Below are 464,222 nucleotides of genomic sequence, written 5' to 3'. Positions count from 1 at the left end.
AAAAAACTCCGGTTGCTGCTGAAAAAAATATTTTCTAAACTTCTAACTCAAAATACCCCCTAGAAGAAAGTGGGCTAAATAAAGCATCAAGCTATACCTCTCAATTAACGTTACGAAAATATTGGACTATTATCTCACTGGTTCTTGCAAAGACAAATAATGATTATTTGTCTTTCCGATAACCCAAACAATAATAGTAAAACTATCGCGACCACGGATGGATTATAGTTCATTATATAAATGCACGCTTATATGCAAAAAAGCCTCCTAATTCATGCACGTGTTGTCATATAGATTCTGTTTACATGTCTATATATCGGCAAAAAAGCAGTGGGGGGATTAAAAAAAAAAAACATAGCCTAAACGTGAACACACGAAACAAATGCGATCTACACTAAGTACCGAATTGAAAATTATGATAAATAAAACTTTTACAAGTCTCAAATTTTATGCTTTTTTGGATTACGACAAATCGAATCACTTGTGTTGTCTTCCATTTTAGACAAATATTAAAAATCTACCTATGCAACTGGTATTTTCAGGAGACAGAAGTAAATAAGTTCTTGTTTGTATATACTAATTTGTTGCGCTGATTGATACTATTTAAACCAAAATTAAGCAACAAACCACGTAGATACGATTCCCCTGAAAATCCAGGACAGGCTAGAATAAAAGATAAGAAGTCGGGTCAGAAATAATGAAAAAAATTAATCAAGTGGTTACTCCCTAACCTTTCTAGAAAATTACATCAAAATGTCTTTAGTGTTACAGAGGAGTTGTGCTTTCAAGATTTTAACATTTAATGTATAAATTAAATTATCCCACTTTCCAGTCTTTTGACAGTCAGTTTATATTCCTTCATGTACATCCAAAAATGATGCAAAATCTTCTCAGTATAAATTTCATAAAATTTCCTTGGATGGGTAAGAAGGGGTCCGCTTACAAATAATCTGAAGAGACAAGTTTTGAATAAATGGATGGACAGACATTGTGCTCCATTTAACTCCAGAAGCATGGACAAGTTGTGACAGTAGTGTAAGCGTCCTTTCCTTCTCATATCCGTTGAGTTGAATATGTCATGACCGCACACTGATACCACAGATCATTAGAACATAGAATGCGTATTATAATATGCGCAGTGTTATTATTAATGGTTTTTTTTGGTTTTTTTTTTTTGTTTTTTGTTTTTTTTTGTTTTTTTTTGCACGTCCTTTCCAGGGCTCAGTAGATTCCTTGATAAGTACATAAGTTGAGTTTCACAAAGCACCTAGATTCACCAAGCGTCCAATCCTACCCAGGAAATTTTATCTGATTTCAAATGTTGTTAGCATTGGAACTTCTTTTTTCGTGTTCAAGTTTAGATTCCGATTTCGTATTTTGTCGCCAGAGAGATGATATTGTGTCATGCAATCGGAAATTAACTACAGAATGACTCCATGAGTATGGAAAACAGTCTGTACTACACGGAAAGACATTGCGTGACGGAACAGGGGTTAATGATTTAATATCCTGCTAAACATATTCTTCACACTCTAGTAAAGATATAAAAACAACAAATTTATATTTTTTTTATCTTTGTAGCCCGTTTATGTATTTCGAATCAGTTATACGCACTGACTTTTGCGCCAATGTAATTAAGTTCCGTTCAGTCAAACACAATGACACATACAATTCATCAAAGATCACATATTCGTGTGTATGAGTGCGTTTGTATTTATATGTAACAATCTGGTGGACTGCAGTGATCCTGGTTATTTATCATCTGATCCTCTTGTAAAAATTAGCCCTGACGTATAAATCTAAGTTCCGAGATAAAAAAAAGTATTTATCTGACTTGACTTTTAACTCGGTGGGTATTTCTAGAAAAGCAGAGGACGATTACCCTACCGGTGCACCTGGTCCATGCTCATAGTTTTTAGTGACGCCGTCCGAGTTGCTCATTTACTTTTGCTACTTTATGTATGTATTATTTTGGTTATTTTATGTTTTTTATTGTGTATGTCTTTTTCCATGCCTGGTCTTTGTCCCTGGACTACATTCTTTTGATTTCCGCTATAATCTTGGTTCCCTTGATCTATCTTTCGAATATTTACAGTTTACAAATGTTTAATAATGTTTAATATGATGATGACCACAAGTAAAAAATCAAAGACTGAAGTCTTCAAAGTCGCTAATTGTCAAATATTCTATGCCACTTATTTTGGCTTCTTTCCAACATCCGAAATAGCATGAATGGAACATACTATAAAACCGGTTGACTTCCGCTAGAATCTTGTTTCCCTTGATATGATTACTCTTTCGTAACCGTGATGACCCGAACAATCAAAACAACTGGTTACCATGATGTGCGGGTAATGTTTTCCTTCAACAAGTTTTCACAAATTTTTAGCGATCTTGGGATCGCTTATGATAATGACCAGGGAACCACATTAGGAACTAGATCTGGCCCCTAAACAACTGACAATGGCTGCATATATATATCGGGACCATAATAAGGTATACTAGTATGATGGTAAATTGGAGGCGATCATTTCATCTTTTAATGTGAACTTCCCGTTCTCATACAATGAAAAAACCACACGTATAACTCATGTGTATTTTATTTAAGAAGTACATTTTAATCTCGTATGAAGCTAGAACTATGAAGCTATGACGGTAAACACGGCACCAATCAGCAGCTTGATGTGGAGTAGTAATAGGCCTATATAATTATGCAAATCATATGCGAATGTAATGTACTGAAATTACGAGTGCAAGAAGTCGCTAACAATATTAAATGATTAAAAAAACAGAAAGTGGCATTCATGTTGTCAGAAAAGAAGTCGAAATTCGCAGCTAATCAATTATTGGAAGATGGTGCACATCTAGTGCGCACGTTATTGATTTAATGGTTGTGATTCAAAGTCAGTATCACATCACAAAACAGTTGCAGCAAATAACTCAACAACAGTAATTTTGTCCAAATGAGCGCTGAAGTCTATTAATGCTTATCGACTCTTCCCAAATTTGTTCTTGAGCATTGTGAAATTTATCACAGGAACACATAATATGATCGACTAAATACATTTTGAAAGTTTTCCACAATTCTCACATAACAAAGGATACTCTTTGTATTTTAACCTACTTGATTAATTATGCCTACCTTTCCCATGTGAAGTTGAGTTGTTTTTCTTTTTGTTTTTTTTTTACACACACAAAGCAAAACATAATAAAACAAAAACAAAAACAAAAACAAAAAACAAAAAACAAACAAAACAAAGCACAAACAAACAAACAAACAAACATACTTTTGACTAAAGTTTTTGTAAAAGTGATATAAAATGATAGCAGTTGGTAATTCCAGACTGATTTTGCACACATGGCTGATCCAGTCAATTCGAGTATTCAAGGACGATTATTTTATACAAAATATCATAAAATGCCGCGAATATCACGAGAGAAGTTGTGGTGTATATGTCAAAGAGACAACCCCGTCGGGATGAAAATGTCAGCCCCAGGTCACTCATTGGTCTTCAATGAACGATGAGGAAACCATACCACAGGGCAGGCTGCAGCTGGCCCCAAAGCATCGGTATTATTTTCAATCGGAACTCCTCAGCCTTTAGTGTAGCGGAAATGGCCGAGTAGTTCCAATTGGTATTATTTTCTGACCTCTTTTTGAATCGCGTGAGAGAGTTAATTACATCAAGAAATTGCTTATGACAGTATTTTTTACTGAATAAAATTTTGATTTGTTATTTCAGTGGTGAGATAGCTGAAAGAGTAATCAAGGGAACCAAGGTTATAGCGGTAATCGAAGACCAGACATGGAAAACAGACATACACAACAAAGAATATAATGTAACTAAAATCATATATACAAAGTAACAAAAGCAAATGAGCAAACTCGGACTCCACTAAAAACTGGGAGCATGGACCAGGTGCACCGGTGGGGTAAGCGTCCCCTGCTTTTTTAGAAACATCCGCCCAGTTGGTCATAAAAAAATCAAGTCCGGGGTAGACAAACGAGGGAAGAAAAACTATGACCTGTTGAATAAATCAGTTTTTATGGTGCAGATGGATACACCATAACGATCCACGATGACGACCATAAAACTTCTGTAGTGATGACTTCAATCTTGTAGCAACATAATCCTGTTTCCAGTAAACTATTTGGTAGAATTCTAGCGTGATACAAAAAGTCTGCGTAGTTATGGCAAGCTCTGGCATAACCTATGAGTTGTGATATGAACACTCCGTAAGCAGGTGCTGAAGGGATGTTGCCACAGATGAAAGGAAAGTTGACAAATCACGTTTGTCGTAAAGTTTGGTCAATAGTTTTCCTTTACCATCGATTTCTAAGTGTAGGTCAAGATATGAGGCTGACCTTACAGTGTCTGTAGTATCCACTATCTCAAGTTCTTTTTGGTAGATGCGATGTATCAAATCCCCGAAATTAGGATTGTTTAAAGATAATACGTCATCTATATAGCGAAAACTGAGATTAAAGGATCTAGCCAAACGATATTCTTTCTTTCGGATCAAATCAGCTATAAAGTCAGCCTCATGAGAGTGAAGGAATAGGTCAGCAAGTAAAGGAGCACAATTTGTTCCCATTGGAATGCCATTCGTTTGTTGAAAAACACGTCCACCACACTGGACAAATATGTTGTCGATTCAAAATTCCAGCATTTTGTAAACATCTACCTCTGTATATTTGGAAGATGATTTGGAATTATTTCTAACAAAGTATGAGAAATCTCTACCAAGAACTATATATTTGTATCTAGGTGTACCATCTTTTTTTGGAAAAACAACGATGTTTTTAAGTCGGAATTTTAACTGAGTATGGGGAATAGAAGTTACAATGTTGAAAAATCATAGGTTTTATTATCATTATATTCAGATAATAGTCTTGAACTGATTGTCTCCAAAAGATCTTTCGAATTTTTCAGGATCCACATTGAATTAATACCACTACGGGAGTAACAAGTGTTGTGGTAGGACTGTAGACCCTCTTTGACAGTTGTGAGTATAGAAGTTAAAAGTTTTGAAAGAGGTTTGGTGGTATATTTTGCAAATTAATTGCATCTATACCTTTGTTGACATACGGTAGTAGAAGAAATGATCGTTTTTCTTCATATTGACTTTTCACACAAACTGGTTTAAAGAGTCTGTGGAAACCAATATCCAAAATGATGGCAACAAGTCTGTATAATGATGAGGTGGGGTCAGAAATAGGAGTGTCAAGACTTGTTTTGTAAAGGGGTGTAGTAGAGTGAGCGGTATAGAATAACGTTTGGTTCTATTGCGATGAAGTCCAAGAGATTTTTGCATGAAAGGAAGGAGACCATCTATGGAGACATCATGTAACTTAGGTGACGTATAGTGGCGATGGCCATGACTCCTTTCCCGTCTTGGATTTTTGTCAAATCAATTCATCCCATTTATGCTATTGTTATATGGGCTTGAAAGGTTTCCTATACTTTTGATGTTGTCATTGCACCCGTAAGGTATTGGGGTAGCTAGTCTGCGTATCCAGTACTCCTCTCTTTCCCTACGATAGTTTTTACTTAGAACGGGACTGTTCGTAGGATGGTATTTTTTTTTTCTAAAATACGAACTTTCATTGAGAGGATTGAATGATCTTGTTTATTTAAGTGTGATAAACTGTCGGGAATTTGGTGGTGTTAATTCCCGAACGATGACCGCACATTCTTTTATTTAATCGTTCTTGCGTTTCTCTGACATATATTAAACAACATAAGTTGCATTCTAATCCATGTATTAAGTTTGTTGATTTGCAACTTAAGTCATCGTTACTTCTTGTATGGAAGGTTTTGTTTGTAAAGAAACAGGAGAAGTAAGAATCGGTTATAAGAATGTTGCATGTTTTGCAATTTTTAATTCCACATTTTAATATGGTACAATGCGATTCGTCATTGTTGTAGTCAAATATATCATTTAAAGTGAAAGAACATGGTTTGATGAAATAGTCAGAATTTTTGTACTGGAATATATGGTCTGCAGACTGAACATGTAATTGGGTACTTTTAGTTGAATTGGTCGGGGCACTTTCCATACCAGATGTGTGTTAAGATTCCCATCTGGGGACACCTCATTCTTACAAGACAACAGGGTGTCCGATCTGCTGTCAGGTTCCGTCCTTTTTATACTGGGCGACGTCCGAGCCAGTTTTTCTTTCATTCCTCTTGTGAAAACCATTAATTTTAAAATCTGAATGTAAGTAGTTAATGTGTAGACTTTAAGATTGCAATTTAGAAAAACAATCGCCAAGTCATCCACTTCATCACTTTAAAAGTTGCTTTACAAATTAATTGGCTTCCTTCAAAAACTGCTGCGAAATACTTCAGTTTGAAACAAACTTTGGATCAAAATTTCTGAAAGTATCTTATATTTTTAGGCCCGAAGCAGGCTATAATGACCCAAATGCCTTCCACTTTTGAAAGCATTTGTACGTCCCAATTTTCAATTACAAAAGAGCATTGCATGGCCTCAAGATTGAGGACTTCAAGGCTAAACACTTGACTTTTCTTGCACAAACTCTCCATTCAAGCCACGTAGTTACGGAAGGTTTAAACATCATAGAAAACGAAACGCCCCGTAAAAGGCTTGCTAAAGGTTCCATATAACGTGAGACATGCTCCATTAATTTAAATTATAACTTTAAAATTCTTATGGATGCTGTGGAGTACTGCCGGAAAGTGGATATAACGAGAACAAGAAGACCTTGTTTTGCTGTCAGAGAGGGTAAAAGCTGTGAGGACTTTAATTTTGAAAGTTCACACGCATGATAGTTCTAAGTATGTTATATTGTCGTATCAATAGACAAAACCCAAAACAAGAATGTGTTTGTCTGCAAGATGCATTACATCCTATGATAATTATCGGTGGTAGACAAAACTATCTTCACTTGGTCTGTCTACTAAAAATGATGTGATCTACCTTCCATGTACGGGATTCAAAATCTCCGAAGGAATCAATACAAACAAAGCTTCATAGCTGGATCTGCAAAATGTACTACCAAGCCTCTTTCGAAACTATTATTCTGTTGTCACAACTGTCAAGGAGGCTTAATTAGTCTCTGACAACCATCAGTGCTAGATTATTTTCAGAATATAATAGCATCAAGACATGATTTTTCAACCCTTCATACTACTAACCCTCATACTGCAATCCCGACTCGAAAACATTATACATCGTTGTTAATCAAAGCACAAAACAAAACAAAACAAAAACAAAAACAAAAACAAAAAATAAGGATTAATACTTTTTTGTAAAAAAAACGACTAAAAATCATCTTCCAAATATACCGAATATGTTGTCAAAATGCCAGATTTTTGTATCAACAACATATTTGTTCAATGTGGTTCAACAGGCGGTCGGTATTCAAATTGGAACAAATTGTGCACCGCTACTCACCTATTCCTTCACTCCTATGAGGCTGACGTTATAGCTGATCTGGTCCAAGAGGAGGAACATCGTTTAGCCAAACTCTTTGATCGCAGTTTCCGCTTTACGGACGACGTATTGTATTTAAACAGTCCTAGTTTCGGGGATTTTATACATCGCAATACCAAAGAGCTTGAGATAAAATAAACTACAGACACTTTGGAGACTACATATCTTGATCTACACTAAGAGATCGATGAGAAAGGAAAAGTCATGACCGAACTATATGAAAAATGCGATGACTTCTCATTCCGTATTGTCAAATTTTCCTTTCTTTTGTGGTGCCTACGTATGTAGTTTTCATATCATAACTCGTACGTTATGTTGGAGCCTGCTGTCACTACGCGGATTTTTATACCATGATGGACTTCTTACAACAAGGTTTCTGGACCAGGGTTATGTTGCTAGCAGATTAAGTCATCACTACAGAAGATTTATGGTGTATCCATCTGCACCATAAGAACCGATTTGTTCACCGTATCATAGTTTTCATTTCCTCATTCATCAATCGACATTTCATGAGCAACTCGGCGGGTGTTTATAGAAGCGGACAGTTATCGTACCAATGCGCCTCGTCCATGCTCCCACTTCTTAATTGAGTAAGAGTTGCTCATTTACCTTTGTTTCTTTGTATGTGTTATTTTGGTTATTTCGTGTTCTTTGTTATATCTGTCTTGTCTTTATACTTGGAATACATTCCTTTGATTACCGCTTAAATCTTGGTTTCCATGATTTTAAATATATTATGTAATCGTAGTATAAAAAAAATTCGTTCCATGTAAAATTCTGTGTTAGCAATCAAGTCAAGAGAACTATTAGTAAATTAAATATTGTTCTTGACAATCCATTTCCTTTATTTGTTGCACATCAGTACGCCAGAGTTGGTGGGATATTTCGAGGAAACAATGCCAATTTATTACAGGACAGATGGCTATATTCGTATCAAAAGCATTGCGTCACATATGTAAAACCTGTTACACGGGGACCTCGTTTGCATCACTGTGAACACATTCGTTTCCAAACGAGAGCTGTTGGCATTTATTTCATTTTTTTTTTTGGGGGGTTTACGACTATAAAAAATTATATTGTGTTTGTCATTAGTTAAACATGCATGCATGCACGCGTACATACAGACACACAAACGGGAAACTTCATAGCAAGGAGAGAATGCATATTTTCTTATTGATAATATTCAGTTAAATTGATACAACTTTCGGAGTCCAGATAAATTTATTGTAATCATAAGTTCATTGAACTTCTATTAAAACGTTCGAAATGTTTTAATACTGTCTGTTAGTTTCAATATCAACTTATTTATGTGATGTGCTTATTTTTAAGTCGCATATATTGTTAGCGACTTCTTGCAATCGCAATTTCAGTTCTTTACATTCGCATATGATCTGCATAAATATGTATTACAATTCCACATTAAACTGCTGATCGGTGCCGTGTTTAGCGTCATAACTTCATAGTTCTAGCTTCATACGAGATCAAAATGTACCTCTTAAATATCATACACTTGTATTATACGTATGTTTTTGATTGTATGTGAACGGGAAGTTTACATTCAAAGATAAAATGATCGGTAAGCATTGAACATACCTAGTTTGCAATTCACACACAGGGGCTCGTTACTATTGACTATATACATATCAGGTCCCCGATAAAAGTTTAATTATAAGTCTAATCTACACCCACAACTGTAGGATCGATGCAAGGTTGCAAATTTGGTCGCATACTCAGCGGGTATCGAACCCCTGGGTTAAAACAAAACAAAAATATCTCAAGCGCCGAATCGTAAAAAGGGATTATCCACGGCCAAGAGCACAATCCCAGCATGTCTGTTTACAATCAATTATAAATATAAATAACCAGTATTTCTAACTCTTTGTTTCCATCTAGGATAGAAAAAATCTTTGGCTTTATTTTCTTCTTCAAATTGCATTGAATATGGTCCATATTTCTTCACATTTTGCTGGAGGAAAACTTGGGATCCAAGGTTAAATAGGACCTTCTTTCTACATACCTCTTATAAGTTTATGTTCCATACACGTACGCGTGTATCATGCATATGAACTTTTTGACATTTGTTGCAAAAAAAAAAACATGGCATTGAGGAATCTGTTAAGTTGGGGTAGTTCCATTAGCTGTCCATTACTGTAACGTGAAGTTTCGGGGCTCTACATTATACATATAGAGGTAGTGTATACGTAAAAGTACAGTGTACATGTAAGTACATTGCCAAGGAGCTCCAGCGATTTTTAGTTTTGCTATATGTGTACATGTCAGACTGCATGTACTGACAACTCTTTATATGATTTTTAATTTAACCATTTTCTGTTTATGACTTCTTGCCAATGAAGTAAAGTTTGTACATGTACATAAAATATAGTTTAGTCTCTTTTATACTTAAATACTGTACACGTGAAAATAACTAAGTTTTGTTAAATTGTGAAGAAAAGTTAATAGAGATTCTAAAGAAAAGTTAATGACAGTGTTGTGAAGTGCTGAATGTACATGCAGCTTATATTGGTTCTGAAACCAAATAATACTGGCAGTGCTTCTGGATATATTGTATGCAGCTGCAAAACAAGTACTGTAGTATACAGTTTTTGTCCAAGAAAACATTTTTCAGGCTACAAATGTATATGACTATTTAGAAGTTGATGAGATTGTTTGATACAAAATTTAGTTGAAATATTGATTTTGAAGTGTTAGCTGTGAGCAAGTATCGATGGATTTAGTTTTAAAGTCCTTCGTATACCGGTATTGTAATTTTGTTTCATAAGAATTTCGAATGTTTTATGTTGAGTACATGACTATAACTGAGAAATTTTCCATTCCGCAGTTTTATTCTCTTTTGCTAGAGAACTGTTTTAACTAGGGCGAATGTAAAAACAAAAACCTTATAGATGTAAATTCTTAGCGAATCACACACTACTAATTTGTCCTAAGGAAGAGTAATTGACAGGTTTTTAGAGAAATGGGAAACCGGAATCTGCCGATATATATGTAAATATTTAATATAATAGTTTCACCGTAAAAAAATTGCGATCGTACATGTATATTGGTATGGTGCTGACAGTGATGTTCGGGTCGTTGTCGTCCATATTCACTTGGTTTTCGTGCGATGACTTTAGTTGTGGTTGATCAATTATTGTTATGATTTTCTTTATGAAATTTATATTACAACTGCAAAAGGAAGGCTCCTATTTAATTTGAAGTCATGGCCCCAGCCATTTTAAAAATAGGGCCAACCATGTAACTGACAGATACCGCACTGTTGGTTTCTGTTGATCTAAAAAAAAAATGAGAGTTCAGAATTAGAGCAACAAATTTTACCAAGCTAACCTACATAAAGTGAAATGGGCAAGTTCAACACATGCAAGTACACCTTCAAGAAAGAAGCATTGTAATATGTATATGACTTATTGTATAGTTATGGTAAGCCATTGTGGGGTTTATTCCCCATTTATTGATATCAGTAGATATTTGGTAACATATGTTAATGGGTATTTATCAACATGTGTATAATTCAATTATTGATAACAATAAATGGAGGAGTTGTATAGACAATGCAAACACATTCAAGACAAAACATTTGTATGTTCAAATCTGCTCTCCGTGCAATATCGTCTGCGTCCATACTTGCCCTTCGGGCAATACCAGTCTGTGTCCACACTTGTATTAACATGAAAATTGTTTTTACATTTGTACCGAATATAAAAAACAACCGCCTGTAGTCGCTGCCAAACGCATTCTTTTTTCTGTAATGAAAAATTCTAGTTTATTAACAAGATGCTTTGTACATTTTTTTTTTGCACCAAGTGAGGTATCTCTCGGTTGGTAAAAACTTGCAGTTTATGTCGTGACTTTTCATGATTGATATTTGCAATTTAAGAGTTTTATTACCGGTATTTAAAAGCGGCAATGACCAACAATATAAAGTATAGTTTTTTTTACAATAAATAAATTGAATGTAGCAATGAATTGTACATAAAAATGACAACATATCAGCTTTTTTAAGTTTATACATAGTGAAATATTTGTTACGAATGAAATGTTCGTTCATTTTATCTGGGTGAGGAAAAAACAAGTTTGTTTAATCCAATCAGAAAACACAATTACTAAAAATAATCAAATTAAACGTGATAGAATATCACAAGAAAAAAAAAAACTCCAAAAACTCAGAAGTTATGCTGAATGTCAAACCAGGTTAGACTGAGCAAACAAACATGAATAAAGTTTCCTTGATGGAAACTATAAAATGTGTCCGTTCCAAACTTTATGAATCTGCAGGCAGTTTAAGTTTTATTTATAGTTGTAATTTCTTCCCATACTTCAATCATTCTGCCTTTTTGTCACAGGCCTAAGTATCCGCTCTTGGATTCTGGACCTGCCGTTTTTATAGCCCCGCGAACACGGTACAGGGAGTATATATAAAGGAATCACTGTGTCAGTCCTTCTGTCTGTGCAAATTTGTGCCCGGATCATAACTTCTTTGTTCTTTGTCATAGGCCTACACTATTTGGTACCTGAGTGTATCACCATAAGATGATGTGTTGCGGTATATTAATGACCTCTATATGACCTTGATCCCTGACACAAGGTCAGAATTATGGGTTTTTTTAACGTGGATTCGTGTCAGGGACACACCTTTTTTGTCTTGATGTAGGATCCCCATTTTCGGTGTGTTGGTGAATCTTCACCAGACCATGATTCGGCTAAATTCATGACTCTAAATGACCTTGACCTCTGAACTCAAATTAAACTTATTGGATTTTTAACATTCAATCCCAATATCGCATGATTCTGTCCGTGAATGGTCTTTCACCATAACGCTATGTTAAAGTTTTTAGTGACTCAAGTCAGCATAAAAATACGTGGATGACGAGGGTATCCTTTGTGAGTTTTACTCACATTACTTCTAGTTTAATTTTGAATCTATCCCGTCAAATTGAAAATCAACACCAAGATTAGATATTGAAATAGGCGCTTAAATTTTGTTTGTATGACAAAAGCTATTCCTCGAAATTTTGTTCCTGTTGGAATTGATTATAGACAGTATACAATTAATCAGAGTAGCCATATGAAAGACATTCTTACAGGTTGTCATCTCGTTTTCGTTATTGATAAAAAATACGGAGTCGGTACTCATTGTCTGATACGGCTTGATTTCTTATATAGTATTCTTAAAGTTAGGATTAACGAAACATTCAACATACCATTAATTAAGTCCAGCCAGACTGGAATCGTTATATTTACTGTAAATTACGAAAGAGACAAGAAATATATTGGTTGGTGGAAATCCCAATTTGATCCTTTTTGTCTCTGAAATATATTCAATACATCTAGCAAACAACCGAAAAACTATTTAAATTTATCCTGAATCATCTGTGACGTAGATATTTTTTGACTGTTTTCACTATATAGGGAAAAATTGCTGGAAAAATTTACCACCATTTTTCCAAAGTGTATTTCAACTAAATTTGACCTATCAATATCTTAAAAATGCAAATTTTACACACACTTTGGTGGTTATTTCTGGAGGTAATCGGGTATAAATACTTGGTTAATGCAATATCTCTGTTTTTTTCTTCATGTGACAAACCTTATACATATTTTGCCCGATTCTTAAACGGAGAAGTACTTAAATTCGAATCGTTTTATATTCGACTATAGGAAACCACTTATCTGGGATTGGCATTGTATATATCCGCTTTAAAAAGGCTCTATTGCAACCATTATGTCGGCACGTTCGTCCGTTTGTCCGAAAGCATTTTTGACTACCTTCAATATTTTCCTTAGTATACTAGAAGCTTTGACGTGACTAATTGTACGTCGTCTACATTTTTACAATTTTTGCTCGACTCGAGATGGGGCTTGAAACACAATGTTACACAATGATATTTATACGACCGCAGATATTTCATGTCTGGCCAGTAACTTGAGTATAAGTGTATAGATCGTTATGAAATCATACCACAAGATGCCATACCACCATAAGAAAATACGGGTTGATATTTGGGTGTTGCAGCTTGAGCTGTTTAAGGAATTATATGGACCAAAAGAGGACAACAAAATAATAAGCATTTCATGATTTCTTATTTAATTTTGGGTAAATGTGAAATTGTACCATAAGGTGTCATACCGACAAAAGAAGCCTCGGATTCATTTTGGGTTGTTACTTGAACCGTTTATAAATTAAGGGCCAGAAACAAGCATTTTCATGTTGTCGGGACAATAAGACAAGTAGAAGTGAACTGATCTCTTTGAAATTGCATTATTAGGTGCAGTACCACACAAGGATTAGGGGTTGAAGTTTGAACGGATAAGAAATGAGAGGCAGAAAAGGACCATATAATAACTTAAGTAAAAGTAAATTGATCTCTTTGAAATTGTGCCATACCCCTTAAAAGAAGGCTGGGATAGCTTTTGGGGGTTGTGCTTGTTGAGGAATAAGGGGCCAAAAAGAGGTCACTTTAATTCTGGGCAAAATCCTTTCCTGCGTCAAATATCTAATCGCAATAAAAAATAAGAGCCCTATCAACTGATCAGAATTAGCCTAACTGTTGGGTTCTACCTCTGCGGTCGTACTGAGCTGCGCACTGCAAAGCATTTCATTTCGGTAAATATAACGCATCTGATAGTTAATATTGTTACATTTCAACAGTTCATATATTGTCCTGTCGGAATTTAAGGACAGTATCACTTTCATATAATTCTATACTTGTCAGAGAATGGTATAGATATTGTAAAGTTACACGTATTGAAATGCACTATTTTTAAACTAAAATGTAAAGTATCCATTAAGGGATCAGAGTGAGAGTTGATTATGTAATTATTGTTATATGAAAGCGCTCTACAGAAGCATGAACTACAGAACTCGTTGACTTTGAGTTGTAACCAAGCAAGAATACAACCCAGACACGACGGAAATATTGTTATTTAGCTCTTATTGACTTTCGGATTAATGGCGCCGTTTACGGAACAATTTCAATAAAAAGTTAATCATGATATTGTAGAATTTCCCGATCCTGCACATCAAACTTCAAACACGTCTGATGTGCGCGTCCAATGTGTTTGTTTAATTTCATTCTCTTTGAGGGTTTGTTTAGGAATTGAATCATCAACAGATGACAGACGCTTCAAATAACCTCCGTTTTAATTATTGCTTCTTTAATTCGTCTTTGTCACACTTTGGTCCCCAATCACTGGTTGCATCAGTTGAGGAATGAGTAATACCCATTTGTCTAAATTAAATAGCTGACCATCCAACGAAAAATTGGCAGATCTGGAACACATTATTTCCAGTATCAGGTTAGCAATAATTTCTATCTAAAATTATTTTACCATTAAGATAACACGAAGTTTGCACGACGAAAGCCATCAACTATTTCAGGAATCGAATACAAAAATCAATTTGAATATGAAATATCAGAAAAAAAACTAGAGAGTCCGTGTTCAGTCGTTAGGTGATCCTACGCCAACTTCGAATTTAAATTGGGCACATTGATTTTATGCCTATTTCCTCTTTTATGGCACCTCTAATCTCCACAAACGTCATTTCAAAGGAAATGACCTTGAGAAATTAATAGATGAAGTATGAAAGTTACACAGACCCAAACTATAGGCTTTGTCAATAAGGCAAGTATGTAAAGATACACGCACAAGTGTTGTTGTCAAATAGAATTTTTAAAAATCAAAAATATTAATCATGCAGATTCACGTCAATTTTGGTTGCATTTAGAACCGTTGGAATTGCATTTTGCACTTCGGTTCCCATACTGTGCACACATAAACTGTACAAAAATATTTTGTTAGCAGAGAAAGCTAACTTGGTGATTGTTGATGGAAGAGTCCATAAATCACAATACCGAAAAGGCAAACGGCATTTGGCCATTATTTATAAAATTTTCGTTTATGAACATAAACAATGAATCTGTAAGCCAGGAAATAAAGTGACAACCGAAAACAATGTAACACCTCTCCACATCAATGTAGTCCTGAGGAGGTAGTCGGAACATCCATGCACCCTGTTGAATATTGAAATTGGCATGTTCAACTATCTATTATTTTAACATCTAAAAACTTCTGATGGGAAAACATACGAAGAGGTGGTGCATATATACTATTGTGGTTAAATTTACTGTAATAACTTTGTATGAAAATTTGAATTTAGGAAGTTATAATAACATTTGGATTACTCAATTCATTTTTATGCCCTCATGACAAACTGTCGGGGTCATGTTAATTTACCCCTGTCCGTCCGTCATGCCGTTGTGCTGTCCGTCCGTCCGGATTACAAATAATCATGGCTTGTCCGGCTATCTACGGAAATCGGTGACGGTTACACTAAGTCATTTTACTCAGAAATAGGGCTATATGGCTTGTCCGGCTATCACCTCGTACAGTTTTTGAACTACATCTAAAATATTTTACAGAATATTTCTACAACTGATAAAGGTGTGCAGGGCCAAAGGATTTTGATTTTCGTGAAATATTACGGAAATTGGTGATTGTTACACTTAATCATTTTACTCAGAAATATATGGATCATGGTTTGTCCGGCTATCTCCTCGTATAGTTTTTGAACTACATCTAACATATTTTACAGGATATTTCTGCACATATTTCTACACCAGAAATAGAGCTATATGGCTTGTATGGCTATCTCCTCATTTAAAATATTTTTTGCAGGATGTTCCTAAACATAATGATGGTGTGCAAGGTCATAGGATCTTGATTTTCATGAAATATTACGGAACTGGGTGATAGTTGGATTTTGGAATATTACGGAACTGAGTGATAGTTAGACTTTGTAATTTTGTCAGAAATGTATTCCAAGCAACACAGTTAGGGATCTGTTATGGGGGTATTAATATTTTTTTATGCGACAGTCCGTCCATCGGTCCTCTTTTTCTCATCGCAACTAGTCTGACACTACCAAACAAAATTTCATGACACTATGTGGCCAGGATACAATATGTAGATATGCATATATTTAGGAATTTCTGATCCCACAATTGATCCCCAAATTTTTCGAGTTACGGTACTGGAAGTTTGTCATTGCAAGTCTTGGAAGGATTGAGCTGAACCAACAGACCATGAATATCACAAGTCTTGGACGGATTTTCTGCATACCATGTCTTCTCACAAAAATAAACATGTTCCTAATTTGGCAAATCCAGCGAGCGGGGGCATCATTAGTGTCTTACAGACACATTTGATTTACTTAAAAAAATCACTGCTAACAAACGAGGCGGGGACTCCTGTGATAAACGGGGCTTCAAGTTAAATAACACTATAACAATACAGTTGAAAACGATAGCACTTTCCGTATACCCGTTACACCCTTTATTTCGTGCATTATAAAGCTAGAACATCGTTGCTTCTAGAAGATAATTCGACTGTCTTTGTGGATATAAACCACTAAAATTCAAAAAAAATCTTTCGTAACAGTGTTAGCCAATTATTTGCGCGATGTTTGTGACGCTGACTATCAGCTGACTGTTCCTATACTGGGTTTAATTTTCGTTTAATATACTCAATACTGATAGACCCGGTTTGTACTCATATGTGTAATACATGGCGGACTGAGGTGTTTCTTAACGTCCTTGGCGTCGTTTGGGGTCTCTCACGGACGATGTAAAGCACCAAAGCGTTCACACAGTCCCCGGGCATAGTCAAACCCGTGAATGTGGGTCACTGTGTATTCGGGGGAAATTAGTTGTCATGTGACCACGTTCATTCGTTGAATTCATTGAAATATTAATACATTATCATGTGATTTAATGTCGATCGGTGACCTAGTGTGCACGCTATGTACAGAGTTGTATAGCCTACAGCATTTGCTGAATCTTTGACCCAGCGAAATATTTTTTGGGATAAAATCAACACTTTCCAGTGCATGTAAGACAGATATTGATGGTCTCAGTATCGTATTAATTTTCCCATAGACTTCTATAGTGAAGTGCATATTTTTAGGATTTTTTAAAAAATATGTAAATTGATTCAATAAAACTTTCACTTATGTAGCATTTCTAAGGACATGTGAAAAAATAATTTCCCGCAAGGAAAATAGGGTGAGTCCACGAAGATTGGAAAGAAAAGTAGTCTTGAACTATAAATAGCCATTTTCCCTACTTTCACTTTCGTTTTGCACTCACCAAACCAACCTTTTCAGTGGAACATTTTTATGATATTATGTTAGATTTTCTTTTAAAAAAGTTCTTCATCTTACAGTGTGATGTTTGCTCTATTTTTTAAGTCATTGTTCATGTCTTTTGACAAAACATTAGTTTGTAGAGAGGCAAAAAGAAAATGCACTATGTTATTATGGCATCCATGTTTTGACGTACACCCACTCAGGGATATGCAATACGATACTGGTACCTGATGCATGCCGGTCCATTGATGAGAAATTTCCAAGGCCGAAAAAAAAAATGTTTTGTTTCCGAGCACTATTCTAAAATTTTGTTGGTTTGGTAGGTAGGGATTTTTATTTTAATCAGATATTTTTAAAATGAAATAGACTTAGTCCACAGCCTAATCCCTTCTGGGATTCGGCGCATGAATATTTTTTTTTTGTTTTCAAGTGCCGAGTATGATTCCAAAAAGGGATTATCCACGACCAAGAGCACACTCAGGGCATGTGTTTTTTTCAGTTTTCTTCTTTTTTTTTCTGAGACAACCGGCAGAATGTTTACGTTTTTTTTCTTCAAATTTTCAAATAAAAACTTATGAGTGGGGGTCTGATGGCGGGTCAATAGAGTGATCGGAAACATTTTTCTAGGCCTAAACGGATGGTATATTTATTACCACAGTAGTGCTAGAGATTGCCTGGTAAGCTTTTTTTCTGACTTGGCTTGGGATATGAAAGAACGGAATTCCAACCTCTTACATCAATTGTCTATAAAATTATATATAAATAAAGATTCTGTAGAAAAGTTAATGACAGTGTTGTGAAGTGCTGAATGTACATACACGTTATGTTGGTTCTGAAACAAAATGATACTGGCAGTGCCTCTTGATATATTTTATACAGCTGCAAAACAAGTATACAGTTTGTCCAAGGTAACATTTGCAGGCTACAAATGTATGTGACTATTTAGAATTAGATATAATTGTTTAATACAAGATTTAGTTGAAATATTGATTTTGAAGTGTTAATTGTGAGTCGGTACCGATGGATTTAGCCTTGAAGTCCTATATATACCGGTATTGTATTTTTGTTTCATAAGAATTTCGATTGTTTTTCGTTTAGTACATGACTGTAAGTGGGAAATTTTTCCATTATGCAGTTTTATTTTCCTTTGCTAGAGAACTGTTTAACTAGGACTAATGTAAAAATAAAGACATTATAGATGTAAATTCTTATAGCAAACCATACACTATTAATGTGGTCCTACGGAAGAATAATCGATAGGCTTTTTAGGGAATTGAAAATGGAGCATGTCCAAATTCCGAAATTGCCTTTGTGTATATATTTAATACAATAGTGTCACCGATAAATGGTGCTGACAGCGACGTCAGCGTTCGTGTCGTCGTCGTCCATATTCACTTGATTTCCGTGCGATGACTATCGTTATGGTTGATCAATTGTCATGAAATTTGACCTGATTTTACTAACTACTAATTAATGATTGCTCCTATTTAATATCTTAGTTTATGGCCCCTACAATTTAAAATTCGGGCCATCCATGTAACTGACAGATAACACACTGTCAGTTTCTGTTCATCTAAAAAAAAAACAAAAACAAACAAACAAAAAAAAACAAACAAAACAAAACAAAACAAAAAAACAAAAAACTGAAAGCCCAGAATTTTACCAAGCTAACTTACATGAAGTGAAATGCCCAATCCTTATTAACATGATATAGCAAATTCAACACATCCATGCAAGTACACCTTCAAGGAATAATGTGTATATGACATGTCTTATGATTGTTGCAAGTCATTGTGGAATTTGCTCCCCATTATATGATATCAGTAGATATTTAGTACACATGTTAATATATATTTATAAGCATGTGCATAATTCAGTTATTGGTTTCAGTAAATGGAGAAGTTCTCTGGACGATGCAAACACGTTCACCCTACCGGTGCACATTAGTTACTTTATATTCATTGTCTGTTTTCCATGTCTGGTCTTTGTCCTTGGATTACATTCATTTGATTTTCGCTAGAATCTTGGTTCTATTGGTTACTCTCTCAAGACAAAACGTATGATGTATGTTCAAATTTGCTCTTTGGGCAATGCCAGTCTGCGTCCATACTTGCCCCTCGGGCAATACCAGTCAGTGTCCACACTTGTTTTATATAACAACAATATTAGTGCGTTTTTTTTTGTAATCTGGAGAATTAACTCCTTGTTATTAAAATTGAAAAGGCGTTACAAACCACTCGTTTCTTTGTGATACAAGCACTATTAAGTAATTTCGGATTTTTTGTCACCTTTTGTGGTTGATGAGCATGTCTTAATATACACTTCCGCGATGCGTAGACGACTAATCCCACAGTTAGCACAAATTTCCTAAATCTTGCTCTGTTCATTTAAGTTCTGACATGGCATGAATTAAACTACTATCTCGTTTGTTTATTGCATGTGAGATCAGACGAAAAATAATATAGATAGGTCATTGATGATATTGGCGACATACTGTCGTTGACAAGATTACCATTGCTCACTAAAATGATTATGTAATTAATAAGATGAGATTGCTGTTTTCCGATAGAGGTAATATCTTGTTATAGAATCTACATACCACCAATCATTTATGAAATGTGGACCTGACATGAGATGCATCAGGCCAATTCAGTGGGTCTAGATTTAGATGCTATGCCTTATCGCCAACAACACGTCCACTCGCGGTATTGCTTGTAGAAACTGGTGCAACTTGTCAGAATGTGCCAGATGATAATACAACGGCACCGAACTTAGTTCGTTTAGAAAAATATAGGAAACCAAGATTCGAGCGGAAATCAAAGAAATGTTGTATATTCTATGGATAAAGACTAGGCAGGGAAGATAGTAGACAAACACAACAAGGAACATGAAAATGACCAAAATATCGCGTACAAAGAAACAAAATCAAATGAGCAACCACTCCACTAAAAATGGGAGCATGTACTAGGTGATCTGGGTAAAACATCCTCTGCTTTTGTAGAAACAACCACCGAGTTGCTCATGAAGTTCACGTCCGGGGTAGTCGAAAGAGAAAAGGAAATGAAAATTATGACACGGTGAACAAATCGGTTCTTATGGTGCTTATAGATAAAGCATAACGACCCACTAGTTCATAATGGCGACCATAAAACTACTGTAGTGATGACTTTAATCTTGTAGCAACATACCCCTGTTCAAGAAGCCTTATTGAAAGAAGTCTGACAGGACACAAATTCGGTAATGACTGGCATAACGAATGAGTTGTGATATGAAAAATCCAAACGCAGTTCTGAAGGGATGTTGCCACAGATGAAAGGAAAGTTGACATACGGAATGACATTTGTCGTATGGTTTGGTCATAATATTTCCCTTCCATCCACCCATCTTTAAGTGTAGATCAAGATATAAGGCTGACTTCATAGTGTCTGTGGTGTCCTACATCTCAGGTTATTTGGGGGTATATGTGATATCTAAACCCTCAAGACTAGGATTATTTAAAGAATACATTATCTATATAGCGAAAACTGAGATCAAAAGATCTGGCTAAACGGTGTTGCGATCAGTTATGAAGTCATTTCATGGGAGTGAAAGAATAGGCCAGTTAATCGCGGTGCACAGATTGTTCCCATAGGAATGCTGACTGTTGAGAAACACGTCCACCACACCGAACAATATATTGTTTAAAAAAATCCAGGATCTTCAGTATATTTAGATGATGATTTGGAATCACTGTTTACAAAGTATGAAGACTCTCTACAACATACTACGTATTTGTATCTAGGTTTACCTTTTTTCGAGTAAAAACGATGTATACAGGCTACAAACCACTAATGTCACTTCCTAATGCTAATTTCACAAAGTTCAATGTAATATGGAGCTTCTAACTTAAGATTAACCTGAAGAAGACTATACATCACCTAAAAGCTGCATGCTTACACTAATATCCCTGAAAATATTATGTGGGGTTTACCCACCTTGCAGTGCGACACCGGCTCCTAGAAGACAATGAGCTAAAATAGAATGGAGATTCTCCTTCATTTTCACAAAAAGGGTCTACATGCAGAATTCATAAACCATATTTAATTCAGTAAGTTGCTGTGACCATTTTTATGTAGAAATAAAGAACAAAAATAATACCTTTCCAAACACAAGCTCACTTGTGCAGATTTGATTTGCACTTTTTCCACAACATAACAGAGCACTAAAACTTGTGTAGGACTATTTTTGTTTTAAAATCTCATTGTTTAAATTAGTGGTATTTAACCTAAAAAAAGGCTTTTGATACGGGAATTCCTATTGAGGATGGGTAGTATAAAAGATTAAAAAATCATAGGTCTTGATGCTATTGTATTCAGATAATAATCTATCATTGAGTAGTTCCAGAAGATGCTTCGAATATTTAAGGATCCACATTGAACTGATACCACTACGAGAATGACTGGTGTCATGGTAAGACTGAAAACGCTCTTTGAAAGCTTTAAGTATGGAAGTTAATAATTTCGAAAGAGAATTTTTATTTAGGTTACAGACCACCAATTCAACCAATGAGCATTTGGAACGTACGCAAAAATAGTCCTACGCAGAAATTACCCCTGTTCCTCATAGTGCTGTGAAAAAAGTTCTCATCTTATTTTAAAAATTTAAACAGTTTCTGAAAGGAAAAACATTTCTGTACATTTTATAGGTGCATTTTGCTTCTTGTGATGTGAAGCCTAATCTCCATAATGATTTTTAAATATACCCCTATCTTGTGAAAACACTGGGATTTCCCATGCTATTTATAGACCCTTCACTTCCGGTGACCAGTACTGCACTGCAAGTCTGCTAACCCCACATGCCATTCTGAGGATTGTGAGCTGACATATGTAGAATCATGCTGATATATAGTCCTCTGCAGGTTAAAGTTAAGGTAAAGTCCAGAGAAGCCATTGAATATTGTGAAATTAGCATAGAAGCCTATGGGAAGTGGAATTAGTGGTTTTTAGCCTTTAGCAAACTTGTTTTCCGTAAATTTCAACTTTTTGTGGAATCAGGCAAGCTTACACAGCTTTTGGTAATCCACATTTGTTTTTAATTTCACAAATTATTTACAAATGCATGCATTCGATTTTGTTTCTTTTTCTGTATCTAGAAAATGTGTTATATAAAAAAATTAATTTAAATATACTAGCACACAAGTACATAAATGTAGTTAATGCCAGTAATTCAATTCTTATTTAAACAGATCCGACGCATCTAAATTCTTCTTCGTGGTGCAAATTACAGTTTTATGTATTAACATTCTTGTTTCAGATGCTAGAAATGCCTTTGCTGGTTAATGGATTATTATTTCTGCGGGACTATATTGAGGGATTGTGTGATTTTGTCGGTTTAATCGAACACACCTCCGTCTCACGAATATTTTTCTGCTTGATGGGTGATATTCAGGATAATTTCACACTAATAATCTACATGTGCAGTTATAAAGAAGTAATAATAATTAAACAGTTCTTATCGACAGATTTTACAGAGACAAATGAAAAATATTTCAGCCAACATACGGCCCTTTCCAGAATTAAATAACGAGAGGGTTTATGATAGTTCATCGAAAATAATACAGTTTAGTGCATACCGGTATGCTATTTTCGAGTTGGGGAGCGACCATTTGATTTTTATTGGGACAGGGGTCGGGTGAGGTGGGGTAGGATCAAATTTGCAATAATAGGGTAGGACGATGACGTATGGTTAAAAAAATCCAGGATGAGCAACCCACGACAGGCTAAATATATACTGAAAAAAAAATCCCGGAAACAAAATTGTATCCTTGTCCCCCTTAGAAATCAAGTGGTTGTTCCCTAAATACAAATGTTTTGCATGATCAGACGAGGAGGTTCTGGTGCTCATTTTGGTAATCTGTGATGCTCTGATGTCACGAAAAAGTAATTCGAAGTGTGTCCCAACTGATTGTAGGAGCATATAGAAAATGTGAAAAATGCTATTTGAATGTAACTTTTCGAGATAAATTTTATTTCATTATTAGATGTTCATTTTATAATGATAGCAGAAAAAAAAACTATTTGCAGAAAAATAAACACACTGTTTTCAAATTTGTATCATTTTGCCACAAGAGGCAAAATTTATATGGTTCCTTGCAAATGAAGATATTGACATATTCAAAGAGTTAGGAAGATATCTTATTGATAGCTTGCATTTAAGACGTGGACATTGTATTTAAAAGTTGGGTGAATGAATTGTGTTATTCATATATATATCTCAAATTGACCCCAACACCTGGAAAAAACATTTTGAAAATTTACATTCAAATGTGGATAATTTTCACACTGATAAAATACTGGAGTAAGACAAGGGGATAATTTGAGCCCTCCCTCTTTAAAATATCTATAAATGAATTTCCAGCATATGTTCTTGGTTGTGAAGACATTGTATCTTTAGAAGCTAAAGAATTAAACTGTCTAATGTATGCTGATGATATAGTATTAATGTCTACATCAGTAAAAGGTCTTCAACAAAGACTAGTTAAACTTGAAAAAATATTGCTCTTATTGGTGTTTAAAGGTGTTTATAAAGAAGACTAAAATTATTATATTTAACAAGGCAAGAAGAAAAATTCAGGCAAGGTTTACATTTCAGAACAAGGAAGTTGAGTTTATATCTACTTACAAATCAAAGTGTTTCTTGGTGCGCACTTTTCAGCATCAGGAAGCTTTATTATTGCAAAAAAATGAATTATACAATAAGCCACTCAATTATAAATTGAAGAAAGACTTTTTATATATTAGACCTGGAATCAAAACAAGTATGCATCTGTTAGATCATACAATAAAACCTATACTTTTATATAACTCAGAAATGTGGGGAAGTTACAATATTTCATTTAAAAAACTATGGTCTAGTCAATTTGATCCAGATGACTTTTTCAGACTCTTCAGTGTGAGAAGCTCCACCTTAAATTTTCTAAATGTGTTCTTGGTATGCATAAAAAAGTGTCAGTATTGCTGTTTTATCAGAACTTGGTAGATTTTCTCTGCACTATGATGTTTTAAAATCATTGATAAGTTACTGGTATCGACTAGATTTTGAACTTTTGAAGGATTTTTGCTGTAAATCTATTCATCATAGCAACAAATTGTCATGGTATTCTATGGTAATTACAATAAGAGAATGTCTAAATATTGACCAAAACTTTAAAGATTTAAATTTAAAAAAAGATATTAAAAACAACTTGATCAACACATATAGAGATAGTTAGTACTCCACAACAGCTAAATTTGAAAATGACAAATTATGCACATACTTTAAGTTAAAACAGCATTTTGGTTTTGAGAATTATTTAGCTGAAATTGAAAACTTGTACTAAGAAAATCTATTATTGAATTACGTATTTCAGCTCATAAACTTATGATTGAAGTGGGTCAATACTCTAACGTTCCTAGAAATCAGGAGCGGATTCAGGCGGGGGCGTGGCGGGCGTGCGCTCCCCCCTTAAAATATGCAAAGCATGGGTTGTCAGGGATAGATTTAGGCGGTTTTAGGTTGAAACTTTAATGTCTCGCTAATTTTACCACAAAAAATATCTACATTGCACCCACTCTAGAAGAATATTTAAAAAAATAATCTCAAAACAAATTTTTGCCTCGCTCCGCTCGGGCGAAATTTGAACTGTACGCTCTCCCCTCCAATCTAAAATCCTGGATCCGCCCCAGGAAATGAACGTTTTTTGTAACAAATGCTGTAGGAGATGAAACTAATTTTTGATAGTATGTGAAAATTCCTTTAATGATAGAAAGGTTCTTTTCTAGTTGGTTGAAAACGAAGTTTCGAATTTAAAATTTTTAGATAATGAACAAAAAATTATTTATCTTCTTACTTCTGAAAACCAGAAAATACTTAGTGCAGTTGGGAAACTTATTTGCAGCAATGTATAATATAACTGTATTATGTAATTGTACATTTCTAACGAATCAATGCTCTTTTCCTCTTTGTATATATACTATACTCATATAGCCCTCTGTGGGCCCTTAATTGGCAATAAAATATGTTCTATGTTCTATATATTGCATTTAAAAAAATACAGATATGAATGAATACATAATGTATGTATGTTGTAGTTAATACAAGTACTTGGTATATTTAATGCATTTCTGGTCCGTTTACAGAAGTGTACAGTTTCTTATGCAGTTAGGAAGTGATTGTTTGAACTTTTAATGCAGGCGCACAGTACTTGACTCAGAAAGTCTCACACCCTGTTAAGAAACAGTAGAACATTATAAGGTCTTCGTACCACATATAGCTCTGTACTAAAACCCTGACAAGAAACAGAAAAAAAAATTGTCGGATCTTGTACTACATGTCGATCTGTACTAAAACCCGTCTATAAACAGTAGAACATTGATAAATCTTTGTCACATGTAGCTGTACAAACAGCAGACCATTGTCGGATCTTCGTAAGAGCTCAATTTATTTCTTGGTGTGGCCGAATGTTGCTCTATACAAAGGTCCTATCAAGAATCAGAAGAATATTATCGGATCTTTGTACCACGTCGCTCTATCAAAAAGCCCTCAAAACGGAACCGATCCAATTTCCAATGTTCAATATGTGTATATTAGTTGCAATGCACGGTCTGGTTAGTCACAAGGGAGAATTGCTTACATCGTTAATCATAACAAATGATGAGACTTATGAATTTCTGTCAACTAATCTGCCTCATTTTTGTTGTTAAAATCTCATTAATAGATAAGTTATTCATATCATCACCATTTTTTTTCATTTCAACGGTTTATGTTGCTTTCAGCTGTTGTACATTGATTGTTCATTGGTAAATTACTGTCCGTTTCAATCTAGTATTATTGATAATACGCGCTTCAATGAAGTGCAAAACAGTTGAAGTTGAAACAGCCCTGAGCCATCTCCTGAAGACAGATAAAACACATCAACAAATACTGGTACCATATCGGTTTACAACTAGATTGAGATTTGAAGTGATTGCCAATGTAAAGTAAATGGAGGAGTTGAACCAATTATCGCTATGAAAAATACAATGCTCCAGTAGTTCTAAACAATGTATTGCGACCGTTTCAATTCTAAAGCCATTATGAGATTTTTTACTTTAATGAGAAATCAATTTTCAGTTTTGTTCTTTGTCAGAAGTATTTGTTGACTAATATTTTTTAATTGCATTGTTTCTTGTTATTCTTATCCCATAAATTGGAACTCTTTTCATTCTTGCTTAATTTTATGGAAATGTATTGGAAAACAGTAATTTGACACTGAAGGTTAATATAATTATTTCCAAGGGTAGACATTGATCAAAGACTTTAAGGCACAGAATCAAGTAACATAATAAAATACCAAAGAAAGTCATCCAACAATACGCAACTGTTAGCTGGGTAAGTTAAAGTAAAACATCAACTGACAAACACTTTTCGAAAACCATATTCGGGACCATCACATCGGTAAAAATCTCTTTCAGAGAAAACATATGATAAGATTTTTCCAAGTGGTGTACGTCCTATATGTAGGCACCACTGGAACCATCAAGTTAATGACACGAGAACATACAGAAAAAGACAAACAAAATTCTTCAATACCATTTATTTCTAAAATTTGAAATAGGTATATAAGTTCTATAAATTAAAGACAAAATAGAGACTAATTTTGACGATGACAAACATTTAACAGAATCAATAGGATTCAATACAAATAAATTCTCAAATACTGAAGCAATGACACTAAAAAAAATAAGGATTAACCTTTGGTAATTGGTTGGTAATTGGTTGGTAATTGCACATTCCATAAATCTAATGAATAACTTATTCAATATTAATAATAACAGAATGCTCTACAAGGTACAGCTTGATACTACTACAGAGGTCAAACCTGAACAGCTGGGACAAATATGAAGACGCCTTTCAAACTTGAATCAAGATAAATTTGACCACAAATGAAGTTCAAGTCATAACCTCCAAACTGTGACACCTTGTGGTACACAAGATCAATTCCAAACACATCCATATACTTTAACTTTACTAAAGATATTGCCTAGGCTTCTTTTTTTGGCTCATAATCCCTAAGTGGTTTGTCACTACCCCTTAAACTAATCTCAGGCTTATTTTGGTTATGTGGTACCATGTGGTACAATTTCAAAAAAAGTTCCATTCATTTTTCTCAAGTTATTGTCTGTACATCAGGAATGTTGTTGTGCCAAGTACACTCCACTCATATGGCAAACCCAATAAACAGAAAGTTGATCGTAGATAGCAACCATAAATGCTCACAATATGTATCCTATCTATATAAAGCCACATACCAAATTTGAAATCAATCCATTTGGCTGAGAATTTGTGAATTGTCAAAGTGGCCAAGTCCTTCTAAACAGGAAGTTGTTGATATTGGACATCATTGCTTACAACATATGCGCCATCTATTTAAAGCCACATACCAAATTTAAAATTATTCAATCAAATAGGAGTCGACAAAACTGCTTTTCAACAAATTCAGATGGATGAACATGGGGATTCCATTTCTTAAGAAAATTGTAGCATGAACAAAATTTCAAAAGATTACATAACGTGAAAAAAAAACAAATCATAATTAGCATTTTCCATAACTGTTTTTTTTTTCCTTATATGAAGGAAAAGTTCCTGACATAAACCAGTGACATAAGGTATTTTTTGACAGGCTGATGTCACAAATGAGGCTGTATAATTTTTATTTCTACATATAAACAGAATTTTTTATAATGATGAAAAGCTTCATATAATAAAAAGCTTCAGAGAGCACAGCACAATACAACAGCAGTGGCCAAACTCTCAACAATTGGTGCAAGTTTGGATATAATATTAGTTTTTTGACACACTTAAGCATAGGGATTTGCAATTCATTATGGACACAACAAATGTTTTGGACACTATATTGCACAAAATTTGAAATTCAATTATTAATTTTCAAATTAAGACAAAATATAAAAAAGGTCATCTGTCATAACTCAAAAACCATAAAAGATTTCTGGAATTTGATTAAATAATGCAGGCAGGGATTTTTATGAGGAATCCAATATATAAAAAAAAAACTTTTGAAATCAGACCAAAAACGAAAAAGTTGATTTTTTGGGATGTGGCCCCTTTATAAAAAAAAAGTAAGAGGTATCTCAAATCTGATGGGATACAATATCAGATTTTGACACACTAAAGCATAGGCACTTACATTTCATTATGGAAACAACTACTGGTTTGGACACTTTATTGCACAAAATTAGAAAATTTGACCATCAGAGATATCTGAAATCAGATTGAAAAATACAGGCAGGTACTTCCATAAGAAATCCAATAAAAAAATATTTGAAATTGGACCAAAAAAAAACAAAAAAAACAGTTGATTTTTTTGTGGGGGGGGGTATGGCCCCTTTGACCCCTTATGAGTCAAAAACCATCCATAGCACATTTTTCCCTGTTTGGTCCTTATTCTAAAGTGGAAGGGGCCACTGCCTCCAAATCAATTAGGAACCTTCCTTTAGTGGTCAGTAAAATCATATAAAAATTTCATAACAATTGGTCAACCACAACTAAAGTTAATGCATGGAAACAAATGCCCACAGATGCTGCTGCCGATTGCGCCATAACATTACACAAACGCTAATTTTTGCAATCATTTAAAATTTTACAAAAAAGTGATGATGTGAAGTAAAGTGGTCCACATTTTAACTTGTAACATTGCTATTTTTATGCTTGGATTGTCTATGACGGATTTCAAGGTGTTAACAAATACTGCAAAATTATTCAAACACTTATGATACATGAAATAACCACAAGATCCATATTCTTACATTTGGTTTAAAACATTTTCTTTCATTAGCAACACAAAAGTTTGCCCATATATAAGTATATTATTTCTCATTTTTTAACAATAAAGTATGTTTAGTTAATAAAATTGTTCAACTTAGCATGAGGGGCAGTAATATCAATACTATCAGGAGGTAAGATACTAAGGTCAAATTCATTTCAAAACACCTGCAAATTAATCAGCTCCATAACATCTTAATCTGTTATGCAGCACATAGAAACAAGAAAATCTAAGCAGACTGTGATTACCAAATAGATGTTCATCTACAATATTCTGTGAAACATACCATTCAAAACTTTCATAACATGTATTCAGGAATCAATGCAGCTTCTATACACATAATCAATCTAGATAGTTTTCCTTCCTATGAAATCATTATGTTTCTTTAAGGCATACATTCTTGACAGTTTGAAAGATTCCAATACTTAGTATAAAAGCGTGCTGATAACTTTATATTGATTCGAAAATTTTAGACTGTAAATTTCTCATTATTTTTTTTTTCACTTTAGCTTTGGTTGTCCTACTGAAAAAAACAATACCAATGAACAAAAATAACAAAAAAAAAACTATCATCTGATGACTTATGAAGGAAAAAAAAGAAAATGTACCAAAAGAAAAAAGGAGTAGACAAATAATAAATTCAAAATTGTTTTAATCCAGGTCATGTTTATTGTCAATCTAAAACATGCGTTTCATTATTGACATTGTAATTCTATCAATCCAAACTACTCTGCCATTTCCCCATCACTATTAAATAACCTCAGATGATGAAAGGAGAATTTCTTTTTTGAAAACTTTGCTGGAATTGTAGTGATATGCATATCAAAGTAGTTCCACCACCAGGAGGAGCTAAAAAATTCAGTTAAGTATCACTAGAAATAAAAAATTCTACCAAGAGTTTTGAAAAGAAGCTAAGAAATGGTAAAAAATCAACCAATTTAACTGTAATTTTAGAATTGGATCAGACAAATCCTGGACAGATTCTTCTACCTAGTGCATCCAAGGTTTTTTTTGTGTAATAAGACAGGATTGACTTTGTTCCTGTTAGATAAGGTTAATGTAATCCAGTGTTAAGATTAAAGTTTTAATGATATTGAAAAATTTACTCAATAAATGACATAAAAAATGACAATGGCACTAACTGGCTCTAAGTAATAACATCATAAAGCATTCAAATATATCTGACACTAAAATAGTATTGCACATCTAAATTAAAACAAAAACAGCAGATCTGCCTATCCACAAAAGGACACACTGCAGTAAAAATTAGCCCTTCAATTGAAGGATGATCATGTAACAAATAGAGTATGTTTACTCAGCAAATTTTATTGAAACATCAACATGAGATATGTGAAATATACAAAAGACATTTTCATATAATCTTATTTCAGATCTTTAAAACTATTCCAGTCAGGTAACCATTTATCCCTTTTGTAAACTACTGTAATAATCCATACTTTGGAAACTAGACTTAATAACTTTAGTTTTACAAACCTTAATATAATTATCAAACAATATAAAAGAACAGTGTTCCAATGTCCCCCATGCAGAAAACTTTTAATTCACTGAAGTCAAACGGCCATTACTTCCATAAAAATCAATCAACCGTAACCAAAGTCATCCCTAATCTGTAACTTTTCATAGTAAGACTAAGTACAAAAGATAAAATCAATTGGTAAAAGCATTACAAAAAAAAAGTGGAAAACTGTAAATTCACTGAAATTTTCTAAGTCCAACGGCCATAACTTCCGTAAAAATCATTCAACCATAACCAAAGCCGAACTTAATCTTTAATTTCTCATAGTAAGACTACAAAATATAAAATAAATTTGTAAAAGCATTACAAAAAAAAGTGTGGAAAATGTGGATGGACGGACAGATGGACGTCCGGCATTTCCATGTCCCTTCACGACGAGTCATGGGGGACAAAAAAAAAAACAAATTTTTAAACACTATATTCTACAATACATGGGTCGCATGAAATCTTTGATGATAATGGACTAGATAAGTGAGTACAGCACTAATACATATCACTGGACACTAATCCTGTATCTTTGGACCATATAAAATCTGCTGCCATAATGATATGGTTAACATTGTACAGATTTACAAAACTGTTCCTGACAATGACACACTACTGAGGTTTGGATTTAAACCTGGGTATAAATTTGGTCCTCATCTATTCTCATTTCTTTCCCCTTTATGTGTTAGACTTTACTGCATATTACTACAGAAAGTGCACGTCTGTATTGCTGAATTTCTGTAAACATCCTTACTCATCATCAGTATCACTTTCATGTGGAGGTGCTAATCCTGTTCTAAGTGTAACTTGAACATTCCTGTTAATACTGACTGCTGGGAAAAACACCCCATGTAAGTCATGAAATGCTATAGGTCCATGGGGCTGTTCATCAACATAATAACACACATGATGTTTTTCAAAATTTAACAAGATGCCGACCACACTTCCTCTCTGGATACCACCGTCTGTTCGATTTCGGTGTTCATCTTTGTGTAAAAACCAACTTCTACTATCATCAATGTACATACTCCATGCCTTGTCATCCTTTCCTACAATGATACAGTAACAAGTATAAATAACCTTTTTAAGGCTTATTGTATTGATGAGGATTCAAAGCCATTTTCTCCCATTCATAGGCTTCATTCATATCGCACAAGCGAGTGATTAAAAATTTGTAATTTCCCGCCATGTGCCAGGAAATTAAAATGTCGCGTGATGACTCTCATGCTTACCATGCTTACCATGTTTACCATATTCACAGTTGTTATTCATATTGTTGATCAATTACATACTTCCTGACTTATGAATGTTATTTATATTTTAAAAAATTGGTTTGTAGAGTATCAACTAATCATTTTGGTAGTGATATCGATGACACAATGACTTGATGACATAGTTGATGTTGGGAGAAAAGGTGTTATGTTTTTAATTTTTCCATACTAATTAGTTTACAGAAAATATATATGTTTGGGCAATTTTGCAAGATGACAGAAAAGAGTGCTTCATGTAATAGGTATGATATACCTTAAGTAGTCATTGACTTTTCTTAAATCTTCCTTAAAATAAAAACACCATAATCAGTCAGATATTAGACATGAACATCTGGGTAACCATCAAATGATAAGTGATAAAAAATAATAACCCAACTGTTAAGGAAGGGAAGGAAAACCAGATTTTGCTGAGGGAAAAACATTCCTCTGGAAATGTTGAAAAACAAAATTTGGCGAAGAAAAACCAAACCAAAGAAAGAGGAAAAAGAAAACTAGAGGTCACTAAGGGAATTACTATCTGATTTTTAAGGAGGGCATGGATGAAATTTGAACTAAAAAGGCAAGATTGAAATTTCAAGAAATTAAACAAGGCATGACTGGCCATAAAAAAAAAGAACTAGAGGCTCCCTGAAGCCTGAATTACTCATCTGGTTAATTTTTCATCTTTCAAAGGCAACAACGCTAACAAAGAGTCATCTGGTAACTTTGACCCAATGAAGTCATTAGTAGGTCTTTTCATCAGGATAATTTCATCAATTGAAAGTTTTTTTCTATCTAACATAGTTTTCAAAAAGTTGGCTAAAAACTGCAAATAAACCCCATTATATTTCACCTTTCAAGGGCAATAACTTTAACAGTGAGTGGTTTGCCAACTTTGACCTAAAGAAGACCTTTGTAAGCTGTATCATAAGAATCATTTCATCAATTGAAAGTTTTTTTTCTTTATAGATATTGGCTTAAAACTGCAAAAAACCTTTTTTTTTTGTCTTCAAAGGGCAATAATTAGGAGTCCTCCAACAATGACTAAATGAAGACCCTTGTAGGCCTAATCAAAAAGATTTTTTCAATAGGGTATGAAAATCTCATCATATGACTCTGTGGTTTCATGAGAATGGGTCCTAATCTACCATTCAAATGCACGAAAACAGTCATTTACAGAGCTTTGAGTTCAAAATTAAAAGTAAGACATCTATCTGTGTAAAAATACAGACAAAAATATCAAATATATATTTCTACATGATATTAGTGTTAAGAAAAGCAATAAATAGAAAATTTATTATATTGTAATGCATCATTCTCAGATCTCACAAGTAAACCATGAAATGCATATTGGTCTTCGGATTTCAACACATTCAGTATTGAAAATTTGGGCAATAAAATGAAACTAGAACAAGACTTAGAAACCCTATGGGAAGTTTTTTTCTATTTATTACAGTTTTCAAAATTTTTGTTAAAACTTATAAAAAAAACCCATCATTTTTCACTTTTCAAAGGCAATAACTATAACAGCAAGCGCCGTGAAGTGTTGTGAGCTCTACCTTTATTACGTGTACTTTCTGAATTTCCCTAAGGTTCCCCAATATACTAACGAAAAAAAAAGTAATGTCCCGGAAGTAACAAAAAGTGACTGTCCTTATGGAGAAAATTCATCATTTCCTTCAATCAAAAAAAAATATAGGTTAAGATTATGTTACAGTAAAAATAGATTCATCTTTTCTGATAGTTTTCAAGGCTTTTTCTAATTTGCTAATTTGTTTTACTTATTTAAAGAAGTGAATGTTATGTTTATAAAAACTTCGGGCAACACGTGGATGTACGTACATGTATCTCATCTGTTCCACTGTTGCTGTTGTCAAGAATCTAACCTGCCTTTGAAAAAAATATAACTCCAATTATATTATCAAAATTGAAGCACAGCTTTTCTAAGATGGGGAAGGCAATCATTTTCTTGTTTGGAATTTGCAGCTGTCATCCGAATTTTGTTTACGTCACCCGATATGTGTAAAATATTCCCACCATCCGTGGAGAACTGTAATATTTCTGGTATCTGTACAGATCAGATTGATCTGACAGCCAAAACTGAAATGCATGTTACTAGAGATGCCCTTAAAGGGTAAAAAATGTAAAGTATTGTGAAGTACTATAAAGTTATTGACCATTTTGAGAGCGAGGGTTATAATGGGGTTGGAAATTTGGGGGGGGGGGGGAATTGTTCAAGTTATACATTTATTGAAAAAAAACTCCCCCATTAATTAACAAGACAGATTTTCAAATAGAAATATTGATTTTGCTTGATGCTTAAATATAAATAAAAATATTGCACTTGTGAACCAAAAAATTTCATCCTGGTCGACCTCCTCCTTGTAATGCCTACCCCATATTAAGGAGTTGTCTAACAACTTGAACCAAACAGAGACTTTTGTAGAGGTCTTGAAGCCAAAGAAGAAGAGCAGCATTTATTTTCCAATACCTCTATAGTTGATATATGTAGAAACTGGTAACTTGACCCCAGCGGTTTGAAAATAGCAATAGCGACCATGTTTTATGTTGATCTATGTATTTAATTGACACAGTTTTTGAAGTAAATACCCTAAAGATACTTGTTACTAAGTTTGGTAATAATCCACTGAGTGGTTTCAGTGGTTACTTGAAAGAAAAGTTTAACAATAACAGGCACCAAGTGATGGCAATAACTCACATGGTCTTAGGTCATGAGAGGTGGAAAGGCTGGACTTATTTTTGTCCTAAATTTGTGTGGTTTATATTCAAAGAAATTTTTTTTAACACAGTACGAAAAACAGGTAGGACCTATATTTTTTAATAATAAAAAGGCAGGATAGAAAATTTCATCCTAGCTCCATAGAAATCAAATGGTTGCTCTCTAAAACTGTATTAAAGGAAGGGAGGAATACTAGAGGTGGCTAAGATTAAACTGTTCAAAAGAAAGTATAAGAAAACTAAAGAAGGCTGAGTAAAACTATTCCAAATGGAAACAAGAAGTGGCTGAGTAAAACTGGTCCAAAGGAAGGGAAGGAAAAATAGAGATGGCTGAGTAAAACTGGCTCAAAGGAAAGAAGGAAAACTAGAGATGGCTGAGTTAAACTGGTCCAAAGGAAGGGAAGGAAAACTTGATACGGCTGAGTAAAACTGGTCTGAATGAAGAGAAGTAAAACTAGAGGTGGCTATGTTAAACTGTTTCAATGGAAGGGAAGGAAAACTATGGGCGGCTGAATAAATTTTTCAAATTCTAAAGCCTGTAGTCTTAAGACAGCAAGTTCAGAGATTTTACAAAGAACAGGAAGAAAACTGTCAAATTAAGGAGTGGAAAGAGATGATAAGGAATGAAAAATAGAATAGAAGAAAAGAAAGTCATAGTCATAGAAAGTAATAAAGCTCTATGATTAATCAAAGAGTCAACAAACTGATACTTTGATGTATAGTAAATTCTTCATTAGCCTTTCAAATTTACAACTTCAAACATCTCCCAGAAATATAATTATTTGTTTTCAGGTTTTTTTGGGGTGTTATGTAACATTTATTGCAGTAGTAAATGCATATTACATTCAATGCATATTAAATGAGTTTAATTGAAATTAAATGGAAGAACTTAGTAGATACTGAAAAGGCTTGAAACCATCGATTGAAATGAACAAAAAAAAATTAAACAAACAGAGAATTATGAATACCCATTAACCTGCTGACAGAACTGTTGCACCTCTATAGGATAAAAGGCAGTTTTATTTATTTTAGTTTATTTTGTTTCAGCAGGGGTGAACATATGGAAAAGATATTTATTTGTGTATTCTCAATTTTTCTCCAATTATATAATACATATGGCAACAATACTTGAGGTAATTTAGTGGATATTTTACAAGCAGGATTATAATCAACAGGAGTAATAAAGAAAAGTGTGCTCAAGTTCCAGGATAAATAACCTGTGTTGAAACTTACTAAATACTTATTCAGCAACAAAAATAAATATGTCATGGTGCAAAGTAAAGAAACAGTTGAGAATTAAGTTGTCACAATAATTTTATTCCACAACACGATTTTTACTAATAAGACAGTAGCTTCCTGGGACTACATTGACATTTTCATGTATCATTAATCATGGAAGACATTTACTTATGATGGACAGAAATCCCACAAGACATTACAGTCATATCTTTTAAAACTAAGATGTTTTGCAAAAAATATTTTTGTCTCCAATGAGTTGCTGCTTTACATGCAGCTATAAAAAGCTTTATTTTCAGCAGTATAATGCTGAATTAACAAGGATAGAATATTCTACACACTCCAAAGAATCTTTTTTTACAACAAATACTACAAGTGGAAGGAGACATAAAGAAGCAAAACTGTTGAGATGCTAATTATCAGACATTTATTAAGTCTTAATCTGTTTCAAAATTTCAAACAAAACTTCAATTGTAGACAGAAATAGACTAATTGGACATCTAAAATAACAAGCCTATCTCTAGAAATCTATATATCAACTTTATCTAACAATCACTCAGATGTTTTGTTTTTGTTCATCAAACAGAAAAATTGAAAAAAGAAATTTGTTTCACACTGTCATGAAATAATCAAAAGCACTTTCAACACTATCTAATTCTAGGGAGAGCCAGTGGTGGGTCCAGAGACTGATAAAATCGGTCCAAAATCCCCCAAAATTGATTCATCTTTGAAAAATCTGTAAAACACTCCCTTACATTCCCTTGAAATGCCTAAGGTCATAAGATTTTAATATCACACTTACATCAATTGTATACAACCAAACTGCCTTTCCGAAATAAATTGTTAAGATTAATTCATACTTCTGCTTCTGAACTAAGTGAAACATTTTTGAAAAAGAACACTGTATTAGTGTAAAAAAGGTTATGGATTTAACTTGGTGAGACAGAAACAATATCTAGTTTTACTGGGTAAATCAGTGTTTTTGTGGTGAAAGTATAACAGATGATTAGGGTATAACAGGCTTTGTGTATAGAACAGTAGTGTACAGATATGAACATATCTGATGGTGTGTAGAAAAAACTTAAAGTGTAAGTTCACAATTTTTACAAGTAGAGTTAGACATAAGCTCCCTGGGACCTTTGGTCCAGGTGAGCTAAAAAGCACTTATTACTCATTGTTTTAGAAGAAAACTGAGTACTTTTTATTTGAAGGCATGAGAGCATTTTCAATTTCGTACTAATAAAAATAATTTTTTCAAAGGACAAGAACAAATTAATAAATTAAACAAGAAGTTGTCCAACAATTTTGACTCAAGAAGTCTTTGGTAGGACTTATCACATGATCTTTTCAACAATTTAAAGTTTCTTTTAATCTATCACAGTTTTCAAGATATTGACTGAAAACTATTTTTAAAAAAACAGTCATGTTTTCCCTTTCAAGGGCAATAACTCTTACAAGTAGTCCTAATAATATGGATCATTTCAGCTATTGAAAGAATTTGGATAAACCTAACAGTTTGAGATATATGTGAAAAACTACTGTCTGACCCCTATGTTCTATTTTTAGTAATGGTGGCCATGTTTTTCGACGAATCAAAAATCCCTACACCAGTTCTATGCAGGATACACCAAGGAACGGATGATGATGACAAAGGGCGCCAAGTGATGGCAACAGCTCACATGGACTTTGGCCAGGTGAGCTAAAAATTGGTCTGCATCTTGTCTTGAACTTGTCTGAGCTATTGGCAGTAGAAAACATCAAGAATATAATTGTTTATGGCCAATTTTTCCACTTGTTTCAAAACAGTTCAAGTCACAACCCCCAAACTCAACCCAAGCCTTCCTCTTGTGGGACCTTCTTTTTTAGGAAGATATTGGGAGACATTCTAACAAATGCTGACTTCCTAATGGTATGACCAGAATACAGACAATATTGATATCCAAAAGCTATATGCACATGCTGAGAAATCAATACCATCCAACTATGTCTCATATTAAGTATTTGGTCAATATAGTAATATTGCCAGAATACCTAGTCTGTAGCAAAGGTCATACCCTACAAGATCTCAATGTACAATAACAAGTTGTGGTGCCTGAATCTATAGCCAAATTTAATAAGTAATTATTGATCTGAATTTTCTCAACTTATCCATAATTTGCAAGACAAGGAAATGCTATTTACTTGATACTATCAAGTGATTTTGAATAAGAGAATACTTTCAGACACACATAACAAACTTGAATACAATGTTTTGCAGAGTGCAGCTTCATACGATCACAGACATCAACCCTAAACAGTTTAGGCAAGTATAAAACACACCATAAGAATTTGACCAGAATCCAAGTGGTTCCTATTGGCCTCTAATCCCTTCACCGTTTAAGTAACAACCTGAGTCTTCCCTTTGGGCTAAAGCATCCTTGACATATAATTTCAAAAAGAGCCATGCACTTTTACTAAAGTTATTATCAAGACATCAGGAAAAATGCTTGTTACTGGCTTCTCATTCCTAAACTGTTCATGTCATGACCGTCAAACCTACCAAGAACCAATTCCAACCTTTTTTTCATGGTTGGGCACCTTTGGTTCAATTTCATATAGATCTATTTACTTACAGTCAACTTAATGTCTGGAAATCATCAAACTGCTTGTTTTTTGGTCCCTAATTACTAAATGGTTTCAAGCATAACCCCAAAAATCCCCCTGCTTTTCTTTTGGCACCTTGTAGTACAATTTCAAGGAGATCCATACACCAAAACCAGTGTCATACAATATTTTGACCCCGTGTAATATTGAGTCTGTGGTTTAAATATCATAGCGAAATTTTGATTCCACTTATGATCATTTGACCCCCCCTGTATAATATTTTAACCCTCGTGAAATTTTGATCTCCCTACTGCAATTTGAATAAAACAAAGTGGTTGAATTTCACAAGAGGGGGTCCTTGCGGGTACGTGTGTCAAAAGAATAGGCCCACAGCAGCGCTAAGCTTGTCGTAAAAGGTGACTTAATAGTGCTCAGGATCCTAGCTGTGGGCTAGAATGCTCTGCCTACAGAGCTATTGGGTTGTGTGCCCCAGGTGGTGGAATGGCATGCTTCATGCTGGGGTTGTCTAGTCATAATAGTGAAACCTGACTGCAAACCATAGTGGTGCCACGAGTTGGGAAAGATGTCACTTTCTTCGCATGTTAAAAAACCCTGCTGTGGTATTTGATAGGAGTAGGAACCTTTGTGCTCTGCTGCAGGAGGCTAAATTGCCCGACCCTACCCCCTCTCCCTATTTTCAGTGGCAATCAAAATTCGTCAACTCTATAATCCTTGTGTCCCATCCAAGATTTGATTTCATCAATCATTTCATGTTTATTTTACCATCCATTTCATGTTCATCGCCTGGATATAGCTGAAATATTGCTGCTTGAGTGTTAAAAACCAACAATCAATCACAAGAGGGGGGGTAAAATAACATAGCAAGTAGGTTAAAATATTGCATCCAGGAGGTTAAAATATCACAGCATGAGTAGGGGGGTTAAAATATCACAACAAGAGCAGGGGGGTTAAAATATCATATGGGGGGTCATGTTAAAATAACCCCAGAGGTCAATATTCATAATATCATAGATTAAAATATAACTTTTTTGTATATGCATTATAAGTGTTTGTTTAAACTCTATATCACATCAGGTGATATAGGTCTAGGGTTGATACACCGGCCCACAGGTGATATAGGTCTAGGGTTGATACACCAGCCTTCAGGTGATATAGGTCTAGGGTTGATACACTGGCCCTCAGGTCTCACTAACCACTTCCGGGTCAAATGGCCACCCCCCTATGTAGTACCAAAAACACACTGAACCTAGACATATGCATTGTAAGTGCATTATTTGTGTGTATTATGATTAAGAGTAGTCAAAATGAAGCTGAGAATGTGTACTTTAAAATCATATATGTAATTAACTACAAAAGTGTATGAATATTGTTTACATGTGTGAGTAATTTGCCTCCATGCTGTCAGTTAGCAGAACAGGTAAAAATGTGGATTTTCAGTATTATTTATTCAAGTAAATTTTGTGAAGAATTTCTACTATCATCGTACCATTAGCATAATGATTTTGGAAGCCTTATTTTAAGCTTTGCAACGGTATGCAACTTTAAGATGTCATTTGTCCTGGGAATTCACAGTGAGACTTTGAAAATTACTTTTTTAACATGTAAAGTAATGGAAACGTTAGAAGTGGTTAGTGAGACCTCAGGTGATATAGGTCTAGGGTTGATACACCGGCCCGCAGGTGATATAAGTCTAGGGTTGATACACCGGCCCACAGGTGATATCGGTCTAGGGTTGATACACCAGCTCGCAGGTGATATAGGTCTAGGGTTGATACAGCATGTGATACATATTTTGACATGTAATATTTAGTTTGATATATTGACAGAGGTTAAGATATATATGATATTTTAACCTTAGGGTCAATATTTCATGGGGGTCAAAATATCCTGTACTAAAGTTATTGACTGGAAACCAAATTGTCTAAAGACAAAACAGCAATTTTTTTCGTGGAAAATATACATGAAAAGAAAATTTGTTTTCGATTTGTTTAACTCATATTTAACAAATAAAATTTTGTACATCTCAAAAATAGACAACTGAAACAAAATAATTTATATTTACCTAACATGAAACATTTGCCAACATCAAATCTAGCAATGCCAACAGCAGGGTCAGTTTGGCAATCATATCTGTCTATCACAACCTCCCAGTAATGGATACCTTTGGAGAAACCAACACTTCCCAAGACAACTCGGTGATCAAAACTATTACACGTCACTGTTTGATTGTCGTTGGTGAATATAATGTCTGGATGTGCTGAGACTGGGTCAAAGTGAAACCAAGCCACTAAAATATAAAAAAAAAAAAAAAAATTATCAGTATATCTTGTTAGTGGTACAAATTCTTTCAACATTATCATGTGACTCTGCAGTGACTGATCCAGGGGGTTCCAGAGGTTGGAAACCCTACTTTTGTTGGATGATTTTGTTATTTTTTTTTAGCAAAATTTGGGCAAAAATGAGCAAATAATAGCTTGGAGTCCCAATCAAAATTTCTGGATCTGCCTTAGGACTGGTTTTTTTTTTTTTTTTTTTTTTTTTTTATCAAATTAAACATTCATACCACCATACAATTTTTGACAATTTAAAACATTGGCTTAAAATACATCATGATCCAGGATCAATAAACTGGTTTGATTTAAACAATGCATCATGGAACTGCTATGAGCCATTTTTTGGTCAATTTGTCATATAAATGTTGTCATATATTAAAATAGAACATAAAATATCAACACATGTACCCTTTAAATTGCTGTTCTTCTTCACTGTCAATTTAATAAAGTATTCAAAATTACACCCTTCAAATACTTTATTGTGAAGAATAGTTTATGGCATTTTTTTCCATGATTAAAACAGTGAAGATAGACCTGCTTCTTTTATTTCTGACAGCTGTGGCAATTTATTTTGTATTTATGAAAGCTACACGTTTTATTTATTGAGTTGCATTTTCTGATCAAACTAGAATTACTTCACAAATTACATCAACTTCTATCACAAATCTTTAACACAACTTTGAAGTCATTATGCCAACTGGAAATTTTCTGTTTAAAGTTTAACCAAGCAATGAACAATCAAATAATATTTTTATCTAATATCATTAACTGACTCTGAAAGCCTGTGTAGATTGGTGCTAACATTCATAAATATTGAAAATCTGATCAAATAAATTTCTTCCAGTTGATTATCATTATGGAACAAAATTTCTGACATAGTTCTGATACAGTAATTGTTTTAGGCTTTAACTATTTCTGACGTAGTTCTGATGCAGTAATTGTTCTAGGCTTTATCTATTTCTGACATAGTTCTGAAGCAATAACTGTTCAAGGCTTTATAAATTTCTGACATAGTTCTGATACAGATATGTTTTAGTAAAAGATTCATATAAAAGGTTCAAATTTGTGTTCATTTTGTAATCAGAGTAAAGTGACTATATAACATCTGTTTTTTGACTGCTTAGTCACTTCAAATGTCTTATATGATTTTCAATTTTTTCTTAGAAAATACGGTTTCAAATTAATATAATATAGTGAGGAATAAATACATGTTTACAAAACCCCATTACACTCTAGTCAAGTAGTGATGTAGGGGGATGTTGTAAAACCCTGACTATATTCAAAAAGAAATTTAAAAAAAAGTTCTGATACAGTAATTGTTCTATACTTAATACAAGAATTTTTATAGGTTCTGGTTTGAATCAAATTTATTATTTATAACCAGTAAATGGATAAAGAATAGTATGTAAACAAATGTTTTTCAAGATAAAAAAAAATGAAAAAAAGCCAAGAACAACTGTAAAGAAAATTCAAGAATTTTCTCATTACTGAAATGTATATATAAGTTGAAGTATGTAATTGTACTTTTTAAACAGAACTGCTTTTTAACATTCAGTATATTTGAAATAACCTCAATGACGTCATCAACCATTTGTTTTATGTTTTGATACTAAAATTGAATTATAAGAATGGCTGTTATATTTTTTCAGTCTATTTGGAATAACCTCAATGATGACATCAAGCATTTCTGAAGATTTACTGCTTAAATTTTGATACTAAAAATTAAATCATAACAGGTTCTCTATAACAGGTTATTTAGTGTGCATCATGTGATTAAGGTTATTTCTTCATAAACTGAAAAAATATCACAGACATCACAGTTATTCATTAAATATCACACAAACATCTAAGAAAGTTGTGGTCCTCATGGATGTCTAGATCATAGGATTAGATATTGTAAACAAACTAAATCATATATATATATATGACCAAAATTCACTAGAAAAACTGTGATCAAGCTCAAAAAGAGAATGCCCCCCTTGCTTAAAATAATTTCAGTGTAAAACACTTGTTGGATTACCCCCCTTTGAAGTCATCCAACCATTCTTATATTCCTTCATGCTCATCTGATACCAAACCTTCCTATAAAATTTCATCAAAACTCCTTGATTGGTGAAGGAGGAATTGTGCTTACAAGAAATATGGACAGACAGACAGACAGACAGACAGACAGACAGACAGACAGGGTGATTCCTATAAATCTCCTCAAACTTTGTTTGCAGGGGGTATACTAATTTTGCAAACATAAAATTGATGAGAATAAATGAATCATGTTCCAAGTCCCCCCTCCACCAATAGGGTTTGTAAGTCTCGTTCTAGTTTCAGTTTCCCTCCTGGAATTTCTGATGTAGAACATATTGAAATCCAAAGACTGATTAGCATTTTATTGTTAACTTCCGGGAAATCGAAGCGCTGCATCACAAGGAAATATCTTCTATTTTTATACTTTTCTTAATATATTTATCCTGTATAACTAGATGTTTGTCATTTTTCATCAGTATTTTTACACCAAAAGATATTTTGCTTTTTACATTGAACTCAGTGCTATGTTAATGACTAATCTCAATGCATTTGAATGGTAGACGAGGACCCATTCTCATGAAACCACGGAGTCACGTGACGAGACTTACATACCCTATGAGAGTAAAAGAAACTTATGGTACTTGTTTTCATAGGCAATGCCTACTCCATATTATCCTCATGTATGTGTGCACACATCAAATGAGAAAAAAATGAAAATTACTGAGAGTAGTTCTTTGATTATAAGAGGAAACACTATCAAGCACCAAGAAAAGTAATTTATCCTTAGAATAATAAAACTATATGATTTTGATAAAAGTGACTGTAAAACTAAATCAGGTGATGACAAGTTTAATGGTCTTTGTCTACAGGTAACTGATTTATGTACGATTGCAACCACAAATAATCTAATTCATTATCTGTTTTATAGTCTACCACTCAAAGAAGCTGAAGTCTTTCATCTCCAATTAAAAACACAATATATAAATGTTTATCAATATCACTAGGGTTTTGGCCATCAATGTTTATGTAAGTATAGATATCAGTTAGGATTTCTTTGTTAGTGGCATGATTAGACAATGACATTATTTATCATTCATTTCCATGAAGATACAAGATAGGGTGTTACTGTTAGGACAAGCAAAACAGCTGACACTCCTGATTCATCAATTAAAAAAAAAAAGAAGTGCATACCCAAAATAAAAATACAAAATTACATCCACAGATACTACCAGTAATTAAATTGGATTAGAAAAGCCATCCAAAACATGACCCATACATTGTTTTTCTCGAAATAGCTGCCCATCGATATAGTTTAGGGTATAACATATATTCAAATGCTGAAAAAGATATCCCTTTCTAGAGACACATCTGTTGATTTCTAAAAATGACTTTTGAAGTTAATTTTACATTTTTTCTAATAACATGTACAATGTATCAGGAAATTTAATAATATTTTGACTGGTGTTTGAAAAATCGATCACTCTCAAGTGAATTTAGTTCTAGTATACAAAATACTATGAAATTTTTGCATGCATTTAATTTCATGATTTGCTGCTTGGATGAAAAAATAAATAAAATAAGGAATTTTCTGTGATTGAAATAAATATTTAACTAGCAAAAGAGTTTCACTAACAAACGTTGAAAATTGTCAATCAACCAGTATTTGGATGCATTACACAATACACAGTTTGACTTCAAAAGGTTGATTGATGGATTGTTGGGTTTTAACGCCCGAGCAGCAATATTTCAGCTATATTCAGGCATGAACATGAAATGGATGATGAAATGAAAAATGGGATGGGACATAAAGATAATGGGGTCGACAAAGTTTTATTGCCACTGGAAAAAGGGAGAGGTGGGTAGGGTCGGGCAATTTAGCCTCTTGTAGCAGAGCCCTATGGTTCCTACTCTGTGAGAATACCACAGCAGGGTTCTTTCACGTGGAAGGAATGTGGCATCTTTCCCAACATGTTGCACCACAATGGTTTGCGGTCAGGTTTTCCGTATTATGGCCTGATGACCCAGCATGTAACATGCCAGGGTTACCCCATTCAACCACCTAGGGTACACAACCCAGTTGCTCTGTGGACAGAGTGTCCTAGCCCCCGGCCAGGGTTCTTATGACTATTTAGTCTTTTACGACAAACTTAGTGATGCTGCCTGCCTATTCTTTTGACACCCAGACCTGCATGGGGCGACTTCAAAAGGGGTCTATCTATTATTTGTATTTCAGTTAATGCGGTTAATGGCGATCTTGAAACTTAAGAAAACAAAGTTGCATGTTTTACATTACTTGTATATTTTAATGTGGGGATAACCTTGGGTGATTAAATGCTTCTACAGAAGATCAATCATATCACTTAAAATTATAATGCTGTTTTCATCATTTACAGGTTTTCATGTAAACAAGTTGAGTTGAGAAAAATATCTCAATTTCAAAACCATTAGCTTGTTGGGTATTGCCTGAAGAAAAAATATCAAATGAATACAAACAAAATTTGAGTAATTTTTCTATTTGGCATAAAACTACTAGACATATGATCATAACACATAAAAATGGAACCTCAATTAAATGGACAGCAGTAGTCTGTAGTAAGTTCCTGTAAAATTGTCACATGGTTTCATTATCCACTCATTAGGACATTGTTTATGAAATGACATCTTGGGGTGTTCCAATAGAACTTGTGACATCTGTTGTCAAGGAAGATACTAAGTAAATCAAGGACACCTGAGTAGACATTCAAAATGCAAGTTTACAATAATGTGATTGTTGGGCTATCGCATTTTTCACATTAACAATAACATAGCAAATATTTCTAAATTGTCAATAGACCAGAGATCATCAGAATCTCAGAAAAGTATATAAAAAAAAATGATAAAATTATGCATATTAATTTCCTGCAGCTAATAAACAATCTAAAGATTTTTAAAGCATTTTAAAAATTAAAGAATATTCTCCAGCCTTGATAGTTAAAACAATATAAAGTTTACTTAATCAGGTTATCTAATTGGAGAAATCCAATAATCAACAAGGGCAATAACTCACACATGGCTGATGTGAAAATGTTGAATTGTGAACATAATTTTCATCCAAAAGAATGCTCTCATCACCAGATTGGATGTTCAAATAAGTTACATTATCTCTTTGGCAGTTATCACAGTCATCATTTTACTAAAATACCCTCTGTTTCAGTAACTATCATGTAATTAGTAGTTGTTTAACTACTGTCTTATTTCTAGGTCTAGACAAGAGAGACTTGGATCAATAGAAAACTGAATTAATAGCTTACATTCTGCTGTCTGTAAACTTATAGGATCACTATAGTCACTTTCCCCACAGTAGTTTCCTGCTTTTACCCTTGCATAGTATAAGCTGTTAAAATGAAGTCCATCAACTGTGCACATGGTCTCTCTACCCACATAAACAACCTGAAAACAAACAGACAAACTATAGTCCATTGACAGTACACTGCATGGTCACTCTATACCCACATAAAATCATGAAGACGAATACTATCCAATTCTATAGCATGATCCAAATAAAACTAGAGGCTCAAGAGAGCCTTAATCGCTCACCTGGTTAACCATTTGCTTATTTGGAAAACTTGAGGAATGAGACAGGCTTAGTTAAAATCTACTAAATTGTCAAATGCAGGAAATGCTTTTCATGGCATTTTCATGACCTGAACCAGAATTTTGCAATTATGACCCCTAAGTTCCATTTTTAGTACATGTATAGGCAGCCATATCTATTCACGGATTAAAAATCACAACAATCATTTTGAACACAATACATTAAAGAACTATATACTTATTTTCCTTCAATGATCTTAGATGGTTTTAGAAAAGAAGATTTTCAAAGTTGTACATATGAAGAAAAAAAACAACAAAAAAACTGTTTCAGGGGCCATAACTCCTACATTAGTCAATGAATGGTTTTGAAAATTTCGGCATAGGTCCTTAACCAATGCCAGAAATTTGCTAAAGGCAATGGTTTTTGAGTTATTTGCAAAAAACTGCCATCTGACCCCTATGTTCTATTTTTAGTAATGGCGGCCAGGTTTTTTCATGAATCAACAATCCCAACGGTCAATTTGTGTGGAATACCCTAAGGAACATATATGCCAACTTTCATTGAATTCTGTGCAATGGATTTTGAGAAGAAGATTTTCAAAGTTGCACATGTGAAAATACAAAAAAAAACTGTTTCAGAGGCAGAAACTCTAACATCAGTTGACCAATCAGTTTGAAAATTTTGGCATAGGTCCGTCTCATAATGCTGAACAATATTACTCGGCCAAAAATTTGCTAAAGGCAATGGTTTTTGAGTTGTTTGCAAAAAACTGCCATCTAACCCCTATATTCTATTTTTAGTAACGGCGACCATGTTTTTAATGAATCAACAATCCCAACGGTCAATTTGTGTGGGATACCCTAAGGAACATATATGCCAACTTTCATTGAATTCTGTGCAATGGATTTTGAGAAGATTTTCAAAGTTGCACATGTGAAAAATGCAAAAGAAACTATTTCAGGGGCTGTAACTCCTACATCAGTTGACCGATCGTTTTGAAAATTTTGGCATTATTGCCATATCCAGAAATTTGCTAAAGGCAACAGTTTTGAGTTTTTTGCAAAAAACTGCAATATGACCCGTATGTTCTATTTTTAGTAACAGCGTTTTGTCATGGATAAAAAATCCCAATGGTCATTTTGTGCAGAACACCCTAAGGAACAATCATGCCAAGTTTAAAACCTGTCAGTCCAGTAGTTTCAGAGGAAAAGATTTTTAAAAATTTGTCCATGACGACGACGGACGCCAAGTGATGGCATAAGCTCACTTGGCCTTTGGCAAGGTGAGCTAAAAAACTGTTGCATTTGCATTTACTATACTAATATTCAAGATCTATACTCTAGACTTAAAAGTAAGAATTTGAATTGGTGAAGAAATAGGCAAGTTTGATATAAAAATGCTTGTTTTGGCTCCTTGTGGCTCCTAATTTTAGACAGCTGGGACCATAACTTCCAAAATCAATTCCTGTTAGGAACCTTATGTTCAATTTTCATGTACATCCATTGATTTATATCAGTACCTAACTTATCTCATGAAAACCAAGTGTTTACAGACCTTACAGACAATACTTAACCATTACACAACCACAAAATTTCTGTGAAAGGAGAACAAACCTAACAAATTACAATAGACCTTATAAACCTTTGATTCCTAGATGATTGCAACTGACTGTTCTGTCAATCAGCTAGGATAAGACAGACTTTGACCAGACGTCAAGAATTAGTTGTTAAGGTTTCACAGCCAATTAAGCCAGGCTCAAGACTTGTTAAGGTATTGCAGCAGTGCCAACAGTGGTTTGCTAAATTAACAGCAGATTTCAACTAGGTTCCAGGTTAGATGTTCCAACACTGCCAACAGAGTTCAGCTACTTTAACATCATTGCCATAACTTTAAAGGCAGACTTCTGATTTTTAACAATTAAAGTCATCCCTGATTCCATAAACGTAGCATTAGCTGATAATTAACGTGACACTTTATGATATTGAGTAACACATTAACTTCAGCAAGCCAGTAATTTAGATAGTCTCTGATGTAATGATGTTGATACCTTCCCAGATACCAAGGCATCAAAAAGGTTTAAAGAACATTTATATTGTAATTATCTTCATTATAGGCTTACATTTAATCACCCACTACTTTTCACAGACAATTTAGAAAGAGCTGATATATCACCTGTAGACAGGCACCATATCAGAACCATCCAAAATTTTGAATCTTTTTAAAAATTTTGTATATTTTAATTTCTGCTAACTTGCAAATCCTGCTCCCAAAACAACTTGTGTGGTTTTAAGTAATTATGGGAAGTATGAGGTTTTTTTTGCAAAAGTTTTTGTATTTTATACATAAAGGAGTAATAAAGGGCTTTAGATTCACGCCTTTTCTAAATTAGTACTGTAAAACATAAATTATTTGATTTATGATGATAGAATATGCATGGCACATTGCTGTAACAGATTCTACTGATATTACTCAACAAACACAAACTGCTGTAAAATAATGTCAGCTTCTATATGATTTACCAAATCAAGGGATTTTCATATTAAAGATTGAATAAAATTCTAATAAGAACAAATACAATGTAAATGTGGCATCCCATCAACAGAGTATACAAAACATTGACTCAGTAACAACCATAAATTTATAAGTTCCTCTGAGACCTTTAACCTTTGACATTGAAAACATAAAACAATCATCCCCTTCTTCAAATGGACTAAAAATGTTAACCCCACAAGTGGATTATCACTTTCTGGAGGAATTAACTGAGAATTATATTCCTTTATGCACATCTACATGACGCCTAACCTGCCTATAAAATTTACCAAAATCCTTTTCACTTGTTAAGGAAGAGTTGTGCTTCGGAGGTTTTAAGCTATTATGTAAAATCCCTAATTTGAATTATCTCCCTTTACAGGCACCTGAAAATAATTAAATTCTATCATGCACTTGTGCAAATGATGCAAAACCTTCCATCTTCACCTCTGAAGCAGGAGAAGTTGCACTTACAAGATATGCAAAAATTATGAATGGCCAGTCAGACAGGGTGATTCCTATATACTTCCATACTTTGTTTACAGAAGATATAAGGACACATTATATACAAAGTTTAGTCTAAATCCATTAAAAAGAGTGTCAATTCTAAAGTTTCATGAGAGTGTTAGGGTTGTATGGAGGGATAATAAAGACATTTATTAACTACAGAATTTATACTGGTTTGTTAAAGATAAATAACTTATTTCCACATAGAACCATTCAGAAGACCAAATAAAGCTACAGTAATGATTGGTAAGTCTGATGGATAATCTCACATTACCTACACTTAGAACAAAGGAAACTGTGATAAAACCTGTATAAAAAGTGTTTATAATTACAATGAGCAACAATGAAAATAATGTAATGATTGCATAACTTTCAGGCTTTCCTGGGTCCATCTGGGAAATCATATATTGTAACATTCCATTAGAAGATACAGTGTAGGCAATTAGTTATTGTAGAATAGCTACATAAAACTCTTAGTCATGACAAATGTCTGACAAACAAGGAACTATCAGGGGGATCATTAGACTTAACTTTCATGGACATTTCATCTTTCTGATTTATAGACTACCAGTAAATTACTCCATCTATCTATTGAGTAGGAGAGACATATATTTGGATACCAGCAGGGCTTTATTTAATAATAGCTTTTGTATGAGTTTGTTCCTCATCCTAAGGAAAGGGAGCTAGATGTTTTAAAACCACTTAATGAAATTCCATCCAAATATACATACACAAAGTATGGCATTACTTTAGTATTTGTACCTGAAATTATTCAAGCCCACTGTGACATTGGTCTTTAAATTTAAAAAAAACAAATGAGGTTTCAAATTTTAAGTACATGCAAAAATAAGTCAAAATCAAATTCAGGATTGTTGAACTGACATTATACATTAGTATCACCAAGTCATAGAATTCCAAAACAACTAAAAATAAATTTTATTAACCAAAAAAATATCCCCAAAACAGTGTTCTATGTTCTCAGTTGACTAAAGTTAAGGTCATAAATGCCATTAAAATAACATAACAATTTAAAAAAAAAAAACAATTTCCAAGGGATATAACTCTCACAATATTAGCCAGTCATTGTTCATTTTCTGATCTGTCTGAGAAATGCATGTGCAGCATGATACAGCTGCAGTCAGTTGAACTGCTTACTTCAGGCAAATGTAGACACAATATTAGTTTTTAATACACCAAACGTAGGGACTTGCAGTTCATTATGGACACAACAACTCATTTAAACACAATATTGCACAATATTTTGAAATTCAATTTACATCTGCTTCATAGTGTATTCATAGATCACTTGGTACCTCATTATCTCAAACATCAAATGATAGGGTTAATTTGGTAAGCATACTTCTTAAAGCTGTTGTATTTAAGCTGCGATTTTCATATGGAGTCCAATATAAAATTTCTTTCACAACTGCACAAAAACAAAACAGTTAATTTTTTGGGGGCATGATCCCTTTGGGCCTTTATAATTTGAAAATTGTAAAAGATTGAAAAACACAGGCAAGGATTTTCACAAGGAATCGGATAAAAAAAGTTTTAAAATCAGACCAGATTAAACAAGTCAGTAAGGAATCAGAAAAAACAAGAGGCTCCCAGGAGACTGAATCGCTCATCTGGTTTAATTTTGTCCTTTTAAGGGCAATAACAAGGAGTTGTCAGAAAACTTTGATCCCTACAAACTTTTGTAAGCCTCATTATAAGAATTATTTCAGCAAATGAAAATTGCATTCTTAAAAAAGACTTTGGTAGGACTTATCATAAGGATCATTTCATCAAATGAAAGTTTCATTCTATATATTATAGTTTTCAAGATATTGGCTGTAAACTGCTAAATACATACTTTTTTGCCTTTCAAGGGCAATATCTCTAACTTTGATCCCTACAAACTTTTGTAAGCCTCATCATAAGGATAATTTCAACAACTAAAAGTTGCATTCTTAAAGAAGACTTTGGTAGGACTTATATCATAAGGATGATTTCTTCAATTGAAAGCTTCATTCTATCTATTTTAGTTAACAAGATATTGGCTGAAACTGTAAAAAAACATCATTTTTAATTTTTTAAGGGCAACAAGTCTTACATGGAGTCGTCTGACAACTTTGATCACTGGAGACTTTTGTATGCCATATAACAAGGATTGAAAGACTTTGGCAAAACCTAATGGGTATGGAGATATATGAGAAAAACTTCTGACTGACCCCTATGTTCTATTTTTAGTAATAGCAACCATGTTTTTCCATGGACAAAATATCTTTAAATCAGTTCTATGAAAAATATCATAAGGAACATTCATACCAAATTTGTTTCCAATTAGTCAAATAGTGTCAAAGAAGATTTTTGAAAGAAATAATATTGAAAATAGCAAAAAAACAGAAAAATATCCAAAAAGGGCAATAACTCACACATGGCTTATCAGATTAAAATAAAAATTAAACCACAAATAGATCTCATCATACTGAACACTTTCACTCTGTCAGAATTTGGCTAAACCTCACGATTTTGGAGATATATGCAAAAAACTACTGTCTGACCCCTATTGTCTATTTTTAGTAACAGAGGCCATGTCTTCCCATGGATCAAAAATACCAACATTAGTCCTATGCAGGATACCCAAGAACATCCATGCCAAGTTCAGTTCAAAGTGATGTAGTAGTGTCAGAGGAGAAGAGTTTTGAAAAATTGTTAATGACGACGGACAATGATGGATGCCAAGTGATGGCAACAGCTCACCTGGCCTTTGGCCAGGTCAGCTTAAAACTTGTTTCTGGTCCCTTTGTGGCCCCTTATTTTTACCTGATTCAAGTCAGAACCCCCAAAATCCATCCCAATCTTCCCTTTGTGGTATAGCACCTTGTAAAATGATTTTTAAAAGATTCATTCACTAATTGTCAAGTAATTGTCTGGACATCAGGAAAATGGATGTATCACTGCTGCTTTTGGACCTTCTTTGGTCATATAGTGTCAACATAGAAGATTTTTGAAAGAAATAACATTTTAAAGCATGTTTCAGGGCCGCCTTTTGGACCCTAATTTCTGAAAAGTTCAAGTCTTACCCTAAAAGTCAATCCAAGTCTGGCCTTTGGGGTATAGAATATTGTGGAACAATATCATAGACATTCCTCTGCTTTTATTGAATATTTAATAATATATATTTATATATGTATGTATGATTTTAGTTACTATATGTTCTTTGTTGTGTATATCTGTTTTCCATATCTGGTCTTTGTCCCTGGATTACATTCTTATAATTACTGCTATAGCCTTGGTTCCCTTGATTACTCTTAAATTCCATGAAATACTTATTTTAGGACCTTTTTGGCCCCTTATTTTAAAACAGTCCAAGCCACGACCCCCAAAATCAATACCAACCTTCCTTGTGTTGTTTGGAACCTTGTTATAAAATTTTATGAAGATCAACAAACTAATACTCAAGTTTACGCACAAAAACCAAGTGTCTATGGGCAACAACACAAGGATGATACACTGCCATACCAATATAGATCATATTTTTTTACGGTGGTATAACAACCCTATAAAAAGTGATAATGCATTGACACACAGATGAAAGGATTCCTAGCATTTTAAGTTTGGTGTTGCATTCTGGGAAAAATATTACAGGAAATAAATAAATAAAAAATAACCCTACTAAGGAATTAAGGTTACTAAGAAGTCAAATGAAAGCCACAAAATGAGAAAATATGAACTTTTGACACTATGAGGCGTATTTGTTGGTTTTCCCACAATAACATATCAGCTTGTTTGCACATAGGGGAAAACAATGGCCTCAAAAGAAAGCATAAAGAAATGTGTAGGTTGCTTTAAATTAATGATTACTGCTTTCATTCCCTAAAGCAGAACACTCCAACTCCAGTTCTAACAATCAACAGAAATACATTGTCATTAACTCAATATTCACAGAACAATTTCTTTACTGGGATTTTTAGCTGTTCAGAAAATGATCAATGTCTTCAATAAAATTTTCATCGTTAAGATTTACAAAATGCAAATTGATAGAAGCAAATGTAATTAGGAATGCAAGAATATTGACATTTCAGAGAGATGTAGGGAAAATCAAATCTACGGAATACATGAAGTATCTGTGATCACATTAGGAATGTGTTGGGTGATGAAAAGCACCTTAATGTTTTCAATCATGGCAGTTGACAAATCTACCAAGAAATAGATTGACACCTCAAATACCATTTTAATGTTTACTGCAACTAAATAAAGGTTCCTAATTTGCACAGACTTTTGTCCATGATTCTTCTTTTAGCTTTCTGAACACTTGTTTATAAAGGAATGCATTATTTCAGTTTGTACATAAACATAAGTGACCTGCATACCCTAAAATCTCCACCATTGCCATCATCTATCTCAAGATAATAGTTATCAACAATGCTTTCAGAATGAGGTTGCCATACTATGGTGACACTGTTGTTTTCAGCACTACACTCTTCAGGTAGTATTGTTGGCTTCCCTGGAGCTGTAAGAAACAGAGGAGTCATATAGTCAACATTACGTTGTATCTGAGATAACAGAAGTTAATTCATTTTTTCTGTCTATTATGGTGACACCTGAAAAGAAATATTACAAATCTTAATACATCAGAACTTACTGTTAAATAAAAATGCCACTTTCTGACTACTACTGTGAATGACAGGTACGAATGAATCAAGATTCACCATTCTAATGCAGCATTCTTTGTAACAAAGAATTTCATTGGATAAGACCATAAAGAAGTTGGTTTGGTAAGGGCAAAATCTGGCCTCAAAAACTAAAGTCTACATGAAGAAAATTGTATGTTGTTTCTTCAGCTCTTTAATGTGTTTTATAGTTGATTTGATTGGTATATGGTAATAATTTGGTCATATATGTCCTTTAAACTTGGCTGATGGCAGAGATTGAGAAAATCTGTTAAAAAGGCTGGAAACACCTAATTTTGTGCAGTTGTTCACTCTTTTAACAATGGACCATGTGCGCTGACTCTCATGCTTCATATATTTTATGTATGATAGTCAGTTACAACTGGTATAAAAATATCTTGAGTCAACAGATGTGTGGTCACTTCCATTCCACACACAAACCATCTTAAAAATTGCAGAAATGTTAAAAGTTCATGGTTTTTGCATTCTGTTATTTCTGGAATAACATCATAAATCTCGTCAAAAACATCTATAATTAGTGTTTGCAACCATTTTACTATTCTACTACTACCTAGAAATCAGCCTTAATCAAATTTTAAAAAATGCTGAAATCATGATGCCAAAAGGGGTCCTTACAAAACTTTCTCCTTTCAGGGATTAAATTCCAGGATTGACGGTTGCAATATCTTTATACCAGTGCAGAGTTAGTTCCTTTTAAATTTTAATTGTTTTTACAAATATATTTGACAGGAGGATTAAAATGGTGATAATGGTAGTGTATTTGAAGACTTCTGGCAAATGCTTCAAATATGCGTTGCCAGTCAACTCAATTTGCCACCATCAAATTCACAATCTTCAAATAGAATAAACATACCCCCTAATAATAGGTTTAATCTGACTTAATTTTTCTGAAGTGTGATCATATTGTCTCTAGGAATCATAGTTACATTACTCATGAATTGAAATGGATTAAAAATAGGTGGAAAATATGGTTCAGCTATGGAAATATATGTTTTATTAGTTCCTGTATTTCTGTACAATACTTCACCTTATTTATTACCTTCAATTCATTGTAAAATCAAGTCTGATTATATTTGTTTGTAAAAATTTTTGACACATCACTTTTGACATTATAAACATGATACTAAAGCATCCAAACCACGATGGTATAGTTTGCGTTTTTTTTCTGCAAGACATACAGTAAGCTTCCTTACTGGGTAATAGGCAGAAATAGCTTGCTTCAATATCATAAATTATTTACTGGTATATTCTCTACTGAGAGCAGCTTGATAAAGTCCCAAATGTATTAACAGTGAAAAGTGGTGGTATGGACACAACACATCTACAGTACCTGAACCAATCCGTGCAACAAAAATTGCGATCGGTCATCTGTCACCGATCAGTTTCTGGTCAGTCAACGATCCGTCAAACCGATCCATTAAACCAGTGATCGCATCACGTGACCACAGAGCGGTCACTGTATTTTAAGGCTTTTATTATTTTCTTTGTCCATTTTACACATTTTTACATAATGTAATATATTCAAACATCAATTCATACTTTCATTTTACATTTCTTTTATTTCAAACATATCTAACGTCATTTTATATAACAAAACTGCGATCAGATCAGTCACTGGTGATCGGTGCGTCAAATTGTTGCGCGGATCAGTTCAAGGACTGTATAAGTTGGATATTGATCAAAGGCTTATAATACCACCCCTATAACTAGAAATAGAGCTTACATTTTCCACCTCTCTACCTATTTCTTTTAGAGCTTCAGAAATTAATCCTGGTTTGTGCCCTGGCACCATGAAAACAAAGCAGAATTAATAAAAAAAGTAATAAAAAAAGAGGCTCTCGAAGAGCCTGAATCACCCACCTGACAAATCATACCCTATTAACTTAGTAAGTAAAGGTATCATGTTTTGTTACCATGTTTGACAACAAATTGGTGAAAAAGAGCATTTACTGAAAAATGCTCGAAGTTCAAAAGAGTACCTAAGGCCCTGTAAAATGTTGGAAATGCCTTCAAAGTGTTTTTTAGAACCTCTGGAAAAAAATCTGGGCAGGGGTCTCCCTATGCCCTGTCATTCCACCAGGTCTGAGGGGGCATTAGCCCAGTAAAGATTTACTGAAAAAGAACATAAAATGAAGTTAAACCACGGCTATCCAAAATTTTCATCATCACCATTTGTATCAGGAGACTATGTTTACTATATAAACCAATTACAGTTGAAATCAAAGCAATTATAAAAATTAGCAGAAAAATAGCTGCCAAGAACAATCTCTCATCATTACCACTCAACTTAAAACACCTAGTTTCCTAAAGATGGAATTTGAGCAACTGGTGAAAATGGTCGTAAAATGGCAGCCATTTTGAAAATGGCCACCTAAAAAATAAATTCTATACTGCCTGTCAGCTCAGAATATCATGTTTATCTTATGGGTAGTTTTCATTTTCATTAATCTTCTATAATATAGCTCAAACCAAAGCCTTCAGGGTGCAGGAAAAATTTTCTGGAAAAAATTACCCACAGCAAATAGGGTTACCATAAAAACCATGCAAAAATATGCGAAAATTTGCAAAAAAGTTCATAAAATCAGGTTTAAAAACATCAAATTTCCCACAAAATATCTTAAATTTTTATTTCATCCCCTGAAACTGTTCAAACTTTTTCCTTCGAAAACCCCTTCCTCATATGGGCATCGCCGGTTAGATTTTGAGCTATTTCACTTTGTAATCCACTTATTAAATTTAGCATGGAAAAAAATTGACTTACTTTCACTTTCACAATGAAGTCAAATTGTCATTGAAAAAAAGCCCCTTCAACATTGAAAATATATTTTTGTTTGTTTGTTTGTTGGGGTTTAACGTCCGAGCAGCAATATTTCAGCTATATTCAGACGATGAACATGAAACTGATGATAAAATAAACATGAAATAATGATGAAATGAAAAAGGGATGGGACACAAGGACAATGGGGTCGACAAATTTTGATTGCCACTGGAAATAGGGAGAGGTGGGTAGGGTCAGGCAATTTAGCCTCATGTGGCGGAGCCCTATGGTTCCCACTCCGGGAGAATACCACAGTAGGGTTCTTTAACGTGCAAGGAATGTGGCATCTTTCCCAACAAAGTTCACCACTATGGTTTGCGGTCAGGTTTTCCTGACAACCCCAGCATGTAACACGCCAGGGATACCCCATTCAGCCACCTAGGGCACACATCCCAGTTGCTCTGTGGGCAAAGGGCCCTAGCCCCCGGCTAGTTTTCTGAGCACTATTTAGTCGCCTTTTACGACAAGCTTAGCGCTGCTACAGGCCTATTCTTTTAACACCCTGACCTGTACAGGGCTGAAAATATATAAAACATTGCAAAATACTTTGAAAAGTCCCCCTTTTCAGAAAATGTTTTATCAACAATAGATTCTTCATTTTTAATCACTATATCGACCATCGGTTTCCATTAATGTTATTTTTCATCCCTAGCCAAAAGTGCGAAACTAAACTAAACTGTGGAGTGCTGGCTCCATCAGAATTTGACTAAATTCAACAGTGTTTGAGTTATTTGCAAAAAACTGTATTTCCACCCCCTTTGTTCTATTTTTAGTAACAGTGGCCATTTTTTTTCATCAATCAAATATCCAAATGGTCGATTTGTGCAGGATACCCTAAAAAACAATGATACTTTCATTGAATTTTGTATAGTAGTTTCTGAAGAGAAGATTTTTGAAAGTAATAACATTATCAACAGCAAAAAAATGTCCAATAAAGGCAACAACTCCATTACGGATCAACAGATATTCACCAAAATTACATCACAGATAGATCTCATCATGCTGAACACTTTAACTCACAGCAGATTTTGATTAAACCTATCGGTTTTGGAGATATATGCAAAAAACTGCTGTCTGACCCCTATGTTCTATTTTTAGTAACAGTGGCCTTGTTTTATGACGAATCAAAAATCCCCAAAACAGCCTATGCAGGATACCCCAAGGAACATTCATACCAAGTTTGGTTCTAATTGGTCAAGTAGTATCAGAGGAGAAGAGTTTGTATAATTGTTAATGACGACGACGGACAACAAAAAAACGACGGAGGACGCCAAGCGATGGCAATAGCTCACATGGCCTTTGTCAAGGTGAGCCAAAAACAATCATCTTAAGTTTCATCCAAATCCATTCAGTAGTTTCAAAGAAGATGTTTGAATAATTGTTAACAAGATGACGACGACGACGACGGACGCAAAGTGATGGCCATAGCTCACATGGCCCATGGCAAGGTGGGCTAAAAAGGAAAACCTTCAATATCTATCACATCAGGAATGAAAAAGAATAATTGACACTATCAACTGAATTAACCAAAAATGTCATCTGAAATTATAAGATGTAACTTCAAGTAAGGGGAAAGGAACAATTCTGAACCGAATGCATAGCTATCATACATGCTTACACCTGACACAAATTTGCACAAATTTCACAGACTAATTACTAGTACAGGTATGCCATGCAAGGATTTACAAGCAAAAAAGATAAATCTTTCATTCCCAAGAGTTCATCTACGGAATGAACTGTATAAAACAATTAGTAATCATTACTTTTTTGCCAGAATTGTAGCATCTTTAGATATGTAATCTCTGCATGTATTATATAACTATAGTTCAACATTTAGGTGAACAGGAAAAACATAAATCCAGGTGATAAGCTGATAGAAAATCACAAATCAGTTGCATAATTACTATATCTAATTTCATTTATAATCATCTACTATCATAGTAACATGACTTTACTTTGAAACTGAATGAAACTATGAACATAAAGAATCCAAATCAGTTAACATCAAGTACAATTTTCATTGATGGGTGTTTAATAGATAGGCAGAGGTCAAATAAAAAACAGAAAGTATCACATTCATCATGTTGGTTTGGAGAACAAATAATGTATTTCAACTGAACAACATTAAATACATTTTTTTTCATGCATAAACATAAAGGAATTAAAAATATACATTTATTTCATACTTACTCGTGGTGCCATCTGACAGAATTCAAATAAAATAAAAATACATTTAATAAATCCAGAAAAATTCTGTAGGTCTTAATATGAGTTTAAAATAGAAAAATCATAGTATATTGTATAATTACATGTACCGTATGGCGTTTTTTGGCAGGTGAAAAATTTGGCAATTTATATGAAACATTTTTGGCCAATGTAAATGGCGTACTATTGTCTTAAGTCATAAGTAAATATTTCGCAGAATTTATTTTGGCATTTTTAGCCAGATCTCTAAATAATGCCAAAATTAGCACCATGCAAAAATAACCCGCTATACGGTATAACCAGAGAATTGCTCAACATATTTTAATACCATCTTTTTTTAATTTTGTCATAATAAATTATATTTCAAACAAAGCTTACCCTTCATTTGAAAAAAATTCATTGTCTGTATGGAGTGTTGTACTGGTGTAGAGTCCAGAGTCAATTCAAACTCTGGAGATACTCTAGGTACCAATTCTATCTGTTTGTTGAAACTTTGGTTGGCCATGTTCACTCTGCTCAGTAAACCATTTGATACCTGAAAAGTACAAACACAAAAATATTTATTTTTTTTTTTTTCAGAAACAGAAAAGTATAGTTAGATTTAAACTGATTCAGCCTGTCAACCTGTTAGCTTTTTCAATCTATGCATGAACTCATGAAGCAGAAACCAATATTTCAAAATTTTATTAAAAAGATGACCTTGACCTTTGACCCATCAACCTAAATGTCAATACCTGGTAAATCTATCATCCTGACATCATGGCAATCATAAAGTGCAGGAAAACAAATATAGATGGGCATGATATCTAGATTATATTACACTTCCATGGACTGACAGAAAGCCAAATAGGTGGAAATGAAGGATAATGAGACAAAGAAAATATACAAAGGATCCAATCCAAGTATTATTCATATGTATTGCTAGTCACAAACCCCATGTCAGTATTCAAATTTACTTTCTAATTAATTCAAACCTAAGTCTTCAATGATTCATGCTAAGAGATGAGTGCATATCAATTACCTTATTGTCATCTATAAACTTAACCTTTGTTTAGTGTCCATTAAGGAAAATTACAATAAAGAAAAATAAACTGGATGGAGAGTAACTTTCTTCAAATTTTAAGCTCATGACTTTTTAACCACCAGGCGGTGATAAATTTCTGGACATGTTCCAAGCAACTTTACACTTTCCTATTTTTCTACAGTTAGTTCTTTCTCTACACATTCTGAATTTAAACTATTTTGCCACTCTCTGAGAAATAAATAAGATTTTAGCATGCTCTCTAAAACATTAATTTTACCATCTCTGGTTGAGAAATAATTTAAGGTGGATTATACCTAATATTTCTAGTAGATAAGATTTTCCCAGTTTTTCTCGAAGATGACTGTCACTGAACATACTTCAGAATGTAAAAAAAACATAGGTATCCAAACTTGATTTCGAGATAATGGCATTTATTTTACAACATTTTATATGGATTCTGTAGGGAATTTTCACTATTTCGTATACTTTTAAAAAATGGTAGAAGAGATATTAATTTATGTGAAGAAAAACTAACTGACATTCTATTTCAAAGAGAAAATCGGAGGTTACTGAACTCTTTTTCTTGTAATATTAAAAAAAATCTAAAACTCCCATTACATCTTTATAGAACATTTTCCCATCAATTACCTCCCCTTTAAAAGAATTTTCCCACCAATTATCTGCCTTTGAAAAGGGCTTTTTACAGTTTATATTTGTAATTTTATCAAACAAAGGATGAGGACCCATAAGGCCTTATTCTGCCTACGGAAATACGTAAAAAAAATGGTAAAAAAATTATCCTAAATTCAGAAGAAAATTAAATAATAATGTAAATCATATTGTAAATTTTAACCAAAAAAAATTTAAACTGAAAGTGTGCATCTATTCATTCTTTCTACAGGAAAATTTTTTTTTGGTTAACCCTGGATCTCTATGTGCATTTAGCTAAAAACTTTCAAAAATCACACTTAAAAGTCCAACTTAATATGTACATGTATCATGTGACCTAGCTAAATATCACATGACCAAGTACCTGATGAAACCCTAATAACACCATAGCATGTAATTAAAAGCTTTTATCTTTAGTTTTTGCTGAAGAATGATAATTTTTTATCAAATAAAGTCTGAAATATCTATGATCAGATGTCAATTCTGATATAGCCTCTGCTTTGAACATGAACATGCATGCATGTACGTGAATGCAACAACTAAGTATTTTATCTAAAGCAATCATTAAGCACAATTCTGTCTAACAAAGTTCTCTCAAGACTGCTTTCTCTATCCAGAAAAAAATCTCCAATACATATACATATACAGTGTGCACATGTAAAACATGTCCCTACATGTATTTTTGATATTGCAAAGGTAATATAAGCAAAATGTTTAATATTTTTTGTTAGTGTTTTAAAAAATCCTGTTGCTTAAGTTTCTTGTATATAATAAAAAATTTCCAACATTTCTTTCGTATTTAGTATACACTTACACAAGAGCAAAAAAGAAGATATAGACACAAAAATATTTATATCTATATCAAAACTGTTGCCTGATGAATTACTTTGATGCACCACTCAAAATGAGCATGGATGTACATGTGAATTTTCCATGTTCATATGTAAATATCTGTGCTTAATAGCCTACATAAAGTTTAAGTACTTGTTATGACAGTTCTTATCTAATATTTGTGCCAAGCGATCTTGTTGTACTAATTGTTGCCAGCATTTCAGCTTTTGTCGTCTTTTCGAATACTTTCATGCAAGCATCTATATTTTTAATTAACCAAGTTGTCTTCTATTTCAGTCAGCTGCATCCTGTGTATTCAATCCAAGTATTTCCAAAATTTTGCTCTCAGCCTCTTGAAAATCATGAAAAACAAAAGCAGGGCATCCTGGGTGGTGACGGGGTGCAACAATTCCTAAGTTAAAGGTTGTCAGGTTATATAAGGATGGCCATCTAAGGTTTATTGGTATGAATATCCACATGCCTGATATTTACTGAAATTTGTTTTTTAACCTGAATTTAAGCTTTCATGTATTTAAGAGGAGTTACTGTTTGCAAAGATGTTAATCTTCGGAAACTCTACAAAAGAAGACCCCCTCAAAATGTTCCAAAGGGTGCATTTTCAGGACTTATTGTTATAAAACTATACTAGATTTTGTGACAGTTTATTTCCATACAATACAACATTAGATCAGAATTTAAAAAAGTTATTTTGATCCACAATTGAAGTGTGTCACTTCTGAGCTTTATAACCTCCCTTTTCATCTCCTTCATTGTGAATGACAAATACCGATAATTTTGAAAGTGGCAGGTTTAAGCTCCCACCGGGAGACAGACAAGACCATCAGAGATTACAGAATGTATGATGAAATGTTGGGAGGCTCCAGCTGAAGGCAGGAGAAAGCGGGAGAGTTAATACCTATGTAGATGCATTCAATTCAAACTTTCCCACATCAATTTACTACTATTCGTAATCATAAATTCTAATGAAAAAGTGTCATCTTTATTTTTCTCATTTATATTTCAAACCTTCGCAAATATTATAGGAATTGTTGATTAAACTAAAAGTAATGATAAGTTTATCTGCAATGATTTGTGCGTGTACGTGCTTAATATGTTTCATCTATTGTACTCATTTAACACATTGCTCAGAGATCTGTCTGTCTGCCTGTCTCTCTGTAGTTAAGCAAGAGAAATATTAGTGACTTTTTAATGGTTATTATGAAAATATAGTCACTCATACAGTGTTACCATGTAGTCAAGGAAGTAACAAGTTAATGATTTGTATATTTGCCTTATCTCTGTCGATTCCGTTCTCAGCGGAACATACCCTGAGACTAGAAGGTCACCGAAGTTTATACAAGTTTGAAACAAGTAAACTGTTATTTTACAGAACGGGAGATGCCTAAAGCTTTATAAAGTGCAGAAGTTAAGGTACAAATGCAGACATTATTTACAGGTTTAAATGCATGATTGTACAAATTCTAGACTTCCCAACAAATTATTTTTCAACATTTACATCCAGCACTGAAGATTATGTAAATTTGTTTAAAACATAATGAACAAATTATGTTTTAGATCATTCAAACACTGGTTGTTAATTGAAAAAATATATATATAGCACACGCGCACGCACGCACACACACACGCACACACACACACACACACACACACACACATCTGGATGATTTTGTAAGATGACTGGACAGAATGCTTAATGTAATAGGTATGATCTACCTTAAACCACTCATTACTGAAGGAAAATCTACATATCTCAACTTTTGAAGTGTAAGATATTTATATACACACACAAGCAAGATCAATCCTGAGGTTACTTTTGTAAAATCTGTGGTGTCAAGGAATAACATACTCGTAAAAACCTTCATCACCAAATTCAAGACAGATCTAAATGAAACCATATAGGTCCTAATTCAACTCATATTTACTCAGTATATAATTTTTTAAAGGGACCATTTCCAGTATTTTCAGACCAGACCATTGGTGGTTTGATAAGATTCCACATACCACAATAAAACTTGAAAGAATCACATTACTGTTGCCTTCCTAATAAATTTGAGCACCAGCGTATTAAATGAGCAATAAATACAAAAAAAAAATGACTTGATTGTTAAATTTGAAGGACAAAAAGTTGCCCAATCCTGGTTCATGACACATTCAAAATTTCAAAGCCTATCTTAAAAGACAAAAAAAATAAAGTTACATGTTTTCTTGTGAACAGACAGACTGCCTGACATACAGAATGATCACTATAGGACATCTGTAACACTTTGTGGCTAGGCTCTAAGAACTTAAATGGAAGCCATTATTTATCTAGTTCATAAGAGATGCAAAGGAGCAGTTACGGTTTATGCCATTCATCTGTTCAGATTTCCTTTAGTAGACCCAATCTAATACTCCATTACTACAACAATGTTTACAGTATCAATCTAAAAATGATTAAATAAACTTCAAATAATTTAAAATGTAAACATATTGATCAGTGAAGACCGACAGCAAGGAGCCAGAGTTAACTCTCTGCCAGATGGTCTCTGTAATATCAAGCTTAGAAATAGTGGAAAGTATTTGGCATAGATCATAAATTCTAAAATAATCAGAAATCAAAACCTATCATTACAAGACTTTCAATATAAATAATGTAAATTTTAACAAAATCAGTAATTGTATCCAGCGTAGGGGAAATGTAAGCTGATAAAGACAGTTTATCATTGTGATGTCAAAGCCCAGAGCAAAGCTGATGGCAAAAATTAGCTTATATTACACAAAAAAAAAAATAAAATAGCCATTATTCATCAATAATAAAATACAACGAAATACAAGTTTGAAAGGCAGGAAAATACAAATATGAAACTAAAAAGGTTAAATAATAAAATAATGCCTCTTGTGTCTTAGCCAGTGTATAATCAACTACATTCTAATACTGCTGATGGCCATTTGTTTAATAGCATTATTGAATATGTCTAAAAAATTGCTAAATTTGATTTCAATGGTAGAGTGTTTTTTTAAGAATGTTTCTAAACACTTCAAAGGATAAATATACCCATCTGTCAGTTTCATTGAAGTTTGTCAACAGTAGTTGCTGAGAGCAAGAATCAGTAGTTATTCCATCTCCCAGATGAGAATGATAAAAGTGACATATTATAAATGATCAAGTCTTCCATTAACAATACAATAAGACCAATCTGAAGTGGCTTCACTTGTCAAGTATTGGTTCTATCCAACTGTGAGACAATGCAGGCCATGGTAACCTCTTAGTTTTAGCTATTCATACCTCATTACAAAATAGAAATGATTTAAGGTTTGTACTGTTTTACTTAATCACAACTATGAAGAAAACAAAACAGAAGAAAAAGCAAAGACTGTTCACATTTACTTCAAACATTTGTTAATTCAAACCATTACCAAGTATATAAAATGACCCTTATAAAAAAACCCATGACCTATGATAATGGTTCCCTGCTCATTAATCAGTGTCATGAACCTATAACTTTTTCATCTATCACAAACTTTGTCCATCTATTACTTCCATATCTAAGTCCATACCAATATTTCTGTCATTAGCCTTTTGAATCACACATATTTCATTGCCATGTTCAACAGACAGATAAACATTCCTATGTTCCATAGACTATAAATCTTCATGGGCAAATTACTTTCAACACTCAGTGAACTAACAAGGAAATAAAGGTAATCTGAGATAAAAGAATATACAGAGAATCTAAAAGTTCATAAAATAATACACAACAACAGAGTAGTAGGGAAGGCTACATTTGTAGACATGATTACTGATAAAGTTACAATGATAGACACTTATCATACAGGACACTGGCTAATTTTCTGACTGACCAGTTATTGTTTATAAGATGTCTGTCAAACAATGAGTGTTAATTAATCAAGAAATGTCATCATGTAACATGGCTCAGCTGTACTGTTTACATCCTGGTTATGTTGTATTTAATCATGATGGTGTGAAGGAACAACTAATACTAAACCAAATACTTTAAAACAGGTCCATAGAGCTCATCAAAAACTGACTTAGTCTTTCAAATATTGCATTTGATATTTATTACCTTCAATAGCATTTCTTTAATAGCATTAATGTATTAATGCAAAGTACCAGTCCATATAAAATTCAGACACTGCCTATGGTAAGGTGATTCATGGTGTAGAAAAACCCATGGATCAAGTGATTCTTTTTTGGTCTACATATGTTATATTTTCATGTGACAATAGTCCTTTTTGTATTTAGATCTGTACTTTTGAACAAAAACTACACTTTAACCTCCCACTAAAATCAACCAAATCAAATCAAATCAAGAACGATAACTTTTGCAAAGTGCTCATTTCATGTACAATCTATATAAATATTATCACAAAAGTGCAGCCCTCAAATGAAAAACTAAGACTGGTTATGCGATCTATAATGGCTTCTGAAAAAATAAAACTAGATTTTGTGGATTTTTGATAAGCACTTGAATCACCTCCTGTCTGATTTTTATGAAGACTGCTACTTTAAAACATGACAGTGTTAAAAATACCCATCTAGTGAATACAAAGCAAGATACATGTATCAACTTGTCTATTGTGGATTCATTAAATTTTGTGGTACATGTAAAACAAAAAAAAGACAATTTACAGTGTTCTTAAATTTGAAGAATTTTGATACTTTATTTCACAGGGAATAGGCAGAACTATAGACAGTAGCAAGACCACTATCCCAATGTAGCTAACTAATCAGACTGTCATTTGATGAAAACATTCGTTTTATCACAACCAAAGATTTTATTTAAAAGAAATTTCTGTCTAAATCAGAATTATTGGAGAATCAAATTCAAACTTTCCTGAGAAAAAATCCCCCATTAAGAATACAAATATTAACTGCAATTCAGCAAGGCTGGTATTGGTGGTAAAGTTTATGGAATATAGGTGGTAAATTACTGATCAGCATCAGAAATACCAATCCAATCTATCATCACAGTTCAATTAAATGCCGCTGATTGATGGCAGATTTTAAAAATTACCAGTATACAGTTGTTCTAGGATAAATGGAAACCAAATGAAGTGTTATAAAGTGTATTGATGAATATTTTACAGAACATGATGTTCATTTCAACTTTAGGATCAAAGTTTCTATGTTTTTTTAATAGAACTTGGGAAACATATTCATTAAATTATTGTCATAAGTTAACAGTTTTAAACAATTATAAAAACTTTGCCATATTAAATTCACTGTGAAGGTACCTTTATTTGTTGGAATCAATTCTTGTGGTACTTTTCCAAAATAGTGTCAATTTATGGTGAGGTTTTCACTTACTGTGTAAAGTAAGGTCATCACATTTTCTAATGGGAATTTTACTTTTCACTGGGAATTTGGTTGACTGAACCACATAAATATGAAAATTGATACCCTAAGAAAAAATGTCCGAGTTTAATTTTTCTATCAAATCAATATGCGGTGTAAGTATAATTGATTCCAAAAACTGCAGCTTTTCCTGAGAATTCTGCCTGAGGTGTCAACAAGGGACTAACAGTCAACTTTATTGGAAATGAATGAAGCAAGTAAAATGATCATTATGACCAACATCAACATAACTAAATAGAAAGGAAATGAGACTTGTAAGATTTCCCAGGATTTCAATTAAAGTCATTTCCTTACTTCTATACTGTATACTGGTAATACAATGGTCTATAGTAAACTGCAATAAACCAAGATAAAATCAATATAGTAGCAACACATCTGTATACATTTAGTGCATATTGAACAAAAATTCTTAAGAGAGGACAATTCAATCTGAATAAAATTCTAAATGTCAGTCGCTATTACATGCAGACAGCTGTAAAACTACGTTTATATGTATCAACCCAAATACTTGAATTAGTGGTAAAACAAACAATCATAGTGACAATATCTAATTAACAAAATCACCAAATTAATTCTAAGACAAATAAAGTCCTTATAACTGAAATTTTGGCAATTTAAAAGGGGGATAAATTGGTCTTTGAAATCTTAAAAGGAGATTGAAAGTAAAATCTGATCTAGGACTCAACATACTTAGTTCGCATTCCAAAAATAAATCATTAGATAAAAGTGTAATGAAAAATATCCAAAAATCTTTCGTTTGTAATTTTTGTTTTTTATCAGACCCCTTAAAACAAACAAAATCCAATATACTGAAAAAAAAAATCATAAAAACAATTTTTTAGTCTGAAATAAATCATAAAAAAGGAATCTAGAAAATTTGCATTGAACAAGCACTGTAACCCAAATGTACTTACTAAATTATATGAACTTGAGATTAAATTCTTAATGGTGCATATCGTTCATCAGAAAATTACAATAACTGAGCTGAAGCAATACTTCACAACCCATGTCAAAAAAATGTTTAATTTTTATACAAACAGAAAGTGCATCTCTGCTGATATCTTACTCACTACCCTGAAATCAAAGCAATTCACACTTAAAAAGCAAACAAAATAATTTTCTTAGCAAGATAGGCAAAAATCAGCTTGACTGAAAACTAGTTATCTAAAAGATGAAAGGGATTATACCCTCTAGTTAAGTAGATCTGAGGCTTTTCATAACTTAAGTATTTCACATGGAAGTGAGTCCTGTCATCTAAATTCATACCTAGTCCTTACAACTATCTGAATGTGGTTTAAACATCACGTTTACTATGATTAAGTGCAGGTCCTGATTTATTGACTCATCAAACTCTAAGTTGATTAAATAAAACACTGATATCAATATAAGAAAACCTCAGCCATAATAACACCTTAATTGTCTCTTGTTACCAATGATTTGTAAAAAAATACATTTGGAAGGAGTGACAGATAAGAATATATAGCTCCACATTTTTTTTCTCATCAAAGCTCATGTTAACCTGAAAGACAGGCCAGTTGACTCTAACTTCTGTACTTCTACTAATATTCTGTTACCAGCATCTAATGTTTACCAAAGGAGACAGAAACTGGACTTCTAAACACTGTATTTATTTATCACAATACCAGAAACTACCAAGGTAATGTTTACAAAGGAGACAAAGAGACTGGTTAGGATTACTGGACATTGATAAACAGAAGTCTATTTATCTAGCCAAGATATACAAAAATAGCTTGATTAATTTAGTATCTTCATCCCTGAAGAACAAAGGAGTTAACTAGTATAATCTGATAGGATAGATAAAGGAGGTTACAGAAGATTGAATACTTTAAACTTATATAAAATGCATACAGCAGCAGTAATGAAGTTGTGACAGAAAACTATTACAAACATTGCATTTCAGATATGATATCTATAGTCAGTGTGACATATTAAAGTAACCTGAGAATTGTCAGTCTCCCACATACATAATACATTTTTGTACATAGATTTTCTTTAATTTTATAAAAAATGACCTTGGATGAATATACTATTAAATTTTATTACAAAACAAGAGGCTCCCAGGAGCCTGAATCGCTCACCTGGTTAAATGTTTGCTTTTCCGGGGCAATAACTCTAACAAGAAATTGTCGGTCAATTTTGACTCCATGAAGACTTTGATAGGACTTATCATGAGGACCATTTCATCATCCTACAGTTTCATTCTACCAATTATAATTTTCAAGATATTGACTGAAAACTGCAAAATAAGTAATTTTTTTGCCTTTCAAGGGCAATAACTCTTACATGGAGTCGTCTGACAACTTTCATCCTGGAGACTTTTGTAGGCCGTATAATAAGAATCATTTCAGCAATTGAAAGTTTCATTCTATCTATCATAATTTTCAAGAAAAAGGCTGAAAACTGTAGAAAAAAAAGTCATTTTTCACCTCTCCAGGGCAATAACCCTTACATGGAGTTATCTGACAATTTTGATCCCTGAAGACTTTTGTAGGCATTATAATAAGGATACTTCAGCAATTGAAAGATATTGGCCAAACAGTATTGGAGATATATGCAAAAAACTACTGTACTACCCCTATGTTCTATTTTTAGTAAAGGTGGCCATGTTTTTTAACCAATCACAAATCCAAAAGGTCATTTTGTTTAGGGTACCCTTAAAAACAAAAATACCAACTTTCATTGAATTCAGTACAGTAGTTTCTGAGGAGAAGATTTCTGAAAGTAATAACATCAAAAACAGCAAAAAATGTCCAAAAAGGGCAATAACTCCAACATGGGTCAACAGATTTTCACCAAAATTTGACCAGAGATAGATCTCATCATGCTAATTACTTTTACCCTATCAGAATTTGGCTAAACCTAACAATTTTGGAGAAATACGCAAAAAACTACTGTCTGACCCCTATGTTCTATTTTTAGTAACGGCGGTCATGTTTTTTACCTGATCAAAAATCCAAATTGTCATTTTGTGCAGGATACTCAAAGAAACAGTCATTAAAAGTTTCATGCAAATCTAATCAGTAGTTTCAGAGGAGAAGATGTTTGAAGAAATTGTTAACAACAACGATGACAGACGCCAAGTGATGGCAATAGCTCATGTGGCCTACGGCGGTCAGAGGTCACTGAACTTACTTTTTCAATAATTTAGCCTGTATGTAGGCATTTTTTTTTACATTTTATATAGATATTGTAGTCAATTTTCACTATTTGAAAACTGGTATATATAATTTTGAAAAAAATTGTATAGAAAAACACTTACAACTGACATTCTTTCATATTTCAGAAAAAGAAATTGGGGGTTATTCAACTAAATTTCTTATTACATTTCTCTACCAATTATTTCCCCCATAAGACTTATTTTTAATTAAATGATTGAAATTTAACCATACATAGTTTTATGTTGAAAATTCTTTTAAATCAATTAAAGACATTTTTTAAACATCAGTACAAACACTATTGGCTCTTTGAAAAATGCATACTTATGTATGACTTTACAAGAAGACAGAAAAGAATGCACTGTGTAATAGGTTTAATCTCTTTGACTGTTACTGTTCTCATTTAGTGTGATACTTATTCACTTCTAAAACCTGAGGATCGTTATGATGTTTCAAAAAAATAATAAATATTTTCTTCTACACTTTATATTCCAAAGAAAAATAAAGAAACATACATAAAACACTGAATAGAAACACTAAGTATATATGACACCCATGTATGTATATTTGATCAATTTAGTGATATTTATCAATCAAAGAAGTTAGAGACCTAAGAAGTAAGACATGTGAATATTGGATGACTATTTTTTTAAGATGAATGATGTTCATTCATCAACCTGGGTGTTCTATCAAAACAATCATTATCACTAGACCAACCATGTTCTTAACTGACAGATACACATAGTTTGACATCTGTAATAATATTTTGACATTGTAGCTACTGTTTGAAGTGAAAAACTTCACCAGTCACAGTAGGCATACAACTATCTTCAATTTACATCCCACCTGGTTGCCATTGATACTCCTTCTGATTTCTGAGACAAACATACCATAAATGATTCTTGGCCCAATAGTATAAAAAAACCTACTACTGCTGCTTCCTAAGACCAAAGTACAATAGTCATTACAAGTAACAATGTCAGGGGTTTAGCAAGACCAATAGGATATTCAATACTACAGTGGGAGGTCATTAAGTCAGAACTAATTAAGGCCCCAAAATGATACTAAGTAAGTTCTGCACTCTTACAATGTATATGTATGATAACAATGAAAACATTTTTTGAGAGTATTCACTTTTGCATGTAAATTTTGAAAACTGTAATTAAATAACACTTTAACAATAAAGTTGAAAATGATAGCACTTTCCGTACATCCGTTACACCCTTCATTTTGTGCATCATAAAGCTAGGACAATGTTGCTTTGAGCAGATAATTCAACTGTCTTTGTGGAAATCAACCACTACAATCCCCAAAAATCTTTCGTAACACAGTGCTAGCCAATCATTTGCACGATATGAGTGACGCTGACCATCAGCTAACAGTTTCTATACCTGGTTTAATTTTCGTTTTTGTGCTAACATATATACTCAATACTGTTAGACCCGGTTTGCACTAATATGTGATATTTGTAATACATGACGGACAGAGGGGTTTCTTAATGCCCTTGGCTGTCATTTGGGGTCTCTCACACACGGTGTAAAGCATTGAAGCGTTTACACTGTCCCTGGGCATAGTCATACCCGTGAATGTGGGTCATGGTGTATTAGGGGAAATTAGTTGTCATGTGACCACGTTCATTCATTCATTAAATGCATTATCACATGATTTAATGTTCATCCGTGACCTAACGATCCAACTTGTGATCTGCACACTGCACAGCCTAGCTACAGCATTTGCTGAATCTTTGACCCAGCAAAATATTTTTTGGGATATAATCAACACTTCCAAGTGCATGTAAGACAGAAAGGTAGGTCAACTTAATGGTGCATGCCAGTCAATTGATGAGAAATCTCGAAGGCCGAAAAAATAATGTTACGTTTCCGATCACCATTCTAAAATTTTGTCTGGTTGGTAGGTAGGGATTTACTTTTACTTAAAATTTTTAAAATGGAATGAGTCATAGTGTCACCAAACTTAGAATACAATGAACCAAATATGCAAAAACCGATAGACTTAGGCCATAGCCTAATCCCTTTTGGGATTTGGCACTTGAAATATTTTTGTTTTGACGGTGGTGGTCAAAACAACAATTATTTAATTCAAGTGCCAAATCCCAAAAGGGATTATTCACCACCAAGAACACACTCACGGCATGTGTGTTTACAATCGAATCTAAATAAAAACAACAAATATTTCTCTGTTTTTCCATCTAGGATTAGAAAAAAAACATCTATGGCTTTACTTTATACTTTTTTTTTGTGAAAGACAATCGGCAGACTTAATCATTATTTTTTTTTTCAAAATAAATAAAAACTTTTGGAATGGAGATCTGAAGGAGGGTTGGTAGGGTGACTGGAAACATAACATATTTTTAGGCCTAATAGGCTAAAGGTTGTCTGGCAAGATATTTTCAGACTACGGTGCCATCCTAACTAATGGAGGAACGTAAGTCCAACCTCTTATGTTGTACGAGTAGCCTAATAGCATGGTGTATTTATTACTCCATCAGTAATATGACTGCTGACTGGAAACATAACATATTTTTAGGCCTATTAGGCAAGAGGTTTTCTGGCAAGCTATTTTGTTGCAAAACATATGGCATTGAGGAATCCAGTGAGTTGGGGTAATCCAATTAGCTGCCCATTACTATAACATGAAGTTTCGGGGACTCTACATTATACATATAGATATTATGTTCATGTAAAAGTAGTGTACATGTAAGTACATTCCTGAGGAGCGCCAACGATTTTTAGTTTTGCTATATATGAATATGTCAGACTGCATGTACTTACAACTCTTAATATGATTTTTAATTTAACCATTTTCTGTTTATGACTTTGTGACAATAAAGTAAAGTTTGTACATGAACATAAAAATATAATTTTAGTCACATACTTAAACATTTGTTAAAAGGGTGGGGTTTTGTTAAGACATTAATACATTACACGTAAAAATAACTAAGTTGTGTTATATTGTGAAGAAGATTTACAAGAAATATAGATTCTAAAGTTAATGACAGTGTTGTGAAGCACTGAATGTACATACACATTATGTTGGTTCTGAAACAAGTACTATAGTATAAGAAACATTTTCAGGCTATTTAGAATTTGATAAAACTGTTTGATATAAGATTTAGTTGAAATATTGATTTTGAAGTGTTAACTGTCAGCCAGTATGGATGGATTTAGCCTTAAAGTCCTTCATAAACCAGTATTGTAATTTTGATACATAAGAATTTTGAATGTTTTCTGTTGAGTACATGACTGCTAGTGGGAAAACTTAACAGTTTTGCAGTTTTATTCTCTTTTGATAGAGAACTGTTTAAATAGGACTAATGTAAAAACAATGACCTTATATATGTAAAAATATTTCGTACATATATTGGTATGGTGCTAACAGCGGCATCATCGTCAGCAGCGTCCATGTTGTCGTCCATATTCACTTGGTTTTCGTGCGATGACTTTAGTTATGGTTGATCAATTGTTGTGAAATCTTTGTATGATTTTACCAACTACTAAAGGAATGCTCCTATTTAATTTTGAGTATATGATCCCTATGGTTTTCAAATTAGGGCCACCCATGTAACTGACAGATACCACACTGCTGGTGTCTGTTAATCTAAGAAAAAAACTGAGAGTCCAGAATTTTACCAAGCAAAGTGAAATGGTCAATCCTTAACATGAAATATCAAGTTCAATACATCCACGCAAGTACACCTTCAAGAAAGAGGCATTGTTATATGTATATGACTTGTCTTATGGTTATGGCAAGCCATTGTGGAATTTGTTCCCCATTTAGATGTTAAGTAACATATGTTAATGGATATTTATCAACATACGCATAATTCAATTATTGATATCAATAAGTGGAAGAGTTTTCTAGACAATGCAAACACATTTAAGACAAAACGTATGTATGTTCAATCAAATTTGCTCTTCGGGCAATACCAGTCTGCATCCATACTTGCCTCTCAGGCAATACCAGTCTGTGTCCACACTTGTATCAATTAAAGTAAAATGAATGACTTATTTCTGCTTTATTTTCATGGCAGTGAAAGAACATCAAGGAGCATTTTTCTTCCTTTCTTCTAAAAAAAAAGATGTTCAAAACTATGTCTGCTAAGATTCCTTACTCATGTGGATAGACACAGAGTCATCATTTCATTGGTCAACAATTCTTCAATCTTTACATGCACAAAATTTTGCAGTCATTAAAAACCTATTTGTTCTATCTAAATTGTTTCCATTGACAAAAAGATTAAAATGAACATTTGGTTAGCAAAATAGCTTCTAGGCAAAAACTGTAGGATACAACATGTACATATTCAGATTTTAATCATCACATTTGTCTGAATAATTTATTTCCTTGTGTGTATGTTTCATAATCAATAGTAATTAAATTGCATTTTACCTTCAAACAATATTTGTTTAGTAAAATTTAACAAAAAAACCAATAAAACTGCAAAAGGTTCATAGCAATTCCCAAATTTTTTGTATACATATTTTGGAGAATTAATTTTACTTTTGTTTTCTATTTATTATTAGTGCCCTAACCATTCTGTAGATCTATTAATGTCACCAATAAAGTAGTACAAACATTTACTACAGTTTATTATTGGTTGTTCAGAATGCAATTAAATAGTGTGTCTGATTATATCAGTGTTGGACAAGCATCATGTCAAGTCAGGTGTTAACAATGAAATAAACATCAATGGCTATCCAAACAATCCACAGAAATTATCAATATTCATAATGGTCAGGTTAACTCTCTACAGCAAACCAAATAAATACTTTATAAAGAAAAGTGTACAATATGTTTCTATATGTCTTGTCCACAATAATAAATTTGGATTCATATCTGCTTACAAATTTACATCTTTCAATGTTTATCTTAACACACTTATCACCAGACATAAAAACCAATGGTGGCCATTTTATGAAAATAAAATAACTTTGGAGAAGAGATACATGTTTATTTTGATTGCTTTGAAATAGAAAAGTGCATTACATTCACCATGTATCTACATGAGAGCACCAGTCTATTTAAGGAATGACTGTTACATTTATTCTGTCTATGAAGAAATAACCTTAAATAACTTGCATAATAAGTTATTTTTAAGTATGCACCACCTGCATTGAGGTTATTTCAAATAGACCTAATGATTTAATTTTAGTATGAAAATTTAGCCAGAAAATCATCAAAACGGTTGATGACGTCACAGTCACATAACACAATTTGGTCTATGAGATAATGGACAACATTTTTTATTCAATCAGAAAGTGTTTTGGATCTGATATTAAATTATAGTTTAAAAAATATGCCTCTGAATTGTGTGTTCTATAGGCATGGCTCTAAGTCCACACAAATTTTGTCACTGGTATTTTGGTTGTAGCTGGGTCCATAGTTCCTCTGGATATAAAAGAACCCCTCAAAACAATCTGAACATTATCCTTATACTTGAGTTCAAAGCTAAGGTTAAGAAGTATTATTACATTATGGAGTTATCTCTAAATACAAAATGTACAAAGAAATTCAGTTAAATGTTCCTGACAACACCATATAATCCCCAAAATTATATTCAAAATCAAAAATGTTTTCTCAGTTATATTTATTTTAGTTAAATTTTTAGTGAAGCATTCCAAAGTTGTTTTTTTTTAATCTTGGGTACACTTCATGCTAAGTCACTTACTGCCATGTATCCTTATTCAACTTGGGTCATATTGGTCCATATGATGTACCACTTATTTTATAGAAATTGACTGAGCACCTCTAAGATTACTAACCTTGAAAGGTAACTATATTTATCAGTAGATTAGATGCCAGGTTCTTTGTTATGTGTATGAAAGGTACAACATTTGTTGAAAATAAGTATACAGGCATCAATGAATAAGTTCTATTAAAATTTTCTAAATTTAAATGGCAAATAATAAAACAGTACTATTCCCATAAGGCCTCAACTCATGTATATCAAATTTTTTTAAAACAAAGCTGTTTCTCCAGTTAAAAGCTTTGGATATAAAGAAACATGGTTGTCACCTGCACATGTATTGTATCAATTACACAGCAATTAGACTTTAACTGTACTTCTATACAGCATATTGTCAAATGTATGCTCAAAATACAAAAAAAAATGTTGAGAAAGCACTTTTATATCTACAAATAAAAACTTGAATGCACTAAACACCAGTATGATTAAGACAGTTTAAGAACCAGACCACTACAGACTGCTTGTCTGAGATCACTCACAAGAAGAAATGATGTTGTTTGTGATCATTCAAGTGTAGAAATGATGCTATCTGTAAATACTCCCCAATAGAAACAATGCTGTCTGTGAACACTCTCTAAAAGATTTGATGCTGTCTGAACACTCACCTGCAGAAACAATGTTGTTAGTGAACACTCACCTGTGGAGATAATGTTGTCTGTGAACACTCACCTTTAGAAAATAAAATATGTTTGTGATCATTCAAGTGCAGAAATGATGCTGTCTATAAATACTCACCTATAGAAACAATGCTGCCTGTGAACACTCACATGTAGAAACAATGCTCTCTGTGAACACTCTCCTGAAGAAATGACGCTGTCTGTGAACACTCATCTGAAGAATTAATGCTGTCTGAACACTCACCTGAAGAAACAATGCTGTCAGTGAACACTCACCTGTGGAAATAATCCTGTGTGTGAACACTCGCCTTTAGAAAAAAGATATGGCTGTACATGATCAATCACCAGTAATTGATGCTGTCTGTGAACACTCACCTTTAGAAATTAGTCTGTCTATGGACACTCACCTGTAGAAATGATGCTGGATCTCCTTCCTTTAAAACCTCTATACAGAAATGTAACAGTCCTGTTGTTCTTTGTAACACTGTTGTACAATGAGAAACTTGTTCCTTTAATACTCTAACTTTCATCTCCTTCTCTTGGTGGACATTTTCTACCAACTCTGATTTCCTCTTTTTCAGGGCTTCTATCAATGCATCACATTGTGCAACAACTCTGGCTTCAAAATCATTACAATTCCCCTACAAGCAGATATCATACTGTTGAATGTTAACAAAGATAGTCAGTCCAATTAAGGTAAAGAATTGTTACAATTATAACTTCAATGAAAAAAAATGTCCTTGCTTCAATATCGTGCTAAATTGGTTACAGAGCAAAGATTACAAGACAGGATGATGGACAGCAGATTTTACTATAAAATCATAACTCGTAGCAACATTTTTTTGTGTCCATGTTCAGTTGTTCAAAACATTTCTCAGGTGGACGAAACTAATGTATTTGATTTACACAAGTAAATTATTTTGAAGTTTTGAACAGTCAGGCCATGCAGATTTAAAAATATATGTCAACATGACACTGATGATGCATCCAGATATTTTGTACAGAACCTAAAATCAGTATCATGTACACCCATTTCAAATATTTTAACTAGAAATACTGCGAGTAACCTAAAAAATAGAATCACTTGGACTTTTTAAAAACACTTCAGATTGATTATCTCCCTTTCAGGGTGTCAAGCCACTTTTGGCCTAAAAAATATAGGATTATAGGGATATTTTTTTTTCAATTTATAGGGCAAATATAGGGATTTTTAAATAAATTTATGGGGATATATTGGGTTTTTATTGAAGGATTTGTGTTGAAAATCTATTGTTTTAGCCTAGAAATCCAGCAAATTTGGTGTTGAACAAAAACTGGAATAACATGACAACATACATTGTAAACTAAAAAGACATTTAGCTATGATTTGTTTCCTGTCCAGCTCTTATATTTCTCATATAAAACCTATATATAACCCTCTATTCTAAGTATATGTATTATGGCCTCTCTTATCTCTTTGTCAAGTCTTTCTGTTAACATGAGTATATGAGAATTTTGCTGTCCTGAGTACACCAGATAGAATATCATACCTATAGGTAGAACGGTACTATTTCTCATTATTTTAGGTTGGCCTTTTGTGTACCCTACTTAAGTAAATACTTCTGGACACTGTGATTGGACAAATTGTGCTGATACCCATAATGTTTTATTAATTCCAGGCTCTAACATTATTATACTTTCAAAAAATTGCATTATATTTTTTGAAAACCATTTTATATAAATATTATGAATTTTTAAAATTTATGTGCCATTTGCAGAAAAAGGGGGGAACTTTGACCCCAAACATCATCTGTTTAAAATACCAAAGAATCGAGACGGTTTCCCTATAACTTTGATCGCAATTTTAATTAGAAAAATGAAGATTTTACTGGAAAAAAGTCAGTTTATAGCTCTGTCATTGTTTTAAAGGTGTGAATTTTTCAAAGTTTCACTATTGTTGCCTATGGGAAATAAATAGTACTGTTCTACCTATAAGGTAATTTCCCAGAAACATTTATTTAATACATATATATAAGTATCTTAATTGCATATAAAATAGTGAAGAGATACATTGCACATTAATGATTCATACAGGTTTCATATATCAGTGTTTTTTATCATTTCTGAAAAAAATACTACAGATTTTTCTGAATATATAGGCTTTAATAGGGATTTTAATGAATAATAGGGAAAATATAGGGACCTTCAAATTTATAGGAAAATACAGGAATTTATAGGGACTTGAAACCCTGCCCTTTACAACGATCCAAATCATCTTTCTTCATGAACTTCTAACCAATAAAATTTTATCAAAGTTTGTGTTGAGATATGCTTGCACAATGTGACACTTTGCCAGCACTCCACAGTTTAGTTAAGTTTCACACTTCTGGCTAGGGATGAAAAATGACATAAATGGAAACCGGTGGTTGCTATAGTGATTAAAAATGAAGAATCTATTGCTGATAAAACATTTTCTGAAAAAAGGGGACTTTTAAAAGTATTTTGCAATGTTTTATATATTTTCAATGTTGATGGGGCTTTTTTTCAATGACAATTTAACTTCATTGTGAAAGTGAAAGTAAGTCAATTTTTTACCATGCTAAATTTGATAAGTGGATTACAAAGTGAAATAGCTCAAAATCTAACTGGCGATGCCCATTTGAGGATGAGGTTTTCGAAGAAAAAAGTTTTGCGGGAAATTTGATATTTTTAAACCCGATTTTATGAACTTTTTTGCAATTTTCGCATATTTTTGCATGGTTTCTATGGTAACCTTATTTGCCGTGGGTAATTTTTTTTCAGAAAATTTTCACTGCACCCTGAAGGCCTTGGCTTGAGCTATTTCTAGATATATAGATTTACAGATGCCTGACAATTTTTTAAAGTGATAAATGTTATAAAGCATCAGATTACAAGATCAAAATTAGGCAGTTCTACAATACTGTGGAGTGCTGGCTTTATAAAATTACAGTTAAATAATCTCACCTTTGACATATCTGACAATTATTATATCTAAATTAATAAAAAAAAAACAAGAGGCTCCAAAAGAGATACATGTATTGGTTTAATCAAGATATTGAAGAACAAAGTTTAAATATAAACTTCTTCTTATCATACTCGAAAACCATCAAAAATGTTGTTAACATTGGAGGTTTTTGATCCTTATGAAATTGTAGCATTCACAGTCATTTCCAAAGATTTATTTATGATGTAAAATAAAACAGTAATTTGTCATTTAAAACTGAATGCAAGTCTTTAATACTGATTTCAGAGATATGATATATAAATCAATAGCCAAATAGTATCCAATCTCACACACCTTTACAAACTTTGTTTCATTTAACCTTTGTCACAAATTTTTAACCCTGCCAAAAATTAATTTGCAATTATATTCAAAAACAATTTTATCAGAGTATTTATTCCTACACTGTAATAAATGAAATAAATAAAAATAAAATGATTAAATTAAATAAAACCCATTTCAGTGTAAGATATTAAAATTTCAATGTATAAGATTTTCCAAAAATGACACTTTTTGCCAATTTGAATTTTCCCACCAATGTTATAGCTCTTCATTTCCCGTTTATTAATCATAAAATATTGATGAAATGGTGAAGAATTTAACTTACAATGGAGTTCAATTGGAACAGGTTTAACATACTAGTATAAGTTCAGTCAAATTAAACTGATCAAAGATGTGCAAGAAATCAATTTTTGTTTTTAATATCTCCATTTTTAGGTGAACTTCAAATATGGACCTTCTTAGAGAAAAAATAACTACAGATTAGTATATAAAAGTGAATTGTTTCCATACAAACTTTAATTACTTGACAAAATAGCTCAGTTACTGCAAAATTACATCTCTAACAAGATTTATTTCTAAATATTCCTGCTATAAACAATTTTTATAGCTTTTAGTGATTGAGAAGGAAAACTGTAAATGTCAAACAATAAAACAAAAACTGATTCTTTATATTACAGCCATTCAGCTAGATAAGTTACCCATGCAATAATGTACATGACATGGGCTGTTTATGTACCAATACATGTGTTATACATGGTGCAAGACCATTTAAATACCACTACCACTTTATCTGACAGTTTCATATTTTATGACTTCTTCAGTAAGAGATTATAGACTAAGGGATGTAAAAGATCCAAGAACCATATCAATTACATATGTTACCAATTACCAAACACTCTAAAATATCTTTTATGAAGTGCATACATGCACATACACATCTGTTGCACAAATTTTTTGCTAATTGAAGCTACATTGTTGAATATCTCTGAACTATTCACTTGTCAATAATTCTTCCATGTTAAGTATTACCCATATTTATTTTTTAAGGTGGATTAGTTTTCTTCTAAGGTCTAACTTTTGCACTAATACATCAGGCTGCATTTGTTACATTTGGTAATTAGAAATGAATAAAAGGCATATGGAACTGGAAAAGGCAACAGCAATACTTTTGTGTTCCATTGCTCACAAAATCATTCACAGACACAACAAGTAGTATATAGGAACTGTATTTATTGTGTAAAGGAAAACTCATAACCAAACTACATGACAAACACAACCTCTCATTCTGTATTATCATATCACAAGCCATACATTATGGAGGAGCTTGCAGAAACTAAACAGACTGTGCTAGACATTTAACAATTAGGCTTCTAAAACATGGTTATGTTACTAAATGACTGAAGTCATCACAACAAAAGTTCTACTTGTTAACTTATGGATTCTTATGTTATATCAATTTGCACTATGAGAACAGATCATAGTTTTCTTTTCCTTTTTTGTCTTCCCTAGATCTGACATTTTATTAGCAACTCAGTAGGTGTTTCTTAAAAAGCAATGGATATTTACCCTACTGGTACACCTGGTCCAAGTTCCCAGTTTTTAGTGGAGTCCATGTTTCTCATTTACTTTTGTTTCTTTGTATGTGTTATTTTGGTTATTTCATGTTCTTTGTTGTTTGGTCTATTTTTCCTGTCCAGTCTTTATCCTTGCAATATATCCTTTTGAATACCGATTCAATCTTGGATGCCTTGATTAATCTTTCGAAATATTTTCCTCAAGAAGAAATCAGAGATTTCATATTCTAATGGACCGTTTTTCTTTGAAATGTAAAATATCATTAGATATTGAATACATTTCAGGGAATCAATGCAACAATTAACCCCCTCATTTTTCTAACACTTATGCAAACATTATTTCAAAGATTTTTAATCATTATTTTCATAGATATCTATTGCAGTTTTATAGGAATGGATATAACTACTTGTATAAGAAGAATTTGGTCTATCTCCATCTTTTAAGTGATTTGACAGCCACAAATATCCATTTACTGACTCTACTAATCATCCAGGATCTTCAAGTACAATTAATAGTTATTTCCTAATTGCACTACATGCAAATGACTTTACAAGGTTGCGATATTTTGGAACTATAATATTTCACAACAGATAAGGATATGCTCCATGACATGAGTACTGAGAAATGTTATGTCCATATAATGTAAAGGTGGTGCCATATCACAGTCTAAAGATTCTTTCATGTAATAACCCTTCAGTTTTCAAGGATTTACAAAGGAATATCATAGTATTTGATTATGGATCATGACCACCTCAAAGAATATTAGAGGTCATAAACAGCATACAATCAAAGTGCTGATAGTACTGGCAGTTTTTGATTCTAGTGAAAATTGTAGCATGAACAAAATTTGAAAGATTATATGATGTTAAATAAACTTGTGATCATATATTGCATTTAAAATACTATTGAGAACTGTATATGTATATTAATATGTATAAACTGAAAGTCAATCTATACTACTGATCCAACTACACACACACTTACAAATTTTGACTTATAAGTATATTAAAATAAAAATATTGAACACATTTTGTCTCTTCCACACACATTACTGCAAAAAATAAATTCCCTAGGTGTAAATTTATTACTAAATATCTTCAAGGCCAAAAAGGAGTCCCTCAAATCTTGAGTTGATATGAAGACTAGATCTTAATATAGAATATTATTAAGCAGATAAATTGCAAGAAACATATTTACTTCTTATAAAAGGGGTATTGAATAATATAGAAGGAATTATATTTGGACTATATTTTTGTGTAGTGTTCAGAAATAGTAAGAAAGTTCCAGTGATAGACCGGTGACATAAGGTATTTTGATCCTGAAGGATCAAAAACCCCAAATAGCAACTTGGAACATTTCATGAAGTACATGTACATCAGGGATTTCTATTTTTCAGCTGTTTCATTATAAATTTTTCCAAGGTTTGTACTATGGTACTCAATTTTAAACATTCATACCTGGGTTAGAAAAGTGACAAATATATTAGGTTATTCAAAAGCAGAAAGTATCAATGAAATTCTTAATTAAACAATGTACAATGTAATAGTTTACTGATATAAAGGATGACTGGCCGAAAGTGATGGCATTCAGCTCACTTGGACCTTGCAATGTGGGTCCAGACGAGTTTATTCATTCAGAAATGGCCCTTTGTGAGGTGAGACAACCTGTATAAGACAAGGTCATGCATGCTGTTCTTAACTCTTTCTCTTAACCAATGAACATCTTAACGGTGGCAGTGTCATAGACATATTCAAAACAAAGGCTGGAGAAAGTTTGGCATCACTTTATACTATGTTCCCCAAAATGGCATATATATGTACTTATACTTGTTGCAGATCAAAGACTGGGAAATCTTTCACTCATTTTGCTGTGCTCCACTTGTGAACAAGACTTGAATTTCTCAAACTTGTGAAAAATAACCTGATCTTTCATCTGCACTCATGTAAGGACCTATAAGTCATTTACCCATGTGAACAAAAAAGTCTATAATAATGCATATCCTAGAAATCAATTTTTGTAGAGGTGACGACAGGCATGGTGCCTGATACAAATATGTAAATAAGTTAGGAACCTAGAAAGGAAATACCTTAAAAAGTTTTTACTAGGAAATGGTATGATAACCACATGAACTTATTTTTACTAGGAAATGGTATGATAACCACATGAACTTATTTTTGTAATAGTTTTTATTTATGTTAAGTGTATTTAATGTAGTGCTAACAAAGTTTAGGCTGTCTTTGATCATAAGATGGACATGAATTTTGAATCCTGCTCATTCTACCCTAAAAAAGTATACATATAAACAAGTATTGATTCTTAGCAAATCTCAAACCTTAGTAGCTCCACAAAATGATTTATAAAGAGTAAGTTTTGCTAGGAGGTAACAAAATTTATAACTGACTAAGAGTTGAAATGTTGTGTCTAGTCACAGGGGACATCCTTTATCTTTATCAGATCATGGAAAACTTACCATGCTAACACACAGGAATTATGTTGTTTACATCAAATAACGATTTTTATCTCATTTAAATAATATAACTGATATACACCTAAACATTGTTACTGGAAATCTCATCATATATTACTACATTGGTTCCCCTTTCACCATCATTGAGCTGACAAATCTAAAATTAATGCTTCACTTCTATTGTTCTGTTTCTGACAATAGAGTGTATGTTCTCATGTGTTTAAAATAACAAAAATGAAAAAGAAACAGAAAAGGTTATTTCAGAACAAAAAGACTAAAATTTATGAGAGCATAGCTCATTTTGCATTCAATTTCATCCAAAACTTATTCAGATAGGAATTTTCAAATAAGATGCACACACAGCGTTGGGTTGTCATATCTTTTGTACAGGGTGTGACTGGTGCTTTAAAAACTCTCCCCCATTCATTTGGTGAACCCTTAAAAATTCATAAAAATCCATGAAACAATTAAGAAGGAGTTTCAAATACAAAACTGGTAACCCTCATTATCCATCTGAGTTATTGGCAAAGTTGATTCTGTGCTTATTGAATATCTAATGAGAAAATTATACTTCAATCTAACATTTGAATAAAGAAAAACTGTATGCAAAATGTAGTTAAGGAATCACTGTTATATTTTTTTTCAATCTATGAAGAAATAACCTCAATCAAGTAGTGCAAACTGAATGTCTGTGTAGTAGGTTATTTTCAACGATGCACCTTAGGCATTGGGGTTATTTCAAATTGACCAAAAAAATATAACAGTCATTCCTTGTAATTTAATTTTAGTATCAAAATTCAAGAGTAAACCATTGAAAAAAGGTTGATGACTTCAGTCATACACAAAATTTGGTTATGAGATAATGGATAATTTTTTTTAACCAATCAGAAAGCGTGTTACTTCGAAAATTAAATTATCAAAATATAAAATGGAAAACGGACAACTTTACACAACATTGTAAATCATGTAAACCACTCATTTCTTTGCATCAGGGATATATTGTCCTTTCATACAAATCCACCACTGTAATTTAAGAAGGATTATATAGTTAACTTAATGTTTACTTAATAACATCAAAAAAGAAAAAGAAAGAAAATTGAGACTAGGAGTAATTGAGAAAATCAAACTTATCCACATAGCTGCATATTGGTAGATCCAAATGTTAATTCTTTCTCAGAAAAAGGTGAAGATTGAATAGAAATTTGCAGATTCTGTAGACTTCACAAACACATCAATACATAATGGAAACTTACAAAGGCAAGCCATAATAGAAACCATTACTAATTTCACAAAAAGTCATCAGTGTAAAATCAATTGTCAGTAATATTGTAAGAACAGAAATTCATATCTTACAACAAATTATACACTTGCGAGTTTTTGTGAAATCAACCACAAGTACTCATTCAATTGATACAGATAATACGTGCTCAAGAGAGGATTACCAATAATTATACTGAAATTGTCATCAAAATACAGGATACTTTATCTACTGCAAAACTGGGGATAGAGAAATTTTTGGTTTTATGTGATTAGAATACCTATAGTATTAAAGCTTATATTTTACACAGCATTTACCTTAGGAAACAATAAATGTAACTGATTGGAAGAAGAAGAGGTTTATGAATGAAAGGAAGTTTGAAGCACTCAGAAATCAATTGTCTTAGGCAGGCTTTCAGCTTCTTCATTTTTCTTAAGTGGATAGAATGGTCTCAATTCGTTATAAAAACAGTGGAAAGCACAGATAACGAGAATCGATAAATCAACTAATATGAGCATGAAATAGGGGGCTTAACATTAAACAGGAATATCAGATTTAACTGAAATGAGGGTAGACACTAAGTCTCCAAAAGCTGAATCATCAATTTGATTTTACAGTTATTTTTGATTGAGGCAGCAGTAATTAAATTTGTCTTCTCATTGAAGAGATAAAGGGGTGTAAATGTATATTCCATTTTATTACTTGTCTGCATCATTGAATGATTGCATTTTAATGTTTGTTCCTGATAAATAATTTGAGGCACTAATTTGGTTGAACCAATGCTATGGACATTGGCAAATGGAAATTTTATTACATCGTTCAGGAAAATCCTGGTTACTTATCAATTAAACCCTATTTGGTTTGTTCTTGTCAGTGTTATATTGCATGTTTGAGAAAATGATACTTATGTTATCCAAGCTGCATCTTTTGTTAGATGATAAAAGTTAATAATGATTCATACACGGTATAATAATAGCTAGACTGTAACAGTAACTTTTGTTTCTTTGGGACCATTTCACACTTAAAATCTCCTGAACAGATACACATTTCCTTGCTTTTCTACTTAATTCATGAAATGTTATAACTGCTATTTGCCCTAGTGACAACAACTATTGGGAAATTATCTTGAGGGAATATTTTGTATGGATTGATTATTTATATGATGTACAATGTATATTACTAACAATGCTTTAATATTGTTTGCTGTTGAGATAAAAAAAACATATCAGTATCCAAAAAAGTATAAATAAACATCATTGACATGTCTTCACACAAAAAAACACACCACTTGTCTGCTGAAATAAATCCTAAAACTCAATTTTCATATTTTTTTATACAAGACCCTGAATAAGACCCTGAACAGCTGGAAAAAGTATGGACATTCAAGCTTGATACACTTTTCAATTCGAATGTGATTAGACATTTTCCACAGGATAAATGTGAAAGAATTTTTGAAAATTTGTCAAAAGAGTTTTATTAAGATTTGACCACAATTTCATGGCTAAAGAGATCACTGTGAGGCCCACAACTGCAGGATAATCACATTAAAAATGAAAAAAGCACTTAACTTACATACATGACCTATGGAAATTGCATATCCTGAGCTCCTGAACAGTTGGGACAAGTTAAACACATCTTTGAATTTGATTGTGATTAGAGTCTGACCAGAATTTGAATGGCTACATTTTGGTCCTTAATTACACACAGTTTTTGTAGAGCAATTTCCATTTCGCAGATATATAATGAAGAGATATTTTGTCTCAGGTTTTTCTTACAACATATAGCAAGGTAGACCTGAACAAAAATTCAACATGCAACCACAGTGTTCATTCCAGAAAATTATAAAAGGGGGCCACTGGCCCCCTTGACAATAAACCATGGGGACATCTCAGAAAAAAGGGGGCCAATATGGCTGTATGATAGGGGTAATTTTTAGTTAACATGAGAGATTCAACCAACAAATAAGTTGTTTGTATACACTTTATAGTTTCAATATTAAGTGAGAGACCTCCATTAATGAATAAAAAGATATTAGTAGATGTTGATTATTTATCATACATTCTATTGATTCAAGTTGTCATTCATTTTTTTACGTTGCAGCGCCACTTAGAAAGTTTCTGTTCTTATCGGGATAATATCTCACCCAGGCCCACAGATATTCAGTTTTCCATTTTATTCAAAATTCTCCAGGTTTGCTGGCCATACTGGGTGCTGTCAGCAAGGTTAGGGAAAACGTGTCCCCTACTGCACCGCCTGCAGTATCTTCAAGCCTTTTTGAACCGCATGCTGGAAAAATCTTTAACTTTTGTTTTTCCTGTTTACTACGAAATGGTCAAGGCCTTTGGTGCTGTTAATAATGGAAACATGTACTGATAGGGAACCCATTAAAAATTTGGAAATTCAGAGATAGACCTATGGAATACTGTGCGCTATACATAAAATATCTGCACCAATGGTGGTCTGGAATGAACACTGCCACCAACAAAGAAAAACAAAAGTATTCTGTTGAAATTAAACCAAAAGCAAATGACATTTTTCCTTGGACAAACATATGGATTCTACTGAGCAAATTCAATGGGATTTCAGGAAATCTGAACCAGACACTGACAGACAGACACTCTTTCACTTTTGTTACCTTGTGCGTATTATTTTGGTTATTTCATGTTCTTTGTTGTGTGTGTCTGTTTTCCATGTCTGGTCTTTATCCCTGGACTACATTCTTTTAATTTCCGCTAAAATCTTGGTTCTCTTGATTACTTTTCCAAATGTAAATAGTGATCTAACATACAGTTTATTAAGAGGAGTAAGATCAAAGAAATATCCATTTAAAATAAAATGCAATGGCTAAATGTATACTTTTCTTAGACCATTATTACTACTTCTAAAATCAATCAAGTTACTAGAGCTAGCTATTTTTAAAGTCTTACTGATTAAATTACGCCTACATTAAGCAGCAAAAGATCTGAAATATATTCACGTCTATCTTGCATTGACTAAGTTGTTCAATAAAACTTAACAAAACCATCACTTTATATCTGTACATATGTATATGTAAAATATATAAACATCATAATATTTACTCTTAAATAGGGCACTAATTAACTTGATATCCTCTACCCCCATTTGATAAAATGCACCTTTTGACCTCCATATTGATTTGGATTAAAATCTAAAATATGTGGAACACAATGGGAAAATGTAATAAAGATTCTGAGAAAGTTTCATTCAATTCCATATAGTGGTGTAGGGGAAGTGTTGAATAAATAAGAGATGGGTCCTCCCTGTGTAACGGAAGAAAGTAGTATGAACTATAGGAAGAAAGGAAGGAAGGACAGACAGATGGATGACACAACTATCACTACATACCCTCCACTTTGCAAGTGTGTGTGTGGGGGGTTATAATTACTTGTAACATACCAAATTACTACATCATTACTTTATTGGAGATATAACTCACATGTACTTTTTCTGACATCCCTTTCAGTCTCTGAATAAATTCTGTTCCAGCTTTCGCTTTCTCTGATAATGATTGCAGACCATGTGACAATTCTGTCTGTAAAAAAAAAACAGAACAAAACAGCCATTAAACATACCATAAAACATTCAAATTGACAATCCCTACATAATGAGTAATTACCATACAAATACATGTATAATTCTTTTCATGTGCCTAACCATTCCAACATTGTATCTGTGTGCTAATCCCTACATAATGAGTAATTACCATACAAATACATGTATAATTCTTTTCATGTGCCTAACCATTCCAACATTGTATCTGTGTGCTAATCCCTACATAATGAGTAATTACCATACAAATACATGTATAATTCTTCTCATGTGCCTAACCATTCCAACGTTGTATCTGTGTGCTAATCCCTACATAATGAGTAATTACCATACAAATACATGTATAATTCTTTTCATGTGCCTAACCATTCCAACGTTGTATCTGTGTGCTAATCCCTACATAATGAGTAATTACCATACAAATACATGTATAATTCTTTTCATGTGCCTAACCATTCCAACATTGTATCTGTGTGCTAATCCCTACATAATGAGTAATTACCATACAAATACATGTATAATTCTTTTCATGTGCCTAACCATTCCAACATTGTATCTGTGTGCTAATCCCTACATAATGAGTAATTACCATACAAATACATGTATAATTCTTTTCATGTGCCTAACCATTCCAACATTGTATCTGTGTGCTAATCCCTACATAATGAGTAATTACCATACAAATACATGTATAATTCTTTTCATGTGCCTAACCATTCCAACATTGTATCTGTGTGCTAATCCCTACATAATGAGTAATTACCATACAAATACATGTATAATTCTTTTCATGTGCCTAACCATTCCAACATTGTATCTGTGTGCTAATCCCTACATAATGAGTAATTACCATACAAATACATGTATAATTCTTTTCATGTGCCTAACCATTCCAACATTGTATCTGTGTGCTAATCCCTACATAATGAGTAATTACCATACAAATACATGTATAATTCTTTTCATGTGCCTAACCATTCCAACATTGTATCTGTGTGCTAACCAAACTTTTCAGTCATGAAAGACCAACCAAGATTTTCTTCTATACATGTAGGTCACACATTTAACATTTCCCTTACAAACCAGTTAGCACATTAACAGTACCATATCTATGGTTCAATGGTAGTTATTGGACAAATCTTCAATGAAAAAATCTTGAAAAGCACCAAGGCTATAGGACAGAAATATCAAAGATTCAGTGGAAAAATTTAGAATAGCACCGAACAGTTCCACGGGAATGGTATTACAGATTCAGTGGAGAAATCTAGCAAAGCACAAAACAGCACCACAGTGGTAGTTATATGACAGAAATCATATTACAGATTAAGTGAATGATTCTAGAATAGCACCATTGAAAGAACTGTTGGGAAAAACTGAATTACAGAGTTTACTAAACAATGCCAAATGTATCAAAATACCAATACAAAAGCCATTAAGAAAGATACACAATGTCTGTACTTGCTTACATTGGAGTACCATTAACTATCTAACAAGTGTTCCAGACACATTAGCTAGACAAATAACCAATTCTATAATGCTGTAGGTACTATGTAAGTATACACAAGAACTACTTGATATTCCCAGCAGCCATTGATTTAATTTACTTCTCAACTCAACAATTGCTACATTTTCCTTAATAGCAATTGTATTGAAGAGACAGATTAGTTCATTTACAATGCTACAATGTAGCAACTAAAAATGTCTAATTTACAAAAGCTGATTACATCTTGCAGAGAAAGTTGATTTTTAAGGAGGAGTTGTTGACGAAAGAATTGTTAAAAATTAATATCATTAAACAAATGGTTACAATTTCACTGAAATAATAGAATACAGAATGAAATTTGGGATTCAAGCCAAATCCCTGTACATTCACAATACATGTACCTATTATTAAAAAAGAGGATGATCAAAACACTAACAGTTATAAAGTATTGGATAAAATTTTTAATGCAATGTTAGATCAACTCAAATGTCCCTACTACAAGGTCCATATAGATATTATTGCAATGACATTTTTAAAAGCAAATAGCCTCAAACCCTGCAATGAAGTAAAACATCAGCAGAACACATGAAAGCCTTAGTCCTGTAAATTACAGAACAAAACTTAACCTGAATAGAACTGTTACAATGTACATAGTAGAATTAAACCAATAAACACCAATGGATGCAATTTGATACAACTTTAAATGTAGAACCTTGAACATTTGGCATAAGACTTTAAATAAGGCCTGAAACTTGACACATCTCTTGATCTGGATTTTGAAAAATATTCCACACAACATAGTTTTCTGACAATTGATACTGGTGTGTTTTAGTATATAGACAATAGTTTAAAAAGTACATGCAAAACTACATGTAGATATCATTGAGATGGAATCCATCTCTATGAGCCCCACTGTGTTAAAAATTTTGTACATCAGCCACGCACAACACATTCAATTTATCATGCAAACATCATTACAGCCAGGACACAAAACAGTTATGCAAATTCATTAATAAGACCTTGAGATCAAAGTTCAAGATCAAAGGTCACCCATCATGTAGGTGATGCATTGTCTTGAGCTGATCTATCCTCATGCATATATATAAAACCTACACCATAAGACAATAATATAGCAGCCCATACACGAATCTGCCATGCAAAAACCATTAATTTGACCATGAGGTCACAGGTCATGGTCAAAAGTTATCCACCATAGAATGTTACACATCATCTTGAGCTGATCTAACCTCATGCCAAATATCAAAAGCCTATAGTAAAGACAGCAAAGTTAAGACCCCAGACATGATTTGTTACAGAGGACAGACTGATTACTATAGAATGTCATTGGCAGGACCCTTATTACTTCTATCATAAGAATAAATTTTCTTTTTATAATAAAATGCTAAAAAGGTGCAGCTTGACACAACTGCAAAGGTCCAACCCTGAATAGTTGAGGCAAGAATGGACACATGTAAATCATGAGGGGTCAAAATTAAAAGCTGTATCAAGCATGAATAATATTCACGCTTGATATAGTTTTGAATTTTGACCCCTAATTCCTAATTATTCAAGTCACAACCTGTTGAATTAGTCCAAGCCTATATTTGTTAGTATGGTACCTTGTGATACAATTTCAAAAAGATCCATTCACATACATGTACATATATATAGACAAGTTATTAAAACTGTCCTGACATCATGAAAATACACATGTAATGTACTTGTAATACTTGTTTCTGGGTCCTTTTGGCCCCTAATTCCTAATAGTACATGTATCTGAATGATAAAGAAGAGTAAAACTACATGCCACTTATTATTGATTCAGGCTTGAAGTTTTCACAAACACAAGTACATTTTTGTTCAAGTACAGATACCTTAAACTGGGTTGTTGTGTACTATTAGCCTCATTTGTGATCAGACAATTCACTGTTACAATTAACTATACGACCTTTCTATTTAACCACCTGTATATTTTGATGAAGGTCATCTCTTGGGATATGAAATATTGTATCAATAGCACCAAGTCTAATCATTTTCCTTTCTGTGGTGCCAGGAGGTTATAAATCAGACAAATCCTTCAACATCTTCTCATTAGACCCACTACTGGTCAGTCAATACACATTATAAGAGGTCACTAATGAATGGTCAGTATAATAGCAAAGAATATTTCTAATGAAAGGTACAGCTTAAAGATACAAATATAGTGTACATTGTACAGTTGTACATGTAATTTATAATTATACAATATATGTATTTTGGTTACTTTTGAACACTGTATAAAAACAAGCCAAGGCATTTGATTAGAATGGTAGATTACCCAACATACATGTAGACTGCTTTGAATTTCACCATTCATGCATTATTATTTCATGCATTCTACCTGTCAGTCAAACGCATTTAAGTATACAAAGCACATCTAAAATGAGAAAAAACTGACTGACACTATAACATTATGTTCTACACAGGAACATAATGTATAACAATGTAGATCAAAAAAAGAACTCAAAGTAAACCGATAACTACATGTACATGTACAAATGACTGATCTACAGCAGTGTACATGTACATCTATAAAATGAATTTTATTTCTGTGACAGCAAGTGAAGAAAAGATATGTGTTCATTAAAACTAGCTTGTGATTGTTATCAGAACTACTACCCTCAAAACTTCACTGCACTTAATTCATGTTATGTATAAGTTTGAAGTGTTTGTACAAGAAATCAGATTTTGATAAGATTTATTCTAAGATACAAAATGTATAAACACTCTTAGCAAGTTATTTCAACACGGAATTAGTTTCAGATACTATATACATGTACATGTAACTACATACATGTAATATAACAAGAATAGGTATGGTAAATATGTCAAAGAGACAACAACCGGGGCACCAGGATAACATGTCAGCTAAAGGCCACCCAATGGTCTTTAATGAACAACAAGAAACCCTCACACCACAGGGAAGGCTGCAGCTGGCCCCAAAACATCATTATACACAAATACAGCGAAAGAGTTGCCCCTATTTACTCAAGTAACATAAAAATAAACTATAGGTGAACACAAAACAAGACATACAATGGTCAGAAATTCCTGACTTGGGACAGGCACAAACAAAAATGTGGCAGAAAGTACTTCGGTGTAATCACACACCCCCCTTTTTAAAATCTGATCACTGCTGAAAAAATATTGCACACCTAAAATCAGTTCAAAAAGGTCCCAGTCCCTTGTTGAAAGGAAATAAAGAAACTGAATATAAATTACACAAATGTACAAACTAAGGACTACTTTCAGTTAACTGACATGCCAGCTCCAGACCACAAAAAGTTACTTCCCCATCTTACATGTATGTAAAATCAATCCTAATTCTCCCCATGCAGGGTTGAAAACCACCCTACATCATACATGTACATGTAAGTCATACAGTAAGGGAAAAAAACCATGTCATGCCTATGTAAAGACCCAATGAGAGAATCAATGTTACGTGTAATATTAAAAAATGCTATCCTTACCAATATGACAACAATATCATACATGTAACTATATCCCTTATGAATGAGCTTATTCAAAGGCTTTCTGCAGACTGTGTTTTGTGTAGAATATTACAGTAAAACAAAGGGTGAGAGATACCTGCACATATCAATATTTTACAAGTACATCTGTACTTGAGAATGAGTTCCTTGTATCGAATGAAAAATTTTGTGAATGGTTAAAACAAACTTGTGAGATTCCTTTCAATAAAATCCAAAACACTGTTACAAAGATGAGCAAATCAAACCAATTGTGATAAGTAAAGCACCATGCGATGGTGACAAGGGGAGGACACCATCTAAAAACGGATAGTTGACAATAGGGAATGAAAAAAGTACCCCCTTTATCATAAATTTTAGTATTAAGTTAACCATTATTGATATGAATACTAAGATTAAATAATGGACATTCTTCATTTTTTCATATTTCAATCTTAAATAATTGAAGAATACCGGAAACAATTTTAAATCATATATTTGAACAAAAGAACATAACTTCCTGTTCTTTGAAACACTTTTTAAAGAGAGGCCATTTAAAATGAAAGAACTCATCAAACAATAGCATATTTCAATTTTTTTTTTCTATTCTCAAACTTATTTAAGAAATAATTGAAAAAAAAGTAAACCCCAATTTTTCATTTATTAACAAAAAAATTAACACATTTAATTCTCATAATAAACAAAATAAAACAATAATTATGATCATACACATGTAACTCATTTGTTTACATGTACAATATATATTTGTACATGTGCAGACATGCTATTTATGTATATGTACAGCAGAAAGACAATCACATGCCTAAATGTTCATAATCGATACATTATAATTATTAAAGAGCTTGACATGCTATGAAAGAACATCAATATATTCCTTTAATTTTAAATTATTATATCCTCGTACTCTTTCATCATCAAATTATCAAAATATTTGCTACTGACTTGGAGGGTGTGATTCAATTTTCATTTTCATTTGTATGTAAGAATTTAAATTATACTATTAATATCAATAAACAATGAATCATAATGTACACTTGCTGAATGGGGATTATAAGTCATTTAAAGAAAGAATAAAACAGACCTGCATGATCACATGGTGACATACATCATTAATATACAAAAAAATGTACATGTGAACCTATCCTTGTGTTCACAAAGAGAAACCATAATATACATGTACATGTATGTGAGAAAAATCTTTCAAATCAATCATTAACTCATTGAAATATCCATCTTCATGTCTTTTGTCCATTTAGATATCAAGTGAAATTGATCTCCTGCACCACTAACTATTGTCATATCACATATCAAACTAATTTGTCTCATCTGCATATTCTGCATTTGCATAATCTGCATGTTATATGACATCTAAATGAAAATGTTATCTTCACTTATAGATTGGTCAGGCCTGGTGTATTTCCTTTGTTCTCACATTCAAAATATTCATAATTTCTAATCATATATACATGTATCTGTATATACATGTGCACAATATATATAAAGACTTTAAATAAATTCTTTTTGTATACAATTTCAGTTTTACATGTAAGTTTTCATACTAAAATAACTACTAATAAAAATGTTATGTATAGTGTCTTAAATAATTTAAACAAATAAAAAATATTAAAATGATATTAAAATCTACATGTACATATACAAATGACCAAAACGAAAGAACTAAAAATATAAAATCACATGCTTTGCAGCATTAAAAACAAATATCTGGATTTTTTTCTCTCCATTATATAAATGAAAATATTCATCCTGATCATTGAAAAGATGGTCTAATTGGCACCATATGTATCCCACTGTTTCTTTTGACAGTTTGCTTATTTTAATTAACAGATATTTGTGTCAGAATTCACAAGTCCTGCTGTTTGATGATAAATAACAAATTAACACCTAATTCATACCATTCTTCCACACTGAGACATAACAAGACAACATTAGTAGATCTATAAAGCTTTTAAGTAAAAACAGTACAATGTACATGTACATTGTATGTATAGTATTAATTGATATACAAGTAGTACTTTCTGTAAAATTAAAGCTGTGCTCCCCACATATACATGTACATGTATATTTATTCAAGGATGCTACATGTACAATGTACAGTACATTCAAAGGAAATGTATTTTAATTTTCATCATTACAAGACCCAATTGGGAAAATGTAATATTTATAGGAACACAACTACAATATAGTGATTACTTTAATTCTGTGGCAACATAACCCTGTTCCAGAAACCTAATTGTAAAAAAAATTTAATTTGTTCACATTTAAATGGGCGGAATAGCTAAGGCAAAACCATTTGATTTTCTAGGGGGGGGGGGGGTATGGATTTTTTGTTTGGAAACAAACTTAAAAAATACTTGGACTAATCACTGGATAGAGAAAACAAGTTTTGTTTTAAAAAAATGACCAAAAAAAATCATGCTGTCTATGAGAATGGTGCTATGCAGCAGTGAGATGAGGAAAAAGATTATTTTTAACAGTTGGTGAAAAAAAATTATTTGTTTTTGATTGGCCCCGGAAAAAATTAGTTACATACTTTTGCTCGGAGGAACAAAAGTTAACTCAGAAAAAAATCCATAGCCTCCCCCCTACAGACGATCAAATGGTTGCTGCCTAATGTCTTTATTTAATTCTGCTCTTTGGTACAATAATATCTTACCTTGTGTGTTTTAGACATGACCCCTAGGGCCTGAACATCATGGTCTACATGACGGCCCTCCTGGTGACATACATAACATACAGGTAATTTACAATATAGACAATACATGCTTAAATGCTCTTCCTCGTGTTCGATGCATTTTGCTTCACTGGCTTTGTTTTTAGCCCTTAATATTGCCCGGCCTTGTATTGGTCCTACCATATTATGTTTTGCCAATGGTCCTCGGGATGGATGACAAGCCTCCTTACATGTATCACAATAAAATATTTCACACTGTTCACACATACAAGTAGCATCCTTCGAGTCAGATTGCTCACACAGTTGACATCTACTTGTATTACTTTGTTTACATTCATTGCAATACTTTTCAACTATTGCCTCCAAAATATTATTTTTTGGTAAAGATTTATATCCATTTTCATCCAAAAATACAGGTTTTTTACATACTGGACATTTCAAAATATATGAACTTCCCTGCACTGTGGGAAGAATACTTCCTGTCCCAATATAACTACTAGGTCTACTATTACAAACTACTCCACTGTCAGTTTCACTTACTAAACTTAATTTGTCAAAATCCTTTAAAATATCATTATCTCCTAATATCTGTAACAAAGAAGTATCCTCGAACTGAGACATAAATTCTTGTGAAGATTCCTGCATATTTCCAGCGCACTCCAAACACACTGAGTGGGCACATGGGAAAAGGACGGGTTTAGAATAAAAATGTTTACACTCAGGACATTTCAGTTCTTCATCCATAGTCACTACCTGTGTGAATGCCAGTATCAAAGGAAGCGGTCGTTATCTTATGCTGTCTCGCAGGTCACGAGACACAGCGAGAGAAAATGGCAGCTTCCTTGAATGGATCTAGACTATTGAACGTTATATCAAAATGCAGAAAGCGTTTATCATATCATCCAAATAACTACCCAAGGCAATCAATCAACTTTCACACCACCAATATTTCGTCGAGGTAAATGTTGTCATTCGTCAAAAAGTGCAAAACTCACCTAGCCTACGCGGTTTCACTGATAACCAAAAAAAAAAAAAAAACAACAAAAAAACAAAACCATGTGAAGGGAGATAACTGTATCCAATAAAAACTGCGTGAGTAAGAAAACAATATCACAGGAGACAATGTTCATTTGCTAAGCTTTCACTGCCCTTATGCTGCTCAACATGTTTACATGTGTAATGGTTTAACCCGACTCCGGTGGTCAACATATTAAGCCTCCAATAAAAATTCAAAACAACAATTGATGGACATGTTTTGTTTCTACACATGTAGCCAAAATATTCTTCTATTAAACATGTTAAATGCATCCTCCCAAGTCAGGGTTTTGAGTCCACTCTCGGTCCCTCAAACCCCTGACATCACTCATTCATATTTAGCGGGTATCGTTCAGGCAATTCCGATTGGTTGCTTCTTCGGGTGAGAAGCACCAATGAAAATTGATTTAATATAAAATGTCTGTGGAAAGGTAGACAATAACACGAGGTAATGGACGATCCGATATAGTAACTGAAAGTTGTATGATGTCACAAATGATGCAATATGAGCAAAAATGATAACCATAGATTCTGTGTAGAGTCTTTACTGAAAAAAAATGATGTTATGTGTAGCCACTTTGTAAGTTACATCGAAGAGTTTCTATTAAGAGTGATTTGATTGGATTTTGGATCCGGGTTAAATTTAAGTAACTCAATAGATGGCGCTGGACAATACCCGCTAAATATGAATGAGTGATGTCAGGGGTTTGAGGGAGCGAGAGTGGACTCAAAACCCTGACTTGGGAGGATGGTTAAATGTGGAGAAAATTATTATGATTTAAATGCTGACCTACTTAAGGAATGGATGAATGACAAAGGTCATCAGCCACCATTATTATTTTTGAGATGCACTTTTGATAAGGTATCGAGTATCAAGTAAAAAAAGTCGAGTATCCAGTTGAAAAGGTCGAGTACTGAGTTGAAAAAGTCGAGTGTCAAGTAAAAAAAGTCGAGTATCGAGTAAAAAAAGTTGAGTATTGAGTTGAGAAAGTCGAGTATCGAGTAAAAAATGTTGAGTATCGAGTCAAAAAAGTCAAGTATCAAGTTAAAAAAACACAATTACAGAAAAGATATAAATATGGTAAACAAACATGAAACATAAAGATAAAAAGTAATATGAAAAGACACTCCCTTGTAGTTTTTTATATTTAAACATCTGAGAAATGTCCCGTGCCAAGAGCGTAACTGTAAAAATAGCCTGGTATAAAGTAGACATGTACACACATAAAATGTGACGGTGTTAAAATTTGTTGTCGATGGAAGACGGAAAATGTTTCCAGACCACATCTTATCAAAAAAAAGTAAAGTGTTTCCTAAATCAAGTTGGTTCTGTCCAAACAGAAAAAAATAATCAGAAAATCCAAGACGAAATTAGAAAATTTGCGGAGTTACAAATTGTTATACAATGCATGTAATAAATACTTTGATCGTGGTATTTTTCACAAATAGGAAAAATCTAGTCATATAATACAAGAAAAAGCACGGTGTAATAGGAAGTAAAGTATAAATTGCACCATATGATATAATCGACCTCCTTTATATTTTTGAGTCTCATGAATTCATCTATGTTTTTGGAATATTTAAGGTTACTTTGCCTTGGGTTCAATTTTCCTAGAAAGCAAAACTAAAGTTCAAATTATTTGATAACTCCTAAAATATACACTTGGCCATAAGTTAGGGACTACTCAATTTTTTCTAAGAAATTGCTTGAAGTTAAAATTGTCAATATCTGTCCTTTCTGTGAAAATATTGTACAAAGTATCATTTCATCAGAAAATGCAGCATTCACGATCCTGAAAAAAAGTCTAGAATTTATAAAATTGGAAACCATGTGAAAAATTATTCGAAAAAGCCGGAGGTTGTGAATTTTAAAAATTCTGGAAAGATTATAAAAAAATTGTAATAAAAATAGCAAGTCTTTAAGTCTAAGGCTCTTATCACATGTTTGGTGCCAAAACTTTTTGCACAGATACATTTGATGGCAGACTTTTTTGATAGTTTTCCTTCTTTATTTTGCACAAATTCCACAAAGTCTTATTGCAAAGCTAATAAGAAATATTCTAATGAATAAAAACTCATTGAAAAGAAAAACACAGTCGCTTAAGAGTCATACGAGTATTGTTTAAACTCCTGTTTTAAAAGGACATGTATATATATAACATCTTGTCAGAGAAGAAAGGAAAATAATCATCCCAGAAAATCAAAAGAAAAAAACTCTCATACACAAGTATTTTAGAGAAAAAAGGAAAGAAAATCTTAATATGTTTTCTATGGAATTTTACTATCGAAAGTCTGTTAAAGGCTAAAAACCACTAATTCCACTTTCCATAGGCTTCTATGCTAATTTCACAATATTCAATGGCTTCTCTGGACTTTACCTTAACTTTAACCTGCAGAGGACTATATATCAGCATGATTCTACATATGTCAGCTCACAATCCTCAGAATGGCATGTGGGGTTAGCAGACTTGCAGTGCAGTACTGGTCACCGGAAGTGAAGGGTCTATAAATAGCATGGGAAATCCCAGTGTTTTCACAAGATAGGGGTATATTTAAAAATCATTATGGAGATTAGGCTTCACACCACAAGAAGCAAAATGCACCTATAAAATGTACAGAAATGTTTTTCCTTTCAGAAACTGTTTAAATTTTTTAAATAAGATGAGAACTTTTTTCACAGCACTATGAGGAACAGGGGTAATTTCTACATAGGACTATTTTTGCGTACGTTCCAAATGCTCATTGGTTGAATTGGTGGTCTGTAACCTAAACTTTGTTCCTCTATAACAGTCATACTTCAGTTTTTGATATTATTGTATAACATCTCATGAGTTTATCAATTGGTCATCTCCGTCTATTTTCATTTCTGTCAGCATTCTAACGTCCGCAGGCGAGCCTGACGAGTGGACAGGTCATTGTTTTTTCTTTTTTTTTGTTTACACTGCATCACCCGATTTTTCACAATCCTTTTTCTATTTCATACAGATTTATTTTGACCGCTTTGGGGAAAAAGGAAAAGGGGGTGTCTTGCGTTTGGGACTCGGCTGTACAGACCCTGAAAAGAAAAAAAAAGAAAGGAAAAAGAGAGATATACCTAAAAACAACGCTTTAAACATTTTAAGTTTATTTCCATGGATGTTTTTACTGTTTATATAACGTTTTGAAAATTACTTTTGTCACGTGAATTACCTTTAAGTTGGTATTAATATGTATGCTCGACTTTTTTAACTCGATAATCGACATTTTTAACTCGATACTTGACTTTTTCAACTTGATACTCAATTTTTTTTACTCGATACTCGACTTTCTTGACTCGATACTCAACTTTTTTGACTCGATACTCGACTTTCTTGACTCGATACTCAACTTTTTAAACTTGATACTCGATTTTCTTGACTTTATACTCAACACTCTACAATAGGAAACCCTCATTATTTTTGTTCAACCTAGTTTTGGTGCAAATGTGAAATTCTTGGTCATGCATGTATTTATTTCTCATCTGATTTTAGTGAGGAATGTCTCCTACCTTGCAGATCATTAATCAGTTCTGTTTATTTCATTGTAGGTTGAAAATCAATATTAAAATATGAGTCTAATTTTGAATGCATACACAGATTTTTATGGTGAACGGTAAATCACAATGGTGATATTATATCATAGATGGAATGTTCAGCTGATTTTTTTTTGTGGACCATATAGTACCCATTCCTTACTCCATGTATTCCCAATTCCAATATGGCACAGAGTCAGAAAGTAGCTTGCCAAGCAACCTTTTGCAAGAGTAATCAAGGGAACCAAGATTCTAGCGGAAATCAAAGGAATGTAATCCAGGGAGAAAAACCAGACATGGAAAACATACAAACACAACAAAAAACATAAAGTAATAAAAATAATACATACGAAGAAACAAAAGTATATGAACAACTCGGACTCCACTAAAAACTGGGAGCATGGACCAGGTACACTGGTAGGTTAAGCATCCTCTGCTTTTCTTGAAACACCTGCTGAGTTGCTCATTAAAAGTCAAGTCAGGGGTAGATGAAAGAGGTAAGGAAAACTATGACAAATTGAACAAATCAGTTTTCATGGTGGAGATGGATACATCGTAACAATCCACAAGTTCATGATGACAACCATAAAACTTCTGTAATGATAACTTCAATCTTGTGGCCACATAACCCTGTTTCCGAAGCTTAATTGTAAGAAGTCTATCAAGATACAAAAAGTGTGCAAAGTTATGGCAAGCTCTGGCATAACATATAAGTTGTGATGTGGAAATTCCATACGCAGGTGCTGAAGGGATGTTGCCACAGATGAAACAAAAGTTGACAATTCTGAATGAAAAGTCATCACGTTTGTCGTAAAGTTTGGTCAGTAGTTTTCCTTTACCATTGACCTCTTAGTGTAGGTCAAGATATGAGGCTGACTTCACAGTGTCTGTAGTATCCTTTATCTCAAGTTCTATGGGGTAGATGCGATGTATCAAATCCCCAAAACTAGGATTGTTTAATAATCATGTCATCTGTATAGCAGAAACTGACATTAAAGGATATAGCTAAACAATGTTCTTTCTTTCGGATCAGATCAGATAAAAAGTCAGCCTCATAAGAGTAAAGGAATACGTCAGCAAGTAGAGGAGTACAATTTGTTCCCATTGAAATGCCGACCATTTGTTGAAAAACGCATCCATCATACTGGACAAATATGTTGTCGATCAAATATTCCAGCATTTTGAAAACATCTTCTGTATATTTATTTGGAAGATGTTTTGGAATTATTTTTTACAAAGTATGAAGAATCTCTACCAAGAACTATATATTATATATTTATAACTAGGTCTACCATCTTTCATTTTTTTGGAGAAACAATGATGTATGATGTTTTTGAGTCGGGATTTTAACTTAGTATGGGGAATAGAAGTATACAGTGTTGAAAAATCATAGGTTTTAATTCTATTATATTCTGATAATAATCTTAAATTGAGGGTTTCCAAAAGATCTTTCAAATTTTTCAGGATCCACATTGAATTAATGCCACTACAGGAGTAACAAGTGTTGTGGTAAGACGGAGACCCTCTTTGACAGCTGTGAGTATGGAAGTTAAAGTTCTGAAAGAGGTTTGGTGGTACATTTTGCAGATCCAGCTATGTAATGTTGTTTGTATGGATTCTAGTGGAGTTTAGGAATCCAGTACATAGATGGTAAATCACAGTCATCGTCTTTGGTAGAGAGACCAAAAGAGGATAGCACAGATATATGGTTATCCACTATCTGTTCTTTGGAGAGTGTAGTGGCAGTATAGGTCTTATCACTGCCATTATTTTTTACGTCTGCCTCTGATAAAAAACCTTGGATGTAATAGATTTTGCAGAATAAAACAATGTTGTTTTGGGCTTTGTCTGCTGATACGACAACATATTTGTCATATAGTAGACAATGTTTTTGCTACATCAGGGTCTTTGAAAACTGATTTAGCATTGACACTCATTGATCTTCTTAAAACTTTCATTCATTTCAAAAGTAAAGACCTCACAATCTTTATCCACTTTGACAGTGAATCAATGTCTTGTTCTCGTTTTATCCATTTTCTTGCATAGTCCTCTGCGGCATCCATAAGAACTTTAAAGTTATAATTCCAATTTATGGAGTGTGGTTCACGGTACTTGAGACCTTTAGAACGGACCTTATGTAGAGATTCTTTTTCGATGATGCTTAAATCTCCCAAAACAATGTGACCGGGAGGACTATATTTTACTGGAGAGTTTTTGCAAGAACAGTCAGGTGGTTGAACCTTGAAGTCCACAATCTCAATGTTCTGTAATAGCCTTTATTTGTGACGGAGAATGTTAGCCAAGTTAATTGCATCTATACCTTTGTTGACAAACGGTAGTGGAAGAAATGATCCTTTTTCTTCATTTTGACCTTTTACACAAACTGGTTTAAAAAGTCTGTGGAAACCAATATCCAAAATGATGGCAACAAGTCTGTATAATGATAAGGTAGGTTAAGAAACAGAAGTGTCAAGACTTGTTTTGTTTGTTTTTTTTTGTTTGTTGGGGTTTAACGTCCGAGCAGCAATATTTCAACTATATTCAGACGATTAACATGAAATTGATGATAAAATGAACATGAAATGATGATGAAATGAAAAAGGGATGGGACACAAGGACAATGGGGTTGACAAATTTTGATTGCCACTGGAAATAGGGAGAGGTGGGTAGGGTCGGGCAATTTAGCCTCCTGTGGCGGAGCCCTATGGTTCCTACTCTGAGAGAATACCACAGTAAGGATCTTTAAAGTGTGAGGAACGTGGCATCTTTCCTAACACGGTGCACCACTATGGTTTGCGGTCAGGTTTCCCGTATTATAGCCTGACAACCCCAGCATGTAACATGCCAGGGGTACCCCATTCCACCACCTGGGACACACATCCCAGTTGCTCTGTGGGCAGAGTGCTCTAACCCCGGCTAGGGTTGTGAGCACTATTTAGTCACCTTTTACGACAAGCTTAGCGCTGCTGCAGGCCTATTCTTTTAATACCCGGACCTGCACGGGGCAGACTTGTTTTGTAAAGGAAGTGTAGTAGAGTGAGAGGTACCATATAGAATATAGTTTAAGTTTGAATGTGATGAAGTCCAAGAGGTTTTTGTATGAAGAAGACCATCTATTGAGATATCATGCATCTTAGATAACGTATAGTGGTGATGGTCATGACTCCTTTTCCGTCTTGGATTTTTGTGAAATAAATTCATATTTATGCTATTGTTATATTGGGTTGAAAGGTTTCCTATACTTTTGATGTTGTCATTGCACCATAAGGTATTGCAGTACCTAGTCTGTATCCAGTATTCCTCTCTTTCCCTACGATAGTTTTTCTTCAGATGGGACTGTTTGTTGGATGGTAAGACATGATTATGGATAACAGATTGACAAATAGTGTCAAGTATTGCAGCTTGATTGTGAACATTAATTTGATTACTTTTTCAACAATTTCATCCAAACTGCAACTTGAGGATTTCCATTAATCCTTGGTTGTACTGTACACTTAATTCTATTCTATTCTGTTAAAAGTAGGACATATAAAAATGGAACATTTTACCCTACCACATAATTGTGAAAAAAGGGGATGCAAAATGTTCCAAATGGCCGAACTCGAAAACTACATTTTAGATTTTGCTGAAAATTGAGCTTACCTGTATTCTATGGTACATGTACTAAACAATTGTGTAAAGTGTAGAAAAAATCATCTGGCATCCTGGGGGGACACATACAAACAGAAAGACTGACACTGATATACCATAATACATCCTATCTAGACATATGGGGGTATACAAAAAATTAAAAGTGTTTTCAATTTGCAATATGACTATAAATGGACTTATAAATTTATTTGTATCTACTTGGCTTTAACTTCCCTTGCCACTAACTACCAGATACTATTAATGGACAACAATCAAAATAACAATAGATAAATATGTCATTATTATTCAGAATTTCAACCCTCTAAATATGTCATTTTCTGAAAAAGGGACTGCTGTGGAAAACATGTCTAGTTTTAATACCCTGCCACACAAGTTATTAAATGATACCCTCCAAATAGTTGCCATCAGTGTGTCTGTCCGTCCATCTGTCCCTCATTCACACTTCACACAATTAATCAAATATCCTGCCACTAACTTTTGTGACACATTGGTGAATTGTTTCTTTCTATTGATGTGAGCTCCTTTATGATTTATATAAATTTATGCTTTTTCGTTTTTGAGTTATGGGACTTCATTGGTACAAAAATGGATTGATTTCATGTGGTTTCAAAACCACAAAAACAAGAATCCATGAGTTTGTGTTTCTTCCCTAATCCACCAATACATTTATTGGTATCCACGAATTAAATTACTTTTGCAGTATAACTATTAATAATCTTTAATACCAACAAAAAATCATAAAGCACGCCATTTTCCCCCTTCATTTGTGGAATGTGTGACACTCTATCATCTTTAAAAGAATGAACTGACTGACCTATTATGATACAATTTTTGCAAACAAGGTGCTGTACTCCTAAAAAAAGGCTGGGCTCTAAATTGTAACACAAGGTGCCATACTACCAAAGGAAGGCTGGGATTGACATTAAGGCTTGTGACTTCAACCAATTATTTTTTCCAGGTGAGCAATTCAGGCTCTTTAGAGCCTTTAGTTGAGATGTACTTGGCAAAACAATTTCATTTTATGTTTTAGCTCTGAAGACAAACATTATGATGTAGTTATTGTTGGTGGTGGCATTGTTGGTATGGCAACAGCTAGGGAGCTTCTACTTAGACATCCAAGTCTCTCAATTGCTGTTCTTGAAAAAGAAACACATATATGTTAGTAGATAATAAAATAAAGATTATAGTTATTGTAATGATTTTAAAAAATATTGAATATGCTATAATGGTTTAAAATTACAAGTGAAACTGCATGGATAAATGTGCTTTTATATTGTAGTAGCCTTATTATTTTATCTAGCCAACCATTGATCAAATATTTCTGTAAGAGGAAAGAAGAAAGTTGACAATGGCACATTACTGTGTTGTAAAGATTTAAAACCATACAATGTATGTAGATATTTGAAAGTCATTTATACCAATGTAGTGGGCTTTTATCATGTTATTACAAACCAGAATTTGATCAATTCATTTGATGTCACAAATAACAATTAAATCTTATGTTCTTAAGTATTGTTTTCTTTTGTATATACCCAAAGAGAGGTAACATGTCGCACTTTAACTCGTTCAATAAACTTCAAACTTGACACAAATGTTTGATATGTTGGTCTAACAGTCTGTATATGTTGTGGAGAAAAAATCCAGTTATAATTTTTGAGTTATGAGATTTTCTAAAAAAAAAATAAAAGAGGGGAGTGTCAAGATTTTACATGTTATCCCATATTTTGGATGTTTTTATAATTTTTTTTTCACATGCTGTACTGTTAATCAAGCACTCCTCATTAAATAAACTTCAAACTTTACTGAATTATTTGTTATGACGATCTAACGGTCTATATTCCAGATTAAGTTTCTGAATTATAAGAAAGGGGAAGGGGCATGATATTATGTCAACCCATAGTTTGGAAATGGCAATTTTTGATTTACTTCAAACTATGAACAGTTGTTTGATGCAACTGTTTGAAGGTCTGTAAACATTTTGGTGAATTTTGAGTTATCAACTTTTTCATATTTTCTCAGGGATTTTTTTCACATGTTGCACTGAACTTAAGAACCACTTGTACATTAAACTGCTGACTTTATTTAGTTGTTTGTCTAATGGTCTGTATACTTTTGGAGATTTTTCTCCCACTCTAACTCCTTCATGTAATAGGCATATCATGTGCTCATGGCCAAGCTGTTTATCGTAAACTAAAATTGTTTAATTGTACAAATAGAATACAATTTGATAATCTTCTTGCTTTTTATCACGAATTTAGTCATTTGATGCCTTCATTGAGCATGCTTATTATGGAAACAAATACAACTTGGTTAGAAATTAACAGTTTTCCTAGATTACTTTACCAAATTTTCATTTAATATATTTGTTTCATTGTATACTGCTTCATCTACATAATGTATGATCAATCCTGATGAAATATAAAAAAAATGGGTAATGATCATAATATCAAACCTTAACTTTGAATGAAACTCAATTTATTAATGATTAACTCATATTTTTACAGCACCTCATCAGAGTGGCCATAACAGTGGAGTCATCCATGCTGGTATTTATTACACACCAGGCAGTCTGAAGGCTAAGTTGTGTGTTCAGGGTGTAGAACTTCTATATAAGTATTGTGATGAACATAATGTACCATACAAAAAATGTGGCAAGGTATTTTGTCTTGATATACTGAAATTTAGTAAATTGATTTACTAATACTAGCTTAAATATAAAGATAAAAGTTAAGTAGAAATATGAAATTATAATATATTTAATTATATTAACTGCTTTTGTACTTTTACTCCTTTTGGGATCAAGAATTCATTTCAATGTAACTGATACAAAAAAAGTCTGACTAACAATTTTTTATGTTCTTAAATGAAAGTAGTAACATTGCCCTATTATTTCTTCCATGGCATTACATATCAAGTTGTTTACGAAATCAATTAAAAACCTCAAAGTCTACTTTTGTTTAATATAATGATGTATAGGCATAACCACAGGCACTTGTGAGATTTTTTATCATTGTATATTATCCATATTACAAGGTCTCCAATGAAACTTTAATCAGATGGCCACTAGTTAAAGTGGTATTATATTCATAAACATAGAATTTATAGTTGTTTCATTAAATATTATGTTATTAAGTGTAGATTGTTTCAATATATGTATGTGACAAGGACTATTTAGATACATTGGTTTGGTTATTCAGAGCTGACTTAAAGTGCCTATTGGTGTATGGAAACTTGTTACATATTAAACTATGTGGTATTAGAATTGCAATAAGACCTTTTTGTCTCATTTTGTTATGATAGAAATATACATATTGCTACTAATTATAGTTAATAGTTGCTGTCACACCTGAAGAAATTCCAAGGTTAGAAGGTCTATATAAACGTGGCAATGAAAATGGAGTTAAGGATTTAAAGATGGTAGAATCACATGAAATAAAGGAATATGAACCAAACTGTGTGGTGGGTAAAGCTATTTAAGGTCTAATTTGATGATGAATGAACTTCAACACATCATGTTACTACAATTTCTAAAATAAAGTCCCACATATAATGTTACGACCAGCCATATTCAAGAAAAAACTCCCACAGAAAATGTTGCTTCCAACAAAGGTATGACACTTGTTGTGTTACAGACAACCTTAGAATTTACCTCCATTTTTTTCAGCTTATACTTATCACATATTTAAGTTGTCATAGATCAAATTAAAAAAATTCAAAAAAAAAACAAAAAAACAAGAAATATATTTAAGAAATAATTCGTGGAAGGGTAGATTTGTACTCATTTTAACATGGGTATGGCATTTATATTCAATTATTTAACACTAACCGACAACGAGGTGTTAAATGAGAATATAAATGCCATACCCATGTTAAAATGAGTACAAATTTACCTCCGGAAGGAATTATTTCTTTTCTAATATGACAAATATGTTAATTTTTGTTACAAAATTTCCCTAGGCATAGCCTAAATAACAGCTTTTCTGTTTAACCTCCCCCGCATGGAAGTTGGATTAAATTTGTGTATTTATGTCATCGTTTGTGTTAAATGTGTGTATTTACATAATTGATTTCAATTAGATAACCTCTCAGCCGTTCAATCATCTTGTAAACGTGTTTAAATGAGTGTTTTGTCTTGAAGCGACAGTGAAAGAAAAGAGACAATGCGCAGGTGCTAAAGGTGGGGTTGTACAGACATATACTGTTTGACGACATGAAGACGTCATATTAGTATTTATTGTAAATGATCTGTACTAAATGATTAATATGTTTCTATTATTTAGGGTTTGAAAGCCATTCATTCTCCACACACAGGAATTATTGATTATGGTGAAGTTACAAGATCTTATGGGCGAACATTTGAAAAAGCTGGTGGCAAAGTTTTTACCAACTTTGAAGTTGAGTGTTTTGATGTTACAAAGGAGAGTTCAACTGCTTTAAAAGATGGATTGTCATACCCTGTCACTGTTAGGGGAAGTAACCAGGTAATTGATAAAACCCTCTACCTAAACCAGCACCTTGGGCCACAGTTTTTTAATTTATTGGTTTACTGATTTTTGACTGGAATGAATCAGGTCGGTTGGTCAGAAAAAAAATATAAAAATAAAATGGGAACCAGAAAGCATATCTACTTTTTAATATTTTAAATTAAACGTTTTTTTATATTTAAAGATTCCATTATCTAACCAGACATAGTTTAGAAGTGGGATTCTAATCTACTATATGTACCTTCACATCATTTATGAACACAAATTCTCATTCCAATTTTTGAAGTGTCCAATAAAATCAATGTGCAATACTTAAACAATGTTAATTTCCTCTATTTTTTTTGTATCTGTAGCCATCCTCACAGTATGATATAATTAACAGGTTAAAATAAAGGTGATAAAAAGTAACTATAAAGTTAAGTTAAAATCAAAGAGGAAATTCAAGTTTTAAAACAGGGTTGGTAAAAAACATGTACTGTATAATTTATCATTGAGCATTGCTTTGGCGTAAGCAGTTTGTATAGCAGAAGGGCTTAGTGAAAAGTCAATATGACAAAAAAAAAAAAACAAAGTACAAGAAAAATTTAAGGACAGAAAATTGAGTATACAGACGGATTTCATGAAATAGAAAAATAAACATTTTTTTTTTACCTTTGCCTTCTTTTTTCATTTAACGATTACACTGTGAGACTACATCATCTTTTTTTTTTAATTAAAACAAGTTAAATTGACTTTAGGTTTTTAAATCTAAAAATACATTAAAACTGGTAATTTGTCATTAATTGGAAGACAATGAAACCTGTCTTTTTTTCCTATGACTTAAAAATTGTTTAAAATGTTTATGAAATTTCAACAATAATGGAGGTAGAAATGGTCTTCGGAATAAAAAGAATACAATAAATTATGTTTAACTGAATTTTCTCATTTGTTTTATAAGCTCTCTTGTATATTTCTACACAAAATGTCATAGCTTTAATTTTCCCGCAAAAATGATCTCCCCTTCATTCATCTACTTCCTGTTGAGAATAAAACAAACCCACTAGGTTTTAAACTCTTTAATCATTTACAGGTACTGTTTACATTCTTTTCAATTAAAGGTATTTTGATTTTATCATCTGTAGCGAGTGTTAAGTTGTTTCCCAAAGTACCAAAACCCTCAAACATGATTAAATTGAATTAGTGAAATTTATGCTGCCATTTTCATTTGAACTTCTACTAATTTTAGTTAGTCAAGTTGTTGCATGAAGAAAACTAAAAGCAGGTGTTGTCCGTAACTTTTTTCTAAAACACAGCTTTTACAATTTTGCACTTGCCATTTTTTTAGCTCACCTGGCCAAGGCCAGGTCAACCATTGCCATTACTTGGCGTCCGTCGTCGTCGTTAATAATTATACAAAACTCTTCCTCTGAAACTACTTGACTAATTAGGATCAAACGTGGTATATCTCCTAGACTGTCAGGTTTAGCTGAATTTAGACATCAGGTAAAAGTGTTCAGCATGATGAGATCTTTCTCTGGTCAAATTTTGGTTTTAATCCGTTAAGCCATGTTGGAGTTATTGCCCTTATTCTACAACTTTTGCTATTTTAATGTTATTTCTTTCAAAAATCTTCTCCTCTGACACTACTTGACCAATTGAAAACAAACTTGGTATGAATATTCCTTGGGGTATCCTTCATAGAACTCTTGGTGGAATTTTTTATTCCTCTCAAAACATGGCCGCCATTACTAAAAATTGAACATAGGGGTCAGACAGTAGTTTTTCACATATATCTTCAAAACTGTTAGGTTCATCCAAATTTTTTTAATAGTTAAAATGATCCATATTATTAGGACTACAAAAGTCTTCAGACTCCTTGTAAGAGTTATTACCCTTGAAAGGGGAAAAATAATTTTTTTTCAATAGTTTTCAGTCAATATCTTGAAAACTATGATAGATTAAAAAAACTTTCAATTGTTGAAAATGTCTTGTAATAAGTCCTACCAAAGACTTCTTCAGTCAAAATTGTTGGACAACTTCTTGTTTAATTTATTGCCTTTGAAAGGCAAAATTCAACAAGGTGAGCGATTCAGGCTCCTTGGAGCCTCTTGTTTGTAGTCGGTGGCAGTGAAAATAATAATTGGAAAACTGAAATTCTGATTTTATTTTTTTTCTCCTAGCTGGAAAAATTGGGTTGGCGGATCCTTAAACCAACAAATTAAAAAAATTGTGGCCTTAGGTATAAAAGGGTTGCATCCTATTAAATTCAATATTATGTATATAATTGACTGTGTGTAGCCAAGAGAGAATCTTTTTGATAATACCGTCTTACCAGAGGAATTTAGGCACTTTTATTGCTTTAAGTTTTATTTGTTATGGTATGTACAACATGAGTATAGTATTGCAAGTAAGTTTTTTTTTATCTCCCATTTTTGTATTCGTGAAGTCCTTAGGGGAAATTTATAGCATTTATTGCCATCTACATAAAATGAAGAACTTATTTATTTACTATTGTAACGTGAACTGCAAAAGCTGATTTCAAGATTTGTTTTCAGTTTGTGTCACCTATACAGTCCATAGCAATTTTTTTTGGTTTTTATTTATTAGGCAGTTCAGTGTAAATATGTAGTGACATGTGGAGGATTACACTCAGACCGACTAGCAGAGCTCTCTGGGTGTAATAGGGAACCTAGAATTGTTCCTTTTAGGGGTGATTATTTGCTTCTGAAGCCTGAAAAACAGGATTTGGTACGAGGGAATATATACCCAGTAAGTATTATGAGGTATTAATCCTGAAAAGTATTCAACTCTACAAAGTTTTCTAGATAGTTTAGATCCATTTAAAAAAAAATCACTTGTCCTTTTAAGACATTTCTGTTGTGACCATGACATAATTTGATTAAAACCTGATATTCATTATCTTATATATAGGTACCAGATCCAAGATTTCCTTTCCTTGGTGTCCATTACACACCCAGGATGAATGGAGATGTATGGTTGGGACCAAATGCTGTATTATCCTTTAAAAGAGAAGGCTACAATTTAACTGACTTTAACTTGAGAGACACAGCTGATGCACTGAGTTTTAGGTATGTTTAATGTTTTGTAGTAATTGATGTATACTTCTATTATAGAATATATGAAATGTAGAGGAATTATTCTAATGTTATAGTAACATCCAGGTTAGAGACAGCTAATTTATTACAGTTACATCCAGGTTAGAGAAAGCTGATTTATTACAGTTACACCCAGGTTAGGGAAAGCTAATTTATTACAGTAACATCCAGGTTAGAGACAGCTAATTTATTACAGTTACACCCAGGTTAGGGAAAGCTAATTTATTACAGTTACACCCAGGTTAGGGAAAGCTAATTTATTACAGTTACACCCAGGTAGGGACAGCTAATTTATTACAGTGACATCCAGAGTAGGGACAGCTAATTTATTACAGTTACAACCAGGTTAGGACAGCTAATTTATTACAGTGACATCCAGGTTAGGGACGGCTAATTTATTACAGTGACATCCAGGTTAGGGAAGCTAAATTATTAATGTAAGATCCAGGTTAGGGAAAGTTACATTAGGTAGGGAGGGCTGTTTACTTGCAGTTTCATCCAGGTAAGGGATTTACTGTTACTTCCAGGTAGTTGAGGAAGGGGTAATTATCTTTTGTTACAGCCAGGTAAGGGGTGGCTTTTTGATAAAATGGAGTTTACAGTGTGTCAGAAAAAAAGCTGTTGTTACATATTTACATCAGAGTTTGGAAATACAAATATTACTAACATCACTTAAATACCTTATCACATGAAAATCTTCATTATAATTGGTGACTTACATTATTTAACAATTACATATCATGCTATAACCTTCATTAAACATTAGTATGTAATATTTAACATTTGTGTTTATCATTCAACAGAGGTTTAAGAAAGCTGGCATTAAGACATATTGTATTTGGTGCTAAGGAGATGTACAGAGGTTTTAACATTAGTGCTCAAGTTAAACAGCTCCAGAGATATGTACCATCTCTTCAAAGACAAGATGTCACCAGGTATTTTGATTACAACAGTAATTGTTTATGTGATCTAAGTGACAGACTCTAATGTTATTTGTCTCTTAAAAACCTTTGGAAAACAGAGAAACAATTTATTATACTCCATGCTTTAATATGCATAGTTATTAAGTGATAGGGTTGTCTGCGTGTCTGTTGCATTTTTGTATCCCTAACCACTGGATGTCTCTTTGAGACTTTGAGGGAAGGATTTTTGTGTCAGCAGCACCTCATTATCAATTTGATGAATTTATAATGTTAGAAATGGTCATTAGATAATATCAATGTTCACTTGCTATTTTGATTTATTCTCCCTCATGAATTTGAACTTTCTATGTGTGAAATGGACATCTGACATTTGATTGATGATATTGAACTGACAGGGTTGTTCTGGAGGTTGTAAGCGTTCCCCTTGTTAGAAAATTTTGTAAATTTTGAGAAAAATTAGGGTGAAAAGAGAAAAAAAGGCCAGAAACACACCCTTTTTATGAATGATTGAATATGCCCTTTTAAAGTGCAGTTTAGACAGAGTTGCATTTGCAAGAATAGAGGAATGACAAGCCAGACAGACAGAGGGGGATTTCTAAAATACCCTTTGGGAATATAATGAGTTTAATTCTTCTGATGAATACAGATGAGCGATTTCGGCTTTCTTCAGTTTGAAAATTCAAAAGATCCCCATAGTTTCTACATGTTTGCAAAAAAGTCATCATGGTCATTGATGTTGTTGTCATTGTCAATATTTTCCTCTCCAAGTGATAAATTTAGTTGTAGAGATTTTTTTATTTTATATATTGCTACTTGCTGCTAGAGGAAGCTTGCTATTTAAAATGGGGTCACTAGTCCCTACAGTTCTAAAAAAAAGGGCCAAAATGGGTGTAATTGAGTTACGTAATCCTGACAATTTTCTTTTAATTTGTTTCGTAAGCTGTTTTAAGAATAATTAACAGATTTTATATAGCATTTAGCATTTTTATTTCTATAGAGGTTCAAAGTGCGTCCACACCGTAAATATCAACATTTTTTTTATTGGATTCCCCATGGAATTTTCAATCATTATTGCAATATCTCTCATTTTTTAGTATTAAGGCATCAAATGGGTCAAAACCCATTTTCTGAAAGACTGTATTTAGACTGTTTTGTCTGATTTTAGGATTTTTTTTGTAAATTGTTTAACAAGGTGAATGCTAGCAAATTTACTCTAACATTAGTTGTTTTTGAGATAATGGGATACAAAGTGATCCATTGAAGAACCCTTGGAAGCTGAACTTTTTACTTAAATTGAATTTCAAAATATTGAGCAATGTTGCATCCAAACCATTTGTTGTGTCCATAATGAATTGCAAGTGCCTAATATGTTTAAATGTGTCAGAAATTTATATTATGTCCACACTTGCGAACAGATTTCAACTTGCTGCTGTTATATCATGCTGTGTATGACCAAGCTTTTTATTCATTATCATTTGCTTTTTTTACTTTATCCTGGTGTCACAGTGATTTTTTTTCTTCTGATTTATCTGAGTTATAATACAAATTTTAATCATTTTCTATGACTTGTTCAAATTTTTACAGGGGTCCATCTGGAGTACGAGCCCAAGCACTAGACAGAGATGGACAGTTAGTAGACGACTTTGTATTTGATAAAGGTACTGGTGAACTAGGTAGCAGGATATTACATGTACGCAATGCTCCATCTCCTGCAGCAACATCATCGCTGTCTATAGCCAACATGGTTACAGATAAAGTAGAACAAACATTTCAATTATAATGATAATCCCTATGTGATATTATCCTTGGTGCAATACCTCAGGGCTTTGATTAATTGTTATCTGTCTCTGACAGAAAATGTTGACTCTCTAGAAAAATCTTAATTTTACGTTTTTTATATGTGGGAAAAATATTTTTAAAATTTAATCTCTATGTAAAGTATATTTACAATTCATTTATAAATCCTGTTGAATTTTAGCATCTTCAGGTGGCTTCCCTATTTAATGGAATTTAAAAATGTCTCATTTCTGGGAACATGAAAAATATTTCATGTAAATTCATCATAGTAATGTGGCTTATTGTGAACAACTTGTATTTTTCAATATAGGTATTCTAAAATACAAAAAAAAAAAAGCATTGAAAAGGGGAGACAACTCCATTACAAGCAAATATCACAAATATGGCTATATTTCAAGTGCTATTGATTTTTTTTTGGCCAAAATATTTTTTTGGATATCTACTTAAAGTGCAAATAAAATAGCCTTATTTGAATTTTAATCCAATCCATTGATTTTTTTATGAACAAATATTCAAATTTAGAAAAAAGGAGGATGGCCTGACAATTATCTGTATAGCTCTGTAAATAGCTAGGTAACCCCTTATTTTTTTCCTGCAGAATGTTTTAATTTTGTAAAAAAAAAAAACTTAGATCAAAGTATATTATAAATAAAACATAAAAACATGTGTTGGATCAAAATCTAAAAAAGGTTTTAATCTGTAAAGATGATAATTGGACTGTATGAAACGTTGTAACTAACCAGTCTACCAGTAATATTGTAGATATTAATTTCTTTGAAGTAATATGAAACATAAAATTATGTTTTAACCAAAATAATTTCATGTTTTTTTCTTTTCATTGTGTTTTAAGAAAAATATGTGTACAGGAAAGAAAACTGATCTTTTGTGTATTTTTCAATTCAGAAAATGTAAATTATTGACCTATGAGTGAATTCCACTAGTTGTATGGGCATGTTATGTCATTGGGAATTCGTTTCAGAAAGTTAATTACCCCTTATTTTCACTAAAAGCATGATCAAAATGCACTGTGTGGGCTGCAGGGAAACTTTGTAATATCAACATGGAAAGTTTAACCTTAATGCATATGTAAGGAATCTAGTTAACTCCTCTATAACTGTTTCATATTACTTTAAATAATATTCTTTAAAAATTTTGTTGTTGATTGTTATTGATTTTATGCATTTTGAAAGTAATTGTTTATTAATTATTTTATAATTATTTTATAAAAAAATGTGAAATATTTTGTTATTTTTCTTTATGGGTATTAAGTAATAGTTTTTGTTTTTTATGCAAATTCTGTAATATGTAATACAACCCTGAGAAAGGCTACTCATTTTAGCTCACCTGGCTGTATGGACGTATGCCGAAGTTTTCAGAAAGATCCATTGACGAATGAATGAGTTATGGGTCCTGAAATGCATTTCCAGCTTTGAAAATCTTTTTCTTTGAAACTATTGGATGGATTGAAACAAAACTTTACATGAATATTATGAAGAATATGTTTAGCAATCTATTCATGTGAATTTTTTATCTAAGCCATGGCCACTGTTTCTAAAAATAGATCATAGGGGTCAAATTGAAGAATTATGCTAATAACTCAAAAACAGCTGGGTTTGGCTGAAATCTGGCAGGTATTAAAATTGTTCAGCATGATGGGATTACCTACATGGACATGAATGCCAAAATTTTAATCAAGTACATTTTATAATAAAAGAATCTGTTACTGTTGTTTTTTTTAACGTAAATGCAAATTAACTTTTGGACAGTTTTAAAAATTTAGGAAAAAAATAAAATGGAAAAAAATTTGTATTTGTGTGTGGAGTTCGATCAGAAGTATGGATTGACATCCTGTTTATCATGTTAGGGAAAAAACTGTTCTTGATACATTGTATTAAATATGAAAAATGCAAATGTATGATCACAATTTTATTTTACGTCATGTAATCTTTGAAATTATTTTGTATGCTACAATTTTCACAAGAATCAAAAACCTCCAGTGCTGACAGCACTTTGATTAAATAATCTCATATACAACTTGTAGGATGGATATTTACCAAACATTGTATGAATGTTTGTTAGGTTGTTAGGATATCTTTGACAATTTTTTATCAGTCAAAAACATGGCCACCACTAAAGATTTTCATAAAGATCTGTTGCTCAATGTTGGAGTTATTGCCCTTGAAGAGAAATAATGGCAATTAGAGATTTATTCTGTAATATGAAAATTGGGTGGATAACTAAAATGCTTTGTATTGATTACATGATTCTTGTGACAATTAGTATGGTAAGGTCATGAGTCCAGCTTTAGAAAGCTATAGAAACTTCTTTTGACCAGGTGAGCGATTCAGGCTCTCTCTAGCCTTTAGTTCTTAATTAAATGAAGTTATAAATGAATGAAAATTCTCTGGGTCACTTCAAGGATTTATATATTTAATTCCTTGGTTGCATAAAATAATTTGTATACACAGTGGTGCTGCACATGTACCATTAATTTAATTATGCAATCAACTAACCAGTTACAGATAAATCACAGTCACAGGTGGCTGTACATTGGTTAATAGTTAAACATTAAAAAAAATTGATAAGAAAAAAAGTCACAGGAAATAAAGTCACAAGAAAAAAGTCAAAGGAAAAAAAAGTCGCAATATATATTTTTGGTACGGAAAAAAAGTAATAGAAAAACTGTCAACAATTCTTAATGGGCTATATTGTATATACATTGTAGTCTTATATTTTGTGGAATATTGTTATAGGGTATTTAATTTGATGGTTTTGTCTGTGAACATGAATATTTGATCACATTTCAATTGCGACATTTTTGTGAATTTTTTCCTATACCTGCAAATTCAGGAAGTGTTGATCATTGTCTCATTGGACCTATGTATATATCTTTTATTTTATGACAATAAATTAAATGTAAAACAAACAATTTTCACTATAGATCATGTCTGCATATTGTCACCCTTTGTCAGGAAGTTTGTGGTGGCTTCTTTTTTGCATAACATAAGATTAAGTGTGTGATAATTGTTGAAAATGCAAGTGAATTAGGAAATTAAAGGCTTCCTAATTTTGTTTTACATCAAAGTACAAATATCTTTAATTATTATTTAATTTTAATTTAAGTGATATAACACTGAACAAAAAATTTAATTATTAAACATTTTTATTTTTTATTTTTTTTTTATTTTTGTTAAGCTGACCATTACATTACATTTTGTATGTAAATTGTATATTGTGACTTTATTTCCTTTGACTTTTTCTTGTGACTTTTTTTCCTGTGTCTTTTTATCCGTGACTTTTCCTGTGACTTTTTTTCCTACATTTGGTTAATATTGACACACACCTGTCAATTAATTTCCAATAAACAATTAGGAGATAGGTAGACAGGATGTTTATACACTACTAAAACCACACAGACTGTAATTTATAAGGGTTGACAATTTTTGATGTCTGATATTGGAAAATGGTCGTCGGTCATTTGCAAAATTTGTCGGTCATTGGCATTTTTTACTGTTTCCAGACCCTTGATCTCCAAAACCATTACGGTAAGAAAATTCTCACTCAGGTAAAAGTGTTAAGCATGATAAGATCTATCTGTGGTCAAATTTTTATTTTAATCCATTAAGCCATGTTGGAGTTATTGCCCTTTTTCAATATTTGTTATTTGCTAGTTTTGATGTTATTTTTTTCACAAATCTTCTCCTCTGACATTACTTGACCAACTGGAACCAAACTTGGTATGAATATTCCTTGGGGTATCCTGCATAGAGTTGATGTGAGGTACTTTGATCCCTTGAAATATATGGAAACTGCTATTAAAAAAAAACATAGAGGTCAGATAGAAGTTTTTTGCATATATCTCTGAAACCATTAGCCAAATTTTTTCAATTGCTGTAATAATCCTTATTATAAGGCCTATAAAAGTCTCCAAGTGATCAAAGTTGTCAGATGACTCCTTGAAAGAGTTCTTGTCCTTGAAAGGTGAAAACAGATGGTTTTTTTCATTAGTTTTCAGCCAATATCTGAAAAACTATGACAGATAGAAAGAAACTATCAGTTGCTGAAATGATCCTTGTGATAAGTACATGTACTACCAAAATCTTCTTGAGTCAAATTTTGTCAAATTTATTGAACTTCAAAGGCAAAATTTAACCAGGTGAGCAATTCAGGCTCCTGGGAGCCTCTTGTTATTTTTGTTATTAAATTAATTGGTCTGTATGGTGAAATGTATAATTATTTATTCCAAACTGTCTGGTGTTAGGAGATAATTTAGACTGAAAACCTAATAGCTTCTATTATATTTCAGTATTATTTACATAGTTATCTCCCTTAATTTTGAACTATTTAACTTATATCTTTGAAGACCAAGTACTCACTTGGTATTAACAATTCCCTTACATGGCCCAAGTGAACAAGTATAAGGGTCCCTGTTTACAATAAAAAAACCTTTCTTCGGAGGGGTGGAGAAAGAGGAAATGAAAAATGTATCCATTCACAGTTGCATATATAATTTAACAAAGAAAATGTGCACAATCCTTGTATTATTTGTATGGTATATTTACCTTAAAGATCTCTTATAATACTGTTTAAATTGTCCTTCTCAAATATGGTTTAAGTTTAGAACTTTGAGATAAGATATGAAGTGCATTCTTTAAATTGAATTTCCAATTACTATGCACCATAAATGTGGTGGAACGTTTCTTCAGATATTTAATTTGGTTTCGAATATTCCATATTATAAATTTAGAAATACAAAACATTGAATTTAATAGGTTACTGCATTTGTGATTCTTGTAAGCATTAAGCAAATACAATTGGCTTGTTATATGTTCTTCATCTAATAATCCATGGTAAACTTAAATGTTAATTAAATATTTAACTATTTTACTGACAAAAATACAATCATAGAATAAGTGTTTTATGGTCTCAATATTATTTTCTTCGTGACAAAAATGACATTTGCCATTTGACATACCCATTACTTGCTGTCTGTTTTCAGTGTATAAATTTCCATTGAAATTCTTTTAATTTTGGATGTGTTATCAAACCTTTCCCAGCTTTCCAAATTTCATCCGAATTAAATCCTTGGTTAAAGGTTTCTTCCCATTTGCTCTGACATTTTGGATTAAGCTTTTTATTGATTATTTTTTGGATACCAGTAGTTATAAGTCAAAGATTTTCTGGATATATTACTCGTCCAGAATTTGTGGCCCATCTGTAATAGTTAAAACAATATCATTTCTAGAGTTTTCAAATGTTTTATTTTTCAGAATTTCAGTAAATTTAGATCGTATAGATTTTTTAATTTTTGAATATTCAGAGATGCAGTTACGTTTGTAAGTTTCTTAAATCACAAGTTATGAAGTTCTTATGGTCTGAATCCCAAATATCTTTAATTCTTTGTAACCAGCTTTTAGAAAATGTATGATGAAAAAGAGCTCTATTATTAAACAATATATTAATGTTGCCAAAGAGTCTCTGGTTTAGCATGAAAAGTATCCAGCTTTTGTATTTTACTAACAAACTGACACCATGTATTCAATGCCTTTTTATAATACATAGGTATTAGTTTTAGTTCGAGATCCAATAAAGTCAAACATATGAAGTAATCTTCATTGAATTTATTATCAAATTTACACAACTGATGTTTAACTAATGCATTCCAACTTGCCAGCTTGTACTATTTTGTAAATATTCTTGATAATAATACTATCAATATAGGAATGTTTATGGACCATTCCCATACTGTCTTTTTCAACGTCCAGCAAACATTACGGTCAACTTGATTTCCTTTCCCGTCCCAAATAAATTCCCAGATTAAATTATTTAGTTGTAGTACAAATCCATCGGGTATTCCTCGTGTTTGAATTTTGTAACCACATAATGAAAGAATGTACTTTGTGGCAATGAGCGTCTTGCCAAAGAATGTACTTTGTGGCAATGAGCGTCTTGCCAAAGAATGTACTTAGTGGCAATGAGGGTCAAAGAATGTTAAGTTTCTGCTTTTCCAAACATGTATTGAATTTTTAATTTTTTCCATCTTCAAGGACCATATATGAAAAGCCAAATGTTAATTTCTGTTTACATTTTAAACAAAATATCAAAAATCAGTGATTAATACATATTTATTTATATCAAAACATTTTTTTAGTATTCTTGTAAGTTTTTTTCTCTGTTGATTTTGACAATGCTCTTAGGGTACAGTGTTTTGGTCTCCCTGGATTTTTCTACATGAATATATATAACTAGTGTATATAAACAGTTAGACTTGTGTAAAAACTGGAAGTAGTTATTGGAGACATGTGCTTAATGAAAATTAACAACCCACAAATTAAAAAATGCTTTAGAAAAAAATATATTTTAGTAATAAAAATATTTTTCTGCAGAAGATATTTTTTTAATGCCTAAGAAAATGTGATTTGAATGAAGACCTATTTCTGAAATTCACAGCTTGTAAGAATTTTTATGACGTATCAAAATTGATATGGCCTAATGACATGCTCATTCAGAATCTACAGCAAGAAAAATTTGTTACATTGAGGTTAAGTTAGCTGTTTAAAATGGCAGCCATTCCATCATGACATAAATACATTTGAAATTCAACACCTTCAGAAATACACACTGATTAACAGTTAGGGATTTAAGGACATGCCAGTCAACAATATAGGCAGTGGATGTGACTTGCCTTGATTAAAGAAATATAATATTTTTTATCTTGTTGTCCATGTTGTTATCAATTTCATAATCCATAGACATTTTATATTGAGACAACAGCTTAAGTAAACATGAAATTGCTCCACAAGGTGTCATGCCACAAAAGGATGGAATTGAATTGGGAAGTTTTGACTGGAAATACTCAGGAATAAGGGCCAATTTCTTTCAAACTTAAATTGAAATTCAAATTCAGAGCAGTATTTAGCTTTAAGAATAATGGGCAGAAACAAGTATTTTCTTTTGTTTGTTTGTTGGGGTTTAACGTCCGAGCAGCAATATTTCAGCTATATTCAGACGATCAAGTATTTTCTATACATTCAGACACTTTCTTTAGATTTATAGTATATAAATCTCTTTAATGTTGCACCATAAGCTAGCATTTAATTTTGGTGTTTGTGACTTTAACCATTTAGGAATAAGGGGTCAAAAAGGGGCCAGTAACAAGCAATTTTTTTTATAATCCGACAATACCTTAAGTAAAACTTAACGGTACTCTCTGATATTATACGACAAGATACCATAATACAAAAGGAAAGGTTTGAATTTATTTTTGGTTGTGATTTTTTTGTGTTTATGTATAAATGGCCAAGAAGGGATTAGAATTCAATCATTTTCCTGATATCTGGACAATTACTTGAATGAAGGTGAATGAATCTCTTTGAAATTGAACCAACAAGGTACTATTCACAAAAAATGGAAAAAAAAGAGAAATTGCTCTAAGGAAAATAATGAAATTAACCCAATCTCGAAATTTAAGATAGAAAATAAGTGAATTATAAAAAATTCTTGCTACATCTCGGAAGATTTCTGCTATCCAAAAATTAAAAAAACAAGAACAAAAGAATTTCAACATCATATATTAAAATTAAAATTCTTCAATTATTGTCATCATTTAAATATTTTTAACACACAATTTAATATTGCTTCCTTGCTGATAATTATTGTGGATCCAGGGTAGGAGTGTTTTGGGGGTTGAGGCCCTCCTTTATTTGGAATTTTTTTGTAAAATCAAATAAATTGTAGTAGTGCAGTGTTTTGATGTATTGCATAGTGCTGTACCAGCTTTCAACTGGGACCTAACAATGAATTATTTTTTATTGTTCATTCCATCTGCAGGAATTGTGTGTAATTTTTTCAACCAAAAGCTTTCCTGAGACTCTCTTTTACTTTTGACCAGTTGTTATTACAATCTATAATCATAATAACAATGTTGTGGAGATCCTCATGGGTAAGTCTGGCAGATCTCAGATGGCAACTTAGAGGGGTCTGGTCTACATTTGTAGTCACTGCGATGACCATTCATAAATATAGAAGAAATCTGAGACATCTTAGGCTCTTTGGCCCAAAGAAATCCATCTTCCCTGAAAATTTCAAGATAATCAATTAACCCAATATATGCTGGTTTTACCTTTTTAGCAGTTTTTGGTTATTTATTTGAAAAATTAAACAGCTAGCTTCACAATTTAAACTGTATTATCAATATAGACAAGATTCATCAATGGTGCAAATTTCATCAAAATAATTACCTTATTCTTGGAGTAATGGCCCCTGAAAGTGTCATTTTGATGTTTTTATCAGTTTTTGCCTATTATTTAGAAAAGGAAAGTGGATTGATAACTTATGTAAATTGATATAATGTTTGGTATTTCAATATCTATTTTTGGTGCAAATTTCAGAAAAATCTGTAGACACTTCTTTGAGTTAAGGCTTTTTAATAAAAAGTATCATTTTTTTATGTTTTATCAGTTTTTGCCTAGTATTTCGAAAAAAGAAAGCATATTGATGATAAATACTGATATAATGTCCAATATTTCTATATATATTTTTGGTGTAAATTTCAGAAAAATCTGTTGACACTTCTTTGAGTTATGGCCCTTAAAAGTGTCATTTTGTTTTATTTTTTGTATCGGTTTTTGCCTATTATTTAGAAAAGGAATGCTGATTGATGATTATTTTTAAATGATAAAATGTTCAGTATTTCATTATCTATTTTCTGTTGCAAATTTCAGAAAAATCTGTTGATTGCAATTTTTGCACTTTTTAGCCTGTTATTCAATTACCATAATTTTTATTTTTTTTGTATGTATTATCAAAATGTTCAGTATCATGAATTATATCATCTGTGCAAATTTGGTCAAAGATGTTTGACCTTTTCTTTTTAAAGATTTGCATGTATTCAACTTTATAAAGCTATTAAACCAGGCCAGCGATTCAGGTTCTTTAGAGTCTCTTGTTTTTTTTTTTGTTTTTTTTTTTTTTTCACTTCCACAGGTCTCCCTTTTTGTTGATTGTTCTTTATACTGTCATTTTTAATTCCCCCTCCCAATTTTCAGTTACATATTCTATTATTTTAATGTCATTTCCAACACCTCTAACTTATTACGAAATGTGAATGAACCGTAACAGAAAAATAACAAAAACAATTGATCGGGATCGACAGTGTCTAAATTTAGGTTTTTCCTTTCTGTCACGTGCGTAATTCCCATAAATATAGAATGGATCAGCTTTGTTTACGTTTTGAATGACTATATTAGTTGTTCTACAAATATAAATTATCATGCCTTGGAGTGTTCCTTGGTCAGATTTTATCAAGAAGAGACTATGCAGATACCTTCTTCAACATTATCTTGGTCAGTTTTTGAAGGAGAAATTAACACTTGATCAGCTGAGCGTCAATCTTTCCAGTGGACGAGGGAACATCACTCAACTTGATTTGAATGTCGAAGTATGACCCGTTTTTTTCTCTGCCAAATTAACTTTGGTCCAGACATCTATCATTGTAGTTTTACATTCAAAATGCATTACATTCTCATTTCAGATTTGACAATTGTGTGTTTTGACTTATGTTTGGTTTTGAATTTAAGGTCCTAGGGCAAGAAGTTTAACAGTTCTTACTTCAGACATTTGCTTAAATTTTGGTGTCTTGCATATTTTGATAATCAAAGCCTGGCATACATGTGCTTTGGACTTATCCTGCTTTTCCCCTTTGCTTTTACTTGCCCCTATAAATCTTAGTATACAGTCTGTAGTTCCAATAACCTCAGTAGGCCCTTAGACCAGGGATGGGAAGATTTGTTCATGTAATTGACAGTCAGAGAGACAGCTGTGGATATAAAGAATAATTTTCCCTTGTAGAGCAAAAAAGTGTTAAAATTGTTTAAAATTAAAAAAAAACTTAAAATTGGTTAAGGACTATGAAAGACGTGAAAATTCAAATAGCCCCCTTCTAAAAACTTCTGGCTCTGACTATGAGTATGCCCAGAATGAAATAAATATATCTGCAATTGTAAAAATGTCCTTGCCGGTAGGCACAATAAAAAATTGCTGTTATTTTGTCTTACCTGTAAACATTAATGTTCTAAAATTAAAACATCCAGTTTTTAAGTCTATTTTTTCCAGTTACATGTACATGTAGGAATATTTTCAATGGAACAAACAACAGTACATACAAGTACATATGTTAGGGGTTTAAATTTTCTTTTGAGAGTTGAAGATCCAAAATTTTTAGAATTAAATCTAAAGTCCACTTGATCGAAACCAAAAGTCCTTAAAGACAAATCACACCTTTGTTTATGCACATTGCATGGTGCAAACTATTCTATTGTAGTAGATTCTGCTACTTTTTTGACATTGCCTTTTCCATGAAATTTGCGATTGATCTCCCTTTGACCATTGAAGCAGTATTACATCAAGGTTCAAGGGCTGCTTTGAAAAATCTTTGGTAAGAAAAAAGAAACTGAAATGCTCCAAAATACTACAATAATACAACATCACCAGATGTGATAATGCTGGAGATAATTCGGGGAAAGATGCTGAAAAAATATAACTGCTGTGCGAACTCATGACTACTATTTCACAACAGATTCCAATGAAACTTTTACCAAATGCTACTAATACTGAGACTTTGAATAAACTTGATAATCAACATTGTCTGATAATTTTCAATAGAGTTGATTATTCAAACAGTTTAGTAAGGGTCAGGCATGAGACATAGAACAATGTTCTTTCCTTGGAGAATGTGACTTAGTTTATCTAATCTCGACAAGTTGTTGAACTGAGAGTTATCAAAGATAGTTTCATATAATTGCAAATAATACACAATTTGCCAGTTCATATACTGACATAAAAATGAAGAAATAGTTTCTCATGGAGTATCTAATCCAATCGCAGATTCCTGATTCTGAATTTTGGATCTCATGATTGATTGTCGCCCATTTGCCAAAAACTTATGCAGTATCAGAGTAGGAACATGGAAAAAATAATATAGCCTTTCATCCAGGATGTATAGGTACATTTACAGACCAAGCTGGCCTGCCCATTTATTTGCTTGATCAAGCTTTTTCATAAATTCAAAACGTATGATCTAAATTCTTTGTTACAGGATAAAGAGGTCATGTTTCTGATAATTGCAAAGGATGGGTCATGAATTTTCCCCCACAATTGCAAGAGAGTTTATCTCCTACTTAAGTTTATCAAAGTACGGTAAGAAATGGAAGTAAGATTTTTCATGAAAATAATAGGGATTCCTACATCTACATTGGGAGCAACCATTTAATCTTTAGTGGGACTTGGATAAAATTTTCTGTCCTGCCTGTTTATTAGGTTTTTGATCCTTCAGGATCAAAATACCTTATGTCATTGATCTATCACTGGAACTTCCCTACTATTTCTTAACACTACACAAAAATATAGTCCAAATGTATTTCCTTTTATATCATTCAATACCTCTTTTATAACAAGTAAATAATCATCTTGCAATTTATCAGCTCAATAATGTTCTATTATTTATGCAAATAAAATTAAGATCTATTCTTCATATCAACTCAAGATTTGAGGGACTCCTTATTGGCCTTGAAAGGTATTTAGTAATAACTTTACATGTTTACACTAACAGACATGATCATGCAACCAGAAGAGTTTTATGTATCTAATTAACACCTTTCTATATAAGATTTGTCCACATTCCAATTCCAATCCAGTCGTAATTCTTTATTTGTTTTTGGTTTTGTTTTTTACAATATATACCCACATTCTACCAAGTTTTTGCATTGCATTGCAATATTCTATTTCTTAAAGCTTGTAATGAAGTCCTGTTGCTGACTTATTGAGGTTATTATGACGTAACATCATCTAGTTAACATAACATTTTGAATATGAAACGTCCAATAACCAAACAAACTTTTGCAGAAAATGGTACACAGATGTGATTATCCTCCTTATTTAATTGGTGACCCCACTTTTTAAAGCATTTATACCATCAGCTAATGGATAACTTTTCATAAAGCAAGTTTGTAAAAAAATCTTAATGTGAGATGTCTGTGAGTTCAAAAGTTAGTTTTTCTTTTGGTAGGAAATGATAAATGGTTCTTTTAAGGCAGGTGAAACCCATTGCATTTTGGTTTTAATGTTTTAAGAATAAAAAAGAGAACATTTTTGTTCTGCTTGTGTATGACATATGTCATTCGTAAAAATGTTGACCAGATCACAGACGTCTGAAATTTGGAAAATGACAAAAACTCCTGATTTTATGAATTTTTTAACTGCTATATCTTCATTAAAAACATATATCTTGTTTAGAAGCTTATTTCAATGCCATTATACTTGGGAATATTGCAGTAAAATTTCTCAAAATTCTTGACGTCAGAACTGGTTAGAGGGGATTTGTCTTGAATAGAGTCTCTATGTAATGTATTGAAGGTCCAGGGCCGACATGTATGTTAATGAAATTTGAAGAGTCTTGGGTCAGAAATGAAGGGTCCTGGACCCATCCTTGGACCTACAATAATTTTAACTCCTGTTTGTAGATGCATGATGTTCTTGGGGACACATGCCAGTCAAAGATAGACCCCTTCAGACTAAAAAAATTTGTTGATTTCAAATCAGTTTATTTATGGGATATATATTTAATTTATGGTAAAGATTCAAATACTTTTGATGTCAGCAGGATATTAGGGCTAGATTTTGAAAGAAAAAAGTTAAATTCGAGTAGAATACATATTTTTATCTCTGAAGTGAGACTCCAGACTGTGCCCATGTATTTGAGATATCTTAACTTGTTCATTTTGTAACAAAACCAATCATAAAAAGAACTGGTTCCTGCCAGATATTGTTCATACTAATTCTGTTACTAGTGGTAGCCGTGCCTATTATCATTCTTTATTTTAAGTGGTTTCTGCCAGTATGGTTTTGTTGTGAACTCCTCATGTCTTGAGGTCCATCTGTCTACTTAAATGTACTTTAAGATGATATGCATGTCAAGACAGAAAAGGGCTCAGAAAAAGAACTCTGCACCTTTTAAACAGATACTGGTATACATCGATTTTCTGAAATCACTGAAATTATACATACACATATAAGCACCAGTTATAAGTACATTTATATGGAAGTAAAATAACTGAATTATTATAATGTTTTTACCTGAGTATAGGTACAGCTTACATGTAACTTACAAATCAGCACGACTGTCAGTAATGTATAATTATTTCATGAAATGTGGCTAACAATTATTCTGATTTTGTGTTTCAGTCTTTGAATGAAGCATTGGATAATAGCAGTATACCTTTAGAAGTTGTTGATGGGTTTATACATGAAATTTCAGTAGTAGTGCCGTGGAACAGTTTGAATAAGAAAAGTACAGAATTGGAGGTTACAGGATTAGAACTTACACTCCAGCCCAAACAAAGGAATCAGAATGGTAATAGTTATCACATTGAAAATTAAGAAAATGAATCATTACTGGACAAGAGAGTAAATGCATACATCTACTCTCTGACTTCATCCAAAATTCTTTTAAAACACATGAGTTATCTAAGTCTATATAGAATGACACTGTGCAACATTCCAATTATTGAAAGATACAGAGGAAATATTGATCCATTCTTCTAAAAGCCTGAGATCTTTATTTCAGTGACCATTATGGTATTCCGATTTTTTTTTAGGATTATAAATCATTAAAAATAATATTTTACTGCAATTCCTTACCTTCTTGAAACCTTAACGCGCAGTAGGAGTACTGTTTATTTTTTATATTTAACAGCTGCTGGTTTGGAATCTATGTTCAGTAGTACCATGAGTATGACATCTAGTCTTAAAATTGCTGAAGATTGCCTAAAACCAACAGGATCTGAAGAGAACTTATCTGGGGGTACACAACCACAACCATATGAAGGGGTCCAAAAGTTTGCACAAACAATTGACTCAGGTTTGAAGACAATGTATATGTTATGCTTACATTATGTTTTTGTTTATCTGATTCTTTGGTATATACATGTACAAATCAATCTCTGTTACTACTGAAATTGAAGATGACTCAGCTAAAGCATAATTTTAAATATTTAATATGTTACAATGTACATACAAATCATGGAACAATAAGAACTAAGCATAAATCTACATGCTAATCATATAAAAGGTAGATCAAGACATATATGAAGCAGTTTTTGCAGACGTCAGCAAAAAGTATTGTAGTTGTATAATGGTACAGCCACATTGTTGTCCATAAAGTCATCAGCCTCTATAGACTCTTAGTTTTTGCTTGATAACTTCAATATTAGTTAGTGGATCTTATTAAAATTAGGCAACAAGATTCCAAACCACAAAAGGGAAAATTGGTATTTATTTTTGGCATCATGGTACCAAGCAGTTTGGACTTAGGGGCATTTGATGAAATTTAATCATACATCTCAAGTAGAAAATAAAAGCTGAATATAGTTGGGATGTTTTGTCCATACTTGTTATGAAAAAAGTCTGAGTTCTTTCCATAATCAACATCTCATGTACACAGATAAAAGACAATTTACTAAAACACTGGAATCCAATAATAGTGTGATTTATTACTCTGATACATGTACAAGCCAATATAAATCTTTCGATCATCAAAGTCCACCAGTTTCATTATTATAAAACCAACACATTTGTAGCAATGACAAAGTGTCTATCTCTTAAGGTCCTTGTCAGATTCTCCTGTTATTTCTTTGGTGGAAGTTAGTTTCACTCTCCATAAAACTTCAGTAAATGTACGAACTATATTTTGTGAGCTTCACACTAGCATTGCGAAAAGCAAAATCACTACATTTATCCCAACTGTACATGGTTTAACCTCTGTAGTGGTATCAAGCTGCACTCTGTGTAACTTGTTGGTTTAACTTACTTAAACATTTTTTAGTTTCAACAACCTGATTTTGATTTTTAGAACATTTTAAAAGTCTAAATTTTGTTATTTTTATGGACTATAAAAATTGACTTAATTGGTTTCCATTTCAGTTTTAAGCCGAGTGAAAGTTACCCTGAATGACACAGTAATCAGATTAGAACATTTACCAGTTCAGTCGGAAACAGGAGTGGCTTTGGAAATCAGAATCAAAAGGTATCATAGTTTATTGTCATATACATACTGTCTTGTTTTATAGATACAATAATAGTAACAAAAAACATGAAAACAATTTATAATTGATATTGTTTACCTTCTCTAAAAAGTATACAATAAAAAACACAGGAGTAAGAAATGTTTAAATGATCACCAAGTTTCAATTAAGGTATGGTTTGAAGTGCTAACAAATTTCTTAAATTGAGTTATTTTCTCAATTGACACGAATTTACAGTTCTGTGCTGCTGATTGTTGATTTTGACTGTTATATTTATACAATTGGGTAAGTTTAAAACAGTTAGACTTCCATGTATATAGAAATACTGCATTTATAATCAACTGCTCACAGTATGAAATTACAATACGTTATTGGCTTTACCAAATAATTAAAATGATTGATTGATTGGTGTTTTATGCCCAAGCAGCATGATTACAGCTACATCCATACGATGAACATGAAATGATGAATAAATGAAAAATGGGATGGGATTCTGTGATAATAAGGTCACAAGTTTAGATTACCACTAGAAATAGAGAGAAATGTGTACTCTTATAAAGTTTTATAGCACAAATTTTTTATGTGGGAGTATAGCATGTAGGTTCCCAGGGGTGCTACAGAGTGCCCTGACCCCTGGTCAAAGCTTTGAACGCTATTTAGTCTTTTTTAATGACAAGCTTAGAGCTGCTCTGGGCCTATTCGTTTGACTCCTTGACCCACATAGGACCCATATGATTTGAATTTTGTAAGAGCTTTTCTTTGCTTTCTCAGTCATAAGAATTCACATGCTCCTGATAGATTCATATGCATTAATCATTTCTTATTTTTATCTAAATGTTAAAATAAAATTTCTTAAAATGACTTTTCACTGATTTGAAGACTGGAGTATTTTGATGACATGGCATTAGATGAAGGAAGTTGTGTGGATGATGGACAACAATGGGAACCATCTGCTATATCTCATAAGAATATTACTATGGAAGGAGTGCAGATATTTTCTGATGAGTTTTCCAGACTTTCGAGGCAGTATAGTTCATCTGATTTAGGATCTGATCCATCTTCTCCAACATCACCATCTGTAAATTTTTTTTTGATTTTGTAAATGTTTTGATTCCTTTTTTTTTGTTTATGATTAATTTTGCATATTTACTCTGTTTAACATTGAAATATATACAATATGTTTTTTATAGTTAAATAAAGATACTTGGACAATGTAGTTTCATTTTGCATTGTTTCAATGGTAAATTGATGATATAATTCTGTATGTTTTGATGTTCAGATCTACTCTGAGTTGTTAATCTTCTGCATTCAAGGTCTTCCATTCTACTAGCAGCACACTTTCATCCATTGCACCATTAGGCCAAACAGAGTCAACAACACAAGTGCCAATACCTGACTCAGATCCAATACAAGTTGCTGTTATAACTGGCAGGAACAGTTTAAAGCTTAAAGTGAAACAAGGTGAAGGAATTCAAGGACCAAAGGTAAACTTATGTCCTGGTGATGGTCGTAAACTATTAGGTAACAAGGTGAAGGAATTCAAGGACCGAAGGTGGTCATAAACTATTAGGTAATAAGGTGAAGAAATTCAAGGACCAAAGGTAAACTTATATACCGGTAATGGTCGTAAACTGTTAGGTAACAAGCACTTTCAGAATAAAAATATGAATACATTCGAACTTAACTCACTCGAACTCAGATGTCCCCAACACCTGGGATTTCTCGAACACTGTTCAAAGTACCAAAATTTTCTCATATATAATCAATATAAATAACCTTGGTTTTCCCAAACACTCAAACTAACTAGTCGGTCCGTTTGGTAATAAATTTTTGAGAATTAGCCTCACTAACTCGTACTCGTCAGTCATTTTGTCACTATGGGTAATAAATGAGTGAAAAACTGAAACCCTATCATTAATCAGTGTCATTTTAGTTAATAACATGTAATATTTAAAGTCATGACTAAATAGGTAGTTTTGATTTTAACATAGTACTGATTAAATTTCGAGAATGTTACGAAATCAGCATGATAAAAACTCAAAGAAAATCAGATAAAAACAAATTATTGACCAAGGAACTCAAACTCTGTATGTTTATAAAAGCACATACAGCATATTTAAATGTCCACAAGTCAACATAATTTTCTAAAAGAGAATAAAAAAGATACAAGAACAAAGAAAACTCATAGGAAGTAAGCAATTTCTAATGATAAAGTCGGACCAGCAATGAAAAAATCAGGAAAAAAACTTCAATTTCTCGAACTCCCGACCACTTGAACCCAATTCAATGGTCCCTTGGAGTTCGAGCTTCTGAGGTTTGACAATATTATTAATTGTTTAACTACAAATACACAAAATTTATACCGACTTGCTAATTTTTAATTTACCTGAACCAAATGTAAGCTTAATCACAGGGATGTACCTAAGGTTTTCATACTTAAAGCATTAATTCTCAGACATGAATTTTTTCTGCTTTTGCAAATCTGATTTTACTCTTATGATTCCTTTTTTTGTAGTATATATATTTTCTTCTGATTTTGCTGATTTCCTCTTTGTTGACCTCGTAAAATCAGGTCTGAATTCTAAACTTTTGTGAACCTACTTTTTGACAAAATTAGAAAGAAATGATGTTAAGGACCACTCACTCACTCAGATGGCTGGAACACCATGGATTTCTTGTATACATTCAAAATTTTCTCATATAATCAATGCAAATAACCCTTGATATCTTAAAAATTCATACTGAAATGTTGGTCTCTTCTGTTATAAATCTTACAACAACATTTGGAAACTTGAACCTATCCACTATTTTGTCAGCTTTGGTAATGAAAGGTATGATCAGTTATCAAAATGCTGTAAGATAATAACAGATAATATGTAGGTCACAAAAGATTAGGATGTTTGATTTAAAATTGCACTAATTAGTGTTTTATATTGTTAATCACTATACATGTATGAATTCTGTGGTATTATTGTCTCATGGCAATGTTAAGTGGTATCATTGTCTGATGGCAAAATGTTTCCTGTATTTTTACTATGACTGTGGAATAGTGTACTCATTTTTTAATTTGAAGTAAGCTTCACTCCAATCATCTTTTCCTGTTCAATCAACTATAAATAAAAAGTCTGTGAAATTAACATTTATTAAGTAACTACAAAGATAAATATAAATCTTGGACAATTTGAGGACTATCAACTGCTTCACAACTTATAAGAATTAATAAGAGTTATCCCCTTTTGCATAAGAACAATAGTGAAAACTAGAAAGTATAATACAATATCTAATTAAGTAAAACTTGGGGGATTAGATGTAAGCAGAGAAAGTTTGTATCGGCCAAATACAGATGTGAAACAACTGTATCCCCCAAGTTTAACCACACCGTTATTGCAAGTACAATTCCTGGCAAACATAAGTATCAAAAACATGTATTTACAATATTGTCTGAGCAAGTTTAGTTTGAGCATCTGAGGTATATACCTAGTACAACAATCATAAGACCATCTACCAACGGTTTGAATGAGGTGATCCTCAGGGTCGTGCATGAAGTCCAGCAGTAGCTGCACCTATTCTATATGAATGACCATTATAGTTTTTACTTTCAACTCCTATTTGATCTAATAAAATTTTAACATATGTAATAAATAATTCTCTAGTAAGACTTTGTCCTTTATCATTTATAAAAAATGCTTGACTGTTACGTCTGGATGAACATATTAACATGTAGTATTTATTGATGGATTTAACAGGGTAAATAAATGAACCAGTTCAAAATAAAGGTATAGTTATATCTAATCTTAGTGGATGGATCGGTTTTTGATTTCTTTAACGTGATATAAACAGCATCAGTTGTTAATTGAACATCCCTTAGACTTAAATTACATTCAGGGTCAGAAGTGTTTATAACTGTGAACTCTCCACAAGATTGCACTAATTAATGTTAAAAAATGTTCAAAGTTGCCATTTTGAAAAGGACAAATAAGTTGTTAGAAAAAAGATATTGACCCACCAACTCTTTAAGCAAACTTAGTAATGTAAATTTATTGTCTTCTAATCAAAACAACATTCAAAAAGCATATGGATAATACAAATACTGTTCAGGACTTTGTTTTATATCAAGAAGTTTTGTTATGTACTTTGTATGAAAATAAAAAAATTAATACTCTGATGGTTAAGTTTTTATACAACCACAAAAATTAGTGGCTATTTAATGGTAGTTGTCATCTGTAGATTTGGTTTTTATGCAATAACTTGAATCTTTAAAAGATATTTTTGATGAAACCAAGAAAAGGAAAGTTGGTACTGATTTTTGGGGTTATGGTCAAAATTAGGGGCCAAAAAGGGGAACTTCTTAGAATTTAATTATATTTCTCCAGTAAACCATGTGAATATCTATAATATCATTACAAAATATTCTATACCACAAAGGGCATACTAGGATGATTTGGGGGTTAAATTTTGAATTGTTTAGGAATGAGGGACCAAAAAGGGACCTGAAACAAGCATTTTCCTGATGTCCAGACAATAATAAGACAATTAGAACCTTTGAAATTGTACCACAGGGTGTTATACCATCAGAAGAAGATTAGTTTTTAATTATGGGAATAAGACTTGAACCATACTGGTATTATAGGCAAAAAAACGGCCAGAAACAAGCATTTTCCTGTATCTGGACAATAATTATACTCCACACAACAAAGTTGCAGAGGGTATAATGTTTTTGACCTGTCCATCAGTCCACCATTAGTTTTGCTTTGTTTTAGACTTTTTTCTTAATGCTTGCAGTTATTGAGCTTAATTTTGGTATGTGCGTCTACTTTGGTCAAACTTATGTTTTGTTCCACTCCACTGATTTTTACTGAAATTACATACAAACCTTGTACTTGGAAAATTTTACAAAAATAACAGTTTCTGGGTTTTTTTCTAAATGTTTGCAGATATTAAATTGAGTTTGGTATATGAGTCTACCATGATGAGTTATAGGTCATGTTAATGTTTTGTTCCATTCTTCAGTTTTTATTGAAATAACAGGCCTTGGAATTGGCAAATTTCATTCAAATTAGTTTTCCAGAATTTTTTCTTAACACTTTCAGATAATGAGCTGTGTATCATAATGAGTTACAAATCCTGTTTCATCGAGATATTTTATGAATTTAGGCCCTTTGAACTTTTTTGTCACTTTTTATTTGAGAGTCCAATATGTGAACATGCAGGGTATGTTAGCATGCTCACTAAGATTCTATAATTTGAGTCATGGATCATGCTGGGCTTTGCCAATGTTGCAGTTTGTGATTTTTTAATTTGATCTGGCGACAAATAACCAGTTGGTGATTTTCTTGGCACATATGTTTTGTATATATAAATTGACTAGAAGTTAGTCAGCAACAGATATTAAACAATTGTGTTTACACTGGTCAGAGTTAGTTGACCATAACCATTTTATGACTGAAGCCAGTCAAGGGTACTTAGACCTGATGACCCACAATATCCTCATAGGAGGTGTCAGTCAAATGTAAATATATAATTAAGCCAATCAAAACTCTCATCATCTGGTCAAAAGTAAACACAATCATGGCCATATGCACATGGCTACATACAAGCTTCACAGCCCTGTTAAACCATATGATATATTCAGAAACAGATTTACCTTATAACAGAATAAATCAAATCCAATAAACATTGATCATCCCATCAGGAAGTGTCTAAAACACTTCAAAATACAAGAATTGAAAGAAGAAAATGGATGACATTTGTTTACACTTTTGACATGTGGCTTTTTTGGCAGGAAAATTGGTAAACAAATAGAATGGGGATTTCCAAAATCTAATTAAGGAAGGCAGTAAGTCAAACTATTCAGATATCAAGCAGAAGTATAAGAGAACAAGAGATAATCAAAAAGGGACACAATTAATGGTGCATGGTAGTTTGCTAGAAATTTTATCACTTGAAAAAAGAATCAAGTTTGTTTGAAATTTAAGAATAAAAAAAAAGAAATTATATTTTAAGATAAATTTGATTAGACCAAAAAGGACAAAGGTCAACATGTTTAAAAATAACGGACTATATGAACATAGTAATATATAAAATCTTTGATAGAAATTAGGCACCTGTTTCTGGTGTAGTACTTCATTATTTTGCATATGAAAAGTGACTTTTAAATGGTTTTAGATCCTGACTATGACAAAAGCTAAAAATCTGCTTTATGCATGCACCAAGAGTGAATCTTGGGAACATGTATGTCATGAATAAAGGGGTTATTTTAATGAATAGACAAAGATTAGTGGATTTAATATTTAAAAAAATTAGAACAAAAAAAATTAGAATTTTTTTTTTTGGCACCCATTTTCTGGCAATAGAATTATGGAAGCCAGAGCAGCTCCAATGAGTATGAGTAAATTCATCTCTTTGAATCCTTCTTCAAGGTGCAATACTGCAAAAAAAGTCTGGAATTGATTTTGGGGGGTGTGACTTAGATTAATAATTGCGGACCAAAAAGGGGTCCGAAACAACCATTTTTTAATTTGTAGATGATAACTTGAGTAGAAAGAAAATGTATCTCTTTGAAATTGTACCACAAAATATTATAGTTCTAAAGGAGGGTTTTGTTTCATTTTGGAGGTTGTGACTGGAACCATTTAGGATTGGGGGCTGAAAAGGAGCCACTTTGATTATGGTAAAAAAAATTATATTGTGACAAATGTCTTATTGAAATTCAAGGCTGTATTAAGTTTATTTGGTGTGTTCATATTTATTCCAAGTTTTCAGCTTCTTTGGTTGTATCAAGCTGTGTCATATGGCACATTTTATTCCAGCTTGAGATCATAATGTTATCTTGTTATCCAAAGTTTGTTTTAATTTTAATTTTTCAATTTTACCTAAGTGTTTTTTTGTTTTGTTTTCTAGGTCGAAATGGAGTGTGAAATTGGTGCTCTTCACATTTTCTTGTGTCCAAAACAGTTTCATGCATTATGGGAATTGGCTGAAGGCCTCTCATCTCCAGGTTTGATCTTTTATTAATAGCAATGTGTCAGTTTTACCAGTAAGATTAAAGTTCTTGTGTTTTTTTTCACATCTAAATATAATTGGATGTAGCCATGTTGTGTTTGTCATCTGTCATTTCAGAAATTTTTTGCTGTTCTTGTGCAAATGATATAAAAATAGTTTAATGTGGTTTAATGAGCCTATGTCATCACTGGGTCCAACTTTCAAGTGTTATACATATCAGTTCATAGTAAATGTTATTATATGCTTTTAAAGGAACAAGTGATAGAAAGATGAGCAGACAAAGAAGTAAGAGTAAACCAATGAGTCCAGAAGATTATCGAAAGATTGAAGAGGATCTACAGCGACAATTGCAGTCAGGCCGAGTGCAGCAACAGGGCATTTCACAATTTTCTGCCATGCATGACATTATGACTGGTTCATTTGGTAAATCTCTTACAATTGCTGAATTTTACAATCTTTATATTATTGTTAAAATGAAAGAATTTTACATTAAAAAATGTGATGTAATGTTAATGTAAGCATTATGCTTAAAATAGATACAGAGTTATATGTCCAATTTGTCTTGTAGAAACTGCAAGTAAGAATGATATAACTTTATTACAGTGAATGAAAATCCTTTTTAGAAGTTTAATTGGACAGTGAGAATAAGATTTTTATACCACCTGGTGAAAATCGGGAGGTATATAGTGGTCATGGTATCTGTTTGTTCATTCATCCCCGTTTTTAGCGCACCTTGCTGAAGGCCATGTCAGCTATTGCCATCACTTAGTGTCTGTTGCCGTCGTTGTTAACAATTTTTCAAAACTCTTCTCTAACACTGCTTGACCAATTGGAAACAAACTTGGTATGAATGTTCCTTGGGGTATCCTGCATAGAATTGTTGTGGGGATTTTTGATCTGTTGAAAAACATGGCCGCCGTTTCTAAAAAAAATAGAACATAGGGGTCAGACAGTAGTTTTTTTCCATAAATCTCCAAAACCGTTGGGTATAGGTAAATTCTGACATGGGTAATAGTGTTCAGCATGATGAGATCTATCTGTGGTCAAATTTTTGTTTTAATCTGTTAAGCCTTGTTGGAGTTATTTCCCTTTTTCAACATTTTTTGCTATTTTTAATGTTATTTCATTCAAAAAGAAGCTCCTCTGACACTACTTGACCATTTGGGACCAAACTTTGTTTGAATGTTCCTTGGTGTATCCTGCATAGAACAGATGTGGGGATTTTGATTTTTTGAAAAACATGGATGCCATTACTAAAAATAGAACATAGGGGTCTGACACTTGTTTTTTGTATATATCTCCAAAATCGTTAGGTTTAGCTAAATTCTTACATGGGTAGCAGAGATGGGGTAATTGTAATTGTAATCATTAATAATCTGTAATTGATTACATTTCTTCAAGTAATCATTGTAATCATCAATCAGCCAAAAATCTGATTACATGTAATTTAATTTAATCACTTAATTTTGGAAATACCCTGTAATTCTGGTTAATTTAGATTTCATTATGATTACAGTGGAAATATGAAAGCCTCAAGTGGTACATTTGTATCTATGGATAATGAATTATGTCAAGTACAAAAAAGATTAAAATGATTGTTATTCATTTAATGCTTTCTTTGTGTAAATTTTTCATTTTCTTTTCTTTTTTTATGAAGATATTCAAAAATTCAATACCAACAAGTAAAAAAAAATAATTATTTTAATAAAAGCAATGTTTGTAAGAGAAGAGCTAGCAACCAAAAGATCCTATACAATTGTTTTAATGAATTTATTAAGAAGTACAAAAGTAAAAGCCAAGGGTATTATGGCTATTTTCTTTTATATTCTTTAAGGTCAAAACTGTATATGAATCAAGTGCAAAGGTTCTTGAAAAGTCAAGTTCGAGTCACAAATTGTTATATTGAACTTGTATATATTTTATAGATCTATGTGGTTTAATAAATTGATGAAGGTTGATGTTCTACTATACTTAAAAAAAATAATAATGCCTGTTAAATTCCAAGATTCCAAACCTTTCAATTAATTTAAAGTTATTTGCAAATTCATCGTAATCAGATGTAATCATGATTACTTGCCAATGTAATCATTAATTCAATCAATTAGTTTTAGAAATGCTGTAATCATTAATTTAATTTAATCATACATTTCACAAAGTAATTGTAATTTAAATAATTACATTGAAAGTAATCGGACCCATCTCTGATGGGTAGAGGTGTTCAGCATGATGAGATCTATCAGTGGTCAAATTTTTGTATTAATCCATTTAGCCATGTTGGATTTTTGCCCTTTTCAACATATTTTGCTGGTTTTAGCTCACCTGGCCAAAGGCCAAGTGAGCTTATGCCATCACTTGGCGTCCTTCGTCTTTGTCGTCGTCATGGACAAATTTTCAAAAATCTTCTCCTCTGAAACAACTGGGCTGACAGGTTAATCTCGGCAGAATTGTTTCCTAGGGTGTTCTGCACAAAATGACTGTTGGTATTTTTGATCCATAAAAAAATTATGGCCGCCGTTACTAAAAATAGAACATAGGGGTCAGATGGCAGTTTTTTGCAAATAACTCAAAAACCATTGCCGTTAGCAGATTTCTTCAGGGTAATATTGTTCAGCATCATGAGATGGACTTATGCAGAAACTTTCAAAATGATTCCTCAACTGATGTAAGAGTTACGGCCCCCTGAAACAGTTTTTTTTTGCATATTTCACATGTGCAACTTTGGAAATCTGCTCAAAATCCATTGCACAGAATTCAATGAAAGTTGGCATATATGTTCCTTAGGGTACCCCACACAAAATGAGTGTTGGGATTTTTCATCCATGAAAAAACATGGCCACCGTTACTAAAAATAGAACATAGGGGTCAGATGGCAGTTTTTTTTTGTAAATAACTCAAAAACTGTTGCCGTTAACAAATTTCTGGCAAGGTAATATTGTTCAGTATCATGAGATGGACCTATGTCGAAATTTTCAAAACGGTTCGTCAACTGATGTAGGAGTTACAGCCCCTGAAACAGTTTTTTTTTTGTATTTTTTCCCTGTGCCACTTTGAAAATCTTCTCAAAATCCATTGAGAGAATTCAATGAAAGGCCAATGAAAAAAAAACATGACCGCTGTTACTAGAAATTTAACATAGGGGTCAGGAGGCAGTTTTTTGCAATTAACTGAAGAACCATTACCTTAGCAAAATTCTGGCAGGGTTATAGTATTTAACGTAATGGGATGGACTTGTGCTGAAATGTTCAAAACATTTTGTCAACTCATGGTAGAGTTGTATCTCCTGAATAATTTTTTTTTCACATGTACAACTTTGAAAATCTTCTCTAAAACCATTTAAGATCATTTAATGAAAATAAGCATATTGGTTCTTAAGTATGTTGTGCTATGACATCTGATTTTTAATTCATGAATAGATATGGCTTTCTCTACTAAAAACTGAACAAAGTGGTTGGAAGACATTTTTTCGAAAATAATTCAAAAACTGTTGCCTTTAGCAAAATTCTGGTCCAGGTCATAAAAATGCCATTAAAAGCATTTACTACATTTGACAATAAAGTTAATTTTAACTTAGCCTGCCTCATTCCTCAAGTTTGTGGAATAAGCAAATGGTTAACCAGGTGAGCGATTCAGGCTCTCTTGTGCCTCTAGTTAATGACATTTCTTTCAAAAATCTTCTTCTCAAACACTACTTGACCAACTGGAACCAAACTTTGAATGTTTCTAGGAGTATCCTGCATAGAACCAATGTGTGGATTTTTTATCTGTCTAAAAACATGGCCGTTGTTACTAAAAATAGAATATAGGGATCAGACAGTAGTTTTTCACATATAATCTCAAAACTGTTAGGTTTAGCTAAATTCTGACAGAGTAAAAGTGTTCACCATGATGAGATTTATCTGTGATAAAAATTTTCCTTTTAATTCATAAAGCCATTTTGGAGTTATTGCCTTTTTTCGACATTTTTTGCTGTTTTTAATGTTATTTCTTCTCCTCTGACACTACTTGACCAATTGGAATCAAACTTGGTATGAATATTTTTTAGGGTATCCTGCATAGAAGTGATGTGGGTATTTTTGATCCGTCAAAAAACATGGCCGTTGTTACTAAAAATAGAACATAGGGGTCAGACAGTAGTTTTTCGCATATTTTATCTCCAAAACCGTTAGGTTTAGCCAAATTCTTTCAATTGCTGAAATGATCCTTATTGTAAGGCCTAAAAAAGTCTCCAGGGATTTAAGTTGTCAGACAACTCCTTGCAAGAGTTATTGGCCTTGAATGGTGAAAAATTACCAGGTGAGCGATTCAAGCTTCTCGGAGCCTCTTGTTTTGTTTTTGTAACAGTTTTCAGCCAATATCTTGAAAACTATGATAGATAGAAAGAAACTTTCAATTGCTGAAATGATCCTTATGAAAAGTCCTACCAAAGTCTTCTTGAATCAAAACTGTTGGACAACTTGTTGAATTTATTGCCCTTGAAAGGCAAAATTCAACAAGGTGAGCGATTGAGGCTCCTGGGAGCCTCTTGTTCTTCAAGTCTTCTGAAACTGTTGCATGCCATTTGATAAAACTTATACAGATTTTTTTTTATAATATGATGCTATTATGCACCTCCTATTGTTTTTCCATTTGAATGACTTTTGGGGTTTCCTGATGCAAAACATGGACACTGTCATTGATAGACCAAGAGGAGACAATCTTTTAATCTGCAACTTCTCTGAAACCACAGAATGAAATTTGATTAAACTTTATCACATGATGCCATTGTGCACGTTTTATTTTGTTTTTCCATCTGAATGCCTCAAATCACTTATGCAGTTTCTTAAATGTTTTCTGGGAGAGGGGAGTGTGGGGTATCATCAAATGAGCTTTGCTCACAGTTTTTCTAGTTTTTGTATAGTGATGTTGATAAACTGTAAGTATTAGACTGGTAAACCTATTGACGTATGTCTGTACACTACTAAATTTTTTACCTTTGTTATTTAAGGTGGTGAGGATCAGTTTTACTCTGTGGGGCAACATAAGGATATGGAATCTTCCTTTACAAGTCAAACTTCACAAACCACAACATCAAGTAAGTAATGAAACTGTTTTTTTTGTGGGGGGTATATGTGAAGTGATATTCAGGGATCTAATTTGCATGAGTTCAATAGGAGAAATGATTGACCAAGGCTTCTACAAGTAATTTATTTTGGAGTTTAAAAAATTATAAGACCTAGACACTAAATGTTTACCTCTGTGGTATGAGTGTGTTTTCATACTTTCAATGAATGAGAAAATAAGTATTTTTTATGTTTTTGTTCAGGTTTCACAAAGATCTTTATATTTGGTTAAAATGCAGGCATGGAGCCATAGTTTAATTGGTATTTAAGTTTTAGGCACAAAGCATTTCTAATTAATTTGGGTATGGATTATGAAGGATGCTATAAATTACTTTTATCAATGCTTATATAGACACAAGGCTTGAGAATTGGTAAAAAGTGCCTGTCATTTAGCAAAAAGTTTAAAACATGTCCAACTGTCATTTGCTTATTTTGGGTATCAAAAATATGTTTGCTTAGGGGTATTTCTTTAAAACATATAAGGTACTGGGAAAGGCACTTTTTTCCTTAGGGACTCATCAATAGCAGCAGTTTTAAGCTAAGTCCAAATATTCCATTCAGTTTGCCTAGAGTTTGATAATCACTAAGGTACAAATTTTTAAAAACTCCAGTAAGTTTATTAATGAAATAAAAATATAAATAATGAAGGTAATGAAGATAATGCTTATTGGTCATTGAAGTTTGATTAGATCATAATTTGTTTTCAGCTGTTCGTTCTATAGGAAATGAACAGAGAAGATCCAAAGGTAAGGAAATACCGTATTAACCTTATTTCAATCTAAGTTTATGATCAATTGATACAATATGAAAAGCTTGTTTCTTATACAATTTTTTCTCTGATACTTATAATCAATGATTAATCACAAAAATTCTAATTTTAACTGGACATTTCAGGTGGAATGCAGTAAATGGTTGTTGGTTGGGGTTTAACGTCCGAGCAGCAATATTTCAGCTATATTCAGACGATGCAGTAAATGGCACATGCCCCCTCTTATCACTGCTGTCCCTCACAGTTTAATTCATTATAATACCTTTAGAAAGAATACTAAATTTTGATTCTTAATTGTACTTGGGTAATTATTTTCTTTTTTATGTGTGTGTGTAGATTCAATGAGAAAGATATTAGATGATCCTTCAGCAGAGTTTTCCCACTACAGACTCAGACTGGCATTCCTGTCAGTTGCTTTGTTACATGAGAATCCTTTGTCTAACATAGAACATGGACAGACCCAGGAATGCTCTATCAAAGAAATGTCGGTTCAGTATTTCCAGAAAGTGTATACCATTGCTACCGCAGCAAGAAGTGATATGAAAGCATTAAGGAAAAGCTTTTCTGATGTACTCAAATACGACCACTTAAGGTATACAGATTTTATTTTGCAAGGATATCAAAGATTAACAGGTTATGTTAACCATTCTCTTAAAACAATATTTCTCCATAGCGCGCCTTGGAGGATGCATGGAAATTTAACCTCCGCTTATCAGTTATTTCTGGGTATTTTTGGAAACAATCACTTATATTGTTACTTTTTGCACACATCTGTACACATATGTAAATTACTGATTAAGCATAATTTAGACAAATAATCAGGTATTTTATGGTCATAGGTTTTGTCTTTTTCATAAAAATTTTAATTGTTAAGACTTTGAAAAGGCCTGAGCTCTAGGTAAGTTACTGATAAGTTCCAAATATGATTTGATTAAATATTTTTTCTGAAGTTTTTTTCTCTTTGTTTTTTTTTTTCATGTATAGACTTTGATTGGATCTTAGATCTAAGTAACTAATTATTTTTGAATTTCGGTGTTTGATCTTATTATTTTTGACCCTTAGACTTCACCTTTTTTATAATTTTTTTTTTTAGTTTTCTATGCTCTTTACTTACTGAAAGTGGTTTGAAATATTGACTTTATATTTTGTTTATTGTAAGTTTTGATTAATTTATAGTTACATTTGTATATGTATAAGACTTTAAACTGATAATGCTGAAAAGACTGTCAAAAATGCCTATAACATCACCATAACTTTGGATGAAAAACAAAGAAATAATAGTTCTGCTGAATTTCTTTTGCAATAATTTTGAATGTTCTGGTAAACGTAAATGCTGGAAGTGATTAATGTATGTGTAATGTCTACAAATGCCTTGAACTTGAAATACTTGATATATCTATAATGTATGAATAAATTAACAAAATTACCTACTTTCTTCAATTTGGTGTTGCTTCATCATAATACAAAATGTACATAAATCATTAAAATAATCTTTTTTTGAGCTAAATTAGATCATCATTTCATGATTTGTACTATATTATTGGGCTTGAAATGGGCCTTACTGATGCTACTACTCTTTGTTTAATCTGACGACTTTTTGGGTTTTTGATCCTTCACCTGTCTATTACTGGAACTTCCATACTACTTCAGAACACTACACAAAAATATGGTCCAAATGTAATTCCTTTTAAATCATTCAATACGTCTCTTAGAACAAGTAAATATGTTTCTTGCAATTTATCAGCTCAATAATATTCTATTATTTATGCAAAGAAAATTGAGATCTCGTCTTCATATCTACTCAAGATTTGAGGGACCCCTTTTTGGTCTTGAAAGGTATTTAGGAATTAATTTACATTTAGGGAATTTATTTCTTGCAGTAATGTGTCTGGAAGGATAAAATGTGTTAAATATTTTCATTTTAGTACACTTATAAGTCAAATTATCCATCCTATCATTAAGTAGCACTCCAGCTAAGGATCATACAAAATGTGATTCATGGGGAAAAAGCCTACATATTTTTATTTTTGATATTTTGTTTGAAATGTCATAGTAAACAGAAATAAACATGTGGCTTCTCATATAACCAGTGCTCTTAGGAGATAAAAATTACATAGAATGCACTGTAGATTTCAAAATTAAGGGAGATAACTCTGTAAATGGCGCTCAAATACAATAGAATCTACTGTATTTTCAATGTCGATTATCTGCTAAGAGCAGGCAGATTTGAATGAATAATTACATATTTCATAGTATAGACCCATAAAACAACTTAATTACAAAAATGAAAATATGTAGCCTTTTTTGGGGTGTATCACATTTTTCAGATTTGCATGATTCTTACAAAGACAACTACTTAATATTTTATCATTTATAAGAAGGAAGTGAAGAGCAGTGATTTCAACCAAGTAAAATTGGCTGGAAAATTCAAATAGATAAATGTGCCTAGTTTTGGAAAATCTGATGTTCAGGAAATTATTTTCTTAAGCTGATATTGGTTTTATTTAAGTATAATTGTTATGTAGGATAAATACTCTGTTAATATAGCTTTTGTATGTAAATGCACATTAACTTTTGGATAGATTTAAAATTTGGGGAAAAGGTGAAATGGAACAAAATTTGTAAATATGTGTGAAGTTGAATCTGTAGTATAGATTGACTATCAGTTTATATGTATTAAAATAAGACAGTTCTTAATAGTATTTAAAATGCAATGTATGATTACAATTTTATTTCACATCATATAATCTTTGAAATTTTGTTCATGCTACAATTTTCACAAGAATCAAAATCTGCCAGTGCTATCAGCACTTTGATTTACATAGGTTTGAGGATTGCAGCTAGTAGAGGGCATTATATACTGCTATGTTGTTTATTTAATTCATATATTATATACTATTATTTCAGATTGATCAGTAAACCAGTAACTGCTGACTGTACACAGAAAACAATCACAACTCATCAGACAATGACATTTGATGTCACCATAGGGATGTTTGATCTTGTAGAATGTTTGTTTGACAGAAAAGATAAAACAGCTATGCCTATTTACACTGAGGTAAGGTCTAAAAACACCAGTTTTTCCTTATCCTTTTCCATGCTTATCCTATGATCTCCATTTTTATATAGGAATTTAACTCTTAAAAAATTTATAGTTGATACATTATCTGTAGGGACAACACAGTATATACTGTATATATGTATTACATGTATATATTAGTTATCCACTGGATAAGTATAGTACTGTCTATATATGTTATTTATGAGATAAATGTAGTACAATCTATACAAGTTATCTGCAGGATAAGTTTAGTACAATCTATACAAGTTATCTGCAGGATATTACTTGTACAACTTAGGAATAAAGGACCAGAAAGTGTTACATTCTTATCCTGTGTCAAATATTTTATCACAATAAAAAATCAAAGCTGTATCAAGTTTGAATGGTTTAATCATAACCCCATGGGAGCAATTGGTATGTTAATCACGTGTCTTGCTTACATTTCTCTATTTTGAATTTTTACAACTACTTTTTGTGCACATATTCCTTGGTCTAATGAAATTGCTACTGAGAAAGGTATGAATACTTTATTGACCAAAACAAAGGGGTGAATTCACTTACAGTAGTTTTTGCTGAAGTTTCAACTTACTATTTGAATTTTTCTTTTTGTCTGTTTGAAAGCTTAAATACTATCTGAATACTAATATACAGAAAATACAAGCTGTTGTATCATAATTTAGTCACAAGGAGGGCACACAAGTTTGCTTTTACAGGGTTTTCAAAGAATTTTCACAAAAATATCTGTCTCCTAATTTTTTATTGGAAATTAATTTACAGGTGTGCGTCAATGTTTGCAGATGTACACTCACCAGTGACTGTGATTTACATGTAACTGATTAGTTAATTGCATAATTAAATTAACAGTACACTGCAGCACCATTGTTTATACAAATAAATTGAAGTGACTCTGGTAATTTTTCGTACATTTATTACTTTGTTATGAAATTAAGAAAAAAATTTACAAATCCATCATTTTCCTGCCAATTTTTCTGCAGTAACAAAAGCATGTGGTGCTAAAACTACGAATCAGTAGTATTAGTTGTAATTATTAATCTATCAATTGAACCATTTTGGCGTAATTATTAATCTATCAATTGAACCATTTTAACACAGATGTCAACAACTCATTTAAATAAATATACAAAATATGTGTTGTGGATAAGTGGATCTCACATGACCGCCCCTTACGGGGATTGTGTTAGTAGATGTCTGTTAGTAGTTGGAGGCAGTGGAGCCCAGCCTTTGGGATACCTGACCAAAGAACCTAGAGTATGTCCTACTAGCGGCTGGGCTGCACTAAATGTATTCATGATTTTCTGTTTTTTTTCAACATCTTTCATCACTCTGAAGTTTTCGGCTGTTTGCCAATATGATGAAAAAGTCTGAGAGATACAATGTTTTGTTTTCATGTAAGAGCGTCCATGTGTGGCCAAAACCAACTCATTCCCTGATTCAGATAATTTGTTACAAACATAGTATGTGATGAAATAACACAAATTCCAATATTTATGTTTAAATAAATACAAAAAAGTTTTAAAAGTTTTTGTTTAAGTTTATTCTTGATCTGAGCATGTAAAAGACTGTCACTAACGTCTGCTGAAGTTTGATAAAATGACAGACACAGGCTGTCAAAATTTTGGGAACCCTGTTTCCAAGTATTTCATTAGAACTGTCTAACAATCTGTTTACTGATGATTGAAGTCACAATAAAGCCTAAGTTTGTTTTGTCTTAAATGATTGAAGTCACAATAACGCCTAAGTTTGTTTTGTCTTAAATGATGGAAACATATCATCTTATAAATTATTTAATAGAATTTAACCGTTTGATAGAACATATTACATATAACATATATGTCTACAAGTAACTTTGTACAACAGAGCAATAATAACTAGAATAAATGATATGTATAGCACTTTAAAATCACAAGGAATGTTCATAGAGGCTGATTAAATGGTTAAAAAACTCTTAAACTAACCAACATAATCCATATCTATTCAAAGAAAGACAAAATGTGACAGTGTGAAGTAGACGATGTATGTATTAAAGTTGTTAGTTATTTTCTAGTAAAGAATGAACACAATTTTAATAATATTGTCAAATGGCTCAAGACATTTAGAGTGAGCTTAGGAACAATTTCAACATTTCAGTATATACATGTAATAGGTCATGATTTTTTTGTTTGTTATTTATCTAAAACAAAACTTTAAAAAAAAATACATTGAAGTGCTGATATTTATAAATAGATACACATACAACACACTTACACTGATATCATATGAAAAGATAAACATACAACAAAATTTTATTACAAATGTTTCCACTCTTTCTGCATATGTAATGAACTTTATAAAGCATCATAAAAATTAAAGAACGTTTCTTTATAACATTGATATAAATTAACTAACTTCCCAGAATTATTTGACTGCCTTGTTGGTTGATGTATATATACTACTTTACTTGACCCCATATTGCAAAAAATATTTAAGAAGAAACTGATAAATGTATGGCTGTAACTTGATCTATATAAATTGTATACAAAAATATCTGTTGTATAAAATAACATGATTATGGAGGGTCATAAACAAGTGCTATAAGAAGTCTTTTCATCTGAGGCCAAGTTTCTTAAATGCACCATTAAGATCAGGAATTGAAAAAAAATAACCACTTTAACAGATAATTGTTATAAGTTGAGGATTTTAGACTCAATATTTGTAAGTTTAAATATTTATTGTAGGATTTTAGATAATTTGTCATTATATTTGTTGTTGTATTCCTGTTTTAAAGTTTTTACTGTAAGTAAATTATTAATGAATAAATTCATATTCATCTCATAGTAAGTAATGTGGTTATGGTGACTTTTCTACTTAGATTCAATTTGAACATACTTAAGTAAAATACATTATTGTATGTACATGTACATACAGAGTCTTCCGTCATTCACCATGTATATGTACATAGAGAATCTTCCATCATATACCATGTACATGTACATACAGTCTTCCATTGTTCACTGTGTACATGTACATACTGAGTCTTCCATCGTTCATTGTGTACATGTACATACAGTGTCTTCCATCATTCACCATGTACATGTACATAGAGAATCTTCCATCATTTACGATGTACATGTACATACAGAGTATTTCATCCTTCACCATGTACATGTACATACAGAGTCTTCCATCATTCACCATGTACATGCACTGTAACTCATTGTTTCTGTTTAAATTTACTTGTGTTTATATGTTTATACTTCTCTCTCTCACTGTGTTTGTTTGCAACACATTTTCTTTACTTATACACACCCACACACACACACACTTCATGGCACATGACTTGTTATGTGTATTGATTTTTATGTTCAATTAAATGACTATACAAAATAACAGAGTAAAACTTGGTGAATTTACAAGATGATGTGATATGATGTTAAATGACTTCTTATAATAAGATAACAACTTGTTAACTTTATAGAAAATTGTTCACTGTATAGATCAACCTTATTTGTGCAACATATTTGTTCACTTTTAGTACAAGTTCGGGACTTAAAATGTATTATGCTTGCTATCTTTAAAGCATTTTGATAACAGGTAGAGAACTTTAAAAATCTCAAACAGTGGGGTTGTTATTTTGAATTATGCAGTGATCATATACACTGTATTATACATGACTAGATATGAAATATGTACCGTTTTCTGACACAGTCTTAAAAGTATTTATGTAAATGTTAACAGACAATAGAACATTTTAATGACCTTAAAAGTAAGGAAATAAGTGAAAGGTTCTTTTGACAACATGAAGTTCAATCACAGATGTATGAATTATACAGTTACTAGCACTTTATACGGTCAGAACTCTGTAATAACAATAGGAATATACTTCTCTAAAAAAATGTTGAAACCTCATTTTTAAAAAGTAGAAAAATAAATATGTTTAAATATGTCGTATTATCATTTACAACTCATCACAGCAAAACTATGTTAGTACATGTCTTATTACTCCATTCTGTGTCATGAACTCAATTTCAGAAGAAGTTCATTTCTATAATTCAACAGAGTTCAAATATTTTAATCCTGAAACAGACTATCCTGAGCGACAAATATCCTTGATTGCAGGTTTTGATGCACAAGTGTGTGGCTGGATATTTGTCTATTCTTTCTGTTTGTGTTTATATCTCTGATGATTTCAGTAATAAGCACTAAGCAGTTTAAGGTTATATTGTTGTTTCAGGTATTTCACTATATGTATTTTCTGTTGGACTATCAAGATCAAACCCATGATTGAGAAATCCTGCAGAATTGTTTTCGTAATGTTTAGTTTGTGGTTTTGGCAGAGGTCTGTTGTTGATATCATTGGTGTAGACTGAAGTATTGTGTGTATCATTAGCATAGGAATGTGCTTTCTTATTTAAGAGTCCATTTTGTTGGCTCGAAGTTTTATCATATCTAGAATTGCTTCTATTTTCTGCTACTCCCTTTAGATGTCCATGCTTGTCTTCTGCATTGTATTCTTTGAGGTATCCTTGTATTTCAGGTTGTTTATTATAATAGCCATTTGATTTGTGGTGATTAGAAACACCATGAGCACCATTTTGGTATTTAAGATGAGGCTGAATGTCAACCATTTGGTTTTCATTGAGATGCTGATAACTACCTGCAGAATGGCGGCTGTCAGGACTTGATGGTTCTGTTTTACCAGATGAAATTGCACTGATGATTAAATCACCATTAGCTTGAGGTGATCTCTTTGGTTTGGAGAATCGTTTAGAATCATATCCAGTTGTTGGTCTTGCAACTGCAGTGAATTGAACAGGAGGTGTATCCTTGTATTTTGGACGATTTTGATATCGAATCAAAAAGAATAATATGACAACTATTAGAACTATCATCAGTCCTGTACCTCCACCAATGGCAGCAACTTCACCAGGTGAAAGTCCAGTCTGTGGACTTTCTGTAGGCCCCTGTGTAGAGACTATATGTCCTAATGAATCCTTACAAACTGGAACAGTATTTCTATTGTCACTTGTTGATGCTTGAATACAGATCCTATAGTCAGTGTGATCTTTTATTTGTAAAGTCCACTGACGATTTATTGAATCTACAGCTGTTTGTGTTGGTGGTACACCTGATCCTAGTTCCTCTTGTGTGATGTAAAATTGATGGACTGTACCACTTACTGTCCATGATATCTGAAGGTTATATTTGTTTCGGCTATCAATGGAGAGCACAATATCAGGTAATGGTAGTGTTGTCACAGGTGTTGTACTTGGTGTCATTGTTGTTGTAGATGTTGTAAAAGTCTGACATGTGACAGGTTGTGTACCAGGGTCACAAACTAAATCATTTGAAGTTAAGTTAAGAAGGTAATTATTTCCCATATTACTACACCTTGCATTTAGTATATACTTAAAGTTAGTATCATTTGCCTGTTTTTGTTTGGACCAATGGTAGAGCTCTAGCAATTTACAGTCACAATATAATGGGTTTTCTAACAGATAAATGGCTTTTAACAATTTCCATTCCTGAACAACACATTCGTCTATTGATGTAATAGAGTTATGGGCAAGTTGAAGAGAGAGTAAGCTGTTTCCTAGGCCATGTATTTGAGACTGGGTAAGCTGTGTTAATCCATTTGAATCCATTTCTAAACTTTCCAGCTTTGTGCTGTATTGAAATGCCAAATCTGGTATTGTTGATAATCCAGTGTTAGATAGCTTCAGAAATTTCAATTTAGGCATTTTTTGGAGAGAATTCCAAAATGACTTTGCTTCTAGATTTCTTTGATGTAATTCAAGTCTTTCCAGGTTTGTTAAACCTGCTGCTGTATCAGATGAGAAATTAAACTTGTGGTTTGTAAACTGGTGAACATCTAAATAGAGTTCTCTTAAGTTTGGTGTCTTGTAAAATGATCCTTCTCTAATTTGTAGGTCATCATTTCCACTAAGATGAAGAGAATGTAGGTTCTGGAGTCCATTCAAAGTATTTTCTTCAATTGTTAAGAGTCTTGTTTGTTGAAGGTTCAAGTTTGCTAGGTTTATCATATTTTGAAACAGGTTTTGTGGTAATCCAGAATTGAAGGTATTTGAGTCCAGTATTAACTGCTCCAGGTTTTGCCAATTACCAGTTTTTAATGTCTGCAGACTGCTATCAGTCAGATAATTGAGGGCTAGAGATAGATAAGTCAGTCTGCTGTCCATATGTTTAAAACAATCACTTTGTAAATCACTAATTTCATTATGTGATAAGTCAATCTCTTTTAGATTAGCATGATTTTCAAAGGCACTACCAGCTGACTGAATGATGCGTATTCCATTCTGAACAATCCTAATATGTTCCAATGTTGTTAATTGTCTTAAAACTCCTACAGGATAAGTAGTCAGCTGTTGATTGCCTATAATTTCAATTCTTTTTAATTTTTGCAGTTTTCCAATCACAGAATTTTCTGCCAAAAAATTAAGATTTAATGAATGCAGAACAAGCTTTTCAAGATTTGGGAAGTCTTGTGGCAATGTCATGAGCCCATTATTCTCCAGTGTAAAGCTTTCAAGTGTAAGTGACACAAGATTTGTTAGGTGTGTAAGAGAAACAAAAGGTACTTGGCTTGTACCATCACCTTCCAGTATCAGATCAGTCAGAAGTGTTTCAAGACCTTGAAATGCTCCATCATCAACAGTAGCCAAAATACTTCTGCCAAAGTCAATTTTACGAACTTTTAATCCAGCAAAAGCATTATTAGGGATATGTGTGATATTATTACTGCATGACGGAGGATTAGTCTCTCTACAACCATAGTTAGCAGAATTGAATGTTATTTCCGTGAATATCTCATTGCTGGCAGTAATAATTGGAAAGACTTGAAGGTTTTTATCTCGACAGTCGATTATTCTCTCAGTAGCTGGAGGTGTAGGGCTAAGACATGTGCACCGAGCTATTGGACAATCCCCCTTCACTACTGTCATCCATGCAAGTAAAACTAATACTTCAATATAACATGTAAATCCCATTCTTTTTGCTGATCTGGAATATAAGTTGAAAAATAGGGAAATAATTCAAATTGTTCTAAAAAGTTTTAGGTTAGTTTAATAATAATTTGTAAAATTTTGTACAAAAATGGAAGAATATCCCTAAAAATACGCTTCACTTTATTAAATCGTTTAAAACATATAATAAAGCATTTTCTTCATATCTTGGATAAGATAGATAGAAGTTAACAAAACAATGTTTTGCTGGTTTCCTTGAAATTTGGATTACATAATATTTTCTGAAGGTACATGTTCTATAGATTTATGTTATGATTAAAACAACAGTTATCATGTCATCAGTGTATTGGTGCCCGTGTTTTACAATGTAGATTTACCTACAACTTGTCTTAACCATTAATCAAGGTTAACATTCATTGAAATTATGTCTTGTGTAAAGAGAAAGTAGTCCCCATTTATATATTTTTTCATTTTTATTTATTTTTTTTTTTGGGGGGGGGGGGGTCAGATTTTGATATTGCTTTTGCAGTAATGCTTTCACTAAATCAGAGAATTGAAATCAGGTTAAACTTGTGTGTCATTTCCTGTTATAAAGATATATAGACTATAGCTTTGCATTGTCTTGTCTTACCTTTGATATGAATAGCTTAAAAGTTGTAGTCCCTAAGAAAGTTTTATGTCACATCTTTCTGTTTGATTGAATCACATTCTTAATGTCAGGAACCAGTATTATTATGTCATTTTGTCTTAGAAAGCAAGTCTAGGCATTTGTTTTTGTTCTCTATCTACGTAACACACCTTTACACAGGTAAAAATAACCAGGTGAGTCACAGGTATTTAATGATTGCCACCTGACCAATCAATGTGCTTGTTTCTTCAGGTAAATATTTTGACACAGGATCAATACAAAGGCCCTTAACTAGAAATCAGAAGGATTAGATATTAGAAGTAAATATTATACAGTTTCATTTATGTGTTACTTTTCATTATTTGTATAAAAATTAAATAAAGTTTTACTTTGACAATGTTCAACTGTTATAGCTGATGAAGGGAGTTGATTAATGTGTGTTTTACCTGCCTCCAGGGAAACATAAATTCTATTCATTTTATGGTACATATTTAATAATGATTGAATAAAAACAATATTGAAATAACAATATCAGACACTGATTATCATTCTAGGAACTTTTTTCTGACTGTCTCTTTACAGCATTACTTTTATACAAAGATGTGTTTTGATGATGTTTTTGGTAGAATTTTGGTCATTACAGAATAAAAAAAAGAACAAATGTGATGAAGCCTTACTAATACACATGTGTATAACTTAATCCAAAATAGTAAATACTTTCAGAGATCACCGAATGGAACCTATAGTTTTCCTTATAAAGGGAATTTGAACACCAAAAATAATATAAAAAAAAAGAATTAGGAATAATATATCATGTACATCAACTTATTTCATTTAAATATTATTTACAGCTGTAAAAGCTATACAGATACATTATAACATTTGCAGCATTTGTAGACACTTAGTATCCAAAATATAATTCAGTCATCAGTGAAACTTTAGTACTTTTTAATAAGTTTGAAAGAGTAATCAAGGGAATCAAAAGAATGTAATCCGGGGACAAAGACCAGACATGGAAAACAGACATACACAACAAGGAACATGAAGAGGAAATTAATTTAATCAAATTACCTTGATTATAAAAAGAAATCATTTTGCTCTGTTTCTCCTTACACCATCCCTTTCATTCATTCATTCTAGTAAATTACTGTCTATTTTTCACAATCATATGACTATAAAGTTGTAGGTCTTTCTTGTATACTGCTCTATTTCCTGATTAGCCGGATAGATCAAGTGATTAAAAAAATTTACATCATAAATTATCCTAGTATTTTAATAGGCTTCTTCCATTCATCTTTTCCTAAAACTGAAATATGAGGTTGTTCCCAAAATAGTTTTATTCTAAGTACAATTAAAACCTTGTTATCAATTTTACAATAAACAAGACAATAATACATGATAATAAGGGAAAAGGGGGTATGTTCTGTTTATGTCAAATTTGGCCGAGAAAACCAAGTTTGTGAAAAAAGTTGGGATAGTGCTAACTTTTCAAAAAATAAGTGTTTGCAAATTTTGTCAAATTTACACATTTTATGTACATTTTACACTTCAGTATCCATGACTTCTAAAAGGGTTGTGTTAGTAAAGTAACCACACATTTGACTAAAAGTTTATAATTTAGCTACTTACACAAAGAACTTCCTATAAATAAAGCTAATACTAACAATCACCAATATTCCTCTGTGGATCTAGATATTTCCTGAGTTATACTAACAATCACCAATATTCCTCTGTGGATCTAGATATTTCATGTCCTGAGTTATACTAACAATCACCAATATTCCTCTGTGGATCTAGATATTTCATGTGCTGAGTTAACACTGAAATTTATAATAAAAAAGATATTAATGATACTAAGTCATCTCATTCTTTCAGACATGGCACATAAATGTTAATACTTACCTCAATTTTATTGAATTACTAAGTTATAAGGGCAATACTAATTATATTGTTATCATTAAAGATTAATATTGATTCCCACCTTTGTATGATTACATGGCATAGGTTATACTTAGTTGACATTATTAAACTTATTTTACTATATAAAAGTTTTACAGTAGTTTAGCTATTTCATTCTTTTAGGTCATCAAGATAAATATTTACCCTCCTGGTGAAATAGTTTTGACTATTTTCCCTCTACAGACTTTTTTTGTCTCATTCATTTCATTGGTTTAAATCGAATGATGTCATGAGAGAGAATTCAGGAGTTTTCAGTATAATAAAACACTTATTAACTAGATGTTAGGGTAATAGCAGTTTTATTATCCCCGATGTAATAACTATTGTTCAGGCAACCCTCAAACCCAGTCAATTAGTGTATAATATTATCTTTGTACTGAAGTTACATCTTTGCTGTTCAAGGCTTTAAATTTATGCAATAAACTTTGTAAAATTGATCATTGAATTGGAGGTGAAAAAAAGTTCCTCAGTTATTTGTAAAGTTTTCTTAAATGTAATTATTGGCCACAGGTTATGCTTTTCTAATATTAATGACATATGTATAATTATACTTGACCCGAACTTTTATCAAAAATGTGCTACTTGTTGAGATATAATCTTTCAGTCAGTGTTAATTGTTTTATGCTTGGTTTATGATGTTCCCTATTTTACACAAGGCTCAGACATTGATCAGTTACAGTTAAAATTTACTTATTGTTCCCTTGCGCTAATTCTTTACAAGATAGCTTTTGATGGAAAATTTATTACTTAACTTCAACATCTAGCTAGACTTTTTTTACCCCCGTTTGTTAGATGGGACACATTATGGTATACCGGTATTGGTTCGTTGTTCACACTTTGCACACTGCCACCAATTTAGAGTTATGGAACTTTGTTCATAAAAAGGGCAGATTTCACAGTTTTAGGATTATAACTCCGCATCCATTTGCATGAAACTTTGGAAGATAGTTCCTTACTATTGATGTTAGCCTCCTCTTCATTTACTATGAATTTCTGGTTTTCCTTTTTCTAACTTTTGGACTTGTGTGATATAAATGACGGTCATTCCCATAATTGCACAATAAATTCAAAAGGCTTCAAACAATTTTTATGAATCTTTTTTGTAATAATATAAGCTTCTTTTTGATATTTTTTTATATTTTGTGTCAAATATTTTATTACAATCAAATTGTTATATGCATCTAGTTTGAGTTTGTGTCAGTACTTGACCTCTGCAGATTCATCTAGCTGCGCTCTGTGAAACATTTTATTTTAAAAAGTTTGCAGATATTGAGTGATTATTGTTGTTGTATTGTTTCCTTAATGATGCATTTGATGAATAAAGTTGCATTAATTGCTAAACCTGAAAGAAGAAAGAGTGAGATAGATGGAATAGCTTGTTGGAAGTGACTTTGAACTATACACTTTACATACTACTTATTCTTTTAGCTTTCTAAATCAAATATTTACTGTTTGTGAGACTGTGGATTTGGCCAAGGATATGTGATGTCATATAGATTTAGTTTAATGATGTCACAACCGAAGGCCATGTTTTTGTTGAAGATAGGGTAATATCTTTCATAAGTTTTGTATGCATCATAACATTGATTTTTTAAACATATCTACATATTGTGAACTGTGTTGAGGATTACTGATGCTTATACTTTAATATTGAATTCTAACATACAGTTTTTCTCATGAATATTTTCATATATTTCTATCCTTAAGTAAATAGTAATGACTCTTAGTAAAGCAGACTTATCTACCCGAGAGAAAGGAATATTTACTTAGACATTATTCTATATTTATTTATGATGACCATAAATACTTTATACAGCATTGTTAATAGTTGGTTATGTTTATGTTTCTGTCAAATTTGGAATGAGGACCTGCTCACATGCAGTGACACCAGAAAGCTTAATAGTCTTCTGAGTGTTATCCTCAGAGTAGAGCTGTTGACATTATACCAGTCATTACACACAGTGTGGTTGTATAATGATAAACAGGGTATCTAATACCTTAATAAAGACAATCAGTATACTTTACAGGTAGAATGTTATTGATTCACTAGGTTATAATTAGCCATGACCAACTGGATTTACCGCTTTTTTGAAATAATGTGAAAACATATCCTGTTACATGTACATGTATAACATTATTTGAATTTTAAAATTTCAAGGTCTTGTTTGGATCTTCATGACAAGTACATGAACTTAAAATTCTCAATTTCTAAAATTAAGGTTGACATTGATTTTTTTCTGTCAGGGGTCTCCTGGTCTGAAGACTAACTATGACAGTTGATTAAATCTTTCTTTATGGAAAGTGCAAACAAAACTAGAGTATAATATGGAGCAGGTGTAACTTGCAAGAGAACAAAGTTGAATATATTGATATTTTAAAAAATAATTATGCCTTTTGCAGTTACATCACAATTTTTAAGATGGGAGCTATAAACAGATTAACAATTTGTTTTTGTTAAAATACATGTTAATTTCCTGTCTGACTTAAATTGGGCACTCACTGCTTCTAAGTTTAAAGGTTAAATTCATATTGATAACTGCTTTGAGGACTTGGTCTTCTATTAAAATTTGAATAAACAATTATTTAGGTAGATTTTGACAGTGATTTGGAGTTTTCAAAAGTTAACAAATATTGAAATCAAAGAAGAATAAAATTCAAGAAAGTATTATTTATGTGAAGTGTAGATATTAACAAAGTTAATGCTAGATATTAGAATGAAAGCTGAGAGTAATTGCCCACCAGTGTTTTATAGGTTTATAGTTATACACTGAACATCACGCTGTCATTCTACTTATGTATGATTATTTTACCAGTTACTGGTATTCCGTAAGGATGGTGAAGTCCAACAAGCCTCACATATGTACAGCAGTATGCAGGGAGGTAGTCCATGTGTTAAAGCCTCCATGACTTACGTTGAACAAATAAAGGTATCTCTACTACTAGAAATTTTATATGTATTATAGGTATAGGAAACAGAAGTTTTTGTTTGTGCAGATGATTAACTGAAAAAAAGTAATAATTTAATTGTAAATTATTCAAAATCTTGTTGCAGTAGACAGCATTATAAGAATAGTATTTTTTACTCCAATTTACATCCCCTTACAAAAAAATGGCAGAAATTTGATTTCATGACAAATTGTTCAGAGACATAAGGCTATCTGAAAAAATAAGTGAATGGATCTGTATACATGTGTATAGTTATATTACCAGTTGCAAAAGAAACATTAGGATTGACTTTAGACTCTGCTATCAAGTTGGTACATACATCAGGGTTTGATGGGTTCAAAATTATAGAGTGTTCATTATTATGTTTGGGTTTTTTGAAACGCAGAATCTTTCTTATTTATATTTTTGTTGTCCCATTTTCAGATTAACTATATTGGTGTTTCTAGCTACGCTACACAAAGCATTTGATTTTTTTAAGAGGTTGTAGTTTTAAAATGTCTTTTATTTCAAGTTATTATAATTCAGTTTCATTTTAAAACTGTTTACTTGTCCTTTTTTTACAACCTGTTTATGGTTCTATCCAATTGTCACTTCTTATTGCTAATAAATGAGATTGTGTCAAGTTTGATTTTAAAAGAGAACAATTTTAAAAAATGTTTAACACCTTCAATTTTGGGTGTACTTATACTTGTTTCACTGCAGGGGTCAAGGCTGATGAGTCCAAAAGCTGATATAACTGTTATCCTTGGTCCTTGTGAGTGTGAGTTTGATGTCACTATCATTGACAGAATCAATAGTCTGTTGTCTCCACCACCTAGGTCAAGGTCATGCAGTCACACAGGGAATATACCAGTCCCTTCAGTTGTAAGTACTGGAAATGCGAAGGTTAAATAAAAGATTGACGTTAGACATGTTATTGTCTGCCAAAAAGGATTTGAACTGTTCCTTCGTATATGTAAATAACTAAGATTACACTCCAGTAAAACCACAATTTCCTCATTGTAAAATGACATAATTATTTGGTTTGATTTGAAAATTTTAATGGACAGCTTATTGTCTAGAAATTAGCGGCTTGAAATGGGCCAAATCAAGAATTTATTTTTGGACAATAACTTGACTATAAGTGAATGGATTTCTTTGATCACTTTGAAAATGTAACACAAGGTGTCATTTCACAAAGGGAAGGCTGTGAATGATTGTTGTGGTTGTGACTAGAGCTGTTTAGGCATGAGGGGCCATTAAGGTGCAAGAAACAGGTATTTTTGAAATGTTAGAATGATAACTTGATAATAAATGAATTGATTTCTTTGAAAATTGTAACAAAAAGTGCCACCAAACGAAAACTTAGATTTATTTTTGAGGTTTGGACTTGAATAGTTAATGAAAAAGATACCAAAAAAGGGCCCCTCATGTTCTGGTCAAATTCTTATCCTGTGTATAATACTTAATCGCGACCATCACTTGAGCTGTATCAAGCTTGAATTGTTTGTCCGTACTTACCCAAATATGCAGGGTTTAACCACTGCAGTTGAAGCAAACTAAGTCTGAATGTAGCTGAAATATTGCTGCTCGGACGTTAAACCCCAACAAACAAACAAACAGACATCTTATGATGCATTTTATTCAAAAATCTTTTCCTCTGGCCACCATGTGTATTTATAGAACATAGTATGTAAAGCCCCTTATTGCAAGGTTTTATCTAAAAGAATTATGAGAGGTAGAAACAAATAAAGATGACCTTTTTGTTTTGCTTTGAGAGCTGTACAAATCTTCAAAGTAAGACAACTCCTTGGTAGAGTTATTTGCCATGAAAAAGCAAAAAAATGGCTTAATTTTGCAGTTATTAGTCAAAATATTTCACACAAAAATCTGTAGGAAGAAGAAATTTTCAAGTGATGAAATAATCCTCATTATAAGCCCTACAAAAGTCTACATTAGATTGAAGTTGTAGAATGACTCCTTTTTGGAGTTGTTTCTCATGAAAGGTAAAAAATGATGTTTTTTTCAGTGTAGTCAATTTCTTGAAAACTATAAATAATGAAATTATTTTTATATTCAGGCCTGCAAAATGACATCTTGTTAAGAGTTCCTGAAAGACAAAAAAAGGTCTTTCTTGCAGTTTTCAGCCTATGATTTTACCAAGTCAGGACCATTGCTGTACCACCTACTCTGGTGGTGTAATATCTATTTTGTCAGATTTAATTTGAACTTGAGTTATTGCCCTTTAAAGGTGAAAAGTAATGTTTTTTACAGATGTTAGCCTATATAATGAAACAATGCATAATAGAAAGAAATTTTATTTGATGATATGATATTATGGTCAGCCTTACTAAAGATAATAACACTTTCTCATTTATATTGAACTCCTGGTTTTTATGGTCATCCCTCTGTTATTTCATATGCATGGAATAAAATACTGTATACACTGTTACAACTATACAATAATTTCAGGCTTCAGATTCTTTCACCCAAACTTTAGAGGATGGTGCCACAACTCCAGATACAACCACAGACATTAAAATTAACAGTCCAGCAGTCAAATTGTACCTAAGGTTTGTAAAAAATGTGAATATAACAATGTAAAATTCAACAAATTGCAAAAAAAAGTATAGAGATGTAAGAAATTAATTATTTTTCTTACTTGAAGTACTGCATAAGTATTATTAGTCCCCTACTGGCTTTAGCTGAAAGGGACTTTAGATTTGCACTCCATCCGTCTGTCTGTATGGAAAAAAATTTGCAGATATTGAGCTGATTTTTTATATGTGAGTCAACCTTGATGAGTTACAGATTAAGTTTATGTTTCATTCTACTTCGCTGATTTTTGTCCAAGGTATGACCCTTGAACTGTGAAAAATGTACAGAAATTTGATTTTCCTGACTTTTTTCTAAATGCTTGCAGATATTGAGCTGATTTTTGGTATGTGAGTCTGCCCTTACGAGGCACAGATCAAGTTTACGTTTTGTTCCCCTCCACTTAACTTTGTCTGAGTTATGGCCCTTGAACTTTGAAAAATTTACCGAAATTAAAATTTTCCACACTATCTTTTTATAAATGCTTGCAGATATTGAGCTGATTTTTGGTTTGTGAGTCTACCTAGAGTTACAGATCAAGTTTACATTTCAATGCTGATTTTTTCCCAGTTATAAACTTTCAGTGTAATGTGCTATACCAAAATTTTGCGGGTGGAGTAGCCATTCAACTCTGTTTGTTTGGCTTAGGGATACATACTATGTGTAATCTGTTAAAAATTGAAACATGATTTAAATTTTGCACAGTATTTATACACATATTAAAGACATGCACTTCCTTTTATGGAAACATTTAACAGTTGACTGTCACATTGGACCATATGTGTTATTGGTCTTGTCTTGTGATATTTAATATGTGTTATGAAGTGACATGCTAAAGACTGTTCTCTCCATTGTAGGTTCCCAATCCCTGATCTGAGACCACAGTCACAGATGGACAGGTTTCCCTGGTGGCAGAAAAATCTCAGAGAAGAGATGGTTATATTTAAGACTACAGACTTCCAATTTATTACAACCATCAAATCTCAACAATCTATTCTGCAATTAGACTTCATTTTCAAAGATATTCATGGTTAGTCACGTTGTAAACCTTAATAGTTATTCCTAAAGCAAGGTTGTAAACCTAATAGGTTATTTCTAAAGCAAGGTTGTAAATCTAATAGGTTACTCCTAAAGCAAAGTTGTAAACCTAATAGGTTACTTCTAAAGCAAGGTTGTAAACCTTATAGGTTACTCCTAAAGCAAGGTTGTAAACCTAATAGGTTATTCCTAAAGCAAGGTTGTAAACCTAATAGGTTATTCCTAAGGCAAAACTTTGTAGTAAAAATCTGGCCATTATTGACCATAATATCCAACAATAAAAAAGAAATTTTATTGATATTTCCATTGCTGATTGTGTTATACAGCAAATGTATTTTTTTCTTTTGAAAGAATGTCTTTTAAATCATTAAGTTTTGTATTGTAGCTCATTAAAGAAATACCATATTAGTTTGCTGGATACAAAACTTGTATATGATTCAAGTTAGATTCAATCAGTAGATACAGAAGACACCAATCATTGTTTTTGCAGGTTCATTTCTACTGGACCCTAACCATGAACCAGAACCTTTTGCATATGCTTGTGGTGAATGTGATAATGAAGATGGATTTAATTCCCCACAGTATGTACAAAATCTGTATCTTTCTGTAATTCATAATATTTGGCAATATGTTCATTGTACATGCATGTAAAACATAGTTAAAAGTGGTACTTTTATACCACTGCAAAATATAGTTGTATGGGGCAAGTAAATAATAAGTGTGTACACAGTAACTTGAGTACAAACAAATACATTGATTAATTTTGCAAGTTTTAAGATTTAGAGACCAAAATGAGTATTTTAATATTTTATTAAACCTAACAATGTTATTTATGTGTAAGTGAATGAATCACTGTATTATTGTGCTACAAGATTCCATATCGCGAAAGAAAAGGATTTGATTACTAGTGATGTTAGGGGTTGTAGGAATAAGGAACTGAAAAGTGGTTAGTAATAAGAACTTTGTATAAATTGTTTATTTCTAATGTCTAAGTTTTTTTTTACCAATTTCATACAATTCAGAAATTTATGATGTTTTAAATATTTACTATAAAGTTGTATTTAGCTTGATTGTTGTGTCTGTAATTGTCCTAACTAGTCTAGGTTTGATTTCTGTCTTTGTATCAAGATGTGCTATGTGAAGCATTTTATGGAATAGATTTTTTGTTTATTTTAAATAATCTTACAACAGCACTGAAGTGTGCATCACATTTTTTTTACCCCTTGCAAAGGAAAATGTCTGACCTTGTACCTTATAAGCACAAATCATCCTAATTCAATGAAATTTAATGAAACTTTATTTGAGGGTTTGGCTATATGTATAGATGTGTCTGAAGCACTACATTGTAGATGTGTGTGAAGCACTACATGTGTAGATGTGTGTGTGTGTGTGAAGCACTACACATGTGGATGTGTGTGAAGTACTCTATCTATAGATGTGGGTGAAGCACTACATGTGTAGATGTGTGAAGCACTACATGTATAGATGTAGGTGAAGCACTACATGTATAGATGTGGGTGAAGCGCTACGTGTATAGATGTGTGAAGCACTACATGTATAGATGTGGGTGAAGTGCTACACGTGTAGATGTGTGTGAAGCACTACATGTATAGATGTGGGTGAACGCTACACGTGTAGATGTGTGAAGCACTACATGTATATATGTGGGTGAAGTGCTACATGTATAGATGTGTGTGAAGCACTACATGTATACATGTGTGTGAAGCACTACATGTATAGATGTATGTGAAGCACTACATGTGTAGATGTGTGTGAAGCACTACGTGTATAGATGTGTGTGAAGTGCTACATGTATAGATGTGTGTGAAACATGTTACCTATTCATGTATCTTTCAGTGATCATGAGTTCACCATAATTTTTAATATGTTATTTTTTTCTATTAACAAAGAAGTAATTACATTTAAACACTAGATGATGTTGGTAGCATAACTACTCTTTAGCAATATTATTTAAGGAATGTTTCTTATTTTTTACAGGTTATATAAAATAACATGGTTTGCAGCAGTTCACTGTTGTAAATGTGAAGCCTTTGATAAAAACTGGCCCAAACCATGTTATTTCATATCACCTGTTCAAAAATTAGAAACATTTCATATAACATAATTTCTGATAGATTAAAATCCAAATATTATGAATATATATATTGTTTGAGATTATTTGAATAGCGGAAATTGGACAGTTCAACATTAATAAAATCATAATACCTAAGCAATTTATACAAAATAACTTTGTTTGCGCAAAGAGAACTAACCAATCAGAAAGCTTGTTACAAACCTAATTGAATTATTAAGTTACCAAAAAATTTGATCGTACAAAATGTTAGATATGTTGTCAATAATTTTGGTACTGTTCGAAGGATTTATTTTATGCATTCTAGAATCAGCTTAAAACTGTCCCGTCAGATTGTATCATTACTAGATGAGCAGAATATCAGCTCTGATAACAACACTCCTCTTGATTCACTTAATGGAGCTTGCCAATTTGATAGAGGTGATCCATCTCCATTTTCTAATAAGAAATCAATGTATGGTAAGGATGATTTGGGAAACAAAGAGGAGACAACACAACATGTTAGTGAGGAGGTTTGTAATTAAGAATTCAATAGTTCACATTCAATTATTGTAGAATAACATTCAAAAACTACAATTTGGTTAACTTGAGTTGATATTACAATTGAAAACAAGTGGATTTGTGAATATAGATAATTTGATTGGAACTGGTTTAAGTGGGTATGACTTGACTATTGTTACTGTATAATGGATGTAGGGTGTCTTTAATAGGCATTAGCTATTGTTTTCTTGTTAATACAGTTAAATTGAAGAAAAAAAAATTGTTATGTGTTAATCTATTTTTAGATGGTTATGCCTGGTGACAGAGATGAAATTCTAGAATTCCAAGAGATCTGTTTAAACAACACTGAAATGACTGTCGATATATACTTACCTATGGCTAATGTTTATCTACCCAGTAAACATTTTTATGAAGTCCTCTATAATAGGTATAAAAACTGCATAATTATTCTACATTGTCAACAAATATCACTTATAAGTGTCAATAACATATCCAAACTCACCTCTTATCTTATTAGGTTAGCAATTATTTTTGAATAAGTGTTTAATTTAGTAGAATCTTACAGAAAAGTAATCTAAAAAGAGCTTCAGATTTTTAGCTCACATGGCCTCCATTGCCATCACCTAACATCTGTCGTCGTTAACAATTTTTCAAAACCCTACAGGACTACAAAAGTCTTCAAGGATAAAAGTTGTCAGGTGACTCCTTATAAGAGTTATTGCCCTTGAAAGGAGAAAAATGAAGGTTTTTTCCATTTTCAGTCAATATCTTGAAAACTATTATAGTTAGAAAGGAACTTTCAATTGCTGAAATGATCTTTATGATCAGTCCTACCTAAGTCTTCTTGAGTCAAAATTGTTGGACTACTTCTTGTTAAATTTATTGTCCTTGATAGACAAAATTCAACCAGGTGAGTGATTAAGGCTCCTTGGAGCCTCTTGTTTCCACAAACTTGTCAATACTTCTATAATAAATGTCCTCTGTTCAGTATATGCTAAGTACATTTGTTATATAGATAGCAATGATTTATTGAATATTCATGGTGTAAAAAAATTAATTAATTCACACTGAAATCAATTTAGTAATTTCACTCTGGGACATTCTCCCACCAAAATGTTACAACACAAAAATCAATCTGTCGATCAAAAATATTAAACATTAACATCAAAAGCTAGAAAATCCATATAATAACTAGGATAATCAATAGGTTTTTTTGAATAACCAAAATATAATCACTTGTGCCAAGCACGCAGAAAAATTTACTTGTGCTCGGAACAAGTTCTGCTCACGTGTTAAATATATGCACTACGAGCATTTGAGCATTCTTTTCTGTCATCTTGCAAAATCATACAAAAGTATTTTCAAAGAGCATAGTGTTTAAAATGATGTAAAAATTGTCCTAAGCACATTATAAAAAAAATTTGAAAAATAAAAATAAAAAAATCTATATTAATTTTAAAAACCTTGTTTCAAGGGGGAGAAAATTGGCGGGAAAATGTTCTATAGAAATGTAATGGGAATTTTAGTTTATTTTTTTTTATATAGTACAAAACCCCCAATTTCCTTTTTAATATGAAATAATGTCAGATAAGTGTTCTTTATACAATTATTTAAGAAATTTATAAACCATTGTTTAATAGTCCGCCTGCACAAAGTCCAGTGCCCTAGACCACTCGGACAACTAGGCTATTATATTATTATTATAGTCTAGCTGGCCGAGTGATCTTGGGCGCTGGACTTGTGCAGGCGGTTGGTTATGGCTATAATAATAATAATTATATATATACAAACGTCTCAGAATGTGACTATCCTATTCGCTACACTGCTCCATTGGATCAAATTGATACAGGGAAGATGTAAACGTATAGAAAGGTCTAAAAAAATTCCCAACAATGTACATCGTGTACTAAGTTACACCCCTAGATTAATCCTACGAGGAGGAATTACCTGGCGAGCGAAAGCTATATTTTATATAGCCTAGCTGGCCGAGTGGTCTAGGGCATTGGACTTTGTGCAGGCAGTGTTCCCATAGATATCACACCGGTACAAGTCGAGTCCCGCGGAGGGAACGACCAAAAATTTGCATCGCAAATTTGACAGTTCTAACATCGTTGGGAAATTTTCAGACCTTTCTATACTTTTACATATCTTCCCTGTATCAATTTGATCCGATGGAGCAGTGTAGCGAATAGAGTTGTCACATTCTGAGACATATATATATATATATATAATGTAATGTAGTTTTTTTTATCATATATCTTCAGATTTAATAATGATTTGTTACTATGGGAACCAGTAGCACCATCTCCACTCCCTACCCAAGACCAAGGAGCAGGGTCAATACAACCATTTGATCTGAGTTGTTACCCTCAGGTCTTACAGGACAACTTTGAAATGGCTAAATCAGCTATACAATATGGTATGTTAAGTCAGCTGTACAGTATTTTATGATAAGTTAGCTGTACAGTATTGTATGTTAAGCCAGTTGTATTGTATAGCATGTTAAGTCAGCTATAGAGTATGGTGTGTTAAGTCGAATGTGCAGTATTGTATGTTAAGTCAGCTTTGCAATATGGCATGTTAAGTCTGCTATACAGTATTTTATGCTGAGTCAACTGTACAGTATGGTATGTTAAGTCAACTGTACAGTATGGTATGTTAAGTCAACTGTACAGTATGGTATGTTAAGTCAACTGTGCAGTATGGTATGTTAAGTCAGCTGTACAGTATGGTATGTTAAGTCAACTGTACAGTATGGTATATTAAGTCAGCTGTACAGTATGGTATGTTAAGTCAACTATATGGTATGGTATGTTTAGTCAGCTGTACAGTGTAGTATGGTGACATTTTTTAAATGTTTTTTTGTGGTAAGATGAAGGAATGCCTCTTGTCAACCTGATTTCAGTTTAAAAAAAAATACATAAAGACATTTTAATGTTCAGCAAAATTAGGGTATTCAATGGAATTCTTTGTAAATATACAGTGTAAAGACCAAATGTATTTTATAATTTGTAGAATCTTCAGATGAAGAGGATGACTTTAGCTGTAATTATTATAGTATCCATGACAGCAGGTATCCAAGGAGACAACACAACAATAGTAATCAACCATGTAAAATATGTCTGTTGCTAAGGATTGATAAAGGAAAACTGACAACATCGTTAGAATCGAAGGTAATGAAGAAAGAAATAAAAAAGGAATTTAATTTTGTTAAAAGGAAAAAAAGATAATAGTCGCAGTTATTTTCTTAAGTATGTATGTATGAGTGTGGTAATCACATGATTCACCTGATAATGGTTATTTTGCAGAAATATAAATTTGCTTATTTTTGAAATAATAAAAAATCTAGGGAATATAATTTTGTGAACTTTAAACAAGAGAAACAAAAAATGTCTCAAAAAATTCAAATTATCTGCTTTTCTGTGATGGAAGGTCCTTGACCTAGGAAAAATGTTCCTAGTATAAAAAACCTAGAAAATATTTTCCCATACCATTTCATTCCATATTTTATAATCAACTCCCTGTACAGTTATAAAACCTTGTTATATTCCAGGTTGTTCTTGTACATGATTTATTTATCTTATTTTTGTAGGGTTTTACAGTCTAGTTCTTTGTATTTTTGTTTATTTTTGTAGATAGAGGAGTGTAAAGGTGCTGCTGTGGGAATACTTCAAAATGCTAATTTATTTACTGTATCATACTTCAAAGGTGACCCTAGTCTTCAGTACATCTGTTTCTGTAGTAACCAGGTTGAATTATATCACTCAGGTTTGTATCATTTAGAAAAGAATTGCTTTGTTTTCATACCTAGGGAATAAATAAAAGCAAGTGAGCATATCTTTTTTTGCAAAGATTTGTTTCTACCACATGTCTCGTTTGTGTATCCCTATAATTTTGAAGTGTAGTGATACCTGAAACGGAAGGATTTTATTTCAAATTATAACAGCTGCAGGCAAAAAAAATTGTATATGACAGAAAGCTATAAAATTTCAACCTGAGAAAATCAAATATTTTCCCAAAAAATATTCATTTGGAAAAAAATAACCAAAAACAGAGCTTACCCATTGTTATCTAAACTTGTCTTAATATATTGGTTGATTTCATTTTGTTGTTTAAGAACAACAACTACATACTATTAGCTTTAGCACCTTTTGCCAATTGATAACATTTTAAAAGAATCCAGTAATAATATAATTGATTTGAAATCAGGTTGCTATCTTAATTTATCAACTTGAAATAGTAGTTATATTTCACAATATCAAGGGGTAATAAATTTCAATAGCAACCTAGTTCAAGGTCAATTTCAATTATTGTTTTATTGCATAATAGTACTACACAGAATAAAAGTTAATAGTGTAATTGTATTCAATGATTTTCAACAAATCTGATTCACTGATAATATTCATTTGATATTTAATTTCTTGGCCTTGATTGGTTGAAAAAAAAACTGACCAGCATTGGTAACCTAACATTCATAAAGGTGTTCTTTAGGCTGGTGCATTTGTTGCTTTTCACCATATTCACTCTTTTTTTTCCATTCATAGTTATGCTTTAAAAATAGAAGTAGTATTTTTATTTGGAATTTTATCATACGTACTATGATCTAAAATATAATGGGAATTTACAACAGTTCTTGGCTTATGGACTGAGAACATAATTTTGAACCAATTATGAAGTTGGTTACACAAAGTTCCTGACCTGTGATTCAATAAAAATGTTTATAAAGAGATTCAGCAACAAAGAGTTTAAAACACAAAATTAAATACTTTTTCATTAAATCAGTTGTTATATACTGAATATTATCTACTAAGGTTAGAATATTAGCCTAAAAATGATCAACCTGCCATTACAATACAAAATACAAAAGTGAGCTAGTACAGGATTTGGCCATCCAATACATCATATTGGCCTGGTTAAAATCCATATTGTCGGAAGCCAATATGACATTTGGAGTGGTTAGTCAATAAAGATATAATGATGTAAGGTTTTCCAAATTGGCTGAGTTATTGGTCCTCGACTAGCAATATTGGACTTCAGCTGCACCTCAGTCCAATATGGCTAGCCTCTGACCAATAACTAAGCTTATATGGAAAACCTTATGCAATGATATTATATTACATGCCAAAATCTGTATCACATACTGCATCAACCTGAGACTCCTATGTCACCCAAAGGGCCACTGTTCTGAGGGATAATATAGGGGCAGGGTTCTTACTGCATGTGATGCAGATTTTGGCATGTCATGTTCATGATAACAAATATTTCATTATACTCCAAGTGTGTTCCAAGTTGGGATGCAAAGTAAGGTATGTGATTAAGGTCTAGGGGTGTTATATAGCATAAATGATAAAGGGTGTAAAAACATATTTTAATCTAAATATGTGATATAAGGTGAAAACAGAATTTGTTAATTCATCTTACACACAATACAGACTCCCAAGAAATGGAAATAATCTATGAATACATAATGTGTTGGACATCGTAGATAAAGTTACAGCATCAGTATACCAAGCTACTTCATTACATGTATATATAAATAATTAGTGAATAGTTTTTAATTAACAGGAACTTTACCTTTGTCAGAAGATTTTTCTTTAATACCAACAAGAGAAAATATTTCTCATGTACCAGCATGTTTAAGGAAGTACAGAACTGTTTACCCCTCAGAACCAGGTGTCAACAATAAATTAGACTTGAGTAATGTGGACATGCTCTCTGTTGCTGTGAAAATCAAGAAAGATACCACTGTTATCAATGACCTGACAAAGGATGAAAAAGTTAAGGTAATTTATACTTGAATTATTCAAGCATATTGTTTGAAACTGTATATACTCTCATATGAGGGTCAAATCTTCATTAGGCAAATATCCACACCAGTGCATTGTATGGGTTCTCTTCACATATATTTTGGATTGTACATACATGTAAAATTATAAATTAATTGAATTCATGACCAACAATATAATATATTACATCATTTAGATTTCAATCAAGCTACAATATGTCACATTTAAAAAAATAATTTCTTTTAAATAATATTTGTATTGTGAAAATGTTGTGTACAGATGCAAAACACACATGGACAGTTATAATTAATTGATTTTTTCTCACATTTATTTATTTGATATTATTGAAAGTGATATAGGATCTACATATGTAGAATTTTATCCTAGATAACAGACTGTCTGGAGATTCCCTTCCAATAGTTCCTATACAAATACCAAAAAATGTTTTGGATTTAAGGCCAAACCAAGCATATAGAACTTAAGTATAACTTAATATATTTCTGTTGAATTATACATCAAGGTTCCATACCAACAGAGGCAGGCTAAGATTGATTCTTTGAGTTTGAACCTTGCTTGTGATGGAATTAGGAACCGAAAAGGGCTAACAACAAGCCTTTTCCTGGCTTCTTGACAACAGCTTGAATAAAAGTGTATGAATCTATAAAACTGTGCTTTATGGTTCCATACCACAAAGGACAATATTAATTTATTTAAGAGGGTTATGGCCCTAACCATTCAGGAATTAGGGAGCAAAATGGGTAAAAAATTTGTATTTTCTAAAGATTAGTTGAATTTGCTTATTTCTTATAACAAGTTTTAAAGTACTTTGACCACTTTCATTCTATACAGAAACTGAGTAAAACATTTAATTACAATCCTGATGTAGAACTGGCGTGACATCTTACACCCTACAAACCATTTTGAATATAAAGTTACAATCTATATCTTGATACAGGAGTTTCTGGTATCACTGGGAATTCATGGAGCAACATTACGACACAGAATGGTGGAATCTGGTTGTAGTTGGATATTTCAGGTTATTAGTTAGTTAAATGAATCACTTCTGCTCCTTTTAATTATGGTTTTATGTGAGTTCATTTTAATTTAGATATGAGGAGGCTGGCTAGTTTCTAGTCGGCTTTTTATTTACTTGTACCAGTAGGTCTAAGGTTGATTACCACTTAGTTTGATCAGTATTTGGAGAGTATATAGGAAAGTACAAATCTTTTTAAACCAATCATTGGATTTTATGAAGTTTGTAGGAAAGCTAAGACGTCCTGTGCCTGTAAAGGGAGATAATCCAGCTTTAGGTAGTCACATGTTACAACTTTTTTTAGTGCAACTCCTGAACTACTGAATGAATTTTAATTTAATGTCAGGTTGCTACAAGAGTAATATGATTTAAGTTAGATCCTATAGTTTATCTATGTGTGTCTGTACAATTAGAAGCCAGATGTCCATGTATTGTTAAGGTTTATGTACATCTGATTTTCTGTTGGTGTCTTTTTATGATAAAAGCTTTTTTTATGACTGCAAAATAAAGATAAAAAATAAGTATTTTCTTCAATTTAGTATAAATGGCTTATTTTATGTCAGAAGTACTTTGACCATTTTCATTCTGGTCAGAATATCATTGACAAGTGACAATATTTTATTACAGTCCAAATTGAAAACTAAGTCAAATAACAAGTCTTATCTCTTATGTCTAACTGTATATTTTAAGTTCTCGGACTACTTTGAATCTGGTAAGAATCTTGTCAAACAACACATATGTAAAGATGAAGTTTTTACATCTTATCAAACATTATATTATGCTTATTGAAAATATCTATTCGGTATAAATGTGCAAGATGACAGAAAAAGATGCACCATGTAATATATTTGATCTACCTTAAATCTTCCTATTCTATTTCCAAGGTTGCTCACAGTATTTCTTGTTTAAGAATGAAAACAAATTTCCACTAATTAGTTAGCTTCTGACTGGCCTTGCCAAGATAAACTAATTAACTGAGTGAAAGCCTTTAATTTTTTTTAATGCACTATGCTTTTTAAAACCTTTCAGGTCATTGATAATACCTTTTTTTAAATTTTATGGTGGTTACATTTATAGTATAAAAGTATTCTTGTTGAGAATGTTTCATATCAATTACATTGCAATAAAATTTGACTTCATATGTTAACAGGTTTTGGATCTCTTGGATGTGAAAGATTATGAGGTTTTGGGTTATATAGCTCCAAAAGTTCTGACAGAACTACATGTCCATCTGTGGAAGTGTGCAGTAGATTACAGGTTAATTTTTATACAATTGTTTTACTTTGTAAGGACAATGAACATTTTTTACCCCTCTTCCAAAGGAGGTGGTATACAATTTTTAGCTCACCTGGTTGAAGGCCACGTGAGCTATAGGCTTTGTAAGTCTTGTCAACATAGGGGTCAGACAGTAGTATTCGCATATATCTCCCAAACTGTTAGGTTTAGCTAAATTCTGACATTGGGTTAAAGTCTTCAGCATGATGAGGTCAAATTTTCATTTTAATCTGTTATGCTATGTTGGAGTTATTGCCCTTTTTCAACATTTTTGCTATTTTTAATGTTATTTTCTTCCAAAATTTTCTCCTCTGACACTACTTGACCAATTGAAACTAAACTTGGTATGAATGTTGCTAGGGGTATCCTGCATAGAACTTGATCTGTTGAAAAACATGGCCGCCATGACTAAAAATAGAACATATGGGTCAGACAGTAGTTTTTTGCATTTATCTTCAAAACCGTTAGGTTTAGCTAAATCTCTCAATTGCTGGAATGATCCAATTTATTAGGACTATAAAAGTCTTCAGGGATAAAAGTTGTCAGGCGACTCCTTGTAAGAGTTATTGCCCTTGAAAGGGGAAAAATGACATTTCTTTTTACAGTTTTCAGTCAGTATCTTGAAAACTATGATAGATAGAAAGAAACTTTCAATTGCTGGAATGATCCTTATGATAAGTCCTACCAGTCTTCTTGAGTCAAAATTGTCGGACTACTTCTTGTTAAATATTGCCTTTACAAGGCAAAATTCAATCAGGTGAGAGATTCAGGCTCCAGGGAGCCTCTTGTACCACCTGTCTTTATTTTAACTCTTCCTGTCTCTCTTTTCTCATAACTATTTTCTCAGCTACTTCTTTTCACGATGACTTCATATTTTGAGACAAGCATATTTAAGTGTGCTAAATTGTAGGATTCAATTTCAGACTTCTTGTTACTTTATTGTTATTATTATTATTATTATTATTATAACATTTATAGAGTGCATTATATAATAATAATTACTCTAAGCGCTTTACAAAAATACAACACATGCATACAAAATATATAGTAAATCACATATAAAAATGAAAATCAAATTAAAGGAAAAAACAAACAAATCTAATCTACTTCCTGTTTGACAACTCAGTTAATATTTTTACTATATGGTTTTAATATAAAATTTTTCATCATAGTTTTCTAAGCAACAACTTGACACAATTATTTGTTATTTTTTCTTTTACACAATATTTATATAAGTTTGCCATATTTTTAAACTTGATATGAGACTTTTGCAACAACAAGTTTCTGTTTGACAACTTCCTGTCAGTCACACTTCTTACCCCTGTTCCACTGAAAGCAGGTTTCATAGCTGCTTGACTCCTCTTCCATTTGTCATGCTTAGGGGGTACCTTCTTTGTGAAATCTGAAATTATAAAAAGTGTAACTGATATTATCCAAACTTAGCACTGTGTTTATTGACATATTGAAGATGAGCACCTCCTTTTATGGAGAAATTTAATAAATTCAAACTTAAAAATTACTGGTATTAAATACCCATGGCATAAAATCCAACTTTACATCCATGGAAACCATTGTATTTGTTCTTGTACACTCCTCATGATTATTTTCCTTGAATAGACCACCAAATACTTAACACATCCTTCATGGTTTTTTTTTATTTTTATTTCCATACTCGGAGACACGATTTCTTTCTTACATGCAATAATGATTCAATGTTTTAATTTTTTAGACCATTGTGGATTCCTACCAAGTCTCTACTCAGAGCAGAATCATTCAGTATATCTAGTAACATCGTAGCAGAGTCTTCTACCTCTTTATTAAGGTAATTATAAATTAACACTCCTGTAGAAGCTGTCTCCTTGGTATTATATGGTATCATTGTTACAATTTCGCTCCCCTTGATTAAAGGCTTTGATCTATTTTAAAACTGCTGAGGGACAGAGCTATTTGACTTAATTGATTGTTGTGATATTGTTGGTGAATATGGAAGGCTTGCTTTAACTCACACTGTGCATCTTTGTTAAAAATTCAAAGAATCACTTCCTAACTGCATACATCATATCCTAATTACATCTGACAGAACGATTTTGTACCATTTATGTTAAAGTTCAGAGCATCTACATATATAGCACATTGCTGATGCTCCATCTATAGTAAAATGTATATGTAATGTAAAAATGTATGATTGGCTTGCATATTTGGTTTATATCAAATTTGGTTCAGATAATAAACTTATAAATGAATGCTTATTTTGCTTATATAGCAATTCATCCATTCAAAAATTAATTAGCTAGAAATAGAACCCATTATTATGTTTTGCAGTTTCTTGGCAATGAATTAAGCTTGTTTTGTTATAATAGCAATCATTGAGTTGTTACCTCCTAGTAGCCAGAATGTTTTACAGGTACAAAAGTAGACATTTTGATTTTCATAGATTTGTTTATTATACCATATTGCAATCACCTGTCTACCTGTCCATTACTCTTATTTGTAACAGATTTCTCAGCTTCTATGGAAGGGATCCTTAGAAATTTAGAAAATTGCTTGATTGCTTTGACATGATGACTTGTACAGTGTTTCCTTCACCTTTCCAGGATCCTCCCTTATCTACTTCCTGTTTACTGACAGAAATGGTTGAGTGGGGGTATTCTTAGCACAAATGTAACATGCAACATCTTGTTTCATTTGACCATCCCAAATGTAGCATGCAGCATCTTGTTTCATTTTACCATCCCAAATGAAGTCAATAAGTTTCATACAACAAAAAGGAAGCATTGATTTCTTTATGAGGTTATGGTTTTAACTATTTAGTATTGGGGCAAATAATGAGGTCAAGAATACTTGTTTTTTCTTCATCCTGGACAATGCTTTTATACCCCTGCATTGAAAGCTAGCAGTATATAGTGATCATGGTGCTCATTTGTTCTCAGATACAGTCCACTGCTTCTCTGAAACAGTTGAACGGAATTCAATGAAACTTCAATGTAATTTATTTTATTCTGGTGGCTATATTGTGTATGTTTCCTATTTTCATGTTCAGGTCTTTCCCTTTGAGTTTGATGTATTTGAATTGTCTAATTGATGCTTCTGAACATTTTTTATTTGGTTGTAATTTTTATAAAAAGGGTAGGCATGTTTTTTTGGGGGTTATTTTTTGTGAGATGTCTTATGTAGCATTGTTCTTGATCAAGATCAGTCAATCATAAATATTCATTTTAAATATAAAAAAGCTGAAGATATGAATGTAGCATGTGCTGATGATGCAGATCTTTATTCTACTATACCTGCAATGCTGGTGTTAATATTTATGTGGAAAAGTTTTTTTTTGCATTTCTGTTCATAAGTTAGACTAGTTTATTATACCCCGTCGAACAAGGTTTTGGGAGTATATAGGTTTCACCCTGTCCGTCCGTCCCTCTGTCCAAACTATTTTCTAAGCAGCTTGGAACACTGTTATAAAACTTTTTGGGATATAATGTAACTACTTGGATATGCACATACTGTCAGGAATGTATGCTGGGATAAAAGTTGTAGAAATGCTGGCTGTTGAATTAAGGTAATTTTCAGCAAAACTTGGTCTGATGCATTTTCTGCAACTCCTCCTCATCGACTTATAAGATTGTTATGAAACCAAATTACCGTATGGAGATGTGCATAATTTAGGAATTTATGTTTGGACAATAAATGTAGAAATGACAGCAGTTTGAATTGAGGCATTTTTCAGCAAAACTTGGCCTCATGCATTGTCCACAACTATTCCTTACTTTAAGGACTTACATGATTGCTATGAAACTCAAGTGGAGTATTACCATATGGAGATGTGCATATTTTCATGAATAAGTCATATTGTGTTATTGTGTTGTCAACAAAGAATAGTACAGATTGCTGTTTGGAGTTAAATGTTTTTGAAATGGCAGCAAATTGTGTGTCAAAACCGAGTAGTCTATCCACCATAAAAACTGTCTCCAATATGAATTGTATGTCCACATTGGTCCCCAAATGTACAGGGTTCAACAGACTGCAGTGGTATTAGTCCTGTTAGGAGCAATCTCTGTGAATTTACTCATTTTAATTCAATTGTTTTTTATAGGTTTGTGTTAGACGATGCCTCTTTATTTTTGTCACAGTCCAATAAACATGCTATCAATTTGTGTAAAGGTAAGATTATTTAAGTCATATAAATGATGAAGTGACTATGATTTTGATTGACTTAATAGAGTGATATTTACAAGGATAAATTTTCTATGCGTATATCATGCAGGGAAGATTTATGTATAAACTTTCAAGTGGAGAACCTTAACAAATTAAAAGATAAACTTGAACAACATAGAAATTAAATGTTGTTGTTTTTGTCCGTTTGAGTTCTGTAAATTTGGAGGGAAAATCCTTAAAAACCATTTTTCAAATAATTACCAAACACTTTCAAATGAGGATCTTTTTTTTTTTTATTACATATGAACACTGGAAAAAGTTTCAGAATTTTATCTCAACAAACAAAAAAAGTTCTTACGAAGCTTAATGTTCTTTCCATTGTTATTTCATTTTTGACTTTGACTAGTGGAAGAGCTATGTAAATATTTAGGTACATCAAATGACCAATATACAATATGTTTTGTAGTATAGTATTGACATCTATAGATATTTAAAATCACTTGGCTTTGTTATTTTGTCTGACAACATGGACTTTTGTTTATATTCAGATATCTGTTTTATAAGTCAAGCAAACAAAATGAAAAGATATATGAATTATAATATTATTAAATGGGAATTTATTTGGTCTATTGAGATGATTCAGGAGTTCCTATGCTTCTTATGTTAAACTAGTGTTACTTTGATAACTTAAATAGGTTGTAACTTTCATACCTAAAATAGCTTGATTATTAAAAAAAAGAAAAGAAAGGACTTTCCTTTCAATAGGACAAATATCCATAAAAGCTTAATTAAGGACTGAAAACACTGTCATTGTTCCAAATATCCATAAAAGCTTAGTTAATGACTGAAAACACTGTCATTTTTCCAACTATCCGTAAAAGCTTAGTTAATGACTGAAAACACTGTCAATGTTCCAACTATCCGTAAAAGCTTAGTTAATGACTGAAAACACTGTCAATGTTCCAAATATCCATAAAAGCTTAGTTAATGACTGAAAACACTGTCATTGTTCCAAATATCAATAAAGGTTTGGTTAATGACTGAAAACATTGTCATTGTTCCAAAGACATTTTGGGCTACACACACAATAAAACCAGTATAAGTGTATGGAAGGTTCCTTAACATGATAGTTAAGATTAGATTGATTGTGGTGTATGAGGTCAAATTATAACAGATGTCTGGTTTCTTGACAATGACCTCAGTAAAAGTATATGGATTTCTTTGAAGTTGTACTCCAAGATTGCATATGACATAAAGAAGATAGGGTGTTATTGGGGTTATGAGCCTACCTATTTTGGAACAAGGGCCGAAGATGGGCAAAAAAAAGATTAAGAAAGGCTTAGTAGTTACAATAGAGATTGACTGATACCCATTTCAGGTATCATTGCTGTGTAAAAAGCTTAATTTAATCACTTGTTTCTTCGTATGCTTTCCTAAAAAGGGATAGACAGTTCTTATGTTATTAACATCATTACAAGGTCTACCAATATCTCCTTTTGTTTAAAGTTTATGTTAAAATTATTGTTCTTGATAGTTAAAATTAAATTAATTTTACTCTTAATCTTCAAATTTTTTTAAATATAAAGGTACAAGGAAGTTGATTAAATGATTTTTTTATCAATACAACATAAAAAATGATGGTCATAGAGCTTTCAGTGAATTTCAAGGTACCAGTAACTATAGTAATTGTTGATATTATTATGCACACTTTGCACAGAAATAATTCTGTATATATTTATGTACAAAATTATTTCTGTATATACAGATAAATCAAATTCAATATATACATTAATCCAATTTTATATATATGGAATTATTTACAATATATGAATCTGAATGTTTTATTTACATTTAATTTTGACCCTAACTCTTTGTTATCTACAGCCAAACTGACCTTTATGTGATTCACTTTGTTTTGATTTGTTTTCAGATTATGTTTGTGTTGCTGATTTAGAAAGATTTGAACTCGCCCTGAAATCAAATGATGGAAAAGATCAGAGATTTCCAAAGACTGACTTTAAAGTATTGGCAAACCGTTTGAACATTAGGACATGCTCCGATTCTTGTAAGGCTCTGATGGAACTAATACAATATTTTGCAACTGATGGAGATTTACAAGGAGGTGAATCAGATGATCTGAACTCTACATGTACCTCTGATGATATCATTTCAACTGATGATGTAAGAACAATTTAATTAGTTGTGTTGTATGTCTAAATCTGCTTCATCTTTTAATCTAAAATTTATTTAGACATCAATAAGATGTTTATAGCAGGGTATTATTTTTATGATGTTATACACATATTCTGTGACATTAAAGTTGCTGTGTAATTTCATGACAAAGGTAAATAAAAAATACTATGTTAACATTCATGAAGATCAATATCGTCTTAATATTTGTAAGTTGCGTTAATTAAATTATATTTTAGAGTCAGCAAACAATTGATGAGGAAAGTGATGATGATCAGTCAAGCCTTTCAGAATCACGACTACAGCACCTTCATTCACTAGTCGAGGATGCTATGCAGGAATCTCGAGTGACAATAAGTCCTGGTTTGTTTTTATATAATCCAAAAATGTTTGCTGTGTATAATGGCATGCTGCTGTCATCTTTTTCATGTAAGATTATAATCCTAACTTTTTAAAAGGGGGACCTAAAGCAAGCATTTCGTAAAAGTTAAATACATGACTTATGCATATTTGTATGGATCTATGAAATTGCTTTACAAGATTCTATGCCACTGAAGTCAGGCTGTGGTTTCTGTGTCCATGAGGGAGTAAGATGCCCAAAGAGTAAAACAGCAAACGTTTTTTCTGGTTTCTTTGTAAAAGTGTATAGATTTCTATGATATTGTACTACTAACTTCCATACCACAAAAGAAAGGTTTTGGTGGATTTTAAGAGTTATAACCTATCTTTTAGGGAACAAGGACCAAAAAGGAGGCCCAGAAATCAGTATGTTCTTCAGCTTTGTATTGTTAGGTCTTACTGCAAATTTTAAAATTCCTTAGACCACTTTGATTCTGGTCAAAATATTGTCAAACATTAAGTCAAAATTGAAATTAAAGATTTGTATCTACTTTTAATGTTCTGGCCAAACTTTTTCACAGTATTTTCAGGGCTTCACTCCTTGGGTCATATAAAGCTGCACCCAGCAAAGCATTTTATTATCTTGTATCATTAGCCCATCTGGACAACATGTCTCACTACTCCGCATTCATGATCTGTAACATTTAACATTTTTTCTTGAATACTTTGAAACCACTCAACCAATTAAGCTTAGCTGGTATGATACATGAATTGACCTTTTGTGTTTGTTGATTGAACAAAATAACCTTCATCCTTATAGTTAACTGTCCTGTTCTCACCAAAAGTTTAACTGGAAGGTTAAAGTGTAGAGCTACTCTAGCATGTGTTCCACTTTATGAGACAAGATAACCTCCAAAGACTGTATTAGCTGCTAAGTGGCCATTTTCAAAGTTTAACATTACTGATAATAAAATGCCAGTGAAGTCAGCCTCATATCTTGACCTACACTAAGAAATCGATGGTAAAGGAAAACTATTGACCAAACTTTACGACAAACGTGATGACTTTTCATTCAGAATTCTCAACTTTACTTTCATCTGTGGCAACATCCTTTCAGCTCCTGCGTATGGAGTGTTCATATCACAACTCATATGTTATGCCAGAGCTTGCGAAAACTACGCAGACTTTTTGTATCGTTCTAGAACTCTAACAAATAGGCTTCTGGAACAGGGTAATGTTGCTACAAGATTGAAGTCGTCACTACAGAAGTTTTATGGTGGTCATCATGAACTCGTGGATCGTTGTGATGTATCCATCAGCACCATGATAACTAATTTATTCAACAGGTCATAGTTTACCTTTCCTCGTTTGTCTACCCCGGAGTTGACTTTTTATGAGCAACTCGGCGGGGGTTTCTAGAAAAGCAGAGGATGCTTACCCTACCGGTGCACCTGGTCCATGCTCCCAGTTTTTAGTGGAGTCTGAGTTGCTCATTTTCTTTTGTTACTTTGTATGTATGATTTTAGTTGCTTTGTGTTCTTTGTTGTGTATGTCTGTTTTCGATATCTGGTCTTTGTCCCTGGATTACATTCTTTTGAAAACCACTATAACCTTGGTTCCCTTGATTACTCTTTAAAACTTTAGAGGATTTATTGACGTCAGTGATTTCCATAAACTATCTACTTTTAATGCCCCTCAGATGGTTTCCTTAGCCAGCTGTAGCCACTCGAAGTTACCTTTCAAACCCATTTTGCACTCATCCCCATATATATTTGGCCTATTGCAACTTAACTTTGCTGGATTGACAAATAGAAACATCATTATAAGTAATCCACTTGTTTCAACAAAATGGCTGCTGTTCCTTTAACTCTGAGATATTTTGAAAAAAATTTGCTATATACTAGTGTGTACTTAAAAAGGTTACTGAAAAATTACCATTTTGATTCTGTTTAATTTAGAAGACACAGAAAAGACAAGTGGAGGGAAGACTGAGGTGTTTTTCACCACAGAGGAAGGACCCAATGATGTACCCAGAGCTGGCATGATGAGGCCGATTGTGATCTCAGCTAGTGCAGATTCTGTTACTAGTACAATGAGTGGGGTTTCAGAAACATTCAGTGATGATGAAGATTTCTGTATCATTGATGATCCAGGCATTGGTATTGCTGTAAGTTTTTATGGGTTCATTATTTCTACAACTCATTTAATGTGCTCATATTCTAAAATTTTTTATTGGTGGATGACTTAGAAGAAGGGTTAGTAAAGCCGATTTATGTTGTCATAAAAGTGTTTTAGATTTCAATTTGGTAGTGTGTCACTTTGTGTATATTGAAGTATTTTATCATTGTTAAAATTTTAGCCACGGGATGGAGAACCTTGTGTAAGAGTATTTGCTGCAGACCCCATAGAGATAAAAGAGAATTACTTTAGCCAACCTACTGGGAAAACTGATCTACTAAAGGCCCCTGACCATTACCCTACGGCAGACTACAGATACACCCTGCGAGAACTTACTGTTGTGTGGTTTATGTATGGTGGCAAGGATTTTAGTGACGCTCCAAAATCTGTCACCTTAGGTAAGATTTCTAAAAATATTATTCACAACACATTCAGAAACGTAAAGTTAATATTTGAAACAGATCAGTATAATGATTTTAGGCTTTGCTTATTAGGGAAACAGCAGTTTGTACTTATATCACATTTAACTTTATTGATAATGCAACTTTATGCTGTTTTATCACTGATAAATATGCGACACTTCCTGTAACACATGACATGTATCTGCATTAAAACTGCACCATCGCTTCTGAACTATATGCCATTTCCATTAGAAAGATTTTGAGCCAGAGGATCTACATATGTAGGATGTCACTGACACCCCATCCCTATTTTATAAATAATGGTGTTTGTGTAATCAGTATTTTATAAATAATGGTGTTTGTGTAATCAGTATTTTTGTAGCTAATTTATTTTATTGATGAAGAATTGAATTTTATAAATCAGAAAGATAAAGAGTATTATAATTTTGTGGAATAATTGTCACAGCCAGCTTATAGACTCTTCCTAGAATGTTAATTGACCATGTAGAGACTTGGATTAATCAATACCTTTATTACAGATGGAGACACTACACTGTCTTTCCGTCCACAAAGAGGGTGAGTATTATAACTGTCAGTTTTAAATTGTAGTATGACCTGTTATATTGGATAGATGAAAAGAAAAAAAACATAATGCAAAGGTCAACAACACACTGAAAATTACAATAATAGTTTCCAAGATAAGTGTATTGTTAAAATGGATTTTAGATATACAATTGTATATGTACAGGTAATATTTGTTCAGTTTTCTAACAGCAGTCAGGTACAAAGGCTTATTTGATGAACAAAAAGACTGTAACAGGTTTTCAGTACAATTCCAAATTTTTCAGAAGTACACCTATACAAAAAAGTACAGATATGGTGAAACGTAACAAACGTACTATCAAATAACCCCTGTAGAAATAGTAAATACTGAGATCGCCACAAGGTCTTCAATAAGTGTAAACTTACCTTTAAATAAACTCTGAAAGGCCCTGTCAACAAAAGTAATAAAATCCACAGTAACAGAACAATGACACTCCTTTAAAATAAACCAAAAAGTCAGATAACACCACCAAGATACATTAATGACCAACATTGACATTAGGGCAAAATCATTTAATTTTAACAAGTGCAGCAGACAACTTTGAATAGGGTAAGTAAGTCTCGTTCTAGTTTCATTTTCTTTACCAGAATTTCCGACGTAGAACGTATTGAAAACTGAAGACCAATCTGCATTTAATTGTTTACTTCTGGGTACTCGAAACGCTGTATAACAATGCAAAATCTTCTATTTTATGTTTTTTCTTAATACCTTTATCATGTAGAAATAGATATTTGTCCTTTTTTTATTGGCATTTTTTACACAAAAAGATGTTTTGCCCTTAACACTGAACTCAACGCTCTCCAAATGACTTTCCTGCATGCTTTTGAATGGTAGACTAGGACCCGTTCTCGTGAAATCACGGGGTCACATGACGAGATTTACATACCTTATACTGGACAAATATCTGATATCGACTAAATTACATTAAGGTAACGAAAAATTACCAAAGACATGCTAAATCATTTGTTGACAATTTTGAATTTTATCTTGAACTTGATATCACAAAGTAGTAAATCATGCAATAATAATGCAGGGCCAATAATAAAAAAAATAATTTTTATGATTAGAAAAAATAAATCTTACCTCTCCGGAAATGGGTATCTAATCTTTGATAAAAACTTAAGTGTATTTATTACTCATGTAAATATTTCAGAAGTATACCTATGTGCTTTTATCAATCATGTAAATTATCCAGAGGTATACCTACTTGTGTGTAAAATATTCTGAAGTATATCTACCTGTGTTTATCACTCATGATAATCATTGAAAAGTACTGCTAAATGGTACAAATTCAATGTTCTCTACCTCTGCAAAGCATCATTAGAGAACTTGAAATCTTACAATTGGATTTCAAGAGATTACTCAATCTTGCATTCTCAGCTTTGTTAGATTCTTTTAATGTCTCATGTAAATGTTGAGAAATGTAATATTTCCATTATAGCAATTTTATTTGAAAAATTGTAACAGAATTCATAACCATCAATCTAAGTATTAAAGCTAATAGATATTATGTATGTATTGACTGCCTGTTATTTAACGATAATAAGGATAATTTTCAGTGACAGTAAACTACAAATACAAATGGGCTATCATCCCAAATGCCCTACAGTTGATAGGTCATCTATAAAGGTCAAAGGTGGTCCAGGGAGAGACCATGATGTTCTCATGGAACTGCAACTTACTAAAGTAAGTTTATATAATTTACAATGGATTTTTACATAAAGTTATTAAAGTATGATTGATTAGATTTTTTTCTCAAATAGTAATTGAAATCATTAAATTCATCATAGTGAATAATTGATATTTTGTCATGTGAAATAAAAGTTTTTGACCAGAACATTACTGTAGTTCTTTATTGGTGATGTAAAGTTGTATCACAGGGTTCTATTACTGGTTCTATGTAATTGTGTTTTGGTTTTTAACTATAGTACTATCTATGATTTGGTCAGATGTTTGCTTTTTTCACTTAATTTGATAATATTAAATACTTGCTTCTAATTGTATTAAGAACCATTCTGTGTAAGAATCAGGCAATGGGTGGCAGATCACTTTTCTCGATTCTGTATTTTTTGCTTCAAATATATTAAGTACATCTAGAAAACAGCAGAAAAGGTATTTAAACTTATCCTGAAGTATCTGTGACATAGTTATTTTTTGACTGCATATATATGAAAAAATTGTGGGAAAAATTTTCCCACCACTTTTCCATAGTACATTTCAATTAAATTTGACCTTTACTATATCTTAAAAAGGCAAAATTTACAAACACTTTGGTGGGTGTTTCTGGAGGTCATGAGGTATGAATACTTGGTTTATGCAATAAAATCTCTTCATTTATTTTATTCATGTGCCACATCTTACACACATTTTGCCTGATTCTTAGACATAGAGGTACTTGATGTCTTTTAATGAATTGAAGTTTCGATAATAATACAAAATGTTCCAGAGATGGACAATAGCAAAACTCACCTCATGATTTGAGAGAAGCTTAAAGAATTTTTTTGTAAAAAGAGCAAAGGAAAAGTTAGGGCAGAACATTTTATCTTAGAAATTACCCTCATTTTGATGTATTGCATAGGTAAGAATGCAGCATGAAACTTACCCTAGCCACACCACACAGGCCTCAAGACAGATCTTGGTTATCAGTGAAGTAGAGGTCAGAGATAGACTAACTGTGTCCAATATCAACAAGTTACTTTACCAGTTTTCTTCAGAAACATTACCTAAACAGACTAATGCCAATATGGTAAGCTTAAAAAATAACCTTTTGGGGTTGTTAGGTCGTAAGGGGAAAACCTGATAAAAATTTGGCTTTTTCTTTATTTGCCATTCCTCTCTATTTTCATTATACTACCATAATGGGGAAGTATAATTTTATCACCCTGTTGGCAGCATCTTTGTCTTAGTCATCATTGTTTACCTCCGTTAACTTTTTAAAATTTAAACACACTGTTGCAAAGGATATGGGGGAGGACCCTGTAAGGTTTGGATTTTTTTCCCACCCCCTTTGAAAAATAAGGGCCCTAAATGGGGGAAAATAGGTGTTGTCATTTGATCTGATAGAAATAGTTTATTGTTAATTCCATTTTGTTGATTTTAATTGTCAATATGTTCCTTTTGAAATAATTTTGTTTTAGGAGTTTTTACTTGATAAACTTGTTTTTAAACCATTTGAAGTTAAAGGGGTACAAAAACTTGTTTGAAAATTATTTGTTAGGTTCCTCATGAAAATCCCTACCTGCATTTTTCAATCAGATTTCAGTTATCACAGCTTGACTTACAGGGGGCAAAAGCAGGCAGCACCCTAAAAAAATAACTTCGATAATTTTATTACAAATTTTAATTCTGTTTTTATTATGTGACCAGATTTTTGTGGTGATATATTGGTATGGTGCTGTTGTCGTTGTCTGTAGACACTTGGCTTTTTGTAGTCGACCAGTTGTTATGAAATTTCAGTATGATTTTACTTACCTCTAAAGGAAGATTTTATGAAAGTTTTAGAATAAGGGGCTTAAAAGAGTAAAAATAGGTGTGTTTTTTTTTAATCCCATGTAGGACCCATGTAGAATGTTTGTTTATCTTCCGATTTTGATCAATTTTTTGTATTGTGTTCCTTATTTGATTCTGGTAAACAAATGTATCAAAGCAGATTTGTTTTAGACCGTTTTGAGTTATAAGGGTCAAAGTGGCAACACCCCAAAAAGTATACTTCTTATTTTTGGTCCGGATTAAAAAAAAAAATATTGGATTCTTTATGAAAATCCCTGTCGGCATTTTTCAATCAGATTTCAGATCTCTCTAGCTATAAAGGGTAAAAAAAAATCAACCTCTTTATTTATACTAAACCAAAGTTTTACGAAACTGGGTATGTAGCAAGAACATCATATGTAGTTGAGCATTGTACATGGAAATTTTGATCCTCTTATTTTCTCACCTGGCCTTAGGCCATGTGAGCTATTGCCATCACTTGGTGTCCGTCGTCGTTGATGTTGTAATTTCTTCAAGCATCTTCTCCTCTGAAACTACTTAATAGATTTGCGTGAAACTTATAATGATTTTTCCTTAGAGTATCCTGCACAAAATGACTGCTTTGATTTTTATTGGTTAAAAAACATGGCCGCCGTTACTGAAAATGTAACATAGGGGTCAGATAGCAGATTTTTGCATATATGTCCCAAACTGTTTAGCTAAATTCTGAAATAGTATTCAGCATGATAAGATCTATCTGTGGTCAAATTTTGGTGAAAATCTGTTGACCAATGTTGGAGTTATTGCTGTTTTTGATATTATTAGATTCAGAAATCTCCTCAGAAAGTACTATACAGAATTCAATGAAAGTTTGTATTCTGGTTTTTTAGGTATTCTAAACAAAATGATTGTTTGGAGTTTTGATCGGTAAAAAACATGTCTGCCCTTACTAAAAATAGAGCATAGGGGTAGGACAGTAGTTTTGTGCATATATCTCCAATACCTTTAGGTTTAGCTAACATTTTTCAATTGCTGAAATGATCCTTATTATAAGGTCTACAAAAGTCTCAAAGGATCAAAGTTGTCAGATGACTCCATGTAAGAGTTAATGCTCTTGAAAGGCAAATTATGTTTTTAGCAGTTTTCAGCCAATATCTTGAAAACTATAAAAGATAGAATGAAACTCTCAGTTGATGAAATGATCCTTATGGTAGCTTCTACCAAAGTCTTCTTGGAGTCAAAATTGTCGTACAACTCCTTGTTAGAGGTATTGCCCTTGAAAGGCAAAAATTTAACCAGGTGAGCAATTCAGGCTCCTGGGAGCCTCTTGTTTTTGTAGGAGTTGTGCCCCTTTGAAATTACCTTGTCAGCACAAGTCCTGTATAACTATTGAACCAAATTTTACGAAATGTGGTATGTAGCAAGAACATCATATTGAGTTGTGCATATTACCATGAAGTTTTAATCCCCTTATTTTTGTGGGAGATATGCCCCTTTGAACTTTGAAATTTACTAAAAATCCTCATAAATTACCTGGTCCTTGCAACTCGTACTGAAAATGATCTAAAACAGAGAAACCATTTCTTTACATGCATAGCTTTCATTTCTGCTTAGAACAGTTTGCGGAACGGGAGGAGAACATATGTTTTTGCAACCAAAAGCAAACTTCAAATTCAAAAAAAAACAAAAAACTTTTTTTTTAACTATTGCTCTGATTATGAACATTTTTATTAGAATTTCAAATTTTGTGCAATATAGTGTCCAAACCAATTGTTGTGTCTATAACCAATTGTAAGACCCTATGCTTATAAGTGTGTCAAAAACTAATTTTGTGTCCATACTTGCCCCTATTGTTCAGGGTTCGACCACTGCGATCATATCATGCTGCACTATGCAAAGCTTTTTGCTAGATTCCTCATGAAAATCCCTGCCTATAACTTCCGATTAGATTTCCTATCTCTTACGGTTAACTAATCATTGGAATCAAAGGAAAATGTCTTCCATAAGCAGAACTTCTTTCACCTTTAATTGAATTTCAAATTTTGTGCAATTTTGTGTCAAAACAAGTTGTTGTGTCTAAATGAACGGTACGCCTCTATGCTTAAGTGTGTCAAAAACTAATATTGTGTCCACACCTGCCCAAAGAGAACAGAGTTCAACATGCTGCAAATGTATCATGCTGCGCTCTGCGAAGCTGTATTTTATATTCCTAATTGATTCTTGTTCAGCTTTGTTCAAGTGACTTGTTCTCATCCTGATTATGCGTAAAAAATTGCAACTAGATGTTAAAGAGATAAAAATCATTTGATCAGTTGATTATATTCCTTTACAGACAATGGACAATAATTGTCTTCTTTTGTCAGACAGAAAGGGTGATTCCTATATATCACCCAAATTTTGTCAATAAGGGGGAAAAAATATTAAATGTTATATTATTCCAACATTACTATATATTATAACTGACTTTTTACAGGTTTTTCTTAAAGCTGTTCATGTAAGACCAGAGTCAGGGAAAGATACTAAAGAATGTTCTTTACGTGTTTCAGTGCAGCCACTGCGTATTAATGTTGACCAAGTAAGTCACATATTCTGTTTGTATTGAGCAGTCACTTATCACTAGTGTTCAAATTCTATGAAGCAGTGGCCTAACAATATTGTTCTATTTCTATGTGTAGATTATTGCTGTTTTCAGATACACATTTATCATAGGATTCAATATGAATGTCATGGGAAATTAAATAAACAATTCTATGGTTATTATTTGTCAACAATGCTTTGCTTTTAACCCATGATGAGAGAATTTCAATAAAACTTTTCCATTAGGTATAAACAAATTTGCTTAGGGCTTTTAATTTGTTTACACTAGACAAAAGAATGAAGGACAACTTAAGTTGGAGATGAGGAAACTATGAAATGCTACTACACAATGTATACTTATGGGCTGCTAATGTACATTTAAGATTTGATTTCCCATATATTGTATTTCTATTATATATTTTATTGGTTATATTGTATTTGATAAATATTATATTCTCACACCTATTATTTGGTTGTTTTTTAGGATTCTCTGTTATTCATGAGACAATTCTTCACCGAGTTAGGAGGGGGAACTGTGGAGAAGAGTGCACAACAAGAAAATATTCCTGATGTTAAACCAAGATCCCGGTCTGCATCTGGTCATCCACAACCTGTGATGACTGTTGGCAGTCCTGAGGCTAATGAAGAAGAAACAGATCCCCAGGAACTATTAATGATGTTTGATGAAGTTCAAGATTTGAAAATTGAATCTTCTGGTGTAGGTGATGTACCTCATCCTGTGCCCTCAGATGATCTAGAATCATTGTCTCAGCCAATTTTCATTAAGTATGTACTCTGTCAGTTCTAAGTTAGATTTAGAAAGATTTGTATCATGAAAACTGTGTCAGATGTAAATTGATAATTCTGTTTAAAGTGTTTTTTTTTTCTTATAAAAGCTATTTGCTTTATACTGAATAGTGATTTTTGCTTGTACAGATTAACATTGTGGTAGTGAATACAGACTGACTCAGGGAATTTTTCAGGGATTGAATAATTTTTTCAACAGCTTTTGATACCCCTATCTTTTGTCAGGAATATTATGGTATACTACAGTTCATCCACATGTCATATGATAACTCAAAACACTTTGGGTACTTTTAGCAAAATTTACGTAGAATATTTTTCCTGGCAGCAGGAAGCTCCTTTTTTTGGTTTCAGAGTTATGGGACTAAATGACTAGGTGAACAGTCCTTTTATTTCCTTAAGAGCAGCAGTTCATCTGTTGGAAAGTATGATGTGGAACAATGTGAATACAGTATTAATCCAAGCTGTTTAGTTTGAAAGTAAAGAAATATTGGTAGATTAATAATTTAAAAAACAATGATATTTTTCAGTACTTGGATTTCTCTTCCACAGTGCTATTTCCTTTTCAGGTCTTTCATATTTTCTCCTGATGTGCCAATAAGATTAGATTATCATGGCAAAAGACATGTCAATACAGAACATGTATGTATCAAAACATTACTACGTATAAGATTATCAGAGCTTTGTATTAAAAATTGAGTCAAAGTGTTTTCTGTACCTCCTTCATACTTTTGTATCCTCAACTCCTCAGTATTTTTTTGTTATTTTTAAGAACTTTCAGGGAATGCTTTAAAAGTTATGTTATTGTGCACTTGTTATTCAAATTATAGATTTAGGGTTTCCATTTGTATCAAGGACTATGCATATAAGATGGATGTTGATATCCATTTTGTATCTCTAAATCTTTGAAGGAATGATTACTGTGAAAGTACTATTGTTTGTTGGGTACCAATTTTTGTTGTTTTTGTGGGTGAGCCAGACCGCAAAATTTGATTCCCAAAGAAAAGGGATTCCCATTGATGTGTTCACTGAAAGCCTTAAAACTATGAATTTGAGAATTCAAGAACAAATGCTGCTTTCCTAATCAACAAAAAGGGGTATCAGTGAATTAAAGTACTTTTATAGTATTAGGTTATGTCACTTGTTATTTAGATTTTTCTTTTGGAATGAATTTATGGTTTTATAATATTAACATGTGTTAATGTGTAGGAGAATTGTTTCCCACTGAGATAAATCAAAATATGAAAAGAAGTTAGGTACATCAGAGACTTACAGTACTAAATTTTAGTCATGACTGTGTATTTTGCAGGGTGCTTTAGTTGGTTTATTGTCAGGACTTGCCCAGTTAAACTGTTCAGAATTATACCTTAGAAGGTTAAATTACAGACATGGGTAAGCTTTTATCTTTATATATTCTAAGCCTCCTTCATCACTTGCCATCAAGTTGTAAGTCAATAATCACATATTTATATCGCCGAAGGTTTATAGTGATAGGGGTCTCTATATTTTTGCTATTTTACATGACATCATGTAGTATTATAAGTTGTGTATTATAGGTTGTTAGGTATAGATAAACTGGTTAATTACTGTGTGAATGAATGGTTGACAGATATAAAAAAGAACCAGTTAGCCAGTGTTTTGGGTGGTGTTGGTCCTATGCATTCCTTTGTACAGTTAGGTAAGTTCCCTAAAACTTTTAATTAGTTTCATATATATCTCGTCAGACATTGTTATCATTATATTTGTTGGTTCAGCTGACATCAGTGATACTAAATACAAAGTTGTTCTCGTCTAATAAAGCACTGTTGAAGAACTATTGATAGTGGAGAACCTTTACTGTAATACTACAAAATTTAATTCCCAATAAAATATAAACTTTATTGCTCTAATCTAGTCCAGAAATTCAAAAGTCCATGAACAATTAGATTCAAATGGAAAAATAATCCAATTTATTCAGACTAATATATGGGGTGATTGGATATGCTCTCTCACTCCCCCCCCCCCCCACAAACAAAGTGTGGAGGAGTATATAGGAATCGCCCTGTCAGTCTGTGTGTCCATCTGCCTGTCACATTTCTTGTCAGTGCATCTCCTCTTAAAGGGATTTTGAAGAAGTTGGGCATCATATGTTGATTTGCATAATGAATATAGTTATTGTCAGAAGATGCGTAAGGGAGATCATCCAACTTAAGGGTTTTATATGTTAAAACCTAATAAGCGCAACTCCTTCTTAACTGTTCCAGGGAATTTTATAAAATTTTATAGGAAGGTTGGTATAAAGATTTTTCATGAAGGAATATAGCTCCTATCAAAGGATTCCAAGGGGAGATAAATGAAATTACAGGTTATATATTTAACTTCATATTTGAAGAGAGGGGTACTCTCTTTGTGAGCTTGCTCATAGCTTTTCTAATTTTCTTCCAAACTATTTGATGTTAATGTTCAGAACTTCTTCTGCAGCTCAAGGTATTAAAGACTTATTTTGGCTACCAGTTGAGCAGTATAGAAAAGATGGACGTATTGTACGTGGAATACAAAGAGGTGCAAGTTCTTTCTCAACCTCCACTGCTATGGCATTCCTAGAGCTGACAAATAGACTGGTGCAATCAATTCAGGTACAGTGCAACCTCTATTGAACCGTTGGGGAATGATAAAAGTGACCCCTCTAGAGAGATGGCCTTTCAAAAGAAGTTTAGTCAAATACTACAAATTTCAAAGTCCAGTGTGAAAAGTTGAATAGATATGCATGCATTTGTCTTTTTGTATGTATTTTGTTTAACAAAAGAAAGAAAGTTATTGTCATGGCATCATGCCGTACGTAGTCAATATTTTTAGCCCCAACTGACCCATTGTATCTCAAACTAATTTAAACTTTAATTATTTATTACCTACCAGTGAGTTTTCAACACCCACGTGTTTGTTTTTATTAACAAGATCAATCAGACCAACCAATCATTATATCATTGACCCCTTAGGCAACCTCATTTTAAGACCTGTTGTACTTTTTATAATTCCCAGGCATTTATGGTGAACAAGTTGTAGATTTAAGTCTTGTTCCAATTGTAGAAACAAAAAATGGTCCTTATAAACAAAATGTCTATATTGGGGAATAACAGGTGGCTACTGACTGCGTTAGAGAGGTAGATGATGAATAGAGTTAGAATACATAGGGAAAACAATTGGGGGGATTGGAAGTAGTCATTCAAGGAAGGTAACCGTTGAGGTGCCCATTAGACTGGAAAGGATTTAATGATTCTTGTCATAGTTAATGAGAATAATTCATGTGGGCATACATTGGAAAACAGTTAGAATGAACAAAGAAAAACCAGAAAAAAATATTCATATGCCACCCCCTTTAAAGTTAGTTTTACTGCTTCTATTACATGTTCGTTCGTCTGCTCTATAATGGTATCATGCTGTCATTGTCTATAGCCAATTAGTATCCAGACTAATTTAATTGAGTTATGGTTCTTGATTCACACAAAAATGGGATGATTTTCTGCTTTCTAACTATAATTCATAAAAACTTGCAGTAATGTCCATGAATTTTTTTAATTGTATTCTTTTTGATTTCTATAAATTAGTTTTAGGACTTTATTCATATATAGGCTTTTGCAATTTTTGGACTATAATTAAAAAATATGTCCAACTATTTCTAAGTAGTTTTTTTTTTATTACTTATGTAAGCTCCCTGGTACTTTTGTAATTTTGGGACTTTTGTGGCGTACTAATTTTTGCTACCCAGGTATTTTAGCTGTGGACTGACAAGAGCCAAATATAGTACCAGCCAAATTAATTTCTAACACCATGTTACACTTATCATTGTTTTAAACTTGGAAAATTGATACCCCCAAATATGTCCACTTCCACTTGAAAGAATATGAGAAAATTAGCAACTGTGACAATTAATATATTTACAGTAAATGCTATGAATTTCTGATTTTGTTTTAAAATCATGGGACTTTGTTCATAAAAATTGCTTTCCAATATTTTTGCAATAACATGAAAACATATCAGCAATTTTCATCAAACTTTTTATGAATTGTTTACTTCTATTAATATAAGGTCTCTTTTAATTTTTATATATTTATTATATATCTATGAGTTATTGGACTTCATTCCTACAAGAATGAAGCAATTTCTGATTTCAGACCATTACTCTGAAACATAACCTTTAATTAGTGTTATTTCAAGTATTCAGGTATGTGAGCGCTTTTCTGGTTTCAGACTTTAATCAAACTCACTTGCTGCAATGTTCTTTGATGAATTGTTTATCTTTATTTATGTAAGCTCCTTCTTGATTTTAATTTATTTTTGATTATACAGGGCTTTATTAATAAAAAATGGAACTATTTCTTATTTTCAGCCTACAACTCAATAAACACTTTTATTGATGGCTATGACATTATGAACTATTATTATTTCCATTAATTTAGGCTTTTGATTTTTATTAATCATATCCTGCAGAACCAAAATTTTGGGGTTTATAGAAATCCCATTGTCCTTCAGTATTTTTGTCTGTCTGTGAATCTTTTATAGGCCCAATTGCAATTATTTAAGTTATTTGACCACTTCCATTCTGGTTAAAATCTTCACCTGCATCAAACATATTATCATAATAAAAATTCAGAGCTGTATCAAGCTTACATGTTGTGTCCATATTTGCCCCATATGTTCTGGGTTCAACCTCTGCAGGTGTGTCTAGCTGCAATCCTTGAAGCATTTTATTTTGGTTGTGACATGAAATATTTATGAATTCAGGGCGTAATAGGGGCCAGAAACAAGCATTTTCCTGATGTACAGACAATTACTTCAGTATAAGTAAATAGATCTCTTGGAAATTGTATTAGTCATATTGCCATAACCCAGAGGAAGGCAAGGATTGATTTGTGAGGTTGTGGTTTGAACTGTTTATGGAGATGAGGGTAAAAACATTCTGGTAAAGTTATAATGTGTTAAACATTTAAATTGCAATCCAAACTAGAGCTATATCAAGCTTGAATGGTGTATCCATACTTGCCTCATTTGTTCATTGTTTGACATCTGCATTTGTATCAAGCTGCACTTTGCAAAGCATTTTATATTCTCATGTATAGTTATTCAGCTTTATTTATTTGTCAGTATGTGGCAGAGTTTACTTATGATATGGTGTCACCAGGCCCTAGTGTAAGAATACAAGGCCACAGAAGGAGAAAGAAGTATGGTAGAAAGGGTCAGCCATCAGATTTCAGAGAAGGACTATCTAATGCTTATGTTGCACTCAGAGAGGTAGGGAAAACTATAATGATAATATTGATCCCTATACTAGGGTATGAGAAAGTACCCTTGAATTTTGTGTTGACAGGAGCTGTCAGTTTGAGTCAATTTTTGTTAAGAGGTGTATTATAAATTTACTTAGAGTCCGCCATAGTTTTGACATTGATTTTTTTCTGGACCTGGCACAAGATTTCACTTGATCCAAGTTTTGAGTTTAATGAGTAAGAGAAACTTTAGACAAAAAAGAAGTATTGGTAGTTTTATGGACATTGACTAGACATTGTACATTGTATCTCAAATAACCTTTTGGTATCTTCATTCATTTCTTTTAATTAGATGTAGTAAAGCAATAGAAACTAGATTTAATATGGAATCCCCCCACACAATTAATACTTTTTACAATTTTCGTTTAATAACCCAAGATTTATTCAAATCAGAATTTAAGATCAAGTATGCACAAAAGCATCTAATATAGAATGGGTACCTAATTGGAGTTAATGGCATAGCCCAGGAAAGACTAAAGGAAACCTAAATTCATTCAGATCAAGACGTTAAATATCTGGTGCACAATTGCATAACCTATTTATCTTTCCCTGAAGTCTTCATAAAAATCCATCGACAGTTTTAGGAGCAGAATATAGTATACAAAAGTCTGACAGGAGAATTGACATTGTGATCGTTATATACTGACCTGCTTTCAAGGGGATGGAGGAATATAATAAATATCTATATTTGGCAGTAGTGTTTATCATCTTTTATTACAGGGATTATCAGAACAAGCACAAAATTTTGTGGAATCTGCCAGCACAGAACATGAACAGAAGGGTATGACAGGAGTTGTTGGTGGGGTCATGAGACAGATACCTGGGGCAGTTATATCCCCTTTAATTATTGGACCTGATGCTTTGTCTAATGTCCTTGGAGGCGCAAGAAACCAGCTTCGACCAGATGCCAAGAAGGAAGATGAAGAAAAATGGAAATTAGAACCAACATAATGTAGTTTGAAATGATACAAGTGATATTGTGTTCAGAACCTTTGGTCATAAAACAGACATTTAATTCTTCCTGCTGTTTGCTCTGAAGTAGATATTTGTTTTCTTAATTAGAATGTTTGATATATTTCAAATTCTTTTTATTATCATATCATTTTAAAACTTTTCAATTTAAATGAATTGTTTAATTTGGGGATTTTGTTTATTTATGGTATTCTAAAGAAACTGTTTTTATATGACTGCAAGAAAGGGGTAGGGGCAATAACATATGAATATGGCCTAAAAATATCAACTTCGCTTTACTAACATAAAAGTTGTTCATAATGTAGTAAACTATATAAATGTAAGGAAAAATAAAATTTTGTGGCATTAGTTCATTGTAATGAAGTAATAATGGTGTCACAATTTTAAGTCATTTAGCTAAAACTGCAGAAAATTGTAAATTTTTTTTTTTGTGTTTTTTTTCTTTTCAGATATATTTACACCTGAAAAACTTTCTCCACACCCAAGAAACAACTTTATATTTTCACGTGTGATAAACTATGTAATAATGAATGTATTCGCTAAATATGAAGTTGTTTCTTGGGTGTGGATGCCATTTCCTTGGCCAAAGTTTGACCAGAAAGTTACAAAAAAGTACTAAATTTGACAAAATATCTAAATATTGGTAAACTACTATCAATTTTTCTGTCCTTTCATTGCAAGAGTTATCGGAAGTATTTATGTTTTGTCATATGTGATGGATTCAAATCTTCAAATTAACAATTAAATCAATCAACACTTTGTGATTACCGGTAATTTTCAGATAAATTTTCAGAAGAATTTTAGGCAAATAAGACCCTTTATTGTCATATAATAGAATTATGCTGTTGATTGTCTGCATCAATGCAATCAACCATAGCCATTTTGATATCAATACAATAACATGAACTGTTAAGTAATTAGGAGCCAAAATGGGTCAGAAATATGCATTTTCTTTATGTCTAGATATAAATTTGAGTAAAAGTAAGCAGATCTCTTTGAGATAGTACCACAAGGTGATATATTGCCTTATGTCTGATTTTTGGGATGATGAATTTGTGGCGATAAATGAGCAGAAACCAAGCATATTCTTTATGTCCAGACATTAAGTTGAATAAAAGTTGATGGATCTCAATAAAACAAAGGAAGGCTGTGATTGATTTGGTGGTTGTGACTTGAATGGTTTAGGTATTCACCATCAAGAATCAGTTTATCATAGACAGACTTTGCCCCTTTTTCTGACGGCAGAGCCAACAACAACCTTTTTCCTGATTTGCTGATAATATCTTGAGTAAAAGTTAGTGTTTAAATTGTACTAAAAGGTGTCATACCATAAATATTAAACCTGGATTAATTTTGGGGGTTGCTCAACTGACCAGTGGTCGATCTCTGCATTCATATCTAGCTGTGCCTTGTAAAGAATTTTATTATGCACTGCCAGTTTTAATCTCATTACACAGAGTGTGTGAATTAAAATATTTGCCTACCAAATGGATATGTTACTTTTTGCAGTACTTAAAGTCCCACCTCATTTATTTTCTTTTCGAACTGTTAGGCAATAATATTTATAGAGTAGCCAAGAATGCACACATATAGCCTGAGTATATATATATCCAGTCTTTCAGATTATTTGTGATACAGATCAAAATAATAAAACCATAAGTGAGTTTATATGGTTATTATTTTCATTCTAGTCTGTTCATTTTATTTGCATTTAGACCGTGTTTTTGTTTTATTATATCTGTTCTACTGTCATGAGTTATATATTTTTATTTCTTATAGAAGTTTGTCTTATTAAATGAAGTTTAAGTGTCGTTGATAGATAAAAATTTACAGGAATTTGATTCCCAATGTGTAGTGGATATTTGTTAAATGTTTTGCTTCTGCAAACTGAGTATATACTTGTTTTGTCTGAAACCATGAAGTTGTAAAGTGCAGAAAATATTGAATATTCTGGTTTTCCGGCTTTATGAAAGCCACAGAAGATTCTATCTACTACAGTATATCCACTGCGTAATGGTGAAGATATCATTGTTCCCTTTTGTAAGCTGTCGGTGACTCGTGAATCCTTTTTTCCATCAACAATAGTTGAATGGAATAAACTATATAGAACTTTAAGGGAGATTCAGGCACCCAAACAATTTAAATCGTGTTTACTGAACACCAGTGATAAATTAACTGTTCCCAAACATTTTTGCTATGACCCAAGAAATTTAAATATGTTGATAACTCAACTTCGTAATTCTTCATCCTTTTTAAACTTTGATTTGTATAGAGTCAATATTATACAAAGTCCATCGTGTCATTGTGGTCATACGTATGAGACTGCTCACCATAACTTTTTAATATGCCCTCTTTATAGCAATGCAGGAATCAAACTAATGAGCAACGTACAGTGGGTTCTTAAATTTTGCAATACAGACCTACATCAACTTGTTGGTCTTGCAGAAAATCTATCAGAAAAACAATATCAGGTTGTGTTGGACTTTGTATATTCCTTCGTTAAAGGCACGGCAAGATTCCTTATTGCTTGAGCTGAATTAGTACGCATCACATCACATCACATCACATCCCATCTCACCACATCACCTAATGTTATATTTTCACAGTCTTGTCTTAACTTTGTAAAACATAAATAACACTATTGAATTTGTATGCCTATACTTTATTGTAATTAATATTATTTCAGGAGAAGACTTCATAAGTATGTTATTTTACTTGTGTCTGATCCATTTTGTTTATTACAAATAAAATATGTTTAAACTTGAACTTTATGAAAGATATTTACAGTTGACAGTTTTGGAAATGTGTCCCTTTATCACTCATGTTGATTTATAACAACAATCATCTATTTGAATGAATTATGTCTATAAAGCTGAGATTTTAAAGTTCCATTTTATGAAAATGTACTGAACTATTAAAGGTTTTGTAAGACCTTAGTTATTTTTGTTATAGAATACCTCATGGCCAAACATCAGTTACATGTACTAATAGTGTCTAAGATTAAATTACTTTGTCAACATAACAGTTGTGTTGTGGCTCTAATAAGATATTGATATTTGGTTGTGTTTTTCCATAAATTTATTTTTATTTAAGTTAGCTGGACAAACTATCCAAGTAGGCTTGTGCTGTCATTTTATATTTGTTGTCATATGTAAACTTCAATGGCAAATAAAGAAAAAAATGGGTGGGGGATGCCCAAACAAATGTCTGTTGGCTTGAAAGTTGAAACATTAAAAAATCATAAACTTTGGCCAACACCTTGTAAGGCACGTTGTACATGTAATATACTATAGATGCTTCATAAGAAACATTCTTTGTCATAAAGGACCAATCTTATATACAATCAGTTATTTAATTCTGTATCATTTTAGAGTGGTTTGTTGCATTTATATGACAGTTTCCAAGTTCATGTTTCATATTTTATTCCCAAGGTAATGCAAAAGTTGAAACTTACCACTATTGATGTGTTTTTTGTCAACATGCTAAGAGTGATCTCTATGACCTAATTAAGGTAAATTTTGTTCCCAATTTAAATTGATTAAAACGACACATTTAACAACAGAAGACAGGATTGAATGATTTTTCTCCCAGCATCTCTGATGTTTGTGTTTGATAATGTTTTAGTATTTTCAATAACATTACTAAAATAGTGCCTTATTTTTAGAAAAAAAATGTGTGTGATGTGTTGCATTTTCTTCCAAAGTCTTTTGTAAGCCAGTTGTGTGTATGAACCTAAACTAAGAGACAGTAAATGTGAAAAGCAGTCATTTTAAGACTAGGCCAACATATCCTTCTAACCAAGAACACTGATAAGTTCCTATACTTTGTAACAGGAAATCAAAATGTATGTCGAATGATCCAAAAGTACCAGAATATTTACTTTGAATTAACACTGGTTGTAAATATCAAGGTTTAACTTAGATAATGGATGCTAAAAGTACTTAGTTATTCAAGTAAGTGATCTCAATTTTCACAAAGTTCTACTAAATTTGAACTGTGATTTCTGCTTGCATTTGGTTCCTTAATATATAGAGGCTGGGGTCTTCATTTTATTACTATTCACCATTTTTGTTGAGTTGAATTTGCAATAAAATAGGTAAAGTGCGTTTATCCCTATTCCATCATTTAGGAACCTTGGGTATAACACTTCAATCAATTATCACAATGAAAAATTAATTTGAATTATTAGTAGGCCATTTTGAGAAAAAAAATGAGGTTCTGCTAAGGGGTGGTGCATTGTAGGACCCTACTGTTTCTTTGGTGTATCTTTAGTGGTAGTTGCTGGCTACTAAAAGAGTTATGGAAACTCTCGAGGCAAACTCATTTTGGTTGAAACATTTTCACTAGTATATCCAGGTGAACCATTCAGTCTCCTAGAAATAGTACTTCTAGATTTTTCCAAGTAAAGTCAAGTATGTGAAAATATATTTGAAATCTTACTAGTTGATATTATTTTGAAGATCAAAAGCTTGATTTTGTGAGCAGGTGCAAATTTGTAGGGGGAAGACTTAATTTTTCACGAATTCTACCCAAAAAGTCTCACCACTTATTTTATCATTGAAATCATGCGTGTATTATATTTATTAAGTCTGTTAAGTAAGTTTTAAGAGACTACCTATATTCAAATTAAAATAATATTTGTAACATAGAAACATGATTCATCTCATTTGGTATCATATGATGGTCACATCAAATCTTAGGCAACTCAGATTTTCCCAACTTGTTGCTTAGGTTGTCATCTTACATCTTGCTGACTTAGATAGATAGCTAATCAAATTAAAATGGAATTAGGATCTCCATGATGAAATCTTCACTTCAATGTCATCTAACTTGGACTTAGTTATGAAGGAGTTATTTTTCTTATAACTTGTAAGAAACTACTTTATTTAACAAAAAATTTAAATGTATCAAGCTGTAGTGACTGAGTATTAATTTAAATGTTATTTGACATCAGATTAATGGTTTGTTTCATTATTTGACAAGTACAAACATCAGTGATCTGAATCAGCATACCATTATATTGTAATGTATGACTTATTCTATCAATAAAGAATTATACACAAGTATCTGTGTCTTAATAATCTACATGTGTCAACTCACAATATTTATTTCTTCTGTTATTAGAAAGAAAAAAAAAGTAAAATGTTCATTGTACAAAGCCAGGTAACTTAAAATAAATGTTCCTATTATAAAACGTACTTCATGAGATTCAAAGTGTGGTCAAGTTTTATAAAGAGGAGGTCATTGTTACCCAAAGCTTTATTGATGATGGAAAGTGGCTACCATACTGGTATTTTCAGTTAGGTACAACACAACATGAAAAATAGTGACACCAGTTACATTTTACAATTTCAAGTATCATTTATTTGGCATCTGTGGTAGATATTTTAAAGAATTAATACACTAGTATACACTCTTATTACAGTTTCTCTGGTAACATTACTTGGTTTAGAAGACTAAAAAAAAAAAATCATGATCAAGTTTATAACTTTCATAAACATTGTAGGTAACTTTCTGCTGAATCTAAAACAATTATTTAAGTTTGAAGTTTGTTTTTCTTGTTGTAGGTTAGACACAACCACATGTGCCACATATGATAATCATATAGTGCTCGAATCATGACAATCATTTGAAAATTTACATATGATATCATATGATTCTCATACGTTAATTTTGGCTTGGAAACATGATATTCATATGTTTGTGAAAAAAATGATCACGCCACAATCATATGATAACTGAAACACATGGTTATCATATGATGCTCATTTCATATGTTTACCATATGTTGCAAACCATACAATTCTCATGTGTGGCACATTTGGCTGTGTACACTACACGAATTTATATTTGCATGGAAAATATTTTTCAACTTCGTATGTATGAGAAATTTCTACTATTCTTGACTTGTTTAATGGTATTGAAACTCATATCTCAGACAAAGTGTGGATGAAACACATTTTTGTGTTAAAAAAAAGTACACACATACTAGTTGAATTATATTGTCATAAGGATGGTTGTTGTCATCATTAGTGCTTGCAGATACTTAGTTTTTATAAGATAACTTGAATTTTAGTTCACAGCTCTTGATCAATTTTAAAACTTTATTATATAACTAAAGAATATGTGTATGGATCGTTACAAATTGCATCTGACACCAGGTTCCATACCAAAAAAGTTAGGCTGGGATTGAGTTTGGGGTTGATGCCCATAACCATGAAGGAATTAGAGGCTTAATGGGTATACAAAACATTTCCATGAATTCCAGGCAAGTATTTGATTTGAAAGGTATGGATTTCCATGAAACTGTACTACTAGATTTAATACAGGGTAGGCACCTCACCATTTTCAGATATAAGAATTAAGGGCCAAGAATGGGTAAGAAAAAAAACCCCATTTTCCTCAACTTTGTAAAAAAATCTAATTTCTTAAGTCTAATTGCAAATTTTATAATGTTTTTTTAATACTCTCACTTTGGTCCGAATCATATTCTGTGTCCTGCATTTCTTCACAATATATTTTGTCCATACTTATCTCAAACATACAGGGTTTGACATCTGCAGTTGTATCAAGCTTGGCCCTATGAAGCACCGAAATAGTTAAATCCAACTGATGGTACTATCTGCTATGTTAGTTACAAGTACCTGCTTTATCACAGAATTATTGATTAACAACACTGTGGTATTTATTTATCTTTATTTTCTTTACTGGTTCCTTGTCCACTCTGTGTCAGTGATGTCATCCTCTCCAAACATACTTTGGCAATTTCTTGTAAATCAGGCTGAAATTGAGGAAAACATAACATCATCAAAAAAGTAAACCAGCTATTACTTATATAATGTTACTTACATAACAGAAATATCGCTGAGAGAAATACTACACACCAAAGTACTTTCACCCTGCCACTTTTTTGCGCCTGTCCCAAGTCAGGAGATTCTGGCATCTTTTGTAGTTTTGTATTCACTTCCATTTTATTTTTATGTTGATGGAGTCTATAGGGTCAACTATTTTGCTGTAACTGTGTGTAACGTCATTTCAGGGCCAGCTGTAGCCAGCTGTGTGGTATGAGGGTCATTCATTGAAACCCATTTGGTGGCCTAGAGCTGACATATTTCATCCATGTGGGTTTTTGACATTTAATACTCAAATATGTTCATTGCTTGAACTCTATAAAGAATGAATATGCGACAGGTTTAAAATACTTCTTACTTTCTAAATTTGTTTTACCCTGTTTTTATATTTTACTATCCACTACTATTTACTCTTTTAATTCAAGACAAAGATACTTGGTACACTATGAGATATTCTATCTCGTAAATTGATATTAAGATATTTATTAAGAAATAATTTTTAATCAAACTGAACAAACATAATAAATATACACGTTTAGTACTCTACAGTACAGAAAATAAGATATCCTGTGAAGGCATTGATTTCACTACCAAAGTGACAAAAGTATAAGCATCTTTATGATGATCTAGAGATTTTGTAAGAAGGTCCTAGGTTATTATTTGCTCAATTTTGCACAAAATTAACTAAATTTTTAAACAAGAGTCCAATTCCCAACCCCCAACCCCCAACCCCCACTAGATCCACCACTATGAATAATTTCATCTTATTAAATAATTCATTTCTGATTGAATTCATCAAAATAAACCAATTAAGTACAGATTTGTTTACACTACAAATATCACCACAGAAGCAAGAACTTGTATAGCAAGATGATTTTTAAAACATAAATATAAGTTACAATGACATTAAAAAAAGTTGAGAAATGGTAAATAATGTAGAATATGAAATCAGCACACTATCATTGGAAAGACAAAAAACATGAGCCAATTATAATGTATGTTTTTCCCACATTGTCAGTAAATTCTAATTGGTCCCCTAAATGGTGGTTCACTTAAGACAGCAAAAGAAAGTCATTCTGTTGGAAGTCTACTTGGATCATTTTAAAATCTACAGTGGCCTGTAAAATCATGTTATGACTGATATAACATTTAGGACTTATTGTGAATATGCTGATAGGTTTCCATTTTACAACTCAAAATTCTATATCAAATAATGTCTACTTATGACATCTCTGCCTATAATCAAACCTGTCAATAACAAACATTACCTGTATAATATGAACACCTTTGAGGGTGATGACAACCAAGTCTTCCATTCCATCACCCATTATATCAACTCTGTCGACTCCCATCACAGGACAAGCAAAACTCTTCTGCCATAACAATTGGAAATGGTCTCCTTTACTCATTACATCACAATGGTATTTACATGAATGGCTACATTTTGAAAAGTTTTCCAAAGACTTTTTACAGAGCATATTTTCCTGTGATTTTTGTGAAACCTGAACATTAATGGGAGACAATCGCTGCTCATGGTCATCTGATTTGTGACGATTTCTGTTCATACTGTCATGATTTTCTTTAGCATCCATTTCTGACTTATGCTGATTCCTAAATCCCAGGCTCGATGGATCATTTTGATTAAATTCAACATTTTTTTCTGTCTTGTGAATTTGTTCTACATCCGAAGAATCAAGATTTTCAGAATCTGTTTTTAAGTCACTCTGTTGTTGGCTTATCTTGGCTGCTTGGTTAAGTCCTTTGGTTGTTCTGCGAGGAATAAACTTGTAAGCTAAAACTTCCTGTAAAGAAAAGGATGTAACTAGGAAGTTTGTCGATATAGATAAAGACATATATATGAATTTTCAGATTTACAAAAACTCCAAATTTTAAATCAATGCTGATTTTACTAAGTACGGGAAATGCAGGCATACATATACCAGATTACAGGCTAAGACTAACCTTTGTGAAAACTCATTTTATATTCAACAATAAATGTGTAGATGATGAGATCATGACCATGTTGAACTTCTTGATAGACAACATATTTGTAAATGGAGTTTTTTTTCTCTCAACTCATATCATACCATCACACCAATTTTATAGATAGGGCTCAGCTACTGAGACAAGTGTAGGGTTGCCCTCAAAATTAGATCATCACTCAATAAGTACTATGGTTATCATCATAATCTGATTCACCAATAAGGATTGTCACATTTGACCTCCATCTGTAATAAATACTCTTTCTTTTTCACAGGACTTGGCCATCAAAAAGCAACATGATAAGATGAGTAACTGCTCAAGTACAGTTCAACCCTTCTCAGTGGGGTTCAAGTAGTTCGTCTTTCTGTGTGTACACTTCATAGTAGTAACTTTGTGATGCATATGTTGTTTTTCATCTATTCTCCTTTTAAATTTCCAATCATTGTCCATGGATTTACTGTTATTTGAATTTTCAATGTTTCTACTTCTTCCTAACCACTTAATGAAGTTTATTGAAACTTTCAGAGTATGATTATTAGGTTATTCCAGGTACTGTACACCTGCTATTTTGGTTTTCAATAAAAATAGGTTTGGGATTTCTATTAGTATCAACATTTCATATGAAAAGTTTTGCTATACCACAGAATGAAGTTTTTTTTTAAACTTTCAGGAAATGATTATCAGTTTATGGCATTGTACACCTGCTAATTTGAATTTTGATCTGAATGGATTTGGGGATTCAATTGGCATTACATATATTTTGCCATAGGCTCAAACTTTGATATAATGAATATCTTAAATTAAAAAATAGAATTCCAATGCCTTCCGGTTGATATTTAAACTTTGAATTTCTAAGAAAAACTTGTAGGTTTACTTAGTTAAGTGGGGCATATCCACTAGAGTGATTCTAGTATTGATACTTTATTGCTCTATGTCCAATTAACATCTGAAAATTACTGTCAATTTGGAGAATACTGTAAACATATTATTTTTTGCGGTGTACTAATTTTTGCTATATTTGCAGTTGCCCTAATAATGCCAAAATTAGTACCTGCAAAAATATATTCATATCACCAAGTCTTGACCGTTCTAATCATGGTTTCCACAATTTTAAATAGAATCGTCATTTCATATAAGGATCATATCATTCAATGCAATCAAGTATGAATTTATACTAAGTCTATTATAAAAACGTATACGGTAAAAACATGTGGATTATTGTTTATATATTTTTTTCAATGGCCATAGAGTACCTGCCACATCAAAGAATAGAAATCAATACCGTGCAAACATTTTATTCACAAAAAGAACAAAATGTATGTGTTAAACACACACTACAGGTAATCACCGATAAAAGAATACCATTAAATACACAAGCTGAGAACTGTCAATAAAAAGTTAATACGTAATCATGCAATTAAAGTGTCAAAGGTTAATCCCTACAATTAGTTGAGGCTTGGACGATTAAGTTAGTTCTTTTTAGTTTTAAATAAGAATATACTGTTAGATTAAAATGGCCAGAGGAAGCTATGTGGACTTGTCAATTAGTTAATGTCGTATTAACTGGTGTCATTAATTTTATTGAAATAATAATGGTAAAATAACATATCAAAAGAGAGATCACACACTGCCAAAACTATTAAAAAAACTTTATTTCTTCAACCTTGAGAACCGCGAAAATTAATACCTGCAAACATGTTGACCTTTCAGAAACCGTGAAAATTAGTTGCCACGAAAATTATTATGTTTACAGTAGTCATATTAGCTCCTTAACATATATCTATTTCAATAAAAGTTTCCAACTAAGGCAACTTATTAAAGATTTTCTACCTGTCCATATGTTCCAATAAGAATTTCATTTGATCCATCAAAATCTATATCCACAACACAGACACATAGTGGTATGTCAAACTTGTTACTTCCTGGTAAAACTGAAGGATCTTTTAAACCATTCTTTGTTACATTTCTGTAATAAACAATATTCTATGAAGCTAAAAAGAACTTGATCTAGTTTCACATAATTAGAATGAAACAAGATTGTTACATACATATTTAAACAGTCACAGACATATCCCCTGCCACTGAGTACAGCTGAAGCCCTAAAAAATATATAAAATATAAATTATTGAATGATGACTCAGTGTAGATGATGCATTTCTACAAAAGATGGGAATAAAAGTGAAAAAGAAAACTACAAACTTGGATCATAGGGAATACCAACAAACAGGAAAGGCAAATTCCAGTGCACCTTTGTTCAATACAACTGTTGTGCTACAGTCTCAAGTCATGAGTTGATTTATATTCCCACCAAGTTTGAATGAAATCTGACCTGCAGTCTCAGCAGAATGTGTTCACAATTGCTCCTATAGTGTCACAAAACTCTTGTTTATTTTTTGGTGCAACAGGATCAAGTACATAAGGTGACTAATAATCCTACAAAATTTGATCAAAATTCTACTAGCAGTCCCACAAGATTTGGATTCACAATGTGTTCTTAAAGTATCAAATGCAGACAAAAATTGAAGCTTCATATAACCCCATATAACTACTCAAATCAAAATGGTAGTAAACCATTTCAAGGACATATTGTGACTAATAATTCTACAAATTTGAACAAAGTTACATCAGTGGTCCCACAGAGAGGAATTGTTTCTAAAAATAGAAGTCTTGTCAGAATCTGCAAAGTCTCTAATAATGTTACTTACAGGCATGCGAAATGAAGATAGCAGATTTATGGTTCACGAGAGGATTAAAAATTAATCAATGTATGACATTCTAAGAAAAAAGCTCTGTACAAAATGTGATTACATGTTTATAATTTGTCAAATCATAAATTGATTGATAAATCTACATAACAACCAATTTCTTGATAATAGTAAAAAAAATTTCTAGAAAATGGAGAAGATACTTAGCAGCTGGGAATAAAATTTGACCGATTTAAGTTAGAATTTAGCTAAGGAGTATCATTGTAACCATACCTATAAATGGCTGCAGGTTCTAAAGCACTTAATACTAATACATGATACACAGGATCAACCAAGTCTTTTTTCTTTATCATATCTAAAAATGAAATTAAAAATACAGACATATTATTTCTATTCATTGCATAGACAAAAAGAAAAGAGGCTGTAGAGAGCATGAACTGCTTACCTAGAAACACCTAAAATCTTTCTATTGTAGTTCAAAGGTTATAAGAAAATACAGAAAAGTTTAAAGGGGAGTGTTATTGAGATTTGCTTCAAGCACCATTTTTATAAAATATTTTCAGAAATGATTATTCTGATTTTACTTTAAACTGAAGTATTTCAAGACAGATTGTTTTAATAGAACAAAGAAAACTTTGTATTTTGATGAAGCAAGTCCACTTGTACAAGATCTTCAAAATATGGAAAAAGTAGATTAATATTCAAGTTAAAGTCAATACAATGATTATATCAACTACAATATTCTGTATTGAAATTACAAATGAAGCAAAACATACTCTTATAAGCAATTATGGACAAAATGTTTTTTGTAACTTGCATGCTGACACTTTTATTTCATGCAAACTATGGTTAAAAAAGAAAAAATTCAAGGCATTCTCAAACTTTTCACAAAAAATACTTTTATGAACTAGAACATCTATGACACATACTTTTGCCTGTAGCAATTTTGATAGCTACTAGATTTTCAAGATACAGTTTTGGTCTTCAGGACAATAACTCTTTTCAGGATATGTTGAATGACTTTAACCAAATGAAAACTTCAAGCTTAAGTTAGAAAGTCTCATTTATATTTTGGTGCCTCTAATGAAATTGAAGACATTACTTTACTCCTGTTTTTTTTAAAAAGCACATGTGGTCATCAGTAGCATATTCCAAACATTAGAGACTTGATCCTTGTTGTCTAAAAATAGCAACAGCGACCATGTTTTTTGACGAATCAAAAATCTAGACATAAATTTTGTGCAATATATCCTAAAAATTGTTAATAGAGGACAACCATGACAGAATGTAAGTGTTGGCAAAAGCTTGCATGGCTCTCTGGTGACCTAAAAAATGTCCTACCAGTTGCCAGAAACAAGATAAACTTAATTTTTGTTCAATAATTCTCCCAAAAAATCATGATCAACCATGCTATTGTGCAGAGTGCAATGGACTTGTATGTGCTTGTATGAATAGGATGTGGTAAATATTGTATAAAGTATGAAAGACTACTTCCCAATGTCTGCAGACAAAGGTGTATATTTCATGGAGTAGAATGGACTTACTGCTTATAAATGTAGGTTGTGATACATCATTTTCAAAATTAAAGATTTTGATGTTTGTAATAGGACTGTCATGTTGCAGTGACCATGAACTTAGTACATCTGTAAATATAAGAAGTAAAAATGATGACATGATAAGTAATAGAAAAATAACAATGATCTATAGAATAGGTTTTTTCGTTTATTCATTTACTCTTTACAGTAATTTAAACCTGGCCTATCACAAATACTTTCTCTTTACAGAAAGTTTTAGATGACAAATCATACTTATCTGCTCTTTACAGTAAGTTTAGCTTGACCATTCATAGATATATGCGCTTCACAGTAGGTTTAGCTTGATCAATCTAAGATATCTGCTCTATAGAATAGGTTTAGCTTAACCAATCATAGATATATGTTCTTTACAATAAGTTTAACTTGACCAATCATAGCTATCTTCCCTTTTCAATAAGTTTAACTTGACCAATCAAAATATGTTTCTTTACAGTAAGTTTAATATGTAGATTTCTCCTCTTTTTTAATTCACAATATGCAAATTCAAATGAGGAATAGTCTAACTGGTAATTGTTTACACTGTATGTTCTCTGCTGAAGTAAAACTGAAAATAATCATGATAATAGAGAAAAAACTTTATTCCAATGTTTGAATAAATAGAATTAAGTCTTATTAAGAGACTAAAGAAGAATAGTAGGAGTGACCTTTAAATTAAGTCTGACTGTACTACCTGTAACTATTTTACATAATACACAATTTTTAATTTTGTACCATTTTTAGTAATATCCACATGTGACACTGTAACTAAACCATCTTGATGTCCCATGGCTGTTAATCGTCTGGAATACTGGTTGTAGTTTACAATGTCAATCCAGTGAACACTGCAATATAAAAAATAGATATCAATGCTTTAAACCATTAAAATCACAACTTGCCAAAATATTTAAAAACAATATCATAGTTACTAGTAAGCAAGAACAAAACAAAACCAGAGGCTCTTAAGAGCCTGAGTCACTCACCTAGAAAATTTGAATTCTAGTGGCCATATAATTTTATCAAGGGGAACAAAGGGTACATCATTCTAAAGAAGTCCATCTTTACATTATTCCTGCCAAGATTTTTTTACCCTGGTTAAGCATTAGTAGAAATATATGCCAAAAGGTGTTTATTTTCATGTTTTCAATGGCAATTTTGAGCAGCTGCAACCATTTGAGTAAGACAAAAAGTGGACCTTTTGTACACAACATTGAGGTCAACACTATCAAGTTTCACAATACTGGCACCTGTGGTTTTAGAGAACCACATGTTTTAAAATATGCCAATCAGAAACATAGATAGCCTCAGAAGGTAATCTTGTTTGTTCAAACAGAACCAAAAATAGACTGTTTGTAGAAGCTCTTCCATACAACATTCCTGCAAAATTTGGTTACAAACAGTCAAGGAGGTTTCATGTAATTGAACAAAATGTGCAGAGTTAAAAAAAAAGATACTGGATAATGGACAAATTAATGACAGGAGGCAGAACATGACGACTTTAAAAAAAAATTATCTTGAATGTTCTTGCCTGGCCGTAGGTCATGTGAGCCATTCCCAACACTTGGTGTCTGTCGTCATCAATAGCAGACAACGACAACAGATGGCAATGATGGTGACAGACCCCGAGTGATGGCAGTAGTTCACTTGGCCAACTCCCAAATGGGTTAATAAAAACAAGAACATTCAAGATAATTTTTTTTTTTTTTATAAAAGCATCCAAAAGTAATGTACAGAATTCAATGACTTGGTCCTTGGTGTATACTGCACAAAATGACCATTGGAAATTTTTATCTATGAAAAAACTTAGCCACTTTTACAAGACATTGACTGTAGCTTATCAAACCAGTTGAACCATTAAGTTACTCTAGAGCCACTAGTTTAAATTATTTGAAGTAAATGTATACATTACTGGTGAAACAATGTTATAAAACAAAAGGCTTTTTAACTTTGATTTAATTTTCACCTACCAAGTTTTTATATCACTAAATTCAGGAAAGCAGTCCTCAGTAGGAAACTCCAGAAAAGACTGTTCTTTTTCCTTAAAATATACATTTCATCAAAAAGCCTGAATTTTGTTTTGTTAGTAATCCAACAATGTACACTCACATACAAAAATAAAATGCTCCACAGGTTACATCATGATACAACCATAAATGTCAAATCCTGAATGTTTACATTTGTAAAAATGGAATGACACCAAATGAAAAGGCCTCAAAGAAGCCTCTTATTTTTTCTGTGTTATTAAGTTACTTTACATTCAAACTTCTTCACATTACAGAAACATTACAAAAATACTAAAATTAAAAGTGAAAGAAATGAATGAAATTACAAAAAATACCCATTTCCATAAATTGGGATATTTTGGCAGTTTTCTTTCTGTTTTTTTTTTATTTTGTTGTCTAATTTTGGTAGATCTCAGACATTCAGGTCTTGAATTTTGGTGCTTATGGGAACACCTGAAGTTTGCTTTCTTTTTAATTTGTATGAGCATTTAAAACTAGGTGAAAAACTTGAAACAGCTTAACAATCTGACAAAAAAAGAAACATATATTTGTATCTAGGTGTACCATCTAGGTGTATCTAAAAGAGGATAGCTCAGATTTATGGTTTTCCACAATCTCTTCTTTGGAGAGTGTGGTAGCAGTATAGGTCTTATCAATGCTATTATTTTCTACTTCTAGCTCTATTGGTATTGCAGTACCTACTCCTCTCTTTCTCTACGGTAGTTTTTACTAAGAATGGGACTGTTCGTAGGATGGTAAATTTTTCTAAAATACGAACTTTCATAGAGAGGATTGAATGATCTTGTTGATTAAAATGTTGATAAACTGTTGGGAATTTGATGGTAATTATTACCGAATGATGATTGAACATTCTTTTGTTTAATCATTCTTGTGTTTCACCAACATATATTAGACCGCATAAGTTGCATTCTAATCCATATATTAAGTTTGTTGATTTGCAACTTAAGTCATTGTGACTTCTTGTATGGAAGGTTTTGTTTGTAAGGGAACTAGAGAAGTAAGAGTCGGTTATAAGAATGTTGCACGTTTTGCAATTTTTAATATGACATTTTGATATAGTACAATATGGTTCGTCATCGTTGTAGTCAAATATATCATTTGTGATATAGTAAAATGTGGTTCGTCATTGTTGTATTCAAATATATCATAAGTGTTGCATGTACTCACAGAAACCTCTCTATACATATGCACTTTTTCATCACTGCCAGATAATAAAAACACAGACTCCAGCTTATTATCAACAAATATACTGAAATTCAGGTAGGAACTAGAGTTACTCGTTGTCAGTTAAACAATGGAATAACTGTTTCTACTTGTTGCAAAAATTTCATGCATTTCAGTCAAACATGTTTTATGTGATAGATGTTGCAGGAATGGCCCTACTATTATATGCCACAAGATTGAAAAGAAGCAGTGACTTCCAAGACTTCATTATTAAATGATCATGGATCAACCCCTTAATGGTCCCATCCACAGTGAGTGCACTCACAATTCTTTATACATTTACTACAAAAGAATAATATACGCTTTACTTAGACAATTATTTGGAAGTACATGTAGTGACACCATTAGTTTTATAGTACAAACAATATTTATTAAACAATTGCAAAGTTTTACCATTTATTTTAAAGTTTTCTTCTGTAACAATACCAATAAAGACTCCAGTTAATATATAAGATAACTTACATTGTATGAGTCAACTGATAAGGAACAAAATCCAGGTCTAAACTTTGACTAAAACAATCTGAAAATACAAAAAAAATAAGGTCAAAACAGACTGAAAATATAAAAAAAACAAGTCTAAACTTTGACTGAAACAGTCTGAAAATACAAATAAAATCAAGGTCTAAACTTTGACCAAAACAGTCTGAAAATACAAAAAAGTCTAAACTTTGACTGAAACAGTCTGAAAATACAAAAAGTCTAAACTTTGACCAAAACAATCTGAAAATACAAAAAAAACAAGTCTATACTTAAATTTAAAAAAAAAATTGATGTGGGCAGCTTATTTGTGCTCCTTTGGTCAAATTAAAACAAACTGCATCAGCAACTTGTTTTTATTAACCTGAATAACATTCCATTTCAAACTTGCTGAATTGCAATTCTTATTTCCAATAATTTGACAGATTTACATTTTTTCAAGAGGAAGAACTTTCAAGTACAAGTATCTGTATTTTAATACCACAAAAACAATGCAATACAAATTTACTGCACAATATGCATAATCATTCTTCTTTGAAGTTTTCCAGAACTTTTGAATAAAAGTATAACACACAAAATGTAGATTATCTTCATCAAATCATATATTTTCCATGAAGATTTAAACCATTCTGTGATAGAATTAAATCATAAATATATGTAAACCCTACCATCTATATTATCAAAACCAGAGTACTCCTCTCTCAGTGAATACAGGTTCAAATATTGCTTGTATGTACCCTCACAATCTTCACCCTATTGAAATTAAAATACAAAAATGCACCCTATTTAAAAATGCAATTTTTTTAACATATATCCATGAATAACTTAAATAGTCCAGTCTTGTCATCCCTTCCTGGTGTTGATACATAAAATCAAAGGCCTTTTCACTACTTTTCCAAGATTATAATGCATCTTTTCTTGTGATAATCTTAGTTTAAAGTCAAGTTTGCATGGTCACCTTGCTGAATTAACAAGACAAAAATGGACCATCACAGGCTAATACTAGGTTGTCATAATCTTGAGAATGTTTTGGACTGGAAATACTGCAAGCAAGCCCACGAAAAAGATACATACCCCCATCATTGATCCTGTTTGATTATCAGTCCTTGAAGGAACCCAGTAATGATTGATTGATTGATTGTTGGGGTTTAATGCCCAAGCAGCAATATTTCAGCTATATTCAGGTGATGAACATGAAATGATGATGATGCTGATGATGATGATGATGATGAAGAAATGAAAAAAAAAGGGATGGGACACAAGGATAATAGGGTCGACAAATTTTGATTGCCACTAGAAAAAGGGAGGTATGGGTAGGGTCGGGCAATTTAGCCTACTGTGGCGGAGCACAAAGGTTCCTGCTCCTATCGAATACAACAGCAGGGTTCTTTAACGTGCTAAAAACGTAGCATCTTTCCCAACACGGTGCACCACTATGGTTTGCACTCAAATTTTCCGTATTATAGCCTGACAACCCTAGCAAGTAACATGCCAGGGGTACCCCATTCCACCACTTGGGGCACATAACCCAGTTGCTCTAAGGGCAGTGTGTCTAGCCCCCGGCTAGGTTTCTGCACACTATTTAGACACCTTTTACAACAAACTTAGCACTGCTGCAGGCCTATTCTTTTGACACCCGGACCTGCACAGGGCGGGACCCAGTAATAGTTCTATAATTTGGTTCTTTCCTATTTGAATTAACATTTGAATATGTAAACAGAAGGACAAACAGACAGACAGTGTGAAATCCCAAACTTTGTTAATATAATAAACATCAATTAATCTATCATAACAAAGGGGCATGTGCTTTTAAGGATCCAAGCCTTACACAGTGCATCTAGTGCAACTTGGGTGATTATAGAACTTGACAACTATTCACATAAACCAGCAGATTAATTACAAAATTTTAACTTTACCCTTTTAAAATCATTATATCATGTTGTGGGGGATCGAAGGAAGGGGTTCTGGGGGAGGGCAGAAATACCCCTCTTTTGTTGAAATTTGTTGTTGTTGATTTCATGTAAAATTTTGGCAAAATGACCAAATAATACCCTGAATCCCTGTCCCCTTATCTAAAGCCCTTCTGGATCCCTCACTTTTCAGAATGTCTTGATCTGTCCCTGATCTGCTACCATTTTTGAAGAAAATTATCAATGACTGGTTTTTAGCCCTGATGTTTTATTTTTAGTAATCCAGTGTTTTCCCCATAATTTTTAAATAGCGAAGTGCCCATAGTGCATTCTAACTAAAATTAATTACTAATAGCACAGTACTAACAAATCATAGCACTGCATAGTGCAGAACTATAATGGCCTGCAGGGACACTGACAACAACCATGTATCTATCCCTCAGTGAGTTTCCTAAGATTCCATTTTCTAGCCATTGTTATATATATGTACAGGACAAACAATTACCATTCAAAATATGTTCTACAGTCCAATAATTATTGCATGCGTTAAATTTTTTGCACCTTTGTCATTTTAATAAAAAAATTATTTTATTTTTTTTTGGAGAAAAAATTGATGTTAATTATGTTAATCAATTAGTAAGATTTAGAGTCAGCCACATTTTTTACAGAAAAAAATAATAAATTCTCAATAATAAAATTACAGTACATGTACTTGTAACTCAATTCATCTTAGATCAGAATGTGTTTCATATCTAAATATAGAGACAAATATATTTCTGATATTAGCTCCTTGCTTTTATTGATACAAACCTCATCCTGGTACCTAATGAAGGTAACACCAACAACAATACGTCTGTGATGTACAGATTTACTAATCACATCTAAAGAAACCAACTCTGCTCCAGCTGTAAACAAAGGATAATGACAGCCTTAACTATAAACAGAATAGTCTATCATTCATTTAACAAGCAAATGTTCTTAGGAGTCTAAATAACTAAATATTATGGAATACCCCGAAATAGCAAGCAGAATTTCAGAAATACTCACCAAAATATCAAAAATCATTTCAATGACAGCTTTATATAGGAGCTATTGACAGCACAAGTGAGTTTTCTAAATAGCCATGTCAAAGAACTTTTAGTGAACACTGTATGTTTTTATAGGCATTACATGATGGTACATTTGTTGTAAGTTTTTATAGGCGTTACATGATGGTACATTTGTTGTAAGTTTTTATAGGTGTTACATGATGGTACATTTGTTGTAAGTTTTTATAGGCGTTACATGATGGTACATTTGTTGTAAGTTTTTATAGGCGTTACATGATGGCACATTTGTTGTAAGTTTTTATAGGCGTTACATGATGGTACATTTGTTGTAAGTTTTTATAGGTGTTATATGATGGTACATTTGTTGTGTTTCACCATATGTGTTTCTTTTTCCTAATTTTACCAACACACTGGAGCATTTGTAGAACTACATTATGACAGTCAATACAGGTAACAACAAAATTACAGAACACTAATCCGATCCATTATCAAGTCAAGTCCAAAACAAGTCTTGAAAAATAGATATCACACCACTGAAGCAACTGATACTGCAATGGTCCTGACTTGGTACAGGCATTTCAAATGAAATGGTGAATTAAAGCTAGGTTTTACAGCATGCTAAACCTCCCTCTTCAAATGTGGCGTGAATATACCAGTGGTGATTAAATAACATTACCATGCTATTGCGTCATAATCAGTAAATCAGCAGTCACATCAGCATAAAGAAAAATTTACAAAAAAAAATCATTACTCATTATATATGAAGAAACTGAGTATTTTTCAACCAAGGACTGAAATCTAAAAAAGAATTTGGTAAGAGACCTTTCGAGATGCATTTCCTCATACCCCTGATTCAGGATTCTGTTACACAGATATTTATGGCATTCAAGGAAATCAGAGCAGTTAGTACTTGCTCTTTTGTGCGAATCAGTTGTGAAATATAAACACCATATGCAGGAGATGAAGATATATTGCTGCATAGGTAAGGAAAATTTATAATATTAAAATTAAAGTCATCTCTTTCATCATAAATCTTAGTGCTGAGATGACCAATGTTGTCAAATTAGAGATGTAGGTCCAAAAAAAATGCAGAGCAAACCGTTTCTGTAGTCTCCTTTATATAGAGCTCTGGTGGATATATTGAAGGTATTGTTGAAAAATAGCTCCTCAAAATGTGACAAATATATTATCAATAAGGAAATCAAGCAAACCTGCTTTTCTGTGTAGTACACATTACCCTTCTGCGATAATTTAGAAAAATATGTGGATTTGTAACTTAGAACAACGTAAATTTATATGAATCAGCAAAAAATTTACGAATGAGCCCTTTCAAACGATATTTCAATTTATCATATAGCAACATAGTGCAAAGAGTTGAGAAATCAAAAGTTTGGAGAGAACTAATTTCTGAAAAGCTGTATGATTTAAGGTTTTTGTAGTAAATTTCAAGAATTTTTAAGTATCCACTAATGATTAATGCCACTACAGGAGTAGGCAGCATTGCAACTAGCTTGCTGTCCACCCTTCACTGCAGACAATATCTTGTAAGATGAATTGACATCTCCTTCATGGAGCAAGATGAAGATCTAGCAATGTACCTTACTTTGTATGGATTCTTATGCGGTGAGGGAATCTAATAGAAGTAAGGTTAGTCCTCACATATTGTTTTGATGTTGAGAGAAGATATGAAAGACTTATGGTTGTTTAACCCTTGTCATGCTGTGCCGGGACTTATGGGGATTGGCCCTGTTTCTGCTTTATTGGTTCTGGCAGTGTTAATCTTAGTTTTGGAAAGCTCTGTTTCTATCTGCAAGCAGTGTGACTGTGCTTTAAAATGAGACTATCTGATATAGAGTTTGTAAAAAAATAATGACTGGAGAGCTGAAAAAAGAGGTCAGGAGTTTCTGCTGCCCAAAAACAGGAATGATAGCTCTCACCATCATTCCTATGTCGAACCCTTGTATTGACAACTTCCTGTTTTTGGCCAACATGAGGCAAAAAATTGGAAAAAAAATCCTCATTTCTTCACGCGAGTGACCCTTCAGGGGACTCCTGACCCCCCATTCGTGACTGTAACACACTATTTGGCTTTAGAAGCCTTCACAGGGTACTGTCTGTGGGATGAATGTGCTTTGGTTCATGTTTTGCTCCTGTTGAACCCCACATACAGCAGAAAATGGCTAGAACAAACAAAAATGACCATTTTCGAGTGACAGACCCATTTTCCTGCATTGGCCCATCCAACCCCCCATCCATCCCACCCAGTGATCACCCATCTTTAACTTATATATAACAATTAAGCATGACAAGGGATAAGATTTCATTTTATCAAAAGTAGTATGTTTGTATGTGGTATTACCTAAGATGTTGCTATCAATGCCCAATTCCTTAATAAGGCAATTGAGGTAATGCGCTTTACAAACAAATACAATGTTGTTTGAAGCTTTGTCCACAGAGACAGTAACATATGTTTCATGTAGCGAGGAAAGGCATTCAAATGCCTCGTGATTGTTGAATATGGACTTCGGTCTTTTACTGACACATTTCTTGAGATTGTCAATACAATACTGTACCAACGATCCGATAATACATATCCAATCTGACAAGGACTCGATTTCTGGTTCTTTGTTCTCTTCTCTCTTTATCCATGATTTGGCATAATCTTCAACAGCATCCATAATGGTTTTGAAAGTTAGTTTCGAATTCAGAGGCACTGGGGTTCTCTGAATTTTGGACTGTAAGAAACAACGATTCATAGGAGTTCATTCTCAATGATCTTAAAATCACCACTGATAACATAAACTGATTTGTTCAATAATCTTGATTACTCTTTTGTATAATTTTGACATTAATTTTAGTTCCAAAGAACTATATTTTGAATCTGTTGCATCTCTTATGCATTAACTACTTTGATTTTGTCATTCATAGTGAAAATTATGATTAAGTTTACAAGTACCCAGGTTAAATAAGAAATCTGGGCAATACTGTTATATAAAAATAGGAGATGTGGTACGATTGCCAATAAGACAGTTATCCGCCTAAAGCCAAGCAATGAACAATTAAACTTCTACCGGTCACTACAGTCTTCAATGATGGGCAAAACCAATACCATAAAGCAAGCTGTAAAACCCCCAAAATGAATGAAGTGGAACTATTTATAATGTATTGATATGGAGTAAGCATATCAAATGCCTTCTCCATATCGATATATTAGATACATACCAATATAATTTTTCTTAATATTAATAATTGTAAATAGTACGAAATTATTGAATCATCATAAGTTTTTATATCATAAACTGTGCATAAACTAATATTAACAATAAAAACTCAAATTACAATTACTTTTGGAAACCTAACAGTTTTAAGTATTTCTCCGTCTAAGAATCGGGGAAAATGTATACAAGGTGTGGCACATAAAGGATAAAAAACGAAGATTTTATTGCATTAACCAATTAATTATACCTGATAACCACCAGAAATAACCATTAAAGTGTTTGAAAAATTTGCCTTTTTAAAATATTGATAGGTTGAATTTAGTTGAAATGCACTACAAAAAAACGGCAGAAATTTTCCTGTGCCCTTTCCCTGTATAAGCAGTCAAAAAACATCTATGTAACAGATAATTTAGGATAAGCTTAAATAGCTTTTTGGTTGTTTTCTAGATGTACTGAATATATTTTAGGCAAAAATTACTAAATTGGAGAAAATGATGTACCACCCATTGCCTTATTCTTACAAAGAATGGTACTTAATAGCACTCATAGTTGGGGCTTTACAATATATTGCTCCTACAATGTTAGTGGTTGGAATACCATTCCTCCATAGCTTAGGATAATCTGGATTGCACCAAGTCAGAAAATAGCTTCCCAGACAAGCTCTAGCATCGCTAGAATATTCAATGTATTAAAATGTACTTCAAAACCAATTCCATTGCTTCTTATATTTACCTGGAATATATGAGAATGGGATAACTTTGGTTGAAGGAAGTAATTTGTCCATAAACACTTGATATTCTAGAGCTATCACTTTTCCTACTCTAGAGGCAACTAGAAATTTATTGGACCCATCCGGGTCTATGACTTTAGCATTTCCATAAACATTTGTCTGTGGAGTAGTACTTATGCCACAGGAATCCGGATAGTATAAAGTATGTGATGGTAAAGAGCAAAAGTGTGCGTCTGTCCATTTCCAGCTCCTAGGACATTCACTAATATCATCCATGTCAGTTGTCTTCTCACTTGGCAACTTTTACTTTCACTTTAGAAATGACAGCCGCATGCGCAAATTACTACTTCCTTTATTTCAACACGTGAAAATGGCAACATCAACAGATCAAAACACAAAAATGGAATCAACTCCACACGAGTTAGACGATGGTTTTATACCTAAAAGAACGAAATCTAGAAAGAGAAAGTTACAGAAAGATGTAACAGAAGATCAACAGACGATGGAAACATCGGAATCTCCTCCTAAACGTCCAGTGTTTCCACCCATCAGCGGTGATAAATTGACTGTAATAATTTCTTAATTTTTATACTTGATATACCATTCTGTGTATAAATTTGCCATTAAGGCAATGGGTGGCACATCATTTTTCTCAGTTTGGTCTTTTATGCCTCAAATGCATTCAATATATCTAAAATACATATGAATAGCTATTTAAATTTATCCTGAAGATCCAAGACATTCCAGTGTGTGGAGAAATCTGTTTGGATTTGTTCTACACAATTCTAAAAGTACTATTCAAACTGGTTGAAATTTGTGCCATTCCTTTTCTCTTGGCTCCTGTATTTGCGTCAATTTATTTGAGGAGTTACTGTTCTTTATCAAAAAAAGCTACAGTGATCTTGTGAGCTACTTTTCTTTTCTTTTTTTTGTGGACCATGGGAATTATCCACTTTCAATCAAAACTTAAGCAAATCTAGAAAATCATAATAGAAAGAAAAATAGTTCTAATGATACATTGATCTTTATGATTAGCCCTGCCTATAAAATCCTCAGTGAAGACTATATGGGCCTCTGTATATGAAAAATGTTATTTTGATCTGCTTGATCAATTGATATGGTCACAAGACTTTTACAAGGTGAGTAATTGAGGCTCTTTAAAGATTTTAGTTTAATGTCCCATCAATTATGATTGATTTTCTTATAATACTGATGTTATTGGTTTTAAAATTAATTGATGCAAGTTTTAAATTGTTATAAGTTATCATATAATGTTTCACATTTTGTATGGATAGGGTAAGTATTGATACTTCATTATTCTTTTGTAGGGTGGAAAATCAGAACTCAGAAAGATTCCAGTCCCTAATAATAGATATACACCACTGAAAGAAAACTGGATGAAAATATTTACACCTATTGTAGAACATTTACATTTACAAATAAGATTCAATCTCAAAACTAGAAATGTTGAAATTAAGGTGAAGAAACTTAATATTAAGTAATGATTAGCTTAGAGTCCAACAATGGTATGGTCCTTTTGTTGTCAGTGTCAACTATAAGACAAGTAGTTTCCAAATACTAAGTGAGCATACTGGTGTTCCATTCAATATTGTTGGTATCAAATTTTGGAGTAAGAGGGATACAAAAACTTAAATTTGTGGTTTGTTGGTTAGTAAGAAAGTTTTTAAATCAACGATTTGTCTTTATTTCTGGTAAAATTATTTACAAGCAAATCTTTGTGAAAAATGTTTAACATTTGGTTTTTGTTCTTGCAGGTAGGTGTTTCACAAAATTGACAATTAACAGAGACTGAAGTTATTTTAATTACAAGAGGAAGTTACATATATGTTAATCTGTAGAGAAATTACAATTCAAATGATTCGAAGTAAAATTTCCAGTAACTCAAAATTATTTTGAATTCAGGCTCCAATAGATGCTCATGGGGATTTTCACACATCACAAAATCTGTACAGAGATATCCTATAACGACTGCCATGAATTATATCATTACTGTCACACCATTTCAGACTTGTAAAGAAACCAAAGACATTGGAGCACTGCAAAAAGCAGCAGATTTTGTACGAGCCTTTACTCTTGGTTTTGATGTTGATGTAAGTTCTATTTCAGTGAAGTACACATGTACTTCATATTATACTTAGTAAATCAGTGTTAAAATAGTGATGAAATATAATTTCAATACTTTGAAAAAATTTTGTTATTATCTACAGAGACAAACATGTGACATAGAACTTCTCAGTATATGATAGTTCAGCTGTATGTTGCATTGTACTAATATTGCCTCACTACTTTCATTTTTGTTAGTTAGGTCAGTATATAAAATGTTTCATCATAACTTGCTAATTGGAAGTTAATTTGTCATTGTTTTTTTTTTGCAGGACAGTTTAGCTTTAGTTAGACTGGATGATTTATACCTGGAGTCATTTCAAGTTCAAGATGGTATGACAAACAAGTCTGTTGATTTATTTTGATATTTCAATACACATTGTATGCCTAAAATGACAGATGATGTCATATTTAAGTAGTTTATATAATAACAAACATCCTAAACATGATACAAGATCCTCTCAATTTTTTTTTGTATATTTATTGAAAAATTCTAAAATTTATAAGATTGCTGGGAATACATTTTTTTTTTTTTTTTTTTTTTTTGTGATTCAAGATTTAATTAAACCCTTGCTCAAAGGAGGGATATTCTATTTTACCCTTGCCTTTCTGTCACTTTTTCTAATAAATGTTATATAGCTTGTGTGTACTTCTCCTCCAAAAACTGCCTTGATTATGACATGTTTTGTAGTTTATCTAGTTGGAGAAGACTGCTTTCGGCGTGCATAAAGCAATATACTTTCCGTGCAGGTCCGGATGTCAAAAGAATAGGCCTGCAGCAGTGCTAAGTTTGTCGTAAAAGGCGACTAAATAGTGCTCAGAACCCTAGCTGGGGGCTAGGGCGCTCTGCCCACAGAGCAACTAGGTTGTGTGCCCCAGGTGGTGGAATGGGGTACCCCTGACATGTTATATGCTGGGGTTGTCAGGCTATAATACAGAAAACCTGACCACAAACCATAGTGGTGCATTGTGTTGGGAAAGATGCCATGTTCCTTGCACGTTAAAGAACCCTACTGTGGTATTCTCCCGGAGTAGGAACCATAGGGGTCCGCCACAGGAGGCTACATTGCCCGACCCTAACCACCTCTCCCCTTTTTCCAGTGGCAATCAAAATTTGTCGACCCCACTATCCATTTGTCCCATCCCATTTTTCATTTCATCATTTCATGTTCATTGCCTGAATATAGCTGAAATATTGCTGCTCAGGCGTTAAACTCCAACAAACAAACAAAAATAAAGCAATATACCGGTAATTGATCGCTGAAACTAAAAAGGGGAGATAACTTACCTCTATTTCATATTTTACATAGGTCTCATTAACCACTTCCAGATCAAATGGCCACCCCCTATGTGGTACCAAAAACTTTTGTAAGATTGCATAGCAAGTGCATTATTTGTGTATTCGGATCAAAAGTAGTCAGATTAAAGCTGAGAATGTGTACTTAAAAATCGTATTTGTAATTTACTACAAAAGTGTGTGAATATTGTTCACATGTGTGAGTAATTCGCCTCCATGCTACTAGTTTGCGGAAAAGGTAAAAATGTGGATTTTCAGTATTATTTATTCAAGTAAATTTTGTGAAGAATTTCTATGATTATTGTACCATTAGCATAATGATTTTGAAAGCCTTATTTTTAAAGTAATGGAAACATTAGAAGTGGTTAATGATACCATAGTTAATGGTTTTTTTTATGATATCTATTCATTTAATTTTGTTATTGTAGTTAAACCATTAAAAGGAGACCACCTTGCAAGAGCTATTGGTCGATTGGCGGGCAAAAATGGGAAAACTAAGTTTACTATAGAAAATGTAACCAAGACCAGGATTGTATTGGCAGACAGGTATATTCTTTGATCAAAATTCTATTCTATTAGCTTAACAATGAATATTTCATTTTCTATCTGCTCTAGGATCTTTGTATAGAATGTTGCAGTTGATTATCATGTAAGCATCGAATTTTAGTTAAACCAAGGAAGTTTTTACCTATTTTTCTAACTTTTCTAGGTGAATATTTCAGCCATTTAAGAGCTCTAAGTCATTTAAAATATTTACAAATTTCTTTTTCAGTAAGATTCACATATTGGGATCTTTCCAAAATATCAAGGTAGCAAGAACGGCAATATGTAACTTAATCTTAGGTATGTACCACTCAGTAACTACTGGGTAGATTTTTATTAAACTTGATAACTTCTGGTTCCAGTTGTTTGATTAAAATAGCTGCCAGAGGCTATTTAATCTTCTGATGGGCCAATTTTTGAAGATATAATTCGAAAATATAGATGCTGATACTTTGTGGGGTTATTGATCTAAATACCTTGTACAAATAATCAACTTTTTGTGTTGCTCAGCTGCGAGAGAAGCAGCTATGGCCACACAGTTTCCATAGTGACATATAAGGAGCTTGTTGAACTTAGGCCATAGTTTTTTTTAATTTGTTGGTGTACAGATCCCCCGACCCAATTTTTCCAGTTAGGAGAAAAAAAATAAAAATGGTATTTCAGTTTTTCAAATTATTATTTTCACTGCTACCGACTATAAAAAAAATGACAAGTGCTAAATTGTAACATCTATTTTAAAAAAAGTAAAGTTATGGACAATGCCTGCTTCTAGTTTAGTTCACACAACTTGAAAAGCAAAGTCAGTCAGTGAGAAGATAAAACGATTATTGCTGTATAAATTTCAGCACTTCAATACATGTAAAAGGGTTTTGGTAGTTTGGGAAACAAGTGAACACTGGCTAGAGATGATAAAATCACAAACCTTTAATTGAAAAGAATGTAAACAGTTCCTGTAAATGATTCAAGAGTTTAAAAACATCGTGGGTTTGTTTTTATTCTCGACAGGAAGTAAATAAATAAAGGGGAGATATAATAGGCGGTAAAATCAAATCTTTGAAGTTATGTGTAGAAGTATGCAAGAGAGCTTATAAAACAGTTGAGAAAATTCATTTAAAACAGATTTGTTGTCTTCTTTTTAAGACCATTCCATCCTACAATTATTGCAATTTGATTAACAATTTTTAAATCACAGGATAATTTCGAAGGGAAATCATAATGAAAAAAAGACAAATTTCATTGTCTTCCAATTAATGACAAATTACTAGTTTGTGATGTATTTTTTTCCTGAATTCTTCTTGTACTTTCTATACTTTGTAGGTTTTTTTATATTGACATTTCACTCGGCCCTACTGTAACACAACTTGTTTACACCAAAACAATGATCAGTGATAAATTAAACAGTATATGTTTTTGACTACTGGTAACCCTATTTTAAAACTCAAATTTACACTTTGATTATAAATTTTTAGTGACTTTTTATTGCCTTTGTTTTAATCTAACTATATCATACCTATAAGGAAGTCTATAGATACAAAAATAGAGGAAATTAACATTGTTTAAGTATTGCCCTTTGAACTTATAGGACACTTAAAAAATTGGAATGAGAATTTTTGTTTATAAATGATGTGCAGGTACATACAATAGATTAGAATCCCACTTCTAAACAATGTCAGGTTAGATAATGGAATCTTTGAAAATAAAACAATGTTTTTATTTGAAATATCAGTAAAAAATATGTATTTTTTCCCATTTTATTTTTATTTTTTTCTGACCGACCAACCCAAATTTCATCCATTAAAAAATCTGTAAACCATCAAATTAAAAAACTGCGGCCATACCTATTGTCTTTGCAGCTTGCAGCATTGTCATGAAACTTTATGGGATGTAATATAACCACATGAAGATGTGCATACTGTCAAAAATTTTTGTTTGGACAAATATTGTAGAAATGAAGACTGTTGAACTTGGGCATTTTTTTTTCTGCAAATCATGCGTTGTCCACAACTTTTCCGTAATGACTTGCAGGATTGTAATGAAACTCATTGGGGTGTTAGATTACCGTATTGGGATGTGCATATTGGCAGGAATTTATGTTTTTGCAGAATATGTAGAAATGACAGCTGTTAAACCTTCGCGATTTTCAGCAAACCTTGGTCTCATGTGTCGTCTGCAACTCCTCTTCAACAACTTACTGGATTGTTTTGAAACTTAATGGGGTGTTTAATTATCATATTTAGATATGGAATTTATGTTAAGAGTAAATTGCAGTCATATTCTATCATTGTGTTGTCAGCAACAAAAAATTGTACTGATTGTAGTTGTGTGTTTTAGAGATTGCAGCAAAATTGTGTCAAAAGTGTGTAGTTTATCACCCATAAGAATTGTGTCTAGTCCACATTGGTCCACATATGTTCTCTCATTACTAAAAAACAGAACATAGGGGTCAGACAGAAGTTTTTTGCATACAACTCCTAAACTGTTTATCAAAAATCTAACAATGTGTACATGTAAGTGTCCGGGATGATGAGATTTTCTTCAGTACCTGTTCAGCCATGTTGGAGTTATTGCCCTTTTTCAATTTTTTTTTTTTTTTTTTTGCTCTTTTAATGTTATTTTTTTTCAAAAATCTTTTCCTCTGACTCTGCATGAGCAATTGGAACAAAATTTAGTATGAATGTTCTTTAGGGTATTCTGCAAAGAACTGATGTGGGGATTTTTTATCCGTCAAAAAACATTGCAACCATTACTAGAAATAGAACAAAGAGGTCTGACATGATTTTCCCATATACATTGTTGTATTTCAAAAACCATTAGGTTTTACAAAATTCTTTCAATATCAGAAATGATCCTTATTGTAAGGCCTACAAAAGTCAGAATGGGATCAAAGTTGTGTGATGACTCCCTTTTAGAGCTATTGCCCTTGAAAGGCAAAAAATGATGTGTTTAAAAGTTTTCAGTCATTTTCTTGACACCTATAATAGATAGAGACTTTTAATTGATGAAATGATCCTTATGATAAGTCTTCTTGAGTCAAAATTGGAAGGCAAAAATTGAACCAGGTGAGGGATTCTGGCTCCTGGGAGCCTCTTGTTTTTTCATTCATTCCCTCAAAAATCACACAATGTCTCACCAAAATGGCTACATATTTTCTTAAAACATATGATTGAGTGCAAAATCTGAGGAATGAAAATAAACATGATAACCTGTTTAATCCCACACAATAGAAGTACTTTAGTTATATGTATCTGTTCATAGATATATTGCAGTGTTTTGTTTTTTTTTCCCTGTTTTAACTGATATAGCGCAACCAAAAGAAATTGAAGTTATCCTCTTCTGTGGATTTTGTCTATTTAAATTTCATGATAGACATGGAATCCACATTTGGACATCACTAATACTTGTAGATTTTCAAATGCAAAACGACACCCCTGCCTCCGAGAAGAAAAAACGGTCTGTTTCGGGCTGTTATCTAGTATTTTTACATTTTCATTGACAATGTGTCTCTTGACATGACAGTGGTGTAGGGTTTGCTTTGAGAATCAAAACTTAATAGAAAAAAAATTGCATAAAACACTGTTTTAATAAGAGTGCATACTATTAAGTTGGTATTATTATGTTTCAGGAAGCCCACCATCAAAGGTATATGGAAATTTACGAACCGTTGCTGCCAGATCATCAGAGAGATTTTAAGTTATTATTAAAGTTGCCATTTTTTCAGTTGTATTTGGTTGCCTTGTATGGAATCGGCGAATTTCTTTAATTGGAATAAAAACTTCAACCTAGCTTGCCTTAAAATAATGTCCAATGCTTTTCTCCAAGTCTGAAGTGCTTAAACATCTTGGACCTAACCATGGTGTTTGGCATAGAGTCTGAACAGCAATTATCTTGTCTTACTGATACCTAATTTACCCAGTCAGATATATGTTAGTAATGCTTTAAGAAATAGAAAGCTACAGGAACTAGAAAGAAAAAAATAATTTTTTTTTTTTAAATTACAAAAAAAAAGATGTCTGTAATGGTAAACTCTGGAATAAAGATTATCCAGATAAAAACAAATTTTATATAACTTTTAACTTCAATGTACCAAGTCACTTCATTGTTTCATGAAGCACTCTTCCTTTGTAAGATTGCCAGGAGAGTTCACCAGTAACAGCTTTCTGTATCTGTGACCAATTTGGATACGGAGTTATCTGAAACACAATTTTGAATGTTTTAACTGTTTTTGATATTTTTTTTTATGATCGCCAGAAGTTAGTTCACAACACTAATCTTCATTAAAGATGTCAAATTATGTGATTTTTTTTTCTCTTAAAAGTAAATCACCTGGTGGTATATTGTTTTATTCCTGCACTCAAAAAGTTGGTGGTATATTGGAATCACTTACCCCGCCCATCCATCCAAATCATGTCCAAAAAAAGTCTCGGCTCCCAATGGATTAATTTTAAATTTGGTGTGTGGCTCTATATAGATGGGGCATATATTGTAAATGATTTGGGTTGTTCTCTTATATCAACTTCCTGTTTCTTGGAATTTTGCCATATTTCACTTTATAGAATGATGTAGACAATTTTCTTCAAAAAAATATCGTATCACATTGGATGGATTGATTTTATATTTTGTGTGTGGCTTACTTTGTAGATAATTTTTAGTGTTTTCCAATATCAACTTCTGTACCAGTAAGAGTACATCTAGCACAACATCAGGTGCAACTTCATATTACCTTTGCCTTTAATTTTTGTCTAATATCTTTGTTGATGTTATCCTTGAGAAATCGTTTGGATATCAGTATACACTCAGCACCATTACTGACCTATAATAAAGAACATAATATGCCAGCATTTGTTGAAAAATGTGTTTTTATTGAAATGTGAAATTAAGTTCTTAAAAAAATAATTCTTTATCATCATTTGAAGGATAATATGTTCAATTAAGTTACCTGTAAAAAATTATTTCTGTACTTAATAGAAGTTAATTTAAAGTTTTCCGCACTTGTTTTACGCAGGGGACTTTGGAATGTTGTTCTTTCATTTGAATTAGTATTGATGTGTTTATTACTATATTTACTTACAAGAATTATATTGGATATTTCGTCAAATACCAGTGAATGTAGACCCTGTGAAGAAACATTAAATGTGCTAAGCATGTTCCACTTAACACAATTATCAGTCAAAAACTTAATCTTATCATCAATATTTTATGATTAATAAACAGGATGTGAAGAGCTATGACTTTAACCAAGTAAGATTGGCAGGAAAATTCATATTGATTAAGTGTCTGGTTTTGAAAATCATATATTGATCTAGGAAATTATTTTCTTAAACTGAAATTAGTTCTGTTTGAGTATAATTACAGTATATGATAATACTCTGTTGAAACACTTTTGAATGTGATTGCAAATTAACTTTTGGACAGGTTTTTAAAAAAAAATGGGGGAAAAGGTGAAACAGAACACAATTTGTGAAGTTAGATACTGTTTAAATATCAATGTTTTTGCTTGAGAAGTTAGTTGTATTTTATTGACATTCAGGTTGTACAGGGAAAACAGTTCTAAATAATATGGGAAATGCATATGTATGATTATAGTTTTATTTTACATCATGTAGTCTTTTAAATTTTGTTCATGCTAAAATTTTTACAAGAATAAAAAAAGAACACCAGCACTTTGATTACATAGAAAGTGGTTGAGAAAAAACATTTATTATGGGTGCCCACACCCTTCAGTGCTCTGTTTTGTCCAGACTGAGAAAGGTTTTTGATAGTGGAATGTGGGGAGATAGGCTTTTTCAATGTTAAAGATCTTGTTAGATCAGTTATGTATTTTTTGTCTTCCAGGATAGTCTTATGATATCTGGTATGTGGAAAAGAAATCACAAGATGATGTGTCACATTATAGGGTTGATGACATTTACTTAAAGTCAAATTTTTGTATTTTTTTTCTTTTTTTTTTTGGTGTAATGAATCATATCTAGACTATCTTTTGTTTACCTTTATAAGATATTATGATTTAGCATATGGGTTATCATTAGACTTCCATTTTCATTAGATTTCATAGATGGATAGGACCTTTGAGGTGGATTCCATATCTACAAGTATGTCATTATGGTGCTTGCCTTTCATACTTACAAAACACTGTCTTTCTGTTAGATGTTCTAATTTGACATAATAAGTTTGTAAAGTATTGTTTGTTTTCCTTTCTTTTGTAGTTGATTTTTCTGAACACTGAAAATTTAGTTGTATTAAGATGTTAAATACAGATAGATAAACAGGAACAATATGGGAGTAAGGTTTATTGTTCTTTTTATTTTGGAAAATAATTATTTGTAAACAAATTTTCATGTAATTTTAGAGGGGAAAATTATTGTAGAATTGTAAAACCAAATACAACAAATTTCTATATTTTATACAACCACAAAAAAATTGGGGTCATGTAATATAGTGCTGTTGTCATCCTTAGACACTTGGTTTCCATGTGATAACTTTAATATTGGTTGTTGAAGCGTGATAAATTTTACAACAAGGCTCCAATTCACACAATCAATTTTGAATATAAATTGATTTCGTTTGAAGGGTCTAATTATTTTGGAATAAAGGACCAAAAATAAGCACTTCATTATACTCTTAAAGTACGACTCTAGTGTAAAGGTATAGATCTCTGATATTTTACCATTATGTTCTATACCACAAAGGTTACTCAAATTAATTCAGGGATTTGGTCTATAAAGATGTACTACTATATTTCATACCACAAATGGAAGGTTTTGATGAATATGAAGGGTTATTGCCCTACTTTTTTAGGAATAAAGGAGAAAAAAAGGGATCATTTTCTTTGACTTTGCATGAATTGAACTTTTTGTTTTTGTTTTTTTTTGTCTAACTGCAGGTTTTAAAGTCGTTTGACAACTTTCTTGCCCTAAGAGTTCAGGGTTTGATCTCATGTGTTTTAAGCTGTAAAACTTTTACCAGTAATTAGTACTTTACAGGGGGCACTGGGTTTTTCATAAGGGTATATATTAAACATTGATATTATTACTAGGAACTATGAGAGTGTGATATATCGTGACGTCAGGGTGATATATCCTAGAAGAGGGTGATATCATGACGTCAGAGGGTGACATATCCTAAAGGAGGGTGATGCATTGTGACATCGGGGGTGATATATTGATCCACTAATCACTGTCCAGTGGGGGCGGGCAAGTAAAGATGTTCAGGGATTAGACTAAAATAACTCATTACCCATTTCCCAATCAGAATTCCAGACTTTTGTATAAAGTTTTATATAACAGAATGTTGTCCTCTTGCTTAATTTAGTTTATTCTGCTGAAAATCTGCTCTTTTCTAATACCCCTACTCAATTCAGTGCATCACAATAAGATAAGAACAGCTCTTTGAGTGCAAAGTGGCATTTAGAAAATATACCTAAAGAATTCTTATGTCTACAAAGTTTTTTTTCTTTAGTTGTATGGTTTTTTCAATTTTATATCACCACAAAGACATTGATTTCAGGATTTTACTATTGATAACATACCTCATTCATACAACATGAACTGTCATAGTAGTTCTGACTGACAATAGAATTCTCCACTACAAAATATAATTATGAAGTAACTGTGATTTAATGTTTTACTTTATGATACTATTAAAATGGTTATCGGTAAACACATGCTATAATAAGTGATTGACGATAAGTAAACATCAGAACATAGTTAAAAATTCCCAGGTTAAGAGGGGTAACTAACAGTGTGGAAATATGATAAATTATTTGATCTATTTTGCCTACCTTTATTAATGGAAGGCAGGTGTGTCCTTTGGCATCTATTTCTGACCTGCAAAAAGAAAATAAGAAATACTGACCAGTGGTGGATCTTGGGGGGAGGCCCACCCTTAGAAAATTGCAATTTTTAAAAATTGTTGAAAAATTTGGTATGCCCCAGACCCCCCCCCCCCCCTCAACTGGATCTGCCACTGCTGTCAATTAATGCAATCAGTGAACATGGTCATCAAGAAAAACATCCGCCTCGCCCGCTCAAAAGTTTATACTGTTTTGTGTTTCCACAGTTAATGCTCTTAAGTTTTGACATAAATATATTGCAAGAAATCATTTCCAATTTTATCCTAGTACATGTATTCAAAAAAGGAGTTAAATATAGGAGCTAAATATAAATCCTTGATATGAGTGATGGCTTGTCAATATTATTTTGAAGAATCGATGTCCACGACGACTAGCATTATCTAGATGAGGACTTACATTCTTTAAAGCTCTGTGATGATCTGATGACTTGCTCTTTAATGATCCTTAAAAACAAAACAAAAAAAGTCAAAAAGTAGCAAAGAGATGCACTGTTCAGGGTGAGCCTGTTGTACACCCTTTACGAAATAAAATAATGTTAATTTTTTTTTATTGGTAAGTATTCAATATTAAATCTTAATGAAAGTCATTTTATACTTTAATTAGTTCAAGCTATGCCATTCTTCACGAAAGCTATTTTTATTGGTGCACGATTTATTTCAATCGTGTGTATTGGTAAATCATAGAGACATCATCATCAATGCAAATTTTTTTTGTCACTTTTTTTCAGCCCCCAAAAAGCACAAAACAAAAGGGGTTCCAACCACCAGACTCCTCCGCCAAAATATGCTATTATGATAAAACTATACATAATTGGATAGAAATTCTAATTGTTTGTATACATGTTAATGTGTTTGTGTATTAAATCATCCGTGGGACCATGTACGTAATCAGAACTTATCTTAATCAACTCACTTGTGGAGCAACTTAAGTAACTGAATTTCAATTTAAAACCTGCTTACCTTTATTATCCAAGGAAGGCAGAAAAGTTGTCTTCTTCATCTGTAGTGTTATATTTTGAGAGTTTTCATGAAATGTAACCATTTTGAATGCTTGGCATGATCCCTAAAGTATCCGTAAAAAGAAACCTAGATAGAATCGTTTTATACAACTGAAAACTTAAAACTTGTTCAATCACTGTGGACAGCAGTGGTGGATCCAGGGGGTGCACGGGGTTTGCATACCTCCTTTTTATTGGAAATTTGTCATTTTCATGTGTAAAGTTTACAAAAAATGGCAAATAATGTCCTAGCACCCATTTTTCTTAGGAACCCAGGCTGGCTCCCCTCCTTTTCAAAGTGTCCGCCCTAATCAAGCTCACAAAAGTGGAACTCCCATCTTCCCTGGCAAACTTGCATGTAGATTACTAATTGTATTAATTATAGGCACACCACCACTCTCCATAGTTTAGATGATGTAAAGGTGTCAACCAAAAAAAGATATGTTACATTGAATTTAAGTGTATGTGCATCCTGTAAAAAAGGTATTTTAAGACAAGTGATGAAAGAAATGTGTGTGATTCATTTCGATTCTAATAGACTGGTTTCTTCATACATTTTTATAAAACACTGCCTATGGTTGCACAAAATGTTGGGTCATGAGATTATCTTATTATTTTTACCATGGTATGGTCTGTTGATTCTCATTTGACTTTGCTCAGTGTTTGCAGCAGTATCGCTCAACATTAAGACAGCATATGACTGTTTATCAGCAACTTTATCAGTTTTAATTGTTCTCATTGCTTTATAATTCATGCTACTGCCGTGATGGTAAAACATATCCATATTATCAAATGACTAAATTAGGTCAAATCGATTGTGCATTCACTGAAAAACTATTCGAACAATCGGAACTACTCAGCCTTTCAGACAATATCACTGAACAATGCGAACTACTCAGCCTTTCAGACAATATCACTGAACAGTGGGAACTACTCAGCCTTTCAGACAATATCACTGAACAGTGGGAACTACTCAGCCTTTCAGACAATATCACTGAACAGTGGGAACTACTCGGCCTTTCAGACAATATCACTGAACAGTGGAAACTACTCAGCCTTTCAGACAATATCACTGAACAGTGTGAACTACTCAGCCTTTCAGATAATATCACTGTGAGCAGTGAATTAAGCATGACCCTCTATACCAGAAACTATACTTGCTGATAGAGCAGGATACATAACAGTATACTTAAAATAATTTGGAAATATTGACAAGCAAGGAAAGTCTTGGAAAGACACTTACAGATCTGACAGCATAAACCCACTCTGAGTCATAACTGTTCTTCACAATCACAGCTCCTCTCCTACAAATGTAGAAATCTAATATATAATATCAGGTCATCTAAAAAGGGTACATTAGCAGTCTAGTTAAGTTGGAACTTGCTAACCTCTTTTATAACCCCTCTAATAACACTGCAATCACCTAGTCCATCCGTTTGTCTGTTACACTTTTCGGCTTCTATTTCAACTTAGATAGTTGGTATATTGCTTTTGCATGATGACTTGTACCGCCACTACCATGTCTCCCCTTTTCGTGTTTGTAGCTCATCTACTTCCTGTTTACCGATCCCAGTAGTTTTTTTGGAGGGGGTGGGGGGGAGTGATGCATAATGACAAATTTCTCAACTTCTATTGGAGGAATGCTTAGATATTTGGATATTTGGAGCATTGCTTTCTGCATGATGAATTGTATTGTGTCTCCATTTTTCAGATTTGTCCTCAATGTGTAATGGAATTTCTCAAGCTGTCAACTAAGATATTTGGTATGTTGCTTCTGCATGATAATTTGAACTGTGCCTCCTCTTTCCCCTGTCACGGAATAGAAGTTCCACCATAACATTTATTCCATAGACAATTCATTATGGAACAAAAATTCCAGTTGAAGTTTATTTTATGTAATATATTTTCCAAATGCATAATAAAGTACCGATGCATCAAAATTAATATCACATACAATAAATTCCAAATGGAATTTTTGTTACATAATATATTTTCTTTGGAATAAATATTATGGCTTCTCAATTTCATTTTCTGTTTTTTTTTCAAAGATAAGAAATATTTTTAAAAAATACTTGAAAAAAAAATACATGTTTGCAGTATATTTGAATTACATTGGTCTTTAGAAATATATATTTTGTAAAAGAACATCATGCTTCTTTTATTCATAAGGGTAAAAATAATACACATGTATAAATATTGATTCTTAAATGTATCTTTATTTAAAAAAGTAGAAATATTAAGTAATATTTTTTCGAATGGTAAAGGTATAATATCGAATATTTGTTCTGAATGGTAAAAGTGTTACATGATAAATGTTCTGAATGGTAAACGTATTACTTGATATTTGTTCTGAATGGTAAAAGTATTATAGAATATTTCTTCTGATGTTTCATGTGGTAATAGTGTATGATAATAAATCCACAAAAGGTGCAGTGTGAACGTATAATGTTATGTTCATTCCGAATAGTAATAATATTATATAGTATTCATTTGAAATGGTAAAAATGTAATATCTTTAGAATTAGTCACAATTATTCACTTTTTGCATGTAAACAAAATTGCAAAACAGTTTTTATTCATTGAAATTTAGCTTTATATCACAACTTAAGATATTTACTAAACTTCAACAGAAGATCTATCATTTTAAGAATATAATTTTTTTTCATATTTATCGGTTTCATCTTTGCTTTACATACATGTATTGTGCACAGGTAAATACATCTAACTCATAGTGAACACTATTAATTGTCAATATGAACCCTTGATTAAAACACCTTTCTGATTTAGATAGTAATCAGCCAGGTGTAAAAATTAAATGCTTATCAGGAACAACTGTTATATCAATCAAAATATAACATAAGTTCCTTATTACTGGAACAAAAATAATACTGAAGGAACAAATATTCCATGACAGAAAATCTGGAGAACATATATTACTATAGGCTAAAAACCACTAATTCCACTTTCCATAGGCTTCTATGCTAATTTCACAATATTCAATGGCTTCTCTGGACTTTACCTTAACTTTAACCTGCAAAGGACTATATATCAGCATGATTCTACATATGTCAGCTCACAATCCTCAGAATGGCATGTGGGGTTAGCAGACTTGCAGTGCAGTACTGGTCACCGGAAGTGAAGGGTCTATAAATAGCATGGGAAATCCCAGTGTTTTCACAAGATAGGGGTATATTTAGAAATCATTATGGAGATTAGGCTTCACATCACAAGAAGCAAAATGCACCTACAAAATGTACAGAAATGTTTTTCCTTTCAGAAACTGTTGAAATTTTTTAAATGAGATGAGAACTTTTTTCACAGCACTATGAGGAACAGGGGTAATTTCTGCGTAGGACTATTTTTGTGTACGTTCCAAATGCTCATTGGTTGAATTGGTGGTCTGTAACCTAAAGAGTCACTTTCTGTCTTAGAAAAAATAAATAACTATACAAGTATCTTCCTATACACATACTGAATGCATTTGCAAAGTTTCAGTGAAATGTGACAAGCACTTTTTTAAATATTTGATTTTTAAATATAGGGTAACCAAGTTGCGCGAGCAAAAAAGTGACAATATTCTACCATACTTAAATGCATTAAATATTTGCAAAGAACTTTTTCTGACTTTTCAAATAAAAAAAATCAATCACAATTTGTTTTTTAACAATATTAATAAAGAGATAGCCTTTAAAAGTAGTCATTTTCTGAAAAATTGGTCTATTTTTTAAAATTTATGTCTGACATGCCTCCCCCTTTTTCTTGATCACATGTCAAAAACCCTAAATCTTTAAATTTTCGCAAAAGGTAATATCTTTGGCTTTAAATTTGTAAATACAGTGTTTTCACAATAAGACATGACAAGTAAAGGGCACCTAAAGCAAAAAAAGTACTCAAAAATGCATTTTCCATGTTGCCATAGGGAAATGCTTATATGTCCTTAACCGCAGTAATGAAAGTGAGTTTTTCCTCATTTCTAATCAAATTTTTGCTCAAATTTACACAAAACTTGATTTCAAGTGCTGATTACCACCATATTTAAGTAAAATTAGCCCTCAAAGTTAAATATTTGATATTTTTACTAAATTTTCTACACTTTTCACAAGATAGGACATAAAATTCAGCCAAAAAGACCAATTTTCCATAATTTGGACCCATAACTTAAAAAAAATGCATATTTTGAAGGATTTTTGTAGTGTATTCCTCTCATAGCAAAGTTTACAAGATCTTCAAGTAGTTTAAACTATTCCAAGAAACTTATCATTTTGCCATGGCCTCAGCTTCAGGCTAAAAACCACTAATTCCACTTCCCATAGGCTTCTATGCTAATTTCACAATATTCAATGGCTTCTCTGGATTTTACCTTAACTTTAACCTGCAGAGGACTATATATCAGCTCACAATCCTCAGAATGGCATGTGGGGTTAGCAGACTTGCAGTGCAGTACTGGTTACCGGAAGTTAAGTGTCTATAAATAGCATGGGAAATCCCAGTGTTTTCACAAGATAAGGGTATATTTAGAAATCATTATGGAGATTAGGCTTCACATCACAAGAAGCAAAATGCACCTATAAAATGTACAGAAATGTTTTTCCTTTCAGAAACTGTTGAAATTTTTTAAATGAGATGAGAACTTTTTTCACAGCACTATGAGGAACAGGGGTAATTTCTGCGTAGGACTATTTTTGCGTACGTTCCAAATGCTCATTGGTTGAATTGGTGGTCTGTAACCTATAACATTTTTTTCCTTTTGGAATAAATATTATTAGGAACAAATATACGTTGACACCCCAGGCTTTTTGGCTTTTCTACTTCATGTTTACCACAGATGGTTGAGGCCGGGTACTCTTAGCACACTGTGGCGTGCAACATCTTGTTTCAGTTTACAAAACAGGACAAAAAAAAAAAAAACAGGTTAGGTCAAATTTAATCCACAGCTATTACAGTTTAGAAATTCAGTGCTTTACCCTAACAGCAATATTTAATAAAGCACAATGATTGAACGTATCTCGTGATAAAGCACACAGAGTCTGAACCTTACATTTCTAGTACATGTAGATAGATTTTCCTCAAAAATGATATTTAATGAACATAATTTAGAATTTTAGAAAAGTAAAAAGCATAGCTAGGTCACCGAACTTGATCTTGAGGTAATGAGTCCTAAAAAAGGCAATTTTACAACATTTTATAACATGGATTCTGTAGGGAACTTTCAATATTTCCTAAATTACTCAAAAACTTGTTGATAGAATTTCTTATAAAGAACACTATACTGACATTCTTTCATATTTCAAAAAGAAAATTGGAGTCATCCCAACGAACTTTTCTTCTTGCAATAGATCGCCCTGTCCTGAATAAATTTTGAAAATAGAGAAAAATATGTGTATATTTAATAAACAAGATAAAACCTTATAATTAGGTAATAATAATGATTATTTTACTCCTGTTTTACCATACTAATTTTTATGTCATATGTTCTTTTAGAATAATTTAGATGTATTATTTTTACATCATTTCAAACTCTATTAGTTAAGAGAAAATATGAATGTCTGTATGATTTTGCAAGAAAAGAACGCTCGTGTAAAATTTATGAATCAGACGTGATTAGTATGAACAGAGCTGTAACAAAATATGTATAAATATACCAAGTTAATCCAGTTATAACTTACTTGAAATAATGTGATGAACAGAAGAAATGGTTTGTCTGAAGTAGTTGTAATGGGAAGTCTTGTAGATCTGGTATAGACCTGAAAGTACAACCAAAGAATGTCATATAATTCTGTATCATAGCTGTACTCTATCAGATATCTAAAGTCACGTGATTTTTTTTTTTCACTGCACCTTTTCTCATTTTTTGCTGTATATCCATATTTTAAAATATAGAAAAAAAAACAAACCTTAGGAAGTTGACACATTCCAGGCCACCTGATGATTTGAATATATCCAAGAGTATCTGGAAGAGAAAACATCATTAGAAGCAGAGAAATCATTGAGAAAACCAGTTGCACTTGTGGTAAATATACAGAATGACATTTTAAAACCTCCAGTAACTTCCTAATCTAGCAATGATTGAATGACTACCTACATCAACTTCAATACAGTGGGGGAATGGAGTCCTGTTATTCAATTTTCAAATTTTAAATTATCTGGAAATTTACAAACAAGGAAAACCAATATAAATGGGTATTGGGTACTTAGGTAGCGTTTAATGTCCCCACTTTGCCATGGTATTCCAAGTATGCAGTTTATATCTACCCTTACCCCACCAAAAAAAAACCTATTGACATTGAAAAAATATCATAGTGTATTTTGTTGTTAGTAAAATTAATTCAATTATTCATTTTAATTGTATTGTCACAATCATTACTTTGACTTAACTTTCATGGGAGAGTTTTCCCAGAATATAAAAATAATAAATCCTATACCTAAACAACTGGACTCAGAATGAAATAGAATACTCATGGCAATATAGTAAATGTTTTGGACATAAACGACATATTAGGATATTTATTTTATTTTTCAGATACATGGTTGTAAGCTTCCAAAGTAAGTGCAACTAATGAATATTTTCACTTGAGCTACATTTGACCAGAAACAGGAAAATATCTATGTAGAAAGTTACATTATAAATGCATTTGTAGTTATGACCAAAATTGTTTGAATAGAAAACTCTTAACATTTTAATTATTCAATACAATTAACAGTTCTGAAATAATATCAATAATGATCTACATTATGCAGAACCCTAATAGGAACATGCACACAAAATATGATATTGTGTATACAATGTAATTATTCTATCCACACAATATTTATGATGTGCGCACAAAACAACTTTTTCCCTTTGCACATTCCATTCAGGGCTCAATTACAAGATACTTTCATAGAGTGATAAATAAGGGATCATCCGTTTGATTTCTTGGGGAGGGGATTTTTATTTAAAATTTGATTCTAGTCCCCCATAAAAATCAAATAGTTGCTACATAAGATTTTTTAAAAAGTTTGTTTAAAAAAAATAAAATGAGTAGATCAGAATACTTACATCTCTGTCCATACCAAGCACCTCTGTTGATTCTTTTGATACATATGTTCCATTTCTTTCAGTGTTGGTGAGAATTTCTCTCTCCTGAAAACAATTTGAATATATCTTTCATATATTTTTGTGGTAAGGTGGTATTTTTGGTATGTATGTATATTTATAGGTTTACTTGTGCATTTTCATTGTGTTAATTATTTTACATTTCAGTACAGAATATATTTGTATTGTCCTGTTCAAGGTATATTTGTACTGGGAGAAGATTCAGGTCATTCTAGTATTTCAGGTTCGCTCAGGTGTGAAATTGGTCAGGTGTTTTAGGTATTGAATTTTACTGGTTTGAGTTCAGATTGAAATTATTCGGCAGGAATCTAGTCAGAGGGAATTCAATAGTTGAGCTTATCAGATGTGCTAATGTTACAGGGAGAATTGTAGTATTTTGTATACTGATTCAATATTTATTCTCAGTTTTTCTTTCTCTTTACTAATTATTCTAATGTCTACCTCAAAAATTCACGATTTAGCGCAAGTATAGGAATGAGTGGCTTTGAGCAGATGTGCGATCGAAGTGAGTAACTGATGAGCGCTAGTTGGTAAAAAGAATCTCAACGCAATTTATTTTAAAGAAAACCAATTGCGGTTTAAAAGTTAAGATGTCTAAATCCTGATTCACTAGAATATGTGCGAACATACATTTTCATTGGTAATGTGTTAAATATCTAAACTGTGTTCATTTATAAATATGATGTAAGTTTTGCTTTTCGCAGCACTATTTCTGAAAAAAGATATTTATGATTTGTATATTGTACTGTAGGTATGACTGTTTGACACCTGTTTATTCGAGACGAACAAAAAGCCTTTGTACAAACTTACAAGGTATACTGTAATTGCTAAGTTATTTTAACAGAATGATTGTATTTCATTTTTTCTATATTTTGAACTGGGTAGTTATATAGCAACTTGTTTAATATGAATTCTGGAACAGTACATAATTGATTGAGTAGTTTATCTGTATTTTTGTCTTAAGTTAGCAAAACGTACTATATTCATTTTGCAATGTAGATACATGCTCTACTTACAAGACGCAAATAGTTATTTTTTTTAAATGCGGTTATTCTAAGTGACTTGCCACGTGCTTTAAGGTGTGAATACTTTTATGCGTTATTATTTATAATGTTGTATACTTTCCATATATGTAGCTTATTGTCGTAATTATATTACAGGGTGTTTTTTTCTTTCCTGTATGTCCGAAGTTGGCGGAAAGTGTTCGAACCAATAAATGTAGTTATACATATGGTAAGCAGTTGATTTTGTTTGTCCTAGTGCCCCAACCCTACTACATTTATAATATTACCGATTAATAATGATAATGTAATCTAGAAAGTTTAGAGTCAAAGGGTCACATTCAAGACTGATGCTCTGTTTCAATGCTATACTTTCCACGGAATAGTCCCGTATCATTCCTAAATGGAAAAAAAAATATAACAGTAGACTTACTCCTATGATATCGCCCTCTCTATGAAACTCAGCAAGTTGTCTCCTTCTTTCCTCGGGTTTGATAGTATTACCTAAGCATCGTGATACAACTGAAAATACAGTTAAAGATCTTACAAAGAGCAAAGAATTTTACATAACAGAAGAGTTAGACTATAACACAAATGTAAATTGTGTCAATCTAAACGGAGATTTTGTGTATAACATAAGATACCTCTAAACCAATTATAGAACAAAACATGATATTAATACCAAAATAATTGATAACTTAAAATTTTTTAATACAAACCTACTCCTGATAGTATGAAATAATAAAAATCAGCCCTTTGCCCTTCTCTTGCTATCACATGACTGTTGTCAAACCTGGAATTAAAAGGAAAACATAGGTGTAGCTGGTGCGTACGACGTTTTAAGAGTTCAAAAGTGGGATAAATGGTTTGAATTCTTTTGTTTATCTATATTCACAAGTTATAATGTTTTCTTTACCCCTTCCAAATGTGCTAATCAATGAGCTATTTGTGTATAACTTCAATGTTAACAATCTGTAAGTAATCTTTAACTCACTTCCAATACCATGCCTTCGCGCATAACTCTTTCTGTACATGTAATGCATAACTAACCTCGAATACCATGCCTTCGCGCATAACTCTTTCTGTACATGTAATGGATAACTTGAGAACTTGCTGAAGTTCCTTAAAATATTTAGCAGCTGCAAAATAGGTTAACAATATTAAAAATCCTGTAACTGTAGTATTTCTGTCCGAGAAAGTTCACTTTTAACTTATGTTTTTGTTGTAGTTAGACTTTTTTGCCTTGATGTAGGTCTATATTGTTGTTTCCTTTTTTTAGTTTCATTTTGCCTTGTTTTGTTTGTCTTTTTTTTGTTTCATTTTGCATGTCTGTGTTTAATCAACTTTTTTTTTCATTTTGATTTGTTTTGTTTGTTTGTTTATTTTTTTGTTCATGAAAACAAAATAGACATACTAAATAAGTGCACCATAATGAAGACCCAACACAATTTTTTTTTATAGTATCATACCTACCAAAGTAATATCAGCTTCTGTCCTATGAAGGGATGACTTTTCAAGTATATCCTTTACAGAATTCACAAAACTTTTCTGGAAATTAAAACTTGTCACTGTATATAGTCAATGTAAGAATTGTTTTTTTTTTTTATTGAACTTTAGAGCGGTTTATATATACATGTCTCAGAATCACTCTACTTTATACCTTTCGCAATGAAGGAAAGATAGTTTGGAAAATAAATTCCAGACAATAATAAAACTGAAATATCGCTTGCGACTTAAAGTTATATAAACCGGTAACTGAAAGTTTAGTTTTTCTTCTCAATTTGTTGCATATAATAAATTTTGTTTCATCCAAATAAAATACAAGAGACTTGGCTGCGCTTAGATTTGGTTTTTAATAATGATGGGGGGTAATGCGCTCTATAGTCATTCAGATTAACAAACAGTTACATAAACAACGAAATAATATAACTCTTCTCAAAGAATACGGTAAAAAAAAAATTTGATCGCTTCAAGTAATGAATGTCTCTGATTCATTATCAACTCACCTGACTTATAGATTTGAATGGGGCGACATCAAACAATAAGTTGTCTTGTTTCTCCTGTGTATGAGTGTCAATGAAGAAAAGTATTGTTTCATGTTCAGTGAGCTTAGAAGAATTTTTACTGAAAAAAATAGTTATAAACAGGTTTACCATTTCAGGTCGTAAGTTACAAAGTTTAAAATTGTTGCAGCATTCATGCATTAATATGATTCACTGTCTAAATTTGCGAGAAAATAATGTCGAAACTGATCAGAAACATACACTCACCAGTTGAAGATTTTCAGTGTAAATGTGATGAAGTCGACTGTCCTCCTAAATTTGTCAAATCCCTGCAGTATAAATAATATAAATAATCTGTTACCGCCGAATTAACACACCAGAAACACAAACGAACATAGAACCTCCAAATCCAATTTGCTGATAACCAGTTTTGAAAGAAAAAAACATTTTTTGTGTTTTATATTTCAATTTGTAGTGTTGTTAAAGTGATATGCAGTGACCTCAAACTTATTTTTTTAATCCATTCGGAATCCAGCGATATCTGGGGGGGGGGGGGGTCCGTTATGCCGTATGAATTACTTTCGGGGTTACATAGTGCAAACCATGGATTTTGTCATTCGTTGACTGTTTTAAAGTGGATATAATTTCCTATGTAGAGGGTAATTGCTTCTTCATTTTTTACATCTCCTCATAAATTAGCGGAGTGATATAAAATAAGGTAAATAAAATGTATAAATTACATTAGCCCTATATAGAGTGTTGTAGGGGCCATCTTCCCATCCGCAACTTTCTCGAAACCACTGAACGGAATTAGATGAAAATTTCATACCATCATCAGATTAAGATGCTATTGTGTACCTTTTTGCATTTCCACTTTCAATTACTTTTGGGATTTGTGATGCAGAACATAGACTTTGTCTTTCGTCGACAGGGGAGAGAAACATCTTTCCATCCCAAATTCTCCGAAACCACAGAGTCATGAAAATGTAATTATACCATACTGCAAATTTAAATTTTGTCATACAAAGTAATCTTTCAGTGGACAAAAGTTACTTTTCTCATGGCAAAATCCATTTTTGTATCACCGACTTCACTTTTGTTACATAATTTGAATATTGGGTAACAAAAGTCAATTTGGTATGCAAATTAGTTTAGATTCTGTGAACTAATTGGCACACAAAACTGAGAAATATTATGACAAAATTAAATTTTGTGTTTAAAAAGTTTAATTCTGTCATAACAAAATCACTTTTGCAAGCAATTTAACACAAAATTCACTTTTGTGTCACAAAAGTCATTTTGTATTTGCAAATTAGTTAACAGAATCCTTTGGATATGCAAATAAATTCTCGCATCACAATTTTGTTTAGAATAATCAAAATTGTACAAAATGTCCTGTATCTGACATATATACTTTAATAGTATTATTTACTTTTGCGGAATAGCGCATCAACCATATGATATGCCCTTGCTCGAAGTAATCGGAAACCTACGAGACCTGCGGTTACTATACCCAATGAGAGGCCTTCTTACAAAATCGCGATGAGATAATTCATTTGCATATCCAAGGGATTCTGTTAACTAATTTGCATACAAAATTGACTTTTGTGTTAAATGTTCACTTCTGTCTCCACAAAAAATGATTTTAATTACAAAATCACAGGATGCTGACATTTTGCATACAATTTCAATTTTGTCTCACAAAATTGACTTTTGTTATCTAATTTCCATATCAGGTAACAAAAGTCAATTTTCTACGCAAATATGTTAATACGACAAATATGAATTTTGTCTACAAAATTGAATTTAGTCATGATGAAAAGGAATTTTATCATTACAAAATTGAAATGATCGTAAAACAAGTCTGAACAACATAGTTTTGTACGACAAAAATGACTTTGTTATGACAGAATTCTGTGTACACAAAATTAATTTTGATTACAAAAGGATCAAGTCCCACACATCGTATAATACTACAATTCTACTCCTTGACAGAAAACATGAAATGTTAAGTTTTAGTATCTATATGAGAATATATGAGAATGTAGTTTATTCAAATTCGTTTCGTATTATTAACTACTTAATTTAATATTACTAGCATAACAGATCTCCGTTGAATGGATTTGTACAATGAGTGAGGTGGTATACATCAAGCCACGTACCCTGGTGACAGGGGAATGGTGGGTATAACGTTTCTCCTCTGTGTTGTTGATTGGGCTACACCGCCTACTTGCCCCTCTGACATATAATTGAAGTGGAAAAATTAAGGTTGAATTACTGCCTGTATATATTTTATTATGCTAACATTACCGGTTTCCCCGTTCGTCTAGATTTCCAAACTCGAACAGTCTGCAACGCTCTAAGGTCTTCTTCATTGATACATTCACTGAGGAATATTCTGTTTTTCTTGACTAAAACGTTTTTCCTTGAGTTCATTGCCCCACCAATTTCATTCAGTGTGTCACGCACAACTGTGTTGATATTATTCATATTCAATTTACTGTTCTTTATTTCCTGTTTTCCAACTAAAGAATCATTCCGCTCTGTAGATCCAATAGTTGTTCTTTTTTGCCTACGTTTTTTTCTTGCTCTGTTATAAACTGCAGTATATGTCTTCGTGGTCTTGTGACCTCTGAAATCACTTCTTTCAAGCAATTCTTCCATGATTCCTTTTATAGGCTTTTAATACATAATAACCTATGTATCTCAGCTATAAGTTAGTAAACTTTTTGTTGACACACCAGTCAACAAGACGACGCATGCAATTTTTATTTGTCGCGAGAAGCAACTTACCAATTAGGCGTCGTGCTGAGATAGGTTGAGACAAAAACCAATGTTTATGACACTTCATGCCACAGTTCATTAATCGATCAGAAGTTCAAAAACTGATCATGGCAAAAAATATCGCGTAAAAATTAAATGTGAATGATATGCAATTTCATGCTAACAGAGACTTAAATGTGTGTGTATGTATTATATATCTCTGATGTTTTAAACTATTATTTTTTTTTAACCAAATATTCATTTGTTTTATTTTTTTTTTTTTTGTTCTAGGTCAGTTATGTCTTTACACGGAAACTACATTCACCAAAGAGTATTCACAGGTAAAAAAGTCAGCTTGATTTTTAAAATAAAAAATAATGTTCCGAATCCGAACTGAAATTCACCAGGAAACTTTGAACAACGGAATTGTCCATTGATTACATCAGCCGAAAATTGCTCGATATTTTCTTCTCTAAACCAGAGACATATTTTATGTCTATGTTTAAACGATCCTTTAAGTGAAATCCTGGATCCGTCCTTGGGATTTAGAACCTGATTATCTTCATTGCTAGATAAGAATAAATATTGTCGATGTGAATTAGAAGACTGTTAATAAGGACATAGATGTCGGAAAAAATGGAACAGTAGGACCAACAATCAAGGTTTAAGAGGTGCAGGATAATGTGGTTAATTTATGAATCTGATTATGTGGTTAACAAATAATTTCCAACATTCATGTATAATGTGGTATATTGTGTCTATAACTAATGAGGTTTTTTCTTCTTTTTAAGTTTTAACCCATCTCTTCAAAAAAAAAAAAAAAATTTTCTTCAGTGCATATATGTACACTATTAAGGGCTGTTTTGGGGAAGCAGTCAATATGTCTCCCCCCCCCCACCCTCCAAAAAAAAATATTCAAGTCTTATATACAATGTATGTCAAAAAAGCCCAGACCACCAACTTTTGAGCCCCAGTGAGCAGTTTCAATCTCTATCATTGCAAATATACAAGTCTTATGTCAAAACAGCCCTGACCGCCAACTTCTGAGCACCGGTGAGCGATTTCAGGCGAATCATATTATAAAATGCATTTAATATTCCAAAATGGCTTTGGTAGTAATATACAGTTGGGTCAATTCTGAAAATTTCAGCTCATTTTCTTGAAATCAAGCTGTTCCGAGGCAGTTAACAAAGAAATTTCAAGTGTTTTTTCCTAAATAAAGTACATATTTTTTCGATCCTTGATTTGTGGAGGTTAAAGTAATTTGTAAGTGCATTGGTGAATAATATCATAAAAATCAGTAGCCATGGTAACATACTGAAAAAAATATTACTGAGTTTCAGTACAAATCAGGGGTGCCTTTCCAAAACTAGCAGCCAAATACTATGTTTTACAAAATATCAGGAATTTAGAAACTACCACAGAAGGAAAGCATGCATGGTAGAGGTGAGAAAATAGTAAAAATATTAACACCCTTTTCAATCCATTATCTCACAATCATAGTTCCTAAAGTTCGTGCGAAATTAGGTACTGCAGAGGAGAGAACCTAATACGACGGGACTGAAACATTCTGGATACCTTTCTGCATATATATCACACTTGTTTACCATCACTATCAGTGGCCGTTCATGTCAAAATAGGGATATTTCTATCGGCTTACTTTTAACAAGTTGGGCTTACTTTTCAAAAGTATCGGCTTACTTGTTAAAAGTATCGGCATACTTTTCAAAAGTAAGCCGATACAAAAACTTTATGCATAGTGAAAAAAGTATCGGCATACTTTTCAAAAGTAACGGCTTACATTTTGTTTTAGATATTAACCAAACCAACGTTCCGTTACATCTGAGCATTTTCTCACCTAAACCACGCGATAGCTTGAACGCCAGGGATCTGCCTATAAATTATGTCTGTCCCATCAGGAGGTCATTAATGATGCTTAGTGAAGACTTTAAAATTAGTAGCGTTTCCTTTTATTAAATAAACAATCTCTCTATATATTGTACATAAAATCGCTTGCCCACTTTGGGCATGTGACAGTTAAAAATTCAGCTATAAATAATTAAAAAGATCAAATTAAAGAAGCAATAGCAAACAATAAACAATTAATTGTATAATTATGAATCAGTCAAGTAAGGCTGACATGTAATAATTAACTCATTTTATTAGTAGCAATAAGGGCTATACTAATTGGTGCCTACATGTATGATGTATTGCATTAATTCAATTAACCATAATGGTATAAAATGTTGTCTCCTTTATTTAATCTATTATCCTGTTTATATCCTTATCCAAAAGTCTTAACATAGTCACCGCAAATTTCTTCTTTCTCTGAAAACCAACACAAATGATCTATGTGAGGCTTTCGTTCAAATTCAAGTAGCAGAGATGACGACGATAGGAGTTTAAAGACCTGTATATACCCCAGTGACTCTGTATGGTCGACCCTTTATCCCGCTTTAATATTGTAATTTATAGTTTAAATATATTATATAATTTAGAAGATTGAAATTGATAACCTAACAAAATAAAGAAAGAAAAAAATATGTATACTAATGAAATTATAACGAACTAAGTGATAATACAAAATATACAAAAATCATAAAAAAGTTAAAAGAAAAATAAATGTTAAACGTACGAGGAAAAGCAAGACCAGGTGCAGTAAACCAAGTGAGAAATTTGGAAATAAAAAAAAAATACGCCAAAGGTTGATAGGGGGTCGTTTTGGGAAAGAAAAAAATAAACTGTAGATGCACGTTATTGATATGGAAAGAAAAAAATAAAACCAAAGTATATGACCAGGGGGTTTGTGGAACGAAAAATTAAAAGTCCATAGGTAATGGACTGCTTGTAATTTTAATCTTAACTTTCGCTTAGAAGAAAGCGCGCGTTTAATTATGGGTTCACACCTTTGATACGATCGATTTGATTGGCTACACATCTCTGTAAACTCTGTCAAAAGTATCGGCATACTTTTGAAAAGTAAGCCGATACTTTTGAAAAGTATGCCGTTACTTTTTTCACTATGCATAAAGTTTTTGTATCGGCTTACTTTTGAAAAGTAAGCCGGTACTTGTTGAAAGTAAGCCGATAGAAATATCCATATTTTGACATGAACGGCCACTGATACATCACATATATTACAGCTGTCTATGTATAAAGCTTAACTATATTTAACCAATACATTCACCAAATTTCAACCTTTAATTTTATATTTTACAAAATTAGACGGGGTCAGTTTTGTGTGCGTAACAGTGCGCATGACTGTAACTATTGTTATTATGAATAGAATTACAAACGGATGTTTAATGAATATCAAACAAATTTAGAATAAGTAAACAACTTCACACTGCTATAGATTGTTATTGGCTGTTTGAGTTAGATGCCTGCCCATCAAATAAAGAATTCAGAAATGTACACTTTAGAAGCTACCTTATGGTGGGTGTTAATTTTGGGGAAATGTTAGGAAAAAAATATACAACAAATTTTCATGTCTTTATTTTGGCAGATACCAAGTAAACTACTTTGAAAGCATTAACGAAAAGAAATTTTAGTGGAATTTATTTTCACGTTTTTTTACATGAGAGCTATAATACACAAAACTAAGCACCCTATGAAAATAACCAACCATACGGTATCTGCCTCAAGATTTAAGGAATATTATTCTTGTCCATCAAATAAAGGGTTCACAAACAAACACCTTAAGAGCTATCTGTCTCAAGATTAACATGATGCTGTATTGTCCATCAAATAAAGGGTTCACAAACAGACACCTTAAGAGCTATCTGTCTCAAGATCAACATGATGCTGTATTGTCCATCAAATAAGGGTTCACAAACAGACACCTTAAGAGCTATCTGTCTCAAGATTAGCATGATGCTGTATTGTCCATCAAATAAAGAGTTCACAAACAGACACCTTAAGAGCTATCTGTCTCAAGATTAACATGATGCTGTATTGTCCATCAAATAAAGGGTTCACAAACAGACACCTTAAGAGCTATCTGTCTCAAGATTAACATGATGCTATATTGTCCATCAAATAAAGAGTTCACAAACAGACACCTGAGGAGCTGTTGTCTTGTCCATCAAATTAAGGATTCAAAAACAGACACCTTAGGAGCTATCTGTCTCAAGTTTTAAGTGATATTGCTTTATCCATTCAATCAAGGGTTCACAAATGGACATGTTAAGAGATTCCTGTCTGAAGAATTAAGTGAAATTATAAAAGTCTTTCACAAGGATGTAAGGTAAACTTGATATTACATATTACATCCTTTGTATGTGAAAGACTACTTTTCTCCCAATACTGGCATTGAATCTCTATAGATAAGAGTAAATCTGTCATGTCTGAATGACACTTATTTTGGAAAAAAAACTTGAAGATCATGTTTGATTTGGTTTTAAATTAAAGTATAAACCTGTGCAACCAAACTGCTGCCATCTTAATTCAATAGATATTACCTGCAGCGATTCCCATTTAAGTGTTGTGTGGCAAATGTACATAATAATGATTTTGACATTTTACTATCATATTGTCAAAAGGCATTGTTTGTTCTGCAAGATGTAAGACAATGTATCATGTGATCAGGAACAAGGAAATGTACACAGGAGTCTTCCATTTTAACTCAGTCTTACAATGTAGTAATGGGAGAATCTCTTGTCCCAACAAGGCAAGGGTTCACAAATGGGCAATTTGCAAAAACGATTCCTAGAAATCTACAATTAAGCAATTCTCAGGATTTCCTGGGATTTCCTCGGTTTTCTTAAAACATTTATAAAAAAATCCTACTAATCATGACATCCCAGGTTTTCCTGGAACTTCCAGGGTATCTTCAGACAATGTTCAGGGTTTTTTATGGTAAGGATGAAATTTAAAGAACAGCAAAGACTTTTACAATTGAGAGCTAGGAATTGCCTGGACTTTTAACTTTATTTGCTTGGCGAACTTGCATAATGTATGGCAGAAATAGGCCAAACATGTGGTCTTCTTTAAATTGGATACATAGCACAATATTAAGGCTCTTGGCTAGTATTTGGGGCAACAGAATAACACAAAAATGCAAACAATGACTCTTCATGGAGTCTATTCCAATTAGCTGATCAGTTACTTTTTTTTGTTTTTGTCACTTGTGGCAGAAAAAATAGAAAGTTTGCCTTTAGTTCTGTATATCTTGAAATATATTTTAATTATTCTCAAACTAGTAAAATATAATCATTGCTCCAAATACTTCAAAGAATTCCTTACATTAATATGTAATATATTGTCCTGAAATATGTTTACAGATATATTTGTTGTAAAGACATGTGTATGAAAACTTCAACTTCAAACACATCATTCATAACAGTATTGCCTAGCAATAAATTGATTATCAAAATAATTATAAAAATAGGAAAACTTTGATGACATTTCTAAATGTTTGAGATAAACAATTTTTTGTATGGTCTCGGAACATGTATCTTCATATATATGTATTTTTGTTTCACCAATTTAATCAAAGATTTTTATTTTTGTGTATTGTAAATGATACAAGGAACTTTGATTTCAAATATTCTTTAATATATTTCTTTTTGCATTTTCACCCTACTTACTTATATAGTTGCAATATAATTCTGAAATGTCCCAGGATTTCCTTGGACTTTCTGTTAATTTCTTAATGTAAAAATACAAGCAGAATGATTCCTTTTCAATAAATGCTAGTATTTGCAAGGTAACCAAAAACAGGAAATGCTAAGAATTCACTTGAAAAATCTGTATAAATTTTGGAATAAAATATGAAAACTCACAGGAAATCCTGGTATTTACTGTTGTAGTACCTTCCCAGTTTCTTAGCATTTCCTCAAATAAAAATCAATGAATTTGTGGAAATTCCATGGAAATATGTAACAGGATTTCACATATAATGCAAATTATATCAAATTACAATGTCTGAAAAAGCTTCAAAATGTGACAAAAAAAGAGATACATAAAATTTTCTTTGTAAGCTAATTCAAATGTAACCAGAACTTGTATAAAATATTCTAATGAAGGAGTAAACATTATACTGAGCTCTTTATTGAGCAATATGAAACTAAGTATACTGAGCTCTCTATTGAGCAAATATGAAACTAAGTCCACTTTAAGCATGTATTTCTCACCTGTGCCTTACATTATTATTATCAATAGGTTTGCCATTATCAGTCGATGGGATTTTACAAAATATAGTATTTGAGACGTAAATTACACCTTTAGTTGATATATATTTAAAATACTAGGCATAATCATTGTTTCTGGCAATAAAATGACATTTAATTGGACCTAAGAGGGAATATGCCAAAAAATGGATTTTCTGCAAGGCTTATTAGTTTCAGTTTTTCTTACTTCTCAATACATGAACAATCCAAATGTAACATAAAATAATTATTAAACCATTTAGTGAAAGTGATTATGTGTTATGACATCATTTTGAAAGAGGGTCAACCATGATCAAACTGTATACAATCAAATTTGGTACAACCAAGTGGTTTCACAGAAAATGCATTTTCCATTTTTCAAATTTAAAAAAGTCTTCAATTTCTGATTTCGGACAGGTTTGCATTTGATGTTGTTATACTTTAAGGAATGAAAATAAAACCCTGCTATGATTAAAAATAGATTGGTCACTTGAACCACTATTAAAGGAAAGCATGTTATGAGAATCATAAAGTAAATAGTTTTGACTTGAAGAACAATTTTATTTGTGCCATATTTGCTCTATTTACTTTAGTTTTTGAAATATTATCCAGAAACTGCTGTTTTACCCTATGCTGACATAATACTCCAAAAAGATGCATCCAGCCACCAAGCTGCATGATGGTAGTGCACTTACTATCAGGGAATTCAGGACATCGAAATGACTAAGCAACAAAATGAACACAAGTCATCACCAAAGCATCATTTGACCATGAAATATGGGTCACATGGTCTCATTTTTTTGCACAATGTAGGCCCTCCTATGATAAATCTGCAACCAAACAATATTGTTTTAGGCCTTTTAGTTTCTCAGAACTGGCTGTGGACACAGACATGGATGCTGAGGGTACTCAAATAGTCCCCCTCTACTCTGTAAAGGCGAACTAAAATTCCCATAAAAATTGGAAACAAAATTTCATGTCCAATGAAATTACAAATTTGGCCCCTTAGGTCTTCAAGTGTTTAAAAAAAAGAGATTGTTATAGGGCACTGGAAACCAATAAATAGGGATATATAAGGTTATTTCTACAAAAAATAGGGCAATTACATGGTTTCCATTCTTTTATTCTTAGTTTTTTTAGTAAAATTATCTGATTATAAGGATACTAACTGTAAAATTCTATATCATTTAACCAAGTGATATGTGAAGGAATAAAGATCAAGACCAAGGTTGCATTTAAAAATAATTAGCAAACAATTTTTGAACTTTATAAATTTTTATAATGCAGGTCAGTCTGTTGACTTATTTCTATTCAAATAAAGGGATAATATAGGGAAACTGGCCTTTTTTACTCAAAATATAAGGATAAAAAGGCCTCAGTAAAAAGATAGGGATTTTATGGGAATTATAGGAAATATACGGCCACTTGAAGGCCTGGCCCCTTTGACCCCAATTATCTCAAAAAACAGTGAATGATATGATATACTAAAAAAAAATGCTTTCAGTAACTTTTCTTGTATGCGTCAAAAGGAAAACACAATCAAAATTTGATGAAAAATAAGATTCCAAAAATTTAGGCATGGCCATTTTATACCCACCTATCTCAAAAACGGTAATACAGACTATCTAGAGGCATCCATTTAAATTTATTTTGCTAGAAACAAAATAAGAGAAACCCCATCAAAATCTGATGAAAAATAAAACAACACCCTGTGTATATTGAAAAACCCATTTAGCCCCTTCCATTATTGTGGTAGGGGCACCAAACTTTATTTAATGCCAATGATCATTGTCTTAAAATATATAAGAATCTGTTTACTGGAACAAAATTTATGGTGTGGAAACCTACCTGTCTACAGACACCTATGACAATGAAAGCATCATCCCATAATACAGCCACAATTTTTTTCAGTTGTATAAAAAATTGAAACTTAATCATTGAAAAAAATCAAGTCCAATTATCTGTAAGAATTTGGAAAAAAAAGATAAAAAACTTTCAAAATTTTACTGTGGATTAAATAAATTCAGCATAAAGAAGCTCCTGATCAAATTTCATTAATATTAATAAAGATTTGACAAAGCATTTAAAAGTTTGAAATAAATCTTTATCAGAAGGTTAACCAAAAAAAAAAATGAAAAAATTATCTGTCAAATTGCAGAAAAAATTAAAATTAACATTTTCTAGGGATGTCGAGTACTCAAAAACCCTAATATTAATTCAATACTCGATTAATTGGTTTCAATTTTGAAATTTTCCCATATCTTCTTTATCTATTAGTATAAAATCTGTGAACAAATTTATATTTTGTAATTACCAATGTTTTAAAAAAAATATATTTCAGACCACTACCAGACTATATGTGTTTGAAAAAGTGTGGATGATGACTACAAGATTTGGACTGTCTTTCCTTTAAGCAACAATGTGAGACAAAAAACCAAGGCATCAAAAAATGCCAAGTCTGAGGCATTCAAAACAAACATTCTATTTCTAACTTTTCCGCTGTCTTTGTATCATATTTGAGACCTTCTTCTTCAATGTTTCCCAGTTTCTCTTGTGGATTAATCCACTGCCACTTTTACTTTTTTTCATAGCTGTAACACAATCTTCTTTCCCTGGGCATTTTCTCTTTTTGATCAGATGTCCTAGATACTTTTGGATTTCATTCTCCTCTTCCCTGCTCCATGCTATTCTTTCAACTGAAAACCAGAAAAGGACACTGTAAACACACGTGTTATTCTAATATAGACATTAGTGAAATATTTTGATTATTTGTCATTCCTTTTAAGTTTGGTTACAACCTGCCAAGTACTGTAAATTTAGAAATTATTATGTGCATTTATTATTGCAATTTTGTGCAATATTAAGAAAAATCAACTTCATTTGTACAAGAAATTAAAAAATGAAAATTTAAATTATTAACTTTAAATCCCTGTTGCATTTTAATTCCAATAAAAGCATCACAATTAATCTGAATTTACAGTAGTTTCTGAGAAAAGGATCTTATAAAACTAGCAAATATGTATTTAAATTAAAGATGGACAAGCAACATGTGTATTGTTAATCCATTCAGAACCAAAGGCAGATTGTTTGTAGAGGTTCTTCCATACATCATTCCTACTAAATTTTGGTACAATCTGCCAATTTCAGAGGAAAAAACAGTTTATGATGGACAATGACAGTAAATTTCATATTTCCTTTTAGGAAAGGAGAGCTGAAGAAATGAAAAGCTTAAACCTATCTTTAGTTTGCTGATACAAGAAGTTTTCCCTTCCTTTATTCAGAGAAATTTTGTCATAGACATTAAATCTTATTGTTAAATTTTGGCACCTCTTGAGTGCTTTATCTAAAACTGGATAAACCTGAGTGCATATGCTCAAATACTTTGCTTGTTCAATTAAAGGTGCATGCAATGGCATAATATTTTTGTTTTCAAAAACAAAAATGAGCTTCTATAACAAGTGTGGACACATGAAACAGTCTCGCCTGTTAAGTGACATTGACCCTAAAAAGATACGGACTTAATAGTGGTTAACTGACAAAGATAATGCATCATAAGAATTAATACTCATGTACCTGTTTTGCTAGGTATAATAATATCAAAGAGACATGTATGTCAAAAGTCGCTCACCAATGAAATTTAGGGAAACACCAGGTGAAAACTGTTTAAATACCAGTTATGCACTAGAATTGACCAACAGACCAAATAACATAGTTCCAGATATAACAATAATGAAGTAATGATCTAAGTCATTCAACTTTGAAAATTAGGTCAAGGCCATGTGACAGGTGTCAGACAAACAAGTATCCATCAATAAAACTTTTAAAATATATAATATGAACATAGGCATAATAGATGTTCATTGTTGTAAAAACACTTGAATTTGAAAATATTATGAAAGTCACTCAACCCTGAAATTGAGGTCAATGTCAGATGACAAATATTAGACAGCCATGTAACAGCCAATACAAATGTACCTACCAAATAAACTGAGTCTAGCTACAATATTTGTGGAGAAATGAAATAGAATGCAAAAAATATGACAAGTCACTGAAGTGTAAAATTAAGTTTAAGGTCAGATGACAATTATCGGACTGGCATATATACCCATCAGTTGTAGATGTTAATGAATTATGATGGGTCTAGGCACTACAGTCACTGTAACATCGACTAGAATGTAAAAATATGTTGAAATTTTTTCGAAGTCACTGAACCATGATATTGGGGTCAAGGTCCAATGACATATGTCAGTTTGGCATGTACTCTCTTAGATGCAATTATAGACCAAATATGAATGGCATAGGTATTACACTTGCTGAGAAAGGGTCTCGAATGTGAAAATTTGAAGTAAAGTTTACAAAGTCATTGAACCATGAAAATGAGGTCGAAGTCACATGACACATAATCTGTCGAAAGGTTTTAATTCTGAGGTCGCAGGCCCGACAAAAATACCTAATATGGAGTAGCAAGCTATTGTTACCTTTTTTTGTTTTCTTTACTTTTGTCGCCTCGCCATCATCTTCCAAAAACATTCTGTTTCTCTTTTTTGTAGCACTGACTACAAAATAATTGCAAGTGATGTTGAATTTAATGCTGTGTGCCAAAAGCAAGTACTACACATATACAATTTATAAGATGGTTCTTCTGAGGAAACATACCATACAGCAGGTAATTTTTGAAGGTGCAAAATTTCGTGATTTTATTACAAAATTAAGAAGTTAATTTCTAGCAGTCCTCTTTTTCATGCTTCAGGGATTTACACATGAAAGAAGTTACAAGACTAAAATTTAGTGACCTTTTATTTTCCAACTTCTGTAAACCATGCAAAAATTTCCCGCTATATGGTGATATCTAATTTCATTATTCTTATTTGAAAAAAAAGGTGGGGGGGGGGGTCTTCACTTTTGGAAAAACACTAAACTAAACATTTTGCTTATATTACAAATGTATATATAATAATATATATATGAGAATTATCAATATATAAAAACAAGAGGTTCACATGATCAAAATGTAAAGAAAATTTGCTGCGAGTTTCATTGAAATCAATACTTAAGCAAATATTTTGTAAAACTAGATGTGTGGGAACAACACAAATGGCCATGTCCACTTAAGTGCAAAGTCTGCTTATTGTGGCAAAAATCACCACCAGAAAATTAACTCAACATTTTAAGATTTGGAAAGAAAGTCTGGGTAGGTGATTTTGATAAAAATCAGCAGAGCTAAATGATATAAAAACTGAATCTGTGACTCATCATAGTAGACTTGCATACTTGAATTCCTTAAATCCTGAAGGCATTTCAGAAGTCTAAAAATTATCTCAATTTCAGACCAGTTTTTCCACATTTTTCTGAACCAAGATTGTTCTTTCTTTGTTTCCTTTATGAATTGGTAAAATAGATAACTTGACTTGTTCAGGTACTGTGAAAGGGTACCAATTTTTGTGGATTAGGGCAGAAACACAACCACGAATTCTTGAATTCGTGGTTGTGAGGTTTTCAGTATTAACATCAATGGGAATCTCCTTTTTGTTGGGAACCAAATTTCATGGTTTGGTCTAACCATGAAAACCATGAAAATTGGTACCCCATGAACAATTGTACTTTAGCAATTCTCTAGTCAGATTGGGTGACCTTCTGTTTGATTTTTATAGTTCATCTTTTACTGCTTTTGTTTTCTTTGAAATTTCCTTTGGCTACTTGTAAGGGGATGTTTGGGATATCACTTAACTAGTTTATTCTGACCACATCTCATATGCCTGTCCCAAGTCAGGAATTGGAGTCAGAGGTTTGTCTCTGTTTCTGTATTAAGTATTTTTACCTGTAAATTTTTGATAATATTCAGGTAGGGCAAGTATAATTTTACGAATACATGTTTTATTTATTTGGCGGATATATATGAAAATGGAAAGATATGGGGTATGTGACAGAGAGACTGCACTCCATCCACGAGAAAAACAGGAAATTTACAAATCTCCACAATGCCTTCAACAGAGTGGAATTCCCTTCCTTGTAAAAAGCTCTAAATTGTCCAAAATAAATAAAACATGTATACGTAAAATTATACTGCTGTTACCTGAATAGAGCATTTCGCAAGGAGTGGAATTCCACCCTTGTTAAAGGCCTTGTGGAGACCTCCCAAGTTTGTAAATTCCCAGTTTTATCTAGTGGAAGGAGAGCAGTCTCTCTGGCATTTACCCCAAGTCTTTTCAATTTTATTTACTTATCTCCATTGAATTTATACCAAAATCATGGAAGGAACTATTCTTGCTTGTTTTTAAGTAACTCTAAGCAAACATGTATTTTCAAAGATATTCAATGAAAAGAAATGAGGAATGAGGCAAAACTGTTTGTCTTTCCAGAGTCATCTCCAACTGTATTATTTGTGAGAAACCAGAAGATTTTCTTAGTGAAAATATGTTAAAGAGACATTGGTCAATTTTTTTCACTAATCTTGAAGCAAAATAAAAAAATAATGAAAATAACAGCCTGCAAATCCACACTGCTTTAAAGTTAAAAAGGACTGAGAAATAGAACAATTCTTTTGAATAGCCTATTATAATTCATTCTACATTCTGGTACCTTATTTTGAAATTTGGTTAGTTTTTAAAATATGTCAAATATGTTAAAAAAAATGAAACAGCTGGTTAAGGTGAACGACATTTGTTATTGAACTCACCACTGTTAGATTTCTGGGTTACACCTTTGCATTGGTCTTGGTGGTCTTCATTTTCAGTTTCCTGATCACCATCAATTATTTCTACAACTACAGAATAATTGAAAGATCATTTCACTATTTCAAAATACTTCAGATATCTTGACGAAAATATGGTCATTAAACAAGCGTGAAAATTCAAAGTATTGGAAAACAGGAAGGAAATATTTGACCATACGTGTTGCCCTGTTAGACCCTCTTTGCAGGACATCTGCAATCTATATCAGAAAAGCAGGAGATATAGTGTGACGACTGTTTTAAACTGCAATTGTGGTAAATACATGTAAGAAAGAAAAACTTTGTATATAGATAACCATGTCTTGATACACTACACCTTCTGCGATGGATATTTGTGTCTCCCACACAGGAGACCATGTACTGTCGGGAGAAAGGTCTGTCACAGGAAATGGGAGGGTTAACACGTATGTATATGACAAACTTTTTACAACTTACCCTGAAGATGCTTCAGACCAAATATCAAATCAATCCAATATATACATGCCAAGTAATCTTTGACCAATATCTAACAGGACGAACATACAGACAAGGGTAAAACTTAATGTGTCATTTGCCTAAAGACGGGGCATAAAAAATTTATTTGTGCTTGACCACATTTTTAATGTAAATACGGGAACCAACAAGACAGACACAGATGATGGTGTGTAAGTTTCCTTCCATGGCTTAAGCTTGACAAAAACAACCAATTGCTTTGACCAAACAGTTCCAGAGGGAAAGCTGAAAACTCATATTGCCTTTAGAAATTGATAAAGTTGTAACTTGCATTTTCACAGATCGAACAAATTTAAACTCTTTTTTTAAGCTTAGGCCCTGAAAGAGTCAATCAGATTATTGTAATCTACAATTTACTGTAAACAGTCTTGCCATATATATACATGTGGTTAAGAAAATAAGGTGAGCTAAATTTGTTACTGAACTCACCACTGTTAGATTTCTGGGTTACACCTTTGCATTGGTCTTGGTGGTCTTCATTTTCAGTTTCCTGATCATTATCAATTATTTCTACAATTACAGAATAATTGAAAGACCATTTTTTGGTGTGAACTATTCAGAATTTTATTTTAGATGAGAATAATCTTGACGCATAGTTATTGCAATGGATACACAGGAATGGGTCTTCCATGGTCCAAAGAAGACTTGTGTCACTTGCATTAACCTAGCCAATTTTTAAAAATGTAATATTCTAGAGGTTGAACATAATGGTTAGCAAGAGGATACTGCATCCTATATGTATGTGACATTGTGTGCTTAAAAATTGGGTTTTTTGCCAAGCTACTTACATGATATAAGAAGATTAAAGATAACAAATGGACAATCTGTGTAGGTTAGGTTTACCGGTAATTATGTCAAGGCATTAAGAAGGAATAGCGGATAAGAGAGGTGTACCCCCCCTCCCCCCAAACTACACTTAAAACCCTATTTTGCTATAAGAAACCAAAAAAATAAACAATAAATAAATAAAATAGGATGTGCAAAACTTCATCTCATGTAGAACAATCAGTGCAAGTTTGACTGAATTTCATCAGAGCATTAAAGAGGTGTTGCAGATACAAGAAGTGTAACGATGACGACTGAAATGATCCTTGTGTGTCGCCCTGCTTAAGCAGCAGGCAACACAAAAAGAAGGTAAAATGAACTCCATATTTTGAATCTGGAATGCGTTAGTATTTTGTTATCAACTGAAACTTCTCTCAAAATCATTTATTCAATCTCAGACTTGTGTCAGTCTGAGAATTGAATATGACAGTTGGAAAATAATTTGAATTAACTTACATGTCTTTTGAAAATGACCAAAATTGTGTCCAAAAATTGTTTCTGAACTCACCACTGTTAGATTTCTGGGTTACACCTTTACACTGGTCTTGGTTGTCTTCATTTTCAGTTTCCTGGTCATCATCAATTATTTCTACAATTAAAGAAAAACTGTGAGCTTCAATTTAAATTAAAAAGATCTTTGTTGTCATCAATGAATATTCATAACAAGAGGCTCTCGGGAGCCTGTATCACTCATTAGTAATTTTTTGTGTAAATCATTTTTAATCAATGGTAATTTTTACTTGCTGATGTATCAGTCAAGGGCATAACTTATGTAGGTTATTTTTAAAAATAACTACCTCAAGTTATATTTATTTTATCCTTCTTTGTAAAATAACCTAGATCAGTTAATTGAAAAAATATGCAACAATTTCACATGCAATTATTGTCTTATAAAGTTTTTCCACCATATTTGAAAGTTTTTCTCTAAAAATACAAAATTCCAGCTATGGATTGGTGTTATACCAGTATCTAATAAAGTACAGAAATTGAAGTAATGAGTATTTAAACTGAGAAATGATGTTTCAAGCTGTGTTTTGATATATGATATCATGGTACAATTGAACTAAAAATTAGAGATTTTTTTATTTTATGTTGACATTTCAAAAGTAACTTAATTCAGTAATATGTTTCATATTTCTTAATGGAAAAAACTTCAGTTATTTCAGAAAATTTCATTAAAATGAGTCAGATATAACTTAGAAGGGTTACTTTTCAAAATAATTCATAACAGTTATATCCTTAAGAATGGCATAATGCAAATTTTTTATTCAAATGGCAACAAAAAAAAAACCTGCTGGCAATTTTTCTGGCGCCAATATATTCACTTTTGAAAAGTTTCGTGGTTAATTGTAAATTCATATCAATGACCAGTACAGGTAAGTATGGTTGTCTGTAAGCACATGCCGATAAAGACCAGATTAAAGGAGTCTGGAAATTAAATTTGATCTTCACATCTAAAATATGTGGGATGTGTTTAATGTCCTTGACTACCTTGATTTACCTACATGTTTTTTACAATTTTTGTATTAAAAAAGTACAGACTTGGAATGAAATATCCCACAATGGCACACATATGACCCCTCCTAACATGAAGCTGATAGGTTACAATTACAGAAAACATTTACAAGATACAACTCATCATACCAAAGGACGAGGGTACATAAGCCTCTGTGGTGCCTAAGAGCAGAAATGAAATTATCTCCCTTTGGTAGACTTAAAATTATTTCCAATATTTTATAAAAACAATTTTAATATCTTATCTGTCAATAAAAATAAAAAATAAAAATATGTTTTCCTTTACAAAAAATAATAAACTAAGTTAAATAAGTATTCTTTCAGTATTTGTTGAATAAATTGAAAAACAATTTTACCTTTGTCATATGTTTTACGTCATTTGATAAACACGTATACTACTGACACAACTGAATTGTTCATTAGTGAAACCACTTAGATATACATTTCAACTTTTATCTTTTCAGATTTGCATGTTTGTCTTTGTTTTGTTTTCCCCTTTAAAATAAACAAATGTTTTATGTAGTGTCAATGTATGTGCACCAACCATGTTTGTCTCTCGTTCTGTTAAACAGCGTTGTCAAAAAGTATTAAAATCAGCCATTTCTAAAATTCGGCACTAAATGAAAATATAATCCGCTGAAAACGGAATCAATGTAGATGAGACGGATATACAGCATACAGAAATCATGTATTACCATTGCCTCTTCAACTACATAGTAGCACTAAATGACATGACAAGAAGTCGCTGATGTTTCTCATGCTTATTTTATGCTATCAGAACAAGCATTATTTTTGTGTCTGTATGAGACAAGATACATGATGTTTTCTAGAAATGTACCGCATTCCGGAAACGTTCACACACATGTTCTCACTGAGAACGCACTCTTCTTAATGTGATAGTAATGAATAGGGTACAGTGTAGTAGACGGTTGTTAATCAATGTTGGGACTGGTTTTGTTGCACGTATGTGTATAAAACATACTTGTTATAAGAAGTGGTCTAAAAAACACGTTAGTATAATGGATTTGTTAAGGCAAGAAGATAAAAACGTAACCAAATGTAAAAATTAACATCGTACTATTATCATTATATAAGTAACTAGACACACATCCTGTATAATAGAGTAAGAAGAAACAATACCCGCCTACTGTATTTCGGTAAATAACTGGTCTTGTTTAGTGACTTTAATATGTTCCAAAACCTGTTTTCAAACCCTCTAAAGATCAAAGTGTCCTTGTCTGATATTTGACTAAACCAAAGAAAAAGATTAACTATTAATATAGACTGATGTCTGCAATTAGAACAACTTAACCATATCTTTAATCTAAGACCATTCCTCTAACATTCCTGCAAAACTTTGACCATGATGACTCTTTTATGGTATAGTCATAATTATCGTGCTGTACATGTACCGAAAAGTAAAAAATTCTAGTCAAGCGCCTGAACGTAGGAATATATCTAGACTCAATTTTGCAAGTTAGTGGTTAACATCGAATAAATGTGGTCTCTACATAAATGAGAGGTCTTGTCTCTTTCAAATTTTCGCTTTGCGCCCAATCAACAAAATAACGGTGAAAATCATAATTTTGATACTACACTATTTTGGCGTATAATAAGCATGTTTCAAAGTTGGGGAACATATTGTTTTTACTTCTTTTTTAAAATTCTTTCATCTAATCTGGATTTGTCCAAGAGTGTTCTTGGAAATGACTGAATGGATTGAAACCAAACTTGGCACAAAAGTAGGGCACCACTTGAAATTGTGCAACTTCATATTTAAAAATCAAACCTGGCCACCATTTCAAGATGGCGGCTGTTTAAAGTCGACAAAAAATTATTATAAATAGGAAAAAGTTGTAGAAAGTTGATACTTACTTTGAAAATAGGCCATTGTAAGGACTATCGATTGACTATACTGAACCTTAGAAAATGGCTGCCAGTCAAAAAAATAGAAGAAATTTTTTAAAATATGAAAAAATTCGTGGAAGCGTACAAAGTGATTTAGAATGCTCCTGTGACAATGGGGAGCTGGGGAAAGATCTGTTACGCTGTGAATAACAATTATATCTAGTTAACTAGTGTTTAATATATTTGGTGTACAATAAGTAAAACATACAATGTATGCGTGTGCATGTACAAATCGATGTAGATAAATGTAATTACTTTTAGAAGAAATCAACAATTCCCTCAATGTTTAAGAATTCACATAGCGGTTTTAAAAAACGAGAAAAATACCAAATATCAAATTTTCATTGGAACATTATGATAACGAATAGTAGGAAATTGAAGTGGGAAAGTTGGAAACAAATGGTCTCTCTGCTCAAATGCATAATAGAATGCCATAGTTTTAACCCAGGTTTAATAAAATGCTTTGCAGGGTGCAGCATGATACGACCGCAGTTGTCGAATCCTGAACAGTTGGGGCAAGTATGGACACAACAGTCAAACTTAATACAGCTCAGAGTTTGGATTCTGATTAAATATTTGACAGAGCATAAGATTCTGACACAGGATGAACCTGTTCAAAGAATTCAAAAAAATTCCCTGATTTGACCTGATATCTATAATTTCAATACAGTGGAAAATTAAAGAAGTCTAAGAATATCCAGAGTTAAATTTTTGTTAGACCACAAGGGACAAAAGATTGATATTATTTTGACATAAAATATTTAACACTTTAAAAATTTTCAATTTCATTAAAGGGGGGGGGAGTGGCAGGCTAAAACACCCCCTTCTTTGGATCCACCTATGAGAATATTCCTGGTAATAAAGAAGTGAATAATAAATGCATGTCCAAAATAAATATTACATTGAACCTTTCCTAATTATACAAATTTGTTCAATAACTCAGCTGGTTGTAGAAAAATAAAAAAAAATCATTCAATTTCTTAGCATACAGTATACAATAATAATCAGTCAACACTAATTAGCATTCTTGCCCTTTTTTTTTTACATATAGAATGTTAGAATATGCTTACCTCACTTCACCTCAAATGATACACATGTTCAAAATCAATGAACAGTTAATGTGTGTATATATTGATTCATACCTAAAAATAGAACAACTGTGTTGTGCAATTCCAAACAAGGTCCAAACTCCAACAAGTGTGGGCATACTATTCAAGCTTAATTGATACAGCTCTAAATTAGGATTGACATTAAAAGAATTTGACCAGAAATGATGTGGCCCCTTTTTTGACCCCTAATTCTTAAAAAGTTCATGACATATTTTATGGTATGGCACCTCGAGGTTTAATTTCAAAGAGATCCATACACTTTTAATCAAATTATTGTCCAGACATAAGTAAAATGCATGTTTCAGGCCCCTTTTTGGCCCTTAATTCCAAAATGGCTAAAGACACAACCCCCAAAATTATTTTTTGCCTTTCTTTTGTAATATGACACCATGTGGTACAATGTCAAAAAGAACCATTCACAGTTACTCATGTTATTGTCACGACATCATGAAAATGCTTGTTTCTTGCCCCTTTTTGGCCCCTAACTCCTAAATGGTTCAAGACACAACCCCCCCCCCCTCCCCCCAAATTCAATCCCAGGCTTCCTTTTGTGGTATGACACCTTATGGTATAATTTCATGAAGATCTTTTCACTTATATTCAAGTTATCGCACCGAAACAAAAGTGTCTATGGACAATGACAACGCTGACAGCATGATACCATTATACGACCGCAAATTTTTTGCAGTAGTAAAACAGTAGTTTTTATACGACCGCAAAAAAATTGCGGTCGTATAAAAACTACTGTCATCTATGTTATGTGGACATCCTTACCTCAAATGGTTCTCGGCCGCACCTAGCTAATATAACCTGATAACCCACGAGACATTTTCGCACCCCCACCAATTGTGATGCGCCCATGTTTTTCAAGAGACGGTTAACTAAAGTTTTTGATAGACATGATTGAATGCAAACCTGTTTGCAGGATGCAGCTACCAAAAACATAAAAGACAAGTCCATTTGACACAAAATACACGCTATGCAGAGATTTGAAAAGACGGCAAATGCTTTACTGCTGAAAATATTAAGCACGACAAGACCGCTCTGTATGTACCTAAGAGTCCTGTCAAATACTGCTATTGAGCACAGATATTTAAACATGACTGCTGAGAATTTATATGTGCATCCGTGCACCTAATTTGTAAAACGGTGCACCAAAGAAATTCATTGGGTAACAGTATAAATAAAATACGGACTAGTCAGTGTTTGCATTTTTTTTTAACATGTTATTATAGGTACACACTGAATATGAAGGAAATGTTTTAAAAAAAAAAACCATTATACACAGGAAATTCAAGCAATAGGATTTTATCTACACAAAAATGCATAAAGATCAAACATACATCATGCATATAAACTTTGCAATACATGTAGGGATGTGTTTGATACATTGTACGTGTACATGTACATGTACATGGAGAAAACAGCGTTGAAAGTGATTTAGTTAGATAGGACTGTTCATAATTATTTCATAAGAAAAATACCCAGAGCACAGATTTCTTTTTCAGATAAACTAAGCAAATGACTTTTTCATGTTTTTCCGACCTTCAAAATAGGAATCAGGAGAGAATCAAAAGGTTTATTTGCGCTTGACATCAGAACAGTGTGTCAGATTTTGCCGCATTGCATTAAGGAACAGAATGCGTTGCAATACTTATACTGTAAACAAAATTTTCTTTAGACAGTGTGCTTACTGGTTTTAATACACAAATGCTCATTAAAGAATGCGAGTATGTTTGAAATTTATAAAACCCATAAAAAAATCCAAAGTAAAGGGCAGTGACACAGTTCAAAGTTAGTGCATGCACATACATGCATGCATGTTCACAGCACTCGACATCTGGTGTAAAGATAGAATATTTCAGACTTTATTTATGTTTGACCACTTTAAGGCATAAAGAAGAGAAAACAAATGACAAAAGTTCTATGGCTTTAACTTATCTACTCCACCAGCTACAGTGTTATTAGGGTTTCATGGGTGGCCAGATGTTTCATCATGTGATAATAAGCTAGGTCACATGATACATGTACAGGTAAAGTGTACTTAGTCATTTTTTAAGCGATTTTAGGCATGATTTTTGAACATTTTTTACTAAATAGACATACAGAACCAGCGTTAACCAAAAAATCCTTTTTTTCTATAAAAAGAAAGAGTAAATGTATACGTTCAGTTTCAATAGTTTTTTGGTTAATGCTGGATCTCACTATAAAATAAGTTGAACATGAGTGAATATATGCTAATATGCTATTTTATTTACTGAATAGCCTTCCAGATGGTTTTTGTGCCATTGTTTCTCAAACTTTGCTTCTGAATTACAAACTTTACATATCATACTGAAAAATCTACAATATAACCTACATAATTATTGAGTTTTTCCCAAATCAATGATAATTTTTCCCCCATTATTCCAGTAGGCAGAATAAGGCCTTATGGATCCTCATCCTTTCAAATCAATTCATAAACAGTTTCAAAATTAACTTGTCATTTGTTTTTTTTAAATGTACATATGTATAAAGGGTAAAACTTATATGTGCATATACCAATAGGACGTTAAACCCCAACAAACAAACAAACCAATAGGCAGGGGCATGAAAAATGATCATGCCTAATTCATAAATTCCATTTTTTGTCCTTTTTCCTGACACAATAGAAGACAAGACCCTTCATTTCTAACAAAATTGTTTGGAATGTACCAATCAGCAATGTGATAGAATTTCAAATAAATCTATCTGTTAACTGGAGCAAATCTAAAACAACTGTCAACATATGCATATTGTGACAGAAATTTTTTGTATACAAAAACAAAAACAAAAAAACAAAACAAAAACATACCATCAAAAGTTACTTTAGATAGATCTCTTCCAGCGAACCTCCCCACCTTGTTCCTCTCCTGAATTAGCATTAACTTCGCAATTTCCATTCGCTCTATCATGCCAGAGGTGGCCCTATAATAGGCCTTGTGGACGTCCATTGTATGGCCCATATGCTTACACAACCACTCTACTTGATTGTCCTTCAAACCAATGACCTAAAGAATTAGGAATACCAGTTTTACATTTCACAAATAAGAGTCCTTTAAAATTACAGATATTTTCATTTTGTTTCGAAACTATAAAGTCAAATATTTTCGTAAGACATGCAAATGCAGGATGGATAAGTCAATAATAACATAAGCAGTTTTTGTGGATGCTGCTTTCTGACATGTTTTGTGTTGATATGATACTATTATGAGTGATTTATACGCTCTCAAAAGGAGGATTAATGATAGAAATGTATACAAAAGTAAATGCCTTTCAGGGACTGGCTGATAGGGTGGTCCTTCCCAGTAGATCTTTAGTAGAATGTTACACGACAAACAAAGGACCAGTTGAGCTGAAATCCCACGGATTTATACTAGATCCCCACCTGGTCCTTTTCAGAGGATATGTAGTAAATTGTTACATTAAAACACATGGAACCAGTTCAACTGGAATCCAATAGAGTTACGAGATCCCCAACATAGGCTGAGGAGTTCTGTCCACTTGCTTATGCTACAAGATTTGAAATTGACTAGTCAATCTATCCCCAACGTAAACAATATATACTGCAAATATTCAGTTTATAGAAAAAAAGAAATAAAAATAGAATTTAAAGAATAAACAATAAGTATGAAGTCAATTTTTATTGAAATAAAAATATGTATCTCAAACTTTTGGAAATGCCTAAATTGCATGTTGTAATCCTGACCTCATTTAAAAAATTCTCATCAGGAGCGTCTCAAGTGTCATTTCATCATATTATGACAGTCTTATAACTCTTACCTGTGAAATTGTTGCTGTATATTTCCATAATTTTGTTGCTGTAATTCTTTCCGGTGCTTCAAGGTCTGCTTTATATTTGATTTCATCCAGACTATTTCCAGCTCTAACAACCGAAAGTGCTACAAAACAAAAATCCAGATTCTTTTTTAAAAATAAAGTATTCTGATGTCAAAAATGATTGTCGATATCACTTTTTTCACAGGCTAAAATATTTATCTTCAATTATCCACATATCAGCCAAGAATCTTTGGCAGCAACAGATGCAGAAATATATTAAAGCACTTAAAATGATGAATCCAACTAAGGGTGGATCATTCATTAAAAAAAAAAAAATTTTGATATAGGGTCTAATTGAAATTTCAAACAATTAAAAAAAAAACAAAAAAACAATGCAAAAAAAAAAATAATGACAAAAATGATTTCAAAATGTAATTAGGGCAATGTACCTCTTTTTCTTCAAAGTTTTGTAAGAATTATATGGTATTTTTCTGAATAACAAATTAGCTTTCATATGATACCTCATTATGTAAATATCTTCACATATAAACAATAGCACATTTCGTGTCAGATATGTGACAACCTTTATTCCAGACTGTAGGGCTATTTTAAATCTAAGAAACCATTCACATGAATAAAGTTTTGCCTACATTTATAGCAAGGTTATATTTGAAAGTCTAAAACCTCGACCACTTAAGCAGATATGACTTCTTTAATATCCAACATCATAGTTTCAAAATATTATAAAATGTTACAATCTTGCACCTACTCTGATCACTCCATTACTGAATAGCTTAAACAATACTTCTAAAAATTCATTTCAAAGCTCTTCTTTCATTTCCAGCCCATAAAAACTAAGAAATGAAGGGAAGGCAATGAAAAAAAGAAAGAATAAATACACTACAATACTGCAGAAGTACTATTGTTTGTGGGGTACCAATTTTTCTGGATTTCAAGATTTATCAAAACCATGAAATTCAGTACCCAACGAAATATGTATTTTGCCTTGCTCCTTGCTGTGCTGATTATTAACCCGAATTCAAGAACCAACAAGCATATGATGAATTTGAAAAACATGAAAATTGGTGTGCATTAATAAAAGTACTTTCATGGTAACAGGATCTATAATTGTTGACAACAAGAAGTGGGATCATTAATTGTGGTCTCGGCCTTATAAAATCATTACCTGAGTTAGCAAATACATATGTATTTTCTTTCTTTATACCAGCATTTTGTCTTGATTTTGGATCAACCAGGTAATTCATCAATACTACTGTATCCTGTGGAATAATTACAGGTACTCCTTTTCCACACTGTCAAAATAATATCAATCATCATTAATCTGTATCTATCTTAATTATAATAAACACTTTAATCAGGAGCTTTGCAAGTGCAGAATGATATGACCACAACATACTCAAAATATCTAGACAACTGTAAGAGATAGCAAAAATCAGGTGTCATACTACTGAAGGGTCTCACTTTGAAGATTCCATTGAGAAAAAAATTCATCAAAATTGAATGAAAAATAACAATTTTCCAAAACCTACAAAATAACGTTTTTTTGTCCCTTAAGTCCCTTTTAGTTTGAAAACATTGAAGATACAAAAAAAACGCTTATCAGCCCTCAATTTAGTCTAGTGAAATAGTCGCATTGGTGACTTAAATAACGTTTTTGCGACTGAAAACAATATTAGTCGGCAATTGGTGACTTGAAATAATATTGACTGGCGACCAAAAATCCGGAAAAAAATCATGTCCGAGCCGGTATTTTTCATATGTTACTTAATTGTCACCAGTACGTTTGAAAGTAACGAGATTTTGAAAACGATTTCAAGCGTGTCATCAATTGTTTCTAATTCCCCGTAATGGCGGAGAAAGTAAAACAAACACTTTTGACAAGTTTTTTAACGAACAAGGACACCAGACAAGAAAAACTAAAACCAAAAACACACTAAAAATTAAATAAGTGAATGACCAGGACAAAATGAAAATACATGGTATTACTTTAACTTGTGATAACATTTTTTTTCTGGCGACCTAATTTGTGTTGGCCACTAAAATTTCAAGGTTGGTGGCCAAAAGACCACCTAGTTTCAAAAGGTACTTTGAGGGCTGTTTGTGGTAACTTTTCTGGCATTTTTCAAAGTTATCGTCCAGAAAACAACTTGTCAACAGACACCAGTAACAACATCACCAATACTAGCATCAAACCATAATACGACCACAATTTTTTGAGGTCCTATAAAAATTATAAATGAAAATTTGAAATATTCATTGCTATGTAAACAAAAACTGTTGGTGACTTCGCATGAAAAATATTGTTTAACAGAAAAAAAAAAGAAAAAATGCAAAATACAAGCACACATGTTTAGTTTTACCTGGCCTTAGTAAATTTCTTATTTGATTCACTAATCACTGGAGGTTGGCTGATGCCAGCCCAACATGGCGGAGGTGTATTATTGCTACAAGAATCGAACCAAAATGCGGTATGATATCAATGGATATTTTTTAACCACAAGAAATCTGTAATAATGGCATATTTCAAATCCCATATGATGCCCGTAACTGCCATAATTAGTTACAGGCATCATAATTTACAGTTATGGTCATAATTTTTAGTTTTTATTTATCATCTTTATCATAAATTGCATAATATTTGTATTGCTTTTTCCATTTATTTTTTGTTATGAACATTTAATGACGTAAAAACTGTCTGGGAATTACAAAATTAAGGCTTCTCTTGAAAAAAATTAAGCATTTTCTTGACATACATGAGTTGTCTCCCTTCATAATTGGCTGACCGTAACTGCAGTTAGGGGCATCAGCCAACCTCCAGTGACTAATGATAGGTTAAACCCCAACACCAGATAATGTTTACCCATATTCTAAGAAATGGCTACTCGTCACCATTTGTTTGATCATGTTGAAACTCATAAGAGTAAGGGTTAGTAATCTTTCTGTATAATGTCTAAAACTTTCATCTGTTTAAATAGCATTAAATAACATGTACTCTTTCAGATAGAAATGATGCTACAGTGAAACCTGTCTAAACCAAACCCTTTGAGACTGAACACTTTGTTTGGATTAGACAGTTGTTCAATTTACACGGTTTTATTTACTAAAGAAAATTCATTATAAATAAATAAATCATGATACTATTGTTCAGTGAAGACAGATTTCCGGTTTGGTCTAGACAGGCTTTACTGTATCTGATTTTTATACAACCAATTTATCAAACAAATGCATAGTTGAGCCCTGTGTTTGTTTAAATATAGTTTCTCGATTTCTAAAAGTATTTTTGTCATTCAAAATATGGCAGACTTTGTCTCTTTACCTGTGTATGCCTGCCGTTTATTTCCCTTAACTTTCATTTGTGTGCTTCGTTTTCAAATTGTAGTGTTGTCGACATCTAGCAAAGTATTCAACATAAACCGATGGGTGCTATGGGTGGTCTTGAACTTGAAACTCTTGCTTTGTGCCCCACAATGACTTTCAGATGAAGAACAACAACCAAAAGACCTGTTCTCTTTTGCTTGGAATTTTTATGTACATATGCATTTTTCTTGCAGGTAATAAAGTATTGAATTTTCTCCATTTCAGAAATTGCCAAATTTTTTACCATCAATTCAGATAGACAAAAAAAACAATAAAAATAATTTACATACCTTCCCTCTGATTTCCACCAAATGCTGAGATTTTAACATCTCTCGCTCAAGATCGGTGTAGTGATCCCTAAGACTCAACTCAACATCATCCACCTCTGTGCTCCTATCTTTGTAACCTTTGATGCTATAAGATGTACAAATACAATGAATTAGTTTCTGATAACTACATTTTGTACTTTCTGCAAAGCAAAGTTTGTGTGAAATATATCAATTCTCTTTATCTTGATAAAAAAAGGATTTCATTGGAGTTCCTCATTTTCAAAATCTGCAATAAAATATTTGGAAGAATGTAAAATCATAATTGTAGGGTAAAAGTAACCATAGTATACTGTAAAAGTTCTTTTCATGGTTTGTTCAAACCATGGAAGTAATGTAATGAATGTTCAAATCTTTTTTTCCTGGTCAAATACAATATGTTATCTATCTGATAATCCTAAAATGCTTAATTTTTTTTTTAATAATTAGAGAAGTGCAACCGCCTCTCTTTTTTCATGTTGCCAGAATGTAAGCTGATTAGACACATCCCTTCAAATTAACAGTTTTCCGAATGAGGCAGAATTATTAAATTTAATACATGTAGAGACATTATTCAGAAAAAAAACTTTTGATTTTCTACATTTAAAAATATGTCCTTCTTCAGGTATTAAAGGTGGCATGATATGTAATACATTTGTGTATTAGCTATTTTTTGTTGATTTCAGTACCCAGTATCCACACAGAAATTACTTTTGAATTAAGAACTGTACAAAATTGTGCTTTGTTCCAAATATTTTGCAGAAAACATTCATTTATTCCATTCATTAGAAGATGCATCTGATTAGCTTACAGGCAGTACTCAGCCTAGTCATTTGTCCACTAATTACCTATATTAAAATTACCATTTGGCTTTGTCTACCTTTTTAATATAAGAAACGTACAGAACATGTGTTTTCTTTCACTCTTAACCCATACTTTACCTCATACTCTCCAACTCTCCAGGCCTCCTCTTGTTGAAAAGAAGAAGCCTAGCTTCTGCTAGTATTATAGCATGTCTAAAAACCACATCATCCTGGTTGTTCATCTTTTGATGAAGATTCAAAATTTCTTTAATTAAATACATGGAAAGCTTTGCAATGTCTTCTGGAAGAGGTAGTTTAATCCTTTTGTTAAATTTTCTCTCATTCAATGTGACACTAGCCAATTTATTTACTTTGTAAGTCCATTCATCTTTCATTAATCTCTCAACATCCAAACAATGTTTTATTCCTTCTTTGTCTCCTTGTTTAATACAGTATCCAATCTTCGACGTCAACATTCTGGATATATCGAATCCAAGCTTTATAGCAGTTGAGAGATGCTCAAGAGTTTCATCAAATTCTTCACCACAAGCCATTAAGGTACACTTCACAAGAAGATCAAAATAACAAGAGACAAGCAGGTTCTGTGGTGACTTCAGTAGATGAGATACATGCTGATTCTGGGGTTGCAGTGGAGCAGAGACAAACTGGTTCTATGATGACTTCAGTAGATGAGAGACAAACTAGTCTTGTGCCTTTGAGTCCTGTATCTGACAGACAAGACAGTTGTTTTGAACCAATTTGTATATTGATGGAAGAGGGAGAAAATGAAGTCTCTGATGAAGACGATGTTGACAAAGATCCAGATTATGTTTATAATACAGAATCAGAATATGAAAGTGACATTAGTGAAATAATTCCTAGCAAGTATTTACTCCCTGAAGCTACATACACAGAGATAATAGATAGTTCTGTGAATGAAGTAGATGAGAGACAAGCTGGTTCTGTAATGACTGCAGTTGATGAGATACACACTGATTCTGTGATGACTTCAGTTGATGAGATACACACTAATTCTGTGATGACTTCAGTTGATGAGATACATACTGATTCTGGGGCTGCTGTGGAGCAGAGGCAAGCTTGTTCTTCTGTGATGACTTCAGTTGATGAGAGACAAGCTGGTTCTGTGATGACTTCAGTTGATGAGATACACATTGATTCTGTGATGACTGCAGTATATGAGATACATACTGATTCTGGGGCTGCAATGGAGCAGAAACAAACTGGTTCTGTGATGAATTCAATTGATGAGAGACATGCTGGTTCTGTTATGACTGCAGTAGATGAGATTCATACTGATTCTGGGGCTGCAGTGTAGCAGAAACAAGCTGGTTCTGTGATGACTGCAGTAGATGAGAGACAAGCTGGTTCTGTTGTGCAGATAGGAGATAGCTGTTCTGAAGCAAGCTCAATATTTGAAAAAGCAAAAAATGAAAGAGAGTTGAATGCAGATGACTGCCTATTTGATTCCAAATACAACAAAATTTATGTTAAAAAAAGGACGGACAATGAAAAATCAAAAAGCAAAAGGTCATATGACATTGTGCATTCCTGCTTTTACTGTCTTTCACTTTTCACAAATATACATACGCATTTAGAAAATAAGCATTTTCATAGAGAGGAAGTTAGAGAAATCCTAAAACTTAAAGAAGATATTAAAAAGTCGAGGGACACTGACCATGCAGGAAAGAAATTATTAGAAAATGAACTATCAATTAAAAAAACCTTACTTAGGAACAAAGGTGACTACCAACATAACGATTTTGTGTTGAAAAATGGAGCTGGGGAAATTTTGGTTAGAAGACGCAAACAGTCATTTAATTTAGATGAATATGGTCCTTGTGAAAACTGCTATGAGTGGATTTTATTTGATAATATAACAAAGCACCAAAAGACATGTCCTGGAAGAAAAATCACTAATGACATATGGAATAAAGGAGCAGCAGTCATACGATCCAAAATACAAAAGGGACAGATAACCCCTCAGGGTTCCAAACTTTTGAATAAAGAAGTTATTCCCACAATGTGGAGGGATGAAATAACAAATGTTGCAATTGCTGACCCTTTGATAGTTAGTTTAGGTGACATATGGTTGATGAAGAATATAGATAACAAATTGAAAAGAGCCAATAGTACAAGTTTTCGATTAGCAGCACGTCTACTTATGCTTTTAATGAAGGAAACAGCGGAAAGCAAACCACTTTCAGACTTTTTGCTCCACTTTTTGAACCTGCTTGTCTCTGCTCCACTGTAGCCCCAGAATCAGTATGTATTGCATCTACTGCAGTCATCACAGAACCTGCTTGTCTCTGCTCCACTGTAGCCCCAGAATCAGTATGTATTGCATCTACTGCAGTCATCACAGAACCAGCTTGTCTCTGCTCCACTGTAGCCCCAGAATCAGTATGTATTGCATCTACTGCAGTCATCACAGAACCAGCTTGTCTCTGCTCCACTGTAGCCCCAGAATCAGTATGTATTGCATCTACTGCAGTCATCAAAGAACCAGTGTGTCTCTGCTCCACTGTAGCCCCAGAATCAGTATGTATTGCATCTACTGAAGTCACCACAGAACCTACTTGTCTCTGCTCCACTGTAGCCCCAGAATCAGTATGTATTGCATCTACTGCAGTCATCACAGAACCAGCTTGTCTCTGCTCCACTGTAGCCCCAGAATCAGTATGTATTGCATCTACTGCAGTCATCAAAGAACCAGTGTGTCTCTGCTCCACTGTAGCCCCAGAATCAGTATGTATTGCATCTACTGAAGTCACCACAGAACCTGCTTGTCTCTGCTCCACTGTAGCCCCAGAATCAGTATGTATTGCATCTACTGCAGTCATCAAAGAACCAGTGTGTCTCTGCTCCACTGTAGCCCCAGAATCAGTATGTATTGCATCTACTGCAGTCATCACAGAACCTGCTTGTCTCTGCTCCACTGTAGCCCCAGAATCAGTATGTATTGCATCTACTGCAGTCATCAAAGAACCAGTGTGTCTCTGCTCCACTGTAGCCCCAGAATCAGTATGTATCTCATCTACTGCAGTCATCACAGAACCAGTGTGTCTCATATCTACTGCAGTCATCACAGAACAAGCTTGTTTCTCATCTACTGAAGTCATCACAGAAGAACCAGCTTGTCTCTGCTCCAATGGAACCCCAGAATCAGTATGTTTCTCATTAGCTGCAATCATCACAGAACCAGCATGTCTCTCATCTACTGAAGTCTTCACAGAAGAACCAGCTTGTCTCTGCTCCACTGTAGCCCCAGAATCTGTATGCATCTTATCTACTGCAGTCATCAAAGAACCAGTGTGTCTCTGCTCCACTGGAGCCCCAGAATCAATATGTATCTCATCTACTGCAGTCATCACAGAGTTAGCGTTTATCTCATTAACTGAAGTCCCAGAATCAGTATGTATATCATCCACTGAAGTCATCACAGAACCTGCTTGTCTCTGCTTCACTAGAGCCCCATAATCAGTATGTATCTCATCTACTGCAGTCATCACAGAACCAGTGTGTCTCATATCTACTTCAGTCATCACAAAACAAGCTTGTTTCTCATCTACTAAAGTCATCAAAAAAGAACCAGCTTGTCTCTGCTCCACTGGAACCCCAGAATCAATATGTATCTCATCTACTGCAATCATCACAGAACCAGAATGTCTCTCATCTACTGAAGTCCTCACAGAACCAGCATGTCTCTGCACCACTGGAGCCCCAGAATCAGTATGTATCTCATCTACTGCAGTCATCACAGAAACATCGTGTCTCTCATCATCTGAAGTCATCACAGAATCAGTATGTCTCCCATCTACATCAGCCATCACAGAGTCAGCGTGTATCTCATCAACTAAAGTCCAAGAATCAGTATGTATCTCATCCACTGAAGTCATCACAGAACCAGCTTGTTTCTGCTCCACTGGAGCCCCAGAATCAGTATGTATCTCATCTACTGCAGTCATCACAAAATCATTGTGTCTCTGGTCTGCTGAAGTCATTACAGAATAAGTGTGTATCTCGTCAACTGAAGTCATTTCAAAACCTGCTTGTTTCTCATCTACTTCAGCCATCACAGAATCAGTGTGTCTCTGCTCCATTGGAGCCCCAGAATCAGTATGTATCTCATCTACTGCAGTCATCACAGAACCAGCATGTCTCTCATCTACTGAAGTCCTCACAGAACAAGCATGTCTTTCATCTACTGAAGTCCTCACAGAAGAACCAGCTTGTCTCTGCTCCACTGCAGTCCCAGAATCATTATGTATTTCATCTACTGAAATCATCACTGAACCAGCATGTCTCTGCTCCACTGGAGCCCCAGAATCAGTATGTATCTCATCTACTGCAGTCATCACAGAAACATTGTGTCTCCCATCGACATCAGCCATCAGAGAGTCAGCATGTATCTCATCCACTGAAGTCATCACAGAACCAGCTTGTCTCTGCTCCACTGGAGCCCCAGAATCAGTATGTATCTCATCTACTGCAGTCATCACAGAAACATTGTGTCTCTCATCAACTGAAGTCATCACAGAATCAGTGTGTCTCCCATAGACATCAGCCATCAGAGAGTCAGCATGTATCTCAACCACTGAGGTCATCACAGAACCAGCTTGTCTCTGCTCCACTGGAGCCCCAGAATCAGTATGTATCTCATCTACTGCAGTCATAACAGAACCAGCATGTCTCCCATCTTCTGAAGTCAACACAGAACTAACTTGTCTCTGCTCCACTGCAACCCCAGAATCAGCATGTATCTCATCTACTGAAGTCACCACAGAACCTGCTTGTCTCTGCTCCACTGTAGCCCCAGAATCAGTATGTATTGCATCTACTGCAGTCATCACAGAACCAGTGTGTCTCATATCTACTGCAGTCATCACAGAACAAGTTTGTTTCTCATCTACTGAAGTCATCACAGAAGAACCAGCTTGTCTCTGCTCCAATGGAACCCCAGAATCAGTATGTTTCTCATTAGCTGCAATCATCACAGAACCAGCATGTCTCTCATCTACTGAAGTCTTCACAGAAGAATCAGCTTGTCTCTGCTCCACTGTAGCCCCAGAATCTGTATGCATCTTATCTACTGCAGTCATCAAAGAACCAGTGTGTCTCTGCTCCACTGGAGCCCCAGAATCAGTATGTATCTCATCTACTGCAGTCATCACAGAGTTAGCGTTTATCTCATTAACTGAAGTCCCAGAATCAGTATGTATATCATCCCCTGAAGTCATCACAGAACCTGCTTGTCTCTGCTTCACTAGAGCCCCATAATCAGTATGTATCTCATCTACTGCAGTCATCACAGAAACATTGTGTCTCCCATCGACATCAGCCATCAGAGAGTCAGCATGTATCTCATCCACTGAAGTCATCACAGAACCAGCTTGTCTCTGCTCCACTGGAGCCCCAGAATCAGTATGTATCTCATCTACTGCAGTCATAACAGAACCAGCATGTCTCCCACCTTCTGAAGTCAACACAGAACTAACTTGTCTCTGCTCCACTGCAACCCCAGAATCAGCATGTATCTCATCTACTGAAGTCACCACAGAACCTGCTTGTCTCTGCTCCACTGAAGCCCCAGAATCAGTATGTATTGCATCTACTGCAGTCATCACAGAACCAGTGTGTCTCATATCTACTGCAGTCATCACAGAACAAGTTTGTTTCTCATCTACTGAAGTCATCACAGAAGAACCAGCTTGTCTCTGCTCCAATGGAACCCCAGAATCAGTATGTTTCTCATTAGCTGCAATCATCACAGAACCAGCATGTCTCTCATCTACTGAAGTCTTCACAGAAGAATCAGCTTGTCTCTGCTCCACTGTAGCCCCAGAATCTGTATGCATCTTATCTACTGCAGTCATCAAAGAACCAGTGTGTCTCTGCTCCACTGGAGCCCCAGAATCAGTATGTATCTCATCTACTACAGTCATCACAGAGTTAGCGTTTATCTCATTAACTGAAGTCCCAGAATCAGTATGTATATCATCCACTGAAGTCATCACAGAACCTGCTTGTCTCTGCTTCACTAGAGCCCCATAATCAGTATGTATCTCATCTACTGCAGTCATCACAGAACCAGTGTGTCTCATATCTACTTCAGTCATCACAAAACAAGCTTGTTTCTCATCTACTAAAGTCATCAAAAAAGAACCAGCTTGTCTCTGCTCCACTGGAACCCCAGAATCAATATGTATCTCATCTACTGCAATCATCACAGAACCAGAATGTCTCTCATCTACTGAAGTCCTCACAGAACCAGCATGTCTCTGCACCACTGGAGCCCCAGAATCAGTATGTATCTCATCTACTGCAGTCATCACAGAAACATCGTGTCTCTCATCAACTGAAGTCATCACAGAATCAGTATGTCTCCCATCTACATCAGCCATCAGAGAGTCAGCGTGTATCTCATCAACTAAAGTCCAAGAATCAGTATGTATCTCATCCACTGAAGTCATCACAGAACCAGCTTGTTTCTGCTCCACTGGAGCCCCAGAATCAGTATGTATCTCATCTACTGCAGTCATCACAGAATCATTGTGTCTCTGGTCTGCTGAAGTCATTACAGAATAAGTGTGTATCTCATCAACTGAAGTCATTTCAAAACCTGCTTGTCTCTCATCTACTTCAGCCATCACAGAATCAGTGTGTCTCTGCTCCATTGGAGCCCCAGAATCAGTATGTATCTCATCTACTGCAGTCATCACAGAACCAGCATGTCTCTCATCTACTGAAGTCCTCACAGAAGAACCAGCTTGTCTCTGCTCCACTGTAGTCCCAGAATCAGTATGTATTTCATCTACTGAAGTCATCACTGAACCAGCATGTCTCTGCTCCACTGGAGCCCCAGAATCAGTATGTATCTCATCTACTGCAGTCATCACAGAAACATTGTGTCTCTCATCAACTGAAGTCATCACAGAATCAGTGTGTCTCCCATAGACATCAGCCATCAGAGAGTCAGCATGTATCTCAACCACTGAAGTCATCACAGAACCAGCTTGTCTCTGCTCCACTGGAGCCCCAGAATCAGTATGTATCTCATCTACTGCAGTCATAACAGAACCAGCATGTCTCCCATCTTCTGAAGTCAACACAGAACTAACTTGTCTCTGCTCCACTGGACCAGTGGCCCCAGAATCAGTATGTATCTCATCTACTGCAGTCATAACAGAACCAGCATGTCTCTCATCCTCTGAAGTCAACACAGAACTTACTTGTCTCTGCTCCACTGGAGCCCCAGAATTAGTATGTATCTCATCTACTGCAGTCATCAAAGAACCAGCATGTTTCTTATCTACTGAAGTCATCACAGAACCAGTTTGTTTACCATCTCCCATCGTTGGAACACTGTCTAGAGCAACTGGGAAAAAAAAGGATATATTTCAGGGTGTGGTGGAACATGAAGGCAGAGTTAGTACTAGAGTATATGTTCGAGTTAAATCTTAGAGTCAAGATTCGGGTTGAAATGTGGACTTAAGAATCCAAGTTTAATCTAGTTTAATTTAGAGTTAATGATCAAGAAGTTTGTAATGATTTGTATAAACTACTAATTCATGACATATGGCATCTCTTTATACGATATAGAATATCCAGCTATTACGCCTTACGAAATATCAAGCTTTATTAGTTAATGCCTTTTTCCGCCTATGGGTTTGCATACATATGTCTAATTCTGCAACATACATCTCAGGCAAGACAAAAACATTACCTTTTTTCACCCATTCCAGATCTTCATTTAAGCACTTCAAAGTATTAAAAAGATTCTTTCTCTTGCAGTAATCTGAAGAGAAAAATACAAATACTTAAGATTCACCAAATTTCATTTATTTACAATTTTGTATCTATTGTTTGATTCTCAAATCATAATTATATGTATGCAATTTCATTTGGGTTGAGTACAATAAATATTTCAGCAACTTTATTGCTAAACCTGTCAGACAATTGATGTCACAATGAGTAATTTTAAAATACAGAGACTTAACAAACATGGCATAGTTTACATTATGTGTTTTTATGTTCATGTTTCTGTTACAAAAAATTTCAACATCACAGTATCTCACTAAGTATTTAATTGAAAGAACGAAATTAAAACCAAGCATATTTGTATTGTTAAAGCAGTAATTTACAACAATACACAATTTCATAATAATTACTATAGTAAATATCTTAAAACTGAGATGCTGCAAGTGCAGCATGATACGAACGCAGCATGTCAATAAATGAATGTTGGAAAAAACTTTGAAATATTCTGTAGGACAGAGTAATGTTTTTGACATTGTAATATGCTTGACACAATTTTGTTCTGGACCCCTTGTTAAAAATTTGAAGATCGGCCAAAATGCATTTTCTGCATGTTTTACCCATATTATCTCAAAAGCTGCAAGAGATAGAAAAAAATCTGTTGCCATACTGCTGAAAGCACTCACCACTGAGAGGAATCCAATGAAAAGAATCCCCTCAAAATTGGATGAAAATTTAAAGTTCAAATAAGCCACAAAATGACAATTTTTTCTGCTTCAGCCCCTTTCATCTCAAAAATGGTAAGAAATACCAAAAAAAATGCTTGGAGTGACTATTCCAGTATTTTTCACAAGGAATCCAATAGAAAATACCCCATCAAAAATAGGACAACAAATAAAAAAGTTTGGGTGTGGCCATTTTTCACCATAATACTTAGTCTTGTGGTATACCAAATCTTAAGTCTCCATTCAATAATAAAAAATAATAATCATAAGGATTACAGTAAGGTCTTCCCTGTCAGGAAAGATCTTATTAAGAAATGGATCAAACACAATATCTCTGAACTTCTCTTGGAAGACATAATAATAACTAACTGAAGTGATGCCAAATTAGCTCACATAACTCTTAGATTCTGCTTGTATAGATTTTTACATTAAGCATATTCAAGTTGTATATATAATTAGCTATTTTACTTATTTGCAGATTAAATTCAGTTAAGAATAATACCAGGCCAATAACTAAGTAAAATATAATAATACAAATTGAACTCTCTATTAAAGAAGGTGAGGAAGGTCTCTTGCATTTGTGTTCAATAGTTGCATCCAAAATAAAGTTGTTTAGAATGAGAAAAATGAAAAAATACAGGTACAATTTGTTTGGTTCCTTACAAAATCTGGATATATACTTGGATTTTAGCATATAGATAAATGATAACTGTACCAATCCTTGACAGTTACTGACAGTGGGAATCTTCACATTTGGGGAGCTTAATAACCAATTTTCTAGCCAAAAAATCATGCATATTCTTCAAAGATTAATTAATAAATGCAAAATTGAAGTTCTGTTCCTTGTATTACTTCAGAAAATTTTTTAAAGTTGATGGTTTCAGTACTGTAGCAATGGTAGATCGAGTGCACCTAGCTATATATATATGCAATAAAACTGAGCAATTGACTCAATGAGTTGTAATCGATGGTACAATTTAAAAGCAGGAAATGTTTGACATACACTTATCTTGTATTAATGTGAACATCTCTATCTATGTCTGTTGCATTAGTTTAAAACAATTAATAATACAGCTTTCACTCCTTTTGTTCTCATAGACAGGTCTACTAGATAAGTAAATACTATTTTCTGAAACTGAATAGTAATCTCCCCGTTTGCTTATTTTCCCTAACAAGGACCTCTTCTAATCTGGGGTCTGAAGGAGCATAATGATAAAAAATCTGATATTTTTTTCCATTAAATGTTTTACAATATCTATCAGATCCTAGAAACTCACATCTGATACAAACTATTTGGGTGCAAGAGATTTTTTTTCTCATTTGTTAGTCATTTTAGTGAGATGATAGGGTCCTCTTCCAAAACAATTTAAGATTATATATTTCAGCATCAATGCATAGAATCATTTTTAGCTGAACTTGTCAAATGATTGTGACAGGGAAACAAAATTCATTTCCCCCCCCCATCATTATTTACAAGCAAGCATCTTGTGTACAAAACAAGATAATTTTAGCAAAATAGCTAACAGCCTGAACACAATAATATTGCAATTTCACACTGACAGAAGTTTGGGAATTTTGTGAAACAAGCAAAATAAAAGAGTACATGTGAACCTTGCTAATCTCTCTTTTCAGTTAACAGTTAACAGTTAAGATTTATTTCACATTTGCAGAGTTATCTTCTCTTTCCAGTAGGTACATTATACTAGTTAGTGTACAATTTCACTAGAATCAGAGTCAAAAGTCAAATTTAAAATGTTCCATAAACTATTTTTACCTGATTTGTCAAAAATAAATAGGAACCAAAAGGCCCTTTCAATAAATTTGAAAAAAATAAAAAACTGAATTTTCCCTATTTGATACAAGATACCTACTGTTAAGAAAGACAACTCTTGCAAATGGGAAGTAACTCTGTAAATTGAAACGAGGGAATCAATGTAGCTTAAAACTGAATGAAGGAACTAACCATTTCACCAGAATTGAAGGAGGGGGGGGGGGAGAGTTTTTTCAACAATAAATAATGATAATAATATTAATGATAATCTGATTCTGAATTTTGAAAGAAACAAATATAACTATAGGTAAGGTATTAAAAATAATATGAAAGAAAACATTTAAATCATAATATATAATGTTAAATTTTGAAAGAGTAAAAAATGCCAATTTACACGTATTTTAAACTGGGATGCTTATCAAATGCAGCATGATATGACCACATCAATGTCAATCAATTATTTCCTAGTATTCTGTAACAGTTCTGACACAGTAACGTTTCTGACAATGTAAAATGCTTGACACAATAATGTAAAATTGCATTTTTAAGAGATAGTAAAAACCTTATGCTTTGAGACTGGAAAGAATAACAGAGAAGTTCCAATAAAAAAAAAAATCCCATCAAAATCTGATGAAAAATTAAAAATTCCTACACCCATGAAATCAACATTTTTTGGTCCCTTCAGCCCCTTTTATCTTTAAAAAATGAAAAAGATAAAAGAAAAATGTTCTGATAACTGTAACATTTTTAATGGGAAATCATTTAGAAGAAACCCCATTTAAATCAAATGAAACAAACATTTTTTTTAAATTGAAGATCAACCAAAACACTTTAGTTTTTTGCATGCTTGACCTCAATTATCTCAAAAACTGTAAAAATTGGAAAAATTCTCTGACACTACTGAAAGCTCTGACTAAGAGGAATCTAATGAAACAAATTCCCGTCAAAATCAGATGAAAAATAAAACTTCCCTTGAGCCAAAAATGGTAATTTAGTGGTAATTTTTCAAAAGGAATCCAAAGGGAATAAAATGCTTCACATGGTATAGCTTGATACGACCGCAATGGTCAAATCCTGAACAGTTGGGGCAAGTATGGACACAACATTCAAGCTTAATACAGCTCAGAGTTTGGATTCCGATAAATATTTGACAGAGCATAAGACTCTTACACAGGATGAACCTGTTAAAAAAATTCAAAAAATTTCCCAGATTTGACCTGATATCTATAATTTCAATACAGTGGAAAATTAAACAAGTCTAAGAATATCCAGAGTTAAAATTTTGTTAGATCACGAGGGACAAAAGATTGATATTATGGTCATATCAATGAACACCTAACAATGTTAATAATACAATTAAAAGAACAATGTCATTCCTAAACAGTTCATGTCATAACCCCCAAAATCAATCCCAGCATTCCTTTGGTGGTATGGCACCTTGTTTTAACACTTGTTTTAAGCCTCTTTTTTGGCCCCCAATTCCTAATCGGTTCAAGTCACAACCCTCAAAATCAATCCCTGGCTTCCTTTTGTGGAATGACACCTTATGGTACAAATTCAAAGAGATCCATGATCATTTACTCAAGTTATTGTCCTGACATCATGAAAATGCATGTTTCTGGCCCCTTTTTGGCTCTTAATTCCTAAACGGTTCAAGACACAACCCCCCCAATTCAATCCCAGGCTTCCTTTTGTGGTATGGCACCCTATGGTATATTTTCATAAAGATCTATTCTTTATACTCAAGTTATCGCATGGAAACGGAAGTGTCTACACATGACGACGACACCAGACGACAACAGCATGATACCATTATACGACTGCACATTTTTGTGGTCATATAAAAATCCATCAAAAAAAAAAACTGGAAAACAAATAAAAAAGTATGAAAATTTTACCATAGTAATTTTTCACCTTTATCTATCTCAAAAAAGTAACAGATAGACAATGATGTGAGGGGGGCCCATTTGAACTGTTTTTTTTTTCAAGGAACACAATAAAAGAGACCTCATCAAAATTGGATGTTTAGGAAACAAAATAGCATTTTTTCCATAAAAAAATCCCATTTGACCCTCCCCCAAACAACAATAGGGGCTAAAACCCCAAAAATCAATACAAACCTTTATTTAGTACCAAGGATCGGTGTCTTCACATAAAAAAAGAATCAGTTCACTAGAACAAAAATTGTTGTGCTGAAACCTGTTTACAGAAGCATACATTGTGTACAATGACAAGTGTAAAAGTTAAATTTCTTGTACTGTGCATGGAAAAAATTCTGGAGGTGTTAAAATCAATGGCTTTTCCTTTAAGGTGAAATGATTAGTACCTAACCTTAAGAAACTGATTTTTGAAACTATTATGTTTTGCAATGCAAGACAATTAATATTGAAAACTGATCACAGAATCTAAAAATCAATTTCTGCAGTAATAAAATTAACATCTAATGCACACTAATAACGAGTTAAATACTATAAATTCTTGTTTTTTTTATGAATCCTGTTTGATCACCTTTTTTGTTTTGATACTATGTAAAAACCTGTTTTGAATACAATCAAAATTTGGGCCATGTAAGCCAGAGCTCCCAGGATGTAGTGCAACAAAATTAGTAATTTGATTTGGACAATAGCAAAGGTAAATTTATGATAAAACAATTCTTCTTTACACAAATTCTGAATGTTGTAGTTTTAACAAGCATGTAAATATTAGTGTGCATTGTAAGAACATAAAATGAAACGAAAGAATTTCATACTCTCTGCAAGTTTTGAATATTGTTGAAAATTATCATAAAAATCTTCCACATCTGGCACATACATCCTAAAAATGTACAAATCTTAATATATTACACTCTGCATATGGATTCATTTAAGAATCGATCTAAATGAAAACCATGCAAAAATGTCCAGATAGAAGGTTCTCATTTCTTTTAACTAAATGGTGAAACAGAAAGACCTTCCTTCAAAACTTCTTCAGGCACAATTTTTTTAATGAAAAATCCAAGATGGCCAAACTACAGGCCTTAAACTTTTTTTACCCCATTTATTTGTAAATTTAGTAATTTTTTATGATAAAATTTGACTACTTAAAAGTGTCTTCTGAGTAATTTTTTCTGATCATATCAAAATACTATCAATAAATCTTTAAAGAATTATCTTTTATCTACCAATTGCAGTCCAGATTTTACATTTCAGATTATTTATGAAATGGTACCATCAGGAAGAACTTTGGCAACTTTGGTCACATCATGCTGCGCTTGCCAAGCACCTCAGTTTACCTATTAATTGATAAATCAAAAACTGGCCAACTTTGAGAGTTTAGAACATGTTTTACGAAGCCATTGACAATAAAAAGTTAACTGCTTTTAAACAAACCAGCATATCACTTGTTAAAAATGCTTTTATTTCAAAATTTGGTTCAGACATGTTTTTTACCATGTTTGCTTAAAAAAAAAAAATCGAAACATACCTATTTCATCCATTGCTGGTGATGTAAATAGTCATTTGCCATAGAGTGATTTTTGATATTGTTGCCTTAACAGTATACTGTTTTAGAAAATCATAAAAAATTATGTTTAAAATGTCTACTTATGACAATAGGTGCTTATAAACAATGGACATATTAGCATTTTTGAACAATCTGGAAAACTGCCAAAGTTCTTATTGATGGTGCCATCTCATAAAAAATCAGATATGTAAAATCTGGACTGAATTTGGTAGATAAAAGATTACTTTTTCAAGAATCACTGATAATATTTTCATATAGTCAGAAAATAATACCCTGAAGACACCTGTAAGTAGTCAAATTTTATTATAAAAAATGACTAAATATAAAAAAAAAATTAAATGGGGTAAAAGTGTTCAATGCCTGCAGTTCAGCCATCTTGGAAGTTTTGAAGGAAGGTCTTTCAGTTATACCATTTCACTTGTGAAAAAAAAAAAACCTTGCTTCCGAACAAAATTTAGGATTTTGCATGCTTTTCTCTGAGACAAGCTCTTAATACAAAGGACAAAAATGTCTCAGAAGCATGTATCCCTCACATATTCTTTCTGATCAAGTTTTTTACCAATTTTATCAACAAAATACACCTTCTCATTAATCAGTACCCTACTATACCTGTCAAAGGCCATTTTATCTCCCTTTTTTATGATCCAACAGCAAAAAAGATTGTAAGAACATATTCTGATATAATGTTCCTTCATAGAATATAATTTCACTGAAATCTCCCAAGGTGTTCAAGAGGAGTAATTCAATTTTGAGATAGATTTTCAATTCAATGGACACACAACTTTAATTCTAAACTAACTCTTAAGTCATTCCCTAGATTTTCAAGAAATTTTGTCGAAAAAAATCGTAATATTTTGCATAAAACAATTCTAATACAACAATTTTGTTTTTTTTTTGGCTTTTTGAGATATCCAAGGAAAAACAATACTTGTATGCATTCCTCCACGAAGATCTTAAGGGGTTATATAATGATGACTCATTACAAATATCATGAGAAATTCCTTTTGTATTTTGTTAAAGATGTCTTCCTATATGATAACATGATGTAATGCACAAAAAACCCTTTACAAGATTTAATTCAAAAGAAAAAAAACAAAAAAACATTAATTTAAGATCCTTTGGGTAAGGTGAGCTAAAATCTGCACCATTTGATTGACCACATTTTTCAGATGGCACTCTATTCTTTCAATTGATATTCAATTTAGTCAATTGTCAATTGGGTGCATTAAAAATAAAAAATTCCAACTTCAGTCAACAGACTAATACTGGCAATCATTTTCTGTAAAACATATTAATAAGTGTTTGTATTATTTTAATTAATTACTTTTGCAATCTATCTATAATCTATAATAATCTTACTTTGCATCATCTGACTTGATGTACACTAGAGGACCATCTGGATCTAACACCTGAACCGGCCATTTAATTTTCTTTAACCCATTTAAAGTGGCCCATCCAATCAATCTGAAAGACATAAATGGAGAAATGCAGTCTCTCTGACACTTACCCCATATCTTTTCATTTTCATATTGAATTAAGGTTTCACACTGCGCTTCCAACAGTGCATACTTTACCATGATGTCATAACTCGTTTGAATTGTGATCTTTAATAATGGCATTTCCAAATTCTCCAGATGAAACGTTGTCGCCACAAAATATGGTGGGAAATATAAGAGACACTTAAATTTGCATTATTACTTTGATCAACCATTTCTTTTTCTTTTCTAAGAAAATAAACAGGTAAAAATGTGCTTGATTCAACTTAAGAAATTGACATTAAATTAAACAGTACAATTTTTCAGTATCTTTTTTCATGAAATTAAAGAGAAAATCTTTAAAAAAAATCAAAATTAATTGCAGTATATTGCATTTCACAGTTTAGCTCAAAATTGTGTTAATATCTTTGTTCACTCACCCATAGCAAGTAGTTTTGAACACAGATGTATAAAGACTTAGGTAAAGAACAGAGATTCTAAGGGTAGGCACGTCTGTAGTTGCAACACACGGCAGTGATTGGGAAAGGCAGGGGCCATGGGCCATAGGCCCATTGAAGCTGAAAATGGCCCATCAAATTTACAGGATTTCATTTTGAAGGTTAATAAATGGCCCATTAAAATCTTAAATATTTGTAAAAAAATGCTGAAAATGGCCAATTTGAAAACAAACTTTCTCCGACACAGATTGTCAGAAACTGGAGCCAAATGTGCTGTTTTCTTATATTTGTAACAGTTTTGCTCAATTTAAGACAGCTTTTAGTATAGAAAACCTCAAACACATGCATGTGCCAATTTTTCAATTGAAATCTTTATATGTTTTGGCAATAAGCATCTTTATGTAAGAAAATTGGATTGGCAAATGCATGCGCTAAACAGACTGAAAAACTATAAAAAAAAAAAAATAGTTATTTTCCTTTGAATCTACTGATTTCTTTAACTTTGAGTGCTTAAAATGTGAGATTTTCGATTTTTTATTCAATAAAAGGATATTATGCCTTGATTAGACTACAAGTAGACAATAATTTTTAGATTGATCTGATCTGGTTTACATTTGTACTGAACATAGCTCTCTTGATTATTTTTCGAAATTCACATTTCATGTTATTTTCATTCAATTTTTTTGTAATGGTAAAAAATTTAAGTGAGCAAAAATGAGAAAAAAATTTTCAAGATATAAGCAAAGAAATTGGCATATAACAATATGGTTACCTGTCATTATTTTTAAGACTCTTTCCCTCATGTTTTCTTTGTGGCAACCTGTCCTGTATAATTTTCTGGCTCTTTTTTACTGGTTTTCTTCGTGGCATTCTGTAAAAAAAAATGTTTATAAGATGACAAAAGAACAAGTCTTGCATTATATCCTAAATGCACATTGACAACTGTTTTATTTGTCAGTAATTTTTCTTTGTCTATCAAAATAAGACCAAGAACAATACCTGTATTTGCAGGTAATCTTGCAAGTTGAGGGTCTAGTGCATGAATACAGTGACTAGCATACTTTTGTTTTTTTAACAAATGTAAAGTTTTTGGAGCATTTCAAAATTTTCATATTTAAGTCAATAAAATTCAACTATTTATAAATAACTCAAAAAGAAATCACGAGTATGGATCCCTTGTAAGCAAATAATTACATAAACATTCAAGTCAGACGTGTTAAGTTTCACTGATCTGTGAGTCTCACAGAAATCAATGAATTTTTATGAAGATCTCCCACCTCCCAAAGTTGCCTCAAAATCTCACAGATTTCAGATTCCCTCCAAAATAAATTTTCCCGCTGTATGAACCAAGTTGCAGTTGGATATACTGTACATTCCGGATGATTTGGTGTATTTGTTATTGTGAAGAACTAAATGCTGGAAATAATGCAATAAGTTTTTGTTTATAAGGCCAAAAAAAAAAAAATGATTGTTTCCTGTTTCCCGACCGACCGGGATTGAGACCCGCCGACCTGGATTTTTCCCCCAGAAATTTCTGGAAAAAATCCTTTCCGTTCCGAAATTTCCGGAAGTTCAGAGTTTCGTTTAATTCCGATCCGTGTGAGCTTTATTTGTCGCAACCCCTCGGAGTTTTCTATTAGGAAGTAGCTCACAGGTAGCGTGTCCCGACTCTAAATAAACAACAATGGCTGCCTCCTTGGCGGCAAGCATGCAATCGGGCATGCAATCCACCAGTGTGCTGCAACTGATGTTTAAGACGTGTGTTCACCAAAAGGAGAGATCGGTGATTGCGTCAAAAGAAAAAAAAATTTACCTACCTATCTACCTGGATTTTTTTGGCTATGGAACAGGAAACAAACATATCTTTTCATATGGCCTAAGATACCCAACAATATATCCAAGTTTCATTTGATTTGGCTTTAAACTTGTTAACTTCCCGAAACCAAATTCCAAGAAGATAGTTATATATATTATATTATAGTTTCTTTTTTCTTTGAGTATATCACAACCCTATTTTTAAACAACTTTTGAGCTTTGGCCCTTTGGGCCTCTTTTTTCTGAAAGCGATGGGCCCAGGTGCTCATAACTCATAATTCCCTGGACTAATTCATAATTATTGGACAAAACTACCTCACAAATTCATTGATTCTACTAAGCTCATTAGACTCATAATTCTTTAATTCTTGGATAAATTGACTCAGAATTCCCAGAACTGAAAGTTTCCTCATAATTCTTGGACGAAACTAAATCACAATTTCATGGATTCTGGTAACCCAATGCATAATTCTTGAAAAAAAATTGCCTCACAATTTCATGGACAACTAGATATCCAATAATTCTTGGACAAATTGACTCATAATACCCTGGACTACAATCCTTGTAATTCTTGGACAAAACCTACTCACATCAGGGATTTACGGGATGCATAAAACAAGCGTCTAATACGCAAAACATCTTGCCAGGACACCAAAAATATTGCAATACTCATCAGTTGGGATTCCAAAAATATGAAAGTACTTATTCTTCAATTTCAGTAGAACTTACATCTGCTCATTTTCATAAACAGGACCCCCCCCCCTTTTCTAATCATGCCTGCACATTGTTGTAAGTTTCAATATGTTAAAATTTGAAAAGGATGGGTCTAGGGAAACTCAAATTATCACAAAGAAACCAAATTCATCACTGTAACTGTTGTCAACTTTTCTAGTCATTGTCCAGAAACAAATGTTGATGCCTCAGTCCACCAACAATCACCAAACCAATAGCTGAATTCAACTCTGTTGCAATTGGGCTAAAAACTTAAGGAAGATCACTTTCAGGGGCAATAACTCCAACATTAAGCAACAATTTTTTTCAGAAAATTTGGAAAATGTCCAAAACAATATTACTCGTATCAGATTGTTACAATTCATCAAGTAGTCTCAGAGAAGACCTCTGAAAAATATAAAGATGGCAGGCGATGACAGACACATAGTGATGGTGAAAGCCCAAGTGGCCCATGGGGTAGCTGAGCTAGAAAGGACATAGCATCTTTATTTGCTAAATAGGCTAGGGGAGAAAAGGTGTATTACAGTAACAAACACACAACCCCCCCCCCTTCATCAATTTTATAGTAAGATTCATATCTGCCAAAATCAGAATATCAGCAATATTTCAATAATCTTCAATGGCTAAGAGAGTAGTAAATTGCCTACCTTAATTGAGGTACAAAGGATAACAGTATGTCAAAATTCCTATATCAATGCCAATCCTATATGATGCAAACAGTTGAAGTTCTGAATAAAAAAGGATTACATAGGAGCCATCCATAACAGAACAACGAAAGTTAAAGCCACTTGATGAGCAAAAGTTGTATATTTTCAGAAAGTCATCATGAAAAATGAAGACTAAAAACCCAGCAGGAATAACCCAGCTTGACTGTGCCATTTACAAACATGTGCTCCTCAATATTTCATTTTGAATATGGAATTATGGGATATCAACACTCAATAAATGGACAACTGACCCCATAAAACATGGACATTGCCTTGTATTATACTGACAGATGCACAGTGGAGCTGTGGCATTCCCTTGTTAGACAATTTTTTGACATGCATGTACATTTTTAAAAAAAAATGCAGTCTTCCAAAATGTGCCGGACTAGGCTGTATGTCCCATACTATGTTACTAGCCAGATTTTGCTGATTATAGACATGAAAGGCATAACTGTCGCGGGACTTTGGCACCTAGATTTATACCAGAAAGATTCACTGAAAATAAATTTTTCAATCAGCAATATGTTCTCATGATTATAATGTCAAATGTCAAAGTAATGACATCTGACTGTACCAATATAAACAAAATCAGTGAAATGCACATAGGATAAGTGAAAAATTCAATTTCTGTTAAGTAACATGTATCACTGAAGGCTGTATGGTGAACTGTATAAGTTTAATTGTTTTTGTTTGGCTTCAGTGGATGGCTATCTGGAACACTGTTTTAACTGTTTCACAAACAAAAGGGTTATGAATCATTATACATGTATCACAGCTATGTAAATGTATAAATACATGTAGATAATAAAATGTTTGCTAACCTTGGTCAAATATTAAAGATACTTCTTGTATTCAATTGAATTGATGCCACAAAAAATAACAGCAGCTGCTAATTCTGTAATATCATAAAAAGCAAGTCATTGGTACCATCAATATAAACTTCAAGAACATTAAAGTTATTGTCAGAACAAAAAATACAAATCTTAGAAAAATCAGTCAGAGGCAAAAATATAAATCCAACAGGTAATTCTGGCTCCATGTGCTATTCAGAGTTTTCCCATTTTCAAATTTGCATTATGGGAAATAAATGACAAACTAAACCTCATAAACACAGACAAGTAAACTCACAGTCCATGGACACAATGTCACATAAATCATGGACAAATGAACTCACAGTCAATGGACACAGTATCCCATAAACCATGGACAAATAAACTCACAGTCAATGTCCCATAAACCATGGACAAATGAACTCATAGTCAATGGACACAATGTCCCATAAACCATGGACAAATGAACTCACAGTCAATGGACACATTATCCCATAAATCATGGACAAAAGTCAAATGAACTCCCAGTCAATGGACACAATGTCCCATAAATCATGGACAAATGAACTCACAGTCAATGGACACAGTATCCCATAAATCATGGTCAAGATTACCAACAAAATAAAAAAAAAACCTTCTATTTTATGACTATTTGCGAGAAAAAGTAGAATTTCGGATATCATTCCTTGTTTAATATTAAGGAGGGTAAAATTCAAAGTCGAAATTTTTCTTTAAAAAAAATGCCAGATTCAAATTTCGCGGAATAAGAACTTGTTGCTATGAATTCTGGGTATTGCCAAGATAAACTACAATGGCGGCCACCGACAAGTTTTTGCGGTGTGCTGGAGACGCTAATGTGAAAATTGTATAATTGATCGCAGTTTTGGAAGACAATGAAAGACTAATCACGCCCTCTTCCAAGGATCTTATATTATCTGTCATTTTAAAGGACAGAGTTGATTCATATTGTCAGTATTGCAACAAACAGTCATTATTACTGATCGGTAAATTGTTTTCGGTTATTATTGTTTACAAACGTTTATCAGGCACTGTCTTGAATAAAAAAAGACCCCTTTGTATCTCGTAGATAAGTTATCATTTAATTTGCTAATCGCTATTAAAAATAAGCTTGCTACTAGTCCAAATAATTAGGCCATATAAAATTATACCTCCGTTTCCTGTTAATGTTACATGACCGAATCATGCCTTAACCCCCTGACTGGCTTATTTTCATATTAACAAACAACAGAAAGTTCCACTTAACAACACAACATTTTACAGATGGTAGTCAATTTTCAGTTCCTGCAAAGTCCTGGTGGTAAATGAGATTTTTTTGAAGTTGTGTTCTATTAAATTTGGGAAAAAATAAGTAAATAAAATAAAATCCTGACCTACAGTCCCTTTTTTCCCAGATATAATGGGAAACAGATCATGCCACAATGGGAGACTGCTTTTCATTTGTCAGATTAAGAAAAAATGCCTCAGCAAACACAATGATTATCTAGACTGGCATACTGCTAAAAGGTAGTCTTACACTTACAGCAACAAATAGTACGTGGGCTGAGATAACCCCCGTACACCCCTTACTCATAAACCAAAATATGATTTTCAGGTACCCTTATATCTCCCATTTACAAACCTTTTTATCGCCAAAAAATAAACTGAAGCATTTTGTATTTTTGGCTACTTTTTATACCTCATTGAGGCAAAAATCCATTTTTTATGCTGTTTGATTCTTTGGACTTCTTCTTTCTACAAAAGGAAGTAAACCGACATGTATATGTATCAACATGTGACCCAATGTCTCAGCTTTACAATAGTACCAAGAAAGCTATGGTAACACTTAGGATTTGGGGTAAAATGAAAAAAATGTACCCCAACCCCCATGGAAAAAAATCGCTTAAATTGATATATTTTTCAATGTCAAAACACCTAGAGTATTTATGCTTCAGTAAAAAATGGCTTATTTGGTATTTTCTATTAATTATTATCACAATTAATACTTCTGGGGTTCTTTTGATGAATTTTGGCGATTTTCGTAGTCAGAATTTATCAAGTAATGCAAATAGTGATATTTTTGATTTTTCTGTAAAAAGTCATATAAATTTGACTCTACAAGTTATTGCTCAAATTTGGTATCATTGGACAGATAATTCAATTTTATACATAAATAAACCACAAAAAAAGTAATTTTCAAGAAAGAATTTTCCCAAAATGTTAAAAATACTACCCCTACCCCTAGAAACTGGTCTCCGTATCAAACAGAATTCTCATTCACAGCATACTGATACCATACAACTCATATTTTAGGCATTCATAATTAAGATAATGATGCACCCAACATATATGTTCGATTCAGGTGCTTAGATTTTCTTTTTGGGGTTACAATTACTGGAAAATTGTAAAAAGAGGAATTTTCAGAATTTCTTCTATATCACTAGTTACATGTATTTCCTTTTTTCAGAATACCATAGATTTAACAAGCTTTTGTATGATACAGTACATTAATATGATGTCTTAGCTTCCAAATGATCCCAAGTAATAAATATTTGACTTTTTCAAGTCGTGAAAAATTGCCACCCCTACCCATGAAAAAAATACCTCAACATGAACTAAAAAGTTAATTTTTGGCATATCAAAGGTGTACAATAGACATGTTGGGTACTATTGTTTTAATTATTGATGTATCTAACATATCTTCTCATTTTAGGGGTGTATTTTTCAGTTTCAATGTGACAATAATGAGTTTTTCATAAAAAGAGGAATTTTCAGAATTTCACATTTCTTCCATTTCACCTAGAATTGGCTATTTTTTTCAAATATCATACTTCAAACAAGCTTTTGTATATTCAAATACAATTATATAGTGTCTTAGCTTTGTAATGAGCCTGAGTAATAAATATTTGAACATTTCCAAGTCCAATTAGGTGAAAAATTGCCACTCCACCCTTGAAAAGAATACCTCAACATGAGCAAAAATGTTAATTTTTAGCATATGATTGATGTAAAAAAGACATGTGGGGTACTTGTGTTTTATATGTTGATATATTCAACATGTCCTTTCATTTCCGACACATATTTTTGAGTATTTTTAAATACTAATCAATGTCAATAGAAAATACATGTGAAAATGTGTATTCATGACTGAGGAGCCTGATGGGTTATTTTCGTTCTTCGTGATCGGCATATTTTTGCTATTGTGATCCGTTTTTCTACAGATTTATTTTTTGTGATTCATGATGAAAGCATTGTTCGTGAATCGCTTTCATTGGAGTTTTGTGTTTGTTCTTCATGATTTAGACATATAATTCATTCTAATTATTTTTTTTTTCCATTACCGAAATAAAGAGTTTCATTGAGTTGTCTTTCTTAGCTCAAAAAGTTGAAGTGGCGTGATAGTTTTAAAAGTGCAATTAGAGCCTGGGAGAATTCAACACGTAAACAAGTAATAAGCAAGTAGTGTATTTGATTGCAGCTTAATTGAACCTAGCTGCGAAATCGTAGCTCTTGATCTTTTTTTTTTTTTTATTTTGCAATCTAACGTTAAGAAAATACAAACAAAATAGTTAGAGCTACGTTTGGCAGCTAAATTGAGCCAATCTACAACACAAACAACCAGCCTCTGAATCTCTGTTATCGATATTGATTGGGGATACTCTTTTTATATTTTCATAATCCATGGTCATGGAAATTTATTTTCTGTGAATCGTGATAGACAAAAAAATAAACTCGTGAATCACAATGAGACCCCCCCCCCCACCATCAGGCCCCTCATGAGTGTAATACTAAAGTATACACATAAATTATGTTCTGTCCTAAGCTATTCAGAGCCTAGGACTTTTAAAAAAAAATGTATGTAATTGATATCTAAACTTTTTTCTAAGTTTATTAAAAATAGGAAATGCAACACATATACTAACCTTTTTATTTTGCTAATAGACCCTTTTGCGCTAATTGTAGACTACTTGATGAACATGCGCAGAGCATGCTCAATACACCCTTCCGCGAGGAATATTCTTTTGTTCCACCCAAGCCCTCGCAGAAGTGTATACTGAGCATGCTCAATAACTTACCACAAAAGGGTTTATTAATGTTGTAGACCTGGGGTAAGGGAGGTAATCCAGATAGAAAGGTTTCCAGGTCACTATAATGTTTGAACGACTCCTGGTATTCAAGCTTCAAAGTGATACTGGTGTGAAAGGGAAGTTCAGGTCTCACTAACCACTTCCGGGTCAAATGGCCTCCCCTATGTAGTACCAAAAACATACTGAACCTAGATCTATGCATTGTAAGTGCATTATTTGTGTGTATTCTGATCAAAAGTAGTCAAAAAGTAGCTGAGAATGTGTACTTTAAAATCATATTTGAATTTTACTACAAAAGTGTATGAATATTGTTTACATGGGTGAGTAATTTGCCTCCATGCTGTCAGTTAGCAGAAAAGGTAAAAATGTGGATTTTCAGTATTATTTATTCAAGTAGATTTTTTGAAGAATTTCTACAATCATCGTACCATTAGCATATAAATGATTTTGAAAGCCTTATTTTCCAAGCTTCACAATGGTATGCAACTTTAAGTTGTCAATTGTTCTGGGAATTTACAGTGAAACTTTGAAAATTACTTGTTTAACATGTTAAGTAATGGAAACATTAGAAGTGGTTAGTGAGACCATATGATAAATTATGGCATATTTCAGAGAAATGCACAATTTGATGAAAATTGCCTTTCCTGGTCATTATTTCCATTTTCACATGATATCAGTACAGTGATATTGGTAATCTGGCTATGGTTAAAGAGGTGCATTGTGCAAGGTATTATAAAAAACAACATAGCAACAAGATTTTTATCAGTAAAACTGACTTGTAACTTGACATCATTCCATAAGTACCTACCGTCACTGCTTGGGATATTAAAAGTACTCAAATGATCATACAGCACAGACTAAGAATCACACGGTGATGAAATAAGCATGATATTAATCGTTGAAATCTGTCCTTTTTCATAATGATAAATGATATTACCAGTAAGCACTACAACTTCTTGAATTATCATAGATATCAAATAGGAGTCAGTATTTCGGGTATTCCAAGGCCAAGCCCAAGCTCAGCTTCCCCGAGCTGAAAATGATTATTGCCGATATCTTTTTTAAATTGAGATGAATTTTAAAAATTTTTAAAGAAATGTCTTTTGAGTACAATATAAATATATTGACATGTTCAATATAATACAATAAAAATTTTGCTTTCAAGTATCGAAGAAAATGTGTTTCAAAATAAGTATTTTACGTATTCCGTCTTGGGAAAAGGAGGTAACGCAATTTTAGAAGGAAATAAGACATCCTAATTTGATGCATGTATTAGGTAACCTAAAAATATTGAATACTTACATGATTTTAGCCATGAATTTGACTGATAAAGATTTTTTTCTATGCTTTACCTTAAGATAATTTAAACATTTAAAATTACTACATGGTGATCTTTCCTAAAATTTTGTTTATGGTTTTGTATCTGAATTATCCATATATTATCATTTTTGTATCATATTAAATCATATATGCATATATCCTTTCAAGTAAATTTAACTTGATGTTCTGTAAAATGTGACCCTTAGATACCAGATATGGTACAGTTTGGCCAGTTATTCAGATTTCTAAAAATAGCAATTTTGAGTACTTGTTGTTCTATTGTTCAAAATTCACACTGTGAAATTTCTTTAAAAAATGTTAGAAGATGTACTACAGTTAGAGTGATATTATGTACAAATTTAAAAAAAAAATGAATTATGGGAAAATTTGGGGTACACCAGGTCTACTACCTTAAATTAAAAGGATAAGTTTAGATTCAGAATATAACAGTGATTAATTTTTCCTTCAGATTCCAGATATCTCTTACAGTTTTTCAGTATTGGGATCTAAGGCAAATGTCTTTGATATGTACCCTTTAAGCAGAACTTATTTCACCTTTAATCGAATTTCGAAACCTCTGCAATATTGTATCCAAACCAGTTGTTGAGTCCATAATGAACTGTAAGTTTCTAGGCTTAAATGTATCAAAAACTAATATTGTGTCCACACGCCAATGTCAACAGAGTTCTACATGCTGCTGTCATATCATGCTGTGCTCTGCAAAACAATTTATTGATATCTTTTGTACATATCAAATGCAAATGAAGCTTCATTATGATATCTTATAAACTCCCCTATCAGTCTATCAGTTGACTTTTTAATTCTGATATATAGACATAAATTATTGTTATTCCATCAGTTGTATTGCTTTCTATTATTTATATACACTTACCGGTAAATACAAATGTATTTAGTTCCAAATATTACTTGTATATTAATATGACTTGTTAGAAGTTTTTACAAACTTAAAGTGTGAACACCAATATGAGATGCAACTTAGTTTTAATGTGTAACACAGCTTAAATTTAAAGTGTATCATTTATAAAATTCAATAACCAGATATATTGCAGTATTAGGAACTGGCCATGGAGGCTCCTTTGCTACCATTTTACCAACATATCAAATATGTGTTAATCATATACTTTGTTGTTGTGCTTGTAGGATATAACACAGAACTATGGCTGATATCAGGGGTGAATCACAAGCTAGTTACATAAGCCAATCTCAGTACTCTGAATCAACTGTTATCAATCAGGATCTCGGTGATCCAGATATATTTCAGACTGACCGTGATGGGAGCCTAACTCCAAAAAATGGCCAACATCAAACCAAAGTAGTTACATTTGCTCCTGGTCACACTTTGACAAAAGCTAAAACTATTGAAGAATTGACATTAGAATCTTCAAGGCAAATTAAACATGGCAAAGCTGCTCATCTCATGGCAAGATTGATTGATAAACCTGAAAACTCTCAGGTGCTGCGAATGGTAAAAGGAGTAGCTACACAATCACAGGTAAGTTTTTTTATTGGTGAAGAAATATTTTTCATACTCAATGCATGTTAATGAATGATATTCCTATTATCAGTTATTAATTGAAAAAAATGAAAAAAAAACAACTTATGTTTGGATATTTGAAGGTCACAAAGTAAGTTCATTGGTGGCATATCAGATATTAACTCATCAAATCAATATTGTTGACTGACTACAAATTTTTGACCAAGGTGAATTTATCAACTTCATTTTTTGTTATTACTAACAGATAATCTTCAACAAATTATAGATAATTCCCATGTCTACTTCCATTGTCGCACAAAGAATTACTTGCATAAAGAAATTAAAAAAATAACTCTGGGCACCCACACACACTGAGAATGAAATCAATCATGTCATTCATATTATTTACAAAACTCTATATACTAAAGACTCTCAGTGTCAACATACTAAGTAAATGGTTATATGGCTTTTTAGAAAATATTAACTTATGTAATTATATGACTATTTTTTTGTCTCCCCTGCATTCATTGTCATGCTAATGCAAATTTGTTTTTTTTATGCCCCTGTCTTAAAGTGTCAGTTCATATGTATATCCCATAAAATTTCTTCACAAGAATCTGGGCAACCCAACATAAGGCAGATTTTAAGTTTGATATGAAGCTTCAGCTTTTTTAGCTTGATGGATTATAGGGTGTATCAGCTTTTCAGCTTGATGGGTTATAGGATGTATCTGCTTTTCAGCTTGATGGTTTATATGATGTATAAACTTTCCAGCTTGATGTGTTGTAGGGTGTATCAGTTTTTTATTGTAATGGATTGTAGGGTGTATCAGCTTTTGAGCTTGATGGATTGTAGAATATCTACTTCTCAGCTTGATGGGTTGTATGGTTTATCAGCTTTTCAGCTTGATGTGTTGTAGGGTGTATCAGCTTTTAAAACTTGATGGATTGTAGGGTTTATCAACTTTTCAGCTTGATTGGTTTTTGGGTATATCAGCTTTTGGGGCTTGATGCATTGTAGGGTATATCAGCTTTTCAGCTTGATGGGTTTAGGGTGTTTTTCAGCTCTTTATCTACTTCCTTATAATTGCAACAACACTTTTGTTGCTTTTTAGTATTTCACAATTTTTTGTGTGCTTAAACTTTATCATGACTTCATGTGAACGATTTGAAATTTGGCTTCATGGATTGTATGTTAAATTATTTAGCTTGCTCATGCCTTAACTTTCTGTTTGCTGTTATGTTTAAGGTATCATGATTTTTTGTTGCTCAGATATTACCAATCCAATATGGCAATAATTTGAAATTGATTGGAAAATTCATTGGAAAGCTTTGAAATCTAGTATGAAGCTTCAGTATGGTTGATGGTATTTTGAGTGGGACTTTTAACTGACTGCCACATCCACCTCCTGTTCAATGGTCCTTTGAATATAAGAAGTTAGGGATATAATCGTATAAACACATTCTTTTTTTTTCTACTGCTTTAATGCAATAAACATTTAATGTACCAGTAAATATAAAGAATTCTGTGGTACTAATTGAGTGAATGAATTTATTTGGACCAATAATTAAGTTCTTTTTCTCATTTTGTATAGAATTCAATGGGACCTCGACCACCATCTGGAAAATCAGAACAGATTCCCTCAAGTTTTAGGACTACAATGTTTAAAAGAGATTATGAAAAAAGACAACATCAAATTAAAGCTAAAAACCAGAAAACAGATGATAAAACATTACTTACAGTTGGAATGTAAGTACTAATTATTTTGGAGATAATGATAAGCTTTTTCCCTTTGTTCTTTGGAATAAAGTATATTCAAAGTAATTTCTTGACTCTGGGACAGCATATGACATTTGTAGCACACTCTAGATATTGCACTCATCTCTTTCACAAGTGGAAAATGAATTATAAAACAGTGCTGCAAAATACATGTATAGTGTAGTAAACAACCAACTTAAATCATTTTCAGTGATATACATGTAAAGTTTCTCTTATCTTATATTCTTGATTTAAATAATATCATTAAGTACATGTAATTAACATGGGAAAAGGAAATCAGCTCTATTGATATTTAGATTTAAACTTTGATCATAGTAAAGCCAAAGGATTAAAGGAATTTTACTTTTTTTAGTTAAACTCTTGCATTTGCAAGAATTTTGCCTGGAAATTCTTGTGTCTCATTTGACAATGCTGATTCTATGAGATTAGACAGAACTTTAATTATGAATTACGTTTTGTATTTTCAAATGGATAATGTATATTGATAGCTAAGTTTAAAAGAATGAAAAAAAAACATTACATTGTTGCTTTTTAATACATGTTAAGTAATTGTGTGATCAAGAGTTTATGCCAATATACTTGTGAAATGTATGAATGTAAATATCCAAATACATATTCTACATAATGAAATGAATCTGGTTTTATGTACTAGAAATCCCAACTTTTTATGCGGTTGACTTTTTCTTATGGAGGAACTACAATTAATCATACAATCATACAATAATTAAATATACATTTAGTTGCAGTTCTCATTTGTTATATGTATTTTGTGTGACCTTCCAAATGAAACAAATAGGAAAAAATGACAAATTAAACTTACATCCAAATTTTGTATTAAACCTATTGGCATCAAAGTGACCTGAATAAAACTTCAACTTGAGATTATAAGCAGAATTTTATGCTAATTCTTAAGTTGATACATTGTTAAAGTTATGGCAATTTTTAAATGAGTACTATGATATTTTACTGTATTTTTCTTTTGCCCAAACTTCCTTGCAATGTTTTCATTATCAACGCTTATTCCTGAAGGCTCCATAAACCAGCACCTAAACCTATCCCAGTGACACCTATGACAATGGAGGATGGAGAAGAAGATAAAGAGGAGATAGAAGTCTTAGCTGAACTGGCTGAAATAATGGGTCCTGAGATGAGTACTACTGGTGTCAAATCTGGTAATGTCTTATTGAAAAAAATTATTTCAGACTGAAGTAACATCATTTTCTGTTTGACTACGCTTTTATCTCGACCATATGATTACTACGGTGGGGAGCAGTGGGTATATATTTTGACCATATGATTACTACGGTGGGGAGCAGTGGGTATATATTTTGACCATATGATTACTACGGTGGGGAGCAGGGGGTATATATCTTGACCATATGATTACTTAGGTGGGGAGCAATGAGTATGTATTTTGACCATATGATTACTACAGTGGGGAGCAGGGGTATGTATCTTGACCATATGATTACTACGGTGGGGAGCAGGGGGTATGTATTTTGACGATATGATTACTAAGATGGAGAGCAGGGGGTGTTCTTGAGTGAGTTTTACTATTTCTTTTGCACACTCTACAATTATCATCTTTCATTAGTACAGAATTATTCCTTATTAAAATCTTGACTCCTGTAAGTTTTTACGTCTTGAAGATCACAGTATGACATAAGTTTTAGGGAAAACTTTTGCTTTTCCCATTTTCGAATTTTCTAATTTATAAAAACTTTCCTCTTTATAACATTTTATTTACACCCCCCCCCCAAAAAAAAAAAAAAAAATGATAGTCTGAAATGTTCATATTTTTATCTTCCATCAGCTAGTCCACATTCATCACAGAGAATAGATTCAGGTATGGATGGTGAATTGAAACCATCATCAATAGAGCTTGCAGCAAGTGTGAATGAGTCTCCAACCAAGTCACCTTTCTCAGTAGCTAAAGATGATGATGATGATGAAATTATAAATAAGGATTTTCCTGATGAGATCCCGATTATTGACACACAACCAATGAAAGGAAGGCCTGTTTCAAGTACTACTTCTGGTTCCAGAGCAGAGAGAAAAGATTCAGCAAGGAAAAAAGAGTCGAATGTTGTACTGAACTATTTAAAGAAAAATAAATATGATGATACCGGTTTGTATAAATGATTTATTTCATAACCTTGCTTATGTTGTATGAAACATTGGTAAAATAAACTTCCTGAAGAGTTACTTTTTAAAGATACATGGCCAGAAACATCATAATATCTTAACAACCTCTTGATATTTTTGAAAAATAGCATGTCAGTTTATTAGTAGGCATACTTGACAAATTGAGAAGGAATCTCCCCCCCCCCAAAAAAAAAAAAATAATAATAATAAAACAAAAAAAACAATGAAAATTTGTTATGTCATAGTAAATTTGAGTCACTTTGGCAGCATATGAACAGTATCACAAAGCTATTGGATCAATCTGACAAAAGCCATATGAAAATATTTTTTTAAAGATGAAATTTAGATTTTTGTATTTTTTTAACATACAAAAAAGGAACTAGAATATTACCTATGAATTACTGATAAACAGATTATTAGGCAACTGTTTTTCCCAGGGTATCTCAGGCTTGCCCTAATGCATAAGATACCCTGTGATACAGCTAGTAACCAACAGCCTTATATTAAACAATGATACTAATAACTTATCTAATGTTTAATAGATGGTACAGAAATGGATGATGGTAAGCAGTCACTCTATAATGTTACATGATAACTGCATGCTGTATATTCTGTCATGGGTTATTTTCATGGGTGTAAATTTATCATCTTTTAAATGTATTTTAGATAAGGAAAATCAAATTGTTTTTTTTTTTATTAAATAATTTACTTTCTGCCTTATCTGCTTTAAAAGTAATAAAATCTTACACTGTGAAAAACTCATACTGTTTTGTCTTTGCATGAAATTAGGACTTTCAAAGTTAACTTCTTGGTTCTCAAGTCATAATTTATGAGGATTGACAGTGATATTGTTGGTCTATTTCAAAACTACCCCATTCTCTTTTGATCCTTAAATATGAGACATTTTTTTGAAATGGGAAAATTTGAAATTATGGTAAAACACCTCAAATTCATAATTCTTGAATTTAAAAGAGAAAGCAGGAAAAGTTATGTTCTATGCAGTCAATGGAAAAACTATATCCAGCCCTGTAAATTCTTCTTCAGAAACAATTGATATTGCATGGAATAATTTTTTAGCCATTTTTTGAAAAGTTGAGAAATAGTTTTTATTAGAAATAGCCTTATTTCAGAGATATTTTGAGGTAAACAGTATCACTGGTTAATGAAGAAGAGAGACATTTGTTATATTTTTTATGCATCAGAAAGTGTTGGTGGTATTTTTTACATTGTTCATAGCCAGAGAAAAAAGTGGGGTTTGTTTTTGTTTTCATTCTATGGGCATTGCAGTAAGAATTGGTAATGAGGTAAAATTAAAAGAAATGAGATAGGACCTTGAACCAAGAAATTATTTTTCTTTGGTCTTATTAAATTTTTTGAACGATTTGTCGTAAAATTATTTTTATATCACAACCCTCATATTTATGTTTATAAACTTACTTACTTTTAACTAATTATTTATAAACTTGTACATTAAAAAGTACAGAAATGCTTATAAGTTGTGTAGATACATTCCATGAAAAATGTGGTTATTAAAATTCAAATTAATGAGAAGCCTTAAACTTGCAGCATTCAATGTCATTTTTATTAGGCATTAACTTTTTGAAAACTTACTGACTTCTGATGGACCATTCAGAAAGCAGAAAAACACAATGAATTGAATAAGATTGCAGTAAGATGAAAATAAAATATCAAAAGGAATGTGATTGATTTAAAGATGTGTCCTACAATGGCCTCTTTGATGTCTACTTCCAATGATGGCCATTGATACCAAATCTATAAACTTAATCAAATCTTTTATGCTGCATGATCAAAGTGAGTTCGTATTGTTTTATGTTAAAAATCTGCATTTTATTAGTGGAATATCAATAAGATATCGAGGAATATTTTACAGGAACAATGAAGTCATGTATATTGGTATATAACAAATAGTATTTTGGATTTTAGTTCCCGAGAACGATGATGTCCTTTATAACATACAAAAACTGAGGAGTAGTATTGGTTGGCACACTGAGCTTCCTAGACATGGTCCAGGTTGTAGGAAGGATATGGAGAGCATATCTGATATACCAGAAGACATACAGGTATGTCATATAATAACTGTCAACTGCTAAACTGAAATAGGGTTAGTTTTTTAAGGAAGAAAATACATGTATGATAAAAGTTATTCACAAATTTTCTGAGGTTGGGTTTGTTAGATAATGAGTCATATTTTGTACAGGTCCAGAAGAAGATAATGCAGGATGATGGTGAATTCCTTTACTGTTTACCAAGAGACAGGAGAAATAAGAGAGCCCGCTACATGCCATATGACTTACAGGTTGTTTCAGCAAATGAAGCACGATGTCAGCCAGTTTACTGGACAATAAGTGCTTCCTATGTCACCAGGGTAAGATATTTGAACAATGATATTAAAATCTTAATTTTATCATCTTAAATGCAGAAATAATGTAAACCACTCATTACTGAAGATGAATCTGTTAATAATATCTGGGCAAATCCACTTCCTGTTTAATTAATACAGGTGTGTCATTACTTCAGTAAAGGTTCACAATGCATCGTTCTATTGTTGCCAGTATTTCTATTAGCAATACTTTCAGAAATTGCTTTCATATACCAAGGTTTTAAAAAATTGAACTGTGTTATCAACATATTTGATTAATGAATTCATGACTTGTTTATATTATGTCAGTGTACTCAGAAGATGGATGGACTAGAAGAATCCAGTAATACTCCAGTATTGTGGTGGTTGTGGGAGAGAAGATTGTTTTATATGATTCATCAGCTACCTGTATTTGTACAGTTTAGGTTGGTACTATCATTGTGAATACTTGATCATAATATGTAGTATTTTCAAATTTCTGTATGCAGTTATCTAGACTGTTATCAAGATAAATAAAATATCACCATAAATGAATTCATTTGATAACTGGTGGCTAAACTGTTAATGGCTTGGGAAAATTCTACTGAAAACATGAAACAAATTCTTACTGAATTTGTTTTACAAGATAATTACTTGTCAGCTGGTACTGCTGTATGACTAAATAGAACATTAAACTTCTACAAAGAAAATCTGAGATGAGAGTTAAATTTATAAATTCTTTTTTAATTCATTAACACTTGGTTTATATTATAACAGTCAGTCAGGCTGTTGGTTCTATTGTTTATCAGTTGATTCTTATGTCAGTCAATCAGCCTGTTGGTTTTTTGTTTATCAATGGATCCTTTTGTCAGTCAGTAAGTCAGCCAATTGGTTCTATTGTTTATAAGTTGATCCTCATGTCAGTCAGTCAGCCTGTTGGTTCCATTGTTTATCAGTTGATCCTTATGTATGTCAGTCAGTCTGATTGTTCCATTGTTTATCAGTTGATCATTATGTCTTTCAGTCAGCCTGTTGTTCTATTGTTTATCAGATAATTTTTATGTCAGTCAGTCAGCCTGTTGTTTCTATTGTTTATCAGTTGATCCTTATGTCAGTCTATTAGTATTAAATGGTAGGGTTAGAAACCTGCTAATTTCATGAATTGTAGCTATTGAACAATTTTTAGGCTATTTACCAAAGCTTTAAAGCACTCCCCTTCAGGGACTGACTGGAGGATTTCTTTTTGGTAGCCAACCACACAAAAAATGGTCTATTTTTTGTTTTTGTTTTTTGTTGCTGTAAGGCTTTCAAGTCAAATTAGCCAAAAAGAAATTGCTGATAAATCACTGGCATAAGCCCTTTACAAGTCCTAGATAGGGGATGTTTAAAAGCAGGAACATCAAAAGGTGTCATTATGAAGAGTAAACCAGTTGCAAATGATGATATTTTACTATAGTACCTATGTAGGCAGTATTGTAGTACCTATGTAGGCTTTACTATAGTACATATGTAGGTTTTACTATAGTACCTATGTAGGCTTTACTATATTACCTATGTAGGCTTTACTATAGTACATATGTAGGTTTTACTATAGTACCTATGTAGGCTTTACTATATTACCTATATAGGCTTTACTATAGTACATATGTAGGCTTTACTATAGTACATATGTAGGCAGTATTGTAGTACCTGTGTAGGCTGTATTGTAGTACCAATGTAGGCTGTATTGTAGTACCTATGTAGGCTGTATTGTAGTACCTATGTAAGCTTTACTATAGTACATATGTAGGCAGTATTGTAGTACATATGTAGGCTGTATTGTAGTACCTATGTAGGCTTTACTATATTACCTATGTAAGCTGTATTGTAGTACTTATGTAGGCTGTTTTGTAGTACCTATGTAGGCTTTATTATAGTACTTATGTAGGCTTTACTATAGTACCTATGTAGGCTGTATTGTAGTACCTATGTAGACTTTACTATAGTACCTATGTAGGCTATATTGTAGTACCAATGTAGGCTGTATTGTAGTACCTATGTAGTCTGTATTGTAATACCTATGTAGTCTTTACTGTAGTACCTATGTAGGCTGTATTGTAGTACTTATGTAGGTTTTTTTTTGTAGTACCTATGTAGGCTTTACTATAGTACCTATGTAGGTTGTATTGTAGTACTTTTGTAGGCTGTTTTGTAGTACCTATATAGGCTTTACTATAGTACCTATGTAGGCTGCACTATATGTTCTATATTTTATTTTTCAGAAAATGGAAGACTTTTAAACAGTGGAAAAGGAACGTTAGATTACAGAAGAAGTCGGGTAGCAAGTATGTATCTTGTGAACTAGTGTATTTAGACACATTCAAAACCTTGAATGTCCCTCTCCACCAGTAGAAAATATTTCCTAGATGCCTGTTTTCATTTGGTTAAGTCTGTGATTCTCATGTATCTTTAAGTTTTCGTGATAGATGTGTTGTTTCATTTGTTATATGATTTTTTAATTATTTCTTTATAAAGAACATTTAAATATTCAGAGTTTGCTTAATAAACTTATGGAAAAAATAAAAAAGTCTGATTGAACACAATAAATGTCTTCACTGTCTTTTACTTGTAAACAAAAATTGTCGTTTATTTTTTTCTTTGAGGACAGTAATTTTAATCAAATAACATTTTACTTTGCAGAAATACCATGTATAAACAGTTATTTGTAGCCAATGAAGTTCTACAGGGGTGTTTGATACATGTTAGGAGTTTATTGGAGGCTGCCAGCAGTAGTAGAGATGGTTTAGGTGATGCTGATAGTGGTATATGTCTGGTTGTATTGGACAAAACTGCTACTCTTACTTTAGAGGAATTCAAGTTAATACAGGCTAATCAGGCTCAGAATGCTGTTGATCAACTACAGACATTAAGAAATAAAATTATTGATATTGTATGGGAATCATGTGCTGTAAGTTGATAGTTATAGGTAGTTTTCTCAATCTGTTTTAATATGTACTTGGTTACAAATAATATCAAATTCGCTAGTTTTTTTTTGCTCTCCTTTGGGTCCACACGAGTAATTGCCATCACTTTTCTTTGTCATCATCTGTCATTGTTAAAATTTTCTCCTCTGAAGTTACTCAGTGGATTATCCCAAAATTTGGACACTAGCATCATTGGCGCATCTAATTTAAAATGGTTTTGACTATAATACTCTGCTACAATTACTACTATTACACCACAGGGGTCAAGTCACCAATTTCTATATATATTTAAAAAATGATTCTGGAAAAAAATGGGACATCCTTCATTACCTGATGAGATTTATAATTTCTCTATTTGTTCATAGTTCTATGACAAATCCTGTCCTTATTAAAGTCATTTCGCTTAAAATACCAAAAAATGAGGATTTTTGTGGTTTTAGCTGATAGCTTGAAGTCTCAAATAGATAAAAAGAAACTTTCAATTGGTAAAATGAGCCTTATGACAAAGTTATGGTACTATGGCTTGAAGTTGCAGCTCTTTATATGAATAATTTGCCTTTGAAAGCCCCAGAATGATTTTTTTACCAGAGTCAGGCTCTCTATAGCCTCCAATTTCCATTACTTTGTTACTAAGAAAATAAAATTTAGATTTTTTAGAAATAGTGGAAATTAATATTACTGATATTTATTGCATTCTTATACTGTTCCTTTGATAATTTTGTGAAGACTGTAGCGGAGATGGAAGGAATAACTCATGGTATACGAGCAGAGGGAACAAAAAAAGTTCACATTCAAGCACCACAAGAGCCTAAAAAACTAGACAGTAAGGCCAAACTCCAGAAAAAGTTTGGTATCAAATCTCTTGAAGAGAAGAAGAAAGAAGAAAAAAGTAAGTTATGGTTGAACAATTTTGTTTTATATTTATACTGGTAAGTATTGGCAGTGTAAAATGTACTTATTTGTCATTTGCATACTTTGAACTAGAATTGTTTTCAAACACTTAAAATCAGATTGCAGTTTTTCAATCCTGTTTGTATTTTTTTCACTTTTTAGCTCACCTTGCCAAAGGCCATGTGAGCTATTGCCATCACTTGGGTCAGACATTGTCGTCATCGTCCTCGTTGTCGTCAGTTGTTAACAATTTTTCAAAACTTTTTCTCTGACACTACTTGACAAATTAGAACCTAATTTAGTATGAATGTTCCTTAGGGTGTCCTGCATAGAACTGATGTGGGGATCTCAATCTGTCAAAAAATATGGCTGTCATTACTAAAAATGGAGGATAAGAGTCAGACAGTAGTTTTTTGTATATATCTCCAAAACTGTTAGTTTTAGTCAAATTTTGGTGAGGGGCTAAAAGTGTTCAGCATGATAAGATCTATCTGTGGTAAAATTTTCGTTTTAATCCATTAAACCATGTTGGAGTTATTGCCCATTTTCTACATTTTTTTGCCGTTCTTAATGTTATTTCTTTCAAAAATCTTCTCCTCTAACACTACTTGATCAATTGGAACCAAACTTGTTATGAATGTTCCTTTGGGTATCCTGTATAGAACTGATGTGGGGATTTTTGATCTGTCGAAAAAGATGGCTGCCATTACTAAAAATAGAACATAAGGGTCAGACAGCAGTTTTTTGCATATATCTCCAAAATCGTTAGGTTTAGCAGATTTTTGACTGACTAAAAGTGTTCAGCATAATAAGATCTATCTGTGGTCAAATTTTTGTTTTAATCCATTTGACCATGTTGGAGTTATTGCCCTTTTTCGACGTTATTTTGCTATTTTAAATGTTATTTCTTTCAAAAATCTTCTCCTTTGACACTACTTAATCAATTAGAACCAAACTTGGCATGAATATTCCTTGAGGTATCCTGCATAGAACTAGTGTTTGGATTTTTGATCCATCGAAAAACATGGCCGCCATTACTAAAAATAGAATATAGGGGTCAGACAGTAGTTTTTCGCATATATCTCCAAAACCATTAGGTCTAGCCAAATTCTTTTTATTGCTGGAATGATCCTTATTATAAGGCCTTCAAAAGTCTCCAGGGATCAAAGTTGTCAGACGACTCCTTATAAGAGTTATTGCCCTTAAGGGTAAAAATGACATTTTTTTTTTTACAGTTTTCAGCCAATATCTTGAAAACTATGGTAGATAGAAAGAAACTTTTGATTAGTGAATTGATCCTTATGATTAATCCTACCAAAGTTTTCTTGAGTCAAAACTGTTGACAACTGCTTGTTAAATTTATTGACCTTGAAAGGCAAAATCCAACCAGTTGAGCGATTCAGGCTCCTGGGAGCCTCTTGTTCCAAATTTTATACCTTGTGTAATTAAACCTAAGCTTATTTTCCTTGATATTTTGCCTTTTATCTAGGTTCAAAACCATTGTATGCACAGATTGCGGAATGGAGAAAAATTCTGGCTCGACTAGCAGCATTTTTAAAATCTGTTGACTATCTTTTCTTGGAGATGTTACGTCGACTTGTTGTGACTTCAATGAGGTTACTACTGGATCATTTGTCCACATCGTATTATGTGACTGATGAAGATGAGGAGAAGGTACATGTTAATTTAGTCTAAATTTGTGTCAAATTTGTGTCAAATTTGTCTTTCATTAAAGAAATGAACTTTTAATGTGTCAAAGTTGTCTTTGATTGAAGAAATGAATATTTAATGTGTCAAAAAATGTTTTGCTTGTGCTTTTTTTAGTGTTTTTTTCTGGGGTTATTATAACCCAATGTTAATAGCATTAGAGAAAGTTTTTAGTGATCATTTTATCTTTAAGCCAGATTTAGAAGTGTGTTTCTGCTTGGACCAAGCAAAATGTTTTAAAAAAGCAAAATACTATATGTAGATGTAGTTTTGTGTAGGTAGTTTGTGGTTTGTAGTGTTTAAGTATAATGAACTGTAATACATTCAATGGCAGATTTCTGATTAGTTCTACAATAAAAAAAAATACTTCAGTATTCAGTTTCAGTGATTAATATGTCACTATTTGTTAACAAAGTGTATTTATTAAGTGATGTTAAAATCAGTTTAGAAAACATGTAAGGAAATTCTCTGATTCAGATCAGGTGAGTGTTAAAGATCCTACAACTTATTATCTCCCCTTGTTAGGGTCTTATTCTACCATTACTTGTCTCACTGACCAACAAGAGAACCCATTGTTACATTGTGTCATATTTAAAAAGTATTTGGTGTTATTTATTGACATTCCAATTAAAATATGGACATATAAGTTCCTTGTAGTTCTGTTGTTTCTGGACCAAACTTAAATAATATGTGTATGTCAGTCAGACAAGACAAACCTCCATTATAAACCTCTCCTATAATAGCACATTTCTGTGGTAGTTATTACACTTCTAACACACAGCAGAAAAATAGCTGATCATAACTGGGACACTTCATTTACAGATTTATAACAGATAAAACAACATTGAGATCATATTGAAATAATTGGGTTTTTTTTTAGACTTCTAAGAACAACATATAACACATATTCTTGAATGCCTGTTTCAAATAGTTTTTCACAGCTTGAAATCTGAGCATAAATTATGTTGCATATTTATTTTGCTTAAATATCCACTTCAATGATGATACAACATATGATGAAACCATGACAGTTCCATCAAACTGGTCAATATATAGGATGTTACTTATCAGGTTACTTTTGTTTTTGTTTAAAATATATAAGATACAGTAATGAAACTTTGCATAATGCTTCTACAGATACCATTTTTAGCTCCTCTGGCCAAAGGCTGTGTGAGCTATTGCCATCACTTGGTGTCTGTCATCATTGTTTTTGTCTTTGTCATCGTCCGTTGTCATTAACAACTTCTTGTAAGAGTTATTGCCCTTGAGGGTAAAAATGATTTTTTTTTTTACAGTTTTCAGCCAATATCTTGAAAACTATGATAGAAAGAATGATACTTTCAGTTGCTGAAATGTTCCTGATGATATAGTCTACAAAAGTTTGTGGGGATTAAAGTTTTTGGATGAATCCTTGTTAGAACTGTTGCCCTTGAAAGGCAAAAAAAATATGTTTTTAGCAGTTTTCAGCCTATATCTTGAAAACTATAATAGAAAGAATGAAACTTTATGATAAGTCCTACCAAAGTCTTCTATGAGAAAAAATTGTCGGATAACTCCTTGTTAGAGTTATTCCCTTTTAAAGGCAAAAATTTAACAAGGTGAGCGATTCAGGCTCCTGGGAGCCTCTTGTTTGAGAAAATATTCTAAAGTAGCAAATTTTTATAAATAATATTAGTGATTATAAACATATCTTTAATCCTTTAGGTTTTTATTTATTCTGTCAGATAATTTTAAGTGCATAGCAATGAGACCATTTTTGTTATAAAATTTAAGATTAATATTATAAAATAACAGTTTTGTCATTGATTTTTTGTTTGGTATTCAGATAGGCCAAATAATGAAATATACAATTTTTTTTTTAAAAAAAGAAAAAAATACAATATTTCTAAAAAAAAAAAAAAAAAAAAGAAAAAAAGAAAAAAGTGTCTGGCCTCCTTGAAGGTGATGCTATTTATCAGGAATATATATGTGTTTACACATAGAAAATTATAAAATTATTTTTAAAAATTTTGTCTACATAGCTGGGATATTTTATGCTCATGAGATGTAGGGTTTTATTTATTTTCCAAAAATAGATATGCATATGGTAAGGGTGACATATCAGACTACTTTCTACAAAGTTTCACAATTATAGTAATGCACAAAAGCATCCTTGATATTAACCTGTGAGGAAGGCAACACTTTTATAGTGTCTTCCTATTATTCTGAAAGGTAAGATAATCCTAAGGTTCAGTAGTCTGTATGTTCAGCAGTGACAGTCTAGTAGTCCGTAGGTTCAATAGTATAAAGGTCTGGAAATCTGTAGGTTTGATAGTCTAAGTCCAGCAGTCTGTAGGTTCACTAGTGTGAAGGTCTGGTAGGCCAAACGTTCTAAAGTCAGATGGTCCAATAGTCTGAAAAGCCATTAGATTTAATCAAGAATAAAATAACAAATAATATTTGTGACATTATATTTAATCACTGAATTGGGAGTTAAAACAAATTCATACAGATATATTCTTACAGCAACTATAGCCAGCACTCCACAGTATTGTAGAACTGCCTAATTTTGGTCTTGTAATCTGATGCTTTATAGCATTTATCACTTTAAAAAATTGTCAAGCATCTGTAAATCTATATATCTAGAAATAGCTCAAGCCAAGGCCTTCAGAATGCAGTAAATATTTTCTGGAAAAAATGTACCCACAACAAATAGGGTTACCATAGAAACCATGCAAAAATATGCCAAAGTTTGCAAAAAAGTTGACAAAATCATGTTAAAAAATATCAAATTTCCCACAAAATATCTTAAGTTTTTATTTCATGCCCTGAAACTGTCAAAACTTTTTCCCTGGAAAACCCCTTCCTCATACGGGCATCGCCAGTTAGATTTTTAGCTATTTCACTTTGTAATCCACTTATCAAATGGTAAAAAATTTACTTACTTTCACTTTCATAATGAAGTCGAATTGTCATTGAAAAAAAGTCCCTTCAACATTGACAATATATGAAACATTGCAAAATACTTTTAAAAGTCCCCTTTTTTCAGAAAATGTTTTATCAACAATAGATTCTTCATTTTTAATCACTATAGCAACCACAAGTTTCCATTAATGTCATTTTTCATCCTTAGCCAAAAGTGTGAAACTAAACTAAATGGAGTGGAGTGCTGGTTATACTAGTTATTAAAGTGGTAACCTGCTGACTTAGTGCTCTTTTAATGTTTAATAAAAGTGGTTAGTGCTCTTTTAATGTTTAATTAAAGTGATCTCCTACTGACTTAGTGCTCTTTTAATGAATAATAAAACAGATAAAAGTGTCCTACTTTATATATGCTCTTTGATATTCAATACAAGTGGTAGTCCATTGTCTAATCCATTTTCAAACTCAGGACTGAAATATCCTGTTTTTAAGTTAGTAACATCAGAAAATGATTTTGCATTTTGACATCGAAACTTTGATAATTTATAAATTTAAAATACTTCTTTTCTTTCATTCATTCAATTTGGGCATACACCAAAAAAAAAAAAAGAACTCAAATTTTGTTTATTTCTTGGTTTCTAGGTACAACACAGTCTACAGCACTGTGACAATTATTGCTTTGAGAAGTATCTGCATTAATTGTAAATTAAGTGACTTAACAGATCAAACATACTTCAGTCTGAATACCGGTATGGCAATGAAATAACATTTAGATTGTATGCACCTTTTGTCATGTGTGTCGGACAAAAAGGTGTATCCAGAAGGGGATAGGGTTTTAAAGATTGGAACAAAACTTTTGTGACAAGTTGAGTTAATTATGTGCAAAATTTAAAAAAAATTCTGCCTCATCTTATAAATTTCTGGATCAAAACCTCTGCTTAATTCACCCCTGGAACAAACCTACATGCCATATGATGAAGTATAACTGTATCTACATTTAATAAGTGCAATTTGTACTCTGTGATTAAGAATGAACCTGGTATGTGCTTTCTGGTATTTTATAGCAGTAGAATAGTTTTAATATCAGGTCATAGTTTTATGAATGGTTACAGGTATATTTAAAAAAAAACTAATATACCGTTTGATTTATTTCTTTGGTCAAAGCATACTATTTTGTACATCTTAACAACTTACGAAAAAATTAATACTTTCTAAGTTCTAAAAAATAGTTGAGTAACTTAGAGAAAAGTGCTATTGGCATTTTAGGACTTTAATATGCTAGAATGCATCCATTGCATATGTAAGAAGTTACTGAACCTTCACTCACTTTAATAGCCATACTCCATGGTTGTAGAGAGTTTCCTGATCATATGTAGCCATTCATCTTTCATCAATTTTATATATCTGTAGGTCTGAAACAGTGCTATTTTAAATGAAGAACTATTTTCATCAAACTTTTTTTTTACAGCACTATATACATGTATACATGAATAAGATTGAAAGCTAATTTTGATACATTTCCAATTTTTGACTTCCTTAACTTATGTAAATAAATCATGATATATCTATCAAACTGTGATAAACAGATACAAATTTTGAAGCAAGTGATAGACTACATTATAGACTAGAACCATTATTACTGTCGGTTTCACAAGAAAGTATTCACTTATCTTTTAGTTAACGAAATTGTATGTACACTATTTTTGTCTGGTTGTGGTTATTGTTTACCGAATATAACAAACTGTACAGATTTTACACATATATGTATGTGTTTTACACCAGGCATCGTCTTATGTATCAGAAGAGGATAGTTCCTCAGATGATGAGGTTCCTATGAGGAATAAGGTTTGTCTACAAAGCTTAACCCTGCTACATACAGCTTATCCTAATATTTATATGTGGTTATTTCGTTTCAGCTTCCTTATTTATCTGCTTTATGTTGATACCCCAATCAAAGGCAAATAAGTTTCTTATTAGGTTTCAGTATATATCAGTTCTATCCTTGTTGTAAATTACATTTAATATTTTTCTTCCCAGGACCTACTAGGTATCCAAACATTTTTGTGATATTTATTCCTAACTTAACATGTTTCAAGGAGTAACCTCTCATCTCTTTTAATATAAAGGATCTTAATTTAAAGAAGAGTACATTTGTAGTTTGTCCTGTGTGTTTAAGCAGTCTTGTTAACCTTTTACTCTGTCTTTGTGTTTTAGCGTCGATTGATAAGCCTAACTCCATTTACTGTGAGACATGTTCTGCCTGTGTTTGATTTTATTATTATTCATTTTTTTAAGTACAGTAAGCTTTGAATGATAACAGAAGCTGCTGTATCTGTTTTCTTTTCAAATAATTTTGCTTGTTCCTGTTTTGTTTATATTCTTTTTAATTTTCAGCACTGTATCCTATTCTTCAAAAAACATTGATGAATTTTTGCATGTTTTTCAGGTTTTTTTCAATGTTTTTTACTTTTATTTACCTCTTTGCTTTTTCCAATAAATATCTTTTTGCTTCAATATAACCAAGAAATTCATGTTGCAGCATTACTCTCCAAGGTTTCTCAAATATAATATCATTAATTTACAAGCACTTGTTTGTATACATTGCCATATTTATTGTTTATGACTAACAATGTTTTTAAAAGATGTGTGAAGCAGTAACAAATGGTTTTTTTTTCAACTGATGAATCAAAATAGAATATGGATAAGTTTCTATTCTTAGATATTTATGTAAATGTCATTTGAGTATGTAAAATTGGACATGTAGTAGGTGGATCATTTTTGATAATAAATGGAGACATACAGTATTTTGGTGATGATGTTATGGAAGCAAAATAAACTGACAATCAATATACTAGACTCTAAACTGTAACATAAACATAAAATATTCTTTAATACCAATAACATTCTGTATTTACAGGACATAGATATAGGCTCTCAGTCAGGACGAAGCAGTGCTTACTTGCCTAGTTTGCCAGACTCAAGGTAAATAAATGGTTTTAAAACTGAGGTATGGTTCAGTCAGGATGAGGCAGTGCTTACTTGCCTATTTTGCCAGACTCAAGGTAAATCTGAGAAATGGCTCAGTCAGGATGAGGCAATGCTTACTTGCCTAGTTTGCCAGATTCAAGGTAAAAATATGTTTCTAACACTGAGGAATGGCTCAGTCAGGATGAGGCAATGCTGACTTGCCTAGTTTGCCAGATTCAAGATTAATGTATGTTTCTAACTTCCATGAATGGTTCAGTCAGGATGAAGCAGTGCTTACTGGCCTATTTTGCCAGACTCAAGGTGAAATTGAGGAATAGCTCAGTCAGGATGAGGCAGTGCTTACTTGCCTAGTTTGCCAGACTCAAGGTAAATAAATTGTTTTAACACTGAGGTTTGGTTCAGTCAGGATGAAGCAGTACTTACTTGCCTATTTTGCCAGACTCAAGGTAAAACTGAGGAATAACTCTGTCAGGATGAGGCAGTGCTTACTTGCCTAGTTTGCGAGATTCAAGGTAAAAATATGTTTCTAACATTGAGATATGGTTCAGTCAGGATGAGGCAGTGCTTACTTACCTATTTTGCCAGACTCATTGTAAAACTGAGGAATAGCTCAGTCAGGATGAGGCAGTGCTTACTTGCCTATTTTGCCATACTCAAGGTAAAACTTAGGTATGGTTCAGTCAGGATGAGGCAACACTTACTTGCCTAGTTTGCCAGATTCAAAATAAATATATATTTCTTACACTAAGGTGTGATTAAATCAGGATGAGGCAGTGCTTACTTGTAAGTAAAATATATGTTTTTGACACTGAAGTATGATTCAGTCAGTACTAGACTTATGTTCTATATATTTGTTTGGCAGATGTGTACTTTTTCATGAGTGACAAGCTGTTTCTTCCAACATCATCAAAACTAAAGAAAATTTCTTATTTATTAATTGTAGTTTTTATAGAATATTTTCTCTTTCAATGGCCATTAAAGTGTGTTGCATGTTGTCTTTTGAAGGGATTTGCAATATGTTAGGGTTTTATGTAACAAAATTTAAAATATCATAAGTAAACTGATTGGTGTCTTACAAGTTCTAATAGTAAGTAATAACCTTGATTTAGTTATGCCTTGAGAAGTTAAGATGATACATGGAGTCTTTTTTTTTTATGTTTGCTAAATAATGTATTGTACTTTATAACAGGGCTAGTTCTGTTAATAAAAAAAAAGTTGAACAACAGACAGAAGGATATGTGATACCCCATTTTGATTTTGATCAGCCAGAGTTGTATGATGGTCCTCCTGATATAAATGAGGTAACATTTCATGATATTGTACAAGAAAACTTACATGGACAAAAAAAGTTTTCTATTTGCATTCTAGAAAAGAATTATTTGTTTACTTTAAAAAATATCATAATTATTTAAATAGTATGAATTGATGGCATATAAATACTTTCAAGGGCCCATTGATTGGAAATGCTGGTCATTGACAGAAATATTAACTGAATGTTCCAAATGCTTTCAAGGGTCTGTTGGTAGGAAATGTTGGTCATTGACAGAAAAGTTCACTTAATGTACTAAAGTTATTTGCCTTGATGTAACTGCAGCTCTAACCATGTTGTCTTAAAATGGTTTTTGCTAACCTATTTTACTGTTTAGTGTTCATTGGAATAAATAGACATCAGTTGATCATGTGGTATTGGATATGGGTATGACTCTATTGATTTACTTATGAATTTGGATAAATTGGTGGGTTTCTACCTTAAGACAATTTTAAACAGCAAGATACAAACTTTCTTAATGATATATGCATTATAAGGATTACATTCAGATAGTCACAAACATGACATGACTCTGTTCCTGCCGTGATGTAGGTTGATTTTGTTGGGTTTTTTTTTCTATGAAAATTATTTCTCATAATCATAAAACTTAGGGAAAAGACTGTATTGTTTATAGTGTGCTTGTAATTACAGGTATTGGATGAGATTAAGCAGAGGGATGTGGTAGAAGAAATAGCAGCTGCTGTGTTTAGTGTACAGTTAGTCCTTAACACACCTCAAGAAAAGTTAACTCACCAAAGTAAACGTGCCTCTGCCTCATCAATGTCCTCCAGACTCAGGAGAACTGAAGGAAGCGACCTTGGATCAGCAAAAAAAATGGTCAAATTCACGATGGATGAACATTATTCCACAACTGGTATGTCTCATGCCTGAATAATGAGTTCTTCTGTATTGTAGAGTGTGAACATTCAGACACTGACTGATGAGTATTTCTGTATTGTAGAGTGTGAACATTCAGACACTGACTGATAAGTATTTCTGTATTGTAGAGGGTGAACATTCAGACACTGACTGGTGAGTATTTGTGTATTGTAGGGACTGAACATTCAGACTGACTGATGAGTATTTCTGTATCGTAGAGAGTAAACATTCAGACACTGACTGATGAGTATTTCTGTATTGTAGATTGTGAACATTCAGACCGTGACTGATGAGTTCTTCTGCATTTTGTAGAGTGTAAACATTCAGACACTGACTGATGAGTATTTCTAAATTGTAGAGAGTGAACATTCTGACACTGACTGATGAATATTTCTGTATTGTAGAGTGTGAACATTCAGACACAGACTGGTGAGTATTTCTGTATTGTAGAGAGTGTGAACATTCAGACACTGACTGATGAGTATTTCTGTATCGTAGAGTGTGAACATTCAGACACTGACTGATGAGTATTTCTATATTTTAGAAGTAAATATTCAGACACTGACTGATGAGTATTTCTATATTGTAGAGAGTGAACATTCTGATAGTGACTCTGATGAGTATTACTCCGAGGAAGATTCTGATGTCGATAGAGAGTCTGAGCAGGTAGCTGATGACCAATATGATACCAGTGAGAATAAACAACTTGATTATGCGTATACTGAGAAAAGGTATATCATGATGTTATGTCTCTATCATATCAAATTTATATATCATTATAACATTTGTATATATTATGTGTTTTTTTGGTGAGGTAGTACATGTTCTGTTACCATTTTGTTGTCATTGGTTGATTTCAGCACATGACACAATTGTATGTAATGAGGACTTGATCTTTCATTTTTTTTAAACAAAACTGACTGAAAAACTTAACACTGAAAAAGTGGTATAAACCTCTTGGTCTATATCATTTTTTTATTATGAAAGTCAGGTTAGTAGGACTCTTTTAGTCAGTTTCATATATTGATAGTCATAAAGTTCCATTGGATAATGGGTTGAGTCTGTGGTGTTGTTGCTGGAACCCATGAGTTGCTGTGCCTAGTTAGGTATTTATAAATTTTTGAACTTTAACTGTTCTCTGTACACATCTTCATCTGTCCTGCCCATTTCCATTGCAAAAATTCTACCAACCTTCCTGGGATTAATTTGAAACACAGCTTTTGTATGAAGGCTTGTATAAGCTTTTCGGCTTGTCTGTGCATCAAAATGATTTTTTACAGTTTTTTTTTAAATTTACACCATTCATGGCTTTATAACCCTAAATTGGAATTATTTAAAATTCATGGAAAAAACTTCTAAATTTGGTTGGATACTTCTGTTTGAATTAATATATTGTGTGTCAGACTTTAAGAAGCATTCTTGTACTTAATTTGATATACATTTGTAGTTTAGTTTTTTGATCAATTATGAAAACTGTTTATGTAATAGTTATATATTTTTATAGGTGTACTTCCTATTTTATTTTGTTATTCAATTATAAGCCAGTATGTTGATTAATGTGTGTTACTCAGACATGTATTACACTGAACACATAGGAACTACTTAATAGCTGTTTATGTTTGACATATTTGTGTGATTCTTTTGAGTCTTTAGGGTATGTAAGTCTTGTCATGTGACTCCATGGTTTCACAAGAATAGGTCCTAATCTACCATTCAATTACCGATAGTGGAGATTTGTCACTTACAGAGTGTTGAATTAAGTATTAAAATCAAAACATCATTTTGTGTATCAATACCGTTAACAAATAACATGTATATGCTTCTACATGATAAAAGTGTTAAGATGTTAAAAAAAGCATAAAATAGAAGATTTTGCATTGTAATACAGTGTTTTGAGATCCCAGAAGTAGACAAAAAAATGCAAATCAGACTTCAGATTTCATTACATTCTACATCAGAAATTCCAGTAAGAAAAATGAAGTTAGAATGAGACTTTCATACCCTATTATTGCATTATAGACCTGTTTATCCTCTCTCCATCCTTTAAAATTATCTTTAATTAAATTCAATTGATAAAGAGTTTTATATTGTATTACAGGAAGGCAATGGTGCCAAGCAGGTCAGTTGTAGATACATCACCTAACCAAGAGGACTTTAAACGTGGTATAGATCAGATTGTCTTAGGATTCAGAAATACAATAGGTCAGAACTTGTTATCATATTATTTTTTGTGGTCACCAATGAATTATCTTACAGTATAAATGGAATACATTGCTGTCATAGGAACAAGTGCAGTTAAAACCTATTGGGTGCATAATTGATTGAATAATTGGGTGCATAATTGATTGAATAATTGTGTACAATAATGAAAGAAATGAACATTTTAATGCACATGATTACAAAATTTGATATCCTGACTTGTTGAGATTTTATTGTCATAATAAAAGATATTTTGATTCTTACATTTTACAGTAATTTGATGTATGATATACTGATATTTATTTATAACTGATATAAGTTAAATTACATACTGGTTCTGACATTTTACTGTCACATGATAAGATAAACTGGTTCTGACATTTTACTGTCACATGATAAGATACATGGGTTCTGACATTTTACTGTCACATGATAAGATAAACTGGTTCTGACATTTTACTGTCACACGATAAGATACACGGGTTCTGACATTTTACTGTCACATGATAAAATATACTGGTTCTTATAGCAGATACATTTGCTTTTGATATTCCAGTTCAAGTTGTATCAATGCTGAAGGAGCCGAGATTGAAGGTATTTTATTCAGCCCCAGTACAAGATCTGAAATTGAACTTTGACCTAGAAGAGGAAGAACAAAGACGAGAGTATGAGCGTCCTTGGCCTGACCTTCAGTATATTCTGAATGAAGACAATGAATATAACAATTTGTTAGAAGAGCTACATAAATATATTGAAATGGAAATGAATCTTGTGAAACAATATACAAAGGTTTGTTACAAGCATTTGTTTAAAATATATTTTTAATACCCTTATTTTGGGCATATTAGTTTTACTGATGCCTGTTAAAATGTTTTAGTCAGCTCACCTGTAGACAATATATATTTAAGTTTTATCATCTCAAATAGAAAAAAGATTACAGATAAACCACTCCTACCTGAAGGAGAATCTCTAGGTAAACCACTCTTACCTGAAGGAGAGTCTCTAGGTAAACCACTCTTATATGAAGGAGATTCTCTAGGTAAACCACTCTTACCTGAAGGAGAATCTCTAGATAAACCACTCCTACCTGAAGGAGAATCTCTAGGTAAACCACTCCTATATGAAGGAGAATCTCTACGTAAACTACTCCTACCTAAAGGAGAATCTCTACGTAAACCACTCTTACCTGTAGGAGAATCTCTAGGTAAACCACTCTTATATGAAGGAGAATCTCTAGGTAAACCACTCTTTCCTGAAGGAGAGTCTCTAGGTAAACCACTCTTATATGAAGGAGAATCTCTAGGTAAACCACTCTTACCTGAAGAATAATCTCTAGGTAAACCACTCTTATATGAAGGAGAATCTCTAGGTAAACCACTCTTACCTGAAGAATAATCTCTAGGTAAACCACTCTTATATGAAGGAGAATCTCAAGGTAAACCACTCTTACCTGAAGAAGAATCTCTAGGTAAACCACTCCTATCTGAAGGAGAGTCTCTAGGTAAACCACTCCTATGTGAAGGAGAATCTCTGTTTAAATAGTACCAGAGTGTTGAATCTCTTCTTGTTGACTTTTATCAAAAATGAAAAAAATTATATACTTATTTGATTATTAATTATGTTCATGTTTTAAGTTTGGAAAAAACTTTTTTTGTCAGATGTGTCCATGAATATAAATTTCAACAGATATTAGTTGTAAAATATGGATTTTAGCATTTTGTAGACATAATTTAATTTCCATTTTCAAGATGTGTATACAAATATTAACTTTAATATATTTAATAGGCAGAAATTTGCCTTTTAGTCTTATTTTAGGTATATCAAATCTATTACACGAAGCATTCTTTTCTGTCATCTTGCAAAAAAAGTGTTATAGAAACAGAAACACAGACATACTGAAACACAGATGATTTCAAAATCTGCTTTACTCTTGTCTGTGTTTCTGCTTCAGTAATACTTTTGGTCACAGTCCTGTCAGCAACTACTCAACACAGCAGCTTGAAATTTTAACATATTCTTCCTGTAGATATCCCATATGGTGGGATATATTTTCAAAAAAAATTAACAACAACTTCTTGCATACTGAGGACTTTGTTTATTTTTGACATATTTTGAAAATTGAAATTCTGTCGCATTGGTCTCAGCAACGACTCATCACAGAGGCTTGGTTTTTATCACGTTCTTCCTGAAGGTATGCCATATGGTCGGATCCATTTTCGTAAAAAATTGAGAACAACTTCCTGTTTACTGAAGACTGTTTATTTTTTTATTTTATGTTTTTGCAAGTTGAAATTTTCCTCACACTTTTTTCAGCAACTATTCATCACAGTGGCTTGAAATTTTAACACATTCTTTTCATGGTGGGATCCATTTTCAAAAAAAAAAAAATTCAACAACAATTTCCTGTTTACTGAGGTCTTTGTTAATTTTTTTACTTACATATTTTTGAAAGTTTAAATTAGCACCTTTTAATAACTACTCACAAATTTCTTGTTTTCTTTTTTTTTCAGGAATTTGATCAATACTGTGTGATGGTAGATGATGCTAGAAAGTTAAATGTAGAAGATTCCATGGCCCACAAACCGTGGTCTACAGATCAATTTAGTGGAGTTCTAGCCAAACATACTTCTGATGTAAGTAAAGCTCTCAAACCTTGGTCTACAGGTCAGTTTAGTGGAGTTCTAGCCAAACATACTTCTGATGTAAGTAATGCTCTCAAACCTTGGTCTACAGGTCAGTTTAGTGGAGTTCTAGCCAAACATACTTCTGATGTAAGTAAAGCTCTCAAACCTTGGTCTACAGGTCAGTTTAGTGGAGTTCTAGCCAAACATACTTCTGATGTAAGTAATGCTCTCAAACTTTGGTCTACAGGTCAGTTTAGTGGAGTTCTAGCCAAACATACTTCTGATGTAAGTAAAGCTCTCAAACCTTGGTCTACAGGTCAGTTTAGTGGAGTTCTAGCCAAACATACTTCTGATGTAAGTAATGCTCTCAAACCTTGGTCTACAGGTCAGTTTAGTGGAGTTCTAGCCAAACATACTTCTGATGTAAGTAAAGCTCTCAAACCTTGGTCTACAGGTCAGTTTAGTGGAGTTCTAGCCAAACATACTTTTGATGTAAGTAATGCTCTCAAACCTTGGTCTACAGGTCAGTTTAGTGGAGTTCTAGCCAAACATACTTCTGATGTAAGTAAAGCTCTCAAACCTTGGTCTACAGGTCAGTTTAGTGGAGTTCTAGCCAAACATACTTCTGATGTAAGTAATGCTCTCAAACCTTGGTCTACAGGTCAGTTTAGTGGAGTTCTAGCCAAACATACTTCTGATGTAAGTAAAGCTCTCAAACCTTGGTCTACAGGTCAGTTTAGTGGAGTTCTAGCCAAACATACTTTTGATGTAAGTAATGCTCTCAAACCTTGGTCTACAGGTCAGTTTAGTGGAGTTCTAGCCAAACATACTTCTGATGTAAGTAATGCTCTCAAACCTTGGTCTACAGGTCAGTTTAGTGGAGTTCTAGCCAAACATACTTCTGATGTAAGCAAACATACTTCTGATGTAAGTAAAGCTCTCAAACCTTGGTCTACAGGTCAGTTTAGTGGAGTTCTAGCCAAACATACTTCTGATGTAAGTAAAGCTCTCAAACCTTGGTCTACAGGTCAGTTTAGTGGAGTTCTAGCCAAACATACTTCTGATGTAAGTAAACTCTCAAACCTTGGTCTACAGGTCAGTTTAGTGGAGTTCTAGCCAAACATACTTCTGATGTAAGTAATGCTCTCAAACCTTGGTCTACAGGTCAGTTTAGTGGAGTTCTAGCCAAACATACTTCTGATGTAAGTAATGCTCTCCAGCCTTGGTCTACAGGTCAGTTTAGTGGAGTTCTAGCCAAACATACTTATTGTTGGAGGACTTGAAAGGGTAGTTGTCTAACTTATAGTTTCAAATTCTAAAACCTCCTAAGTGCAAATTCACCTGAACTGTTAAAGGGATTTGGATGAAATTTTATAGGAAGGGTAGGCACCTTAGATGTGCATAAAGGAATATATCTGTTGTCAGAGGACTCAAAAGGGAGGTAATCCAAATTGAATGATTTTCATATATTAAAACCTTGTAAGCACATCGTCTAAACCTCTCAAGGGATTTTGATGAAATTTAAAATTTGGCATTATAGGCAATGTGCATAGAGGGCATAATTTATGTCATGGTCTTATGATATTTTACTCCCAAATTACAAATTTCAGGGTTAAAATATGATAGCCATATGACACAATAGTATTTAATTGCAAAATGTATAAAGTATACCTTTTTGATTTTGGCATAATTTCCCTCTTTTTCAGGATTATTCTCTCTCTGTCTTAATTTTGTAGCTGGATCACTCAACTATGAGAGGGAGGGAGTAAAATTTCGAAAGGGAGGGGTTTCATTAGAATAATCCTTGAATAAAAATATCTTACCACTAATTACCTTCAAAAATGAGAAATTTACTTATCCTGTGGTCAATTAGTTCACAGTTTTTGGGAGTGAAAATATCTACAGGGAATGTTATTCTCACTGTGTTTATTGTCCCCTGCGATGCATTGCCATGGAAATTTTACCAAATTAGTTTTGGTCCTTGGACTTAGAAAATTTCAGGGAATTAACAGTTTTCCGTGCTTTTTTTATAATGCTTTTACCAATGGATTTTATATTTTGTATGTAGTCTTACTATGAGAAGTTAAAGATTAAGTGTTACTTTGGGTATGGTTGAATGATTTTTATGGAAGTTACAGCCCTTGGACTTCATTGAATTTACAGTTTTCCACACTTTGTTTTGTAATTTTTTTACCAATTGATTTTATATTTTGTATGTGGTCTTACTAGAAGAAGTTACAGATTAAGTTTGACTATGGTTACAGTGGAATGATTTTTGTGGAAGTTACGGCCCTTGGACTTCGAAAATTTCATTGAATTTAAAGTTGTCCATACTTTTGTTTTAATAAGGGGTACATTGGAACTCTGTTCTTTTATTATTTTATATTAAAGTTTTTGTATCTACATATTGAGAGATAATATACTTTTTTATATTCAATTACAGATACAGAAAATGAAAGGAATGACCATTAGAAAGAGAGTTTGTATGATTCAAGTTCAGAGTAAGAGTTACCGGGAGAGTTGTTTACCTTACCCTACTAACATTGTAGAAACTGTTCATGTCAAACTGCCTCTTATTGCAAACAAAAGAAATGAGGACCTTCTTACTATTATAAAGGTATGTCATAATATTAACATTACAACCTGGAAACCAATCATGTTTATTGAAACTGTGCTTTATCTGCTGTATAAGATTTGTTTATACCCATTCCATCACTTGTCTTCTAGTTAGAGAAGATAATAACTGCTTCCATTTTCTTCACTCATAAAAGATAGATCACATCTTATGTATTTTAAATATCTGAAGATTTTTCCAATATGAAGTGCAGACTGATTTCATATTTGTTATGTAGCTTTGATGTGATATAATTACTCTTCTGCGAGACTTCCATACCCTTTTCATTAAACAGAATGATCTATTTGAACCAAGAATCATTCTACCTGTTTTTAATTTCATCATTCAGGGTGCAGCAAGGAAATTGGACAATTACCCAAAGTCTGTGGAGGACTTTGTAGATCATCTGACATTCTTGTCGAAGATAGGAACGGAGTTACCAGCCTTGGAAAATGAGTTTCTTCTTGTAAATAAATTGTTTACCATAGCCAAAGATTATAATGTTACTATCTTACCAGAAGATATGGCACTCTATCAAACACTGGCTCCCAGCTTCCAGGGACTAAAGGTAATACCAGAGTTCATAAAAACAATTTTCATACATTTGAGATCAAAATAGATGAAACTAGTCATGACCTCTTCAACTCAAACATGTAATTCTGCAGGTACAGACAAACATCAGTCTAAATACCTTGACAGATCTTCATTCTTTGTCTAATGGCCATTCTGTTATAATATCTCTCTTTACATCAAATTTGCCTTTACTTTTTATATCCCAAATTAAATAATACTATATTTAAAATCTATGTTCTCCTCATAGAATACCATTTTGTACAATGAAGCCAAGAAGGATGAGAACATTCGTAAGTTTAGCCGTGACCTGGATACCCTAATACAACAGATCCGCACAGAACTGAACAAGAAACGAGAAGAAGTAAAGAATCCAGATTTACTAAGTATAGATACAGACCCCGGCAGAGCTATTAACACTATAGAGATAGCCCAAGAGGACGTACAGTCACTGTCTAAACGTATCCATAGCTATGTACAGTACCAGGAGAGATTTGGTAGCTCACTGGCTAACTCAAAGAAAAATATGTTTGGAGAGTATGTCTATTGTTTTATCTTATAACATCATATTGTTCTACATGACATGATAACATGACATGCAATGGAAATGCAAATAGAGCTAAAAAAATTTTTTAACAAATTACTCAGCAGTGGTGGCCAATTATTGTTAACTGTTATTTATTCACAGTGATGACAGTGTTAATAATATCTAATAGTCTGCCACGGACAAAAAGAATCCACTGTCTTGTACACATACTGTTTTCACTGTTACATGCAAAAACCAGGCAGTTGGTTGCACATGACAAATTTTGGTGTTTTTTTTTTTTTAATTTTCATCAATTTCATTTTGCAAATACATCCTTTCTCAATGTTGAATGTTGGTTTTTGATTAACTGCGATGGTTAAAATGAAATAAATCACATAGAAAGCATTGGAATTCATTGATAAGCAGAGATAATTTTCATTTTGTGGAAAATTTGGTTGCTTTGATGGGGAATTGTAAAATCATTTCTGAGCCATCCGTTGTTGATTAAACAAATCCTTGTACTATTGGACATATAAATGATATAAAAATTTCATTGAAACAAAAAATACCGTGGGATAAAATATACCATGTTCTACACATGTACACAAACAAAATTATTTAGAAGTCACCATTTCTGTCCACATATCTGACTGAATGTATTTTTAAAATTGAAATGATTACTTTTTAAACATATTCTTTTTCAACATGTTATTGATATCACATGTGCCTATTGATATTACATGTGCCTATTTCATAATTTGACTGCTTTGGCATTATACAGGTGATTGTAACAATCAGTACACTTACTTAAATGGAAAGTAACTTTTAAGCTTAAAGTTCTAATATGAAGTGTTTCAAAGCTCTTTACACTACAGCCATGGTAAAAAAAGTGATAAAGATATGACCAACATTTCGTGCAACAAATAGGCTGTGTCTATTTAAAAAAAATATGAAGAAACTTGTCCTACTTGAATCGAAATAAATGTCAGGATCTGGTAGTATAATGTAATAAATACATATTCTTTAGGGAGTACCTGTTAATGGACAGATCAGATGATAATAGTGCCAAAGAGATCCAGGCAGCATTACCTGAGGTGGAGAGAGATCTTACTCTGAGGAAAGCTTTATGGATGTCTACCATGGAGTGGAATAAGTTAGAGAAACAGTGGATCAATACTTTGTTTGATGCTTTGCAAGTGGAAAGCTTGCAGAAAAATGTCAGTAAATTCACACAGACTGTGTACATGTTGGAAAAAGGTTTACCTCACAATGAAGTGGTGCCCCATTTGAAGGAAAAAGTTATGGAATTTAAACAAAGTATGCCAATCATTACTAGTTTGAGAAATCCATCTCTAAAACAGCGTCACTGGGATGAAATAGAGAGGATGATTGGGAAATCTATAGTGAAAGACAAAACTTTCACTCTTGGGAATCTTTTAGAAATGAAGGTAGGTACTACTAAGTGACTTTTATCATGCTGGTGTGGTGTCAAAGGTGTTACTTCGTTTTACTGAATAAAGATTATTGTGTAATAATCCATTTATTGATTATCTAGTGGTTGAATACTGTTGATTTCTATTTATTAAAACCTTCCTTTGTTCTACCCAGCAAATCTAAATCACATTTATGTCCAACGCCAAGCATCTCTTGCCCTGAGAGCTTACATTGTCGATGCAAATTCTCTAAAACCATTGGTTGGATTTTGTTTAAATTTTTAGGCTTGTTTGGGACAATTTTTTGTTGATCATATTGCGCTGCTATTTTTAAGAGAGTTATAGACCTTGGAGCAGTTTCCTGCATTAAGCAATATAGTGACACTTTATGAATTCAACTCTTCTGAAACTACTGGATTTATTTGTTCAAAATTTGTAAAATTGTTTGTTATTACCATATATATTTGGTATTTTTACTTGGTTATACCGGTATTTGTTTATTGTGCCACAATTTTGTACTACACAACTTTAAGAGTATTTATCTGCAATTTTGTTAATTGTCAAAAAATTTAGGAGTTTTGGTGTAGTTTTGACTTTGCTAGGGATCCTTTTTGGAGTTGCCCTTTCTCAAATTCTGTGAAGTCTGAAGTTTAAACAACAAGTTATTAGGGCACAACCACAAAAGGTGATGGAGGCCTCATAGTGATCAGTCTGTCTGCCTGTCTGTGGCTTAATGAATATTTTTGCTTCAGATAATCAAAATGAAAGACAAGATACAAGATATATCCACTACAGCTAGTAATGAGGAGACATTGGAGAAGATGTTAGACAAGGTATCCTATGTTGTCTCTCATTGCTTCATAGGAAATTAAATTAACACAATGATCTGTATAATATATTTAAAGTTTGAACATTTTCTGCTAAATGCCTGATCTTGAGTTACTCCTTTCATTCTGTAAAGTTTCAGGACTTGGAAATAGAAACATGATTTCATCTAGCTTTAGTTTAACAGCACTCTACAGAAAGTGTTCTTAGCATCACATTTATAAGGCTTGCTGTTCTATTGAAGATAATTTCTGTCTCACCTTCTAAACTACCCTAAATATTTATATCATGATTCAATTACTTTTTTGTTATTACCGTACCTGTAGATTATACAGTTATGGCAGAAGACAGACTTCCGCACAGTACCACAGCCTAGTAGGGACACTTACATCATTGGTGGAGCAGATGATATTATGGCACAGTTAGAAGAAAGTTCTGTTACTATTGGGACAATTAGAGGTTCCAGATATGTTGCTCCTATCAAGGTATTATTATTCTGTGTGTCATCACAGATGTATTAATAGAATAATTAATTGGAAAGAGTGAATAACCAAAATATGATCGTGAGTGCTGAGGAACGCCTAGATTTAACGAGTGAGCAGAACTTGTTTCGCACACGAGTTAAATCTTCATGTGTTCTTGGCACAAGTGATCATAATTTGGTTATTAACGATAACCAATTGATAGATTTACTCCATTATTCATTGTTATTTTCAACACAAATTTAAAATTTTGTGAATGGCGGATTGATATTTGTGTTGTGACGTTTTTGGTAGGAGAAACCGCGAGAGTGGAATTACTGAATTTATTTCACGGTGTGAATTATCATAAAAAATTACACTGGGAACAATCAGTAAATCACTGCTGTCAATATAATAATCTGTCATACTTGTTTCAAAACAAATTTCTGTACTTCAGAGTAATAATAATAGGACGATTAATTGGAAGGAGTGAATAACCAAAATATTATGAGTGCCGAAGAATGCATAGATTTAACGAGTGTGCCGAACTTGTTACTGCGTTCTTGCCGTGAGTGATCATATTTTGGTTATTCACGATAACCAATTGATTATCCTATTTATTATATAGATTTCCTCCATTATTCATTGCTATTTTCAACATAAATTTCAAACTTTTTGAACAGGGGATTGATTTCAAAGTTGTAATGTTTTGGCGGAAGAAAGTCCAAGAGTGAAATTACCGAATTTATTTCACAGTGTGAATTATCGAAATTTATTTCACTGGGAACATTTGATAAATCACTGCTATCTATATAATAAGTTTTATTATTTTCACATCAAAGTCGATTTATTAGTCCCCCTAACAGTGTTTGGTGCTTAGGAATTTTTGGTCTGATATTTATTTGAAAAAAAAGACCTGATAGATATGTTCATTATGATCTGTATTATTTTTTGCTGACACCGTTTCAAGTTTAATGTTCCACATGATCTTTACTTAATAAAACGTTTGTCTTGTTTGATGACTTACTGACTTCCTGATGTTTGTTTTTGCTCATACAGTTTCATGTAAAGTTTTATATTGTAACTGATAAGCAAACACATTATTTATGTTGACACCTTTCCAATGAAACAAAGTTGCATTCTAGTTTGACATATAACCCTTAATGAGAATTCATGATGGTTGTTCCTAGGAAGTGTACTACTATATGATTATTGAAATTAAACCTAGTTCTGGCAGCATATTGATTGTAAATTATGAAGTTGATAACCATTACCATATTTGTAGGCTTTAGTAGAAGAGTGGGAGAGAAAACTGATGGTATTTGGACGTACCCTTGATGAATGGCTGACATGTCAGCGTACTTGGTTATACATAGAGAAGATATTCAGGGCACCAGACATACAAAGGTAAAACTCTAATGTTCATTGATAAACCTGACTTGTTACTTTACACATTCATATAGAATGTAATGCAGGCAACTAAGTACTCCCTTTAAGTGACTGAAGAAACCAGGCTGTTCCCTTGATATAGATGGCACATGGACAATTTTTTCCCACAGAATTTTTTTTTCCAATTTATTGTTTATATCATATGTATATCAAATTAAACAAAGATTTTTTAAATCAATAATGGATGGCATAGAAAATGAATTTAAAGTTACCGAAGGAAGCAACAAAATTTTGCACAAAATGAAAGAGTGATCTCCCCATTTCGGTGAATTTCAATGCTTTCTATGTAATTTATTTCTCTTTGCCAGCACTCCACAGTTTAGTTTAGTTTCACACTTTTGGCTAGGGATGAAAAATGACATAAATGGAAACCGGTGGTTGCTATAGTGATTAAAAATGAAGAATCTATTGTTGATAAAACATTTTCTGAAAAAAGGGGACTTTTAAAAGTATTTTGCAATGTTTTATATATTTTCAATGTTGAAGGGGCTTTTTTCCAATGACAATTTGACTTCATTGTGAAAGTGAAAGTAAGTCAATTTTTTACCATGCTAAATTTAATAAGTGGATTACAAAGTGAAATAGCTCAAAATCTAACCAGCGATGCCCATATGAGGAAGGGGTTTTTGAAGGGAAAAGTTTGAACAGTTTCAGGGATTGAAATAAAAATTTCAGATATTTTGCGGGAAATTTGATATTTTTAAACCTGATTTTATGAACTTTTTTGCAAACTTTCGCATATTTTTGCATGGTTTCTATGGTAACCCTATATGCTGTGGGTAATTTTTTTCCAGAAAATTTTTACTGCATCCTGATGGCCTTGGCTTGAGCTATTTCTAGATATATAGATTTACAGATGCTTGACAATTTTTTAAAGTGATAAATGTTACAAAGCATCAGATTACAAGACCAAAATTAGGCAGTTCTACAATACTGTGGAGTGCTGGCTTTAACTTTTGCAGTTAATCAAAAACCATCATTCAACTTTGAGAAAGAATGCATTTGCAATATGAAATGGATGATTTTTCATATGCCACCCACTGCCTGGATTTTGCATGGACACCCTCTTGCACATTTTATGTTTCTGTATTTTGTCTTCTTAACTCAGTGTAACATGTTATATTCCTGTTAAACATACATTTGTATATTGGGTTGACTGGGTTTTTTCAAAGAAGGAGGAATGTCATCAGTAGAACTTATGAGCAAAGAAAAACAAATTTAAATAATATGTAATGTAAACCATAATCATGTATCTAATTAAAAGCTTCACATAGGTTTCCCTGTGTAGATGTGTTTCAGTTACCCACTATATATTGAATGGTTCATTTGACTAATGTCCTTCTTTTTGATTGATGATTTAGCTTGTTTTTACTAATTCTTATTTTTTATTGAATATGTAGTATAAAAATTTTGTGGCAAAGCTTTCTGTGTTTGTGTTCCATACTTCTTGAACGCTTTCTATCAATTAGTGTGTAGTGTGTGTATGTATTTCTTCTGTTTGACTTCTAAGATTTGAATCTTTTTTGCCATCTGTAGACTTTTACTCTGTATTAGAATTCCTCAACATTATCCTTCACTTTATAACAGACTATTTTATGGGAAGCAATAGCTCTCAGCTCTTGTTTTTTATATATTTTTTCAGACAACTGAAAGGAGAATTTAAGATGTTTATGACAGTTGATAGGGCCTGGAAAGATCTAATGAGAAGAGTGGAGGATAGACCTAATGCCATAAAGTCAGCCCTGACCCCTGGTACTCTAGAAACACTACAGCAAAATAATCTAACCCTTAACATCATACAGAAAAATCTAGAGGTCAGTTTTTAATTAATTTTAAATTGTCTTCCTTTTATTTTCTTATGTTCTTTTGTTAGCATTTGTCTGAGAACAGTAAGGTATTACATTCAGATGGAAACTGAATTGTTAAAAATGAAGAATTCTATAAAGAGTACATTCAATGATGTTAAAAGAAATATAAAACATTTTAATATTATACCCCACTTCATTAGAGATGGGCTACAATCATCTTGTTCAGGCATTCATATTTTCTCTTTTTTTTGCCGTAAAACTACTTTGATGGAACTTTTCTCAGCTTCTACTTGGCAGAATAATTCTATAATTAGTACATTTAGATGTTTTTTGAGTTTGCCTTAACCCACCTTCCTATTTGATGGGACTAATGCTGTGTACACATGGAATGTGTATTTGATTTCTCATTATTCATTTTGCATTTGATTTTTTGTGATGTTTGTATTTTGAATGTGCATTTAATGCCAGTAAGAACTCATTTCTTGTTCACGATTTGATTTAATATTTTAATTCAGATAATTCTGCAGTCACATAACTATTGAATATTTCAATGCTAATTGGAATGTCCATTGTCCAAAATGTATCTTCATTGTGAATTTGATAATGCTTATTAGGTTAACTTCAAATCACATCGGAATCTTTATAGGCCTTAAATATGTTTGTGGATTTGAATTGGCATTCATATGAAAATATTTTTACATTTCTTGAGCATCTACCTAGTAAAATATTTTGTTCACAGCCAAGATATGATCAGTTGTACATTGTAATCTTGAGTTTTGTTTGACCCCAATAACCTGTTTAACATATCTTACACTTAATTCAACATTCATTTTGTTTTTACAGGATCATTTAGAAACAAAGAGATTTGCCTTTCCAAGGTTCTACTTTCTTAGTAATGATGAATTATTGGAGATTTTAGCCAATTCTGACAATCCTAATGCTGTCCAGGTAATTTGTGTATAAGAGATTCTATGACGTGCTTCAAAGCTCTTTAGACCACAACTGTGGTATAACTTTGATAGACGTATGACAGACTTATTTCTTTTTACCCAATTTTACCAATGTCACAACAGAATTTTGCCTCATAACAGTCCCCATTTTGTGCTACACATAGACTGCATCTTTAAAAAATTATGAAGAAACTAGTGTCACCTCTCTGCAAAATATTATTAGTTTGTGACGGTTCTATAACCCATCCATTAAGGGGTGTTGACAAGTCATGCACACTCATTTCCACTTAGTTAGACATCTAAGAAGAAACCGTGATCAATTTATCGACCCCCTTCTTCAAGTTGGGACAGTATATAGTGTGGCTTTTTTTGTATCCTCAACTTAATGGATTTTTATGCTATTAACAAGGAATGCTTATTTGGTAATGTCATTCTTTCCCTTCTATTTTAACTTTTGAATCTTGTGAATTTAGTGTTTCCATTAGTGCAACATTGAACACTATTGACTCCAATGAGGTAGCCAGTATTATAATTTTTATATTTTTTTTTATCTTCCTTTTAAATTGTGATTATGTCATGCTCAGAAAGGGTTTACTTCTGATCTCCTTCCATCCAATCAAGTGCTATTATTTTCTATTGATTATTATAATTATCTCAGGAATAACAAATCACAGTTACTTTACATTTGTGATGCATCTTCAAATAGGGGTTCAAATGCTGCATTTATGGATTTGAGCATGATTACTTCTTATTTAAGGATATAGGTAAAGGGTACTTACTGGGGAGAGGGGTATACACTTAGAAACAAACCAGTATGTTGTCTGAATGCTTTTAACAAATTTTTTATTTAAAAAAAAAAACTTTAAGATTGAATGGAAATTCTTGAAAGTATTTTCACAGATACATGTCATAGTGGGGGTTATCCATTTGTGACCTGTGCTTACAGTAATTTTAGTTTATCATCATATTAGGCCAATCAAATATAATGTTACTTTACCATTATTGTTAGTTTAAAAGAAGTCTAGAAGCTTTACTGATTACAGCATCAAAGGTGCTACAAGTGTCTATTTGGTTAAAGTCAAGCAACAACTTTTTATAGAAGTCATTGCCCCTTTTTGTTGTAATTCCGAACAGAAACAAATAGAATTAATTTTCTGCAAAATAATGCAGAATTTTGATGTGCAACATTGCTTTATCTTTCTGAAGTCATACACATACTTTTGTGGGAGTTGTCACAATGAACGATTTTTGCTTTTAGATTCTTTGTTGCATCATGAAATGTCAGATGTACTGCAAAGTTAATTTCACTGTGACTTTTTTTAAACCTGTACTGTTTTATTTAGCCTCATCTGGGTAAATGTTTTGGAAATGTGAAGTCTCTAGAGATTACTGGTGGTATTGTACGAAAGATGATATCTGATGAAGGAGAAGAAATAGAGATGCCAAAAAAGTTAGTTAATTAAATTATAGTCATCTTCTTAGGTATAGTTGAACAGACGGTATTTAACAATGAACAGAAAGACAAAGGTAGGAAATTCTCTAAACTAAAAGTCAGGCTGAACATGGTAATTGTTGGTGTCTCTAAGCGGAACCATTTTTTAGGGAGTTGAGGCTTTCTTTATGTCTCTTTATTACTGCTTTTTTGCCTATTCTATTTGTGAATGTAAAAGCTTAACTAAAAGAAGGCTGGGTTGAAGCAAACATTACCATTTACTTTACAAAAGAAAATTAATGGTTGATTTTTTTTAATAACTGATTTACTGTTTATCATTAACGCAAAGCATAAAATGAATTTCAATAAAAATTTTTTTTTACAAATGACTTTATTTCAGTCGTATCCGAACTGGAAATTCACCACAGTGGTTGGTCAGTTTTGAAACAGTCATGTTTGAAACAGTAAAGAAGTAAGTTGTTTCATTACTTTATTTCTGTGTCATGTTTGAAACAGTATGAAAGTAAGTTTATACCACAGTTTTGTTATTTTATTGTTTACTTTTTGTGACATAGCTTTTGTAAGTAAAAACATTTCAAAAGATCTTCCTTTGTTTACTTTAGAAAATGATTTATTTTATTTACATGTGATATGGCTGAAAATAAACATTGCAAGATAAGGTAAAAATACAGAATTTTCAATTTTTATTGAATAAATGCTCAATTTTTTCTTATTGACGTATTTGTTGTTGACAGACATTTAAAGAAAGGTATCAGTGACTGGGATAGCTCAGAACTCTCAAGCTGGGTTTTGTTTCATCCAGGACAAGTTGTGCTTACTGTGGTATGTATTGTTATAACGTGTCAGTGATGGAAATTAATGATTGCCCATTGGTTATATGAATCAGCTGGTTGAAAGTGGCAAATATCAGGAAATCTGTAAAAAAAATGATTCAGTCTTTCTGCTGCAGTTTTTTACTAACCATTCCCAATCATTAGAACAAAAATAGAATAGAACAGTAACAGTATTTTGTGTCAACACAAAAAAAATCTTTCAGAGTTTTGAAGCTTAAAAGAGAAACTATCAGCAGTATCACAATAATCCTGATAGGGTAAGATAAACCAGTTTCATTTGGGATCATTTTCATCAAGATCTTAAAAAAAAAAACTGATGCTGTTCTATGTATGCACAATTAGTTTGACCTTTTGTTATCACTAGAAACTGCTGACAAGTTTGTGAGAGTTTACAGTTTCCTGATACTGAAAATATGAGTTGAATATCAATGGATTTTAAAATCATCAATAATGGTTCTATCCTATTGATCTTTTAATCTAGGCACAAATAATGTTCAATAAAGATGTAGTGAAGTGTTTTGAAAGAGACAACCCAACCATAGGCATTACTGATGTGTACAGTAACATGATAAAGGCTCTAGAACAGCTGGCTGGTGTCGTCTCCAGAAATATTAAAGGTTACCAGAGAATGAGTATTGAAGCTCTACTGACCATCAATGTACACAATAGAGATATTTTACACACTATGATTATAGATAAAGTTACTTCCAAGGAAGATTTTGATTGGAAAAAGTAAGTTAAAGTGAAAGAGTCCATCTATTTAAGATGAATTACTGTTTACTAGATGTTTATTCTTGAGGAACCAATAGAACCAGCCAATTAGGAGATAACTATTGTATTTGAAGATTCAGAGGTTGTTGGTGGCAAATTGAGTTTACTGGCAAGGCCTAAGCTGGAGCCAGTAAATGGATAATAGCCACCATCAAGTTTAGATTGACGACAACCAATCTCCAAATACAATATGGTTGTCTCTATTCAAATGCAACTGTCATATCTGTGAAAATAACAGTTAAAACATTAAACCTGACATGAGAACACCTAAGATTATACATGATCTGAGACCATTTGTCCTTACACATGACATGAGACCATCTAAGCTTATACATGATATACACATGGCATGAGACCATCAAACTTTATAAATGATATGAGACCATCTAAGCTTATATATGATATGAGACCATCAAAGGTTATACATTATATGAGACTATCTATGTCTATACACAACATGACACCATCTAAGCTTATACATGACATGAAACCATCGAATACTGTACATAACATGAGACCATCTAAGCTTATACATGAGGAATTCATATGAGATTATACTTGATATGAAACCATCTAAGCTTATACAGGACGAGACCATCTGAGATTATACTTGATATGAGACCATCTAAGCTTATACATGATATATACATGATATAAGACCATTTAAGCTTTTACATGTCACAAGACCATCTAAGCTTTTACATGTCACAAGACCATCTAAGCTTTATATGACACAAGGCCTTCTAAGCTTATTCATGATATGAGACCATCAAAGCTTATACTTGATATGAGGCCATCGAAGCTTATAATAACTTGAAACCATCTAAGCTAGTACAATCTTGAGTTGTTAAATATAATTGAAGGTCTTTTTTTTACCTTACAACACATTTTTGTTAGTTGTTCCACCACTTACCTATACATCTTGTTTAGTTAAAAAAAAGTAAAATGATGAACATAACTGTTTTATCAATGGCATTGACCACTCTTTAATTAATTACCACACTTATTTGTTACCAAAAACTAACTAATTATGAGAAATGGCTTATATGGGAATGTCATCATAAGAGCTGAACCTAACTTTTAGAAACATTTTAATTGTACCAAATAAACAGATCAAAGTGAAATTTCCTGTCTCCTTTTTAAATTTTTATAATCAAATGTGTTGAGGCCTTAATTTTCCCTATTGAAATATTTTGAAGCAAGAGACAAATTTGAATTAATGTTGTAACAAACTTGATGAGAAATACTTACATCCAACCAAAATGTTCCTTTGGAAAATACTAAGATGAAATCCCATGTTGTTTTCAGACAATTGCGCTACGAATGGGATGAACAAAGTAACCATTGCCAAGTGTTACAATCTAATGCACAGTTTAAGTATGGATATGAATATCTTGGTTGTTCTCCTCGCCTTGTTATCACCCAGCTTACTGATAGATGTTATCTCACTCTCACTGGTGCTATGCATTTACATCTGGGTGGCTCTCCTGCTGGACCAGCAGGTACTGGAAAAACAGAAACTGTCAAAGATTTGGCTAAGGTAAACAATAGATCAGTATAACAATGCCAAAACAAATTCATCAAAACCTCAGAATGGGTCATTTATAAAGAGCCAGATTTTTAGTTTTGGAGTGATATTATAGACATACACAATCAGGCTTTCTTACTAGGAGAGTTTAGGTTCATCAAAACTTCTCAATACTGCATTCAACATAAATTTTCCTTTAAGCTTTTATGGAAATAACACAAGTATTTTATTTTTTTGAAGGTTTCTCAAAACATTGGTTATAACACTAAAAAAAAAAAAACAAACCCCCCCCCAAAAAAAAAAAAACAATGAAATGATGTGGTAGTGTATTGTATTTTTTTTTTTGAAAAGAGGGTGGTAGAATTTTTATAATTTCTTTTTTAGGCGATGGGAAAGTTGTGTGTTGTATTCAACTGCTCTGAAGGACTAGACTTTAAGACCCTTGGGAAGTTTTTCTCTGGTTTGGCTCAGTCTGGTAGTTGGTGTTGTTTTGATGAATTTAATCGTATAGATATTGAGGTACTATCAGTAGTAGCCCAACAGATCCACACAATTAAGTCAGCAAAAGATGCTCAGGCTCCAAGGTTTATATTTGAAGGAAAGGATATCAAACTGGATATGACTTGTGGATACTTTATTACCATGAATCCTACGTAAGTACACTTACTTTAATTTGTTTATAATAAAAGAAGGAATAAAAGTCTGACCACAAGAGCAATTGTTAGTATATTTTAACCATAAAATGTCTCTTATCATTTCATTTTCATCTTGTCTGTCTGCCTCTCTGTCATGTCTATCCGATTTTCTATCCGATGACTATCTGCCTCCTAGTTTGTGTTGTCTATCTGCCTCACTGTTTGTCTTGTCTATCTGCCTCTCTGTTTGTGTTGTCTATCTGCCTCACTGTTTGTGTTGTCTGTCTGCCTCACTGTTTGTCTTTTCTGTCTGTCTTCTTGATAGTCTTGTCTATTTGCCTCTCTGTATATCTTGTCTATCTGTCTCCCTGTTTGTCTTGTCTGTCTGCCTATATGTTTGTCTCTTTTAAAGATCTTTTTACGTTGTAGAACTTTTTCAAGATTCTTCACTTTTATGAAAATCTTTTTATACCCCTGCAAACAAAGATTTTGGGTATATAGCAGTCACCCTCTCTGTCTGTCTATATGCCTGTCTGTATGTACACATGTCTTGTAACTGGGCCTCCTCCTATACCACTCGATACCTGCAAAGAGAGATCACCCATGTTGAGGGACCTCCTTAGTTCTCCTTCTTCCAAACTGCTCAGTTAATTTTACTAGTAGTGAAACTTTAAAGGAAATATAGGCATCATATGTCGTTGTGAGTGGGAACATAAATGTGGACTGCTGCATGGAAAGGGACTTAACCCAACTATAAAATTAAAAACCTTGGAAGTTCATCCCATCCAAAATGGATTTGAATGATAATTTTAGGAAGGATAGGCTTCAGATATAGATGTGCATAAAGGAAGATGATATATGTGAAGTCACTGCAAGGGAAGTGTCCAATTTATGAGTTAAACATGATTAAGTCCACTGTAAGTGAGTGGTGTTCTCTTTGCTCACTATTATCTCAAGTTTTGTTTTGTTAATGAATAGCTTTTACTATATTACAGCTATGCAGGTCGTGTTGAGTTACCAGACAACTTAAAGACCTTGTTTAGACAAGTAGCCATGATGGTTCCTGACTATGCCCAAATAGCAGAGATCATGTTGTTCTCTGAAGGGTTTAGATCTGCTAAGTCCTTGTCCAGGAAGATTGTACAGCTGTATAACTTGGCCAGTAAGCAGCTATCTCAGCAGGATCATTATGACTTTGGTATGAGAGCCATCAAGTCTGTGTTGGTCATGGCAGGCCATGGAAGAAGGCATGCTCAACTCAAGTATGTTATCTTATACATTGTAAGATAATTCATATGAGATATAATACATTATTTCAATATTAATGTAATATGTATGATACTATGGATATTTTTATTATGATAGGTATCTTATGATTTAGAATTTGTAAATCTATATGGCAAAATCACTTACTGTAGCTGTATAAAATTTAAAAAATGACCAATGTATTCTCAGGGAAGGTGAAGAGAAGGCTCTGACAGAAAATGAAGAATCCTACATTTTGATGCATTCTTTACAAGATGCCAATATTCCAAAGTTCTTAGCTGAAGATGTTCCATTGTTTAAGAGCATACTGGATGATTTATTCCCTGGCATTGTACCTCCTGATAGAGATTATGGAGTTTTGGAGGTAAAATTATAAATAAAAAAAAAAGACGTTCACTTTCTTAAAACTTTTATTTAAAGTGATTAATTAATGGCAAATTGATTGCTAAGGAAATAGGGAAAAATAATTTTGGTATCTGGGACAATTTTCAAAGGTTGGCCATTTTTCCTTGAAAATATTGCCTACATTGACTACATAGCAATAAAATAGATGTAACTACAATGGAAGCAATTTTTACAACTATGGAGTTGATACTTTATTTTGTTTGACATTTTGATACTGAGTTGACACTAAATTCCTCATGATGTTTATTTCCTTTTAGCATACTTAGTAGTAATTGTATATGATGGAATCAAGTTCACAAAGAACCAACAGTATTCAAATGAAATTAAAACCCATTATTTCTGTTTTAGAGAGCAGTTAATATGGCAATAAGAGATTTAGGATACCAGACTTGGGCAAACCAAGTGGACAAAGTAAAGCAGTTCTATAACCAGATAATGGTTAGGCATGGTATTATGTTGGTTGGGCCTACTGGTGGAGGTAAAAGTACAATCAGAAGTATTCTACAGAAAGCTTTGATCCTTCTCCCAATGATTACTCCTGCTGATCAGGATAAAAAACAGACACAGTATGTTGTAAGTAGTACTGTTAAAATATGAACTAAAAGTGCAAAAACAAAAACAAAATAGAGTATATCTCTTTAAATTAACACTTATATAGTTCTCATTTATAATATGGACATTAGTGTTGTCCAATCATAGCTGTCAGGGAGCACTGTGAGTAACCTGAAGGGTCACAAGCACCGCCAGTGACCCAAAGGGTCACTAACAAGTAAGTTCAACAGCGATATGTGTGTTCATGAACATAAAATTTTTGAAATGTCCCCTAAGTGATTGTTATCAGCCTAATTGGATTTGGTTGGGCAATCAGCAGAAACAGGGACGTTATTTGTCAAGAAAATAAAAAGATTGTCATTTATTGGGATCAATTAATCAATTTTTGTAATGGAAACATACACTTGTCATCAATGCATTCATTTCAGATTTTTTTTCAACTTCATTATCCAACTTATTGAAAAGTTCGGGAAAATTGGCATGTACTTACACATCTTTCCCCAATGTTCCACGGGCTAGTCTTTTCTGCCATGGAAAAAAAAATAAAGCTCTGATTGTATTATTGAAATTGAAGCAGCATCTTTTCTTACTATGATATGAATAGCAATCATTTTTGGAATTAGTGCAAAGCTGTTGGTTGTGTCAGTTTGATGTCACAGGTGTAAAATATTCGTGCCATCTGTGAAGAATTGTTATATTTCCTGCCATCTGTAAAGAATTGTTATATTTCCTGCCTCTGTAAAGAATTGTTATATTTCCTGCCTCTGTAAAGAATTGTTATATTTCCTGCCTCTGTGAAGAATTGTTATATTTCCTGCCTCTGTAAAGAATTGTTATATTTCCTGCCTCTGTAAAGAATTGTTATATTTCCTGCCTCTGTAAAGAATTGTTATATTTCCTGCCATCTGTGAAGAATTGTTATATTTCCTGCCATCTGTGAAGAATTGTTATATTTCCTGCCTCTGTGAAGAATTGTTATATTTCCTGCCTCTGTAAAGAATTGTTATATTTCCTGCCTCTGTGAAGAATTGTTATATTTCCAGAATTTGTACAAATTATTAATCAGACCTGCTAAACCTTAAAAGGATACTACTGGAACTGCCCTAAGTGTAGAAATCATGATTGTTAAATCTGATGGTGCAATACCTACTACATATTATTTCACTCTTTGTTTATAGCACAACAGAGCAAAAAAAGGTCATGTTGAAGTGTTCCAGGTCAATCCAAAATGTGTCAAGCTTGGTGAACTGTATGGAGAAACTGATCCTAACACATTTGAATGGCATGATGGGTTAATTGGGTCAGCAACCCGTAAATTTTCTACAGATCACAGTCAGCTTAAAAGTGGTGAAGATGGCACTAATACAAGACCTGTATCAAGAATGACTCCTTTGTCAACACCTAATGCAGTAAGATAAATCAACAAATGTAAAAAATCATAGTATTTTCAAGCTTGAATGCTTTGCATCCGTAGATGTTGTCAGCTTGGTTGAATTTTTTTGGGTTCAATTTGTCAAATAATGAGATACTATCATCAGTTTTGTCTGTTAATAATTATATTATGTTTTTCTCAGTTACTGAGGAATATTTTAGCTGTATTGACCAAAAATCATCTTAGGGAAGAACTTCTACATTTATTTCATTGTTAGTTCTAACAGTGTGAACAACATAATTTTATTTAAAATTGAGAAGAATTTTTATCTTTCCAATTGTTTGACTAATGATTACTAGTACTCATTTTTGTAACATAATTCAGCAGGATGTCTGACAGTACTTCATTTAATTTCACTATTTGATTTAATATCTTGAATGTAACTATTTCTTTAGAGCTATTTGGTATCCAATATGGAATACAGACCCCTCAGAATCTTATGCCTTGAATAGAATTATCTGAACAAATCAATTGATTTTTTTTTTCATGAAAAACTGAAAACTGAATGCTTTTTTATGTTGTAGAATTTTATTTTTGCAGCCTAAGGAGACTGAGACAGAGAGTGAGTTAGACGAAGAGAAGAAGGATCATACATTAAATATAGAGTGGAAATGGTTGGTGTTAGATGGTCCTGTTGACACACTATGGGTAGAGAACCTCAATACAGTATTAGATGATTCCAAAGTTCTCTGTCTAGCCAATGGACAGAGAATTCATCTAGCATCTGGAATGAGACTTATATTTGAGGTGGACAATCTTTCTGAGGCCAGCCCTGCCACTATTAGTAGATGTGCCATGGTGTATATGGTATATTGTATTTTTTTTAAGTAGCACTCAATATAAGAATCATGCAAAATGTGATTCATGGATGGAAAGTCTACATATTTTTATTTTTGACATTTTTTTTTAAATGTTATACATGTAGTGAACAGATATTAATATGTGGGTTATCACACAGTCCTTGTTCTTATGAGATAAAAATTATAAAGAATGTATGGCAGAATTCAAAATTAAGGGAGATAATTCTGTAAATGACACTAAACTACAATTGAAACTGTTGGATTTTCAATGTATATTATCTCCTAAGAGCAGAAAAATTGGAATTATACATTTCTTCATATAGACCTATGAAGCAACTTAATAACAAAAATAAAAATGTGCAGTCTTTTTATTTGTGGTGTATCACATATTACAGAATTCGCATGATTCTTACAAAGACTACTGCTTAAGTCTTTAGTTAAGATGACCATTTTCTTACTTTAATTTCATAACATTTTGATTATTTTCAACATATGCAAGTAGTGGCTTTTGAAGAAAGAAGCAGTATTTGTATCAGCACTGACTAGTACAGATTTTTTTGGATTGCATGTTTACTTTGTTTAAATATTTAAAACCAGGTCAGCAAATAACACTTAGGTGTCATATCTATTTTACTGTGCAACATTTTCTCCTTTGATTGATTTCCTGTAAAGCATCATGTTATGTCACTATTTAAAAATTAGGATCCAGTAGATCTTGGTTGGCAGCCATATGTGAGGACATGGATTCAGCGTTTACCCAAAGAAATGCCTGACAGTGGAAAGAAACATCTATTGGCTCTGTTTGACTATACTATAGAGAAAGGGATAAAGTTTATACAAAGGCACACTAGATTCCAACCTATAGTGGCTCCAGAACTTTCTACAATCATGACCCTATGTAATATCCTCACAGCTTACTTTGATTTCATGCTGCAAAATGGAGGATTTGGAAATCCAGGTAAACTAACTATTTTGATTTTGTTTGGAAAATATAAAATCTTTCTTAATTATTTCACAATCATTTGAGTATACATTCTTTTATTGGTTATAAGATGAGAAGAGGTTTGTAATTATTATTTAAGATCATTATAATTCATAAGTGGAAATAATGATGTCATGTATGGGTTGTCATGTCACTTTAAAGACGATGATACTCATAGATCTGATATTATGTTATGTAGATACAAAGAATCTCCACAATAATGCTTAACTCATTAGACTTCTTTATTGAAGCATTCTTTCTTATTATAATTATATGTGATTCTAGATCCCAAACCAGTTAAAGGTAAAAACAATATATGTTGTGGTAGTACTGTGAGGTTTTTCTTTTTGCAAAATTCTCAGACATGCACAAAAAATATTCCATATTGGCAGTGTTGTGATATATTTCAGTTCTTCAGGATTTGCAAAAACTTGTCAAAAACTATATATTATTTTAAATTTTGCATGTATTTTTATACTGAGTATATTTATATATGAATTTTTATGTCATTAATCAGATTTCTATAAATACTCATACCTTTAGTCAAAACAGAGTTAGTTTCCTGGTACTCAGTTTCCCGGATACTCAGTTTCCCCATATGTTTTATTTTTTTATTATTACATATTGATACTATGAATTGTTAAAGTGTGGCATTGATGAGCCAAAACTAGCTACCCAATAAATCTAATTATCTGATGATTACTTAGCTTTACACTAAAGTTTTTGGATGCCTTAATAAATAAGTGGGTGTAATATATTCATTTTATGATAATGTTCACTTTATTTCTGGCTTATTCAATAAGACAAATGAGATTATGCCTTCAACAAGGTTTGAAATTCAAAATCTAACTTGTTTTAGATACATATTGGAAATAGCTTTTGAAGAAATGTATATTAAGAAATATTTGAATTGTTCATTAGCTGTCGCAAAGCGTTTTCGAGTACAATGGAAAAAACTAGGTATTTAGTGACAGTGTAGAACTGTGTGTTTGTAGGTGTGTTTTATGTTACCCACCAGATCAGACATATTTGGATCACTTTCAGCTGTGACAAAGTGAATAGAAGCTAACCAAAGTTTGTCATTTACTTAAAAATATATTTTGTCAGTCATTTTGTGTTATTATTAAACAATCATGTTTTTTTCATGAAAAAACGTTTTCCATGTAAAATCTCATGTAGTTCAATTTTGAAAACAGTATATTTTTATTTCCTATAGTTTTTATCTATGAAATAGATAAGAAAAAGTACTTTGTTACAACTGAAATTCTGCCAATCTGGTTAATTCACTATGTATACCCTTTGTAACCATACTTATTGATCCTGATTAAGTATTCAAAGTGGAATCATTCTCCCAATATATAATTTGGTTTACTCATTTAAAACATACTTAAGTACTTCTCCATCTAAGAATCAGGCAAAATGTGTAGAAGGGATGGCACATGAAGAGAAAAACCACAGATTTTATTACATTAACCAAGTATTTATACCCAATAACCTCTAAAAATAACCATCAAAGTGTAAGTAAAATTTGCCTTTTTAAAATATTGATAGGTCAAATTTAGTTGAAATGCACTATGGAAAAATGGTGGAAAATTTTCCTGCACTTCTTCCTTATATATGCAGTCAAAAAGTATCTACGTCACAGATGCTTCAGGAAAAATTAAAATAGCTTTTCAGTTGTTTTCTGGGTGCATTGATTATATTTGAGGCAAAAAAAAAGACCAAATTGAGAAATATGATGTGCCACCCATTGCCTGATTCTTACACAGAATGATAATAGATATATATATATATGATATAATGGGTTCACTTGAATGATACCCAACAAATATGATTTTAAATATGCTCACTGTAAAGTAACTGATTCAAAGTTCTCACATATCTTCAGTGTTTTAGATATACAAGTTTGATTAATACTCCACATATTTCATGTTTCAGGTGAAATCACATTCCTTGTCTTGTTAAGTATTTAAACCTATTTTTGGCAGCTGCCCTTATTTTCCTTTTCAAAGCCACAAAATCCTAAAAATCCCCTGTTTAAAATTTTTTAACGTAAAAATTCTACACATTATTCAAATTTTGAATCTGCTGTGGATTCATATAGGCAGACAGGTGTACTCCCTTTGTCGTAAATATAGGAAAAAAATATTTATAGCATGAAATCTTAATTTTTTGGCAGAAATTTCACCAAAATTTTTTGTGCCTAGCTTCACGCAGTCCTTCCCATCCTGAAATCTTTGATTCTCCTTTGTGGAAGTGAGTACACATTGTTTTCTTTTATTTTGACAAGTAATTATTTGTCAAAAATTTCTTTACAGTTCCTAGAAATTTCCCTTATTTTTTCAAAATTTTGCCATAATTATCCCCTTATTTTTCACAAATGTTACTTGAATGTCTGAGTTGCATTCCGTTCTGATTCAGTGAGTCACATGGAATTGTGTTCCAATTATCTGATTCAATATCATTGCTGGAATCACTTTCCATTCATTTGATTCCATATTTCTGTTGGAATTAAATTATTAGACGGAACTCTGTGTATCTTGTTTAGTCTCACTATAGATGTTGTTTTTGAAGTGTCACTTTGTGGATAAAAATTTAGATTATAGTAAAATTTTAGTATAATTGAGTGTTATTTGCAGTCAGTTAGACCCACAATCTTTTTAACTTCCATTATTACAATACAGATTTGGATTGTATTTAAAAAAAAAAAAAAAATTAACATTGACATTGACATTGCAGCATAAAATACAGTTTTACACTTCTTAGTATCTCATATCATACCTGTAGACCTGACTTAACTACTGGTGACCTTCCATTTTTTGTATCTGAAAAAAACTTTTTTAAGTAGCAATCTTAATGAATATTAGACAGGAGGTAATATATGTCAAAAATCCACCTAATTTACTTTAAGTTCTATCAGACCACATAACCAGCCTTAGTTTTTATATGACTGCAAAAAATGTTTGATCTTATATTAGTATAATGCTGTCGGGTCATAGTCATCATTGTTGCCTGTCACTCTTATACAAATGTGTTTCCAGACAACTGATTGAGTATAAGTGTATGGATCTTTATTAAATTATACTACAAAAGGAAGAAAGCTAATATCGATTATAGGGGTTGTGTCTTTAACCAAGTATAAATTAGGGACCAAAAAGGATCAGAAAACAAATAGTTTTATGATATCCGGACAATAACCGGACTAAAAGCGAATGGATCTCTGTGAAATTGTATCACAAAGTACCATACAAAGGAAAAGCAGGAATTTGGGGGTTGTTAATGGAACCATCTATGAATAAGGGGCCAAACATTCTGGTCAAATTCTTATCCTGTATCAAATATTTAATTGGAGTGAGACTTCAGAGATGTAACAGGCTCAAATGGTGTGCATACTTTCTCTTACTGTTCAGGATTAGGCATCTGCAGTTGTACCTAGCTTCAACCAGTGAAGCATTTATTTCATTTGGTTGTTGCACTTTTAAGATAAAAATTAAGGTTACTATGTCTAAATTTTACATGGATTGGTTCTGCAATATAGTATTTTACCTGGATTGGTTCTTCAATATAGTATTTTACATGGATTGGTTCTTCAATATAGTATTTTACCTGGATTGGTTCTTCAATATAGTATTTTACCTGGATTGGTTCTTCAATATAGAATTTTACCTGGATTGGTTCTTCAATATAGAATTTTACCTGGATTGGTTCTTCAATATAGTATTTTACCTGGATTGGTTCTTCAATATAGTATTTTACATGGATTGGTTCAGTATTTTAAACATTGAAAGTTGTTTGGAATTTTTATCAACTTTTATCAGGAACAATTTTTGTTTCTAAATTTTGTATTTGTGTTCATTTGATGTAAGTCTATTTCTGTTAATTGTTCTACTTGACAAATACTTGTTTAATTTGATTAAAAGGTGGTACCCTTAAGACTACATTATATGAAACTTCTTGTTTAAGACTGAAGTAGTTTTGTTTTATTTTATATCTAAACAGAAGCAGTTGGTAAGTTGGCCATCTCTTCCAGCATGTTATTATGTTAACAAGCTTCAATAGTATGGCATGGTTCGTTATGTATCATTCATTTAAAGCTTTTAAGCAACTCGATATAATCCATTTAGAATTAGATTCCATTTTGCATTCATTTTAGACTGTTATAAGTTCAGATATAGATTGAATATTAACTCATTTAATGGATGTCCTTAATATCATCATGGATTATATAAATACAAGTAAATGCATATAAAGACATTATTAGTATATTTTTTGTATTTTTATGATGTAGAAATGAAAAATAGATTATTCTTTGAAAGTATTATTGTTTGCTTTGTACCAATTTTCCTGTTTTTCGTGGAACCAATTGGTAAACCATGAGATTTGGTTCCAATGAAAAAGAAATTTCCCGTTCGCTTGTATGATATTGTTGTCTAATCCACAAATTTAAGAATCTATGAACTGACATTTTTTCCCTAAACCATGAAAATTGGTACCCATGAATAAAAGTACTTTCACAGTATTTGTGTCATGCCAATACACAGATGTTAACACAAGGTAAAACAATGTCAGTAAAAGAAATCTTTACTTACATAAGTCACTATAATCAATAAATTTACCTCACTGACTAAATATTCAAACAGTCAACTGTAATTTTTGTTAATGCATCTGCTCATAATAATTATGTATTTCAAATTTACTGTTAGAGACAAACCATCTACAAAAGTTTGTTCCAATAAAACCTTCACTGTTCTTTATATCTATACGCAACTAAATGTTATTGAAAGGTTATTACTTTTCTGAGATTGTATGACCATGAAAAAGATTCTCTGATTTTAGGGTATTGTTAAATTTTTCTTTTCATCTAGATAAGGAAGATGAAAAGTCAGAATCAGACCTGAGGAGTGAGAGTAGAGCTTCTAGTAGAAGTTCTTCAAGAGCCAAAGCTAGAGCAGCAAGAAAACGAACATCAAAGGCCAGTGTGATCTCAGATAGCAAAGAGAAAAGCCAATCTTCAACCAAAGGCAGCAGGTAAAATTCCTTCAGTCATACATCAGGAAAAGGTCTGTACCCCTTGCAGTAGGTTAAATGCATTAGAGCAGAACTCAGAATAAGGTCTATATTGGAGGCAGTAAGTTAAATTCATCAGGGCATACATCAAAAATAATCAATACCAAAGTAAGCAGGACCGAACTCAGAAATAGGTTTTGACTGTCTTTGTTGCAAATTAGTCATATTTCTGCTTTGTTTGAGTTTGAAGAAAAATACAGTACTTGAAATAATAATACTTTTCCTCAACAAGTTAAAAGTACATTGAAATCATCTGTCCATCATTCTATCTTAACAAGTTTGGTTCTTCAAAGTGATGGGGCATTAATGGTATGCAATTTTGATTGTTGTCTGATTGGTGTTATGAAGAATTGGCCTGAAGCAGCTTGTCATAGAAGATGACTTATAGTATGCCTACAGGGTGTCATCCTGGTTTGCATACATTTAATTACCATACTAATTAAATAGTTAAATAAACAAAAAAGACAATGGGTTCATACACCTTGAAGACCTATAGTTTGTTTTAAATATGTACAATGAAATGCATAATATTTTTTTTTACCTGCAGAAAATTTATGTTGGCATTCTGTTGAGTTTTGTTTTTTGATTGCGTGTTTTATTTAATGTGTACATTTGTCTTTCATTTCTAATAATCCTATAAAAAATAAGTAAAACATTATTTTTTAATAAATATTTTAATAACAAAATCAACAACACAAGATAAGGGACAAGAGAATTCATTTTCAGATAGCTTGAATCACAACAAATAAAATAAATAATTTGCATATACTAAGAATACATATACAACATTTAAGACCCATTGTATCAGTTGCAGCATTAAAATAAATATAAAATCAGGTTAAATTATCAGAAATGACAAAGCATGAAATATATTACAATGTTTGTATCGTATAAAAGTTCACTAATTAAGATGCAGTAAGTGAGAAACGGCATCTGCGTAGTCTGTCACAGTCATAATCCGCTGCTGATATCTGTCTTTGAGTTGCTGTAGTTGTGTGTTGATGCGTCGGTAAACTGGTGTAGTGGAAGAAACATCCTTTGATGGTCACACCTGGAAATACAGTAGTGGCGGCGTTATTGGTGGCAATCTCGTAGTCGATGAATACAGTCTGAGGTTGAAGTACAATGTTGAGTTGGCGAGATATCTCTTTGATGTGGCTGTAGAATCTGATGTAGGTTGTCTGGTCTTTGCCTGGTAGTAAGCCAAATACTAGTGGAAACATGGAACCGTCGATCATAGCATGGATAGTGTATAGTTGATGAAACAGTATGGTTAATCCTGGTAGTTGAAAATATAAGCATGCGTTGGTGAATGTTGTCATCAGGCAGTAGAAATTGTTCCCCAGCAGTAGTTATACACCATTTGTCTTGGAGGTTGGTGTCTATGGTAGTTTTTGGTAACGCGGGTCTGGTCAGTGATCTCTGGTGGTAAAGTGAAGTTTTAATTGAGTAATATGTAGGTAGCTGCTCTACCATCTGCCTGGTATCGTCGTTCCACTCTGGTGTGCGTAGTTTCACTGCTTCCTCCTCGTAGATTGTTGGTACTGGTGTGACCTCGGATTTAGATCGGTCTTTCATTGTCTGTATTACCCTCATGACATCAATTTTGGATTGGTTGCTTGGGTGGTTGTGTTGGTATCCACGTTTGACCAGATGGCCATCATGCGTGTTGACTGTAGCAGGACATGTCTTGATGACACATCACCAATATATGCGTGTGTTGCGTTGACTTCTGATGCTGTAGCGATCCCCATCTAAGACTAAGCTGTCTTTGCCAAACTTGTTTTTAACAAGTTCAAGTGCTCGTAGTTGTGCGAATGCCATTTTTACTTGGAAGCTTAACATTAAGGAATGTAATAAATTTCAGCAGACATTAATTAAGGATAAACTATAAAACTAACTTTACAGTTTTATTTTTTTTATTTCATTAAGTTCATAATTTATTATGTAAATAATTGTATTTTTGTACTATAATTCCAATATTGACAACATGTACTAAAATAAAATATTACATAATGAAATATTTCATTTAAAACATCATCAAGTTTATTTTGATATTCTCATAACAATATCTTAAGATTTTAAGTACAATTCTTCGGGTAAAATACAGGTGCAATTAAGGTGACCAATAAAGAACAGACTATAATGATTAAAACAACAATTTCGTCTTTGTTTATTTAAACCTGTAATCAAATGTATGCAAACCAGGATTAAACCGCCTACAGAGCATTTAAGGTGTGTACCCCAGGTAGCTCTTGCCTCGGGGTTGTGTCGCCATAGGAGGGAAACATGACCACTGACCATATTGGGGCAATGTTTGTAGAAGGTACTATATTTTGCTTCTGTTACTTTCATACTAGGTTTCATAGGGTAATTACAGATGGCAAAGAAGTAGAATTGTGCATTTTTTTTAAGCAGGGGTATTACTAGTGAGCTATTGCTCACAGATTTCTTGTTGCATATGAGTTGAGATTGATGAATTTACACAAATATATGATGCTGTTAATGTTAAAATAGCAAAAAACTGTGCAATATTTTCTCGTTTTTCAGCATTTTTTACAGATTTTTCCAAATTTGATAAAGTTTGAGGGCTTGTATGACTATATTTTTAAAAATTATTACCATAAACTAATCAAAACGATTGAAAGATACATCAAAGAGTTGGACAAACATCATACAACTTTTGATTTTATGGCAAATTTTTGCCCTTACTGGACCTGCTCCTTTTCTGCCCCTCATAACAAATGTATTTCTCCCACTTTCCAGTGGCAGTCAGTATTTTGTTTTGCATTGTTATCCATCCCATATTTTCTTTTTCAAATTAATTTTTGTTTTAATCCTGATTATATATGAAATACTTGGGGCCTGAAACAACAATTAATCAATCCAGTTCAGTGTAACTTGGAATTTTTCAGTACATGAGAATATCTCAGATCTCCATGATGGGAATAATCTGAAATTTGGCATGCAGATTCAGCCCAATGAATTGTATGTTGTTTGGTTGTTGACTTTTATCAAATTCCTGTGAACAGAAAGTAGTAACAAAGCATTACAATGCATGCAACTTTATGTTAAAGAAGGTCAATTTTTTCACTACTGTTTTTACAGGAACTTTTATCGTTTCAACAGCTAACAATGTCAGTGTAATAAATCTATTGGAAAACACAATTTGGCACACATCCTTTTTATACTTAACCAATGTTTAGTAAACTTAGTAGGAATGGTGTAAGGAGGCATCTTCTTTATCAATTGATATGGTCACCAGATTTCTGTTTATCCAGGTGAGCAATTCAGGCTCTTTAGAACATCTAGTAAATACATCTTAAATGCAAGAAATTCTGAAACAAATGCAGTGTGAGAAAAAGATATTGAAATGTATCCTCCCCACCCCTGACTTCCTGATGCATGTTTGTAGTAAGAGGCAGCTGTCATTATCTTTATTACTGTTATGCATAAGCTTTTTATAGTATTATAGTATAGATTTTTGTGATTATTGCTGTAGTGTCTATTCTATGTCAGAGTAAGTAGAAAAAACAAAGCACCCATTGTGACACTGTTTCACTGGGCTTAATAATTTTGGCACTAAACTTCACAACTTGTTGACAAAGAAATTCAAACATGTAAATTTATTTCACTATGTGCACTGCATTACACTTTCATACACAGTTTGTCATTTGTAGTAAGTAAATTTTTGACAAAAAAAGATCTGAATATAATTGGCTTATAACCTTCTACACAAATGTTTCTTGTTAAATTTTATGAAATATGCAAGTTGATATATGATAGTCTTAAAGCTGTACTTTGATGAAAATACATTTTTCTATTCCCAAGTAAATTTTGATGTAAAAAAGTGATGTTTTTCCACATGTTGTGTCCTATCTTAAAGATACCTTTTAAAACTGCTTGATAACTTTTCTTTTTAAAAGGGTAGTGCTTTTTCACACGTCACACTATATCTCAAAAATATCTTCTTTGAAATGCTCTAATTATTATACAGCTGGTCTACTGGTCTGCATGCCTTCAAAGTTTGGCCAGGTTGCACTCATGCAAAAAGGCTTATGAAATGATAATTATCAGTTGGGCGCCACTCTAAAAGGATGGTTTTTCGCATGTCCCACTATGTCTTAAAAATAGTACAGTTGCTTCAATCTTGGAAAGGATTTAAATTATGATGATCTTAGAGTCCTGATACTTTTTGATGAAAAATTAATTTATTTTGTTTTTGGTAATGGCAGTTGTTCAGTTTGCTTCCTGGTGAGGAAAGTCGTATCATGTATTCTTGGTGCAGCTGTTTATTTGGATGTATACAAATTTTGTCTTCAATAGCAGTTTTTTGGTTATAAGAAAAACAAAGATATATAGATTCTCTTTCAGTCTTGAGGGATTACAAGATTTCTTCACTCAAGATAGTTAAATCTACAATTTAACAATGGAGAGTGGAGAAATCTTGTAATATCCATCAGCATTAGAGGAGAATCTGTTTCTTCCATGAAATCTGTAGAAAACTCCGAAATGTAAAATGGCGGGAAAACTCACACAGAAATTTAATCACCACCTGGTAGTTAAAAAGTCATGTGCATTTTTAAATCTAACAATGGGAGAAACTTACTACACTGTATGTTTCTTTATTAGATTCCAAAAAAAAAAAATTAAAGGTTACTTCTGAACCATTGGTTTTGATATTGGATAAATGAAAATACACCAGGTCGTATGATATTCTTCTGTGAAAATGAATGCATAAAAGAAATTTAAGTTTGTACCAGTAATAAAGATTATATGTTTATTAAGTGTTATATAACAAACAAGTAATGTATATACATGTATATCTATATCAATATAGTGTTGAGAGAGAACCTGATCGAGTACTGTACCTAATGAGGAACCCAACCCAGTTATTAAATCTATTAGGAAAATTATTTGTGTTTGCCTACACATGGAGTATTGGTGGAAACTTTCATCGACAAGAGGATATTGATGATGATGATAATGTAAATAGACGAGGACAGGACAAAGTTGAAAGGGATATCAATATATGTAATGAGTTTGACAACTTCATGAGGGAACTTTTTGAAGTAGAACCACCTCTTGGTAAGCTTTATTGCCTCTTCACCACCCAACAGTGAAGTTACTGTTTGTCCTTCTATCTATAATACTATTGTGAAAACTTGAGATTTAAGGATATTAAGGTAGATCATATCTAATATTTCTAGTAGATGAATTTTGCTATTTTTTTGTAAAGATAGCCAGAATTTTAATTTAAAAAACATAGGTCATCAGACTTGAGATAATTGTGACCTAATTTGACACTTTTTGACAACACTTCGTATGGATTCTGTAGGGAATGTCAACTTCTTTGCAAACTATTACAGAACTGGTATATAAAGTTTCTTTTAAATTTAAAGAGAACATTTAACTGATATTCTTCATCCTGGAAGGTTTGTTGTGCCTTTGATATATTCACCATATCCATTCTCGCTATATTTCATATTTGAAGAGGAAATTTGGGGTCATCAAACTTTTTTTTCTTGTAATACCAAAAAAACTAAAATTCTCATTACATTTCTATAGAACATTTGCACACCAATTATTTCCCCTTGGAAAAGGCTTTTGTAAATTTACCATACGAATATTTATTTTAAAAAGTTCTCTTTAAACATTTATAACAAATTTATTTTTACATCATTTCAAACACTATTAGTTAATTGAAAATGATTTTGCAAGATGACAGAAAAGAATGCTCTGTGTATTTTTGCTTGAGTTACTTGTAATTCATTTCAGTTGAACTATGTATCTTAAAAAAGTTAAATATTATGAGTGAAAAGTTTATGAAATCTCACATGGAATCAAGAAATCAATATTATAAATGACATGTGTTTAAATTGAACCAATTTCCTTCTAATATACTCATTCTTAAGTTGCTAATAATTATATATTACTACACCACCTTATGCTGCTGATCAGTGCCGTAAAACCATCAATTCTCATTTCATACAAGATCAAAATGTGCCTCTTAAATTTCATACACATGTGTTCTACATGGGTTTTTTTGCTTGTATGAGAATGGGAAGTTTACATGAAATGATCAGTTAGCATAGAACTTAATGTTATATTACTCAGTCTCTGATTCAGACACAGGTGCACATTACAATTGACTATATAGGTCATAAACATTATCAGGGCCCATAAATATGGGCCCTGTTAAGGCTAAAAACCACTAATTCCACTTTCCATAGGCTTCTATGCTAATTTCACAATATTCAATGGCTTCTCTGGACTTTACCTTAACTTTAACCTGCAGAGGACTATATATCAGCATGATTCTACATATGTCAGCTCACAATCCTCAGAATGGCATGTGGGGTTAGCAGACTTGCAGTGCAGTACTGGTCACCGGAAGTGAAGGGTCTATAAATAGCATGGGAAATCCCAGTGTTTTCACAAGATAGGGGTATATTTAAAAATCATTATGGAGATTAGGCTTCACATCACAAGAAGCAAAATGCACCTATAAAATGTACAGAAATGTTTTTCCTTTCAGAAACTGTTTAAATTTTTTAAATAAGATGAGAACTTTTTTCACAGCACTATGAGGAACAGGGGTAATTTCTGCGTAGGACTATTTTTGCGTACGTTCCAAATGCTCATTGGTTGAATTGGTGGTCTGTAACCTTAATGTTTATGATCTATATAGTCATTGCCACTGGTTTAATCTGGTTCCTAATCTTGTTCCCTGGTCAATATCATAAGCAACCCAAACCAAAGTTTGCTAAAAATTTGAGAGAAACTTGTGGAATGAAAACATTACCCACACTTCCTGGTAACCAGTTGTTTTGATTGAAAAACATTTGGGTCATCATGGTTACAAAAGAGTAATCATATCAAGGGAACCAAGATTCTAGCAGCAGTTACTCAGTTTTAGAGCATTCTCATTCGTGCCATTTCGGATGTTGAAAGCAAGCCAAAATCAGTGACAGTGAATATTTAACAATTAGTAACTTTGAAGACTTCAGTCTTTGATTTTGTATCCATGTCTTAAACTGTAATACAAATACTATTAGCACAAAAATATGTTTAGAATGAAGGAAGATTGTTGTTATAATTACAGGGGTCAGATTACCAACAGGTAATAGAAGTATTTATGGATACTTCATTGATATGGAGTCGGGTAACTTTGTACCATGGGATACACTTGTTCCAACTACTCGCTGGTTGATTGAGAGAGGGGCTATCATTACTATTGGTGAAACAATGGGAGTATCTTCAGGACATAAGAAGAAGCGAGAAGAACAAGAGATAACACCAACTGTAGATATTGTTAGATTCTCATTTTTATGTGGGCTATTGTTACTCAATAGAAGAGCTGTCCTCTTGACAGGTTAGTATTGACTTACTTTAGATACACATTAAAGTAAAGATTTGGTGGTATGGGATTTGCAGAGCTCAGGACTACAACATTGACAAAAAGTTGAAAGTCTCAAAGATCAAGAATTTTGCTGGATGTTGCCTCCTCAATTTGTCATCACCAATGGTCATTTTCATCAATGAAACTACTTCATATCCATGTAGTGTGTTGATAACACCTGGTCAGAATATTTAAAAAAAAAAACAATTGTAACAAAATGCCTTTAAGAAATAACTATAATCTTTTTGATTTTCCTAACTGATCCACTTATAGACTTTAATGGCTTTTTTTTGGACATTGTAAGTCCGTATGCAGTTCTCATTTAACAGCATTTTCACAAATCAGTTTTGAAGCATTTTTGTACAGACATTTGACCTTTTACTTTTTAGATTATGAACACCTTTTTACAGTTTTCAACATCAATTGATAATGATTTTTTTTTTAAAAGATACAACCTTTTTTTAACAGTGGGAGAATATTTTTAGCAACAGATAGCCAAAATATAATATTAGGCTATCCGAAAAAAAATGATTTGTATAGATACCCCCAAAAAATTAGACCTCAATTTTGAAGGAAAGTTGGTCTGGACTTTATCAAACATTATCATGATTGAAAACAAATGATGTTCAATGATTACAGTGACTTTGATACAGACATTATCATGATTGAAAACAAATGATGTTCAATGATTACAGTGGCTTTGATACTGACATTTTCATGATTAAAGACAAATGATGTTCAGTGATTACAGTGACTTGATACAGACATTTTTATGATTGAAGACAAATGATGTGATACTGACGTTATCATGATTGAAGACAAATGATGTGATACTGACATTATCATGATTGAAAACAAATGATGTTCAATGATTACAGTGGCTTTGATACTGACATTTTCATGATTAAAGACAAATGATGTTCAGTGATTACAGTGACTTGATACAGACATTTTTATGATTGAAGACAAATGATGTGATACTGACGTTATCATGATTGAAGACAAATGATGTGATACTGACATTATCATGATTGAAAACAAATGATGTTCAATGATTACAGTGACTTTGATACAGACATTATCATGTTTGAAAACAAATGATTTTCAATGATTACAGGGACTTTTATACCGACATTATCATGTTTGAAAACAAATGATGTTCAATGATTACAGGGACTTTTATACCGACATTATCATGTTTGAAAACAAATGATGTTCAATGATTACTGTGACTTTGATACTGACATTATCATGATTGCAGACAAATGATGTTCAATGATTACAGAACCATAGCCACTTGTACTATAGTAATTATTGTGAAGAACATTTAAATTTGTCTTTACAGGTGAATCAGGAGTAGGTAAATCAGCCCTGATTAACTACATGTTAGGTAAACTATCCCAGGATGGAGGTACCAGTACAAAAAGTAATACTATTTTGGGCAGTGTTCTCAGTTATTCTTCAAAACATTCCTCCCTACTCGAGAATATATCTAACCTCACCAAGTTTGGAGAAGAAGAAGAGAATAAAGATTTAGATGTACTGATGGGATCCTCTAAACCTAAGGTCACCTCTGGAATCCTTTACTCCATGATACAGTGTAGTGCTCAGACAACATCAGCAAGATTACAGGATAACATCATGCTTAAACTAATGAAAAAAGGAAAGGATACACTAGGGGCTCCTAGAGGAAGAAGAAAGTTTGTGTTTGTTGATGATGTCAATATGCCAGCTCCAGAAGAATATGGTGCTCAGCCTCCACTGGAACTACTAAGGCAGTTTTTAGAACTTGGTGGATTCTATGATACAAAAAGTCTCTCCTGGAAGGTATGAGGATAGGTCACTATGTAAAAAATGTCTCATTGATTTTATTGGTTATATGTTTTTAGCTCACCTTGTCAAAGGCCATGTGAGCCATTGCCATCACTTGGCATCCATCGTCATCGTTATCAATTTTTCCAAAATTTTCTCCTCTGACACTACTTGATCAATTGGAACCAAATTTTGTATGAATGTTTCTTGGGGTATCCTACATAGAACTGATATGGGGATTTTTGATTCATCAAAAAAAAACATGGCTTTCGTTACTAAAAATAGAACATAGTAGTCAGACAGTAGTTTTTCTCATATTATATTTCCAAAACCAATAGGTTTAGCCAAATTCTTTTAATTGCTGAAAGGATTCTTATTATAAGGCCTACAAAAGTCTTGAAAGGATCAAAGTTGTCAGATGACTCCTTGTAAGAGTTATTGTCCTTAAAAGGTGAAAAATGATGTTTTTTTTGGTTTTTTTTGTTTTGTTTTTTTTTACAGTTTTCAGCCAATATTTTGAAAACTATGAATGATAGAAAGAAACTTTCAATTTCTAAAATGATTCTTATGATAAGTCCTTCCAAAATCTTGTAGAGTCAAAATTGTTGGACAACTCCTTGTTGAATTTATTGCCCTTGAAAGGCAAAATTTAACCAGATGAGTGATTAAGGCTTCAGGAAGCCTCTTGTTATATTTTCTTGTGGGAGTAAACAGTAATCATTATGTCTGTCTGTGTCTGTTTGTCTATCAACATCTGTAACTATAACTCCTCTTAATCTGCCCATCAAAGTTTGATGAAACTTGAAAGAAATGTTTATGTACATGGAGTAATACAATTGGAAATTAAGGGAGATAATCCAACTTAAGGGTTTAACATGTTAAAAACTTGTAAGAATAACTCCTCCTTAACCTTTCACTAGATTTTGATGTAACATTTTAGGAATGTTAGGCATCAAATATATGTGTGTTTAAATGAATGATATTATTTTCGATGCCTCCAAAGAAGGTTTTACATGTTTAAATGAATTATTGTATAACATAAATACAAAATAGTAAGTACATTCAGAGATCACCAAAAGGTCTTCAACAAGTGTAAACACACCTTTATGTAAGCTCTGAATTATGTATACTAAAGTATGTTCTAAAATTTCTTTTTATAATTTTCTTTCTATAAAGTTATATGGTGGTCCTCAAACTTTATACTGAAGAATATTATTGAACATTGCAGACAATATTTGATGTGACTGTGGTAGCAGCTTGTGGTCCTCCTGGTGGTGGTAGAAACCCTATTAGTCCAAGGCTGTTGAAAAACTTCTGGTTAGTCTTTAGTGCTCATATATTTCTGATTAGGTAGAAAACAAATAATTCTGAGGCCGAAGAAAGTAAAAAACATAAAAGGATAATGTTTCTGTATCTAACAGGATCAGAAACTAAACTACTATGGCAAAACACATGAGCCTCCTCATTGGGGGTTTTGATTTTATGATTTCTTGGCCATTTTTGAGTGACTATTTGATTACTAGCCTGGAAGTTTTAATAATTACTTGATTATTTAAGTTTATATTTGATTACTAAAGAAATTAGTTCTGTTTAATAAAGCCAATATTTTTAAATGATTATGTGAATATATTGCTGATATAATTACTGGGACTTCCCATGAAGATCCTTCATACATTATGATATCTTTTTCATGAATACATGTTAACTTTGAAAATATGAACGATACATATCCTAACTTATCTCTCTAGCATAAAAGGAAATCTGTTCAAATATCAAGTTGTTCTAGTGGTGAATGTGGTGATTCAAAGTGATAACTGAAAACACTACTTTTATACAGTAGCCTTCAGATATTCAAGTGAAGTAGAAATAGATAAAAAATGATTCCTTTGAATGTCATTTCTTTCCAAATTTAAGAGTAATGTAACAGTATCAGTAATTAAAGTATATTTTTATTGCAGTATGTTTGCCATGCCACTTCCTTCAACAAGGTCTTTACAACACATCTACCAAGTACAGCTTGGCAGGTTTTTCCAAGAGGGAGAATTTGCATCTGAAGTGAAGGACCAGTTACTTCCCCTTGTATCAGCTAGTATTGCTGTATATTACAGAATGGGAAACAACATGCTACCAACTCCTGCCAAATCACACTACACATTCAACCTTAGGGATTTATCAAAGGTTAAAATCCATACACATTAAGCTTTAATTAAACTCAGTGGGTGTTTATTCTAAACATTCCTTAAAGTAGGTCATAAAAATATAATTAAATCGCTATGTGGAATGTAATATTTTTTTTATCCCTTAGTCACCTCTGTAGAAGTACCCCAAAAAACACTTTAACCTGTTTTTCATGGCAGATTTACTCTTGCTATTTTAGAAGATCTGTAATGCAAAAATTAAATATATGGCATAGATATTTTCTTGCTGATGGTATATACATGTATTTGCTATACACTCAACAATAGAACAAATACTAAAAGTATAAAATAATTCACCTGGATAAAAATATGTTTCAGCACATCTCTTGAAAATTTCCTTCCTGACCTGACAGAATTGAAAGTTGAATATCACAAAATATCAACTCAGGTTATTTTAATTCAAAATGATAACAAACTAGCCTTGGCAGGTTTGTTATGATATTGTAGTAAATAAAGCAGGTTGATATTTTCCAACATTCAACCTTCACTTATTATTATACCTATAAGTAATCCAGAGAATTCTACAGGCCCACAAGACTTTTACTGTCAATTTATCTTTTTAGGTAATCCAGGGAATTTTACAGGCCCACGAGTCTGTTATTGTCAGTAGAGACAATGTAGCAGGACTGTTTGCCCATGAGGTGACAAGAGTGTTTCATGACAGACTAATATGTCAGGAAGATAGAGTATTATTCTACCAGTTTTTGGCTGATAATCTTCATGATTACTTTAAGGTATTACACTGTTGCTAAGTCTGAGATGATTAGTAGAAATTTAGGGAGAGCTTGAACTGCAATCCCCTTTTTGGTTTTTTAGAGGAATTGGGGAAAAAACATTCACTTTTCTAGACTCAATGTGTCATATTATGTACTTAGCTTATAGGAAATGCAAGTACATGTAGTATCTCCCATCTGTTCTGTTGCTGAACCTCGCTACGTTCTGTTATGTCATCAGGTGTATATGTAAAAATGTCATACTAAAGTATGATATGAAGTCACATATTTCATATTTTCTTTTATTAAGAGTGAGTTATTTCAATTAAATAAGCATATTTCTTCTTCATGCATGATTGGTTATTCACTTCAATGGCCACAGCAACACTTTTTACAACTGAAAATTCCATGTACATGTAACTATCATAATCATAGATTGATGCCTCAGCCATAGATAGAGCTGATTAAAGGTGCAGATGTTTTGTTTTTGCTTCATTCCATTCATTTCCAACAATATATTTCCAGAACAACAATTTAATATAAGAAATATGGTTAAAACTAACGTCTATTGACTTTGAATATTGAAATTTACCAACATGTCAAATTGTAAGTCTGATACTGTAATTTGCAATGTCGTTTTCATTGAATTAGGCAAAATGAAGAATTTTCAGATTTCTTGTGGTTGGAATTAAAAGAATTGAACACTATTTTCCCATAATTTACTGATGTGTAAGATAAAAAAGGGTGTTTAATTCTTTATTATGGCAGCAAAAGTGGCAAATATGTTTGTATTATCAAATTTGGTTTGCTTGACCTGTAACATGCCTTAACATAGGATCAGGACAACATTGGTAACATTACACACATCAATCTAGGTACTGTGAAAACACAGTTTTTAATTGTCCCTCACAACACTTCGCGAGGGGATATGGAAATGCTGGGTGTCCGTCTGTTCATGTGTCCATCTGTCCTTCTAGGTTTTCTGCACTTTTTTTTAAAGCTCCTACCAAATAAGTTTGTTTTTGGTATGTAGCCTTATTATGAAGAGTTACAGATTAAGGTTTGGTTATGGTTGAATGATTTTTAAAGAAGTTATGGCCCTTGGACTTAGAAAATTTCTGTGAATTTAAAGTTTGAAATGTATCTTTTTATGGGGGGGGTATTGGAATGCTCTTCTTTTATTTTACTTCATTTCAGGACTAAAAAATCTTTTTGCTGATAATTAAGGTAGAGCCTGTTTTTTTTTTTATTTAAAGCTTTTGATACATTTTCTATTTACAGTTTTGCAGGGTAAATATTTTAACCTGGCTGTACTTATAACTATAACTTTTGATTCAACTCTGCAAAGTTACCTTGATTTATGCTATCAATGTCAGGAATTAGTTTATCTTGATATTGTGGAGTTTTAAATAGGTGCTTTGCCAATTTTTGGTTATTAGTCATAATTTGTGTTTTTGATTAAACTACTCTAAGGGAAATAACACCATTTTGGGACAATCAAAAGCATCTCTCTCTTTAAAACATACAGATATCTGTGAGTATCATATACACTGATTTTTTGACGAAAGTGGCTGAAAGCAAGACTTAGGTTTTGCTTTTCCGACAATGGCAGTGACGGCATCCAAAAACTAAACGTTAAGTTTTCTGACAAGTTCATTTAAGCATGAACCCCTTATGCTAGGTCAGTGATATGTGGTGTGCAGATGCATTGCCATCATTGCATCACAAGTTCATGCCAATTTTACACATATACCCCCGCAGTCTTGGTTTGTTGACTTAGAAAATTCAATATTAAAGTTTAATGTTAAGTTTTCTGATAAGTTCATTTCAACATGAACTCCTTATGCTAGGTCAATGATATTGGTGTACAGATGCATTATCATCATTGCATCACAAATTCATCCCAATTTTACACATGTACCCCCACATTTATGGTTTGTTGACTTAGAAAATTTTTTGTTAAAAGTTTTCTTTTAGTTCATGTAGACATTTTTATTTGAATTGCATATTTACCTAAATCCCTACTGTCTCATTGTGATGCAATAAAAAAAAATTAATCCTCAGGTACTCACATTTTTGCCATTCATAATCACATGTTATTTTAAAAAGAATTTTACACTTGAAGTATTTCACATCTTTAATTTGTCAGATTTTCCAAATCCTCAGCCCTTTCCTATTTCATAATATTATATACATTTAGTCATCAACAATGTTGTAATTATGTGACCACTTTTTATACCCTGCCATATAATCCAAATTTTCACCTTTTCTGCTAACTGACAGCATGGAGGCAAATTACACATGTAAACAATATTCATACACTTCTGCCGTAAATTGCAAATATGATTTTAAAGTACACATTCTCAGCTTCATTTTGACTACTTTTGGTGGTGAGTATATAGGCTGTCTTTTGTAGGATGCTTGGCAATGATAAATTAAAATGGTCTCCCTATATTATTATCCCATACTACGTAGGTAACGTTTTATTCAGGTGAGGTTTTATTGGGATTCTTGCAGGTGAAGTGGTCTCCAGAGCAACTAATGTCTGAACAGATTTTGTTTGGCGATTTCTTTGATGTTGGTGACAAATCAACAAGTCGTGTTTATCGTGCTATCAGTGATAGAAAAAAGTTATGCCAAGTTCTTGAGGAATACTACATGAGGATGAGCTTTGGAAACACCAAGGTATTTAATATATAAAACTTGATTGACCTTTAATTATAAATTTATCTTTGAAAATATAACAATACAATTGTAATCTAACCTTTGTGCTCAGTTTATATATATAGTATAGATGTCTTTTACAACTTTTTATATACCCAAACACTATATAAACATGATATTACAATGTTTAAAGTTTGCTTTTCTTTACTATGTCAGTATTTCTTATTAATGTTTTGGTATTTTTACTTCTGATTTAAAATCAATATGACCTATTATCCACTTACAGTCTTGTTAAAAAAACATTTAGTAATGGGCTTATGTGTTTCTATTAATTCAGTCTGTCACATTATTTCCAGTACTTTTATATAGCAGAAGAAATGGTATACACACAAATGTTACAATTTGATAACAACTTATCATTGCATTTTCACATTTTTGTTCACATTGATGTTGGTATGTGATACACAGGAAACACTTATGGTTAATGTTATATAGGCTATACATACAAATATTTCAGATTCACAATCAAAACAAAGAGGTCTAATTACTGTACATTTTATGGCTTAACATCTTATATCTTTCTTTTTACTGCTCTATCAAACATAATATATGTTACTTTCTATAATTATCAGTAATGAGTAAAACTGATTTGTTTTTAAAGTTGATATACTTTTGTACTTGCAACAATTTTACAATTATATCAGTCTCTAGTCTTTGAAGCATGGTTTTTTACCTTTTATTTCATAATTAAGAAATCAACTGCTGAAAGTGTTATATCAAAGGAAGTAAGTTGTGTTTTCTTCCTCCGTAACAAGCATGGGTTTTTATAACTAAAAATAACAACTGATTACAGGACATGTCTTAAGTAATCTGAGAGTCACTCTAAATCTTCTACCAAATCACATTTTTTTTATATTCCCACTCAACAATTTTTTTATTAGATTCACCTTGTTACTCTTTCCTAAAATCATGCTGTCTGTCTGTCTGTTGAAATTCTGTTGTAATTATCTCAGTTCCAAATAGATGGATTAATTTTAAACTTTGGTATGTTGATTAATATAGATATTGCATACATTGTATGCAATTTTTGGTGCTGTACCATATCAACTTCTGCTTCCTAGGAATTTGCCATTCTTCATTATATGGAATGATAGAGAAAAATTTTGTTACAAAAATCTCAGGTCATGAAGGATTGATGTCTAATGGCTGTATTTAGATGTCAAACCTGTCAATAAGTATAATGTAGTATCTATATACTGTCCATCAATATCCTTTGCTCAAAATGATGCAATTATACATTAAATCACTGAAGAAGTTTCATGGGTGGTAAGATGGGTACTTCTGTGTATGTTAAATATGACAACAACAAAAATAAAAAACACTGGAAAGGATTTGCACAGTTTGGCTGTCTTACTCTTCAAATCAAAGTAAAATTTATTTTTTGGAATTTTTCCTATTCCCTTATTTATAATGATATAAAAGATTTCATCCCCAAACATATACTTTGTCATCGTTTAGTTTTGTGGATTTGTCATACTTGATGCTGTTGTTAATGACATCAACAATTTATCTCATAAAGCTTTGTTAATTACTTTGTTTATTAAATTTCCATCGTTTCCAAATTCAGTTTCATAGTCTTTGAAATTTTTAATTTTGAATTGTTGGACCATGAAAAATACTTACACCCCAATTTCAGTTACATATGACTGCAATTCTCTGAGCTCTAGATATCTTATTCTTAATTAATGGATGTAGGACATTTTAGCTCAAGGAAAATAGTTGACCTGATATTTTGTTGCTTCTGTCACCAGAAAATAGCTTTAGATATTAGTAAAGGAGAAGATTCTGTCTGTCTGTCTATCTATTGTCATGTCTTATGAGTGAGCACAACCCCTTCCAAATTGTACTAATGTGCCAAGTAATCTTAAAGATTTCACCTGTACATAGAAAATGTTAAAGTGTTCAGGACACATGTTAAATATTTGTGTTTTATGGTGTCTGTAATCATGTTTTGTTATTGACATATTATTATCCTATAATTATTCATCATTTGAGGTAGTCCAAATTAAACATCTAAGATATGAATAGTGCATTAGTTTTAGATTGTTTTGGACTTTTGGGTAGTGATTATAATATTATTGAAGGATATTTGTGTCGTGTTGTTTTTGAGCGTGTTTAATAATGACTTATAAGCCAACTAATATTCCTCCCTTACTTTAACATTAGCTTGGTGTTTACATCAGGGTAAGGTCGAGTTCTCTAGCACCCATAAATTATTGTAGAAACACACATTTGTTTGTGATTTTTAGTTAAATCCCTGTAGTAATTTATATCTTATTTTATTTTAAAAAAAATCAAATAGGAGATTTTTTTTCTAGAAGTGAGATCTTCCCTTTTCAGCTAGTTTGGAACTACAGATCAAAGTTTGTTTCCTTTCAGTCCATGGTAGTGAAGTGTTCTTATTGACTTTATAAATAAAATCCATACACTTTTGTGAAAATGTAAAATAAAAATATTATGTTCATGTACAAATGTAATGCATTAAAGTGTTAGTTGTTTATTTACAGAATTCGGTAAGTCTGTTGTTAAGACAGAAGGAAAATAATTTTCTCCCTGTCCCATGTATGTTCACATTATGGCTAACAATATAAAGTCTTTTATAAACAAATGTAATGTTTTTGCATTCTTTGTTCATAAATTTGAATGTTGAAATTAAATGTTTTTGATCAGACTGAAGGTAAAAGCATTTGAAGAAGACAGTAGCAATCACTATTCTCAACATGTTTGTTTGTAACTTTCACTTTTATAAAATATTATTGTTCATAAAGTTGATACATTGATTTCTTGTTGGATTAAAATTTGTTTGCTTGACAGATGCATTGTTTATTCTACTTTACTTTGTTTGCCCACACAGATGTTTAACCTTGTTAATTATTCTACTTTACTTTACTTTGTTTTCCCACACAGATGTTTTAACCTTGTTAATTATTCTACTTTACTTTACTTTGTTTGCCCACACAGATGTTTTAACCTTGTTAATTATTCTACTTTACTTTGCCCACACAAATTTTTAACCTTGTTGATTAATAATTATTTTAAGCATTTTTCAATTCCGGTATATGTCTTAATTTTTTGGTCAGACAAGCCACTTACCAAATAATTTTGAATTTGCCTGTTCTTACATTATGTTTAGAGTACATACTTATCTAGAAAGGACAGTTTCTATAACTTGTTTCATGGTTTGTAATAGTTTTTAAATATTTTATAGGCTAGTCAGATGGTATTCTTTAAAGATGCAGTAGAACATGTAACCAGAGCTGCTCGTGTGTTCCGACAGCCTGGAGGTCACATGATAATGGTAAGTAAAATAGATTTCTAAGGCTGCTCCTGTGTTCTAACAATCTGGAAGTCATTTGAAAATGGTAAGAAAAACATTTTACAAGAGCTGCACTTGTTTTTTGACAACCTGGAGGTCACCTGGAAATGGTAAGTAAAAAGGTTTACTAGGACTGCTAATGTGTTTCAACATCCTTGGAGTTACCTGATAATAGTTTAGATAATGAAAAAGCTTACATGAGCTGGTTGTGTTTTCTGACAACCTACATTTGATATTTTAATTCAAGGTTTTAACTAGATCTCTCATCATAAAAATCACCTTTTCCCAAAATTTTTGGATATCAAGTCATTTTTTTATGAAAAATTTAAATAGAATTTACTCTAAATTCTTTCCATCAAGGGGAAATAGTTGTAAAAGATGGAGGTAATCATTTACACCAACAAAAAGTCTTCATTTGGTTGAAGTTGTATGATGAGTGTTGTATATTGGGGGTTGGATCCCTGGCAAAGTTACAGCATAGTCATAGACACCAAAGTCACTGCTTTTCTACCAAGCATGGAATAGAGTAATGAATCACAAAATTTCTGCAATAGAATGGGGACTGGTTGGCTTGGAGTTCCAATCCAGCATGTCAGAGTATAAAAAAGTAAGGACTGTTTGATTGTTCTAAAAATACTTACAAAAGTCTTCATTATGTGGAAGTTGTATGAGTTATTCCACATAAAAGAAACATTTATTTGTGAGTATCAGTTTACATTGTTAGTCAAAATTTTATTGATTCATGCAGTTTTGAATTTGTGGGTTTTAGCATTCGTCAATTTTTTATCAGAAATTTTGCATTTGTTTGGAAATTAAAATTGATTGTTTGATAACACCAACAAAGCTATGGTACCTTTGGAATAATAGTCCTATACATATACATTCATTTTTGTATAGGCCAATAAAGCTTGATTTAATTTAGGTTCAGATGAAGCTTTGTTTTAATCAGGTATGTGTGATAACTATCTTATGTTTTACAGGTTGGTTTAGATGGAACAGGTAAACAGACAGTTGTACAGTTAGCCAGCCATATATCAGGATGTGAGCTGTTTAAGTTATCACTACATCGTGGTTATGGTACATCTGAGTTTAGAGATGATCTAAAGACAGTGTTTCAATTGAGTGGTGTTAAGGATACTAGAATAGTATTCCTACTGACTGATGCAGATATTGTTAAGGTAGCTATAGGGGAGGGAAAGTATTCCTACTGACTGATGGATATTGTTATGGTAACTATAGGGGAGGGGTTAGTATTCTTACTGACTGATGCTGATCCTGTTAAGGTAATTATAGGGGAGTGGATAGTATTCCTACTGACTGACATAGATGTTGTAAAAGTAAATAAAGGATATGGGATATTATTCCTACTGACTGATACACATATTGTTGAGGTTAGTATAGGATGGGTAGGGTGAAGTATTCTTACAGACTGATGCTGATATTGTTAAAGTTAGTATTAGGGAGGAGATAGTATTTCTACTGACTGATGCTGATGTTGTTAAGGTAACTATAGGGGAGGGGACAGTATTCCTACTGACTGACGCTGATATTATTAAAGTAATTATAGGGGAGGGGATAGTATTCCTACTGACTAATGCTGATATTGTTAAGGTAATTATTAGGAAAGGGTAAATATTCCTGCTGACTGATGTTGATATGGTTAAGGTAATTATAGGGGAGGGGATAGTATTCCTACTGACTGATGGATATTGTTTAGGTAATTATAGGGTATGGCATAGTATTCCTGCTGACTGATGCTGATACTGTTAAGGTAATTATAGGGGAGGGGTTAGTATTCCTATTGACTGATGCAGATATAGTTAAGGTAACTATAGAGGAGTTGATAGTATTTCTACTGACTGATGCTGATACTGTCAAGATTATTATAGCAGAGGGGTTAGTATTCCTACTGACTGATGCTGATATTGTTAAAGTAAATAAGGGTATGGGATAGTATTCCTACTGACTGATGAATATTGTTTAGGTTAGTATATGGTGGGTAGGGGTAAAGTATTCTTACAGTCTGATGCAGATTTTGTTGAGGTGAGTATAGGGAAGGGTGGATAGTATTCCTACTGACTACTGTTGAATTGCATCTTGACGAGACCATATATATTTGTGTATTGACAGGAGTCTTTCCTAGAGGATATTAACTGTATACTGAACTCTGGAGAGGTACCAGACTTGTTTGACCATGAAGAACAAGATGCTATTCGTATGGAACTGAAACAAGCAGCAGCACAGGCTGATATTCCTGATACTAAAGATTCTGTCTACCAATTCTTCATCAGTCGTGTCACGAGGAATCTACATATTGTATTAACACTAAGCCCTGCAGGTGGTAAGTTCCGACAAAGATGCCGTATGAATCCAGCATTTGTCAACTGTTGTACAATTGATTGGTATGATGAATGGGAGGAAGAAGCCATGTTGAGTGTAGCAGAAGTTTTCTTTGAAAATGCTGAATTTATAGCTGATAAAAGTTATGATCTAAAGGTAAGAACCTCTGTAGCCATTGTATGGTAAAACTTTGTATTATTTATTCTCAAGTTCTCACATTTATATACTGTCTGTTATCTATTTTTGTGATTCATAAATCTTACACAAATTGATCTTTTCTTGGTTCTTACTTAAATCATTGTTTTTCAATATTGAACATCATATCTTCCCTTTGTTGTAGAATATTAAAAGAGAACATAATTTTTCATTCTCAATGGTTGTAACTATAGAACCAGGTAAAGAGATTGGATTTTACTGTATGATATATGTTTTGCTGATTATCAGTCATTAATGATGTTACAATGTTACTATCACTGACTATAAATATCCATGGTTTAGTGTATGTTAATAATATTTTCCTACACATATTTGAAGGTTTTAAAGGAAAAAGTAGGTAGAGTCTGTGTTGATATACATAAAAGTATTGGTAAAGCTACTACAAAGTACTGGGATGAAATGAGAAGACACTATTATGCCACACCAAGTAGTTACATGGAATTCATCAAACTATATTCCAAAATGTTGAAAGAAAATAAACAATCCTTCATCAACAATAAGTAAGTTTATTTCCCTCTGATATGTTGCAGTACTCATCCCATAAACAGTACAAAAAGGTTCTACATCTGACAGCCCAGGCAAACTTCATTTGATTCTGTATGATAATTACTAAGGTTTTCAAAATGTTCTGTGTTTTTCAGGCCTATATATTTTAATTGTAAAAAAAATTAAATTAGTTACTTATCCTACAATCATACATGATAGAATGTGAAATAGGCTGTTTACTGGTCTACAATTGATCAAGGTACGAAATTAATGTCTATATTTTTACATTAAAAGCATATGCAATACTTGAATTAAAAATTAATAAAAAAAAAATTGATTTTTAATTTTGATTGTAATGCATTCCACAAAAATAATTAACTTGACTTATTTAAGGATACAAATAATTGCTCATATTATTTCTTATTGTAATTAGAGAAAGACTTGAAAATGGATTAGCAAAACTTTCTGAAGCCAATGAATTAGTCGGCACATATCAGGAGAAACTGAAAACCTTAGGACCACAGATAGAAGAAAAGCAAAGGGTATGACATGTAATAATAATGAATGTTTTAAGACCCACAAAGGATATATTTTATGACCACTTGGAGGAGAGCATGTGATCATTTCTAGGGATGAACATGGATATCATATGTAAAAATTTCTAGCACAGAACATGGGGGGAAAGCATGTACAAATTTATGGGATGAACTTTGGGTATAGCTTGTAGCAATTTATGGGGAGAAAATGGGGTACAGTATGTTATAATTTATGGGGAGAACACAGGATAAAGCATGTACCAATTTATTGAGAGAACATGAGGTATAGTATGCACCAATTTATGGGGAGATCATGGGGTATATAGTATGTAACAATTTTTTTGGTTGAACATGGGATATAGCATTTAACAATTTACTGGGAGAACATGAGGTATATAGTATGTAAGTAACAATTTTTTGGTAGAACATGGGATATAGCATTTAACAATTTACTGGGAGAACATGAGGTATATAGTATGTAACAATTTTATTGTATAACATGGGATATAGCTTGTAGCAATTTATTAGGAGAACATGAGGTTTAGCATGTAACAATTTATTGGGAGAACATGGGATATAGCATTTAACAATTTATGGGGAGAACATGAGATATATAGTATGTAACAATTTTTTGGTAGAACATGGGATATAGCTTGTAACAATTTATTGGGAGAACTTGGGATATAGCATTTAACAAGTTATGGGGAGAACATGAGGTATAGCATATAACAATTTCTAGTGGAGAACATTGGAAACAAGTCAGTTTCTACCAGATTCTCTAATCCAAATACTTCTCTCTGAGAGTAGGAAGGTATGAATCTCAAGGTGTATGGTACTTAATAACAACACATAGAAACAAGAAAATCATCATATGGTAGATTACTTGCTGATGCCAATGTTAATTAGTTTTTAATTACGAGTCTGTGAAATGTATAGTTGTATCTGATTTAGGATACAGAAGTTTTACTAGAACAGCTGCAGAAGGATCAGGAAGCTGTAGAACAGGTCCAGGAAATAGTCGGACAGGAAGAGGAAGTTATGAAGCGGGAGACAGAAATTGTCCATGAATATGCTGAGGTTAGTAGAAAACATTTTGTCATTTACAGTTAGTAATAAGGATGAAATGATTCATGATGTTTTCAGTGTATCACAATGTGATATGATACATTTGACTGAGGTCTCAATACGATATAATACAGGTCGGAATACAAATTTGTTTTCAAACAGTTGATGAAATTACCATGCAAGGGAAAATTCATTTATCTTTGTTAAGATCAAAATTATAGACTCTAAGAATGAAACCTGTCTTCAACAGAATTCATCACTTTTAAATCTGTTGAAAAATTTTTATTTCAAATTGAAAAAAAATATGTAGGACAACATGATGTTGTGTATCATATTGAAATATATCGTATTGTCACTCTCATACTGTGAGGTAGGTGTATTGTTACAGCCCTAGTTAGTAATGACTTATTATTGAGCTTATTATTTGTTACATTATAACAATAACTTATAACTCAGTTGGAGAACTGGAGTTGTCCTTACAAAGTTGGTTTCTCCAGTTTTGTTATTAACTTATTTTTGTTATTGAAGACTTGAAGAGATATAGTAGTGCCTGTCATTCTAAAATCCTTTCCCATGGATTTTTAAAAAAAAACTTAATAAATACTTTTTATTTTTATGGTTAAACGTCAAAGTTGCCAATTGAGACTTTATTTATATGCATTGTGTTTCCTTTACTTATACATATGAACTTTGCAGGAGTGTCAGAGAGATTTAGCTACAGTTTTACCAGCTTTAGACAAGGCTGAGGAAGCTTTGAAATCGTTAGACAAATCTGATGTTAGAGTTGTCAGGTATTATTACAATCATAAAATATCATGGAACCAGATTGATGTTTACACAGTGTACTTTACCTATGGATTCCATTGTATATTGATGTTTACACGGTGTCCCTTACCTATGGACTCCATTGTATATTGATGTATACACAGTGTACTTTACCTATGAACTCCATTGTATATTGATGTTTACACAGTGTACTTTACCTATGAACTCCATTGTATATTGATGTATACACAGTGTACTTTTCCTATGGACTCCATTGTATATTGATATATACACAGTGTACTTTACCTTTGCCTATGGACTCCATTGTATATTGATGTATACACAGTGTACTTTACCTTTACCTATGGACTCCATTGTATATTGATGTTTACACAGTGTACTTTACCTGTGGACTCCATTGTATATTGATGTTTACACAGTGTACTTTATCTGTGGACTCCATTGTATATTGATGTATACACAGTGTACTTTACCTTTGCCTTTGGACTCCATTGTATATTGATGTATACACAGTGTACTTTACCTATGGATTCCATTGTATATTGATGTTTACACATTGTACTTTTCCTATGGACTCCATTGTATATTGATGTATACACAGTGTACTCTACCTATGGACTCCATTGTATGTTGATGTTTACACAGTGTACTTTACCTATGAACTCCATTGTATATTGATGTTTACACAGTGTACTTTTCCTATGGACTCCATTGTATATTGATATATACACAGTGTACTTTACCTTTGCCTATGGACTCCATTGTATATTGATGTATACACAGTGTACTTTACCTTTACCTATGGATTCCATTGTATATTGATGTTTACACAGTGTACTTTACCTGTGGACTCCATTGTATATTAATGTTTACACAGTGTACTTTATCTGTGGACTCCATTGTATATTGGTGTATACACAGTGTACTTTACTATGGACTCCATTGTATATTGATGTATACACAGTGTACTTTACCTTTACCTATGGACTCCATTGTATATTGATGTTTACACAGTGTACTTTACCTATGGACTCCATTGTATATTGATGATACACGGTGTACTTTACCTTTACCTATGAACTCCATTGTATATTTATGTTTACACAGTGTACTTTACCTATGGACTCCATTGTATATTGATGTTTACACGGTGTACTTTACCTTTACCTATGGACTCCATTATATATTGATGTTTACACAGTGTACTTTTCTTATGGACTCCATTGTATATTGATGTATACACAGTGTACTTTACCTTTACCTATGGACTCCATTGTATATTGATGTTTACACAGTGTACTTTACCTTTGCCTATGGACTCCATTGTATATTGATGTTTACACAGTGTACTTTATCTGTGGACTCCATTGTATAATGGTGTATACACAGTGTACTTTACCTGTGGACTTCATTGTATATTGATGTATACACAGTGTACTTTACCTTTACCTATGGACTCCATTGTATATTAATGTTTACACAGTGTACTTTACCTATGGACTCCATTGTATATTGATGATACACGGTGTACTTTACCTTTACCTATGAACTCCATTGTATATTGATGTTTACACAGTGTACTTTACCTTTGCCTATGGACTCCATTGTATATTGATGTTTACACAGTATACTTTACCTATAGACTCCATTGTATATTGATGTATACACAGTGTACTTTACCTTTATCTATGAACTCCATTGTATATTGATGTTTACACAGTGTACTTTACCTATAGACTCCATTGTATATTGATGTTTACACAGTGTACTTTACCTATGGACTCCATTGTATATTGATGTATACACAGTGTACTTTACCTTTACTTATGGACTCCATTGTATATTGGTGTTTACACAATGTACTTTACCTTTATTTATTGTATATTGAGCTCCTGCTCTTTTTTAAAGTCTTTATTTTTCATTACAAAATCAAAGCAACCTTTCATAGGAATATAATGAAATTTTGTGCGCAGATTCAACTTGATATGTTGTATCCTTTCTTATTTCTTTTTAATCAGATGGTTTTAACTTTCTGTTGGCCTGTACTTTTTGTGTTTTGTTATTTCTTTTGCTTAAAGTCTGGCATCCCTACATGGGAATAATTCATTTTAGTTTCAAACTGCACACTTTCTTAATATAATAGTTCAACATACTAAAATTTTCTGTTACATAAAATTTTTGCATGAATTTTTGTCATATTTTTTAAATAAAATGTATTAATACTGTACTTGAAGAATATGCAATAAGCAATTAATGTTCTAAGATTTCAATATATTTTAGAACTTACTCAAATCCACCAGACCTGGTAAAGAGTGTGTTGAGAGCAGTGTGTGTATTGTTCCAGAAGAAAGATGACTGGACCAATGCCAAACAAATGGTCAAGGAGCCAGATTTTTTGAAAAATCTCCTGACACTAGACAAAGATCAGCTCCCTGGCAGAGTAAATATCTACAGATACATCTTTCTAACTTGATGAAATGTTATGGTATTTTCAGAAATTTTAATTGTTTCATGATTTACTAAAAGCTGTCTATTAATAATATAAATGTTAAATGTGCATTTCTATAATTGACTTTACTCAGAATGCACATCCAAGTCAGATTTATCTTGTTTATGATTAATGCTGTTCATTGACATTATGTCTCTGTCTGGCCTCATTTTTAGTGAGGTTTACTGCTTGATTTGATTTTTATAGGTTTTTAACAAACTGAAGAGGTACTCCAAGCTGCCAGATTTTAACCCTACTACTGTAGGTCAGAATTCAGGACCTTGTGAATCTATATGTCTATGGGTCCTTGCTCTGGAACATTACTATGAAGTCAACAAGGTTAGTGTATACCAAGAGAAATAATGATATAGTTCTTCCTTCTTAATACAGGTCACTTGTTAGTAACAGTAAGTCCTATTAACAGAAGTATATTATGAGGGTTGGTAAAATTTTATTGGTTCATGAACTAACTTGTGTACAACTTAGGGTGTATATTCCCTAGAAATGAAATTAAAATCAAATTCAACTAAATATAAAAAAAACCCAGAAAATTGATACTAAAAACAATAGTTTACCAAAGTACAATAAATTTATGAAGTCATTGTCTTTTTAAATATTGAAACAAAATTCTCTTATCTAATCAGATGGTGAAACCAAAACAGAAGAGAGTGGAGGAAGCAAGAGAGGCCCTAAAATTAGCTCAACAGAGCTTAGCACAGAAGCAGGCTAGTTTGCAAAAGGTTGGTGAAAGACAAATTAAGATAATGTTGATAAAAATTAACTTTGGTTTATTTCTGAGAGAATTATCTGAAGCTGAGGAATTAAGTTACATGTTCTTTTTAAAACAATCAAGACAAAATATGACAAAGATATGCTGAAAAATGTTTACTTATGAAAAAATATTTGCTACATATAGCAGGCTCTTACATACTTTGCTGGTTTTCATACTTCAATATCAAATTGCTTCTACAATATGAAATACTATTATCTGTAAATGTAACTCAACCTATCCAAAAATAGACTACTGTAGCAGTTTGACGGGGCAAATCCTTAAAAAAACACTAAAACGTGACACATCAATATACACTGTAATTTGATATTATAGATTCAGCAACACTTAAACATGTTACAAGATCGATATACAGAGAGTGTGAATCAAAGAGAGTCATTGAAACAAGAGAAGATAACTACAGGACTCAGATTAAAGAGAGCAGCTGTACTTATTGATGCTTTAGCCAATGAAAAGGTAATCTAATCAATCCCTGTTAAACATATCCTAATGATCATACATTCCCAGCTTGAAGGCATTAGAATACAAAATAAGTTTACTCTTCTTTGGTAGCAAGTGTTCATTTTGAAGAGAAATTTTGATAGAACAAATGATGTCTTTCTTTATTATTGGTCCTTTGTAGGTTCGATGGCAGGAAGCTGTAAAGACTTTAGAACAAAAGTTACTAGGACTTGTTGGTGACACATTAGTAGCAGCAACATCTGTAGCTTATATTGGTCCTTTCACTGCAAAATACAGGAAGGATTTAGTGTTGAATTGGGTGGATATGTGTAAAGAGGCTCACATACCAATCTCTGATCAATTTGATCTAGTCAAGAACACTGTTGATGCTCATCAGGTAGGTTATCTAACTTTGTTACCCCTTGAGGTAGCAACAGGAATATTGTAAAGCTACTGTCTGTCTGTCTGTCTGTCAACTCCTTAACATCACATTGTTACTTTAGAATCATCCTTTGGTGGATTTCGCTTATGATTGTAGACACCTTTTGGATGATTACGGTAAGTCCTGTCCAGTAAAAAGTACTTTGATCTAATATTGCAATGATCCAGACCAAATGTCTTAAATTGTTTTTGGTGCTTTTAGTACAACTTCAGTGTACAAACAAATAAGGTCTAGTTTGTTCTAGTAAGAATAGAAAATTTATCAGCCTTAATGCCCAGTAAAAATGTATAGTTTCCCATAGACTGATATATTTAGTAAAAATATGTGTTTTCTGTATATGTAAGATAGGCTGAACCTCAATCATCCAGAACATGTAAGAGGGATGCTATCATGATGCAAGTTTTGTTGTCTGATAAAACTAAATCTGTTTTTTAATGTCTTAGTTAAACTTGATTTATGTTTGTGCACAGGTATTAAAGTGGCAGAATGAAGGATTGCCTCATGACAGTCATTCTACAGAGAATGCTTTGATAGTTAAGAAGGCACAGAAATTCCCATTATTCATTGATCCTCAGGGACAAGCTTTCAAGTGAGTTACATATATGTCTGATGATAGTTTAGATTCCTTCATTAGAAATGTTTTTGGTGGAGATTTGAATCTACATTTTTCGGATCACAAGCATTACTGTAACAACACGTTTTACAGAAATTTTATATCTACAGTTTTATATTTGTCCCAAAACTGGTATCACATATTTTTTTTGTTATGATTGCAGATATTGTGGTATTTTTTTATGTTAGAGTTTATTTTCATGAGTCACAAATCAAGAGTGTTTTTGGTTTGACATCAGTGTCTTTTTGTAATGAAATTATAGCCCTTGGACTTAGTACATTTCATGACACTTTTCTGAACCAGTTTTTGGTGATAGGTCATTCTCTTATAGTCTTGTTTATAACTTGTAGTTATATAAAGGAAATGGAAGGAGCTGGGTTAAAGATCGTAGCTGCATCTGATCCTAACTATATGAGAACTTTGGAGAGTGTCATCCGTGTAGGAGAAGCTATGCTCCTGAAGGTAAGGGGTAAAGATTGGGTTTTTTAATATGATTCCTTTTAATTCTACAGAATGACTGTTGGTAATATTTGTGACATACAGACACACCATTCAAATGTTTTCAAGTTTAGGGACAATAAAATTGAAGTTTAAAAGTTTCCAAATTTTTTTTCACTGCAGGTCCATGTTGTATTTTATTGTAAGAAATTGCTAACTTCTGAAGAAATTTTGTTAGTTTTTGGAATTTTTCATTTGCTTTCAGAAGGTTTTGTTGATTTATTGACATTAAAAAATGCTGTGTTTGCTTTAAAAGCATTCAGAGTATGAGGTTGTCGGCAAGTCAGTTTTCTGCACTTTTTTTACTTGATTTATAGTTGAGTTATGGCCCTTAAACTTTATGCAATAACTCAGTTTTCTGCTCTTGCAGATATACTATTGATATTTGGTACATAGCTTTGCCATGACAAGTTACAAAAGGAAGTCGAATTTTTTTCCAGTCTGTTGATATTTTACTGAGTTATGCCCCTTTGAATTCAAAAATTAAAGCAAAAACTCAGTTTTCTGCACTTTTATTTCCTCACTGTTGACATTTGGTACATGATACATTTGATATTTTGTACATTGTTTACCTTGACAAGTTACAGATAAATATCAAAATTTGCTCTAGTCTGTTAATTGTTTGCTGAGTTATGTCCCTTGGACTTAGAAAATGAATGCAGACTCAGTTTTCTGAACTTATCTTGTAAACAGATTATGCAAAAAATTTGCACTCTGTTCTCTTCAACTGAAATTTCTTCTGGTAGGGACTTGAATGCTTGTTTATTTAGAGTCAAAACATGAAGTAAATATTATGTAGTCTTCCAAGTAAAAGAAAAAGGCACTTATTTAACAGAGCTAGTTCCTAATTTTAATTGATGAAACATCTGTGATGTAGCCTTCTGCTTGTATATTGGAAAGGTTCTTAGTATTACAACAGAAAACTCTTCTGAATCTCTGTTTTACTGATGATATTTGAAAAGCATATATGATAGGATCTAGTAAGCTGTTGAGGAAAGCTATACTGGCTGTATAGGATAGGATTTCTCCTTTCTCTGAGTTGCTTTTGTCCTTGAATACGCCTTCAGCCACAAGTGACACATATATTCCTATAAAAAAAACAAGAAAATAGTGGAAACAGTGCAGCATGATGATACAGGTTACATTTAGATTCAGTTCCAATCTAGGACTACTCTCTTTTTTGTATTGCATTTTAGAATACTTTAAACTTGTATGAAGAATATAAATGTCAGTAGTTACATGCTGAGCTTTACTACTCTATAGCATTTTATTTACTGTCACCAGTGGCATGTGAAATTTAGCCCTGGAAAGTTTATAAGTTAATTTATATTGGACAAGCAGCATTTCAATGAATCTTACAAAAAACAATTGAATGATAGTTTACTCTGCAATTTATATAAATGTAAGTTCATTTGAACCAAAGGTCCATTTGAGCTCATTCCATCTTTTTGTGTCTGTTGTTGTTTGAAACATTTAACAAAGTTCTCCTCTTTAATCATAATCTGATGAATAGTTCGAATAGTTAGTTTCTGTACATCACATGTTAAAATAAGTTGCCATTGCAAACTCATATCCTTAAGATTCTCTGTACTGATGACAAATAAAGATAGTTTACATATGATTCAAAGAAATAACAATTATTGTCTGAATATAGCTGAAATATTGCTGCTCGGACATTAAATCCCAACAAACAAACAAATATCTTGGCGGAATTTGAAGATGTTCTAAATTGTGTCTGCATAATTTTGAACATTTTTTTTTATTTCATACTTGAAAGTTTGAGGTCAGATTAATTAAGAAATGTGCATAGAAATTGGCATTAAAAAACCTGCACAAACTTGGTAACATGACATTTAAGCGGAAGTAACTTTTATGAATAGTATTATAAAAACTGATATATAAATAAAAACATTGAAACAAAAATTCTGGATAAGTAGAATTGTCAAGGGATGGTATTGGTTCTAGAGTAAAATTGTCAGGAGATGGAGTCCTTCTTCATTTCAAGTCAGAAATTGTCAGGAGATAGAGTCCTCCTTCATTTCAAGTCAGATATTGTCAGGAGATAGAGTCCTCCTTCATTTCAAGTCAGAAATTGTCAGGAGATAGAGTCCTCCTTCATTTCAAGTCAGAAATTGTCAGGGGATAGAGTCCTCCTACATTTCAAGTCAGAAATTGTTCTCTAGTAGAATTGCCAAAATCCAATTAGACCTACTGTTTACACCATTGCTTCTTTACTTTGTTGTTAAATGGTTGTAATAATTCACTGATTACTGTGTCGAATACAATTGTCAGTCCTCAATAATGATGTGTCTGACATTAAATCTCAGATCATACAGGCATTTAATGTACAGGGTTTTTTCAACTCTGTGTTGCATTTGTATCCCTGTCAGGAACATCTCGCATCTCTGATCTATACTCATATCTTGAGAACATGCACCCAGAAAATTAGTGTTGTTTTCTAAGACTGGAAATTGCAGCAGGTCCCCCCCGTCTTTGTCAGTATTCTATTTTTTTCTGCTATGATGTAAAGTTTATTTTATTATGGAGTGAAGTTAAATTATAATCACTGTTTTTCATTACCATATAATTAGAGAGATTCAAATGATAAATTGGTTAAAACAATGATACAAGGTTAAAATTTACCTGTTGGCAGCCAAAGTATAACATAGGTTCCAACAATTATACTAATTGTCTTGGTGAATTTCCATGATAGTTTGTTATTTTTGTTGATATTCTGATGGTTTATAACTTGCTGTTGTATAGCTATCTGTTTAGAGTGTTTGTGTGCTACTCTGAATATTAGGCCATATAATATTAACATTAATATGGCTGGAGTCAGAAACAAAACTACAACAAGTCTTAAATAATCTTTGTGGAAAGTTCCAAAGAATGAACATAAGATTTCATCTCCATCTGTTTCTTCTGTAGTGTTTTTCCATCCAAAGGTTGGAACTAAACCCACTAGTACTGCAAACATCCACATTGATATACATGTGGCTAAGTAGGACGATCTTTTACAGAATGTGTTGTACTGTAGAGGGCAAGTGATCTTTATATATCTGTCTACTGTCAGTAATAAAAGGTGATATCCAGAACATAAAGCTACTGTAAGGAGCATACCAAAACGAAATTTACATTCTAGAACATTCTGAAAGTTAATCAACTGGTACACTGATGTGTGAAGTACCAATAACCCTGTTGTGAAATCTGACATCGCTAAACTAACTAAGAAAACTTCACTTTGTTCTCTTTTAAGTCTAAATGTATCTATTACAAGAAAATTAAGAAATAGAATTGTCAATCCAATGATAATTATTATTAAAGTTATAATTAAGTACTGAATTGTTACTCCATATCCATTGAGAGCATAGTAGAGAATTAGTCCTGTATCCTCTGTGGAATTCATCTTCTGTTATCTACGATCCATTGACCAAAAAATCCTGATTAGTGAATCAAAGATTCAATTCTACATCCGTTAAGACATATTAATCAGGTCTGCTTTGTTTACATGAATGCCATGTTTTTAGAAAAAAACCTTGATCCTTCATCTGTGTCTGTTTCTGGTTTTTTGATGTAGCTGGATATTATACTGTTACCAATAGGACATTAGTATGAATGACATGATGTACCATTATTGTAATGAAAGAACACACAAAATAGTGATTTAAAGAAATTTATAATGACAATCATTTATAGTTGAGCCCTACTTTCCATTAAACTTTCATTATTGATTCTTCGGTCTTATTGCCAATAACATTTATTGTTTCTCTAGTATCCAATATGCTTGATATTCATTAAATTTTAATTTTCTTTGAAGAAATTCTTATTGGACAAAGTCATTGCTTTTATATGCTCTAGTTATATAGAAATGTGTATGTTTAAGCGATATTGTATTTATGATCTTTGTAAATAACCTTTTGAGGTTTGTAGACATATTGGTCTTTAGTATCGCATTAATATTCCCATAGACTTCTATAGTGAAGTGCATATTTATAGGATTTAAAGAAAAAATATGTCAATAGATTCAATAAAACTTTCACTTACGTAGCATTTCAAAGGACATGTGAAAAAATAATTTCAAGAAAAAAAAGTAGGGTGAGTCCATGAAGATCAGACAGAAAAGTAGTCTTGAACTATGAATAGCTATTTTCTCTATTTTCATTTTCGTTCTGCACTCATCAAACCAACCTTTTCAGTGAAACTTTTTATGTTATAATGTTAGATTTTCTTAACAAAAAGTTTGTCATCTTATAGTGTTATGTTTGCTGTATTTCATAAGTCGTTTTCATAATTTTTGACAAAAGATTAGTTTGTAAAAAGGCAAAAAGAAAATACATTATATTTTTATACCCTCCATTTTTTGACATACTCCCACTCAGGGATAAGCAATACGATACTGGTGCCTATTAATGTCCTGTCTTTGTGGGTTGTTTCCCTTTAAAGCTTAAATAGGTTTTTTTTAATGAAATGGGAAGTACAGATTTCAATAACTAAATATTTCTTTGACTCTGGGTATACATGTTAATTATTATAATTGATAATTCAGACTAGTCTTTGAAATTACTAAGTAAAGTAAAATATCTTCAGGTTTACCAGTAATATCATACTCCCCTATGATAAATGAAACAAATTTCTCCTTTTCTCAATGCACAGGCAATGGGAATATTTTTAAGCCTGCTAGTTTATCAATGAGAAGTAGAAAATTAACAAATTATTTAAATGAAATACAAAAAAATGTATTAACAAAGGATTTGCATGAGCACTACCAATGTCAAGGTCAGTAGTCAGAGTATAGGTATACTAAACCAATGTATTAAGGTGTCAAACCATCGAAGTGGTCTAGTGGCAGGATGATCAGCTGTTACAGGTTGTGGTTTTGGTCTAGTGGCAGGATGATCAACTGTTACAGGTTGTGGTTTTGGTCTAGTGGCAGGATGATCAACTGTTACAGGTTGTGGTTTTGGTCTATGGCTTATTCATACTATAAGACTTTGTAGTTACTGCTATACTGTAAGGTAAAAGTGTCTTCTGATCGGTTTAATGTCCAACTAACTTATTTAAGTGTTATATAAGATATCAATAAATAAATTAACTAGTAGCAATGGCATTACATGTTTATTATTTCAGGATGTTTCAGAGTCATTGGACCCAGCACTCAGACCTGTTTTGTTGAAAGAAACATTTACTAGAGGGGGTCATACTGTCATCAAGTTAGGTGATACAGAAATCGAGTTTAATGAGAACTTCAGGTAATACGTCCACTAAAAAGAAACATTTACGAGAGGAGGTCATACTATCATCAAGTTAGGTGATACAGAAATCGTGTTTAATGAGAACTTTAGGCAATGCATCCACTAAAAAGAAATATTTACTAGAAGGGGGTCATACTATCCTCAAGTTAGGTGATACAGAAATCATGTTGAATGACAACTTTAGGTAATACATCCAATAGAAAGAATAAAGGGACATAGTTTTTATAAATAATTTAATAATTTAGGTTTTTTTTCACAAACAAAAAAGACAAGTATTTCTTTACACATATAAAAATATGTTAAATTTAAAGATTGTTTATGAGGTCTTTTTATTGTTTTAATAAATTGTTACTGCTATGCTGTAAAAGTGGCTTCTTATCAGTTCAAAGTCCAACTAAACTTATTTAAGTGTAAGTGTTTGTAAGAATCAGGCAAAATGAGAAAAATCAGAAACATGCATGTCAAAACCCTACTGATCTGACAATGTAATATCACTCAAGGATACTTTCTTTATTTGAAAATAACACTATTTAAACTCTGCATCACTGGCTTAGCTCAGAAATTTTTCAATAGAATTTTTTTTGACAGAGTTATCTGCCCTTGAAATGTTCATTTTCAGTGCATTTTAATGAAATTGTAACTCAATGGTCCACCATGATATGGTAAATTTTGTCTGTTTTTCTTGATTCTGATGGTGCAAATAGTCAAATTACACTATCAAAATGATGGGTTTTTTCCATACCATGTTTCACCCACTGCCTGATTTTTACAGGGACTGACACTTAAGTCTTATTGATATCAATAAATAAATCAATTAGTAGCAGTGGCATTACATGTTTATTATGTCAGGACATTATTTAACTTCATTACAGATTTGGGGTCTTCGGTTACAGGTGTTTAAATTTCATTAATTTTTTATGGAATTTAATATCCACAAATCTAAAATTTTAGATAACTTGGTGAAATGTTATAAATTTGACAAACATATTTTCCTTTATCACACCTAAACTTTCATGATACACAACTTGATGTTCACATCAAAAGAAAATCTGTTTAAGGCTTTTTATCAATAGTATGACAAAATGGCATATAAATTGATATTTTCAGTTGGGAAACCCAATTTAGGGCTTGAGAATTTCTTGATCAACTTTTTTTAGCATGCCATTCTTTGGTAATTTGTATCAGCAAAGACTACTTTCAATGCCCCCGCCGAGGTGTTCGAACCACAAGATTTGTGTCTATCCACATGTACTTACAACATTATTCATAGAGTTGGTTTTACCTAAATTGAATGTTAATTACCTAATGACATGTCTTAGGAATTGATCTGGACAATTGAAAAGAAAATTAAAATTTTCTATTATTCAATACATATTTGATAGAAAGTTAAAATCTCCTTTTTAATTGTCAAGTTAACTTCCTAAACATTTCGATCGATCAATTTTGGGAAAGCTTACTTGAAAGTTGTTTTCAATTTGAGGGTACATGTAAGATTGTGTTTGTTTTTTATAATATAAATGTTTATCTGATGGATATAACTACCAATATCTTCACTTAACTATGAGTAATATATCTTGTACCCAAAATTATATTTCATACAAAATATGGTTGGAAAATGACAAAATCAGGGCATTATTAAATGTTGATGGTTATTGATCTTCAAAATTTTAAGTTATTGCAAATTTATATGGATCATGATATGCTGTTTCTTTGTATTACTTGCACAACATTAAAATTGTCTGAAGTAGTTTTATAATGATATAATTAAACCTGTTAGAAGTATTTGCTGGATATATCTGTTAGCTATAGTAAGACTGATGCTAGCTATAGTAAGACTGATGTTAGCTATAGTAAGACTGATGCAAACAGTATGTATTTTTATAGACTTTATATGACAACTTCCATGTCCAATCCACATTACTTACCAGCAGTCTACATACAAGTCAATATTATCAACTTTACTGTTACCTTTGAGGGTCTACAGGAGCAGCTTTTATCTGCAGTTGTGAGACAGGTGAGTACTTTGAGTGTTATTTTTGAGGGTCTACAAGAAAGGCTTTAATTTATCAGCAATTGTCAGACAGGTGAGAACTTTTGAGTGTTATCAGCTGTTGTTGGATTGGAGAATATTTTGTCATTCTTTTGAGCCAATTCTGATTTCTTAACAGTTGATAGTTGGGTTAATATTTTTTCTGGATCTATAGCTTAAGTTCTGACCAGCTATTTGGTAAACTATTTATCAATTCAGATTCCAGGAATTATTTCTGATCAGCTGCTTATCAAGTTAGGTATTTCTTTTGGGTCTATAGAATCGGTGCTAATCAGTTGAAGTCAGAACTTGTTAGAGGGGCTTTTTTAATTCTGATATTTTCATTTTTCCATTAGTTTGATAATTTGTTCATCCTTTTTAAGAATCATTTTTAGTTATATTTTGCGTAGCTTTTACTTAACAAAAAGATTTATATTTTTGTATGAAGCTTTGTTATGATAATTTATAATATGAAGCTATTTATTTTTCTGATTTTACTTTATTTATTTTTATACTTAGATTCCGTCTATCATGTTTTCTTAAAAAAAGGACTTATTGGCAATGATTTTTCAAAGGAATTAGCAAGAGAAAAAATGGCTTTCAAAAATAAGCTGGTTTACAGCATAGTGTTTAAGAGGATCCAGTAAGAATTAAATTGAGTCAGGAAATCTCTTGTGCAACATAATTGGATATATTTTGTTATTGTATGGTCCAAAGAATTAATTTTATTCAGCTTTTAATTTAAAATGAAATTTCAATTACTGGACATTTTCTGTATTTCCTGAAGAAGTATTATGCCTTTTAGTAAGGACTTGAAGCTCACCATGATTTAAATAGATTTCTTTCCCTGTTATTTTAGCTCTGTCAGACTTCAGTTAATTAAAGATGTTTTATGTATTTTTTTTATGTCTTATATAACAAGTCTAGCTAAAAGCTGAAACTTCCTTGTCTGCACAGCATCTGACTAATTATTTCTACAGGTAATTGAATGAGTTTTCTTCTAAAACAATACTAAGAAATATTTGCTACTGAAAATTTTGCAGTAAGTTAATATTGATGTTTTCTTCTTAAAGAAAAAACTTATAATTACGTTTGTTTTCAGTTGGAATATGTTGGATAGCAGGGAAACAACTTACTTATTTTGTTGATTAAAATTGCAATGAACATATTTGTTTGCACAATTTTAATACCATTTTAAATGATGAATAAAGAAATGTACAATCACTAACATAGCTATGGTCATAAAAGAAAGTGTATGAGACCGCTATTTTATGGAGGGGGTTTTACATGTTACTACTACTACCTTGACCTTCTGTCTGTCTTCTTCCTTACTGAAATCAGGAACAGGCTATGATTAAAACTTTTCAATTAATTTTGACCAAGCTTGGCACATATTTAGTTTTTATCAATAACCAAGAACTATTTAAATATACAAGGCCATATGTCAAAGGTCAAGGTCACTTAGTCATTTTGTTTTACATTGTGAGAGAGAATTGGTTATCTATAAATAGCTCTTCAATGTCTTTGAGGCATTTATCCTCACTAAAGCCTACAACATTATGGAGTCCTGGGTATTTTTTTATTTCACAACTAAAGCTGTATTTTAGTAGGAAAATCCTATATCACAATGTATATATAATTATTCATTATATAAAAAAAACTTTCTATTTAACAGGAAAAGCCACAGCTTGAAAACCAAAGAAGTGAGCTGCTTGAAAGTATAGCAAGTGATCTCCAGTTTCTGCGGGATCTTGAAGATAAATCTCTCAGTCTTTTACAGAAGACAGAGGGTGGGTATATATGCATCTCTGGTAGAGGATATAGGAAATGCTGTGTAGTAATCTATATTGGTTGTCTTTTTACAAAACATTTGACATACTTTTATGCCCCACAACTTTGAAAGTGGGAGACACTTAGTTCTTTTATATGTACATCGGTCAAGCTTCAATTTGTGAAGGCAACTTCTATGACATCTTTGGTTGGATTGCTTTTATATTCATAGTATTTTAAACATGTCAACTTGATTAGCAACTATATGGAAGATTAAGGTCTTTGAAATTTTATGCTAGGCATAATGATACTAGACCCTCACTTTTTTAAGTGGAATCACCTTGTCTGCCCCTTTTTTATGATCTGTCTTAATTTTGTCACAATTATATTGGCTCCCAATTGATAGTTTGATTTCAGATTAAGTGCCAGGCGTACGTTGTAAGTGGTTTTGGGTCTGAGATCAGTTTTATGGAACTTTGCCATTTTTCACTATTTGAAATGATAGAGAACATTTTCATAACAAAAATCTGAGCATCCAATGGATGGATTGATTTCAATTTGGTGTGTAGTTTCATATGGATGGGGTATACCTACCAGGACAACATGGAAAGCAGGTTATTCTGGTTATTGATTTAATCATCAGTTGTCTTTAATCAAAGTTGTCTTTCTTGTTTTTTGTTATGTTTAAAATGCTAAAAACATCAGTATCTATGGCACATATGCTTAATAAAGTAGCTGTCTTTGTAAGAATCATGCAAAATCTGAAAAATGTGTTACACCCCAAAAAAGGCTACATATTTTTATTTTTGTAATTAAGTTGTTTTATAGGTCTATACTATGAAATGTGTAATTATTCATTCAAATCTGTCTGCTCTTAGGGGATAATCAACATTGAAAATCCAGTAGATTCTATTGTATTTGAACATCATTTACAGAGTTATCTCCCTTAATTTTGAAATCTGCAGTGCATTCTATATAATTTTTATCTCCTAAGAGCACGGGTTATATGAAAAACTATATGTTAATTTCTGTTTACTATGACATTTCAAACAAAATATCAAAAATAAAAATATGTAGGCTTTTTACCCATGAATCACATTTTGCATAATCCTTAGCTGGAGTGCTACTTAAATAGAATTTTTTAATCTCTAGATCTGCCATCTATGTGTAGGAAAACATTGTTGACAAATAATCATCCTAGAATTTTCTCATATTCCTGTTGATAAATATATAGTTTCCAACAATTTTGAAAATAAATGAACGATTGGTAGCATCAGTAACCTCCAAAAGGATGAAAGACTCCTGTCAGTGAGTAGACATGAGTGTGGCCATAAGGTTAAAGTAATTTTGATGTTACTTATCATCATTTCTTCAGTAAGCTGTGTAGATCTTTCTCTGGAACCACTTACAGGATTCCTGCCAGGAATACACCTTATAACTTACTAATTCTACATCTTCATGTAACAACTGTTACAATCTGATTAACCAAACTTCTTTGTTACTTTATACAGACTTTTGATGATACTTGATAGCTATAGCTACTGTAAATGTTATTAAGTTGGCTTTAGTGATCAAAACCTTACAAGAAAACATTTTTTCATCCTTACTAGTAAAAAGAAGACTTTTTAAATGTAATTTGAAGAATAAGATGGCAATTTTGGATTATGGTTTGACAATAGCTTTAAAAATCCAAGTTTGCTGACACCAAGAATTTGTACATATCATCATTAAAATATTAAAAAGAACTTTGCCCATAGTGTCAATATACATACAAAGTCTTAATGATTCCAATATACTAGCCATAGATATGATTGCCCCTCCCCCAAGAAATGATTATATTTATGAAAAAAAACATGTAAAACTTGGTGTTTTTAGGTCACATTTTAGATGACCAGGATTTAGTTGATACTTTACAGAAGAGTAAAGGAATGGCTGAAGCAATGTATAAACGCATATCTCAGTCAGAAGATACAGAGAAAAAGCTAAGCCTAGCTAGACAACGATATTTACCAGTAAGTTTCAAAAAGCCTAACTATTTTGTTTGTTTTTTTATATATATATTTTTTTATATAAATGGTGTCTTATATTTGTTATGGAAGTGAGATTCTGGTTTACAAAGAGTAATCAAGGGAACCAAGGTTGTAGCGGTAATCAAAAGAATGTAATCCAGTGACAAAGACCAGACATGGAAAACAGACATACACAACAAAGAACATAAAGTAACTAAAATCTTACATACAATGTAACAAAAGCAAATGAGCAACTTGGGCTAAAAACTCAGAGTATGGACCAGGTGCACTGGTAGGGTAAGCATCCTCTGCTTTTATAGAAACACCCGCTGAGTTACTCATAAAAAGTCAAGTCTGGGGTAGACAAACAAGGAAAGGAAAACTATGACCCATTGAATAAATTAGTTTTCATGGTGCAGATGGATACACCATAACGATCCACAAGTTCATGATGACGACCATAAAACTTCTGTAGTGATGATTTGTTAGAGTTCTAGCACGATACAAAAAGTCTGTAGTTTTGGCAAGCTCTGGCATAATGTATGAATTGTGATATGAACTCTCCATACACAGGTGCTTAAGGGATGTTGCCACAGATGAAAGGAAAGTTGACAATTCTGAATGAAAAGTCATCACATTTGTCGTAAAGTTTGGTCAATAGTTTTCCTTTACCATCGATTTCTAAGTATAAGTCAAGATATGAGGCTGACTTCTCAGTGTCTGTAGTATCCTTTATCTCAAGTTCTTTGGGGTAGATGCGATGTATCAAATCCCCAAATTTAGGATTGTTTAAAGATAATTCATCATCTATATAGCGGAAACTGAGATTAAAGGATCTGGCCAAATGATTTTCTTTCTTTCGGATCAGATCAGCTATAAAGTCAGCCTCATAAGAGTGAAGGAATAGGTCAGCAAGTAAAGGAGCACAATTTGTTCCCATTGGAATGCCGACCGTTTGTTGAAGAACACGTCCACTACACTGGACAAATACATTGTCATTTCAAAATTCCAGCATTTTGTAAACAAAATACTGAAACGTCTAGGCTATGTCTGCATGTGATATACATTATTTGTTTCTTCGAAATTTTACAAAAAAGTCGTTTAAATATGTTAACATTATATAAGTAAGTTGGCTGAGATAACTCATTTTTGCACCTACCCCCTCATCAACCAAATATGATTTTCTGGTACCATTATACCTCCCAGTTATGAATCAATTTTTCACCAAAAAATAAACTGAAGCATTTTTGTATTTTTATCTCACTTTTTGTACCTCGTTGAGGCAAAAATCCAATTTTTGTTTTTTTTTATTCTTCTAACTTATTCTTTTTACAAAACAAAATAAACTAAGATATATAGGTTTCACCAAATAGCAAAATGTCTTAGCTTTCTAATCCTACAAATGATGTAACGCTTGTTGTTTGCAGTAAAATGAAAAAAATGTGTCCCTACCCCACCAAAAATTGCATAAATTATGTTCAATGTCAAAACCCCTAGAGTATTAGTACCATCACAATTGATACTTTTGGGGTTCTTTTGAAGACTTGTGGCAATTTCATAGTCAGAATTTATCAAAAATATTTTTTTGTGCAATTTTTGATAAATTTTGACTTTAAAAAATCGTCACAAGTCTTGAAAAGAACCTTTGAAGTATCAATTGTGATGGTTCTAAACAGAAAATACTAAATAAACCATTAGTTACTGATACATAAATACTCTAAGGGTTTTCACATTGAGAAAAATGTCAGTTAAAGCAATTTTTCAGTGGGGTAAGGTATATATTTTTAATTAATCTCCAAACCCCTCAGTGTTACTGCACTTATTTTTGCGTGATTAGAAAGCTGAGACATTGGGCTACATGATAACTCCCGTATTCATTTAGTATCTTTACACATGATGACATAGAAAGACTGAGAGGCTTGAACAATTGAGTTACAAAAATCTTGTCTTTTTGGGTCAGTGGGATACAAATATAGGCTTGTATTGAATAAGAATCCTAGAAAATTCTTTGGCCACAAATTGATTTGGTAAATGAAGGTAAAAAGGTACCTGAAAATCTTAATTTAGTTAATGAGTGGGGGTGCATGGTTCTCCTCCCAGGCCATGGACTATATTACATGCTGAGCAATTTAACTAGAAAGAAGAAATTGGTTATTTTAGGTTGCTACCAGAGGAGCAACTTTATACTTTGTCCTTGCTGATCTGTCTGGGATTGATGTTATGTACCAGTTCTCATTAGATTGGTTCCAACAAGATATGTTTACTTCTTGTATTACAAATCAAAACATGGTTGCTATGAAAGAAATAGAAAGTAAGCCTAGCCCCCATCTCACTGGAACAATCCGCCCAGAGAGTCGACAGAGTGTTGGTCGTGTTAGTATAGACAACAAAGCAAGTATGGAGTTACTGGGCAAGTTAAAGGACTCAGTGAAAGGACCAACTGTAAATACAGATGACCCTGCTGAACTGAAGAAACACATGCTTGATATGATCAATCGGTAACTCTTTTTCCTCCATTAGATATTTAAAAAGCATTGCATTACAACAATTTCTGCCTAGAAGTTATCATTTTTATATTACAACAATTTCTGCTGTAGGGGTTAACATTTTTTGTCTTGGAGAAAAAATATGTTTACAATGATACCATTACTGTTAATTAAACACTTATGATACTGAATATCATGTTTATGTTAATAAGCTTTTTAAAAGCAAATGATATATGAACAGTTTTAGTTTATCAAGGCTTGTCATGGATAGGTTTGTGTTTGTATTAGGTAAAGTTAATCCTATTGCTATTTAACTGATACTAACAGTGGTTTCTTCTTTTTAATGGTTTCTATTTTTATTTGAGAAAAAATTAGAATAAAAAATGTCAATGTTTAGAGTTTTTGATATATTGTTTGTTCCTTACACCATAGGTTTCTCTGTTTTAGACTGACATCCAGTATATATCGTGTGGTATCAGTTGCTTTGTTTGCCAAACATCAGTTGACTTTCTCCTTTATGTTGTGCTCCAGTATAATGAGAGCTAATGCTAAGTATAAGGATATAGCTGATGTGGGAAAGATTGAAGATTTAGAATGGCAGGTGTTTCTACAGGGTAATATTATGGCAAAGATGATGGATGAAAAGACAATTGAGGAGCATGATGGTAGGATACTGTAAATTCACCATGTTTTAACATTGCAAAAAATGTGATGTGATTATTAGTGATAATTCATCTAAATGGTTTACATATCTATATCCACATGGAAGGAGAATATCACCAGTATTTCTAGTCCTAAACCATTCAATGCATTTAAGTGAAAATGAGTGTGATGGTTTACATTTTTTAAAGATAATCATTATATAATAAACCAAGATAGTCGTTATTGTATATTTGGAAGGAGAGTCACTAAAAATATTCAAAAAACACGATAAACACTTTCAAATTGAATGAAGGTAATAATTTTGTATCCTTACTAACATTCTTACTACCCATAACTTATTGCTCAAATCTTTTCATGTTTATTGTTTGTTCAGTAGTTGAACTTTTTTTTTAGGATTAACTCCAATGGAAAAGTTAGAATCAAAAGCTCAGGCTGGAGATAAATCTTCTACTAAACATAAAACTCCTCCAAAATGGATCTCAGAGGCTATGTGGCAACAATGCCAACATTTAGAGGCAACTCTTCCTGTTATGGACAAACTCTGCCGTAGTATCATGTCTAACAGAAATCAATGGGATAAGTTCTATACTTCAGATAATACATACAAGTTGATGGCTAAAGTCTTCACCAACCCAGAAGGTATAATTATATCAAGTTTTTTTTCTTTATTACTCCATTTATCCTTCCATCTGTCAGTCAAACTATTTATCCATCTCTCTGTAACACCCTTGTGAACATTTTAGAATAAACATGATTTAAAAGATTTCTTAACAAATTTACACACACTGATCCTTATCAATTTACAAAATATGTATATGTTGGCGGAAAATTGTTTAAAAGAAAACCATAGATTATGATTTAAGCAACTCTAAAATTGTACTATGATTTTCCAATGATTAAAACTAATTCATTATTAACAATTTCTGCTGTACTTTATTTGCAGGAGAACATGGCATTGTGTTTGCCTGGGAGAATTTAGCTAATTTCCAAAGGTTACTGATGATTAAGGTATTGAGACCAGGACAGTTAGTGGAATCAGTGAGACAGTTTGTAGAGGATCAAATGACCAATAGCTACCTTTCCACTGGAGCATTTGATCTGAAGGAGATATATGATGAATCATCAGCTAAGACACCACTTATATTTATCTTGTCACCAGGTAACTTTGTGTCAATTTTTTCTCTAAATTAATTGAATAATTTTGATACTTTCTGAAAAAAAAACAGGAAGTTCTTGATATACTTAGTAATTAAAAAAATTTTTTATTGTAGGCAGTTAATTATCCTTTGTCGACAGTATAAAAAATATTCCTTTATAAAAGGAGTCTATTTAGTGAAGATATTAACGGTAGCTCACCAATTTTAAACACTTATTGACATATTGAAAAGATGAATCCAGATTTAAATGATTTAACTTAAAAATGATTTCACCATTTGTTTTTTTATGGAAATTTGGTTTATTGTTTTATTGTTCCATTGATTTAAGCCCTCTTTCAAATTTTATAAATTTCTGATTTTTTGTTTACAAGTTATAGGACTTTATTTAAACTAAAATGGGTAAATTCTCTGTTTCAGACTTAGGCTCAAAAAGCGCTTGCTGTATTGTCCACAAAACTTTGACAAATTGTTTATTATAAATGTCAATATTTGATATTTGGGGAGGGGGATTTTTCCATTTTCCATTGAAGTTAATGTAAGCTCCCTTTTGAGTTTTGGGGCTTTATTGGATAAAAATTTCTGCTATATTTGCTGCAGGTAAAGGCTTCAACAAAATTAATATTTGTCAAAAGTTAACTTGTCATAATAGAATTGTGAAAATATGTAAGTTGATGTATGTGGTTAAATTTCCATGGAAATATATCACAAAGTCAAGTGATTTTTCGCCAATTTACACATTTTATATTCCAACTTTACATTCACTTTGGTTGCCATATTACGCATATATAAAATGCAAAAAAAAAGTTTTGGGGAAGGGATACAATGTATATAGGAATTACCTCATCTGTCCATCCTTCAGTCTGTCCACATTTCTTGTCAGCCCAGTTCTCCTAAACCGCTCGATGTGTTTCAATGAAATCTTATAGGAAGGTTTGGCATCATATGTAGATGTATTTGAAGGAATAAATTATTGTTGGACAACTCCAAAGGGAGATAATCCAACATATGGGTTTTACATGTTAAAAACTCCTCACTGCAATTCCTCCTAAACTTTAAGGGATCATGATGAATTTTTATAGGAAGGTTGGGCATCAAATGTTGATGTGCATGAAGGAGATAGTTACTTTTGAAGGATCTTAAAGGCAGATAATTGAACTTTCCAATTATATATGTAACTTCATTTGAAGTGGTGGATATTCTCTTTGTTAGCTTGCTAACAGGATTTCTAGTTAAAATGTCAACCACTTTTTCATTAAAGTCTTGTTTATATTGTTGAAAAGTGCATATCAATTGCTCTTGAGAAAAATTTTATGTGTCTACTTCGCTTTAAGGGTGATGCAGTGAAGTTATGAAGCACTTGTAGTTTTTGTGATAAAGGTGATGAAGTGAAGTTATGAAACACTTATAGTCTTCATGATAACATGGATGAAGTGAAGTGGTGAAACACCCTGAAGTCCTTGAAGTCTCCATGACATAGATGATGGAGATAATGTTTTTATATGTATTAGGCAGTGTTGTTTTGGTTTTAGGTACAGACCCAGCTAGTCAGCTGATTAGATTTGCCAAGGAAGAACGAGGCAGTACTGTCCATTTAGATATGATATCATTAGGTAGAGGCCAGGGACCTAAGGCTGAGGAGCTGATAAATAAAGCCAAAATACTGAAGGGGAGATGGGTCTTCTTACAGAATTGTCATTTAGCCTCTTCCTGGATGCCTAGGCTTCAAGCTATTGTTGAAAAGTATGGTGGTTTTATCAAATATTTGGTGGAACATAAATTTAGAAATATTTTTGTCATTTTAAAATCCTAACCCCAAATTACTTTTCAGTGCAGAACAAACTTCTTATATTGATCCTACTCTGATCCGAAATATGGTTGACAATAATATCACACGTATATTACTTTGTAAAACACTATAAATTGTATTTATTCTTTCAAAAGTTTTTATTCTTAATTTAAGGAACATTTTAAAATTACTTTGTGAAGATAATCAATTAGACAATTTTATATTTTAGATTTAATGCCTCATCTGATGAGGTAGATAAACAGTTCAGATTATGGCTGAGTTCCAATCCAGATCCTAGCTTTCCAATATCTATATTACAAATGGGAATGAAGGTGAGGAAAATAATTACCTCTGGAGTATAATATTCATGTATGGAATATAATAATAGCTCCACACAGAGGTTGGTTTTTATGGTTAAAAATAGAAAACCAATTAGCAACATGAAGTCAGATTTCCTTTCAGTCAATGCCTATTTTTACACACCCCTATAAGAGTTTATGCGTTTGGCAGGAACCCATATCATCAAAACAAAGCAAATTTTCAATAATTACAACTGCATAATTTAAAGTATTTCAGTGAAATGGATAAACACTTTACATTTTCATTATCTAAGTTTTTTTATGAACTGATTGTTTTACTTTGTTTTAATTTTTCTTACTCATCTAGATGACAGTTGAACCTCCACAAGGCCTGAAAGCCAATATGCTGAGGACATTTGGAGGTTCTGGTACAGGTGTTGTATCAGAGAAAATGTATGAAGACTCCAGCCCTGGTCCAGCATGGCCTAAACTACTGTTTGGTCTATGTCTGTTCAATAGTGTCATCCATGAAAGGAGAAAGTATGGGCGTCTAGGATGGAATATCATATATGGGTTCAATGACTCAGATTTAGAAGTAAGTCAAATAACACTTACACCAGAAGAAATTACATTTTTTTTAAATGGGCTCAAAATTTTGAATTTAAATTAATACTTTTAGATATAGCCTTTTAAAGATCAGTATTTTTCTTCAAATAACATTTATTGGTCCTGTCTGGTGTAACAATCTGTTAAGAAGGTGTTTTATTTCTGACAGGTCTCCATGCTACAGCTATCTAACTTGTTAACTGAACACCCAAGTGTTCCCTGGAAAGCTCTGACTTACTTGACAGGGGAAGTAACTTATGGTGGACGTGTAACAGATGAGTGGGACAGGAGATGTCTTCATGCTTTGCTGGGAAGATTTTTCTGCCCAGATGCCCTATCTGAAGACTACAGTTATTCTCCTGATGGGGTATGTGTATTCTGTTATTTCTTTATTAAGCTTATCCCTACAACACTAGACACATGGGTTTATCTTGAAAAAAATGTTTTGGTAAAACATAATTTATTCATTTATAACCCTTCCTTAAAGTAGTTAGTAGAAATTTGTCCATTTCTGTAATAGTGATGACATGTTATTTAGAATTCCTTTTCTATATTTTGTGAACTATTTAAAATATTCATGTAGTGTTTTGTTTATTTTTATCTTAATCTATATGTATTATATACACACCATTACGTAATCAGGTACCAGAAGAGGTAAGCCTTGTACACAGGATGCTTAGTTAACTGTGTAAGGATTCAATCATCCATCAGATTTTATACGTAGATGTATCACTAAAAATAAACTATAATTTGTGGACCTGTTTTAATGTTCCTTTGAAGAAAATCATTTACTTTGATAATTTGTTTACAAGTAATATAATCTGACAAACATTAGGCCTAGTAGACTCACCTAAATATATCAATAAATTTTATTTTGCTAATATGGGAAGTTTGTATGGACAAAGTATGTATTTGAAAGTTTTGAAAATGACCCATTGTCATAAACTTTGTGTGAGTCTATTTATACTTTCCTTACACAGTGAATCATTTATGCATAAAATGCTTCTTATTCATTATTTAGATTATATGCATGTTTAAATCTCTTTCAGCAAATAAGTTCAGCAATAGGAGCTAAATATAGATGATATTCTCACTTTACAACTTTCTGGAGATTGCATGTTACTTTTTAGGAAAACGTAGTGTTTAGTTAGCTTGATCATTATTGTTTTCTTTTTTGTCTTTCAAAATTTATCCTGACATAAAATAAAAAAAAATTATCTTTTGTCTAAATTTCAAATTTGTCTGTCGAAAGAAGCATTTTGATGAAGGGGTCATCACTTTGTCACCTTTTGTATCTTTTACTGAAAAATTGTAGCTGTTTTTTCTTTACCTGTATTGGAACCATGCACTTTGTAGGTCAATTTGTAACTACTTACTTATTTCCTACAATTGGTGTACATTTTCTTTTAGGTTCCCATATGTATGTGATAAAATTGGAGCCAATTTTAATATACGCTTCACTTGTTATAATTAGAAAATTTAATTTAATTCCTTTCTAACATTACACGTTACTTTTTAACCATAGTATTTGCACACTTGTAAATAACTGTCTGAAAATAAGTTAAATCATTGCAGATATATCGTCCTCTGAAAACAAATCAACCTTTCTCTAATATTGTGACATACCTAGAGACATTACCAAGCTATGATTCTCCTGCTGTGTTTGGGATGACAGAGAATGCTGAGAGAGCTTGTAGGATCATGCAGGCTGAAGAAATGATAGAAACTATAGTCAGTGTACAGCCAAGGTTGTCCCTGGATATCCTGGGGTAAGGTTCTGTTGTCACCTGTTCTCATTTAGGTTGTGTATAAAAAAGGCTGACCCTGGATATCATGGGTTAAGGTTCTGTTTTCACATGTTCCCATTTAGTTTGTGTACAAAAAAGGCTGACCCTGAATATCATGGGGTAAGGTTCTATAGAGTAAAATTTTATTGTTACATGTCTTCCTTTAGTCTGTGTACAAACTAGGCAACATGGGATAAGGTTCTGTTGTCACATGTCTCCCTTTATATGGGGTAAAGGTCTTTTGTCACATGTCATTTTAGACTGTGTATAATCTAGGCTGTTATGTCATGGGATAAGATTCAGCTATTACACCTCTCCCTATAATTAGTATACAACCAAGGCTGTTAAATTTTTCACACTTATTTATAAAGGTTGTCAGAAGTCCAAAGTTCTTCTATTTGAAGACATGACAGAGATATGACCAGCAATGACTTACCAATCAAGTCAATGGGATACCTGAATACATCAATTTACATGTTTACTATAATTTGTTCACACATGTTTGAATGTATTGTTGGGTACATTTTCAACTGATCTCTCTGCTTAAAAATTTTCATTATCATATATTTGAAAGTGATATCGACATTTTTGTTCCTTTGATAAGTTGTAAGCTAATATTAGGCTCAGACTGATAACTAATTCTTGGCTGGTCATCAAAGGCAACATTATCCATATCAGCCCATTATCAATGGTAATGTCATCCATAAAGATAGTAACATTCTGATTATAATTCAAATAATTTGTTCATAAGAAATAGCTTGCCAGACAACCTCTAGCACTGCTGGAGTAATAAATAGACCATCCTATTAGGCCTAAAAATATGTTATATTTCCAGTCACCCTACTGCCCCTCCTTCAGACCCCTTTTCCGAAAGTTTTTATTTGTTATTTTGAAAAAAAATAAGATAAAGTCTGCCAAATGTCTTTCAGAAAAAAAAGTAAAAAAATAAAGCCGTAGATGTTTTTTTCTATCCTAGATGGAAAAAGAAGGAGAAATATTGGTTGTATATTTAGATTCGATTGTAAACACACATGCCGTGAGTGACCACCACCGTCAAAACAAAAAATACCTCAAGCGCCGAATCACAAAAGTGATTAGGCCATGGACTAAGTCTATTAGTTTTTGCATATTTGGTTCATTGTATTATAAGTTTGGTGTCACTATGACTTATTCCATTTTAGAAATTTTAAATAAAAATAAATCTCTATCTACTGACCCAACTAAATTTTAGAACAATGATTGAAAACTTAACATTATTTTTTCGGCCTTCGAGATTTCTCATCAATTGACTGGCATGCACCATTAAGTTGACCTACCTTTCTGTCCTACGTGCACTTGAAAGTGTTAATTTTATCCCAAAAAGTATTTTGCTGAGACAAAGGTTCAGCAAATGCTGTAGGTACAGATTACAAATTGGATCACTAGGTCACAGATCGACATTAAATTATGTGGTAATGCATTTAATGAATGAACATGGTCACATGACACCTAATTTCCCCGAATACACCATGACCCACATTCATGGGTATGACTATGCCCGGGGACTGTGTAAATGCTTCAATGCTTTACACCATGTGTGAGAGACCCCAAATGACAGCCAAGGGCGTTAAGAAACCCCTCTGCCCGTCATGTATTACAAAATTTCCACAGACAGTCCAATTATCTGCATAAAGCAACAATGTCTTAGCTTTATAATGCATGAAATGAAGGGTGTAATGGATATACAGAAAGTGCTATCATTTTCAACTTTATTGTTATAGTGTTATTTAATTAAGAAATTTCATTCAAATATGACTTGAAGTAATCATGTAGAGATTTTTGTAATGATTAAAATATGTGATATTGAAAAGATTATTACATTGCAGTGTTCCATATCGTCCCTTGCATCAAAGTATTTTAAATACTAAATAAAAATTAGAAAATTTTATGTGGTAACATTTATATCTTGTGTTAATTGATATTTACATGTAAGATTTTGTTGAATGAAGTGAGGAATGGCAAAGATGAACATTTGACAGTTCATGAATGTTCAGTAACTGCTTTTTGATCTAACTTTTTTCTGTTTCCATTCACCTCCAGGAGCGACAAGAGTAATGACCAGATAGTTGGTGATATCTCAGAGAACATAATGAAGGATTTACCACACTCTATCGAAGCTTTGATCTCTGATGACGATGCCAACCCTATGATTCACCAGAATGTTCCAAAACCTACTCTGAAAAATATACTGTTTAAAGAGGTTCCTGAAATGAAAGACAAAGAAAAGGCTAAAAGTAGGTAACTCATAGAAACAGTGAAAAAATATGTCTGTTTCTTGTTTCTAAACTTACCTTGATTTATTGAACCATAATCCTGGAGAAAAAGTTTTTTCTAGATCCAAATTTGTTACAGTCTAGTTCTGTGTTGTTGTTTTTTTGCCTAATTGACATTGGCAGTCCAACAGCTTTCATTGTAAGTTACTGAGATGTTCAGCTTAAATCAGTTTTTAATATTGTTGCAAAGGAAGATACTGTAAAAGTATTAATTTTGTCAGTGTAGGTAATTTTCCCTATTTTCGCAGTCAATATAAAAGCCTTAAATATAGTACCTTTTAGTTTTTAACACTTATCATTTTTTGAATCTGCAAAATTGATACAAGGGAATATGCAGCCGCAAAAATTAACAATTTAAGGATTTTACATGCTGAAACCTTGTAAGCACACCTCCTTAACAGCTAAATGGATTTTTATGAAACTTTGTAGAAAGGTTGGGCATTGTATGTAGATGCGCATGAAGAAATGTAATTACTGTCTGTGGACTCCTAAGGGAGATAATTCAATTTAAGATTGACATGTTAAAACCCCTCCTAAACTGCTCAAGGGATTTTGATGACATTTTACAGGAAGGGATGGCATTATATGTTGATGTTCATAAAGAAATTTAATTCCTGTTTGGGTGGATTCAAAAGGAGATAATCCAACTTAAGGGTTTTTTGGTCTCACTAACCACTTCTTATCTTACCATTACTTTACATGTTAAAAAAGTGATTTTCAAAGTTTCACTGTGAATTCCGAGGACAAATGATGTTGCAAAGAAGCATATCATTTTGATGCTTTGAAAGTAAGCCTTTCCAAAACATTAAACATTATGCTAATTGAACAATGATCGTAGAAGTTTTCACAAAATTTACCTGAATAAATAATACTAAAAATCCTTTTTTTTTGCCGACAGCATGGAGGCTTACATGTAAACAGTATTCTTACAGTTTTGTTGTTAATTACAGATATAATTTTAAAGTACACATTATCAGCTTTACTTTGACCACTTTTGATCAACATACACACAGATTATGCACTTACAATGCATAGATTTAGGTTCTGTGTGTTTTGGTATTACATAGAAAGGTTACCATTTGATGTGGACGTGGTTAGTGTGACCTTACATTTAATTTTTCACTCAATTTGAAGATGTGGTATTCCTTTTGTGAGTTTGCTCACAATATTTGTAGTTTTTTATCTTAATAGATAATTTATGCAAGGAAATTTATTTCTATACCTTTATTTAAATAAATATATTCAGAAAATGCATGTTCTCAGAAGTCATTAAAGTGGGTTCAATAGGTGATGTGAAAAATTCCACAGATACTGAAAATTCTTCCTGATATATTCACTCAACTTAGTAGCAAGCAGTGACTATTTATAATTAGAAACTAGTATGTTTCCAGTGTTTAAATTTGACAGGTAATAAATTTGATTAGCATTTCTTACTCTGTTCCTTCCCTAAAACTCAGATTTTGGAGAGAAAATGGTGTATTAAATGATTTCTATTGCATGGCATATTTCTTCTAAATTTTGTATGAATTATTGTTAAGATTTAAAAAATAAAATTCATGGTTAAAGGTATTACAGTGAAAAACAATATAAAAAAATTACTGTTAAATTTGGAATTTAGGCCCAAATTAAGAGATTTTAAAAGTTTTTTTTTTTTGCTTTATTTGCTCACTCCTGCCAAAAAATAAAATACCCCCCTGCCACCTGGGTCTGTTATGTATGTAATATATTGATTAACCTTCATTTTTCTTGATCAGAAATGGACACTGCTTTTATGTAGTCAATACTATGTCAAGAAAAACAATTTTATTACAAAAAATAGATTGATAGTGGGATCTAATTCTAATTCTAATACATTCAGATTATTACATGCATTAAAGAAATTTTTGTGGAGAAATAAGGGTTAGATTACCTTGTAGTAATCTGGAAATATACTTGTGTTTCAGTTGTACAGGACTGTATAGAAGCAGTGGTGGGAAATTCAGCCTTATTGACAGTTCTCAGACAGGAAATAGACAGATTTAACAATCTATTGTTACTGATACATACTTCATTGAAGGACTTGTTGAGGGCTGTGAAAGGGGAGATTATTATGTCTGATGCTTTAGAAGAAGCATACAGTGCATTCCTGGCTCAGAAAGTACCACTCAGATGGAAAGTAAGATTTTTGTCATTATGTTATACTATCATGAATAGTTTGCATTATTCTTGTGTTAAAATTATATTATTTTATAACTTGATATATATAATGCTATATTGTTGAATTGTTAAGTTTAAATTTTGAACTAAAATTTTAAAAAGCACTCCACACAAAAATTTAGTAAACCCAGAATTGTTATGTGTACATATAATGCAAGATACTGGTATACATGATTGGTATTGTTTGGCCCTTGTCAAATAGTATTATATATTCTTATTTACAGAATGCTGCTTATGAGTCCTGTAAGCCTCTAGGATCCTGGATTTATGATTTGAAGTTGAGGGTAGATTTCTTTGCTTTGTGGGCAGACCTTATCATAGGAAATGTAGAGAAACTGATCAAACAAAAGATAGCTGTGAAAGGAACTGCTCCAGTAACAGAGGGAGATGACCTCACAAGAAATTTACCCAGAGCATTCTGGTTGTCTGGCTTCTTCTTTCCTCAAGGTATGATGAAAACACCACGACTAGAATATGCTTTAAGTCCTCCTGGGAACTAGCAGTGCTACTAATTTACCTGATGGATCTTTTCTGTTTATTTATGCATGCTTGATATTTTGTTTCTGCCAGTACCTTTTTCAGTAACTGATTTCTCATAAATTAACTTCTTTTTTGAAAATTAAAAAAAAAAAAAAAAAAAACAGATCAACATATCAGTAAATTGCATCAACAGTTGACATGTGAATTTTTATTTGTTTCAGTCTTTAAGTAACATGAATTTTCCTTTTTAGGTTTCTTAACAGGAGTTTTACAGAACCATGCTAGAAAAGAAGGGATTTCTGTAGATTCTCTGATATTTAGCTTTAAAGTATTGACCTCCAAAACAGATACAGAGGACAGCCTTGGTGATCTGAAACAAAAACTGTTCATCAAAGATGTTGCATTTACTGTAAGTTTTATCTATAAAAGAAAAATTAATGGATATTGTGACATGCAATAAATGCACCGGCATATAGCCTAAATACAAAATAGTAAATACACTTGTTAGCACTTGGTCTAAGATCAGATCCATTAAAAATATCATTAATTCACAAAATTAAAGTACATCCAAACAAAAAAAGGGGGAAATTTTAAAAAGATAATGATATGCCCTTGTTCCAAATGGTACATATTGTAGAAGGATTTTTTTCTGGAGCTGAACAAGATGCAAGCTTGTGTTCCTCAAAGATCTATCTAGTTGGCTACTCTGTCTAGTTACAAAAAGTCACAATATTTTGGATTGTCATTTTGAATAACTTGAATCTAACCAAATCTTCCAAAATTTGAAAATAATATATGTAGTGATGTGGCTTAAATTAAACATAAATAAGAATAATGAATAAGTGTACAATAACCATGTTTAAAAGGTAAAGAGGAACTACATACAAATAAAATACAAATAAAACGTAACAAATATTAAAAATATAAAGATTCCAACATTTTCATGTGATGCAGAGAACTATTGACTTCTTTTTTGTTTTTGGTTGTTTTTTTGTTAGTTTGTATATTTTATTATTATTTTTTTTTTTGGGGGGGGGGACTGATTGTGAGAACTTATGGTTGATGTGCCTTACAATATCTTTGACAGTCTGTGATTTTTGATGGGCAACAACCATGGCCAATGTTACTAAATATAGACTAAAAAAAGATTTTTGGAAATAAATCATTAACAAATGGGTTGAACTAACTCTGACAGGGTAAAATTGATCAATATGGGGAGACCACCCTGTGCTGAAATTTTCATAAAGATCTGTTGACCAATGTTGGAGTTATTGCCCTTGAAGAGTCACAAAATGACTGAGAGATTTATTTTATAATATGAAAACCTCGTAGATGAGTAAGATGCTTTCTGCTGATTAAATGATTCTTGTGAAGATAGCACAGCAAGGTCAAGAATCCAGTTTTAGAAAGGTAAAAAGGACCTGGTAAGCGATTCAGGCTCTCCAGAGCCTCGTTATATTATATTGCCATTGAGATGTCTTAGAATCCAATGAGTTTTGCTTTATGTCTAAGCCTTGAGGTTTGACTCTTGTTGTAATTTTTGGTCCTGAATTGTTGTCTCATTGACATACTGTCCTCAAATTTTTATTTTACTGTTTGTGTTATTACCACCTCCTTATCTGAACTAATATACAGACTAGTAAATTCTACTTGATAACAGACAAGAAGCAAAAAATAAGGAAGAAATTAAAGCCCAAATATATTTAGTTTCAGAACTTTAAATTGCAAATCTAATCTATGTTAAATAACTGTGAAGAGTTGAGTTATGCATTTATTTAAACAATTTATTGCCTGTTGCAGGGAAAGGCTCATGATGAAGAAGGAGTAGTTATATTTGGACTTTACCTTGATGGTGCTAGATGGGACCCTAAAGAAGAATGTCTTGAAGATTCATTACCTGGATTTAGATTTGCCCATTTACCTGAAATACTGTTCCAGCCTGTCAAGGTATGATCACCTAGTTATCAACAAGTGGGTGGTATATTTTACCTCGGCTCTCAATGGATGGTTTATATGAAATTTGTAGGGCATAAGGCTATGAAATCAATTGTGCTATAATAACAATAAAAATGTTCATAGCATAGAAAAATATATAAGTATAAGGTAAAATAATGTTTAGTGGCATTAGTTCCTTATCATGATATAATGAAAATGCCACAGTTATATGTAAGCTGTTGTCATTACTTGTCGTCCGTTGTCGTCCGTCATCATCTGTTGTTAACAATTTTTCAAAACTCTTTTCTTCTGACACTACTCGACCAATTGAAACCAAACTTGGTGCCAACATTTTAAAGGGTATCCTGCATAGAACTGTTGTGGGATATTTTTGATCTGTAGAAAAACATGGCCACTGTTACTAAAAATAGAACATGGAGTCAGACAGTAGTTTATTGCATATATCTCCAAAATAGTAAGGTTTAGCTAAATTCTGACTGGGTAAAAGTGTTCAGCATGGTGAGATTTATCTGTGGTCAAACTTTCATTTTAATCTGTTAAGCCATGTTGGAGTTATTGCCCTTTTTCAACATTTTTTTGCTATTTTTTATGTTATTTCTTTCAAAAGTCTTCTCCTCTGACACTACTTGGCCAATTGAAACCAAACTTGGTATGAATGTTCCTTGGCGTATCCTGCATAGAGCTGATGTGGGGATTTTTGATCTGTCAAATAACATGGCTGCCATTACTAAATATAGAACATAGGGGTCAGACAGTAGTTTTCAGCCAATATCTTGAAAACTATGATAGATAGGAAGAAACTTCCTGTTGCTGAAATGATCCTTATACTAAGTCTTACCAAAGTCTTCTTGAGTCAAAATTGTTGGACAACTTTTTGTTAAATTTATTGCTCTTGAAAGGCAAAATTCAACCAGGAGAGCGATTCAGACTCCTGGAAGCCTCTTGTTTTTTACATATTTTCATTCAGAAAACTATGCCTAGACCCAAGAACAACTTTATATTTTTACCTATAATAAAATATGTAATAATGAATGTGTTTACTAAATATGAAGTTATTACTTTGATGTGGCCACCACTTGTGACAAAACATTTGTTGAATACAATAGAATGGTAATTAATGCTTATTTTCATGATTTTATTATCAGCATGTGGATACATTAATGTTATTGGTATAGTATACTGTTATAGAATTTGTTTATACATTCTTTATTGACTTACTGTTAATTGAATGTTACATTAGTTATATCATTAATCCTAAGGAGAAAGGAATAAAATGTTTAATTTTAGCTCATAGGAGTGTGTATATTTTTTTATCCAGCATTGGTGTACTGGACATTAATTACATAATATATCATTTAGCTTGTTTTCTTCTTTTGCCAATTAATTTCCATGTCTACATTGTCACAAAAAAGTGGACATTTGGATTTTGATAACAAAAGTGTCTAGGTTACCCTCCTTTCCCCACTGATTTTCATTTCACTTAAGCATACTGATGTCTATGATATTTTTCTACAATATTCTATACCACTAAGGTCAGACTTAAATCCATCTGTAAGATGGAATATTTCAGTAAATTACCTTAATTGTTTAATCAGTGAGCAATTCAGGCTGATGGAAGCCTCTATTATATAAAAAAAACTTTTTCTTTGAAGTGTAACTTTTAGATTTCAGGTGTTTTCAGGTCAGAAGTGCAGGTTCTTAAGAGACTCTTCTTGTTCTACGAAATAACACCTGAAATTGATATCTTATTTAGTTTGACATTCTGTTGTTTTGTAGACCTCAACAAACATGGATTCAGAAGAGAACACAAAGTCAACTGTGGATGACAAGATGTATGAATGTCCATTATATCGCACTTCAGCCAGGGCTGGAACACTTTCATCAACTGGACATTCAACCAACTTTGTAACTGCAGTAACATTACCCTCAAGACACGCCTCTAAATTCTGGGTAATGAGGGGAGTTGCTTTATTATGTCAATTAGATGAGTAAAATGTCATTTTGTTATTAAGAAAGGAGTACTGAGTTGTTTGCTGTATTCATACACAATTATTTATAATTTGTCATGCAGGTCGAAAAACTTTTTAATGTGACGATAAGCTTTTGATAGCAGATAAAGGCTCTTATTATTGAATCATTTGTTTTAATTTTAAACATGATGCAAGAAACTTTATCACTGATATATGTATCATTGAATTCATCTTATTAATGTAAGATTATTTATTTTTCTGTTTTTGTGAAGAAATTTTATTTTTATATGAATATTTTTGAAACTGTGATATTGTGCATTCAGTAGTTTATCTATTGTAAATATTATTTTATTTAAACCTTATGCAAGGAGTGTAATATATCATTTTTTTTTTCTGTATTAATTCATGGTTAATAACTTTGTTATATGTTTATGTTAATTTTTTGTCCACCAGAGTATACTATGGTAACCAGCTATACAAATCATAAACCTTGCTTGATATTCTATGATTTTTGGTTGTTTGCAAAATGTCCAGGTTTACTTTTCATATAGTGTTATTGTTATGAATTTTTTTAAGTAACTTCTATTTATGCCGTCCAATATGTTAACTGCTGATGAAATGCTGTGATAGAATTAAAATGTATGGTTTGTAATTTCTTTGATAGTTATAAAAAAGCAGGCATTCTTACAATGGTTTTGTTTGATTGGATTTAAAAAAAAAAGATTCCGTCTCAAAAGCACAGTAGAAAATCATTGTTAAAGAGCAAAGAAAAAAGTTGTTGCTAAAATCATCCATGCTCGCAGTTTTTTAGTGGAGTCCGAGTTGCTCATTTGCTTTTGTTACTTTGTATGTATGATTTCAGTTACTTTATGTTCTTTGTTGTGTATGTCTGTTTTCCATGTCTTGTCTTTGTCCCTGGATTACATTCTTTTGATTACTGCTATAACCTTGGTTCCCTTGATTACTCTTGTTCCCTTGAATTCTTATATTCCACTGTCACCTTTGATTTAAAATAAAATTGGGGTATAATCCATAACAAGGTACTCGATGTAAGTTATATATCACATACCAAAAATATGTTTAGTTTATGCAAAAGTTCAGAAAAATGCTTTGCTTTATGATTTTGTAATGAGTCATAGGAGGCTGAAATTTTGCAGATGGATACCATAAAGAAAGCAATTCAAAAAGAATTGAGGAAAAAAAATTTAATATCAAATAAAGCATAAGCTTTCTTTATACATATCAGTAACTAAATCAGTGTTATTTAGTTAAATAATATGTAGCTGTTGCAAATAAAAAAAATACAGCAGAGAAAAGGTCAACTGCAGCTTCAGTCTAACCTACTTCTAGATCCAGGAAAATCTTAAATACATCATGTTGTGCTAGCTACTCCCCTGCTCTACAAAAATGGCTGCATATGCTATCACTTGGTGTCCAGCAATGTTGGCAAAAACTACCAAATATTTGGAGTAATGGCTGGAAGGTCTACAAAGGATCCACTTTTGGTTTCCCTTGATTGAACATGATGGCCATCAATGTGTAATTGAGGATTCTGAATGGCTTATTTTCAAAGTTCCACTTCTCATGAACTACAGGCCTAAATTTGGAAACTTCATAGGGATCAGTATACCCTCTACCAATGATGTAATCGTGGCTCAGCTTCAGAATTGCCATTAATACCCAATGGGGCAACATGTTTTGGCCAATATATCTGCTAATATTGAACCAAAAGTGACTTGGCTGAAATGAAGGAGGACTCTTACATATGAATAACTTATGGTTCTGCTTGTTTGAACAAGACTGCTGCTACTTCTCCAAAGCAACAGGGACTAATATTTTTACTAAATGTGGTTGTTGACCTGAATACCCATTTCAAACATCCACAATGTGACCACTAGCTTCCATAGCAACACTATGGTGAAACACTTTTTAAGTCAATATCTCTGCTAATTCTGAGTTAATTGTAACCAAATTCTTAAATTTTAATTGATGAAAAGGAGATAGTTTTTCACATTTAGCTTCAATTTTAGATGCATCTCATTCAAACTTTTGATGAAGTCTGGATTGTTACTGCTTACTAGTTCGAAATTAATTTTTTTTTGACAGTGTAGTGACCAGGTCAGCAATGATGCCCCTGCCCCTTGTAGCCTCTTGTTCATGAAATATCAGTTACTTCAATCATTATAGACAGGGCCCTTCCTGGCTAAGTGTTCTTATTCTCAATTATATACAGACATGTAATTGTAACTAATCTTAGAAATTTTTATTGTATACACTTGAATGGGAGACTCACACAGAGACAACAATTTAATGAATCAATGTTTAATTCTTAACTGACATGATATATAAATAAGTAACAAATGCTAACAGTTGAGCAATATAAAATATCACAGATCACAGTGTATAAAAACCAAATCACAAAATAAACTCTTTTGACCTTAAATTCTGTATTTCACAATAAAAATGTTTTACCTGTAATTGAACAGGATATCATCATATACACTTTGTACCTTTAAAAAAAAGTTTTGTGTATACAGAATCCAAATCAGTTCCATTTAGTGAAAAATGAAGGCCTCCTACTTACTGTAAACTTATGATATAACCTCACCATTCTCATTCAAAGTTTTCATATTTAGTTTTCAAATTCAGAATAAATAGGATTGCTCACTTCAATACTTTCTTGAAACTACCGGTACATTTAAAATAAATATGACTGAGAGAATGGATAGAAAAGTGATTCTACATCATTATAACTTTATTTTTAGTTTTCACTAATTTTATATTTTGAAGAAATTGTGAAGATTTTAAAGAAAATTGTATCTCTAACACCAAAAATTTCCAAAGAACAAGAAATTCATTTTAAGTGGCCAAAACTAAGACAAAATAAAGAAAACAATATTTTTATGAGTAGACAAATCTAACACCGGCATAAATCTCATCATATGACCAGTTCCCCCTTTTTGTGTTTTTTTTTGGTGTTTTTTTTTTTTTTTTTTTTATGAAAATAAAAATACTTTTTAATAAAACAGTATTCTAATACCAAAATAAAAAACAACAAAATACAACAGGAGGCTTCTATCTATGAGAACCAACTTGATACCAAATATTAATTATTATACCCCTAAGTGGTTATATCCTACCACATGTGTACAAACGGAACAGAACATACAAAGCAAGTGGTGTCAAATTTTCTAAAGTATTGGTAAAGGTAATTAACAATTGATATTCTTTTCCAACATAACAGAATAATGTTTTTCATCAGTTTTCTGAATATTAATTACTGGTATGGCAGAAGACAGTAAAATCTACCATATACATTTGGTCTACAACCCTGAAGCTGTTACACTTTCCTGAGGTGTAACATTTGGTAAAGTTAATCGACTTTTCTGTTTCTTTTTCATTCCTTCAGTTTTAGAAATACTCATTCGCCTTGTGACAGTATTAGCTGTTGTAATATCAGATCGGTCACCAATTGGACTACCCATCAAACTACCAGCTTCACTGTTGGATAGCTCCTATAATTAATGAATGAAACTTTAATTGCTGGATTAGTTTGAAATATTTCACTTACTTCATTGTGTAAAACTCTCAATACTAAATGAACATAAAAAATACATGTTAGACAGGAAATACAAGAAATTAATTATAACCATATAAACAAACAAAAAAAATGACCCGAGATTAAAAATGTAAAGCATAGCAAATTACACCATGTACTTCAAATTAAAAGCTATAATCAATATTTCCAAACTGTAATCGAAAATTTCCACAGCAGACATATAAGACACTGTAAACCACCATGTGATGACCTTGCTGCACCAGACCATAAAACCAACAAAGAAATACATACAGTGCTCTAACTCAATCATGTGAGACTCATTACAGTAGTCAAGAAAAACCCATCATCATCAGTGCTTAACTCTGTCAAGTGAGACTCGTGGTGGTCAAGAACATTAAAACCCATCATCATCAGTGCTTAACTCTGTCAAGTGAGACTCGTGGTAGTCAAGAACATTAAAACCCATCATCATCAGTGCTTAACTCTGTCAAGTGAGACTCGTAGTAGTCAAGATCATTAAAAAACATCTCCAACACCACCATGATATACTGAGCATCAGACACAAGTTACCTTCTCTTAACAGTTTCTCAGTATCAACTTGTTTAAATTCATATCTACTAAAACTGACACTTTTTTTCCTATTGCCATCATGAAAACTTATCTGGGACAAACTTCTTCGTGGTTGAGACAATCTACTGACTGGTTTCTTAGGTTCAACCAATGATTTAGCCATTCTCTAAAACATTAAATTCAGTTAGAAACAAATATTTTAATGAAATTAATGAGTAATGCTAGTTGCCTGAAGACCGTCAATAGACTGTTAATAGACAATAAACAATTCTTTAGAGAAAAAACGGTCCTTGTTAGGGATAACTGATGTAGTATAAACATGCAGCAGATTCATGCAATATCTGATTAGACAAGAGTTCTTACAATAAAATTACTCTTTTCAGACAATGTAAGAAAGATAATTGACATGCGAGTTACAATACAAGGTCAAATAAATCATTTAGAGTTAATCACATTAACACAGTGAAACATACCAGAAGTACTGGTACCTAAACTGCTAAAACTAGTTTGTTTCTACAGTATAAAGAAAAATAATCTGAGGCAAATAAATATACTGTAATTTACTTAAATTTCTTTTTCATACCCAAGTTTACATTCCTGACTATTTTACTATATATTTGACAACAAACAACTTGGAAGTCAAATAAAGTAAGTTCTTTTGGTAAACTACTCCCATAGCCACTATCAACCACTACCAACCTCCAAAGGATCATTATATATGTGTATGTCTACTATATAGTGATATTCATAAAACTTGTGTAAAAACAAGGCCAATAAATAAAAGCAACATACTAACAATTTCATTATGGACACGACAAAGTCATATATATTACATATAAAAAATAGTGTCCATTACTGTCAAATCCCACTAATTTATACTTTCATTCAGAGGTAAGACAAAAATTGTGTACAGCTGCACATAGTGCTGAATGAATAGATTAGGATGATACAGGAACAACCTGAGTAGCTATGGAAGACATCCCCCAAAAGTAACTAATTTTAATCTCATTCAGTTCCTGCAAACAATCGAAATTACATTTTTTTACACACACAATGAGTTTTATTCTAGATAGTCTATCACACAGCTACTAAAGACAGAAAGCTCAAGTCAACTACCAATAGAAAAGAGAATGGAAACTAACATATAAGTATGATGTGTAATTAAATACCTTCATACCCAGGTTTAAGTGATAATTTCACTGAGTTTAGAGAGTATCATTGACTTTACCTTTTTTGATAGGAATAGCTGAATGAAATATTCTTAATGATCTAATCACACAAACTAATATCAATAACAAAATGACGGGACAAAGTTTGTACTTACTCTATACTTCTCCTGATTGGATAGATGTTAAAAGAATAATCAGGCATGAACTATTTTGTAATACTCATAACCATCAATATAAGATTACACTGCTTGAGCAATAAAAACTACCCCACCAAGAGGCATTTTCAGAGAAAGTTTTGAAAATATTTTTTTACTCGGATTTACTCCATTAAAAAATAGTCACTAGAAATCTAACCCCCAGTCTGTTAACAAAACAAGGCAATAACTGAAGAATTAAACAATATCTAACTCCCAAGTCTGTTCACATAACAAGGGCACTAACTGAATATGTAAACTAACTCCCCAGTCTGTTCACATAACAAGGGCAATAAATCTGAAGATTTCAACCTAACTCGTAAGTCTGTTCACATACAAAGGGCAATAGCTCTGAACACTTAAACCTAACTCCTAAGTCTGTTCACATAAAAAGGGCAATAGCTCTGAAAATTCAAACCTAACTCCTTAATCTGTTCACATAAAAAGGGCAATAACTCAAACTGAAGGAATCTGATGGCCCATTTATTAAAGCACTGGCCTACAAACCTATGTTAGGTCTGGGTAAATGGATGTTTCATATAGCATTTTTTGAGATTATGTGAGACTTGACAATTTATTGCTTAGTCATTTCAAAAGAAAATTAAACTGTATATTGTTTGAAACTTTGAAAGATGAAAGCTTAAGCATATAAGCAGATTTACTTAGCAGATGCAAAGCATTATTCTTAGCACCTCTACTACTGCAAAAAATAACTAAAAAGGAAAGTTTAAAAAAAAATCACTGACATCTAGATTCAGCATCTGCTATAATTTCATTAAACTCATCATTTGCATATGCAAGAGTTGAAAAAAGTCTTATTTTTACATAATGATCATAGTCCAAGGACCCTTATTTTGTCAAAATTCACAAAGCAGAATAAAATGATCTGTAACACATGAAAGTATAATTACATGCCAAAAATTAAAAAAGAAAAAAAGAAAAAAAGAAAAAAAAATTGCTTAAAGTGGAAGGATTTAATACTCTTCCACAAAATGACACAGATTCTTGGAATGAGTGACATATTTGATGTATATCCTTGAGGAAATCAGTATAAAGTTTGTATGTTTTAGTAAATTCTACGATGAAAAACTCTACAATAGATAACATCAGCTGATCTTATACCTTTCACTTTGGAAGGATTATCTAACAAAGGATCCTGTACAAAAATGCAATTAACACTATATCATAGTAGTTTGTTCATGTTACACACCTGTAGGAGTTCAATTTGAAATAACTATTATAATATAGTATTGTCATATAAAAAAGAATATTTCGGTAATTGCTTGAAACTCAACCTACCTTCAAAGTCAAGCAAGAATTTATTACTATGATAATTTTGTTTTGATCCCTTTTTTTAAAATGTGTCAAATATTATAATAGAACCTAAAATATCATATATTTGTACTCAACTCTGGTAAGGAGAGAGATAATATCTTCCCAACAATATCACATGTCTTTAACATAGTGTTACACAGAAAAATGACATAAAACAGATAGCATACATTATAGTATACAAGATATATCCACATCATGGAACAAACATGCAGGAAAATCTTATGGAAGCAAGTCATCAGTGGAAACAGGTTGTTACAGCACAAACATACAGTCATGTCTGATGTCAGCAAGTTGTCAATGGAAACAGGTTGTTACAGCACAAACATACAGTCATGTATGATGTCAGCAAGTCATCAGTGGAAACAGGTTGTTACAGCACAAACATACAGTAATGTTTGATGTCAGCAAGTGGTCAGTGGAAACAGGTTGTTACAGCACAAACATACAGTCATGTATGATGTCAGCAAGTCATCAATGGAAACAGGTTGTTACAGCACAAACATACAGTCATGTATGATGTCAGCAAGTTGTTAATGGAAACAGGTTGTTACAGCACAAACATACAGTCATGTCTGATGTCAGCAAGTCGTCAGTGGAAACAGGTAGTTACAGCACAAACATACAGTCATGTATGATGTCAGCAAGTGGTCAGTGGAAACAGGTTGTTACAGCACAAACATACAGTCATGTATGATGTCAGCAAGTGGTCAGTGGAAACAGGTTGTTACAGCACAAACATACAGTCATGTATGATGTCAGCAAGTGGTCAGTGGAAACAGGTTGTTACAGCACAAACATAGTCATGTATGATGTCAGCAAGTCATCAATGGAAACAGGTTGTTACAGCACAAACATACAGTCATGTATGATGTCAGCAAGTGGTCAGTGGAAAAGGGGTGTTACAGAACAAACATACAGTCATGTCTGATATCAGCAATTGTCAATGGAAACAGGCTGTTACAGAACAAGGTACACAAATTTGCATGCATATTTAAGTATAAAGCCTTTATAAAGGTATATTTCATTTTTTTTGCAGTAAACATGAGTGTAGAAGTTAATGATCCTTTGTGCATCAGTCTCCAGTAATTTGTTCAAAACACTATTACATAAAACCAATAAACAACAAGTTAGCACTTACCCCATCATCCTGTTTCACAGAAAACAGACAATTCTATATTTAGTTGATATTTAGACCTTCTTTGTTCTATGGACTAGCTTCAACAGTAAACCCTAACATTCAATATTTCTGACATAACTTTAGACCACTCATTGTAAAACTGATTCATGTCCTATGACATGCAATATTAAAACATTGATTTATTCATCTACTTAAACTCCATGGCTGACCCTGCACTAAAATAGTGGGAGAGAGATCATAAGCTAACAATTGTTTTACTATGTTTAGTCTATGTATCATGATATTTATAGCTGACAAGTCTTTGTAACATAGAAGATTATACTTCTAAGATATGTTACTAGTTGGTTAGCCAGGATGTTTACTACTGTTACAATAATGTTTATCAGAACTGGAGCAATATATATGTCTCACATGCAAAGCATCAATTCTCTTAGCACTCACCAATACAAACATTACAACTAAATAACAAAGTTCCATAGGTAATGTCTTCATAAATTTCATTATGTTTTTCTTTAATTTCTGATGACAAGTTCTAAATATCATTAATATCATTCTCAATGCATCAAAAATCTGAAGTTTTCTATTTACACAAAAAATCAATAAAATTTTGTGATTATTTCATCAAGTTCTACTGACACTAAAGAAGAGGACTGATCCATTTTCAGATTTAAAGAGTTATCAACAGAAAGTTAGATTAGTCAGATGACATACCATTGCTCCCATAAATACAGCTTCTTTCTGTCAAATCACAACATTGTATAAATATAATCTTATTCATTAATAAGTATTATAATGAGCCTTGGACTTAGTGTGAAACAACTAGCCAGCTTACTGTGTAGCAATTTTCAAATGTATCAAACACTATTTAGCCAGCTTACTGTGTATTACACACTACTATAGACTAGGAACCATGTACATGTAGCAAATTCTGACCTAACAAAAACATAAGCAAGGATATTCATTTACTAGCTTGACAAGAAAAGAAAGGAAAAAGCAATTTTGTTCATATCTATATTTCATTTTTGCTACTGAGGAAATCTAGCATTTTGTATACCTAGTCACTTTGAACACTTTCACTGTTTACACTGTTTAAGTCATTTTGACTAGAATGTATGCTACGTCCATTGGCAGTTTGTTGAGTGAAAGCACTCTGTAGACTGTGAATACTTCCTAAGTTGCCAACTTTAGCATGTGACATTAGCTCTGAATCAGTTTGGCTTGAGCCAGGCTATAAAATAACATAACTGATATGATAAGCATAGAAGCTATGTATCATTGACAGTCATATCAGTTGACAAGTCACATAAACTGTCCTTGGTTCACATTGAAAATCATAGCCTTGGAAACAGGTGACCCCCAAGGATTTCACTAGATGTCATAAAGTTTGAGTATAACAGTACTTATGTTCCTTGACTTTTTAAACAAAAGTTTTTTTACTTCAAACAGACCCCTCTTATCTGCAAACAGTTAAAAATAATTGAATACTACATGTACATACATTTTTGTATAAACAGTAACTATAAATAGAATCACTTTAAAAAGAAGTAATCAGGGAAAAAAAGTGCACATAATAAGGAAAACTGAATTTTTACAGTTGCAATAAATCATTTTTATAGAGTGTGAAAGATTTAAAAAAAGATATAAAAAAAAAATCCATTAGGATGAGATCGAGGCAGTTATCCCCCTATTTCACAAGACACGTATAAATCAGCTCAATGTAATAAGGCAAATAAAGACCAGACAGTTCATCAAAAATTAAGTTTCACGTAAGAAGATGTACATTGTACAATACTTACCCTCCATTTAACTCCTTCAGCCAGTGAAAAACTGTAAGCATGTATAGCACCTTCTGGAATTGGTGGAAGATTAAAAATCTGGGACCCTATCTGGAAGCCATCAATCTTTTCTAAACGAGACTTTAAAAGTTTCTGGTATTTTGTGACTGCAATAAAATCAAGAGTAATCTAAGTTCTATCTGTCTCTAAAATTCAGGATCACATTAAATAATTTTTCACAGGCAAATATTGTTCACATGAAACTTTAGGTTAAATAAACATAAAATAAATGTGACTTTAGCATGAAATTCAATTCATATGATTATCAGAAGAACTCGGAGCACAAAAATGGTAAGCGATATCTAGAACAGATTGAAAAATGCAGGCAGGGATTTTCTTAAGTATACCAATAAAGAAAAAAAAATTTCAAAATAAAAAAGTTGAATTTTTTTTGGCATGACAAGATTTTTGTACCCCTGTAACTCAAAACAGTTAAAGATAAGCCTACCCTGTAAATAAATTTCAGAATAGAATTTCAAAAGAAAAAGATTGATATCAGAGCCATAAAAATTGGATGACAATTACCTTTTTCTATCAATTTTAATTACAACACCTATCTTTCCCCTTTAGCTCCTTATTTTCTAAAGGGGTGGGGTAAAAACCGCCATACTATAGGGCCCTCCAATATGTTCCTAGAAACAAATATCAAAATATCAAAAAGATTGGATAAGTTTTACTCACATTTTCGTAAATAAAACTAAATTCTTAAAATATAGGCAAAAAACTCTTTATTTGCTACAAGTATATCTGTACTTACTTGGCCGTTTGTTGGGATCCTCTGGAGGTTGGAAGGTTTTCCTGAACCCAGCCCAATAACCTAACAAATCAGGGTAGACCTGCAACATTGCCTCATCAAATATATTGGCTACCACCTCCTTGCCTGCCAGATATTTCTGTACTGCTTTAGTGGTCTTATCATGACAGGCTGAGGAAATGTCAATCTGAAAATAAATCCACTGACATCAAGTACCAAAGATGTTTAAAGGTTAATCTTAGTCACCCACTGATATTTCAGACCAAGAAAGTTAAATGGTAAATCCTACTCATCTACTGACATCAAGGACCAAAGATTTTTAAAGGTTAGTCCTAGTCATCAACTAACCTTAAGGACCAAGTATGTTTAATGGTAAATCCTAGTTATACACTGACCTTAAGGACCAAAGATGTTTAATGGTAAATCCTAGTTATCCACTGACCTTAAGGACCAAAGATGTTTAATGGTAAATCCTAGTTATCCACTGACATTAAGGACCAAAGATGTTTAATGGTAAATCCTAGTTATCCACTGACCTTAAGGACCAATGATGTTTAATGGTATATCCTAGTTATCCACTGACATTAAGGACCAAAGATGTTTAATGGTAAATCCTAGTTATCCACTGACCTTAAGGACCAAAGATGTTTAATGGTAAATCCTAGTTATACACTGACCTTAAGGACCAAAGATGTTTAATGGTAAATCCTAGTTATCCACTGACCTTAAGGACCAATGATGTTTAATGGTAAATCCTAGTTATCCACTGACATTAAGGACCAAAGATGTTAAATTGGTAATTCCTAGTTATCCACTAACATTAAAGACACAAGATGTTTAATGGTAAATCCTAGTCATCCACTGACATTAAGGAACCAAGGATATTTAATGGTAAATCCTACTTATACACCAACATTAAGGACAAAGGATGTTTAATGGTAAATCCTAGTCATCTACTGTCATTAAGGACCAATGACATTCAATGGCAAATCCTAGTTATCCAATGACATCAAGGACCAAGGACATTTAATGATAAATCATAGTTATCCATTGACAGAACCAAGGATATAATGGTAAATCAATTTTTTAAATGGAGCAAATATGAAAATTGTGACCCCGAAAAAGTTTCTGTATTTACCTGTAAAGTTGGTGTGATTGCTGATTCTAAGAAACAATCCAATATTGACTGCACTTTCCTTCTCAATAATTCTTCATCTGCATATGGTTGGCTACATTCCTTTTGTGTAAAAGAATAATATAAAAATTAGTCCTTTTAATCACAATACCCAGGCAGCATTGATCATATTGACAGTACATTTTTTTCTGACACGACATAAGCAACGTAATTATAAACCTTAAAAGCCCATTTTAACAAAAACTGTCCATTGAAGATCCCCCTACTGTGCAAATAATTCCCTTGAAGATCCCCCCTACTGGGCAAATAATTTCAAAAGTTTAGTTTTCCTTTGTTCTTTATCGAAAATAAAAATAAATTTTGAAACAACACCGATACTAACCAGGCACTTGCATATCAGTTACATGTTTTTTTGAATGCAGGTAAAAAAGCTGAACCCTCTTTTGACCTCTAAGTGGACAGGGTCCATAATAAGAAGTCCCAATCAATGGTTAGAATCAGCATATTTAAGAACCCCAAAACCTAAAATTTAGGAATTCGATCATAGTTTTTCCTTAATTGGACCAACATAAAATGGGGCCAAAATATTTGTAAGTACCTCTAAAGTTATATCCCATTGAAATGATAATGAAATAAGAAAGTCTTATAAACTCAAAGAAAGTCTTTGGTTTTGACCCCTTTTTGGTCCTATGGAGTTAAGACCATAACCCCAAAAAAAATATCCCAACCTTTCTTCTGTTATATGGAAGCTGTCGTACAGTTCCATAGAGATCCATGCTTTTATACACAAGTCATTGTCCAGAAACAAAAAAAAATTATGTTTTTGGTCCTTAATATCCTGGTTCCCAAGACTATGTACAAGGTATTAGCTACTAGCCATACACTCTCTTATTTTGTATACATGTATTTGTAAGATACTGAATATTGTGATCGGGAACCAGTCTAGGTCCCCAATTTCTTAATGGTAGCGGTCATTTACCCCCACTTGGGTTACTATTATCCCACACTTAAGCCATTATGACTAACAGGAGTTCTTATCCCATCAAATCATGATTCAAATGAGAGCTGTAATGACTCATATAAAATAATCCCAAACTTAAGCCATCATGACTACCTTGAGTTACTATGAGCAAACATGACTCACATGAGTTCTTTTCATCACTTACATGTAGTAAGGCTATCATGACAAAGTGGAATTGCTATCAGCCCTAACAAAAGCAAATATGTCTTACCTGAATTATTCACAAGAGTCACATGAGTTACTTTTACCTCTATCTAACCCACCATGACTCATTGGAGTTACTATAGTCTCTAATTAAATCCATCTGGACCCACATGAGTTAAAATCAACTCTAAACCAAACCATCAGGACCCACACGAGTTAAAATCAACCCTAAACCAAACCATCAGGACCCACACGAGTTAAAATCAACCCTAAACCAAACCATCAGGACCCACACGAGTTAAAATCAACCCTAAACCAAACCATCAGGACCCACACGAGTTAAAATCAACCCTAAACCAAACCATCAGGACCCACACGAGTTAAAATCAACCCTAAACCAAACCATCAGGATCCACATGAGTTAAAATCAACCCTAAACCAAACCATCAGGACCCACACGAGTTAAAATCAACCCTAAACCAAACCATCAGGACCCACACGAGTTAAAATCAACCCTAAACCAAACCATCAGGACCCACATGAGTTAATATCACCCTAACAAACCCATCATGACTCTAATTGGCATTAAAACACTCAAACCTTAAATTTGAGGCATTCTATGTAGAAGAAGAAATCTTTATCCTTATTTGAAGCGCCATCATCTTCACCATGCTTGAGGAGATATTTATAGAAGTACAACATCTGTAATGTCATGTTCCCTGCAGCAGCCTGTTTCAACCCTTTGTTAAACTCATCTTTGTCTTCTTTTGTAGGATGGGCTCGTCCTGTCTGCAAAAAAAAACATACAAAAACCTTACTCTTAACAAAAAATGACCCAAAATAAATTATGAATATAAATGATAAAAATATAATAAATAAAAAACACTTAAAAACTAGTTATATTTGTAGCAGTTATAGGAAGCAAAATAAAGAAATACCATGATAAATATACATGTACCTTTTTGTAGTACCTCTAATTATATGGTCATAAAATAAAAAAAAAGTTCATAAAGAAAGTAAAAAGAAGTGCCATGACTTTATCTGCTGGACAGCAATGACATTTGATCTAAGAAAGTCCAGGTACATCACATCATTCATCATAGTCATAAGGAATCAATAATCAGTCACATAAAAGTGTGATATTATTTGAATATTAGGCTAATCTGATAAAACAACATTATATTTCCCTCACAAGTAATACCCCTTTGTTAGTAAGCTCTGAGATCTACTAGGAACAAGTACTGTGCATATGTGTTATTTCTACATCTGTCTACAGGAATAAGTATGCTTTAAAGGAAATATTCACAGAAAAATAGATTTTGAATGTTTCTAAAGGTAAAGTCACAGTACTTTCTCCACAAATTACTTTTCTTGACTTTACCAAAAAATAAGTCATGGTTATCTCTCAAATGATATTAACATCTATTAAATAAGACAAACCCCAAAAATTTGTTTATCTTATTTATAAGATTAACACATGCTAAAGCAGTGTATGCAGTGCTAAACCCTTCAACAGCAGTAATAATGCAACCTTATACCTTCCAGGAACTTACATACACAGAACTATATCGTCAAAAGCTTTATATCGCAACTCTTAATATAATTCATTATGGAGAGATATATAATGCCATCAAAATAAAAAAAGAATAGATAAGTTCATATGAAAAACATGTTTAAATTATTGATTTAATTAGATATCTGCAAAAATATTCACTTTTATTTATAATGTCTATGCTTCTTAAGAAACTTTAGAAAACTGCACAAAACAGGTGACCTAAAATCTCTGAAAACTAAAAAAACATACAGTTAAGACAATACAATAGGTTAGAACAACATAGGGTAAATACAGCACAAAAGCAAGCTAAGCTACTTTCACTTGGTCTGCCATGCAAAGCCAACAAAAACATGTCCACATCATGCTCAGCTACCTTAGACCTCCTTGAAACTCGTTTAACTGTTATTGTTGGCTCAGCTTTCACTGGTCTTCGGAAAACAGGTGAATCATCCTGTAGAGCAATTAATCTAAGACTATAAACTGAGGAAGGCAAAGGTTTTAATTATACAAGCAATAAAAAAGGTCCTATAAATCATAGAAACAAGAATAGAAGTAAACCCAGCAACACAACTTATTGCTTTGAAAGCATTGACAAGTTTAATATAAAAGTTGCGTAAAAGTTACAAAATTTTATCATTTAATACTGAACTGACTAGAGCTACAATAGAAAATATGCTATGGTCACAAGTTTAGGATCCTCATAATATATTCTGTTAAACAGATGGTGTACATAAGATTTGTGATCCCATCTTCATGTAACAAAAAATGTTCAATATCCCTTTATGTCTACAGATACACTGTATCTGAAAAAATCATTCAACCGTAACCAGAGTCGAACTTAATCTCTAACTTCTCATAGTAAGACTACATACAAAAGATAAAACCAATTGGTGAAAGCATTACAAAAAAAAAGTGGAAAACTGTAAATTCACTGAAATTTTCTAAATTCATTCAACCATAACCAAAGTCGAACTTAATCTGTAACTCTTCATGATAAGGCTACACACCAAAAACAAACTTATTTGGTAAAAGCATAACAAACAAAAAAAGTGAGGAAAACGCGGAAGGACAGATGGACGGACGTCCAGATGCTGGCAATTCCATGTCAACTCGCGAAGCATCGCGGGGGACAATAAATTATTTGTTATTCTAAAATATCTGTTACAGGTAATGATTAAATAATACATACAATTGTGCTTTCATATTAAAATTAGTCTTATATTCTGACCAAGACACCTAGTATGCATACCCTGACTTTAAAATAAAACAAATAAATGGGAAGAGATACAGACCATTGAAATGGAAAATTACATGTCTCAAGAATGACCACAATAATATTGACAAGCACTTAAACTAGTCCCCTAGCTACTGACAGTGGTCAAATTTGATATAAGTTCAATGAAATCAAAAAAAAAAATGCAGACATGAGAGGAATCAGTTTCCAAGAGACATCGCTCCTACAAAAAAATGACTTTTAAACTTTACATGAATCATGGTAGTCTTGATGTAAATCTGTAATGTTTTCAGGATGTACAAAGTCTCATAAAAATATCGTTCTTGTGCTACAACAGGTAAGACATGAGACAATCAATTATTTACTCTGATTATGACTTCAATAGACATATTATGACAACATTTATTTTTAGTCATCAGACACCACACAGTCCTAGTATTCTAAAGAATTAAAATTGCAGTATTCAGTTAAGCCATGAAACAAAATGCCAACCATTTATTCAAATGTTAGATGCTTTTCTCATTCATAATTTTGTTATAATGTTTGTTAATCCTGTGTTAGGGATGTTTTTATCCAGTATACTGTTGTATTAATAGAGATACTGTTCTTCTTCCTAGTTATTATTGTCAAACTTCCTAAACTTAGGAATCATACTGTAATTTTAGCAGCAGATGTTAATTGAATATTGTTTTGGCAACACACATCATTCCAACTTCATCATTCTGTTGACATCAGTATTCTGACAGCAGCAGATCCCATGTTAGCAGCAGACGCCATTCTGTTACAGCTTTTGGTTGCCTATTTTGAACAGCCTGGTTAGCACAATAATGATGAAGTTTGTTTTGTTAACAGCACACATTGAGTTATTTCATCATTTGCTAACACAATATTCCTTTACCTCTTCCACCTTGTTCATGACACCACCAACATTAAGTTTTACCTCAGCCCATACATCATCCTCAGAATCTTCATCCTTTTTTACTTGGGTCTCTTTAGCAAATCTGACTTTCCTACCACCCATTTTTTGTTGTTCATCATGTGAGTATACATCAACTGTCATACATGGTTTTTCCTGGGGAAACTTCATCCTCTGCACAAATTTCCAATTTTTGGGGACTTTACCATCACTTGGTCTTTCTACTGGAGATGGGGAATGCTTGGTTTCTGGGGACTTCTGTTTTGAGCTACCCTCTTCATCTTCTGCCTAGCACCAAAACATACATAATGATGTTCCTTGAAGAATTCAAATCATGCTCTTTTCATTGTGCTCTTTTCACCTGTTTCTTTTTTGTCCTATTTGTCATTTTATCTTATTTAAAATCTATGGTAAGCAACAAACATAGAAACTTTTAAGTAGACTAAAATTCTTCAGATAAATCAATAAAATTTATATAAATGTAGTTAATACCTATTCCAGATTAAAAACCTAATACTGTCATACCTATGTAAAAATGTTAATTAGTAACATTCAGTCCTTCATGTTCCAAATAATCAGAACAAGTATAGATAATGCAATAGAAACTTTCCATTATTCGTCCTATAGAATTGTCATGCAGACAATGGATTTAGACTGTTGTCATGTAATAGAGGTAAACATATGGTGTTTTTTGCCTTTCTTTTAAGGATTAACAAAGTGAGAATAGACAGTTAGTGTACCAAATTCATCAATAACATTCTACATAAGCATTCACAAATACTAATGTCCATTTCCTTTCAATTAAATCATTCTAGCACTTAATTAAAGAGTTTGTAGTATTATTGAGAAGTTTACATACTTTGAAAATACAATAAAATTCAGAAAACATCAAAATATTTTGGTTTTAATGGGTAAAGAAACAATATTTTATAGAAATTGGTGATTATAAGAGCCCAAGTAATGCTACAGATTGCATTAACCATATGTAAAAGTAATCTTAGCTGAAAAAAACACTGCACAGGACAACAGCTCCAAAGCATCATTTCAAAAACAATCTATGATTAGTAAAGCCATGATACAACTCATCCTTTCGCAACAACTAACTTAAAACAAAAAACTAACATTACAAGCATTTATGTTTTTCTAATATAAAGGTACAAGTTGTCTCCATGTACAACCTGTTCTAAAATGTAAATATATCAATTTTTAAAGACACAAAATAATTGAATATATTTTATATCTATTGTTCCTTTCTAGTGATACAAGAAGCAAAATGATAAATTTGGCACTGCAACAAAAACATTATGTACTAATTGTACCAAACCAAACCAGCCAAATACAATTTCTTACCTTTCCTTTCCTTCCTTTTTTCCAGTTTGGTACAGCTAAAGATGTAGCATCTAATCTCAGTGAGAGTTCTGCTTGAGACAGGTTTACAAAATCTCTTGTCTCCATTCCATTTTCTGCTGCTTTCTCCTGAAATAAAATCAATGTATTATCCATTTTAAAACTATTTCAATAGTGTTATCAGCTATTTAGCAGATGCAATGTTTTATCTGCACCTCATTCCTGTCAAATTTGTGTCTAAAAATTGCTTTGATTTTTTTTTAAGTTTTAAGAACATTACCAAATACTAGTACATTGTAATAGCTGTCAAAACATCTGTGGCTGTCATCATAATGTAATGCTTGTACATAATTGGTTTCACATAACAATCAGCAAAAAACCCAACAGAATAGAACATATGAATGTGAAATCTTAAATTCAAGTCCTGTATTGTCTATAGCTATCAGTTTGACTTATCTATTTTTCATCAGCTGTATAATTCAAATAATGTTAAAATAGGTGTTAAGTTGTCTTCAATTCAAATTGTATGTACACACATTAGCTAACCAGTTAAGATGAGATCATACTTACTACAATATAAGGTTTGAAGACTTCATCAATCTTAGGTAGTATATAATGTTCCATTTCCTTAAGTACTGGAGTTTTAGGTCGCTCAGTAAATTTTCCTTGGATTTTCTCGTTAAAATTGATCTTCTTCTTTGCATGAGAATCTGCATATGTTCTAAAACAGAAACTTCAAGTGATTATCATTTTTACTTTTTTTTATGAATTTAAATATAATGAAAACCACAACAGCAATTATGTTAAAATACAAGAGAACATAGAAATACTATGAGGAAGCTCACACTAAATATACCCTACTTCACAGACCAAAGTTGAACTGTTTCTCTTTGCAGGCATCTCCCAATAATTATCTCCCTTTATGCACATCTACATGGAAAACCAAGTTTTCTTATAAAATGTTATTTAAAATAATAGAATAGATATACAGACAGACAGACAGATTCCTATTTACTCTTTGTTTGTAAGGGGTGTATAAAGGATGAGAACAAAAAAAGAAAAACAAGCAGTGAAAGCAAATACACAGAAAACAATACACTGAAAGAGGATAATCTGTCATCATGGTGGTGATGGACACATTATATCTGCTTCCAAAATAAAAATAAAAATTGCCAAGACAAGTAGAGGACTAACTTTCAGATGGACATGTCTTATAAAACATTAGGTAATTGGTAATATTCATAACTAATTTGCTATGATTGTTGCCAGATAATTGGTAATATCCATAACTAATTTGCTATGATTGTCGCAAGATAATTGGTAATATCCATAACTATTTTGCTATGATTGTCACAAGATAATTGGTAATATCCATAACTATTTTGCTATGACTGTCGCCAGATAATTGGTAATATCCATAACTATTTTGCATGATTGTCACCAGATAATTCAGTTAATAACAATGATAGGTGTTAATAAGAATACACTGAACTAAAGTCTTACTTGTATATCAATGTAGCTTGGGCATCTTTTTTCTTTGCAACACTTTTACTGTTGCCATAACTAAGATATTTTTCTACATCATGAAATAGCTGGATCATGAAGAATCTCTCTTTATCATCAGACTCTTGCAGGTGCTTCTTAAATGCCTTCATTATGCTGCAAGGAGATAAAAAAAATATAGAAAGATGACAAAACAACAATTTACACTTATTAATTTTTAGGTAAACATTATTTAACATGTTGTAAATGATGATGACAACAGCTTACAGAACAATTTGTCCAGCTGAAAAGGGTATGTACTACATACAGTGTGGTTTTATCTTAGTTTGGAATATTGTACAGAAATATGGAGTATTTAGCTAGATATGAAGGATTGGTATCATATCTTAATTCTGAAATCTGGTTTAAGGATTTGGAGGGTATGAGGATCTGGTTTGGGATATACTTAAGTAGGGATATCTGGTTTGAGGATTTGGAGGATTGAGGTATTATCTTGGTCAGGGGATTATGTTTGGGGATATTGAGGACTGGGGTATTATCTTGGTAGGAGGATAGGGTTTGTGGATATCAAGGTCTAGGGTATTATCTTGGTAAGGGGTTGGGTTTGTGGATATTGAGGTGTGGGATATTATCTTGGTAGGGGGATGGGTTTGTGGATACTGAGGTCTGGGATATTATCTTCGTTGGGGATATTGAGAACTAGGGTATTATCTTGGTAGGAGATAATTAAAACTACAGTATTATCTTGGCAAGAGAATTTGGTTTGAGAGTAAAGAGGATTTCAGTTTTATCTTGGTAGTGAGACAGGGTTCAAGTGCAGACAATGGATTTAGACTGTTGACTGACTTACCCTCTGTTATCTACTAGTTCAACAAAAGGAGGAGGAGGTTTTGGACTTTTACTCTCAGGGTCACCTTCTATTTCTTCTTCTGTCTCTTCCTTCTGAAAATATTGATAAAATTCAAAACATAATTCCAAAAACTTTCCTGTGAAGATATCATTAAGTTATAGGATCATGTGGTGATGGATGGATGAAAACATGAACAGAAACAATAAATAAAACCTGACAGAAAGTAAATTAAAAACTGAACAGAAAGTGAAATAAAAACTGACAGAAAGTAAATTAATAACTGACAGAAAGTTAATTAAAAACTGACAGGATTCTGAAATGTAATAAAAACTTGCAGAAAGGGAAATAAAAACTTATAAATAAAAGGACCAAAAAAGATCAAATAGAGAGTACTATATGTATCATGAAGCACTAACAAACTATCTTATACAAATGGCGATTCAAAGTGCTGATAGCACTGGCGGTTTTTGATTCTTGTGAAAATTGTAGCATGAACAAAATTTCTAAGGTTATATGCCATGCCATGACATAAAATTGTGATCATAAATTGCATTTTAAATACTACTAAGAACGGTTGTTTTTGATATGTATTAACTGAAAGTCAATCTATACTACTGATCCAACTTCACACACATTTACATACTTCGTTCCATTTCAACTTTTTCCACAATTTTAAATCTATCAAAATATTAATGTGCATTTACGTCCAAAACCTATATTAACAGAGTATTTATCCTACATAACAATTATACTTAAATAAACCCAATATCAGCTTAAAAAAATAATTTCCTTAACACAAGATTTTCAAAAACTAGACACTTTTTTATCAATTTGAATTTTCCCACCAATTTTACTTGGTTAAAATCACTGACCTTCACTTCCTGTTTATAAATGGAAAAAATATTAAAGATAGGATGGATAATTTGACTTATAAGTGTGTTAAAATGAAAACATTTAACACATTTAATCCTTCCAGACACAAGGAAGAAATAAATTCCCTAAATGTAAATTTATTACTAAATATTTTTCAAGGCCAAAAAGGAGTCCTTCAAATCTTGAGTTGATATGAAGACTAGATCTTAATTTTATTTGCATAAATAATAGAATATTATTGAACTCATAAATTGCAAGAGACATATCTACTTGTTTTAAAAGAGGTATTGAATGATATAAAAGGAATTACATTTGGACTATATTTTTGTGTAGTGTTTAGAAAAAGTAGGGAAGTTCCAGTGATAAGCCAGTGACATAAGCTATTTTGATCCTGAAAGATCAAAAACTCAACAAAAAAATTTACAGAACTGTAACAAGACATGAAAATATTACCTTTCAATCAAAACCAGGCTATCTATTTAATACAATCAGTACCTCAGGTCCTTTCTTCTTCTTGGCTTCTTTTACACGTCTATATGCATTTCTGATAGCTCTTTTCCTTTCTCTTTCCATGTCTTTCCTTCTGAGTCTTGCTAGCATACGAAGCTCCGCCCTCTTTTCTGAATCAATATCATCCTGAATGGCCTCAGCTAATCGTCTAGCTCTCTGTGATTCTGTGGTTGGAATTCTGTTACAAACATTTTTAAATGAATAACTTCTAAAACAAACCAGTTTGATGTTTACTATTAGTTGTACAATGCTTTGATCTTTCTACTTGTAGTTTATCAAATTTCCAAATTATTGCCATTGTATCTTTTATGATGATTGGGATGATACCTTATATATAAATGAGTTGAATAAACTATTCTGTATATTATATTCACTGAAATAGATGCAGAAATAGAGCCTTTGGTTTTCTTAAACAATATATTTCAATGAACATTTTTTTGTCTGTTCCAAAACATGTTTAATACTTTGTCTCAGTATTTTAAAACACATAGGGTATGTCTATTCTTTGTGTCATGTTTCATTTAAACGTAACTAACCATTAATCATTTATTGATATCTGATCATAAAAATGTACATTTTGAAATTGATTTAAAACAAAACTGATTAAAGATTTAAAGGTTTACCAACTGGTAAAACCAATTGATATCTAGCCCCTGCTGATTACCTGTTATATTTCATCTGTATATTTGTTGGAAGCATATTATTATTTGTGCAATCGATATGTTATACTTTAATAAATAAATTTATTGTTATTTTCATTATTATTGTAACAATCAAAGTAAGACAAACATGTACATCCTAACTACCTGAATGCTTTATCATGTTTATCCTGAAAGTATACCAAATCTATTACTGCTAAGCTTTGACCAAATTTACGGATTAATGCTTCTCAAAAGCTTTTTGAAATATTCTATCATGTCTACATATGATAACTTCTATTATTCAGGCACTTTATACTAATGAGTTGGGACTCATTTGTTTTTTAATTTGAATAAAAGTAAAAACATTTCTTTGATATCTACAAGTACATGTATGTCCAAAAAGATTATATCAGGTCAGAATATTGCAACACCATATTTAGTATTCAACTAAATTTTCTGCTCTCTATCCTGGAGTGTAAAATTTTTTTTTCTCAAAAGACCAGAAAAAAAATCATTTAAGCAGGATAATAAATGGTCTGTGCCTTATGTCTTTGTGAAGAGAGTGGCAGAAGCTGTGAAACAAACATGTGATGGTATGTAGGCAAACAAATGGTAACAAGGGGTGAAAGGGACATGTTAAAATAAGGAAATAAACTTTCCATTAAAATGTGATGGAAAAGGGGGTTTATGAATGTTAGTATACAAGGTCTCGCAACAATACATATTTAACAGGATAATGTGACTTTTTTAAGAACAGATTTTGGTGATTTTTTTCCAGTCCTATACCTGCTTAAAATGTTAGAGACTGTCGGAGAATCCTTCCTTCTGCAAAGACACACACACACACACACTTAATTCAAAGCTCCATATCAATATAGAGGACAATGTTTGAAGCTTTCACCACAGTAACATTTAATAAATGACATCAGAGATAATATAATCATTTAGTTTCATGTCAAAAATGAATCTTATCATATTAACACTTCAGAATACTTGTTAAATAAATTAGATTTTTTGTTCTGAGTGAAACAATACATGTACTTGATAATTCATATATTCCCTTCTTCCTACGTTTTCAATTACTGTTGTATTCTTAAGAAGCATGGTTACCAAATATGGGATTACTTGTGCTAGTAATGCTCCTACTGCATGCTTACATAGAATTACTTGTGCCAGTAATGCTCTATAAATCAATATCTTCTACAACATATTAATACTGTTAAAATAATTGTCCTATAAAACACACCAATCATTATTTCTAGGAATGAGCATAACAAAAAATCAAGGAAAATTGTCATTAAAGCTCCTATTGACTTCTTATCATAATATACAGGATTTTGATTGCCTGATTTGTTATCTAATCAATGATTTTTAACAACATGATTGTTTATTTGTAAAATAATTTGTTTTTGAAATGCTGAAATTTTCATTTGATTCCCGTTGACAGATTTTGATTTAGGGCATTACTTTATATATGTATTTAGTTTTTCATTTTCTTGTAATACTTTTCTTGATTATATTAAACAGTTTGCCTCCATTTTAATGCAGTGTTGACCATGTGACTTTTATTTAGAGATTACTGTATAATTATTATATCATTGTGTGAAAATGAAGTGTGTGATCATTTTAATATTTCACATCAATGTAAAACTCATTTATATCAGCATCTCATCATTAATTTGTTTATACTTCACATTTCTTTATGCAAAAATTACATAATAAAAAAGATCTACTATTACAACACCACTTATTTTCATGATTTTTTTACCAAAAGAAGAAAAAATATCCAAAGTTTAATTCTTTGGATCATTTATTCAGAAGAAGTTTTGAATATCAGTAATTTATCTTGAAAAATAAGGATTATTCTGTCAAAATTTCTGTATGTAAATAACTTTTATAATTCTTTTGTGATTTAATTATTCCCATTTTTGAACATCAAATACAAAACGAACAAACCTGCAATACTTGCCTTTCATTTGAAAAAAAATCTTTAAATCAATGACAAATTGGCTTCACAATTATTTTTTGAAAAAAAGTGATTTGTATAGAAGGTACCGGTAGTTGGAAAAATAACAAAGTTGACACATTTACAGCACCATCCTGATGCTTTTAAGTTCTCAAAACAAACTGTGTTATTTTTGTTTGTGTACAAGAATATAGTGTATTTTGTGCTATTGTAGAAATTTAAAACATGTTGTAATCAGCAGAACTTTGCCAGTAAACCCAACTTTTCTCGGCTCAGATAGCTACCCAAAATGAAAAGTGACCACTAACTGTTTCCTGTAAAAAAATACTCATCAAAGATGTACATGCTTTAAAGTGATAACTGCACAATATTGTGAAAAAACTCTCCTAATTCATTCAGATATTGGATTAAAGTATATCTAATACAAACCTTTTAACCCAAGGTTCAGGCCTAGATATAACAAGCTGATCATTCAGTACAGTTATGTCTATAACATCAGCTGTTGGAGGGGGAGATAATCCACGAGGTATAACATGAGCACTGAAATTACACAAGATTTGATCAATACAATTAAAGTAAAGATAATTTTTATGTACTAACCTTAAATATATCATCATTACAATCAATACTTAGGAACAAGAAACAGTGTTTTTTCTTCAAAATCTTCTTGCAAGGTGAGAGACAGAAATAAATGACTGTTTTAGGAAGCCCAGAATTTGAATAGCTGAATGTTAACAACTGTTAAAAAACAAGACGGAATTTGAAGACACATAATGTATATAGCTGTTAATGAGATTGAATGTTGACAGCTGTTGAAGAGACAGAATGTTTACAGCTTATGAAGAGACAGAACATTTACAACAGTTAAAGAGACAGAATAATGACAGCTTTTGAAGAAACAGAATGTTTACAGGTGTTGAAGTGAGAGAACGTTTACAGCTGTTGAAGAGTCAGAAGGATTACAGTTTTTGAGGAGACAATGTTTAAATTCTTTGCTTAGATTGAATGTTTAGGTTGTTGCTGAGAAAGAATGTTAACAATTGACAGAATAAATTTCTCTGTAGAATGCAGTGGGATATACTTGTTGAATCCTGAACAGAAGAGACAAGTGTGGGCACTTTATGCCAGTTTGAAACATCTCTGTCTGCATGGTGATAGATTTCTGACATAGTGTGAATGTAAATACATAACTAAAATCAAGTTCATAGGTTAACCACTATTGTTTTTGGAGATAAAAACTGAAAATAAAAAGAAACAAGTAAACAGGTTAATTAACAAACTTCATTATAGATTGCTTTATGTTATGAGACAATTATTCTCAGTCACTAAGTCTACAAAAGAATTGATCCCAAGTAATGAAAATTTACTAATCATAGATTTATAAACTTACTCTAGAAAGCCTTTAAGATCCTCCTTAAGGTACCTTATCCATGCCTCCTGTAGCCTACTTGTGGCATACTGTTTGGCATTGTTAAACACTGAAGCTTCAATAAAATCTGTAGCATTTAGCAATTGTCTGTGGATTTCATCTTGTTCTAATGGTAATAGTCCTACAAAAACGTAGGTACAATGGTAAAAAAAAAATAAATGAAGTACACAAAAACTTTAATTACATACAGATCACAGTGTGAAAAATAATCAACTTTCCATGTTAATGAATACAATTAATTACTGAAGACTAATTAATTTTCGCAGAGTACTAATTTTCACAATTTTTGTGGTTGACAGAAAAGCTTAAAAAATAGTACCTGTGAAATTGATTTTCAATACTGTATCACGCTAATATGATTTTTTGTAACCATGAAAATTGATACCCGCAAATATGTCTACATGACCAAATCTGTGAAAATTAATACATTTGCAATAAATAAGACTGTCAACAAAACATTGTTATGTGACTAACCTATTCTAAGATGTGAGTTTGGTGCTATATGGTTATTGTAAATATTCCAAGCATGACACAGGCGTAATAATCTATCAGCTGATCTTTCTTCTGCTGCACCATACTCGGTCACACTTTGCCAGAACAGTAGCATAGATGACAATTGTTTGTCAGTATGCCTGAAATTTAAATGTCTCATTGCTTTTATTTTGTCCTAACTTTTCTCTTGTACATAGAACTGTAAAAAAAGTTTAATGTGGTGCAAGGAAAGAAATTAAAACAGATAAATTAAGATTTTTGTAAGGAAAAATTTAGATACTGAGAACACACACACAAAGAAGTCCTACATAAACAACAGACATGATTCCTACAGTTCATAAAAATAATGGTTAAAAGTAATAGAATGGAAAAAAGAACATTTGTACCTGCAGGAGTTCAACATTTTCAACCATGAACTATTGTTTTTTTCCAACATAATCTTGCATCTAAAATGCATTATATATTCACCAATACAAATTAACATTATGCCGAATTCCATAATTCTATAAAACTAACACTTCTAAAAAATGCTGAAATGGTCCACCAGCTATTTTATCTGTGGCTAGTGCTATCTGAAACCGGTCAAGCCCAAATCTGTAATGAAAAGACATAAAACACTTAACTATGATCTTATGTGAATACACACTATTGCTTTTGATCTGGTATGAACAAGAAGTTAACTGTCTCTTCAGTTTTAAAATTTGACAATGCATTCCAGTGCAGATCTAAACTCACATTCATGAAATAAGAAATTGTCCCTTATTGACAATTAATAACTTCTGATACCATTTTTTTTTTCTCTTTACACATCAGTTAAAAAATGAGCCATTAGAAAAAATGGAATTATAAGGAATATAGAACATGATAATCGGTTACTCTTATATAACATGGATTAAGCTAGTTTGACTAAGTTGATGGGAATAAGCATTTGATATTGTGCTTATATATATAGACTGCTACTGTAAGAAAACTTCTAAAACCAAGCAACACCAGCACCAGTGGCTAAAATACAAGGTCAATGTTAGTAGGTCAGATGGGACATATCTACCATCCTAGTTTATTCTTTCAATGGAGAACAGCCTAATGTTTATTCTATCGTTGCTCTAATTAATTCTCTCATTCCTCTCTTTCTACTACATATTACTCTAGGTAGTGCAACATCATTGATCTTTAAGTAAATCATATTCCAGATATAAAGACAGGTAGTTAGATACAAAAGATCTTCACAACATTCTATAGTTATATACATACAGCTTGCCGCAAGAAACAGAAGGTTTTTTTTGCATTTAAAGATCATGCTATGAATTTATATTACTTTTTCAGAAAGCTCAAGAAAAAATAGTGCTTGTGTAAATATAAAAAGGAAACATGAGAGCAAGAGAGCACATGATACACCCAACCCCCTTTTTAGTGTTTAAGAGTCTCGCATAGGCAAGATAAAAAAAATAAAAACAAAATGTACTGAAATTATCAGAAACCTACCAGTATCAATGAGTTTTTTTAATTTATGGACTGGTGGACTGATGGATAGTGGTTTACCATAATATGTCTCTCCAAAGGCAGAAATGTAACAATGCAGAAAATCAAGGCAATACATCAAACCAATTAGTGAATGATTTTATTCAATCTTAAAATGTCTGTTTAAAAAATCACTTCATTGACAAAGCTATACTGGCACAAAGGAATCCCACTTAGTATAATGGGTATCCCTTCCTTTCCACCAAAATGTATGATGGAGTCAGAGTGGTATACTTAGTATAATGGGTATTCCTTCCCTTCCACCAAAATGTATGATGGAGTGGGAGTGGTATACATAGTATAATGGTATCTCTTCCCTTCCACCAAAATGAATGATGCAGTCAGAGTGGTATACTTACTATAATGGGTATCCCTTCCCTTCCACCAAAATGTATGATGGAATGGGAGTGGTATACATAGTATAATGGTATCTCTTCCCTTCCACCAAAATGTATGATGGAGTCAGAGTGGTATACTTAGTATAATGGGTATCCCTTCCCTTCCACCAAAATGTATGCTGGAGTGGGAGTGGGGTACATAGTATAATGGGTATCCCTTCCCTTCCACCAAAATGTATGATGGAGTTAGAGTGGTGTACATAGTATAATGGTATCTCTTCCCTTCCATCAAAATGTATGATGGAGTCAGATTGGTATACTTAGTATAATGGATATCCTTTCGCTTCCACCAAAATGTATGATGGAGTCAGAGTGGTGTATATAGTATAATGGTATCTCTTCCCTTCCATCCAAATGTATGATAGAATCAGATTGTTATACATAGTATGATGGTATCGATTCCCTTCAACCCAAATGTAATATGGAGTCAAAGTGGTATACTTAGTATGATGGTATCCCTTCCCTTCAACCCAAATGTAGAATGGAATCAGAGTGGTATACATAGTATGATGGTATCCTACCCTTCCACCCAAATGTAGGATGGAGTCAGAGTGGTATACATAGTATGATGGTATCCCATCCATTCCAACCAAATATATACTGGAGCCAGAGTGATATACATAGTATGATGGCATCCCTTCCCTTCAACCCAAATGTATACTGGAGTCAGAGTGGTGTACATAGTATGATGGTATCCCTTCCCTTCAACCCAAATGTAGGATGGAGTCAGATTGGTATACATAGTATGAAGGTGTCCCTTCCCTTCAACGCAAATGTAATATGGATCCAGATCGGTTTACATGTTATGATGGAATTCTACCCTTCCACCCAAATGTAGGATGGAGTCAGAGTGGTATACATAGTATGATGGTATCCCTTCCATTCCACCTAAATGTATACTGGAGCCAGAGTGGTATACATAGTATGATGGTATCCCTTCCCTTCAACCCAAATGTATACTGGAGTCCGATTGGTATACATAGTATGATGGCATTCCTTCCCTTTCACCCAAATGTATACTGGAGCCAGAGTGGTATACATAGTATGATGGTATCCTACCCTTCCACCCAAATGTAGGATGGAGTCAGAGTGGTATACATAGTATGATGGTATCCCTTCCCTTCCACCCAAATGTATGATGGAGTCAGAATGGTGTACATAGTATGATGGTCAGAGTGGAATTCATATTAAGATGGTATCCCTTTCCTCCCACCAAATGTGTACGTTAAGTAATTGAATGTTGTGCACTGAGATGACCATTTTTGAAGTTTTATTGATCAATAAGTTTTTTACAACCAAAAAAAATATATATTCAACAAGTAAAGTTCAGTGAAGACAGAAAAGAACGAGATGAAGGGGACTGATCAGTAAGGCTGGTAATTGTGTTAGTAAGTAACAAAGTCATAGCTAAAATAATTCATTGTTTACCATGGATGCCTTATAGAAGTCATCAACTACATAACCATTCAAAACAAGCATTATATTCAGTATCAAGTTAGTCCAATTCATTGTCACCTAAATCAACTAATGTATCATATACACCAACACCCCACAATTTGTAGACAATGATCCTAAATATGATGTTATAAGACAAGTTTTAACATTCATTACTTTAGCTATGATAACAAATAGTAATTGATGGTCCATACAAACCTTAACTGTGCAAGTAACCGTCTGTGCAAAACATTACATACAATATTATGTCAAACTATGGCTTCATGCACCTTATTATATTAATTACATGAAAAAAACAACACACTTGTGACCTTACAATCAATTGGAGTTTCTATGCATTTCCCACACATAATTTTAAAGCTTGTCTACGAAAGCTTTTTCATCAGTCATGTCATATATGTACAGTACTGTTATGTTTATAAAGATCCAATTAAAAGAGAGTTGTCATTATGTAACTAGATACACATAGTAAAACTAAAGTCCATGCTACAGTTATATCTGACTATTATATCATATACAGAGAAGAGAACTAAAACATGCAGTTAGTTCTGAGCAGTTTTTTATTGTTTCAGAAAAGCTTTCTCATTATTTATTTAAGTTGCATCATTAAATATTCATGGAAAAAGAATAACTAACAAGAGGCTTCCAGAAGCCTGAATCGCTCACCTGGTTAAATTGTTGTCTTTCAAGGGCAATTAACAAGGAGCTGTTCAACAATTTTTACTCAAGGAAGACTTATCATAAGGATCATTTCATCAATTCAAAGTTTCATTCTACTGTGAAAGTATTTTAATTCGTGGACACCAATTTTCATGGATTAGGGAAGAAACACAAGTTAATGGATTCATGAATTCCTGGTTTAGAGGTTTTCAGTACACACATCAATGAAAATCTCATTTTTGTTAAGTACTAAATTTCTTGGTTTGGCCTACACATGAAAACCACGAAAATTGGTACTCCATGAACATTAGTACTTCCACAGTATCTATTACAGTTTTCAAGATATTGGCTGAAAACTGCTAAAAGCGTAACTTTTTGCCTTTCAAGGGCAATAATTCTAACAAGGAATTGTCCAACAACTTTGATCCCTGCAAACTTTTGTAGGCCTTATCATAAGGATCATTTCAGCAATTGAAAGTTTCATTCTATCTATCATAGTTTTCAAGATGTTGGCTGAAAACTGTAAAAAAAAATGTCATTCTTCACCTTTCAAGGGCAATAGCTCTTACAAGGAGTCATCTGACAATTTTGATGCCTGGATACTTAAGTAGGCCTTATAATAAGATCATTTCAGCAATTGATAGAATTTGGCTAAACCTAACGGTTTTAGAGGTTATAACAAAAATTTCTGAATGACATATTTGTTCTATTTTTAGTACTGTTGTAACCATGTTTTTCAATGGATCAAAAATCCCTAAAACAGTTCTATGAAAAATACCCTAAGAAACATTAATACCAAATTTGGTTCCAATTGCTCAAACAGTGTCAGAGGAGAAGATTTAAAAAAAAATAACATTAAAAATAGCAAAAAATTGTTGAAAAAGGGCAATAACTTAAACATGGCTTAACAGATTAAAACAAAAATATTGCAGCAAATAGATCTCATTATGCTGAACACTTAAACCCATGTAAGAATTTGGCTAAACCTTACAGTTTCAGAGATATATGTAAAAAAATACTGTCTGATTCCTATGTTCTATTTTAAGTAACAGCAGCCATGTTTTCCACAAATCAAAAATCCCCACATCAGTTTTAGGCAGAATACCCCAAGAAACATTCATACCAAGTTTGGTTCCAGTTGGTCAAGTAGTGTCAGAGGAGAAGAGTTTTGAAAAATTGTTAACGACCAATGGAGGACAATGACGACGAAGGACAACAACAACGGACACCAAGTGATGGCAGTAGCTCACATGTCCTTCAGCCAGGTGAACTAATAATGATCTAAATACAATTTGGTTATTTAGTTTAGTTATTAACATTTATCTCCATGGTTACAACATTGATACCTTTGAGAGGTAGGAGGTGGTGCTTGACCAGTCTTTAACTTTGCCGATGCCACTCTGGAGTCCAGTCTACGACCTCCTTGACTCAGGTGCTCCCAGTTTTTTGTTTTAGAGTAGGTAAGAACATCATCAGGTAATACAGGCATACTACTAACTAATGATATAGAAGGGAAGAATGGTGCAAACTGTATTTTATCTGAAGGCTTTGGTACTGATAGTGGTCTGCAGACCTGTGAATTTGATCTGTAATAGTAACAAATAAACTAAAACAGTTATGAACAGGTTCCAAATAATTTATAATGCTTTTACAGTGAATGAAGTAAATTCAATAATTGTTGCAATGATTTATTTTTCCAAAAAAATGTTATTAGGCTGTATTTGCAAGTATCAAACCTCACATGGAATTTCTATCATCATAGAAGAATATTTTTTGTCGATATCTAAAAAAATTGAATTGAATTTGTAGTCTAAGTCACAAACTGCAGTTATATATGTGAAACAGGACTTGATTTATGAACTTAAGAATACACAGTATGTTTTCATGTCAACACTGAGGTCTAATAAATTCCACAAATTCCATCAAAAGATCCTCACAGGAGGAGTAAAAATCTAGCTGAGATGCTTTGCATCAACTTAAGGTTCTATCTTATATGTGGTAAAAACTTCAATATAGCTAACCATTCCCAGAACCACCAAAAACATAAACAAATACAAAGTTAGTGGACTCTCTAAAAACTGGCTGTGTGCTTAGACAAAATACTGAGAGAAGCTATACAAACATATGTAGATTGGGATGGTAAATTTTGCCCTGAACTGAAGAAGAAGATTGTATCAAATTGATAGAGCCAGAGGACAACCACAAAACAGGTGATGAAGGCATAGAAATCATGCTTGTTTTTGCCAAGCTTGAAAAATAAGAATAATTGTACATTGCTCTGTTGAATCTTACGAAGTATTTGCTGCAGAAATCTTAAAGTAAGGAATGTGTGAGAGAACTCATGGCATATAAGGCATAGGACCTAAGATGGGAAACATTTGAAGTTTGTAGGGAGTAATCAAGGGAACCAAGATTCTAGGGGAAATCAAAAGAATGCAATCCAGGGACAAAGACCAGATATGGAAAATAAACGAACACAACAAAGAACATAAAATAACCAAAATAATATATACAAAGAAACAAAAGTAAATGAGCAACTCAGACTCCACTAAAAACTAGGAGCATGGACCAGGTGCACCGGTAGGGTAAGCATCCTCTGCTTTTCAAGAAACACCTGCCGAGTTACTCACAAAAAGTCAAGTCTGGGGAACATGAGTCCAGCTGAGGTTCTGCAGTCCTTTTCACAGAAAATCTTGAGTGTAAAATTAGTCTTATGTTATGACATCATAGTAGATCAAGATATCAAAACTTACCACTTATTCTACACTTAATATTCTTTGTGAAATTGACCACCGGTTGTTCTATGTATAATTCCAAACTGGATGGAAACTAGCAGAAAATTTCAAGACATGCAGCTAAATATCCAAAATGCTAAAAGTAGAATGAACCAACAATGAGCAAGACAACAGAAATTCACTCCTTAAAACTACAATCAGTCCAATGTAAAACCTCAAAACAGCTCTAAGATTTAAATAAAATGAGCTAAATACTCATCATATGACCAGACAGAAATTCTAAAATCATTAGCTTATTACCGTAAATTAAGTTCCCTTTCTATGTGTATGAGGTATCTTGGTACCCAGTAAGCCCTCAGTCTCCTCAGAACATCATACTGTGTACGGATAAATACTGTATGGCTAAGGTTTGCATTGCTTGAAGCTTTTGCAATGTGATTTTTGGCATCAATTGTCAAATTCATTTTATACTTGTCTTGGATATCCCTGAAAACATGTAGAAATACTAGTTAATAAGAATAGAGCAACAGGGATGTCCTACATATGTAGGTGCTTCCAAACATGATGGCTAAAAACCTTTCTGTTGGAAATGAGGTATTTCCAAAATAACACACACAGTTAGAAAGTGATTATTTGAACTTATAATACAGACACACAGCATATGTTATAGGAAGTCTCACATATTCCCATTGGTCAAGATATCAGCGGTACAGTATCACCATGTCTCTTTCAGTGATAGGCAAAGCCAAAAATCAAATTATCAATATGAGGGTTTGTCATATTTAACAAAAAACTCATAACATAATCAGTAGAAAGTTGTTGAACAATAAATTAAAATAAAAACTCTTGGAAATTGTGTTTATTTAAAATTTTCAAGGGAAAAGTAAGTATATCACGTTTTTCTTCAAATTTCCTTTTTTATTCACTATACAGCAGTTTTCTGTACTTCAATACATTGCATTTTCATGCCTCTAATCAACTTGCTACACCTCCTTTTAATTTGCTACATCTTATAATGCTTTGCTTTGTCCCCATCAAAAACTTGTATGGACATGATTTGCAATGTCTCTAACATATCAACATGATTTGTCATCCTTCATGAATTGCCCTAACATTTGTCTTTACCTTTCTTGTTGATTATATCTCTTACCTAAATAACCTATTCCTGATTTCATTACTACTTTCATCTTCAAAATTTTCCATTGCATCTTTATAATATTCACAATCTATCCAAAAGTTCAACAATGGAAAACCAGCTGTATTGCTGAGAAAATCTCTAAAGCCATCCATTCCTTCTTGCTGCAAAAAAGATAAGGAAAAGCAGAATTAAATTTTCAATTAATTTTATCTTCACATGTTGGTGTCATTAAATTCTTTACCTTCATTCTTAAACTAAGAAATAAGTAAATTATTCTGATGCATTACATTTACTTACAGTTCCTAATATCTGTTCTTTTAGTTGTTGCAGGGACATTCTTGTTCGTCCTTCTAAATTCTTCACATCCGTTATTGTCTGTTCCTCACTTCCTCTCTCATCCTCAAAAGTGACATAAACTTGTCCATGAGGATCTGGCTCTTCCTCACCAAACAGGAAGTCAAAGTCTCCAAACAAAGGGTGACGCATATAGTCATCATAATTAACTGGAGCAGACAGTACCCTGAAATGAGTCTCGATTGCATAAATGTTATGCTTTGTATCTGCTAGACTTGAATGTAGGATGAAACCTGTTACATTTGAATGTATGCTATGACCTGTTACACATGAACATATGCTATAACCTGTTATACAAGAATGTATGCCATGAACTGTTACACATGAATGTATGCTTCAATATGTTACATGGGAATCAATGCTATAACCTGTTACACTTGAATGTATGCTATAACCTATAACACTTGAATGTATGGTATGAACTGTTACACATGAATGTATGCTATAACATGTAATACTTGAATGGATGCAACAACCTGTTACACTTGAATGTATGCTATAATCAGTTACACTTTAATGTATGCTACAACATGTATTATTTGAATGTTTGTTAAAAACTGTTACATTTTAAAGTATGCTATAATCTATTACACATGAATGTAGGCTATAACCTGTTACACTTGGTCGCCTGAATATAGCTGAAATATTGCTGCTCGGGCATTAACCCCTACAAATCAATCAATCAATCATGTTACACTTGAATGTATACTATGATCTTTAACTCAATTTCAACATAAGATATAAAAGGGAGACTTGTGTACTAAAAGGAATACAAAACCATCACTCCACTTTTACTTACTGATTATAATAAAAAGACATGAGTATATGGATATAACAAAATGGTATAAAATCAGATTTGAAGTGTTATTTTTCATGAACTGTCCAAGTTACTAATTATCATGACAGAAAAAATAAATCTTATTATATCATACTGATCATCGCCATACTCTTCTTATCCTAAATATTCACCTTGCATGTCTCATAAAAGCTTCTTCTGCTTCTGATGTATACTTTTTCTGTTTTAACTGTAACTTTTTAACATCATCTAAACATAAAAAAAGTATAAAAAAAAAACATTTTAACACCAACAATTTGAAAACATAAATTGTGTTTTTTTTTAAGCTAGTTTACCTTTAGTTATTATGAGTGCAAGTAAATAAATCAACATTTACTATATTTAAGTTTTTAAAGTGAACATTGTGGTCTCAATATGAAACAAAGTACATGTATTCCATTGAATGAATGACTTTTATAGTTTTTATGTCCATGAAGAAATAACCTCAGTCATGTTATGCAAACTAAATAACCTATGTAGCAGGATATTTTCAAATGTCATGGGCATTGAGATTGTTTCCAATAGACAGAAAAAAGCACAACAGTAGATTCTTATAATTCAATTTTAGTATCAAAATTTAATGTGTAGATCATAAAAAAAATAGAAGTCACAGTTACATCAAAGAATTTTGAGATAATAGAACACTTTTTTTTTCATTCAAAAAGCTTGTTACTTCTGAGATTAAATTATCACTGTATAAAATGGTTTTCTTTTATAAAATTATGACAGTACTCTAACCTTAAGCATTCTCTCATTTTTCCCAATATTTCTGTAAAAATAATTTTACCGAACTTAGTACAAAATATATAAAATGCCACGTTAATGTGATCACTAGAATTATTGTGAGCAATGCTCATTAACTTGATGCCCACATTTCCCCATTTGATAACACAAGCTTATCACCTCCATACTGATTTGGATTTAAATCTAAATTAAGTGGTGCACAATGGGAACATGTAATAAAGGTTTGGTGAAAGTTTCATTCAATTCCATTCAGTGGTGTAGGAGGAGTAACGGATAAGAAATGGATACCCTTCTGCATAATGGAAAAAGGAAGGATAAACACCCCTATCACTTTATTATAACTCCCACTCAAAGTGGGGGAGGGGTATAATAATTTTACCTCCAGGGTTATTGAACTTGCCATGTTAATGTGTGAACATAATACTACTTACCTCCAGGGTTCTCAAACTTGACAGATGCTTTACCCTCCTTTGCTTCACTTGGTGGTCTGAAATTATTACATATGCTTAAATATATATTGTGTTAAGATCCTTTACCAAACAGATATGCATAATTTTAGAAGTTCTAAAATTTCACTCATAGTACTGCTTCAGTTTGTTTTGTGTTTTCTCATTAAAAGGTGAAACCAACAAAACCAGAAATTCATTAAACAAAGATAAGTATATAATTAGAATCTTATCAACCTAAGATAGACTTATATCTAGACAGACTATAAAAGTAATCTTACTTTCCATCCTTCTTTTTCTTCCTGTGTGTAGCACTCTTTATGATTGGCTTCTCCTGAGAATATTGTGTATCTGTATTTGTACTTCCTCTTATTGTTGTCTCTAAAACAGAACAAAATTGTACCTGTATACAGGATGGTCTCATTAGATGCAATGCATAGCAGGGCGCAATTCCATATGACTCCAGAGGTCAAACCCTGAACAGTTTGGGCAAATATGTACACACCATTCAACATCGATACTCTGAATTTTGATTGAAGTTAAATATTTGACACAGGAAAATAATTTGATTAGTATTACAGTGGCTCCTTTTTGACCCCTTATTCCCCAATAAGCACAACCACAACAAATCAATCCCAGCTATCCTTTTGTAGTATGGCACCTTGTACTACAGTTCCAAAGAGATCCATTCACTAATGCTTCCATAATTATCGCAACATCATGAAATGCCTGTTTTTGGTCCCTTTTATGCCCCCTCATTCCTAAACATTTCATCATAACACATAAAATTAATCCAGGCCTTGATACATATGCATTGTGGTACAATTTCAAAGAGATCCATTTAAAATTTATCATGTTTTTGTCTGTACATTGTGAAAAAGCTTGTTTTGGCCCCTTTTTGGGCCCTTATTCCTAAACAGTTTGTCAAAACCCCCACAATCAATCACAGACAATAACAGAAAACAGACATTTCAAACTATGGTGTTAAGTATTATTATCCAAATACTGCAATTTTTATTATACTTGAAGAATAAATAATTATTTAGAAAAACTATAGTTATTAATTAACAACTAAAGGCACTTTACAAGACCATGTTCATTTTTAAATTCTAAAACACATGTCACTGTACCACTACACAAATAGTGGCAATGTTAGAGGGTGGGGTACATTACCCTTCATTGCCCATATAATGATTTGAAATAGAAGGGTACTGATTCCAATACACATCTAGCAAGGCTACTGAATGATTCAAATGCTCTCTAGGTAGAAATTTGCCCTACATTATACCTAATGTGTCCAACTTTATTATGACAGAATACCTGTGTGATCTTTTGGATACTATCAAATCTAAATTTAGCTGTCAACTTAGGAAGAAATTATGACAGAATAATCACATATTTGGTCCCAAAAGTGCAAAACTAAACAAAACTGTAATGCTAGCTATGATGGCTTACATTTCTATATAGTCCTATTAAAATACATTCAACAATATCAGATGTGTTGCTACTACAAGCTTTAGAATAGGTTAACCTCATGAAAAAACCCTAAAGGTAGATTACCTCCCTTTGTTAGGATCAAATAATAACTTCCTTCCTGCAAATCTACATGTGATGCCAAACCTTCATATACAATTTCAATAAATTAAGGAGGTGTTGCACTTACAAGGTACATGGACAGTTGGAAGGACAGACTGACTGACAGACAAAGAGAAAAATGATTCCTTGATATCCACAAACTATGTTTGTGGTGGTAATAAAATAAGCAAGTGAATGTATTCATCAACTCATTCCAAGTTAATTGAAGTTTCTTCCTTATCACAAAACTAACCTGATCCCAGATCAAGTCTATTTGGTACACTGTATGCTCGACTTCCTGGTCTTTGATAAGGGAACAGTGCAGAGTAACGATACTGTCCTTCTCCAAATCCCATATCATAATCATCAATTTCATCATGAGCACTATTGTCTGCACTATTACTTAAACTTGAAACATAACTCTCTGACTGTCGACTGTAGCCACGAATCTGTTGACTAGAACCACGACTTGCTGAGTATCGGTCATCTAATGGCCGCAAAAGTAACTTACATAATTTAAACTCCCTAAATAATTGTGTACTGAAAACAAAACAAAAATTTGTGGACTAAAGATGATTTAAATATGTTACAGTACATTTATTTGTATGAATTTGGTTTGACCCAACAAAAACCTTTCAAGTTATCTAACCAACCCTGTTTTTCCCTCCTATCGTTAATTTTTATGGTTTGCCTAGCCATCCGATAAGAATTCCTCAAACCCCTAGTGCACAATTACAGGGGTTAGGCTTACTGGATTTGAACAAGTAAAAATCCCTAAAATGTATATTATCTTTTGTTAAACCAACTCACAGTGACAGAATGATTCCAATAAACACTCACAAACTTTTGACTGCATTAGCTCCCTTAACTTTATTTGCATGGCTATATCAAATTGAAATTTTAATGCTTGAATTATAGTTTTCAGAACACATTAGCAGAAATACAACCAGTGACCACATGGAAAGACATATGTATAAATATATACCCAGCATCTAATGTTATTTTGAAGGAGTTACCAGAAACAAAATCATATTTATTTGTCTTGTGCAAAATATTGGTCCACTGAATATAAGCATCACTCATACTTAACAGGAAAGTTTTAAAATGGTTGAACTTCAGCACTAGCAATATAGTTGGTGGTAGAATTAAATTATATATAATACTCAGCCTAATGTGGAATTCAATTAAACAGTACACAACAGTAAGAAGGAATTATGTATTTAGTGCATAATGTAAATAATGTCTTTAATTAATTCAATCTGCATTTAACAAATAGTAATCTTTTACATATGTGTAAATAAATTGTCAAAGATTGATGTATATATATATCAACGGCTGTGACAATATAGTAGTCGTTCCAGAAGAATTTAATCTCATGCTTTTGTTCAACTGATTTAAAGTTTGTCGATTTTTTTGGTGCATATGTGAATAAATGTATTTACAAAGCAATCAGGGAATTTTGTAGGGTGTTTAAACAAACAGCTTAGGTACAAAAATGCACTAAATATACAAAGTATCCCTACATAAACAGCTTACAATACAGAGGAACTACTTGTAGAAGTGCCAAAATAATTAAAGGGCTTGTATAAAAGGCAGATCTTGGTGATAAAGGTCTTTTAATACAAACATACACTTTGTGACTTTATACTGACCAAAATTCAATATTACATAAGTTAACTACTTCACACTAAATGAAACCTTTCACAAAACTTTCTGAAGCTTAAATCATTTCCTCATTGTTACAAACCTCTCACATTTTTATACTTCAGCAACATATATACACTATTTCAAATTCAAATGTAGTTCATGATTGAATACAGGGGCAGATTCAGGTGGGAGCATGGCGGGCATGTGCCACCCATCCCTAAAATTTGCAAAGCATGGGTTGTAAGGGGTAGATTTAGGCGGTTTTAGGTTGGAACTTTAATTTCTCGCTAATTTTACCACAAAAAATATCTACATTGCACCCACTCTAGAAGAATATTTCAAAAATTTAACCTAACTCTGCACCCCCTAATTGAAAATCCTGGATCCGCCCCTGGAATATGTTTAAATGAAGAAAATATGTGTAAGATAGGCTTTATTTCTCAAGCAGTCCAAATAAAGTTATACAAATAATCAGTAGCACATAAAATTCTAAGGAACAGTTCTATACAACCCAGTAAAGTATATACAACATGTACTTTCAATGAAAAACAATATCCAATAAAATAAGGCACTGACCAATTTTATCCTGAGGAGGGGCTGGAATTTGATGTTGGATAAAAAAATAAATTTATGTAATCAGCATAATGATTAAAGAAAACTATATTTCTATTTGAAAATCTGTCTTGTTAAGTTTTAAGTAAAATATAAAACCTTTTTTTTTTCAATGGATGAATAAAAACACATTTTTTCAAAAACCCTGAATTTTTTTTTATGGCAAAAAGATACCACCCTCCGCCCCCCTTTTTCACTAATAAAATGGTCAGTGCTTTAAAAGTAATCATCAATACTTCAAAATTCTTTAGATCAAGTAAATATTATTATATCACGTGAGTAGCCTGATATAACTGACAGATAGACAGGCACAAATCAATCAAACCTTTCTCTTAGCTCGCAATGGCAAATAAATAGTGAGAAGAAGTACTATGTTTCACTTATTCTCTCAATAGTCATTATACACCTTACCTTAGAAAAAGAGGCAACCTTTCAGTTCTTGCCCATTCAAGTAATGCTTCTCGCTCCTCATCTGTTGGTCCATAAGGCAAACCATCACTGTTGTTACCTCGGGAACTACTACTGTGGGCATTTCTCTCTGATATATCTGCCTCTTCAAAAGCACCAGTCAAGCGATTGTATGTTAACCGCTGAGGGAAGACCTGTGTTATGATATGTTATGTATATATTTTCAAATATTTGACTTCCTATATCATTGTTACAGATGTCTGAAACACAGTATCTTCATTTCAACATTAAGTTACAGAACAGAGTGTTCTGTTCCCATGCCACAACCTAACTCTCTTTCAATGATATTGTACCTTAAAGGGGAAGTTGGACAGTATGGATTCTTCAAAAAAGACAGTATTCCAACTTTATAGGTATATAGTATATGATATCAGATCCCAACAACTAGACATAGCATTTGACATTTTATCAACTCATTGTTTCACATCTACTGAACATGCAAGTATTAAAGTGCTTTATAGGTCAAAATTAAATTCAAAAAGCTCCTGTCACCTGTAATGTTTGACATAACCCATGACTACACAAAATACATGTATCAATTTACTAACAATGACAGTGGGGATTTTATAATCAAAGACTTGTAACAGTTAACAAAAATGTAATCCTTTCATTTACACAAATTGTATTTCTACTGTGATTGAACAGAATATAACTTATCAAATAACTTATCAATAATATCATGATTTGTCAAAATATCACATAATTTCATACTCCAATTCCATTATTTCATACATACTAGATATCTTTATTAACGGTACATTACAACAAAGTGTGGACATTATAAACAGTGAAAAATTCACAAGAAAAATATCATTTGTATGTATCTTTATCATTAGGCCTAAAGTAAATAGAGTAAAACTTGTACTAATTCACTATTCAAATTTAGTCAGGTTATTGATCTCAGGCAATTATTTACACAATAAATGTTCTTAGATAAAGTTGGCATTTCTGTGACTATGTGTATCAAAAAGTAGCTTATATTAGTCATTTTTATCTTATACTAATGTTTAAACAAAATTTATAAAAATTGAAAATCTAAGATATTATATTATCTTTAATTGTAAAATGTTTAATCAAGGAAACTGTAATTAGTGAAAATGATTAAATATGATGACATATAAGAAGTGATGATTCTGACAGGAATTTGTTTATTAATTTTTCATACTTAAAGGTTAAGAGAGAAGACAATCAAATTCCAGAGTATAACATAGAAGAATGTCTCAATCTGCTGTTAGTATCAAGTCTTGACACATCTTGTTCAGGATTTCTTTAAAAAAACAAAACGAAAAACTTTCTGGACTCTGAGGAGAGACATTGATCAATTCTGTGCCCATAGTGGATAGAAAATGAATGGTCTCTTATTGGTTACAAAGTTTATTTCCATACAATTTGATTTACTTTCTACAAACTATGCAATCTTTCACGGAACAATTCATTTACACATGCTATTTATCTATATAGAAGTGTGGTATAATCATAAGGAAATGATTGATCAGTTTAACATACTGCCACCCATTGAAACCAAAACAATAACTATTCCTAACATCAGAAAACCTTTTATCTAATCAAACAAATTCTTTTTCATTTAAACAATAAATGAATGAAATGTTCAGGAGAAAATCAATGTAGTGTTGTTACCTTAACAGGTAGTAACAACTATTTTTAATCAATTATGTTTGTACCTTGCTGATAGATTGTTATTAGAAAATTAAATCTAATGCCTAAATTCTAATTTTGCCATGGAAATATCAATTTTATTCTAATTTTATGTAAAACTTGTTAATGTTTTCTAATCAGCAGGAAGCTATAGTCGGTAGTTAGACCTCTATTACATTCTCATAATGAACAGACCTGGCACAATTCGATGAATGTTTGTTGATGTTAACAATTGTTCATAATTAAAGGATAGTAAAAGCTAAATATGGCAACAAAATAATTTCAAAAATAATTATTCAATTGCATTAATAATAATGAAATAAATATCTTAATTGTAAAATATTTGCCAAAATAACTAGAGGTAAGTGATGTAAGGACACACAATGTTTATTAATTCCATATTTAAACCTTTTAAAGATAATAACTCCAAGTAATTACAATTTTAAAAATAATTAAAAAATGGATTTATTTATAAATCAAAACAGTTCAGCAATAGGAAATGTTGTTGGTTCCTCTTGTCACTTATTGATAACAATAAAACACACATCAATACACTCAGGTCTTCAATATTTCCTCTCATGGAAGTTTAAAAATGTAAATGAAAGTAAAGGTGTCATTCCATTGAACTGAATGGTAACTAACTAATCCTAGTTTTATCATAAATTCATATTGGCATGCAATTTATTCTACAAGGTCTTGTTCTTCCTATTGTGTAGCAATTTTTCATTTTGAACATAAGAAATCTTATAATCCAAAGTCTTTTCTTTCCTAGATAATTCGTCCAATTTCATTATCGATTTTCTATTCATGATATGCATTAATATATTTATACTGGAAGTTTACCCAGTAACTTTAAAAGTTTAAAGTATTAACCTAGGCTGAGATTTATTTACAAATGTAAGTTTCTTGGTTCATCATAAAGAAAAGAGAGTACACATATTAAAGGAAACCTTATATCATACCGGTAGTGAGAGGAATGCATTGAAATAATCCAAGAACAGGTCATCATATGCCAATAAGTCTTCTAGATTTTCTCCAGTGATTTCAAGTGCTGGAAAGAAAAAACAAAATACAGCTCAAGCTATATGTTAACAATAAATAAATCTTTCAAGGACAAGAGACTCACAAGAAACATAGTGGCAGGTACCACAGGTATGACATCCAACGTTGTATCTTAAATTTACACTAAAAATTAAAAAAAAAAAAAAAACAGTTTTTACACCATATGCAAGTTGTATGACACCATAACAATAAACATTTGGATGCTACATCTCAATACCAAGTCTAAAGGGAAAGTCACACTAGTGAATGTAGTCCACAGACCTTTTCATGTTAACTGCGGAATAGTCAATGAGCATGTGTGGGGCATGCTCAATATACACTTCATCCAGGAAAATTCTTTAGTTCTACCCAAGTCTTATTTCACGGAAGTAAATACCATGAATGATCATTGACAGCACGAAAAGGTCTATTACCATGTACAAATACTTGAGAAATAGAGAGTTAGTTAGATACAGATGTAAAAGCATCCTTTGGATGATAAGCAACATATTTATCTTTAAAACAAACAAAATTTCAAGCCACATTAGGTTGTTCAATTGCCTTATTCGGCAAATTTTACATTAAGTCATTGGTTAAAGTGTAGCAATATTTCTACATTGAGCAAGGGGTAAATTTACATTTAGTCAGAGATAAAAGTGTAGCAATAATTCTACATTAAACCAGGGGTAAATTTATATTTAGTCAGGGGTAAAAGTCTAGCAATGTTTCTACTTTAAGCCAGATATAAATTTATATTTAGTCGGGGGTAAACGTGTAGCAATATTTCTTTTTTAAACCAGAGGTAAATTAATATTTAGTCAGAGGTAAAAGTGTAGCAATGTTTCTACTTTAAGCCAGGCATAAAATTTACTTTAGGCAAAGGGTAATGGTGTAACAATATATTTATACTTATGTCAGGAGTAAAATTGTAGGATTATTTCTTTATTAATACAGCAAAACCTTAGCATTTAGTCACTTTAAAATTCAAAATTCTGTAAGGTTTCAAAGGCTACAATCCGAGCTAATGATAATATTGAAATAAAGTTTGCTTACCTATCTGATATGCTTGCTTAGCTAATTTATACATAGAATCATCAGAGCTTGATGTATCTGTCATGTTTCTCTAAGTTCATGTTGCATAACTTAATGACTGTTTGAAAAATCCCTTGTTTATAATTTAAGCATTTTTTGATTAGCCAATACTCATTTCAAATCAAATTTGGCACCGAAATATACTTTATAATACTTATCTTGATTTTCTTACTAGTCAGAAGAAAATGAACAAATATATGATAAACATGTGAAAGGGGTTGTGAATGTTAACAAATTGTGTTGTTAGGGAAATTTGGTACGTTATCTTTCTGAAAACTTTGATTGTCTTTCCAGTACACACTCTTTAACCAGTGAACCATGGAAACTTTCTTCAGTTTTTTAACACATGGAGTGAATGGTTGAATGAGACATCTGTGTTGATATTATTGACATTTATAGAACTGAGCAAAAAAAGGTAAGACTGAGGAACATATTAAGTCAATTCAACTTTAAATAAGTCATGTGACTTCTATAAAAACACAGCTGATTGACCTCATGTAACACATTTATGTATGTGTCTGAGTGTATATAATAAAATCTGTAAAATAAGCAGTGAATACTAAAAGTTGGGTAACTTATGTCTCAATGCCAAAGAGAGATAACTCATTTCCTAAGTTGAATAAAAATCACAATTTAAACCAAGATGAGTAACAATTAAGGTAATATTTTTTTCAATATTATTCAATCTAATTAAAATATGTTTTCAAAGATCTAAAAACATCCCATTGGAGGTCTTTCATGGTTTAGAATGAATAAATTAATTATAAATAGACCAATCATATGGTTGTCATCAAAATCCTGAAAAAGACAGAAAAAAATCTGAATGAGTTAAGTCAAAGTGTATATGTCAACCTTTGACCTAATATAGAATGATGTTAGACCTTCCATAACCAGAGTGGGAATGACATAGAGTAATCAAGTTTTAATCTGACTGTAATTGTCCTCTTACAGATTATATAGCATATATATTCATTTCATTCATTTTATTCAATTTGACTTAATTGACAACTTAATTTTTGTGGAAATATGTTCACATTTGTAAAAAGTAAGTGGCAAAAATTTATCAAAGACACTGATAACTTGTATCACAAAAGGATGCAAAATTGGCACAAACTGATACATGCATCTCCTCTATGGATAGTCCAAACCTTGAAGTCCAGATAAGGCCAAGAAAAAAATGTGTTTAAGGTTACCCTACCTACCCTTTTTTCTGCCTGCCCTAGCACATTTTATTGGTATTTTTTTATTTAATGCTGCTGGACTATCATTAACTTGAAGGTGTGTACATGTATACACTTATTGAAGACCATTTGGTGATCTCTGAATTTTCTGTTTTTACAGGGGTTATATGATGCTGCATTTGTTCTGCTTCATAACTTCTGTTCACTTTTCTATACAGAAACATTCAAGCACACTGTTTTGCACAAAGATGACATGGTCTAATTTAGTAAAACTTAAAATTAAAGGTTGAATTTCGTTGGGTATATTGATTAAATGTAGTTAATTATTACATAGGCAGATGTGATGGTAAAAAAAGAGTAAATTAAATGAAGAAAGGTATCTGGAACATTTCTGTCCTCTTCTGTATTAGGTTCTCTCCTCAGCATCAGCTGGTTGATTTTCAAAATACATAATTTTGCACAAACTTTAGGAACTAAAATTTAAGGAAAGTTAATCGAAAAGGGTGTTATTTTTACCTATTTCCCATCTCTTCCATGCATGCTTTCTTCAAGTTTAATTTCTAAGTGCCTAATATCCTATAAAACATAGTACTTAGTTTCTGAAAGGCATCCCTAATTTGTACTGGAACTATGTCATATTTTTCAGTATGTTTCTATGATGATTGGTTTTTATGACAATGTCATTTAATACATTTTTTAAATTATCTGAACCTGTATGCATCTAGAAAAATATGTACTTTTTATGAAAAAAAAACACTTGAAATTTCTGTCTTGACTACCCCAAAACAGCTTTATTTCTACCAAATAAGACTAAATTTGCAGAATAATTCTACCTAAACAGACAATTTTTTTTCTTGGCCTGTTCATAACGTTTGCAGAGGAATTCTTGAAATCTTCAGTTTATGCCGCAGGAAGGCCACCAAGGAAAAAAATTAGTCTCGAAAGATGATATAATTATCTATCTTTTTGTAATTCTGAATTTTCACTGGACGCACAATTTTCTTCAGTTGCCTAAGTCATAGTTACGTTAGAAATTAAACATTCCAGTGGGAGATCCAGGGGGTGGTCCCACAGCGATCGGGATCATCCCTTTATCAAACCTCTTTTTTTTTTCGAGGTGTTAATTATTTGATTAACCTTTCATAGTAATACTTGATCCGGAGGTGTCAAAATGGCAGTATAGTAATCCTAAAGTAGACTTTAAATATATTTCTTGTTCTGAAGTATGGAACATTTACTGTAAGGTCATCAAGTGTTCTTGGTCAAAAGGATATGTTGGCCTCATATGTACTGCTCTTACAGTTACATTTTCTTAATTTGATCAGACAATCGATTACAGGTGTTTTGTCATCAAACCACTAATTAATACACATGATCCGTGCACACAACCCACTTACAAAATTTCAAAGTATTTCTCAGAAAAAGAACCCCCACCAAAAAAAAACAAATTGAATGCAAAACAAAATCACGGGTTATGAAGAATAAAGTTAAGGCACTCAGTTGTATCAGTGCGATGGAGACTATTTAAAATAACATCAGTTATTCCTTAAGCAAAAAAGAAAAATGCAAAAAAAAAAGAAAAGGAAAAGTAGTTAAACCTTGCCGTTTGTTGTTAAATATGTAGTTTTATATTGAAACCAGAACTTGTTTCATGGGGTTACATTAAACACACGGTTCAACCGTTAGTGGAACTCAACTTTTGCAAATGACATGACTCGGGGATGAAAAAAATCAAGCAAATTGATGTTCATGATTTTTAGAAGGGATTTTTATAGTAATCTATTTCCACGAGGAATGATTTGTGTTGGTTTCTTTTCACTTTCATTCCTTTTCACTGGGTTGTCTTTTTTATCACAGCGTTGTTCATGACGTTGAAATTTTTTACATTATTCAAGTTTTTTTCCACGGAATTTTTTTCTATTTTGTACTTTTATTCTTTTTTTTGGGGGGGGTGGTGGTGTTCATGTGTGTGTGATGGCATAAAAAGCAGTATTTAAAATAAATGAGGGGATTGATCATCCTATTTAAACTGTAGATTGAAGAAAAAAGACTTGTAAACTGACCTGTTTTTAGACTTAGAAAGTTCCACGCTGACCAAGGAATATTGGGTGTTATAGCAACACGTTGGCGTTTGACTTCATTAAAATACTCCGAAATCGCCGAATACCAAAGAGAACCATCGGATCCTATGTAAGAATAACTCATTTCAAGTCAGAACCAAATGAAATCGATGCTAAGGTTTATCCTTTCACGTTTGTTTCTTGGCAACGTGCATTCAGTGATGTAAATTATGTTTGACTTTTTTCATAAGCCACTCTGGATGTAATGAGTTGTAAAAACGACAAAACTGTACAAGCTGCGTGTAGAATTTTACAACTTGAGCATTTGAATAATTTCCAGCGAAAAGAGCACTCACGCGATAAGTTAAACTTTTGTAATTAAAAAAAAGCAACTACACACTAAACAAAAGGACACCAATTACAGTGGCCTTATGAAAAACAAAATTAAGAAATTTGGTTGGAAAATGACATTTGCATTGAATAACTATCTCAACGGATCAATTTAACCGTTGGTCTACATTGACATACCAATGTCACTGGTTGCTTAAAATAATTGGTCTTCCAAATTTTGGTTTTAACACGGAGGGATTAGGGAATGAGGTCACTGAATGATACGGAAACACGATAGTTCAGTCAGGTATGTCATATCACAGCATCGTTTTATGCAAAATTAATTTTCTCATTGAGTTAAATAAATATGTCGCTGAACTTAAGGATACACAAGAAACCAGATGAAACTCGATTTTGAATAGTGTCAGGAATGAAACAATGGTAAGTGAAGTTAGGACGATGATTATGTTAACTGTTCTCAATAACCTGTAAAGATCATTATCATTCATTTACTTAAAAAAAAACAATGAAGAAGACGTGATATATATGAGCATAGATGAAATATGCCAGGGCAAATAAAGAAAAAAACTACGAAAGTGATAACGAGTTTAAATGTAAAAAATAGTCTAATCCAGATTCCCTACCTGCAACCACCTGGTCTCCTTGAATTTGATGATCAGGGGGACAATATTGAGCAGATGAATTCTCTGATGAGCATGCCATGAAAGGTTTTTGATACATATGATTCAACCAACACTAGTTTATGCACTATGCCCATGGCATCTACATTCTTAAACAGTGTTAAGCCTCTGAATGAAAACAACATTTGCTTAGGATCAATCGATTTATTTAGAAACCGCATCACTTTCAACGATTTTGAATTTAAAATGTTTAGATACTAACTCGGCGGAATCTAGGATGAAAATATTTACTATGGTTTGCGGTTAATCTTATATCAATAACAAACAATACTATACAAGTATTCAGACTTATCTAGATTTAAACCAGAAACAAATTAATTCAGTTATCATGTAAAGCCATCACCATTTTTATTTTCATTTCTATGTAAACGTGTTGGAAAGGAAAGGAGCATTATTGAAACCATTTTAATGTTGTGTATCGTGTATTTTTGTTGTTGTTGGTCATTTTTGCTTCAAATGTATACAGGTTATAACATTCATAGATGGAACGGGTAAACGCTTTATATCAATATGTACTTACAGATATCTGATGAAATTAACCGCTATCTACATACTGGTACTTACAAATCTCTGGTGGCATTAACCACTACCTACATAAATCTACTTACAGATCTCTCGTGACATTAACCGTTTTCTACATGCATGTACTTACGAATCTCTGGTGACATTAACCGCTATCTACATACATGTACTTACAGATCTCTGGTGACTGTAACCGCTGTCTACATAACGTTCTTTTGGGTCTCTGGTGACATTAACCGCTATCTACATACATGTAATTACAGTTCTCTTGTGAAATTAACCGCTACCTACATACACATACTTACAAATCTCTGACATGGTGACAGATTCAAGATTAATATCCATCGTTGTAATTTTCAAAAATAAAACATTTTAGTTTGATTGTTCATATGAATATAAGTATATGACTAAACTAAAGCTATAATATCCTGTTTTCTGAACTTTTAAGATCAACGCAGTTGCGGGAGGAGATGGATCTGATTTGAAAATTTCTAGTGTCTTCAGATTAAAAAATCTGATTTATTTGTACAGATATTTTAAATTAATCGCAAATGAACAATGAGAGTGACAAGACACTAATGCAGTAAGTATTTGATCTAGGTGGTATGTCAATAAAATGACAATAATTGATGATATATGTTTGTATAATCTTTTATAGGATGATTTTTTTATTAAGGAATCGTCAAGTACTACTAGTATATGGACGTTCTGCCTTTATTGAATAATAGACGACCGCTGCTGTATCTCTGCCTACGTGAGCAACGGATAACCGCCGTTGTGTCGTATCATGAATCACCAAGTATTGTTTAGGAGTTCTACTCAGTGAGCAAAACTCGGTCAACCTGTAACAATACGGCTTATCTACGTTGTAGTGTAGAGTAATGTATATAGACACCATAGCTAAATAGTTAATGTATATAGACACCATAGCTAAATAGTTAATGCCCTCGCCGTTTGACTATCAAATTTTAATTCACAGTTTTCATGTATGAACAACTAAGTATTTTTTTTGGACTGCAAACATTATATTCCGTTCTTTAAAAAAATAAATTTTCAAATAATCTTAACTTTTTTTTAATGCAGATTCTTTTCTATAGTATGTATGAATTCTTGGCAAATTTTATGTATGACAATTTACTAAAAGAAGGGTTTCGTTATTTTGTTATTTTCAGTGTTTATTAGTTATAGACATCCGCTTTAGACCTATTGTATATATTTGGTTCAAGTTACATTACACTGTCGTGATCAATTTTCTTCATAAACCGTTAAGTAATCTTGTACATGTACAGAGAGGGCTGCGCATTAAATTATCAAATAAAATATTTAAATGGAATATTTTGAATAATCCAGGTGGATTTATTTATTTTGTATTACAGAATGTCCGGTATTGCAAAACGGCTCAATAACGATTTAGTATAAATTGATAATTTCCTTCACTTAAAGTTGTGTTGTGCAAAAGCCCGGTCTACAAAAAAAAATACAAATAAAGCTTTAGAACATGCAAATCATATACTTTAAAAATGAATAACCAAACTTCCTTTCTATGCATTTTTCTGGCGATCACAGATAGAATGGATATGTTAATTACTTACTTTTCATTCTGAACAGTGATGGTCTGTCCGTTGTAGCGGATTGTACATCCCTTTTCATTTATTTAATCCTTATTTTCACTTTCAAAACATAGAGTAAAAATTATTTTAAGTTATCAATGACATTTAAAATAGTCACAGATCAATTGTTTGTTGCTAGGAACTCACCACGTTGTTTATTAATAACCCGACTGAACAGAGGCATTTAATTTTTTGCCGCATTAAGTACTATTGATAATAGACATAATTAGGAGAATTTAAATTATATTAACAAGTAGTCAGATCAGACACGCAAAAATTGGAATATAGACATATAAAGCGGTATAAATTTTACTTTTTCAGTCGAATCCTTTAAAACACAATTGAATATCTACATTTTGATGCGTACGGCCACTTAAAAATTCAGACTGAATAAGTATGGAAAGATAGACTTTTGAGATATCTTTTGACAGAATGATCTTTTTTGAGATATCAGATACCTAGAGATTTTCTTAGATATCTAGTGAGAAAGTCAAATTCCCCTAAAATTCTTCGAAATTACATTTAAAGTCCTTTTGTTTCTTAAGTTATTTGTTTCACATATGACAAAACATTATTGTTTGTTTTCCTGTATTGTGTTGACTTGGTTTTCTTATACTTTTTCCAGGTACAGTTTTATTGCAACACTTCTGTAGCAGTGCAAAGCTATTGACGGACTGCAATAGTAGTACCAGACATTTACTGGACTACAGTAGCAGTGTCAGACAGTTGCTGGAATATTATAGCGGTGCCACACTACTAGTGGCCAGACTATATAGTCTCTATAAGACTACCGATACCAACAGTTATCGAGCTAATATATTTTAGTAGGGCCAAACTTTTCCTCGTTTAGTGCCTGTGATTTTTTACGCGTTGTTTTTAATACTCACTTAAAGAGCTGTATGATAAGATGGATTTCAGACTAGTTTATCGAAAAGTAACAACATACCTGTAGCATAGCTTTGGGTGACAAGATTTCCTGAATAACTCTGTGCCATCAGAACACATTGTGCTAAACCAAAAGATACATTTTCAATTGAAATTTCAGTACATTCTAATACAAACACGAAAATTCAACAACCCAACCATATGATAATGTAACAGATTGGACGGTTCGTAGCTCTAAAGAACGCTACCCTTTGTATTGTTTTAATACACAGTATAAATTTTATGACAAGATCATATCTCACAACGGGTTTCATAGGTAGTCCAATTCTATAGGAATTTCAATATCAAAAGAGTCTAGGGCGGTTCATAGTAAGATTCGTTAATATACCGTAAACATTATTTACCCCTTGAAAAAGTAAACATAAAGTTAAATTCTAAAATGTAACGGCAAATTTTATTACATCACAAAATAAACACTTATAAGTACCCAGTTACATTTCTATCTGGGAGAAGGACGAAAGTCAATACAAAGATATGGAAGTATAGTTGACTGTCGATCTTGTCGGGCGATAAAACACTACATATTCTTTATCGTTATTTATTCTACTCGAAATAAACCAGCTTGAAAACCGGAGACAACAAAACAAAAGGCTCACAGGAGCCTGAATCGCTCATCTTGTTAAGTCTTTGCCTTTCAAGGGCGATAACTCCAATAAGGAATTGTAGGACAATTTTTACTGAAAGAAAACCTTGGTAGGACTTATCATAAGGATAATTTTATTAATGAAAAGTTTCTTTCTGCCTATTATAGTTTTCAAGCTATTAGATGAAAACTACTAAAACATCATTTATAGCTTTTCAAAAGCAATAATGAGTTGTCCAACAACATTGATCCCCTTCAGACTAATGTAGGCCTTATCATAAATATCTTTTCTGTAATTGAAAGTTTCTTTCTATCTAGTTTTCAAGACATTGGCTGAAAACTAAAAAGTCACTAGTTTTTTCACCTTTCAAGGGCAATAACTCTGAGAAGGAGTCGTCCAACGGATCCCCGCAAACTTTATGATAAGAATCATTTGGGCAATTGTTGGAAAAAAAACGGCTAAACCTAACTGAGAAAAACTTATAACTGACCCCTTTGTTCTATTTTTAGTAATAACGGCCATGTTTTGCTATATAAAGAATCCCCACATCAGTACTATTCAAACTTCCCGAAGGAACATTTAGAAGAAATTTGGTTCAAATTGGTAAAGTAATGGCAGAGAAGATTTTTGAAAGAAGAAACATTAATAAGAGGCTCTCCAGAGCCTAAATTGGTCACCTGGTTTAATAGTTTTAACAAAAAGTTAAATACATGCGAAACCAAACAAAAGGCTCCCGGGATCGCTCACCTTGTTAATTTTTTTCATTTCAAGGGCAATACATTTAAAAAGGAGTTGTTCAACAATTTTGACTCAAGAAGACTTTGGTAGGACTTATCATAAGGATCATTTCAGCTATTGAAAGTTTTTTTCTCTCTATCATAATTTTTAAGATATTGGCTGAAAAAAAGTTAAAAAAAAAAACGTTATTTTTCACAAGGTCAATAACTCTTACAAGGAGTCGTCTGACAAATTTGATCCCTCCAACTCTTTTGTAGGCCTCATAATAAGGATCATTTCAGCAATTGAAAGAATTTGGCTAAACCTAATGGTCTGGGAGATATATATGCGGAAAACTAGCGTCTGACCACTATGCTCTATTTTTAGTAACGACTGCCATGTTTTTCGACGGATCAAAAACCCTCATATCAGTTCTACGCAGGATACCCCAAGAAACATTCATACCAAGTTTGGTTCCATTTGGTCAAGTAGTGTCAAAGGAGAAAATTCTTGATGGAAATAACATTAAAAATAGCAACATCAACAAATCAAAAACGTTGAAAAAGGGCAGTAACTCCAACATGGCTGAACAGATTAAAACGAAAATTTAACAACAGATAGATCTTATTATGCTTAATACTTTTACCTGGTCAGAATTTGAGCTAAAAATGTTAAATACCTTTGACCAAACTTGCACAGTTGACATTTGTCATGATACTGAACAATCATACTACTTATGTTAATTGAGTAACAGGCAAATACATAGAAAATACCAAAATGACACTTTCTAGGACCGTAATTCCAAGAAGTTTCAACAGATCTTTTCTGAAATTTGCACCAAAAGTAGATGTTGAAATATTGAACATTTTATCAATAATCCGCCTTCGTCTCGTCAAAAATGACACTTTCAGGAACCATAACTCCAAGAAGGGACAACAGATTTTTCTGAAATTTGCACCAAAAATAGATATTGAAATACTGAACATATTAATTATTTACATTAATCAGCCAGCACTCCACAGTTTAGTTTAGTTTCGCACTTTTGGCTAGGGAAATGGAAACCGATGGTTGCTATAGTGATTAAAAATGAAGAATCTATTGTTGATAAAACATTTTCTGAAAAAGGGGGACTTTTAAAAGTATTTTGCAATGTTTTATATATTTTCGATGTTGAAGGGGCTTTTTTTCAATGACAATTTGACTTAATTGTGAAAGTGAAAGTAAGTCAATTTTTTACCATGCTAAATTTAATAAGTGGATTACAAAGTGAAATAGCTCAAAAACTAACGAGCGATGCCCATATGAGGAAGGGGTTTTTGAAGGGAAAAGTTTGAACAGTTTCAGGGATTGAAATAAAAATTGCAGATATTTTGCGGGAAATTTGATATTTTTAAACCTGATTTTATGAACTTTTTTGCAAATTTTCGCATATTTTTACATGGTTTCTATGGTAACCCTATATGCTGTGGGTAATTTTTTCCAGAAAATTTTTACTGCATCCTGAAGGCCTTGGCTTGAGCTATTTCTAGATATATAGATTTACAGATGCTTGACAATTTTTTTAAAGTGATAAATGTTACAAAGCATCAGATTACAAGACCAAAATTAGGCAGTTCTACAATACTGTGGAGTGCTGGCTCATCAATCTACTTTCGTTATCTAAATAATATGCACAAACTAACGTAAAAATGATACTTTCAAGAACCATAACTCCAAGAAGGGTCAACAGTTTTCTGAAATTTGCACTAAAATAGATATCGAAACACTGAACATTTCATTTATTTACATTAATCAACAATCTACTTTCGTTTTCTTAATAATAGGCACAAACTAATAAAAAACAGAACAAATGACACTTTCAAGAACCATAACTCCATGAAGGGACAACATATTTTTCTGAAATTTGCACCAAATAGATATAGAAATACTGAACATATCAACTATTCACATTAATCATCAATCTACTTTTGTTTGCTAAATAATAGGCAAAAACTGATAAAAATGTCAAAAATGCCACTTTCAAGAACCATAACTCCAAGAACGGTAAGTAGATTTTTGTAAATTTGCACCAGTATTAGATATTGAAGTACTGAACATTTAAACATTTTGATCTCAATCACCAATCGGCTTTCGTTTCCTAACTAATAGGCAAAACTGCCAAAAAGATAAAAGAACTAGCAAAAACGGGGGCAATAACTCCAGAATTGGTGAAGTGATTATCTTAAAATTTTCAGGAAAGATAGATCTCCGAGCCAAATAGTCTAAGATGTCTCAGATTCTTCTATCTGTTATGGTTTTTGAGATATGAACAAAATTATATATAGTGATACCCCTTATGTCTTTTATTTAGTAACGGTGGACACATTTTTTTTTGGCGAGGGACCATAATGAATACCATTTTGGGAGAAGACATGCCACGGATGATTGTCACCAAGTTTTATCAAATTTTGTTGAGCGGTTTCAGAGGAGATTTCCAAAGAAAAGTTCACGACGGACGACAGATTCCAAGCGATGAGAAAAGCTCACTGAAAATGTTGCTGCAGGTAGTTCTCATAATGCTGAACGCGTTTTCCCTGTGTCAGAATTCGGCTAAACCTTAAGGTTTTGGAGATACATACAAAAAAAAACTTCTATCTGACCCCTATGTTCTATTTTAAGTAGTGGTGGCCATGTTTTTTTTTTACAGATCGAAGATCCCTATATCAGTTCTATGCACAATACACTAAGAAACGTTCATGCCAAGTTTGGCGCTGATTGGTCCAATAGTTTCATAGGAGAAGTGTTAAAAAAAATTGTTAACAACGACGATTACAAATGGACGACGACGATGATGGACGCCAAGTGATGGCAATAGCTCACATGAGTTGGCTATATGAGCTAAAAAGGGCAATAAGAGGGGAGTGCTCTCGGAAGCTGTCACACTTTGAGGAGTAAAAATAAGGGTTTAGAAAGGTTTTTGTTTGTGGTAAGAAGTGACAGAAATGAGTTAGTGTCATTAAAGTCACAGAGAAGGAACTAAACTGCGTACTCCTAGAAATTTATGCAAAAGC

The 464,222-nt window shown here is 32.4% G+C and overlaps 12 protein-coding genes and 1 long non-coding RNA gene across 31 annotated transcripts; 5 read left to right on the top strand and 8 right to left on the bottom strand.

Moving 5' to 3' along the window:
• Positions 1-27,197: 27,197 nt before the first annotated feature.
• LOC148623643 (E3 ubiquitin-protein ligase TRIM9-like) lies at positions 27,198-97,537 on the bottom strand. The gene is made up of 8 exons (XM_088565609.1): positions 96,776-97,537; positions 88,979-89,074; positions 77,346-77,579; positions 59,856-60,012; positions 54,134-54,273; positions 46,456-46,594; positions 40,873-41,097; positions 27,198-32,030 (listed from the first exon to the last, which is right to left on the bottom strand). The coding sequence occupies exons 1-8, from the start codon at positions 97,535-97,537 to the stop codon at positions 31,732-31,734; spliced, it is 2,052 nt and encodes a 683-aa protein (XP_088421735.1). The 3' UTR covers positions 27,198-31,731.
• A 17-nt stretch (positions 97,538-97,554) lies between these two features.
• On the top strand, positions 97,555-117,966 carry LOC148623642 (L-2-hydroxyglutarate dehydrogenase, mitochondrial-like). The gene is made up of 9 exons (XM_088565614.1): positions 97,555-97,751; positions 106,060-106,187; positions 107,534-107,685; positions 108,357-108,488; positions 109,310-109,510; positions 112,100-112,261; positions 112,424-112,581; positions 113,412-113,543; positions 115,116-117,966. Exons 1-9 carry the CDS (start codon positions 97,555-97,557, stop codon positions 115,309-115,311), a joined length of 1,458 nt encoding a protein of 485 aa, XP_088421740.1. The 3' UTR covers positions 115,312-117,966.
• Positions 117,967-124,505: 6,539 nt separating this feature from the next.
• On the top strand, positions 124,506-201,197 carry LOC148623640 (autophagy-related protein 2 homolog B-like). Its single transcript, XM_088565585.1, has 42 exons — positions 124,506-124,767; positions 128,568-128,736; positions 129,079-129,243; positions 130,305-130,407; positions 131,285-131,483; positions 131,719-131,889; positions 137,306-137,402; positions 137,660-137,830; positions 142,392-142,478; positions 143,214-143,252; positions 143,612-143,867; positions 146,183-146,333; positions 158,717-158,830; positions 159,552-159,713; positions 161,301-161,401; positions 162,281-162,453; positions 162,952-163,042; positions 164,861-165,065; positions 165,339-165,481; positions 167,319-167,473; positions 168,070-168,227; positions 168,690-168,822; positions 170,620-170,837; positions 171,796-171,876; positions 173,024-173,130; positions 174,878-174,970; positions 177,239-177,306; positions 179,231-179,481; positions 179,730-179,853; positions 181,788-181,996; positions 182,189-182,405; positions 182,948-182,984; positions 184,572-184,698; positions 185,591-185,758; positions 188,954-189,055; positions 189,542-189,843; positions 190,431-190,503; positions 191,171-191,253; positions 191,418-191,539; positions 192,322-192,476; positions 194,983-195,129; positions 195,882-201,197. The coding sequence occupies exons 1-42, from the start codon at positions 124,600-124,602 to the stop codon at positions 196,110-196,112; spliced, it is 6,126 nt and encodes a 2,041-aa protein (XP_088421711.1). The 5' UTR covers positions 124,506-124,599; the 3' UTR covers positions 196,113-201,197.
• Positions 148,126-155,165, bottom strand: LOC148623641 (uncharacterized). 2 transcript variants are annotated; one of them, XM_088565606.1, is made up of 2 exons: positions 155,016-155,165; positions 148,126-153,353 (listed from the first exon to the last, which is right to left on the bottom strand). In XM_088565606.1, exon 2 carries the CDS (start codon positions 153,338-153,340, stop codon positions 150,551-150,553), a length of 2,790 nt encoding a protein of 929 aa, XP_088421732.1. In that variant the 5' UTR covers positions 153,341-153,353; positions 155,016-155,165; the 3' UTR covers positions 148,126-150,550. The 2 variants fall into 2 exon arrangements, with proteins under 2 accessions (XP_088421732.1, XP_088421730.1); XM_088565604.1 differs by lacking the exon at positions 155,016-155,165 and adding an exon at positions 153,948-154,188.
• Positions 201,198-202,815: 1,618 nt separating the features above from the next.
• On the bottom strand, positions 202,816-220,159 carry LOC148623639 (KICSTOR complex protein kaptin-like). Its single transcript, XM_088565610.1, has 12 exons — positions 219,878-220,159; positions 215,689-215,783; positions 213,637-213,721; positions 212,954-213,011; positions 212,435-212,516; positions 211,211-211,281; positions 209,979-210,088; positions 209,217-209,315; positions 207,946-208,027; positions 206,798-206,933; positions 204,253-204,786; positions 202,816-202,914 (listed from the first exon to the last, which is right to left on the bottom strand). The coding sequence occupies exons 1-12, from the start codon at positions 220,149-220,151 to the stop codon at positions 202,819-202,821; spliced, it is 1,722 nt and encodes a 573-aa protein (XP_088421736.1). The 5' UTR covers positions 220,152-220,159; the 3' UTR covers positions 202,816-202,818.
• Positions 220,160-220,218: 59 nt separating this feature from the next.
• Positions 220,219-227,621, top strand: LOC148623638 (RNA-binding protein PNO1-like). Its single transcript, XM_088565615.1, has 7 exons — positions 220,219-220,443; positions 221,204-221,353; positions 221,903-221,986; positions 222,272-222,332; positions 223,725-223,842; positions 224,069-224,139; positions 227,462-227,621. Exons 1-7 carry the CDS (start codon positions 220,246-220,248, stop codon positions 227,527-227,529), a joined length of 750 nt encoding a protein of 249 aa, XP_088421741.1. The 5' UTR covers positions 220,219-220,245; the 3' UTR covers positions 227,530-227,621.
• A 190-nt stretch (positions 227,622-227,811) lies between these two features.
• Positions 227,812-245,846, bottom strand: LOC148623637 (uncharacterized). Its single transcript, XM_088565616.1, has 19 exons — positions 245,096-245,846; positions 243,053-243,114; positions 242,789-242,906; positions 242,256-242,330; positions 241,833-241,921; positions 241,502-241,575; positions 241,216-241,304; positions 239,725-239,808; positions 238,580-238,635; positions 238,352-238,429; positions 233,929-233,989; positions 232,648-232,750; positions 232,085-232,131; positions 231,617-231,662; positions 231,365-231,420; positions 229,963-230,058; positions 228,908-228,952; positions 228,560-228,649; positions 227,812-228,029 (listed from the first exon to the last, which is right to left on the bottom strand). The coding sequence occupies exons 1-19, from the start codon at positions 245,447-245,449 to the stop codon at positions 227,928-227,930; spliced, it is 1,725 nt and encodes a 574-aa protein (XP_088421742.1). The 5' UTR covers positions 245,450-245,846; the 3' UTR covers positions 227,812-227,927.
• On the top strand, positions 239,726-245,973 carry LOC148623636 (uncharacterized). Its single transcript, XR_015919467.1, has 4 exons — positions 239,726-240,594; positions 240,942-241,014; positions 244,884-244,965; positions 245,840-245,973. It is a non-coding gene; the product is annotated as an uncharacterized LOC148623636 (long non-coding RNA).
• Positions 245,974-250,702: 4,729 nt separating this feature from the next.
• LOC148623635 (uncharacterized) lies at positions 250,703-273,725 on the bottom strand. Of its 3 annotated transcripts, none has more exons than XM_088565612.1 (10): positions 272,699-273,716; positions 271,743-271,866; positions 269,261-269,387; positions 268,078-268,196; positions 267,110-267,305; positions 260,253-260,333; positions 259,349-259,429; positions 258,374-258,454; positions 256,176-256,253; positions 250,703-254,393 (listed from the first exon to the last, which is right to left on the bottom strand). In XM_088565612.1, exons 1-10 carry the CDS (start codon positions 273,112-273,114, stop codon positions 254,185-254,187), a joined length of 1,512 nt encoding a protein of 503 aa, XP_088421738.1. In that variant the 5' UTR covers positions 273,115-273,716; the 3' UTR covers positions 250,703-254,184. The 3 variants fall into 3 exon arrangements, with proteins under 3 accessions (XP_088421738.1, XP_088421737.1, XP_088421739.1); XM_088565611.1 differs by having other exon boundaries at positions 258,374-258,460; positions 272,699-273,704; XM_088565613.1 differs by lacking the exon at positions 259,349-259,429 and having other exon boundaries at positions 272,699-273,725.
• Positions 273,726-273,892: 167 nt separating this feature from the next.
• Positions 273,893-292,912, bottom strand: LOC148623634 (uncharacterized). 4 transcript variants are annotated; one of them, XM_088565586.1, is made up of 6 exons: positions 292,342-292,912; positions 289,039-289,137; positions 287,693-287,797; positions 285,582-285,646; positions 280,305-280,376; positions 273,893-279,956 (listed from the first exon to the last, which is right to left on the bottom strand). In XM_088565586.1, the coding sequence occupies exons 2-6, from the start codon at positions 289,134-289,136 to the stop codon at positions 274,741-274,743; spliced, it is 5,556 nt and encodes a 1,851-aa protein (XP_088421712.1). In that variant the 5' UTR covers position 289,137; positions 292,342-292,912; the 3' UTR covers positions 273,893-274,740. The 4 variants fall into 4 exon arrangements, with proteins under 4 accessions (XP_088421712.1, XP_088421714.1, XP_088421713.1 ...); XM_088565588.1 differs by having other exon boundaries at positions 292,695-292,912; XM_088565587.1 differs by lacking the exon at positions 292,342-292,912 and adding an exon at positions 289,544-289,886.
• Positions 292,913-293,155: 243 nt separating this feature from the next.
• LOC148623632 (dynein axonemal heavy chain 6-like) lies at positions 293,156-408,668 on the top strand. Its single transcript, XM_088565584.1, has 88 exons — positions 293,156-293,354; positions 298,917-299,268; positions 300,845-300,999; positions 302,059-302,201; positions 302,843-303,157; positions 303,717-303,737; positions 305,119-305,255; positions 305,393-305,560; positions 305,864-305,979; positions 307,795-307,857; positions 308,213-308,480; positions 309,223-309,385; positions 310,877-311,061; positions 311,538-311,576; positions 315,778-315,840; positions 316,913-316,977; positions 318,173-318,284; positions 318,944-319,166; positions 319,761-319,902; positions 321,270-321,373; positions 321,927-322,159; positions 323,881-324,003; positions 326,438-326,611; positions 326,958-327,176; positions 327,429-327,715; positions 328,732-329,152; positions 329,890-329,970; positions 330,289-330,447; positions 331,709-331,830; positions 333,515-333,686; positions 334,524-334,628; positions 335,974-336,080; positions 336,463-336,534; positions 336,818-336,905; positions 337,398-337,648; positions 338,996-339,227; positions 339,600-339,868; positions 340,846-341,112; positions 341,306-341,480; positions 341,870-342,094; positions 343,252-343,482; positions 344,046-344,312; positions 345,008-345,263; positions 345,573-345,590; positions 350,153-350,315; positions 353,857-353,874; positions 355,195-355,442; positions 357,460-357,729; positions 359,102-359,583; positions 360,797-360,885; positions 361,527-361,746; positions 362,330-362,500; positions 364,997-365,164; positions 365,896-365,928; positions 368,412-368,501; positions 369,500-369,697; positions 370,650-371,015; positions 371,394-371,575; positions 371,995-372,103; positions 373,049-373,174; positions 373,859-373,953; positions 376,229-376,388; positions 376,644-376,775; positions 377,081-377,176; positions 377,542-377,682; positions 377,849-378,064; positions 378,580-378,698; positions 379,073-379,184; positions 384,348-384,469; positions 386,357-386,486; positions 388,177-388,291; positions 390,147-390,283; positions 392,441-392,778; positions 393,214-393,431; positions 393,823-394,068; positions 394,373-394,588; positions 396,116-396,326; positions 396,602-396,704; positions 397,039-397,266; positions 397,447-397,644; positions 398,853-399,046; positions 401,144-401,337; positions 403,320-403,531; positions 403,797-404,019; positions 404,304-404,461; positions 405,853-405,999; positions 407,154-407,177; positions 407,785-408,668. Exons 2-88 carry the CDS (start codon positions 298,933-298,935, stop codon positions 407,998-408,000), a joined length of 15,006 nt encoding a protein of 5,001 aa, XP_088421710.1. The 5' UTR covers positions 293,156-293,354; positions 298,917-298,932; the 3' UTR covers positions 408,001-408,668.
• LOC148623633 (adenosine receptor A2b-like) lies at positions 379,726-383,402 on the bottom strand. The gene is made up of 2 exons (XM_088571144.1): positions 381,864-383,402; positions 379,726-380,308 (listed from the first exon to the last, which is right to left on the bottom strand). The coding sequence occupies exons 1-2, from the start codon at positions 382,624-382,626 to the stop codon at positions 380,058-380,060; spliced, it is 1,014 nt and encodes a 337-aa protein (XP_088427270.1). The 5' UTR covers positions 382,627-383,402; the 3' UTR covers positions 379,726-380,057.
• A 1,616-nt stretch (positions 408,669-410,284) lies between the features above and the next one.
• LOC148623631 (uncharacterized) lies at positions 410,285-460,066 on the bottom strand. Of its 13 annotated transcripts, none has more exons than XM_088565598.1 (30): positions 455,767-456,733; positions 451,352-451,440; positions 448,677-448,867; positions 446,260-446,546; positions 444,713-444,812; positions 444,417-444,472; positions 443,376-443,451; positions 442,350-442,572; positions 442,065-442,213; positions 441,215-441,400; positions 439,526-439,765; positions 437,718-437,738; positions 434,665-434,742; positions 434,131-434,288; positions 433,618-433,777; positions 432,657-432,767; positions 429,606-429,798; positions 428,238-428,329; positions 427,388-427,543; positions 426,455-426,605; positions 425,888-426,013; positions 424,520-424,825; positions 422,761-422,838; positions 421,433-421,621; positions 419,671-419,769; positions 418,536-418,719; positions 417,740-417,885; positions 416,655-416,681; positions 414,593-414,626; positions 411,329-411,493 (listed from the first exon to the last, which is right to left on the bottom strand). In XM_088565598.1, exons 1-30 carry the CDS (start codon positions 455,906-455,908, stop codon positions 411,477-411,479), a joined length of 4,065 nt encoding a protein of 1,354 aa, XP_088421724.1. In that variant the 5' UTR covers positions 455,909-456,733; the 3' UTR covers positions 411,329-411,476. The 13 variants fall into 13 exon arrangements, with proteins under 13 accessions (XP_088421720.1, XP_088421722.1, XP_088421723.1 ...); XM_088565601.1 differs by having other exon boundaries at positions 424,562-424,825; positions 455,767-456,731; XM_088565594.1 differs by lacking the exons at positions 414,593-414,626; positions 416,655-416,681; positions 455,767-456,733 and adding exons at positions 458,909-458,986; positions 459,873-460,050 and having other exon boundaries at positions 410,285-411,493.
• Positions 460,067-464,222: the final 4,156 nt, after the last annotated feature.

The sequence above is a fragment of the Perna viridis genome, chromosome 2 (assembly GCF_037379345.1).
Source record: "Perna viridis isolate PV_CMFRI_1.1 ecotype Kerala chromosome 2, ASM3737934v1, whole genome shotgun sequence".
Classification (NCBI taxonomy): Eukaryota; Metazoa; Mollusca; class Bivalvia; order Mytilida; family Mytilidae; genus Perna; species Perna viridis.
The sequence above is the reverse complement of the archived record's forward strand: the minus strand, read 5'-3'. Positions and strand labels throughout refer to the sequence as shown.

Excerpts from the sequence above, each read along its gene's own strand:
- LOC148623643 (XM_088565609.1), bottom strand. The coding sequence starts at position 97,537 with ATGGATGAAGAACTGAAATGTCCTGAGTGTAAACATTTTTATTCTAAA. Across the intron at positions 77,580-88,978 it reads GGATGTCAGAAAAAGTACAT|GGGAATTGTAATGATTTTGA; the intron begins GTGAGTTATATC and ends ATCTGCTTGTAG. Across the intron at positions 46,595-54,133 it reads GCAATGGTGGAGATTTTAGG|GTTGTTTATGTGGGTAGAGA; the intron begins GTATGCAGGTCA and ends GTTTGTTTTCAG.
- LOC148623642 (XM_088565614.1), top strand. The coding sequence starts at position 97,555 with ATGCCAGTATCAAAGGAAGCGGTCGTTATCTTATGCTGTCTCGCAGGT. Across the intron at positions 109,511-112,099 it reads CTGTTAGGGGAAGTAACCAG|GCAGTTCAGTGTAAATATGT; the intron begins GTAATTGATAAA and ends TTTATTTATTAG. Across the intron at positions 112,262-112,423 it reads TACGAGGGAATATATACCCA|GTACCAGATCCAAGATTTCC; the intron begins GTAAGTATTATG and ends TCTTATATATAG.
- LOC148623640 (XM_088565585.1), top strand. The coding sequence starts at position 124,600 with ATGCCTTGGAGTGTTCCTTGGTCAGATTTTATCAAGAAGAGACTATGC. Across the intron at positions 182,406-182,947 it reads TCCAAAATCTGTCACCTTAG|ATGGAGACACTACACTGTCT; the intron begins GTAAGATTTCTA and ends CCTTTATTACAG. Across the intron at positions 191,254-191,417 it reads AGGTTAAATTACAGACATGG|GTTGTTAGGTATAGATAAAC; the intron begins GTAAGCTTTTAT and ends TGTGTATTATAG.
- LOC148623641 (XM_088565606.1), bottom strand. The coding sequence starts at position 153,340 with ATGGGATTTACATGTTATATTGAAGTATTAGTTTTACTTGCATGGATG.
- LOC148623639 (XM_088565610.1), bottom strand. The coding sequence starts at position 220,151 with ATGGATGATATTAGTGAATGTCCTAGGAGCTGGAAATGGACAGACGCA. Across the intron at positions 212,517-212,953 it reads TATCAGTTGACTCATACAAT|TATATTTGTTGATAATAAGC; the intron begins GTAAGTTATCTT and ends CCTGAATTTCAG. Across the intron at positions 202,915-204,252 it reads AAGGTGTTCATATTATACAG|CCTGATTTACAAGAAATTGC; the intron begins GTAATGTTTGTT and ends CCTCAATTTCAG.
- LOC148623638 (XM_088565615.1), top strand. The coding sequence starts at position 220,246 with ATGGCAACATCAACAGATCAAAACACAAAAATGGAATCAACTCCACAC. Across the intron at positions 220,444-221,203 it reads TCAGCGGTGATAAATTGACT|GGTGGAAAATCAGAACTCAG; the intron begins GTAATAATTTCT and ends ATTCTTTTGTAG. Across the intron at positions 224,140-227,461 it reads AATATGTAACTTAATCTTAG|GAAGCCCACCATCAAAGGTA; the intron begins GTATGTACCACT and ends ATTATGTTTCAG.
- LOC148623637 (XM_088565616.1), bottom strand. The coding sequence starts at position 245,449 with ATGGAAGAATTGCTTGAAAGAAGTGATTTCAGAGGTCACAAGACCACG. Across the intron at positions 241,305-241,501 it reads TTTCATACTATCAGGAGTAG|TTGTATCACGATGCTTAGGT; the intron begins GTTTGTATTAAA and ends CTGTATTTTCAG. Across the intron at positions 232,751-233,928 it reads GGGTTTATGCTGTCAGATCT|GGATCATGCCAAGCATTCAA; the intron begins GTAAGTGTCTTT and ends CGGATACTTTAG.
- LOC148623635 (XM_088565611.1), bottom strand. The coding sequence starts at position 273,114 with ATGGCTTGTGGTGAAGAATTTGATGAAACTCTTGAGCATCTCTCAACT. Across the intron at positions 260,334-267,109 it reads ATCTAAAGTAACTTTTGATG|AAATAATTGATGATGACCAG; the intron begins GTATGTTTTTGT and ends CTTTAATTGTAG. Across the intron at positions 256,254-258,373 it reads AACCCAGAAATCTAACAGTG|TCAGTGCTACAAAAAAGAGA; the intron begins GTGAGTTCAATA and ends ATTATTTTGTAG.
- LOC148623634 (XM_088565586.1), bottom strand. The coding sequence starts at position 289,136 with ATGCCACGAAGAAAACCAGTAAAAAAGAGCCAGAAAATTATACAGGAC. Across the intron at positions 287,798-289,038 it reads AGTCTTAAAAATAATGACAG|ATTGATTGGATGGGCCACTT; the intron begins GTAACCATATTG and ends TATGTCTTTCAG. Across the intron at positions 279,957-280,304 it reads TCTGGAATGGGTGAAAAAAG|TTGCTCTAGACAGTGTTCCA; the intron begins GTAATGTTTTTG and ends TTTTTTTCCCAG.
- LOC148623632 (XM_088565584.1), top strand. The coding sequence starts at position 298,933 with ATGGCTGATATCAGGGGTGAATCACAAGCTAGTTACATAAGCCAATCT. Across the intron at positions 377,683-377,848 it reads ATGCTTTAGCCAATGAAAAG|GTTCGATGGCAGGAAGCTGT; the intron begins GTAATCTAATCA and ends GGTCCTTTGTAG. Across the intron at positions 396,327-396,601 it reads CTTCAAGCTATTGTTGAAAA|ATTTAATGCCTCATCTGATG; the intron begins GTATGGTGGTTT and ends TTTATATTTTAG.
- LOC148623633 (XM_088571144.1), bottom strand. The coding sequence starts at position 382,626 with ATGAATTCCACAGAGGATACAGGACTAATTCTCTACTATGCTCTCAAT. Across the intron at positions 380,309-381,863 it reads TATACTTTGGCTGCCAACAG|GAATATATGTGTCACTTGTG; the intron begins GTAAATTTTAAC and ends TTTTTTTTATAG.
- LOC148623631 (XM_088565590.1), bottom strand. The coding sequence starts at position 455,908 with ATGAGTTATTCTTACATAGGATCCGATGGTTCTCTTTGGTATTCGGCG. Across the intron at positions 422,839-424,519 it reads TCATGAACAAGGTGGAAGAG|GATGATTCACCTGTTTTCCG; the intron begins GTAAAGGAATAT and ends ATTGCTCTACAG. Across the intron at positions 418,720-419,670 it reads CAATCACACCAACTTTACAG|ATTGACATTTCCTCAGCCTG; the intron begins GTAAATACAGAA and ends ATTTATTTTCAG.